Consider the following 442,766-nt stretch of genomic DNA (forward strand, 5'->3'; position numbering starts at 1 on the left):
CACAGACAAGGATTTACCCAGTAGGAGAAGAATTACAATCACTGAGTCTCCAAGAGGTGCTGCTGTCTCTGCTCTTGCCCAAACAGCCCCTTGACCACTTATGTACAGTAGAAAGCTGATTCCATTTTTGTATAGTTATAAAACTTACATATGATCATTGTAAAAAAATTAAAATGAAGGCAATAATAATCTGTAATTACAATTCTTGGGAATGTAAGTTTAGTACATTTTTATATGATCAGTTCTTTTTCTGTGCATTAAACATATGACCAGAATGGACCAGAGTAGGAATGACATGCTTGTGACTTGATCAAAGGCAAATTTACTGGGATGCTAAAAAAGCTTAAGCTTTAGGGCCTCTCCTTTCCACAGGTGTTTTCCAAGGCCCTGGCAATCTGTTCATAAGGTAATACATTTGTATAAATTGTATAAATCTTATGCTTCATAAATCTTGGTTCTATCCAAGGTGCTGCTGGCTGCAGTCCCTTTTCCTGCCCCATGCCATTCTGTCCCACTGAGTGAGCCCAGACCCAGCTCATTCTGAGCTCCTAGCAGCCACTACCAATCAAACAGAGCAGACATCCACTGAAATCTATTTGTCATCTTTCCAATTCCTTTTGCCCAAGGTTGGGATTGATGCAGGGCCTGGGAACTGCCAGCAGGTATAGGTTATAAGGCTTGGAGAAAAGAGAACTGTGGCAGGGGAAAGGTGGAATACAGGGATGACTAAGACACACCTTGACCAGCTTTGGTCAGGCTCCTCTGAGGCTACTTCTCAACATGCTCCAACCTTCAGACTCCTGTGTCCATCTTTACAATGCCAAGATTTAGCAAAAAAATTCTGTTAGGTGAGTTTAGCAAGAATCCCCATCTTTGATAACTAATCAAATTCCTCATCCTCACTCTTGGAATCTGATCTCCCCAGCCTGCCTTCAATAAGAATGCTACCATCAGTTTAGCCAGAATCCCTCTTACCCCTGATATTTCCTCTTACTAATTTTTTCATCCACTGGTCCCCATCCTTGTCCTTGGCTATAAATCCCTACTTGTCCACACTGTATTTGGAATTGAGCTCAGTTCAGTAGTGAGTCTCTTTTCCTCTATTGCAATATTTGTTTTTTTAAAAATAAAATTTATCTTTAATTAGAGCCTAGAGCTGATTCTCTTTAACAAGGGGCAGGCAGGACATGATACCCACCAGAATTCTAGAAATGCTTGGTTTGGCTGTGACAAAACAGACTCATATGTGGGATTGAAAACCATTTATACCCAATTATCATCCAGCATGATATGGTTTGGCTGTGTCCCTACCCAAATCTCATCTTGAATTGTAGCTCCCATAATTCCAACGTGTTGCGGGAGGGACCTGGTAGGAGATACTTGAATCATGGGGTCAGTTTCCCCTATACTATTCTTGTGGTAGTGAATAAGTCTCATGAGATCTGATGGTTTTATAAGGGGAAAATCCTTTCACTTGGCTATCATTTTCTCTCTTGTCTGCTGCCATGTAAGATGTGCCTTTCACCTCCTGCCGTGATTGTGAGGCCTCCTCAGCCATGTGGAACCGTGAGTCCATTAAACCTCTTTTTCTTTATAAATTACCCAGACTCAGGTATGTCTTTATCAGCAATGTGAAAAAGGACTAATACACAGCACAGTGACAATTACATATATTACTATTAAATGTGTTCAATTAACTTTCAGGACAACCCTAAACTCAGTTGAGGCGAGAGCCCTCTTCACAGTCTTGCTCTCCCACTTTGGTAATCCAATTGTAACTTTAAAAATAGAGAATGCTGCTTTCAAGCCACTTATTTGAAAGTAAGCTGTGTTACTACAGTGTCACAGTTCCCACATAGTACTGGAAGTGATTCATTTTCTTGTTAACTTGTGCTATATATACTTCAGAAAAATGAGTTGGCATTTCTAAGAATACCTGATAGAAAAGAACAGAAGTTTTTCTTTCTCTTCCTGTCATCTGAAACTCTTAAATCATAGACAGTGCAATGTGTAGGAAGCTAAAATACATACTCAAGCTCAGAAGCACCTGCCATAGCACAATTTGTCTTTTTTTTTTTTTTTCTTCGTGGTATCAAATAGTTTCTCTAACTCTGAAGAAATTTTCTCTAGAAAAATATAACAGTGTTAGGACCAGGCGCATTGTCTCATGCCTGTAATCCCAACACTTCAGGAGGCCGAGGAGGGCAGATCACCTGAGGTCAGAAGTTCGAGATTAGCCTGGGTAACATGGTGAAACCCTGTCTCTACTAAAAATACAAAAATTAGCTGGGAGTGGTGGCGCATGCCTGTAATCCCAGTTACTTGGGAGGCTGAGGCAGGAGAATCACTTGAACCCAGGAGGTGGAGGTTGCAGTGAGTCGAGATCACACCATTGTACTCCAGCCTGGGCAACAGGAATGAATCTCTGTCACACACATAAATATATATATATATATATATATATAGAGAGAGAGAGAGAGAGAGAGAAAGAGAGTGTTGGATAGCCTGCAGAATGCAAACCAACAAAGAACTATTAAATACCCAAAACAGTTTCTTCTTTCCCTTGAAGCTTGTTTTTTGATCCTTTGATTGAAAACTTGGGCCAGATAAAAAGGAAGCACAGAACTACAAGTCATCACCCACAAAATGTTTCATTCTCTGACTTCACAGCTGTAGAGGCACCTGGGAAAGATGAAGAGAAGTAGGTAGAAGAGTGATGGTTTTTTTTTTTTTTTTTTTTTTTTTGAGACGGAGTCTCGCTGTGTCGCCCAGGCTGGAGTGCAGTGGCGCGATCTCGGCTCACTGCAAGCTCCGCCTCCCGGGTTCACGCCATTCTCCCGCCTCAGCCTCCGAGTAGCTGGGACTACAGGCGCCCGCCACCACGCCCGGCTAGTTTTTTGTATTTTTAGTAGAGACGGGGTTTCACCATGTTAGCCAGGATGATCTCGATCTCCTGACCTCGTGATCCACCCGCCTCGGCCTCCCAAAGTGCTGGGATTACAGGCTTGAGCCACCGCGCCCGGCCGTGATGGTTTAAAAAAAAAAAATCCATCCATTTAAGTAATCTGAGATGAATTAAGAGTCACATATGTTACAATACAATTCACATCCAAAAATGTTCCCTTTGTGGAAATTGTAATTATGGCATTCTGACCACAAGATTTTGTCTTGTTTAGTTTTGTTTTGGGAGCATCTCACAGGGTTAGGTTAACTAGGAACACACACTGGGAAACAACTGTACTAAGTTTTCAAGAAAGGATTATGTTCTCTGCATCATTCAGGAACAGGACTCATGCATTTCAGGAAGGTTTCCATCCCCGTCAGACATAGTTGGCTGTATATCAAAAGTTTGTGTTCCTCTTTTGTACGGGGTAGAGCTGTTGCTAAAAAGTGGGTGAGCAGCTAGGGACTCTATTTCTGCCCGCCCCTCCCCGACCTTTGCAGCTTGATGCAGTCATGCAATTAAATCACAGCAAAGGGAGGGATGTTTACCAGCATGAGGTCCCCTCCACAATCTTTAGAGTTCTTTATTCCTCTGCTACGTGAATGTTGACATTCAGGGAAACCTTGGAAGCCTCTCATTGAAGATGGCAGAGCCTGCATCTGATTTCATCTCTGAATGATTGTATCGAGTGGAGCACTTCCCCTGATCCGACAGCAAACACGCACATGGACACATACATATGCACTACCACCACCACCACCACCTCCACTTGACCTACAACTGTGCTATACTCTTAAGTGAGCATAAAATAACTGTCTATTATGTGAAGCCCTAAAATGGCTAAAGTAAAATGAGGTTGGTATTTTGAATGGTAGCTTGCAGTTAGATCTATGCTTTGGGGAGGGCAGTGCCCTAAGCCCCATGGTGATATTGATGCTGCACCTTATATTTCTAATTTGGAGCATTATTAAAATTCAATTTTCAAATTTCTCTCTTGAATAAAGATAACCCGAGGGAGCCTATAAAGGATGCTGACAGGGTGATTCCTTTCAAGTGTGATTATCTTAAGAGCTTACACTGACAGTGTTGCCCAAGACCCCTCATGCTTTAAAAGATCCTGACTTTAGTTATTGGAAAACCCATCACACTCTCTGGATGTGCCAGATAAATGAACTTTTTGCTAGATATGCTTATTCATTTTGTAGTTGTGAAAACCTCTTGATCTCTGGAAATCTTGTTTGAACAATACTTGATTCAGCAAATGTTAATTGAGCACCTACTATGTGTCCAGAGAAGCAATCATCAAACATCAAATACACAAGAGACTTGAAAGCCATGTTCCTAGGCTAAGCTGGGAAGCCCACCACATTCATCTGCAGTGCCAGCCCTGAAGCATAACACCTTTATCCTGACATCTGGCTGTCCCTCTACCCACTTCCCTACATCAAAGACCTGTAGTACAAGCGTAGCCTCTCCAAACAGTGCCCAGTGCTCCTGATCAGTGATTCTCCAAGTGTAGAAACAAACCAGCAACCTCAGCATCACCTGGGGACTTGTTAGAAATGCAGGTTTCAGGCCTGCACGTTTACTGTCTCCAGGCCCTCTGCATGGGGTAGCAGCATGATGCTTTCCCACAGTTGCAGAGCTAATCACTTGGACTTCAGGTGATGGCCACCCAAGAAAGCACGCAGCCTGGTGGGACCATCTCCAGGCTGAGCCTTCTTCTCACCTGCCAGCCAAGACACACTTATTTTTAGACAAGAGCCACTCTTGGCCTAATAACCAGAAACACTCAACTTTGAACCAAGATGATAATACTATCAATAATAATAGTAGTAACAAAAATTTATCATTTATTAAGCACTTTCTGTATGCCAAACACTGTGCTAAATGTACTTATTTACTCAATTTAATTCTCACAACAACCTTAGAAAAAAAGTGCTTTATATTGTCCCCATTTTACAAAGAGAACACTAAGAATCAGAGAGAACCACAGTTTGGAATCCTCACTCTCTCTTTGACATACAAAGCCTTCTTCTTTCTTTTTTTTTTTTTTTTTTTTTGAGATGGAGTTTCGCTCTGGTTACCCAGGCTAGAGTGCAAATGGTGCGGTTTTGGCTCACTGAACCTCCAGGGTTCAAGTGATTCTCTCCCAAGCAGCCGAGATTATAGGCACCCGCCACTATGCCCAGCTAATTTTTGTATTTTCAGTAGAGACGGAGTTTCACCATGTTAGCCAGGCTGGTCTCAAACTTCTGGCCTCAGGTGATCCACCTGCCTCAGCCTCCCAAAGTGCTGAGCCAGTGTGCCCAGCCTAAAGCCCCCTTTCTGACATGGCATCCAGTGTGGGCAAATCTGGGGTGCATGAAAATATCAGCAGAGTGAACTTTAAAGCAAGCTCTTCAGACCTGGGTCCTTAGGTACACTAGTTTGAAGAGCTTGAAGTTGTATATAGTACCAATAGAGGCCCATATTTCATATATCTAAATATTTTAAAGTTATTGAGCACACTAGCAAATTGTTAAAGTAACCTCCTACGTTGGCAAATACACCTTCATAACAACTTGGAAGTCCAGGTTCAAATGTAGGATTCTTAGACTCCATAGCATTCTGCATTGGAACTTGATGGTGGAGGTGAAATTATTCCCAGCCATTTCATTTCTCTGCCTATCCTCGGCTCCAGACCCCACCAAGACAGCCTTATGTGTTCATGTGTGGATACGGCAGTCTACATCCAGCTCTGTCTCCAAACCCCTGCAAACAACTGGCCCTTGGTTACCCCCCAGGCTTGGATGAAAGAGGAGTCCACTCCTTGGAGGACAAACTAGAATAGAAACTCATGCAGGCCCAGAGCATGATGTTTAAAGGGGCACTATGTTTCTGAGTGAGAATATCCCCCATGGTCCTGTGGGAAGGGACATAGCCAGAGGAGGGCCCTACTGGGGCCGCTAAAGCGTGGATCCCAGGGCAGGCGCCTTTCTTGCTTTACCTAAGGATAGTTCTGCCCCCCACCCTCCCTCAGATGCACTGAGAAAAACAATTCCTATTCAAATAAGTTTGAGAAACGCTGGATATTGCACAGCCTTCTTGGAAATTTATAGTTAACATTAGTATGGTGTCTTAGCTCGGGCTAACAAAACATCATCAACTGGGTGGCTTAAAGAACAGACATTTATTTCTCACCATTCTGGGGGCTAGGAAGGTGCTGGCTGATTTCGTTCCTGATGAGGGCTCTCCTCCTGGCTTGTAGATGGCCACCTTTTCACTATGTCTTCACATTGCAAAGAGAGAGCTCTGGTCTCTCTCTTCTTATAAGAACACTCAACTCACCATGGGGGCCCCATCCTCGTGACTGCATCTAAACATCTCAAAGGCTCCACTTCCAAATACCATCATATAGGGAGTAAGAACTTCAACATATGAATTTTAGAGGGACACAAACATTTAGTCCACAACACATAGGAAAGACTCAGAGAGGTCTGATACAAAGAAGTCAGTTTGACTTTAACTCAGTATCATCCACACATATTTCTTTATGAAATTTTTTTTGGAATTTGGTGGATTTTCCAAAAAACAAACAAACAAAAAAAACACTAGCATTTGTGCTAAACCAGTAGAATCTTAAATCAGTCATCACCTTTGGCTCTATCCTCTCAGCCACTGTCTATTTCACCAATATGGTACCTCACTTTAGTCTCTGCTGATGGTGATAAATACCATCAATAAACCTTGTTTCTGGATTTCCTTTTCTGTCATCCTCAGACCTGTCCTCCTATTAATAGAAGCCCTAACAACTTGCACAATTCCCAGAGTACCAGTCAAGCATATTTTATTCACATTTACCAAAGTAATAACTGCAATATCACCCCATCTTAACAACCAAGCAGGTGAAACTTTGATTGACTTTTAAATGCAATCACTAAGCAAGTGGCCAAAACTCTGACTTCACAGAACAGACTCAAAACAACTCTCTGAGTTCACTGTTCTTCTCTCCTTATCATTTTACTTTGCTTTTCTTTTAATTTGGGCGTAAGTACAGCCTGGTGAGTAAGATTATAAATGAAAAATTCAGGAATGCAAAATGGAAAATTAGATAAAAGCTACGGTTTTCTGTAGCCTAAAATGAATCCTCCAATTTCTTTTTTTCCATTTCTCCCACCCTTTAAATTGCAGGCTGTTATGAATAGTTACTTAGCATTTATAAAATCCAGAAGAGCAATAAGAGTAGAAGTATTGCATCAAAGCCAAGAGAAGGGTTTCATGTTGAAGAACAATCACAGTGTGTACTTTTGTTTACTAGGAAAAATATAAAGGATTCCCAGAAGGCTGGTACTAAAAGTTAGTCGCTATTAATTCCAGTTGAAGCCAACCTCACAGCTGCCCTTATTCCTCTGCTGAAAGCTCCCAAGGGTTCCAACCACGCCGTTGCTGTGGTGACTGCTACAACCACTTGCTCATTTCAGCTAAAAAACATATTCAGGTTGTCAGCCTGTGCCACCAGCTGATTTTGGCTCAGAACATTAAGGTCACTGACATTGCCTTCACAAAGCATGTTATCAGTCGAACCTGCTGCAGTAAGAGAAAGTTGAGACAGAATTGTTGTCTAGGCCAGGAGCCAGTCAGGGTCTCAGGGGATGGCAATGTCCTTGGTCATCTCATTTAGAGTCTAATCCCCAACTTCACAGCCAGAAGGTCAGTTCCATGGGTATATGTAGGGAGAGTTGGGCTCTAGGGTGCTGATTAAGATTAATCAAATTAATGCAATAATAATATATAAACTAGAATGTCCATTATGTTTTGGTATAAAACATATTTATATATAAAATATAATCAAGAATCACAAAATATAATCAAGAGTACCAGAATTCCCATGCCCATGCATCAGTAAATTCTCTGCATGATACTTACAAAACCAAATTTGAATGAGAAGGTTGCTTAGTTATCTGGAAACCAAAGCCAGGGTGAAAAACAAAACTATTTTGGTGGCTGTCATCATGAAACTCAACAACTCCGCTTCACCATTTTCCAAGTTCACTGTAGTACATTTCCCTATGTAAGCCATCTTGCATTAGGACAAAAACCAACTAAGTCAGCTATATTTTTAGACTAATACAGCCATACTCTTCCTAGTTTACAGCTCAAATACTTTAATTTAGTTTTAGGTATTCTTCAAACTCCCCAGGCTCCCATTTATAAATCATTGCTTAAAATGTGTTGGTTCTGCAGATGGCTAGTGTCAGATTGACTTTTCCTAACACAGCCTTATGTTCAATTTTGGGGAAGCCTATATCAAATACAGAAAACAGTTCAATGTTTCAAATTTTAGAAAGAAAATCAGGAAGACATTGTAGAGAAAAGACTTAGTACCAGTTTGATATTGGATCTCTGGTGAGGCATTTGATTTTGAATATTTATTATCATATCCTAATATGTTCTGAAAGATGAAAGACAGTCACCATCTATGGTAGGCAGGATTCTAAGATGGCCTCCAAGATTCCCACCTCCTAATATATAGGCCCTGCTGTAGTCCCATCCTCTTGAATGTGGGCAGCACCAGTGACTATGATGAGATATCACTCCCATGATCAGGTTCCTATTCAGTTGACTTTGAGTTAATTAAAAGGGAAACTAACCTGGGTGGGCCTACCTAATCTGGTGAGCCCGTTAAAAGGTAAAGCAGCTGGCCGGGCGCGGTGGCTCAAGCCTGTAATCCCAGCACTTTGGGAGGCCGAGGCGGGCGGATCACAAGGTCAGGAGATCGAGACCACAGTGAAACCCTGTCTCTACTAAAAATACAAAAAATTAGCCGGGCGCGGTGGCGGGCGCCTGTAGTCCTAGCTACTCAGGAGGCTGAGGCAGGAGAATGGCGTGAACCCAGGAGGCGGAGCTTGCAGTGAGCCGAGATCGCGCCACTGCACTCCAGCCTGGGCAACAGCGTGAGACTCCGTCTCAAAAAAAAAAAAAAAAAAAAAGGTAAAGCAGCAGAAAGATGCTCTATTGCTGGCCCAGAAGGAAATAAACAGCCATGCTGTGAACTGAACTGCCATTGGAAAGGGCCATGAAACATAACATTACTCTAATATTTGTGCCTCCTCATATTTCATCTCTGTCCATTCTTCCAAAGAACTTCAACTCTATATGACACAAGAAAAATAGTAAAATGTTTATACGTCATTGGAAAGAGAACGTTGAATATATGGTTGTTCTGAAAACATTTTTTAAAATGCTATACTTTGTCATATTTCCTTCCAGAAACTGCTAGATGCAGAAAAAGTTCAGGACTTACTATAACGTTGTGTCTCTACAAATAAACCTAGCTAAAACAGCATTCTGTAAAGGATGCAGTTATCTGGTATTGCCCCTTTAGACAAGTAATACCTATACGGAGACAGTGATTTTCTGAAGACAGAGTATTTGTTAATGACTGAAGCAACATTCAGAAATGTGAATGACATACATTTCACTCTGAATATATATATGTGTATGTCTATGAATAACAAAAACTAGGGAAGAGATTCTAAAATTGCTCTCCAGTTCCTCCAGAGCGTGGCTGGTTTTAGTTAAGATTGGATCCCTCTTGTTCCAAACCCAGAGATCCCCGGTTTATCTTGCCCATGCCACCCTGTCTTGTGCCCTACATGCTGGCTGGAATGCCCACTTCTTATTTCAGAGATCATGATGCTCAGTTTTTAGTCTTTGCTTATGCAGTTGACCAAGATAGCATCTTGAAGTGATGAATCCTTGTCAGTTGATTTCTGGGGAACTCTTACTTTCTTACCAAAATGCTTTACAAAATTCTAGCAGCCTTTATTTTTGTATGGCAAAAATGAAAAACAACTTCTGCTTGCCCAGGGCCATTGAGGTAGCATAATCATTCCAGAAGGGAGATAAAGTCCTAATGTCCTACCGTCTTCCATATACAGAGACTCATGAGAAAGGAAACCACACTTAAGTCTTTGATCCTATGAAAGGGAAGACTGCAGGGGCACTTTGTGTACCAAGACAGATGAGTTTAGCTAAGTGGCTTAATGAGTTATTTCTCCCAGCCCTCTGGTATGAAGCCCAGAGCTGAGTTTTGAGATAGAGGCAAAAAAAGAACCAAATTCCCTAGAGTAATATAGTGAGAGGGAAGTTGAGCTTTAGGAGTAAGAAGAGAGTTGAATAAGATAGTGAAAAATAGGTCTGTGAAGGACAGAGCCAGTGAGAAATTTACTTGAGCAGGAATGGTCAAAGAACTTGTAAGATCAGGAGCACTCAACATCGGTTTTAAGTTGTTTGCTGTGATGTAACCCCCCTCCACTGACTCAGATCAGTGGGGCTTCAGAGGAAGAAGGAATCAGGCAGTTCCTAATAGGGTGTAATGCTAGGGGGAAGGGGTGGACAACATATGCAGGGGATAACAAGCAGAGAAGCGAAAAAAGAATTGAGATGAAGCAGAAATTTTGGTTCAGAAATGACTTGAAATATAAACTCCTCAAACCATGAGAGATATTTCAAGGCTTCTGGGACACCAATCATAAGTAGAAGAGGATTTTGAACCATTTTAATTTGAAAATTAGAATGAAACAGATGCGCCACTAATGCTGGAGGACTTAGGAACTCCCAGGCAGTTGACATCAGCTGAAGCAGATGGACCCACTGTGTGATGGTGCAGCTCTCTTCCCACCTCCCTAATCTCAGCACCTGTGGCTGCATTCCTCAGCGGGGAGCAACACTCACAGTGGCAAGAGGAGGGGCATTTCAAACTTCCTTTTGTGGGAAGAACCGCTTTTGGGCTGAGACCAAAAACGTGGTGCAAGACCAAGGATGCCATGTCACCATCATTGGGTGTGCCTCTGACCGCAGAAGATCAGGATCAGCTCTCCCATTTAGAACTCATCATTCAACTGCTGCAGACCAATCAACCATCATCCAAGTTGGGCTACATTAGATTGATGAGAAGAAACTTCAATGCAGGCAGTGGAGATGAGGGGCATTAACTCTGATGTGAAAGTCCATGCAAGAGGTTTAAAAAACTCTCCCCACACGCTCATCTCAGGTAATGGATGATGTCAAAATAAACCTATTGCTCCCCTTAAGACTAGTGAGTCAAACTTTGGAATAACACCATCACACATTGCACTTCTCTTCAAACCCATCTTATCAATACCTCATACAATGTCAAACTCCTCTCCCACAAGACGCCTAGGGTTGTATTTTTTGGGCAGTAATTCTGAATAATCTTGTGCTCAAAAAAAGACTCAGATCCAGATAATACAATGATAGAAGCTCTTGCTGAATAACCTCAAACACACACAAAGCAAACTAGGCAGTAAACTTCATGAGGGCAGAGACCCTGGGTGTGTCTGGTTGGCCATCATCTCTCAGGTCTTAGCACAGTGCCTGACAAATAGCAGGCCCATGATGACTCAGCCTCTTTATGCTTCCTGAATGTCAGGATTCATTGGCATGGTCTGGTCTCTAGTCTTCTGGCTGTCTCTGTCTCCCTGAATATGCCCAGGACGAAAGGCTACACAGCTGCCCTGGGCTGTTGAGTCATCTTCCTATCAGGAAATTGTTTCTGCCTTAGCTAAATAGGTAGGCAATTTTCTGTCCATTTCAGACAGAAAACCTAAGTTTAAAAAAGATTAAGTGAACAGCTCAAGGTTATATGCAAAGTCTGGCCCAGTTAGGAATAGAACCCAAGTGGTTCCTAACATTCAATCCTATGGTTACTTTTGTAGAGGTGCCTATCTTTGTAATTTACAGATATTGTTCCCAAATTGCTCACTGAAAATTCTGCCTAAATATTGAAGGTAAAACAGCTTTATGTGTCCAATAGAGAGAGAGAATATACATAAAAAGAAATTTTTCCCACATGAGGAATGAATCACTGTAAAGAACATTTGTTCAGTTGTCTCCTTATAAAATGAGAGCATTCCTCCCGGCTGCCACAAAATCCGAATGCTCCATTTTGTTACTAAACACTCCTTCTAACACCAAGCCAAAAATAAGTCACAATGTTAATGCAAACATCTTGCAAGCCAAATAAAAGGACTTGTGCCAAATTTATCAGAGTTAGAGGGAAATTGTGTCAGACCTGTCTATGAGAAACTTTCTATTAGATCACCAGTCAATAGGATACCAGCATCTGCTGCTCCTGACTGAAAGACATGAGTAATAACAGACAGCTTTAGAAAATACATTTTTCTTCCATAGTTAGCAATGCATGACTCACTAGAACTCTCCAGACACTATACTGCATGAATGACTCAAAATGCTACCAAGGACAGAGCACAATCAGTTCTCTCTTCCTGTGCCAGGATTTCTCGTTCCAATTATACTGATTCGTTAGTTTACTTCAAAGACAGAAAATCTTGGTCCATTATCTTTCCTCTTTCAAAGACAGTCATGTATATTTTAATATAAAGACAATTATTAGGGTGCTACAGGAAAATAGAGACTAAACATAATAGCGAATGCTGAAAGCAGTCTTTGATTGGTTCAACTCTCATCATTTGGGAGACTGGGTTGGGCAATGACCATGGTTAAGTTTCTTCTGGAAGACTACCAATGAGAAGAGGTTATTGCAATACAAGAAATATCATATTGTGTCACACCAAGAGCCTGCTCATCCAAATCTTCAGTAGCTGATAGTGGTATCAAGGATATTTTGAGAAATATTTCAGTAGTTACTCTCCACGACAGAGGCCTTGTTTCTTTCAAATAACTGTTTTCCTCAATAATTGCAAAAGCCTCCTAATGAAAGTGCACACTTCTAGGCTCTTTCCTTTTCATTCTATTCTTGACATTCCATCTCCAGATTAATGTTATTGAAGGATAATTCTGATAATGACATCAGCATAGCACAGTGACTAAGAGAACCGGTCTTGGAATTAGGCCACCCAGCCACCAATTAATTTTTTTTTTTTTTTTGAGATGGAGTCTTGCTCTGTTGCCCAGGCTAGAGTGCAGTGGTGCGATCTCGGCTCACTGCAACTTCTGCCTCCCCAGTTCAAGCGATTCTCCTGCCTCAGCCTCCCGAGTAGCTGGGACTACAGGCATCTGCCCCCACACCCGGCAAATTTTTGTAGTTTTAGTAGAGATGGAGTTTCGCCATGTTGGCCAGGCTGGTCTCAAACTCCTGACCTCAAGTGATCCGTCTGCCTCAGCCTCCCAAAGTGCTGGGATTACAGGAGTGAGCCACCACACTTGGTCATCACCAGTTACGTTTTCAACCTCTCCATGCCTCAGTTTTCTTATCTGTGACATGGAGTTTGTGAGATGCTTGAATAACTTTTAACTTTGTGTTAAAAATGAGTATGTAAGCAAACAGAGCATTCATGGTTAAGAGAATAAGTTCTAGAATGACATTTGGGGTTAAAAGTGTTGGTTCTGCCATTTAACTGTCTGCAAGACTGAACTAGTTACCTAATTCTGTATAGCAAATCAACCCCAAAACTTTCTGGCTTATGACAGCAATAATTATTTCTTTTTATCTTCCACAGTTTCTGTAGGTCAGATTTGGGGAGCAGCTTGGCTGGGTGGTCTTGGGCACAAGGTCTCTCATGAGGTTGCAGTCAGATGTTTGCTAGGGCTACAGTCATCTGAAAGTTAGACTGGGGTTGGAAGATCTACATTTAAGGCAGCTTACTCACATGACAAGTTGGTGGAGGTAATGGGCAGGGAGATTAATTTCCTTTCACATGGGCCTTTCCACAGGTTACTCGAGTGTTCTGATGACATGGCAACTGGCTTACCCCACAGTGACCCAGGAAAGCAAAGCAGCTCCAATGCCTTTATGGCTTCACCTTGCAATTTATATCCCATCAACTCTGCTATGTTCTACTGGTCATACTGTCCACCCCAGATTTAATGTAAAAGGGGACTACTCAAGGCACTAACACCAGAAGGTGAAAATCACTGGCAGTTATCTTGGAAAATGACTACCACAAAGATATTGAGCGAGCTATTTTTAGCTCTTTAAACCTTAGTCTCCTTATTTGCCAAATACAGACAATAACAATATGCTTATTTCATAGAGTTGTTATGAGAATTGACAAGATGATACATGTAAAGTACTCGGTACTTACTAATTACTCAAAAAATATTACTTCTTATTATTTTAATTCAGTAATAATCAAACTATTCCAGGGGCTGCCATGAGGAAAAGGGTTTCACTTCCGGGGAGCAGATAAAACTGTAAATCTTTCCCATCTTCTGCCTCATTCTTACTTCTTTCAGTTGACTTCATTTTGTCTAATATGTATTAGGCTTCCTCATAAGATTTTCATTTGAAGAAAGGATTATTCAGCTTTTTAAAAAAGTAAACTACTATTTTTTATAAAAACAGTGTTATTGATCATTATTTATTTCAAGCAGTAAGAAATTTAGTAAAGATAAATGTGTGAATATATCTATATAATTTCTATATAGATAACATTACCTAGCTAATAGCGATATAGTTTGGCTGGAAAGCAGAGAATATCAGATTGCATAAGAGACCACCTAGTCCAGTGTTAAAACCCTTAAGGCTATTAAACCACTTCCACAGCAGTCAGATGGAAGACCTGACATTTGAGGTTGTTGGGTGAATGTATTAAGTAAACTCTGGCACATCCCAAAAGTTGATTCATTCACCATGGTATGTACTCAAGCACCTATTTTGTGTGTGCTCTTGTCTAACTGCTGGGTATATATTAGTGAACAAGATGAATAAACTTCCAGTTTCCATTGAACTTTCATTTTGTGAAGGAAAAGACAAGGAATAAACATTTAAATGAACACTGTAATTGCAGGCAGTGATAAATGCTTTAACAATGAAAAACAATGATGTGGTAAAGTGATCAAGCAGTTGGAGGACTGGTTTAACTAGGATGGTCAAGGCAGTATTCTACGAGAAGATGACATTTGAGCTGAATTTTGAACAACGACAAGGAATCAGCCATATCAGCAATTGACAGAGGAATTCCTAGATATGGACTAATATGGCACCTTAGGAAGACTGAGCCATCAGGTGACCTCATTCCAATGGAAATCTTACTATTTACCAAAGTTATTGAAATTTGGTTTGAAAGATATTCTGAATAGACTTCTTTCCCTTTGATGATGTATCTTCATAAAGACATTTGGTTAAAGTTGCTGATCAGAGCCAATATTTCTGACAAAAAAAAAAAATGGAATTGCCAATAGATGGTGTGACTGAGACCAATGCCTCCAAGTTAAAAACCAGTTCAATCTGGGCCACTTTGAAAATATCCTAGGATATCTGAAGGATCAACTTAAGCCTATTCTTCATGGGCTTAAGTTGAAAACAGAAGTCAATACATAGAGGACCCAAGTATAGAACAGATAACATGCATTCTTGTCTAGTTTCCCTAAGATTTTTCAACCTTCTTTTCACCACCAACCTACACACTTAGAAAAGAGGGGAAGGGGTGTCAAGGGAGAGAAATAAATGAAACATAAAAGACTTCAGGAGGAAAGGAGTAACTACAAAGTAAAACCAAATCTGGGAGGCTTACGCGGGCAGATTGCTTGAGCCCAAGAGTTAGAAACAAGCTTGGGCAATATAGGGAAAGCCCATCTCTACAAAAAATACAAAAAATTAGCCAGGTGTGGTGGCATGAATCTGGAGTCACAGCTATTTAGGAGGCTGAGGTGGGAGGATCACTTGAGCCTGGGAAGTAGAAGCTGTAGTGAGCCATGAGGGTGCCACTGAACTCCACTTTGGGCAACAGAGTGAGACTTCGTCTCGATGAAAAAAAAAAAAATCAAATAACATTAGAGTTGGAAGAGACCTTAGAGATGGTCCTGTCCAACCCCCTCAGGTTATATGTGCGCAAACCAAGGCTGAAAGAAATTAGTGTATACTTCTCAAAAGTACACAGTCAATAGCTAAGCGGCACCCCCACACAACAACGGGAAGAAGGGATGGTAGGGGTGTTCCCTTACTTCCCACACAGCCTCAGCTTCATATAAGGTGAACAAGGGCCTCTCCATCCTGAATTCAGGGAATGCTCCACCCCCACTTCCCACTCTCAGCAGGTAAAATGCCGTAATCTGTAGAAGAATTGAGTTTGAATTCCTGTGAAACATCTACGTAGAGATTGCCCAGGAAGCCATTGGACATAAGGATAGATAACTTAGGAGCGAGATCTGGGCAAAACTGTGGATTCATGAGTCATCAGTATACAGCTGAAGATAGGTCCAATTACAGTACTTCCTGTTTTTACATGATGAATCTGAGACCCAGAAATGTGATGTAACTTGACTGGGGCCACATTAGTAGGCACAGAGCAGGGATTTAGACCCTAGTCTTCCTGACTCCCGTATCTGTGCCCCTTCCAAGAGGGCTTGCTGATATAACTATGTGCTCTGATGAGGAGTGGTAGGATGGTGTTACCACAGAGCCATGCTCTTTTAATTTCAATTGCATATTTCTATTTCTAATATATAGCTAAATATAAATATGTCTAACGTGGGTGGCTATATACATTTTGCAGCTTATGCAGCCACCAAATTGCCTACTGGCAGGCAACCAGCCACTCACCCTTGTCCTTTGGGTATGATTCCAACAAGAAACTCTGTAAAGCTGAGAGAAATCTTTTTTTTTTTTTTTTTTTTTTGAGACGGAGTCTTGCTCTGTCACCCAGGCTGGAGTGCAGTGGCCGGATCTCAGCTCACTGCAAGCTCCGCCTCCCGGGTTTACGCCGTTCTCCTGCGTCAGCCTCCCGAGTAGCTGGGACTACAGGCGCCCGCCACCTCGCCCGGCTAGTTTTTTTGTATTTTTTAGTAGAGACGGGGTTTCACCGTGTTAGCCGGGATCGTCTCTCGATCTCCTGGCCTCGTGATCCGCCCGTCTCGGCCTCCCAAAGTGCTGGGATTACAGGCTTGAGCCACCGCGCCCGGCCAAGCTGAGAGAAATCTCAAATGCCTTCCAGATAGTCCTTTCCGGGTCCTGTAATCTAACCAAAAGAGTGCAAGATGCCTGCCAGGTACTGTAATTGGGCCTATCTTTAGCTATTGACTGATGACTTCTTTTATACGACCCTGGTGACTCCTGACTGTGCTACCCAAGGAGACTGTGTGGAAGGAAGCAGCAGACATCAGTGTGTCCATTGCACCAAGACTGGAAGCCCAATCAGTGATTTCTGTAGCAATTTCTGAAGTTGCTGAGCAAGTGGATTGAGAGATTTTAAGATAACTCTATACTGAGTATCAAACAAGGACCAGAAAAGACCTAAGAGTGAATTACTCATTTCAGCTGTATTATTTTATGGTCTTTAGGATACAATGGAAAACAATGGAAGCTCCACAGCTATTAATTAAAAACTTTGGGGGTGCCACCAAGAACTTCCCAGGTACATAATTGTTGGTCCACTGTTCACCCTTCCTTGTTCAAAAAGGATTTCCTGAGCACCTTCTCTGATGCTTGCCCTCCCTCCCTACAATCTTTTGGTCCTCTCTTTTCTGTTTCTTTGCTTCAAGTATAAGGTGCTTTTCCCCATATCTTTATTTTTTTTATTATTTTATTTTATTATTTTTTTGAGATGGAGTCTCGCTATGTCACTCAGGCTGCAATGCAGTGGCATGATCTCGACTCACTGCAACCTCCACCTCCTGGGTTCAAGTGAGTCTCCTGCCTCAGCCTCCCGAGTAGCTGGGATTACAGGTGCCCACCACCACGCCCAGCTAATTTTTGTATTTTTAATAGAAATGGGGTTTCACTATGTTAGCCAGGATGGTCTCGATCTCCTGACCTCATGATCCCCCCACCTTGGCCTCCCAAAGTGCTGGGATTACAGGTGTGAGCCATGGTGCCCAGCTCCCCAGACCTTTCAGTATTAGCCTAAGACCCAAAGGTTGATAAATTTATCACTGCTAACACCTTTATTTCTCCTGCAACTCTCAGACACCCTGCTTGCTATGATACTACATTCCTCTTGTTCATTTCCTGCCTTTCTGATGGCTCTTCTCTGCTCCTATCATCAACAACCTTTCTTTATGCCCTTTCTATAGGACATTTCCCAAGGTTGTTGCATTGGGTCTATTTTCTGAAATTCCTACACTTAATTCCTTGGTGATCTCATCAATTTTGCCCCTGCCCCAACCCAGCTTTAACTATTTGAGGATGACTTCCAAATCCACATCTTTAGTCCTGACCTTCAAGTCATATACATTTACTAATGCCTGATAAATAATTCTACTGAAAAGTTCTACCAGCCCCTTTAACTTAAAAACAAGACTTCTTTATTGTTGATAATAGACTATCACACTTCTACCCATCCAGACTTGAAACCTTAGAGCCATGGCACCATTCGTTTTAATCTTAATCTCCTGAGTTCACTGTGTAGAGAATAGTATCAACTTCTTAGATAAATTCACAGCTCTACATCTATCTTTCCTACCCTTATCTTTACACTTAATCCAGTCTCAACCTCTCTTTCTTGCCTCACCACTCGCATTTCTCTCTTCCCTCCTACCCTAATCCTTTCACCCTACTCTTCCACTTGTGTTGTACCTTGGATTATATTACTCCTATCTCTTTCATTCCAATATCTTTCCCTTCCCCTTAAAGAGCATTTCTTATCTCTAACTGATAAGATAGGACCCATTCTCAGACCCATCTCCAGTACCATATACCCAGAAATAGTAAGTTTCCTCCAGTGTGCAGCCACCTGTGAGAGAAGATGCCTTTCATGTCCAAATGCCTTCTCTCTCACTCTCCAAGTTAATCTACCACTTGCCCCGGAAATTCTACTTCCTTAATGCTTCTTAAACCCATCCATTTTCCTTTATCTTCTTTATAATACTTTTGTCCAAGTCACTACTGTTTTCACCTAGGCTACTCACATGGCCCTCTGACTGACCTCCTGGGTCCTCTTTTGCCCGTCTCCAGTTTGTGCCACACAATACATGTTTTTAGAACATGACTCGAGTCAGGCCTCCCCTTCAGTGCCTCCCCATAGTGCCCAAACCCTCAAGCCCTTGGTACATTGGATCCTGCCTGCGTCTCCAGCCTCTTCAGCACTTTTTTAAAAGACAGCATCTTTCTCTGTCACGCAAGCTGATGTGTGGTGGTGGGATCATAGCTTATTGCAGCCTCAAACTTCTGGGCTCAAGTGACCATCTCACCTCAGCCTCCTGAGTAGCTAAGACTTCAGGCAATGTCATGCCCAGCTATTTATTATTATTTTCAGTAGAGATGGGGTCCCACTATGTTGTGCAGGTTGGTCTCAAACTCCTGGTCTCAGGTGATCCTCCTGCCTAGGCCTCCCAAAGCATTGGGATTACAGACGTAAGCCACCATGCCCAGCCTCAGCTTTTTTTCAGTCAGCACCATGCCCATTCCTACTATGGGACACTCATACCTTCTGTTCTCTCTGCCTAAAATTCTCTCCTTCCATTCTGCTCTCCTAACCTTCAGAACACATCTCAAATATTCCTCCTTTTTTTTTTTTTTTTTTTTTGAGACGGAGTCTCGCTCTGTCGCCCAGGCTGGAGTGCAGTGGCGCGATCTCGGCTCACTGCAAGCTCCGCCTCCCGGGTTCACGCCATTCTCCTGCCTCAGCCTCCCGAGTAGCTGGGACTACAGGTGCCCACAACCGCGCCCGGCTAATTTTTTGTATTTTTAGTAGAGACAGGGTTTCACCATGGTCTCGATCTCCTGACCTTGTGATCCGCCCGCCTCGGCCTCCCAAAGTGCTGGGATTACAGGCGTGAGCCACCGCGCCCGGCCTATTCCTCCTTTTGAAAAGCCTTCCATGCCTATATTCCCCTATCTGTCAATGGTACTGTGTGTGTACTTTCCCTTCATGGCAATTCTCTCAGTTAATTACAGATGATAGCTAGAGACTTACAATGGGGTTATGTCCCAATAAACTCATCCTAAATTAAAAATGCCATAAGTTGAAAATGCACTTAATACATCTAACTTATTGAACATCATAGCTTTGCCTAGCCTACCTTAAAGGTACTCGGAAAATGTATATTACAAAATTATCTAACAGAAGGCCAATTTTAAAATAGAGTGTTGAATATCTCATGTAATTTGTTGAATACTGTACTGATACTGAAAAAGAAAATTATTATATGAGTACTCTAAGTACAATTTCTACTAAATGGCTATCACTTTAGCACCACTATAAAGTAAAAAATTCGTAAGTTTAATCATCATAAATTGGGGACCATCTGTATTTTACTATATATTTCTATTACTTGATTCATGTCTGTCTCCCCCACTAGATTAAATGTTCCACGAAGAAAAAGGCTATATCTGATAAGCGTATCATTTTGTCTAAGCTTTTGTTCCGAGTTTCCAACAATGTCTGGAGATAGTAAAAGCTACCCAATAGATACCTGTTCATTGAATGGGTGAATTGTTATTCTCTGCCCTCATATTTCCTAAGTAAAAAAGAACTCTTTCTTTGTACCTATTTCCTTCTGGTAATATTAACTATGGTTTTCTGAAAATAAAAGTGAGAAATTTTAACCCACTTTGTTTAACAAGTCCTATGTGTATAACAACAGCCATAATTCCATGCTTCAGCTTCTTTTTGAAAAAAGTATTAATGGGTACAAAAACTGGCAAAGAGAGGGAAAATATAGGTGGGTGTAAATGAGGTTAAGGAAAGTACATGTTTTGACTCCACAGCAGAAAAAAAGTCATTTATATGTCTTTCCTTCATCCCACCCAGCACTGGGTTTCAGAAATTGGAACCAAACTAGGAACTAATAAATGTGATGCTCATAGGTCACAATGACAATGTTTTTAAAGTGCTTCTTTCTCCACTCAACCAATTTATTTTAAAGCTCTTCCTGAAAATGATTTATTCAGGGTTTAAACTTAAAAGTTTCAAAATATTTTTACCTCTGACACTTAGATGAAAACCAAAGATAAGAGTAAAAGTGACATTGAGTTAGGGAAAATATTCAATGCAAATACAAATGCATTGTCCTTCCTTACATGTGACTGTAATGAGCAAAGGTACATGCTCAAAATTCTGTGTGTAAACATTTCTGTTCAGCTGTGTTGAATTCCACTGATAAGACTGAGAGGACGTGAGGTGATGAAGAAGTGGGGAGAAATGGTAAGACCCCCAGACTAGAAAGCAGAAAACCAATATTCTAGTTCCACCACTTAATAGCCATTTGACAAAGCATTTAACTTCTCTGTGCCCAAATTTCAGGAATTATAAACTGGCAATGATAGAGCTTTGGTTCAGGAGAGCTCACTAACATCACATGGGTTAACAATAAAGGTGTATGACAGGGGACACATCCATAATAGTAGTGAGCACTGAAGTTGTTAAAATAACTTCATGTTGAGGCAGAAAGTCACTACCCAGGACCCTTACAGAAGATGGCAATAGAGAGAAGAGTTGGAATTGTTCCTCCCTCTGGGACTCAGGATTGATCCAAGCATATTCCGAGAGCAGTAGTGGGCTGAGGATGACAGTAAGCACAATTAATTAAATATCCTCTATTGAAATAACTATGCCAGATTTTTCTCCCTCTTTATGAACCCCACATGCCCAAAGAGGCTGGCAAAAATGGAATTGGCAGAGGAAAGTCATACTAGCTCCCCATGATAATGATCTAGCACTGTATTCGTAAATACAAATGAAAAGCCAAGAATTCCTTCCATTTGTGTAAAAATACTGCAATGGTTCAAAAGAGAGGGACCAAAATAGAGGTAAAATTGTAAAAACCTTCCAGAAAACAGAGTACAATTTTAAAAAAATGTTTAAAGAAAACCAAGAGAACAAAAAGTTAAGGAATATGGAAGATAAATCTAGGAGAGATATTGTGCACCTAATAGGAATTCTGGAAGGAGAACACAGGAGCTTTAACAATTAAAGATATAATTGAAGAAAATGTCCTAGAGCTGAAGAAATGTGGAGTTCTCAGATTGAAAGAGGTTACTGAGTGCCCTTATGGATGAAATTTCAAAAAACCCAAAAGTAAAAAAAGCTAAAAACTTCTGGGGAACAATAATAGATTCCCTACTTACCTCACCGCTCAAAAGAATCTGAGTATTTCACCTCTCAAAAGAATCAGACTGACATTGGATTTGCCATCAGCAATCTTAGAAACTAAAATACAACAGAGAATTGCTTTTGAGGAATGAGGGTAAGTTATTTTGAGGCTACAGTTACATGTTTGGCCAAGTTATATCATAAAGTTAGTGTAAACAGATTTTCAGAATCATTATGACTCAAAAAATCTGCCCCCATTTCACAATTTTTGTGAAAATTGCTTTAAATTTCACTTACATGTTGTTAACACAAAAAGGAAACCAAGAAAGAGGAAGATATATAATATGTTTGTCAATCTAACCCAGGAGAAGGAAGTAATTAAGGAAATCTCAATATTTTAGATGCATAGTATACCTAAGGAGCAATTGATACAAACTTCATCAGGAAATCAGGATTCTAAAAAAAATAAAAATAAAAAATGCATTCAAGAAGATAGAAAATTCCTTCTAAAAACACAGAAAGGTTAATATATATATCTCTATATAAATACATACTAATATGCATGCACTAATACATACTAATACTAATAACACTATATTAAATATATCTCTATATGATTAAATATAATACACATATATTTAATATAATCATTAGTGTTTTGATGAAAACATGATATTCTATCTGTCAACAAGTATCTTAGGTTGGGTTCCCTAGCAGAGCTTGAGAAGAGGATTCTTTTACAAGTGATTTATTGAGGAAGTGCTCTTTGGAAAAGGGGGATGATGGAAACAATAAAGAACAGGGAGAAAGCTAAGCAGGAACATGGCTCAACTGAATATTAGCTGTACTCTGACTCCACAGGGCACTAGGGATCACAAATTGCACCAGAGAAAAGGTCTCATCTTGAGGCAAGCTGCTCTATTGCACCACGTGTCAGTCAGTCAGCCAGCAGCCGGCTTGTGTGGGAAGGAGTAACTTCCCCAGTGAGGCAGCTTCCTTTAGCCCAAGGGCAATTCTTTAGAAAACTGGTCAGCTATAAGCTATCAGATGCCAACACTTAACTGCAGTGAGGCATGCCTGCAGAGTGAAACAACAGCATTCGTTATAACAAAAAAGAAAAGCCAGGCAATTTAAAATACCAGGTGAAACAAAAAGCTGTATGAGAAATCCAGAGGTCCAAATGTGAAGCAAATTGTAGCATAATTTCGAACAATCAATATTACTTGAGAAAGTTTATCTCATTTGATTTTGATGGTTAAAATATTCTCCTTTGAATTTCATAGGTTCAGTTATAACATACATTTCCTCCATGAATCACTAATTAGACTTATAGTAAATAATTTCATAATCACACTAACATAAGCCTGTTTTAAGTTTGTAAAATCAACTTGTGAAAAAAACCACGTAAGACTTAGTCATAGCCATAGGACAGAAGGCAAAATGTAAAAACCTTAGCAATATCAAAGTAATGGTAGAGTTGAAAGAAGTTGGAAATAAAAAGGGGAGATATGAGGTAGAGGAAAGTATAAGAATAAAAATTATTTATCTTCCATAAATGGAGTTTATATATATATATTTTCTAAAGTTAAGACATCAAGAAATACAGATTTAAGTTCTATGTTACTTAATATTATAAAGATTTCTAATGAAAGAACTACAAAATAAATATATAGACAACAAAAATTAGAAGGAGAGAGAAAGATAATATAAATAAGTTAAATTTCTCATCTTTCATGGAAATGAATCAATAGATTCTACCTAAGGCTGATAAATCAAGAAATGACACATAATGATATCATTTGATGTTATGGAGATAAATGCCAAAAGAGGTAAAGTTAGAAACAGTTGAAAATGGCTACCTCTGAAGGGTGGTGTAGAGAGGAGTGAGGAAACAGTAAACTTTTCTTTTTAATTTTGTAAACTTCTTATTATGGGATTTTTTGTCTGTCCTCCACATGTATTACTTTAGTAGAACTAATAAAAATGACAATAAGAATACTTTCCAACCTATCTCATCAGGTAATTAAGAGAATTAATTAAGATAATGTATAGGAAGGCACTCTGAAAACTGTTAAGTGCTAAGATAAATGTGAAGTATTGTTAAGAGGGCAGTCATAGGCAGTTCAAAATAGGGGGAAGGAATGTGGCGCTTTTCTTGATCAAGCCACTTTTTCCAAGGTGCCAAGATCCAAACTGAAAAGGAAGCTGTCTCCAAAACGCTGACTGCAAGATATCTGAAGGAATAAATGTGCTGAGAGAAAGTATTTGGAAGGGAATGACAACAAGAAATTTTAAATAGTAAGTGTCGAGGTAGAATATTGGGTTCCCATAAAATTCTTTCTCCAAACCAAAAACACTGTGAGGAGCTAAACAGCAACAGTGATACCATCATCTTAGAAAATGCCAAAGCAGAAACATTTCTTGTTAAAATATAAACTTATCACATCCTTACATCTGAAACCATTTTCAGAGACTTTTGTAAACAGTCTCATAATTAGCATCCCACATGTTTTAGGAATACTGTGTCCTCATAACTTCTTAATTAGACAGCTCTAATCAATAGTCTTGTTAGGGCTTTGAAATAAAATTGTTGATTCATGCCTCTGTCTCCTTTGCAAGAAAGGAAATTTCTCAATTTCTCAGAACAAAAAACTATCTCTCATATTATGTTCTCGCTCTACTGCCTACCTCAGAGCCTCCTAGCACATAGTAGGTGCTCAATGAAGTTTTGCTAAATGGATGGATAGGTGGACGGACGGATGGATAGATGGATGGATGGATGGATGGATGGATGGATGGATGGATGGATGGATGGGTGGATGGATGAAATAACATAGAAAAAATGCTTTTTTATTCTGTAAAGCAAGCCCTTGGTTTGTCCATAACGTGCAATAAAAGTCTGGGGACTGTCTCAGCCGTCATTCTTCTGTTAGCATGTAGCAATAGGGGAGGAAATTGACCCTTCGATAACATTGTCCACTTGAGCACTTTGGATAGAACAACTGCATGGTCTGTCCTTTCTTGAGACATTTCATGAACATGGGCTTTAGCCTCCAGTGCAGGTGGGTTCAAATCCCATTCTCCTGGTTAGAGTCTGTGTGACCTTGGGCAAGTTTCTTAACATTTACACAATAGTAACAACCAGCAACTAACAGGTACTTATGGAGAATATACTATTCAAATACTGTGTTGTGTGCCTGCTTCCTCAGAGACTCATCTGAAAAATGAAAGTAAGGGTATCTACCTCAGAGCGTTGTGAAAGTAACTTACTGAAATAATGTATGCAAAGCTCTCAACACATAGTAAATTTTCATTAAATGGCTATTATTATTATCATCCTCATCATCATCAACGTGCAACTCCTGTTACTGAGTGACCATTTTAAGCAGTCACTGTTTGCAGACCTGGGTCAAAAAAGATAAGCAAAACAAGGAGCTCACACTCCAGCAGGGGACATAAACAAGCTGCTGGGCCACATTACTCTGTGTCCCTCTCCATGTGCTTCATGCACAAGCTCATCTAACAAAGTATCCCTCTTGGGCCAAATTTTCCCTCCTGGATACCTATTAAGCTACTGCCAGCAAGAGAAGATACATATGGTAGGAAGGTGAGTTACAGAGGTCCTTGTACTGAATTATTTGTGAACGTTCTTCTCTCCCTCCTCAACATATCCAGGGGCCATGATTGACCTCTGTTCCTCCATAGTCCCTACATGTGTGTCCCATAGAGTACTAGATGAATATTGCTTGATGGCCCTAAATTAGTTAAGGCAAGAGACTGAACCATGGGGAACAATCCAGAAAGAGGTGATAAAAGCCGGCTCTGGACTCAGTAATTCACAATGAAAGTGGCATGAGAATCCTGTAAGTCTGAAGGAGTCATGATCTGATGATGGGCACAGAGGTTCTGGGTATTCCAGCGCCCCCAGACTGTCTGCAGACAAAAAAAGCCAGAAGCAGCTTCTTATTTAAACCATCAGATTTTGGGTCATGCAGTGTTGGCTCAGACATACCAGACCACACCTGGGAATTCATGACCAAGCCTGAGGATACACAGACAAACAGGGAAGTGAGCCCTTCATTGGAGCCTCCACTAAAGGCACCACTTTTAAGGTGTGTAGGGGGGAAGAAAAGACCCATTTCCACCCCTACAACTCTTGAATTCCCTTCTTGCTGGTTGTCACAGTCTTATCATTTTTTGGAGTATGTGATATGGCAAGGAGAATAGCGACACCTTCCCACTGGAGTCACCTCAGTTATGCGCTTTTTCTAAAAATTGCATGACAAATATTTTCTCTCTCATCATTTTCTTGAACTCAGAGGTTTTTTTGTGTTTTTTTTTTCCAGAAAGGAGGATGGCACGAAAAACTTGGCAATAGATTAACATCATTTTATACCCAGATTCAGTTTCTTATATCATAAATGTTTTATCTTTAGAATGTCATTTTGGAAGAAAGATTGAAAAGACTCTCTGAGAGATTGTGCAAAAATTTTGTGAGTCTGTGAATTACAGAGAGTGCATATAATTCTGTGAATTATAGAGAGTGTCCTTCCCCTTGAGTTTATTTCTGAGCCAGGCTGGAATTCAACATGATCACGTTCTCCACATCTCTGCTTGGCGTACTTCCTTCAGACCCTTATCACACAAGTTCAGTATCAATGTCCCCTGATTTTCCAGCACCCCCACTGGTTAAACAACAAGGATCATTTTCCCTGGCCCTGTAATGATTTTGCAGTAAAGGAAGGAATTGATTTCAGGGCTATGACTCAGGGCTTGGTAAAATATTGGCCAAGAAGTGGGTGTAAGCAGCCACTAGCACTCTGGAGATTTCCGTACCTTGTTAGCGGCTAAAAATACTCATGTAACCAATTATGCTAATTTCAAGAAAACATCTAAGTATTTGAGTACTTAGCACTTTCTTCTTAGGAATCTTTAAAGGATTAAGTAGCTTGCTGTATTAATATTCTTCCTTCAGTCATTTTGTGGAGAAGAAAGTAGGCTGATATAATTAATAAGGAGGGCTTTTTCTTTGCAAGCCTACTGTGTGTCTATCACTGTGCAGGAGAGTAAACAAAAGGAGAGTAAGAACTGATTCATGCCTTCTAGATATTTATAGCCTAGGTCGGGGGCTGGAAACATTCATTCATTAAGCAAGCACCCCAAAGGAGTGGTTCAGGTGGCCAGTGCCACCGAGGCTCAAGAATGAAGGTGACATGTCCCATGGAGCAGGAGGGAAGATTGTGATGGAGAAGGGGCATCATGGCAGCCAAGCACAGGCCACGCTGGGTCACTGAGACCTCCAGAGCCTACAGCCACTGGTCCTGACCTGCCACCTCCAGAGATAGGAGGGAATTTGCTGCAGGGCCTCTGACTCCTGGCTCTCCTTTCTTCTTCCACGTGGAAAGAGTCACCAGATGTTTTCTGCTTCAGGCTGCAACACAGGATCTAATTCAGGAGGGACAAGTTTGTTATCCCTCAGACCTCCCTGCCCATACTTGAAATCCTAAACACAGTGCTGAAGAGCCTCAGTGACCTTGCCCCCGTCTGCCTGTCCAGATGTTCTCAACAACATGCCTCCCAATGATTGTGTGCTTCAAAACCAGATCCTTAAAACCTACCCTGTGCTTTATCCACCCTATGCTTTCTCTGTTACTGTCCTCTCTACCCAGAAGAGCCTTCCTTGCCATCTTTCCCTGTGGAGACCACACTTATCCTCAAATTCCACCTTCGATATTCTATCTTTACAAAATCTTCCCTGACCCAACCCCTAAACCACTGGCTGCCTGGTTGAAAATAATCTCACTCCACCAATTATCCCAATAGCCCTTTGTTTGTAGCTTATATCACTCTTCACATTATACTCCATACCGAATTCTCACGAATGTCCCTTTCTCCCCACCAAATTCTTTGAGAGACAAGAAAATGCCTTTCACATCCCTGCCCTCAATTTCCTAGCATGTTTCTACCAAAAAGTACTAAGTAAATATTTGTTATGTGGCCCTAAATTAGTCAAGGTAAGACACTGAGCAATGGAGGACCACCAAAAAGAGGTGACAGTGGTCGCTCTGGGCTCAGTAATCAACAATGAAAATGGCAGGGAAATCCCATAGGCCTGAGGGTGGAAGTAACAGGCTAGAGTCAGCTGTGCTACTTCCTAGCTCTGTTATTTTGACCAAATTGTTTAAACTTTTTGGATTTCAGTTTCTTCCTCGTGAAATAGACACAGCAGCACCTCTTTGAGTTCTGGTGAGTCAAGATGAAGCATGAAGTTTAGGTGAACTAGCCCAAGTGTGAACTCTTATCATCTATGACTCTAGGTCGGGGGTGGGACGGGGGGGTTCATGTGTCCTTCGAGTTGCCCACAACTTGGGGATGTTTGTTAAATGAGCATTCTTCAGACCTTTGTTATTTGAGGCAAGGGGGTATTGTTTTAGACTGTAGAGGCAGAGGTGTTGACCTCATCCCATTTCTTAGTCCCATATATCATTCTCATATATCCCTATATCCTATTCTCACTCCTCTCTTTGCCCCATATTTTGTGTGCCTCCTTATGAAATCTGTATTATTGTTTTGTATTCATGTATTTTTAATTTACTCAAGTGTAGTGTGCTAAATATTACATTCTATTTTCTACTTTTTCTCACTTAGCACCCGTTTTAACATCAACCCATATTGTTTTGCATGTATTTGATTCATCTTACCCATCATTTTCCCAGGTATAGGTGCTAGATGGCTTGCAATTTATCAAAAATATTGCCACAGAGAATATTCTTAGTCATGCTCCTTGATGAACTTAACGTAAAAATTTCTCTGAGATATACCTGGAAACATAGCATCTGCATTTTAGGTAGGGGGATCATACACCCCAGCTTACCCAGGACAGCCCATGAATAGTTAACAATACTCATTGCTGAGTCATCCTAGGCAAAGGACATGCTACCTAATTGGAATAAGTACTGCCAGCTTCCCTTCAGCAATAGTTATCAACTTTGCATGTTGGAATCATTTGGGGAGCTTTAAAAAAATACTGCTGCCTGGGTTCCATTCCCAGCGATTCTGATGTAATTAGTCTGAGGGTGGCTTGAGCAACAGGATTTTTAAAACTCCAGAAAATCCTAATAGGCACCCACTATTGAGAACTCTGCTCCACCAAACGGTCTTTACCAATCTACTCTCCCATCCGGAAGGTTTTCATACACCCACGTGGCATTACCCAACTGAAAGCATTTTGTAAAATGTAACTCTCTAAAAATCAGGTTTTACTACAACTTGTTCAGTTGGCCATGCCAAGGCTTCAGTGACTCACTCTGATTTAAGATGCTGCTTGCCAGTGTGATATTTCACATTAGCAATGATTCTTTTATATAAACAAATGGTAGTTGGGGGCAAAGTAAACAGGGCTTTGAAAATGCTTTACATTTCTATTTGAAGTTAAATGTAGAACTGTCAGATTTAATGGGATCCATCTCCTTAAACTATGCCCCACTCCTAGGCAGCATACCTAGTTCACCACTGTGTTCACAACTGCCCCAAGCTTGGCAATGGCTCAGATGGGCAGGAACAAGGTTTGAGTGTCTGTATCTTTTCCTGGTCCTGCCAGCTAACTGCTTGTGTTAGGAAGTAATGGCAGTTAAAAGAGTGTTGGATTTTTTTTTTTAAGTTTTAAAAAAGGCCAAAATGTAAGTAGTAATTTTTAAAGTGACATTTAGTAGAACCATAAAACCTTGCAAGGAATTAACAGAGCTGGATAGCAGACTATTTTGGGTTATAGTCGTACCTTCCAAAAGAAAATTGCAACTACTTTAGGTGGCAATCTTTCTAAAATTAATTATAAACTGCTTTCTAAGGCAGAGCACACCAAACTGAATTTAATCTCCTTTGCAAATGACCCATTCTCATCATTATGGACATCAGTGCAATTAGTCTACTGTGTGGAGCTAACATGTATCAACCTCTTTGCTTTTTCTCTCAATGTTCCCAGGCTGCTATGACTGGAGCTTCTAAGCCCACTTATAGTTTTTCTGATTCCTTCCATACCCTTAGGATTCTAGCCATTACTTCTTACTACTCCAACTAAGCCTGTCTGAAATAGCTCCAAATTCTAAAGTCTTCCCTACTGCTGTGCTCAGCGGCTGCCTTCGATTGCTTCGCTAGAATGATGTCCATAGTACACATAAAGAGGCTCTGACTGAGAGGCTGAATGGGTCTTCAATAGGCAGAGGAACTTTGCAACAAAACTTTTTACTCAGAGACCTTTGACAGATTATTACCTGGTGCTCGTCTATGTTCTCAAATAATGGGAATTTTAGCTAACTGGATTCTGGCTAGAAAAAGCTTATGTTGATATCTTAGTCAGTTTAGCGTATCTCATGTTACATAAGGAAGAAACATTCTCATTGGCAATTCATGTTCATTTAGTACCAAAAAATCTGTTTTTTAAAGAAAAAATAAGTTTATGTGCTGTTTCCTCTGCCCAAAATCCTCTTTCCTCCTTCTCTACATGGCAAATCCTCCTTACCTTTGAAGACTCAAGCCCAGGGCTCCCTTCTTGGGATATCATCCCTGACTCTCCCTAGCAAAATTATCTTTTCTACCTTTTATAATCCCAAAGAGTAGAAGTGTCTCATCAAATAGACTATTAGCCTCTTGTTCATCTTTGCATACCCAGCACCTAACATTGGGACTGACATTTGGTGCTTAAAATATTTGTGAATAAACATGTATATTTTAGAATATTTTGTGGCCGTCTCATAGAGTGGGAAAGGTGTATAAATAGTTGAGGGTGGTACAAGAAAAAAACAGATAATAAAGAAGAACAGACAGGAAAGTGAAAATCAGAGAAGGGGGAAGGAAAGTAGGGGAAGAGAAAGAGAATATGCGAATAACAGATATGTTGAGGAGAATGAGATTTGATAGGCTCTGGAATGTTGGATTACCCACCTTTGCAGACTTTTCTGTTAAAGATGTACATTTCAGACTCTGGTTGCGTTTCTTACCTCTTTCCTCTAAGATGCTAATTAGCTTTCGAAATTGGTTCATAATCTTTCGTTTTTCTTTTTTTCTTTTCTTTTCTTTTTTTTTTTTTTTTGAGATGGAGTCTTGCTCTGTTACCCAGGCTGGAGTGCAGTGGCACAGTCTCGGCTCACTGCAAGCTCTGCCTCCCGGGTTCACGCCATTCTCCTGCCTTAGCCTCCTGAGTAGCTGGGACTACAGGTGCCTGCCACCATGCCTGGCTAATTTTTTGTATTTTTAGTAGAGATGGGGTTTCACCGTGTTAGCCAGGATGGTCTCGATCTCCTGACCTTGTAATCCGCCCGCCTCGGCCTCCCAAAGTGCTGGGATTACAGGCTTGAGCCACCGCGCCTGGCCTCATTTTTCTTAGCCTTAAAATTTCAAGGTTATTCACCCATCACTCCTACTCTCTTGATTTAGAACGTCAAATTTCTTAGCCTGCCCCCCCATGTTATTAGAATAATACAGTCAGAATGCAGGAAGCACTTCCGTCGTCAGAATATTTCACACTGAATGGGAGGGAGCTGTTATTTAAGGACTTGTGGTTTATCCTCGATGAGAAGACATGTGTTGTCACCATCACCAGAGGAAATAAGTATCACATAATTCTTTAGACCGTACCCACTATTTAGCAAACCAATCCTTTAGTTAACAAAAGATAGAAAGAAAAAGGGTAGAGCAGAGGATGCAAAGAGCTTATTTCATATGATCTGTAGAATCAAAAGGCAAACAGCAGGGAGTCACAGATAGCAATCTGGGATTTAAAGAAAGAAAATACCAACTTCTGAATTCCATGGTTTCAAAACTAATTTATTCACCGTGAACCAATCTTGCAATTCATTAGCTTCACCCCAGAGACAAGATTGAATGTCAGCTCTTTTCCCGACCTATAAATAATAGGTGCCACTTGCTTAGAAATGAAACTTAGTTAGAGCATAATAATAAATTGAATCAATATGATTGTTACAAAGCTAAAAAAAAAAAAATAACAGACTATGTCCTGGATCTTTGGGGAAGGAATATTTTCAATTCCCTGCTCTTTATGGAGAAAAAATGCTTGACAGGAAAACTGATAAATTTCCCTTAGAAGCACCAAAAGTGAACTAAAAAACAGTCTAAGAATTAAAAATAAAATGTCATATATTTCAATCATTTGTTTAGCCTGAATGAATAGCTGGGGACAATGCTATTACTCCATAGGTTAATAATGATGATGCGTTATTAACTGTGGCAATATTGAGTTCTTGCCAGTGAAGTATGAGTTGTATGTACCTCTTCCAGGCCTGGACCTAAAATACCTGCCATGCATATTATTCTATGATCTTTCTTCATTTCTGTTAGTGGGAATGAAGATTACCATAGTGACTTGGAAGCTACTTGTTCAATATGGCAAGTTCTTTGTTAGCCTGGGTCCCTGAATGACTGCATGGAATAGAGCTACTACCAACCAACCTGGAACTTACACTGTTTTCTGTTATGTGAGTAAGAACTAAATCTCTGGTTCCTTATGCCACCACATTCTGGAGTTTTAGTTGTCTGAGCAGGCTATATTATCTACCTATTTCACTTTTATTTTATTTTTGAATAGTTTTAATAAAGTAAATATATATTAATTGGAGAAAAATATAAATTAAGAGAAACAACAAAAAAGAGGAAATAAAAATCTATAATTACTCAATATAATAAGATGTACAATCCTAAGACACAGATCACACATTATCATTTTCTAAGGCATTTTTTCACTTAAAAAATATCATGAACGTCTTTCCTTCTGTGTCATTAAATACTATTCTGCCACATAATCTTTAGTGATGCATTATAAAAGTTACACAGATCATTGGGAAACCACAGTTGAATGAATAGCAATATTTTGGTTCATAAACTAATGAACCAAAATATTGCTAGGCAACAATTGTTCTCAGAATGATTAGATACTGGCCTAATAGTACAGGTGACCACTTGGAAAATTATAATTGGTTCTGATGCACGAACCAGTTGATATTATGGTAGAAGTAAAGCTGCCATAATTTTCTGAAAAATCTTTGTCAGAATGTAGGAAACATTTCTATCATTAGAATACTTCAGATGGGGTAGAAGAGAGCAGTTGTTTATAAACTGTGACTTCTTGATCAGAAGAAAACTGGTGTCACAATTTAGCAAGCCTACGCCAGATTGGCATTCTGCTTTAGTCCACAGACAGGAATCCAGGGTAAGCAAAATTTTTGGTAAAGGTTATAGACTTTTCTTATTCCCTTAGAGCCTTGTCACCTGGCCAAACCTAGCTTCAGGAGTATCTGGGAAATGAAATCCAAACAAGGTAGCCTTGTATTCACCAAAAATTCCATGATATGGAGGAAAGAGAGAACCAATTTGGAGAAAAAATAACAGTCTGTCTCATCCTCCTAAGTTAGCACAGAACACAATGCAGAAGAACAGGCGCTCCACCTTAGTGGCTCTCTAATATCAACTCCCGGCTTGGCCAGATATTAGCTGTCTTACCTAGGAGCATGACTTAGCCTCAGCTTGCAAAATGGAGACGTTAAAATTTACACAACAGGCGCTCCACCTTAATGGTTCTCTAATATCAACTCCTGCCTTGGCCAGGTGTTAGCTGTCTTACCTAGGAGCATGACTTAGCCTCAGCTTGCAAAATGGAGACATTAAAATTTACACAGTTGTTATGGAAATTAACTTAATTTATATAATTTATGAATGTAAATTGTTTGCAGTAAAATATTTACTGTAATTACTGTATATTCAGAACCAACAACAAATTAATGGCATGTGGCCAGCAGAGAAAAGTGCACATAATACACAAAGGAGCAAATCTTAAATGACCCAAGATATAGCCTGCTGGTTAGAAGAATAACCCTGGAGCCAGATTGTTCGGATTTGGATTCTGACTCTACCACTTACTAACCACTTTGGCATGTTAGGTTACCTCTGTGTTTCAGTTTCCTCATCTGGAAAGTGGGGGTTATAATTAATATTTACCTCTAGAGTTGCTGTGATGATTGCATGACTTAATGTAGAAGTGTGCAGCACAGAACCTAGCACGTAGCAAGCCCTATCTAAGTGTTAGTTTCTACCCATCTTAAAGGTGTGTTGCCAAAGAAAATTAACCAGTATTTCTATGACATCAATATATTGGCCTGAGTCTTTGCAAATGACATTACATCTGCACGCACATTGACAATCACCCTAAATATCACACCATTTTTGTTCCTATTGCCCAGTACTAAGGCTTCTGTGCTTTCCAACATCAGTAGATTGGTATTCTATAACATGGGAGGTGGGAATACATTTGTCACTCAAATTGGACAGGAATTGCATCTGCACCCAATTTCATTTCCTTTTGGAGTGCCATGCATGTTCTCATACATCTTCCCTGGTTCTGTAATACAGGCTTCTGAATGAACAAAAGTGTCCTTTCAGGTAATGAATTTGCCCAAAGAATATCCCCGTTGATTCTCAGACTTTAGGATTGAAAGCTGTTCTCAGAATCTAGAACTGAATTAGGCCATGTCTTTCTTTTCTATTATTTTTAATCAGTGTATTCTTGAATAATGATATATGCCAAAAAGCACTTCATTACGATGGCTACATTTTAACAACAATTAAATGTATCCATTTAAATCAATGATAACTTGTAATCAGGAAAAAAAGCAAAATAGTAAGAACACCTACCTGAATGTCAGATTCTATCAATCCATTCAGTCTCTCTGGTAAGTGTGATTTGTTTGTGGTCCAGTCTCACTTTTGTGGAGAATTGCTTTTCTAGAAAAGGTACCATATATCAAAATTATGTAAGTTGAAAATTATTTTCCACAGATTTAAAGTCCTATTAGGTCATTAAATTCCTGATCAAATGTTCAATGTCCAACTTTTATTAAAATGTACTAAAGACTATACTTAGTTGATTACGAATTATATACCTAATATATGCTACAAATATTTAATGCCATATACCATGTTTTTATCTTCTGCATAATTTCCACCTTAGTTCATTGCAGAAATCTGAAGATGAAGGAATACCTTCACCGAATTCAGAAGGGTTCTCTTTTCTTTCCTAACATGTTATTCAGAAGCCATCTGAGACTTAGAAAAAAGTTGCAGAAATACTATCTGGAGTTCCATATGCCCTCACCTGGTTTTCTGTAATGTTAACATCTTACATCACCACAGTGCAATTATTAAAACCAGAAAATTGAATTTTGTACTATGAAATTAACTAATTTACAGACCGTATTTGAATTTCATCAGTTGTTTCTTTTCTGGTCCAGGATTCAATCCAGGACCCTACATTGCATTGAATTGCCACGTCTCCTAGTCTCTCCAATTTGGAACAGTTATTCAGTCTTTTAAGAAGACTATAAGCCAATATTTTGTAAAATGTCCCTCAGTTTGGATTTTCTAACGATTAGGTTGAGGTTATGCTTTCTGGTGAGAATACTACAGAAGTAAGACCTTCAGGCATCATGACAGGGGACAGATAATTCCAATATGTCTTACTATGGTGATGTAAACTTTGGTCACTTGATTGATTAAGAAGATACCTGCTGGATTTCTCTGCTAAAAAATGACTGCTTTCCCTTTGTAATCATGAATATCTTGAAAGGGTATATATTTTAAAATTATGCTAATAATTGTTTCTCATGATACTTTCACCTACTGTTAGCATCCATTGATAATACCCACCTAAAACAATTATTACAGTGGTATTTACCAAAGAGTAATTTTTCTATTTCCATCATTCTTTCTACATGTTTTACTGATATTCTACTGGAAGGTTGAATGCCCCCTTCTCTCCCATTTATTCTTTATTCAATTATTTATTTACACCAATATGGACTCTCGGATAATTATTTTATTTTATGGGCTATAATTCATTACTATTATTATTTATTTTTTGCTCAGATTCTTCCAGATTTGGCCATGGCGGTGGTGAGCAGAAAAGCTTGAGGGTTTCACAGTTGCCTCTGAGGAAACCTAAGACTACTTGAGGGCTTTAAGAAAGCTGATCAAAGAATGTGTCGTGTCATTCTCTTACTCACTTTAAAAATTTCCTGTAGCAAGCACAGGTATTAGAGATGAAGTTCTTGGATTCTGTTCAAAGTTGCCTGGAAGACAAGACATTCATCTGTGTGTTTACTGCTATAAAGCCATAAAGTATTAACATGGTTTAATATCCTTTGGAGTTCCTCTATTCAAACATACAAAAATCACTTTCTTCCCTTTGGGGAAGGCAAATTCTCCCAGAGTTGAAGAAGTGTCCAGTCACATTTCTTATTCTTCTCTTTAGTGTATTATAAGCTCCTCCCCAAAAGGAAGGAACATTGTCAATCTGATTAGAGACTAAATACTGACTGAGCTGTGTTTTACTACTGGGCAGGCTTACTGTGCCCTGTCAAAGACATAGGGCCATGCCCTGCTTCCTTCTGCCCTTGCTGTCCCTTGGTATGAACTAGCCTGGATGGCTTGCCTCTGGGGCATGCAGGCCAAGGTCTCACTCAGATCTGTTCTTTTCTGTTCCAGATAGTCAAAGATGTCTCCATTCTATTTTCCAGCAGAAATGAATCAAACACCTTGTTGGGGACTCCCACATTTGAAAATACAGCTTTTTACTGAAGAACTCTGCTTTAGAGGGTGTTGAGTGCTTACCCCACTGTTAATAAGCAATATTTTGGGCAATTGCTTGGGAAATGCATGCTCCTGGGGAAGAAATGTGTGGAAGGGGAAAATCAGGTTCCAAATTTCAACATCCTTGAAAAGACACATAATCACTCCTTTGCCACCTTTTCTCTCATCCGTTCACAGTCATGTGCTCATCACAGATAATCACCCTGACAGCCCTCCCCTGTGCTTCAGACACATCGGCCAACCCTGACAGAAAGGGAAAATTCATTGTATAACCTGTGGATCAGCCACATCAGAACCATCTAAAAGTGCAGATTTCCTTTTTTCTAAAACAGATGGTCCAGTCAGAGTTGTGCGAGAGCTCAGGTTTCCTCAGCCTGTCTTCCTTTCTGCTAACTGGTCTGAGATATTCCATGTATTTACGTAGCTGCCCAACTTGCAGGATTCCCTACCACCAGGGAAAGTTTACTTAAAAGACTGGACTTATTATTATTATTATTATTTATTATTATTTTTTTGAGATGGATTCTTGCTCTGTCGCCCAGGCTGGAGTGCAGTAGCACAATCTCGGTTCACTGCAACCTCTGTCTCCCGAGTTCAAGCAATTCTCCTACCTTAGCCTCCCGAGTAGCTAGGATTACAGGTGCCTACCACCATGCCCAGCTAATTTTTTGTATTTTTAGTAGAGATGGGGTTTAACCATGTTGGCCAGGCTGGTCTCAAACTCCTGACGTCAAGTTATCTACCCACCTCGGCCTCCCAAAGTGCTGGGATTACAGGCGTGAGCCACTGAGCCTGGCCAAGACTGGACTTCTTAACCAAACCCCTCTCCTCTTGGTGCCCCTTCTTGCTCAGCCTCATACTCCACTCCATTCTAGGGCGGGGGCATCACTATGAATCCCAACTCTCTTGGGGATCAGATACTGCTCCCTGTGTGGCATGCTGGATCCGATAAACAGATCTCTCAGAACCATACCACACAGTCGGCCTGATGCCCAAACGTTACACCATTACATGAATTTCTCCTGGACTGACACATACCTGTAACCCAAGATTTGAGGACACCATCTTTAGATCTGAGACTAAATCACCCAAACTCTCCTTAATGTGCTCCCCGACTTCCCCAAAGAAACTTCTCTGTTAGATCTGTAGCCCCCATCTTCTTCTGCTCCTGCATCAAACTCCTCCCTGCCAGCACCATTTCACTGAGATCCCAATATGCCTGGACTATTAGTCTACCATTTGCCCACTCTGACATATACAGAGGAAACAAAATCAAATCCTGACATGCGGGGATCATCCTGACCTCTCATACTTTCTTTCACGCATGTCCGTGTGCAGAGACCACCAAACAGGCTTTGTGTGAGCAACAAGGCTGTTTATTTTACCTGGGTGCAGGCGGGCTGAGTCCGAAAAGAGAGTCAGCAAAGGGAGATAGGGGTGGGGCCATTTGAGAGGATTTAGGTAGGTAGTGGAAAATTACAGTCAAAGGGTATTATTCTCTGGCAGGCAGGGGTTGGGGACACAAGACGCTCAGTGGAGGAGCTTTTGAACCAGGATGAGTTAGGAGAAGGAATTTCACAAGGCAATGTCATCAGTTAAGGCAGCAACAGGCCATTTTCACTTCTTTTGTGATTCTTCAGTTACTTCAGGCCATCTAGGTGTATATACGCAGGTCACAGGGGATATGATGGCTTAGCTTGGGCTCAGAGGCCTGACATTCCTGTCTTCTTATATTAATAAGAAAAATAATATAAAATAGTGTTGAAGTGTTGGGGCAGCAAAAATTTTGGGGGGGTAGTATGGAGAGATAATGGGCAATGTTTCTCAGGGCTGCTTCTAGCAGGATTAAGGGCAGTGTGGGAACCTAGAGTGGGAGAGATTAAGCTGAAGGAAGATTTTGTGGTAAGAGGTGACATTGTGGGGTTGTCAGAAGAAACATTTGTCATATAGAATGTGATGGCCTAGATATGGTTTTGTATGAATTGAAAAACTAAACAGAACAAGAAAAGGAGAAAAACAGGTATTAAACAACTAAGAATTGGGAGGACCCAGGACATCCCATTAGAGAGTGTCCAAGGAGGTTCAGCATAGCCCTGCCAGCAAAGATTATTTATTTACTTTAAGAAGGAGTTTAGAGTGGCAGTTTGGGGATAGCACCAAGAGATATCAGCTGTGATGGCTTGGAGAAACAGTGTAAACTGGCAGTGTAAACAAGAGCAAGACATTTATGAGTAGTTGAGAATGGTGACTAGGAGTATGACTAGACAGAAGATAGTAGGGATGAGAAGTTTTTGGGGTGCAGTCCAAGTTGGGCTGGTGTCTGGAATGAGACTGGGGCCTAAAAAAAAGGAGCGTCCATACAGGAGTTCAAATGGGCTGTACCCTGTAGCATTCCGAGGACAGGTCCAAATTCTGAGAAGGGAAAGTGGTAAAAGTATTGTCCAATCCTTTTTAAGTTGGTGACTGAGCTTGGTGAGGTGTGTTTTTAAAAGACCATTAGTCCATTCTACTTTTTCTGAAGATTGAGGACGGTAAGGGGTATGAAGGTTTCACTGAATACCAAGAGCCTGAGAAACTGCTTGGGTGATTTGACTAGTAAAGGCCGGTCCATTATTGGACTGTATAGAGGTAGGAAGGCCAAACTGAGGAATTATGTCTGTCAGAAGGGAGGAAATGACTGCGGTGGCCTTCTCAGACCATGTGGGAAAGGCCTCTATCCATCCAGTGAAAGTGTCTACCCAGACCAAGAGGTTTTTTTAGTTTCCTGACTCGGGGCGTGTGAGTAAAGTCAATTTGCCAGTCCTGGGCAGGGGCAAATCCCCGAGCTTGATGTGTAGGGAAGGGAGGGGGCCTGAACAATCCCTGAGGAGTAGTAGAATAGCAGATGGAACACTGAGAAGTGATTTCCTTGAGGATAGATTTCCACAATGGAAAGGAAATGAGAGGTTCTAAGAGGCAGGCTAGTGGCTTGTCACCTACATGGAAGAGGTTATGAAATAATGACAGAATACAATGGGCCTGTGAGGCTGGAAGGAGATATTTTCCTTGGTCTAAGAACCATTTGCCTTGTGTGGGAAGAGATTGATAGGTGGAAGTTTCAGTGGGGGAGTAGGTGGGAGTGACCGATGAGAAGGAGAAAAACTGGCCATGAGGGACAAAAGTTGGAATGCTAAGCTGCTTTTTTAGTTACCTTATCAGCATAAGCATTGCCCTGAGCGATGGGATCTGATGCCTTTTGATGGCCCTTGCAGTGAATGACTCCAGCTTCCTTTGAAGTAAAGCAGCCGTGAGAAGAGTTTTAATTAAAGAGGCATTAATGATGGAGGACACTTGTGTAGCAAGGAAACCTTTTTCAGCCCATATAACAACATAGTGGTGCAGGATATGGAAGGTATATTTAGAGTCAGTGTAAATATTGATGCGTAGTTCCTTTCCAAGAGTGAAGGCTCGAGTTAAGGCAATGAGTTTGGCTTGCTGAGAGGTAGTGGAAGGGGGCAGAGTGGTAGCCTCAATGATAGATGTGGAAGATACTATAGCATAGCCTGCCTCTGCTGGTGAGTGGCGATTAGGCCTGGTGGAACGCCATTGATAAACCAAGTGTGATTAGGGTGAGGAACAGGAAAGAAGGAAATATAGGGAAATGGAGTGAATGTCAGGTGCATCAGAGAGATAAAGTCATGGGAGTGGGGTCCAGCCTAAAACAGTAAGGTCAAGTTGTTTGGACAGAAAGGTTACAGGGTGCAGTCCTAGCTCTTGTGTAAAAATTTCAACCGCACAGCCCTGCACTTCAGCTGTGTGTAATAAAAAGGGAGTGACGAGTTAGGGAGAGCTAATGTGGGAACTGTTTTTTAAGGAATGGAAAGGGAAGTGGGGAAAGGATTTAGGATCTATGGGGTCAGCTAGGTTTATTTAGAACAGAATAATGGGTTGTGAAGGGAGTTATTGAGGATAGGAGAGTATATGGGTTTGGCACCATGGGGTGGATAGGCAAAACAATTTGGTTGTTAAGGCACAGATCCTGAACTAACCTGTAAGGCTTGTACGGTTTTAGGACAGGTAAAATTGGGGAATTTTAAGGAGAGTTTATAGGCTTTAAAAGGCCATGCTGTAACAGGCAAGTGATAACAGGCTTTATTCCTTTTAAAGCATGCTGTGGAATGGGATATTGGCGTTGAGTGGGGTAAGGGTGATTAGGTTTTAATGGGATGGTGAGGGATGCATGATCAGTCGCCAAGGAGGGAGTAGAGGTATCCTATACTTGTGGATTAAGATGGAGAGATACAAGGGGAGGATGCGAAGGAGGCTTTGAAAAGGGCAGCAATGAGGTATGGCTGTAGCCTAGGAATAGTCAGGGAAGCAGATAATTTAGTTAAAATGTCTTGACCTAATAAGGGAACTGGGCAAGTGGGGATAACTAAAAAGGAGTGCATAAAAGAATATTGTCCAAGTTGGCACCAGAGTTGGGGAGTTTTAAGAGGTTTAGAAGCCTGGCCGTGAATACCCACAACAGTTATGGGGGCAAGGGAAACAGTCCATTGAAAAGAAGGTAATGTGGAGTGGGTAGCCTCTATATTAATTAAGAAGGGGACGGACTTACCCTTCATTGTAAGAGTTACCCAAAGCACCTGTGATGGTCCAGGAGGCTTCTGAGGTGATCACTACGCTGAGAAAATCTGGGAAGGAGTCAGTCAGAGCCTTGGGCCAGTTGGACAGTCCAGTTTCCAGTGGGGTCCCACACAGATGGGACACAGCTTAGGAGGAATCCCGGGCTGCAGACATTCCTTGGCCCAGTGGCCGGATTTCCAGCACTTGAAGTAAGATCCTGGGGGAGGAGGTCCTGAAGGAACGCCTGACCACTGTGACTTAGGCGTTTTGAAGTTCTTGTGTGCTGGAGATGTGGTTGGGGTTTCTCTCACAGCAGAGGCAAGTAATTGCAACTCTTCTCTATTATTGTACACCTTGAAGGCAAGGTTAATTAAGTCCTGTTGTGGAGTTTGAGGGCCAGAATTTAATTTTTGAAGCTTTTTTCTAATGTCAGGAGCTGACTGGGTGATAAAATGCATATTTAAAATGAGACAGCCTTCTGATCCTTCAGGGTCTAGGGCTGTAAAGCATATCAGGGTTGCTGCCAAACGAGCCATGAACTGGGCTGGGTTTTCATCTTTGTCTTGGGTAATTTATTTAAGCTTGTCATAATTAACAGCTTTGTAAGCTGCCTTTTTAAGCCCTTCAACTAGGCAGGAAATCATGTAATCTCGCCTAGCTGTACCTGGGGAATCTGCCTGATAGTTCCACTGGGGATCCTCTCGGGGAACTGCTCTAATGCCTTCCTGGTGGTCTAGCTCATGGAGCCGGCCGTTGTCAGTGTGAGATTGGGCCAGAGAAAAAACTCTTTCCTGTTCATCTGGGGAGAGGATAGAAGTTAGGATGACATTTAAGTCACTCCAGGTTAAATTGCAGGACAGAGTTAGATATTGGAATTCCTGTATATATTTAGTGGGGTCTGATGAGAAAGAACCCAGTTTGCTAACGGATCTGAGAGGGGTCTGATAGAGAAAAAGGCACATGTACCCTGACTATGCCTTTAGCTCCAGCCACCTCTCTAAGAGGAAATTGTTGAGCAGGTGGGGAAGATCTAGTCATGGAACCAAATTGTAAACTAGACCGGGTGTGAGGAGGGGAGGTGATAGAAGGATTATAGGGTGGAGGAGCAGAGGTTGAGGAAGAATTGGGACCTGGCTCGGCCTGGCAAGGAGCCACCTGAGGTGGAGCAGTCTGGGGAGGAGGAGAGAGGTCAGATGGGTTGGTAGAAAAGAAAGATTGAAAATACTCAGCAACGCTTGGGGTTGGGACTGAGGGGACAGGCGGGAGGGAAAGAAGGAGGATTTGGGACGAGTTGCATTGGGAACAGAGACTAGGGAGGGACTGATATGTAAAAGAATGCCTGGATGTCAGGCACCTCAGACCGTTTGTCCATTTTATGACAAGAATTATCTAGATCTTGTGGATGGAAAAATCAAAAGTGCCATTTTCTGGCTATTTGGAACCATTGTCGAGTTTGTTTTAGGGTTCATCAGCATTGCAGAAGAAAATAAGGCATTTAGGTTTTAGGTCAGGTGTGAGTTGAAGAGGTTTCAAGTTCTTGAGAACGCAGGCTAAGGGAGAAGAAGGAGGAATGGAGGGTGGAAGTTTGCCTTTAGTGAAGGAGGCAAGCCCAGAGAAAAGAGAGAGTAGAGACACGGAGAGAAGGGGTAAGGGATGCTTTTACCCCAGGAAAGTGGTGCTTGCCACTAAGGGTGAAGGATCAAGGCAGGCGTCCCACAGTGATCAGACACCTCTGAAACATGGGTGAATAATCAAGCAGGCATCCCCACAGTGATCAGACACCTCTGAAACATGGGTGAATAATCAAGCAGGCATCCCCGCAGTGATTAAACACCAAGGGAAGACTGTCTTCCCAAGTCCGTGACCAGCACTGGAGTTTTGGGTTCACAGATAAAATGTGTCTCCTTTGTCTCTACCAGAAAAGGAAAGGAACTGAAATTAAGAGAAGGGAGAGACTGAAAGATGGCACCAAGATTAAAAGGAGAAAGAGGTTGAGGGATAGTGAGAGAGATTGGAGAAGACGGTAAAAAGAGGCCGCTTACCTAATTTAAAATTGGTGAGATGTTCCTTGGGCTGGTGGGTCTGAGGACCCAAGTTCATAGGTGGATCTTTCTCACAGAGCAAAGAGCAGGAGGACAGGGATTCATCTCCCAAGGGAGGTCCCCCGATCCGAGTCACGGCACCAAATTTCACACGCGTCCGTGTAAAGAGACCACCAAACAGGCTTTGTGTGAGCAACAAGGCTGTTTATTTTACCTGGGTGCAGGCGGGCTGAGTCTGAAAAGAGAGTTGACGAAGGGACATAGGGGTGGGGCCGTTTTATAGGATTTGTAGGTAGGTAGTGGAAAATTACAGTCAAAGGGGCTTGTTCTCTGGCAGGCAGGGGTGAGGGACACAAGGTGCTCAGGGGGGGAGCTTTTGAACCAGGGTGAGGCAGGAGAAAGAATTTCACAAGATAATGTCATCAGTTAAGGCAGGAACAGGCCATTTTCACTTCTTTTGTGACTCTTCAGTTATTTCTGGCCATCTGGGTATATATACGCAGGTCACAGGGGATATGATGACTTAGCTTGGGCTCAGAGGCCTGACACTTTCTACCAAGCTTATTTAATGCAAAGACTAAATCACATTCTTTTTTTCAAAGTAATTATCATCCTTCCTTGAAATTTATAATATTTAAGCAGATGAGACGTTCCAGTTCCAGGTAAGATGGAGTAACCACACTTCACCTATCTCTCCCAATGAATGCAGCTACAGAATGCATGGGCAGCTGTTTGAGGACTACATTCAGAGTATCCTCATACCTTCAGTGAGTTTGTCAATCTTTCCCCCATAAGGAGGAAGAGTTTTCCCTGGCCTGGACTCAAGGCTGCTCAAAATCCAGAAGTGGGCATTGGTATGAGCAGAGAGGCTCCAGGGGAAGACTTGTAGTTTAGACTCAGTGAGAGGTCAGGGGTCTCCTGGAAGTGACAGCAGAGGTAATGGGGGCTAACAGGGCCTGGTATATAGTTGGTGATTAATTGACTAATAATAATGGTAATAACAAAGTACATACTAACGATAACAATAACAGCTAACATTCATTAAGTTCCTGCTGTGTGCCAATCTCACATCTGAGCACTTTGCCATGAAGCTGGGTGTAGTAGTGCACACTTGTAATCCCAGCTACTGGCGAAGCTGAGGCTGGAGGATCGCTTGAGCCTGAGAGCTCAAATTTAGCCTGGGAAACATAGCAAGACCCTGTCTCTTAAAAAAAATTTTAGGCTGGTCACAGTGGCTCATGCCTGTAATCCCAGCGTGATTTGGGAGGCTGAGGCGGGTGGATCATGAGGTCAGGAATTCAAGACCAGCCTGACCAACATGGTGAAACCCCGTCTCTACCAAAAATACAAAAATTAGCCAGGCATGGTGGCGTGCGCCTGTAATCCCAGCTACTTGGGAGGCTGAGGTGGGAGAATTACCAGACCCCAGGAGGTCAAAAAATAAAAATAAAAAAATTTAATGCCATGAAGTAAGTTATTATCCTATTTCAGGGGTCTACAAACTTTTTCTGTAAAGGGAAAGACAGTGAATATTTTAGACGTTGAGGACCAAAGTCTGTGTCACAACTACATAACCCTGCTCTTATAGTGCAAAAGCATCCATAGATAACAGGCAAATAAATGACATGGCTGCCTTCCAATTAAACTTTATTTGTAAAAACAGGCAGCAGGATACGTTTGACTTAAAGCCCATAGTTTGCTGACTGTTATCTTATTTTGAAGATGGGAAAACTGAAACCCAGGTAGCTTGCCCAAGACCACAGAGCCAGTGAATGGCAGAGCCAGGGTTCCAATCTGGATCTTAAGTCTGACTCCTCATCACCATGCTACATTGATATTTTTGAGTAAATGAATGAAATGATGACATAGAGACAGACCCAAGTGATATCTTTGGTATGATTTTTTTTCAAAGCCCATAGGCAGATGCTAAGTGTCAGAATGTGCCAGGAAAATACAATTATAATCCTGAACAAGACTGTATTAGCTTTCTATTGCTGCTGTAACATGGTGCCACAAACTTAGTGGCTTAAAATAACATAAATTTATTCTCTGAAAGTTCTGGAGGTCAAAAGTTCAAATCACTCTCCCTGTGCTAAAATCAAGGTGTTGGCAGAACTGCATTCCTTTCCAAGGCTCTCTGGAAAAATTCATTTCCTTGCCTTTTCTACTTCTGAAGGCCAACTGCACTCCTTGGCTCTGGCCGCTTCTTCCGTCTCCAAATTCAACAGCTTAGCTCAAATCTCTCTTCCGACTGACCCCTCTTCCTCCCTCTGATAAGGACCCTTGGGATTACATTAGGCCCACCTGAATCATCCAGGACCATCTCCACATCACAGGAGCCTTAACCTAATCGCATCTGCAAAATCCCTTTACAAGGTAAGTAATATTCACAGATTTCTGGAATTAGGACATGGACATCTTTGAGAAGCTCTTTTTCGTATCTACCACAGAGACATTCAGGGCAAAAAGCACTGACCTGGCATGTTTTCTCCTCTAATGCCGCCTCATAACTTAACTTTTTGAAATCTGAGCAAAAGCAGAACTGAACCCATGCCTAAGGGCTCTATGCATATGAGGGTACAACACAAGCTGCAGTCAGAGGAAAAATCAACAAAACACTCTGGGACCTGAAAACAACCAAAAATAAATGAACCTCATCCAGTTTCAGGTGCCCCCCACCCAATAAATGAAACTTAAGCCTTTGTTTTTAACAAAACGATGTTAACGTTTTATTTTTCCCAGCAAAAAGTTCAGCCTTGACATTTTCCATGCTGGTATCTGAAGATATCAAGGTCGGTTTGTGTATTCTGGGAAGTGGGTGTGAAGACAGAAGTAGGGGTGCAAATACTTATTGAGGAAAAGGCCTATGAAGGATTAAGTGGCAAGGGAACAAGAGGAGGCTGGGAGAGCCTTCAGACCAAGACACAGGTCTGATATCTGTGGAAGTTGTCTAGAAAGAGGCTCTAGCTTTAGTTCAGTTTTGGGAAAGTCGCAGCCAGGCCAGTGGGGAGGTCTAGAGGAAAGCGTGCTCTTTCAAGGAGGGTCAGGCTCTATTTCCCCACGACGCTCAGTCTTTGGCCTAGAGCAACCCAGGGGAACATGGCCATGGTGTGAATGCCGATGCAAAGGTGTGGCAAAGCTGGACGCCATCCACTACCTTTTGTATAACAGATTCTCTCTGAAAAAGAGATCTGAGCAGCACACCTCCATGATGGCCAGAATAGGTCACCACCTTTATGGATATGATAATTATGAGATAAATTTTCTAATCCGCAACCCTTAAGAGACCAACTCTAATGTGTAAAACCTTACTAATAATGAGACTTTTTTCCTTTAAACACTTCAGTTGTTTTTTTTTAATTGATTAGTCATTCTTCTAGAACCTTCTTTGTGAGTTTCTTTGAAAGTAAGTTTATATCCTTCCTAAATGGTTTTGTCTCAGAATCTTCCCTTGACATTGTATGGTAATGAAGAGCAGGGGTGGAAGGAGAAGAAACTAAGAAGAAACTGAAAACATTGCAATAGATTAAGGAATTTTTCACTTGGTCAAATGTACTTATTATATTTGAGCTGGGCTTGTTATAGTACTTGTTCCCATAATGCCATCAGCATCATGAGGGAAAGGTGTTCCCCTAAAGATCTCTGAGCTGCACAAACTATCTTCTTCACTCTATCCCAAGACTCTATCCCAAGGCTGCGGGTCTGAAGGGGTTCCTGGTAAGTATGCATTTATGCCCAGGTTATTCTAAAGAGGATTTGAGGAGGGGATGAAATATTCAGAATATGAATAAGCTATAAACTAAAAATGGTCTGCAAATGTAAGGTTTTATGGACAATCAGTTTAAAATAGTGCCCTTACGGAATGGCAAATTCAGGAAGGAGGCTGGATAGAAACGCAGCCTGGCGAAAACAGAGGGAGGGAATGGTCTCGCCCACCTGTAGCACATTCTCTACAGGTAAGACATATCCTTTCTTTTATAACTTCACTGTACTTTGAAGATGGCTTTGTAGCTTAGGTACTCAGTATACATTTACCCAGTTGAGCCTGTAGACAAGCTCCTCTTTTAAAATGCTAACCTTAAAATCATGGAAAGACTTCAGAGGAAATAGTAAAGTACACAGTGATACATCAGAAGACAGATCAGGAAACAAATAGAAAAGAGGTTAAAGGGTTGGGTTTTACTGGTGACTTCCCCATCAACTAGCAGCACAGTCTTTTCCCCTTCCCCTGCGTTTCAGGATCCAGGGGTAACTGGAGAATGAGATAAGCCACGGTGGGGTTGGGGGAGAATGGGGGAAGCAGCAAGAGAGGTGAATGGAGAGATAATAGTCAAGGTATTCAAAGTCATTGGGATGGCAGATGATTAAAAAGGATACGGAAAAAGAGGAAAAAATGAGGAGGATGGAGAGAAAAAAAGAAATGCTGACTTGATGGTTTTACCTTTGTTCTTATTTGTTACAACCTCTTCTCACATATTAAAATATTCCTTTGCATGTCACTCCTGTCCCACTTGGGTAACACCACCTGGACACTTAATCTTTATTGGTAAAACAGACAAAATAGAAGAGAATACAACACTATGTCAGTCAGGGTCCAATCAGGAAACATAGAATTAAAAATAGAGGGAATTTAATGCATCACACTGGTTAACAAGTAATGAAGGAGGTTGAGAATCAAACGAGAGAACAGTGAAACTACAACCAGAGATGAGCAACAACAGTAAGCTGCTACCACCTCTAGGTTGGAAGGACAAAGGGAAGAGACAGTGTTCCCAGAGCTTGGAGCCAGTGCAACCAGGGCCATTCAAGACCTGTCCTGTGAAGCTGGACAGATGTAAACACTGGTGGAAACACAGTCAAGACAAAGAGGGAAGGGAGAAATATCATTGCTTCTCCCTCTTGCTCTTCTATCTCCCTCCAAAGCCTCCCACTGGCCAGACCTAGCTAGAAACCAACTGATAAGAAAGCCCAGGAAATGCAGACTTCAGGAGTCAGCCCCCTGCACTACAGAGAAGGACTGAGAACGGGCAGGACAAACAAGCCTATAACACACTCAAGCCACTTGTTCTGCCCAATTCCCAAGAGCCATCTGTGATGGTTAATTTTATGTGTCAACCTGACTGGGCTAAAGGATGCCCAGATAGCTATTCAAACATTATTTCTGGGTGTGTCTGTGAAGTCGTTTCCAGAAGAGGTTAGCAGTTGCATCAGGAGACTAAAGGAGAAGAGAACTGCCCTCATCAACGTGAGTGGGCACCATCCAGTCCATTGATGGCACAAATAGAACAAAAATACAGAGGAAGGATAAATTCACTCTCTCTTCTTGAGCTCAGACATTCATCTTCTCCTGCCCTCAGACATCATAGCTCCTGGTTCTCCAATTCCCCTGAATCTCAGGCGTTTAAACTCAGACTGAATTGCGTCATCAACTTTCTGGGTTCTCCAGCTTGAAGAATGATCATGGAACTTCTCAGCCACCATAGTTGACCTAGCCAATTCCCATAATAAATCTCCTCTTATGTATTTACATATACTGTATCCTGTTTCTCAGGAGAACCCCAATGAATACACCATCTAATTAGCTTATAAGGGAAGGAAATGGTTTGTGAAAGAAGGGATTATCCAGTAGACAGACAAGGACGCACAGGTGGGAACTCTCTTCCTCCTGTGGCAAAGCTGCATTTTCAATAAGCTAGGTTCAGATAAAGTTATGTAGCCATAAAATGATATATATAAACGGTTCATCTGCTCTATATGAACAGATTGTATGTATTTTTTGAGGCAGGATCTCATTCTATTGCCCAGGCTGGAGTATAGTGGCATGATCATGGCTCACTGCAACTTCTAACTCCTGTGATCAAGTAATCCTCCTGCCTCAGCCTCCCAAGTAGCTAGAACTACAAGTGCACACCACCACACCCTGATCTTTTTAAAAATTTTCTCTTGAGATGAGGTCTCACTATGTTGCCCAGGCTGGCCTCAAACTCCTGGCCTCAAGTGATCCTCCCATCTTGGCCTCCCAAAGTGCTGGGATTACAATGCCTAACCTGAACAGATTGTCTTTACAATGCTTCTTCAAAAGTCAGTAGCTCAAAACTTTGTAATCATTCTTTCCAAGAAACATTTTTTTGTAATGGTTCATTGCGAAGTAAACATTCAGAAGCCATTTTGAATCATATTATATGCTAACTATATTTTCCAAAACATAGGATCTTTCAAAGGAATTTCATACCTCTTCAGAACTTAAAACAAGATGGAATACTAAAAATATTAAAACTCTCAAGGACAATGAGACTAAATATTTGAAATTATACAGTTCTTAATTTTTTATATATTTTTAAATTTGCCCATAAGGAGGCAGTCCTTAAAATTTTTAAATTTCAGATCCTTGCACCAATGTTACACTTGTTCCTGATGTCTAAGTAGAGCATGTGTCTATAGGAATATGCATTACAGTTCAACTCAAAACACCAATAAAATACATCTCTAGCCCATAGGAAATTCACCGTGGATTTCTTTATCAGGTGTAGAGTTTCCTTTTGGAACCAAGGATCCAGACAGATAAAAGAACACTTGCCTTAGATAAACACTAGCTTCATCTATGTCTGAGAAAACAGGTTAAAACTAATACAGTCCTGCCTTATGTTGTAGAGCCTTATGAGGCTGCTCAGAAACCACGTCAGAGGACTGACAAAATCTATCTTCAAGTCAAGTCACAGCTTGAGACGCTGTTAGGAGGATTCACTTTTGTGTCACCATCCCTGGATCACTATTCCTGGGCTTCTTTATCTGGATTTCATCCTGCTTCTTTTTCTGTGGGCCTAGATTCAACTCCAGACATTCAGGCTCCTCTTGGTCACAGAATGCTTTGAACTCCTTTCTTGCTTTCCTTCTCTGATTCCCTCTTTCCTCTGGTTTGGGTCCTGATCATGGCTTCACACACCTGATTCATAACACTGACTTCATCTCCTCCTGCTTGTCCCAGTGGACTTCCTTGCCCCTGAGCAGGCTCCCAGCTCTGACCCCTCCTGGCTTGCCCACCCCTATCCCATTGTCCCTACAACTTGTCTTATATTTGCATAAGTACAGATAACTCTCCAAGCCAAGGATGAAAATGGGAGCACTGTCATGTGACAACTCCCTCCACTTAGTAGTGGCTGCTTGAAACCCAGTTTGGGAAAGTATTCTGAAGGAAGGGTGCAATGCATACACACCATGACTAATAGACAAGACCTGCTATGGGCAAGGTACTTTTAGATTGGTTTAAAAGTAATTGCAATTTTTGTCATTGAAAGTAACAGCAAAACCCACAATTATTTTTGCACCAACCTAATAATGATAATGCCAGTAAGAGCTTCTAACGTTTGCATGCCTGCTGTGCACAAAGCCCTGGGCTAAGCATTTGTCTGCATTTTTATTTAATCTTCAGGATAAAGAAAGTGATGTTCCAGTAGTTAAGCAACTTCCTAAGGTGATACGGTTAGTAAGGAGAAAACCCAAGACTTGAACTCAGGTCTGTCTCATGAAGAACTCAGGCTCCTGGGTCAAACAGTTCTTAATATTCTGTATAAGACACCCAAGGACACCTGTTTTTGTGGATTGAATTGGGAAAAGCCTCCTCATTCAGTACGTGTGCAATCATCAGTAAACCATGTGTTTGTCAATTGAGAGCTACCTGTTCAGTCATATAAGGAAACTGGAAAAATGCACAAACACTGTAGCAGGGCATTAAATGAAGGAGTTTAATGGAAAGACATGGTAAGAAAGATCAAGAGGAGACAGTAGCTGAAATCCTTTTTTAAATCTCTGAGTTAGACACACTAACGTGCTGAAACTCGAAGTCTACCCACTCCAGGTACAGTATTCCTAGAAGAGAAATGCTACAAGGGAGGTTAAACTTCAGTATCTGCTCACTATCAGGGATTTCTCTAGGTCTACTCAAACTTTCAGCTTCATGTGATAGCACCCAGCCAGGAGAATCTCAAGGGAACCTAGAAAGGGTAGGAAGTGATACAAAATCCAGATCTGGCTCTACTCATCAAGCTATGTGCTCTGGTCTGGGCTCCATCAGCCTGGAGGATAGTGCCTTTTTTCTAAGTGGCCCCCCCAGGGCACACTTTTTAAAATTCAGATGGTATCTACTGCCCTGCTGGAAGCCTCCCATTTTTGCATTTGTAGCTTAACCAACCTCCTTTCTTTGCCTCTGTCTCCCTTCACTAGACCAGATTTTGTCTATTCTATAGTTCTTTAAGTATTTCTCTGGTAGTTGAATGGGCTAGAGATGTGGTTTGTTTATGTTGTTACTTTTTCGTTATTTATTATTTTTATTATTTACTACTTATGAACAGCCTCAATAAAGAATTTGGTAGAATCTCTGGAAATCCTATTGATGTTACTGAAAAATATTTTTCAGAAATACATTGAATGGCTATAGTAGATCAGAATGACATGTTGTAGATTTCTGAAAGAATCACAGAGAAATGGGAGGAAAGTTTTGTGTAATGATTTGTCTTCTCAAGATTACAAAATTCTCTCTCTCTAGATAGCCATACTCCACTGTACAGATCTGCTTCAGCGTTTAACATACTCCTCACCAGCAGGGGAGACCAGAAAAACAATTCCACAATTACAGAGCTTCTGCTATATTCAAGGCTCTGTACTTAGCATAAGAAACACAAAAATGCAATAGCCTGCCTTTCAAAGATCTCCACAATGGAGTCCCAATGGCTAACTGCTATGTGAATCAATGACCCAGGTTCTGTTGTAGTTTTTAAAGACATTTACCATATTGCTTTGTTCAAGACAATATTTATTGATTTTGATTGATTCGATCCCTACTCCCATAATATCCAATAAAAGGTTAATTATTCTGCTCCATAAATAGTAATTGCTTAAGCTATTGAATTACAACAACATTTCGTCATTCTAAATGGCACCCAGATATGGCATTGAATGGTTTAAAAACAAGGACAGATGGCTCAACATCTTTATTCGATAAGAAGGATCTACCTTTTTCACTCTCCCTGCTGGTCCGTCCTTTATCTCATCACCAGAGGAATATGAAATAGTCTATTATTGGGAAGAATTCAACTCCATCCCACTGTGCTGCACTCCTAAGTTCTCCACAAAAAAAGTTACTGGCAATCAAACATTCCTGGGTCACAGTTACAGCAACATGGTTCTGCAGGGAAGAATCTCAGAAGTCACACCCAATACACAGAACACAGACAGGCAGGCTGGTGTGAGGCTCATCTGGTTTAGTTTTAACCTATTTAACCATCACTTGTCCAGCCCACTACTTTTTGGCCCCATGCCCTTATTTCTTCTTGCTAGATTCTAAGTCCCTGGTCACAGTTGAAAAACCTCTCACCACAGATGTTTCCATGGATAGTGAATCCAGAGGAACCTCAACACTCTTTGCAATGTTGATTTCCTCATAAATTAGGGAATCATTTATGTATTCAGCAACTACTTTCAGAGGTTTCAACGTGTACCTTGAACTCTTTTAGGCTTTGAAGACACAATGAATAAGAAAAAGTCATAGCAGAAAGGGGAGTCAGATAACAAGCAATGGTAATGCTACAAACAAATATGGAGCAATGTATGAGAATGAAGGAGGAGATGCTACTTCAGAAAGAGTTAGGACTAAAGATCTCTCTGACAGTGTGATATTATAGCGGACAGTTGAATGTGGGAGGTAGTAAGCCATAAGGCTATTGGGGGCAATAAACTGTCCTAGGCAGAGAACAGCAAATGCAAAGGTTCTGAGGCAAAAGTGGGCTTGGCTTGGTCAAGGAACAACCAGGAGATAGGGGGCTGGGAGGAGGTGACAAGGGTAATAGCAGGAAAACTAGTTAGGGGACACTTGCAATAACCCAGGAAAGAGATCATGGTGTCTTAGACCACAGTGACAGCAGTGAGGTGATGTGAAGTGGTTAGATTCTGGATTTGTTTGGAATGTGGCACCAATTGAATTTGCTGATGAATTGATTGGATGTGGGGTGTGAGATGAAGAAAAACTCAAGAATGACTTCATATTTGGGGCATGAGCAGCAGGAAGGATGGAGAAAGGATCAAGTTTGGGAGTGGAAAATTTAGAAGTTAAGTTTGGTAGCTGTTAAGTGTGAAATGCCTGGTTAGCCATTCAAGGGGAGATATTGAGTAGAAGGAGCAAGACAGTAGCCTGCCAGAAGTCGTTAAAAACTGAAGGAAGAAGACATGTGTTTTCAAATGTTGCTGAAAGAGTCAGTCAAATAAGGACTGAAAGTGAGCTTTAGATTTGGCAATTTATGGGTCATTATAAGAACTTTAAATGTTCATTGTAAGGTCATAAGAACCATTCATAAGAACTATTCCAGTGGAGAGATGGGGTGAAAGGCTGATTGGAATGGATTTAAGAGACAATGGGAAGAGACAGAAGAAGAGATGATGACATGGAATAAGAAGGAGAAATAGGAACACTTTTACACTGTTGGTGGGATTGTAAACTAGTTCAACCATTATGGAAAACAGTATGGCGATTCCTCAAGGATCTAGAACTAGATGTACCACATGACCCAACCATCCCATTACTGGGTATATACCCAAAGGATTATAAATCATGCTGCTATAAAGACACATGCACACGTATGTTTATTGCGGCACTATTCACAATAGCAAAGACTTGGAATCAATCCAAATGTCCATCAGTGACAGACTGGATTAAGAAAATGTGGCACATATACACCATGGAATACTATGCAGCCATAAAAAAGGATGAGTTTGTGTCCTTTGTAGGGACATGGATGCAGCTGGAAACCATCATTCTTAGCAAACTATCACAAGAACAGAAAACCAAACACCGCATGTTCTCACTCGTAGGTGGGAACTGAACAATGAGATCACTTGGACTTGGGAAGGGGGACATCACACACCGGGGCCTATCATGGGTAGGGGGAAGGGGGGGGATTGCATTGGGAGTTATACCTGATGTAAATGACGAGTTGATGGGTGCTGATGAGTTGATGGGTGCAGCACAGCAACATGGCACAAGTATACATATGTAACAAACCTGCACATTATGCACATGTACCCTAGAACTTAAAGTATAATAATAATAAAAAATAAATAAATTTTTAAAAAATAAAAAAAAAAGAAACTCTGTCAAACAGTTTTGCTGAAAATGAAAGCAGAAAAGGGTTCTAGTAGTTGGAGGGGGAGCTGGAGGTTCTGGGAGGATCATTTCAGGATGGAAGACACTGTAATTTCCTTGAGTACCAATGAAAATGATCCAGCAGAGAGGAGAAAATTGATGCATGAGAGGAGAAGGAAAATTTCTGGACAATGTCCCTGAGTAGGATTGAGGAGACGAGGTCTGTGTGCAGGTGGTAGGTTGGCCTTAGACAGGAGTTCCAGTGGGGCTCTTATCTTCCCATCCTGAGAATAAATAGGAATCTCTTACTGAAATTTGTTCACCCACCCATGTTTTAAATTTTTGCCAAAAGAGCAAATAAAAGGTGTTATTTTATTGTTTTAACTTGCATTTTTGTGATTACTGAGGAAATTGAGCCCTTCATCATGTATTTGTCATCCATTTGCATTCCCACTTCTATTAATATTCTTTGTTCATTTTTAAATTGTCTTTCTTTTTGACTAGCAAATAATAACACATTCATGATTTTTGACACTGCAACTTCCTTCTCCTGGTTTGGCATGAGTCCATTAAATCTATCAAAGTGTCCTGTGTTAAACAGAAGTGTTTAATTTTTACCTAGTCAAATCTATCTGATTTTTACCTCATGGTGTGGGTGTTTTTGAATCACAAGGGTATTCTCCTACATGTACTTTTATTAGGTTAACAAATTTACCATTTACCTCTTTAATCCATTTGAATAACACTTACGTCTATTAGATAAACTAGGTGTTCAAGAAGGTGAAAATTGAGCTTGAAGAATATCTTCACATGCACATTTCTAGCTGTGACGGTTAATGTTAGGTGTCAACTTGCTTGGATTGAAGGATGTGAAGATGGCTGGTAAAGTATTGTTCCTGGGTGTGTCTGTTTTTCTGTTGCCAGGGGAGACTGACATTTGAATCAGTGGACTGGGAGAGGAAAAGCCACCCTCAGTGTGGGTGGGCACCAACCAGTCAGCTGCCAGCATGGCTAGAACAAAACAAAGGGAAGAAGGTGGAATGAGCTGGCTTACTGGGTCTTCTGGCTTTCAACTTCCTCTGGTGCTGGATGCTCCCTTCTGCTCCTCCTGCCCTTGGACATTAGACTCCAGGTTCTTTGGCCTTTTGACTCTGGGACTTGAGTCAGTGGCTTGCTGGGGGTCCTCGGGCGTTTGGCCACAGAGTGAAGGCTGCACTGTCAGTTTCCCTGGTGTGAGGCTTTTGAACTCAGACTGAGCCACTACTGGCTTCTCTCTTCCCCAGTTTTCAGATGGCCTATCGTGGGACTTTGCCTTGTAATCATGTGAGCCAATTCTCCCTGATAAACTCATATACAAATATATGCATTTGTATATATACACACAATATAGCCTATGAGTTCTGTCCCTCTGAAGAACCCTAATACACTAGCTTTCCAATGCTACCACACTTGCGTCACTGAAAATAACTGCCATCTTAGAATTTTACACCCAGCAAAATTATCCATCAAGAATGAAGTCAAAATGAAGATATTTTCACACAAACAAAAACAGGGAGAGTTTGCCACCAGGGGCCTCATTAAAGGAAATTCTAAAGGTTATACTTCACGTCAAAGGAAAGTGATTGCCAATGGAAGAAATGAAGACCAAGGAAAATGGTAAATATGTTGTAAATTGAAAAGAACATCACATAAAACTATAGTAATATTATCATATGATGTTTTAAACAAAACAAAAAAGGGTTGAAATATTTGTCACCAGTAAACATGTTGGTTAGGAGAGTTAATGAACTCAGTTTAAAAATCTCAAGTCTTCATATAGTTGAGAAAGAAAGACGTTAACTTTAGATTTAAATCCGTTAGGATTCATGGTGTGCTTTCTGGAGTGAAAAACACTGAAAAAATAGAAATGATTGTGTAACTGTTAATTCAAGTCCACAGAGAAGACGATGCCAAGACAGGACTAGAAATGCAATCCTCCCCGTTGGGGAAAATGCCTAAGAAGGGTAAAAGGGAGAGAGTCCCAGAAAGTCAGGAGAACCTTGAGCCTATAATGCAGGCTGACACTTTGAAAAGGGGGAAGGAGGGACTGAGTAGGATCCAAACTATTATTTAGGAAGAATGTTCCAGGACAAAGAGGAGCAAATACAAAGCCAGAGAGGAGAGACGGCTTATGAAACATTTCATGACATGCAAAGGTTTCAGTATAGCAGGGGCATCATGCAGAGAGCTCTAAATAGCAAGGTAGGAGGAGATTGAACAGGTCAGTAAGGGCACCGTTACAAAAGGCTTTACATGCCATCCAGGAAAGAGTTTGAATTTTAACCTGAAAGCAATGGGAAGTCATTGACTGATAGCTTCTGAGAAAACATTTGCTCAACATGTATTGGAGTACATACAACATACTAGTCATACAACATACTAGTGGCTACCTCAGAACCGGACAGACACAAACCCCACCTTCCAGGTTCAATCGAGATTGGCAAGCAGGAAACACAGGTTTTAGAGTAGGGCCAATCAGTAGATACTAATGTGGGGAATTGCAGGTTACAAATATGAAGCCCTGTGAATAAATGAATCAAAAGGCTCAACCAGGGGCAGAGCTCCACAGTGTACCAGTGGAGTCCAGACTAGGGTAAGGCAAGTAAGGTACCCAGGGGTCAAAATGTAATGAGGCGCTTACTTTTAGGCTCATGCAAGTGCGGGATTGACGCCTGAGAATGAGTACCTCCTTATATTATTATTTTTTTAATTTTAATTTTAGAGACAGCATCTCACTGTGTTGCCCAGGGGAGAGTGCAGTGGCACCATCACGGCTCACTGCAGCCTCAAACTCCCAGGCTCAAATGATCCTCCCATCTCAGCCTCCCGGGTAGCTGGAGGCATGTGCCACCATACCTGGTTAATTTTTGTATTTTTTGTAGAGACGGGGTTTTGCCATTTTGGTCAAGTTTGTTTCAAACTCCTGGGCTCAAGCGATCTGCTTGTCTCAGCCTCCCAAAACGCTGGGATAACAGCTGCAAGCCACTGTGCCCAGCCTGTTTTCTTTTTTTTCTTTTCTTTTCTTTTCTTTTTTTTTTTTGAGACAGAGTCTTGCTCTGTCGCCCAGGCTAGAGTGTGGTGGCACTATCACGGCTCACTGCAAGCTCCGCCTCCCGGGTTCACGCCATTCTCCTGCCTCAGCCTCCGGAGTAGCTGGGACTACAGGTGCCCGCCACCACGCCAGGCTAATTTTTTTGTATTTTAGTAGAGATGGGGTTTCACCGTGTAAGCCAGGATGGTCTCGATCTCCTGACCTCGTGATCTGCCCGCCTGGGCCTCCCAAAGTGCTGGGATTACAGGCGTGAGCCACTATGCTCCACCAGTTTTCTTTTAAATAATAGTTTTATTAAGATGTAATTCATATGCCATAAAATTCATCCTTTTAAAATGTGAATTTCAATTTTTGATATATTCATATCCATCACCACTAGATAACTTCAGAACATTTCCATTACCCCTCCCATACTCTCCCCGTATCTCTGACAACCACTAATCTATTTTCTGTCTCTGTGGATTTGCCTATCTGGACATTTCATATAAATGGATTCAGACAATATGTCTGGCTTCTTTCACTTAGCAAAATGTTTTCAAGATTCATCCATGTTGAAGCATGCATCAATACTTCCTTCCTCTTTATGCTGAACAATGTTCCACTGTATAGGTATATCTTTTGTTTATCCATTCATCCATAAGTAAACGTTCGGGTTGTTTCTACTTGTGGCTATTATGAATACTGCTACATGAACATTCATGGACGAGTTTTCATATGGACATTTGTTTTTATTAGGTTGATGCAAAAGTAATTGCAGTTTCTGCCATTACTTTTAGTGGCAAAAAACAGCAATTACTTTTGCACCAACCTAAATAGCTCTCTTGTGTATATACCTAGGAGTAGAACTGCTGAGTCATATAGTAACTCTATGTTTAGCTTCTTGAAGAACTGCCAAATGATTTTGCAAAGCAACTGCACCATTTCGCTTTACCACCAGGAATATGCGAGGGTTCCAGTTTCTCCACTTCCTCATCAACACTTGTTATTTCCCATCTTTTTCATTATAGCCAACCTAGTTAGTGTGAAATGTTATCACATCATGGTTTTAATTTGCATTTTCCTAATGTCTAATGAGGCTGAGCATCTTTCCATATGCCCTGAACTCACCACCACCCATCATCTTGGAATCTAAAGAAATGAGAGAGATAAAAGTATCTCCTCAATTATGTAGGAAACTCTGGGCATACGAAGTCCTGTGTCTCTTGTACACCAAGAAGGTACTTAACTCCTAGCAGTTCAAAAGTGATACATTTACCAATATGGAACAAGCATTCTTAGGTTTTGGTCACAGGCTCTGGCTTGTATCAAAATCACCCCATAATTCCATTTACTTTACCAGTTAGCAGAAGTCTCAGGATTTCTTTAAAACAGCTTGCTTAGAAAACCCTTAGAAAGATGCCTTTTGAACCCTCTTAATTGGCATAGTCAGATCACCTTTTGCTTGCACAAAGCCTCTTCTCAGACACAAAGAATAAACCTGGGCTTTTGCCTTTGTTTTTCTGAGTTGAGTTTAAATGTCAAATATTCTCCGTGTAGACAAAAACACTTGCCAGGCTATCAGGCTAGCACAGTTAAACTTAAATGTTTACGTGTGATTTATTTGGTAGCAGAGTAAATTACACAACTTGTTTATATCAGCCTTGTCAACAGCAAAATGAAGCCATTTACCAAAAAGCCATATTGATGCAGGATGCCTCTGTGGCACAGGACTGAAATCTGACTGAAAGATATCAAGACACACCATCTGTGTTATGATTTATGACAATGCTAAAGAAAGAGGCTGTTAGACTGCTTTGCAAATACTAAACACATTAAGGGCTAAATGCAGCATTTGGTATTGCATTTTATTATTTGAATTCATTTTAAGTATATCTTCCTCTGAAATGCCTCGCAGTTTTGGGGGAAAAATGTTTTCCTTAAATCTGATTTGTTTTGAATGAGGATATTCATGGAAAAGTTAGACATCAGCTTATTAAAAACTTCAGCCAACATTCACAACAGTTTAATTACAGAGAATCCTAGCAATTAGACCCTGTAGAAAACTTATCCCTGAATGAAGTGTTTCCATATTTTGTTCTTTATTTTTAAGGTCGACTTCATCAGCTATGAATCTATTATGAATCATTGCATTGGAACAAATGTATCCTAAGTAAAAAGAAAGACAGCCTCTTGTAACTAATGAGGTATCAATTAAATTTGAATTTTGCCTTTTAAAAGAGTTTTATCACAGTAAGATTTTATATGGAATCAGTAGCATGTCAAATGCCTGCAAAGTATAGAATAAGGAAAAAATAAATTCTACACTTAAATGAAATTCCAGCTTGCATTTTTGTCATTATTTTCCCTTCTAATTAAGCCATTTAATCCCACGTTTTTAGATTTCATTATTTCTCCCATTGGAACATGAATTCCAGTTCTCACAAGTAGTAAACACAATTATTTAAAGATTTTTGTTTATTAACATTGAATTCCCGAATAAATGGCTACCCCTACCAAGGAAATACTTATTTCTAATGGTTTGCAAATAAATGTTTCTTTCATTCTCTCATTGTTTTCCTTTCTCATAGACTCAGAATACGAAGAAAATTGAAAGAGTCAAAGAGGGGTCTGTGTGATTGGTCCACGGCTCCAAACCCACCCTTCCATTCCCTGCATTGCGATGCTAATGCCGGGATCCTGCACATCACGTTTCTGCTTTTCCAGCTGCCTCTCTGTCAGACTTTGCCATATGATTTTGGACTCGAAGGAGATGGAAAGGCTGGAGATGAAGAAAGAACTTGCACTTTCTGTTTGCTTCTTCTTTGCTTCTTGTCTACTTCCTGTTCCTGTGAGCATCACTCTAGCACCTTGGCAACATAGGTCCCTTCCTTTAGCAGTTGAACCCAGTTTGCAATGCTTCCAAAATTTGCAGAAGCATCCTGGTTATATCCCCTCAGAGACACTAGTGTCAGTGTCCCCTCCTCAGAGGTCTGAGTCTCAACCTCACAGAGCTTCTCCTTCAAGTTCAGAGATAACATCATGAGTCAAGCTCTGGCTGCTTCCCAAAGGACTGACTTTCCAGCTCCGGGGGTAAGGGGGCATGGGGGCTTTTCCTCCAAATTTATCTTTTAGTAATTCCAGCTTCTTCCCTTTGATCCCCCAGCCATAGGGATGGTAGCTGTTCCTGCAGTTGGTACCTTCATGATGTATCATTGTTTCCTTTTTGTCTCTTCAGTTACCTAATTAACAAATTAAGACTTGGTTAATAATTATTTATGTTAAATTGTATCTGTTAAAATAAGTAGGTGACTTCCATCTCCTGAGTGGACACGAACTCTATGTGAATTTGTCCCAGGAATAGGTCTAGGAAGAGAAAACATTTAAAAATGTGATTTGGAGATTTGTTTGGTTATGTCCTTGGGCTTGAATGTGGTGCTAAACTCCCTGACAGTGGAACATGGGGACTAGTGATCCATACACTGGCATTACAATTCATCAGATTACACCTGTGGTTGGTTATAATGACGTTCTTAATGAATTCAGTACTTTGGGGGAAACAAGGGATTGCTTCCCTTAATTGTTTTTTTTTTTCTTCAGTGTTTAGTTTTCTTTTATTATTTTGGCTTGTCCTGTAATCATTGTAGCTGGCTGTCTTTAAAGAAACACCTACCATTTCCCATTATTATTATTTTTTTATTTTTCCATAAAGTATTGGGGCACAAGTGGTATTTCATTACATGAGCAAGTTCTTTAGTGGTGATTTGTAAGATTTTGGTGCACCCATCACCCGAGCAGTATACACTGCACCATATTTGTAGTCTTTTATCCCTCGCCCCCACTCCCCACAAGTCCCCCAAATCCATTGTAACATTCTTACGCCTTTGTGTCCTTATAGCTGAGCTCCCACATATCAGTGAGAACATACGATGTTCGGTTTTCTATTTCTGAGTTACTTCACTTAGAATAATAGTCTCCAGTCTCATCCAGGTTGCTGCAAATGCCATTAATTCATTCCTTTTTTATGGCTGAGTAGTATTCCATCATATAAATATACCACAGTTTATTTATCCACTTGTTGATTGATGGGCGTTTGGGTTAGTCCCATGATTTTGCTGCTATAAACATACAAGTGCAAGTATCTTTTTTGTACAATGACTTCTTTCCTCTGGGTAGATATCCAGTAGTGGGACTGCTGGATCAAATGGTAGTTCTACTTTATTTAGTTAAGGAATCTCCACACTGTTTTCCATAGTGGTTGTACTAGTTTACATTCCCACCAGCAGTGTGGAAGCATTCCCCGTTCACTACATCCACGCCAGCATCTACTGTTTTTTTATTTTTTGATTATGGCCATTCTTGCAGGAGTAAGGTGGTATTGCATTGTGGTTTTGATTTGGATTTCCCTGATCATTAGTGATGTTGAGCATTTTTTCATATGTTTGTTGGCTATTTGTATATCTTCATTTGAGAATTGTCTATTCATGTCCTTAGCCCACTTTTTTATGGGATTTTTTTTTCTTACTGATTTGTTTGAGTTCATTGTAGATTCTGGATATTAGTCCTTCATCAGATGTATAGGTTGTGAAGATTTTCTCTCACCCTGTGGGTTGTCTGTTTACTGTGCTGACGGTTCCTTTTGCCATGCAAAAGCTCTTTAGTTTAATTAAGTCCCAACCATTTATTGTATTTGCTTTTGGGTTCTTGGTTATGGAATCCTCGCCTAAGCCAATGTCTAGAAGGGTTTTTCCAATGTTATCTTCTAGAATTTTTATAGTTTCAGGTCTTAGATTTAAGTCTTTCATCCATCTTGAGAGTTGATTTTTGTATAAGGTGAGCAATGAGGATCCAGTTTCATTCTTCCACATGTGGCTTGCCAATTATCTCAGCACCATTTGTTGAAAAGGGTGTCCTTTCCCCACTTCATGTTTTTGTTTGCTTTGTCGAAGATCAGGTGGCTGTAAGTATTTGGGTTTATTTCTGGGTTCTCTAATCTGTTCCATTGGTCTATGTGTCTATTTTTGTACCAGTACCATGCTGATTTGGTGACTATGGCCTTATAGCGTAGTTTGAAATCAGGTAGTGTGATGCCTCCAGATTTGTTCTTTTTGCTTAGTCTTGCTTTGGCTATGTGGGCTCTTTTTTGATTCCATATGAATTTTAGAATTGTTTTTCTAATTGTGTGAAGAATGATGGTGGTATTTTGATGGAGATTGCTTGAATTTGTAGATTGCTTTTGGCAGTATGGTCATTTTCACAATATTGATTCTACCCATCCATGAGTATGGGATGTGTTTTCATTTGTTTGTGTTGTCTGTGATTTCTTTCAGCAGTGTTTTGTAGTTTTCCTTATAGAGGTCTTTTGCCTCCTTGGTTAGGTGTATTCCTAAGTATTTTATTTTTTCACAGCTATTGTAAAAGGGGTTGAGTTCTTGATTTGATTCTCTGCTTGACTGCTGTTTTTGTATAGAAGAACTACTGATTTGTGTACATTAATCTTGTGTCCGGAAACTTTGCTGAATTCTTTTTATCAGTTCTAGGAGCTTTCTGGAGGAGTCTTTAGGGTTTTCAAGGTAAACAATCATATCCTCAGCAAACAGTGACAGTTTGATATCCTCTTTACTGATTTGGATGCCCTTTATTTCTTTCTCTTGTCTGATTGCTCTGGCTAGGACTTCCATCCTCATCTTGTTCCAGTTCTCAGAGACTTCCCTTAACTGTTAATGAAATAATGTTAATTACAAGAAATGTGGCATTGAATAGATTCTTCTGAATGCACTGGACACTCATAGAATGAAAATTACAAGCTCAGGGCTTTACACGCTCAGCTTAAGCAACCGATTTCAAAGAATTTCTATCACAGTCCTAAGATAATCTCTTATTTCTTGCAGCCACAGGACCAATATTGTTGAAAGCCAAACACAAAATTTAACTGTACAGGCTGCAGAAATACAGTATAAATTGAATTCACAGCCTCTCTAAGTCTCTCAGGTAAGTTGGGGCATTGATTATATAGGAGTGAGCCTTGAAACTTAGGATAGGAATGAGTCTTGAAACTTAGAATAGGAATATCTGCTTGGGTTCAGAAGATCTTGAGAATTTTACACCTTCCCTGCCACCCCGTCATTGTTCTGAGATTCTCTTGCCAGTGGGAGGAGCTTGCCTGTTGCATGTTTAAGTAGACTACATGTTTCTTGCTTAAATACCCTGTAATAACCTCATCTGAGGCAGTGCCTTATAAGGGGACACTCATTGTCCTGAAGACTTACCTTAACACCCCTTGTTGCCACTGGGCTCATAATGAAGATCAGATATCATCATACTCAAAGGGGTAAAGAACATAGTCTGACCTAAGAGAAAATGACTTATAAACCAAAAAGAATGCAAGATTTGCCTTTCTTTTCTTTCTTTTTTTTTTTTTTTTTTTTTGGTTTTTTTTTTGTTTGTTTGTTTGTTTGAGACAGGATCTCACTCTGTCACCCAGGCTGGAGTGCAGTGGCACAATCACGGCTCACCACAGCCTTGACCTCCTGGGGTCAGGTAATTCTCCCACCTCAGCCTCCTGAGTAGCTAGGACTATAGGCGCCTGCCACCACTCCTGGCTAATTTTTGTATTTTTTGTAGAGACGGGGTTTTACCATGTTGCCCAGGCTGGTCTTGAACTCCTGGGCACAAATGATCCGCCCACCTCAGCCTCCCAAAGTGCTGGGATTACAGGTGTGACCCACTGTGCCCAGCAAAGACTTGCTAACTATATTAACATAAACCTGGGGCAAATGTGAGAGAATGCAAACTAGGAAATGGAAGAAAATTTCTGATCTAGAATATGTCGAGATAGTCTCTCTGAAGGGAAAAATGAGTTTTTGTATCTTGTACCACCTAACACTAACAATGTGTCATAACACCCGATGGGCCTTTTTTTAGATTTTGGAAGCAACTATTTCTCACTTTTCAGTGTGCTACTTCAACTCATTTACCAAGTATGTTAAGTCTGTCCACTTTGAGTGGAGAGCAGAGGAGGAAAAGCTCTAAAGCAGATCTAGACTGGCGTGCAAGTTGCTCTTCCAGTTGGGTTTTATCACCCAGCATTTACAATAATATTCCACCCTACAGACAGGGGAAATACAAGACAATGAAGTTATGGGCCAATTTTATTCAAGAGCCTGGATGCAGAAATTATAAACAAAATTGAGCAAACTGAACCCAGTAGTGCGTAAAATGCTACGTGTAAGTTCCATGAAGGTAATGATTTCTAGGCTTACCATTACTGTATCCCAACACCTTAAACACTGCCTGAAACATCATAGGCATCCAATATTATTATTTGGATGAATGAATGACCAAATTAAGTATATCCAAGACTTCAAGGGTGGTTTAGCAATAGTAAATCTAGAAATTATTGCACCACATTAATTGATTAAAAAATACACACATGTATTCTTTATTAATACATTAATAGATGCAGTAAAAGCATTGGATGAAATCCATTACCCATTCATTTAAAAAATACTTCTTAGCAAACTAGAAAATAATGTGAAAATAGAAATAACCTACGATGACAAAGAATAAAATATTTACTAATAAATCTAACAAAAATCTATAAGAACTTTAAGGAGAAAATTGTAACTTATTATTGACGATAATACAAAAGGCCTTAGTAAAGGAAGAAGTCGTTCCTCAAGCACAATCTTATGACTAAATATGTTGAGGTTTTTGTTTTTGTTTTTGTTTTCCTTTCCCAGTATATATTTTCACCGTGGAGGACTGTTGACATTCCCATAAACTTGGAGAGGCAGAAATGACCCAGTGTGGTAAAAGGGCATTAGCGTCTGTAAACAACATTTTACAAGTCCTTACTGATCTAAGCAAGTCTTTGGCAGCCTCTCAAGGAAAGTATACCATGCTTTTGCCACAGGAGCAGAGATTCTGGGGCCCATGTGGTTTTTGTAACGAGACATATTGGAGGAGCAATTAATATGCATGATGTCCCTTCTCTTTCTTTCTTCTTCCCCTTTAAATGTAAAAAGAGCTCCGAAACAACAACAAGAAAAAAAGTCAGGGGAGGTAATTATTCAAGTAATTATAGTATTGATAAGTTAGAAATTCAACCTGACGCATAAGTGCCATACATACTGCCTTAATCAAAATTGCTAACATTTATTGAGCTCTTAGAACTTCACATGTATTATCTCATTAAGTCTTCACAATAACTGTAAGTAATATTCATTCTCTTCATTTTACAGAGGGTGGAAACTGAGATAGAGAAAGAACCGGTTAATTTGAACAACACAGGAGTCAGCGAAAAATAAAATAAATAAAAATTTTTTAATGTAAAAAAGAAAGAGCTAGTTAACTCCAAGTCACACAGCTAGTGTGTTAGTCTTTCAGGGCCATCGTAACAAATTACCACAACCTTGAAAGTTTAAAACAAACAAACAAAAAATTTATTCTCTCACGGTCCTGGAGGTTAGAAATCAAAAAAAAAAAAAAAAAAAAAATATATATATATATATATATATATATATATATATATTGGCAGAGCTATTGGTTTTCTCCAGAGGGTTTGAGGGCCAATCGGCTCCACACCTCTCTTCTAGCTTCTGACAGCTGTCTGCAGCTCTTGGCTTTCCTTGGCTTGAGGGTATGTAACTCCAGTCTCTGACTCCATGTTCACATGAATTTGTTCTATGTCTCTGTCTGGCCCTTTTTCATCTCTTATAAAAACATTTACCCTTGGATTTAGGACCCACCCTAATCCAGGATGGTCTTATCTCAAAAGCCTTACCTTAATTATGTCTAGAAACACTTATTCCAAGTAAGGTCACACATTCTGAGGTGTTGGGTGGACATTATCTTTTGGATACTACAATTTAACCCACTATAGATGGTGAGTAATAGGATCAGGATTCAAACACAGGTCTGTTTGACTTCCAGAGCTCAATCTCATCCATTATTCTGGACTTCTCTTTTTACCAAATCTCATGAATAGTAAATACTCAATAACAGATTAATGGCTGAATGAGAATTAAAGATTAAATACAATACTTGGACAGTCTCTTGGAGTGTGTTATACTGGAATTTATTTTATAGTCACTTCTCAGAAAACTACTTCTGAGTAATCACACTGTGTATACTTACTATTCCTTCTACAAAGATGTCACTAACTTGCCACTTCCTCCTTGTCATTATCCTCTTTGATCCCTCACAATCTGTTGTTTTAGCAGCAGAAATCAAAGGCAAATTACAAATTCACTCAGGAAAGAATTAAAGAGAGAGGTGTGGTCAGAGCCCCACTAATGATGTGAAATCAGTTAGTACCAGGCTCACTCCCCTTGATCAAAAGGCAAAATTAGCAGTCACAGGACTCTCTCAGTGTCTCTGTTCTTAACTCTTAAGTAGACCTTGGACTGTAATGCTAATCGGCTTCTCATGTTTTCCAAGAACTCTATTTGCAGAATTCCTAGAACAAGAAGATAGCAGGGTCATGGGTTGTTTTTAGTTTTAGCTTTTTTTTTTTTTTTGTCATTTAACATGATTTGAGCCCCAGGATGTTTCTGAAGTGGCTCGTCTTTCAAGTCTGTATCCCAGAAGTATAAGGGTATGGAAAAAGAAGGGGAAGAAAAAATGAGTTTTCCATCCCAAGTATTTTTTAATTGAAAAACATAGTGAAATGAATGCTGAATAAAATATTTGAGATAAGACTTTCAGTAAATACTATCGGCTCTTTCTTTCAAAAATTATTTCTAAAATCAATGCTGAGACATTTATATACAAAACCATTAATCATGTGAGATTATTTCAGTTTCTATACCTTTATGAAGAACAGCATATTCTCATAGTCAAAAAAGTAAGATGCTTTAAAAGTAAATTCAGGGACTATATGTTACTATAAACTATCTAATTTTAACATGCCAAATATGATCGTGTTCTTAAATAATGACAACAGAAAAAGGATTTTTTCCATATATTGCATGGAATTAAATTCTTAAAAATTGTCTGATTACCCTATTCACTCCCACAAAAGCAGGGCTGGGGAAGGCAGTGAAGGGCAGAGTTAGGTGTTGGTTGGTTGGTTTATCTATTATATCAAACTTTCCAGAAACTTTCTATTTCCAATTTTCTCATTGGAAGGTAAATAGTGATATCTAACTTACAGAATGAGAATTAAAGAATAAATACAATATTTGAACAGTCTTTTTATTGGGATTTATTTTATAATCACTTTTTTTTTTTTTTTTTTTTTGAGACAGGGTCTCACTCTGTGACCCAGGCTAGAGTGCAGTGGTGTTATCTTGGCTCACTGCAGCCTCAACCTCCAGGGCTCAGGTGATACTCCCACCTCAACCTCCCAAGTAGCAAGGACTACAGGCAAAAACCACCATGTCCAGCTAATTTTTAAAAAATATTTTTTGGAGAGACAGGTTTTCACTATGTTGCCGAGGCTGATCTTAAACTCCCGGGCTCAAGCAATCCTCCTGCCTTGCCTCCCAAATGCTGAGATTACAGGTCCAGCCCATCACTTCTCAGAAGACTACTTCTGAGTAATCACACTGTGTGTAACTACTATTCCTTCTACAAAGATGTCACTAACTTGCCACTTCATCTCTGAAGCTGTCAGGACCTATAGAGAAGTCGAGGCCCATATGTTTTTTAGCACTGTATTCACATTTTTGAATTAGAAAATAAGGTCACTAATTTCACAACCTCACCACCCCAGAACACAGAAAATTTGCTATCCAGTAATGGTGACACTTCATGCATCCTGAGCAAGCCCTAGTTCTTATTTAGCCTGAGACCTTCACGCTTCCTCTTCTGCCCCTAATTGTCTTTGAATGGCCTGGATCCTGGGATTGGGCTTCAGTTTAAGTTACCCTAGTTCCAGCTTCCTGTTCATCCTTATCACAAAATACCATGATCTCAGGATGGCTTATGTCCAAACTCACCCAAATTTCAGCTTATCCTACTTCATCTCTCTTTAGTTTTTGATAATGATGAACGTACATTGCTACTTTGACTTCTAGGAGAAATCTATACCCTAATTTTCTCCCAACCTCTTTGTCTGCACATTCTCCTTCACTGAATTCTCTTCCCTAGACAACTCCTTTAATGCTGATTTTCCTCTGGATTCTGTGCCCCTGGCTTTCTCAGGCTTCTATCATAGGCAATCTCATTCAATGCAATGGCTTAAATCAGGCAGTGGTAAAGGATAGCCCACTGGCCAAATCTGGTCTATTCACTGCCTGTTTTTGTAAAGTTTTATTGAAACACAGCTACACTCCTTTATTTACATGTTGTCTACAGCTGTTTCTACTACTCACCGACAGTAGTGTTGAGTAGTTAAACAGACCATATGGTCTGCAAAGCCTAGACTATTTGCTATCTGGCCCATTACAGAAAACATTTGTTGACCCTTGGCTTAAATAATCACTTCTACATAGATGATTTCAACTTCAGTAATTGCACCTAGCTGGATGGGAGACTGGGCAGAAACAAAAGGTAAGGTCAAGGTAGAAAATCAATAGCAGGCAGTGAGTTCAGTCCTTTACCTAAAAATCATGGCTGAAATTGAGCAACAAGTGTCTATAGCAAGATGCCACTAGAAGTCACTTGGAAGATTCCCAGGTTTCTTTTGGCCCTGAATGATGGATAATTGTTAAAACTGAGAAAAAGAATATAGGTGGGGAAACAATTTTAACAGGAATGAAGGCTAGAAAGATAATGCTTGACTTTGGGAATGTTTTCATTTTGGTACCAATGGGACAGCCAATTTATGTCCAGAAAAGAGTCAGATGTATGAGGCTGAAACTCAAGAGGAGGGTAAGGATAGAGATTTGGGAATCATCACTGTTCCTGTGTTAGCTGAGTCCTAGACTAAGAATGAGATCAATCAGCAAGCAGTTGTAAAGTATATTTTAGCAACTCCAGGTAAAGGAGGCCAGGGTAAATTAATATCTTCCTGGATGTAACACTAACTCACTAATTTGGTAAACACTGATACTGCTTAAGAAAAGAGATAAGGTAATCCACAGAAGCAGACAAGAGAACTGTGCCCTAAGTGCTCAGTGCTGGGGATCAAATGCCAAAAATCTTCATTTCTGCAGTAGCGGCAGTTGCTTTAGCCAATCAATCTTGTAACTTTAGATGATTTGATAGAAAGATAAGAAATTCTTTGGTAAATTTAATCCATGTGGACCACCAGTTTAGAAAAATCTCATCATTCATTCTCAATAACAAATTCTTTTATCTCAATTACCTGAATAACCATTCTTATCCTCACTACATTTTTTTCACTAAATAATTTTATTTTGGCAAACAGTCTTCAATTAAGATGTATTGTTTGCATTTATATGTAATTGGTTTATTTTTAAATAAACTTTTTATTTTGGAATAATTTTAGATTTACAGTGAAATTGTGAAGATAGTACAGAGAGTGTCTGAATATCCCTCAGTTTGCACTAATGTTAACACCTTACATTACAGTAGTACATTTGTCAAAATTTAGAACTCAACACTGGTCCATTACTGTTAACTACACTCCAGATTTTATTTAGATTTAATCGGTTTTTCCATTACTGCCCTTTTAATATTCCAGGATGCCCACCCAGGATGCCACAATGCATTTAGTCAGAGTGTCCTTAGTCTTCTCAGTTTCTCAGTCTTTCCTTATTTTTCATAACCTTAACAGTTTTGAAGAGTACTGGTGGGCTTTTTGTAGAATATCCTTCAATTTGCATTTATATTTTCTCATTATTACATTGGGATTATGGGTCTTGGGGAAGAACACCACATGGGTGAAGTGCCCTTCTCATCAAGTTATATCAAAGGATACACAATATCAACATGACATGTAACTGGTGATGTTAATCTTGACTATTTGGTTAAGGTAGCATGGCCAAGTTTCTCTATAAAAGTTACTTTTTTCCCCTTTCCTTACTCTATTCTTTGGAAGTGAGTCACTAAGTCCAGCCCACACTCAAGGAAATCAAGCTCCACCTCCTGGAGGAGGGAGTATTTGCGTGAGGAGGGAATTCTTTAAAGAAGATTTGTTTCTTCTCCATGTATTTGTTTATTCCATCATTTATCTAGATGACTATGGGTCAATATAGATTTGTTTTATATTTTGGGTTGCAATTCATTACTAGGCTATTTCCTTTGCTGTTCAAATTATTATAGGTGTGGCCATTGGTCATTCTTTTAGTTGCCTCCTGTGTCCCTTTGACCTTTGACACGTTCCTTGTGTGTGTGTGTGTGTGTGTGTGTGTGTGTGTGTGTGTGTGTGTGTATTAGCAATGTGAGAGATGGAGAAATACCTTAATTGAAGTCTAAGATAGAGTATATTAAGCTCTGATTTTAGCTCTGCCAAGAATCCACTCCAGGTTGGAAATGAGTAGTCCAATTCTTCCTCCCCTTTTGAAAACAAGTATACTTGTATATGGCTACTTTTCATGAAAATAATGGTCATAATCACTGCACAAAAACACATTAGTGCAAAACCGAGGGATGCTTTCTTGCTTTCTGGCAAGAAAGCACACAAACACACAAATACACAAGGAACAAGCCTCAAGCACCTCTTACATTTTCTCCCATGAATTACCCACTTTTTTGCTATTTAGAATGAAGAAAATAGTTTGGCAGTTGCTTAAAATGTTAAACATATAGTTATCATATGACCCAGCAATTCCATTCTCAAAATAATTGAAAACATATATCTACACAAAAATTTGTATTTGAATGTTCACAGAAGCATTATTACAATAGCCAAAAGTGGAAACAATCTGAATACCCATCAACTAACAAATAAACAAAATGTGGTATACTTATATAATGAATATTATTTCACCATAAAAAGGAATGAAATAGCAATGCTTGCTACAACATGTACAAACCTTGAAAACATTATGCTAAGTGAAAGAAGTCGTCACAAAGGTCACATATTGTCTAATTCCATTTCTATTAAATGTCCAGAATAGGCAAACCCATAGACACAGAAAATAGATTAGTAATTTCCAGGAACTAGGAGGAGGAGGGAACAGGGAGTGACAGCTAATAGGTACAGGGTTTCTTTTGGAGTGACAAAAATATTATAAAATTAGATAGTAGCACAATTCTGTAAATATGGCACTGCATGGCATGCTTTACAAAATGTGAACTATATCTCAATAAAGCTGTTATTTAAAAAAAAAATAAAGTAGGTTATATGATTGTTATTTGGATGTCTAAAAGTCTTCATCAATATATAAATGTTTTGGCCAGGTGTGGTGGCTCACATCTGTAATCCCAGCACTTGGGAGACTGAGGTGGATGGTTCACCTGAGGTCAGGAATTCTAGACCAGCCTGGCCAACATGGTGAAACCCCGTCTCTACTAAAAATACAAAATTGGCTGGGCATGGTGGTGCACACCTGTAATCCCAGCTACTCAGGAGACTGAGGCAGGAGAATTGCTTGAACCTGGGAGGTGGAGGTTGCAGTGAGCAGAGATTGCACCACTGAACTCCAGCCTGGGCAATACAGTAAGACTCCAACTCAAAAAAAAGCATATATATATATATTTTATGGCTAAGATTGGTGGTTCATGCCTGTTATCCCAGTGCTTTGGGAGGCCAGGGTAGGAGGATTGCTTGAGGCCAGGATTTCAAGACCAGCCTAGGCAACAAAGCGAGACCCTATCTCTACAAAAACAAAAAATTACCCAGGCATGGTGGTGCACAATTGTAGTTCCCACTAATTGCTACTTAGGAGGCTGAGGCAGGAGAATCACTAGAACCCAGGAATTTGAGGCTGCACTGAGCTATGATCTTACCATTCCACTGCAGCCTGGGTGGCAGACCAAGACCCTGTCTCTAAAAAGGTTTTTTTAGGTTAAAAAAGGTTTTGTACTTTCAAGTAAATAAATCTTTAAAATATTGAATGAAGATGGCGATAATGATGGCTATTAATTGAGCATCCATCATATACCAGTCTGTACCACATGAAATTGCTGGTATTTGAACATCTTTGAGCTACAAAATGGCAATTTCATATCGTTTAATCTAATTCAAGGTTAAGCCCTTGAATGTATATATTTTAAAACAACAGAAATGTCCCACCAGCTAGGAGCCAGGCCCAAGGAGATTGAATTGCCTAAGGTCACACAATGAGTACCTCATAGAACTGGAATTCAAATCCAAATGTGTCTACTGAAGATGCTGAGCTCATTCTGTTTGTCCACATGGGCTCCCATAGTAAATGAGGCTCTGGAATTTCTCATGCAGCAATTATGACCATTATTTTCATGAAAAGTAGCCACATACAAGTATACTTGTTTTCAAAAGGCGAAGGGAGAATTGGAGCACCCATTTCCAAACTAGAGTGGATTCTTGGCAGAGCTAAAATGAGAGCTTAGTGTCCTCTGTTTTAGACTTCAATTAAGGTGTTTCTCTATCTCTCACGTTGCTGATATTCCTGTCATCTCTAGATAGGCAGGACTTCCCATTTATAAATCCTTGACTGTTTTCCATGACAAGAGAATGAAAGAGGGAACCCAGGAACTTTATCCAAAACAGAAACAATCAATGATGCACAAGTTGGCTAAGACTGTTTGTTAACTTTGAAATAACAAACTGCTTTTAATCCTACTTGATTTGTTTCTAATTTTATCTCAGGGTTTCTCTACCCTAATCCGGTCTTGCCAAAAATTCTCAGAGTTGGATGTATAAGGGCAAACATTTTAAAAACCAGAATTTTTTCTCCTCTGTTCCTTGCCAGTTTCCTCTCTTATTTGATGCTTTATTATCATTCTATGCCTATTTCATCCAATTTTCTCCATTTAAGAGTAAGCATGGGGGGAGGGGGGAGGGACAGCATTAGGAGACACACCTAATGTAAATGACGAGTTAATGGGTGCAGCACATCAACATGGCACATGTATACATATGTAGCAAACCTGCACGTTGTGCACATGTACCCTAGAACTTAAAGGATAATAATAAAAATAAACAAATAAAGTAAAAAACAAAAACAAAACAAAACAAAAAGTTAGCACAAGCCTCTTGATAGTATTAGTTGCATTAAATGTCACATGAATGCAATGAAAAAATATAAAGTTCAGACCATATTACCAAATACACATTTATGAGTTGGGGTTTTTATTTATTGGGTTTTGTTGAGGTTTTTGTTTTGTTTTGTTTTTGCTTTTACATTTTTTTCAGGGGGAAGAATGCATGGTCTTACAAAGTACAGAGTAGGGACATGTATGTTTGGAAGAAGACAGAAAGAAAATTACAGCTTCCTCACCCAACCCCTGCATTTCAATGCTTACCCTGATTTATTCTTCTCCTTAGAAGCTGGTATCATCTGACATATTTATTGATCGATTGATTTACTTATTTCTTTATTTTCTCTCTCCGCACACTCAAAGGAAAACTCCATGAGATCAGGGTTGTTTGTTCCCTGATATATCCCCAGTGTTTAGAATACAGCCTGTTCCATAGGAGACTCTCAATATATATTAATATTTGTCAAATAAATAAATGAATGAATAACAATGAAATAAAGAAACAATTATTTTAAGGAGAATTATAGGTCATTTTCCTCCTAATTTTTTATTTAAAGTTATTACAGTATTGTACTTAATAGCAAATAAAAATCAAAGAAAAAATACTCCTTATTTCCCCTGAAAATGCTCAATTTGAATGTTGACAGCCTTGGTGAGAGCAGCCGACTGGTCTGAAACATGAGAGGAGGGCAGAGATTAAATGATTTACCTAGGGGAGAGGAGCGGCCAGGGGAGAGGGGCCCCTGGGTAGAATGACTGGTAAAGGGAAGGTCAGAGAAAAAGAAGCTCACTTGCCAAAAGCATGGAATAAATTCTCTTTCTTTTTTTCCCCCACCTTTCTCTTTTCCTTTGAAGCATAGCTGATTTCTTTTTCTTCAAAGTAATTGTTATAGTTAGAAAAGACATTAATTAAGAACAAATTCTGTTTTGAACAGTGTGAATAGATTGCAACCCTGTTTGAAGAAACCTGTGGCCTTTGGCTAGGGGAAGAAGTGATTCTGAATGGCTGAGGAAGTCAGGCCACATGTTCAGAGCCAATTAGATTCACTGAATGTCCAAAATTTAGCAATCACTAGTTAAATAATGCACTTCCCCCCGCCCACCCCACCTAAACAGCCTCACTGTCAGTTAAAGACAAGCTCCTCACTGTTATGAGAAATTTTTTTAGTAACTACAACCTGTCATTCACCAAAATGACGTCTTAAAAAGTCAATTTCAAGAATCACCTTGGCTGTCACTCAATCTCATAAATCTTTCCAAATCCCTTTAGAGCCAGCCTGAGAGCACAGCCTCACCCACTCTAGGATGTGTCAGCTACACCTGTTGCCTATAAAATGCAGTTTATTACAACAAACACAAGTGTAAACCTATATGTCCCAATGCTGCTTTTATGGCAAAAAGCAAGCAACCTTGACTCTTGTATTTGATCACTAATGGTTGTCTTGATCTACACACAATATTCAATAATTCCCACTTTGGTCACTCTTGATTCTAGTGGATCATAAACTGTGCTATTATGAATTGTGGCTTCCCTCAGATAAGCCATATTACCCATGAAATGATGAAAAAGTAAACAAAGCTATGACAACATGATCTCTTTAGAAAGATGCATGTTTCTCAAATAAGAACACGGGATCTCTCCCTCACAAGTTTCCTGACCAGATCACAAATCTACTAATTATATCTTGATTCCATAAATCTACCCCCTTTCATTTCAAGTGAATAAATTATATTCATCTCGGGCCGGGCGCGGTGGCTCAAGCCTGTAATCCCAGCACTTTGGGAGGCCGAGAGGGGCGGATCACGAGGTCAGGAGATCGAGACCATCCTGGCTAACACAGTGAAACCCCGTCTCCACTAAAAAATACAAAAAACCAGCCAGGCGAGGTGGTGGATGCCTGTAGTCCCAGCTACTCGGGAGCTGAGGCAGGAGAATGGTGTAAACCCAGGAGGCGGAGCTTGCAGTGAGCTGAGATCCGGCCACTGCACTCCAGCCTGGGCGACAGAGCGAGACTCCGTCTCAAAAAAAAAAAAAAAAAATTATATTCATCTCATCTTAAATGTTATGGAGATTTGCACTGCACAGTTAAATTGCTGCCATCCTTCTCCCCAGATAGTCACAATAATTTACATTTGTATAACTCACCACAGTTTGCAAATTCCTTGCACATAAATTTTTAAACTTTAATCTATGATGGAATACCTATAAGCTAGTTATTATTAGTCTAAGTTTTACAGATGAAAAAATTGAGGTAAAAAAGACTTTCTTCTACCCATTTTTGCTTCAGAAAGTGATGATCTTTTGCCAGTAGCTTCATCCCTGTCAGGTTTCTGTCCAAGGTAGACAGTATACGTGCATTAGGAACCCCATGTAGACAGTATGCATGCATTAGGGCCTTGGAGTTCGTCTTGCTGCAGACTGGAGTCATTTAGCCCTGGCATTCTGATGCCCTCTGATCTGCTTCTCTTCCTTAACCTCTGCCTCAGCCCTGTTCCAATAACTGGTTTATGTCTTAGTTCTCCCTCTGGCATGTGAGCTGTAGTGACAGCCCAGTTCTGCCTATCTTGGCTTAAGACCTGACAACACACACATACAGCCCAGGCCCTTTGTCTCTGTAGGATCTGAACCTAGTACTCGAAGTGCTGGCTGGGAACTTGCCCCCTAGCCCACAAAATTCTCTTAAAACTATGACATGATGAGGCTGACACTCACCTGCCCAGAGCAAGGCATTCTCTGGAGAATCCTACCAAAGTGTTCCAGATACCAAATTACACCTGGTCCAGAAGAAACCTATGGAAAGAGGCCAACCACATAAATATCTTTCAGAGAGCAAGTTCCTACTGTACAATGCTAAAGAAGTTTATCTTGTTTAAGAGTTGATTATCAAAATCCAAACTCGTTCTCACTCATTTGATAGGGAAAAAAAAAAGCAAGTAAATAATAGAACACCATGTTCTTGAGAAATCACCACCTCTTATTGGGATCCTTCAGACAAAAATATATATATATATGAGATGTATATTATATATCACATATATATGTATTTTAGAGAAGATGCCCCGCTCTGCTGCCCAGACAGGAGTGCGGTGGCACAATCACAGTGCACCACGGCCTCAAACTCCTGGCCTCAAGCAATCCTCCCACCTCAGCCTACCAAAGTGCTGGGATTGCAAGAGTGAGCCACCACACCCAGCCCAGACATAAATATAGAGAAGAAATAAATTCTCTGTATCAGTTAGGATTCAGTTCCACTGTAAAATTAGAAAAGTCAAATTAACAGTGACCAAAACACAAAACATGTTATTCTGTTAAAAGTTCAGAATTGGTATTACAGAGCTGGTATGGAATCCCATAAGGAACCTAAACTCTAGTTCTGGAGTCAGACATGTGCTATTTGCCCAGGCTAGACTGCAGTTATTTTTAACATTGACTTTACTGAAGGAAGCATTCATTTATTCACCCACCAACAACTAAATCCAGGTGTAGAAAAGATAATAAGAAGGAAGGTGTGAGATAAAACATTATCCAATAATTTCATTTTCAAAAGTCTAAATTTCAGCTGGGCTCGGTGGCTCACACCTTTAATCCCAGCACTTTGGGAGGTCGAGACAAGTGGATCACGAAATCAGGAGATCGAGTCCATCCTGGTTAACACAGTGAAACCCTGTCTCTACTAAAAATACAAAATATTAGCTGGGCGTGGGGGCACGCACCTGTAATCCCAGCTACTCGGGAGGCTGAGGCAGGAGAATTGCTTGAACCCAGGAGGCAGAGGTTGTAATAAGCCGAGATGGCGCCACTACACTCCAGCCTGGGCGACAGAGCAAGACTCCATCTCAAAACAAAAACAGTCTAAATTTCGCCTGTAATCCCAGCCCTTTGGGAGGCTGAGGCCAGCAGATCACCCAGAGCTTGGGAGTTGGAGACCAGCCTGACCAACATGGAGAAACCCCATCTCTACTAAAAATACAAAATTAGCCAGGCGTGGTGGCATATGCCCATAATCCCAGCTATTCGGGAGGCTGAGGCAGGAGAATCACTTGAACCCGGGAGGCAGAGGTTGCGGTGAGCCGAGATCATGCCATTGCACTCCAGCCTGGGTAACAAGAGTGAAACTCTGCCTCAAAAAAATAAAAAATATATAAATTTATTCTACCATTTTCAGCATCTCAGAAGCATTCCAGGATATATTTTGTTTAAATTTTTCTCTTGGTTTCCATTCATTTCCCCCTCTCTCTACTGCCTTCTCCCCTCTGCCTGTCTGAGTCCACCTATTGCTGAGAAACAAACTTGTAGTTGTCATAAAAAGTGGTGGAAGTAATCCTAAGATCAGATGGAGAGAAAAATTCAGGTTGTGGAAAAAGAGATCCTGTCCACCCAAGCCAGTGTAGCTGTGCATATGAGGAAGATCAATGCAGTACTTGTCGGTGTATGAACTGAAGGAAAGAGGACGGGCACGGTGGCTCACGCCTGTAATCCCAGCACTTTGGGAGGCCAAGGCAGGCAGATTGTCTGAGCTCAGGAGTTCGAGACCAACCTGGGCAGCACAGTGAAATCCTGTCACGGTGGTGCGTGCCTGTAATCCCAGCTACTCAGGAGGCTGAGGCAGTAGAATCGCTTGAACCTGGGAGGCGGAGTTTGCAGTGAGTCAAGATTGTGCCACTGCACTCCAGCCTGGGCGACAGAGCAAGGCTCCATCTCCAAAAAAAAAAAAAAAAAGAAGTGACGGGAAAGTAAACCGGGGCAAAGCATTACATCAGGAATTTTGGGCTCTATTTCTACTTGAAGTGGCAAAGAAGGCATTCTAAGAATATACAGTACAACAGAGGACTGTCTGGGAATGAAAAATATTAGAAAATCTCCTATAATACCTAGCATTCTGAGCATAGAAAAAATTAGCTTACGTTCCACCAAGCCTTGTTTTTCCCATCAAAAATTATGGGTGGAGCTGTTTTGAAATACTTGCCTATCTTATCAATCCCAAATAAAACATTCACTGCAGTCATAACAATTTTTACCTTAGATCCATTTTGAAATGTTTGCTGATGGTGCAAACGTTCCCTCTTGGAAATGTGCTTGCTTTTAAAACAATGCCAAATGAAACAATTTTCTGTGCATATAGAACATTTTATTTTCAAAATACTTGCTGATGTATGCAGTGCCTGTGCAATGTCAAGAAACATATTTAATCAAACATCCCTGGGAGAACAGCTTAGTACCATTAGCCTCATTATACAGATAAGAACACTGAGATCTAAATAGGTTAAGTAGAGGTTGCAGCATGCTTCTTAACAACAGACTGCTCTAAAAATATGTGTACAGAAGAAAAAAATGTAATCTTTTGTAGGAAAGAGACTAGGGAGAATAGCCCAGAGGCGAGGAGAATTTATATTTTTGTTTTGAAAGCTTTCAAGGCTCATGTCAAAGAATACATTGTTCTCCTGAGCCATGTACAATTTTCTCATCCAGTATTTTGGGGAATTATACTACTTCATCTCCAGAATTCAAGCAAATTAGATGTATACCCATGGTTTTCCTCTGCGGAGTACAAAGCACTAAGAAAATTCTGGTTTTGTTGTTGCGGTCAATATTGTGCATAATCAGCACATTTCTGATGATACCATATCTCATACAAACCTAATAAATAAATTTCAGGAACATATCAACTCTAATTTCTTCATTCAGCAAACATCTATTGAGTGACAATTCTGGATCAGTCAGTGTGCTAAGCCTGGAGATATAATGATAAATAAGATAGCCCCTACCTTCCATTAGTTTAGTATGTAGAAGAGAAAAACAAAATGTAACCAAATAATTAAAAGATAAAATGATTAATTAAATTAGAAACACATACAAAGTACCTTGGTAGTACAGAGAAGAGTGCAACGTGCTCTGCCTGGAGAAAACAGCCAAATAATTAGATAATGTAAAATCTGAGCAACATCTTTAAGCGAAACAAGGTGAAAGGCATTCCACACAGATAGAGTCATACATCTAAGGGCAGAGAAGCACAAAGAGGATGTTATGTGACCTGGGTACATCAAGTACAGATGGGAAATAAAAATGGAAAGACAGAATGAGATGCACTTGTGAAAGGCTACATTCTATCATCAATGAGGAATCAAGGAAGAATCTAAAACAGGGAAGGGACATGGTCACATTTGTGCTTTGAAAAGACAACTCTGCTTGGGGAGTGGGCCAAAGGTGGAGGCATTGGAGAAAAATGGAGCCAGTTAGAAAATCCTGGGGCTGTGCAGTAGTCCAGAAAAGAGGTGGTGAAGACCCGAACCACTGCAATGGCAGTGAGGGTAGAAAGGAGCCAACAGATTACAAAAGATGTTTGGGTGGTGGACTCGACAAGACTTGAAGACTCGGGGTGGTGACTTGGGTACTACACATGCTGTTGTTATCTAAGTTAGAATTATGGGAGAAAGGTCAGGTTTGAGAGAAGACAATGTCTTGGTATTTTACATGTATATGGTTTTCTGAGTAAATAGAGTACAGGACATATAATTGAATCTTTTACTGGTTGTCTTACAATACCTTACAATTATCATCTTGAGATGAAGAGCTTTCCAATTCCATCAGTAATTTGTAAGTTTATGAGTTCAATGGTGTTGTTTTTGAGGTTTCCTTGTGCTTGCCTTAAGAGAGAGAGAGGTTTCCCTCTTCATCCCCAAATATCAGCCTTGCAGACCTATTACTTCATTTTATAAGCCCTGCTGGAAGTCGGGTTAGCAACATGGCATGTAAAATGAGAACTGAAAGAGACAATTCATGACACACCTTACCATCTTTATGTTCCCAGCTTATTGTATAGAATAGGCATATACACAGTGCTCATGTTTAACAAGTGAATAAGGTTGGCCGGGTATGGTGGCTCATGCCTGTAATCCCAGCACTTTGGGAGGCCGAGCAGGGTGGATCACGAGGTCAGGAGTTCGAGACCACCCTGGCTAACACGGTGAAACCCCGTCTCTACTAAAAATACAAAAAATTAGCCGGGCAAGGTGGCAGGTGCCTGTGGTTCCAGCTACTCTGGAGGATGAGGCAGGAGAATGGTGTGAACCCAGGAGGCGGAGCTTGCAGTGAGCTGAGATCGCACCACTGCACTCCAGCCTGGGCAATAGAGCGAGACCCCATCTCAAAAAAAAAAAAGTGAATAAGGTTTAAATCTTATTATCATCTGCAAAGGTGATAATAAGATGTAGCAGGTCACTGTTCATGGTCCTAGTTCTGACCATCAGAAATAATAACACAGATTTGGAGATATTGTAATTCAGAATATATCTTCGAAAAGAAAGGTTCTTCACAAACTAACCTTGTGAATAACAATGACCATGAAAGGGAATAACCATAGATGTCCCGCAGTTGTGTTTAATAATCTGTCCCAGAAGCTGATGTGGCATCCTTGTTTCTCCCTAATTTTCAATCCAGACCCCACTCGAGAAATTATTCCATCTATCCCCACAATGCTGTAGATTACAGCAGCTGGGCAGAGAAATTAGATTAAAAGACAGAAAATGTAGAAAGTCACTCGAAGAAGGAAACTATTTTCAGGTAACAACTAATAAGTAGTGTAAAGCGTTTTATAGATCATGAACAAGGAAAGCAACTTATTTTACTTATCATTAAGAAGACATAATTAAACTCTGAACAATCACATAAGCAATAGTTGGTAATTTTTGGCAAATAATAAGAATTAAATTCTAGGATAGAACCATCTGAATTGCTTATTTGATTAAAAACTTTAAGTGGCATACATACTGAAGACTTCTGTCACTCAGAACCATTCAAAGCCTGCTCTCATTAATGCACCATCAATACTGACCTATCTATTTACTCCAGTTATCTTCACAGGTATAATCTCATATCTAAGGATGCAAATGTGGTCTCTCCTTCAAAGGGGAAATTCTCTATTCCCTCAAAAATTCAAAGCTATCAGTTTGTTAGTCATTCTGTCAAAATCTTAGATCAGCATCCCTTTTCAAACTGCAGACCTGGGCTTCTCAGTTCATTATCTTATTCAAGGAGCAAAAGCATTCAGGTACAATTAGACATTCACTGATTATTGTCATATTATTTACCTTGTGGTGAAATCTGTCAAGAATAGCACAAATTGTAAACCTTTTGTTGACTTTACTTTGCATAAGCTTGAGAACAAAAGCTGGTTAGGAACAATGCAACATGAACACAATTCCAGTTATTGATCTCCATATTTAACATGCATTTTAATACTACCAGTCAAATTCAAGTCCCCTTGCAGTTCAGACAAAAGTGTCCAATTTCTATTTCAATTATTTGGATGCATGACATCTACTTTCTATCTCCCATGTTTTTTTTTTGGTTTTTTTTGTTTTTTTTTTGAGACGGGTCTCGCTCTGTCGCCCAGGCTGGAGTGCAGTGGCCGGATCTCAGCTCACTGCAAGCTCCGCCTCCAGGGTTTACGCCATTCTCCTGCCTCAGCCTCCCGAGTAGCTGGGACTACAGGCGCCCGCCACCTCTCCCGGCTAGTTTTTTGTATTTTTAGTAGAGACGAGGTTTCACTGTGTTAGCCAGGATGGTCTCGATCTCCTGACCTCGTGATCCGCCCCTCTCGGCCTCCCAAAGTGCTGGGATTACAGGCTTGAGCCCCTGCGCCCGGCCTCTCCCATGTTTTAAGACAAAATTATTCTCCAATACTAATGATATTTTTGTTTTGTTTTATTTTATTCTACTTGTTTACTTATTTATTTTACTTACATGTTATAGTATCTAATTATCTTCAGAGAAAAAAAAAAGTCTTCAGATAATCTTTGAAACTAAAATTATCTTTAAAATGTCCTCCAAAATACAATTGGCTATATTTTCTAATTCCAAACAAAACATTAATCCATTTAGTAACCTGAATTATATTGTGAGTTCATCAGAAAACCATTTTGTCTTAAAAAACATATATTTCATGGAAGCATTGTCAAGGCTTTTCTTGGCCAAAATTATTTCAGTAACGTTTGATGGGGGAAAACTTAGGTAATTCAATAATTTAGCCATATTTGTTCATGGGCTAAAGAGGACTCACTCTTTCTTTTTTTTTTTCAGATGGAGTCTTGCTCTGTAGCCCAGGCTGGAGTGCAGTGGTGCGATCTCGGCTCACTGCAACCTCCGCCTCCCGGGTCCCGGTTCAAGCAATTCTCCTGCCTCAGCCTCCTAAGTAGCTGGGATTACAGGAATGCACCACCATGCCCAGCTAATTTTTGTATTTTTAGTAGAGACAGGGTTTCACATGTTGGCCAGGCTGGTCTTGAACCCCTAATCTCTTGATCTGCCCTCCTTGGCCTCCCAAAGTGCTGGGATTACAGGCGTAAGCCATCGTGCCCAGCCAGTACGCACTCTTTCTTGAGGAAAACCTTTTTCTCTAGAATCTGCTTTTGATAGTAAGTAATTGTCATCACCAGCTCTTTCTGTTTTTCCTCACTACAGACTGCAACAAATGCATTTCAGGTTAACTGCTGTTTCTAAGTAATTAAGTTCTTTCTATTGTAAATTATTAATAACTTTCAGCATAGATTCCATTTATTGAATGTGGCTTTAAATGTGTCATTTTAAGAATAGCTTGTCACATTTCAAATGAATAATGTCACAGTAGACCACCTTAAGGGTTATGGCAAGACCAAAGCAAGGAGGGAGCTTTGTTTATTTTGGTCTTAGGAACATAAATGCTTTAACCTTTTAGAAAGAGATCATTATTTGGTTCAATATTACACCCACTCACATTTTCATCGGTTTTGGGTAATCATATGCAAAGGATTACACTCACAGGTTTTACTTTATGTATACATGCAGACTGATTTTAGTATTTTTAGTTAGATATTTGATTTGGAGGAAGGACTAACTGCAGAGTGTTCTTAGTAAGCATCAGTTAAAAAAGAAATTATCTTTTCTGGAAAAATGGAGTGTGGTAAAAGGGAATGGTTATTATCTTCATTTCAAACTATTCCTAGAAATGTTTTACCTGAGTATTTTGGTCAGTGGCATTAAGGGGAAGAAAGGAATGTACTGAGACTTTGTCCAAGAGAAATAGGAGCCTGGTTATTTCATCTGGAAATGGAGTCATTTTACAGCCATTTAGGCCTCTAGACACAAAAGTGTTCTGCAGTCTGCATCTTTGTTCTCAGTGACAGGGCAGAACCCTGTGTTCAGCAGAAAGAGTGGGGGCTTCTGTAACTTGGCTCCCCGGAACAAAAAGGAGCCGTTTATGGCTCAGAGTTTACATAATGCATGTAACTATCCAGTAGATCTCTTCACTCTTACTGAGCTATGATATGTACCGAAATTACATGAAGCCCATTATCTCTTATAACAAGATGTTTAGATCACCTGCAATTTAGGATCATAAGTGCCATCTCAAAAATATCATTTGGATTCAGTCAACATCAAAATTTATCTATGCATTGATTCTTCCAAAAAATATTGTGTTAATTCCACATTTTAGGACCTTTGGACCACTAATGCTTTTTTCTTTTCTAACTTGGTATTCCTTCCATCTTACATTTATCCATTCTTTCATTTATTCATTCATTCATTCAACTAGTACTTATTGAACCCCTATTCCCTGCATAGTTTTATGTTAATACTATAAGGCATTCAAAAGAAGTATGAGAAAAGGTATTCTCCTATATCCTATCAAATATTTAAATGACGCGTGACAAAATAAGATTGAGCACCAAAATGAGTGGGAAAAGGAGTTCAGAAGAGAAATGTCTCTGTGTGGATAGTAATGGTCTAAAGTAGTTTCATTTTAGAGTCATCTTAAAGCAAAAATTGTCAATTAGCTCCCTTCCACAGCCTCCTTTTCAGCATCCCTGACTCCAGGTACCCACTGCCCTGATGTGACCCTTCTCCCATTCCTCCCTGAGTCACACATACATAAAGCACCAGGGAACCCCACTATGAACTTCTCCTCCCAATTAGGCCTCATAAAGCCTTTTTCTCTCCTCTCCATTTTCTATAGCTCATCCAATCTTACCTAGAAAGCAGAATAACTTCTATCTGGTTTTCTGCTAGGAAACTCATATATTAATTAAAGATATAAATTTCCTACATATCATATGCTTTCAGGACTAATTCAAGGAGATGGTTTGGTGAAGATAATATTGAAAAACCTTTAGGCAGGGTGGTAGTAGTAATATTTTTGACCAGAAGTTCAATCTGTGAATCCACATGTTCTGCCAATACAACAGGCCAGTACACAATGACAGCATCTGTCTTAAATTGGCTTCCCTGAAAATGGGAAGAGATGAGGTGTTGATTGGAAGAGATGAGGTGTTGATTGCAAAACATTCACATGGAGAATGCTCTCAGAGATAGGCCTGTAAAAAAGTGAAGAATGCAGTTGGCAACAGAGGAGCTGACCCTCAAAGCTGTTGCAATTGAGACCTCATCCAATCCTTCAAGGAGCTCTGGGGCTGGGATGACCCCTCAAGAGGCCTCTTACTCCCATATCAGCCGGTCATTGACCATAAGCTGCCTTAGAGGGAGTAGTTCTGTGATTCAGGCGGTTGTCTGTGGCAGCAGGTTATTTCCAGTGAGAAAGTGAGCTGAAAGCAGCCAATATACCCAGCACCTGGGGGATGGTGGAGGTGTTATTCCAAGAGAAGAGAGAATCTGAAAGTGGACCAAAGTACAGGTGCAAGATCAGGAGAACACCTGTGAATATGAAGTTGAACGTTGAACTCTCAAGTTTCTTTTTTTGTTTCCTTTTTTTTTTTTTTTTTTTTTTTTGAGACGGAGTCTTGCTCTGTCACCCAGGCTGGAGTGCAGTGGCCGGTTCTCAGCTCACTGCAAGCCCCGCCTCCCAGGTTCATGCCATTCTCCTGCCTCAGCCTCCCGAGTAGCTGGGACTACAGGCGCCCGCCACCTCGCCCGGCTAGTTTTTTGTATTTCTTAATAGAGACGAGGTTTCACCGTGTTAGCCAGGATGGTCTCGATCTCCTGACCTTGTGATCCGCCCGTCTCGGCCTCCCAAAGTGCTGGGATTACAGGCTTGAGCCACCGCGCCCGGCCTTTTTGTTTCTTTTTTGAGACAGAGTCTCACTCTGTCACCCAGGCTGGAGTGCAGTGGCACGATCTCAGCTCACTGCAACCTCCACCTTCTGGGTTCAAGTGATTCTCCTGCCTCAGCCTCCCAAGTAGTTGGGATTACAGGTGTGCACCACCATGCCCGGCTAATTTTTGTAATTTTAGTAGAGACGGGGTTTCACCATGTTGGCCAAGCTGGTCTCGAACTCCTGACCTCAAATGATCCACCTGCCTCGGCCTCCCAAAGTGCTGAGATTAAAGGCGTGAGCCACCATGCCCAGCTAAAGTTATTTTTAAGACTAGGCTTCCCACACTTTTATACTTTACTTACATTTATATTCCATGATTAATAAACTAAGTTCAATGACTCAAGACAATTGTCCCAAACCTCTTAATAGGGCTCCTAGCCGATATTAACATCATGCAATGAACTCTCCTCATTGCCCCGATGATGTCATCAGGTTCTGGATCATCCATTTTGAGGGACATAGTAAATATTTAATCTGAGGCTGCTATGTTGTAACTGCAAGAATACCAGCATACAATAAGTTCAGGCTTTTAACTTAAATTCCTGCTTTGTCAACTCTCATGCATTCAGAAGGAAATAATATTTTGAACTGAAATTCTACTCTTGTAATGAGGCAATAAGAAGTTTGGTTTTCTGAAATCTGTACATTTACATAGATGGAGGCAAAATAGCCCTCTGAATAACCATGGTTTTGCAAGCACTTAATTCCTCAAGTATTAAAGATGGAATTTCCTACTTCCAATTTGATACACAGTCTAAATTTTAATTTATCACATCATACTTCTAAATGGGAATATCATGAAGAGAAAGAAGTCTTCGTTTTAGAACAGGTAGTTTAACATGGTGCTGTTTCATTTGAAATATTAGGACTCTATCTTCTACCAAAAATAACTGGTGTTGAATTCAAAACATATCCCACTGAGCCAAAAATTATATCCTCTAATTATCCAGTCAAAATTTATGGTCATCTCAGTTGAGTCTCTAATCTGCTTAGGCATACTCTTTTTTGAATCATTGTACTTTTGATAGTTATTGAAAGTTGTTATTTGGGACTTTAACATCATTTTGAAATTTAACTTGAACTCCTCAAAATATCAATTATATCAAATCATGAGCTCTTTGGCCAACTTAATGCCTTTGGAATTGTAACTCAGGAGGTTGAAAAGTTATGGGGTCTGGCTGGATCCCCATAAGCATCACACGTAAAAATCGACTTCATGCAAAGGGTCTGATCATTCAATTAATTTAACTGGCAATAATATTAAGGCTGTTTCTCATTCCCTGAAAAGGAATAAAAAACTTCCCAGTAACTAACCTCTAAAGGTATCTTTGATGACTCTTCCAGGAATGATGATTATACTCAGACAAATCTACACTACCATGTCAGAGTTAAAGGACTTGGCAAAATGCTTTATAATACACAGACTGAATGCCACATGTCCTTGTATTACTTATTTTGGGGGGCAAGTAGAGCTGCTTATGAGAATATTGTTAAACCTCATTAGCAGAAACTGATTCCTCTGAGATTGTGCATACAAACAAACATTCAGGAAAAACCTGTAATAAACGTTTTTATTAGCACTAAAAGGAAAATTAGAGGTTGGGTTTACCTACTGTAGACTGGACTGAAATCAAATCTATGGTGGAGGTGGTGGGGGCATGTAGAAAAGATTAGATGGTATGAAAATAATTTATTCTTCCCAGTTTAATTTGAAATACTAATAAAGACAGATCCTTTTGTCTTTCCCTTTGAGCTTTTAAAAGGCAGGATGCTCATAACAATGCTTAATACTTAAATAACACCTTTCTTCTTCAAAGAGTTTTAAATACAGTAACTACCTATTAGGATCTGTTCCAAGCAGGGCAGGAGAGCCCCTTAACTCGAATCCAATTAATTGTTGAATGTCACATGTTACAGTACAGCAACAGTGGAAAACAGGGAGAAAATAATTGGTCTACAATCACCTTGAGCTATGGACAGTGAGTAACTGGTTAAAACCCCGAGCCTTTTTATATCCTTTAAGATCTACCATATTTTTTAATAAAATTTAATATTCCTTTCCCTTTATTACAAAACAAATGTGTGTTCATTGCAAAAAAACCCCTCGAAAATGAAAACAAAGAAAAGAAAACATTTACTGAATTACGAATCAATTTTAAAGGTTGTGATGGTGACCTCATAACTTCTACGAGTTTGACCTTATAACTTTAATCAGTTCTTTGTTTTTAAAGAGTAAATTGAGTCACAGTGAAATATTGGAAGTTTAAAGCCAAAAGCAGTTCTAGCATATCTAGAGAAATGCAGGGAATCTATCAAGAAATGAGAACTAGCAAGAGACATTTAAATTATGCAACTTGCTTTTTAAAAAGTTGAAGTTATCTATTCATAAACAAGGTAATTTGGTTTCAATTTTAGCAGCCTAAATATTTACTGGAATGTGCTAACCAGATTTTGCTATTTTCTTCCTCTGAATCTTCCTTGTTCTTTATTCATGTATTTCTTCATTCAGCAACTGTGAGCTGAGAATGTGATGTGTGAACAGCCTTGTGCTGCAAGCTGAAGAGGTACAATAAAATAAAACAAAATAAAAGCCTGAGAATCCTGCTCCTATTCCCTGAGTTGGATTCATCTAATTTCTAACATTATAAGAAACTAATACCAATATATGAAAGACTTAAATAAGTACTAAGAAAATAAAAACCTTTTAGGATCTCAGATTTCTCTGGTTTCATTTTTAAATGTGACATTTCACAACAGATTCTAGATAAAGTTAATTTAAGGATTTGTTTTTCATACTACTTGAGCCTTTCTACTCTCTTGAGAAGCTAGTTGCAATACCTCATATACAATACTTTGTATAATGTAAGTTTTTCCTCTAAGAGAAAGTGTTTAAATGATGAGGTAGGAAAAAAAAATTCTTCAAGGGCGTAATAGGTAAAGATGTTCTAGTTCAATGAACTCCTTTGAAACAGGGAAGGCATTTTTCCCTCTTGTATGCCTATAAGACTCCCTCTTTACCTGCAAGGATCAAATGGATATCACCCTTTCCAGGAACTTTCTAGGTCATGCTAGCCTGCAATGAATCTCTTCCATTTTTTAAAATCCTGTGGCACTTGTACCTGTATTGTGTATGCGACATGCATACAAGAGAGAAGTTTCAGGCTGGGCGCAGTGGCTCACGTCTGTAATCTCAGCACTTTGGGAGCCTGAGGCAGGAGGATCACTTGAGGTCAGGAGTTGGAGACCAGCCTGGCCAACATGGTGAAACCTCATCTCTACTAAAAATATAAAAATTAGCTGAATGTGGTGGTGTGTGCCTGTGATCCCAGCTACTCGGGAGGCTGAGGCAGGAGAATTGCTTGAACCCGGGAGGCAGAGATTGCAGTAAGCCGAGATAGTGCCATTGCACTCCAACCTGGAGGACAGAGTGTGCCTCTATCTCAAAAAAAAATAATAATAATTAAAAAAAAAAAAGACAAAAGGTTTGTCGGTTATCTTCATCTTGCTCTCTGACTATATTTGCCCCCCCAGACTGGATTATAAACACTTTGAGGGCTGTATCCCTTACATTTCATTGAATTTTCCCAAAGTGTCTCCCAATCCACTGTTGTTATGTAACCTCAGGGCGTTCCATTTCCCTAAAACCCAAAGACATTGCATTGCAGTAGCCCTGCTGATCTTCACAGTGATGACTGTATATTTCAGTACATATTTTATTTAGAACTACATTGTCATTGATTTTTTAATCAGTGTCCCTTTCTTCTTAAACATATTGATAATATTGTGGCTTTCTGTGTTTGACAGTAGAAAGGTTTTAAAATGGACACTTGTAAAATAGATGGAACAAGAGAGAGAAATTCTGCCAGGGATACCTCAGTTTCAGACAGGCTCTAGACACCAAGCAAGACAGTTACCCTAAAGCTCCAGCCTTAGAAGAGGGTACCTGGGTAGGTAGAACCACAACACCAAGACAGGAGAATGATGAGAATTCTAGTCGTCTTACCCTAACAACAATCACTTTATTGTGTATCATGATGTTATATGTCAGGATTTAGGTGGGTCATTCAGCTGTCCCATGTAGAGTTGACAGAGATCATTTGGTGGCAGTCTGCTGGCCAAGAGGCTGGTTTCAAGAGTCCAAGATGGCTTCCATTACTGACTTGTACATTGGCAGGGGTGGCTGGAAGGCTAGACGCAGGTACGATATGCACCTATATGTGGCCTTCACAGCATCGTGGTCCAGTAAGACTTTACCATGGCAACTTAGAGCTCCCAGGGAGCAGTCCAAGAGCTCAAGTGCTTCCTGATGACTTAAAATCTTGTCCTTTGCTTTATCCTCTCAAAGTGCTACTTAATTAAATAAGAGTCTTAGGAAAAATGTTTTATGTTTAGTAAAAACATTCTATTACTCTACTTTTTAAAAAAAGTATTTTTTTATTTTTGATATTATAAAGATCATACATTCACAGTCATTTGGAAATGCAAGCAATATATAAAATTACATGACATATAGTAAAAGTTATCTTAAATCCTACCACAGTTAGTTACTGGAGGCTGTAGTAAACATTGTTTAGGTAGTTGTATATGTGTATAAATATACATATATTATATATATCATATATACATATACACATACATATATCAATGACTTTTATAAGTGAGACATTAATTTATATGCTATTTCATAATCGTTTTTCACTTAATGATATGTCATGGTGCTCTTTTGGTGCCAATTAACATAGACAAACCGCATCCTTTTTAATATTCATATATTACTATGTAATATAGAATAATTTATCTAATCAATCTCCTATTTGCAGATATGAGACACAATTTATTTTAATGAAATAAATTTGGACATCAAGTATTTCAGAGAAAACCCCGTCAAAATACAGCCATTTATTTTATTTTATCAGATAAGTTACATGGCTAAAGTATGACGAGGTTTTAAGTAAGTTTAGGGGTGGAGAAGCCAGATAGAATAGTCTGTTTTAGTCAAATAAACAACCAAATAATAGGCAGTTCTTTAGTTTGTTTTCTGCTGTAATAACATAGGTTAACTAATACCCTAGACATTGATATGGCAAAATAACCATCAGTCAAGGTTTGCACTATACTGCAGAAACCTGACAGAGGGAATGAGAGGGAGAAGAGGACAAGGATAAAGAGAAGAAGAAGGAGGAAGAGGGGAAAAGGAGAGAAGGAAGGAAAGAAAGGAGGGAGGAAGGAAGAAAGGAAGGAGGGTCTGTCAGAATCTGTTTGAGTGCTAAACATTTTTTTTTAATTAAAAAAAAGAAAGGAAGGAAGGGTAACTTAAATGAATCAGTGTTTCATTTTCATCTAGTTACAAGAAATAGAGAAGTAAAAAAATCCAGGGTTGGTCAGCAGCTTCACAATGCAGTCAGGACCCAGGCTCCTTGAATCTTTTCACTCAACCATCCTATGGTGCACATCACCTTGTGGCCCCAGTGTGGCCACTTCACATCCCAGCATTGTGTCCATGTTCCAGATAGGAAGGGGAAGGTGAAAGGGAAAAGGATAAAAATGTGCAAACCAGAGAAATCAGTACTCCTTTGAAGAGATCTTCCTGGAAGTCCTAGCCAATAATTTCTGTTCACAGCTCAGAGCTGGGTAACATGGTTGCCCTTATTTGCAAGAAGACTGAGAAATATAGGTTTTTATTTTGTTTTGTTTTGTTTTTATGGCTCGTATATAAGAAGAGGGAAATGCACATATGGGAGGCAACTATCTCTGCCACATTAATTAATGTGGGCATTTCTTATAATATGTAGGTGCAGGTACACATATATATTCCCAAGAAACTTGACCTAAGAGAAGAAAAGCTATAATGAGTAACACTCTTATTTAACTAAGAAGTCTGAATCTACAAGAGATTCATTTTAAAATAAATCTGTGAGAATTCTCAGTGAAAAGAGAATTTCTTCATTTTCAATTCAAGTTAACTACCTAATATGTAGGTGGGAAGAAAACTACAATGAATAGAAATAGCCACCTTCCTTGAGGAGCTCAGTGTAGTGACGTCAACATTTGAACAAATAATTATAATTTCATACAAAAAAATCTCTATTGCATTGAGAAATGTATAAAGGACTATGGAAAGAGTGGGAAGGCTTTGGGAAGGCATAAATGTGGAGGAGTCTACCTTTGCTCTAGGCTTAACAGATAAGAAAAAATGTACCAAGGAAATGAAATAAGAGGACTTTTCAGAGCAATGGAGCAGTAAAATGCCATCAGGTGCTGACTAGTCCCTTTAAAACATTGTACAAGAGGTACATATGTAGCCCAGGTTTCTCAGAGTTTGGTCTATGAATCATATACACTACAAGTATGATGCTCCACCTCCAGTGATTCCAATTCAGTTGAAGCAATAATACCCAACAAACTCTTCAGAACTGGCATGCACACCAAAGTTTGAGAACCCAGGGTTTAACCTGGTGAAAAGAGAAAATGGGTCAAAGAGACTGTATGCAGCACTCTCAATACCTTCTTTCATTCCTGTCTTATGCTAGTCTAACTATATTGCTACAAATACGGTCCAACTATATTTCTGAGTTATGTTGATTTTTTTCCCGCATATGCTTCTCTTGGACACTCCCTCACTGAGGTCCTGGTTCTGATCCATAATCATACCCCTTAATTTAGCTAACTTGGGCAGAAAGATACCAAGATGTTGAGGCCCTAGTCCTAGAATTTTAGACTTCTTTTAGTATGATAGACCCCTTTAGCTATCTAGCAAAGCCAATGGACCCCACTTCTAAAAATAATGTTTTTACATGCATAAAATAAAATACGCAAAACAAAATAAAACAATTATATCGAAATACTGTTAACATTTTTAAAAAAGAAAAAGAAATGTGCTTCTTTACTAATGCTCTAAATAGCAATCAAATACATATAAGTTATAGGCAAAGAAATATTAATGTGAGGGTTATTGTTGCTTAACTTGAACAAGAGTATTAAATAAGGCCGGCCACGGTACCTCACACCTGTAATCCCAGCGCTTTGGGAGGCCAAGGTGGGTGAATCACGAGGTCAAGAGACCAAGGCCATCCTGGCCAACATGGTGAAATTCCATCTCTACTAAGAATACAAAAATTAGCTGGGCGTGGTGGCACACGCCTGTAGTCCCAGCTACTCAGGAGGCTGAAGTAGGAGAATCACTTGAACCCAGGAAGCGGAGGTTGCAGTGAGCTGAGATTGCACCACTGCACTCCAGTTTGTGATAGAGCAAGACTCTGTCTCAGAAAAAAAAAAAAAAAGAGTATTAAATAATAGTCTTTGACAAAGTAACAGGTATGCCATATTGAACACGAAGGCGCACATTTTGTTTTTTCCTCCCAAGTTCATAGGCCTTCTGAAAGCATATGGGTCTCTGTGGACCCCGCATTAAGAACCCCAACAAGAAGACCATCTAATAGAGTGGTCTGCAAGTGAGGCAATGCTGTCCCCTGTGGTGCATTTGAAAAATGTAAGGGGGTGATTTTGATAATCAAAATAACTGAGGAGATGCTATTGGCCAGTAGAGGCCATGAGGTATAGAGTACCTCCCAAATCTATCAGCTCTGAATTTAATCAGCTTAACTAAAATGTTCAATAAAGTATGAGTTGATGGAAGAGAGAGATATTTCTTATTGTGCTAAAGCGACCTCAATTATTCTCTTGTTAAAGAGGAAACAAGAAGTTACTTGAAAGCATAAAATTAACTGGAAATCCAATAAAGTGTTTCATATCCTTTTCCTGATCAATAAGCATTTCATTCTCTTGAAAATAGACCATTTTTAATACCAGGCATCACTTACGGGTCTTTGCCTGAAACTTTTCATGTATTGTCCAATGGAAAATTACTAAAACAATTTTTACAGTTCTATTCTAGAAAAATATTACCTAAAATATCCAAATATCATCATCATCATCATTATTATTATTATTATTATTTTTTTGAGATAGAATCTTGCTCTGTTGCCCAGGGTGGAGTGCAATGATGCAATCTCGGCTCACTGCAACCTCCGCCTTTCAGGTTCAAGCAATTATCCCACCTCAGCCTCCCGAGTAGCTGGGATTACAGACGTGTGCCACCACACTCGGCTAATTTTTGCATTTTTAGTAGAGGCGGAGTTTCACCACGTTGGCCAGGCTGGTCTTGAACTCCTGACCTCAGGTGATCCACCCGCCTCGTCCTCCCAAAGTGCTGGGATTACAGGCGTGAGCCACCATGCCCTGCTCAAATGTCATTATTAAGAAGAGTACTAGACATTCTAAGGATAATTGATTCAAATGTTTACTTTTTGTTACTTTTGCATTGTAGAGACAAACTATATGCAAAAAGAGTATAAACAAATCCTGTCTTCCATTACATAATTTTATAAATATTTAAATTTTTAAAATTCTTATAGACAAAATGTTTCTTCTTACAAACAAAATATTTTCTTCCTTATAATTAATTAGCCCCTTATTGGAAAAAAGGTATTGTATTGGCCTTTTCTTCACACCAGATAGGTTACTTTTAAAAATGCCCCTTTCCCAAATAAGGTATTGAATTTGGAAAGAAAGGTACTAACTAGTTTGAAATCCTCTGAGATTCAGTGGAGTTAAAGCCCTGGTTATAATAGACAATCTACATTCAAAGCACAGGCAGTCCCCAAGTTGCAAATGGGTTATATTCCAACAGTTAATTAGAAAAGTCTGCTGTTTAGAACTTGTAGAGACATTTTGCCATGGAAACAAAGTTCTAAATGACAGTTGAATTTCTACGTTAGCCCACAAAAGTCTATCTAACCCATAATGTGTCTGAATCCAATTGCTTCAAGGAGAGGTTTGTAACAGAACATAATAGTTTACTGACAGGCTGATTGGTGGCCCACTTTATCAGTATCTCTCAATTTAGCATTGTTGGCTTGTCGTTTTAATATTTCTTCATTTTATTCCTTAAAGATAGATAAGCCAAATAATAACACTTTTCTTAAAAAGTACTTATTTCATTTCTCATAGTTGTGTCAATTATTTTAGGTCTTTGATTTATGTTAAAGCAAGGGATAGATATCCTTTTTTTCCTATGATAAAAATCAATTTCCTGACTAGGCACGGTGGCTCACACCTGTAATCCCAGCACTTTGGGAGGCCAAGGTGGGCGGATCACCTGAGGTCAGGAGTTCAAGACCACCCTGGCCAACATGGCGAAACCCTGTCACTACTAAAAACACAAAACTTAGCCAGGCATTGTGGTGGGCACCTGTAATCCCAGCTACTCAGGAGGCTGAGGCAGGAGAATCGCTTGAACCCAGGAGGCAGAGGTTGCAATGAGCTGAGATTCTGCCACTGCACTCCAGCCTGGACAACAGAGTGAGACTCCACCTCAAAAAAAAAAAAATCAATTTCCTTTTAAGGTTTTTGTTTGTTTGATGTCTGTTGTTGTTTTTTTAAATTTATACAAAGTTAAATTTCCTTTTCTAATGGCAGTAATCTATAAAGATTTTTTTCCTGTTTGTTTTGTTTTAATGTGTTGCTTATTTAAAATGCCTTTGATAACAACTGTGACTTGACAAGTAATAACGAAAAGAGACTGTAAACAACAATATCAAATAGGTTTTCCACTTTTGCCACTTTACTCCTCTGACTCCTGATTAAAAATAAGTGGTTCCAAAATGTCTCATGTGGCAATCAAAGTTCTTCTCAATCTAGGCCAAACTTCTTCTTTTGCCCTGTATCTCCATGCCTTCCATCACAAACGTTTGTGCTGGCTCATTTCTTACCCCTAGGCATACTTGGCATTTTCTCACTTTCATACCTTTGTTAGCTATCTTTCCTATAAGAGGGCGCTACTCTGATCATTCTATTTGAAGCCTATTCTTCAAGGTTCACTTTAAATTTCACCTCTTCTGAGCTAACATGAAATAATGGAAAGAGTGTGTTAAGAACTGTTAAAGAAAAAGTTATTAAACAATGTTTGTCAAAGTATGATAAGGAGGATTTTATTCAGGGTGATCATAATAGGTAGAGGGACTACTGCAATGGGGGCCTTGCAGCTGGGGAGAGAGATTGGGCACAATTCCCAGTAGAGCATGGGCAAGTAAGAATTTGGAGCCACGGAGCAGTGCGGGGGTCAGCAGGTGTGCCTTGAATTTTAAAAACTTTATAGATAAAATCAGGTGTAAGAGTGATTCCGGCTAAACTGACCTAATAGGATTCTTGCTGAAGACAGACCAGAGTGTTTAGACATCACCCAAGAGATGGTGGAGAATGAGAAACTTGATCAGATATCAAGGATGACCAGTTATCAAGAACAGGAGTTCTTGCTAAAGTCACTTAGCAGGGTTCTTTGCTAAACAGAATTTTACAAGGAAGTGCACAGAGGGACTTAGGACTGTGTAAGGCTTGGCCCCAAAGAATCTTTGTCAGAGTCATACAGGCCTAGGTATGAATCCCAGCTCTGTCACTTTCTTAGCTGTACATATGTGAATATAAGTTTAACCACTCACAGCAATGTTTCTCGTCCAAAGAGTGAGACTAATAGTACTTTGATCACAATGTTGTTTCGAACATTAAATAAAATCAGTTAAAATTTAAAAGCACAATGGCTATCTTTGATCATCTCATAGCAACTGATTGCTTGTCCTTTTGAGCTCTATAGCAAATGTTAGCTGAGCTATTCATGTCAAATGTTATATCTCTGAATATATTTTTGCATGAATGTATTTTGTCTCCATAACCAGGTATTTTAAGTTTCTCTGGTTAAAATCTATTAGTCAAACTCCTGGCTAGGACTTCAGAAATTAGAAACCATACTACATATTTCAGACAGAGGAATTTCATTTAAGAAATTAGTCACATAGATGTTGGAAGACTGAAAGAGCAAATGAGGGATGCTGGAAGAGGTGACTATGACCTGCAGGGCAGCAGAGCCAGGGGACTAAATGGGAAAATCTAGGAGTATGAAGGAGAGCGTCCCTCATATAGTTAGCACTCAGGTCTTGAGGGAGATGTCACGTGGTTGGTACTTATGCTGACAAGAGGGCACGGCTGACTGGTCCTGGTAGCCTTGAAGAAATGTGGCACTGTTTTTTGTTTTTGTTTGTTTGTTTTTTGAGATGGAGTCTCACTCTGTCACCCAGGCTGGAGTGCAGTGGCATGATCTCGGCTCACCGCAACCTCTGCCTCCCGGGTTCAAGCAATTCTCTGCCTCAGCCTCCCCAGTAGCTGGGATTACAGGTGCCCCCAGCCCCCACCATGTCCACCTAATTTTTTTGTATTTTTAGTAGAGATGGAGTTTCACCATCTTGGCCAGGATGATTTTGAACTCCTAACCTCGTGATCCACCTGCCTCGGCCTCCCAGAGTGCTGGGATTACAGGCGCATGGCCAGCACTGTTTTTTGCCCTAGAATTTGAGCATGTTTCAGTACATCTGTAGAACTGGCAGAGCAGAGGAAGAAAAGAATTCATCCTAAGTAAAGAAAGCTATGAAAAGTTTGCTTCAAGATCAATTGCCCAAGGTTAGAGGAAAAGGCTTCATGGAACCATGTTATCTATTCCATGAACTCATGCCTGAGTCCTAGAGCGGCAAACAAATAAATATAACTAGATGCTTCACTGTGATGTACATGGGACTTTTGGAACTGAAGACAATATCAACAGGAGATGATGCCTGTGAAAAACGGTGTCTTGGTACAGGCATTAATGCCATTAAAATTAGGAGTTGGCAGCCTGGCGCCGTGGCTCACGCATGTAATCTCAGCATTTTGAGAGGCTGAGGCAGGTGGATCACTTGAGGTCAGGAGTTCAAGACCAGCTTGGCCAATATGGTGAAACCCCGTCTCTACTAAAAATACAAAAATCAGCTGGGCGTGGTGGTGGGCGCCTGTAATCTCAGCTACTCAGGAGGCTGAGGCAGGAGAATTGCTGGAACCCAGTAGGCGGAGGTTGTGGTGAGTCAAGATGGTGCCATTGCACTCCATCCTAGACCAACAACAGTGAGGCTCCGTCTCAAAAAAAAAAAAAAAAAGAAAAAATCAGGGGTTGGTAGCCTCAGCACAAACAGCATTGCAGTTGGGGAGCTTTGCTGACTTTGGAAGCAATAAGAGAAAACAATTCAATGAGCCAGAGGAGGAAGACGGTAACTGGGGACTGTGTCTTGAAGTGTTCCTTCCCTAAAAGCAAAGGAAACAAGGCATAGAATACAAAGCAAATCCCTGGGAGTTCTTAGGATCTTCTGGAAGAAATCTGAATGTGGATAGGAAAAAGTATGAATACTCTTTGAGACTTTTACTACAACCTTATTTTTACTCTTAGTCTCCTGTAGCTTGGGAAAATGGGCTATATTTGAATATCTTTTCTTGTTTTTTTTTTTGTTTTTTTTTTTTTACTTTTCTTCTTTATTTATTTTTTTTGTATTTGTTTTTGCTTTTTGGAGACAGGGTCTCGCTCTGTCACCCAGGCTGAAGTGCAACAGCGGAATCTCGGCTCACTTGCAACCTCTGCCTCTTGGGTTCAAGCAATTCTCATGCCTCAGTTTCCTGAGTAGCTGAGATTACAGGCAGACGCCAACATGCTGGGATAATTTTTGTATTTTTAGTAGATACAAGGTTTCACCACATTGGCTGGGCTGGTCTCAAACTCCTGGCCTAAAGTGATACACTCGCCTTGGCCTCTCAAAGTGCTGGGATTACAGGCATGAGCCACTATGCCCGGCACATTTCTATTGTTTTAAGCTATTAGCTTCTTTAATTTGAAGCTGAATGTTATTTGGTAAAGTCATAGTTCATTATTTTTAAAATAAGGGTCTCTTTATTTTACCTTCTTTTAGTAATGCTAAGTATTATTAGTAATTAATTTTAGCTTTTGTTCTTTTTCGGTATAATAATTCTGGGTTTATGTCTCATATGTACAGTAAAGAAAAAATAAAAGCAAACTTCAGATGTGCCTTGATTTTTAAAAACTTTATAGATAAAAATTTCAAATCAGTAAAATTGGTATTTAATTTCATTAAAAGTCTTCAATTTATAAATGATTTTCCTAGTTTTTCCCATTACTATATGTCATTGTCCTTATTTCAGAGATGCCTGCTTCAATTTTACATTATATTTAAAAATAATAAAGGCAACTTGGTCTTTACCTACCATGAATAGATTGTTGATTTGTCTGGTAGTTATAAAATGTGATTTGGTTTAAATATTTACCTCTGAAATTTGAGGAAGACCTTTCTCAAGTTTGGTGAATTGTAGCTGGATTTAGAGTATCTGAATTTTCATTTCCTAACTTATTTAAATTTTATTTTTATTTTGTCCAGATTAAAGTCTTATTGTTATCTTGGTAAAGTAGTGCTCTGATTTTGAAATTTCATTTTTTTTTTTTTGAGGGAAAATAAAAGCCAGGCAGTTGGGCAGTATTTTTAGAATTCCAAGTCATCTTGTGCCTCATTATTCTTATAGATGCCTATCTCCTTCTTCTGTCTTTAAAACTGATTCATATGTCATCTGGTTATGCTGGATAATGATTGTGGTGTGTTCAACCCCAGGGCTATTATCAAAGCATCCTAAAGTGGTAAAAAAACATCAAAGAGCTGTTGACAGTCCAAAAGACAAATATAGAAGCTTTATTTTTTCAACCTAGAGAAAATCCTTATAATCTGTCTATTATTGTATAGCCCCTTCAGATCCGGAAGCTATTCAAGAAGTCCTGACCAGTAACCAGATAAGTCTTTTCCCTTTGGAAGTAACTGTCCCCAATAGCATTGCTTTGAAACCATATCATTAACATTGACAAATTTGGACTATTAGGATTATCATTTTGTGATTAAGGAATTCCTTGGTCTTTCCTAATTGCCTTCTCTATAAAGAATAAGCAATATAAAAGACATGGACCATACATGAGCAGTTTTTCTGAACACTTGAGCCAACTCTAGTTTAAGTCTATGTTACAGAGAGGAAAAACATTCTTATTTGTGAAAGTTGACTCTTGTTTGAGCTGGTTCCTCTAAGATGCTCAATGTATGACCCATGGACTACCCTCATCAGAGTCTCTTGTTTATAAAATGCAGATTCTTGAATCCAAATCTTGGGGTGAGAAGGGAGTATGTAGTGGAACCACTATAGCTTAAACAAGTGCCACAGGTGATTTTTATTCATGTCAAAGTTTAAGAACTACTTCTCAAGGACAATTACTCTTTAGTTTAGGAAAACACTTTAATGAAGCATCTTGGTTTTGAAATAAAGCTAAGGTTCCATGGTTATTCTGGATAAAAGTGGGACAGAAAACAAAGAGCCAAATTGCTCTGAGTAAGAATAAATTAACAAGAATTTGGGAATTGCCCCCCTGGTGTTTGGTTTTTGTTGTTGTTGTTGTTGTTGTTGTTTTGAGATGAAATTTCACTCTTGTTACCCAGGCTGGAGTGCAATGGTGCGATCTCGGCTCACCACAGCGTCCGCCTCCCAGATTCAAGTAATTCTCCTGCCTCAGCCTCCCGAGTAGCTGGGATTACAGGTATGTGCCACCACGCCTAGCAAATTTCTGTATTTTTTGTAGAGATGGGGTTTCCCCATGTTGGTCAGGCTGGTCTCAAACTCCTGACCTCATGATCTGCCTGCCTCGGCCTCCCAAAGTGCTGGGATTACAGGCATGAGCCACTACGCTTGGCCCGCCCCTGGTGGTTTTAAAGAGTGGTGGCTTTAGGAGTCCCAGAAATTCAGAAAAATGTAAAGAAGATTCTTGTTAGGGTGAGGGACCACAGCAATATAGTGGCATCATTCTCTGAAGAGAATGACGGCTAGTGAGAAATTCCCTATGGTGGGAATGGCCAACATTCAGTGTGAAGTCGCTTCCTATTCTGTGTCTTGTTTCTTTTGCTTTTAGGGGAGAAGCTGTTCCATTCATAGGAAAGCACAGAGTGGGATGGAAATGGGAACAGGATCAGGAATTCAGAGCAAGTGTGTACCCTGGCCAAGTTCCTTTCCAAGAATCCTTGGAAATGTGGAGGAAGGTTCTGGATTTTCCCAACCTCACCAAATCACAGTTAGCCAGGACATCCTAATCATGCAGCTCACATTTATTTATTGAGCATCAAGCATATACTAGGCATCTTCACACATTATGAAATTTAATCCTGCAAAGTAGGTATTTTATCCTTAGTTTATAGATGAGGAACTGAGGCCAGAAAGTTTGGATAACAAGCCCAAGATCGATCAATCAATCAGTTAGCAATAGAGCTGAGACTGAAGCCCAGATCTTTCTGACTCCAAAGCCTGTCATTCCTGCTCTACATTATACTACACCCCTTCTCAGAGATTAAAAAAACTCTGGCCGCCTTAACTGGTGTACCTCCAGGTCAACCGCTTCCACCTCCTTCTCCTCTTTCAGACTTGCACCTGTTCCCTAACCAAAGAGAGGAACAACAGCAATAGTGTTCTGTCTGGATCTGTTCAGAGTTAGGGCCACCAATATTGTTCAGCGAATTCAGTCGGCACACCCCTCCCACCTCAATCTGCTGTCCCATCTCTCCTCTTCATCACCAAACTTCTTTTTTTCCAAACTTTCTAAATAGTCTCCACTTGCTGTTTGACTTCATCTTCGTCTTTCTCTTTAACCCACTGTACTTTGTCAAGAACTGTGAAGGGTCTGAGATTTTATTCTCCTTGCAAGCTAATCACTTAACCTGCTATAGTTTCATTGAAGCTGGCAGAAGATGTGGGCTTTGGGGTCAAAGGGCTGTGTTACTCATGGCACAGCCAACAAGCAGTACCAGTGACATGTTCAGTCAGTTCCCTTGCCCCCAGGTCTTACCTGGAGCTACATGGTGTGGTTCAGGTGAGTGATGCACCTGCAGTGAGTTTGCCTCACACGTGAGAAACTCTAAGCTTAGGAAATCCCCTATCTTTTTATAATAGGCTGCAAGAAAACCTGCTTGACCTTTACCTCCAAAGACATTATCTTTACTATATTGGATGGTAAACAAATGTGCCCCTGCTCTTCAGCGGCGGGACGGGGGTTGGAGGGTGGAGGGTGGGGTGGGGGACACTATGTATATTTTCCAAGGCTGTCTGACCAAAAAAAAAAAACAAAACTCCTTGAAAATATAGTCTAAAACAAAAGCTGTTAGTGCCTCTGCTCACAAGACATACAGAAATACCAGAGTCCCACAGAGACTTGTTTTCCAGCACATTTCTGCATTTCTTCCCACTAGTCATGCAGAAGATTACTCTCTTGAAAATGATCAGTGATCTAATTTCCCAACCCAACAACCTTCTAGAATCCCGGAAACAAACTCACAGGACAATAATCATCCAAGAAATATCTATTGGGTAGCTTCTATGTGCCAGACACTGTGCAGGCCCAAAGAGACACAGTCTTTGTCCTAATGTGGGGAGCAACAGACATTAACCTAGTAGTTACACATACCAAAATGTAGTTACAAGCTGTAGTAAGTCATAAGAGGGGAGGGTACATGGTGGTAAGAGAGTTGACATAACAAGGGATCTTCAATGTATCTGGGAGGTCAGAAATGTTTTTCCCAAGGATATCCCTTTCAAGCTGAGACCTGAAGGATGAGTAAGAGATAGGATAACTAAAGGAGAGAATGGCATGTGCATAGAGCCTTTGGCTGTTGGGATCACAGCATTTTTGAGAAACTGAAAGAGGACCAAGAAGTTTGCCCAGGAAACGAGGTGAAAATGGTGTGAGATGAGGCTGGAAAAGGTAGGTAAGGCCAGACCTAGCATGGTCTTGTAGGCCGCCTTAAGAATTCTAGACTTATCCCAGAGCAATGAGAAACTGTTTAAGGAGTTTTTTGGCATAGTGACATAGTCTTACTTGATTTTAGAAAGATAATTTTGACTGCAAAATGGAGACTGAATGGAGGATCCCAGACTGTATACAGTGAGACCGAATTAGATTGTTGGTGATCGGAAAGAAGTGGACCAATTAGATTTTAGAAATAAAATTGCCAAGAGTTAGTGCTGCAACAAACATGGAGAATGGAAGAATGGAGGTGAGGGAGACATCAGGGGTGACTGACTACTAGATGTTTGATTTGAATAACTAGAGAGTTCATGAACTCAGTTGGACTGACCTTTGCAACTCTGAGATATTAAGTGGCCATGTCAGTGAAGCACTTGGAATTTAGAGGAAGGGTCTAACTTTGAGTAGTGGATCAGATTTGGCATTTAGAGGAAAGGTCTGGGTTGGAGGCATATATGTGGAGATCACTGGCATACAGATGATAACTAAAGCCATTGGCATGGGTGATGCTGCTTAGGCCAAGAGATTACAGTGAAAACAGAAAAGAATCTAAAACTGAATTTTAAGGTACTGTTATATTTAAAGGTTAGGGAGAGGAGCAAGAATATGCAAAGGAATCAGAGAAGCAGTGCCTAATAAAGGAAGGAGGAAAACCAAGAAAATGCAGTGTCGAAGGAAGCAGAAATGTTTAAGGAAGAATAGTGGTCAAAGTGTTGAGTATTGTTGAGAGGCCAAGAAAGATGAGGATTGAAAATGGCTCCTATTTTATTGATTTAAAACAAGTGAAGCATTGAGAAGAGAACTTGTTCAAAGCCAACATAATTTCTTGACCCTCTCTGTGTTCCCAGAGAACTCATACTGGTGCACATGCTAGGGTCATTTACGTGTGGGTTTTCTTCTCTCCAAAGGACATAAATTCCGCGGTCTTCACTTTACTTCACCTAAATGCATTGCATATTATTGATTATAATCTCTAGGTCTTCAATAACATTCTTAAATTATGTGTTAGTCTTCTTCAAAAACATGTAGGCATGTCCCACACACATTTTTTTAGACACAGTTTTTAAAAGTGCCATTTCTTGGCCTCTCCCTGAACAGAGGAATCAGAATCTTGAGGGGGTAGATGGCAAGATTCCCTATTTTCAAAAAGCTCCTGAGTAGGAAGCAGAGTAGGAAAGCATTAGCTTAGCGGTAAGTTTGGAAACCACTAGCTTAGTCTAGCTTAGTCTCCGACCAAGCATAGTTGAGCATTAAGATGGGGAAGCCACCCCATTCACCCACGCTCTGATAAAATCCTCATACTCTGAAACAATATACAGTTACACTTCAATTATTCTAAGATCAACTTGCCAGCTGTCTGGAAGAGGGCCAAACCTAAAAGTTAAGAAAAGGAAACATCTCTCACAGGGAAAGAACTTCTGATAGTGAAGAGCAATGAAAATATCTCAAGATACCACTGCCCTATTTACAACCAGAAGAAAAGAAACCTCTCATTAGCTGGCTGCGGATATAAACATGCCATCAATCTTCACCTGGAGCCGCAGAGAAAACCAGGCGAGAAAGGAGAAAAGAGTAAAAAATACAGCAAAGCAGAAAGAATAAGAGGAAAGATCAGAGTGGATAGAGGCAGATGAGGAGATTAAAAGCAGTGACAGATTTTAGAAGAGGTGATGAGAACATTCCAAAGAGGGAAAAGGGGAGAGCACCAAAGTAGGGATTCTATACACCGTAGCAATCCTCTGGGACTTGAACGTATGGCCAGGATATCGGTTTGAGGGTCAGTTATCAACAAAGGATTTCATTAACCATTGTATTCTTTAAGAATATAGAGCATAAGCACGTTTTAAAGATACTTCTGTAGAACAGTTTTAAAAATAGATCTATTTTAAAAGATCGCACAATTAATACACTGAAGTAAATCCCGGACATGCAGCTTGTTACATCCATCACCATTTTTGAAAGGGCAGTTCCTGGGGTTGGACTCCCCGGCCCAAGGACTACCCCCTCCCCAGGTCTTCGGTGGCAACTGTAAGTCAGCAGTCCTCAGGCATTATTGCAGCGCCCCACATTGCTTCAGGTTTCAGGAAGTCGCTGCTGTGTTCACTTGTAAGTCTTCGTGCTGTTGTAAAAATTGAGGTTTTTCACGCGATTTGGCTGGCGAAGAGAACACGAAGCCACCCCCCACGTTTTCAACTGAGTAAATATCGAAATATTTTTGCTTGCTATCCAGATCCCGGGTTCGAAGTATTTGGGATTAGAAACCTCCAAGCCCATTTCAGCGGCTTCCTTGTCCTTGGAAGGAGTGTCTTTTCAAGCACCTGCCAGCCTTAAGTTCGGGTGCCTTCGGAAAGGGGCTGACAGGGTGCGTCTCGGGGGAGCCTTTTGAAATGTGGATTGAGAATTGTGTGAGTGGCTCTAGGAACCCCCATAAACTCCACTTTTCCTGAGTGTGGCTCCGAGCCTGGCCACAGCGGATGGTACCACGAGCCAGGCGCAGCCGGGCCTGGGGAGAAAGCCGGAAGCCCAAGAGGGTGTGGGCGCTCCGGGAGCCAAACGCGGCCGTTCAGCCGCCACACGCCGGTGGCCCTGCGGGCACTCGCGTTCCGGTGAGAGAGCCCCGGCGCCGCGGGCTCGAGGCGGGGGTTCGGGGTCCCGGCCGAGGGCGCCGTCGGCGGGGCCCGCGCAGCCGCACTCGGCGCACCGACTTCGGGCTCCTCCTCCCGGCTCCGTAGTAAGCATGGCGGCGGCGGCGTTCGTGGTCCCTCGGGTGAAACAGAAAGCGGGAGCTACGCGGAGAGGGAGCGAAGAGAGGGGCTGAGGCGGCGGCGTCACTGCCAGGAAACAACCCCAACAGTCAGCGCGCCGGCGGCCGCGGCGGCCCTCAGAGCTGACTCTGCAGCTGAGGTAGAGAGAAAACGATCAGGAACCCTAAGAAGAGGCGCCAGAGGAGCCGCCTTCTTCTGCCTCAGAACGGCGTGAGTCGGAGGTGAGAGCGCGGGCACTCCCTCCGCGAAAGGCGGGGGACACCGAGCCGTCCCAACCCCGTCCCGCCCCGGAGGAGGCGCCGCGGAAACCGTTAGGCTGGGACTGAGGGCCGGGGCACCCTCCAGGGCTCGGCCCCGTCGAGGGACCCGGGCCACCCCTTTCTGTGGGCGCGCTGTGGGCAGGGGGCAGTGGGGCCGGGGACAGGATCCGTCAACTAGTCTGGCACCTGCCGGGGCCGAGCCTAGCCAGGACGCGCTTGCGGGGGCGCGGCCGGGGGCGCCATCCAGCCCGAGGGAGGTGGCGCGGGTGCGCGGGCAGCCCTCCCCTCGGTCCCCCGCCTACTCCCCGCGGCGAGCCGCGTAGCGCCGAGGGCTCGGGGGCGGGGGCAGAATCCTTCCGAGAGGATCGCCCAGCACCCGCCGCGCCTTCGGCTTTGGACGCCCGGCAGCCGCCGAACTTGAACGCTTTTCTGAAGAGCGTTTTCCCCGCTCATCTTGGGGTTAAAACCTCGAAAACCCGCCCTCTGTGTTTGATCCTGCGTGGCTGCCTCCAGTACCTGGCAGTTCCTCTCCCGGGGCGAGTTAACCACCTGTTCAGTCGGGAGGTGGACTCGAGGCTGCAGTCCTCGCCCAGTTTTAACCTGAATCTTCGAACTTTTGACACGGCTTTGGAAACGACGTCATGTGTTAGGTAAAGAAAATGAACAGATAATTTCGCTGTCAAATTGCGAGCAGAAGAGGGGCTGTTTTAATGGATTTGGTCGTTAATTGTTCTTTTATTCAACTGTTGGCGTTACAAGCCTTGGGATATTTGAGAGGGTGGAATGCGATGATTTGCTGGGGGTGCTAGAGATTGTGAATTCGAGATTTTCTTTTGTGAGGTTTTTACGTAAGTTCCTTTGGACACCTTTGTGTCTGACCATCTATTAAATAAGAGTCACCGGCTGATGAGATTTTTTTTTTTCTTTTTACGGTATAATCATTGTGTGTTCGCTATGGGTTTTTAAAACTGAACAACGTAATTATTTTGCTTCTTACCGTGGTCGTGTTTTTAGTTCTTGAAACCAAAGTGTGTATGCTTCTGTATTGTAGGAATGAAATAACAGTTGAACTCTTACTATAATATTTTATCACCATGCTGTTACCAGCTCCAGTACTAAACATATGCCACTCAGGAGTTTGAGCCATATGTTAGGCAGAAACGAATTGAGTTTTGTGGTGCTGATCTTGTGTTTGGATAAATATTTAGTTTTTGCGTATTTACTAACTCTTGTCATCTTGTATCACCTACAAATGTTCAAGTGAGTTGAATCCCCTGCCTTTTGGATATTTTCTTGGTTGAATTAATTTTTCTTAAGTAATGAGATAAAGTACTCACTGAGACAGATGGTGGCCCAACAGAAAACAATGATGGATTTTTACCACATCTTTTGTAAAATATAACCTGAAATGTTGCTTTTAGCTTTGTAGCCTACTAATCTTGCTTTCTAATAACACCAGTTAGTGGGAAGAAGGGATGATGACAGGAGAAATATCTTGTTACATTTTTAATGTTAAATCTTATATTTAAATTTTTTAGCACTACTACCTTAAATTTTACTATATTGTCTTGTTTCATTTCATAGATCATCTGTTAGTTTTCTATGTGTAGGTTAACTGGAAATTTTTTTATCCCAGGCTGGCTACCATTAGCCACCTGTATGCTTCCGAATTAACTCCCTCTTTTTCCCTTTTGTCTGAATCCTCCAAATCATTGAATGCTCAGGAAAAATAAAATCCTGGTTAACAGTGTCAAGCATAGTTATAAGGGTAATTAATTTCTCCCAAATTAATGATAAGCATTAAAAAAACATTCTAGGATTATCTTCTTTTGGTGACGTCTGTCTTCACTTCCTCTCTCCATGTGAGTAATTGAGACCTGATTTATTTTAACACACATTTAATGATTACTCTTTACTAGTCACATTTCTACAATATAATAGTAAGCATATTTTATTACTATTTTAAAAATTTCTCTCTCTTCCCTGACCAGCCAGACATAGCTAAGGGCTGAGAGATCCTTAACCCCCCGGAAAAAAGAGGGAATGCATGATTCATATTCTCATTGTCTTATGTAGTTTTAGGCAAAGAGCATTTAATTTATACTTTATCCGGTTTTAATAATATTTGCGCTGTTTTAAAACATTTGTATGTTTTAAAATGTTCATGACATCCAAGGCTTGTGTATTTTATAATCTGCCTGTATTTTTAAAATACAATTTGATGAAGTAACCAAAAGGGTTTTTTTTAAAAAAACATTGTTGGTGCGTTTTTGAATGAAAATGAATCTAGATCGTGTCTTTGAGAATGTTGTAGGAATATGCACATGATTTCCTATTAGCCAGATAACTAAGTGATTGGTGTTTCTGGTTTTTTTTTTTTTTTTTTTTTTTTTTTTAGCAATGCCTAGAACACTTCAAATAAATTCACAATATTGTAATTCCAAAGGTTTAGAATATGGTGCATATTTATTCCATTGAGCCTTTTACTGCTTCAGTTTTATCACATTGCAAAAGAAGAAATATGGCCCCCGTGTGTATTAATGTTAAGAACTACTTGTTAAAAGGAAATTAATAGCCATTAATGTTAAAAGGCAAATTTTGTACTTTTACATGTATTGTGAGCTTTTATAATTTTCTTAATATTTTGGTCTTATTTCGGAGAATTATTCAGTGGTCTCTTTTTATATCTAGATTTATTCTTACCTTTCTATCTTCCCACTATTGTGATTTTACTTGTCTTTAATATACACTTTCAAGTTTTCTGTGTAGCCTGTGGTCTTCCATCAGGTTCCTTTGTGGGTGTCATCTTTCAATCTTTCCAATCACTTATCACCCGTTTACCAGTCCTTGGGCTATTTTTTCCTCTGAGATTGAGAACTGCCTCTGGGAGATGGCATGTGCTTACAGGGTGATGCGATGTTATTAAAGTGGGGATGCAGACATAGTGTGATGTCTTTCTTCCTTCAAGTAGTTTACAAACTAGTTGGGGGTACTAGACTAATAGTATCATTAGCCAAAAATATAATGTGGTATTATTAAGTTGTGTGACACCAACTGGAATTTAAAGGAAAGTGAAGCCAGTGAGGGCTAGAAAAATCCTGGAAGGCATTTGGAGGAAGTCAGAGGAAACTTAGAAACGATTTAGATAACAAAGAGAAAGGCATTCCAAAAGAGATTCACAGGCAGAGTTGGAAGTAGTAGTAGAATAAGTAGTCCAAGAACATCCAAGGACAGAAATTGGGACGAAGTTAGGTCGAGATGTTAGCTTAAGCACCAGGGCATCAGAAGAGGAAAATAGGCACAGCTGGACAAGACAGTTTGTATCATTAGGAACTTATCACTGAAAGAACTATACCTCAGCTTTGACATATTAATAGCGTAAGCTTTCTGTGTAATGGATAGCTTGTATGTGTCTGTTTATATGGCTTAGATCAGGGGTCGGCACACTTTTTCTGTGGAGTGCTAGATAATTAAATATTTTAGGTTTTGCAGGCCATTTACAGTCTTGGTTGAATGTTCCTGTTTGTTTGTTTTTTATAATCTTTTAAAAACATAATTTTTTTTTTTTTTTTTTGTGATGGAGTCTCGCTCGATTGCCCAGGCTGGAGTGCAGTGGCCAGATCTCAGCTCACTGCAAGCTCCGCCTCCTGGGTTTACACCATTCTCCTGCCTTAGCCTCCCCAGTAGCTGGGACTACAGGCGCCTGCCACCTCACCTGGCTAGTTTTTTGTATTTTTTAGTAGAGAGGGGGTTTCACCGTGTTAGCCAGGATGGTCTCGATCTCCTGACCTAGTGATCTGCCCGTCTCGGCCTCCCGAAGTACTGGGACTACAGGCTTGAGCCACCGCACCTGGCCAAAAACATAATTTTTACATTGTCTCAAGAGCCAAACAAAAACAAGTCATCTGTGGACTGGATTTGGCCAGGGCACCTAGTTTGCTGACTCCTAGGTAATAATTGGCAAAGTAATTGTCCATATAGCCCATACTGTGAAATGTCTTGTATCATCTTGTCTATGTGGTGGTTTGGTGCGTTTTATGACTATCATGTATATATTTTTCCTTATGTTATCCTAAAATAAAATATGCAGAAATAAGTGCTACTGTAATTGTTATTTTGTGGCCAGACTTCTAACAAGAGCCTAGAATAGGTCTCAGAATTAGGAAGTGAAAGATGAAAAGCCTTTGAGTCAGGCCTTACTGCAGTGAAAATAGCTACACAGTGGCTTGATTTAGAATTTGTATAAGGGTAGGTATATCAGCTGCCTGTGCTGGTTTTACATTTTTTTAAAACACAACTGGCAGGTTAAAAACCTTGTCTAGGGTGCTGGTGGTCTGTAAGTGACAACAGGGGAGCAGGCAGTAGGGAACTTTGTTTTTAGAAGTAGTCTAGGATGAGTTAATAAAGGGACAAACAGACATTCTGCAGTACTCAAGGAAGAATCACTGTGTTATGGAACAGTCTAATAATTGATGTTTACATTGATGAGCTTGAGTCATCAAGAAAAGATTGTATCATGTTCACATTAAGGCATGGAAGGAAGACCTAGAGATCTCTACAAATATTTCAATTAAGATTATTTTAAGATAAGTTATGGTGATTTAAAGGAGATAAATATCAGTTATTTTGAAAAGTAATTTACATGAAACGTCTCTGAAGTTTTTAAATTTATAGATACGTATTTCTAAGGCAGTTCTGTTTTCTTCAGTATACTATGGTTCATATGCCATTACCAGGTGGATAGTGATGCCTCAGGCTATGGCTGCCAAATCAATTGGCTGGGGCTACTGTATTTTTTGTGGCATCAAGAGAGCAAGAATACATCATGAGAGCATTTTTTCATTAAGCAGGCATCAGTACGTTCCGCATATTGGGGTTAGTAGTAGGCGCTGGAAAAAGTACAGATGTATAAGATGGGAAGCTACCTGGACGGAATCAATGATGTTTCTTTCTTCCTGTTAAAAACATTAAAACCAACCAAACAAAATAATGAAACTTAACTTTTGTACTTTAATTTATTATTAGCATTTTTCATACTTAGTAAGTACATACACTACCACAATTTTAAGGCAATATAAACCTTTTGATTTAAATAACAGCCTTCATAAATTGTCACTTAATACAATTTATACTTTTTAAATTTTACTGTAAGAAGAAATTCATGCCCTCCCTGTTTTTTTGTGAATGCTTGAAACAGCTTCACTATTCCAGCTGTTTCTGTTTGCTAAACAGGAGATAAAGTACCTTGGATGGTAACTCAAAAGCCTAGATCTGAGTTCCAACTTCCCCACTTATTAGCTATATGACTTTGGGTTAGTTTCTTGCAATCTTGGTTTTCTAAGCATTAAAATGGAGAATAATATCTATCCTGTTTTCCTCACAGATATTGTGAGAACCCACAGAGATGTTGGAAACCATAAAAACATTAAAGTACATACCATAAAAGTGCTTACATTAATACTACTATATTGGAAGCAATGCAGGCTTTTTTTTTTCTTTTTAAAAAAAAAAAAAAAAAAAAGACCAGAGTTCAAGCTTTATCCTCCAAAATTCTGTAAACATAGTATGTTTCCAGTAAACATTCAGTTTACTCAGAAGTTTTAACATCTTTCTTGGCAAAGAGAATGCATATACAAATTTTCCATTCTTATTCATCTTTCAGTACAGTTCATATCCAGTGTCTCTGTCCCTTTTTGCAAGGGAAACTGATCATCTCTGTCGAACAACTTCAGCTGTTCTTTCCATAGTGGGGCAAAAATATGCAAAAAGTGCATTCCTTATGATTTTCTTTTTTCAAGGGGAAGACTGTTTCTGTATTTATAGTAATAAGGTCTACTTGTTGAGCTCATTGAATTTTAGGCCCTATACTTGCTTATTTTAAAAATCCTATACAAACCTACCAGATATATGGCGGTATTTTCGTTTTACAGCTGAACTATACTTCTGATTGACTTCCATATCTCTTCCTCCCTCACTTCTTGAGATCTCTTATGGACTAGTTGCTAGAAATACAAAGTGCAATGTATACTTTGAAGTAAGCCTTGGTGTGAAAGTTACCTAAGTTTGGTAAATTAGATTGTGTATGTTAATCAGCCTCTATCAGAAATGCTGGGGAAAAAAAGGGTTGTATTTGTTTTTTTTCTTCAGAATCCATATTTTCATATATATTTGAACTTTTTAAAAGTTAAATGATTTCACTTCACTGTCTACTTCTTCAGTGAGGGATTACTTTAATTGGTTTATGTATATTGTCTTCTAAACCTACAGACACATAATTTGGGAGGCGAAAAAATCTTCTTCTCTAGGGGTTCTAAACAGATATTTAAGTACACTTTAAATCACAGTTTACACTTTTATTAGAAAATAGGTACGTGCTTTGCTTTGTAGAAGTATGTGTCATATACAGCAGCTACTTTTGTTGAGCCATAACTTGAAGAATTTGTTATTTCATTTACTTTAAAATCAGTTTTTCTTAAGATTTGCTTAAATAAAAAGTGAAAAATCAAAATTTGTGATTTTATTAGGTTTAAATCTTCTAGTTTTTTTTTTTTTTTTTTGGTTTTCTTAAGACAGACATTCTCAATTATGTCTTTGTTCTTATGACTTGATTTTTTTCCGTGTAATATTTTCATTTGCAATATATACTTTAAAAAAACCATTTTTAGCATAGTACCTTCATAGTTTATGAAATACCTTTTTGTTTCTTTGGTAATTATTAGGATCAGCTTTTCTCGATGCTTCACATTGGTATTCCTTAAATGCCATAGTATGTTAGCAATTTTGTTTTAATCACTTGAACCTTACTAAAACTGGCCTAATGTGTGTGATAGAGTAGCCTTTGGGTAAAATGTAGAGGCAACTGCCCCTGCAACCATCTTTTAGGCTGCTTCCAGGATATTTAAAAAACATGAATTTATTCCAATCATTCCCCAGTTTTAGAAATTGAAATCACAACACAATTCTTGCTGCCTTAATTATAATTTCCTTTGTATTTGAGAGTCCATACTCTGTTAATATCCTATTGTGTCAACATTGCTTACCTCTTTACAACTTTGTAATATAGTATAGAGAACATGTTTCACATTAGGCAGCCATAGGATTGTTTGTTGACTTCTCATACTGGCTGTATAGAAACACAAGTGTGCTACTTTACCTGTATGAGCCTTGGTGCCTTCATTTTACAGTGTAGTAATAATAGTAGCTGTCTCCTAATATAGACTGTACAAGAATTAAAAGATCCTATATAGCATGACAAGTAAAATGCTTGCCATAGCATATTTATATCTAGAACTTTGACATACATGCCTAATCATTGTCACTCAGGCATCCTGCATATCATTCATTTATTCATTTGTCCATCATTTGTTGAACATTTAAAATGTCCTAGATACTTAGAATATGAATGTCGAATGTCACAAAAATGAATGTCACACTCTCTCCCCTTTAGAAATTTACAGAACGGGATGAGAGAGAATGATATGTAAATAAATACATGTTTTTAAATAATTAAAATATGTCGGGTCTTTTCACTTGTGTGAGTCCTTCCTGCCTTTTAATATTTAACTGTTAATTGTTTCCATAATACCCACAGAATATCTGGTTGTATATATCATACTGTAATTATATATATTTTTTACTTGTCTAAATCAGCTATTCAACTATGAACTCCTTGAGTTTGACAAGTACTGCTGGAGTCAGCAACTTTTTTTTAATATAAGAGAAGATAGTAAATATTTTAGGCATTGTGGGCCATATGGGCTCAGTTGCAACTACTTAAACTTGCTATAGGAGCACAGAAACAGCCATAGATAAATTATAAACAATGGACGTGACCATGTTCCTATTAAACTTCATTTATGAAACTAGGCAGCAGAACAGACTGGGCCTACAGGCCTTAGTTTGCTAACCTCCGCAATGCTGCATGCATACCCTGTGCTTGACAAATAAAAGGCACTTAGTAAATAATATGATTAATAGGTATTAAACACTATGTGTGTTCTGGCTGCTATTGCAAAAAACTTTACATGTTTAAGTTTACTTAAGCCTTACAACATCTCTCTGCGGTAGATGCTATTATCACCAAATGTCATAGAGTAATAATAGAAGTAGTTTCATTAAAAGATAGGAACGTGACATAGGTCCAAAAGTCTTAGGCAATACATTAAGAACAAGAAAAATAACCCGTAAAGAAAGGGGGGAATGTATCATTATTATTTAGAGTTGATGTGACTGCTTACAAATACAAATAAATATAATACAAATACAAATGAAAAATACGAGATAATGGAAAATGATTTGAGTTAATTTCAGTAAGCTGACTGGCTATAAAATAAAGTTAGAAAATTCATTAGCCTTCTTATATATCAACAATAACCAACTATGAAATACAGTAATAAGAAGTAGCAGCCTAAACTGTAAAATACTTAAGATTTTAAAATGTGTAAAAGCTATGTGAAGAAAACTGCAAAAAGATGTGAATGGATGGAAGAATATTCCTGAATGTGTCAACTTAATGCTATAAAAATCGCAGCTTTTACTAAATTATTCTATAAAGTCAATGTAGTTCTAATCAGAAATTCAACAGGATTTTAAAAATGGAATTTGACAAACTGATGGTTCAAGTTTTGAGAAGGGAGCTTGCACAAGAATGGCCAAGTAAATTTCAAAAAAAGTATAATAAATGGGAATATACCCATCAAAGGTCAAAACATTATAAAATTACAAGTATTAAAATAAGAATTTGGGGTAGGAATAGGCATATTGATCAAAGGAATAGAATAATAAATTCAGGAGAAGATCCATGGATAAAGAAGAATTGTATGATAAGTGAATGGAAGAACTAGTCTATAAAGGGTCTAACTGAAGTAAGTCTGTCTAATTGAAGTAAAGATAGTTGGGTACCCACTTCATGACACTCTCAAAACTAAGTTTCAGGTGGACTAAATGGTTTTGTTTTGTTTTTTGTTTTTGTTTGTTTGTTGTTTGTTTTTGAGATAGAGTCTCGCTCTGTCGCCAGGCTGGAGTGCTTTGGTGTGATCTGGGCTCACTGCAAGCTCCGCCTCCTGGGTTCAAGCAATTCTCCTGTCTCAGCCTCCTGAGTAGCTGGGCTTACAGATGCTCACCACCACGCCCAGCTAATTTTTGTACTTTTAGTAGAGACAGGTTTCACCATTGGCCAGATGGTCTCTATCTCTTGACCTTGTGAACCGCCCGCCTCGGCCTCCCAAAGTGCTGGGATTACAGGCGTTAGCCACCTCGCCCGGCCCCAGCTGGACTAAATGTTGATAAATAAAAAATGTTTATTATTATTATTTTTTTGTTATACTTTAAGTTCTAGTGTATGTGTGCACAATGTACAGGTTTGTTACATATGTATACATGTGCCATGTTGGTGTGCTGCACCCATTAACTCGAATGACAAAACTTTTAAAAGTTAATTTAAAAAATTGTTGGAGTAGAGAAGACCTTTTAAGTGAGGCATCAAACTTAGATGCCATTTAAAAAGGAAGGCAAGCAATAGACTGGGATAAAATATTTGACATATAATAGACAGAATTAATATTCAAGGTATATAAGGTGTAACTACAAATCAATATGAAAAATATAACCTGATGGAAAATGGGAAAGAATGTAAGCAGGAAATTTATAGAGGTAGAAATACAGGTAACCTGTTAAGTTTTGAAGAAATATTATTGAACCAAATATAAATAGCTTCATCTTTTTAGGAGAAAAGTTTGGCAGTATCTGTCCATTTTAAATGTACATTCTCCTGAACCAGAAGTTTTATTTCTATATGTCTGTAATATAGAAATGCTATCATACGTTAATAGAGAGTATTGCATGATTATTCCATGCAGAGGAGAAAGTGTATGAAGGAACACTGGAAGTAATAAGGTCATCATTAGAACAGTTAAATTATGGTGTGCCTTTATGCTATAATATTAGATACTTATGAAAAAACATGAAATAGACATAGATGTACTTCTTAAGATATTTTACATGAAAGGGCAAGATGCAATATAATACATACACAAAGACACAATTTATACACAAAAAATACAATACACAAAAGCAGTGTATATGATTTCACTTATGTAACAACCAATCCCAGAAAACCTAATACACAAGTAAGTGCAGAGAAAAAGACTGGAAGGGTACACCACAGTTGTTAGCCATAGAAACAGAAGCTGGATTAGGGGTCAGGAAAGGGTTAAAAACAATGTTTGTATGTGTATTTTCAAGTATAAGCAAGTGCAGCCTTGGTGATATAACAAACATAACAACACATGCAAGGCTTTGTTATGATTGGTCCTGATGAGGCCCATTCCTTCTGGGTGGACAGCTTTGATTTATGTCAGTTTTCCCTGTGTAATTTTTAATAGCACTTCATTTCACTTGCAGAAGCTTCCCAGTTGGTGTCTGAAGTCATTGGTGTTTTTAGAAATAGCAATTTCAGTATAGTGTTGGATCTGAAACGGTGTTAAAGTGGGTTAAAGAAGTGAGAATTCTACCAGTGATTCTTAACCTCTGTAACCACAACTGCCAACCAAGACAAAATAAAGTGCCTTTTATTTTCAGAGTTTCTGTTATAAAAACACTTTGCTTTTTTAAATGTAAAGTTATAATTTTGAATGTAGTTTTTTTCAAGTCCCATATTTCTGAATATTTTGATCCTCCCCTTTAATATTAGAACCTAATATTTTAAGACAGTTAATGATAGAGGTCAAGAGAGGAATCAGAAGCTTGAGAGGAAGACAGAGTAAAGAGAACTAAGTGGTTTTTTTTTTTTTTTTTTGAAACCAAATCTCACTCTGTCACCCAGACTGGAGTGCAATGGCACGATCTCGGCTCATTGCAACCTCCACCTCCCAGGTTCAAGCGATTCTCCTGCCTCAGCCTCCTGAGTAGCTGGGATTACAGACGCGCGTCACCCATGCCCAGCGAACTTTTGTATATTTGCATTTTTTTAAACGGAGTCTCGCTCTGTCACCCAGGCTGGAGTGCAGTGGCATGATCTTGGCTCACGGCAACCTCCGCCTCCCGGGTTCAAGTGATTCTCCTGCCTCAGCCTGCCGAGTAGCTGACACTAGAAGCATGTGCCACCAGACCCGGCTAATTTTTTGTAGTTTTTAGCAGAAATGGGGTTTCACCATGTTGGTCAGGCTGGTCTCGAACTCATGACCTCGTGATCTGCCCACCTCAGCCTCCCAAAGTGCTGGGATTACAGGCATGAGCCACTGCGCCTGGCCCGGAAGATTTTTTAAAAGAAGTTGAAAGAAGACGAGTATGATTAGAGGCAATCTTTAACCAAGGCGTAGTTGTAGATTTATAAATGAAGAGTCTGGTCATCTCAGAAAGGACTAATTTAAGGACTACTGGATTCTGCAGACAAATCTACTTATAGGAAATAAATGTTTCTTGATTTTATTATGATATGGTAAAATTATTTTGGAGGAATTAGTGAAGGAAACATGTTAATATGGTTAAGTTATAGTAATACAGCAGCTTTTACACAGGAACTGAAACTTTCTGTGTGAATTTAGTTACCAGTATATTACTGTGGCCAGAAAATATTCAGAAACTACAGGTTTAATCTTCAGTCCAAAAATCATACTGATAGATATAACCAAGAATTTGAAGTTCTACAAAAGCAAAGTTAACAATCTATAATATAAAAACTACAGTTTTGTATAATACTTATAGAAAGGACGATAAAATATTTGGAAGTGAAAATAGGATTGTCTTAGGTGTAGTTGTCTTTTGGCTCTAAAGGGTAGCCTGTGTGCTCCAAAGATGCTAGACACCTAGAGCTATATGTGGAACATAAGATGTTACTTAAAAAAAGAAAAACTGATCTGTGTGCACACTATCAGTCCTTTAATGGATTGGGGTTCGTTTCTTGGAAGCAATTCTTTCTCTCTTGTTTCCATAGTTTCCTGACTGGAAGTATCTTTTTGATCAAGATTTCCTTTGAAGTCTATTTTAACAGAATTTTCATGTTAGTATTAAGGTATAGTTTCTCCTAAATGCTGAATTAAATTTAAATTTACTATATCTGACTAAGAAGGGTAAGGACGGTGGCTCTGAATGCCCCCTTCCTTTTTAAACCTTTCTTCACTTAAGGGACATAAAAGAGTGAGGTTTATCCATCCTACCCATACTACCCTTTCCTTCTTTCCAGTGGCTGTGGGATTGGAGACGAATAAGATAAATAAGTTATAGTAAATTTGTTGCTAACAATCTGTGTAAATTATTGATTTCCTTAAAAGTGTATGAATACATTTATTAGGTTAAATTGTTGATATTTTAAAGTTTTTGACCTCAGTGGCAATTTCATATGGTTTGACCTATTGCATTACAAAACTATGGCTATAATCACTGCCCTATATATAAAAATGTTATTGCACTTAAACGAAAATACATTATAACTTATTTAAATAGCATAAATTTGTGCGCACTTTGGCAGCACATATGCTAAAATTGGAACAATGCAGAGGAGATTAGCATGGCCCCTGCGCAAGGATGACACACAAATTCATGAAGTGTTCCGTGTTTTTCAGACTCTAAACCAACAAAGATAAAAAAAGAAAAAGAAGAGCATTACATAATGGTAAAGGGCTCAATGCAACAAGAAGAACTAACTCCTCTAAATATGTATGCACCCAATACAGGAACACCCAGATTTATAAAACAAGTTCTTAGAGACCTACAAAGAATCTAGACTCCCACACAGTAATAGTGGGAGACTTTAGCACTCCACTGTCAATATTAGATCAATGAGACAGAAAATTAACAAGGATATTAAGGACTTGAACTCAGCTCTGGATCAAGTGGACTTGATAGTTGTCTGCAGAACTCTCCACCCGAAAGCATAAATTCATAAACAGTACATCACTGATGAAATGTAACATCCAAGCCAAATTGGAATGTTTATGAATATACCTACTTTAGCAACAGGTAAAGCCAAAAATATTGTTACTGCAGATATGTATCATTATACATTAAAGGGTGAAACAACCTTCTTCAGAATCTAAATTGCATATGAGAATGGTAAAAGCCATAATGTAGTAATTTATAATTTAAAAGCTTGTAGTATGGCCAAGTGCTTGACTCATGCCTAATAGTCCCAGGACTTTGGGAGGCTGAGGTGGGAGGATTGCCTGATCTCAGGAGTTTGAGACCAGCCTGGCAACATAGCAAGACCTTGTTTTTGCTAAATAATAAGTAAATAAATAAGTAAGTAAGCCAGGCATGGTTGCACATATCTGTAGTCCCACTACTTTGGAGGCTGAGGTGGGAGAATTGCTTAAGCCCAGGAGCCTGCAGTGGGCCATGATTGTGCCACTGCACTCCAGCCTGGGTGAGAGAGTGAGAACCTGTCTCAAAAAAAAAAAAAAAAAAAAAAAAGAAAGAAAAAAAACTTGTAGTAATTTAAAGTTAAAGCTATCAGACATGAAAACCTTAGAGAATGAGACCTGTCTCAAAAAGAAAAGAAAGCTTGTAGTAATTTATAAGTTAAAGCTATCAGACATGAAAACCTTAAGTGTTCAGCAAAGTACTAATAAACATATACATTTAAGGAAACTACGCAGGGCTGGAGAAAGAGCCAACTAAAAAGATTGTATATAGAACAGGATCCAGACTCACACAGGGCCAGAAGAAGTGCCTGTTTCCACTAGCTAGAACAGAAAGCCTCATAATTTACAAGGCATTCAGTAGAGTACTCTGGAGGGTTTTGCATTAGTAGTGGGGAAAAATGAATTACACATTAAATGCAACTCTGTTCTTGCCTAATCCATTGTAAAACCAAGTCCCAAAGAATCAAACTTTGTCCTAGTCCCTTAGCCACATCTTAGAACAAATATTGAGATTATTTATAGAAATACAAAAATATCCAACAGCCCACAAGATAAAGTTGACATTATCTTACCTTCAGTTCAACTTACTGAGTCTGCAAAGAAGCAAGAAAATACAAACCATATTGAGAAAAATCACTTGAAATTGGCCTTCAAATGATACTGATGATGATAGTTATTAAAACAGTTATGAGTGTTAGAGAAGCTAACAAAAAGATTGAACATGTTAGATAGAGACACTGTCTAGATTAAAATTATGTGTCAAAGATATACTACATTAATGGCATGTTAGACTTTGTCAAAGGAAAGATTAGTGTACATGAAGATATAGCAATAGAAACTATCCAAAATGAAGCACAGAAGAAAGAAAATAGAATTTAGAGACAATAACTGAAAAAATATTTGAAGAAATAATGGCCATTTTCCAAAATAGATATATAAACTATAAACCAATAAGCACAATAAGCATAAGAAAGATGAATAAAACTCTACTAAGACACATCATAATCAAATCACTTAAAGAGAATTTTTTCTTTTTTCTTTTCTTTTTTTTTTTTTTTTTTTTTTGCGACAAAGTCTCGCTCTGTCGCCAGGCTGGAGTGCAGTGGCACTATCTCGGCTCACTGCAACCTTCGCCTCCCAGGTTCAAGTGATTCTCCTGCCTCAGCCTCCCGAGTAGCTGGGATTACAGGTGCAAGCCACCACGCCTGGCTAATTTTTTTACTTTTATTAGAGATGGGGTTTCCCCATGTTGGCCAGGATTGTCTCGATCTCTTGACCTTGTGATCCTCCCACCTTCGCTTCCCAAAGTGCTGGGATTACAGGCGTGAAACACCGTGCCCAGTCCATGAGAGAAATCTTAAAAGCAGCCAAAGAAAAACCAGGACAAAGATAAAAGTGACATCAGATCTGTCATTAGAAACAATGTAAGCTAGAAGACAACGAAGCAATATCTTTAAAACATTTTTTTGCAAAAACTGTCAACCTGGGACTTTTTACCCAGGTAGACTATCTTTCAAAATAAAGGCAAAATAAAGATTTCAAATATGCAAAAGCTGAAATAATTTATCACTTTCATTTCTGAACTAAAAGACGTGTTAAATAGAGTCCTTCAAGCAGAAGGAAAATTAAATCACATGGAAACTTGGTCACAAGGAGTTCAGAGTACTGTACGTGGTAACTACCTGGGCAAATACATACAATTTAGAAAAAAAATTATTTAAATGTCTTTGAAAGACAAATGACTGTTTAATTTAAAAATGATGACAGTTGTCAGGTGTAGTGGCTCATGCCTGTAATCCCAGCACTTTGGGAGGCCAAGGCAGGCAGAATGCTTGAGCCCAGGCATTTGAGACCAGCCTGAGCAACATGGTGAACTCCTGTCTCTCCAAAAAAAAAAAATACAAAAATTAGCCAGGCATGGTGGTACATGCTTGTAGTCACAGCTGCTCGGAAGGCTAAGTTGGGAGGATCGCTTGAACCCAGGAGGCAGAGATTGCAGTGAGCCAAGATCACACCACTGCATTCTAGTCTGGGCGATAGAGACCCTGCCCTCCCCTCCAGCTCCCTAAAAAAATGGCAATGTGAGGTTTAAAACATGTAAAAGTAAAATATGCAATAATAATAGCAAAAATCCCAGAGAAATTGCAGATTTGTTGTTGAAAGGTTCTGATACATATTCCTGAAGTAGTATATTACTTAAAGGTATACAGTAATAAGTAAAAGAGGTGTATTACAAACTTTAAAGAAACCACTCAAGTAACAAAGAGTTGCAGCCTATAAATCAAGAGAGAGGAGATGGTATAATAGGAAATAATTAAAAATGAAGCTGATAAAGAGGGAAAAGGGACAAAGAACATTTGAAACAAATAGCAAGATGATGATGTAAATCCAATCATATCAACAATCACATTACATATAAATGGCCTAAATACCACAATTAAAAGTCAGGGATTGTTAGATTCAATTTTTTAAAAAATTAAGACCCAAATATTTCACATCTACAAGAAATCCAATTTAAGTAAGTTAAAAGGATGGAAAAAGATATACCATGCTTACACTATCCAAAAGAAAACTGAAATCACTAAGTTAAACCAGAAGTTAGGTTACAGAACAAAAAATTCATACCAGGGATAAAGAGGATTATTTCATACTAATAAAGGGATTAATTAAGAGGGCATACAATTATAAGTATTTATGCATTTAATATAGGAACTGGCCTGGGGGCAGTGGCTCATGTTTGTAATCCCAGCTCTTTGGGAGGCTGAGGGGGTTGAATCACTTGAGTCCAGGAGTTCGAGACCAGCCTGGGCAATGTGGTGAAACTCCGCTCTACAAAAAATACGAAAATTAGCTGGGTGTGGTGGCACATGCCTGTAGTCCCAGCTACTAGGAAGGCTGAGGTGTGAGGATTGCTTGAACTTGGGAGGTTGAGGCTGCAGTGAGCTATGCTTACACCACTGCACTCCAGCCTGAGTGACACAGCAAAAACCCTGTCTCAAAAAAAAGGAAAAAGAAAAAAAAAAAAAGAGTGTTTCTAAATATATGCTGGAACTTGCAGAGAGAAATACAGATGCTCTTTAATTCATGATGAGGTTATGTCTCGATAAACCTACCTTGTTAAAATATGTCAAAAATGCATTTAATTCACTTAATCTACTGAACATCATAGCTTAGCCTAGCCTATCTTAAATGTGCTCAGAACACTTACATTATCATATGGTTGATGAACAAAATCATCTAACACAAAGCCTATTTTATAATAAAGTGTTGAATGTCTCTTGTAATTTATCAAATACTGAAAAGTGGAAAACCGAATGGTTGTATGGATACTTGATGTATAGTTTCTACTAAATGTGTATCTCTTTTACTCCATCAGAAAGTCCGAAAATTGTAAGTTGAACCATCACAAGTTAGGGATTGTCTGTACATAAATATGCAATTTTAGCGGAGATTTCAATACCCCTCTCAATAAATTAATAGAAAGTAGAAAGAATGTAAAGCCTAAAACTATGAAATTTCTTTAAAAAACATAGGAGAAAATCTCTGTGACCTTGCATTAGGTGAAGATTTCTTAGGTATAGCCTTGAAAGCACCATTTATAAAATGGCAAATTGATAAATTGTACTTTATCATAATTTAAAACTTCTCTTCAAAAGACATTGGTAAGAGAATATAAAAGCAAGCCACAGACTGGGAGAAAAAATATTTGTAAATCACTTATCTAGTAAAGGACTAGTATCCAGAATATATAAAGCACTATCAAAAAATATGTAAAATATATAAGGTACTATCAATAATAAGAAAACAGTCTAGTATTATGGACAAAATAATCAAACAAATAGTCAACCAAAAATATACCTGGATGACAAATAAGCACATGAAAACAACATCATTGTTCATGGAAATGCAAAGGCTCCAGTTTACAGATAGTAGGAAAATTTGAGAGATGATGGGTAGGTTCATTATCTTAATTACGGTAATAGTTTCACAGGTGTATTTATGTGTCAAAATTTATCCAATTGTACACTTTTAAATTGTGCAATTTGATGTCAGTTATACCTCAGCAAAACTATTTCAAAAATCAAGAGTAGTTGACATATTATATTAGGTTAGTGCAAAAGTAACGGTGGTTTTTGCCCTTGCTTTCAATTAAAAGTACCATTTGTATCATTAAAAGTAATGGCAAAAACCACAATTACTTTTGCACCAAACAAGTAGTTATGACAACTACTTGGTGCATGTTTGTTTAATACATTTAACTAATTACTCTGCCATTTCAACTTTCAACAAAGTTGAAAGTTTCAACTTTGTTTAACCTGCAGAAAATAGCAATTTCAATCTGAGGATAGTATATCATACTCTCCTAGTATATCGATTTGACCATAATATCCAAAGGCAATTAAAAATTCTTCGTTAAACTTGATTCCTTTACAAATACTTTCTTATCCTTAGGTCAGTATTTTCATCTGTTTCTAGTTGAAGGAAAATGTATTCACATCTGGGATGAGGCTTTCCAGAATGAGGTATACACCTTACATTGTTATCAACTTTATATCCTTATTATCAGTTAGCACTTAATGTAAAAATTTATTTAGTCTTAGATTTGTGTTGTCCAGAGACTAGCAGCATCAGCCTAACTTGGGAACTTATTAGAAATGTGATTTACTGGGCCCCACCACGCACCTGTTGAATCAGAAACTCTTATGTGTGTGGCCCAGGAATCTGTTTTAATAATCCCTGCGGGTGATTCTGATACATACCAGGATTTGAAAGCTGTGATCTTAGAGCAACAATAGGACTTTAGATTCTTAGATACTTATAGTAGTTTCATTTTTAAAAATCTCATATGATAGCACACTTAAGATTTGTACATTTCTGGTAAAAGGAATTTGGCAAAAAAAATTTTAATGAAGATTCATACATTTTATCATACGTGAACTTTTGTTTTAAGGAACTAAAATTTTTAATGCTAGTAACATGCAGAAGTGTTTAGGGGTGAAGTATACTAATGTCTGCTACTTTGAAGTGCGTTAAAAAAAGATCACTGGAGGAATACATGCAATTAAAACCTGTCAGTTTTAGAAACTAGGTGACAAGTATATGGATGTTTACTGTTCAGTTATTTCAGCTTTTCTGTAGGTTGAAAAAATTCTCATAATATAAAATCCTTCCTTGACTCCTTTTAACATTTTTGATCAAGAGAGTGAAATGTGCCCAGAATGTGCTCTTAGGCAAAATAATGGTAGATAGTAATGAAGTTTTAGTATCTTAACAGCAATTAGGAATAAAGATATAGAAAACTGTGTTTTACTAGATTGATAATACATTTGTTAATCTTAGAAATTGGCTATTTGAGATTTTTCTAATCAAATTAAAATTGGTTATTAAAGTGTGATCTTGCTGATGTTCTTCAAATTACCTCCATTGATTATCTCTTGATATATCCAGATGAAAAGATTCATCAGCTTTATATGATCTAGTTAAAGTTACTTTTAAGGACTGATACAAGTTATTGATTTTTTCATAAATAAAGAATAGACTAATGCAGTCTTCAGAAATAAAAAAAATTACTTTTAAAACGTTATTAAAGTCATGACAATCAAATGGATAGTACTTAGATTAAAAGGTTTTTAAATACATGGCAAATAGTAGTGTGCACATCTAATACAAATCCTGATTCAAACAAGTTTTAATAAAAATTAACAAGACAGTGCAAAATTTGAACACTGACTACATATTTGATGATTTAAGGAATTGTTAAAGTGTGTGTATGGTAATGGTTTTGTAATTATGTTTTAGAAAGGAGTTCCTATCTTTCAGAGATACATACTGAAATATTTGCAAATGAAGTTTTGGAATGTCCTAGTTGTGTTTCATAATACTACAAGACAGGAAGTGGGGTATAGATGAAACTAGACTGGTCATGTGTTAAAGCTGGGTGATGAGTACATGGGGTTCATTATACTATTATGTTTACATTGGTGTATGTTTGAGATTTTCCACAATAAAAAGCTTTAAGAAAGATGTAGGTTAAATTTAACTCTTACAGCATGATCTGAGAGCGAAATTATCACTTATTACAGTGTTTCAGTGAGAAAATATTTTCCAATTATATCTGACTTTAAAACAAATAATAATAATAACAATAATAAATTCTCAATCTGTTGCCCAGGCTGGTCTCAAACTCCTGGGCTCAAGTGGTCCTCCTGCTTCAACTTCTCAAAGTGCTGAGATTACAGTCATGAGCCACTCTAAGGGTCAAAGGCCTTTTTATTTATTTCTTTCATTAAATTGTCAGATATATCTGATTTCTAACAGAATACTGCAAAGCAGCCTATTTCTTGATTGAGGACTGCCTTTTTTTTTTTTTTTTTTTTTTTTTTTAGCATAACACTCTTAGTTGTAGCCTTTTTTTGTACCAAATCTTGTACTGTTTTATACTTCCAATATCCAAAGAAATGAAAAAAGTGAGCATGGGGGAGAGAAAGAAAAGCAAGGAACTGGATTAAGCATAAATCTTTTGAATTATAAAATGTCTTTTTAAAAATTTAATATCAGTCATTGAAAATGATTGATAGCACTGTCTTCTTACCATTCTCCTCCTTTCTTACTTTCTCTACCAATGTGCATTTCTTTTATAAATATAGAAGAAAAAAGCAAGATTGCCTATTATGTCTTCATAAAATTTCACATTAACATATGGAAATTTAAGGTGAACTGAAATAATGCATGTAATTATATTTTTAAGAGCCATTTTTCTGCAGTACAGTTGACATCAAAGAGGGTAATTCAAAGAATTAATTAGTTTCGGCCAAAATATAAAATAACCTAATATCCTGTTCTTATTGTTAAATACAATCTATGAAATACTTGTTTTAGGTTTCTGGTAAGAAATGATAAGATAATTTTGCAGAGTGACTCCCATGACTTTCATCTCAGGAAATTCCACCACAGGTAATTTCAAATACCTTGTTTTTAGTCTAATGTAGTCAAGTTTAGAAGATAAAAAATCCAAACATTAAAAATGAAATAGAAGTCTACATTGGAAAAATACACTTTAGGATATCAGTTCATGAGATAAATTAGTAATCTGGATAAAGTCCAAGTTCTAGCAAAATTTATTTAAATTCTCCTGAAAGGGTGCTTAGATGGTTGAGAAGCCAAATATGTGTGGTTGCCTATGGCTCTTCAAGACTATTAATTTTTAAATCAAAATTTTGATGGTGGTATAAACCATATCCATATTACAAAAAAAAGCCTTGAGAAATAGAGAAAAATGGTTACATAATCTCACCATCTTGATACAGTTGCTACTGTAATTCTAATATTTTTATGTAACATTTTGTTCATATGTATATTTTTAAAAACTCCTAAATTCTAGAGTTAAACGACTAAAACTCCTTGGAGTATAGTCAGCCTTCCATTTCTGGGAATTTCACATCCACGTAGTCAATCAACCATGGATCGAAAATATTTGGAAAAAAATGGATTGTTGCATCTGTACTAAATATGTACAGACCTTTTCATTATTCCCTGAACAATACAGTATCACTATTTACATAGCATTTATATTGTATTAGGTATTATAAGTCATATAGAGATGATTTAAAGTATACAGAAGAATGTGCATAGGTTATATGCAAATACTACACCATTTATATAAGGAGCTTAAGGTTTTGTGGATTTTGGCATCTTTGGGGATCCTGGCACCAATCCTCTGTAGAAACCAAGGAACAACTGCATATGATAGTCTTGTGGTTTCACAAATGGCTCTGGAGACCTATAGTTTTTATTTTGAATTAGACACATCAGAAAACCACATCAAAAGACATTGGATTTCAGCAGGGCGTGGTGGCTCACACCTGTAATCCCAGCACTTTGGGAGGCCTAGGTGGGCAGATCATTTGAGGTCAGGAGTTTGAGAGATGGTGAAACCCCATCTCTACTAAAAACAAAAAATTAGCTGGGTGTAGTGTCAGGCGCCTGTAATCCCAGCTACTCGGGAGAGAGAGACAGGAGAATTGCTTGAACCCAGGAGGCAGAGGTTGCAGTGAGCCAAGATCGCACCACCGACTGCCAGCCTGGGTAACAAGAGCGAGACTCTGTCTCAAGAAAAAAAAAAAAAAGACATTGGATGTCTCAATCTAAATGTACAGATTTTTCCTATCAGCACTTCAGTTATGCTATTGCTGTAATCCAAGATGTAATCCCGCTTTGCATTTTCCCACATGCTTTGTAGACAAAAAGAACTGAAGTTTCAAACCCCAGACCAAGCTTATTCTCGTGAGATATCTACCTTAGTTTCTAGGTCTAAGCTGTTGTCATCATATATATAACAAATCTAGGTGAATTAACAGATATGAATAATAAGGTTAAGGAAGAAAACTAGCAGAATACATGTGTAAGGAAACAACAGATTCAGAATTATGTCAGTGGCTGAGTGAGAAAGCATCTAATAGTGTTATGAACTGAATGTATACCCCCCAAAATTCACACATTGAGCCCTAACCACCAATGTGACAGTATGTGGAGGTGGGGCCTTTGGAGATAATTTGGCTTAGATGAGGTCATGAGCATGGGATCCCCATGATCAGATTAGTGTCCTTATAAGACGAAGAAGAGATCTGAGCTCGCGTGCTCTCTGCCTTGAGGACAAAAGAGAAGGTAGCCATCTGAGAGCCAGAAAGAGGGCTCTTACCAAAAGCCAACCATGCTAGCACCCTGATCTTGGACATCTTCGCCTCCATAACTGTTAAAAATTATGTCTGTTGTTTAAAGCACCCAAACTGTTATTTTACTATGGTAGCCTAAGTTGATTAAGACAGTAATTGGTACTAACACATAGGGGATTGCTATAACAGATACCTAAAAATGTGGAAGTAGCTTTGGAACTGTATAATGGGTAGAGGCTGGAAAGGTTTTGATGTGTGTCCATGAAAAAAAAAAAAAAAAAAAAAAAAAAGCCGAGATTGCTGCAACCAGACTGCTAGGGGCAATTCCAGTGAGGGCTCATAGAGAAAAGAGGAGAGCTGGAGAGAAAGCCTCCATCTTCAAAGAGGACACAAATAATCATGAACAGAATGTTGTTTGAAACATGGATGATAGGCCATTCTGATGAGGTCTTGGATGGAAATGAGGAGCATGTTTTGGACAATGGAGAAAAGGCGATCCTTGTAATAGATTTGACTGAATTGTGTTTATGTTCCAGTGTTTTCTAGAAGGCAGAACTTGTGAACTATTAAATTGGGTATTTAGGTAAAGAGATTTCTAAGCCAAGTGTTGAAGGAGCAATTTGATTCCTCTTCACTGCTTATTCAGGTTGAGCATCCCTAATTTAAAAATCCGAAATATCAAAAATCTGAAACTTTCTGAGCTTTGACATGATGCCACAAGTGGAAAATTACATCATGTGATGGGTTGCAGTTAAAATAGTCAAAGCTTTGTTTCATGCACAAAATTATTTAAAATATTATGTAAAATTACCTTCTGTCTATGTAGAATGTATATAAAACATAAAATGAATTTCATGTTTAGACTTGAGTTTCATCCCTAAGATATTTCATTATGAGTTTGGTCCCAAGCATTTTGGATAAGGGATAGTCAACCTATAGTAAAATGTAAAAAGAGAGAAATGAGGGCCGGGCGCGGTGGCTCAAGCCTGTAATCCCAGCACTTTGGGAGGCCGAGGCGGGCAGATCACGAGGTCAGGAGATCGAGACCATCCTGGCTAACACGGTGAAACCCCGTCTCTACTAAAAAATACAAAAAACTAGCCGGGCGAGGTGGCGGGCGCCTGTAGTCCCAGCTACTCGAGAGGCTGAGGCAGGAGAATGGCATAAACCCGGGAGGCGGAGCTTGCAGTGAGCTGAGATCCGGCCACTGCACTCTAGCCTGGGCGACACAGCGAGACTCCGTCTCAAAAAAAAAAAAAAAAAAAAAAAAAAGAGAAATGAATTGAATAAAGAATTATTAAGCAATAAGGCACCAGAACTTAAAGATTTGGAAAATTCTCAGCATATCCGTATTACAGAAATGAGAAAGAACGGTTGGAAGAGAACATCAAAGGTGTGGCTGGCTGACCATTTGCTAAGGAGATTAGTGTGGGTGTAAACCATGGACCTAATCAGCCATCTCAACTGAAGCCAGGAATAGAGATGGAATTATATTAGAAACACTGCCAGCTGAGATTAAAGGAAATAGAGAACATGGGATAGAATGAAGGAAGGCTGTAAACATGCATGATCATTTCAGAAAAGGGAGAAGGACTCCAAAGGCAATTCAGAGTCATCAGGGCTGCTACTCCCACTACAGATCCAAAGTGCATGGGCCCATAGGGCGAGGCTCCTTCCACCTCAGCTTTAAAGGGCAGGACTGCCCCGCAGCAGAGCCTCATGGGAAGGTCCCTGTGAGAGGTACTGCATGGTCAGGGCCCCACCAAGCAGAAGGGACAGGTCACCTCACTGAGCCATGGGAGTGATGATGCCATTTCAGTGTCTGAAAGGCAGGATCGTTACTCCAGTGGGTATGGAAAGCAGAGCATTGAATCAAAGATGATGATTCTCAAGCCTTAAGATCTAACGGTATTTGCCTTGGTAGGTTCTGGACTTGCTTGGGACATGTCACCCCTTTCTTTCTTCTGATTTCTCCCTTTTGGAGCGGGAATGTCTGTGCTGTGCCTGCCCCACCATTGTCTTTTGCAAATACGTAACATATCTGGTTTCACAAAAGCTGGAAAGGAATTTTGCCTTAGGATGAATTGTACCTCTACCTTCACCCATATCTGATTTAGGTGATACTTAGATGAGACTTTGGACTTTAGAGTTGATACTTCAGTGAGTTAAGACTTTGGGGGCTGTTGGGATAGAATGAAAATGACATGAATTTTGGAAGGTCAGGGACCGAATATTATAGACTGAATATTAGTGTCTCTCCAGAATTCATATGTTGAACCCCTAACCCCCAAAATGATAGTATTAAGAGGTGGAGATTTGGGGAGGTAATTACTGAAAATAGTTAGGCTTAGATGAGTTCATGAGGGTGAAGCTCCCATGATGTGATTAGTGTTCTTATATAAGAAGAGTGAGACACAAGAGTGTCCTCTCTCCCTCATGTGAGGCAACAGCAAGAAGATAGCCATCTGAAAGCCAGGAAGAGGATCCTTACCAAGAACCAAATCTGCCAGCACCTAGATCTTAAACTTCCCAACCTCCACAAGTGTGACCAATAAATGTCTGTTGTTTCAGTTACATACTCTGTGTGTGTGTGTGTTTTTTTTAGTAGCAGACCAAGTTAACACAGTTTGTAAATGTTTTCTCCCATTCCAATAGAATACCTCTTTACTCTGTTGATTGTGTCTTCTGATGCACAAAAGTTGATTGTGTCTTCTGATGCACAAAAGTTTCTAAGTTTAAGTCCTATTTGTCTATTTTTGCCTTTGTTACGTGCGCTTTTGCTGTCATATCCAAGAAACAGTTGCCAAATCCAAAGTCATGAAGCTTTTCCCTGTGTTTTCTTCTAGAAGTTCTACAGTTTGGTTCTTACATTTGGATCTTTAATCCATTTTGAGTTAATTTTTGTATATAGTGTAATATAATCCAAATTCATTCTTTTGCATGTGGCTATCCAGTTTTTCTTTTTTTTTTGAGACGGAGTCTCGCTCTGTCACCCAGGCTGGAGTGCAGTGGCCGGATCTCAGCTCACTGCAAGCTCCGCCTCCCGGGTTCACGCCATTCTCCTGCCTCAGCCTCCCGAGTAGCTGGGACTACAGGCGCCTGCCACCTCGCCCGGCTAAGTTTTTGTATTTTTAGTAGAGACGGGGTTTCACTGTGTTACCCAGGATGGTCTCGATCTCCTGACCTCGTGATCCGCCCGTCTCGGCCTCCCAAAGTGCTGGGATTACAGGCTTGAGCCACCACGCCCGGCCAGCTATCCAGTTTTTCATACATCATTTGTTGAAGAGACTGTCCTTTCCTCATTGAATGATCTTGGCACCCTTGTTGAAGATTATTTGGTCATATATGCTAAGGATTTATTTCTAGGCTCTCTATTCTATTTCACTAGTCTATTGTCTTCCTTTATGCCAGTACCACACTGTTTTGATTCCTATGGCTTTGTAATATGTTTTGAAATCAGGAAGTGTGAGTCCTTCAAGCTTGTTTTCTTTCAAAATTGTTTTGGCTATTTGGGATCCCCTGAGATACTAGAATTTTAGAATGGACTTTTCTTTTCCTGCAAAATAAGCTATTGGGATTTTGATAGGGATTGCATTGAATCTGCAGATTGCTTTGGATAGTATGGACATCTTAACAATATGAAATCTTTCACTTTGTGAACATGGGGTGTTTTCTGCATTTGTGTTTTTAATTTCTTTCAGCAGTGTTTTGTAGTTTTCAGTGTATGGCTTTCACCTCCTTGATTAGGTTTATTCCTGAGTATTTTATTCTTTTGGTTGCTATTGTAAATGGAATTTTTTAAATTTCTTTTTCAAACTTTCATTGTTATATATACAAACAATGGATTTTTATGTGTTGATTTTGTATTCTGCAACTTTGCTGAATTCACTTATTAGTTCTAACAGTTTGTGTGTAATCTTTAGGGTTTTCTGCCTGTAAGATTATATTATCTGTGAATAGAGGTAATTTTATTTCTTCCTGTCCAGTTTAGATGCCTTTTATTTCTTTTTCTTGCTCAGTTGCCCTGGGTAGAACTTCCAGTACTGTGTTGAATAGAAATAGCAAAAGTGAGCATCCTTGCCTTTTCCTATCTTAAAGGAAAAACTTCCAGTCTTCCATCATTGAGTGTGATCTTTCCTGTAGGTTTTTCATATGTGGCCTTTATTATGTTGAGGTATATTTCTTCTACTATTAGTTTATTGAGTGTTTTTTATTATGAAAAGGTGTTGAATTTGTCAGATGCTTTTTCTACATCAATTGAGATGATCATGTGGTAACTTTAACCTTTAAAAATAATTTTTTGAAGGATAATATACATAAAGAAGTGCATATATGATCAGTATACAGCTTAGTGAATAACTTAATGGTAATCATCACATAGCAGCCCCCCAGGTCCAGACATAGTATAGTACCATCACCCAAGGAACTGCCTTCATGCCTTGCCGGTGTTCCCACCCTTTCTTCCTTGTCAAAGGCAACCGCTGTCCTGACTCTTAACACCATAAATTGGTTTTTTCTGTTTTTCAACCTCCTGTAAATAAAATTGTGCAGCCTGTATTCTTCTGTGTGTTTTTCATGAATATTGTGTTTGTGAGATTTATCCATGTTGTTTCCTGTATCACTAGTTCATTAATTTTCATTGCTGCATATAGTCCATTGAATGAAACAGCCACAGTTTATTTACAAAGGACATTTAGAACTATTAACAAGTAATGGCTCCTATGAGCCTTCTTGTTATCTACCAGGAATCTAATAGCTGGATCATACCTGGGTCATAGAGGATGAATATGTTCAACCTTGGTAGATAATGTCAAACTTTTCCTAAGTGATTTTACGAATTTTCATTTCTGTTCCATATGAGTTTGCCTCCATAACCTCATTATCACTTGATAGTCTTTTTCATTTCATTTTATTGGCCTCTTGCATTTCCACTTTTTTTATTTTTGAGACAGGGTCTCGCTTTGTTGCCCAGGCTGGAGTGCAGTGGCATGATCTCGGCTCACTGCAACCTCTACCTCCCAGGTTCAAGTGATTCTCCTGCCTCAGCCTCCCGAGTAGCTGGAATTACAGGCACCTGCCACCACACTCAGTTAAGTTTTTTATGTTTAGTAGAGACAGGGTTTCACCATGTTGGCCATGCTGGTCTTGATCTCCTGACCTCAAGTGATCTGCCTACCTCAGCATCCCAAAGTCCTGGGATTACAGACATGAACCACTGCACCCAGCCACATTTCTGCTTTTGTGGAGAGTAGATTCAAGTCTCTTATTATTTTTCTATCTTTTTTTAAAAATCAATTTGCAGGAGACTGGTATATATTCAAAATGTATGCTCTTTATTAGTTGTATATGTTGTAAATATCTTTTTTCAGTTTGTGACTTACCTTTTCATTCTCTTAAAGCTTTTTAAAAGAAATTACAGTTAATTCTAAATAAATCCAATATATTGTTTTTTCTTTATGTTTTAAGAAATGTATTTTATATCCTGTTTAAGAAATCTTTCTCTGTCCCAAGGTTATGAAGATATTCTTCTGCATTATCTTTTAGGACCTTTTCTTTGGTTAAACCTTGTATGTTCAGATCTGCAACCTCTCTTACATTTAAAACAACATTGTTTAATTTGACACTAATTAAAATATTAGATCTACCAAAAAAAAAAAAAAGTTGCAAGAATAGTACAAAGATATCCAGGTTTTTTTCACCCGGAGTCTGCAAATGTTTATTTATGTATTTTGCAAGATTCCACATGCAACACTGATCCAAACATTAATATTTCACATTATTGCTACATAAATAAATGTTGACATATCAACAGTGATATGCTGGAGCTATCTTAACTTGTGTACAAAAGTTGGTTGTTAAAATTCAGGAATTTGCAGGTCAATTTAAAATCATTGGTAGTTTGAAGTGGGCTGTGGCAGGGAAGTATTTACTCCGTGGACGTTAACACATGCTGTAAGTTATTTCTATTCTTTTTAAAAATATATCAAATTTTACATTATAAAAAATAAAAATAAGTGTATAACTAAAACTAAGAGGCTGTTTGAGGTCACAAGATAAGACTAGAATGTAGAAAGTGAGTAGTAACAAAATTAGAAGTAATTTATTGAAGGAAGAAACTGACAGTATTCTCTACAGAAGGAATGAAAGGAATGTCTGGTTTCTAAATGCCAGCATTTGAGTTGCAGGGTAAAAGTTTTGAATTTGCAAGTTTAAATAAAACCAACTACTTTGCGTGTGATAGATATGGCCATACAATAAACCAATTTATAAATGAAACTTTAGTGTGTCCTAGTTTTAAAAAGACTAAAATGAAAGATAATACCTTCTGCAAATTGACCAATGTGTTGAAAATTTTAAAAAGGTAATGACTTAAATGGAATGGTAAATATTGAAATATAACATGTGGCTCTATACCCAATCTCTAATAGCACTAGTATTGGAATTAACTTGAAGATTCAAAAGAAAATCTGTATTTCTATTTGTAAAACTACCAGTCCATCTCTTGAAACAAAACTGTGGTTATATCTTCATTGTTACATTCTAAAATTAAAATAATAATGGCGGCTTGCAGTTTTAGCTGAACATAGTGTATAGAATATTGCAAATAGAATAAAATGACAAAATTTAAATGGCTCAGTGGTTTTTATTTTTTAAAATTTATTAAGAAAATCGAATTGCCTACAAAATCTCTCTTGTTAATCCCAAATTAGCTTCTTGGAAATGTTTCTTACACTAACTGTTGTGATATGCAAGTGGGAGAAATAATACATTTATTGTTTCTCATAATTCTTTGTATATTCCACAGAGCCACTTTATTAGACAAGATTTAAAGTACTTAGTGATTTTATTGAACTTTAAGTAATATAGCAGTACAGGTTATGCCAGAAGTTAGATTTGCATTAGTTTATATATAAACATGTTTAAAGAATATGCATTTTCATGAGACAGTTAAATAATATAAAATGACACATTTTATATTATTGTGGTATTAATTACGAAACCTTCAAGTAGATACCTATACTGAATAATTTTTAAAACATTATATTAGTTGTTGTATATCTACATGAAAAATTATTTTCAAGCTGAATCAACTTGTGAGATTCAGCAGAGTCAAGATTTTAAATAAATAACATGAATTTAATCTCTTATAAAAGTTAACCCTCTTGACACTACTGAATTGTAGAATGCTGTAAACATTCCAAAATGTTTATTTAAATTTTCAATATAGATTCAGTGTATTTATTATTATACTCAATTTGCTCATCTTGAAATGTAATTTGCTGATGTTTTATTAGTTAACTTTGTCTATGATAGACTAATATTGCTTACCTTATCTTTTACTTTTATTTTTGTATGTGATACTGTCTGTACAGTTAAAGATTTCTAAATGTATTTGTTTTTTCATTGAAATTATTGATTTATTGTAAATAGATATCACTTAGAAAAGACTAATACAACCAAAATAAATAATATAAGAGCTTGAAACTTCAAACTTGAAGGTTCTTCAGTAATCCTGAGCAGATTTTTCTACCATTGGGTTTTGTCTGAGGAATCAGTGAAAAATCATTATTATTCTTGTGTTGTTTCTAGAGACAGATAGGGTGATGAGGGGCATTGAGTCTTCATAATTACCTTGTCTGCCCATAGAAAAAACTAGTGACAGTTGCCTCACTGAATCACTGTATTTTAGTGCCTATCCCAGTGTTTAGGTAAAGTAGTGGTGGTTAAATTAAATAAAATATTATATAGAGATGGAAGGGGTGGAGAGACAGACATAGAATTTAAATAGAGCCTGCTGATATTCTCCTTAATATATAAACTTACTGACTACTTTGACAAACAAAGTAATTTGAATTGTAAGAAATGTATTTCCTTAAATGGCTTATTGATTGGAAAAAAAAGTAGTCAACAGAGTATTCTAGAATTTCTTTTGACAAGAATATCTTTTTAGGTTAAAAAATGAAACATCTTGAATGTACAATGTTTTACTATATTTTAAGGATGTACTTACAAATGACTATATATGTTTGTTTTTCAGAGTTGGAGCGTTATTCAGTGTATTAATGTCTTATTGATAATGGCAGAGCATCCACCACTACTGGATACAACTCAGATCTTAAGTAGTGATATTTCTCTTTTGTCTGCCCCTATTGTAAGTGCAGATGGAACACAACAGGTAAGAAAACTGAAATATTTATTTCTTTATGTTGAATACACATATATTTATGCAAAATTTAAAACAAATCACACTAGTGAGTTCCTGTTATTTCGTGTTTTAAATTCCCAGTTCAAAATGTTGTTCAGTTTTATAAGATGATAAAAATAATGAGACTGTTTTTGAAGTCTCTTCTAAAATGTCTTGTGAATTAATGGTCAGATTTCTTATGTGTATATTTAGTTGCCATTCAAGTTGTTTTTGTTTTCCTTTAGACAAATAGTGTGCTAGTCCCTGAGTTTAGCCTTGTACCTTAATGATTATTATAAATCATTTCAAATCATTATGAAATTATGATTTTTGCCTACTACGTAGTAATAAAACGTTGTCTTTTCCTTCCCATTCTCCTCTCCCTTCCAAAAGTAAATACACGATTCCTGAAAAGCTGATAGATTTTTTTCCCCAGCTCAGGTCTTTATTTAAAATGTGGTTGCACTGATTTCACTATTCCCACAGTAATCCTAAAAGGGATAGGAATAATAAGCTTTCCCAAGTACTTATTATGTGCCAGGCAATGTGCTTCATTCTCACAACTATCTTATATGGTAGGTATTTTAACAGTAGGTGAGGAAACAAACACTAAGAACATAATAAATGATAATGAGGAAGAGAAGGAACAGTTTAGGTGCCCATTATGTAATAAACATTGTGCTAAGAGCTTTATGATCTCATTTAATTCTTTCAACAATTCTATGAGGTAGGAACACCTGCCCGTATTTTGCAGCTGAAGCAAAATGAGTTTCAGAAAGGCTTAAATAACTTGTTCAGCATCACACAAAGCTTATGCTCTTGTTACTCATACTGCCTCCCTGGGAAACTTTAAAAAAAAGAAAGTCAGATTTTCTTTATAAACTTAGTATCTATAGTAGGTAATTATGATTTGCTTACAAGATGAAGGGCTATTATTGAAAAATTAATAGCAATTGGCTTGGATTCTGAATTTTTCTGTTCTGTGTAAACATGGCAAAAAGTGTTGTGTCCTGGTTTTAATTGTTGTACATGCTCTGATCCCAGCAATTTCATTCCACGAACTTGCTTTTCATGGTCAAATTTAAGTCTGTTAAGATTTTCTGCTCACAAAAATAGTAGATGTGGCAGGTATTCATTTACTTTATGAGGTTGTCCAAGTGTCTTCAGTTATCATTTGTTGCCTCAGGCCAGTCGCTAGTTTCAAGTTGTTGATAATCTAATGTGTAAAAGAATCTATTAAGCAGTTAATTACGGTACATTGATATAGTTGCTATAGTTGTATATTCTGTTAAGGGGAACACAGCAGGCTGAAATAACTCCGTGATGTCATCCCAAGACTTTTCTCTCCTTCCCCCAGAAGGAAATTTGGTGAGCAGAATTTTTTTGAAATCTTGAAGGCACCATGGCTATCACGTAACAGTAATGGTGTAGATGGCTATAGAGAAAGGATCTGGGAATAGAAGAACCTACTAGCAAGATTTAAAGGAGCAGGTGGAGTTAGAAGATCTAGGGACAGGTTTTTTGGTAGAGTTTAAAAACAAACAAACAGATTTCAGGAAGTGTATAGTAAAGCCTTGAATTCTAACTAGCAGGTTGCATGTAGTTCAGTAGGGAGAGAGCTAAACACGAGTGGAAGAAAACACTGGAGTGGCATGATAGATTTGGATTTGATTTTGGTTGCCAAAGACAAGTTACTTAACTTCTCTGAGTATGTTTACTTCTCTAGAAAATTGAGGTAATAATATCTTAAAGTAGTTATAGCTATGTGGGTGAAATGAGCCTGAAGGAGCTCAGTAAATGTTTGCTGAATCCTAAATAAAGCACTCAATAAATGTTTAAAAGACTGAAGAAACTTTAGATATCCCAGTCAGGATTTAAATAAATAGAGATAATTATAATAAGCAGTGGATCAGAAAACGTGGAGATAGTTACGAAGGATGCATATGAAGTGTAAAGAGTGAACCAATGGCTATGGTAGAATGTAAGGGACTATATACCAAGTAGATAATAATGAGAGGTGGGAGGGCAATAAACTTGACAGCAGACATTTCTTTGTCTTAACACAAGAACTTATTGATATGCCAAGTTATAACTTACCTATGGAGATATGACACAACTTAGTTGATGCCTGTTTATCCACAGACTAAAAGACTGTTCCTGACAGATGAAAGTGTCATGCACAAGCATGATGTTAAAAATTCAAGATGACATATTTTGTCCCTTGTCTTGACTTTTCTTCAGAATATTATGCTGTATGGAATGATTTCTCTTCTACTCTTGGGATCAAATTAACTTTTTTGTAGTTAGCTATTATCTGTCTCCTCATTAATATTTTCTGGTTTAATACAGTAAACATATTTTCTACTGTATCATGTTACACACAGTGGGTCTTTTGGCTTATGATTATACTAGAGGGAATCTCTGTTGCCTTTAGGGAGACTGTAATAGGCATTTATTATTCATTTTGACAAGCAGCTTATGAACCTTTTTTGTGATTATGGAATCTGCCTCCCTTTTTCATTATTATAATAGACTTTATTTTTAGAGCAGTTTTAGGCTTATAAGAAAAATTGAGCAGACAGTACAAAGTTCTCATATACCACCTCTTCTCCAGTTACCTCATTTATTAACATCTTGTGTTAGTGAGATATATTCGTTACAACTAATGAACCAGTATTGATGCATTATTATTAAATAAGGTCCATAGGGTTCACTCTTGGTGTTGTACAGCAGTTCTTCAGATCTTAACAAGTGGGTAATGTTATGTATCATTACAGTATCATACAGAATAGTTTCACTGCCCTAAAAATCCCGTGCTTCACCTTTTCATTCTTCCTTTACTCCCCCCAAATCCTTAGCAACTACTGATCTTTTTACTTTCTCTCTATAGTTTTATGTTTTTAAGAATGCAATACAGTATGTAGCCCTTTCAGACTGGCTTCTCCCACTTAGCAGTATGGTGTAGATAATTTCTTTCCTTGGCTTAATAGCTCATTTCTTTTTCATTATTGAATAATACTTCATTGTATAGATGGACCAGTTGTTTATTCACTCGCCTGTTGAAGGACATCTTGGTCACTTCCAGCTTTAGGCTGTCATAAATAAATCTGCTTTAAACATTCATGTGCAGATTTTTGGGTGTACATAAGTTTTAATTCATGTAGATAAATACCTAGGAGCGTGATTGCTGGATTGTGTGGTAGGACTGTGTTTAGCTTTGTAAGAAACTATGAAGCTGTCTTCTAAGGTGGCTCTACCATTGTACATTCTTTGTTACATGATTGACTTGAGATATCTTTTCCTGATAGCAGAAGGAAAGCCTGTATGAATGTGTGTGCCCTGTTAGAACCTCCAGACCAGTTTTATAGAACATGAGCTTCAAGCGCAAGTGGAATGCTCAGTTCTATTCTCTATTGCCACCATCTAAAGAAAATTTCAGATGTTTTAGTTTCTTGTGTGGTTTATCAGTTTACTAATGTATCTTCTCTTAATTTCTACTTACTTACCTTCCAAAAGGATTGAATGCATTTAAAGTTTTAGTTAAGAGCTTTAAAAATTTAGCCTGCTTATTATACTTGTTTTTTTTTTTTTGAGACGGAGTCTTGCTCTGTCGCCCAGGCTGGAGTGCAGTGGCCGGATCTCAGCTCACTGCAAGCTCCACCTCCCGGGTTTATACCATTCTCCTGCCTCAGCCTTGCGAGTAGCTGGGACTACAGGCGTCCGCCACCTCACCCGGCTAGTTTTTTGTATTTTTTAGTAGAAACAGGGTTTCACTGTGTTAGCCAGGATGGTCTCGATCTTCTGACATCGTGATCTGCCTGTCTCGGCCTCCCAAAGTGCTGGGATTACAGGCTTGAGCCATCATGCCCGACTATTATACTTTATTATACCTTCTCCATTGCATTAATTTTTAAAAATTATTTTTATAACTTCCCGTCTCATTTGTACCCATGGGATTTTAATTTACAGAAGTAACTTAAGAGATGGCACACAGAGGCTAATGCCATTGAAAGAAGATTTTTATTACTTAAATTTCCCAAGAAGGGGGTGTATCATCTCATACAGGCAGGGCCAAAGTGAGAAGCAGCACGTTTTCATCAGGAGGCAGAAGAAGGCGTGAGGAGAAATCCTGGACTAAACCTTTTGTTGGGGTTTTCACAGGAAAGGCAAGGCGAAATAAATAGTGTTGGATTGGCTAGTTTTAATAATTCTGACTGTCTTTGGGCTGTAAGGGTGATTCCTGGTAGCCCGGTACCTGGCCCAGGATGATTTGGGGTAGAGTAAATATTGGCTTGGTGTGTAAAAGTTAGATAAGGTGGTTGGTGCTATAGACTTGGGATTGGATGGTTTGCATATAAGAAGTATGCCCCTGGCCAAGCCTTTTGTTATCTATAAGAATTGGCTATCCCTGCGAGGGGCCATCTCTCCCCAGCAAGTGAGGCCACAGGTGCCAGAACATCAGGAATACAGAAAATAAGAAAATAGGGTTAATATAATTGGCCCTGTGATTAATGGATGCCAATGGACAAATAAAGAATCTAAGAAAACACAGAACATGCCCTCAGCTTTTTAAAACCTGTTTTAAATCATGAAGTATAACGTATATTTATAGAAAAGTACATAAAATAAGCATGAAATATAGCATATGATTATAAGGCATAAATCTTGTAACTACAAGCCAAGCTAAGAGATATAATACTGCCAATACCTTAGAAATTGCTTATGTGTTTCTTCCACATCATAACACCCTCTCTCCTTCAAGGTTACCACTACCCTGATTTTTATGATAATTGCTTACTGACTTTTCTTTATAGTTTTATCTGTATACACTTCACTATACAACAATAGTGTAGTTTTGCCAATTCTTGATATTTACATAAATTAAACTTTATTCTTTTGTGACTTGCTGGTCTTATTCAATATTGTTTTAAAGATTCCTCCTTACTGTTGTTGAAATTTGTTCTTTTTAGTTTGCTGTGTAAGATTCTATTATGTGTGAATATAAGTAAATATATTCATTTGTCTTTTCTCTTCTTGATGACCATCTTAGGGGGTTTCTAGTTTGGGATTATTTTGAACAATGCTTTTTGTCTTTGATTTATCAAACTGTTAATATATATTCTGGCCGCAAGTTCTTAGTTAGTCATAAGTGTAGTGAATATTCTCTCTTTTTCTCCTGTTCTGGTTGTCTTTTCACTCTCTTTGATATCTTTTTTCTTTTCTTTTTTTGAGACAGGGTCTCACTCTGTCACCCAGGCTGGAGTACAGTGGCGTGATCTCGGCTCACTGCAACCTCTGCCTCCCAGGTTCAAGCGATTCTCCTGCCCAAGCCTCCCAAGTAGCTGAGATCACATGCGTGTGCCACCACACCAGGCTAATTTTTGTATTTTTAGTAGAGATGGGGTTTCACCATCTCTTGTTGGCCAAGCTGATCTCAAACTCCTGACCTCAAGTGATCCACCCGCCTCGGTCCTCCAGAGTGCTGGGATTACATGCGTGAGCCACCGGCAGCTGGCCTCTTTGGTGTCTTCTGATGGATAGTCTTTAATTTTAATGTGGTCAGATTTACCAATTCTTTTCTTCTAGAGTTAGTGTTGTGTTTCTTCTCTCTCTATAAAAAAATTTAAAATTTAGCTGAGTGCAGTAGTATATACCTATAGTCCCAGCTACTGAGGAGGCTGAAGTGGTAGAATCACTTAAGCCCAGGAGGTCGAGGCTACAGCGTGCCATGATTATGCCACTGTACTCTGGCGGGGGCAACAGAGCAAGACCTTGTCTCAAAAAAAATGTTTAAGGTATTTTTGAACAGGAATTCCCTGTACTGAGGTAATGAAACTATTTCTAAAAATATATTCTAAAAACTATACTTTTGCCTTGAACTTTTTATTCTAAAATCCACTGGAGTTGATTTTTGTGAACTGTATGAAGCATAGGTCCAGTTTGACTATTTTTCCATATATGTGTATACTCAATTATTTCAGCACTGTTTATTGAAAAGACTTTTCCTGTTGCTCCACAATGGTACTTTTGTCATGTATCTATGATACATTGTTACAGAGATGATCACATATCTCACATATTTGTAGGGTTATATATGGATTTTTAATTCTCTTTCATTGATCTGTTTTATTATCTCTGTGCCAAGAATACGCCAAGTCTTCGTATCTGGTAAGCAAACCATCCCACCTTATTCTTTGAGAAGGTCTTGGTATTCTTGAGCCTTTATATTTACATATAAATTTTAGAATTAGCTTATCAGTACACACACACATGCACACATACACACTGCTGAGTTTGATTTAGATTACCTTGAATCTATAGATTGATTGAGGGAAGAATTGGCATCTTTACAATATTGAATTTTCCAGTTGTTGAAGTTGGTGTATTCATCCATTTATTTAGGTTTTTAATGTCACAATGAAGTTTTATAGTTTTTCCCATAAAGGTCTTTAATATCTTTTGTTAAATTTATTCCTGGGCACTTGCGTTTTTATATGCTATTGTAAATTTTTTGTATGTGTGTGTTTGTGTGTGTGTATCATTTTCTGTTCCCAGTGAGTTAGAAATACCGTTTATTTTTGTATATTGCTTCAATGTCCAGCAACCTCGCTATACTCTTACTCATTATGAGACTTGTTCTTAGTCTCAAAGAGAATATTTTCAGCATATTATTAAGCATGATGTTTATTATACATTTTTATATATATTCTTTATAAGATCTAAAAGGGTAAGCCAGGTGCAGTGGCTGACACCAGTAATCCCAGCATTTTACGAGGCTGAGGCGGGCAGATTGCTTGAACATAGGAGTTGGAGACCAGCCTGTGCAACACAGTAAGACTTCATTTATACTAAAAATATAATTAGCCAGGTGTGGTAGCACACACCTGTAGTACCAGCTACTCAGGAGGCTGAGATGGGAGGATCACTTGAACCTGGGAGGTTGAGTCCGCAGTAAGCTGTGATTATGCCACTGTGCTCCAGTCTGGGCAACAGAGTGAGACCCAGTCTCGTATTTTCTACATTTCTAAGATAATGATATATTTTTCCTTCAAATTTTGATGTCATAATTTACATTAATTTTTGAATGTTTAACTGATACTGTATTTCTGGTTAAACCTAACTTCATTGTGATACATTGTTATTTTAATGTATTGCTGGATTGGGGTATGCCAATATTTTTTCTTGGATTTTATTTTTAGTCTGTGTTCATGAGTGAGATTGTGCTGTAATGGGCTTTTCCCTAATATCCTGAGTTGGTGTCAAAGATGTGCTAACTTCATGAACTAAACTGTGGAGTTTACCCTTTTGTTTCTTATTCTTTGGTTAAATTTGTATTTGTTTAAAATTGTTTCTTATTTGGTATAACTTGTTCAGTGAAATCTTCTGAGCCTAAGTTTCTTTGACTGAAGTACAGAAATGAAGAAGCACATCAGATGCATACTATGAATACTTCATCTTAAGTTTGGAAGTACATTTTTGTAATACTGAGGTAATCTGTGTATATTTGTTACATAAGTGGTATTAAAATGATTAAGAAAAAATGAGTTTTTAAATAAATTTAATAAGAACTATTTAAGCAGTTATGATCAGGCATTTGATGCATTTAAAATAAAATTTATTGACGTTATTAATGCAGAATAAAATGTTTAAGGAGAGTGAAGCTAGGGAAAGAAAATATTGTAATAACAAAAAAAAACGTGAATTAAGGTCATATTAATGATACACGATTTGAGAAATATTAAGGAGGTAAAATTGGTGAACAAGTCATAGAACAAAACTAAGAGAGAGGATAAAAATTTCCCCAGGCTTTTCTTTGAAAATGTGAATGGATAGCAAGACCATGTACTAAGTTAAGTCTTATCAGTCAGAAAAGGCAAGATTATTTTATGGTAACAAACAGCCTCTTAATCTCCGTAGTTTACCAAAAGGTTTATTGCTCATACAGCATGTCCTTCACAGGTTTGCTGTGGCTGTGCGCCACATAATCTTCACCTGAGACCCAGCCCTTATGTAGAATGTTGCTGGTATCCTGGTGAACTACATGCTGATCTCCATTCCATTTTATTGACCAACACAGGGCACATGGCCAAACTTGCCATCAGTGCTGGGGGGTTATAATAGCAGCTACTGTTTGAGCCCTTACCATGTGTTCAGACACTGAGGCAAGTCATGCATTATTTCATTTAATCTTCATGACAATTCTTAGAAGTGGCTTTAATATTTCCATTTCATAGAAACTAAGAATCAGAAAGATGTTAACTTCTTACTAGGTTAAGTAACATAGCTTCTGAAAGGCAAAAACCAGGATTCAAAGCTAAGTCTTTAACATTCCTGGTCGTTTATCATGGTCTTAATCACTATAAAAACAGTACATTAATGGATTAAATTTCAGGAAAAAGATCTGATTTGAACCAAAGACACAGAAATTATCAAAATAGTTGGGATAGTGAAGCCATAGGAATTAATGAGTTTTTTAATACTGAGGGAATTTCCATTTGATATGGTAAAAAAAAAAAAAAAAAAGTAATTTCTGATATAACACCCACTAGAGTAGGCCTATGTAAGTGGTATTAAAATGATTATACTGCCAAAATGAAAGTAGGTTTATATAATACTACACCTTAACTTGAACACACTAGAGCTTTTCAAAGCCCCCATATGAACATCTTATTCCGCAGCTTTTCCTTTCCAAGTTTTTGGTTAGCTTCTTGTTTTCCCAATTGTTATTGTCACCATAAACCAACTGTGATGTTAAACCAACTGCCACTGATTGTTTTAGACATGCTTCCCGGGGGAAAGCTATTTGCAGTAAGGGAGCTTTGAGTTAGAACAAATCAAGACAAGCCCTGGGACTGACTGGGTGTTTCCAGGGAATTGCCAGACAGGTCAAATATGACAGGTCTTTTGGAGATGAGATTTGTATGGTGTTCCAAACCATTCTGTCCCTTCCAGTGGCTGCTAGTCTGCTGGCTTTTACTGCTGCTGTGATTCTGAGACTTTTCCAAGGCTTCTGTGAAGCTGGGTAGACGGAGTAGGAAATAAAGCAAAATAAAATGACACAAAGCTCACTGTCCATGTCAGGATCTAGCTGTTTTCCCTGAACATACTGTTGCAAGCCTTTGGTTAATTTCTAGAGTTCTGAAAAAAAGTTAGTTTTGACAATTTACATCTGTGTTCTTACTACTGTTACGAAGGAATGGATTTTTGGAGGTTAACACTGTGTCATTCCTAATGATGTCATTCAAAATGGAGTTTTTATGGAATAAAAATGCAGTTTGATCAGAGTAGGGCCAATTCTCTATATAATATAGCATTTTTCTAGTGTCATTTTATATTTTTATATTGGTATCTAAACTTTGGAAAACAGTGTTTATTATTTACCAACAAGTACAATGAATCAGTTTCTTCATCACATGACTGTATGTATAGAATAAAACTATGTTCAAAGCCTGCTGGGTGAACAATTGTAAAAAGAAGGTATTTTTTTTTTCATCTGACTCAGATCCTTACTTCAGAAATTTGCAATGAATTTCACAGGTCAACAAGTTTCCTTACTTGAGGGCCCTCATCATTTTTGTTGATACATATTAAGCTTTCACGCATAGCAGGCTCTTTGCTGGACCCTTGATCGAGAATTGTCTCAAAAACATTCAGACCATTTTGTCCAGCGGAAACTAAAGACAAACCAGAAAAAGCAGAGTGGGGTAGGGGAGTAAAGGTGCTTCCCCCTTTTTACACTGCCTAAAACAAACCTAAAAACAAAGCTCAACATGTTTGTTTCTGAGATTAGCTTTTACATAATGTTACTTTGGATTAAACTTTATCTTCATGCAAGTTGTGTTTGGTTTAAATGGAAATAAGAAGGAAAACTTTAATAACCAAAAATCAAATATAAAAACTTTAAAAAGTGATCACATTTTTAAGTTCAAAAAGTTATAAATTTGTAAATATTTGCATTTAAAAATCTGATCACTTACACACTAAGCTGTAAACATAAACCTTAGGAATGAGACTACTGAGGTTGAAATAAAGCTTATACTTTTGTGACAATAATTTTGTGCCTCAGAATTCTAATCCAAACCAGCAGTCATAGATTTCATAGCCCAAATTAGTCATCTTCTAACTGCTATGCAGCTTTGCCTGGCAAATAAATAGCGGTTTCCTAAATTTCTCATTCTTAGAAACTTGGGAAAGGCTAGAATTTAAACATTAAACTACTCTCCTCTTTCAATTAGTTTTTTTCTCCCACACGCCTGCACCACGCCACTTTCTGTGACGTTTTATTAGAAAATCAAATACTTTTGAAAAATTCTAGTGCTTACCCATTAACTTTTCTTTAGACATTAAAAGCCTTATGCTCAAGGTTCAGATCTGAAAATTTGCTTAATTATCATATATTTGTAAGCACACATTTAAAAAAATTTATGATAAAGATTCAGCTAGGTTGTCCTGGAAAAAAATTAACTTCACACATATTCAGGTTCTGTCTGTGTATAAAATATTGCACTGGTTCTTGTTCTAAGAGATGATAAAATCAGACTTACAAATTGGATGTAAATTTTTAGTGTGAAGGGAAAAAAGGTTCGTAAAATATCAGGAACAGAGTTACAAAGAATGCAAACTAGAATTTAGTTTTTATATTTGGCACAAAATAATAAAATTGTATTCTTACTGAATGACTTGAGACCAATACCATTTCATTTGTTTGTTGTTAAACTATATATATTTCCAAGAAAATAAAAATTGGGCAAATTATTTTGTTTCGTTGAAAAATTATTTAATTTTAAAAGTGGACAGTGAAATACTTTCATGTAATTCAATCTAATATGACAAAACTAAAGTATTTGGTAGCATTTTTATACTATTCTAATATGTATTTTTATATACATAATATGATTTTAAAACTGTTACGAAAGAGAATCATCAGACTCTAAAATAAACATCTTAAAGAAATGAAACATAATGGTCCTGGAATTTTGATGGATTCTTGGTCTAAAAAAGCATTGATGTTCTATTAAATTCTACATATTCTACAGCTAAATTCCAAACTCTCTGATTAAGTGACTCAAGAGTTAGTCAACTGCTGTGCCCGAGAATCCTGTAGAAGTTGTTGACTTTAAGTAATATAGTTTGGAATAAAGCAAGGAGGAAATAAAGAATGACTTGAAAGTAGCACTGTATAAATAGGGAAATACATTCAACTAAAAAACAAAGATAATGTTTCCCACTTTTACATGTGTCCTTACATTAGATTAATATAAAGCAAGATGATTTTTGTCAAAAAGCGTACAGATAGTTGTTGAAGTAGAAATTGAGTTCTGCTTTTTCAACTGATAATGTTCTCCTTTCATATAAAAATACAAAAGATTAACAAAACCAAAAGTGAGTTTCTTGAAAAGATAAACAAAATTGACTAGCCATTAGCTAGGCTAAGAAGAAAAATAGATAAATAAATCAAAAATTTATAAGGAGACATCACAACAGATACCACAGAAATACAAAGGATTATTAGAGACTGCTGTGAACAACTATATGTCAATAAATTTGAAAACCTAGAAGAAATCGATAAATTACTGGACACATTCAACCAACCAAAATTGGAACAAGAAGAATGAAAACCTAAACAGACCAATAACAAGTAATGAGATTGAATTAGTAATAAAGTCTCCCAAGAAATAAAAGTCCAGGACCAGATGACTTTACTGCTGAATTCTATGGAACCTTTAAAGAAGAATTAATACCAGTTTTCATCAAATTATACCAAAAAGTTAAAGCAGAGGGAACTGTTCCTAACCAATTCCATGAGGCCAACATAACCCTGATAACAAAACTGAACAAGGACACAACAGAAAAAGAAAACTAAAGACCAATATCCCTGATGGACATAGACACAAAAATCCTCAACAAAATACTATATAACAAACTGAATCCAACAATTCATCAAAAAAGGTAGTACACCGTGATCAAGTGAGATTTATCGCAGGAATGTAAAAATGGTTCAACATACATAAATCAGTAAATGTGATACATCACATCAACATAATGAAGGACAAAAAAACCATAAAACCTCTCAATAGATGAAGAGAAAGCATTTGATAAATTCAGCATCCCTTCATGATTAAAAAAAAAATCAATAAATTAGGTGCGGAAGCAAAGTACCTCAACGCAATAAAGGCCATGTATGACAAACCCACAACTAATATCATGCTGAATGGGAAAAAGCTGAAAGCTTTTTCTCTAGGAACTGAAAAATAATTGGTTTTAATGAGTCCTAAATTAGCCAACCCACTTATACTGTTGTTTTTCCTTTCAATAATCATTTTTAAGTAGTAGTAGTTCATATTTTCCCCATTTTTCTCTCTCCTTCTAAAAGTGATTAGAAAAAAAATATTTTGTTGTCACTACTGATATTTCTTCAGTGTCTTAAATTATCTCCTAAATAGCTTTCTTGCGCTTGCTCCACACAGATAGATAGAGGAATCATGGCTGTGGGACAAATCATAAATCATTAGGTTTAAAATAGGTTAGTTTTCAAATAGTGCTTTTTTGGAATTGAAATACAATTCCATTTTGTAAGTATTTACTAAGGTAACTACTACTTGGTATAATTTATGTTCCTGAAGATTTATAAGTTAGCATATAAATGTGCCTATGCACACTGGTTTATAACATTATAAACCAATATGTGGCAATTTGAGAAAATATATTTTGAGAAAAGATAGCTTTTCTCATCACTATTGCCTGGGTAATACTTGATATATTTGAAAGATGTATATTTTAGTATTTTCTTTTTTCAAGATTTCAGCATGACTTAGAATAATCTATTACAGTCTAAAGTAATCCTTTAGAATGTCTGAATAAAATACCTGTTCTTTAGTAAGCATAGTAAGCATCAATTTCAGTGTTTTATATGCGTCCACAAACATGTTATTGACCACTTAACAGTCTGTATACCTATATAATACAGAAACTGGCATTTACAGGTAAAACAGCTGATAAACTTAACTGATACACAGATGAGTGCTGATTGTAGAAGGAAAGAACCTTAGCCATAAAGTTGGCCACAAAGGGCCTGTTTGGGAAATACCCTATCTTGAGGTGATTAATTGGACTTATTAAAAGTTTGGGGGAAGAGAGGAGGTTGGAGTTACGTTCTAAAGAAGAAAAATGCAAATTAAAACCTATGAGGTTGTAGATGTTAAGAAACCTAACAGTATAGTAAAGCTTGTGGAGCAATAGGATCCATCAAATACTGCTAGCACAATCATTTTGGAGAGTGATAATAGCAGTATTTAATAAAGCTGAAAAAATGCATACTCCAAATCTAACATGTATATATACTTCTAAATATTTCACTTGCAGAAAATCTTATACATATATATAAGGCACATGTGCAAAACTATTCTCTGCATCATTTTGTGACAATGATAGACTGGAAACAATATAAATGTTTACTAGTAGGGAAATGGAGGAGATTTGAGAGGATTTATATAATGGAATACTAGAATACTATATACCAGTATTTTATTGTATGAATCTGTGCTATGGATAAATCTCAAAAATGCAATATTGAGTAAAATAGCAGGTTAGAAAGGGATTTGTAAGATGTGATGTCACTGACATAAATGAATAAATATAAAAATTTCATGAAGTATCTGTATATACTAATAATGGATGTGTATAAGCATATGTATGAAGAATACTAAATGAGAATGATACACTCCAAGTTCGGAAAAATTATCTGTAATAAAATTGTATTTCTTTTTCAAAAGAGCATCTGAGGAAAATTCATCAGCATAATTCTAGTTGATTCTGGAAAGTAAAGGATACAATACTGTCTACTTTTCTGTGTGTTTGAAATATAATAAAGACATGTGATTAGGCATTACAGACAGGGTACTTGCTAAGAGGTTTTGTTTTGTTTTGCTGTTTTTTTTAAGACAGGGTCCTGTTCTTCACCCAGGCCAGAGTTCAGTGGTGTGATCATGGCTCAATGCAGCTTCAGTCTCCTGAGCTTAAGTGATCGTCCTACCTCAGCCTCTTTAGTATCTAGAACTACAGGCATATGCCACCACACCCAGCTAATTCTGTTATTTTTTTTATACAGACAGAGTCTCACTATGTTGCCCAGGCTGGTCTTGAACTCCTGGGCTCAAGTGATCTTCCTGTCTCGATGGAAGGTTTTGAATGTTATATTCTAAGTTTTAGATTTGAGGTAATAAGATATAGGTAACCAATAAAGTTTCAAAAGTAGATCAATGGAAAGATGAGAATAATCCTTGGGAAAATTATTTGGTTAATTACATAGTTAAATGCAATGGAGTAGGGAGACAGCAGAGAAAGGATTGATTGGCTTATATATCCACCCCACCAAACATAAAGTAATGTAGGTCTAGAGGATACCAACTGTGAAATAGAAAATAAAGGGGGTAAACCTGATAGTTTTTTTTTTTTAGAGAAAGAATGAGTATGATGAAATTTTGGAAATTCACAACTGAAAGTGTGTACAGAAAAAAAATAGTCCAATTCACATTTTTACAGATGGACAAACTAAAGGCTCATAGTTAACCAGTTTACACTCTGAGTGGCAGATTTGAGACTAGACTCAATATCTTCTGATACCCCAGTCTCCATCACTTTGGAGTAAGAAAGGACATTGAGTTTAAACTCAAAATTCGAAAACACTTGGTTCTAGGAAAGTAATGATCTAGTTGATACTAATAAAACAGTTCAGAAATGGCAGCACCTAATCAATAGGAATGGTTAGTGAATGCTTTTCTAACACTGTCTCCTTACATTCAGTAGGAATGTTCACAAGACAGTTGAGTAGATACGAAGAAATGAAGAGGACCAGTAAACATAACCAAGTAAATATAAAAGACAGTATAAATGTATTTAAACAATTTTTTTCTGTCTGATTTAAAAGTAATTTGCAGAAAGCAATACTTATACACTGTTGGTTGGCTTATAAGGTATAAAAATGTAATTAGTGTTATAGCACAGAAGATGGGAGAGGGAACTGAGATTAGAGGAGCACTGTTTTTTACATACAATTGGAATTAATTGGATCAACATTGTTATGAGTTAGGAGGTTAATTATAATCCCCAGGGCATCTACTAAGAAAATAACTCAAAAGAATGTAATAAAAGAAACTACAGGAGAATTAAAATAGAACATCAGAATATATTTAACATAAAAAAAGGCAAAAATGGAGGAATTGAGGAACAAAAAAGTTATCATACATAAAACAGAGAACAATAGCAAACTGACAAGGCAAATCCTACCTTACCATTAAGTACATTGCATCTAAATGGATCAAACATGACAGTGAAAAGACAGTTACTGACAGAATGGATGAAAACTCAGGTGCAATGCTCACACCTGTAATTCCAGCACTTTGGAAGGTCAAGATTGGTGGATCACCTGAGGTCAGGAGTTTGAGACCAGCCTGGCTAACATGGCGAAACCCCACGTCTACTAAAAATAACAAAAATTAGCCAGGTGTGGTGTCACCCATCTGCAGTCCTAGCTACTCAGGAGGCTGAGGCAGGAGAATCACTTGAACCCGGGAGGCAGAGGTTGCAGTGAGCCGAGATTGTGCCCCTGCACTCTAGCCTGGGCAACAGAGTGAGACTCTGTCTTTAAAAAAAAATTCATGATTTAACTATGTTCACTCTATAAGACACACTCTTTTTATTTTTTAAGAGACAGGGTCTTGCTCTATCACCGGGCTGAAGTGCAGTGGTGCCATCGTAGTCCTGAGCTCAAGTGATTCTCCTGCCTCAGCCTCCCAAGTAGCTGGGACACCAGATGCATCCAACTACACCCAGCTAATTTTTTAATTTCTTGTAGAAACTGAGTCTCACTTGTTGCCCAGGCTGGTCTCAAACTCCTGACTTCAAGTGATCCTCCAACCTCATCTTCCCAAAGTGCTAGATTACAGACATGAGCCACACAATGCCCAGCCCAGGACAATCTTCAAATCAAAGACACAAATAGGTTGAAATGTAAAAGATAGAGTAAGACAACTTGTAACCCAAAGATAAATGAAATGACTACACTAATAATTGACTTTAAGTCAGAAAAGTTACTAGAGACAAAGAAGGATATTTTATAATGATAAAAGGGTCAATCTGCCTCTAACAAGCCCCCAAATATTTGAAATAATGATTGACAGAATTGATGGGAGAAATAGACAATTGAACAATAATAGTTGGAGCCTTCAATAGGTAGAATATTAACAAGGAAATGGAAGGTATGAATGACACTGTAAACCTAATAGTCATCTGTAGAACATTCCACCCAACAACAACAGCATGTATAATATTTTCAAGTATACATGGATCATTGTCCATTATAGGGTATATACTAGGTCATAAAACTAGCAAGCCTCAATAGGAAGAATTTTTTTTGAGACAAGGTTTCTCTTTCACCCAGGCTGGAGTGCAGTGACATAATCACGGCCCACTGCAGCCTTGGCCTCCTGGGCTCAAGTGGTCCTCCCACCTTAACCTCCCAAATAGCTAGGACCACAGATGTGCTCCACCATGCCAGGCTAAATGTTTTTTTTTAGTAGAGATGGGATCTCCCTATGTTGCCCAGGCTTCAGTAAATTTAAAAAGATAGAAATAATACAAAGTATTTTCTTCAAACACAATGAAATGAAATTAGAAATCAATAACAGAGAAATTTGGGGAAATAACAACTATATATAAATTAAAGAATATATTTCTACAAAGCCAGTAGGCCAAAGAATAAATCACAAAGGAAATTAGAAAATACTTTGGTATGAATGCAAACAATGATACAACATACTAAAATTCATGGCATACTGCTAAAGTAATGGTTAAAGGAATACGTATACCCTTAAAAGCCCATGTTTAAAAAGAAAGCTCTCAAATCAGTTATCTAACCTTTTACTTTAAAAAGCTGTAAAAAGAAGATAAAACTAAACCCAGAGCTAGCAGAAGAAAATAGTAAACCTTAGAGTAGAAATAAATGAAATAGAGAACAGAAAAATATAGAAAATCAAAAATAGCAGAAGTTGGCTCTTTGAAAAGATCGACAATATTGCCAGCCCTTTTAAGTAGACAAATCAAGAAATAAAGAAGTGTTGGTGGTGTAGTGGTGAGCATAGCTGCTTTCCAGGAAAAAAAAAAAAAGACTCAAATGACTAAAATCGAGAAAGATAAAGAATGAGAGAGTAGACATTAATACAGATCTTACAGAAATGAAAGAATTATTAATGAATACTATGAACAGTTGCTTGCCAACAAATAATCTAAGCGAAGTAGACAAATATCTAGAAAGACACAAAACAACCAAAACTGAATCAAGAAAAAATACAAAACCTCAATAGATGTTTAGCAAGTAAAGAGATTAAATTTGTACCACAAAGAAAAACTGTCCCCAAAGTAAAGCCCAGACTCAGATGGCTTTTTTGGTGAATTCCAACAAATGTTTAAGGGAGAATTAACACCAAATCTAAAACTAAACCAGACAGAGACATCACAAGAAAACTACAGACCAATATCCCTTATGAATATAGATATAAAATCCTCAACAAAGTACTAGCAAATCAAGTCCATCAACATACACAATTCTATTTTACTTCATCATGTGCATCAACAAAGTGGGGTTTATACTAGGAATCTTGAAGTTGGTTCAACGTACATAAAACTGTCGTTGTAATAGACCACATGGTCATTTCAGTAGACTCAATAGAAGCATTTGACAAAATTCAACACTTCTCATGATAAAAACACTCAGTATACAAGCAATAGAAGGGAACTTCCTCAACCTCATAAAAGGCATCTGCAAAAAAATCCATAATTAACATTGTATGGAATGGTGAAAAACTGTATGCTTTTCCTCTAAGATAAGAAACAAGATATGGATGTCCTGGTCTCACCACTTCTATTCAACGTTGTACTGGAAGTCCTAGCCTGGGCAAATAAGTAACTAAAGGACTTAAAGGCCTCCAGGTTGGAAAAGGAATAAAACTCTATTCAAAGAGAACATGATCTTGTAAAAAGAAAATCTTAAATAATCCACTAAAAAACTATTGGAACTAATAAACAAGTTCAGCAAAGTTGTGGGATATAGGTTCAATATAGAACAATAAATTGTATTTCTGTATACTAGCAATGAACAATCTGAAAATGAAATTAAGAAAACTTTTCCATTTACAACAGCATAAAAAAGAATAAAATATTTAGGAATAAGTTTAATGAAAGAAGTATAAGATGTATACACCAAAAACCATAAAACTCACTGAAAGAAATTAAGGAAGACTTAAACAAGTGGAAAGACATCTCATGATCATAGATCAGAAGACTTAATATTGTTAAGGTGAAATACTGCCAAATTATACATATCCAATACATTGCCTACCAAATTCCCAGCTTACTTCTTTGCGGATATTAACAAGTTGAGCCTAAAATTCATGTGGAAATGCAAGAAACACAGAATAGCCAAAACAATTTTGAAAAAAAACACAGTGGGAGAATTCAGTGTTTCTCCATTTTAAAACTTACTACAGGCTGGGTTGGGTGGCTCATGGCCGTAATCTCAGCCCTTTGGGAGGCTGAAGTGGGCAGATCACTTGAGGTCAGAAGTTCGAGACCAGCTTGGCCGAGATGGTGAAACTCCATCTCTACTAAAAATACAAAAATTAGCATGATGGTATGCACCTGTAATTCCAGCTACTCAGGAGGCTGAGGCAGGAGAATCGATTGAACCCGGGAAGCAGAGGTTTCAGTGAGCCAAGATCTCACCACTGCATGATCAGCCTGAGCAACGGATTGAGACTCCATCTCAAATAAATAAATAAAACTTGCTGCAAAGCTATACTATTAAGACAGTGCGGTACTGGCCTAAGAATAGACCACTGGAATAGAATGAGGGTCCTGAAATAAACTCTTTACATTTATGTTCAGTTGGTTTTTGACAAAGGTGCCTAGATGATTCAGCTGGGAAATAATAGTCTTTTCAACAAATGGTGCTGGAACAACTGGATATCCACATGTAAAAGTATGAAGTAGGACCTATACTTCATACCATCTACAAAACTAACTCAAAAATCAATTAAAATCCTAAAATAAGAGCTAAATTTTAAGACTGTTAGAATAAAAACGCATAAATCTCCATGATCTTAAATTATGGAATGATTTCCTAGATAAAAAACTAAAAAGCACAAGAAAGAGAAGAAAAATGAGGTACAGTATACCTCATCAAAACCAAATAATTTTGTATTATAAGTTTTGTGTTACTATCAGGAAACAAAAAAAATCCACAAAATTGGAGGGAAAAAAATCCATAAAATTGGAGAAAATACCTGCAAACTGTATCTGATAAGGGGCTTGTATTCAGAATGTGTGAAGAACTCTTCTAAAAAGACAACCTAATAAAAAGGTAGGCAAAGGATATGAAAAGTCATTTCTTCAAAGAAGTTATGTACATGCACAATAAGCATATGAAAGATTCACAACATCATCAGTCATCAGGGAAATGCAAATCAAAACCACAATGAGGTACTGCTTCACACCCATTGTAATGGCTAGAATTAAAAAGATAAAAACAAGTGTTAGCAAGGATATAGAAAAATTGGAACCCTCATACACTGCTGGTGGGAATGTAAACTGGTAAATGTTCTTTGGAAAATAGCCTGGCAGTTCCTAAGACAGTTAAACTTAGTGTTACACTATGACCCAGTAATTTCACTCATAGGTGTATACCCAAGAGAAACAAAAACGTATGTCCATGTAAAAAATTGAACAACATTATTTATAACAGCCAAAAAGTGGAAACAATTCAAATGTCCATCAACAGAGAAATGGATAAATGAAATGTGGTATATCAGTAAAATGGAATATTATTTGGCTGTAAAACTGGAATGAAGTACTTCAGTATATACCACAACCTGGATGAACCTCAAAAACATTATGCTAAGCGAAAGAAGCCAGTCTTAAAAGTCTACAGAAGTTTCTTTTTGAGGTGATGAGAATGTTCTAAAATTTACTGTGGTAGTGGTTGTACAACTATTTGTGTATACTAAAAACCATGAAATTATAACTCTTTACAGGGTAAATTTTATCATATATAGATTATATCAATAAAAATATTTTTAAAGCCTATTTGCATTTTAAATATATGTTTCTATAATTTAAATGTGATTGTTAACAATCCAGAAATAAGTTATTATAAGACTAAGTATTATCAATCTTTCTTTGATAAATGGGTTAAATTTGTGGAGTCAGTTTTAGAATTAAAGCATTAATAGGCTATTTCTAGGTGTATGGGGTTTGTACACTGATGCTTGTTTCTTTTATATATACATATATAAACTGCAAATATACTGACATATTCCAAGATCAGAGCAAAAACAAAATAACTAAATATGTGACTTTAAATTAAAATATATTTGTAATCAGCATACTCTTAAATTCTAACTTGTTAACTGACATTGGATTATTTAGAAGCAGATGCTACTGCAGTTCTTTGTTGATTTGGTTGCTATGGTGACTGGATATAGTCACGTACAACAGTAAGCCTACTGTATATTGGATAATTTGATAGAAAATGAGGTTTGAGGTAGGTATTGATGAGTGTACTGGTAATCAGTTGTACGTTTAACATCCTTTCTCTACATGTATTTTCACTGGGTAAGTATAAAATGACATAAGATGCCACCAGAATAGAGTTTGTAAAGGGTGATTTGTTAGACGAAGGACAATATGAGGTCCAACTTGCCGGTGAAAATTACCTTAGTATTCAGTGAATTGAAACAAATTGGAATAGATTTCTGGAGAAGAAGCTGTTGAATCTTACAGCAGCTGTTGGTACCTGTGGAAGCAGCAGTTGAATGAAAAAAATCAGAGAATGTAACCAACAGTAAGTTAAGTGGGTTTTAGAAGTGGCTTTAGTAGATAAGCAAGTTTATGATATAATACTTCAGTCATATTTTATAATTTATACTTAAATCTTTTGTATTTGTCGGTCAAGGAGTAAGATCATATTACTGTTTTTTAATGTAGGCGCTGATTAATAGAGCATAAGAGCTACAGATTTACCAGTTTTAGGGTAAACTTAAAACTATTAACCTTTTACCACCGAATAATTTTATTAAATCAATAGTTATAGATTAATTTTGAAAAAATTCTGTGATTTAAATGAAAAAAAATTGTAAAAACCACTTTGTAGTTAAAACTGTCAGGACACTAATACTTTAAATATGTAAATTATTTATAAATGAAGTTATTTTAGCTTATAGATTACATTTATTGCTAAAATAATTATAGCATATTGCCATGAAGTTAAAATTTGTGGAGTCTGTAAAACCCTGTTTTTCTAGTATATTTAGAATTTTTACAATTTGAATATAGAATTTCAGAGTTTATGAATTTATTGAGAATGATCAGTCCAGCTGCACTCCTTGTGAAATTATAAATGTGGAAATTTTCAGAAGCTGTCTTACGAAGAAAGCTATTACAGACTGCTGTAAGACACCTGAAACATAACTTTTACAGACATTAATTATTCACCTTTAAAGAATGTTCTAAGTAATTATATTTTAGTTAATTTGTTAGTATGGTTGAAATGACTGTTTCATACAGGTACACACACTTACCATTTGGGTAATTTGTTGCAGAGTTTGAAATAACTTAACAGTATTTGTTACACATATAACTTTCATCACAAAACTTCTGAAACTTAGAATTACTTCAATAACTTATTTTGACGTGATCCTATTATGTTGTGAGATACTAATTGTTTTAATTCTAAATTGCATTATGAAAACCTGTGTTTTTGAGTTTTAATGAGCATAATGAATTGCTTTTGATATATTGATGCAGTTTATGTAAGAAAACTTATTCTTCTGTGAAGAGACTATCAGCATTTAAGATAAAACTTACTTTATTAAGACAAGGCAGAAATTTTATTAAAAAAATAAGTTAGTTTATGTTCAAATGCAGGCAGTTTATACTGGAAGCGTTACATGTTAAGGGGGTACATGTTATTGCTCAAATATAAGCTATGCGAACAGTGAATTCATATTTTAAACTCAATCCTAAAATGAACAAAGTAAATGAGCATGAAAGTGCTTTGTTAACAATAAAGTAAAACACAACTTTAAGCTGTGATACTGTAATTATCCCCTTTAGTAATCTTGATACCCTGGACTTATTTTGAATATCAGTTTTTAAAGAATGGTAGAATGGTTAAAAAACATGCAAACCCAAATGACACCTGGAAATTGGAATCGATGCTAATATTCTAATTACTGTAAAATCTTTGTGTTTTTTTCTTTAAAATAATTTTAAGTGGAAACATTTTAAGTCTGACTTTTTAATAGAACTGGCTTTAGAAAGAAAGATTTATTGCCAACCTACACATGTATATATGTTCAATGAGATACATGGCACCCATGTGCAGGTAATGACACTTTTTAGTAGGATTAGTAAGAGAATGAAGAACAGATCTACTTATAAGCCTTTCTGAAATAAATGAGAACACAAATCCTTAGTTGCATATATATACACTGTATGTACATATATGCAGACATTGTCTATAAATGTGTATATATGGGATAATGCCTCATTATATTTTAAGAATCTCCCGTATGTGAGGCAGTATGTTGACATACAGAATATACAGAATTTCCCTTTGTAGAAAAGTCACTAAAGTTTACAGTTAAATTAAAAGCTGCACACCTATTAAGTTATAGAGTAGAATTTGAATGTAGAATAGTCTGACTCAAAATTGATTTATCTTTTCTATCAAAATGACTTTATTTCTGTGGAAACAAGTATGAAGACAAATGAGCCTAAACAGGAAAAAAAAATATTTTCTAATTACCACATATGATACCCTATATACTGTTTAGTATTGTAATTGGCTGTAACTGTCTCTCTTACTGATTAATCCTTGTATCCCCAGCTCTTCAAAGAGTGCCTAACATATAGTAGTTGCCCATTAATTGTTTGCCAGATAAATGAATTAAATGGGCAATTGGTTGATTCTTCTCAGTTGTTTGTCTATATGCTGGTATCAAGCATATATTCTTACTTAGGTTGAGTTATTATCCATCATGGAACTAAACATCCAAATTCAAATTCATTAGTTTGATAATATTCTTATCTTTTATTTGCAAATCTTAATTTCTATTTTGACTTCAGCTGAAATATGTTATATAAGCCTGTCAGTCTACAGATTGACAAGATCTAGCCAAGTATAGATAAAGCTTAATTCAAAGTTCATGTGATCAAGTTAATTTAATAGCACTTTAATGTATAAATAATTTAGACATATTTGTGAATTGACAGGATGTTCAAGTGAAATGAATTTTCTAGCTTAACTTCTCAGGAAACTCAGATAATTAGTTCAAATTTAGACATAGTGAGATGGAGGTACCTGCAGTTTATCAAGGTGAATAAATCCAGAAAGTAGTTGAAAATGGAATTTTAAAGCTCAGGGCATCCTGAGATACATTGTCTAATACAGTAGCCATTAACCACATGTGGCTATTTAAACTACTAGAGTTAAATAAAATTGCAAATTCAGTTTCTCATCCCTACTAGTCACATTTCAAGTGCTCAATAGCCACATACAACTAGAGGCTATTATATCAGACAGCACAAATGCTATAGGACATTTCTGTCATCACAGAAAGTTCTATCAGACAGCACTGGTGTTGAAGCTGGAGGAAAGGATTTAGGAGTCATTTGGAGATGGACAGTAGTTAATTCAGCAAACATTTATTCAACCTATGTTTTTGTAAATGTACTATAGCCTCTGTGACTACAAAAACAGATTGAGGTCTAAATGTACCACTTTAGTTGCTGTAAATGTAAAAATAGATTGAAGTCTTATGAAAGGCTTGTGTTATAGTGGAGGTGACATCTTGTAAACAACTAAATACAATTTAGTGCTAAGTGTCATAATAGAAGGATATACAGAGTGCTTTGAACCTTAGAATGGGAATAATATAACTTTGCTTTAGGATGTCAGAATCTTGAAGGATGAGTAGAGTTTTCTGAAGAAGAAATTCTATATTCACAGTCATAGTGGTTGAGAAGCCCTGTTTAGGAAAATATTAGCAGAAATCAAGTCCGAACTAATGCCAAAGAATAGTAAGTCAGTCACAGACCAGAAAATAAAGGTGAAGCTATTGACCATTAGAACACTACATTGAAAGTAGTAGAGTAGATGGGTATCTGGAAAGCTAAAGGATCAGCATAGGAAAATATGGAAAGTAAGGAGTATGCAGATCCTGGACCAGTTCAGAAGAACTCTCATAAGCATTGTGTTCTAGGTATATTCTCTTTCATGTGTGTCCACTTGGCTAGGCTAGAGGCAAGTCCTTAAATTGAAAGATCTATATTGATAAAAAATAATAATACTAAGAGCTACTCATACAGCACTTACAATAACAGCTAATATGTGCATAGATAGTGCTTATTATATGCCAGTCACTGTCCTATGCACTTATTATATGTTAACTCATTTAATCGTCACAAGAACCCCATGAATGCTGAAGTAATTTAAAGACCTTTAACCATGGGTTGGAGGAATGAATGGTTTGGCTTAGCTAACTATTGCTAAATGTATGTTATTAACTGTCATTCAGGGATACAAGGCACAGAGGATTTTCTCCTTTATTATTGCTATCAACCACAGCAAACATAAAGGAACAGTTGGATAAGGAAGAAATAGAAGAATTAGGCATTCCAAATGTTTATGTGCTTTCTGTAACTTGGGGGTTGTTATGCGCAGAATTGTCATGTTCCCCCTCACCCCCTGCCACAACCCAAAATTGATATGTCGAAGTCCTCACCTTCAGTATCTTCAGTACCTCAGAATGTAACTGTATTTGGAGACAGAGTGAAAGGGGAGAGTTCCCTGGCCCCATCCCGCTCGCAGGACATGCAACAGAGGTGTGCCTCTCTGTTCAGCCACTGAGAGCTCCAACCCCTTATGGGAGCCGGAGCTCGCAGATGGGCAGGTGCAGGAGCCAGAGCAAGCATGTTGGGCTCTGGCCCCACGGTAGTGTCTACGGGTGGGTGCCTGTGACTCCCAAAGCCCAAGTGGGTGTGCTGCGGTGCACTCTTTTACCTTTGCCGTACACAGATGGCTTAGGTGCCTTCTTGGCACCCAGGTTCTTGTGTGGAGTCCAGGAAGAATAAGGACTTGAAGAGTGAATGTGGGGGCTTTATTGAGTGGTAGAAGTGGCTCTCAGCAGGATGGATGGGGAGGTGGAAGGGTACCGAGAGGGAAGATTATCTTCCCCTGGAGTTTGGCCGTCCAGCGGCCAAACTCTCTTCTCTGATTGTCCCCACCGAATTCTTGGTGTTCAGGTGCTCTTTCTCTGCCACGCTGTTCTGCTGTTTGTCTGCTCATCTCCTTCTGGAGCCTGGGGTTTGGGATTTATATGGGTACAGGATAAGGGGGTACGGTGGGTCAAAAGACAACTTTTTGGGCATGAAAGCAGGAATGCCTGTTCTCACTTAGAGCCACAGGTATCCAGGCTTGAGGGTGGGTCCTTTGCCAAGGAACTGCCCTCTTCTGCCCACTATTTTCCTGTCTCCTGTCCATATCATTTTCCCCCTCTAAAGAGAAGGTGAGCCCCAATCCAATATGGTTGGTTTCCTTATAAGAACAGGAAATTAGGACATAGACACATACAGAGGGAAGACACAGGGAGAAGATGCCATCTACACATCATGGAGAAAGACTGCAGAAGAAAATAATCTTGCCAACACCTTGCTCTGAGACTTCTAGCATTCAAAATTGTGAGAAAATTTCTGTGGTTCTTTTTTATGGCAAACCTATCAAATTAATACAATAGCCAAGATAACTTTTTTGTAAATATTGGAAACATGAATATATGTTTTTGAATTCTGGATTGATTTTCTTACTGTATCTACTAAATCCTTCACCAAGTTTTAGAAATGGAGGTGTGAGGTGTTTACTTTGTTGTTCTCAGACCTAACAATGTTTGTGAAGAATGCAAGTCATATTCCTTTTGGGATGAGGCGAGAAAGTTAACTTATATCTATAAAACTGATGCCATTCATAAACATTTTTCTTTAATTTTTTTTCTGTAATTTGGTTTTGTAGATTTTTTTTGCAAAAATATAGGTGAACAAGAAGTTAGGGGAAAAATATAGATTCTTCACCCACCAGAGAGGGACCTGAATACATATACAGTGTTTTGAAAAAGTCCCAGGGTGATTCTAAGACAACATCCCTTCCATCTGGTGCACATCTTCTCATCTGATAGATTTTGGTGGTGCTGTGGGTCACATGGAAGGTTGTTATTTTTCTTATTCTCTTTTGTATGTAAGAAACTTAGACTGACAGAAATTAAGCAAAATTGAAGTAGGGGACCAAGGAATTGTGTATTACCGTTGGAATGTAAAATAATATTTTTCAAAGTTAGTAAGGTATAATTTATGCATAGGCGTAATCTTTTCTATAATACCAGTCTTTTGAATAATACCAATAATTTTCTGTTAATTTATTTTTTAAAAATCTGAATTGTACTAAATGATATCTCAGACATCACTTAACTCTTAACTTTTCCCAAGCTGTATGCTCTGTTTGTTTGGAGGTTCCTATCAGGCTTGTTTGTCTCTGGTATCCATGCTCTCTTGTCCTTCCTCACATCAGAGATATCTTTTGCTGCTGTCCTGCTTTTTTGAAACTTAGTTTTCTCCCTCAAGTAAATAATTTTATATATGAGCCTCTTAAATCTTATCTATCCTCTTCTGTAACTTCTCCAAGCCATTGTATTTTTTTTATTGTTTATTAAGAACTGTAGTGAGCATTAAATTTTAATCATATTTTTTCTATATTTTTGTAGTCTTAACTAACATATATACTGGGCATATTTATAACTTTAGTCAGTAACATTTTCATTATCATACTTTCTCTGGTTTTTTTGTTTTGTTTTGTTTTTTATTTGTTTATTTTTTTTTCCTGAGATGGAGTTTCGTTCTTTTTGCCCAGGCTGGAGTGCAATGGCACAATCTTGGCTCACTGCAACCTTTGCCTCCTGGATTCAAGCGATTCTCCTGCTTCAGCCTCCCATGTAGCTGGGATTACAGGCATGCACCACCATACCCTGCTAATTTTGTAATTTTAGTAAAGACAGGGTTTCATCATGTTGGCCAGGCTGGTCTTGAACTCCTGACCTCAGGTGATTTGCCCACCTCGGCCTCCCAAAGTACTGGGATTACAGGCGTGAGCCACCGTGCTGGCCCTGTTATTTTTTAATGTAACAGTTTTGTGTACATATTTTCATGTGTCATCATAGGACACTTGTAAGAATAACTTAAAAGTCTACATGGCATGGCAATTATTTACAGTCATGATAAATTCTTATCTGCCCTTTGGTAGTAGCCACCTTACCAAAAACATGTTTTAAGCATATGTTTATCTGTTATTCAGGAAGTAATGTAATTATTAGTAGTACTGAATAATTAAATTCAGGAAACACTAAAAATGCTCACTAATTGTATACATCTCTGTTTAAGATGCTTGAAGTTGGACTGTTGGCATATATTCAGACAATAACTTTTATGAATTGCCTACTCACCCATTATTGACACTAATACTCAACCCAGACATTAGAAGTTCCCACCATTTGCACTTACCGATGGCAAAGGAGAACTCCTAGGTGTCACACCAGTAGAGCAGGGTCTTAAAAGTGCCAACAAATCTGTTGCTAGAAATGAAGGAAGTGAAAGAAACTGAAGAGAGAAACATATTGCAGAATTTTTACAAATGGTGTAATGAAACTGTCCAATCTGAACTCTGATTCTTTAAAATGGTTGGGAGTTGTAAGATCAGCAGTGCATTTGAGATAAGTGCAAACTTAAGAGTATGGTTATTTGTTTCTATGAAATTTAAAGATATTGAAGGATTTAGTTTTTAAAAGTCTAATAAAGTACTTTATAATCATTTTATGATAGTATATTTGCAAAATGTGCTCTATAATATACCCTTGTGCAAATAGAGACATCAATGATAAGAATAATAGAGTGATGGATAATTTACCAGGGTTCCTCACCTGTCACACTTCTAAGAGTTACTTGGTTTACAGGATTTTTGTAGTCATTTCATTTATGATTATGCTGGAAACAGTTTTTTTTTTGACATATTTTATCTCAGATAAAATAGCTAGTTAATTTGTAGTTCTCCTTTCACTCTTCTCTCTGCTCATCATATTGTACTGTTATAACAAGATTATGGAAAATGCCACTGCATTTGTGGCAGATGGATGTAAAATAGCACAGGAATCCAGAGAATTTGAAGATATATGAGTCCTGTGTTCTGGAGCTGGCCAAAAGTTTGATTATTTGCCAGAAAGCTGTGAGTGGGCTTAGCATTTAGACAGGGACCTTTATTACAAAGTAGCCCTGGTTTAATCTGGCATGTTGGCGACAGTACATACAACATACACATCTGTGTATGTTAATTTCTTCTCATCTCATATTTTCAATTTAGTCTTTTAATAATTCCCTAAAATAACTATTTCAGTTGGTATTACTCAGTGACCTAACTTGAATCCTGTGACTGTTTCTCTGCCATACTGTGAAAGCAGTTAGTTTTGTCTGTTTTGTTTACTACTCTATCCCAGTTATCTAGCAAAAAACCTCACGTTATAAGACCTTAGTAATTGATTGTTGAATGAATTAATCAGTTCCACACACTTCGTAGTCCTCACTCTGCAGTTGTTTATTCTTTGAACAAAAGTTTATTGGAAACCTATTGTGGACTAGGCATGGTGGCTCATGCCTGTAATCCCAGCACTTTGGGAGGCTGAGACGGCGGATCACCTGAGGTCAGGAGTGTGAGACCAGCCTGGCCAACGTGGCGAAACCCCATGTCTACTAAAACTACAAAAATTAGCCGGGCATGGTGGTGGGCACCTGTAATCCCAACTACTCGGGAGGCTAAGGCAGGAGATTTGCTTGAACCTAGGAGGCGGAGGTTGCGATGAGCCAAGGTCACGCCACTGCACCCCAGCCTGGGCAACAGAGCGAGACTCTGTCTCAAAAAAAAAAAAAAAAGAAAGAAAGAAAAGAAGGAAAACCTATTATCAGCCAGGCTCTAGGGTATGGAATTTTATAAGACAAGTTGAAGTGTTTGGTTTCATAGTGAGCTTTTATTCTAGTGGAGTGGAAACCACTCATTATAAAACCAAATAATTGCACAAAATAATTTCAGCTAGTGATAAGTACTAGGTAAAAAATAAAATATATGTGAGGGGTATATATACCCTACAATTTAGTTGTCAGAGAGCATCTTTCTGAGGAGATGACATCTGAGATACGGGAGTAAAAAGGAGCCAGCCTTATGAAGATCTTGGGAGAAGAACCATAATTTTAATATTCCCCTAAATACAACTTATATGTTAATAGAAAGATATTTATAAAATCCATTGTAAAGCCATCTACTTGCATCAAATCCTCCAAAATTTGAGTATCTTCTTGGGGGGGGAAAGCCCCAGGCTTGAAAAGGTAAGTATTTTTTTTTTTTAATTTTTTCTCTTGGTTATCTTTGATTACTCTTTGTTATCTTGGTGACTCTGATTACTCTTACAACTATTTTATCATCTTCCAGCATTTCTTTGTTTTCTGATTCGCTATTTCTGCTCATATTTTTGTTTCCTTCCTTTTATTTTCTTTGGATTAGCTATGCCTTTTCTCACTGAGTTGGACACTTACATACTAATTTTCAGCTGGGTACAGTGGCTCACACCTGTAATGCCAGCACTTTGGGAGGCCAAAGTGAGAGGATCGCTAGAGCCCAGAAATTTAAGACCAGCCTAGGCAACATAGTGAGAACCTGTCAGTACAAAAAATAGAAAAAATTAATGAGGTATGGTGCTGCATGCCTGTGGTCCCAGCTATGATACTTGGGTGGCTGAGGTGGGAGGATTGCTTGAGCCAGAGAAGCTGAGACTACAGTGAACCACAGTTGTGCCCCTGTACTCCAGCCTAGGCAACAGAGACCCTGTCTCAAAAAAAATTAATTTTTGTTGTAAGTATTTAGAGGTCTGAATTTTTTGATAAATACAGTGTTGTTTGCATCCTAAGGTTTAACTGTAGAATGTTTTGGTTACGTTCGTTTCTGTTCCTTTTCTATTATTCATTATAATTTCTTCTTTGGCTTATGAATTATTGAAACGTTTACAGACATTTTATGTTTTTGCTTTTTGAGAGCCAAGGTCTCACTCTGTCACCCAGACTGGAATGCACTGGTACAATCAAGACTCACTGCAGCCTTGACCTCCTGGACTCAAAGAATCCTCCCACCTCAGCCTCTCAAGTAGCTGGGACTATAAATGTGTGCCACCACACCCAGCCAAATTTTTTTGTAATGTTTTGTAGAGACAGGGTCTTACTGTGTTGCTTAGGCTGGTCTTGAACTCCTGGGCTCAAGGTATCCTCCCGCCTTGGCTCCCAAAGTGTTGGAATTACAGGTGTGAGTCACTGGACCCAGCCTGCAAACGTATTTTTAAGCTTTTAAAAAATTATTTTATTTTTAACTTTTGTGTACATTGAAGACATTTAATACTAATTTCTTTGAAATTTGTGAAACTTGATTTATGGTGTTCTATGTGGCCCATTCTTAAATTTTTTTTTGCTCCACTTCTTTATGTGCTTGAAATGAAAGTATATATTTAAATTGTTAGGTGCAGGGTTCTTTCCAAGATCATTTAGGTCAAACTAATTGATAATGTTGTTCTGATATTCTGTATCCTTGATAATATTTTGTCTGCTTGTTCTGTTAATCACAGAGATAAGTGTTAAAACAGCCTGTCATGATAGTGTGATTGGAATGTGATCCTTGTAATTTTTTTAATTCAATTTGATTTTCTCTTTTTTTAAATAAGCAAAACTTTGGCCATTTTTTTTCTAAGTCTTAAGGTTTATTTATAATAATGATTGCCTTCTACAATGCTTTATAATTTATATTTACAACCCCCCATAAATTTTTTGTATTCTGGATTATTCCTTCACATTTTCTGATATTTGGCGTAATGATGAAGCACACTTCATATCCATTGACCCCTCTCCTTCAACAACTCAAAACATTAAATAAATACTGTAGAAAAAATGAAGAGATGACCTGAAGACTTAATCATCTACATATAGATGACAGAAGAGTCAGTTCTTTGTAATGAAATACTGTAAGAGTGAAGAATTAACAAATTGTTTGTAGTTTAACAGAAAAGCATAGTAACTCTTTCCAAAACCACTGAATAAAAGTAAAATGAATCCTTTACGTAGCATTCTAATTAGCAGACTGGTTTCCATATCCCATCATTCTCATAGTCTTCTGTTGTCGTGTCTTCTTCCATGTCTCCTTGGGATGAAAAGGGCTGAGGCTGGTTGGCAGGTAGTTCATTCCCACTATTCTGACTCAAAGATACCAGGTTTTGGGTTCAGTGGTTTGAGTGAGTTCACCCAGAGCTTCGTCTACAAGCTGTCCTCCATTAAGCTATGCCTCCTCTCTGCTGTCAGAGTCTATTATTCCGTGCTCCCTGTCAAGTAGGGCTTCCATTTTCAATCTTCCAAAGTGTTGCTCCAGAGGGAGCTTTCCAATTTCTTGGATCAAAGAAATCTGAGGCCGAGCGTGGTGGCTCACGCCTGTAATCCTAACACTTTGGGAGGCCAAGGCGGGCGGATCACCAGGTCAGGGGTTTGAGACCAGCCTGACCAACATGGTGAAACCCTGTCTCTACTAAAAATACAAAACATTAGTCAGGTGTGGTGGCACGCACCTGTAGCCCAGCTACTCGGGAGTTTGAGGCAAGAGAATCACTTGAACCTGGCAGGCGGAGGTTGCAGTAAGCTGAGATCACGTCACTGCACTACAGCCTGGGCAACAAAGTGAGACTCCGTCTCAAGGGAAAAAAAAAAAAAGAAATCTGAGCTTGATTTTTCATTTGAATGGTTAACAGAACAAGATATAGCGATAGCGAAGTTTGGAAGCATAAAGCTGGTAGGCAGAAGTCAGAAAAAGTGCTTTTGTTGCCAGGCCATTTTTTTCAGTACTTTTTAAGTGTTAGAAACTACTGGCGTTTGTGCAAGGTTCAAAAACTTGATCCTCCTTTGGCAGTGAGCAAATCCTCAAGATTTGTTGAAATGTATCACATCTTTCATAGCTATAGATGTACTACCCTGAGTAAAGAGCGTGTATTCTTGTCACAAATGAGGATATCTGCAAAACTCAGAAATTCACTGGCTCTCATAAGATTTTTCCTTTCCTTTCCTTTCCCCTTTCCTTTCCCCTTTCCTTCCCTTCCCCTTTCCTCTCCCCTTTCCTTCTCCTCCCCTTTCCTCTCCCCTTTCCTCTCCCGTTTCCTTCTTTTTTAAATGGAATCTCACTCTGTCACTCATGCTGGAATGCAGTGGTGCCATCTCGACTAACTGCAACCTCTGTCTCCCAGGTTCAAGCAATTCTCCTGCCTCAGCCTCCCGAGTAGCTGGGACTACAAGTGTGTGCCACCCTGGCCAACTAATTTTTGTATTTTTAGTAGAGACGGAGTTTCATCATGTTGGTCTCAAAACACCTGACCTCAAGGATCCACCCGCCTCAGCCTCCCAAAGTGCTGGGATTGCAGGTGTTAGCCACCACACACCCAGCCAAGATATCTACTTTCATTAAAAAAAAAAAAAAGCTGTGTAGTTTTGGTGAAGATATAAATTAAATAAATAACCCTCCTGTGTGACATTTCTACCTCTTCCTCAAATTGAACAAGTAATGTATCCTATACCATACTCTCTTAAATGAGAAGACAACAAAGGTGAGTCTAGTTCTGTTAAGGATGCTCTTCTACAATACAGTTTTTCCCAAAGCTCTGAAGAGAAACAGAGAAACGACTTTGCCACCAATAGCTTGGACCTCTTGATTTTCAAAAACCCTGACAGGATGTTTTCTTTGTTTTGATTTTGACAGCACAGCATCTGATTTTAATGACAGACCTTCCCCCCCCCCCCATTGTCAAATAAATTGTTCTTTTCTTTTGAAGGGGAAAACTGGAGGCTGTTTCTTACACTTCAGATATCACCAGAACATCCTTGACAGAGCAATTCTAGAGAAGTTTTTATCAGGGACAATACTTTTAACTTTATTCTTATTACCATCTAAAGCCAGTATTCAATTAAGAAATTTTATGATAATTGTTGTTGCCACAGGGTTGAAGCTAATATTTGAGATAGAACACTCTTCTTGAATTACTCTGGGAAACAATAACCTTTGATTATTTCCATTGAGACTGTCAGAAATTATAAATATAAGAGGACATCTACCAATCTGCACATTCTTTCTTAGAACTTCATGTAAAGTATCAGAATCTCAACAGAACTAATCAGGTAAATCTTCAACCAAAATTATGTTCTTATCAGTCCTCAGATCATCTCCAAGCATATATAGCTTGCGATACTTTGTTGCCCTTAGTAACAACTCTTTGTAAACTGAGATCTAAGACTGATAGAAATATAAGGCAGCTTGATTCAGGATTAAACATCTTGAAACAATCTTTTTGGAAGTCTGTTACAACTGGATTAATCCACTCTTGTTCTTGAATACCATGCTTCTTTGGTAGTATTTTTATAGTAATTCTTTCCACATCTAGGAGGACTTGTTATGAATAAGATAGATATACCCTGTTTGGGTTGCCTTTCTAAGACGAACTTTCATCCAGGTTTCAACTTCATTTATCTTATGCACATCAAGTTCATGCAGAGTTTCTGGTTTATATTTATCCACCCATAATTCATTTTCAGGCAGATATTCTTTTAAATTTTTTAGAGATAAATCTGTTCTAAGGAAGATAACTTTTTTTTCTACGTGGAAATCTATTACTTTCTAACATTTTTTTCTTGTATGACATGAGTGATTCACACCTAATGTGTAGTAATAGTGTTCTCCCTGTTCTCTGAAAAATCACATGATGAGTCTACCCAGTCTTCCACCTTTGTGGAATGTAAACCAAAAACTATCTAAGGCAAGTCTCTTTTTAAAAAATTAAGAAAAATGTTTTTATTTCAATAGGTTTTTGGGAAACAGTTGGTGTTTGATTACCTGAATACATTCTTTAATGGTAATTTCTAAGCTTTTGGTGCACCCATCACCCGAGCAGTATACACTGTACCCAGTGTGTAGTCTTTTATCCCTCACCTCCCCCCACACGTTCTTCTGAGTCCCCAAAATCCAATGTATCACTCTTATGCCTTAAACTGTACATGCATTTGGTTTTCCATTCCTGAGTTACTTCACTTAGAATAATCGTCTCCAGTTCCATCCAGGTTGCTGCAGGTGCCATTATTTTATTTTTTTAATGCCTGAGTAGTATTCCACGGTGTATACATACCACATCTTCTTTATTCATCGTTGATTGATGAATATTTGGGTTGGTTACGTATTTTTGCAACTGCAAATTGTGCTGCTATAAACATGCATGTGCAGGTATCTTTTTCGTACAATGACTTCCTTTCCGCTGGGTAGATACCTAGTAGTGGAGTTGCTAGATCAAACAGCAGATTTCCTTTTAGTTCTTTAAGGGATCTCCATGCTGTTTTCCATGCCATAGTGGTTATACTGGTTTACATTCCCACCAACAGTGAAAAGCATCTATTATTTTTTGATTTTTTTGTTATAGCCATTCTTGCAGGAGTTGCACTGTGGTTTTGATTTGCATTTCTCTGATCATTAGTGATGTTGAGCATTTTTCTGTAGGCTTGTCGGCCATTTGTGTATCTTCGAGTATTGTCTGTTCATGTCCTTAGCCCACTTTTTGATGGGATTGTTTGTTTTTTTCTTGCTGATTTGTTTGAGTTCTTTGTAGATTCTGGATATTAGTCCTTTGTCATATATATAGATTGTGAAGATTTTCTCCTACTCTGTGGGTTGTCTGCTAACTCTGAATTATTTCTTTTGCTGTGCTAAAGCTTTTTAGTTTAATTAAGTCCCATCTATTAACCTTTGTTTTTGTTGCATTTGCTTTTGGATTCTTGGTCATGAAGTCTTTGCTTAAGCCAATGTCTAAAAGGGTTTTTTCTCATTGTTATCTGCTAGAATTTTTATCGTTTCAAGTCTTAGATTTAAGACTTTGATTTATCTTGAACTGATTTCTGTATAAAGTGAGAGATGAGGATCCAGTTCCATTCTTCTACATGTGGCTTCCCAATTATCCCAACACCATTTGTTGAATAGGATGTCATTTCCCCACTTTACGTTTTTGTTTACTTTGTTGAAGATCAGTTGACTGTAAGTATTTGGCTTTATTTCTGGGTTTTCTATTCTACTCCAATGATCTGTGTGCCTATTTTTATACCAGTACCATGCTGTTTTAGTGACCTTATAGTATAGTTTGAAATCGGGTAATGTAATGTTTCCAGATTTGTTCTTTTTCCATAGTCTTGCTTTGGCTATGCAGGCTCTCTTTCGGTTCCGTATGAATTTTAGGATTTTTTTTAAGTTCTGTGAAGAATGATGGTGGTATTTTGATGGGAATTGCTTTGAATTTGTAGATTGCTATTGGCTGTATGGTCATTTTACAATATTAATTCTACCCAGTGTTCCGTATAGTAATATTAATTCATGAGCATGGGATGTGTTTCTATTTGTGTCATCTGTGATTTCTTTCAGCAGTGTTTTATAGCTTTTCTTGTAGAGATCTTTCACCTCCTTGGTTAGGTATCTCCTAAGTGTTTTATATTTTTGCAGCTATTGTGAAAGAAGTTGAGTTCTTGATTTGATTCTCTGCTTGGTTGCTGTTGGTGTATAGCAGACCTACTGATTTGTGTATATTAATTTTGTATCCTGAAATTTTGCTGAATTCATCTACCAGTTCTAGGAGCTTTTTGGATGAGTCTTTAGGGTTTTCTAGGTGTATGATCATATCATCAGCAAACAGCAACAGTTTGACTTCCTCTTCACCAATTTGGATGCCCTTTATTTCTTTCTCTTGTCTGATTGCTCTGGCTAAGACTTCCAATACTATGTTGAATAGAAGTGGTAAAAGTGGGTGTTCTTGTCTCGTTCCAGTTCTCAGGGGGAGTACTTTCAACTTTTTCCTGTTCGGTATAATGTTGGCTGTGGGTTGGTCATAGATGGCTTTTATTACGTTAAGGTATGTCCCTTCTATGCTGATTTTGCTGTCTTAATCATAAAGGGATGCTGGATTTTGTCAAATGCTTTTTTTGCATCTATTGAGATAATCATGTGATTTTTGTTTTTAATTTTGTTTATGTGGTGTGTCACATTTATTGACTTATGTATGTTAAACCATCCCTGCATTCCTGGTATGACAACCACTTCATCATGGTGGATTATCTTTTTAATATGATGTTGGATTCGGTGGTTAGCTAGTATTTTGTTGAGGATTTTTGCCTCTGTGTTCATCAGGGATATTGGTCTGTAGTTTTCTTTTTTTGTTTTGTCCTTCCCTGGTTTTGGTATTAGGGTGATACTGGCTGCATAGAATGATTTCAGGAGGATTCCCCTTTTCTCTTTCTTTTGGAATAGTGTCAATAAGATTGGTACCAATTCTTCTTTGAATGTCTGATAGAATTCAGCTGTGAATCCATCTGGTCCTGGCCTTTTTTGTTGTTGTTTGCAGTTTTTTTCATTACCAGTTCAGCCTCTCTGCCTGTTATTGGTCTGTTCAGAGATTCTTCATCTTCCTGGTTTATTCTAGGAGGCTATATATTTCCAGGAATTTATCCATCTCCTCTAGGTTTTCTAATTTATACACATAAAGGTGTTCATAGTAGCCTTGAATAATCTTTTGTATGTCTGTGATATCTGTAGTAATAGCTCCGTTGTGTTTCTAGTTGAGCTTATTTGGATCTTCTCTCTTCTCTTCCTTTCTCTCTCTCTCTCTTTTTTTTTTTTTTTTTTTTTTTTTTGAGATGGAGTCTTCCTCTGTTGCTCAGGTTGGAGTGCAGTGGCGGGATCTCAGCTCACTGCATCCTCTGCCTCCCAGGTTCAAGTGGTTCACCTGCCTCGGCCTCCTGAGTAGCTGAGTTTATAGGCATGTGCCACTCTGCCTGGCTAATTTTTGTATTTTTAGTAGAGAGAGGGTTTCAACCATGTTGACCAGGCTGGTCATGATCCGCCCGTCTTGGCCTCCCAAAGGGTGAGATTAAAGGCGTGAGCCACCACAGTCAGCCTTCTCTCTTCTTTTCTTGGTTAATCTCGCTAATGGTCTATCACTTTTATTTATCTTTTCAAAGAACCAGCTTTTTGTTTCATTTATGTTTTGTAGTTTTTTGTTTGTTTCCATTTCATTTAGTTCCAGTCTGATGTTTGGTATTTCTTTTCTTCTGCCGAGTTTGGGTCTGAATTGTTCTTGTTTTTCCAGTTCCATGAGGTGTGAACTTACTTAGATTGTCTGTGCTCTTTCAGACATTTTGATGTAGACATTTAATATGATGAACTTTCCTCTTAGCGTCGCTTTTGCTGTATCCCAGAGGTTTTGATAGATTGTGTCACTATTATCGTTCAGTTCAAAGAAGTTTTTAATTTCCATCTTGATTTCATTTTTGACCCAGTGATCACTCAGGAGCAGGTTATTTAATTTTCATGTATTTGCATTGTTTTGAGTATTCCTTTTGGAGTTGATTTCCAATTTTATTCCACTGTGGTCTGAGAGAATACTTGGTATATTTCAATTTTCTTAAATTTACTGAAAGTTGTTTTGTGGTCTATCATATGGTCCATCTTGAAGAATGTTCCATGTACTGATGAATAGAGTATATATTCTGCAGTTGCTGGGTAGAATATTCTGTAAATATCCGTTAAGTCCATCTGTTGTAGGGTATAATTTAAGTCCATTGTTTCTTTGTTGACTTTCTGTCTTGATGATCTGTCTAATGCTGTCAGTGGAGCGTTAAAGTTTCCCACTATTGCCGGGCGCAGTGGCTCAAGCCTGTAATCCCAGCACTTTGGGAGGCCGAGACGGGCGGATCACGAGATCAGGAGATCGAGACCATCCTGGCTAACACGGTGAAACCCCGTCTCTACTAAAAATACAAAAAACTAGCCGGGCGAGGTGGCGGGCGCCTGTAGTCCCAGCTACTCAGGAGGCTGAGGCAGGAGAATGGTGCAAAACCCGGGAGGCGGAGCTTGCAGTGAGCTGAGATCCGGCCACTGCACTCCATCCCGGGCTACAGAGCAAGACTCCGTCTCAAAAAAAAAAAAAAAAAAAAAAAAAAAAAAAGTTTCCCACTATTATTGTGTTGCCATCTATCTCATTTCTTAGGTCTAGCAGTAATTGTTTTATAAATGTGGGGGCTCCAGTGTTAGGTGCATATATATTTAGAATTGTGATGTTTTCCTTTTGGAGTAGTCCTTTTATCATTATATAATGTCTCTCTTTGTCTTTTTAAACTGCTGTTGCTTTGAAGTTTGTTTTGTTTGATACAAGGATAGCTGCTACTACTCCTACTTTTGGTGTACATTTGCATGGAATGTCTTTTTCCACACCTTTACCTTAAGTTTGTGTTAGTCCTTATATGTTAGGTGAGTCTCCTAAAGACAGCAGAAACTTGGTTGGTGAATTCTTATCTGTTCTGCTATTCTGTATCTCTTAAGTGGAGCATTTAGGCCATTTACATTCAATGATAGTATTGAGATGTGAGATACTGTTCTATTCGTTGTACTATTTGTTGCCTGAATATCTTCTGTGGTTTTTTTTGTTTTTGTTTTTGTTTTTCATTGTGTTATTGTTATTGTTATATAGGGTCCTGTGAAACTTATGCTTTAAGGAGATTCTATTTTGGTGTATTTTGAGGATTTGTTTCAAGATTTAGAGTTCCTTTTAGCAGTTCTTGTAGTGCTGACTTGGTAGTGAATGAATTCTCTCAGCATTTGTTTGTCTGGAAAAGACTGTCTTTCCTTCATTTATGAAGCTTAGTTTCGCTGGATACAAAATTCTTGGCTGCTAATTGTTTTGTTTAAGGAAGTTAAAACAGGACCTCAGTCCCTTGTAGCTTGTAGGGTTTCTGCTGAGAAATCTGCTGTTAATCTGATAGGTTTTCCTTTTATAGGTTACCTGATGCTTTTGCCTCACAGCTCTTAAGGTTCTTTCCTTTGTCTTGGCATTAGATAACTTGATGACTATATGCTTAGATGATAATCTTTTTGTGATGAATTTCCCAGGTGCTCTTTGTGCTTCTTGTATTTGGTTGTCTAGATCTCTAGCAAGACTGGAGAAGTTTTCCTTGACTATCTGCACAAATACAATTTCTAAACTTTTATGTTTCTCTTTTTCCTTGGGAACACTGATTATTCTTAGCTTTGTACATTTAACATAGTCCCAAACTTCTTGGAGGCTTTGTTCATATTTTTAAATTCTTTTTTCTTTGTCTTTGATGGATTGGGTTAATTCGAAAGCCTTCTCTTCAGGCTCTGAGGTTCTTTCTTCTGCTTGTTTGATTCTACTGCTGAGACTTTCCAGGTGAAATTTGCATTTCTCTGAGTGTGTCCTTGATTTCCAGAAGTTTTTATTGTTTTTTATTGATATTTATGCTATCTATTTCACTGAAGAATTTTTCTTTCATATCCTGTATCATGTTTTTGATTTCTTTAAGTTGGACTTCACCCTTCTCTGGTGCCTGCTTGATTAGCTTAATAATCTACCTTCTGAATTCTTTTTCTGGCAATTCAGAGATTTTGTCTTGGTTTGCATCCATTGCTAGTGAGCTGGTATGATCTTTTGGGGGTACTAAAGAATCTTGTTTTGTCATATTACCAGAATTGTTTTTCTGGATCCTTCCCATTTGGGTAGACTGTGTTAAGAGGGAAGATCTGGGATTGAAGGGTTGCTGTTCAGATTCTTTTGTCCCATGGGGTGCTCCCTTTGATGTGGTGTTCTCCCCGTTCTCTTAGGAATGGGGCTTCCTGAAAGCTGAACTTTTGTTTTTGATCTTCTGGGTCTAGCCACTCAGCGGAGGTACTGGGCTCCAGACTGGTACTGGGGAGTGTCTGCAAAGAGTCCTGTGATATGATCCATCTTCAGGTCTTGTAGCCGTGGATATCAGCACTTGCTCCGGTGGAGGTAACAGGGGAGTAAAGTGGACTCTGTGAAGGTCTTTGGTTGTGTTTTTGTTTAGTGTGCTGGTTTTATGTTGGTTGGCCTACAGCCAGGAGGTGGCACTTTCGATAGTGCATCAGCTGTGGTCCTACAAGGAGGATGCAAACTTGCCCTAGGGATACCTGGTTAAGTATTCAGGTTTCTCAGGTGGTGGGCAGGGCCATAGAGCTCCCAAGACATTACTACCATTGTCTTCAGCTACAAGGGCAGGTGGAGAAAGACCACCAGGTGGGAGCAGGGATAGGCATGTCTGAGCTCAGCCTCTCCTTGGGCAGGGCTTGCTGTGGCTGCTCTGGGGGATGAGGGTGTGGTTCCCAGTCCAATGAAGTTATATTCCCAGGGGGTTTACGGCCGCCTCTACTGAGTCATACAGGTCACCAGGGAAGTCGGGGAAAGCTGGCACTCACAGGCCTCACCCTGCTCCCACTCGGCCACAGTCCTGAAGGCCAGTCTCACTCCAGCTGTAACCCCCCAACAGCACCGAGTCTATTTCCAGGCCGCTAGTGACTAGGGCTGAGTACTTGCCCCAGATCATGAGCCTCCCCATTCAGAAAGCAAGCAGACTCACAGTTCTTCGGCATCTTGGGGAGCCTGCAGTGGTGACACAGTTCCTTAGAGGGTCTGTGGATTCTCTTGGCTTTCTTAGTATGTTCCTGTGGTAGTTCTTGGAGCAAAAGTTTACGATATGAGTCTCCACATACTGTTCTGTCTGAGTGGGAGCTGCAAGCTAGTTCTGCCTCCTATCTGCCATCTTAATCCTGAGACAGGTCTCTAGCAGTTTAGAAATTTATTTCATTAGGGTTACAGATCATAACTCATGACACAGCCTCGGGATGTCCTGTAAACATGTGCCCAAGGTGGTTTGGTTGTAGCATGGTTTTCTATGTTTTAGGGAGACATAAGACATCAGTTAGTACATGTGAGGCATACAATGGTTTGGTCTGGAAAGGGGGAATAACTCAAGGGGTGTTGAGGGGTGGCTTATAGGTCATAGGTGGATTCTGCTATTTTCTTACTGGTTGAAGGAGCTATTATAAGACCTGGAATCAATAGAAAGGAGCGTCTAGGTTAAGGGGTTGTGGAGACCAACGTTCTTATTATGTAGATGACATCTCATATGTGGCCACCCCCAGAGGCAATAGATGGCAAATATTCCCTATTCAGACCCTTAATAGGTGCTAGACCCTCAGCCAGTCTTTTCAGAATCAGAGAAAGTCCTGGAAGGGGAAGAAGATTCTCTGGAATGTAAATTTCCCCCACAACAGACAGCTTTGTAGGGCCATTGCAAAATATGTCAGAGAAATATATTTTGAGGTAAAATACTTTGGTTTCTTTCAGGGCTCTGCTATCTGTCATGTGATGCTATACTAGAGTCAGGTTGGAATTTGGTATCTTATTTCTGCAAAGAGTCTGTTCTGTCAGTCTTAGGATATTGTATTTTAATGTTAATGCTGGTCAGTTGTGTGCCTGAACTCCAAAGGGAGGAGAGTATAATGAGGCATGTCTAACCACTCCTTTCCCGTCACGGTCTGAACTAGTTTTTCAGGTTAAGTTGGGTCCCTTTGGCCTAAAAGAGGGTCCTTAGTCAGGTAGGGCACTTAGAATTTTATTTTTAGTTAACAGAAAGATGCCTTTGGTCTAAGAAAGTTTTGACATTATAAACTTTAATAGTTCATCTGTAGTGTCCAATCTGTAGTATATTAAAATATAATTCGTTTCCATTAAAAAGAATGTAATGGTTGATGCCAGGTTCCTGAAAGGAGACATCAGAGGTAGAAGATACATTCAGGACTATTCCTATCAGACCCACTCTCACCCCACACATTGCACAGAGGATATTAAACTTAAACTTCATTCAACATAATCTTGTAATCAGTGTTGAACCTTACTGAGCATACATGTCCCTGCTCCAGGCTGTGCGCAAACCACCTTGGGCACATGTTCTTATAGTGCATGTTTCTGCACTCTCACCTTTCTCATCCCCAGATGGGATGGGCAGGCTGGGAGGAAGAACAGTAAGAACCCAGGAAGATATGAAGGCAGAGATGGACTCACATCTCTATGACATGCATACAACATAGCCATGGTCAAGGTGGCCTTATTCTCCCAGAGCGGCATCCCCTCACGGGCAGAGAGGAGCTCAAGCCCTGCTTCAGGTGGAAGGGCAGTTGTCTGGCCCTACCCAGGATCAATGCTGAGCCCCTCGGAGGTCCTGCTTCCCAGGCACCCTGTTTATATATTATATTTATATTTGGATTTATTTCTAACTTCATTTTTTTTTTTCTATTCACTCTACTTTTTTATCTTTTTCTAGTTCATTTGTGGTGAGGGTCTTTTAGTTCTAAACTCTTAATTTTTACCTGAGATATCTTTATTTCATTTTCTTTTTGAATTACAGTTTATAAATAGGATTAATTTCTAGGTTGATAGTTGTTTTCTTAAAACTCTGCATATATTAATACATTGTATTTCACTGTGGCAGTTGAGAAATTTGCTCTTCTTTTTTTTTTTCTTTTTTAGAGACAGGGTCTCACTCTGTTGCCCAGGCTGAGGTGCAGTGGCACAATCATGGCTTACTTCAACCTTGGCCTCCTGGGCTCAAGGAATCCTCTTGCCTCAGCCTCCCAAGTAGCTGGGAATACAAGCATGCACCACTACACCCAGCTAGTTTTATTTCTTTGTAGAGATGGGGTCTTGCTAGTTGCCCACTATAAACCAAAAATAAAATCCTAAGGCCCCCCAACCATCTGAATAGATCGCCCCCCTTGGCCAGGGCACTTCAAAGTTAACCTGCAAAACTGATTCAGGGCATGACGGGAAGGGAGGATAGGACATGCCTTATTATACCCTCCTCCCTTTTGGAATTTAGGGGAAGCCGACCAGCATTTAACATCAAAACAGACCTTAAATTTGATAAGAAACATTTATAATCTATACTCTCTGAAGCCTGCTACCTGGCTTCATCTGCATAATAAAATTTGGTCTTCACAACCCCTTATCATAACCCAGACATTCCTTTCTATTGATAATAACTCTTTCAACCAATTGCCAGTTAGAAAATTTTTAAATCTGTGTATAACCTGGAAGCCCCCTGCCCCTACAAGTTGTCCTGCCTTTCTGGATTGAACCAATGTATATCTTACATGTATTTGATGTTTTATGTCTCCCTAAAATGTATAAAACTAGGCTGTGCCCCAACTACCTTGGACACATGTTCTCAGGATCTCCTGAGGGCTGTGTCATGGGCCATTGGTCACTCATATTTGGCTCAGAATATCTCTCTTCAAATATTTTACAGATATTGTTTAAATCACCTAACCTGTAGTATTTTGTTATGTCATCCCTAGCAAACTAGTTTAAGTGTCTGCTGACTTTTCAGGATTCATCTTTTAATATATTGTCTATGGCTTTACTCTTTTCCTCAAGCTAGTATTTATTTCACACCATTCAGATTAACAGTCTTCTAATTGGTAACTTTGCTTTTGAAATGGTTCACTCTTCATTTTTTCAATACTGCTGTCAGAGCCATCTTTCAAAAATGAAATTTGTACCTAGCTTTCAGTTCCCGGTTTCTAAATCCTGCGCCCCATAACAGGACCAGAGGTGAGGTCCAGAGTGAGCTCAGAACAATTTGTCATGTCAGAAAGTTGAAAAGCACTTACAAAATGATAGATACATGTCAGGATACAAGTACCTGTAGATGATTCCATGGGGAAAGAATAGTCTTCAAGAAATGATGATGCTAGGACAACTGGATATCTGCATGCAAAAGAATGAAGTTGGGCCCCTGCCTCACATCATATACAAAAAAATTAACTGAAATGGATCAGCAACATGAATATAAAAGCTGATACTATAGAACTCTTAGAAGACAACATAGGGGTAAATCTTCATGACCTTGGATTTGACAGTGGATTCTTAAATATGACACCGAAAGCACAAGAAACAAAATTAGACAAATTGGACTTCATTGAAATTATAAATTTTTGTGCACCAAAGAACATTGTCAGAGATGTGAAAGACAGTCTGTAGAATGATAGAAACAAACTGTTGTTTGTTTTGAGATGGAGCTCTTGCTCTGTTGCTCAGGCTGAAGTGCAGTGGTGTGATCATGGCTCACTGCAACCTCTGCCTCCTGGGTCAAGTGATTCTTCTGCCTCAGCCTCCCAAGTAGCTGGGATTATAGGCACCTGCCACCATGCCTGGCTAATTTTTGTATTTTTAGTAGAGACAGGGTTTTACCATGTTGGCCAGGCTGGTCTCAAACTCCTGACCTCAAGTGATCCACCCACCTCGCCCTCCCAAAGTGCTGGGATTACAGGCATGAACCATCACACCTGGCCTATAGAAACTATTTGGGAATCATGTATCTCTTAAGGGTATGGTATCCACAATATATAAAGAACTGTTACACAGAAAAAGCCAGTACAATTAAAATTAGACAAATGACTTGAAAAAACTTGTCTCCGAAGAAGATGAAGTGGCCAGCAAACACAAGAAAAGATGCTCAACGTCATTAGTCATTAGGGAGATGCAAATCAAAACCAAGAGATACATTATGCTCACTAGGATAGATATAATTAAAAAATGGAATAACAAACTGGCAAGAATGTAGAATAAGTGGAATCCTTATACATTTTTGTTAGGCACATAAAATGGTGCAGCCTCAATGGAAAAGTTTGGTGGTTCCTCAAAAAGCTAAACATAAGAAGTACCATATGACTCAGTTATTCCACTCCTACGTGTATATCCAAAAGAATTGAAAACAAGTACTGAAATACTTTTGTACATGAATGTTTGTAGCAGCACTATTCTAAATAGCCAGAAGGTGGAAATAGCCTAAATGTATGTCATCGTTTGAATGGATAAACAAATTATGGTATATTCATACAATGGAATGTTATTTAGCCATAAAAAGGAAATGCTGAGGCCGGGCAGGTGGCTCATGCCTGTAATCCCAGCACTTTGGAAGGCCGAGGTGTGTGGCTCACCTGAGGTCAGGAGTTCTAGACTAGCCTGGCCAACATGGTGAAACCCCATCTCCATTAAAAATACAAAAATTAGCCAGGTGTGGTGGCATATGCCAGTGGTCCTAGCTACTCGGGAGGCTGAAGCAAGAGAATTGCTTGAACACAGGAGGCAGAGGTTGCAGTGAGCCAAGATTGTGCCACTGCACTCCAGCCTGGGTGGCAGAACGAGACTCTGTCTCAAACAGACAAAAAAAAAAGTGCTGATGTATGCTACAACTTGGTTGAACCTTGAAAACATTGTGCTGAGTGAAAGAAGCCAGGTCACAAAAGATCACATATTGTATGATTTTGTTTATATTAAACATCCAAAATGGGTAAATACATAGAGATAGAAAGCAGATTGGTGATTACCAGCGGCTCGGAATAGGGCAGAATGTAGAGTGACTGCTTAATAGGCATCAGAATTTCTTTTGAGTAATGAAAATGTTTTGGAAGTATACATGGAGGTGATGATTGCACAACATTGTGAATGTATCAAATGCCACTGAAGGTTACACTTTAATATGGTTAATTTTATGTCATATGAATTTCACCTCAATAAAAATGTTAATAGTTAAGAAATTGCTTATAACATTGATTTTTAAAAGAATCCATCAGTCCATATTGAGACTAAAAAAAATTAAAATTGAAAGAGGGGGCTTGTGTTTGTTTTAGAGACGAGATCTCACTCTGTCACTCAGGCTGGAGTAGAGTGGCATGATCATAACTCACTGCAGCCTCAAACTCCTGGACTCAAGTAATCCCCCTGTCCTAGCCTCCTAAGTAGCTGAGACTCCAGGCTTGCACAACCATGCTTGGCTCGCCCTCCCTCCCTCCCTCCCTCCCTCCCTCCCTCCCTTCCTTCCTTCATTCTCTCTCTCTTTCTTTCTTTCCTTCTTTCCTTCCCTCCCTCCCTTTCTTCCCTCCCTCCCTCCCTTCCTCCCTTCCTTCCTTCCTTCCTTCCTTCCTTCCTTCCTTCCTTCCTTCCTTCCTTCCTTCCTTCCTTCCTTCTCTCTTTCCTTCTTTCCTTCTTTCCTTCTTTCCTTCTTTCCTTCTTTCCTTCTTTCCTTCTTTCCTTCTTTCCTTCCCTCCCTCCCTCCCTCCCTCCCTCCCTCCCTCCCTCCCTCCCTCCCTCCCTCCCTCCCTCCCTCCCTTCCTTCCTTCCTTCCTTCCTTCCTTCCTTCCTTCCTTCCTTCCTTCCTTCCTTCCTTCCTTCCTTCCTTCCTTCTTTCTCACAGGGTCTTGTTGTGTTGCCCAGACTGGTCTCAAACTCCTGGCCTCAAGTGATCCTCCTGCCTCAGCCTCCCAGTTGGCTGAGATTACAGGCATGAGGTACCACACCCAGCAAAAGACTCTTGGAGAAGAATGCTGACTAATACATGTAAAAAGAATGATGTTTTAAAATCACCATTTTACAGTCCCCATAGTAATAATTGATTTAGTAATTGCTGAAACTGTTGTTTGAAGGATTGCCAGGGACAAGAATATTCACAAAGCCTCAAAGTTATCACCCTGTTGATTATCACTATCAAAGGGAAATTGTGCCTTTCTAATACAGACATCTGAAAGATACTATCTTAACCAAATGGTCAAACCTTACACCACCCAGGTACGCTAAAACCATTTAGCAAACAGAGTGAGAGTGGGCAAATGTGGCAACACATTAATTGGTGAATCTAGGTGAAGGTTACGTGGGTGCTAATTGAACCATTCTTGCGTTTTTTCTATAGGTTTAAAAATTTTCAAAATAAGTTGGGGTAAAAATGATTTTGGATATGACCCTTTCCTGTTTAATAGTGTTGCCTGAAGGTTAACAATTGAACTCTTTAGCCTACTAGTTAAGGATCTTTATGATTCAGCCTGTTTATCTTTCCAATCTTATCTTTTCCCATCACATTTCTCAAACTAGCTTAAATGTTAGCTATGCCACACTAATTCCTATTATTCAGATTGCTCACGTTCTCTTTCACCCTCATGACTTTATACACATTATGTGCGCCCTCTCCTTGAAGTTTCCTTTTCCTGTCTTTATCTTGCAAACTTCTGCTTGTCCCTCTGAATTCTGTGTAGTTTATCATCTCCTGCAGGAATCTTCCCTGATCATCCTAGATTGAGTGGATGCTTATAATACATTGCTCATATTCCTAGTATACCACTTGTTACACTATAAGTTAATTGGCTGAGTACTTGTCTGTTTTCTCCCTAGACTGGGAACTCCTTGATGCCTTGGACTGTGATGTATTTTTCTTCTTTTGGTATCCACAGTACCTGCAAGAGTGTGTGCCACACAGTAGCTGTTTAAGAAAATATTTTTACATAAATGAATACATTTCACCTCCTACTATTTCCCTGGATATTTTAACTTAAAATAGGTCTGTTTGTCTTCATTTTTACATAATATCAGTTTTATATATGTCATGTTTGTTTTCTTAGTTTTATTTCTTTTTCTCAACTTTATATAGTGAATGATTTTGTTACAGAAATTATTAGTAATTTATAGAATTCCGCAGCACAACTAGTACATGATAGGATTTGATCCAGTAAGTATGAACATTTCTTGCTTAACTGTACTACGTTGCTAAGCACTGTGGGAGAATACAGTAGATACGAAATTTTGGCAAGTTAGACAATGAGCTAATGTTTCCTAACATTAAAGCCAAATCTATAACTCATTATCTATACAAATAAAACTTCTGGATTTAGCATAGGTGTAAATATGTTTTTAAAAGGAAAGAAACTCTAAATATACTAAAAACATTTGGATAAGTTTTTTTTTTTAAAACAATCTTGTAATATAAAGTCCTTTATAGTGTTGACCTAAAAGGAAGAAACTGAGGCAAAATTCATGTAAGTAGGGCTTATTTGGGCCAGGGTCGAGGATTGTAACCCAGGAGCGTGGATTCAAGTAGCCCTGAATGTAGACTCCAATTAGCAGCAGTTACAATTAGGTTTTGAAATGAAAGGAAGCAATTCCTAAATTGTTTCCAAGAAATTACATTAATGTAACATAAGCTATTGATTGCCTATACATTATTCCTTGTATCACAAATTCCAAGAAAATGAAGATAATGGGTGAGTCAGTTAGTCAGGAACAAAATATCTTTAAACAATTGCCCCTGGGCATGGGCACATAGGGTGTGACTGAAGTCCCATACTTACGTCTCTCTGGGCCTGATAAATTTTACATGCCTCACATAACTCAGACTGCTCTGAGCTGTTTTTCTTTTCTCAGCAGCATAAAATGAAACCCAGAAGCTATAAAGGAAAACATGTTGATACAATAATTCTTCTACTTAAAAATGTAAAACTCCAGTGTAGCAAAACAAATTTTTTTATTTGAAAAAACTGGAGAAAGTATCTGTGTTACATATTATGGCAAAGGGCTCATTTCATTGGCATACAAAGGACTGTTACAAATCAGTGGAAGAAATTCAAACAACCCAGTTGAAAAACAGGTACAGGATATCAATAAATAGACTGTGGAGGCCAGGTGCGGTGGCTCATGCCTGTAATCTCAGCACTTTGGGAGGCCGAGGCAGGCGGATCATGAGGTCAGGAGTTTGAGATCAGCCTCACCAACATGGTGAAATTCCGTCTCTACTAAAAATACAAAAATTAGCCAGGCATGGTGGCAGGCGCCTGTAATCCCAGCTACTTGGGAGGCGGAGGCAGGAGAATCGCTTGAACCTGGGAGGTGGAGGTTGCAGTGAGCCGAGATTGTGCCATTGCACTCCAGCCTGGGCGACAGAGCAAGACTCCGTCTCAAAAAAAAAGTAGTTTGTGGAAAAAGAAGTCAAGATTGCTGATAAATATAGAAATATTGCCCCCCGCCTCAAAAAAGCGGGGTTGTTCACCTAGCAAGCAACAAACAAGTGTCCACAAAAACGCAGGTTTTGACCAATAGAAATTTTATTACATATCACAAGGAAAGAGATCACTGAGAGTATTCTCCAAAGCAGTGTCTCCCTGAGGGAGAGTGACAGGAAGATTTCATGGGTCAGTGGAGAAGGGAGAGGATACGTCATCACATATAGAGGAGGGGCCCAAGTGGTGCAGACACAGTCAGTTGTTATGCCAGCACATAGGTTGCATGTAATGATAATGATGCTATAACTCCTCCTGGGGTGGAGACTTTATAGCATGGTGAGGCGGAAAGTTCACTTGGGTTCATCTGTAAGTTGCTGGGGTCTGTCAGTAGCTGATTCCAACCGACTAGATGACCACATAACATACAAGGTTTGGGAAAAAACAGGTTGCAAGGCAGGAGGCTATAAAGCAAGCTGACTGTTCATGTTTATTAAATTCCTGTAGTCCCTGGAGACCTTCTGTGTCTGCTTACGATATGTTATAATGAATGAGTAGGTCTGTATGTATACTGCTTTGGAAAGTTGTATGAGTGAAAAAATTCATCATACTTTTCAATTTCTGATTCAGTTATCTGTTGTTGTGTAACAAACCAACTCAAAACTTAGTGCCTCAAATCAACAACCATTTATTTGCTCCATTTCTGCTCTCTGAGCAGAGCTCAACTGAGCAGTCTTTCCACTGGTCTTGCCTAGAGTTACTCACCTACGTAAAGACATATAGAGTCAACAGGAGCTAAAAACCTGCAATGGGCTGGTCAGGCAGCTCTCTCTCCCCATCTTTGTGGGATCTTCAGCAGAGTATCTGAACCCTCTTTACATGGTAGCTCAGGAACCCAGGAGTCACAGGGCCCAGTGTCTAAGTGCTTATGAAACCCAAGTCACATGGCCAAACCCAGAGTTAGTATTGAGGACTGTACAATATGTAATACCAAGAGGTGTGATTCACTGGGGACCACCAGTGTAACCACACTTCCTAATTTATGTTACATACCTGTTTGTCTGTTTATTGCCACTCTTCCATCAGAATGTATCATCCAAAAGGGGATGGGTTCTGCTTCTCTTGTTCACCTATATCAGCCTAGAACAAGATATACTACATGGTTGGATTTCAGTGAATTTTTGCTGAATATATATGTCTAGTAAGAGCTTGTGTTTAAAGAAAATGGTGTGTATTAGGGGAGGCTGGTATTTCTGTGTGCATAGTAAACTTCTGGAAAGATAAACATAATGGTTTTATGATTGAACATGATGGTTTCTGGACTTGAATAAGGGGACAGAGGGTACCTTTTACTCTTATTTCATTTACGTTGTGTATTTCCATGACTGTATCCCAGTTTGATAATACATAGTAAAATATGAGAATAATTCTTCATTTGTAAAAAATTTATTTTCTTAGACATTTATAAGAAATACTAAAATTAGAGTATAAGGCCAAGCAGCTTGTGAAAATGATTTAAAGTTGTCCGGTCAGTATGATAGAGTTCTAAACACATTCAAGTTTATGCTAAGCAAATGTTATTCATTTGCTTATTCTCCTACTCAAAAAATATTTTTTGAGTATGTAATAAGTACTGTAGTACATTGTTTTGGGTATCTCAGTGACAAAATTCTTTGTTCTTTCAGAGTTCTGTCAGTTCATTTGGCAGACCTGGTTGGATGTATAGGAAAATGCCGAATTATAAATACCTTTGAAAATTCTAAAAAAACTGTATTCCTGTATTCATTTTGGTTATTAAAATAGTCATTTGGAGCCAAGCATAGTAGATAAGATTTTGAGTCAGAGACAAAGAATAAAATAGTAAGACTTTTTCATTTGTGACTTCTGAACTAAACTCTCAAGGCAATATAGAAAAAAGTAGTTTTAGTACTTCTGAGTCCTCTAGAATAGATCTCTCACCCATATAGTTAATTGCTAGATAACCTAAAGAGTATCTGGTATTTATGGTGCCCAAGAAACACTTACTGAAGAAATATAATAGGCTTCACTTACTGCTGCTTACTGTGTATGTCACACTGTGCTGTATGTTTTACATATATAATATCTGTTAATCCTTCAACAGACCTGTGGCAAAATCATTATAGATCTCCGTTTTCAGACTAGGCGACAAAGACTTAAGTAACATACCCAAAGTTAAAAATTGCTATTAAGTGGTGAAGCACATTGAAAGTTGAGATTAGAGGTACTTCAAAGCTTATATTATTATTATTTTCTAAACAACATTTTTTTAAAATATATACTTTAAGTTCTGGGATACATGTGCAGAATGTGCAGGTTTGTTACATAGGTATACACGTGCCATGGTGATTTGCTGCACCCATCAACTTGTCGTCTGCATTAGGTATTTCTCCTAATGCTATCCCTCTCCTTTCCCCCCACCACCCTCAAAGCTTATATTCATAATGACTATTCCTTTTTGCCCCTCCACCAAACCCATTCATATGAGAATAGCATTGTTTTGCATCTGTATATTCTTGCATGTTAATTCATAAAACAGTCTATTTTTTAATTACCTCAGAGAAGACTTTATGGACAAAAGTGTAGAGGCAGGAAGGAATGTTTGGCTGGACTAGACTGGCTTATAACAGACATGATGAGATGGGTAAAGAAGTAATAAATTGTAACCTGGAAAGCCAAAGGATTGTATCATGCTGTTAATTGGCTATTCTGCTAAAAGGTCAGATGAGGGAAGAACTGAAAATTTTTAGTTTAAAAAAAAATTGCTTTTGGGTTATTGTAGATTTTAATTATAATACTTTCTTTATTCTTCAAGGATATGTAAGGATATGTAAGATGTGCCTACATTTATTCTTTAAATATCTCTGATTTGTCTATCAACTAATAACATTAGAGCAGTGTCTTTTGCATTTCTTAATTCCCTCTCTAATTTCCCTCTTTATCCTTCTCTCTTTGAGCAGATTGTTGGTTTGGCATTCTGCCTGGATAACCTCAGCAACAAGTATTAATAGCTTGGTAAAAATACAGAATTTTGAGGACTCATTGTATCCATAGGGTAAAGTGGATGTAAAGCAAAGATATTTAGGTAGTTTAGCCATGATTTTATTAACCCGTTTATGCCTAGTGTACCATTATTGGAATGCTAAGCTTGTGGGAGTTATTTATATCCTACTGCTCAAGGTCATCGCCAAGTTCTGATTTTTCAAAAAGAAACCTTACACCTCTGGCATAAATGGGTTAATTCAATCATTTCTTCTTGATTTCCTCTGTCCTAATAGTTCTTAATCTACTTTGGGTCTTGGGCCTCTAAAAATCTGATGAAAACAGTGCTCAGAAATTGTAATATCTACAGAAAGTTTTATATACCAATCTGGGTTGTTTACAAATCCTTTGAATCCCATCTGTGACCCCCAGGTTAAAAACTCTTGTGCTTTATCTACATGCTGGTCTCAAGTAACATCCTACAGTAATTCACCACCACTATAAAATTTTATCACTAATTAGAAAAAGGGTGGAAAAGATGGAATGGTTTAAAAATTTTAAGAACCATAGATTTGTTAGAATTAAAAATGTGTTGGAAATAAAAGCAAAAGGAGCATCCTTCAGCCTACTTTCAAAATTGTAAGTATGTTTTACAGGCCAAGCATGGTGGCTTTCCTGTAATCCCAGCACTTTGGGAGGCCGAGGTGGGCGGATCGCTTGAGGCCAGGAGTTTGAGACCAGCCTGGACAACATGGCAAAACCCCATCTTTATTTAAAAAAAAAAATTATATATATGTATATACACACACACACACACACAATTTAACCAGGTGTGGTGGTGCACACCTGTAGTCCCAACTACCCTGGAGGCAACGATGGGAGGATAGATTGAGCCTGGGAGGTCAAGGCTGCAGTGAACTGTGATGGCACCATTGTACTCCAGCCTAGGAAACAGAGTGATACACGTCTATAAAAAATAAATAAACAGTTATCGGATCGCAAAGGAAATCAAGAACAAAATAGCAGAAAATCTAAAAAATAGTGATAAATCAACCATTGTAGTGATTCCTCAAAGGGCTGAAAACAGAATTACTTTTTGACCCAGCAGTCCCATTACTGGATATATGCCCAAAAGAATACAAATTGTTCTGTTATGTCAGGAAGACGCATGCATGCCTGCGTTCATTTCCACACTATTCACAATAGCCAAAACATGGAATCAACCTAAATGCCTCTCAGTGGCAGACTAGATAAAGAAAATGTGGTACATATACACCATGGAATACTATGCAGCCATAAAAAGGAATGAGATTGTGTCCTTTGCAGGGTCATGGATAGAGCTGGAGGCCATTATCCTAAGAAAACTAATGCGAGAACAGAAAACAAATACCACATGTTCTCACTTATAAGTAGGAGCTAAATGATGAGAACACATGGACATAAAGAGGGGAACAACAGACACTGAGGCTTACCTGAAGGTGGAGGGTGGGAGGATGAAGAGGAGAAGAAAAAAAATAACTATTGGGTACTAGCTTTAGTACCTGGGTTGCAAAATAATATGTACAACAAACCCCCGTGACATCAGTTTACTTATGTAACAAACCTGCACATGTACCCTGCACCTAAAATAAAAGTTAAAAAGAAATGTACTGAAAATACTCTACATTGTTAAGCTGATTTAAGTAAAACTCATAATCTTAAATGTAGATTAAGAAGAGAATGAAATGAGTAGTCAACTGAAAAGATTAGAAAAAACAACAAAGTCAGCCTAAGGAGAACAAAGGAAATGATACAAGTTAAAAGTAGAAATTAATATCTTTAAAGGAACCTACCTAGATGACGGTGGCCTCCTGAGTTAATCCTCTGTGGTACTACCCTGCTTAAGTAAAACTCTTCATTGTCCTTAAAATGGCTCACAAGGCCCTTCATCACCTGGTTCGTATCTACTGCTTACTATATTTCTCACCCTTCCCCTGTGTTCCCCCACCCCCATGCTCCAACCGTATGGAACTCCAGAATTTCTTTTGGTTCATTGAACACAGTAAATTTCATGTCATTTCCAGTCCTTGTGCTTTGCACTTCTCGAGGTCTTCCACTCTTCTTGCCTAGCCAATTCCTAATGAGTCTTCAAGACTCAGCTTAAATTTTACATACTCTAAAAAGGCATTAAACATACAAACATACATACACGTACACACAAGTGCTCAGGTAACAGACTAATTTACATATTCAATCTTCAGTGCTTTGATAGTATTTTACTGCCCCTATTATAGCACTTCTCTCACTAGTCAATATCAAAGAAGCGTTTGACAAGAGGAGTAATAATTGAGGTACACCATCAGAAATCCAAAGTTACACTGCTTAAAATTATTAAAACATATTTCCAAAGATACTTTTGCTAGAGCAGATACTAGTATGAGTGAGATAGGCCAAAATAGTATATTGTAAGCAAAAGAAAGTATCCTAAATTTAGCAAATTGTACTGGTTAACTCTCAAGGGAAAAAAATACTTTTGAGTCTTCCAGATAAATTTTAGATACATCAAAGAAATAGATATAAGCAATTAAATTATATAAAAACTAGGAAAAATAGGAACTAGTACTTACCAAACCTCTGGATCAATGTTACCTAATAGAAATATAATGCAAGCCACATGAGTAGTGTTTTTTTTTAATTTATTTTTATTTATTTATTTTTTTGAGACAGCGTCTCGCACTGTCACCTGGGCTGGAGTGCAATGTCATGATCTTGGCTCATTGCAATCTCCGCCTCCTGGGTTCAAGCCATTCTCCTGCTTCAGCCTCCCGAGTAGCTGGGATTACAGGCACCTGCCACCATGCCCAGCTAATAAGTAGTGTTAAATTTTTTAGTAGCCATGTTTAAAAATGAAAAACAGGAAAAATTAATTATAACGTTTTAACCCAGTATGTCCAGAATATTGTTTCAACATGTAATCAATATAAAAATATGAAGTACCAAAGTTTTTTAATACTAAGCCTTAGGGTTTTTAATGTATTTTTAAAGATACATGTGATATTTTGATACATGTATACAATGTCCAATGATCAAATCAGGATAATTGGGATATCTGTCATCTCAAACATTTATCTTTGTTTTGGAAACATGACAATTCTTCTAGCTACTTTTAAATACATAATAAAGTAGTAACTATAAGTTATTTACTATCAAATACTAGAACGTATTATTTCTATCTAACTGTAATTTTGTACCTATTAACTAATTTCTTCTCAATCTCACACCCACCTTCCTAACCTCCAGCAACCACGGTTCTATTCTCTATGTCCTTTAGTTCCACTTTTTTAGCTCCCACATATGAGTGAGAACATGTGATATTTATGTTTCTATGCCTAACTTATTTTACTGAACATAATGACCTCAATTTCCATCCGTTTTGCTGCAGATGACAGGATTTCTTTTTTTTTCTTTTGTTTTTTTCTTTTTTTTTTTGAGACAGGGTCTCACTTTATTGCCCAGGTTGGAGTGCAGTGGTGCTGTCGTAACTCACTACAGTCTTGACTTCCTGAGCTCAAGCATTCCTCCTGCCTCAGCTACCCAAGTAGCTGAAACTACAGGCATGTGCCCCCATACCGGTTTTTTTTTTTTTTTTTTTTTAATTTTTTGTAGAGATGAGGTCTCACTCTGTTGCCCAAGCTAGCCTGAGCAGGTTGAACTCCTGAGCTCAACCAGTCTTTCCACCTCAGCCTCCCAAAGTGCTGGGATTACAGGAGTGAGCCACTGTTCCCCAGCTAGGATTTTGTTCTTTTTCATGGGTGAAAAATATTTCATTGTGTATGTATACCACATTTTCTTTATCCATTCATCCATTGATGGACACTTGGGTTGATTCCATATCTTGGCTATTGTGGATAGTGCTGCAATAAACATGGGAATACAAATATCTCTTTGATATACTGATTTCCTTTCTTTTGGATATATACTCAGCAGTGGGATTGCTGGGTCATACAGTAGTTCTGTTGTTTGTGTTTTGAGGAACCTCCATACTGTTTTCCATAATGGCTATAATAATTTACATTCCTACCAACATGTAAGAGCATTCTCCTTTCTCTGCATCCTCCCCACATCTGTTATTTTTTGACGTTTTTGTAATAGCCATTCTGACTGGGTTAAGATAATATCTCATTTTGGTTTTGATTTGCATTTCCCTGATGATTAGTGATGTTGAGCATTTTTTTAATATACCCGTTGGCCATTCGTATGTCTTCTTTTGCGAAATGTCTACTCAGATCTTTTGCCTGTTTTTAAATCTGAATTTATTTTATTTTATTTTATTTATTTATTTTTTGCTGTTGAGTCATTTGAGAGCCTTACATATTCTGGTTATTAATGCCTTGCCAGATAGAAAGTTTGCAGATATTTTCTTCTATTCTATGGGTTGTCTCTTCATTTTGTTTCTATTTGTTTTTAAGATGGGGTCTCACTATGTTGCCCAGGCTGGTCTCAAACTCCTGGGGTGAGGTGATTCTCCTGCCTCAGCTTCCCAAAGTGCTGGCATTATAGGTGTGAGCTACCATGTCCAGCTACCTTGTTGATTGTTTCCTTTTCCTTTGCCATGCAAAAGCTTTTTAGCTTGACATAATCCCACTTTATTTTTGCTTTTGTTGCCTGTGCTTTTGAAGTCTTACACAAAAAAATATTTGCCCAGACCATGGTCCTTTAGTATTTTCCCAATGTTTTTTCTAGGAGTTTTGTATTTTTAGGTCTTACATTTAAATCTTTAAGCCATTTTGAGCTGATTTTGTATATGTTGAAATACGGGACTCTAGTTTCATTCTTCTGCCTAATAGAAAACCAGTTTTCTGAGCACTATTTACTAAAAAGACTGTTCTTTCCCCACTATATGTTCTTGATTCCTTTGATGAAAATGAATTGGTTATTAAGTTTCATGTCAGGCCGGGCGCGGTGGCTCACGCCTGTAATCCCAGCACTTTGGGAGGCCGAGGCGGGCGGATCACAAGGTCAGGAGATCAAGACCACGGTGAAACCCCGTCTCTACTAAAAATACAAAAAATTAGCTGGGCGCGGTTGTGGGCGCCTGTAGTCCCAGCTACTCGGGAGGCTGAGGCAGGAGAATGGCGTGAACCCGGGAGGCGGAGCTTGCAGTGAGCCGAGATCGCGCCACTGCACTCCAGCCTGGGCGACAGAGCGAGACTCCGTCTCAAAAAAAAAAAAAAAAAAAAAGTTTCATGTCAACGCTAAGTGAAAAGATAGAAAAAAGTAAGAGTTAAAAAGTTAAAAAAAGAATGAGTTGGCTGTAAGTGCATAGATTTATTTCTAGGTTCTCTGTTCTGTTCTATTGATCTCTATGTCTGTTTTTATTCTAGCACCATGCCGTTTTATAGTTTTATAGTTTGCCTGGTAGAGATCTTTCACTTCTTAGGTTAAATGTATTCCTAGGTTTTGTTTTGTTTTGTTTTGTTTTTTTGTAGCTATTATAAATTAGGTTGCCTTCTTGATTTCTTTTTCATATTGATTATTGTTCATGTGTAGAAACACTACTGAGTTTTGAAAATAGTAATTATTATTTAATTGCAGGTGGGGTCTTGCTATATTACCTGAGCTAGTCTCAATCTCCTGGGTTCAAGCAATCCTCCCACCTCAGCCTCCCAAAGTATTGTGATTACAGGCATAAGCCACCATGCCCAGCTAATACTGCTGATTTTTGTATGTTGATTTTGTGCCCTACACCTTTACTAAATTTATCAGTTCTAAGAGTATTTTGGTGGAGTCTTTAGGTTTTTCTAAGTATAATACGATCATGTTGTCTGCAAACAAGGATAATTTGACTTCTTCTTTGGATGCTCTTTATTTCTGCCTCTTGCTTAATTTCTCTGGCTAGATGTACTTAGCCTTTGAAATCCAGTGTTAATTTCACACTGAGAGCACAATCTCCATACAAACTAGCTACATTTCAGGTGCTTGATAGCCACATGACTCTTGGTTATCATTGGACAGCACAGCTGTAGGTGAAGTTAAATATAGAAGCACTAGAAGATAACACAAAGGAAAACAATAAATAACATTGGCTACAAGAAAGTAAAAGGGAGAAAACAAAAAGAAAAATATTTGCAACATATTATAGTACAATATTATTATGGGTTCATACAAATCATTAAAAACACTTAAAAACCCAAAAGATTAAGAGGCAAGATTACACATGCAGGTAATTTACAAAAGAGCTAGTAACAAACTTAGACATAACAAAGAAGTGTAAATTAAAACAGTAGTACAGGTTCGGCATCCCTAATCTGATGAACCAAAATGCTCCAAAATCAGAAACTTTCTGAGCAGCAACGTGATGCCACAAGTGGAGAATTCCACACCCAACCTCATGTGACAGGTCATATTACAGGTTGCAATCAAAACACAGTCAAAACTTTGTTTTATGCAAAAAATTATTTAAAATATTGTATGAAATTACCTTCATGCTATGTGTATCAGGTATATATGAAACATAAATGATTTTTGTGTTTAGACTTGGGTCTTATCCCCAAAATATCTGATTTTATATATATATGTATACACACACACACACACACACACACACACACACACTCCTTAATAATAAAAAATCCAAAATCGGAAACATTTTTGGTCCAAGCATTTTGGATAAGGGATACTCATATTTTAATATCCTATTTTCATCTATCAAGGCAGCAAAGATTTTAAAACTGTAATTTTCAGGGTTGCAAACAATGTAGTAAAAGGGTGTTCTCATAGACTGTCAGACGGCATTTGAAGTAGTATTATAAAACTCTTTCTGTTACTTTTTATTTCCATAGGTTTTTGGGGAACAGGTGGTGTTTGATTACATGAATAAGTTCTTTAGTGATGATTTCTGAAATTTGGGTGCACCCATCATCTGAGCAGTATACACTGTACCCAATTTGTAGTCCTTTATCCTTCACACTCCCCTCTCCCCATCCCCGAAGTCCATTATGTCATTCTTATGCCTTTGCATCGTCATAGCTTAGCTAGCTCCCATTTATGAGTGAGAACACATGATGTTTGGTTTTCCATTCCTGAGTTACCTCGTGAAGTAGTAAAACCCTTTTAAAAGGTAGTTTAGCAACAAGCACCAAAATTCCGTGTTTGGGAATCTATCACAAGGAAACAATACTAGCTGTAGAGAGGTGAAAACTACATACCAGAACGCTCACTTCAGCATTGTTCACAATAATGGTAAAATTGAAAACTACCTAAATTCCTTAAGTTAGGGGAATGGTTCAGTCGTTTATGGTGTAATCTTTTGATGGAATATTTTCAATAATAACTTCAAAGTCTTTTTTGAATAATATTGAACTTTAAAAAGGATTGAGAATTGAATATCTTATGTCTAGAATTTAGGGGGGAATTAATCCTGTGCAGAATAAAACTAATAAGTTTATCAGAATGTTAACAATGTGTATCTTAGGATAGCAGGACTTTAGTTTTTTTTCTCCAGGTTTCTGTTTTTTTCTCTGTTTTTCAAATGTTGTAAAATTGGTATGTATTACCCTTATAATAAAAAGAAGACTACTTAAAATGGTGGAATACATTTAACACATTCTTGGATATAACTTAAGATGTGATACTAATTCAGATATGATCAACTCATGCTCTACCTATCAGTTTATATTTTGTCTTTAGAAAAACATGATACTTAGCAACTGATAAACTCACTTAGATGATCTAAATATTCTGTGGTTTGACTCCATCTTTGTTTCAGAGTGAAGCTTATTGACTTTTCTTTCCAATGAAAGTGTGTCACTGTCTTCTTTTTTTATTCCCTTTACTTTTGGCTTAAGTCTAACCTCCAGAAAAGTGATGTAATATTTTTTTAGCAAACCAGCATCTTAAATGTGTAATCCCCATTTTCCTTCCCAGTTTCATAAGGTTAAATAGCTCACATCTGCTCTGTTACTACTTTTATGTTCTGATTTGCTTTTTTGTTTGTTTTGATTAATACTTCTTCCTCTCATTTTTAAGGTTATTCTGGTACAAGTTAACCCGGGAGAAGCATTTACAATAAGAAGAGAAGATGGACAGTTTCAGTGCATTACAGGTAAGAATGGTAATTGAGAATAATCATTTGAGACCAAAAAACCACAAAAATTTATGATACATAGTAGTGTGTATGCCTATGGTTTCTTCCTTCTTTCTCACTACCACCACACAAAAGCATAAACTCTGATATCTTAGCATTTAAGTATTACAGTATCATTCTAACTAATCTCTTTGCCCTGGTTTCCTAATTATTTTGATCATTCTTAATATGTTATATTGTTCATGTCTCTTCCCTGTTCAGAAATCTTTATCAAATCTAGTCCAGGTGTCTTCGTTTTTCAAAAAGATCATTTCAGCTTTTTAGTCTTGTTCCCACTTCCCCTTCAAATTGCTTTTCTTCAGTTTTTCTAAGAGGCTTATTCACTGTCTTTTGAAGCTATCTTGTGCTATGTGTTCTGTTTCCCTTATCTAGAATTCACCCTTATCACCACTGCCCCCCGTGCCCCCAATTCAGATCCTACCTGTGCTTCAAGACTGAGCTCCAGTCCCACCTTTAACAGGTTTTTTGGAAAGTCTTTGTTTAGTGAACATTCCCTTAGTACTGTTGACTTTTGGGTCAGGCAGTTCTTTGGTCAGGGGGACTGTTGTGTGAATTGTAGGATGTTTAGTTCAATTCCTAGCCTCTGCCTACTAGCCACTCACCCTCACTCTTTCATTTATGAGAAATAGAAAAGTCTGGATATCCCCAAATATTCCCTGAGGGACAAAATTGACTCCAATTGAGAACCGTCTTCCTATGTGAATTTGAGAACAATAAAAAGGTGACTGGCTTTGGAATTAAAGAGAAAGAACCTAGGATTAAATCCCAGCTCTGCTGTTTTACTAGCTACATGACCTTGTACATGTTACTTAACCTCTGTAAGTACTGTTTTTTTTTTTGTTTTTTTTTTTTTTTTGAGACAGAGTCTCACTCTGTCACCCAGGCTGGATGGAGTGCAGTGGCTCAATCTTGGCTCATTGCAACCTCCGCCTCCTGGGTTCAAGCGATTCTCCTGCCTCAGCCTCCCAAGTGACTGGAATTACAGGCGCCTGCCACCACACCAGGCTAATTTTTGTACTTTTAGTAGAGATGGGGTTTCATCATGTTGGCCAGGCTGGTCTTGAACTCCTGACCTCAGGTGACCCACCCACCTCAGCCTCCCAAAGTGCTAGGATTACAGACGTGAGCCTCTGTACCCAGCCCTCTGTAAGTACATTTCTCATCAGTAAAATTCTCATTCCTGTCAATAATAGTACACCCTATAGGATAATTGTGAGAGTTCCTGATATGCATGTAATGTACTTTAAACCAGCCTGGGACATGTAAGGCACTCAGTAAGTGATGGTGAGTGCTGTAGTGTTATTGTTAATAGGAAGTGATCCCCATCACCTGTGAAACCCTATCATACCAATTATTGCACCATTCATTTACCAAATAACTACACCATCTTGTAATATTTCTTCTAGTTGTATTTTTAAAGTTATTTAAATTTTGTATTGTTTAACATAAAATTTTTATTCAGTCTCACCAACTGAAGTCTAAGCGCTTTGGGGACACATACCATTTCTTACATTTCTTTGTATCCCCTTCAGTTCTTGGCTTTCTATATATTGGGTACTTAACTGATAGTTATTGCTTTAGTTTAAAAAAGGAAGAAGTGCAGTGGGTCACACCTATAATCCCAGTGCTTTGAGAGAATAAGGCAGGAGGACCTCTTAAGACTGGGAATACGAGACCAGACTGGGCAGCATAACAAGACCCTGTCTCTACAAAAAATTTAAAACTTAGTCAGGCATAGTGGCGCATGCCTGCTGTCCTAACTATGCAAGAGATAAGGTTGGAGGATTGCTTTAGCCCAAGAATTTGAAGCTGCAGTGAGCTATGGTCATACCAGTGCACTCCAGCCTGGGCAACAAAGCGAGACCCTTTCTCAAAATAAAATTAAATTTAAAAAGAGCATTAGAGGTGAGGTGTCTGTATACTTTGTCATCTTTCAAACTGGAATAGAGTAAAAGGACTCTAACACTTACTTCAAGACAACTGGTGTAAAGCAAGACTGTCTAGCCCAGGCAAACCTCCTGTCTTTCCCCCGTTTTACCTAGGCTGTCCAATCTGTTTAATCAAAGAAGAAATAGACCTAACTCTTTTCAGAGAAGTAATTAGCTCAGTAATTAAAATTAAAACTTTTAGCCTGATATTTAAACCTTATATATCTGAGAGTTAAAAATTTCTCTCTAAGTTGAACACATGGACACAGGGAGGGGAACCTCACACACTGGGGCCTGTCGGAGGGTAGGGGCCAAGGGGAGGGAGAGCATTAGGACACATACCTAAAGCATGCAGGACTTAAAACCTAGATAATGGGTTGATGGGTGCAGCAAATCACCATGGCACATGTTTACCGATGTAACAAACCTGCATGTTGTGCACATGTATGCCAGAACTTAAAGTAAAATTTTTAAAAAATTTCTCTAAGTTAATTTAAATAATTTGTGCAGCAGTTATGACAATTTCACAAACAGGAAGAGTTCACATATTATAGACTTAAATATACCAGGCAGTGTAATTTATAAGCAGTGTGATAAACATTGCCTGTCTTTACTTGCCAGTTAGGTTTTTATGAAAATAATTGTATTCTGTGTACCTCATAGAGGTACAGTTTCTAATAGAGCACACATCTAGGTTTATTTGTACGTTGCTTTTCAAGTTGTTTTCAATAGATATTGTTTATTGTGGACACATTTTAACTAATACAGCATTGATCTTTTCTAACACATTTGCAGAGGAAGATACTCGTTACTGTTTTAATGTGACTCAGAATACAAAAACTGTTATTTATTATTGGATAACCAGACCCTGAATTATAAGTAGCTTATATTTCAAAAGTTAATTTGTAACTGCAATCTCTAAACCCCACCTCTGTAAATCAATTAAATTGATTTTATATGTGGCAGTGACACCTTTGTTCAGGACCAAAAACGCCTATCTAATTTATAATGTGCCTATAATACTAATAGTATCTTAGTTATAGGAACTAACCACCATGGGAAGATATTTTTAGGCAGGGACACATTTCTCTGCTTCAGTGGGAAACAGATTCCTTTCTCCATATGACAGATTCTGTAAGATTGGAGACTGTTTTAAAATTATTAGGTAGAGGTTTTAAAAACACAGAAAAGAATAAAGGGAACCAGACAGAAAATAAGAAGGCCCTCCCCTCTTTGTGTTTTTGACTGTCCAAAACTGTAAGATGGAATATGGGTAGAAGGAATATAGTAGTGAGCAAGGGAACTGGAGTTGAAGTCAAGTCTTTGTAAAATCAATATGCCTTCACTCTGAGCAAGAGAAGACAAGAAAACTTCTGGAGTTCATTTTCTTCCACTTTGCTATCACTAGTTTCTGTCATATGGCAAGCCCCTTCATGGACTAGCTCTGGATCTAGGTAAAAAGTGAGATTATGAATAACAAGGAGAAAGATAAATTCTTAAGAAAATCATATACCAGTGAAGCTGAGAGAAACATAGATCATTATAGCCCTAAGGCCGTCAAGTTAGGAAAGCTGTTCTCTGACGGCCAGTATACCATTAAAATCTCTATATTAAAACCTAACAAATTGAGATAAGAGCTGTGTAAATTAATAAGCATTTGAATTAAAGATCATTCTTTTAAAAGTAGTTTTATTACTTGTTCAGAATATATAGAAATGAAAACTAGGTTGAGAATCACAGAGAACTTTAGAGATCTAAATAATTACCTTATTTTATTGGAGGCTCAGATTTTGTGAGTTACAGCTAGTCATGGGCAGAGTTCAATATAATACTTTTTCTACTATGTAGCATACATTCTGGAAAGACAAATTGCTAATTATTTTTTTGTATGAATTTTCTAAGTATCTGCTGAGGTATACTGTGCTAGTTGCTGGAGATTCAAAGAAAAGCTAAAACTAAGTTCCTGACATTCAAGAACAGTGTCATAGGGGAAAAAAGGAAAAATTAACAGTTACAGTATAAAAAGAGATATACATAGGGTGTTATGGGAGCATAGAAGGAGGGTTACTAATTACATTCAGTGGCATGTAAAGAAAAATTTATTCCAGGAGAAAGTGACACATGAGGCTTCTCGAAGAACAGTGGCAGTTGGCCAGATGGACAAAGGGTCTCAAGGTACTTTAGATAGAGGGAAAAAGTGTTCAAAAGCAACAGAAAGAAAGAATGACTTGACTTATTTGAATAACCACAAAGAGATTGGAATTGCTAAATTGCAATAAAATACGGAATTGTTGTATAAATATGTGGTACCTGTTGAACCAAAAGTCTTCCTACTACAAACATCATCTAGAAATGTTCAATAAAATAATAACATGTAATCTTTCAAATACACTCCTGAACTTCTCTCTCTTCCCTTCACCCTAAAAAAAGGGAAAAAAAGGTGGAGGGTGGGGAAGAATCACTGTGGGCCAGAAACAAGGACTTTTCCACATTTATTTGTTTTTTGTTTTTATTTTAAGAGACAGGGTCTCTCTGTCACCCAGGCTGGAGTGGAGTGGCACAACCATAGCTCATTGCAGCCTCATACTCCAGGGCCTAGGTGATCCTCCTGCCTTAGCCTTCTGAGCAGTTAGGATTGCAGGTGTGTGCCACCATGCTTGGCTAATTTTTTATAGAGTTGATGTGTCACTATGTTGCCCAGGATACTCTCAAACTCCTGGGCTCAAGCAATCCTGCCGTCTCAGCCTCCCAAAGCACTGTGATTACAGACATGGACAATTGCACCTGGCTCAATATTTGTTTCAAAAAATACAGTTTTCATATTTTTTAATGAAAAGAATTAAAAATATCTACATTGTTGTTTTGATTTGATCATTTTCTGTTGTCCCATACCATTTTTTCTGAGTCCTCTTCAGAATTTGATGTCTGTCTTCCCTTAGTTCTGTACCTTATTTCATGTCCTTTTGGATAAGGCACCACTCTTAAATATCTAAAAGTGTAGTCTTCTGTTTTGCTGCTTTTCCATTCTGGTCATTGGTTAGATCTGTTTGTATTTCCTGATATGAACCCATACCTCATTTTTTTTCCCTTCTTTAACCACTCTTCACTGGTTTTAACTTAAATTCTTGATTACTTTTGAAATGAATACTATCTTGAGTCTGTCTCAGGTTTTTTCTATTGAGAGGTATTTTGAGACTTTCTAACTTGTTCTTATGTTTTCATAGTGAAGTGCTTTGACCGCATGTCAACAGATTATCTTATACGATGAGAGATACTGTGAAAATTAAGTATTTTTGCCTAGTAACTGGTATGTAGAAATGTAAAAAAATTATTGAATGGGCAAAATTTTAGGTTTTGTATTAATAGATATTTGTAGCATGTGCTAAAGACTGCCCTTCTTAGTTTTATTTTGTGAAGAGTTATGAAAAATAGGAAATTAGGCAAGGTTTCTAAGTTTGGGTTACTAGGAAGGTCATAGAAGCATATTTCATAGAGAATATGTGGTAAACACTTAAGAATCCTGTGTAGAGCTAGCTCTCCTGATAACAAATTGGTTCCTCCTTTAGATATCATCTGTTCTGTGAAGCCCTTGCTTTAGTTTGTCTCCTCTTTTAGCTGTAGATACACATACAGAAATAATTGAAGGCAGATATTTTTACATATGTTTGTAACCCTGATGCTTTGCATAGCACCCAGCACATAGAGACTCTTAATAAATGTTTAAGGTGAGTGAAGAAGAGAAAAAAAAACGGATGTTTTTTGAGCATTCATATGTGTCAAGCAAGTAGATCTGTTATAGACAACAGTTGTAGCTAAAAACCCTCCTTATGAGAGGCAGGTATGACTTTTTCTCTTCTGTGATACCTCAAAATGAATAAATGGGCTAATGAGTAAGAATTTATTAACTATCTGGAGGTTTTGCATTGTTATGGCACTTCTACTTTGATGTGATTCCCTGCCACTACATGTAAGAGAGAAAATTATGAAAAGCAAAAAATATACAGACAGCTATGCTTGAATAATTTTTATATGCTCTGGCTCCTTCAAATATTATGTTTTAGAAAGACAAGCAAACATATTGGTGATTATTTAATACTTTTAATCTAATAGGGCAATAGTTAAGCAGAAGAGTAATTGGGTTTGAGTTCAAACTTTGCCACTTACTATTATATCAGTCAGATTATATTCAGTATATATTGCGTTTACACTTATTTATGTAAATAGTGTGTGTCTGTGTGTATACATATTATGTGGGACTTAGAACATAATTTTGTCATAGAGAAGATTATTATTAGGCCATACCTTTTGGGATATATTACTTATATCTGTGGAACCATAGAACCCAAGACCTACATCAGATATACAGTCTCTAATTACATTGATCATGGATTAGCCACATCTACATTATAATTTTTCTGCAACATGGCTTCTACAAAAACAAATACCTTATATTCTTCATCCATTCACTTATTCAGTATTCAGTGAGGGACAAAAATGAATAAGCACTCTTTATTTTCTCAAGCTTATTTGTCAGACTTTCTTATGTACCTTTATGGGAAGATGAAATAAAATTTGATCATCAGACCGTTACCAGTCCGCAACTTTGTCTCATGTTGTGCTACTCAGGATTTTGTTCTCTAGGGCTTTCTTTTGAGCATTTTAAATCAATAACTTTTATTTGTTTTTAACAAAAATAAACAGCATGTTTATGAAATGTTTTAGTGTCAGAAAGTTGCTAACGTTAATAAATGTCAAACTCAAGAAAATCAGAACATATTGAAATGATAGGTCAAAAATAATAGGATAGGCCCAGCATGGTGGCTCACACCTGTAACTCCAGCACTTTGGGAAGCTGAGGTGGGCGGATCACCTGTAGTCAGGAGTTCGAGACCAATCTGACCAACATGATGAAACCCTGTCTGTATTAAAAATAAAAGAATTCGCTGGGTGTGATGGCACACACCTGTAATCCCAGATATTCGGGAGACGGAGGCAGGAGAATCACTTGAACCCGGGAAGCGGAGGTTGCAGTGAGCTGAGATCCTGCCACTGCACTCCAGCCTGGGTGACAGAGTAAGACTCCATCTCAAAAACAAAAGCAAAAAAACCCAATAGGATAAAATTTAATAGGAGTAAATATAAAGTTCTACATTTTGATTTTAAAAACATAGGTACTATATAGTGTGTATTAGTTGGGGCTCCTTTTTTGAAACTTAATCTTGTCTATAAAACACAAAAGAGTTTAAGATGATATTGAGACTCCTTCTGTCCTCGTTCCTTTTCCTTCCTAATAGCTCGGTCCTGAAGCTCTTAGGTGAGGCAGAACAATATAGGCAATGCACTAGTGGGAGTGGGAGAGGTGAGCTGCAGTTCCCCAGAGTGGGATGTCAGAGCCCTAATTGAGTAAGGACCATATCACATCAGAGAATAGCCAAGTATAGGGAGTTAGAGCCCAAGCAGAGTGAAGAGGGAATTGATACAAGAAGGCAGCTTGGTATAGGGAGTCAGAGTATAAGGCTGAGGAGGATATCGTCAGGAAGGCATGTAGTGTGGCATGTAAGAAATTGAGCAGGATGAGGCAGTCACTGATGCAATGCAGTGATCCAGCATGGGGAATCAGAGCTCAAACAAGAGTGAGGAGGCCATCTGTGTGGAGGGGTACCCTGACTTGGGTTGTAGGAGCCCCAGCATGATCAGACAGTGCACAGTCTGGGGATATATTACAGTGAAGAATCAGAGTCCAACTAGGGTAAAAAGGACATCCACACAGAGGTGGTCTAATTAGGAAGTCATCAGCAATGCCATGATTGTACCCCTTCCCCTCCTCCACTAAGAACTCAATATTACTTGCTTCTAGTACAGATGCCACTTCTGCAACAGGAATTGTGTAGCCACCCACCACTGCCTGCCAAATTATCAGCACCTGTAGGAGTGATGGTCTTTATCTCACACCAAGGAGACTCCTCAAACACACAAAGGGGCTTCAGATTCTATGCACTAAAACAAATAAAAGTGTCCACTGCAGTGTAAGAGAAGACAACTTTATGAATAGAACTTGCTTATTTTAGCAGAACTAGAACTAAATATGAGTCATCTGTTGAATCCCATTTGCAAAAGGGAAAACAAATGAAATCTTGGACTGCAAAAATACAAATGCAAGTTCAAAACAGATGGTGGTATATGCTGGTTAGATGGTATCCTTTTAACTTGTTTAAAAGAAGTATTGACAAACTGGGATTGTCCCAAGGAAGATAGCCAGGAGATCATAGAAGCATGAAATCATCCTTATAAAACACTATAGAAATGCGTGAAGGATGCTTAACCTAGAAAAGAGGGCAGCGACTTGAAATACATTGATCTCTGCACCTTAGAGGGCAGAATTTAGACATAAACAGGTGAGTTATAAAGAAGCAGATTTTTTTTTTTTTTTTTTTTTTTTTTGAGATGACGTCTCACTCTGCGACCCAGGCTGGAGTGCATTGGTGCAATCTCGGCTCACTGCAACCTCCACCTTCTGGGTTCAAACGATTGTTCTGCCTCAGCCTCCCGAGTAGCTGGAACTACAGGTGTGTACCACCACACCCGGCTAATTTTTGTATTTTTAGTAGAAATGGGGTTTTATCATATTGGCCAGGCTGGTCTTGAGCTCTTGACCTGGTGATCTGCCCACCTCGGCCTCCCAAAGTGCTGGGATTACAGGCTCATTCACCACCATGCCTGGCTAAGGAAGCAGATTTTGACACAGGGAAGAACAGCTATGGCTGTATAAAAATGGAATTGTTTCTTATACCAGCGTCCCACCTTTATATGTGTTCATTCCCTGGTTGGATGATATTATAAAAGTAATTCCAGCATAGAAAGATAATTTTGATTAGGTGAATTCCAGCAGTTATTGTAACTAAAGACGCTTTGATTCCAGAATAATCTGTTTATTAAACTGAGTTCTCTTTAGTTAATTCTGGGAATGAGGACTCTAAATGAGTCTTAAATTTAACAAGTCTATATGTGCACAGGCACATTTTATAAAGTAATTGAGCTAGTGAATGGTTATTGCTCATAGTAGACCTATAAATAGTATACCAACTAGTTAATTTATTAATACCCACTACCGATGAAATAAATACTTGAGAGAGAAATTTCCACTACATTCTGAATCTTACAGGGGCAAGAACAATAATGCTGTCTTTATTTTGGTACAAAAACCTTAAGTGGAATATTATCTTCCATTTTGTTTAACAACAGAAATTGCCTCTTTCATCTCTTATCATCTATGCTAAAATAATGCCTTTTGCTTATGGGTATTCTGTCAATATGTGAAAATGAACTGCTAAAATATTTTTGTGTACAGTACTTGCGTGCCTTGGCAACTATTATATACCAAAAATATACTTCTCATACTTGGGGATATTTTAGTGCCTCAGAGTCTTCAGTGTGAGCACCATTTAAGATTATACAATTATATGAAAATATTGATTTAAATATGTAAATGGTGAGCCACAGATATCACTTGGGTGATGATCATTTGACCAAAAATTCTGGGTTTATGCTTATTTTCTTATGATTTGACTCTTTGTGTAGAAAAAGTATCAATGTGAATTCAAGTTTTCTGAGAGGTATCACCTTCGTTTTCTCATACCTCACGCTACTTAGGGAAGACAAGAACCTAATTAACAGTACTAGAGTGTGTTGATTGTGAACCTCTTCACCTAATATAGTTAGTATGATCAGGTTCCACCTAGAAGTCCTATTGCTAGCCTTTTGGTTTCAAGTGGCTCAGACCAGCTTCTCAGGAGTTATTGGTGTTTTCTCCTCATTGTTGCTCATATGGCTTTTTCTGCCACTAGGGTTTTATTTATCCTTTCTTGTTTCTACTCTCCCCTCATTCAAGAAGTAACCAGCCTGGTGCTTCTGGGGCAGTTATTGTCAACTCCTCTATCCCACTTTTCTTCTTCATTGCTGCTGCTGTTCATTGCTTTTCTGCTCTCACCTCATTTCCTCAAGTACCTGATCCTGATTCTTCCTGCCATTACAGGGCTTTTTGAACATAAGCAAAGCCCTGTTCTCTCAGGATGTCTTTGTTGGGGAAGAGAGAGGAATGCAGAGTCCTCGTGCAAGTAAGACTCGTAGTAACCTGCTCTGATATCCTGGAATCTCTGAGACACCTCAGCCTCATGACTCTTGATACTTCAGGGCTTTGATATTAGAAATACCTCTGAAATTTATCAGAAGTTATGTCTGTTGTTTTGTATATCATAGTCACTACAACTTTTGCTGCAGTTACTGTAACAGTAGGCATGAGATACTACACATACACCATTTCTTCCTATAATCACAATAAAACTTCAAAGAAGTAACAGACTATGTGACAGAATTAATGGTGCATTGTTAAAAGCGCAGGTCTGGGAGTAAATTGACCTGGGTTCTAGAACCAATGGGTGGGAGTTAAAAGAAAACAGAGTTTAGCTTGGCATGAAGAAGAACTTTGTAATAAATGGAGATGTCAAAGGAGGGTTAAGAGTGATCAGTTTCCCATCCATCCTTTTTTTTCCCCCCCTTGAGATGGAGTCTTACTCTGTCACCCAGGCTGGAGTGCAATGGCCCAATCTCAGCTCACTGCAGCCTCCGCCTCGTAAGTTCAAGTGATTCTCCTGCCTCAACCTCCCAAGTAGCTGGGATTACAGGCACTTGCCATCATGCCCGGCTAATTTTTGTATTTTTGTAGAGACAGGGTTTCACCGTGTTGGCCATGCTGGTCTTGAACTCCTGATCTCAGGTGATCCACCCACCTTGGCCTCCCAAAGTTCTGGAATTACAGGCATGAGCCACTGCACCCAGCCTCTCCCATCCATCTTTGTAGGTGGTAATGTATCTGCTGGCTCTTCACTTGATGGTAGTGTTATAGAAGATGGTTTATTTCTTTTGAGGGGATTGTTCATGCCTTTTAAGGTTCATCACAAGTCTAAAGTGCTATTAATTTATAGCCCTAAGTAGTTTACTTAAATTCTGGCCCGTGTTGTGCACATACTGAAATGAGGAAGGGCTAGGGCAATTTAGATTCTACAAATTTCTGTCAGCTCTCAAATAGTTACATATTCATAACTATACTAATTACATACCATGTCTTAAAAATATTTTAATATTATGGAGATTGATATTATAATAATTTTTTACAAGATCACCGGTTATCTTTTGCCCACTGACTTTGCATTACAGCAAATCAGACTAAGTTCTACTGAAAGTATAAGTAACTCAAGTCAAAACCACATGTAGTAGATTTTTATTCCCATGTGACTATTCACTTTTTTCATAATTAGCAAACTAAACCATGGAGAAGTTTGTCCTTTATACATTACTTAAATAACCTTAACTTCCGTTAGAAAATTCTTTAAAGCATAGGTAACTATTTTTCATACTGGTGGAAATCATGATTGTATTTAAAAATTTGCTCTTTATACTTTCCTTTTTAATATGAAAACATCAGTTTAATTAGAGTCGCTCAAAATACTAGCTTTGAAATATTGATGAGTCATGTTTGTAAAAATGAATTATAACAGATCATCCATTCATAAGTTCAGCCCATTTCAATTTAAGTGAATGACTGTGATTCATTCTGAGCACATTGTGTAATAGTCCCAGGCTGTCCCAGAGAGCTATTAAATGTAACTTTTTAAGAGAAAGTATGTTATATAAGACTTATTTAAGAGAAAATCGCAATATTTATGTTCGAAAGGAAAATATAGGGAAATTAATTGTCATCAGTTCTTCATGTTCCTAATAAATAAAATATCACTGTTATATTTATTCTCTTGGAAGTATAAAATCTAAGCCAGTTTAGTGAGTGCTATTAAAATAAGCAACAAAAATCTTGATTAAAAAAATTTTTAATGACTGATGACAAAAGGAAATTAAGATCCAGAAAGATGAGTGTGTGAAATATCTTATGTTAGCTTTTGAATAAATGTTCACAAACCTCTTGCATTCTGGCACTTTTGATATTGTTTAGTGACTAAAATGGACATAAAAGGATCTAAGCCTTTTTTGAGCTGGCCTCACAAAATGCTATTTTATTACATAGATAGAAATATGAATATAAAATGTTTATTTTGTGTACCATTCTCTCTTCCTGTTTTCCCTTTTAGGAAAAAAGCCACTTACCTAAAGTAGATAAGAGCTAGGAAATGAGAAGGCTAGAGAAGCAAATTGACTTGGAACAGGGAAAAAAGGAAAGATGAGATAATTTTAAAGACAAGAAAAATGAATTTGGATGTTTTACAAGAGTCAAAAATTTACAGTCAAAAGAACTAGAGAAGATTTTCATTTTAAGCAGATTTTAAGCTAATTCCTAAGAACTATGTATCTAAGGCAGCTTCCATTTAGTTTGATTTTAAAAGCTGCCTTTTGAATATCTAATACCAATTATAAAATAAATGTGTGTAAGTAAAATAAAATAGTAATGTGTTTTTTATGAGGGGGGAAGTTGGTTGGTTTTATAAATTAAATGATCATTCTGTGGTCAGTTATTTTTATGTAAAAATAGTTGTTATATTCTAGGTAATAGAAATTTAGAAGCCTATTTTTCTGTAGAAGAAAGGTTTTGCTATCTGCTCTTGATTTCTCAGACATTTGCTTCTTCTTAGAATGCTATGATCAGATTTTTATTAGAATCAAATTTTCTAAGGCCACGATCGGCATTAGCTTCATTACTTATTTGCTTAGGTTGAGATTAACCCGATAGACATACTATCTTTATGGACCATTGCAAATTTTTAAATATCTAAACATTTTTAACTTTTTATATATGAATAATTAAGGAAACATTCAGTTATAATAAAATTTATTCCTAGCACTATGTAGGCACTCAATAAATATTTGTTAATTCAGTAAATGGTCTCAGTAGATAGTTACATGCAACATATAGGGAATCTCTTACTTTTTCTACTACCTGTGTTTTTCCTCAAAATATTTTTTTAGTTCCATTTCATCATGAAATTACTTGGAAACTGACACCAAAGAGATCACATTTGGGCACAGTTTTATTTCACTCAGCTTGACTCCAAAAGTCTCATACTATGGGAAAATAATCCATAACAGTAGTAACTATTGTGATCATATACTGCTACTACTTCTAGATTGAATGATTGTTACACTTTTGTCAAGGTCACCAGTAACCTCTGTGTGGCCAGAATGAGTGGTCAGTTCTCACTTCTCATCATACTTGACCTCAGTGTATTATTTGAACCAGCAGCATTTGACCTAGCATATTTAACCCAGCTTATTATTTCCTCCTTCTTGGACACTACTCTCTTGATTGCCCTTCTACAGTTTATGTATTCTCCTGTTTTGTTTTGTTTTGTTTTTTCCTACCACACTAGCACTTCCTTCTCAGTCTTTTTTTTTCTTTTTTTAAGTAAAGACAGGGTCTCGCTATGTTGACCAGGCTGGTCTTGAACTCCTGGCCTCAAGTGATTCTCCTGCCTTGGCCTCCCAAAGTGCTAGGATTACAGGCATGAGGCACTGCACACAGCAGTGTTTTTTGATGTGTATTAATATTTAATTTCAAAAGTATGTAGCAGTTAAGTGAGATAAATAAATCAGTCACAAAAAGATAAATATTGCATGATTCCACTTACGTGAGGCATCCAAAATAGTCAAATTCATAGAGACAGAAAATAGAATAGTGGTTGCTAGGGACTAGAGGGAGGGAAGAGTGGGGAGTTATTATTTAATGGGTACAGAATTTTAGTTTTGGAAGATGAAAACTGTTCTGGAGGCTGGGAGTGGTGCTCACGCCTGTAATCCCAGCACTTTGGGAGGCCAAGACAGGCGGATCACGAGGTCAGGAGATCGAGACCATCCTGGCTAACACGGTGAAACCCCATCTCTACTAAAAGTACAAAAAAATTAGCCGGGCATGGTGGCGGGCGCCTGTAGTCCCAGCTACTCGGGAGGCTGAGGCAGGAGAATGGTGTGAACCTGGGAGGCGAGCTTGCAGTGAGCAAGATTGTACCACTGCACTCCAGCCTGGGCGACAGAGCAAGACTCTGTCTCAAAAAAAAAAAAAAAAAAAAAAGTTCTGGAGTTGGATAGTGGTGATAGTTGCACAACAATGTAAATGTACCTAACATTGAACCATACACTTAAAATGTGTTAAAATGGCAAGTTTTATCTGTATTTTACCACAATTAAAAAAAATAAATTTAGTAAATTTTTATATTTATCAAAAACCATTTTTAAAGCAGCAGATACCTGAAACCAGAGCTTAAATATGTGGTAGGCAGAATTCCAGGATGGCCCCCAATCTTGTTACCTTCTGTTGTATATACCCTACATAATTTCCAGGACAATGAATATGATGAATTTTACTTTCACAATTGGGTTATATTGTATTGCATGGTACAGATGATTTTTAAGAGAGAGAGATTGTCTGGAATAAACCTCACCTAACACGCGAGTCCTTATGAAAAGAGACAGGGCTCTTCTGGAAGAGATTTGAAGCATGAGAGGGAAGTCAGCAAGTGGAAGAGTTTTCTTGCTAGCTTTGAAGATAGAAAGGGCCACATGGCAAGAAATGTGGGTGGGCTCTGAGAACTGACTGTGGTCCCTGGCTAACCACCAGCAAGGAAATGGGGACCTCAGTCCTGCAATTACAAAACTTAATTCTGCCACAACCGTAAGCTTTTGGTAAGAGGCCTCCAACCTCCAGATGAGAATACACCCTAGCTCACACTTCGATTTTTGCCTTATGAGACCCTGAGCAGAGAAGCCAGTTACACCATACCTAGACTTCTGAAGTACAAAACTGAGCTAATGAATGGGTACTTTTTAAAACCACTGTTTGTTACACAGCAATAAAAAACTAAGACAAATAATATGAACTTTTTTCTTTTCTCATAAATTATAGTACAAAGGTAGACAGTTAGTGCTTGTATGGAGGTGCTGCTCCATAGGTTATACAAGTGGCCTAGGTTACTTTTGCCTTGGCCTGCTATCCCTAGGTTACTGCCAATGTATGCATGATCCAGGTTGGCTCACCACCACATGCATGTGCCGAAGAGAATGGAAAAGGGCAGGAGAAGAAAAAGAGATGAGAGATTTGCCCACTTTCTTTAAGAACATATCCCAGAGGCCAGAGATGCTAGCTCACACCTGTAATCCCAGCACTTTGGGAGGCCAAGGTGGGCAGATCACAAAGTCAGGAGTTCGAGACCAGCCTTACCAACATGGTGAAACCCTGTCTCTACTAAAATGTACAAAAATTAGCTGGGCATGGTGGCATGTGCCTGTAGTCCCAGCTACTCAGGAGGCTGAGACAGGAGAATCACTTGAACCTGGGAGGCGGAGGTTGCAGTGAGCCGAGATCATGCCACTGCACTCCAGCCTGGGTGACAGAGCAAGACTCTGTCTCAAAAAAGAAAAAAACACATCCAGGAGATTGTACAGATCAGGGGTCTGTGCTTTGACCTCTGACTGCTGCTTCTGTCACAGAGATGCAAACAAAGAAATGGGTAGCCATTGGTATTGTGTGACCCTCTATTGTAAGTGCCCCCCTCACCCCGCCCCCTGGTTGTTGTGATTTCCAGGGGATTTAAAGGGCAACACCCTTTTATCACCCTTTTTTTTTTTTTTTTTTTCTCCCTGTCTGGGAGCCATGCATTAAAGATTAGGCCAGTCAACATGTACCATAGGCCAGGCTCAGTGGCTCATGCCTGTAATCATAACACTTTGGGAGGCCAAGGTAGGAGGATCATTTGAGGCCAGGAGTTCAAGGCAACATAGTGAGACCTCATCTCTACTACTGAAATTTTTTTTTAAATTAGACATGGTGGTGCATGCCTGTCGTCCCAGCTACTCGGGAGGCTAAGGCAGCAGGATTGCTTGAGCCCAGGAGTTCAAGGTTGCAATGAGCTATGATTGTGCTATTACACTCCAGCCTGGGCAACATAGCAAGACTCTGTCTCAAATCTGCTTTAACAGGGAAAATTGAAAATGACCATGCATGCTCAGGGAAAGACATAGGCTCTGGGAAGACCTTAAATGTACATGTCAGGCTGATCCATAGCAAGGAGAGAGTCTACGACAATAAGAAAAAAATCAGAACAATAACAAAAAACAGCCAACTCTGGGGAGAGGGAAGAAACTGATTTCCAGATTTTCTACATGATTAGATTTAAATGTCCAGTTTTCAACAAAAAAAGATTATAAGGCATACAAAGAAACAGAAAAGTATTGCCCATTCAAAGGAAAGAAAAGAAATCTACAGAAATTGTTCCTGAAAAAAGACTCAGTGGTAGATCTACTAAATACAGACTTAAAAAAAAAAAAAAAAAAAAATCCTGGGGCTGTGAAAGAAAACAGAGACTTTAAAACAACTCTCTTAAAGATGCTCAGAGGACTAAAGTCCCTGACCATCTAGCTAAACCATTGGGTATAGTCCATGAATCAGTATGTAATTGCACATGTGGCCATTTCTACTTCCATGCAGAGTACACAACCGGTTGCACTGCTTGAAGTTCTGCCCACTGGGAAGATTTCCCTTCACTGTTGTCCTTCAAGAATGTCCTAGAAAGGGACTGTAGTGCTGCAGCTGTTCACTTTTGGGTGATGCCTGCATATCATGCAAAACCATTTGTGAACCAGGCCCCAGTCTTCTCTTCCTCTGTCAGCTGACTGTAGGGCACTCCCCATGAGGCCATAGGTGCAGGCTGGGGCAGAGAAGGCAGAGCAGCAGGAGTGGAGACCATGGGCATTTGAGCCACTTCCTTATGTAACTTACTTGTGCCTCAAGACCTGCTCGAGCTCAATCACTTCCATTTGATGATGGAATATTGCTGTGCCTGAACCACTTTATGGCTAGATGAGTCAGAAAGCACCCAGTTTATGATAGGCAGTTAGGTCGCATGGTGACTTGATGACCTATAATCAAATGTGCAGTTTCCACCAAGCCCAGTAACGGGCCAAGAGCTGTCTCTCAAAAGGAGAGTAGTTATCTTCAGAAGATGGCAGGGCCTTGCCCCAAAAATCCTAGAGGCCTTTGCTGTGATTCACCTATGGGGGCCTGCCGACAGCTCCAAACAGCATCCGTATCTGCCACTGACACCTCAGGCACCATTGGATCTGCTGGGTCATATGCCCCAAGTTTCAGAGCAGCTTGCACAGCAGCCTGGACCTGTTGCAGAGCCTTCTCCTGTTCTGGAACCCACTTAAACTGGCAGCCTTTCGGGTCACTCGATAAATGGGCTGAAATAACACACCCAAATAAGGAATGTGTTGCCCCCAAAATCCAATTAGGCCCGCTAGGCATTGTGCCTCTTTCTTGGTTGTAGGAGGGGCCATAAATGCAGCAACATATCCTTCACCTTAGAAGGAATGTCTCAACAGTCTCTCTTTTTCCATTTTTCTGCCTTCTTCTAGCCATACTGGCAGCTGATTAGATTGTGTCCATCCAGATTAAGGTTGGGTCTGCCTTTACCAGCCCACTAACTCAAATCCTTTGGCAGTACGCACACAGACATACCCAGGATCAGTACTTTGTATCCTTCAATCCAATCAAGTTGACACTCAGTATTAACCATCACACCTCCTTCATACCTTTGTTCACATCGTTCCTTCTTACAAAAATTACACAGGAGCATGCACACATACGGGTGAAAGCTTTCTGAATCTTTCCAGCCCTTCAAAACCCAATACTAGTTACATCTATTTTGAGACTCTTTGTGACCACTCCAATGTTAAAAAAAAAAAAAAAAAAAAAAAAAACCTTCCTCATTTCTTGTAATGTATATATTGTCAGGCTTATATCTCTTATCTGGCATGTTATTTATTGGTCTATATTGTTATTTGTCTTTTTTTTTCTGTCTTAGAGTCCATCTTTAATAATGTAATTAGGTGCTCATTGTCTGCCAAGATTGTGTTGTATGCATTGATTGCATTAATCAACTTTAAATCTTAGAGAGGTATATGAGATTCATAAAAAGCTTCCTATCTAGTTAGTGGTGGATCTAGAACTCAAATGAAAGTTTTTGATTTCTAAAGAATAATTTTTACCTGCACCAAGATATCTTGGAATCAACTGAGGAGTTTAAACCTACAGATGTGTAGGCCCGCATCAGCCTTTCTCAACTGATTATGATACAAAACCATGACACAGTGGTAATATACTCTTTGTAGGCTACTTTCCCCTCCACTCTCCTCCCCGTAGCACTTACAACTGCCCCTTACATACAGAAATTCAGTAAATGTTTATTTATTTATTTTAGGCATGTAACAATAGAATTGTCTTTATTTCAGCACTTAGTCATTTCTAATTGCAAAGACATTGCCTTATAGATCCTCAAGTAATGAAAAAAGGGAGAGAAAGTGACTTTGTTATTTAATTAGCATATATATTAGCTAATGGTTATTGAACAATCCCTGTACCAGTTAGTGTTGTAAACACTCTACATGTGATTAACCTATTTAATCCTCCCAGCAACCCTTTCAGCTAGCTATTATCTTCATTTTATATACAAAGAAATTGAGACACAGGTTAATTTCGCCTGTTACTGAATGACTCAACTGAGACCTAAACTCAGGCAGCCTGGCTGCAGAGTGCATACTTCTAACAGTTACCTTACAGTGACTTCTCAAACATAGAGTACCTAAGATGGTACTCTACTCATAGTTCAACAATGATTAGTTCCTCCAAACCGTGTACTTGCTTCCTGAAATATTTAATATATTTCAAAATTGAATGCTGAAAGTAATGTCTTAACTTCTAAAGAGCTAAAACCAAATTATTTTACCAAATACTGTACTCATAAATTTATCTTTGAACCTCAAGACTATCCCTGTCAAAAAGTGCCATTTAGCTTTACATGATTTATATTGCATGATGCTGGGGCAAACAGAACCTCTTTTGCTTTTAATTGCAAGATGTAATTTTTCCTCAGAGCAATGAGAGAACATGTTTTATTTCCTTTACTAATCCTGTTTTGAGGGGTGATTTCACTGAAATAATTTTAAGGAGTGAACGATAGCACTGAGTATGAGAGGTTGAAAAAGGCTCTTTCTTCATTTATACTTAAGAAATACCTTAATTTTTATTACCCTAAATGGCAGAGGTGGGGTGGGGTGACTAATACCATTTGATTCTACTTTTTTGGGAAGAAATCTTAATTGGTTTTAAGATATTTTTGCTAAAGATGATATTATTAGAGTTAATAACAATAGGCATAAAAAGTGTGTGCTTTAAACCTTAACCTAAGCACAGAATGTCCTTGTAAAATACCTTTTTGATTAACTGAAAACCAGAAGCCTTTTTCCAACTCATCTTACCGAAAATATTTACAGAATAACAAATTCAGCCATGGTAAGCAGAATATACTGAAAATAATTCAGTCTTTCCGTGCCTTAAATCATTGTAAGTATTAATAATACTGATTGTACTATATAGTTGTAGATTATGTAGAAGATAGAGTTGAATCTAGATTAGAATATGGCGTGGGGGTTGCTTTTTAAACCCATTACTTTATGTAAATAATTTTTAACCTAATATGTGCAATCACTATTCCAAAACACTGGAGATGTAGTGATAAGCAACATAGACTGTACCTGACCCCCATGAAGTTTACAGTTTCCTAGGAAAGACAGAAGATTAAGGAATTCGATGAAGTGAGACAAGTGTTGTGATTGAAAAAGAAAAAGAAAAGGCATTGTGGAAGCATATAGCAGGAGCATCCAAACCAATCCAGGGACTAGAAAATACTTCCAAGAGGACACTTACAGGGTGAGCCTCCTCTATTCTTTTTCTCTCAAAAATGGAAGATTAAAAAGTTTTATTAATTAGGTGTTTGGTTTAATCAGGACCATTTTTTTGATATATATGATTAAGGATAGCAACAAAATTAACTCTTTTGTAATAAGAAAAAACATTACTTTTGCATTGAAAATACAGATCCATGGAAAATAATTTTGGCATATTTCCTCCAAGTATACGGTAGGATTATAGGAGGTTTTTCTTCTTTATACTTTACGTATAGTTTGATAATGTCAACATGAATTTCATAAATAATTATATAAGCGAAGTTTTAACCCCTTTTAAATTGTTTAGTCCAACTTTATTTAAAAATGTATAGTTGTTTTTTTAAATTAAGACCCTAAGCTCATTCAGGAAAGTGATATACCATAGTGTTTTTGGTGCAGATAAGTGAATTTTTAAACTAGTAAAAGCCAAAAAATCAGACATATCAAGGTTATCAGTACATCAAATAGTCCATCCGTTTTCTGAAAATCAAGGGAATGGAAGAAAAGAAATGTCTAAAGTTCATATCATAATATAGAACTGGCTTAAAAGAATTCTGACATTCGGGATAGATAAGAAACCCACTAGTCCGAATGCAGTGGTGTTTACAACTAATTGATCATATCCCGTTATGGATTTATTTGTTTCCTTTCCACTCCCACTGCTTCACTTGACTAGCCTAAGAAAATAAAATAAAATATAAAAGAAACTCAAGGCAGAGAATCTTTATACCTTGAGGATTTATTTTCTTAACACTGTGAAAGAATGTCTAGAAAGGTCACCTTCCTTATTAAAAATAAAAACCAGACTCTCCAAGGTAGCTTCATTAGAAGGATATCCTGGTGAGAAGGACAACTGAATCACAAACACAGAGATTTACCTTAGTTTAGCCTTGTAGTAACTTCTACTACATTTTTTGATTCAGGGAAGTACTAATTAAGCATTCTAACCAAGGGGCAAACCTTTGTAATTTTTTTCCAAAAGCGTGGCTGGGATGAGGCTAGGATGTCCAGAGAATACTTATATAATGTTATAAAGAAACTACCGTGAATTTATATAATCTCATTTACATGCTTTTGTACCATCTGCAGAAAATGTTCTAGGAAACAGAAAAGATCTTTCCTGGTTCCTTTGTTTGTATGGCAACATGTTGGATGTGATTTTTAGACACTACCTAGATATATAGAGATAGAAAAATCATTCTTCTCCACCTTATCTAGGATTCATTCTGTAAGTTTTCCCCTGTTATGGCGACAAACACTAGGCATAATTTCATTTTTCAGAAAGTTTCTTCCTGTATCTAGAGAAGTGTGACTTGTGCTCCTGACTGTGGTTATGGTCTTTGATTAAAGTGCATCCAAACATATCACCATTAACCATAAGAATCACAAAATAACATAATGGTTGCAGGACAGGATTTCTTTACAGGTATGTTATTTTCTCTGTGGCTCCAGAGGTTAAAATTATGACTCTACCAGAGTTGAGTAGAGTTAGCATTGGACTCTCTGATCCCAAAACCCGTGTGATACCATTGTTTGAAGATGTCGTTCACTTTTAAAGAATGAATTTTAATCAAATCCAGTTTCCATTCTTCATGGTTTAACAGAGTTCTGTCTTTGACATTCCCTTCTGCTTTATCATGTAATCCTTAAATATTTTTGGAAAATCCTTTTGTCATTACAGTAAAATACCATCATATTTCAATATTTTAATATTATTTTTAGTCTTAATATGCTGAAGTGTCTCGCTTATTTGTGTCCAGTCTTCTGTGTTCAGTCACTTGCTAGAACACAGAAAACACAGTCACTGAATATATGCTCTTTTCCCTGGAGAGATAATTTATTTTAAATCCCTTTTGATGTCCTGAGGAACAACTCATTCTTTGAAAGACGTAGACCTTGCCTCACAGCCTAGTACAACAGACAGAAGAGTAACCCATAGTTAAAAACAAAGAAGGCAATGCTAAGTGCTATGATGGAATTTACGTGGGAGGCCAGGGTAGGAATACCTGAGCAAGCATAGGGAAGTCATTGAGTGCTTAGGAAAAGATGATGCTTGAAGAAGTAAAAGTTAGCCAGAAGGAAAAAAAAAAAAATAGAAAAATATCTTCAAGACAGAAGGAACGGCATTTGCAAAGCCCAAGCACACAGAGATTAGAGGAAACGGAAAATCTGTGATTAGAGAGGTGGCTTGGAGAAGAGACTGCATGGGAGAGTGTCTGAAAATGAGACTAAAAATATATGCTACTTTGCAAATACCATTATATGCCATGCTAGAGATTTCACATTTTATTCTGAAAGAAACGGAACCATTGAAGGATTTTAAGCAGGGGATAATCAAAACTGTAGTAATAAGAATGAGGGAGTCTCAGTGTGGAGGGTAAGAAGAAACTAGGATGATTTACAAATTTCACAGTCAAAAAGAACTATGAGAACAACTGTCTCAGCAGTGTTATTTTCCAAATATTTCTTTTAAATGATTAGCAGTTAAAACAACAACAACAACAACTTAGAATGAGAGAAAGCCCTTGCTTTTTTACATTTTTTTTAAAACAGTTTTTCTTAAGAAGCAACACTGCTTGAGGAAACGCCACCAAAGCAAAAGCCTGAGGGTATGGGAAAAGGCCCTTGGCATGTTTTCATGTTAGTCTGTATCAGAGTAATGATGACAGAATGAAAGGTTATTAGATGTGCCTCCAGCTTTGATCTCCATTTGGTTTTCCAGTTCCCCTGGGAAGTGCCAGTCTTACCATGTAAACTAATAGGAAGGGTAATGCTTTAAGTGTACAGGCCTAGTTTCTTTTTGGAAGAACCTACAGCAGGATGTGAACATTCTGTGTCAAGCCTCCAGGGGTAAGTTCTCTTCCTTTTATAGAAGAAAAGATTTCCAGTTAGGTGTGGATATGTTTAATTCAGGGATAATATATTTTGAAACCTTACACGTATGATTACTCATAAGCTATCCAGCTGTAACCGTTAAAAAATTGATATTTTGATGCCCAAAAAGACTAATAAAGCTTTAAAATTATAGGCCCAAAGAAAAAGTGACTAGTGGGAAGAAGACCCTGAAATTGCAGTGAATTGTAAGGCCATAGTGTAGTGCTCCAAATCTGAATCAAAATGGTATTTTGTCAAGCACAGCATATTATATAAAATACTTAATAAATGGCAACATATCTGCAGATGATATTTTAAAAAGCCTAGATACAGAGACCTTTTTACAGATAATTCATATGGCTAGTAGAACCTTAAGACATGTTTCTAAGGGTCCAGACCTTAAAGCACAGAAGCTGTGAGGAAACTAAAATATAGATACTGTTGTATGGGCAATCTGTAATTAAAATTAAAAAGTTTAGCTATTATGTAAAAAGAGAACCTAGCGCAACCTGTGATGACATTAGCAGTACTGATTTAATGCAGTCTGCATGATAGATGACTAGCCTGCTTTGTCACTTGAGCAGTGTTTTTCAATCTGTGGCCTTAATGTTTGATCCTGACAGGATTTGCGTCACTGATCCGTATCACTGCCTATGTGATGTCAAAGTGTGGGTGTTCAGTTATTGAGACATAGTTAACCTAATGTGCTGCAGTAAATCCTAAGTACTCTTTCCTACTAAAATAACAAAAGAATGATTCATCATTGTTCATATTAGGCTGATACTAAAAATAGTAATGTTCACAACCTGCTGCATTCGTGCACATTAATATCACAGCCTCTGCAGCTTTCTAAACAAGTGCACTAAAAATAATTTCTTGTTTAGAAACAGGTGCTTGGTAAACATGTCTCCTTCAAGTTTTCTATTTATATGCAGTTCAATTTACTGCTAAAGGTAGATTCTAACCATGAGTCGTTCTTCAAATGTACTCTACTTAGTGTTTGTCACTGATACATCTAATTGTGCTGCAAATCTAATCATAGAAATTTTCAGTTACTTGTACACAGATAAATGAAATTATCCACAATTCTGAATCATACTTAGGCCCCTAATTTAAGCATTCTGCTTTATCCAAACTTTAAAAAGAATAATAAATTTCCAAGGAAAAGAAAGGTCTCTAAACATCTAAGCATGAATAATGACCTTGATCTTTTCTGTTTCTTCTGTAACTTCCTTATTCTGTTCCCAAGTTCTGACTCACCAACTTGGTGAGTTCCTAGATCAAGGCCTACACTAATTGCCTGCCTTATATGAATAAATGTTGCCAGGTGTTTCATAGCCTTAATAAATAGGTATTCCTTATTAGTAGGGGGACCTTATATCCCAATTTGTCTAAGACAGTTCTGGTTTTTGCCTCATCTTGATACCTAACTGGTTTAACATTTGTCTTGGATTTATCATTTTAAAACAATATTATTAGTAGTTCATTAAAATAAGTTGTGATAGATTTGGTTGACAACCATTTTGAATTTCCATCTTCCGCCTTGATCTCTAGTAAGTAGCTCATCCATCTCTTTTTCACTTCAACTTGTGGTTAAATCTTAGACAACCAAAATAAATCATTCTGTCTTCCTGACCCTTGCCAGAGCAAGTCTTAATTAACAGTCAATTGAAGTGTGCTTAGATTTAAAGGACCAGGGACTAACTCCTTTCAGTTTCCTGGTGGTAGTGGCAGAAATATTTGATGCTGCTGTCTTTGCTGGCCACTTGGTGTCACCAAGGCACCTACTAGAAGGACCAGTGGGAAGCATATAGGTTAAATAAATAAATATGAGGAAATTAAATATTTCTGCCACTGAATATATAAAAAATAGTTTGAATGATTTTATCACTTTTTGTATTGTACAAATCTGTAACTGTTATTTGGCAGTACTTTTTTTTATTTTGCAGTAAACCCTTTCAGCAATAATGAACTCAAAAACAAGGTCTAAATTTGGTGAAACATGCAAAAGAAAAATAAAGACAATTCAGTGAGATTTGTAAAAGTACTTAAAGTTTTTATAGTACTTAATATTGTAAAAATATTTGAAGTATTTACACATCTCAATAAGAAACAAAAAATAGAACTGAGAATATCCTCCACTTAGCAGATATGCTCCCAGCTTACCAGATAGCACCTTAGAAACAGTTTTTCTTAATATAAATATTATAGTCTTAAAATATTACAAAAAAGAGTCAGTTGAAGGTATCAGCAGCTTTAAGTTTATAAACCATAAAATACAACATTGTAAGCAATTTTATTTAAAAAAATTAAGATGTCTATTTGAAAGAAATTTTTCAATTAAATACCAGTGATAAGGAATTAAAGACAGGTATAGCTAAGAAATTAAAATACATACGTACTAAGAATATTTGTTCTGTTTATATTACCTCAATATTCAGATACTCAATATGAAGAATACCTTTAAATGCTCTTTAATGTACTTGCCTATGTGTTTTTTAGTAAAGCATTTTATTTTTCGATAGATTTTGTTAGAACTTTATCTCCTTCAATGTAATTAAAATATATCAGTCAATAAAGAAACATACCAAATTAGTATTTTTAATGATTTTTAGCCCCCTTTTTCACTTCAGAAGTGTTCCTGATTGGGTGATGATAATATAATTATCCTACCTCTGCTCTGTTTCTTCCTTCTTCCCGTCACCAGAGCTCAGCCAGCCTGAAAGATAAATCCCTGTCCCTATTACTACTAAGAGTTATTCCCAAACCCTCATCCATAAATGTAGGGAAATTTCATCAGTCTAGGAAATGGGAATAATAAATGTAGTGGTTTTTCATTAAGTTAAATTTATTCACTTAAGACTTTTTAAAAATTCTGAAGTTAAATCTTTTATAATGTTTGAAGTTACGGTATCCTCTCTTTATGAATTGATGTGACAATATAGGATAGACTTCCTTCCGTCTGTTCTTAATTTCTTCTTAACTTTTAATGTCTTTACTTGGCCTAATGAAAAGCTGGTTAATGAGTCCCCAGAATTTGTTTTGAAATTTTGCTGGCACATAAATCCAAATGTTTGGGAAATACTAACTTAGAACACAGATAACTTCTGTATTGACCATTTTCTGGTTAATATCTAGCCTCCTAACCTTATCCAGGCACCCTCACCCCTCAAATCAATCCAAAACATATTTGGCCTTAGACTGATCCTCACATTGCTTTCCTATTAGCATGTATAATGTAAAGTAAAAGTTTTGTTGAATTGACATCTTAGTATAAGTAAAGGGAAAAATTATGAAGAAAGAAATTGGCTACTATCTGGTGAGATATGCAGGTTGACTAAGGCCTCTGAACGGGAAAAGAGGTAAAACCTGGGTGAGCAAATCAGAGAGAGTTAAAAGGAGAAGAAACAAGGTTTGATTTGTGCCCAAGGACAAAATTATAGTTTCTAATTCTTCACTTCCCTTATCTCCCCTCAGACTATTGGCATATTTCATTGTCAGTCACTCCCCAGCAATAGACTCCCTCCCATGGAGCACCTGGTTGCAGATTTCATTGATCTTTCCTTGGTTCCTTGACTCTGTGGACATGTGTCAATTAAGCTCTAAGGTGCATGAGTTTAACACATATTATTTAGATGCTTATTCAGAACCTGCACCTTAATACTGCCACAAGAATCAGAGTCAGGGTCAGAGTCAGTCTTTTGAAGTATCAGATAAAAATAGAAGAGTAGAAGTGTGCACCTCACATCCCATCCTTTTATATCTTAGTGACCTGAAACCACTCTTTGTTTAGCTGAATGAGTCTGCCTTTTAAATTTTTGGACATGCACATGACCCTGATTATGATAATCTAACAGAAGCCTTAATAAACAGCTGATCTGGTTTGCCAGGAAAAAAAAAAAAATCAAAATCAACTGTTCTTACTTTTAATTTGCCTCATAACTAACAATCTCTTTCTGCAAATAAACTGATTCATCTGTTGTAGCTGTTCATTTTGCAACTATTTTGGAGGACATGTTGCTAAAAGTTAGACATTTATGGATGCTTTACTGAATTTTATATATGGTAGAAGTCATCTTGGACTATACCTGCTTTAGTTTTTTTTTTTTTTTTTTAAGCCAAATCATTGGAATCATGTTGTATGGCAGTGTGGGCCATACTTAAACTGCAGAAGGGAAGAACTAACTAAACCAACTTGACAGCGTGGTCTTGGTGTCTGATTTTAATCATATTTCAGATTACACAGAGCAGAGAGCTTTTATTGCTCATCCTCTAGTAAGAGCACAAGACTAGCCTCCCTCCTTTTTAAATTTTTATTTATTTATTTATTTAGAGACAGGGTCTCACTGTTTTGCCCAGGCTAGTCTCTAACTCTTGGGCTCAAGCATTCCTCCCACCTCAGCCTCCCCAAATGCTGGGATTACAGGCATGAAGCAAGCCTAGCTTTGTTTTCTTGATTTTTTTAAGCTTACTCTTTTTTCTTATTGTTTTTTCTATATTAATTTCCCCTTTTCTTCAATTTGTCATGGCTTGGGTTTTGGTTTGGTTTGGGTGCTACATATGTCTTAAATCACCTTAAATTGTCTTTTGGAATGGGTTTAGCTACTAATTCACTGATTGTTTTCCATATAATATCCCTTACTTACTGGAAACAGTTTAGGATCTTTCTTTACAGTAGTTTCAGTGAGATAAATATGGGTACATTTTGCTTTGTTATATGTAACTAGCAGATATTTAGGGCATAATCATGTTGGGTTTTCCATCCAAATGTCAGTGCTTTTTGTGTGCTTTAGGTGATGTTGACTCCTACCTTGAGTACCCTTCTAAGAAAACTTAACAAGACTTAACTTCATACCCTTACTATTCTCCCATTTGCCACAGAGTTCTCATCCTCAGTGTTAGTGACGTGGTCACTATATTCAAGGACCTTTTGGTTATAGTGAGGAAAATACAGGATGCATGTATTTTTTGTTTCCTAAAGACCTTGTTAATTTGAGTATATGCATCAAACAGTTGTTCTATAGGAATAAACACAGAGGATGCATTGAGAAGATTACAGTTTATAGGAATGCATTATGCAGTGACCAGCATATTTTTCATTTTCCCATTCTTGTTTAATTATATGACAATTTTAGCAAACTTAAAAATGTACCTGCTTATTTTTGTAATATCTCAAATATTTTGCAGAGAGCTATCTTAATAGCATGGCATGTCATAGCAAGTGTTTGGATTTCTTCATAACATTTTAACATATTAACTGCCATTCCTGAACTATTGATTTTCAGGTAGGCTTGTCAATATAAGCACTAGCACTGTGCTTAGGTGACATTGCTTAAGCACTTACTGTGAACCAAACACTGTTCTAAGTGCTGTACAAATATGAACTCACTTAATCTGCATAGTATCTCTATGAAATAGAATAATTATTTCCAATTTACATGTGAGAAAACTAAGATACAAAGAGGTTAAGTAACTTGCAAGGTCTCACAGCTATAAGCTGTCATTAGAATTAGACGGGCTAGCTCAGAGTCCATGTTCTTCATCAGTACCTTATGCTGCCTTATGTTTAGGCTATAACAAATTATAATAAAATGAATGATAAAATAGCAAAATAATAACAAAATTCCACTTGAAGACATTTTGATCCCAGTGGAAACAAATGTGGTTCACATAGTATTGACAAGGATAGACTAGTATTTTACCAGCTTGAGTGGCCTCACCCAGTTCATGTGGAAGCATAGTAGGCTACAGTAAAGAATTTGGACTTCATCTCATCACAATAAAGAATTGTCTCTGGGTTATAAGCAGAGGAGGATACAATGAAATTTGTTTTTTTTTTTTAGATCAGTTTAGCATTAGTGTGAGAGATGTATCGATTGCTAGGGACTGGGGGCAAGGAGACCCATTAGGAGAATACTGGAATAGTTCTAGAAGGAGCCTAGTGCTGCTAAGGCAATAGCAATGGAGTAGAAGAGAACATGGATTTGAGAGATATTTAGGAGATAAAACTGTCAGAACTCCCAAATAGATGACGTGGAAGTTGAGATGAGGGGGAAAATAGAGTCTAGGATTATTCTCACATTTCTGTCTTGAGATTAACTTATCATGGGTAACACAGAGGCGGAGTGACTATTGATGGAAAAAATAACTGGTTTTGAGTTTTATGTAAATTAAGTATTATAGATATAGAGCTCCAGAAAAAAGTCTGGATGAGATACAGAATGATAATTTTTCATGAGAGTAGTAAATAAGATCATCTTGAGAGATCATGTAGATTAAGAGAAGTGGACCAAGAGCAAAACTCCCAGGAAAACAAACACTTAAGGAAGAGCAGAAGACAAGAAGCCATTAAAGAAATTGAAAAAGTATGATCAGGAGGTAGAAAGGAAACTAGGAGAAACTAGTATTTCGTATGTTAAGGGAGAATATTTAAGAGAGTTGTCAGCAAGATTAATTGGATTTGGTAAGTAAGAGTTTGATCTCAGTGACTTTTGCCAGTGCAGTCTCAGTAGAGTGGGCTGGATAAAAGCCTGATTATGGTGAGTTGAAATGTGATTTTTGGGGCCAGGCACCGTGGCTCATGCCTGTAATCCCAGTACTTTGGGAGGCTGAGGCGGGCGGATCACGAGGTCAGGAGATCCAGACCATCATGGCTAACATGGTGAAACCCCATCTCCACTAAAAATACAAAAAATTAGCCAGGCATGGTGGTGGGCACCTGTAGTCCCAGCTACTCGGGAGGCTGAGGAAGGAGAATGGCATGAACCAGGAGGCAGAGCTTGCAGTGAGCCGAGATCGCACCACTGCACTCCAGCCCAGGCGACAGAGCGAGACTCCGTCTCAAAAGAAAAAAAAATGTGATTTTGGAGACTTCCATTTCAAGTCATTTGGTAGAATGGATGCTCTGCTCTGGGTACCATCCTCTTATTAAAAAACGATCTTCTATAAGATAATCTTAATTGCGTTGTCATGCCCACAGAAAGTAAGAGACGTGTCCTAGGGAATAGGGAGCAAGAAACAATGCTGGACAGTTGGTTATCCATTTGGATTAAAATGGAATCAGATCCTTTCCTCATACCTCACCCCAAAATTAATGCTTGAAGACTTAAAGACTTATGTGAAAGGATAAACTTAAAAATAATAATAAAGAGAGAGTATCTTCATGACTACAGAGTAGAGAAAGTTTTTTTAGGATACAAACACACAAAATGCTGACTATCAAATGATTAGTAAATTTGACTCAATTACAATTAAGAACTTCGGTACATCATAAAATATATGAAAAATAAGTCATAAACTAGGAAGAAGATATTTGCAACCAGTGTAACCATAGAGAATTAGTATTCTGAATACACAAAAACTCTTCCAATCTATGTTTTAAAAAAGACTACCCAGTCCAGCCTGGGCGACAGAGTGAGACTCCGTCTCAAAAAAAAAAAAAAGGCCTACCCAGTAGAAGAATAGGTGGAAAACATGAACTGGGTAATACAAAATAAGATCAAAGTGAGAGCAAAAATTTAAAAATCTAAATACCAGGTAATGGAGAGGTTCAGTAGAACCTCTTACACATGCCTGGCTGGTAGGAATAAAAATTAATATACTCGGGAAAAGTATGTGGCACTATCCTATAAAAATTAACATTCACAAAACCCTAAGACACAGCATTTCCTCTCTTAGGTACATACCTTAAAGAAACATTTGCACATGTGGGCTGAGAGACATATAGATAGCAGCAGTGTTCATGCTCCTATCTAAAGCATTAGATTGTCTTCTCTATCTACTTTAATTCCTTTGTTGATGTCATCCAGTCTCATTGATTTAAAGCCTATCTACCAAAGACTCTGGAATTTGTATCTCTAGACTAGGTAGGTATTTCCTTGAACTCCAGAATAGTAAAATGAACTGCCTGCTAGTTGAAATCTGCATTTGGATGATAATAGACGTTTCTAATGTAACATGTCCAAATCTGAACACCTAATCAGCCCCAAATATGCTTCATCCACTTTTGTGCTATTAAAATTAGTACTGCTATGAATGTTCTAAATTACATCGTTTGGTTGGTGTCATATGTAAGCATTTCCACTGCCCATATACTTAAAAGTAGAATTACTAGATCATAGAGTATGCATATGTTCAACTTTAGCAGATATTGCCAGTTTTGCAAAATGGTTGTAGCATATTCTTACCCGCAATGTGTATAAGTCATTTGAATTTTTTTTAATATAATTTAGATCATGTTTTAAAATTCAGCAATGGCTCTTAATTTACTCAAAGTAAAAGCATACAGTGACCTATGAGGCCTAACAAGAGTGTAACTCATTTCCCTCTTAATCACTCTAACCTCACTCCTTTTCTCCCTCTTCACTCATGATGCTCTGGTTACAGTGGTGTCCTTGTTAAGTCTTAAACATGCCAGTCATGTTCCCCCTTAGGGCCTTTACTCCCTCTGTGTAGAATGTTCTTCCCTCAGATATCCACATGGCTCACTCCCACACTTCTTTCAAGTCTTGGTTCAAATGTGACCTTCTCATTGATCTCTGTATTATCTCCCCCCTCACCATCAGCCTGTCTTAGTACTTAAAATCCTTTTTACCCTACTCTGTTTTCAATTTGTTTCTTTTGAGATGGGGTCTCACTCTGTTGTCCAGGCTGGAGTGCAGTGGCAGGATCACAGCTCGCTGTTATCTCAGCTTCCTAGGCTCAGGCAGGAATCTTGCCTGAGCCTCCTGAATAACTGGGACCACAGGCATGCGCCACCACACCCAACTCAGTTTTTGAGATTTTTTGTGGAGACAGGGTCTCGCTATGTTGCCAAGTCTAGTCTTGAACTCCTGGGCTCAAGTGATCCACCTCAGCCTCCCAAAGTGCCAGCATTACAGGCACGAAGCAGCACACCCAGCCTCTCTTTTTTATTTTATAGCATTTATCACTTGGAAATATACTTTGTGATTTACTTGAATATGATTTAGTTATTTACCATGTTATTATTTTCTTCCTCTAGTGCCCAGAACAGTATCTGACACATTGTAGATAATCTATATGTGTTTGTTGTTAAGTGAATGAAAGCAAAAAAAAAAAAAAAGAAATGGAAAAGAGCCCAAAAGCTAATGACAGAATAAACAAATTATAGTTATTTACACAAAAACATAAATGAAAATGAGGAAACTACAGCTATATGAAACTACATAGATGAGTCCTAGAAATCATAATATTGCACAAGGCAAGTTACTGGAAACTATACACTGTAAAATTTTTATAAAACTCAAGCAAGCAAATCAGTATTGTTTAGGGATATATGTGATTTTTTTTGTAGGAAATTATTTTTAAAAGAAAGGTAAGAATAAACTCAAAATTCAGAATAATGGAGACATGAGTGGCACAAAGTGATGGATTAGATGGTGAAGGAGCACTTGGGTGCAACAGTATTGGTGTGATCTGTTTCTTGGCTTGCATGGTGGATTTGAAATAGTCACTTTAATGAGTTACACTATTTTCTTTTGTGTGTATCAAATATTGCATAATCAAAATTTTATTTAAAATGTGAAAGTGAATGTAAGGTCAGAAAATAGAGTCATGTTATACAGTTAATGTTATATAGAGTTATGTTAGAAAATCGAGTTAAATAGAGTTATATAGAGTTATGTTAGAAAATGGAGCTACTGTTACTTTTGAGAAGTTTGGCTGAGAAAAGAGTGGTCGCTGGATGGTATGACGGGGCAGAAAAAATGTGTCAGTCAGAGATGGATGGTATGCGTGGTTTATGTGTGAAAGTTTACCATGTTTCTGGGCACAGATGCAGTGGTTCAGAGACTGAACAAAGGTAAAGGCAAAAATACCTGACAGGACAGAAATGACCAGTGAAGCCAAGTCCAAGTGGAGGATCAGATCAAGAGTAAAAGAGGAAAGATACCTTGGATTTAGTGAAGGAACAATGCTGCTTCTGCAAATAGAGGAAAGGAATGAGAAAAGTTTGTATGTAACATTGAGTTCAGTTTCATAACATCAGGAGTTCAGTTTCATGTCAAATAACTTGAAGAGTTCAATTTCAAGATATGGTTGAAGTCAGGTTGGGGAGGGCTCTTAAAGCGTAATGAGAATCTCTGATAATCACCCTAGAAAACAGGATAAGTGATTGACCAGGGAAAGGTTCATGAAAGGATTCCTGAGCAGTGCTGACAGCTGAGTTAAGATTGAAGATACTAAATTTTATAAACATGCCAGTTGAGTACCGCTTGATTTCTACAACTCAGGTATAAGAGAAGACTGATTGAACTTGAGATTTTCAGGAGATAGGGAAGTCAAAGGAAGACATGGATGGGAAAGGAAATCAGCCTATGAAAGCAGTGTTGGATCAGGAGAAAAGGGAGATCATTATGAAGAACAAATGTAGAAGAAAGAGAACTCGAGAGATGAAAGAAAGATATCATGGCCACATGAAAGTTTGAGATTTCAAAGATGAGATAATCGAGTTCTAAGAAATAAGTTCCAGGTTGTATCTTTGAACATGGGTTACTAAAAATACAATGAAAGACACGAGTTCAAGGAACTTTAAGCCTAGATTTTGGACATTAAAGTCATGCTAATGGACAAGAGTTGGGATGGAGAACAAAATTGAACACAGCACCAAAGTTGTCAATAAATGAGGACTCAGCCTTAAAGCATTGAGAAGGGGTAGAGGATTGTATGTACATATGCTGTGATCTCAAGGAAGAAGGAACTTTAGCATGAAACAGGAACAACAGTGGTGAAGGAAAGTAGCCTTGGAGTATCTGCAGACTACCAGCACTGCTTCAGGAGAGGATAGGAAGTCTCTGCTCCTGGGGCATGCTGGGGAAAGTGTTCCAGGACATCCAGGCTTCATTTCAAGGCAACACAGGAACAAGTGTTCCGTAAAAAGATTGAGGATATAAGGGAATTTATTTATAATGGAAAAAAAAAAACTTTCTAGTGAGCATAATGGAAACGATTGAAAGGAGATGATAAGTTAAATAATCAGTCAAGAAATGGAAATACAGCTGTGTGAAAATGTGAGCAAAAATAAGAAGGTGGTCTGCAGAGGCTTGCTTTTTGTTTAGGGGCTGAAGATCAGAGACATGGTCGGATTTACAGAGGGGCTGGGTCTAACGTTTGTGAGTACCTTCTGTTGATACCAGGAGACTCCTTGCCCTTTGGTCTCGTTTTTCAGGGCAACCCTGCCTTTTCATAGGAATTTTGAGGTTAACGATTACCCTTCCCCACTTGTAAGAATAGACCCTTACTGTCTTATCTCCTCTGGGGTGTCTTACATGTATTTACTGGGATCTATTTCTCTAGGGTATCCTTTGCCAATTATTTTCCACCTTTGTGTGAGATGGGGCCTCTGAACGTAATTTACAGTTTTTGAAAAGTATAGCCTTGGCCGGGCGCGGTGGCTCAAGCCTGTAATCCCAGCACTTTGGGAGGCCGAGACGGGCGGATCATGAGGTCAGGAGATCGAGACCATCCTGGCTAACCCGGTGAAACTCCGTCTCTACTAAAAAATACAAAAAACTAGCCGGGCGAGGTGGCGGGCGCCTGTAGTCCCAGCTACTCGGGAGGCTGAGGCAGGAGAATGGCGTGAACCCGGGAGGCGGAGCTTGCAGTGAGCTGAGATCCGGCCACTGCACTCCAGCCTGGGCGACAGAGCGAGACTCCGTCTCAAAAAAAAAAAAAAAAAGAAAAGTATAGCCTTATTATTAGATAATCCTGCCTTTTCCTCGCTTTGTGCCCTTGGCAAGTTACTCTGCTTCAGTTTTCTTACCTGGAAATGATACTCACTTAACTTGTTAAGATTAAGTGAGTTAACACAAGTAAAACACTCAAAATGATGCCTAGTATATACTCTGCACTATATGGTTATTTTTGAAAACATGGTGATTATACTTTTACATACTATAACTCTTATTTACTGAGTATCATCAACCAATATACTTGGTGCTTTATTTAATTTCATTCTCACAACAATGCTATGATGTTGATTAACCTTGTCACTGAAATAAGCTAAGACCTCAGAGAAGAGCAGTAAATTGCCTTGCTAATAAATACTGAAGTTGTTATTAAAGTATATCTTTTAATACCAAAATTCACTTTCTTTCCACTGTACAACTTGTTACAAACCACTGTCATTATCATTACCTGTATATTTGTGTTAGCTGTTAATAAATTTCCTCTGAAGTTACATAGCACCATAAAGTAATGAAAGATCTCCAAAAGTTCTTATTCTTCTTTCCTGTTGTAACTGGACATCTTTGATCTCCTTTCTGGTCTCTACTTGTTCTTGGATAGAGAACTCTGAACCTGCACCTGAGGCTGTCTTTTCAGATTCGTGGATATGAGTAAGAATGCCATCTACTGAGCACCTGCACTTTAATTTAAATCTTAAATTAAAAAAAAAAAAACAAAAAAAAACAATGAAAGTGGTAGTCTTTATTCTCTTAAGAGGCAAATAACAGCCTGAAACATAAATCTCACCTTTGAGACACATGTCTACCAAACCTATATTCTATACACAATTATTTGTGTATTGTGGATATTCCTTAAGGATTATCGAGAATTATGTTATACAACGACATTTCAGACTGAATCTTTTAAATTAATAAATATTATCTCAAATTTTATAAATGAAAATTAGCGGCAGGCTACATGAGTAAAAAATTAGAAGATAGCACCTGTAGTGTTATTGAAGGTAAAGTGAACACAAAGAGAATCATTTACATCAAATATATATTTCTGAAAAGTATACTTTGATAAGCTTTTGAATTGGTTCATAAGGAAATCTGAAAGATGTTCAAATTCAGGGCAGCAGCAGTAGAAATCATTTAATCATTTTTTTTTCCTGTGTCAGAAACGTTCCTGCAAGCGGGAACGTTTGCTTTTTTTTCCCCCTTCCCCTTTCCCGGGTCACTGCAGGTCACGTGATGACTATCATGTGACTCGGTCAAAGGATCTTTTCCTCTTACAGCCTTGCAAAAGAAAAAAAAAAAGACCGTTCTCCAATTAAAGCTGTTAACGTGTACTACGCTGTTTCCTTGTTGGATTTTCTTGTTCTCTGCTGCTACTGTAAAAACAAAATGAGTGGTAAGATTTGCTGTTTTCGAACATTCTGCTTTTATTTTAAGACAGAAAGCATTGTATTAATCTAAAGTCATGCCGTGTGTTTTTAAAAATAGATGCTAAATATAATCGCTATAAAAATATTTTAAATTGCCATGTAATTACAAAAAGGTTAGACTGTGTCGAGTTATTTTGTAATTTTATATTCCACAGAGTATTCCATTCTAGGATCTTTATTTTACTACGTTTTTCTTCTAGAGCTGAAATCTGAAAATTGGCATCAGATTATTTGGAAGCCATTGTGAAAGCTGGCTTATAGAGAATGTGTAGCACAGCAGCAGCACGTTGCATTTTAAGAATTAAAACTCCTGGACAAATTTGTAATTTTATTTTTTAAAAAACTCTTAAATATGAATCAATATTAAAAAGGAAAAATAAGGAAGAATTTAAGTTATACTAGATGAAATATCTTCTTTAAGTCAGTGATGGCACTTTTTAAGAAACTGGGGTGGGGAGCTTCACAGATTTCTTAAGACAATTGGTTAGAATTGTTGACTCTTCTGCAGGTTTTTGAAATAGGAAATGTGTGCTTAATAGCTCCATGATTGGGGTAAATCATGCTCAAATCACATAGATTATAAAGGAGCTGCTAGGTGTATACACAGTTGTTCAGGTATTGCTACTCTTGTGCCAAGTATACATTTGACAATACGATCTGAGTTTCTTCCTTGGGACAAAATCTCCCTCACTGCATACAAATTTAAGTCAGTTTATAGTTAATCTTCTATTACTTTCTAAATTAAGAAGTATTGTTGGAACTAAGGAGCTAATCATTTACATCATTAAATATGCAAGGCTTTAAGGTTTTGCTACTATAGACACAGGAATAACAACAGACATGAGATGCTGTAAATGCTGCAGTTCTAAACATCGATACTTGTATTTATTATGTTTATACAATAGGGGTTTGCATTCAGTGTTGAATGTTACTTCACAACAATATTTTAGGCATTAAATGTGATACCGTTAAATTGTCTTTTTAAAAAATAATCTGGCTGGGCATGGTGGCTCACACCTGTAATCCTAGCACTTTGGGAGCCCGAGGCAGGTGGATCACTTGAGGTCAGGAGTTCAAGACCAGCCTGGCCAACATGAGGAACTCCCGTCTCTACTAAAAATACAAAAATTAGCCGAGCTGAGATCATGCCACTGCATCCAGCCTGGGCAACAGAGTGAGACTCCGTCTCAAATAAATAATAATTTAAAAAAACCTATTAAATGACGCATTTATATTTGGAATTTTGGCTGGGCACAGTAGCTCACGCCTGTAATCCCAGTATTTTGGGAGGCCGAGGCTGGCAGATCACTCAGGCCAGGAGTTCAGGACCAGCCTGGCCTACATGGGGAAACCCCGTCTCTACTAAAAATACAAAAATTAGCTGGGCTTGGTGGTGCCCACACCTGTACTCCCAGCTACTCAGGAGGCTGAAGCAGAAGAATCACTTGAACCCAGGAGGAAGAGGTTGCATTGAGCTGAGATAGTGCCACTGCACTGCAGCCGGGCAACAGTGAAACTCCATCTAAAAAAAAAAAAAAATCTAACCATGTACCATTTCTGCCTCAGGATAAAAAAAAAATTACTTGCTAGAGTGAAAGGATTACTTCGTAAAGAAGTAAGTTAATCAGTCTTTTTCCTGGGCTACATCTAGTAATATATTTACTGCTGGTTTATTTTAGGTTACATTTCTGTTTTCAGCATCACACTTAGATGTAATTAAAAAACAAAGTAGAATTTAGTATTACCAAATTATAAACTATTTTAGCGGCTATCAAAGTATAAAATGGTTTGAATTGTAACTACATATATATTCATGTTTCTGGTAAAAGGAGGGCAACTTGAAGCAATTATGTGATTTTACTATTTTGAATGTAATTAGCAATAACTTATTACTCTGATGGCAAAACAAAAACACCTGTTCTAATGACTCGCTCTAAGGATTAAATTTGACAGCATATAAAAGGACCCACAGTAAAAGTGCAAATGCTAATGGTGTTTATTAAGATTACAAATATGATTTTCAGTGAATTCTGTCAAGTTCTCGCTGAATTTCACATACTATAAATAATATCTAAGCCACCTGTAAGGATTCAGGAAGTTAGTTTATTGTAATTTTATTTAAATTAGCTAATGGAAGTAAACCAGCGTTAGTTTAAGACAGTCCTCATTTCTCTTGAGTCTAGAAATATAGGAACTAAAAGGTGAGTTTTATATGAAGCTTTTCTGCCTAGAGGTATAAAGCAGCTCACAGGTTTTATCCAGTAAATTAATAGGTAATGTTTGCTTAAACTTAAGAAAGTTTTATTCTTTCTCTCATGTTTTTAAGGATGTAAAGACAACAAAGGCTTTAATTTTCCTTAGAGGCTTTAGAGCATAGTTCTTAAGCCTCAAATTATATCAGTTGCCAATACTGCATAGTAGTTTAATGTTTACTAAAAATGTGGTAAGGATATGTCCTTAGAAATGAAACTACCTGGTTTTGAATCCCACTTCTACCACTTGGGGAGCTTAACCTCTCTGTGCCTCAGTGTCCACATCTAGAAAATGGGGATGATGATGATATTTGCCTGATAGAATGATTATGAGGAGAAAAAAATATGCAAAAGGCCTGGCACATAGTTAGTATTAGTTATATATAATTAAGATAATATTCTGGACAACTTCATGTATTTGGTGGTGGGCTTGTTTTGGATGGGAAGACCATCTTGTTGAAAAGTTCTTTTCAGCCAGATATTATATGTGTAATTTAGTGTTCTACACAAACACTTCTTACTTTCTTTCAACCACTTCAGTCTTATCCCTACTTCTCTTCTCCTCCCCACCTCTTCTGTCTTTTCTCTCCCCTCCCGCTTTCTCCCATTTCTCCACATCGTTCCTCCTCCCCCTTACCCTTCTGTTTTCTCCTCTCCCTCCCTTGTTGTCTTCTCTTCACTCTCTCCTTAATTGCCTCTTGTCCCCTTTCTTATCCCTCCGTTTTCTTCTCTTAACTCTCGCTCTCCCCTTCTTCTCTCCCCTCTTGCCTTTCTCCTCTCCTTGCTTCCCCCTTTTTTCTCCACTTTCCCCACTTTCCTTACTCCTTTTTAGTATTTTCCCTCATACCCCCTTTCTTTTGTATTCTCTTTTCTCTTCCCTAGCTCTCTCATCTCCCTAGCCCTAATTTTACTACCACTCTGTGGTTCTGTCCTCACCCCTTGCCTTCCCTAGAAAGGGCAGAATGGCTGTAATCCGGATTTGCTGTGACCTCCATGCCCTTTATTCTGGTTTTCTGAAGTATGTATAATATTAACAAAGTTATTTGTTTTCTGCCCTACAATTAAGCTTTTCGTCCTTCATTTCTTTTATAGCTGAGAGCCATTATATAATGGTAGATTATAATTCTGCATATAAAAGAGATCTTTTTCGCTTTACATTCTTCATCAGACCTTTGTTCTTATTTCCTTAGAAATAAGTAATTTCTTTGAAAAGGTTTCATTTCAGGTTATTAAAAACCGGTGGGCATGAGGGGACACTGCAGTGTAGAGTTACAGGAAGAAAGGAACTGAAGGGGGGTAAGAGACTTTTTTAAAAGTTACATAAAGCAACTAAGATTTTAGTTCCTAGAAAGAACAAAACACACCTTCTCCAAATGCTGCTTTTGTTCCCAGAAACGTTAAAAGAGAAGGTAAAATAGAGATAATAGTTATAAAAGTTAATTGGAAAACCTAACACTGTAAAAGTGAAAGGAAGTGTAGAATGAGAGAAGCTGAATTTTCCTTTTTAGAACTTTTTAGTGTAAGAAACAAAAAAAATTTTTTTTTTCCTTTGGGTAAATACACGTGTGGCATTTTTCTTTGTTCTTAAGCTGCCATAGACATGAGTCACGCATTACAGTATTTTAACCCTAGCAAAGCAAGTTCCAAATTTGTAACTATTCTTCCTCTTGCTTTTTTATTTTGTCCCTGTTATTTTTGAAAATTTTGCCTTTTGTATTTTTCATTGATTTTTATATGCAGAGTTTAGTTTGATTTTTCTCTAGGTCAGTGTTTCTAAACTTACACTATTATAAGAGTCACCTGGGATATTTGTAAAGTGAATATAATGATTCAAGACCCCATTGACTAAGAATCTGTAGGAGAGCCTGTTAATCTATTTTAAAAAGCCCTCTCACCCGCCCCGGCCCCTGCCCCTGCCCCTGCCCCTGCCCCTGCCCCTTCAACTTTAAGAAACACAAATGTAGGTAAAAGGTAATTTGTGCACTTTACAAGATAGATTTTTATAACAGGTCAATCATCTGAATTTCTTTTTATAAAATGTATATAAAATTTTATAAAAATGTAGTTACTGTTGGCTTGAGTGTTTAGATGAAGTATTAGAAAAATGTAATTCAAATTATTTTCAACTTTAGCCCGATAAGCAATCATGGGTTAATACATCATTTCTGTGACCCATTCAGGTCCTGCTCAGGTTCCAATGATGTCTCCAAATGGTTCTGTGCCTCCTATCTATGTGCCTCCTGGATATGCCCCACAGGTATGTTTTTATGCTATTTTTCTTTTCATGTTTATATAATAGTGATTATTCTCTTTGATTTTGATGAAAAAATACCATTTAATTACTGAGGCTCACCAAGTGTTGTGTATCTATCATAAATCTATTTCAAGTATCTTAGTACGTTTGGAAAGGAAGAAAAATTTTTATTGGCAGCACTCATCATTTGGCTTTGTCTTTGGGTATTAAGTCACAAAAGAAAATTCATTCTAGAATTTTATCTCCCTAAATATATGACTAAATAAAAATAATATTTTAGGTTGTAAAGGTGCCTACATTGACATTTTAAAATTTAGTCATTTGCTCAGATGTATCCCAAGACAATGCTTCCAACTTTATTCATACAAAGAATCTCAGACACTGATGATAATTGTATGGCATGTTGTGTTCAATAGAAAAGAGTTTAGCTCTGCAACCCTGAGGGATGAGGGGAATCAGTATCTCCATACACCTGTAACCTTTTATGCACAATGGCTGGAAAGCTCTGACCTTATAGTAATTTATGAACACAGGCAAACTGAATTAAACTGTAAAATCTGCAGGTGTTCAATATCTTGCACTACTGAGGTTTCGTATAGTCTGCACTCGTTGCCTCAGTCTATTTTGGGAAATAATCAGTTTCTTTCCCTAGCATTGAATTTACACTTGAAGTTTTCTTCAGACCCTCTGTTACTTCCTCCCTGATTATGCCAGAATATTGGTGGTGGGATATTGGGGTGGATTTTCTGCCCACTCCATGAAGCACGCAATCACATGAACGACGGCAAAAGGAGCGCACTGGGAAGGAGAGAATGGAATGAGATTTAGAGTCAGAAAAGGAGAATCCATATCTTATTTCAAACCTTTGCTGGCTGCATGGTCTTGGGCAAATCAGCTTCCTTCAGTCTCAGTGCCTTCCTCATGAGATGAGATCATGTACTACAATTACCTTGTAAGCTTTTCAGAATAGTCTCTACTAACTATCTCTACTTTTGTTTAGCACACTGACTCCTTGATATAGTCTGCATTCTGTCTATATTACTCTACTAAAACTGCCCTCCGCTGTGTACCAAATCCAAAGGCCTACTTTCCAGCCTGGTCTTCTTTGACCTCTGGTAAAATTTGGTACCACTGATAAGATTAACTGCAGATTTCCTTGACATCATGCTGCCCTGATTTTTTTTTTTTCTACTTCTCTGTTGCACCTTCTCAGATCTTCTCTTACATGAAGACTGTTCTCTAGCATAGTTCAGTTCATGATTTATTGAGTGGCACCACGTACTAAGCTCTGTATTGGGAGCTAGTGATAAAAAGATGATTAAGACAAGTTCTTTCAGTGCACTTGTAGGTTATCTGCTGTTCTGTCATCTTACAGTACCTTTTTGTTTTATTGTTTGTGGCAAACTCCTACCCTTTTCATTTCACTTCATCGTGAGCTCTGAAAGCAGTTTTCCCTGAGCCTTTGCAGGTGCTTCTCACTTTAGGCTTTCATGGCATATTATTGATACATATATTCCTCTTTTCATAAACTTATGAAACTAATTCCTGAGATTATGAATTCTTACAGTTCGTATATTCAACAGTGTTCCACAAATATGTATTGAGTGTTTATATATGTCAGGCACGCTTGGATGCTTGGAATATGTCCATGACTGAAAGAGGCAAAGACTCATGCCACTCTGTGGTTTATATTCTTATGGGGAGAGGAAAATAAAAAGTGGATAAACTCTATAATGTTTGCTGGGCACGGTGGCTCATGCCTGTAATCCCAGTACTTTGGGAGGCCAAGGTGGGCGGATCACCTGAGGTCAGGAGTTCGAGACCAGCCTGGTGAAACCCTGCCTCTACAAAATATACAAAAATTAGCTGGGCATGGTAGCAGGTGCCTGCAATCCCAGCTACTAGGGAGGCTAAAGCAGGAGAATCGCTTGAACCTGGGAGGTGGAGGTTGCAGTGAGCGGAGATTGCACCACTACACTCCAGCCTAGGAGACAGAGTGAGACTCTGTCTCAAAAAAAAAAAAAAAAAATTCTATAATGTGTTCGAGCTGGTTGTATTTTACAATAGAGTGGTCAGAATAGGCCTCATTGGGCAGGTAAGATTTCAGTCAAGTCTTGAAGGACAGGTGGGGGTTAGCTATGCATCTCTCTGAGAAAACAGGATTCTGGACAGAAATGGCCAGTGCAAGTGGCCTAAGATGCCAGCATGCCTGGGAACAGCAAGGAGGTCAGTATGACTGGACTGATTCATCAAGGAAGAATAGTAGGGAATGAGGTAAGAAGTAAGAAGCCTAGATCATATAAGACTCTTACTCATCTTTATATCCTCAATGCTGAGTATATAGCCTGTCATATAGTAGGGGCTCAGTAAATATTTGTAAATCAGATAATCATCCGAGTTGAGGTTCTATATCTTTAGACCAAGAGCCACAGAGATAATCTTCCTATAGCAATTCTTTGGTTAAAGAGCCTATAGCCAGCTTGTCCACTCAACGAAGTTTAGATTTCTTGACATTTAAGGCTTTACACGGTTCTGTCCTGGTTTTGCCTTGGCACCATTTTCTTAATACTTCCAATTATGTCCATTTTTGTAGCCAAACATTTCTCACATGCTTACTTGGTGTTTCCTTAACGCAGTTATCTAAGGAATGTTATTCATTTCTCCATTTCTGCCTTCTAAAATTCTACCGATCCTTGAGGGCCTAGATCACTTCAATACCAGAAGTGGTATTGAACCACTTCTTGGTTATAATACATATCACCTAATATAATTATGAACAGTTAGCCCTTCATATCCTTAGGTTCCAAATCTGTGGATTCAACCAACCACAGATTGAAAATATTTGAAAAAAAATTGCATCTATACTGAACATGTATAGACTTTCTTGTCATATTTCTTAAACAATACAATATAACTATTTACACAACATTTACATTATATTAGGTATAAGTAATCTAGAGATGATTTAAAGTATACCAGAGGATGTTGTAGGTTATAAGCAAATACTACTACATTTTATATCAGAGGCTTGAGCATTAGAAGATTTTGGTTTCCACGGAAAGTCCTAGAACCAGTCCCCCATGCATACCAAGAGACAACTGCATATGTATTTTTACTCCTACAGGATTTTAGGTTCCTTAGGATAGGAACTGCCTTTTAATTATTTTTGTGTTCTTGCGGTAACTCAAATGTAGTAGGTATCCCATAAGTAGTTGTCACATAAATTAATTTTAACTATAGTCTTCCTGGAAGGATTATGTGAGGCTAGTGGGCTACTATTATTAATCTTAATTTAAGATGAAGATGATCTGTAGAAAACATGTCATTTTCATTACACAGGGTAATCCAAAGACAAAAATCTAGTCTCGTCATTTTTTAGTTAATTTAAGTTTCCAGTATGTAAGAATTTGAGTCTTCCACAGAGGCGAGCCCACAGAGGGCGAGCTGAAGCAGGGTGGGGCATCACCTCACCCAGGAAGCAAAAGAGATTGGGGAACTCCCTCCCCTAGCCAAGGGAAGCTGTGAGGGACTGTGCCATGAGGAACCATGCATTCTGGCCCAGATGCTACACTTTTCCCACAGTCTTCACAACCCACAGACCAGGAGATTCCCTTGGGTGCCTACACCACCAGGGCCCTGGGTTTCAAGCACAGAACTGGGCAGGCATTTGGGCAGACACTGAGCTAGCTGCAAGAGTTTTTTTTCATACTCCAGTGGCTCCTGGAACACCAGCAAGACAGAACCGTTCACTCCCCTGGAAAGGGGGCTAAAGTCACAGAGCCAAGTGGTCTAGCTCAGCAGATCCCATCCCCACAGAACTCAGCAAGCTAAGATCCACACTGGCTTGAAATTCGTGCTGCCAGCACAGCAGTCTGAAGTCCACCTAGGACACTCAAGCTTGATGGGGGACGGGCGTCTGCCATTAACTGAGGCTTGAGTAGGCCGTGTCTTCCCCCGCCCCCACCCAGCCCAACAGTGTAAAGAAAGCCACCAGGAAGTTGGAACTGGGCGGAGCCCACCTCAGCTCAGCAAAAGCCACTGTAGCCAGACTGCCTCTCTAGATTCCTCCTCTCTGGACAGGACATCTCTGAAAGAAAGGCTCCAGCCCCAGTCAGGGACTTATAGATAAAACTTTCATCTTCCTGGGACAGAGCACCTGGGGGAACGGGCAGGTGTGGGTGCAGCTTCAGCAGACTTAAACGTTCCTGCCTCCCGGCTCTAAAGAGAGCAGTGGATCTCCCAGCACAGCCCTCGAGCTCTGCTAAGGGACACATTGCCTCCTCAAGTGGGTCCCTAACCCCAGTGCCTCCTGACTGGGAGATACCTCCCAGCAGGGGTCAACAGACACCTCATACAGGAGAGCTCCAGCTGGCATCTGGTGGGTGCCCCTCTGGGGCGAAGCTTCCAGAGGAAAGAACAGGCCGCAATCTGTGCTGTTCTGCAGCCTCTGCTGGTGATACCCAGGCAAACAGGGTCAGGGTGGACCTCCAGCAAACTCCAGCAGACCTGCAGCAGAGGGGCCTGACTATTAGAAGGAAAAGTAAAAGAAAGGAATAGCATCAACATCAAGAAAAAGGATGTCCACACAGAAACCCCATCCGAAGGTCACCAACATCAGAGACCAAAGGTAGATAAATCCATGAAGATGAGGAAAAACCAGCACAAAAAGGCTGAAAATTCCAAAAACCTCCTCCAAAGGATCACAACTCCTCGCCAGCAAGTGAACAAATTTGGACGGAGAATGAATGAGTTTGACGAATTGACAGAAGTAGGCTCCAGAAGGTAGGTAATAATAAACTCCTTCAAGCCAAAGGAGCATGTTCTAACCCAATGCAAGGAAGCTAAGAACCTTGAAAAAAGGTTAGAGGAATTGCTAACTAGAATAACCAGTTTAGGAGAAGAACATAAATGACCTGATGGAACTGAAAAACACAGCACAAGAACTTTGTGAAGCAGGCACAAGTATCAACAGCCAATCAATCAAACGGAAGAAAGGATATCAGACTTTGAAGATCAACTTAATGAAATAAAGTGTGAAGACAAGATTAGAGAGAAAAGAATGAAAATGAATGAACAAAGCCTCCAAGAAATATGGGACTATGTGAAAAGTCCAAACCTATGTTTGATTGGTGTACCTGAAAGTGATGAGGAGTATGGATCCAAGTTGGAAAACACTCTTCAGGATATTATCCAGGAGAACTTCCCCAACCTAGCAACACAGGCCAACATTCAAATTCAGGAAATACAGAGAACACCACTAAGATACTCCTTGGGAAGAGAAAACCCGAGACACATAATCGTCAGACTCACCAAGGTTGAAATGAAGGAAGAAATGTTAAGGGCAGCCAGAGAGAAAGATCAGATTACCCACAAAGGGAAGCCCCATCAGACTAATAGCAAATCTCTCTTCAGAAACCCTAAAAGCCAGAAGAGAGTGGGGGCCAATATTCAACATTCTTAAAGGAAAGAATTTTCAACCCAGAACTTCATATCCAACCAAACTAAGCTTCATAAGCTTAGTTTAGGAGAAATAAAATCCTTTACAGACAAGCAAATGCCGAGATGAGAGATTTCATCACCACCAGGCCTGCCTTACAAGAGCTCCTGAAGGAAGCACTAAATATGGAAAGGAAAAACAGTACCAGCCACTGCAAAAACATGCCAAATTGTAAAGACCATTGACTCTATGAAGAGAATGCAGCAACTAACGGGCAAAATAACCAGCTAGCATCATAATGACAGGATCAAATTTACACATAACAGTATTAATCTTAAATGTAAATGGGCTAAATGCCCCAATTAAAAGACACAGACTGGCAAATTGGATAAAGAGTCGAGATCCATCAGTGTGCTGTATTTGGGAGACCATCTCACATGCAGAGAGACACACAGGCTCAAAATAAAGGGATGGAGGAATATTTACCAAGCAAATGGAAAGCAAAAAAAAAAAAAAAAAAAAAAAGGCAGGGATTGCAATCCTAGTCTTTGATAAAACAGACTTTAAACCAACAAAGATCAAAAGAGACAAGAAGGGCATTACATAATGGTAAAGGGATCAATACAGCAAGAAGAGCTAACTATCCTAAATATATATGCACACAATACAGGAGCACCCAGATTTATAAAGCAAGTTCTTAGAGACCTACAAAGAGACAGACTCCCACATGATAGTAATGGGAGACTTTAACACCCCACTGTCAGTATCAGATCAATGAGAAAGAAAATTAACAAGGATGTCCAGGACTTGAACTTAGCTCTGCACCAAGCTGACCTAATAGATATCTACAGAACTCTCCACCCCAAATCCACACAGTATACATTTTCTCACCACATCACACTTATTCTAAAATTGACCACATAATTGGAAGTAAAAACACTCCTCAGCAAATGTAAAAGAACAGAAATTGTAACAGTCTCTCAGACCACCGTGCAATCAAATTAGAACTCAGGATTCAGAAACTCACTAAAAACTGCACAGCTGCATGGAAACCGAACAGCCTGCTCCTGAATGAGTACTGGGTAAACAACAAAATGAAGGCAGAAATAAAGATGTTGTTTGAAACCAATGAGAACAAAGACACAACATACCATAATCTCTGGGACACATTTAAAGCAGTATGTAGGGGGCAATTTATAGCGCTAAATATCCGCATGAGAAAGTGGGAAAGATCTAAAATTGACACCCTAATGTCACAATTAAAAGAACTAGAGAAGCAAGAGCAAACAAATTCAGAAGCTATTAGAAGACAAGAAATAACTAAGATCAGACCAGAACTGAAGGAGATAGAGACAAAAAGAAACCCTTCAAAAAACATCAATCAATTCAGGAGCTGTTTTGAAAAGATGAACAAAATAGACCACTAGCTAAACTGTTAAGAGAGAAAAATCAGACACAATAAAAAATGATAAAGGGAATATTATCACTGATCCCACAGAAATACAGACTACCATCAGAAAATACTATAAACACCTCTATGCAAATAAACTAGAAAATCTAGAAGAAATGGGTAAACTCCTGGACACATACACCCCCCAAAGACTAAACCAGGAAGAAGTAGAATCCCTGAATAGACCAATAACAAGTTCTGAAATTGAAGGGGTAATTAATAGCCTAACAACCAAAAAAAGCCCAGGACCAAATGGATTCACAGCTGAATTCTACCAGAGGTACATAGAGGAGCTGTTACCATTCCTTCTGAAAGTATTTCAAAAAACAGAAAAAGACGGACTCCTCCCTAATTCATTTTATGAGACCAGCATCATCCTGATACCAAAACCTAGCAGAGACACAACAAAAAAAGAAAATTTCAGGCCAGTATCCCTGATGAACATTGATACGAAAATCCTCAGTAAAATACTGGCAAACTTAATCCAGCAGCACGTGAAAAAGCTTATCCACCACAATCAAGTCTGCTTCATATCTGGGATGCAAAGCTGGTTCAACATACATAAATCAATAAACGTAATCTATCACATAAACAGAACCAATGACAAAAACCACATGATTATCTCAATAGACACAGAAAACTTTCAATAAACTCAGTATTGATGGAACGTATTTTAAAATAACAAGGCTGTTTATAACAAACCCATAGCTGGTGTTGGGAATACTGGCTAGCCATATGCAGAAAACTGAAACTGGACCCATTCCTTACACCTTATACAAAAATTAACTCAAGATGGATTAAAGACTTAAACGTAAAACCTAAAACAATAAAAACCCTAGAGGAAAACCCAGGCAGTACCATTCAAGACATAGGCATGGGCAGAGACTTCATGACCAAAACACCAAAAGCAACAGCAACAAAAGCCAAAATTGACAAATGGGATCTAATTAAACTAAAGAGCTTCTTCTGTACAGCAAAAGAAACTGTCATCAGAGTGAACAGGCAACCTGTAGAAAGGGAGAAAATTTTTGCAATCTGCCTGTCCGACAAAGGGCTAATATCCAGAATCTACAAAGAACTTAAACAAATTTACCAAAAAAACAAACAAACAAACAAAAACTCAACCCCATCAAAAAGTGGACAAAAGATCTGAACAGACACTTCTCAAAAGAAGACATTTATGTGGCCAACAAACATGAAAAACAACTCATCATCACTGGTCATTAGAGAAATGCAAATCAAAACCACAAATAGCTACCATCTCATGCCAGTTAAAAAGGAAACCACAGATGCTGAAGAGATGTGAAGAAATAGGAATGCTTTTGCACTGTTGGTGGTAGTGTAAATTAGTTCAACCATTGTGGAAGACAGTGTGACAATTCCTCAGGGATCTATAACCACAAATACTACTTGACCCAGCAATCTCATTTCTGGGTATATAGCCAAAGGATTATAAATCATTGTACTAGGACACATGCACACATATGTTTATTGCAGCACTATTCACAATAGCAAAGACTTGGAACCAACCCAAATGCCCATCAATGATAGACTGTGGTGCATATACACTATGGAATAGTATGCGGCCATAAAAAAGGATGAGTTCATGTCCTTTGCAGGGACATGGATGAAGCTGGAAACCATCATTCTCAGCAAATTAACAAAGGAACAGAAAACCAAACCCCGCATGTTCTCACTTATAAGTGGGAGTTGAACCATGAGAACACATGGACACAGGGAGGGGAACATCACACACAGGCCTGTGGAGGGATGGGGAGCTAGGAGAGGGATAGCATTAGGAGAAACACCTAATACAGATGATGGGTTGATGGCTGCAGCAAACCACCATGGCACGTGTATACCTATGTAACAAACCTACATGTTCTGCACATGTATCCCAGAACTTAAAGTCTAAGTAAAAAAAAAAAAGAAGAAGAAGAGGAGAAAAAAAGCTTCAGAAGAAGCAAACTATTTGAAAAGATGATACATAGTCCACACACCAAGATTATATACTTTACACATAAATAACCTTCATAGCCATTTCTGGGGCCTGCTTGGTCCTTATTTTAGGCAGAACCTTACTGAGCTTTATTATTGCAGTTTAACAAATAAGGAAAGTTTTAAGAAATTGATGTACTGCACAGAGGCAGAAATATGTGCTAGTGGAATTAAGTTATCAAATGAGGAAATGAACAAAACATAAAACTATAAAACTTAAATACAAAGCAAGTGACGCCAGGAGTAGAAGGAACTTAATTCACTGGCAAATAGTACTAACTTAGAGTCCCTAAGAGCATTGTATTGCAGGACAGGATAACATTTCTGCTATTTCAGCGATGAAGTTAATAACTTACCAAGAGAAGTTTATAAACTACCTGAATGGGACTCCTGAAAGGCACTATCAGAAGTTCTGCCTTTCTTGTAATGGCTCCCTTTTTAATAGAATGTGGGCTGTTATGGTAGTGAGAGGGTGCCTAACAGGGAAGGAATTGTAGATCGCATAATGTGGGGAAAGAACCTATCTGGACTTTGGGAAAAGTTTCAGGTTACTCCTTTGAGCTGTGCCTGGTGTTTCATTTTGCCTTTATGATGCCATGCAGCAGTGAGGTCAGTGTGTTTTTTCAAAGATTTTGCAAATCAATCTGATCTCAGTCTTCTTGCTGCTTTTGGGGACAACAGCCAAAAGGGACAGACAGGGGAATGTGAGAAACTACAAGGTGGGGAGACCTAAGAGATTTATATGAGAATGAAGAGATATAATAAGAACTGGAGAGAAAGGAGATTGTGGTCACATACTGTTGTGTATGTTTGTAGACACATAAATGTTTGCTGAATGAATGGTCTGTGTTACTGTTTAAGAGCTTAAAGTTGTTTTGAGCTTAAAGTTAAGCTATATTATTGTTTAAGAGCTTAAAGTTGGAATAGTTCTGGGTTCAGGGTGAGACCATAGAAGTAGGTTGCAAAAAGTAGAGAGGAAGCTAAGGTTGTAGGAATTGAGAAGGTCACAGAACCCTAATAGCTTCGGTGGTGTAAAGAGAGGGAGAAAGAAATGTAGCATTCTGTTAGTGCTAAAAGAACATATATATATCTGATCATATCATTCATTTAACAAATAACTTTTAGAGCATCAACCCATGTGGTAGGTACTATTCCAGGTCCTGGGGGGAAAAACAATAAACAAAACATTTATCATGGGCTTTATATTCTGATGAGGAAGACACACAATATAAAATGTCAGATAATATACACAGTTTCCTTTCTCTGCAGCCCTTCTCAATTGTGTCTCTGTTCAATAAAGGAGAAAAAAAAAAGCATGTCTTTGCCTACTTAGAAATTAGGTGGCATCTGTGGTTAAGTGGTCAGACTATGCTAATGCCTCATTTAATTTTATTGCCTTACCTGTATTTTAATTTTTATGAACACTGACAAATTTGAATTATATTTTATCTTTTTTTTCCTTTTCACAACTTACTGATTTTATTTTACATCACAACCGGTGTACCCTGTTGGTACGAAATCTAACCTCTACATGGTGGCCATTTCTTAGCACCTGAGCCCCTGGAGACTTAGCAAATGGTTTTAAAGTCTATTGCCTTCCTCTGAAGTTACTGGCTGCTTGAGGTAGTGGAGTTCACCATGCTCTCAGTTCTTATCTGGCTTTTTTTTCCCCCCTCCTCTGTCTACATCTTAGGTTTGAGTTTTGTTTTGTTCTGTTTTTTTAATTGTGGTGAAACACACATAACGTAAAATTACCATCTTAACCTTTTTTAAGTTTACAGTTTAATGGCATTAGGTGCATTTACAACATTGCACTACCATCTCCACCCTCCATCCACAGAACTCTTCATCTTGCTGAAAGCTGAAGCTCTGAACCTGTTAAATAGTAGCTTTCCATTTTCCTCTCCCCAAGCTTATCTTTGTATTTTAAATGTTCTTTCTCAGCAGAAAAGTGGTTTTAATTTCTTAAATAATTTAGCCATTTATTTTTAATCAAATCTCTTGTAAACAACAACAACAACAAAGACACTAGAAGGCCTATGGATTCTATGCCCACAAAGTAGATAAGAACATGGAATCTGAAGCCAAGTTGCCTGAGTTCAAATACTGGCTCCTTCACTTTCTACTTATATGACCCTGGGCAAGTTGTTTAACATCTCTGTGCCTCAGTTTCTCCATCTGAAAAATTGAAATAATAATAGTATGTAACATTGTTCCAAGGATCAACTAGTTCATATATGTCCCTTGAGAAACTTAACCGTTAGATTATAGAGTAAGACATATGCATCTGGAAAATTAACACTTCAATGTTATAAATATCAAACAAGTGATACAGAATAAATGCAGTAGAAATTATAGGAGAGAGAGATCACTGAGATTGTAGTACCTGGGGGAGAGTTCATGGGGGAGCAGTCAAATGGTGTCTTACACAGACTCCTAGCCCCACACCTCCACCAGTATTTGCACATCTGCAGTTATGTGCTCTGCCTTCTCATCCAACCCACAAACTCTACTTCCACATCTGTAACACAAACTTTCCTGCTCCTGTCCAGACTCGGTTCCCCCACTAGGGTACTGGAACCTGTCCCTTTTTGCCTGCATATTTCTAGCATTTTCTAGCATTTTTTCTTTTCTCTCTTCTGCATTATCAGTTTCTTGTTCTCTGCTGGGTTATTTTCATTAGTATCTTGAGCCTTTTGCAATTTCACTCCTGAAAACAACAAAACATGAAAGTTTCTTGACTTCACTACTCCTATGAGCCACCACCCTATTTCTGTATTCCCCTTTGCAGCAGAACATTTTTAAATTGTGCAGTTAGCTCTAATTCTTCTCCTTACTTTTTCTCTTAAACCCACTACAGTTAGGCTTTGACCCTATGGCTATACCAAAACTGCTTTCCAAGATCACAGTAATGTCTACATTGCTAAATCCATTGGTCAGATTCTTAGTCTTCCTGAATGGGAAGCTTGACCTATCAGCAGCATTTGACACAGTTAGTCCTTCCTCCTTGACACACTTCACCAAACTTCCAGACTCTATACACTCTCTTAGTTTTCCTTCTGCCTCGCTTGGTCATCCCTTCCCAATCTTTCCAGAGTTGCAGACTAGTATATCTTAACAGTCTATTCAACATTTCCACTAAGTTGTCTTATAAACTCTTCAAACTCACAAGTACAAAACTTGAAACTCCAAATCTCTTCCCCTGAAAAAAACTTGTTCTACTCCACAGCCTTCCTCATCACATTGATGGAAGACTGTTCTTCCCTAACTACTTTTTCTCACTTCCCACATGGAATCATCAGCTAATCTTGTCTTGTTTCTTTACTTTTTTTTTTTTCTTTTTGAGACGGAGTCTTGCTCTGTCACCCAGGCTGGAGTGCAGTGGCACAATCTCAGCTCACTGCAACCTCTGCCTCTCGAGTTCAAACGATTCTTCTGCCTCAGCCTCCCGAGCAGCTGGGACTACAGGTGCATGCCACCATGCCTGGCTAATTTTTGTATTTTTAGTAGAGATGGAATTTCACCATATTGGCCAGGCTGGTCTCGAATTCCTGACCTCATGATCCACCTGCCTCAGCCTCCCAAAGTGCTGGGATTACAGGCATAAGCCATCGTACCTGGCCTCTACTTTTAAATATATGCAGAATGTGAGTCACTTCTCACCATCACCACTGCTGCCTCCCTGGTCTTAGCCATGATCATCTCTTGCCTAGATTACTACAGTAGCTTTCTGAATGGTTTACCTGCTTTTGTCTTTGCCTCGCTATGATCTGTTCTCAACTCAGCAGCCAGAATAATCCTGTCAAATATAAGGTTACATCAGGAATTCTCAACTGTAGTAACGTAAACATTTGAGGTGGGATGATGTTTTTGTTGTCCTCTGTGTTGTTGGGTATTTAGCAGCATTCCTGGCCTCTCTACTTTCTAGATGTTAATAGTGCACCTGCCCTTCCCCTCCCCGAGTTGTGACAACTATAAATGTCTCCAGACCCTACCACATATCTCCTAGGAGTCAGAAACACTAGATTTTATCACTCTTCCGCCCAAAACTTTGTAATGATTTCCCATTCCACTGACAGTAAATGATGAACTCCAACTCCTTAATAGTAGCCTGTGTCGTGGTGCCTGACCACCCTATCCCCCCTTCATTTCTTTGACTTCATCTGCTTCTACCTTTGCTCCTTTATACTCATGCAGTCACACCAGCTTCCTTTCATTCCTTGGGTATAATCAGCCCCACTTCTACCTTAGGGGCTTTATTCTAACTGTTCCCTCTGCCTAGAACAAATCTTCCAGATTTCTGCGTGGTTAATTCCTCCCACTTCCTTGAAGTTTCTGTTAAAGCTTTACTTTGCCAATAAGGCCTACTCTGATCACTGTATTTATTCTGTAACCTGCTCCTTTCTGACAACACTTCTGATAGCCCTTACCTACTCTGCCTTTTCCATAGTATTTATCACCTTGCAACATGCTAAATAACTTACTGGTTGTGTTTGTCTGTCCCTGTTAGTATGGATTCCCCACAGATATTTAATATAGCATTCTAAGGTTTTTCTTTCTTTGAATTATCAGTTTGTTTTGCTGAAAAATAATGTTTTAAATGAGTGGAGGAGGTAAAATTAGAGCTAGAATTGGAAGGATAGACAAGATTATTATAGATTAAAGGGAAGCAAAGTGAAGAAGAAAAATTGCATAAACAAAAGTACAGGGTATAGAAATGTATAGTCACTGTGAAGACAAGTTTTTTATCATACCAGCCTGACTGCAGTTAATGGTTCAGGATTTGTTGCAAAAGAACAATACGACTTTGAAGGTAGGTTAGAACCAGGTTGAATGAATATGAAGTACAAGCCTCTTGGAAATGGAGAGTTTTTTAAGATTTGTGAATTGGAGAGTGATAAAGGTGAAAGGGGTATTGTGACAGATACTGTGATTTGGCTCACTTAAAATCCATTTCAAACTTCTTCCAGTGTTCCTTCCTGTAGGGTAGAACCTAAAAAGCTATCAGCAGTTTCTAGATTCCCTTCAGGTAGGGTTCTAGATATTATTTAGTTCCCATCAATCATATGTGCTTGCTTGAGGCTTAAATTCAGAACTGAGTTAAATAGGGAGAAAGGGGTCTGAGGCATCCATTTTGCTGAAAACAAGGCATTATGTTTCTAGACCCAGCATATTAAAAACAGTTAATTCATTTGGTCTTCTAGTCCCCTGTTAGAAGAGTCATGTTACACTCCAGTAGGTAAGGAGAGTTTAATAATCTGCTTAATGTTTGTAATTTAGGCTTATCTATACCCAGATAAGTGTGTTTTCTAGTATACCTATACCTCTACCTACCAAGCACATATATTTATAAAATAATTTGCTATCCCTAAGCATAATAAAACTTTGCCTTCCTGAAAATCAGGATTTGCCTTTAAATTAGCACTTAACATTATGATCATTTTCTGTTTCCTGAGGAAGCTATTAGCCATTTGTTATACCTTAATAGTTACCATTTAAGTCTAAAAGAATAAGGGCCCTATTTTACTGAGGGATTTCTAATTTTGAGATGAAGTCCTTTAATTTTTTAGGGTTTCCTGTGTGTCTTTGCAGCTCCAGTAAGGTTCACAGGGGAGTAAGTCTTACCATTTAAAAAAATTTATCCCCACGGTGTAATTCCTGTTTTTTGTTTTTGTTTTTTTTTTTAGTTTGTAATTTCTAAGCCTCAAAGCCACAGATATTTTTCCTAACTAGGAGTTAATATAATAATATTCAGTATTTGTGTCCCTTGAAATGATCAGCTGTAAAATTGTCCTGGTCATGGTCATAAGAATTTTGCATCTAAATTCTAACATGTCATTGATTGTCTGATTGAGTCTGGATCCAGTTGTTTTGTTTTCTATTTGGTCTTTCCACAACTTGTTTTCCCCCACTCCCAGTCATAATATAGAAAAAGAAATTGATTCCTGAACCTTTTGTGTCTAAACCAAAATTACTCCATCAGGAAATGCACATAGGATAAATATCTAGTATCATAACTTATTATGTTATTCTTTAGCTTGTCTAATCAGTGTTTTAAGGTTTATATTGAATTGTATAACAAAAACTAATTCTTCATTTTGTTTGGTGCTAATTTATATGTACCAGTATATTTAATAAGTTCTTTTCATGTTGATTCTCCAAAATTTTTAAATTTCTAATGGTATAAAAATGCTTACTCTTAACATTTTTATTTTATTTTATTTTTTATTTTATTTATTTATTTTTTAATTTTTGAGACAGAGTCTTGCTCTGTCGCCCAGGCTAGAGTGCAATGGCGCTATCTCGGCTCACGGCAACCTCCACCTCCTAGGTTCAAGCAATTCTCCTGCCTCAGCCTCCCGAGTAGCTGGAATTACAAGTATGGGCCACCATGCCCGGCTAATTTTTGTATTATTAGTAGAGACGGGGTTTCGCCATGTTGCCCAGGCTGTTCTTGAACTCCTGACCCCAGGTGACCCACCCACCTTGGCCTCCCAAAGTGCTGGAATTAGAGGCATGAGCCACCATGCCCACCTTACTCTTAACATTTTTAAAAGAATTGCTTATATTCTGTGGAAGAAATTTTAATCTTATGTTCATGTTGTAGGTTATTGAAGACAATGGTGTTCGAAGAGTTGTCGTGGTCCCTCAGGCACCAGAGTTTCACCCTGGTGGTCACACAGTTCTCCACCGTTCTCCACATCCTCCTCTGCCTGGTTTCATTCCTGTCCCAACCATGATGCCCCCTCCACCACGTCATATGTACTCACCAGTGACTGGAGCTGGAGACATGACAACACAGTATATGCCACAGTATCAGTCTTCACAAGTCTACGGAGATGTAGGTAAGACATCTAAAAGTATTCCACTGTTATTGAGTTGGATATTCTTTGCTTGGATATAATAGATGCCATTATCATATCACATTAAAGAAACAGCACATGATAATAATATAGGCATTTTTATTTTACTCAAGTACTATATTAGGTGCTTTATCCTCATGATCACCCTTCAAGGCAGGTAAGTAAACAGAAAAATCAAAGAGGGGAAGTAACATATCATGCAGCACTACTTAGTGGTGCGCATTCAAACAAGAGGTCTTTTCCTCTGGCCTGCAATCTAGGTGCTGAGAAAATTTTCAGCCTGGAATAACCATGGCATTGTTAAATCCTGTCGGCTGTGATGCCACTACACAAAGTTGCTAAGCTCTGTGAGGGATTGAAAAAACATAACCTCGAGGCCGGGTGCAGTGGCTCACGCCTGTAATGCCAGCACTTTGGGAGGCCGAGACGGGCGGATCACGAGGTCAGGAGTTCGAGATCAGTCTGACAAACATGATGAAACCCCACCTCTACTAAAAATACAAGACTTAGCCGGGCGTGGTGACACAAGCCTGTAATCCCAGCTACTTGGGAGGGTGAGGCAGGAGAATCACTTGAACCAGGGAGGCGGAAGTTGCAGTAAGCTGAGATAGTGCCACTGCACTCCAGCCTGGGTGACAGAGTGAGACTCCATCTCAAAAAAAAAAAAACAAAAAACAAAAAAAAACGTAACCTCTGCCCTCAGGGAGTTAATAAATTTGGGGAAAGAGTAGGCTACCAAACATAAACACAAAATAGTATCTTAATATGTCTCATAGCTTTAAACACTGCCTATATACTGATAGCTCTCACATTTATATCTTCAGCCCAAACCTCTCTAAGCGCCAGACTTATTCCTGACTGCCTTCTCAATAACTCCACACAGATGTCTCATGCATTTCAGAACATTTCTAAACAGAAATGTCAAATGTGGACCCCCATGACTTGCTTTTTTTCTGTCCCGTCATCTCAGTAGGTGGTCCACTAGCCACTTGGTTCGCTCAAATGAAAGCCGGATGGTCAAATTTGATTTCTCCTTTTCCAACCCTTACATCAGTTAGTATCAGTTTTATTTTCAGAAGTTTCTGAATTTTTTCTACTACTTCCCCACTGCCACTCAAATCCATCCACCATCAGCTCTTGCCAGGACAACTGCAACAATGACCTTCCAGTTGGTTTTGTTTCCATTCTTGCCCCCAATAATCAATTCTCAGCCACAGTAATTATTTTCAAATATTAATCAGACTATTCTGTTTAAACTATTTCAGTGATTTCCCATTGCAATTAGAATAAAATTCTAAACCCTTCCCCTAGACTAGAGTAGGGTTTCTCAAACATGCCACTATTGATGTTTTAGGATGGATAAGTCTTCATTGTAGAGGACAAAACTCTGCATTGTAGGATATTTAAAGGCATCCCTGGCCTCTACGCACTAACTGCCATTGTGTAGCACAGTTGTAGCACACAACTGCAACACAACATTTTAAATATTCTGACATCTAAAAATATCTCCAGACATTTCCAAATGATCTCTAGGAAGCAAAATTAGCTCTGGTTGCAAACTGTCCTTGCAACGTTCTGCCCTGTGGCCCCGACTTCCTTGTCCACTACTTTCCCTTGGTCCCCTTATATCTTCAGTTTTTCAAAACCTCCAAGTTCTTTCTTGCCTTGGTCCCTCTGTACATGGTGGTCTCTCTGCCTTGTCTATAAATTTCCTTTATCCTTTAAATTTCAGTTTTCAGAGAAACCTTCCTGATCTTACCTTGTCATTCTCTAGCACTGAACCTTGTTTGCATCTTTCACAGAACTTAACGCAATTTCTTTTTTGTCATTGTGTGTTTGTATGTCTATCTCCCTTATTTGACTATCAGCTCCCTAAGAACTGAATCTGTTTTAATCACTGTTGTTTCCCTGCACTTAGCATTGCCTGTCACTTATGCTCAGTACATTTGCAGAAGAAATAACTTCAAATAGAAAATTGAAATTACACAGCACAGCCTGTAAATAGTGGATATATTGCACGTATCATATATATTTGTCAAACTTACTTCGATTGCCCAAGTAATGCAAATTGGTTCAGTAGCTCTGGGTAGTGCTTGAGATTCTGCATTTCTAACAAGCTCCTAGGAGATGTTCATGCTGTGTTCCAAGGAACATACTTCTGAGTACCAAAAGTTTATACTGCAGATTAGTCTCATCCTATTTTTGTTTACTGCTAATTATGACTTAGTTTTTAAAATACTGGTTTTTTCTTGTAATCTGAGAAAACTGTAAGAAAAAGCTAGTATTACAATTATTACTATTTTGCATTGTTAAAACCCGTTGTTATTCTGTAGGGATATGCATTAGAATACATGGATGTGATCTACATTGATGTGAAGGAAAGTGAAGGACACAAATCCACAAATTAGCTACCCAGTGGTAAAAGGGAGGAGTCATGTTGTACTTGAGGTTATAAGCCAGAGATTCTACCACTGGATGCTAATTACTGACAGTGTGGTTTTCTAACCAATAGCTATACCTCCATGATGCCCTTTCCATGCACAATTCATATGGATTCTCAAAGTGGAATCTGATCCAACATTTCACTGTTAGCAGTACCCTTAGTGAGCCTGAACCTTGCTAGGCACTATGCTCATGCGTGTATTATCTCACTTAATCTTCAGTAAAATTCTGCAAAATTCAAATGAGGAAACCAAGGCTCAGAAATGTTAAGTAATTTCTGCAAGGCCACACTGCTAGTTAATTGCTCAGGATTTTAACCCTCTCCGATCTATCCAATGATTAAGTTCTTTCTCTTTCTACTGTAATACATTCTTTTTTCTCCTCCATGGTGGTTTTATTATTTTGAATAATAGATAAAATAAAGCATTTTAAAGTATGTACTAATTGATCTAATTGATTGCAGTTGCTATTTTTCTTAACTTTTTGTTGAGACAATTTAACAGTTCATCATTTTACACTTCAGTGGTTTTTAATATATTTACTGTATTGTGCAACATATGCAATTCAATGTTTTGTATATTCAGTATGTACTATATTAACTACCACTGTCTAATTCCAGAACATTTCTAGCATCCCAAAAAAGAAACTGTACATATTAACCGTCAGTCCCAACTCTCTCTTCCTTCATATCCCATAATCTACTTTCTGTCTGAATGAGTTTGCCTATTCTAGACTGCATATAAATATACATATAAGTATTTCATTAAAATGTTCATACAGTATGTAGACTTTTGTGTCTAGGTTTTTTTCACTTAATGTCATGTTTTCAAAGTTCATGTTCTCACATATAATAGTACTTCATTCCTTTTTATGGCTGCAATAATATTGCATTCTGTAGATATACAACATTTTATCACTCATTAGCGGATGGACCTTTGGGTTGTTTTCACTTTTTGTCTATGAATAATACTGCTGTGACCATTTGTGTACAAGTTTTTGTGTTGACGTATTTTCATTTCTTGCGGGTATGTGCCTCAGAGTGGAATTGCTGGGTCATGTGTTAATTCTATATTAATTTTCCACATTGACTACACCATTTTACATTCCTACCAGCAATGTATGAGGGTTCCAGTTTCTTTGCCAAAACTTGTTGTTGTCTGTCTTTTGATTATAGGCATCCTGAATAAATTTCTCTCTCATTATGGTTTTGATTTGCTTTTCCCTAATGCTATTAACGTTGATCATCTTTTCATGTGCTTATTGGCCATTCGTATATTTTCTTTTCCTTTTTTTTTTTTTTTTTTTTTTTCCTGAGATAGAGTTTCACTCTTGTTACCCAAGCTGGAGTGCAGTGGCATGATCTTGGCTCACTGCAACCTCTGTGTCCCAGGTCCAAGTGATTCTTCTGCCTCAGCCTCGCAAGTAGCTGGGATTACAGGCGCGCGCCACCACGCCTGGCTAATTTTTTGTATTTTTAGTAGAGATGGGGTTTCACCATCTTGGCCAGGCTGGTCTTGAACTCCTGACCTTGTGATCCACCTGCCTCACCCTCCCGAAGTGCTGGGATTACAGGCGGGAGCCACTGCACCCAGCCCCATTCATATATTTTCTTTGGAGAAATGTCTATTTGAATTCTTCACCCATTTTTTAAATTGGGATATTTGTCTTTTTATTGTTGAATGGTAAGAGTGTACATATTCTGGATACAAGTTCCTTATCAGATATATAATTTCCTCCCACATTGTCTTTTCACTTGTGGTATCCTTTGGTGCAGAAAAACTTAATTCTGATGAAATCTAATTTTTTCTTTGATTGCTTATGTTTTTGGTGTCTCATCTAAGAAACTATTGCCTAATCCAAGGTCATGCAACCGTATTTTCTTCTGAGAGTTCTATAATTTAATCTCTTACATTTTGGTCATTGATTCATTTGAATTCATTTTTGTATATGGTATGAGGTAGAGGTCCACATTCATTCTAATGTTATTGTACATATCCTTATAATACTCATTTCAAAAATACTGTAATAATTTTCTTAAGGCACTGCTAAATTAAAACTTTTTACTGAGGCTTTTAAAAAATATTTTTCTCATGACAAATTTTAAATTTAAAAAACTCTGGGGACAATTGAAATAATATTTATTGAGCATATTGACTTAATTATGTTACTATGAAGATACATTGTATGTAGGTTGTTATTGTTAAACAGTCTAAATCATTTCTTTTTGCTAACTTTTTTTTCAGTGATGATTTGCTTTTTTGAGTCATAAGGGAATTTAGGCAGGCAGTGGTTTTCTTTTTATCTATTTTATGTGTTTAAGGTTCAAAAAGATGTGAAAAGTAATAGTTACTAAAGAGTAAAAGAGAAAAAACTGTGGACTGCTCAGTTCAAGTCTCATTCCTCACCTGCAGTAATCATAAGATACCACCAAGCTGTTTCTGTGGAGATTAATAATTAGTTGAGAACAGAAGAAGGAAAGAAATCTCTCTGTAAATTTACTTGAGATATATATAGATATATATAATACATAGAGTTATATATAGAGAGATAAGATATATAGATATATAGATATAAAATTAGAATAAATCACAAAGCTTGGTTCTAATAGTTTATGGAGACACAAAGGTTGCTTTGTTATGCAAAATTCTTTTAAATATTTTATAAAAGTTTTATATGATAGATTTATTTTCTGTCCTTTTTTCATGGCATAAACTTATTTGGAGAAAGTGATCTTCTTAACTTTTGGTTTTTATTTCCTCCTAGATGCTCACTCTACACATGGAAGGTCCAACTTTAGAGATGAACGATCTAGTAAAACATATGAACGTTTGCAGAAAAAATTGAAGGATCGCCAAGGAACACAGAAAGATAAAATGAGCAGTCCACCATCATCACCCCAGAAATGCCCTTCTCCCATTAATGAACATAATGGACTTATAAAAGGACAAAATGCTGGTGGTATAAACACAGGATCAGCAAAAATCAAGTCTGGGAAGGGGAAAGGTGTTGTGCAAGTTGATACAGAAATTGAAGGTAACTGTTTGAAATACTGAAATGTTCTCATTGATGCTACTCGTCGTGATTTAACCTACTAAAAGTATATTCTAACCTTTCAGTCATTTTGTCATGGTGCAGATGGACTATTACAGGCTGCAGCTTTTGACAGTTTAGAAAACCTCAATTAGTAATTTCATCTATATCATAAATTGTACTGACTGAAATTTCTATTTCATAGGAAAACTCAGATAACATTAATCCAGATTCCTTTCTTCTGATTCTGGGCCTTTGATAAGACTATGCTACTGGTTTTTAATCAAAACTGGTTTTTTGGTTTTTTTTTTGAGACAGGGTCTTGCTTTGTCACCCAGGCTGGAGTGGCACAATCATAGATCACTGTAGCTGGAAACTACAGGCATGCACCACCACACCCAGCTAATTTTTTAACTTTTAGTAGAGACAGGGTCTCGCTGCTTTGCCCATGCTGGTCTTAAACTTCTGGGCTCAAGCGATCCTCCCATCTTGGCCTCTCAAAGTGCTGCAATTACAGGCCTGAGCCACCGTCCCTAACCTATCAAAACTTTTTATTTCTCCCACCTTCTTTTTGAGTAAAACCTTGATAGCAAATAGTTATATCATTTACCAATCTCTCTGTGTACTCTATAATTAGGCTAGAGTATTTTCCACTTCTTTCTTCAAAAGTTCTCTTCTCCTAAACTCTCCTTGTTACTCTTGGATCCTTCCCCTAACCTCTGACTTCTACTCTGTGAACTTTGTTTTATTGGTTTTTGTTTGTTTGTTTTATTGGTTTTTGTTTGTTTTTGAGACCAAGTCTCGCTCTGTCACCCAGGCTGGAATGCAGTGGCACAATATCAGCTCACTGCAACCTCCGCCTCCTGTGTTGAAGCAGTTCCTGTGCCTCAGCCTCCTGAGTAGCTGGGACTATGGGTGTGTGCCACCAAGCCCAACTAATTTTTGTATTTTTAGTAGAGACAAGGTTTCACCATCTTGGCCAGGCCGGTCTCCAATTCCTAGGCTCAAGCAGTCCACCCACCTTGACCTTCCAGTGTGCTGAGATTACAGGCATGAGCCTACTATATGAACTTTGAGCACTACTATTTGTATCTACTTGAATCAATCTCAGTAAGGTAAAATATAGCTGGGTTAACAGCCTGTCTTTCACATGCCTACAGTTGTAGAGTTAGTACCAAGTACTTTTGATTGTAATGTTAAACTTCTAACTACTGCTTACTTTGACTAATGTAGTTTCTATATTTATGATCTTTTAGGTTTCCTTAATACTGACTATTACCTGTTTGACGTAGATATGCTTATGTAGAAATACATAGATATGCATGGTAGACCATGTCAGGTTCTAAAGGTTTCATCAGAAATGACTATGAACCATACCAACATGTCATTTCACAAGCACCAATAACCACAACTCTATCAGTCGTTGAATATGCTTATCTAAATTGATTTTTATTACCAAATAGTGTAGGTAATTAATATCGACTAGAAACTAAAGTGCTTCCAACTTTGAGGGAAATATGAAAATATAAGCCATGTTGACTCTTCCTACCTTCCTTTTCCTTAAAATTTCTATTCCTCACCAACAAATTTCAAAAACTGCCTTAACTGTTCACGACCTGTATATTAACAACATTTACATAAGTGTTCTCCCATTTATTTGAAACTCCTGATCATTGTTTTCAGCACTGACGTTTCGGAAGAATTAAGTTAAAGTTTTTTGCCTATCAGTGGTGGCTATAAGTTACAGTCAAGCCAATTACATTTCCAATTTGGGAAACCATAGCTAAGGCACGTCGTGAAAAAAATAGTTAACTTTATTAAGAGGTATGAGATTGACAAATGAGAACTTTTCAGAGAGAATATTCTTACAACCATGAATAAAAATATACTTTCTATAAGAAAAATTTGGTTCAGATAGATATAGCCATGTCTAAATATATATAGATATATTTATATATAGTGGTGTTATAATTAGTAGTCACAGTTAAGATAGAAATAAAAACTGAAGTAGATGAATGCTGAAGGGCCACAAACTGCTGAGTATGAACAAAGGAATAAGAACTAGAAAAGTCTCAAATACCAACCTAGTTTCAGAATATATATTTAGGGAGAAGAAGGGATTGTATCTAAATTCTTTTTTTAAATATTCAAATGTTTTTTTTTTTAAGAAAAAAATGAAGAAACTAAAGCATTTGAAGCACTTCTTTCCAACATTGTCAAACCAGTGGTAAGTATCTTATGTATTTTATTGATGTTTATATTTAGTATATTAATATAAGGTGTTCATCCATCAAAATGTAGTTTTTTTCTTTTAACTTTTTATGAAAATAGGATAATACTGTATTCTGTGACAAGCTGTTTTCACTCAATATGGTATGCCTCAGCTGTCTTTCTGTGTCATTACCTGATTCTTTGAAGAGCTACATAGTTTTTCATTCATTCATCAGATATTTATTGATCCCTTACTATATGCCAATAAATAAAAAACAAATACACAAACAGAATTCTGTGTGATAGTAAAGATTGCTATTATAGAAATAGGAATAATATAATGAGATTACTAGGAGAGGTTGTTAGGTTAAATAGAGCAATCAGGGAAGCGTTCTCTGACAAGTGAGAAAAAGTGCAAAAGTGGAAGGAATGGGAGAGGGAGAATGGGTGTAAGTAAGCATGGGGAGTTGGACAGATGGAAAGAACCATTATCACTGGAGTATAGTTTAAAGGGGGAAAGATGGTGGAAGAAGTAGGCCATAGGACTTTTTCAGCCAGAATAAGGCAATTTAAGATTGATAAGAATATTTTTTGGTTCATAAAACAAACTACTTTCTCCCAACTCTCAGAAACATCCATGGTAAAATGTTTTATGCTAAGTTACCCCAAAAATACTTTGTTTTTCTAAGAAAACAAATTGGAAAAGTTATTATTCTTAGTACCGTCTCCACAAAGGCTTTTAAAGCTTATCTTGCCATGTTTCAGGATGTTTGAGTAAGCCAGTTCCTCATCTAATAGACTACTATGGTCCTACTTTTTCTGGCAACTCCCAAATAATAGATTTGGTTGCTCTAGCTTTCTTTATTCTAATCTGTTTTCTCTTGAGAATAGAGCATATATGTATCAATAAATGTAAATTTACACAGAATTATTTCATAGTAATGGCTAACACAAATTGATTAGCATCAGTCTCTGTTTAGAGTGCCTGGAATGCACATATGCATTATTTAATACCTGTGACAACCATATATGTACTATTTTTCCTATTTTACAAATGAGGAAACTGAAGCAACAGTGAGTTTCAATTAGTAGTAGTAGAGCTACGACTGAAATTTAGGCAGTATCCTTCCAAGAGCTCTCTATGTCCAAGTGTATATCACTAGGTTTCCTGGAAAAGGAATTTAGTAGCCTTAATAAGATTGATGTTTGAGTGATTTAATAGCTAATGCTAGTAGCATTTACTTGTTGTAGTATATATTAAAAGTATAATTTTCAGGCCAGGTTCAATGGCTCACACTTTCCCAGTCCTTTGGAAAACCAAGACAGGAGGATCATTTGAGGCCAGGAGTTTGAGACCAGCCTGCACAATATATTGAGACCTTGTCTCTACAAAAAACAAATACAGATACTACAAACATGGGGGCACACACCTGTGGTCCCAGCTACTTGGGATGCTGAGGTGGGAGGATCCCTTGAGCCTAGGAGTTCAATGCTGCAGGGAACTAAGATTGTGCCTTTTCGCTCCAGCCAGGGTGACAGAGCAAGAACCTGTCTCAAAAATAAATAAATAAATAAATGTATAATTTACATACACAAAAAGTCAATCTTAAAGCCAATTCAAAGACTTTCTTACTCAACATCAGGAAGAACATGTAATTTAATAAGATAGTAAGCCCTGTATCATAAAACTTAAAGTAATGCTGATGGTTTTGTTTGCTTTTACTTTATGTTTATAGTTTGAATGCCGATTCCTCTTTGATTAAATTATTTGTGAGCTACAAAGCACAGATCAGGGTTTTTGCTTGTTTTTGTGTGTTTTGTTGTTTTTGCATGCTCTAGTTCATTTAGATCACTAAATTAAATGTGTTCATTCACTTTTTCATTCCATAAATATTTGACCACTTACAAAGTGACAGATGCTGTGCTAAAGCTGGAGATAGAATGGAAAGCAAAGGATAGACACGGGCTCTGCCACAAGACTTAGTTTAGAAAACTAAGCATCACACAATGAATGGTAAATTGTAACTGTGAAGTGCCAGAACAAAAAGATAGAGAGCAATCAGAGCATATAATAGGAGGACTAAACCTGGATAGGGAATCAGGGAAGTTTCCCTAAGGAAGGATTATTGTACAGATATTTGAAGGAAAAGTAGTGGTTGGGCATTGAGGACAAGGGTGGAAAGTATGGGAACAGTATTGCAAACTGAGCAGCATTTGAAAAGCACTGAACATGGCACAGTTGAGGAACAAAAAAGGAAAGAGAAAAGCTCACTCATGTGACCAGCGTGCAGTGTGTAGGGGAGAATGTGGTACATGCAGTAGTCTCACAGTCTCAGCTGTGTACTTAGGAGTTGAATGACCCATGACAAGTCACTTGACCTTTGTGAATGTTTCTTCTTTCAGAAAATGGAGAATAATGGTATTGTGTACCCTCACATGCATGAAATAATTAACTATATTGAAAGTATTGTCTTTTCATTTGTTCTTCTTTGAAATTGTTCTCAGTCGCATTTTTGTGAAAATCTACTGACATTTATTTCAGTGGATTTCATTTCCATTTATTTCAGTATGCTTAAAATTAAATGTGTCATGCCTTTTACTCATTACCTTTTTGCTTTCAGAATCATTACCCCTTCCCTTTACCTTTTTGTGGTTACTAGAAGTACTTACTAACTCCAGGTTTCCTTAGGCTCAGCCTTTGAGTTATCTTCAGAATTATTCTCTCACCTCCTGATGCCCTTATCTAGACAAGGATCAAACATTGATGTTTATTCTACTTTAATATTTCTGGAAATCCAGAAATTAGATACTCTCATTTCTTTCTTCTACAGTCTTTGTCAAAATTCATACAGTATATATGGCTTTGAACTTTTTTAACAGTTTAGTTTCCTGTATATATACTTAATTTAACCCAATGTGCAGTTTTTCTCAAGGGTAGTTTTGATGACTACCTTACAAGGATCACAATCTGCCTCAAAAAATATATTGTGCATAATCTAGCCACTTTCTAAAAGAGCTATTTTCACTTTTTCCTATTACCATCTTTATCAGTTCTTAGACATTTTTACACAATCGTATCTGTTTTCAGCCACCACCTAGAAGTAGATTCAGGGTGGGATCATTGAGTAGTAGGAAAATAACTGAATTATTCGGGTCCTAGTCAATGGTTCTGTGACCTCAGACAAGTTACTTAACCTTTCTGAATATGCTCCTTTCATAAAATGAAGATAGGTAAGCCTATTTTGCCTACTTTAGGTGGTAGTTGTAAGAATCAAGTGATATGGATATAAAAGCAAATTTTACTTCTAACATTAACATACAAATAGAGTTCAAATTACTTCCAAATCTATATTTTCAATCCTAATTATTCATCTGTTCCTGTAGAACTGTATCTCCTGAGACACACTAAAGAATACCCAAGTTTGAATGTTTCACTAGCAACTTTAGAAAACCAAATTCTCAATTTGCTTGTCTATCCAATTTAACACGTTCTTCATTCCTCTAAAATGAAGAAGAAATTGGGTTAGATCTCTTTTGTTTCTGTTTCCTTTCGTTGTTTCCATCGGTAAACACTTATATCCAGGTTTTCCTGGGTTACAGTATCATCTTACATTTCTTTACCTTTCATTCTCCCCATGCCAGATTAATACTCCAAGCTTTATTATTTCACTGTAAGTTTATAGGATCCACTCTCCCCACTGTCCCCTACCACTCCACATACACACACAATTACTACCTCAGTCTTCACACAGGAATTTTGTGGTATCTATGTGGGTGTCCACTTCTTTTTCTTCTATGCGACTCTTTATAATTCACCTGAAACCAGCAACAGAAAACAGCATTTTTAGAAGATTTTAAAAATACATAAGAACATGCCTTGGACTACCAGATTGCAGTTATAAGCTTGGAAATATAAATACTCATTCCTGTATTGATCACCCACCTCTTTCTACCAAATTTTATCTCATCCAAGTCCTTTAAAATTAAATTCAGAATTCACTTACGAAGTTTTCCACATCTTCTCCCAATGAAATCACTCTTTCTGTGACTTTAACATTTATGTGCAAGTAATAAGATACCCCCTTTTTTTTTTTTTTTTTTGAGACAGTCTTGCTCTTTCACCCAGACTGGAGGGCTGGAGTGCTGGAGTGCAGTGGCATGATTTCAGCTTGCTGCAACCTCTGCCTCCCAGGTTCAAGTGATTCTTGGGTTTCAGTCTCCTGAGTAGCTGGGATTACAGGCATGCACCACCATGCCCAGATAATTTTTGTAGTTTTAGTAAAGATAGGGTTCCACCATGTTGGCCAGGCTGGTCTTGAACTCTTAACCTCAGGTGATCTGCCCACCTTGGCCTCCCATAGTGCTGGGATTACAGGCATGAGCCCCTGCACCTGGCCATAAGATATCTTTTTAATAGAATGAGTTAGTACTAAAAGATTTTCTGGAAAAGCAAATTGAAAAAGTTGAAATTGGCCCAGTGCAGTGGCTCATGCCTGTAATCCCAATACTTTAGGAGGCCGCGGCAGGAGGATCGTTTGAGCCTAGGAGTTTGCAACCAGCCCAGGCAACAATAGTAAGACCTTGTCTCAATAAAATATATATATATATATAAAAATATATATATATTTTAAGTTGATATTCGTATTTTAAAATTTTTTAAATTTATTTTTAAAACTATGTTTGCTAAATTCAACCTAGTATTTTGGAATTCTGTTTAGTTAAAAGTGTAGTTTACGTTGAAAGCTTAGTTAATAGTATTTACCAATATTAATTTCTTAGTTTTGACAAAAGTGCATGGTTATATAGGATGTTAATATTAGGGGAAGCTGGGTAAAGGATAGACAGGGATTCCATACTGTCTTCCCAACTTTTCTTTAAACCTAAATTTATTTCCAAATAAAGGGCTTTTAAAAATACTTTATTTGTGTAACTCTGGTATACAGTTCATCTCGCTCAGCCACTCATTTTGTTGATGAGGCCTAGAACCCTAAGAGGGTGGGAGTTCAGTGTACCACCAGGCAAATTAGTGACACATCTTGTGCTTCCATATTTAATATTTTCTCGGCTGTCTGTATTCACCACAGATCCTGATAAAGTAAGCTTCATAAAGTAGGTGCCAAGCTGGGCATAGTGACTCAACATCTGTAATTCCAACACTTTGGGAGGCTGAGGCGGGAGGGTAGCTTGAGGCCAGGAGCTCGAGACCATCCTGGGCAACATAGAAAGACCCCATCTTTACTACTACTGCTGCTACTGCTGCTGCTGCTGCTGCTGCTACTACTACTACTACTACTACTACTACTACTAAAACTACTAAAGTAGATGCCAGTTAATGCTTTTGACTACTATTCCTACTACTCCTACTACTCCTACTACTACTACTGCTACTAAAGTAAATGCCAGTTAATGCTTTTGACTACTACTCCTACTACTACTACTACTACTACTACTACTACTAAAATAGATGCCAGTTAATGCTTTTGACGACTACTACTACTACTACTACTACTACTAAAGTTAATGCTTTTGACTGACCCACTTTCATAGTCCTATTCACGTTCTCAAAGTTTAACACAACTGTGATCATCCCATAAAATCAAGAGACACTTATGGGTATCCATACATGTATAGTAATAGTTTGTTTTAAAAAAGAAAAAAACCTGCTCAGTTTCAGGTTAATAGCCAGCTGTATACTGGATCATACAAGGAATCATGTTTAAGTTCATTGTAAATGAAACACAGTACCAAGACTTTAAGACAGTATTATAGTGAATACAGTATTACATTTCCTATGATTTAACAGAAGCAAAATAAATATAGTAATAGTTTTTTTTATTTATTCAGACTTTGAGAACATTGAAAAGGACAGAATATTACAATTTTATGGAGATTACTTATTTTACTTTAATTCAAGATAGGAGTAATTGTCATCCTAGTGATTATTAGTTTGGTTTTAGAAATGCTAAGGTAGTCATTAAACGTGTATAATTTTAAAGCAAGCTTTTATATAAATGCCTACATATAATCTGGTACCTTTCTTACCAATCTGTAAACCTTACCCGATCTCTAGATTTTTTTCGCTTTATTAGGCTTGTCTTGTAAAAGTAACTTGTACTCATAAAATTATTTCAGTAGTATAAAAATATATAAAACATAATTGAAACCACCTGTTTTTTTCTGTCACAACTTTCTCTGCATCTCACCACACATACACTAAATCCCCAAAGATAACAATTGATGTACAGTACATTTTCAGACATTTTTGTGCAGTTTTATAAAAGTTAACTGCAGTCACAGTATATGTACTGCTTTCCAGCTTCACTTTTTTATTATGTAGCACCTGTATATTGAGGAAATTTTCAGATGTTAGCACGTGTATGTCCACCTCGTATTCTTTTTTGAACACTTGCAGAATAATGTGTTCATGGGCTGTATTATGTACCATCATTTAGGTAGTCAGTGCCCTATAGTTAGTTCTAGCTTTTTGCCATTAATAATGCTGCAATGAACATTCTTAAGTGTATATTTGTGTACGTATGTTAAGTTTATAGGATATTACCCTGAAAAAAAATTCCTGGATGTAGAATTTCTGAATCAAAAAGCAAACACATCTTAAATTTTGTGATGATTCACTAGTTGCTGTACACAAAGATTGAACTTATATATACTGATACCACGCTTAGAGAGTGCCATTTCTCCACATTTTTAACACTAGATAGTATTAGCTTTTTAATCTTCCCCTATCCAGTAGATGAAAACTGGGATTTTGTTTTAATTTACGTGTATTTATGAATGCAGTTTCACACATACATCATTTTATATGTTTTCCGTTTGTATTTATGTATCTTTGGATGTCGATGTCCTTTGCTCCTTTTTCTCTTGAGTTTTTGTCATCTTCCTGTTGTAAAAACACTTTCTAAATGAACCTTTTTAAATATGTTACAATGGTCTTTTTAATCCCGTTTTTTTTCTTTTGACTATATGTGGTGTCTGTGCTGATAGTTTTGAATGGCCTGGGTTTTAAATTTTTGTGGAACCCACCTCATTTGTTGTGGAACCCACAACAAATTATTTACAATGAGCAGGTTTATATTTTGAGCCGTTTTATCTGTATAAACAGATACATTTTATTTAATCTTGAAACCTCATTAGATATTTCACTGCTCATTGTATACATTACAGTTGTTTTAAAGAACTTTTAAATGTTGTATTTTTACAGGCCTCTGACATCCAGGCAAGGACAGTAGTACTTACCTGGTCACCACCTTCCAGCCTCATTAATGGTGAAACAGATGAAAGTACTGTACCAGAGCTCTATGGTTATGAAGTTCTGATCTCAAGTACTGGAAAAGATGGGAAATACAAAAGTGTATATGTGTAAGTATTTGTTGTTTTGCTTTCTCCCATTGTGTAAATTAATGGTTTATTATAAAGAGCTTATTACTAATTTTGCTCTATTTTTCCTTCTTCATGCTTTTATTCTCAATCTTTAAGTTGGCTAATGATAGTGATTTCAATGTAAATGGTCCAAATGTAGCTTGGTACACATTTCTGTCTACTCTCCTTCAGAATAATCACTTTTATTGACCACATTCAGCTTTTCTTTCCCAGTAGGCTGCCTAATAGATGGTTCAGTATTCACGTATTCTTAATGCATTAAATATAAGTTGTAGTATGTAGAACCCATGAAGTATGTAGAACCCATGACCAAAAATGGACAATTCATGATTGTAAACTCATGAAGTATGACACTGCTCCTCTAAGGACTTGGATTTAATTCTTACATGTATAAGCTCATGTCCTGTTGTAAAATGAATTTAGTAGCAGTGTTATTTATTTGCATGTTAGTATGTTTTTATCACATTTTGAAAACTTATGTAGTTCTTTCCTTGGTTTAAAAGTATATTACACACAGCCAGGCATGGTGGCTCACTCCTGTAATCCCAGCACTTTGGGAGGCCGAGGCAGGTGGATCACCTGAGGTCAGGAGTTCAAGACCAGCCTGGCCAACACGGTGAAACCCTGTCTCTACTAAAAATACAAAAATTAGCCAGGGGTGGTGGCACATACCTGTAGTCCCAGCTACTTAGGAGGCTGAGGCAGGGGAATCGCTTGAACCTGGGAGGTGGCAGTTGCAGTGAGCCAAGATTGTGCCATTGCACTCCAGCCTGAGTGACAGAGCGAGACTCCGTGTCAAGAAAAAAATAAGGGTATATTACACACCACGAAGCCTTGGAAAGATTCAGTAACTAAAATTGTGACATTTATGATTGACAGTTTTGAATTAAACTATTTTCCTGTTCATATAAAAGTTGATTATTCTAATGAAAAAGGGTAAAGTTAATGGTTAGTTATTATTTAAGCACCAAGAAGACTGTAAAGGTGATGGTTAATCATTTGAATGATCATAATTAGCACAGAACACGGGCTCCATCAGCCTTCTTGCTATCTTTTTTCAAAACATAGCTGGCAAGAAGAAAGGAAAGTGAAACTGCCCCAGTGCCTCTCATCTAGTCACATAAGGATATAAAAATTTCCTGTTTCCTCTCTATTGAGATTTCCTTGTGTTCTATTAATTTTTCTTAAGAGAGACAAGTAAACCTACCTAAGGGGTAAGTAGGGGATAAAGGACTATCAACAAAAAGGTTTCTGACTATGTTAATGACTGTTTTCTAGTTAAATATGGTTGCTTACTAAGAGGAATGCTTTATTTCCATTTGCAGCCTGACCAGGGAGCACGAGGTGGGCATTAGTCATCTCCCATATCCTACAGGAATTAAGGTCTCTCTCTAAGGATGTTTGTGTTCTCTTCCATTTCTTTCATCAGTGTTTTGTAGTTTTATCTTATAGAGATCTTTCCACCTGTTATGTTAGATTTATTCCTAGGGTTTTTTTTTCTCCTTTTGTAGCTATTGTAAATGTGATTGTCTTTTGGGCTTCTTTCTCAGCTAGTTTATTATTAGTGTATAGAAATGATGCTAATTTTTTAATTTTGATTTTGTATCCTGCAACTTACTGAATTTATTTATTTATCAGATCCAAGAGTTTTCTGGTGGAGTCTTCAGATTTTTCTACATGTAAGATCATGTCATCTGCAAAGAGGGACAATTTGACTTTTTTTTTTTAATCTGATCACCTTTCATTTCTTTCTCTTGGCTGGTTGTTCTGGCTAGGACTTCCAGTACCATATTGAATAGGAGTGGTGAAAGTAGGCATCCTTGTCTCGTTCAAGTTCTTTGAGGAAAGGTTTTTAGACTTCCCCTGTCTATATGATGTTAGCTGTGGGTCTGTCATATGTGGTGTTTATTATGTTGAGGTATGTTCCTTTAGTGCCTAGTTTGTTGAAAGATTTTATGAGGGGATGCTGAATTTTATCAAAAATTTTCTACATCTATTGAGATGATCATATAGTTTTTATCCTTCATTCTGTTGATATGGTGTATCACATTTATTGATTTGTATATGTGAAGCCATCCTTGCATTCCCTGGTATAAATCCCACTTGATTGTGGTGTATTGTCTTTATAATGTGCTGTTGAATTCAGTTTGCTAGAATTTTGATGAGGATTTTGTGTCTGTGTTTATCAGGGATTGGTCTGTACTTTTTCTTTTTTTGTTGTGTCTTTATCTGGTTTTGGTACCAGAGTGATGCTATCCTTGTAGAATGAGTTAGAGATCATTCCCTCCTCTTCAATGTTTTTAGAATAGTTTGAGGAGAATTGGTGTTCCTTAAAAGTTTGGTAGAATTTGTCAGCCAAGCCGTTGGTCCTGGACTTTTCTTTGTTTGAAGACTCTTTGTTACTGATTCAATCTCGTTACTCATTATTGGTCAGTTCATGTTTTCTATTTCTCACTTATTGAATCTTGGTAGGTAGTACATATCCAGGAATTTATCCACTTCCTCAGATTTTTCAGTTTGTTGGTGTAAGTTGTCCATAATAGTCTCTGATGATTCTTTGTAAGTGTGGTATCAGTTGTAGTGTCTCCTTTCTCACTTCTGATTTTGTTTATTTGGGTCTCCTTTCTTCTTCTCTATATTAGTCTAGGTAGTGGTTTAGTTCTGTTCTGACTTTTTATTTTATTAGAGATGGCGTCTTGCCTAAGCTGGACTCAAATTCCTAGGCTCAAGTGATCCTCCCACCTCAGCCTCCCAAGTAACTGGGACTACAGGTGTGCACCACTGCACCTGGCTGTCTGCTCTGATCTGCACCACTGCACCTGGCTGTCTGCTCTAATCTTTATTATTTCTTCCACTAATTTTGGATTTGGTTTGTTCTTGCTTTTGAGGTTCTTGAGATGTGCGTTGCTAGATTGTTTATTTAGAGTCTTTCAGCTTTTTTATGTAGACATTTATTACTATAAACTTCCCTTTTGGCACTGCTTTTGCTATATCCCATAGGTTTTAATATTTTGTGTTTCCATTTTGATTTATTTCAAGAATTTTTTTTTATTTTTCTTAATTCGTCCCTCTACCAGTGGTCATTCAGGAGCGTGTTGCTTAGTTTCCAGGTAGTTGCATAGTTTCCAAAGTTCCTCTTGTTATTGATTTCTAGTTTTATTCTATTGAGTATTAGAAAATATATGATATACTTCCAGTGTTTTAAAATTTCTTGCGGCCGGGCACGGTGGCTCACACCTGTAATCCCAGCACTTCGGGAGGCCGCGACAGGCAGATCACAAGGGCAAGAGATCGAGACCATCCTGGCCAACATGGTGAAACCCCATCTCTACTAAAATACAAAAAATTAGCTGGGCATGGTGGTGCACACCTGTAGTCCCAGCTACTCGGGAGGCTGAGGCAAGGGAATTGCTTGAACCCGGGAGACAGAGGTTGCAGTGAGCCAAGATGGTGACACTGCACTCCATCCTGGCAACAGAGCAAGACTCTGTCTCAAAAAAAATAAATATTGAGACCTATATTCTGTACTGACATATGTTCTACCCTAGAGAATGTTTCATGTTTCACATATTGTAAAAAAAAATGTGTTTTCTATGCACACGTATGTTTATTGCAGCACTGTTCACAATAGCAAAGACTTGGAATCAACCAAAATGTCCATCAATGACAGGCTGGATTAAGAAAATGTGGCACATATATACCATGGAATACTATGTAGCCATAAAAAAGGATGAGTTCGTGTCCTTTGTGGGGACATGGATGCAGCTGGAAACCATCATTCTCAGCAAACTGTCGCAAGAACAGAAAACCAAACACCACATGTTCTCACTCATAGGTGGGAATTGAACAGTGAGATCATACTTGGACACAGGAAGGGGAACATCACACACCGGGGCCTGTTGTGGGGAGGTGGGATGGGGGAGGGATAGCATTAGGAGATATACCTAATGTAAATGACGAGTTAATGGGTGCAGTACACCAACATGGCACATGTATACATATGTAACAAACCTGCACATTGTGCACATGTACCCTAGAACTTAAAGTATAATAATAAAAAAAGATTAATTAATTAAACAAGAAAAATGTGTTTTCTGTAGCTGTTGGATGAAATGTATTTACAAAGGTCTATTATGTCCATTTGGTCTAATGTGCCATTTAAATACAATGTTTCTTTGTTAATTTTCTGTCTAGATGATCTGTCTAATGCTGAGAGTAGGGTGTTGAAGTCCCCAGCTATTGTTTTATTGGAGTCTGTCTCTCCCTTTAGATCTATTAATAATTGCTTTATATTTCTGGGTGCTCCAGTGTTGGGTACATATATGTTTAGATTTATTATATCCTCTTGCTGAATTGATCCCTTTATCATTATATAATGACTTTGTCTCTTTTTACTGTTTTTGACTTAAAGTCTGTTTTATCTGAGTGTAGCTACTCCTGCTCACTTTTGGTTTCTGTTTGCATGGATTATTGTTTTCCATCCCTTTACTTTCAGTCTATATGTGTCTTTACAGGTGAGGTGAATTTCTTGTAGACAGCATATAATTGGGTCACATTTTTTAATTCATACAGTGAGTTTATGTCTTTTAAGTAGAAAGTTTTTTGTTTGCTTGTTTTATTATTAGTATACTTTTGTTCTAGGGTACCATGTGCACACCGTGCAGGTTTGTTACATATGTATACATGTGCCATGTTGGTGTGCCGCACCCATTAACTTGTCATTTACAATAGGTATTTCACTTAATGCCATCCCTTCCCCTACCCCCAACCCCATGACAGGCCCCAGTGTGTGATGTTCCCCACGCTGTGTCCAAGTGTTCTCACTGTTCAGTTCCCACCTGTGAGTGAGAACATTTGGTGTTTGGTTTTCTGTCCTTGCGGTAGTTTGCTCAGAATGATGGTTTCCAGCCTCATCCATGTCCCTACAAAGGGCATGCACTCATCCTTTGTTATGGCTGCATAGTATTCCATAGTGTATATGTGCCACATTTTCTTAATCCAGTCTATCATTGATGGATATTTGGGTTGATTCCAAGTCTTTGCTGTTGTGAATAGTGCCACAATAAACACATGTGTGCATGTGTCTTTACAGTAGCATGATTTATAATCCTTTGGGTATATACCCAGTAATGGGATTGCTGGGTCAAATGGTATTTCTAGTTCTAGATCCTTGAGGAATCACCACACAGTTTTCCACAATGGTTGAACTAGTTTACAGTCCCACCAACAGTGTAAAAGCGTTCCTATTTCTCCACATCCTCTCCAGCACCTGTTGTTTCCTGACTTTTTAATGATCACCATTCTAACTGATGTGAGATGGGATCTCATTGTGGTTTTGATTTGCATTTCTCTGATGACCAGTGATGATGAGCATTTTTTCATGTGTCTGTTGGATGCATGAATGTCTTCTTTTGAGAAGTGTCTGTTCACATCCTTTGCCCACTTCTTGATGGGTTTGTTTGACTTTTTTCTTATAGATTTGTTTAAGTTCTTTGTAGATTCTGGATATTAGCCCTCTGTCAGATGGGTAAATTGCAAATATTTTCTTCCTTTCTGTAGGTTGCCTATTCACTCTGATGGTAGTTTATTTTGCTATGCAGAAGCTCTTTAGTTTAATTAGATCCCATTTGTCTGTTTTGGCTTTTGTTGCCATTGCTTTTGGTGTTTTAGTTATGAAGTCCTTGCCCATGCCTGCGTCCTGAATGTTATTGCCTAGGTTTTCTTCTAGGGTTTCTATGGTTTTAGGTCTAACATTTAAGTCTTTAATTCATCTTGAATTAATTTTTGTATAAGGAGTAAGGAAAGGATCCAGTTTCAGCTTTCTATATATGGCTGGCCAGTTTTCCCAGCACCATTTATTAAATAGGGAATCTTTTCCCCATTTCTTGTTTTTGTCAGGTTTGTCAAAGATCAGATGGTTGTAGATGTGTGGTATTATTTCTGAGGACTCTGTTCTGTTCCATTGGTATATATATCTGTTTTGGTACCAGTACCATGCTGTTTTGGTTACTGTAGATTTGTAGTATAGCTTGAAGTCAGGCAGCGTGATGCCTCCAGCTTTGTTCTTTTGGCTTAGGATTGTCTTGGCAATGTGTGGGCCCTTTTTTGGTTCCATATGAACTGTAAAGTAGTTTTTTCCAATTCTGTGAAGAAAGTGATTGGTAGCTTGATGGGCATGGCATTGAATCTATAAATTACCTTGGGCAGTATGGCCATTTTCACAATACTGATTCTTCCTATCCATGAGCATGGAATGTTCTTCCATTTGTTTCTGTCCTCTTTTATTTCACTGAGCAGTGATTTGTAGTTCTTGAAGAGGTCCTTCACATCCCTTGTAAGTTCTATTCCTAGGTATTTTATTCTCTTTGAAGGAATTGTGAATGGGAGTTCTCTCATGATTTGGCTCTCTGTTTGTCTGTTTTTGGTGTATAGGAACGTTTGTGATTTTTGCACATTGATTTTGTATCCTGAGACTTTGCTGAAGTTGCTTATCCACCTAAGGAGATTTTGGGCTGAGATGATGGGGTTTTCTAAATATACAATCATGTCATCTGCAAACAGGGACAATTTGACTTCCTCTTTTCCTCATTGAATACCATTTATTTCTTTCTCTTGCCTGATTGCCCTGGCCAGAACTTCCAACATTATGTTGAATAGGAGTGGTGAGAGAGGGCATCCCTGTCTTGTGCCAGTTTTCAAAGGGAATGCTTCCGGTTTTTGTCCATTCAGTATGATATTGGCTGTGAGTTTGTCATAAATAGCTCTTATTATTTTGAGAGACGTCCCATCAATATCTAGTTTATTGAGAGTTTTTAGCATGAAGTGTTGTTGAATTTTGTCAAAGGCCTTTTCTGCATCTATTGAGATAATCATGTGGTTTTTGTCTTTGTTTCTGTTTATATGATGGATTACATTTATTGATTTGCATATGTTGAACCATCCTTACATCCCAGGGATGAAGCCAACTTGATCGTGGTGGATAAGCTTTTTGATGTGCTGCTGGATTCGGTTTGCCAGTATTTTATTGAGGATTTTCGCATCAATGTTCATCAGGGATATTGGTCTAAAATTCTCCTTTTTTGGTGTGTCTCTGCCAGGCTTTGGTATCAGGATGATACTGGCCTCATAAAATGAGTTAGGGAGGATTCCCTCTTTTTCCATTGATTGGAATAGTTTCAGAAGGAATGGTACCAGCTCCTGTTTGTACCTCTGGTAGAATTTGGCTATGAAATCCATCTGGTCCTGGACTTTTTTTGGTTGATAGGCTATTACTTATTGCCTCAATTTCAGAGTCTGTTATTGGTCTATTCAGGGATTCAACTTCTTCCTGGTTTAGTCTTGGAAGGGTGTATGTATCCAGGAATTTATCCATTTCTTCTAGATTTTCTAGTTTATTTGCATAGAGGTGTTTATAGTATTCTCTGATGGTAGTTTGTATTTCTGTGGGATTGGTGTTGATATCCCCTTTATCATTTTTTATTGCATCTATTTGATTCTTCTCTCTTTTCTAATTTATTAGTCTTGCTAGTGGTCTATCAATTTTGTTGATCTATTCAAAAAACCAGCTCCTGGATTCACTGAATTTTTGAAGGTTTTTTCCTGTCTCTGTCTCCTTCAGTTCTGCTCTGATCTTAGTTGTTTCTTGCCTTCTGCTAGCTTTTGAATGTGTTTGCTCTCGCTTCTCTAGTTCTTTTAATTGTGATGTTAGGGTGTCCATTTTAGATCTTTCCTGCGTTCTCTTGTGGGCATTTAGTGCTATAAATTTTCCTCTACACACCGCTTTAAATGTGTCCCAGAGATTCTAGTATGTTGTGTCTTTGTTCTCATTTGTTTCAAAGAACATCTTTATTTCTGCCTTCATTTCGTTATTTAATCAGTACTCATTCAGGAGCAGGTTGTTCAGTTTCCATGTAGTTGTGCGGTTTTGAGTGAGTTTCTTAATCCCGAGTTCTAATTTGATTGCACTGTGGTCTGAGAGACAGTTTGTTATAATTTCTGTTCTTTTACATTTGCTGAGGAGTGCTTTGCTTCCAACTATGTGGTCAATTTTGGAATAAGTGTGATGTGGTGCTGAGAAGAATGTATATTCTGTTGATTTGGGGTGGAGAGTTCTGTAGATGTCTATTAGGTCAGCTTGAGTTCAAGTCCTAGATATCCTTGTTAACTTTCTGTCTCGTTGATCTGTCTAATGTTGACAGTAGGGTGTTAAAGTCTCCCATTGTTATTGTGTGGGAGTCTAAGTCTCTTTGTAGGTCTCTAAGGACTTGCTTTATGAATCTGGGTGCATATATATTTAGGATAGTTAGCTCTTCTTGTTTAATTGCTCCCTTTACCATTATGTAGTGGCCTTCTTTTGTCTTTTGATCTTTGTTGGTTTAAAGTCTGTTTTATCAGAGACTAGGACTGCAACCCCTGCAGTTTTTTTTGCTTTCCATTTGCTTGGTGAATCTTCCTCCATCCCTTTATTTTAAGCCTATGTGTCTCTCTGCATGTGAGATGGGTCTCCTGAATACAGCACATTGATGGGTCTTGACTGTTTATCCAATTTGCCAGTCTGTGTTTTTTAATTGGGGCATTTAGCCCATTTACATTTAAGATTAATATTGTTATGTGTGAATTTGATCCTGTCATTATGATGTTAGCTGGTTATTTTGCCCATTAGTTGATGCAGTTTCTTCCTAGCATCGATGGTGTTTACAAATTGGCATGTTTTTCAGTGGCTGGTACTGATTGTTCTTTTCCATGTTTAGTGCTTCCTTCAGGAGCTCTTATAAGGCAGCCCTGGTGGTGATGAAATCTCTCAGCATTTGCTTGTCTGTAAAGGATTTTATTTCTCCTTCACTTATGGAGCTTAGTTTGGCTGGATATGAAATTCTGGGTTGAAAATTCTTTAAGAATGTTGAGTATTGGCCCCCACTCTCTTCTGGCTTATATGGTTCTGCCAAGAGATCTGCTGTTAGTCTAATGGGCTTCCCTTTGTGGGTAACCCGACCTTTCTCTCTGGCTGCCTTTAGCATTTTTTCCTTCATTTCAACTTTGGTGAATCTGACAATTATGTGTCTTGGGTTTTCTCTTCCCAAGGAGTGTCTTTGTGGTGCTCTGTATTTCCTAAATTTGAATGTTGGCTTGCCTTGCTAGGTTGGGGAAGTTCTCCTGGATAATATCCTGAAGAGTGTTTTCCAGCTTGGTTCCATTCTCCCCGTCACTTTCAGGTACACCAATCAGACGTAGATTTGGTCTTATCATATAGTCCCATATTTCTTGGAGGCTTTGTTCGTTTCTTTTTACTCTTTTTTCTCTAAACTTCTTTTCTCGCTTCGTTTCATTGATTTCTTGTTCAGTCACTGATACCGTTTTTTCCATTTGATCGAATCAGCTACTGAAGCTTGTGTATGCAGCATGTAGTTCTCGTGCCATGGTTTTCAGCTCCATCAGATCATTTAAGGTCTTCTCTACACTTTATTCTAGTTAGCCATTCGTCTAATCTTTTTTCAAGGTTTTTAGCTTCCTTGTGATGGGTTCAAACATCTTCCTTTAGCTTGGAGAAGTTTGTTATTACCAACTTTCTGAAGCCTACATCTGTCAACTCATCAAAGTCATTCTCCATCCTGCTTTGTTCTCTTGTGGGCGAGGAGCTGCGATCCTTTGGAGGAGAAGGGGTGCTCTGGTTTTTAGAATTTTCATCTTTTCTGCTCTGGTTTCTCCCCATCTTTGTAATTTTATTTACCTTTGGTCTTTGACGATGGTGACCTACAGATGGGATTTTGGCGTGGATGTCCTTTTTGTTGATGTTGATGCTGTTCCTTCCTGTTTATTAGTTTTCTTTCTAACAGGTCCCTCAGCTGCAGGTCTGTTGGAGTTTGCTGGAGGTCCACTCCAGACCCTGTTTGCCTTGGTATCACCAGCGGAGGCTGCAGAACAGCAAATATTGCTGCCCGATCCTTCCTCTGGAAGCTTCGTCTCAGAGGGGCACCTGGCTGTATGAGGTGTCAATCGGCCCCTACTGGGAGGGGCCAGTTAGGCTACTTGGGCGTCAGGGACCCACTTGAGGAGGCAGTCTGTACATTCTCAGATCTCAAACTCCACGCTGGGAGAACCACTGCTCTCTTCAGAGCTGTCAGACCAGGGACATTTAAGTCTGCGAAGTTTGTGCTGCCTTTTGTTCAGCTATGCCCTGCCCCCAGAGATGTAGTCTACAGAGGCAGGCAGGCAGGCCTCCTTGAGCTGCGGTGGTCTCCACGCAGTTCGAGCTTCCTAGCTGCTTTGTTTACCTACTCAAGCCTCAGCAATAGCGGACGCTCCTCCCCCAGTCTCACTGCCACCTTGCAGTTCCATCTCGGACTACTGTGGTAGCAGTGAGCAAGGCTCTGTGGGCGTGGGACCCTCCGAGCCAGGCCCTTGGATATAATCTCCTGGTGTGCCATTTGCTAAAACCACTGGAAAAGCACAGTATTAGGGTGGAAGTGTCCTGACTTTCCAGGTACCGTTTTTCACGGCTTCCCTTGGCTAGGAAAGGGAATTCGCCGACCCCTTGTGCTTCCCGGGTGAGGCTATGCCCCACCCTGCTTTGGCTCACACTCTGGGCTGCACCCACTTTCCAACATGTCCTAGTGAGATGAGAACCCGGTACCTCAGTTGGAAATGCAGAAATCACCCGTCTTCTGCATTGCTCACACTGGGAGCTGTAGACTGGAGCTGTTCCTATTCGGCCATCTTGGATCAGCCTCCTTAAGGAGAAAGTTTAATCCATTTACCTTAAAGTTACTATTGATATGTGAGGGTGTATTTCTGTCATTTTATTAATTGATATCTGATTGTTATGTTGTTTCATTCTTTTTTTTTTTATTTCTGTAATGGTACATTTGAGTTATTTTTCTTCCTCATTTGTGTGTTTGCTCTATCAGTAAGTTCAGTAATTTTTATACTTTCTTGTGTCTTCATGACAGCAGATATTGTCCCTTTGTTCCAGGTGTAAGACTCCCTTAGGCATTTCTTACAGAACTGCACTAGTCGTGATGCATTCCCTCAGCTTTTGCTTGTCTGGAAAATACCTTTTTTCTCCTTCCTCTATGAAACATAAGTTTGTTGGGTATATATCCTTGGCTGACAGCTGTTTTTCTTTCAGCACTTTGAATATATCATCCCCATTCCCTGCTGGTTTGTAAGATTTCTGCAGAGAAATCCTATTAATCTGATAAGAGTTCCCTTATAGGTGACTAGATGCTTTTCTGTTGCTATCTTTAGAATTTTCTTGGCTTTTTTGCTTTTAACAGTTTGACTATAATTTCATGCAGAAGACTGTTTTGTATTTATATCTGTTTCATATCTGACTCTCCAAGCTTTCTGTGTCTGGATGTCTAAATCTCTTGCTAGACTTGGAAAGTTTTCAGCTATTATTTTGTTAAATAGGTTTTCTAACCCTTTTATTTTCTCTTCACCATTTAGGATACCAAAAATTCAAATATTTGATTGCTTTATAGTGTCCCATATGTCACATAGGCTTTGTTCATTCATTTTTCTTCTTCTTTTTTTTTTTTTCTTGAGATGGAGTTTTGCTCATGTTGCCCAGTTTGGAGTGCTGTGGCATGAACTCAACTCACTGCAACCTCCGCTTCCCAGGTTGAAGCAATTCTCCTGCCTCAGCCTCCCAAGTAGCTGAGATTACAGATGCTCACCACCACGCCTGGCTAATTTTTTCTGTTTTTTAGTAGAAACGGGGTTTTGCCTTGTTAGGGAGGCTGGTCTTGAACTCCTGAGGTGATCCACCCGCCTCGGCCTCCTGAAGTTTATCTTTGTTTCAATGGGTTATTTCAAAAGACCTGTCTTCACGTTCTGAAATTCTTTCATTAGCTGTATCTAGTCCTTTGTTGATGCTTTCGAATGTGTTTTGTATTTCATTTAATGAATTCTTCAGTTCTAGAATTTCTGTTTGGTTCTTTCTTATGATTGTGTTTCTTTGGTAAATTTCTTATATTCTAAATTGTTTTTCTGAATTATTTGTACTGCTTTTCTGGTTTTTCTCATATTTCAGGTGAGCATCTTTAATATCATTATTTCAAATTCATTATCTGGGATTTCTTAAATTTTTGTTTTTGATTAGAATCTGTTGCTGGAGGATTATTATGTTTCTTTGGAGGTGTCCTATTGCCTTGCTTTTTCATATTTCTTCTGTCCTTATGTCAATATCCATGCATCTGGTATAGCAGTCACTTCTTTCAATTTTTTGAGCTTGCTTTCATAGGGGAAGACTTTTTCCTGAAGATGCATCTATAGTGTTGGTTGGGTAGAGCACTTTGGCTTTGATTCAGGGTGCATGTGAAAGTATAGTCTTCATATATCTTCTGCTGTAAACAGTGTTATGGTGTCTGTGATTTCCACAGTGGCTTAGGATACAGTTGTTAGTGGAGGCTGTAGTGAAGTTTTGCTGGGGATGGGGATGTGAGGTGAGCCTGTCCTCGGGCCTCAGTGGTGGCAGCAGCAGGCCCAAGCCTACCTGTCCTTGGGCCCCCAGGTGTTGTACATGAGTACCAGTGTTAGCAAATCCAGGCATTCTGATTCTTGGGCCTCTAGGCAGCTGCTTGCTCAGGTGCTAGTAGTGGCAGCAGTGGGCCAGGCAGGTGGGCAGGTGGGTTCTTGGGCCTCTGGGAAGCTGATATGGCTTGGGTAATGGCATTAGGACTAACCTCTGGGTTCCAAGTAGTCCATGCTGATGTCGGTGGTGACTGTGACAGGCTGGGCAAGCCAGTCCCCAGGTCCACAGGTGGTACATGCAGATGGATACCTGCTGCAGTGATTAAAGGCAGGTTGGGTGGGCTCAATCTCAGGCCACCAGGAGGAGTGCTCAGGTGTGGCACGGGTGATGGACTGGGCTGGGTAGTCCCCAGGCCTCCCAGACAGTGTGCTCAAACACTGGGGGCACAGAACCAAGACCTGTCTTCAGGCCTTCCAGTGTTGTTTGTAGGTGCTAACTGTGTTGGCAGGGTAGGGATGACCCCCAGGCCCAAGGAAGAATCCTCAGGTGAAGGCGGCAGTGGCTACGCTGCAGACCTGCTACTAGGGAGGGGTTTTAGTGGCAACAGCTGTATGCAGGCAGCTAGGGAATACCCACTTCACTTGTGCTTTGGCCCCAGCTGCAGCAGCCCACAGCTGCAGTTGCTGCAGACAGGAAGTTTTTCGTTGGAGTGCACAAAGATGTGCAGCAGCTTTGCTGCTGGGGGCAGCAGGTTCTTTGCCAATGGCTCAAGCTTTAGTCCTGAAAGCAGCAACCAGTCACAGTGGTGGCCTGTGGGTAGGGACTGTCAGTGGGACTCCAGACATGTGGAGATGTGGGGACTGTAGGGCCCGTGGGCAGGATGCAGTCTGTTGGGGGTTGTGCTCTCAATGATACCTTGTTCTAGCTGCTTAGGGTTTGGGAGGTGTATAGGACCCAGCGTAAGCTCCCTCTCTTGAGCAATGCCTTGCATGACTCCAGGCATCTCCCTGTGTTAGTTGCAGCCCACAAGGGTCTAGGGTCTTTCCCATGACTAGAATACAGGAGTCCACGATGGGAATGTGGACCACTGGGGGTCACTTACTTACCCTTTCCCCACACTGGAGAACCTTTCTAGGCTCGCAGCTGATTGCAACCTAGCAGGCTTACTTCCCTCTCCTTCCTTGTTTTACATGTTTCCAGTCACTCCTGCTTAATTCCAGTGTTCTCTCTTAGGTGATCTGTTCAAAGTGTAACATTTTAAATGAAGTTCCACATTATTTTCTAATAAAATAAAATAGTGGCAGACTCCTTGTAAAAAATTGGCAATTTTTCTTTCAACAGTACATCTTTTATTTATTTTAACTATGCAAAATGGATTTTTAAATAATTAATAATGGTTTTGTTTCTTCAGTAAACTAAATATCTTCCTTAACTCCACTCCAAAAAAAAGTCTGGCTCACTCAGCGGATTTGCTTAGCACTACCTTCTGTTTTACAGTAGTATGCAGGTACACATGTAAGGTTGGTACATATCCTAGCTGCCAAATTCCGTATTAGTGGAATCTGAATCCAGTTACAGTTGGTAAAGAAAGAAGTAGTTTCATAAAATACTCTAAACTATAGTGTATATAATGTACATCGTTTGAAAATGCTTTGTTTACCAGACATTGAAATACTACCCTTTTTTCCCCAGAGGAGAAGAGACAAATATCACTTTAAATGATCTCAAGCCAGCCACGGATTACCATGCAAAGTAAGGAATTCCTACAGATTGCCTCTATATGATACAGCATAAAGATTTTTTTTTTAATAATTATTTTTTTAAAAAATCTATTATATGATTTAAACATTAATTTCGGATTAAAAGCAGACTTTGTGGGCTGGTCGCAGTGCACCCATAATCCCAGCAACTTTGGGTGGGCAAGAAGGGAGGATTTCTTGAGCCCAGGAGTTTGAGACCAGTCTGAGCGACATAGTGAGACCCCATCTCGACAAAAAAATCCAAAAAGTAGCCAAGCATGGTGATGCAGGCCTGTGGCATCAGCTACTCAGAAGGCTGAGGTAGGAGGATTGCTTGAGCCCAGGAGGTTAAGACTGCAGTGAGCCGTGATTGTGCCATTGTATTCCAGCCTGGGCTACAGAGTGAGACCTTGTCTCAAAAAAAAAAAAAAAAAAAAAAATTTTCCAGACTTCAATTTTTCTGTTGGTAAAATTATCAAAATTTTTCAACAAACAAAAACATTTAACTCATGTTACAGTGAAGGGCTAGAATTTTGGGTTTGGAATGAATTTGTAGAATATGTCTGTAGCATCTAGTTTGGCACTGGAAATTTGTCCCAGCTTTTGGAATTTTTATAAAATAATTATAAATTCTTCGTTTACACACATATTTTTACTACATCCTATTTTAGGGTTTGGGATACAAGACTCTAGAATTTCATAACATTTAATAGGAAGAACTTAGATAATGTTTTACTCTATGCAGTTCTTCTAGTGTAATTTACTAAAATTTCATAGACTCTAGGGCTTACCCAATTGAAGCCTAATATAACACATTTAGTTAATTACCCCCATTTTTAAAAAGAGTGTATGTGGTTGGAATTATTTCTGCTAAAGTACTAAGTGTTCAAGTGTACTTCCTATGGATATATTCAAAGTATTGTCCAACCTAATATTTTTCAAACTGTAGATTGTAGTCACATTTAGTCATGAATTTAATTTTGTACATTATATTCAGCATTTTTTTTTAAAGAAATAGAATCAAATAGGACAGAAAGCATCAGTGTATTCCCCATAGTTGAGAACATTGTTTCAGGAATTTTTTTTGCGTGTGTGTGTAAATACACATATATGCACACTCACAGTTATATCACAATTTAAAATTATTTCTTTGGGTTGCAGCAAAAAAGAAAAAAAAAAAACTTGTCCTTTTTTTTGGAAGGGTCACCTTTTACTTCTGATAGTCATATTTTCTTGAAAGAACTTTTAGTGGACACCTTCCGAATCTGCAAATACTTAAAGGTGACACTATTGAAAATAGGATACAGTGATTCTGAAAGGTAAAACTATTTATTTTATCACCATAGAGTCCAGGCAGAATATAATTCTATAAAGGGAACTCCTTCAGAAGCTGAAATCTTTACCACCCTGAGCTGTGAACCTGATATACCTAATCCACCAAGGATAGCCAATCGGACCAAAAATTCACTCACTTTGCAATGGAAGGTAAGAATATTCTTTAGGGTGTTTCCAACTGGACGTGTGTTTCTTTGTTTCCCCAGGTAGTATTAAGTTTCAGTTGTTTCTGGAGACAAAGAGCTCTAATTTGTTCCTGGTCTTTACATAAAAAGACATAAATGCCTATTTAATGTATCTTAAAATAGCACTGTTACTGGTTTTTCTTACTATATGTAAATATAGCAAAAACGATTGATTTGTAATTAACAGTGCTTATTACATTGCACATGTGATGGCATTGAGATTCACAACAGTGATTCTTAACCCATTACTCCTTTTTGTAATACTTTGTCATGATGCCTTTATATCCCGAGTTGTATTGTAAAATTAGATTTATAATAGCTGTACTCATAGATCAATATGCTGCCTAAAAGGAGGAATAAAGTTATTCTCAATAGAAAAGTATATATTTTAATTTATAAATGTTTGGTCCCAGCTACACAAGAAGATACAATGAAGTAGACAGATGCCATACATAGAATTAGTCATTCAAATACCACAGACAGCATTGTCACTGATTATGTGATTTTCTGAAATAGTGTGGACTCGGTAAATTTCTGAACAAATTAAATGCAGTTTTTCCCAAATTGTGCAGTTATTGCATTTTGAGAAACTTGGTGTCTGTTAAAACCATACAAAAAATACTTTATAAAATGGGATTTGGTTCTTCAATTCTGATAGATATTTGAAAGTCCTAGAGGAATAGAACAATTCCTCATCGTACTGATTATCCCCCATTCTGTGGGGCTATTAGGGCTCTTGATCTTCACCCCATAACCACCAGACTCTCCCTTCCTGCATTATTGTGATCAGGTCAGAAATAGCCCCCACAAAATTTCAAAACATCCCTTAGAATGGGGTACCAATCCTGTTAGTATTGGTTTGCAGTGAGATGTAACTATTCCTCTTGATTTAATTATCTGTCCTTGCGTCGAGAGCAAGCTCAGGGCTAGCCTTACTTTTGAAAGCTTTTAAAAATGTGGGGCTTACTACTTGTTCTGTAGCTTGTTAGTTTCTAGTTCTTCTGAGGATATTAGATACTTTTGTAGTCAAAAAGTACTATTAACACATGTAAGTCAAGCAGCTGTGTATATATACATATATTCATGTGTGATAAAAAAGTATGACTAATTTTATTTCATGTCACTTACAGTAGTATTTTATTTGTGAATATGCTCAGACCCTTTCCTTTGGTAGAGCAGTTGAGGTAGCAACCCATTGTTCTTTATATAGGTTAAAGATTTCTGTAGGTAACTGTTCTTTATTTCAATGATAATTAAAATACAATTTTAAAATGTCTGCCTTTAACAGTATCCTAACATCCCTATATAAGATGTAGGCAGTGGTACCTCAGATTACCCACACAGGTTTCCCAGGCTTGAACCCTTCCAGAAATGGCCCTATGTACACACACAATAATCAACATGGTTGGAAAAAGATATTGTCACTGTTGTTGGAGGATAGTATTATATACCTCAGAGTCGGGAGGATTAAACAGGTAGCATCTAAATAGCCCAAGGTGTAATGTCTAGAACATAATGAGCATAATAACTATTGTTATTTAATATTAAAAACGAAGAAAAGTCACTAAGAGTAGTTTAGTGACTTGAATAGTTGGTCTTTTGACTGCTACCTCACCTAATCTAAAAGCATTCCTATGGGGGTTAACATGGGAGGCAGCAGTTGAGAGAGGTATCTTATTAACTGACTTTGTTTAGAATTGCCAGAGCATGGTGATAACAAAAAGCTCACTAAAGATGATCTTTTTCTGTTTATTGCCAGTTCCCCCAGGCAGACTATGTGCTTCTCAGCCCCTAGAATACTGGGTAGGAACACTGATTTTGTGGGCAGGTAGAACAAATTCAGTTCTGCTCTACTTTTAACGATTTTGTGATCCGGGACAATTTATTTGGTTCTTTGAAGCCCTCATTTCCTCTTTTGTAAAGTTCAGGTAATAGTACTTCATAGAGTTGATCTGAGGACTAAATGAGATAAGGTAAAAAAAAAAAAAAAACACTTTACACTTAATAGTATCCGCTCTAACTTGGAGAAAAGCTAGAGCTTCAGTCTCAGGTTAAGGTGGACATTTTAATAGCCTCACTTTTGGAAAAGAGAAAAATTAATCAAGTAAATGTGAGAGACCTCAGCAACTAGACTAGAGCAGTCTGGAGTCATTAACAGTTGGAAAATGTCTTTTTATATCCCTCACTTCCTGCTGAGACTTTTGATCTCTCTCTTTGGATTCTCTTCCTCTACATCAGAAGAGTTGGAGTTTCCCAAAGATTCTTTCTCTGCCCCGTTCACATTATATTCATTTTTAACTGCCACTGCAGTTTGCCAGTCAGTGAGATATTACCCTAACTTAACAAGCAAATTCTGGCCATGCTAACCAGTTTTAAATTATAATTTTAAAAAAAAATTAATATTGTAAGATCTGTATTAGTGTTTAACAAATAATTTAGACCTCTGTGTTCGTCTGTATTAAAAACTTAATGATCCTTGATTGCCATTTACATAGTTAGCAATATTATGTAAAAACTGGAAAGAGTTCGTAAAACATCATTTCAGAAATTAAAATGGTAGAATTTTGACCAGAGTCTTAAAGTCAATTGTCTGCAAATATATGGAGTTATAATAAGAATAGGGGTGATCATTTGTTCTGCAAAGAGGAAATGGGCTGAAATTGTAGAAAGAAAATTCAGATGGAAGTAAGGTTGAAATTCATGATTTTTAGAATGATTAAATACTGAAATAAAATGCCAAGGGAACTGCATTCTTTTACACCTAAAATATTAACAGATTGCTAAGTCAATAGTCTCAGGTAACCAGCACAGTCAGTCTAGAAACGAGAACCGAGACACTGCCCTCCCAGAGCTTCTTTCAGCACCCTGGTTCTTCACTCTTTGGTATTTTATACAATATTCCATTTATTTTGTAAGGTGAGTTTTAATACAAATGACAGGATCAGTCCTACAAACTTAAAGCTGATAAAACTCTCTGGAAGGAAAGCAAAATTTTTTTTTTTAAAGACTTTTTCAAGTTATTAATAGTTCTTGCTAAAAGAGATTTTTCAGTGTTCAGGAAGACTTGAGTAGCTTCTTGCTTTCTTTCCCTATATTTCTTTCCTTAAATTTGAAAGGATTATAGGGTATACAATATATATATTTTTGTATTTTCATGAACATTTTCCCAGAACCAAGTCACAGAGAACATCTGCCACATAAGCTAGATCCTTATATTAGATCATCACAGTATCATTTATGAATGTACTAATTTGTTTTCATTTTGTTTTTTGATGTTGGTTTTAGGCACCTAGTGACAATGGTTCTAAAATCCAAAACTTTGTATTAGAATGGGATGAAGTAAGTAAATTGAATCTTTTTAAATGGTTAACATTATGTGCGTATCTTCAGGCAGAAATAACTTTTTCATTTATTTTAATCAAGTACATTCTTCTGTCAAAAAAAGTATGAATGATTTTGTGTGGTGCATGAGTGGATTGATGGTGTTTTTAGAAAACATTCCTGACTTCCCTATTTTCAACTAAATCACCATCAAAATTATTATTTAGGTAACTACCTTGATAAAGGAACTTTTTTTCATATCAGCCTTAAAGTGTATTCCTTTTCCTACAGCTGCTATAACAAATTACCCCAAACCTGATATTAAAACAGTACATTTTTCTCTTACTGTTCTGAATGTTCAGAAATCCAAAATGAGTTTCTCTGGGACAAAATCAAGGTGTCAGCATGGCCAGGCTCTCTCCAGCAACTTTAGAGGAGAATCTGTTTCCTTGCCTTGACAAGCTTCTGCAGGCTGTCATTACTTGGTTCATGGCCACATCATATTGCCTTTTCTCCCCTTGTTTCCATCATCACATCACCTTCTTTCTCCTCTGTCTTCGAACCTCTTTGTCTTCCTTTTTTAGGAACACTTAAGATTCCATGTAGGGTCTATTCAGATAATCCAGGATGAGCTCCCATCTCGAGATTCTTAGTCACATTGTACGGTTCCTCCTACCATATAAGGTCATATTCACAGGTTCAGGGGATTGGGACCTGGATATTCATGGTGGCCATTACTCAGCCAACCACAGCAAGCATACTGGACTTCATTGTTTAGTACAGGGGCGTCCAATCTTTTGGCTTTCTTGGGCCACACAAAATACTAGATTTGTTCAAAGGTAGTTGCTGTTTTTGCCGTTAAAAGTAATGGCAAAAACAGCAGTTACTTTTGCACCAACCTACGTTAACACTAACAATAATAGCTAATGAGCTTTTGAAAAATCACAAAAATATCTCATAATATTTTCAGGAAGTTAACAAATTTGTGTTGGGCCACATTTAAAGCTGTCCTGGGCCGCATGTGGCCCTTGGGCCGCAGGTTGGACAAGCCTGGTTTAGTACATTGTTTTTATTATCAGTTACTATGTTCTCTCTTGCCCTGTGGCTTGTACCAAGCTAAGAAGAGGGGCCAGAGGGAGTGGAAGAAATTCCATTGATAAGTTGGGAATCTGGCAGTATATTAAAAGAACAATAAAGCACAACCAAGTAGATTTTATTCCAGAAATTCTAAGATAATTTAGAATTAGAAAACCTATTAACATATCACATTAATTTAGAAGAAAACTATATTATCTTGATAAATTAAGGAAGAGTATTTGATTACCATTCATCTGAGTTAAAACTCAAAGCAGATTAGGAATAGAAAGGTAATTTCTTATTTGATAGTTATTTTTGTACCATCACTAAACAAATAAAGGCATTTTTATGCAACGCTGAAATAAGTCAAGATTGCCAATTATCCCTACCTTTATTTAACATTCTTTCAGAAGTTATTCTTAAGGCAGTATGACTTGAAACCAAAGCAAAAAGTACAGTCATGGGTCTGGCTTGGGGGCAAAACTGTCATTATTTAGAGATGATACGATTTTCTACTTAGAAACTCAGTTGAATCCACTAAACAAGCATTCAGTAAAGCAGTCAAGGACAGTCTACAGGTTTTCTTTGAAGCAGAAGTCACCCTAACTACCCTTTCATCTCTAGCAACACAATAAAGAAAAATGGGTGGTGAATGTGAAACTTACCCGTTTTATTTAGCACTCTAAATTTCTAAAACTCTTTAGTTGTCCTGACTTTTCTCTCTCCCTCTTATTGCCTGTAATTGGGCTGTGCTCTCTGCTAGAACTTTTTCAGTGTTAGTCTAAGCAGTAGAAGCTCCAAAAGTTTTATTTTAAAGAAGTTTATGAGCTATCTAGTTGGAAGTTTGGGCATGGGTAAGGACCTTTTCTTAAAACTGTTCACTTAGAGCTTTCCATAGGTTGAAAAAAACTGCCAGTTGACCCTGTCAAAGATCATCACCCCATTTCTACCACTGATAGTCTTCCATGGAGATTGTAGGGGCCATACCTGCAGAGTTTTCTTTATTAAAACCAGAGATTTGACATGGGCTAAAAGAGAGTGCTTAATTCAAGAAGCTATACAAAGATACCTGCTTTCTGGTGTTTTAATTCTGTGTTTGATGATCTATATCATGTAAAAGATGTGCTGTATCTCAGCCTTCTCTTGAGATCCATGGCTTTTAGTATACACTTGCTAATATGTAACTGTCAAGAAGGAATTGATGTGGATTTATCTTTTTGCAGTAATGTACATGATATATAATAATCAGCCATTTCTTGTAGGGAAAAGGAAATGGAGAATTTTGTCAGTGTTACATGGGTTCACAGAAACAATTTAAAATTACTAAACTGTCACCAGCAATGGGCTGTAAATTCAGACTGTCGGCCAGAAATGACTATGGTACAAGGTAAGGTGTATTTTATAAAAGAATGTAAATATTTTTAGATTATCAAGTCAACTTCAATTGTATAATTATTTACTGTCCAAATTATTCATTAAAAATTCTGTTTAGTTTATCTCTTTGTTGATATGGTTAAGATGTGTTCACCAGTCTAGCAAAAGCTCTGAGAGAGTTATCTTAGTTACATAGGAACCACAGGAAAGATTAAACTTACAACTTTCCAAGATTTTCCGATATAAATTAGATTTTTATATGTGACAAAGAAATTTTTCTTTTGCTCCTCAGCATATGTAATTTCAATATTTTGTTTAAAGTCAGGCGAATTGTAAGAACATCTAAAATACCCAATTTAAATAGAAAGGCCAAGTATCTTTCAAGAGTCATTAAAATTATTTTTGATCTAGAGATAGCGCTGCTCACCTTAGGGGCAGGTGCATTTAATTACACAACTGAGAACTTACATTTTCTATTTTATATAAATGGCATTGTATGAAAGTGTGTTTAAAAGTTACAGCATTTACACCAGTACGTGAGTGTTATTGTTTCCATAAGGTAATATATATATTTTTTCATTGACTGGACAAATTATGATATAAAGGCTTACAAATCTGAACAAAACTGCATTTTTAGTAGAACACTAATTCACTGTTTGGTATCTGACCTGGTTATCATAAAGAGATCAAACCCAGGATATATTATTTGTATTATAATTCATTATCAAAAATTGTCATTTTCAAAAAAAATTACATCTGTTACAAACTTGTTCTTTCACTGTAAAAATAACTTTTTCACACCTTTTAAAACCATTTGTTTCAACAGTGGTTTTAGTGAAGAAGTCTTATATTACACTTCAGGCTGTGCTCCTTCTATGCCAGCAAGTCCTGTGTTAACAAAGGCTGGAATTACTTGGTTATCCTTACAGTGGAGTAAGCCTTCAGGAACACCATCAGATGAAGGAATTTCTTACATTTTAGAGATGGAGGAAGAAACTTCAGTAAGTGCAAATATGGATTTTAAATAGTGTATTTAAAACATTCTCAGCTTAAGGAGATTTTGGGCCGAGGTGATGGGGTTTTCTAAATATACAATCATGTCATCTGCAAACAGAGACAATTTGACTTCCTCTCTTCCTATATGAATACACTTTATTTCTTTCTCTTGCCTAATTGACCTGACCAGAACTTCCAATACTATGTTGAATAGGAGAAGAGGGCATTCTTGTCTTGTGCTGGTTTTCAAAGAGAATGCTTCAAGCTTTTCCCCATTCAGTATATTAGCTGTGGGTTTGTCATAAATAGCTCTTATTATTTTGAGCTACATTCCATCAATACCTAGTTTATTGAGAGTTTCTGGCATGAAGGGGTATTGAATTTTATCAAAGACCTTTTCTGCGTCTATTGAGATAATCATGTGGTTTTTGTCATTGGTTCTGTTTATGTGATGGATTATGTTTATTGATTTGTGTATGCTGAACCAGCCTTGCATTCCTAGGGATGAAGCCAACTGGATCATGGTGGATAAGCTTTTTGATGTGCTGCTGGATTCGATTTGCCAGTATTTTATTGAGGATTTTTGCATTGATGTTCATCAGGCATATCAGCCTGAAATTTTCATTTTTTGTTGTGACTGCCAGGTTTTGGTATCAGGATGATGCTGGCCTCATAAAATGAGTTAGAGAGGAGTCCGTCTTTTTATATTGTTTGGAATAGTTTCAGAAGGAATGGTACCGGCACCTCTTTGTACCTCTGGTAGAATTAGCTGTGAATCCATCTGGTCCTGGGCTTTTTTTGGTTGGTAGGCTATGCTGGAAACCATCATTCTCAACAAACTAACACAGGAACAGAAAACCAAACACTGCATGTTCTCACTCATAAGTGGGAATTGAACAATGAGAACGCATGGACACAGGGAGGGGAACATCACACAGCGGGGCCTGTTGGGGGGTAGGGGGGTAGGGGAGGGATAGCATTAGGAGAAATATCTAATGTAAATGATGGGTTGATGGGTGCAACACACCACCATGACACATGTATACCTATGTAACAAACCTGCATGTTCTGCACATGTATCCCAGAACTTAAAGTATAATTTTTTTTAAAATCAGAAAAAAAAACCATTTTAGTGTGGCATTAATCCTAATACAATAAATATTGCCACAGTAATTAGCTCATTTCCCATTCCTTTGAAGCCTTGGCTTGTTACTGTTTGGAAGAGGTTAGGCATGATGAAGAACTCAGTCTTTTTTTTCTTTTGCGACAAGGTCTTGCTCTGTAGCCCGGGCTGGAGTGCAGTGGCACAATCTCGGTTCACTTCGACCTTGAACTCCTGGGTTCAAGCAATCCTTTCACCTCAGCCTTTCAAGTAGATGGGACTACAGGCACATGCCACCATGTGCCTGTATTTTAATTTTAAAATAAAAAATTTTTATTTTTTGTAGAGACAGAGTTTCGCTATGTTGCCTAGGCTGGTCTCGCACTCCTAGGCTCAAGTGGTCCTCCCACCTCATCCTCCTAAAGTGCTGGGATTACAGACTTGAGCCACTGTGCCCAGCCTGAAAACTCTGTATTTTCTTTTGATGTGAAAGAGGTTTTGTTTTGTTTGTGTGTGTATATATATGTCTGTCTGTGCTTTGGAACCACATAGGCTACACTTTAACTATATCTGTTTTAGGGAAATTATGGGGAGGGGAAGATCACAGCCTTCTTGACTAAGCAGCTCTAAAAGATGAAGAAATATGTGTCTGCCTTTCTCTAAATGTATTTATACACTGCTTCCCAAAGTATCACAGAAGATTTTTAAAGTTTCCTGTGAAACTGTGGTGCAGCCTGAATCTAGTTACGTATCACTCACATCCTTTTACCTAGAGCCTAGCTGACCAGAAGTTAGGGTGTATTCTACTGTTAAATCTATATACAGTTCATAGATTTTCAGAGCTACTTTGAAGGAATATAGGTAAAAAATAGCACTGGTCCACCCCTAAGTATATACCCAAAAGAATTGAAAACACGTGTTCATACAAAAAACTAGTACACAAATGTTCATAGCAGCATTATTCGTAATAGTCAAAAAGTGGAAACAACCCAAATATCCATCAACAGATAGATGAATAAACAAAATGTGGTGTATCCATACAATGGAATATTTTTCAGCCATAAAAAGAGTACCGGTATATGCCACAACATGAATCAACCTTGAAAACATTATGCTAAATAAAAGAGCCCAGTTACAAAAGACTACATATTATATGATTCCATTTACATGGATATAGACAATTCCATAGAAACAGGAAGTATGTTAGTAGATAGGAGGAGGAGGGAAGTGACTGCTACCCAAAAAAGGACAGGCTTTTTCTGAAATTAGAAATTAGGTGAGGGTTGCACAACTTTGTGAATACACTATAAGCCATTAGATTTTATACTTTGAAATGGTGAATTTTACAGCATATGAATTATATCTCAATTTTTTTAAATTCAAGAAATGATAACGTTTGGAAAGTTTGTAAAGCATTGTCACTGGTGCTGGACATAGCAATCCCAAATCTAAGTGACATCCTCACCTGCCAGCACAGCTAACCCTTCAATTATTTACTTAAACAACTATATGTTAAGGGCAAGTTAAATATGTTAACTACTTAACAGTTCTGTTCAGCTCTTGCACGATGTCTCTGGGAAATCTCTGTTCTTGGGATAGCTTACTGATGGTGAAGTTACCATTGGCTCCAACGCTAACCTCTCTTCCCTCAACACAAAGATCGTCTTCTCTTGGCTACTATATTTACTGAGACTAAGTGGTCTGCTTCATCTTCCACCAAATGTTCAATAAGCATTTCCGGGTCTACCCTCTGAAGACAGAAGCATCAAGGTGAGGATTCCACTCAACAGAGCTTTAGTCATATTGCACATAGTAGAAGATGAAGAGAAACCTGGGTCTTTTTACATATTCATTATTGCCCATATTTCTATTGTTAGACATCGAATGAAGACTTTGTTTTCCTTTTCCAGGGATATGGTTTTAAGCCTAAATATGATGGAGAAGATCTTGCTTACACAGTGAAAAATCTCAGACGTAGTACTAAGTATAAATTTAAGGTAAGCTTTGAAAACCCTTAAAAGATTTGTTCCTTGTTCCTATTCTTACTGGCACGTTGGGGTTCTTTGTTTTCTGTTTGTTGTTTGTTTGTTTTTTGAGACAGGCTCTTACTCTGTCACCCAGGCTGCTGCAGTGGCACAATCATGGCTCGCTGCAGCCACAACCTCCTGGGCTCAAGTCATCCTCCCACCTCAGCTTCCCAAGGAGCTGAGACCACAGGTGCATGCCACCACACTTGGCTCATTATTTTGTAGAGACGAGGTTTCACCATGTTGCCCAGGCTGGTCTCAAACTCCTGGGTTCAAGCGATTTTCCTGCCTCGGCCTCCCAGAGTTCTGAGATTACAGACACGAGCCACTGCACCCGGTCTCTATTCTTACCGTTTTAAATCCAAGTGTATACTTCACTCCTTTGGTTTTAGATCTTATATAATGTTGACCTTTTCTAGTGAGCTTTTTTGTTTTACTTTATTATATAGTGGTTTATTATATAGTGGCTTCTCAAACTTTATATATTTAAAACAAAAACCAATTTATATGACTCTTATTTGTGTAATGTGACCAAACATCTTTTAAAATATGAATGTTAGAACGTTACTAAGTGTATGCTTTGTTGGCAGGGATATCACAGAAAATAATGCTACATTTTTCTCAATGTATCATATCAAGTGGCGTATAATTTCAATTTGTCTTATTACTGGTAGTCACTTGATAAAGCCTGTATCTACCATATTCTTCTCATATTTATAGTAACCATAAAGTTATTGTTTTTTGTTTGTAATTAATAAGTGTTTTGTAAATACTGTGTACCCTGTGAGCATCTTCTTCCTTATCAAACTTTCATCCATCGTTTTAACACCCATTGGTGATTCTTGCCTAAATCAATTATAACCATGATTGATGGTGCCAAGTGGTGATTTTTAAAATTTTATCATTTTTTTCTACATTAATTAGTTGGCATTATACTGTAAGGAAAGAAAGACGTTCTCTTCTTCCTATTTATATCAGTAGGTACTCATGGAAGTCTGTTCAATGGGTTATATTTTGTTGCTTTGATTATTGTGAGGCTCAAATTGTCCCAGATTTGGGATCCCCTACAAGCTGGCTTCAGAATCCTTTTGACATGTCTCTCATTCTTTGAGCCCTTCCTTTCTGGCACAAGATATTGTAGTCCCATCTTAAAGTTTACCTTCTTAAACTCTGGAATTGGCCATTTCTCAAAGCACCAGGATCCTTTTAGTGGACAGTGATATTTAGGAATCAAGATCTAGATACTAAGTATACTTAATTGCCATAGAGGTTTTACTGCTCCTGGGCACCCTCCCAATGGACAGAGCTAGGAACTATATGTGTGTATATGTTTAGTTCATATACAAATATTTATACACGTGTATATACATAAATATACAGTTACAACACAGATACATGTCTGTGTTTCTAATCTCTGTATTTTTAAAAATCATGAGTTCACACCAGATAACCCTCAATTCTAATCCAGTGCCACAGGTTAATTTTAGTTTTCCCCTGTCTTTATTTCTAACTTCCTTCATCATCAGTGAGAAACTTTGATCCAGTTCAGTGTATTTACTTACTGGATCAAACCCCTCCCTGTCCCCCCCCTTCTCTTCCCTAAAGTCCTATTCAGGATCAAGGTGCTTGAGTTCCTACTGGGTACATGCTGCTGCCTCCACCCAAGACATCCCTGTCCCCAGCACAAAGGCTTGCCTTAACTCAGCCCATCTATTGGCCTTTGTACTAAATTATTCCAGGAGGAGGGTGGGGAGACTACATGTCATTCTTGCTCACTTGAGGCAAGCTTTGAAGATTGTTCTAGTGTGAAGACTCCTGAAATTCTTATTTTCCTAGTATAGTATTATTCTAGAATATAATTTTGCTCTTTGTCTTGGTCAGTATATACATTGCTATTTCTTGGCCAACCGTGCTTGAATTAGTTAATATACCAGTTAATATAAGCCAGACTGTATTTGCACAGAAGTTTTCCCAAGAATATAACAGGATGCTCATTAGTTGATAAATTCAACATTTAAATTTTCCTGCCAGTGCTTATTTAATCAAACCATTTCAAATAAATGATAAAAGCCACTGTAAATTGTTTTCACTATTAAAAAGCAAAGATAAATTTTATTACTTCTTAAGAACCTTAAGTCTTTAGCAATGGGAAATTTGATTATTTAATACATAATAATTGTTATGCTTTATTTTTTGCTATTAGCTTCATTTTAAAAACGTATAATAATGCTAGGTCAATTTAATTTCTAAATATGGTTTTCATATTTACAAGATTTATAAAATACCTGAGAAATAGGCACATCCATTCCAGTTTTGTGATGATATTGGGTTGTATTTTTGCTTCATTAATGAAGCATTCCAACAGGTCTCCTAAAGAGGAAGTTGTCTTTGTAATTTGTTAAGTTTATGAAAATCCTAAAATTCTACTACCTTGTAACACCATGGTATTATAGGGACTGAAATGCATACAAATACACATATGTGTCAGATTCCTTATCGTTCTACTATAAGCCAATCAAATTTCTATTTAGGCCAGGCATGGTGGCTCACGCCTGTAATCCCAACTACTTGGGAGTCTAAGGCACAAGAACTGCTTGAACCTGGGAGGCAAAGTTTGCAGTCAGCCAAGATTATGCCACTGCACTCCAGACTGGGTGATATATAGCAAGACTCTGTCTCAAAAAAAAAAAAAAAATTTTTTTTTTCTATGTAAAAGTTGCCAGGCATGGTAGCTCACATTTGTAATAATCCCAACACTTTCGGAGGCTGAGAAAGGAGGATCATTTGAGCCCAGGATTTCAAGGCTGTAGTGAGCTATGATCGTGTCACTGCACTCCAGCCTAGGCAGCAGAGCAAGACATCATCTCTTAATAATATTAACTAATTAATTAAACTGTGTTTCACTGTGGTAGTCAACTGTCAAATTTCAGGGGAGGGAGAAGTATACAGTCAGAATCTCCAAGGAGACAGTAGGCTGTTGCACAAAATTCTCCCAGATAATGAGGTTGGAGATGGGAAAACAATATTTCTGAAAGCCACCTCTTTACACAGCACTGGATAAAAGGAAGAGGGCTATATTCTGGCTTATTAAGATGTAGAGCAGTAGTTCTCAAAGTGGTCGGCAGGCCATTTTATCAGTATCGTCTGAGAACTTGTTAGAAATGTAAATTCTCTGGCCCCTCCCCTCTCCACCTCCATCTACTAAATCAGAAATTTGGGGGGCAGAGGCCTAGCAATCTGTTGTGGTATACTTCCAGGTAATTCTGATCCTTCCAAAATTTGGAAACAACTGATCTAGAGGAGGAAAAAAAAAACAGGAAGTAGAAAATGATGCTTGTATGAAGTTCTAGGAGCTCAGACACTTATTTTAAATCTGCCATGTGCAGGGATCCCAGCTTAAGGGTATTTTGAATCGTTAAATCCTATTGTTGTGTCTCTGTCTTCCTTTTTCTAGCTAGATATTGCGGAGTCTTTCAAACAGTTGTATCAAAATAAAATCTTAATATTTTAGAGAGATCTTAGAACACTGAAGAGAGATCTTAGAAAACTGAGAAAAACTATAAAAAATTAAAATATTTTAAAAATATTTAAAATACAATCCAGGAAGTAATGACTAAGTAGCATGTTATTATTCTGAAGAAACAATAAGAATATGATTAACGTAAAATGAACTACTAATATGACCAAGTTTACCAAATACTAGAGCTCAGTGTTCTACACTGAGGACAATTCTGGGATAATCAAAATACTAAAACAAGATTAGAACAGTGAAAAAATGTAAATGATAAAGAAGAATGAAAATAAAATTTTATTTATTTATTTATTTTGAAACGGGGCTCACACCATCACCCAGGCTGGAGTGCATTGGCACAATCATAGTTCACTGCAGCCTCAAACTCCTGAGCTCAAGGGATCCTCCCACCTTAGCCTCCTGAGTAAGCTGAGACCACAGGCATGAGCCACCACACCTGGCTAGGGAGAGAGAGAGAGTGTGCATGCGTGTGTGTGTGTGTGTGTGTGTGTGTAGATAGTCTTGTATGTTGCCCGGAATGGTGTTGAACTCCTGGACTCAATCAATCCTCCCACCTCTGCCTCCCAAAGCACTAGGATTACAGGCATGAGCCACCACGCCCAGCCAAAAATAAAATTTTAAAGCACAACAAAGCAATCAAAATTCTTTAAAGTTATTTAAAATTAAGAGTTATAAGCAATTCTAATTTCATTGAATGGTTCACTGAAGGCTGGGCTAGGACCTGGTGTCTAAAATTTTTTTTTTAAACGATCAAAGGCTTCATAGCCAAGTGGCCAGTCCTGTAACCCTAGGCCACTAGAAAACTGATGCCTTGTTTCCTGAATTTCCTGTGAAAGTTTTTCAAGTAGCAAGCCTTCTGGGATTTTTTTTTTTCTTTTTTTATTTCCAATCCCCACTTTGGATGTAGCAAGGCTTCTAAAGGTCAAGGTCTGGGCATCTTGAGCTAAGAACCTTTAGATACTTTCACTTTCAGCTTATTCCTTGTTGTTTGAGGTCTTTTTATAGGTAAAGAGAAACCAAAACAGCTTGTATCTGACTCCATTAACTACTTTTATGTTCCATCCTTGAAATTCACTTACGTCAGCATCTGTTACAGTACATAGTATGTAGTCATGTTTTCTTCCTCTCATCTTGTCTGGTGTCATTTTATGATCTATCTTTTCTGCCCTAAGTGTGCCCTAGCTAAGTCCTTAGGTCTTCTTGGTGTATCCCTCTCTTGCTTGGATATACCATCTTTTTGCCTTATATCATCTGCCGTTTCTGTCTTGAAAAATACTAAGTCTCCAAACATGTTCTGTATATAACTGCTTTCAGGCTCTTTTCTCACCTTCCAATCCAGGTTCTCCTCTATACCTAGATTAATCTTTCTGAAAAACAGCTTTCCCTCTAAGAAACAATTTCCTTAGTTTGATATAAGGTTCTTTATATTTCCATTCAGTTTTTAAAATTTACTACCTTCCAGTCCATACTTGAACCAGCTGCCTCACCAGATTAACTACTGATGTCTCCCTGAGCAGAGCTCACTGTTTACTATTCACTTGTGCTCTTACGTGCAGGGCTTTCTGTTTTTTTCTCTTACCCAAGCTTCCCCTTTGATTGCTATTGCCCAGGAAGACTCCATAACAGTTCCATTTCCCTTTTCAAAGCCTTCCTGAACCATTTTAGGCCTTAGTAATCTTTCTTCTCCTGCCCAATTCTTTTGATACACATATTGCTTATCTTCTGCATGAAGATTCTAAACTCCTCGAAGATAAGATCTGATCACACAGGGTTCCTAGCACAGTGCTCCTTATGTGATAGGCACTAAATGAACATTTTGATTATGTGTAAAATTTGGGTGGAGGGAGATTATCTTGTTGACTTCATACCTTTAATTACCCTTATGACTAGAAGGTGCTTTACAGTAAAAGGAGACAATGTTGAAATATAGAGCCTTAAAAACGTAATTAAATGAATCTTCATAGTTTTTAGGAAGACTGTTCTTCTGGTTAAAAGGTTTAAGTAGATTCTGTGCACAATATTGAGAAGTGTTTCAAACCCATTTGTAGTCTCATTTGTAAAGAAGTAGAGTGAGAAAACATCCTGAAAATCCATGTGACTGTGAGAGGACTGAGGAAGCCTGAGCAAAATTGAACAATTGGACTAAACTTTACTGAGTTCTGAGGGGCTCTATGAATGATTTGGGGTCGTAGATTTATTCATATCCTTGTGTATGGTGTTATATAGCATCATAGTCCCCATCTATGAGGCATTCATTCAACCAGTAGTTGAGCATCTACTCTCTGCTAAGCACTGTTCTAAACACTAATAATACAACAGATATTCTGATGAGGGGAATGGACAATAAATAAGCAAACAAATAGATTGTGTTAAGTGCAATGCAGGTTAATTAAAATAGAATGGGGTAAGAGAGAATGACTGGGTAGTTAAGGAAGTCTTCTTGGAAATGGCATTTAAACAGATCTGAGTAACAAGGAAGTAGCATGTCAAAATCAGAAAAACATTCTGCTAGCACAAAGACCCTGCAGTGGAGTTTCAAGAGGTAGTTAAGGATGAAATCACACAGGGCCTTGTAGGCATGGTGTGGAATTTAGATTTTATTTTGAGTAAGATGGAAAACCATTAAAGGGTTCTGAGCTGAGCAGTGATAAAGTCCCTCTGGCTGCGGTGTAGAAAGTAGGTGGGGGTCAAGGGCAGGAATGTACACTGGGAAACTAGGTAGTGGTATAATTACAGTCACTCAGGAAAGATAGGAGAAAGGAGGCTTTCATTAACGTGGTTGTAATTGTAAAGAATAGTGAAGTGGAGGTAAAGTTAATGGGATATAGTGAGAGATTTGATGCGGTTTAGAGAAGAATCAAGGATGTCTCCTTTTTGTAAGGTCAGCCAAGAGAAAGAATAGACCCAAAGTCAGGTGAGTAAGTGTATTGAACCTCCGGCTGCTCCACTGCCGACAGAGGAGGAAGCCTGAGCTTACAAAATGAGGCATTTATATTGGGGAGAGAGACCCTGGGGTCGTTTGTTGGTTAACTTTGCCATATATCACCTTGTGACGTTTGTAGTAGCGGCTAAATGAAGGAACTTACAGGTGGGTGTAGATAAAGTTTGTGCTTCCCACGACCTCCCCTTGTGTAGTCCCAATGGCCTGTAATTGGGATTGGCTTATCACAGCAAGGCCTGATAGGTGAAGTCTGCTGGCTTCACTGTGGTGTTGTCGATTCCTTCCTGGGCAGGGGTCGCCGCGAAGGATCACCGACACGAGATTCACAGCAGAGAGTTATTTATTACTAGCGCGCTAGGGTCCCAAGCTCTAAGTTGGCCCTGGGACCCTGACTGCTTGTTACAGGCTGTTTATATAGGCAAACACAAGTTCAAACACAGCTTAGGGCGCGAAATTCAAACAAAGCTTTAGGCGCGTGGTAATTGGGTCTGTCTATGGCCTGAGCAAGGTGTCTTGTTCTAATTGGTTAGAGCAGGACCTTATGAGGTTTTTTCCTGGAGTTGTTGATTCCGGGAACTTCAAGGCAGGGTGGGACCCCCGGAATTGGCAGGGTGGGACCCCATGAGGTTGTTTCCCGGAATTGGCAGGGTGGGACCCTATCAGGGTGGGACCCTATTGAGGCAGGGTGGGACCCTATCCAGAGCCACCTGGTGTTAATTTTTTTAAGTTCTTTTTTATGAGGCCTAGTTTCTAAGTTTTATGCGGCCTAGTTTCATTCCCTCCTCTTTTTGTGTCAGAGGCTCAATCTTGAGCCTCTTCTTCAGTCCTGAGGGTCTGGTATTGTTGGGTCAGAACCATAGCATGTACTATGTTTATTCTATTTTTAATAAGGGTGAGTAAGCGGTTGAGTATGCATGGCCTGAAAGTCAGGATGAGCGTGAGCAGGATGAGGGGTCCTAAGATGGTGGAGATTAGGGTGCTAAGCCAAGGGGATTGGTTGTACTAATTTTTAAACTAACTTTGTTGAGATTTTTTCTCTTTTTTTTTTTTTTTTTTTTTGGTCTAATTTTTTTCTTAGTTTTGCCATAGAATCTTTAACTATTCTTGAATGATCTGCATAAAAACAACATTGCTTTTTTAGGGCTGCACAGAGCCCGCCCTCTTTCAGAAAGACAATTTCTAGTCCTCGTAGGTTTTGTAATACAACTTCAGACAGAAGTTAAGGACTCTTCAAGTTTTGTGATAGATTGTTCTATGGCTCTAAGGTCTTTATCTATGGCTACTTTAAGTTGTTGCAGATGATGGTTACCATGCACTAGGGCTGCTGTCCTGGTCTCAACTCTAGCCGCTACCCTAATTCCTAACATGTCGGCGAGGGTGAGGGAGATTAAGGGCGGGGAAGTGCTTTGAGGAGCTTTTAGTTGGGGCTTCTCCGATATGGAAACCGGGGGCTTCCTAGCTTCTAATAAAACCTGGTTTGGCCTTACTGCAACAGGGGCAGTGTCTGGATTGACTAATAGTCTGATTTGGAGGGGAATTTTAGGCGGGTTGTGCTGGTATAAATAGAGACCTTATATTAACCTTGTTGTTATTTATCTGTTATCAGATTTTGCCGCATCTTCAAACTTGATGCGAACCAGGTTGCAATTTTCCGAATATCGGGTTGTGGTACAGGGCTGGACACAGGACATGGTTATATACTAAGGTTTTGTGGCCTGTTTCTACTTTTTATTATTAGTAGTCACACAGGACCAGCTTTTGCAATATAAGTGAGTCAGATCTCTACAAGTTTTTTTAATTTGTCCTGTCCTGAATCCGGGACAGGCATAAAACCCGTTCCGGCTGATGGACACCTTTCTAGCCTGTCCTTTCCATTCTTGTCTATCCTGAGGAGTTCTTAATAGGACTCCTGTGGGACCAGTAAACCGGGGGCCTGTGTCTTTTATCTTTTCTGCTATATATATATATATATATATATATATATTTTTTTTTTTTAGGTTGAAATAGAGGTCTGGAAACCAAGTCTTTATAGGAGCATTCTCGGAGGTCTTATTTAAGACCTCTTGATTATTAAAATTAATTATCTGTCAGGTCAGGCTAAACGGCCGGTGGGGGTTAGCGTCAAAAACTACACTAGAGACGGCGCAGGGAAGAAGGGCAAACAATAAGCAAGGAGTTAGATACGAGAGAGTCTTATCTTGAGCGGGTCCGCGGAGCGTCGGAGTTTCCATGTCTCAAGTGGTGTTGGTCCGGACGTCTCTGGAGCAGCCTTGGCGTGGGATGCGTGGATCTAAGTGGAGATTCCGTCAACCTTTATGGCTGTGGGCGTGGTCAGGAGAACAATGTAGGGTCCTTTCTACCGAGGCTTTAGTCTTTGAGTACGGTGCCGTCTAACGTAGACAGAGTCTCCCACCTGGAAGGGGTGACTGGTCTGTGGATGTCCTGGTTGGTACAGTTCTGCCAAGGGGGCCCAGATTTGGGCCTGTACTGCTTGGAGTCCTTTTAGCCGAGCCTGTAGGTCAGTTTTAGGATCGGAGGGGGAGAAGGAGTTAAGTAAGGTTGACAAAGGGGGAGGTCCTCCATAGAGGATTTCATATGGAGTGAGCCCAAAACGGTTAGGTGTATTTTGGGCCCTTAACAGAGCTAAGGATAGGAGGCGTCTCCAGTCTTTTAAACCAGTCTCTAAGGTCAATTTAGTAAGGGTCTCTTTTATTGTTCTATTTATTCTTTTTACCTGTCCTGAGCTCTGGGGTCTATAGGCACAATGTAATTTCCAATTAATTCCCAATATCCTGGCGAGCCCCTGACTTACCTGAGAAACGAAGGCCGGCCCGTTATCTGACCTAATTACCTTGGGAAGTCCGAATCTAGGAAAGATTTCTTCTAAAATTTTCTTGGCTACTTTGTGTGCCGTTTCTTGCCGGGTGGGGTAGGCTTTTACCCATCCTGAAAAGGTATCTACAAACACCAGTAAGTACTTATATCCAGCATAGTGAGGTTTTACTTCAGTGAAGTCTGTTTCCTAATAGACTCCTGGGCGGTTACCACGAGTTCGTTTCCTTTCGGCACTCGGGTAGCCCCAGCGTTTACCTGCTGACAGACCTTACAGGCAGATGTCACTTGTTCTACGAGGGTACTTGCCTTTGGGATTAGAAAGTCAGTTTTTTCAGTCAGTAATTTTAGCTTTTGATTACTCAAGTGTGTCCAGGCATGTATCTGCTGGATCATTGCCAGGGCCTCCTTTTGGGGAAGGACTATTTTTCCTCCTTTTTCCTAGTTTTTAGTGTCTTTGTTCTTTATAGCCCCTATGGCTTTTGCTTTTTCCTGGTCTTCTGGGGTATAAGTATGTTCAATAGTTATGTGGCTGGTTTCGTCCTACTGCGACTGGATCCTGTCCTTTCTGATGCCCGGGGCAGTGAATTATAGCCACTTCTTGAGGAAGAAAAAGGGCTTTTAATAAGGCAATTATTTTAACTTTGTTCTTGATTTCCTTTCCTTCTGAGGTTAGGAGACCTCTTCTTTCATAGATATTTCCATGAGTATGAGCCGTTGCAAAGGCATACCGGCTATCAGTATAAATGTTAGCTTTCTTTCCCTTGGACAGCTCTAGGGCCTTGGTTAGTGCTATTAACTAAGCCTTCTGTGCAGACGTGCCAGGAGGTAGTGATTGTGCCCAAATGGTGTTGTGGCCATCTACTACCGCTGCTCCCGCCCTCCGGGTACCTGAGTCAAGGTAACTGCTGCCGTCTGTGTACCAGGTGTGATCCGCGTCTGGGAGTTCTTGGTCTTTAAGGTCTTCCCGTGTTCCATGGGTCTCAGCCAGTACTTGCCGACAATCGTGTGGGCTTGGTTGGTCTTCTGGTACCGGCAGCAGCGTAGCAGGGTTTAGGGTGACCGGAGGGCCAAACTGGACGCGGTCCGTGCCCAGTAGGAGGGCCTGGTAGTGGGTTAGGCGTGCGTTGGTTATCCACCGGTCCAGGGGCTGCCGCACTATGGCCTCTAGAGCATGTGGGGTAATAACAGTTAGTGGCTGCCCAAGCGTTAACTTAGCAGAGTCCTTGACCAGCATAGCGGTGGCTGCCATGATGCGAAGACACGGGGGCCAGCCGGCCGCCTCCGCTTCTCTCCCTCTCTCCCTGGTCCTTTCTCTCTCACAACTGCCGCCAGGATTTTTGTTAAATGCTTATCCTTCACTCGGTTCTTACGATCCTCTCGCTCTATCTGTTCCTTCGCTAACCTGGCTTCCCTTTCCTCAGGGGTTTCTCTCTTATTATACACTTTTTCTGCCTCCTTAACCAATTCCTGTAATCTATAGGTTTGGATTCCATCTAGTCTTTGGAGTTTTCCTTTGATATTTAATGCAGCTTGGTCTATGAATGCCATAGCTACGGTAGCCTTATGTTCTAGGGCCTCTGGGTCTAATGGGGTATATATTTGGAACCCTTCCAGAAGCCTTTCCATGAAGGCTGCCGGGCTTTCATCCCTTTCCTGAGTTATGGTCCTTACCTTGGCCAAATTTGTGGGGCGCTTTCCTGCCCCTTTGAGACCTGCCAACAGAGCCTGGCGATAGATTTGGAGACTCTCCCTACCTGGTGCCGTTTCATAGTCCCAGTCTGGGCGGGTGAGGGGAAATCCCTCGTCTATTTTATTGGGAAGTTGGGTTGGGAGGCCTCCTGGTCCTGGCACATTTTTCCGGGCCTCCAGGAGGACTTGCTGCCTTTCTTCAGTGTTTAGGAGGACCTGCAAGAGTTGCTGGCAATCATCCCAAGTGGGCTGGTGAGTGAGGAGAATGGATTTTATTAACGAGGTTAGGGCCTGGGGGTCTTGGGAAAAGGAAGGGTTATGGGTTTTCCAGTTGTAGAGGTAAGGGCCAGTACTGGACCGTGCGATTGACAGTACGGAGGGGAAAAAGGGAGGATTGCTAAGTGGAAGGGCCTTCTGGGTCCTCAGTCCGCCGCAAGCAGAGACGAGGAGGTGTCGGCGGCGGCGTCCGAGGGGTGAGTTTGGGCGGGGCTGGAGAAGGAGACGGGGTGGAGGGAGGGGCCGAGGGAGAAGTTGGAGAAAGGGTAGGGGCCGAGGCGGTAGAGGAAAGAGCTGGGGACAAGACAGGGGGCAAGGGTGAAGCGTAAGGTGGAGGTCCCAGAAGGGGGTTTTGAGGTGGAGGAGGCAGGGGATCAAGAAGGAGGAGGTCCCTCTGGGGTTCATCTGGGAGGACTGGCTTATGCGGGTCCGGATTCCGATTCTTTGGGGCTTCTAAGGCAAGGAGGGTAGATTGGGATGGGGAAGGGGAATGGAGGAAGGGTTTCACCCAAGAGGGAGGGTTTCGGACCAGATCCTCCCAAGTAATTATGTAGGCCACCTGGTCTGGGTGTCCATGTGGCCCAGGATCCATCACTGTTGCTTTAACCTGTAAGATAATTGGGAGGTCAAATGTTCCGTCCCGGGGCCACCCAACATGGAGGGTAGGCCACTCGGACGAGCAGAATTTTCGCCATCATCCTTTACGGACTTCTATGGAGAGGTTGTGGGCTCGAGCCCGAACGTCAGGGAAGTGAGTCAGGGTCAGAGACAAAGGAGTCGTCAACGTCTGTCTTATTTCGTCCACGTATAACAAGGACAAAACGAAAGTAACAAAAACAAAGACCAGACAAGTAAGGAGAAGCCGCGTGGCCAGAGAGTGGCGCCACAAGATTACAAAATATTCAGACGGCAGGGGCGGCCTGCCTACAGATTTGAAGAGGCTGACTGAGTCGTCAGCCTTCTCCCAGACTACCGCCAGGGCGTCCCCCGGGGCGTAAGTGGGAAGGTGCCGGACACGTCTGTCCCCCTTCCCCACTTAATTCAGAAGGAGTACTCCCCAGAGTTCAGAGTTAGCCGGCAAGACAGAACAAAACGAAAGTACCTGGTAGGTCCGTTCAGTCAGCAGTCCGTGGCCCGGGCCAGATGGGTCTCCGCCGGATGGGTCGGGGGTCCTCGGACGACCCCACTTCCCGGCCAACGCACCAAATGTTGTCGATTCCTTCCTGGGCAGGGGTCGCCGCGAAGGATCACCGACACGAGATTCACAGCAGAGTTATTTATTACTAGCGCGCTAGGGTCCCAAGCTCTAAGTTGGCCCTGGGACCCTGACTGCTTGTTACAGGCTGTTTATATAGGCAAACACAAGTTCAAACACAGCTTAGGGCGCGAAATTCAAACAAAGCTTTAGGCGCGTGGTAATTGGGTCTGTCTATGGCCTGAGCAAGGTGTCTTGTTCTAATTGGTTAGAGCAGGACCTTATGAGGTTTTTTCCTGGAGTTGTTGATTCCGGGAACTTCGAGGCAGGGTGGGACCCCCGGAATTGGCAGGGTGGGACCCCATGAGGTTGTTTCCCGGAATTGGCAGGGTGGGACCCTATCAGGGTGGGACCCTATTGAGGCAGGGTGGGACCCTATCCAGAGCCACCTGGTGTTAATTTTTTTAAGTTCTTTTTTATGAGGCCTAGTTTCTAAGTTTTATGCGGCCTAGTTTCAGTGGCACCTAGATAAGGGCTTAGAAATGTAAAGGGGCTCAGAGGGAAAGGTGGGCCTCACAGAGAAGAGTTGCAGAGCATAAGGGGGAGGGGTGGGCAGCATGGAGAGGTTTATGGGGAGTGTCAGCAGTACAAAGTAGCACAAAGCTTTTTTGGGGCGGTTTGTCTCTAACACTTTTGACTTGAGCAACTAGGTAGACAGGTAGAGCTTTTTACTGTGGGGAGAGAAAAAGAGGGGCAGGTTTAGAGAAGAAAAAATCATGGTTTGGTATTGGACTTGAGGATCTTTAAGTTCAGGAGAGGAGAAAATGTAACAATACAGGTATAGTTAAATGTCTATAATAGAATAATACCTAGATTGGAATTATATTTCTCTATTGCTTTATAAAAAATTATCCCAAAATTTAGCAGCTTGAGAAAACAAACTTATAGTTTCTGTGGGTCAGGAATTGAGAACCAGCTTAACTGGTAATTCTAATGCAGGGTCTCTATGAGGTTGTAATCAGGATGTCAACTGGGATTGCAGTCATCTCAAGGCTCTCCTGGGACTGGAGTCTGCTTTCAAGTTCACTCACATGGTTGTCTCCAGGAATCTCAGTTCCTTACCACATGAATTTTTCCATAGGGAAGTTACACACACTGTCATTTCTGCTGTATTCTGTTTGTTAGAGTGAGTGATTAAGTATAACATGCACACAAGGGAAGGGGGATTAAACTTCACGTTTTGAAGAAAGGAGATTCAAAGAATGTATGGACCTCTTTCTAAACCCACGAAGAATATTAAAAGAAGAAACAAAGCAAGCCTAAAGCCCATCAAGAATCACCAGATTATAGCTTGTTCCTTTGATTCTTATTTAGTATCAAAATGTTAGGTTTTACACTTGTATTCCCAGGACGGACTCTAAAAAGGGAAGTACAGTTTCATACTCTTCATACATGCCAAGTATCTATTGGAGTCAAGCAGTTCTCAAAGAACAAACCATTCCAAGCTAAAAAAATGTATTTTATCATTTGGTTGAAGCTGTTTGTCTCCTATCACTTTGTTCATTAAGCCAGTATCATTAGGTATCAAATGCATTATTTTATGTCTTTGTGTTCTCATCACAGGTTATTGCTTACAACTCAGAAGGTAAAAGTAATCCAAGTGAAGTAGTAGAATTTACTACTTGCCCTGATAAACCAGGCATACCTGTAAAGCCTTCAGTGAAAGGAAAGATACATTCACACAGTTTTAAAATAACTTGGGGTAAGATATTGTGCATGTTTATACATTATCACTTTTGTGTTTGATTAAAATAATTTGAATATGAAGATAATTTTAAAGATATTTGAGTAAATTTGTTATCTCAAGACAGTCCAAAAAGAAATGTGAGAGTCATTCATTGGGTATATTTTTTGTGGAAAACCTTATACTCATACATGGTAGGTTAAGATATTATAAAGAGCAACTTGCGATCCACTGTAAGATAATGAGCAGGGGTAGCACTGTGTGAAATGAAAGATTACTGAACTTGCAGCTAAAGTCACCTGGGTCATCTGGCTCTCATGAGAAATGAAAACCATTCATTGAAAACAAACATTTATCGACCACCTACCTACATCCCTAATGGAAAAACAAAGATCCCATAAACTTGACCCTTGCCTGAAAAATTCAGACCAGTAAAAATGCTTCAGTGATATTTATAATATTCAAAAATTTCAAACAACCTTAACATCTAAAGTAAATGGAGGCTGGGCATGGTGGCTCACACCTGTAATCCCAACACTTTTGGAGGCCAAGGCAGGCAGATCACCTGAGGTCAGGAGTTTGAGACCAGCCTGGCCAACATGGTGAAACCCCGTCTCTACTAAAAATATAAAAATTAGCTGGGCATGGCAGCACATGCCTGTAGTCCCAGCTACTCAGGAGGCTGAGGAAGGAAAATCACTTGAACCCAGGAAGCAGAGGTTGCAGTGAGTCAAGATCGTACCATTGCATTGCAGCCTGGGTGACAGAGCGAGACTCCATCTAAAAAAAAAAAATAAAAATAAATCAAGTGGAGTATCATGCAGCCATTAAAAATTGTTATAGAGAGCCCTATTTTAAATATGGTAAATTAAGTGAAAGCAGATGACAACAGCATGGAGTAATTGGGTACTGGTATTAAGTCATTGCAGGTGATTTTTTTTTTTTTAAACCTAGTTTGGTATTCTGTTTATTAGGTTTTTTAATCATTTTTATGTTGTTTTGTACTTTGCTTAATACTACTTTGCTTCTTTGGATAGATCCACCAAAAGACAATGGCGGAGCAGCCATCAATAAATATGTGGTGGAGATGGCAGAAGGTTCTAACGGTATGAATGGATATTAAACACTGATAGATTTATTCCAGCCAGTCTCTTTCTATTCTTTATGGCTTTACATTTTATGTTATATCTTTTCTTTCTTCCTGCTTTTCATAAGGCACTGTAAAAAGATGTTTACTTCACTTTGGGCTGTCCTGGATTTTTTTTTCTTTGTTTCTAGCAGTTAGGATTTTGCCTGTTACGGTCCACTTTAAATTGTGATTTCCAGAAGTACAGTGAATCAAATGTAAGAGTGCTGTACACCTGTATCATTGCATTTACATGTTCTTTTTGTTCTCATTTGTTTACATTACTCAGCCTCTATACACCTAGACCAAGTCTTTAGATACTATGAATCTTCTGAAGGTTAATTTATTCAGTTAGATTTATATACAGATAGAGAAGGATTAACTTCTAAAATTTAACTCACATCATACTAGTTTTAGTAGTAAGTTTTATGACTAGTGAACTTTATTCTTGAATCGCACATTTAGCAGTGTTTATTTCTATGAAATGACCTATTTCCTGCCAAAAAAAAAAAGGATGTCTTTTAATTAGGACTAGACTTCCTCTGATACTGGTTTTTTGTACTCTTTGTGTGCTATAACGTTATTACTGGACCAGTAAACACATTTAAAATGCTTAATTAAAAGTAAATTATCAATCTAGGCCAAAGTCTGTACAGAATTACAGAGATATTTCACTTCAATGAAGCCATGCAGACTTGTCTAGGAAGTTGCACATATAAAGAAAATTAGATCATTTCCAGGAAACCGAAACAAGCCTAAATTGTTTCTGACAAATTACATAAATACTTACTTTGTGAAGCTAGGATACCTGATGTGTCCATGATACCAAAACGTTAAACATTACCTAGTATCTGATTGAACACAATTCCTCACCTTACAGGAAACAAATGGGAAATGATATACAGTGGCGCTACCAGGGAACATCTTTGTGATCGACTGAATCCAGGCTGTTTCTATCGTTTACGAGTTTACTGCATCAGTGATGGAGGACAGAGTGCGGTAATACTTATATGTAGATTCTTTTGTGGTGGTGTTAGGTTTGGCTAAATGGGGTAGGATCACCAGGTGCCACTTCAAATATTGAAACATACCCACAAATGGAGCAAAGTAACTTCTATAACCTGTTTGATTAATTTAATAGTGACCAAAATATTCTAATGTCGTACTTAGCTCACAGTAAGTATTCAGTGTATGTCTGTTGTCTGGTTGGTATTCAGCTTTGGAAAAACAAATACATGAAAACATTGGAGAAAATTTTATAAAGATAAATTTGAGAATGATGCTTAATAACCATACTAAGCAGAAATAGAAATAAAATAATTATAGACTGATTTACTGCTCCATAAATTATGTGTGTGAGGACACATCATAAAATAGTATCTACTATTTAAATCTACTTTCTAATATTTACTCATTCCAAAAAAGTTGGCCATTATTTTTTTATTAGAGACTCAGTAATCAAAATGAACTTAAAGTGTACCATTGATATAAAGACATAATGTTCTAGGGACATATGTTTATTAATAAGAGTGATTTTTTTTTTTTGAAATGGAGTCTCACTCTGTCGCCCAGGCTGGAGTGCAGTGGCACGATCGGGGCTCACTGCAGCCTCTGCCTCCTGGGTTCAAGAATTCTCCTGCTTCAGCCTCCCGAGTAGCTGGGACTACAGGTGCCCACCACCACGCCTGGCTAACTGTTGTATTTTTAGTAGAGACGTGGTTTTACCATGTTGGCCAGGCTAGCCTTGAACTCCTGATCTCGTGATCCACTGGCCTCGGCCTCCCACAGTGCTGGGATTACAGGCATAAGCCACCATACCTGGCCAAGTGATTTTTTTTTTTTAAATGAATTAAACCAAGAATGCTTTCTTGGATCATTCATAATGGCTGTTTTTGTTTTGTTTTGTTTTTTTTCAAAATGGAATTTAATGCAATGAAAGTATTCTTTTTTAAAAATGAAATATAGGCATTTTGTTGAAAATGAAACTAATGTGAAACTGAGTGTGAGTCCTGCCCAGCTGGCTTGTCCTCCAATTGCTTCATTTTATCCAGTAAGAAAATCTCCCTGGATTTAAGAAAAGCAGCCACACATACACATGCACAAAATCCTGTTCTACTATAGCATTTTACAGCATTTTTGTGTAGGATAGCTTTCTAATAAAAAGATGACCAAATATTTTGTGTTTAAAAAGAATGTTAAATACGAACCTTAATATGTTGCACGTAAGGAATATGGCACTGAGTTTGTGTCATTGTTTTGTTTTTTTTGTTGTTGTTGTTTTGTTTGTTTTTGAGACGGAGTCTGGCTCTGTCGCCCAGGCTGGAGTGCAGTGGCACGATCTCGGCTCACTGCAAGCTCTGCCTCTTGGGTTCACGCCATTCTCCTGCCTCAGCCTCCTGAATAGCTGGGACTACAGGAGCCCGCCACCACGCCCAGCTATTTTTTTGTATTTTTAGTAGAGACTGGGTTTCACCATTTTAGCCAGGATGGTCTCAATCTTCTGACCCTGTGATTCACCCACCTCAGCCTCCCAAAGTGTTGGGATTACAGGCGTGAGCCACCGCGCCCGGCCCAGTGTGGCATTGTTTTTAACAGAGTGTCTTTGAAAATAAAGGCTTTTAAAAATATAAATATAGCATAGAAACTAAAAGCAATATCAAATACCTAGAAAGATGTCAAATGCCTGGAAAAGCTTACCTGATTTCAGAATTATTTTTAGGTGGAAAGGATGAAGGAAAGATAATTTTTTAATGTATAAGTTAAGCCTGGTGCAGTGATGAATGTGTATAGTCTCAGCTACTCTGGATGTGGGAGGATTGCTTGAGCTCAAGAATTTGAGGCTGTAATCATACCTGTGACTAGCCACTGCACTCCAGCCTGGGCAACATACCAAGACCCCACCTCTAAAAATCAATCAATCAATCAGCTTATACAGTATATTAAAACATCCCTCCTTAGAAGAGATTTATGGGCAGTTGTTAGGGAGGGCGGGCCTGTTTCCGGGTGGCATGTGGGGCTTGAGGCCGAGAACGGCTCTTGCTGCCACCAACATGGAGACCTCGTACCGTGTCCCGTTCTTAGTGCTCGAATGTCCCAACCTGAAGCTGAAGAAGCCGCCCTGGTTGCACATGCCGTCGGCCATGACTGTGTATGCTCTGGTGGTGGTGTCTTACTTCCTCATTACCGGAGGAATAATTTATGATGTTATTGTTGAACCTCCAAGTGTTGGCTCTATGACTGATGAACATGGGCATCAGAGGCCAGTAGCTTTCTTGGCCTACAGAGTAAATGGACAATATATTATGGAAGGACTTGCATCCAGCTTCCTATTTACAATGGGAGGTTTATGTTTCATAATCCTGGACCGATCGAATGCACCAAATATCCCAAAACTTAATAGATTTCTTCTTCTGTTCATTGGATTCGTCTGTGTCCTACTGAGTTTTTTCATGGCTAGAGTATTCATGAGAATGAAACTGCCAGGCTATCTGATGGGTTAGAGTGCCTTTGAGAAGAAATCAATGGATACTGGATTTGCTCCTGTCAATGAAGTTTTAAAGGCTGTACCAATCCTCCAGTATGACATGTGGAAAAGAATGAAGAGCAGCAGTAAAAGAAATATCTAGTGAAAAAACAGGAAGCGTATTGAAGCTTGCATTAGAATTTCTTCTTGGTATTAAAGAGACAAGTTTATCACAGTATTTTTTTTTTCCTGCTGACCTATTGCTATACCAACAATGTTGAGTGGCATTTTCTTTTTAGTTTTTCATTTCTTAAAGAAAAGAGACTCCATATCTACAACTATAATATCAAATAAAGTGATTGTTTTTTACAACCCCCTTAACATTTTTTGGAGATGACATTTCTGATTTTCAGAAATTAACATAAAATCCAGAAGCAAGATTCCATAAGCTGAGAACTGTGGACAGCTGATCAGCTTTACCTGTGGTGCTTTGCCTTTAACTAGAGTGTGTGATGGTAGATTATTTCAGATATGTATGTAAGACTGTTTCCTGAACAATAAGATGAATGAAAGGAGCAGAAATAAATACTTTTTCTAATTAAAAAAAAAAAAAAAGAAGAGGAGATTTATGGATCCCTTTGGAGAAGATAAAAAATATTGCCCATTAAATTGCGTTGGAAGTTGTTTTTTTCTTTAGTTATGGAAGGAAAAGGAAAGGAAGGGTTCATTGAAGTTCGTTTTCAGTAACTTGCTTTGTATATAGTACTTGCACAGTACATGTCTTTGTCTATGAAAATTTTGAATTTTTATTTAATTGGGTTTTGATTTTTTTTCAGAACTTTATTCCTTTTTCATTGACAATCAAGTACAATTTCAAATTATCAGTGCAATATTTATGTTTATGTTATGTTTCCTTACCAAAAGCAATCTGATTATTTGGTTTTGGGGCATTTTTGTTTTCTTTTTGCTTTTGTTTTGGCAGGTCTCTGAATCTTTACTTGTGCAGACTCCAGCTGTGCCTCCTGGCCCATGCCTCCCTCCCAGATTGCAGGGTAGACCCAAAGCAAAAGAAATACAGTTACGATGGGGTAATTTCCATTTTGGTAATAAATTATTATTAAGTTAGAACAGAAAGTATTCATCTTGTTAAATTGCATCAATCTTTCCACCTTTAGGACCCCCTCTGGTTGATGGTGGATCACCCATTTCCTGTTACAGTGTGGAAATGTCTCCTATAGAAAAAGATGAACCTAGAGAAGTTTACCAAGGTTCTGAAGTAGAATGTACAGTGAGCAGCCTTCTTCCTGGAAAGACATACAGCTTCAGACTGCGTGCAGCTAACAAAATGGGGGTAAGAAGACTATACTGATAGAATTATCATCACAATGGTGATTATGTTTCATTTTAACATATATCATCATATCCATTATTTGGCCATTTAGCTTTAACATATGACTCCAAATTTTACAATTTTTTAATAAGCATACATTGATAAATACAAGAGAAGTCAGTATATTCCACAACTTAATTTTTATGAAATCTCAGTATTTTTAGATCTCACTTACAGTTTATGACACTTTGGACTTCAACTGGGCTAGAGTTTACCTTTTAGGCAGTGTTAATAGAGTTTACTTAATCAATTTAAGAGTAGAAGTAAAATCATAAGTACTGAAGTTTTTTGAGGCTGATTGAAGTTTTTGAGGTTTTTGAGTTTTTTGAGGCTGATTGAAGTTTTTTGAGGCTGAAGTAGCATTTACTTTCAGTTGGCAACTAATTATGATTTTTTGCCCAAGTGAGAAAAAACTTATGCTTTAAACTATTCTGGTTTTGTATGTATTTAATATATAACTCCAAAAAGTGGACAAAGTGGGTAATATCTCCATTTCACAACTAAGGAAACTGGGGTTCAGGAAAGCTAAATATTTTGTCCACAGTCGTACAAACTAATAAGTGATAGAGGTAAGCTGCAAACCTGAGTTTGTCAGACTCCAGAGCCAAAGCTCTTTCCACTCAGCTATGACACCTCTCATCTCTCTGCAATAAAGCAGGTTCCCTAAGGACAAAGCAGTAATTTCCTATATCAACTAAATAACGATTTCTTTGAACTATTCTATAATTAAAATTTTATAGAATTAAACTGACAGTTCTCCCATACCCATTATTTTGGTGAACTATACTATATTTCATATCCTGTTGTCCAAAAGGGTTCTGTATTTACATCTGTAAACTTACTTTTAAATTTATTTCTGTTTGGTTTTTTGAAACAGGGTCAGTGTGGAGTGCAGTGGTGTGATCTTGGCTCTCTGCAACCTCTGCCTCCTGGGCTCAGGTGACCCTCCCACCTCAGCCTCCCAAGTAGCTGGGACCACAGGTGCACACCACCACACCTGGATAATTTTTTCATATTTTTAGTAGAGAGGGGGTTTTGTCATGTTACCCAGGTTGGTCTCAAACTCCTGGGCTCAAGAGATCCACCCACCTCGGCCTCCCAAAGTTGTGGGATTACAGGCATGAGCCACTATGCCTGGCCTAAATTTCTTATATATCAAGTTTATATACTTAGGCAGCTCTTACACAAGTCATTCCTTTCTGTAAGAAGCCATCTTGTCAGCCTCACAAGGTTGCAGTACGCTAAGATCACATCTTTAATATTTACGTCTTAATTTATATTTTCAGGTTCGTGATAATTTGTCAAAATCACCTTAAGTAAATATTTACTTTCCATATTCCCAAGAATATACATTTTAGACTTTTCTAAAGCTATTCCAGATTTTAAGATAAAATTTATGCCTACCAGAGAACAGTACTGATAAATAATGTACTATAAATAACACTATTTACAGTTTTATTTTAAATAAAAGCCATTCAGCATGCTAGAATGGTGAAGCTTTGCATCATTATTTTGTTGTTGTTGACATGAATTAACCTTGCTCAAAAAAGGGAGGCCAAAAAAATGACATTTGTCATGAAAAACTTTTTTAAATCCCTATGGGACTTGAGGAACCAGAATCATTACTTCAGTTCTTATAAATAGTTGTGCTAAACCTCAAATTTCTATCATTTAGTGGCCCTTTCCATGCTCCCCATGAACTAAACTGAATTATTTGTGTGGCTGATATGTTTTATTAGGTTGCCTTATCACATGTGTAACAGTACTCTTTATTTGTAGATACCTTTGTAGGTATGTGTGTGTATAGACAGGTAGACAGACTTTTTTTTTTTGAGACAGGGTCTCTGTCACCCAGGCTGGAATGCAATGGTATGATCATGGCTCACTGCAACCTCAACCTCCCAGGCTTAAGCGATCCTCCTGTCTCAAGCCTCCTGAGTAGCAGGGACTATAGGTGCACACCACCACACCAGGCTTATTTTTTACTTTTTTGTAGAGATGGGGGTCCCCTTATGTTTCTCAGGTTGGTCTCAAACTCTTGGGCTCAAGTGATTCCCCCACCTTCGCCTCCCAAAGTGGTGAGATTACAGGCATGAGCCTCTGCACCTGACCTTTTGTATATACTTATTATTGTAAATCATTTACTGCCACTAGCAGTCTGTAAGTCTATACTATTAAATGACATATTGGCCAGGCACAGTGGTAAATGCCTGTAATCCCAGCACTTTGGGAGGCCAAGGCGAGTGGGTCACTTGAGGTCAGAAGTTCGAGACCAGCCTGACCAATATGGTGAAACCCCTTCTCTAGTAAAAAGTGCAAAACTTAGCTGGGGGTAGTAGCACATGCCTATAATCCCAGCTGCTCTGGAGGCTGAGGCAGGAAAATCACTTGAACCTGGGAGGCAGAGATTACAGTCAGCTGAGATCATGCGACTGCATCCAGCCTGGGCAACAGAGTGAGACTCTGTCTCAAATAAATAACAAACAGAAAAAAAACTTTTCAATGACACGTTTATATTTGGAATTTTGGCTGGGCACAGTAGCTCATTCCTGTAATCCCAATACTTTGGGAGGCCGAGGCTGGCAGATCACTTCAGGCCGGGAGTTCAGGACCAGCCTGGCCTACATGGGGAAACCCCGTCTCTACTAAATATACAAAAATTAGCTGGGATTGGTGGTGCCCACACCTGTAGTCCCAGCTACTCAGGAGGCTGAGGCACAAGAATCGCTTGAACCTAGGAGGCGGAGGTTGCAGTGAGCTGAGATTGTGCCACTGAACTTCAGCCTGGCAACAGGCTTTTCTCAAAAAATAATAATAACATACTTGGAATTTTAAAATTGATGGGTTTTCAAATTTATTGTTTTAAATTAAGAATTTTTGAACTACTAATAAAACTATCTGCCATAGTTCATTGATTTTTACATGAAATATTTATTTTCAAGATGATCTCAAGATTACTTTCCACAAAGCAGGCACATTGTGTCACCATTTTGCTCTGCTTTGTAAATTTGCCATCTAGGATTTTTGGGTGGTATTCATGTGAGATTAAAGCATATTCTCTAGCAGTTTCCTATAGCTACAGGTTTTGTTTTTTGTTTTTTGTTTTTTTTCATTGCTTCTAATAGGATATAGTTACTATGAGTCCATGAAATATAATGGAAATGTGAATAAGGAGTTTACTGAAGACTTTAAACATTTGAATTTTTTTTAATTGCGAATATGATAGAAACCGGTAGTGTTGAGCAGTGCAAATATTTGAAGTGGTGATTTGTGAAATAGCCCAGCATTGCCTTAAACAAAATCACAGTCTACTTCCTGTTTTATACATGTGATAGTATAAAAGGTTTCTTTTTTTTTTTTTTTTTTTCATTTTCTGAGATTTATAGATTGGTGTATAGCTTTAAACTATATAAAGTTTTATGGAAAGATTTTTTAAACTTATTAATATAAATTTTAAAGTTGATATAATTAAAGTGAGTCCATCTTCTGTTTATAAAATGCAAGATTCCTTAACATTTATAATTACACAGATGAAATGGTTTCTATAAGGAAGTTGGAGTTTTGATTTTGCCCTTTATAGATGTTAGATTGTGCAGATTTGTCTGTATTTTCTCACCATATCCAATAATACTTTTCTCATAAGATTGGTTTTCAAGAGCTGTATTAGTTGTTATAATTGATTAGTATATAGTTTAACTTTATTCATCATATTTATACTGTGGATTTATAGCCAGAGGTTGAGGTTATTTCAAGACAGTTGATGACCTTCATTTAAAGTCTAGCTAAAATCAGTGCTGTAAACAAAAGGAAACATTTACATTTGTTTCTCTTTGCCACATATAGTAGCCTTAATTTTTTACTTTGTTATAAAACAGTTACATTCACAAGATTAGCCTGAGATATTTAATGACATTATGATGATACAATATGGTGTATATTCCCTGTGCAATCAGATTTGGAGGAAAAATGAAGGACTTAACATTAACTGAAGTCACTGATACTCTGAATAAGTATGGTCAAGGAGTAAACTATTTTCTTTTGGAAAAACTTTTTAAATTTTTATTTTTAAAGTATTATACTGTTGTTTTTAGGGCCTAATGGTTACATTGAATAGTTGGTTTCACCTTCTTAAGGTTTATTACCAATATTCATGAAACTTGATACGTTAAAATCCCTACCCTTTGGTAAGTCTACTGCTATTTATTAACATTTTTATAGGTGATTAAGGCATGTTTTTTTCCTAAATTAAATATAATTTAAATAACTTGGAATAATTTTCATATTAAATCTTTGTTAACAACTGAATGTTTTCATAGCATTTTCTGAGAAGTTGAGTTTCTTAGGTTTTTGTAGTTGGCTGGGCCCAGTGGCTCATGCCTGTAATCCCAGCACTTTGGCTCAAGCAGCCCTCCCTCAGACAGGAGGACCACTTGTGCCCAGGAGTCTGAGACCAGCCTGGGCAGCATGGTAAAACCCTGTCTCTGTAAAAAATAGAAAATAACCCAGCATGGTGGTGCACACCTGTAGTCCCAGCTACTTGGGAGGCTGAGGTGGAAGGATGGCTTGAGCCCAGGAAGTCGAGGGTGCAGGGAGCCATGTTTGCACCACTGCACTCCTGCAGTCTGGGTGACAGAGCCAGACCTTGTCTCAAAAAAAAAAAAAAAAAGTTGACCTAGCTCTTTAAGATGGGCATTTGGCAAAACTGCCTGATACAGTGCAGTAACAGGTAGGTTTACTTCTGATCATTATAATGATGTGCCACTGTTAAGTGAAAATACCAGTGTATTGGGGCTTTTCTTTTGCTAATGAGCTTTAAAAAATTGATGACTATAAATTTCTGTAATTGTTCTCCTATGTGTCAGGGAAGGAATTTGCCAATACTGAATAAAATGTTTTATATTCCAGGTAATGTATGTTAAAAGTAATTATGAGAAAGTGAGCTTTTTAGCATGGAACAGAAAAATCAAATTATGGTACAAAATAAATATAAATGTATGGAACAGTATGTTGGTAAAATTTGATATGGAATATAATGCCTAAGAAAGATTCGTGAAGTATTAAAAATTTTAAAATCATAATTTACACCTATCATCTCCCATACCTTTAGTTAGTATCAATTTCTTCACTCCTTATATTTCTTCTGAATTATTCCACCCACCTAATTCCCTAATGTCCTGCCCTTCTTACAAAAACCAGTTCCTGAAGAAATAAGGGGCAGAAGAAAGTATAAGTAAATGAAACTTTAAAATTTCTCACACCTTTACTCTCATGATTTTTAAGTCTTTTTAGTTTATGTGAATACTTACAGAATTATGACCAAATTAATCTTGAAACACAGGGAAAAGACTTTATTAATGAATCTTTAAATATGCAGTTCTGTGCAATCAGTGGGCGTTTAAGGGTGAAAAATAAAAACACTAGTTACATTTGTTTTTCTAGTTTGGACCATTTTCAGAAAAATGTGATATTACTACAGCCCCTGGGCCACCAGATCAGTGCAAGCCCCCTCAAGTGACATGCAAATCTGCAACTTGTGCACAAGTGAATTGGGAGGTATTGTAATTTCTATTGACTTATATCTACTTTCTTAAGTGATTAGAATAGTTTATATAAAAGAATAAAGATACTGTTCATTTTTACCTCCTGTATTATACAGAGCAAGTCCTAGTTTAATTCACATGAGAAACAGTGACTTCTTTTTCCTCTTTGAAGAATTTGAGTGAGGTATATTTGCATTACAGATATTTAGATTCCTGTTCATTATGTGCTTTGTATTTTTATGAAAGGCTTTGTCTCAGTACTGAGATATTTCAGCCACTGGTAAGTTTACTGTTCAGAACAGACATACATAGGAATTAGTAAATTCTGTTTCTCTTATATTTATCCAGTACACATCTCCAGTGTACTTATTGTGGATAGTAATAATCAGTGATGATAATTATTATATTTTCAGTTCCCTTTGAAATTTAACAAAATGTCTGTATGGTTTTAACATTTCATATTAATAGAATTATTTGAAGTATATGTACCTTAAAACACTTTCTAAAGTGACTTAGTCATATTTCTACTTCTAATTCAAAACAGTTATATATTTGACCAATCTTAAATTCAGATAATCTTAATGAATAAAAAATGTAAAATTGAACGGTTTTGATTGTGCTTAAAAGTTTTAAAGAAATTCAGAAGCAATCTAGTTTTACATGTGGTCAGGTAAAGAACATTTTTGGTCAAAAGCTATTTAATCAACATCAAGACTAAGACCTTTATCCTTTTCTTAATTTAAAGGTTCCTTTGAGTAATGGAACAGATGTCACTGAATATCGATTGGAGTGGGGAGGAGTTGAAGGAAGTATGCAGATATGTTACTGTGGGCCTGGTCTCAATTATGAAATAAAAGGACTTTCACCAGCAACTACCTATTATTGCAGGGTCCAGGTAAAGATGATCAGTACTTTATCACTTAACTCTATCCAGAGTTTTATATTTCATTGGCATTTTCATGGTTATGACTTTGTTAACTCGGAGGCTCTGTTAATTTGTAGGCTCTCAGTGTTGTGGGTGCAGGCCCTTTCAGTGAAGTAGTAGCCTGTGTGACTCCACCATCAGTTCCTGGCATTGTGACCTGTCTTCAAGAAATAAGTGATGATGAGATAGAAAATCCCCATTATTCACCTTCTACATGCCTTGCAATAAGCTGGGAAAAGCCTTGTGATCATGGTTCGGAAATCCTTTCCTACAGCATAGACTTTGGAGATAAACAATCCCTAACAGTGGGAAAGGTTACAAGCTATATTATCAACAATTTGCAACCAGATACAACATACAGGTATACTCTAAATATTATGTTGATTTTTGCCTAGACCAGAGAGACACTTTAAATAAAACAATCATAACCAAACTTTTTTTCTTATGTGGCACTTAGAATACGAATTCAAGCCTTGAATAGCCTTGGAGCTGGTCCTTTCAGCCATATGATAAAATTAAAAACTAAGCCTCTCCCTCCTGATCCACCTCGTCTGGAATGTGTTGCCTTTAGCCACCAGAACCTTAAGCTGAAATGGGGAGAAGGAACTCCAAAGACATTGTCAGCCGATTCTATTCAGTACCACCTTCAGATGGAGGATAAGAATGGACGGTAGGTTTTTTTAATTGCTTCTTTATATAGATTCTTAGGTCTTAAGTATATAAATTTCTGTAACTGTTAGAAGTAGGCCAGGTGTGCTGACTCACACCTGTAATGTCAGCACTTTGGGAGGCTGAGGCAGGCAAATTGCTTGATCCCATGAGTGCAAGACCAGCCTGGGCAAGATAGTGAGACCTTGTCTCTAAAAAAAAATTTTTTTAATGAAGTAAGTTTTCAAAAATGAAGTCAAGATTGTCATACAAAAGTGTGTTGTTTTTAAAACATTTGAAAACACAATGTAGATTTCCTGTTTATAATTTGTGAGTGGAATACCAAGAGAAAAAAAATAAATGGGCTACTCTTTCGTTGTTTTCTCTAATCCGTTTACTGTTTTCATGATGATAAAAGACACCTAATCTTGGATACAAAATAAATTCTTCAATGTTTATTTCTAGCAGGACACAATTTTTTTTTTTTTAAAGACAAGGTCTCGCTCTGTCACCCAGGCTGGAGGGCAGTGGCACTATCTTGGCTCACTGCAACCTCTGCCACCAGGGCTCAAGCCATCTTCCCACCTCAGCCTCCCAAGTAGTTATGACCACAGGCGTGGGCCACTACACCTAGCTAATTTTTGTATTTTTAGTAGAGATGGGGTTTCATCATGTTGCTCACGCTGGTCTTGAATTCCTGGGCTCAAGTGGTCCTCCCGCCTCAGCCTCGCAAAGTGCTGAGATTACAGTCGTGAGCCATCATGCCTGACCAGAACAATTTTTTTTTTTTTGAGACGGAGTCTCACTCTGTTGCCAGGCTGGAGTGCAATGGCGCAATCTGGGCTCACTGCAGTCTCCACCTCCCAGGTTCAAACAGTTCTCCTGCCTCAGCCTCCCAAGTAGCTGGGACTACAGGTGCGCACCAACCATGCCCGGCTAAGTTTTTGTATTTTTAGTAGAGACAGAGTTTCATCATGTTGGCCAGGATGGTCTCCATCTCCTGGCCTCATGATCCACCTGCTTCGACCTCCCAAAGTGCTGGGATTACACACGTAAGCCACCACACCTGGCCCCAAAACAATTTTATAGTAAATTGTTATGATTGTTTCTGGCCTCTGAGATCCTTGAGGGCAGAGATTATGTTTCAGTCTTTTCCACACCCCTGACAACAGGGCCTGCACACTAAATGAGTACAGTTCAGTTTTTCACTGTGTGATCTCAGTTAGATTCTGTGATTATCTAGTCCCTTTGCTAATCTCTGTCTCATTCAGATTCTTTCTGTGCCTCTTTTACATCTTCATGTACCTGTTGTACTATTTCCTATATAATGTGCCATATACTGCCGCACTAAATCATGTGTTTGAATTACAGTGTTAACTCTGAATATTTGTAACAGTCATTCTAATGCCAACTAGGGCTATTTATTCACATTATATTCCATATAAGCAATGCCACATCCTCCCACAGCTGTTAATCCTTTAATATTTTAAGAATTTTGAATTTTGCTTTTCTGCTTTTCACTGAATATATTAGAAACAATTTCCATATCTGATGGACTCAGAATACTAGTAACAGTTTTTCCCAAGATTAACTTTTTTGGCCGGGCACAGTGGCTCACACCTATAATCCCAGCACTTTGGGAGGCCAATGCGGGTGAATCACGAGGTCAAGAGATCGAGACCATCCTGGCTAACACAGTGAAACCCCATCTCTACTAAAAATATAAAACAATTAGCCGGGCATGGTGGTGGGCGCCTGTTGTCCCAGCTACTCGGGAGGCTGAGGCAGGAGAATGGCGTGAACCCGGGAGGCGGAACTTGCAGTGAGCCGAGATTGTGCCATTGCACTCCAGAGCCTGGGCAACAGAGTGAGACTGCGTCTCAAAAAAAAAAAAAGATTTACTTTTTTGTGTTGTTTGTATCTTAGCCAGATATTCAACAATGGAATGTTCATGATGCTTGTACATAAGTACTCTCTATCAGAAATACTTATACATTTAAAATAACATGGAATAATTTTGTATACTAGTATATCAACAGTAAGAACATTACACAGAACAAACACTATTGATCATTTCCTAAAATCTATGTATCGATGAATGTTAGCCTTTGTTCTTGGCAGAATTTTATGTAATCTTTGTAGCCTTATCGCTACAAACAGATTATTTGCCTTATAGAAGTTTTTGGTATAGCCATTTATTTTTAATATATGTTATTATTACTGGGCAAATTAACTGTTTAAATTTTTTTCCTCCCCTTTCTAGCATACATTTGGGGTAGTGCAAGAAGGCTTACTGGAAACAGGTCTAATTAGTGTTTGGTTGAAATATAATAGAATAAAGATTCTATTAAATATAAATTCTATTCTATTATAGAACTTCCAACTTAATATTCAGCTGCATCTAGAGACTTGTTATGGGGTATGAATATGGCTCATGGCCTTTGGTTGTGGAAAATAAATAAAACCTTTTATGATACTGTTAATTTTAATGCACACATTTAATAAATCAATTTCATATCTTTGATGACTTTCATTTGCTTTGATTTTCACAACTACATATACTTGCTGTGAGGATGGTATCATAATGATACTTTAGCTGTTCCCTGATCCAGATTTTGTCACTGTTCAGCTTTTTTAAACAGTGGTATTACCACTATTTTTTTTCCTGTCATTAAAAAAAAATTTAGAGATTGAAAAGGCAAGGCTTATCCAATTACTGCTTATTGGAAGTACTGTTTCTTCCTGTCATTAAATATTTCTTTATTTTTAACTTGACTACAATTTTCAGACTGTTAGCATTGAATAAGCATTCATTATTCATTTTCTAATTTCCCAGAGTTTTAGAAACATCCAATCAAAAATATTGGGATGCATTCAACTTATAGTAACATATTAGGAGAAATATATATGATATTCAACTTCATTGAACAGTTCAAGTGGATGATGTATTGGAAATTATATATTGTCATACTGCTTTTGTAAATCTCTAGAGAAACATCACCAAGGCAACTAAAAATCTGCCTGGGAATTGAGAATTCTCTTTTTTTCAGATAAAGACAAGGAAGATTAAAATAGAAACTTAATCTCATAGCTTAGCTCTCTATGCCATACTTGACAAGTTTTATTAATATGACTTTAGTTAGAAATAATTCGTAATGAAAATTGTGATGCTCTGAGCATCTTTTAAAATGTACATTAACAAAATAGTATTCAGAAACAAAGCTAAACTGGAAGCCTGAGACGAAACAGTTATGGTTGGATATGAAATTTAGTAACAGACTTTCAGTAAATCATGTCAAATTGGGAAATTTACCAAATATCCTATTTCTCTTCATCTGATGAAAAACAGATTTATTTTAAGTGACAAAGAGTTCCTGGCATCAAACTTTTGGTGTAACTTATCACTCCTAAATAATGTTCCTAAATAAGTGTGTTTATACTATTTTGTAAAACATTTTCATAAGGTAGTATAAGGTTTATCTAATAGTTATTTCCATTTTAGGTTTGTATCCCTATACAGAGGACCATGTCATACATACAAAGTACAAAGACTTAATGAGTCAACATCCTATAAATTCTGTATTCAAGCTTGTAATGAAGCTGGGGAAGGTCCCCTCTCCCAAGAATATATTTTCACTACTCCAAAATCTGTCCCACCTGCCTTGAAAGGTAAGTTATACATCCTGAAGTTATTTTCTTTTATAATAAATTACTTTTTTTTTTTTTTTTTTGAGATGGAGTCTCACTCTGTCTCCCAGGCTGGAGTGCAGTGGCACAATCTTGACTCACTGCAACCTCCGCCTCCCGGGTTCACGATATTCGCCTGCCTCAGCCTCCCGAGTAGCTGCGACTACAGGCGTGAGCCACCATGCCCGGCTAATTTTTTGTATTTTTAGTAGAGATGGGGTTTCATCGTCTTAGCCAGGATGGTCTCAATCTCACCTCATGATCTGCCTGCCTCGGCCTCCCAAAGTGCTGGGATTACAGGCGTGAGCCACTGTGCCGGGCCAATAATTACTTTTTAATGTATTTTCCTAAATGCTTTGTTTACTAATATTAAAATTTAGCATCCAGTATATGTCCACCGGTTATACAAAATCATATAGGCAAGCCCAACTCTACTGAGGGTTCCACTCAATAATAAAAGCTGTTTTATCTGGCACGTTCATATTCAGACAAGTACTGGCTTTTGTCACTGATGTTTTTAATAATGTAACATAAAAATACTAAATGGAATAGGTAGGCCATTGGCTTAAAGAAAAAAAATTATAAACTCTGATTGTTTAAACATTTTGACTTGTTGATATTACATTCATTTAGATTTCAGAAGGAAAGCCTGGTCATCTGTTACGCAAAACAAATTCTTCATTAATGTGGGTTTTTCAGTCAATTTTACACACACATGTACACATATTTACACACATTTGTATATACATTTATCTTTTACTTTTAGAGGGGTTCTTATTTTAAAGTGACTCTGGCAAGGGCTGCACTCTATTTTTAGCTGAAAAGTCTTATAGTTAATTGCTCTGAAGACTAATCACAGAGACTTCTAGAACCATATCCTGGATCATGTACTTAAACAGAAGAAGCAGAACTCTTCTTGAATAGTCTTTCTAATAATATTGAGAGTTTCACTGAGTCCTTTTTCTGTTTGCTCATCAAGTTCAGTGTCTCTTAGCTTTAAGAAGAGTGCTGACTATAAGCAGAGCACAGTGGCTCACACCTGTAAGCCCAGTGCTTTGGGAGACTGCAGGGGGAGGCTCACTTAAGGCCAAGAGTATTGAGACCAGCCTGGGCAGCATAGTGAGACCTGCCTCTCTACAAAAGAAATTTTGAATTAGCTGGGGATGGTAGCATGTGCCTGTATATGTAGCTGCACAGGAGGCTGAGGCTGCAGTGAGCTATGATTGCACCACTGTCTCCACTCTGGGTGACAGAGTGAGATCTCATATCTTAGAATACAAGAGTGCTGATTTTAACCTCTTTGGATGCAAATTTCAAAAATTCACTGATACTTATTTCAAGTTTATAAGTGGATTTTAAATATTTGTTGATTTTTATTAAAACAAGTGTCTGCATGATGTACCAAATTAAAAATCAAGTGGAACAGATTTTATTTATATTTGTTTCCTACAGCACCCAAAATAGAGAAAGTAAATGATCACATTTGTGAAATTACATGGGAGTGTTTACAACCAATGAAAGGTGATCCAGTTATTTACAGTCTTCAAGTTATGTTAGGAAAAGATTCAGAATTCAAACAGGTATGTACCAAGATATTAATTTGTGGATGCATATGTTTACCTTTTTTTAATTTTTATGTATTTTCAATGTAAGATTTGGCCACCTTTACCTTTCTAATTCATAAACATGTATTCAGTATATATTATATTCCAGAGATCTCAAGATTCCAAATCTTTTCAGTATGAACTACACTTGAACAGATTATTTATTTATCTGATAAGTATTCACTGAACTCTGTGCCAGGCACTCAGGATACAGCACTGAACAAAAAGTCCCTTGCCTCCATGGAGCTTACTTATATTCTGGTGGAAAAGAAGACACTATAAGCAAATGAACATGCCAGTATATTGTTAGATATAAGTGCAATGGAGAAAAAACAATATTGGATAAAAGAAATAGGGAGTAGTGGAGGGGGAGGGCACTGAGTCTTATTTCATTTGGGGCACTCAGCTGACATTTCAGCATGGCCCAAAGGAGATGACTATGGGGAAAAGAGTGTTCCAAGAAGATGTGCTGAGGCAGGAACATGCCTATTAAATCTGATGAACATAAAGGAGTCAGTATGACTGGGATAGAGAGAGCAAAGGGAAGAGTGGATAAGGTCGGGTAGTTAATCCTAAGGGGCCTATAGGTGGTATGGAGTGATGTAGGGCGTAATAGGCCATACTGTGGCTTTTACTCCACGTGAAATGAGAAGACACTGGAGGATTTTGACAAGGGTATTCATGTGATCAGACACAAGGTTGTTTTGACTATAGTGTCAAAACTACAGTAGGACAAGGGCAGAACTAGAAAGACTAATAAGGAGGCTTTTACAATAATAGTATTAATAATAGTCATAATGCAGTGCCATAAATATGACATTAGGCATGAAGTTATAATGGAATCCTAGAGGAAGTGTCACCTTCCTAGCCAAGAGGTTTCAAAGATAGCTTTCTGGTAAAGCAAGAATAGCAGTCAGATAGAGTGGAGAGTTGCCAATGTTTGTTACAACTTTTATAAAGAATGAGCTTTTATACCACTCCAAAGACTAATTAAATAGCTATACATTTCATCTGATTTTCCGTTTTTGCTGTAACCTTCTTAATTTTGAGGGCTTTTAAGCTGGGTTGTTTTCATTGTGTCTTATATTTTCCTCTTCCACTAAAAAAAAAATGATTATTCATTTGTTTTATTCCAGTATTGTGCTGTTGTAACTACTCTGTGTAATATCTTAACTGAAATTACAAAAGATCCAAAGAGTCAGATTAAATCTGGCATGCAATTGTTTTTCTTTATTAAACCATCTGCAAATTGACATGATAATTAGATTTGAAATGTAATTTACAGATAAGTAGGTTTCCTTCTAAGGAGGAAGCAAAATTAATATTAAAGAAACTATAATTATATTACACGTTTAAAGGAAATGGGGACTCCACATTTGAGTAGTTTATGGATAAGCTTGAGGCTTGTTTGAATGACTTTTCTTGGGTGTATAAACCATCTGAAATTAGCTTGAGCAAGTTAATCTGTTTTCTTCGGTCCTGTATCTACAGCCAACTATGTCTCTTCCTGCTTAGATGTCTTCCCACATCTGAAATACAAAATTGAATACTTGATCCCATCATCTTCCCTCCCAATATCTCCTCTCCAACATCTTTACTTCATCAGTATCATGGACACCAATATCATCTTGGTCTCTAAGCTATAAATTCTTAGATGAATTTTTTTTTCCTATCAACTCTTAATCAGAAGTTTCTAAATCCATAAAACTACATCAGGGCCTCATCACTTTTACATATAGATCAAGAATCCCTGTCCTACTCAGCTCCCTTCAGTCCTTCACACAGCCTCATGATTAGGATTCCATAAACACTGTTTTAATGTCACACACCTACAGTGGTCCCTTTTAAATTAACCTAAATTTCCAACTAGTGTAATTAATGTATTCTTCCTGTCTGTACCAGATCTCTTCATTTATCACGCTCATGCCATTTGTTGAGGTTTTTCTTTCTTAACCTAATACTGCCAGGTTCATGGAATGGTATATGAAGACACATGGAAAATATAAAGACAAAAATCATCCATTATATCCATAAGACAAATACATATTTTTAATTTTTACTAAATTTACTTCAGTGTATGTATACAATTTTACACTAGTTTCTCATACAACATTCTGTTTTAAGTGAATCCTTTTATAGGTTGAAGCATCCCAAATAAAGTCCAAAATTCAAAATGTTCCACCCAAAATCTGAAACTTTTTGAGGATCGACATGACACTCAAAGGAAATGCTCACTGGAGCATTTCCAATTTCAGATTTTTAGGTTTGGAATGCTCAACTAGGAAATATGCAACTATTCCAAATCAAAAAAATTGAAATGCTTCTGGTTCCAAGCATTTCATATAAGGAATACCCAACCTGTACCATCTCCCAAACATGGATCATTTCTACATTCTACTCCCTGAAACATTATGCATCCTTAGAACTAATGCATAGTCACCATTTTCTTTCAGATTTCTCTTAAAAGCTTCTTTCAATAAGTTCCTTTATATATTGTTATCAGCATCCACATTTTTATTTATTGCCAATAATTCACTAATTTAATGGCCTTTTATTAAGTACCTGCTATATGCTGGATTCTGGAGATAGAAAAATGAGACAGAGATCTTACTTTACTTTGAGAGCAAAGCCATATGTAAAAAAATTAGATTTATAACAGGTACAATTGAGGCAGCTAAAAGTACTTGAAAGCCCCCACGCGTTGGTTCATCTGACTTGTAGCCCACCAACTAGCTGGAGAAACTCAACTGACAAGTCATTTAACCCTATGAGCCTTTTTCCCAATTACAGAATGAGTGGCGGGGCAGAGGTTGCTCATTATTGGAAATGATAGCTCCTACAGATTGAGCAGTGACTGCATGCTGAGCACTGCACTAAGTACTTTAACAAGCATTAGTTCATTTCATCCTCATAACTGTCATACATGTTAACTACTAGTATGCTTGTGGTAGTTGGTCTCAAATCACATCTGGAGTGTGAAGTGGTGGAGCAGACCTTGGATGCCAGGGGTGAACAGTTCTAGTATATATCTTCTTAACCCATTTATGCCTAGTGTTCCATTATTGGAACACTAAGCTTGTGGTAGTTATTTATATCCAACTGATAAGGTTATTGCCAAGGTCTGATTTTTCACCAAAAAAAAAAAAAAATTGCAACCTCTGGCATAAATGGGTTGATTACTAGCACACTCCCCTGAAAATCTGTGGAATTTCATTCTTTTTATTTCCCTTGTAAGGCATGGCAGAGGAGGTCCTATTCTCTGATTCTAAGTGATCTCCCCTCTCTGGAGTTTATACAGTGATTTGCCATAGGCACCTATAGAAAGCTCCCCTTATTCATTTGCCATTTCATTCAACAGATATGTTTGAAATTGTATGGAAATTTATCAGTTATATAAAGACATAATGGGGGAAGCAAAAGTAGACACTATCCCTTCTTTGATGGAATTATTTCATTAAAAAATGACTTCTTACATTTGAGAAAAGCAGGAAAATGCTTGAGGACTGATTTTGCTTGTTCTCTAGCTGCCCTGGGGCACATCTGCACTCCTTAACTCATCTGTGAACCGTATAAAGGTAGATCTCACATCCTCGCTTTTGAAATTTCTCTTGCCTCTATGCAACAAACAGATAAGTACTTTAATGGATAGGTATTTTTAACATGTCATTTAAAAGATAAAATCAATGGCATTCACTGGCTTTCACATCAAAAACAATTCTCACACTAGCCAGTTTTAACACATTTTCTGTCCAGCCTTCACACGTAATTCTTCCTTCCAATAATTTATTAACAGATTTACAAAGGTCCCGACTCTTCCTTCCGGTATTCCAGCCTTCAGCTGAACTGTGAATATCGCTTCCGTGTATGTGCCATTCGCCAGTGCCAAGACTCTCTGGGACACCAGGATCTCGTAGGTCCCTACAGCACCACAGTGCTCTTCATCTCTCAGAGGACTGAACCACCAGCCAGCACCAACAGAGACACTGTGGAAAGCACAAGGACCCGACGGGCACTGAGTGACGAGCAGTGTGCTGCCGTCATCCTTGTGCTGTTTGCTTTCTTTTCCATTTTGATTGCCTTTATCATTCAGTACTTTGTAATCAAGTGAAAATATAACTTTATTTTTTAACTCTATTACATTTTATTTTGTCATGTACTAAAATTATTTCTGTATTGCTTTTATAAAAAACAGTGGCATTTAGCACTGGCATTGAGACTATAGCACATCATTTTTGCCATTTTCAGTGCTTATATTGTTAGGTAGAGGCTGGCACTTTATTAGAATGCAAGCCACAAAAATATCAATTTTGGTTTTTTGTTAGGGTGGGTCTTCTTTTTTTCTTTCCCTCTCTCTTTTTTTTTTTTTTTTTTTTTTTTTTAACATGCCTTCTTATAGAAAAACTTTCTAAGAGGCAACAATTTAGAATGGATATTTTGACCAATCGGCATGAGTGTAACAGTGATAACCTGATCTTTTTGTTTTAAAGATTATTACCAAGTGAAAAATCAGAATGAATAGAATTTACACTAACATGCTATATAAAATGTTAAAGTCTGATGCTGTGAAAGCAATCTAGTGCTATATTTCTACCTCCTCATTTGTCTTAATTATTTGGTAAGTGGGATTATGATGAGTAACTGGAGGGGCTTAGAAACAAAAACTGGATGAAAGAGTATGCATGAAGTAAAGCTTCTTTGATAAATGTGGAGTTCTTCATTATAAATATATTTTCATGAATTCACAGATAAGTACTTAAAGAAAGCACAGACAGTTTACTTGGCCTAAAAATATTTTGATGTTTACTCAAAAAGTACCTCTTCGGGTCTTGAGAACATGGAAAAGAACTGAGTGCTTTTAAATACTTTTTAGAAAGTAATCATAAAAGTAAATTGAATTTCAAACCTATTTGGCTTCTATTTTGTGAACCTTTGAACTATATGTACGTGTATAAGGGTATACATGTACATATATGGCATATAACAAGTGTACACATATACACATAACAAGTGTAGAAATATGTATTACACACATACACTCACTCTGTCGGGTATAGGCTAATTTTGAAGAACTCCCAAAAGTTTTTGCTGCTTCTCCCATAACTGCTGCCACCACCATCAGAATTCATAATCAAACCTAACCTTTTTGTTTGGGGCACCAAATCTGAAGACAAAATTAATTTGCACCAGTAAACTTCAAGCTGCTTTCTTTCTTGAAAACTAAACGTTTAATGTATAATGTCTGTTTGGATACTGTTCCAAATTGTTGATTGCATGTGGTTAATGTTGCATTAGAGCACTTTGCAATTGCATAATTCATTAATGTTTTGTGAGCTTGCATTTGTGAGTTATTGGATGATCAGACTGAATTTTGTCAAGTATCACATTGTACATCTTGCCTAGATGTCAATGACTGCCAGTAATAATACAGTTTATAATGAAACTATCTACAATTCCTGTTTTAGCACATCTGTTATCCGTAAAACACCTGTAACTAGCTTTTTTAATTTATTATTTGAATTTTAGGATAGCAAATCACTAATTTTTAGTTGCTGAGGTTGGCATTTTAGTGATTAAGCACTTCTGTCAGTCTTTGAAAAAAGAACGTATGTTTTGTGCTTTGAAGATCTCTGAAGAATTTCTTTTATAATAGAATGGGCATGTATTGTAACAGTTTTATGTCAAATGATCTGTGCTGTAGAAAAACATTAACCCTTGTTCAAAAAAGAAATGGATAAACTTGGCCTTTCTAAGTGGTAAGAATGACCTGTCACTATAATATACTGTATGTTTACATTTTATTTAAATTTAATCTCTTATGTATAGGGTGATAACCTTCCCCCAAAACAACAGTGATTGCGATTGTTTTCTAGAAACTTCTTTAAAGTGCCACATTTGGCAGTACAAATGAGTCTGAGTGTAATAGCCCAGAGATTTATATATAGTTGAATGTCTAAAATGGTAAAATGTGCCACTGTGTCAAGTTACAGTGGCTTATGTTTTTCATAGTAATTCAAATGAACCTCCTATTTTTGATAGTAAATGTCATTTAATAGTATACTTGCCATTTGAGCCTCACTGCAAAATTAGTGCAGAAGAGAAAACAATTTTTAATGTAATCTTGATTTTACCTCATATACTGTACATTCCAAAAACTCTAAACTTTTTAAAGATTATAGATACACTACCAAACATATCACCTTAAAATTGTATAAGGCTGAATGAACTTCATACAAATGAAAAAAAGCTCATAAAAATACCTAAACTATGTAGCAAAAGTATCTTTAAAATCCATGGAAAATAAAAGTTGTATCATTCTTTTTGAGATATGTTTATTGTATTCATATATATTCATTATTTGCTGCCTGTTTAAGAAAATGAAATGTTATGGTCTCCCCTCTTCCAATGAGCTTAAACATTTTTCCCAACAGTATACAAATCATCAACATGAGAGGATGTATATTTATTATATAAAGCCCAGTAAAGAATGAAATTAGAAGTTTTATCCTAGTGACTTGATTTTGTCCAACTCATGAAATATCTTACTTCCTTTCTGTATATAAAGAATACAGTGAGTCTAAGGTAAACTTCCCAGTGGGAAGAAGATCCGTAACCTCTCCTTGCCTTTCCCACATCCCTATTTTCCAGTACCTTCTTTCGCCCACTACCAGAGGCCCAGAACCTTCCTGTTAGTGGCACTGCTGGGTCTGCCTTCCACCAGAAAATCCAACATTCTCTCACTCATCCCCCATTAAAATTTCCATCCCAAGGACTTCCTTCTGGGGACGGACACTCAGTGCTTTTTTTTTTTTTTCCTTTTTTAATGGGTGAGCTAGTAAATTTTATGTTATAAATATTTTACCACCATAAAAAAAAAAAAAATCCTTGAAAAATTCACTGAAGAAGCCAGTATGGAAAGAGGAGAACTCAATGTTTAAAATAAAGCCAACTTTTTTTTTTTTAATCAAAAGATAAGTACATAGCTTCAAGCTCAACGTCTAGGTTGAGGACAATCATTATGAGTCCTATTAAAGGACAACCAGTTTTTTTTGTTTGTTTTTTTGTTTTTTTGTTTTTTTTGAGACGGAGTCTCGCTCTGTCGCCCAGGCTGGAGTGCAGTGGCTGGATCTCAGCTCACTGCAAGCTCCGCCTCCCGGGTTTACGCCATTCTCCTGCCTCAGCCTCCCGAGTAGCTGGGACTACAGGCGCCCGCCACCTCGCCTGGCTAGTTTTTTTTTTTTTTGTATTTTTAGTAGAGACGGGGTTTCACCATGTTAGCCAGGATGGTCTCGATCTCCTGACCTTGTGATCCGCCCGTCTCGGCCTCCCAAAGTGCTGGGATTACAGGCTTGAGCCACCGCGCCCGGCCAGGACAACCAGTTTTAAGAACACTGTCAGGCAAGCTACCATGTAGCTCTCCTTCACTCCATGCTTAGCTCTTCCAGACTTCCCAGTATTGATGAAGGATCATGTTTTTGTTCAGCTTTGCCCAGTGCTGTCATTCATAATAGATAATTGAAAAGTCCCAGAAACCTGTTGTGTTTGGGAAGGTTTTCTTTTGTTCCAGGCTTCAGCGGTTAATATGCTTGACAAATTTCAGAGTCTCTATCTCTGTAGACCAATGCCAAAGAATTGCTCTCTGGATTCACCGTTAGCAGCTCTTCATCTTCATCTTTGGCAATGTAAGAAGTAAAACCACCATATTCTGGCTCCCAGCCTTCACGGCCACAGTGGAGAATTAAGTCTAGGGCAAAATCAGCCTTGCTATGGTCACAAATTAGAAGTGTGGTGACCAGTCTTCCAACGCCTCAGTTCCCTTTGGCATGTGGGAACACCTGATTCATTATTTGTTTCATTTTCCTCTGACTCTGGGTCTGTCTGGTCGTGGCTCTGTTGGCCATTGATGCTCATGACTGCCTGATTATTCTCTCACTTAGGAGGGCTATGGCCAGTCCCTTCCTCAGTTCTATCAGCAGCAGAGGCCGCTGCTTCGTCTTTTTTGTCATCCATCTCATCTTCCGAAGGGGCCAGGAAGTGAAGCTTCAGGCCTGTGAAGTTGGAGAGCAGCAAGAATAGTGCCTCAGAGCAAAATAACTTCATTCACTCCTTCAATATATCGGGAAGCTTCCTCTCCTCAGCTTTCTCATAAAGCCTTTTGTTGGCTGGGCACGGTGGCTCACGCCTATAATCCTAGTACTTTGGAAGGCCAAGGTAGGCGGGTCACCTGAGGTCAGTAGTTCAAGACCAGCCTGGTCAATATGGTGAAACCTTGTCTCTGCTAAAATAGAAAAATTAGCCGGGCGTGATGGCAGGTGCCTGTAATCCCAGCTACTCGGGAGGCTGAGATGGGAGAATCGCTTGAACCCGGGAAATGCTGCTTGCAGTGAGCTGAGATTAAAAAAAAAACAAGAAAACCTTTTGTTAGGGGGACCTCAGCTGCTCTATTCTACATCTCCATTCACCAAGGCCTCACAGACCTTTGCAAATTTCTCAGGCTTAAGAAATTTCTTCAGGAAAATTTTAGAACTTTCTTCAGACTCTTCTTGAGTTTGAACTGGTAATCCATGGCCAGATAAGTAGGGTTGATCCAATCATACAAAATTTCATGATCTTGTGGGGTATGAGGGCTCCAAGGTGTGAGGGGGTTCAAAGTAGTTGGGAGGCCTAGTCAGTGAAGGACCATGAAACCAGCCACTGATAGACAAACGTGACTTCAGACAGGACTTCGGACACCTGGTGAAAGGACACTGCAGATGCTTCAAAGAAAACCAGTTTGTTCCATAAGGGGATAAGAGACTTGACAATCTGCTTCGGCTGAAAGTGTTCATCAGTGTTGTACAGGTCCGGGGTACCCCCCAGGCGCCTGTCCCAGGAAAGAACCAGGTACAGGATAAAGGCGATCCAGCGCCCTTCTAGCTCATCATCATGACACAGCAGGGCATCAGTGAATTCATATTTAGCACAGGACACATCAGTGGTTGGTTCCCAGTAAATTTTAGAAATACCAGAAAGCCAGGACCAGAAATCTTCAAACAGAATTTTCCTTAAAGCAGAGATGTGAGGCCCTCTTCTTCAAATCATCAGACTGCTGGAACTTATATAAATCATTAGAGTTTTCATGGAAATCCAAGTTCATAAGTTCCTTCTGAAGCCCTGCCAAGAAGTCGGCTTTGGATGAAGTTTGGGATCATGCAGTGAAGAAAGGGGTCCATGTCCCTGACAATGGTTTCGTGGCTGAATGGTGTCCCACAGCTCCAGGCCTCAGCCACCTGCTTTTTCAAGGTTTCCTCCATGATAGCATTCGAAAACTCTGCCATCACCTCCTTCTTTCCCTTTTTTCCCACCCGGGTTGGGCCGGGCTCCACTGGCCATTTCCCATTCATTTCCTCACAAGGTACAGAGCCACACCACACTCGACTCAGTGCTTTTAAAATCCATGTACATCTCTTAATTGCCGCAACTCCAAGTACCGTGATAAGAGTTTAAAATGTTGGGCTGCCGAAGGAGAGTCTGGAAATAGGAACATCACAGAAGCAGCTAAGCATGAGTCCAGGTTTAAGTAGGGTATAATACTGATTGACAGTATGATTGCATGTCACCTCTTTTTTTTTCTGTAGATTGGAAATAGGAGTATAGAATCTTATGCATCCTGTTTGAGCATTCCATGGGTTGCTTTCCAACACAAATCCCTTGCTTCTCACCATTATAAGATTATTTCTGCAGGATGGTGGCTCAAGGAGGTAAACAGGCTTTAAAAGAAAATAGGCCAGGTGCGGTGGCTCACGCCTGTAATCCCAGCACTTTGGAAGGCCGAGGTGGGCAGATCACGAGGTCAGGAGTTCCAGACCAGTCTGGCCAACACGGTGAAACCCTGTCTCTACTAAAAATACAAAAATTAGCTGGGCATGGTGGTGCACACCTGTAATTCCAGCTACTCAGGAGGCTGAGGCAGGAGAATCATTTGAACCAGGGAGGCGGAGGTTGCAGTGAGCCAAGATCACGCCACTGCACTCCAGCCTGGGTGACAGAGCAAGACTCCATCTCAAAAAAAATGAAAAGAAAGAAAATAGTTCCCCCAAACTTAAGCAGTGATTCTGTAACCTAACTCCCATCATCAAAAAAGATGATGCCTCCTGTTTTTAGAGAGTTTTTAAATGTTCTATTTTCATATACATTTTGTAAGTATATGCCCTTGGGAATATGTATCCCTTTTGTTTATGTCTCAGTTTCTCTCTGATGCTCCTAAGGGGGGAGAAAAAACTTGGAGGAAAAAAGAAAATAACAAAAGAACCAAGATTTCAATAAGGTGGTCATCAAATTCTGTGTCCAGAGTGGTGCCCTCAAATGTTTAGATGCTGTAATGACTATTTTTTGTCTCATAAACAGGGTGATTGTGCCATTTCTACTTATTATAGGAAATTTGCCAAGAGAAAACAGTTTCAAAACCGAACAGATTTTGAAGCCACGTGACCCGTTCAAATCATTATGTCTAGGATCTGTCGAACATTTAATGTGTCCTAAGCACTGTGTTCAGTTCTTTACCTTGGGCATCTCATACAGTCCTCTTAATTGCTCTAGTAAGCATTATCTGCAGCACAGAGAAGTCGAGCTCTCTGCCACAGGTCTCATGGCTAATCAATGATGAAGCTGGGGTTTGATCCAGGTGATTGGTCTGGTGCTCCCTCACTTGACCACTATCCTCTGCTGTCTGGCCCAAAATGTATAAACTCTAGGAAATCAAAATTAATATTAATTGACTTTAATAGTGCATTTATGATAGCATTTATTGATTGAGTACCACCTGTTTGCTAGGCATTGTGCTAAGCACTTCATCATATGCAAAGCAAGCCACAGCCCTCTAAGGATTGAACAGAAAGAAATCAGATGAGAAGAATCTGGTACAAGCATAACAGACTAAATGAGAAACCCTAATTTCTTTCCTCTTGAATTTCATCCCCTGATACTTTCACTACCATTTTGAGCCCACACTCAGTCCTTAAGAATAGCCCATCTTAAATACTCATCCAAGGATGAATATGCCGTTTTTACCACTTACCACAACTGAGACACGCTGACATGTTCAAAAATGAATATAGCTACCAGGTGGACCAACCTCAAAAACACGCTATGATGAAGGAAGCCAGACACAGAAAGTCACGTATTGTACAATTCCATGTGTATTAAATATCCAGAATGAGTAAATCCATAGAGACAGATTAGTGGATGCCAGAGCTGGAGGGAGGAGGAAATGGGGAGTAACTGCTCAGTGGGTGCTGGGTTGATGGAAATGCTCAGGAGCCAGACAGAGGCAGTGGTTGCACAACACTGAGGGCACAAAATGCCAATACGTTTGTCACTTCAGAATGGTTAATTTTATGTGAATTTCACCTGAATTGCTTAAGAAGAGAATATAAAACTTATAAACTGATACACAGGTAACATAAGACTAGAGAATCCTGGGCATCAAGTCCATAAAACTGACGTAGTCAATAAGTTCATTTTGCTAAGGACACAGGCCAACTTGTCCCTTTTTTCTCAAACCCTCACACCTCCCAGGATGCTACCACTCCTTTCAGCCCGTGGCATGTGCCTGGCTTACAACTGAATATTTTACGGATGTCCTTGAAAGCGATTAAACAATTTGGCCTGCCCAGACCAAAGTTATCAGCTCTATCTCATTCTTAATCCTTCTAGGATGACACAGAGGTCTTAAAGAAGAAATTACCTTTTCAGTTTCACAGTTTACCAATGGCAGCAGCTGCACAGTAAGAATGTTCATATCCAGTAGTATAAGGCCTATAACCTCTTGCCTCCCACCCTCCCAAGGACTTGTTCCCTCTCCACCATCCATCCCCCTTGGAAATTGTTGCTGCGCTGAGCCTGTCTGTCTCTCAGGAGAAACTAGGACTAACAGAAAACTGTTAAGCGAGCCAGGCGCGGTGGCTCACGCCTGTAATCCAGCACTTTGGGAGGCCAAGGCGGGCAGATCACGAGGTCAGGAGATCGAGACCATCCTGGCTAACACGGTAAAACCCCGTCTCTACAAAAAAAAGTACAAAAAATTAGCCGGGCGTGGTGGCGGGCGCCTGTAGTCCCAGCTACTCGGGAGGCTGAGGCAGGAGAATGATGTGAACCTAGGAGACAGAGGTTGCAGTGAGCTGAGATCATGCCACTGCACTCCAGCCTGGGCGACAGAGTGAGACTCCGTCTCAAAAAAAAAAAAAAAAGAAAAGGAAAAGAAAAGTGCTAAAGCAACAGCCACAGAGTAATAGGAACCCACACTCCACAAAAGTCTTGCCTGAATTTGCCCTGCCGTGTCCCTGCCATGTAAAGAGAAAACCTAGGAAAGACTGAGTCCCCCGTCAATGTGGTGAGACTGGGAAATAGCCGGCCTTGAACTTCTCTGCCAGGGGCTCCCTTCCAGGGCCAGCTTTGCTATCTCTGCATTTTACTAAAGATACCATTTCCTGGTGCCTGGGGTCTAGAGGACCCAGTGGGTCATGTGAATGAGGAAGGGGCTGAGTGTGAAGCCACAAATACCTTGTGTGTGGTGACAGCTGTGGGGTGCCTGCAGAGTGGCACCAGCCTACAGGCTGCAGGTGGCAGCCTTTGGGGAACATGAGCTCAGAGCTGCCACAGCTTCCAGTTTTGCAAGACAATGCTTCCTTCTCAAACTCCCACACCTCCCTGGATGTTACCACTCCTCTCAGCTTGCGGCATGTGTCTGGTTTACAGCAATATTTTATGGATGTCCTTGGGAGTTACTAAAGAATTTGGTCTGCCTAGGCCTAAGATATCATGCTAACAATCCAGAACTTTACATGAAATTTCCCAATTGTAAAAGGTTGGTTCAAAACATTATGAAATGGCCAGGCTTGGTGGCTCACACCTGTATTCCCAGCACTTTAGGAGGCAGAGGAGGGTGGATCGCTTGAGACCAGGAGTTCAAGAGCATCCTGGACAATCTAGGGAGACCCCATCTCTACAAACTTCATGCCCTGCTCTTATGTGGGGAGAAGAGTGTAAAGCCTGTGGAGTGTTTACAAGCTTCCATAAGTAAGCTATTATACAAGTTATGGATCTATTTTAATGCTCCTCACAACTTTCCAGATCTTCAATTTGCCCATAAAATCTGGTTTCTGAGATGCAAACTGGAAGACACTTTCCTAGCAGACTCCAGATCATAACCTAGCATTCTCTGCAGCCGGTGGTGCCATGGTCTATATAGCAAGAGGCTACCCAGCGCAGTGGTTATGCCCATGGACTCTGGAAGTGGACAGCACCACCCTTACTGGCTGTCCCAGTGACCTGGGGTCACTTCTTTGTGCTTTGCTCTTCTCGTCTCTAACATAGAGATACTAAAAGAACCTGCTGCCTTAGATTGCTGTAGAGGATGAAATGCATTCAGATATGAAAGGACTTGGAACAGTGCCTTGCAAACAGCAAGCATTAGCTTTATATTCATCCAGGTCATCCCTCTATATTCATCAAAAGCCAACCAGTGAGGCCTCCAGCCCGGGGCCAAAAGCCTATTGATGACACCAACTTCTTGCCTCTGGGGATGCAGGCCACAGCCGGGCCAAACCTAGACCCACTCTTGCCCCACATGAGTTACAGGCGGAGAGGTACTCCAAGAGTAGAGAAGAGAGATGCCCATGCTCCTGGTCTACTGAGAACTTCTTCTCACTAGATGAACTATGAAGTCAGGAAGCTGGTGAATGTCTACAGAAACACAAAGTAGAAAACAGATCTGGTCCCATTCCTTCCTAAAACATTGAATGCCAACTCATCGTAAGAGCTCAGATATGTCCTATGGGCCACGTTGTTTGAACCTCAGCACAGCAATGTTATCCAAAAAGCCCACTGGGTCTCCACCTCTCCATGTCAGTATTCTGTCTTCAGCTGAAGTTTCAGTGAATATTTACTGAGCACCCACTGCAATCAGAGCACTGTTTTAACTGCTAGGAATTGTAAAGAAAACAGTGGTACCTGGTTCTGCAGAAGCTCATTCATTCTCCAAGTTAACAAATATTTATTAAATTCTCACTTTGTGCCAGGCACTAAGGAAACAGCAGTGAACACAGTAGATTAAAGCCCTGCCTTCTGGTGCACATAATGTTGGGAGATAGAGATAGATAATAAACAAAAGACTAAGTAAATTAAATAGTATGTCAGTTGATAATAAGCAATATGGAGAAAATACAATAGAGAGAGGGAGTGCCTGAATGGAGGTGAGTAATTCACAACAGCCAGGATGCTGACTGCAGACACAGTGAGCCTGCCTCAGCACCACCATGGTGGGTGGGGAAGGGAAAAAGGGAGCCTTCAGCAGAGGCTGGGGTAGTCCATCTGGCCAAGGAGCAAATGGGAAAAACCAAAGAGACTCAGGAATTCGCAGCCCATGACAGCCATGGAGAGTGCTCCTGGAAGCATCATCTGAGTGAAAGAAAGAAGCCACCTCTTGACCAACCACAGGCCCCTGCCTCCAAGGCTAGCAGAGCCACTGGTGAGCATGCAGGAAGGGGACATGGAACTGAAGTCTAGCAAATGCCAGCCCCTCACACCCCAGGAGCCAGCATGAAGCTTCATAAGGACCTCTCCCTCTAGCTTTAAGCCACTGACCCCTCTCCCCATACACCTGGGCCACCTTGGGGAAAGGCGTGATGTCTGAGAGAACTGAACACTGCCCAGAGGGGCTGCTTCACTGGTCTGCCTGGACCATGCCTTACCCGGGCTAAAGCATTCATTTCTCTTGTTGAGAGCACAGGGGAAAATCAAATCAACTATAAATGAAGAAATTACATTTTCTCTGCCTAGGGGGAGGAGACAGGGAGGAAGAAAAAGTGGAAACCGTGAGTACAGAAACAATTTTGAGGAGTTTTGCATGAAAATGATCCAGAAGAGAAAAACTGATGACGAGAGAGAGAATTGAGGTAGTGATATCTGGAGGAGAAAGGAGCACTTAAGGGGCAGAGCTGACTTCAACTGCAAGTACCACCAACTGTCCCAGGGGAGCATGAGCGGAGGTGGGGGTGTGGTAGTCATCTTCAGAGAAACAGGGTGCAAGGAAACCACCCAAAGGAGGTGGTGGGGGGTGTTGGGTCTAAGGAGACAGGAGGGGGTATAAACCAGTAGCCTGGCGGTGGGAGAGTGAATGAGGTCAGGTGAGAGCTGGGAGGGCCGGGGGAACGAAGCACCCTGCTAGAGGTTGTGCTTTCAAGTGAAACAACACCATGTGGGAGCCCGCAAGGAGTGGGCAGGGAATTGGGCCTCACCAGGGCTGTGGTGCTCTTGGCGGATGGACGAGGCTGACAATGGAGAAAACAGCAAGGGAGTCAAGGGCGTCTGTGTGGGCGTGATGGCGACTGCCCGTGGAATTTCCGCTGGGTAAAGGAAGAAAAGTGAAGACATGGGGCAGGCAAGGGACCGGGAAAAGGAAGGAGGAGCCACCGATGGAGGTCGCAGTGGGTTGAAGAATTACCGGAACTGAGGTGCTAGGGGAAGAGAGCTAAAAAGAGAGTGGGCGGAGGTCGGAAAGAGGGCTGACTGAAGTGGAGGTGGAGGAAGGCTGGCAGGCCCTGGCAGCCGTGAGGTGTAAGGTCCGTCGATGTCCGGAGCTGCACGCCCCGGCCATAGCGAATAATAATTAAAGATTAAACGCCTGAGCTATATTCATTTCCACCCCACACCTTCTCCCTAGATTTACCTTCTTCCCTGTATTAATACCGCCATTAAAAGATGGCGCTCTTCCTGCTTCTTCTACATTTTTTCCCGCGCCCGCGAAAAGACTACCTGACAGCGCAGGCGCAACATGACATCCGACCGGAGAAACCGAAGCCTATCTGGCCACGCCTTCCGCAATGAGGTCATTTCCGCCTTAGCCCAACCCCTTCCCCTCCAAATGTATATAAGGCATTGCATTACCACCATTAAACGAGACTTGATCAGAGCACTGTCTTGTCTCCATTTCTCCTGTCTCTTGTTCCCCAAATTCCCACCCCCTCCTCCAGGGCCTACACTGACTATCCCGCGGGCCGGGATACGTGGCGCCCGAACAGGGACCTGGAAACGAGGGACTCCGTGAGGAAGAGGACGCCAAAGGACGGTCGACCGCTAACGAAGACAAAAGGAGTCAAACTCTTCCGATCACCGCGGGAACCTGCCACGTCAGAATCGAAGGTAAGTGACGCATCCGAAATGGGACAAGAATTAAGCCAACATCAAATATATGTAGGACAATTAAAAGAGGCTTTAAAGATACGAGGAGTAAAGGTTAAAGGTAATGATTTGTTTAAATTTTTTGATTTTGTAAAAGATACTTGCCCTTGGTTCCCACAGGAAGGAACTATTGATATTAAAAGATGGCGTAGAGTAGGGGATTGTTTTCAGGACTATTATAATACTTTTGGGCCAGAAAAAATTCCTGTAACCGCCTTCTCTTATTGGAACCTCATTAGAGATTTAATAGATAAGAAGGAGGCCAATCCGCAAGTCATGGCTGCGGTCGCTCAGACAGAGCATATTTTAAAGGTTAGCTCCCGCTCTAACCTCACAAAGCCTCCGCAAGATATGGAGGAAGATCTCATTTCCCTCGAAAGTGATCATGAGGAAATCAACTCTCCTTCTGTAACAGATAAAGAAATACCACACGAAAACAAACCAAAAAAATACCCAATTTTACAGATGCTTCAAAAGGAGGAGGAAATTAATAAGCCTAATCAATCGGAAATAAATTGGGATGATTTAGAGGAAGAGGCGGCTAAATATCACAACCCTGATTTGCCTCCCTGTTCTTCATACCCACCCCCATATAATAAGACACATAATGAGGCTTCTGCGCCCATTGTTATGGCAGCAATAGATCCCAAAGAAGAATTAAAGCAAAAAATTGCTCAACTAGAAGAACAGATTAAACTTGAAGAGTTACATCAATCATTGATAATTAGGCTCCAAAAGCTAAAAACAGGAAATGAAAAAATACCTAACTCAGACGCTATGGAGGGTTCCTTGCGCCCACTTCAGCGGCCTGGACAACATGTTCCAAGAGGGGGGTTAGTTGCTAGCCGACATAGAGAAGACTCCTCCCCCAAAGACATTTTTCCGGTCACTGAAACCATAGATGAACAGGGACAGGCTTGGAGGCATCATACTGGATTTGATTTTACTATTATAAAAGAGTTAAAGACTGCTGCCTCTCAGTATGGGGCTACTGCTCCATATACTCTTGCTATAGTGGAATCTGTAGCTGAGAATTGGCTCACTCCTACAGACTGGAATACCTTAGTCAGGGCAGTTCTTTCTGGGGGAGACCACTTAATTTGGAAGTCAGAGTTCTTTGAAAATTGTAGAGATACAGCTAAAAGAAATCAACAGGCAGGAAACGGTTGGGATTTTGATATGTTAACTGGTTCAGGTAATTATGCAGACACTCAGGCCCAAATGCAATATGACCCTGGACTGTTCTCACAAATCCAGGCTGCTGCTACAAAGGCCTGGAGAAAACTTCCCGTTAAAGGAGATCCAGGGGCCTCGCTCACAGCGGTTAAACAAGGACCCGATGAGCCATTTTCAGACTTTGTGCATAGACTTATGACCACAGCAGGTAGAATCTTTGGAAATGCAGAAACGGGTGTAGATTATGTTAAACAGTTAGCTTATGAAAATGCTAACCCCGCCTGCCAAGCGGCAATCAGACCTTATCGAAAGAAAACAGATTTAACAGGATACATTCGCCTTTGTTCAGATATTGGGCCCTCATATCAACAATGCCTAGCAATGGCCGCCACTTTTAGCGGCCAAACAGTAAGAGATTTCCTCATTAACAAAGGTAAAGATAAAGGGGGATGTTTTCGATGCGGTAAAAGGGGACACTTTGCAAAAGATTGCTGTGAAAACCAAAATAAGAGTCCAGAAGCAAAAATCCCAGGCCTTTGCCCAAGGTGTAAAAGAGGAAGGCACTGGGCAAACGAATGTAAATCTAAAACTGACAGTCAAGGAAATCCTTTACCCCCCAGGCAGGGAAACGGGATGAGGGGCCAGCCTCAGGCCCCGAAACAAGCATATGGGGCAGTCAGCTTTGTTCCAGCCAGCAACAGCAATCCATTTCAAAGCTTAGTAGAGCAACCCCAGGAAGTGCAGGATTGGACCTCAGTTCCACCTCCCACACAATACTAACACCTGAAATGGGACTGCAAACCTTAAATACCAGAATATATGGACCCTTACCACCTAACACTTTTGGGCTACTTTTAGGAAGAAGTAGTGTCACCATGAGAGGCTTACAAGTCCTCCCTGGAGTTATCGATAATGATTATGAAGGAGAAATTAAAATTATGGCCAGAGCTATTGATAGTATTATTACTGTCCCTCAAGGAGTTAGAATAGCTCAGTTACTCCTGCTACCTTTGGTTAAAACAGATAATAATATCCAATACTCTAATAGAAATATAAAAGGTTTCGGATCATCAGATATATATTGGGTGCAACCAATTACAAATCAAAAACCCTCTCTAACCTTATGGTTAGACGGGAAGGCATTCACTGGACTAATAGACACAGGGGCTGATGTAACTATCATTAAACAGGAAGATTGGCCCTCTCATTGGTCTACCACAGAAACTTTAACTCACTTGAGAGGAATTGGACAAAGCAGTAATCCTAAACAAAGTTCTAAATACCTAACATGGACAGATAAAGAAAACAATTCAGGCCTCATTAAGCCATTTGTCATCCCTTACCTACCTGTTAACCTTTGGGGGCGAGATCTACTCTCTCAAATGAAAATTATAATGTGTAGTCCAAATGATATAGTTACTGCACAAATGTTAACTCAAGGATACACCCCTGGTAAAGGTCTTGGAAAAGGAGAGAACGGTATCCCACAGCCTATACTGGTTTCAGGACAACTTGATAAAAAGGGGTTTGGAAATTTTTAGCTCAGGCCACTGACATACCTGCACCCCAAAGGTGCGCTGACCCCATTATTTGGAAGTCAGATGAGCCCGTTTGGGTTGATCAGTGGCCTTTACTCAATGATAAACTAAGTGCTGCCCAACAGTTAGTGCAGGAACAACTAGCAGCAGGACATATTGAGGAAAGTAATTCCCCTTGGAATACACCTATTTTTGTTATTAAAAAGAAGTCTGGTAAATGGAGACTCTTACAAGATTTAAGAGCAGTAAATATCACTATGATCCTTATGGGTGCCTTACAACCAGGATTACCTTCACCGGTTGCGATTCCTCAAAAATATTTTAAAATCATTATTGACCTTAAAGATTGCTTTTTTACAATTCCCCTTCACCCTGCTGACCAGAAAAGATTTGCCTTTAGTCTTCCATCTACATTTTAAACAACCAATGAAGCGCTATCAATGGAAAGTCTTACCTCAGGGTATGGCCAATAGTCCTACCTTGTGTCAAAAATATGTAGCTGCCGCTATAGAGCCAGTCAGAAAAACATGGGCACAAATGTATATTATACATTATATGGATGATATTTTAATAGCAGGAGAAATTGGCGAACAAGTCTTACAGTGCTTCGCCCAACTCAAACAAGAGTTAACAGCAGCCAGACTACAGATAGCCCCAGAAAAGGTACAATTACAAGATCCATACACTTATCTTGGTTTCCAGATTAATGGACCCAAAATCATTAATCAAAAGGCCGTTATACGTCGTGATCATTTAAAAACTTTAAATGATTTCCAAAAATTACTGGGAGACATAAATTGGCTTCGACCATACTTAAAGCTCACCACAGGAGAGTTAAAACCTCTTTTCGATATATTAAAAGGAGACTCTGATCCAAAATCCCCCAGGTCCATTACTAAAGAAGCATTAATAACACTCCAACAGGTAGAACATGCCATTGCAACACAATTTGTTACCGGTATTGATTATTCTCAGCCATTAATATTCCTTATTTTTAACACAACAATAACCCCTACTGGCCTATTTTGGCAGAACAATCCCATTATGTGGGTACACCTGCCCTCCTCCCCCAAAAAGGTTTTGTTGCCTTATTATGATGCCATAGCTGATCTAATTATCTTGGGAAGAGAAAACAGTAGAAAATACTTTGGAATAGAACCCTCTACCATTATACAGCCCTACACTCAATCACGCATCCATTGGCTGTTACAAAATACGGAAGCCTGGCCAATTGCTTGCGCTTCTTATACCGGCGCGATTGACAACCATTACCCACCTAACAAACTTATTCAATTTTGTAAACTTCATGCGTTTGTATTTCCCCATATTACCAGTAAAGAACCTCTCAATGACGCATTACTAATTTTCACTGATGGATCTTCCACAGGACTTGCCGCTTACACTTACAATAATGTAGTCGTTAAATTCCAGACCACTTATACATCAGCTCAGCTGGTCGAATTGCAAGCTATAATTGCAGCACTATCAGCTTTTCCTTGTCAGCCACTTAACATTTATACAGACAGCGCCTACCTGGCTCATTCAATACCCCTCTTAGAGACCGTGTCTCAAATTAAACATATTTCAGACACAGCTAACCTATTTTTACAATGTCAACAACTTATCCGAAAAAGGACTACTCCCTTTTTTCTTGGGCATATTAGAGCACATTCAGGATTACCGGGACCTCTAACACAAGGTAACGCAACAGCTGACACGGCAACAAAAACCATAGCCACAGTCACTACAGACAATTTGCAACAAGCGCAAAAAGCACATGCCTTACATCATTTAAACGCCCAAACCTTAAGACTTATGTTTAAACTTACCAGAGAACAAGCTCGACAAATAGTTAAACAATGCGCCAACTGCATAACATATTTACCTGTTCCCCATCTAGGAGTTAACCCCCGAGGACTCATCCCCAACGAAATTTGGCAAATGGACGTTACTCACCACTTAGAACTCGGTCAACTAAAATATATCCATGTATGCATAGACACCTATAGTGGATTCATCAGTGCAACTCTCCAAACAGGAGAGGCCACTAAACATGTCATAGCTCATTTATTACACTGCTTTTCTATTTTAGGAATACCCAAACAAATCAAAACAGATAATGGCCCCGGTTATATAGCCAAAACCTTCTTACAATTTTGTAATACCCTACAAATTAAACATACCACAGGCATTCCCTATAATCCCCAAGTACAAGGTATAGTAGAAAGAGCTCATCTGTCATTAAAAATTATTATCACAAAATTAAAAGGGGGGAGCTGGTACCCCGTGAAGGGTACCCCCAGAAACATACTCAATCATGCCCTGTTTATCCTTAATTTTTTAAATTTGGACAGTCATGGAAAATCGGCTGCCGACCGTTTCTGGCATCCTGAATCTCAAAAACAGTTTGCAATGGTAAAATGGAAAGATCCACTTGATAGTTCATGGCATGGCCCCGATCCAGTTTTAATTTGGGGAAGAGGCTCAGTATGCATCTTCTCACAAAAAAATGATGCAGCCAGATGGCTGCCTGAAAGATTGGTAAGACAAATAAATCATAACCATTGTCAGTCCAGGGAAGATAAATCTCCCTGAGAAGTTCTTTCCTTCTTGTTTTTCAGAAAATGAAGCCTAACATGAAATTCCTTTGGAGAATAATCGCTCTATATAACATAGTGACAGTCTATGCAGGTTTTGGTGACCCTCGTAAGGCAAAAGAATTATTACGAAAACAATACGGCCAGCCTTGTGACTGCAGAGGGGGACAAATATCTGAACCTCCGTCAGATAGAATCACCCAGGTGACCTGCACGGGCAAGACAGCTTACCTAATGCCAAACCAGTTATGGAAATGTAAGTCTACCCCAAGAGATACCTCACCTAGCGGGCCGCTCCTAGAATGCCCTTGTAGCTCTTTCCAATCTTCTGTACATAGTTCCTGTTATACCTCCTATCAACAATGCAAATCAGGCAATAGAACATATTATACGGCCACGTTACTAAAAACACAAACTGGAGGCATCAATGACGTACAAGTATTAGGATCCACTAATAAACTTGTACAATCTCCTTGTAACGGCCAAAAAGGAAAGCCTGTTTGTTGGAGCACTACCGCCCCCATTCACATTTCTGATGGAGGAGGCCCATTAGATATTGCAAGAATTAAAACCGTCCAGAAAAAATTAGAAGAAATTCATAAAGCTCCATATCCTGAACTTCAATATCACCCTTTAGCCCTGCCTGAGCTTAAAGATAATTTTAGGCTCGATGCCCAAACCTTTGATATCCTCGATGCTACTTACAATTTACTTCAAATGTCCAATACAAGCCTGGACCACAATTGTTGGCTTTGTCTTAAAATGGGCCCCCCTATTCCTCTAGCCATACCTAACCTTTCATTGCCCTATGTCAATTACTCAAATGAATCCTTAGTAAATAATTCCTGTCCTATTACCCCCCGCTCTTAGTTCAACCGATGACATTTTCTAATTCCTCTTGCCTCTTTTCACCATCATATAATAACACTAAAGAAATTGATTTAGGCTATGTTGTGTTTGGCAACTGTACTTCCATAATCAATGCCACCAACCCTTTGTGTGCTATAAATGGCTCGGTTTTCGTTTGTGGAAATAACATGGCATATACGTATCTACCTACAAATTGGACAGGGCTTTGTGTTCTGGCCACTCTTCTCCCCGACATTGATATCATCCCTGGAGATGAACCTATCCCCATCCCCGCTATTGAACATTTTATTTATAGACCGAAACGAGCCATACAATTTATTCCCTTGTTGGCTGGACTAGGAATCACCACTGCTTTTACTACAGGAGCCACAGGCCTAGGAGTCTCACTAACCCAATATACTAAATTATCCAATCAATTAATCTCAGATGTACGGACCTTATCCAGTACTATACAAGATTTACAAGACCAAGTAGACTCGTTAGCTGAAGTAGTTCTCCAAAATAAAAGAGGTCTAGATTTGTTAACGGCAGAACAGGGAGGGATATGTTTGGCTTTACAGGAAAAGTGCTGTTTTTACGCCAACAAATCCGGAATCGTCAGAGATAAGATAAAAACTTTGCAAGAAGAACTAGAAAAGCACAGAAAAGGCCTGGCCGCCAATCCACTATGGACTGGACTCGATGGACTTCTCCCCTATCTCCTGCCATTTCTTGGTCCTTTACTCACTCTTCTACTCTTTCTCACTCTCGGGCCTATAATCCTTAATAAGCTTATGGCATTTGTCAGACAACAAATCGAGGCCTTCCAGGCCAAACCTATACAGGTTCATTATCATCGCCTTGAGATGACTGAAAATGGTGAGTCTTATTTACCTTAATAAGACCACCTCCCCTGTGTGCTGAACTGGACAGTCAATGACGGGTAAGAGGACACTATCTCCATCGGAGCCTAAGACAGGAGGGCCGCCCTTGCTGCTGCCTTATCCCATGACGGGCCTAGAAGGTGGGGGTGAGTTGACCCAACCTAAGACAGGCGCAGTTCCCGAGGGGTTTTCTTGTCATAAAAATATAAAAAGGGGGACCTGTCCGGAGCTGCACGCCCCGGCCATAGCGAATAATAATTAAAGATTAAACGCCTGAGCTATATTCATTTCCACCCCACACCTTCTCCCTAGATTTACCTTCTTCCCTGTATTAATACCGCCATTAAAAGATGGCGCTCTTCCTGCTTCTTCTTCATTCATTTTTCCCGCAGGGGCGAAAAGACTACCTGACAGCGCAGGCGCAACATGAGGTCGGACCAGAGAAACCGAAGCCTATCTGGCCACGCCTTCCGCAATGAGGTCATTTCCGCCTTAGCCCAACCCCTTCCCCTCCAAATGTATATAAGGCATTGCATTACCACCATTAAACGAGACTTGATCAGAGCACTGTCTTGTCTCCATTTCTCCTGTCTCTTGTTCCCCAAATTCCCACCCCCTCCTCCAGGGCCTACACTGACTATCCGGTGGGCCGGGATAGTGCGGCTGAGATCGGGTGGAGAGCAAGGTCCTAGGTGGAAAGGAGGTCAACAAACTAGAGGCCAAGGCATTCCAAGACTCGCCATGGGTGTGAACGGCCGCAGATGCAGTGCTTGAAAGAGAGCGCAGGCACCTGGTCCTCAGGGACTGCAGATGACCACGGGGGAAAGCGCTGGGGAGGGCGGGGTCTGATGAAGTCCCACTCAAAGCTAGGTTTTAGGACCGCTGGAAGCAGCAGCGATGAGGAAGGCGACAGGTGTCCCTCCTCCAAACTCACAGTCTGCATGTGAGAGAGAACTGCAGGAGAAGCTTGTCCCTAGGCAAAGCCAGGTGTCAGGTCCAGAAAAGAGGTTGAGGATTTAAGCCACTGAGGGGGTGGAGCTGGGCAGTGAGTGGGACGTCGGTCTTCCAAGCTCTGGGATTAGGCCGACCAGAGCCCACATCCCAGTCCCGCCTCTTACTGCCTGTTTGATCTCAAGCGAGACCCGCTTTGTTCATGGGCGAAAGGAGGGCCATGAGGATTAAATGGAGGGCAAAGGGCCAGATCCATCTAAATTCTCAGTGTTAGCTATTGTTATTAAGACCACACTGAACAGACGCTTACATCCGTTTTAGCCCCTTCCCCCAATTTTCGTTCTTTCCGGTGTTGACAGTCTAGTTTTTTAAGTTTATGAAACATATTGTACATAAGAACGACATATCACATGTGAAAGTACTCTAGTGTCCACGTAAATATTTGTCTTGTTCTTTATAATAAATAAATATGCTTATGGATCCTTGAAATTATCTGGTCATGGCCGGGCACGGTGGCTCACACCTGTAATCCCAGCACTTTGGGAGGTCGAGGCGGGTGGATCACCTGGGGTGAGGAGTTCGAGACCAGGCTGGCCAACATGGCGAAATCCCGACTATACAAAAAAAAAAACACACAAAATTTAGCCGGGGCATGGGCGCTCCTGTGCTCCCAGCTACTCAGGAGACTGAGGTGGGAGGACTGCTTGAGCCTGGGAGGTCGAGGCTGCAGTAAGCTGTGATCGCGCCACTTACACTCCAGCCTGGACGACAGTGAGACCCTGTCTCAAGAAGAAATAAAGAAAGAAAGAAAAAAGAATAAAAAAGAAATTATTTGGTCAATTGTATGGTCAGCTCCCTCCACCACTCGCGAATTTACAGAAGAGAACTGGCCCAAGATTACGCAGTTACTCGGTTATAGAGCCAGGATTAGACAGGAGAGGCTCCAGACTCTGGTCTAGACTCCCCTCCTATTATTTAGCATTATGGCTTCCTGAGGATTACCGTAAGCCCTCCTCCACCATCAAGCGGCAGCTACCAGCCACCAGACCAAGATCCCTTCGAAGGTCTCCTGTGTACCGGACCGACAAAAGCGCCCATACAGTGCTGGGTCCAGTAACCGAAGCTCTCTAGGGTGCAGACATCGCTCACAGGACGGGGTAGGGCTCGTGCGCTCAGGGCGCCGGGTATTCCAGCTGGTGGAGAGCGAAGCGCCCTAGAACTGCATGGGCCAGGGAGAGGGCGCGGGAGCAGGGCCGGGCCGGGGCGGGCCGCGGCCGTGGGCGGAGACTGCGCGCAGCCAGCTCGGGAGCGCCTCGGTGCCCACCCTGCAGAGCCGCTTCCCGAGCGCCGCAGCACAGCGCAGCACAGCGCTCCGCCGTCTGACCGTCCGCGCCCGCAGCGCGCGGGCTGGGAAAGGAGGCGCTCACCGAGCGGTACCACGCGCCAGGCTCCCAGCCCGACCCGGGACGCGACGGCCGCTGGGAGCACCCATGGGCAGCCGCTGGAACAGCAGCGACGGCCCCGAGGGCGCGCGGGAGCAGCCATGGGCCGCGCTGCCGCCTTGTGACGAGCGCCGCTGCTCGCCCTTTCCCCTGGGGGCGCTGGTGCCGGTGACCGCCGTGTGCCTGGGCCTGTTCGCCGTCGGGGTGAGCGGCAACGTGGTGACCGTGCTGCTCATCGGGCGCTACCGGGACATGCGGACCACCACCAACTTGTACCTGGGCAGCATGGCAGTGTCCGACCTACTCATCCTGCTCGGGTTGCCCTTCGACCTGTACCGCCTCTGGCGCTCGCGGCCCTGGGTGTTCGGGCCGCTGCTCTGCCGCCTGTCGCTCTACGTGGGCGAGGGCTGCACCTACGCCACGCTGCTGCACATGTCGGCGCTCAGCCTCGAGCGCTACCTGGCCATCTGTCGCCCGCTCCGCGCCCGCGTCCTGGTCACCCGGCGCCGCGTCCGCGCGCTCATCGCTGTGCTCTGGGCGGTGGCACTGCTCTCTGCCGGGCCTTTCTTGTTCCTGGTGGGCGTCGAGCAGGACCCCGACATCTCCGTGGTCCCGGGCCTCAATGGCACCGCGCGGCTCGCTCCCTCGCCTCCCGCCTCGTCGCCGCCCCTCTGGCTCTCGCGGGCGCCACCGCCGTCCCCGCCGTCGGGGCCCGAGACCGCGGAGGCCGCGGCGCTGTTCAGCCGCGAATGCCGGCCGAGCCCCGCGCAGCTGGGTGCGCTGCGTGTCATGCTGTGGGTCACCACCGCCTACTTCTTCCTGCCCTTTCTGTGCCTCAGCATCCTCTACGGGCTCATCGGGCGCGAGCTGTGGAGCAGCCGGCGGCCGCTGCGAGGCCCGGCCACCTCGGGGCGGGGGAGAGGCCACCGGCAGACCGTCCGCGTCCTGCGTAAGTGCAGCCACCGCGGTTCCAAAGACGCCTGCCTGCGGTCCACCCCGCCGGGGGCCGCCAAACGCTGGGTCCCCTTCCCCTGCTCACCCAGCTCTGGGCGCCGCTTCCAGTTCCCTTTCCCGTTTCGATTCCAGCCTCCACCCGCCTGTACTTCCTGTACCCCCAGAAAACCATGTCCTGTCCCCCAGGAGCTCTGGGGGACCCCAGGGGGGCTTTGAGGGTGGAATCCCCGATCCGATTCAGTAACCAGCAGTGCTTTTCCAGAGCCTCTGAGACCAGGAAGGAGAGTTGGAAATTCTTAATCCAACCACCTGTTAGATGCCACAGATGAGGAGTCCTCACAGTGCCCTTGAGAAGATGAGGGAGATTTCATTAAGCTAAAAATTTTTATTTAATGTTAAGTGATGCTGAAGGCTAAAGTAAACCTTGCTTATATCAAAAAGTAAAGATTGTGCAGACCTGTTGTAGAATTCTTTTCAACAGAGAACAGAAAACTTCTCCGAAGTGGGTTTGTGGAAGGAAGCCTTCCAAGGCGGCTTGTTCAGAGAAATTGCTCCTTCTGGTTTATGTCCAGCCTTGATAACACGTATAGGAACCTACTATGCAGTTTTAAAGCAAATATCCTGCAGCCTGGTCATTTTTTTCTGGGGTGAGGATCTGGCTAGGTAGAAGTTTTCTCTAATTTATTTTGCTGTTACTTATTATTGCAGATGGTTCCTTGTGAGGGTGGGGGGGTTATTTGCTTCCCAATGCTTTTGTTAATCCCGGTGCTGTGTCTTACGTTGCAGTGGTGGTGGTTCTGGCATTCGTAGTTTGCTGGTTGCCATTCCACGTTGGCAGAATCATTTACATAAACACAGAAGATCTGCGGATGATGTACTTCTCTCAGTACTTTAACATCGTCGCTCTGCAACTTTTCTATCTGAGCGCATCTATCAACCCAATCCTCTACAACCTCATTTCAAAGAAGTACAGAGCGGCGGCCTGTAAACTGCTGCTCGCAAGGAAGCCCAAGCCGACAGGCTTACACAGAAGCAGGGACACTGCGGGGGAAGTTGCAGGGGACACTGGAGGAGACACAGCAGGCTACACCCAGACAAGTGCTAACATGAAGACGACGGGGTAACCAGCACGACCAAGCCAGGCTCCTCTCGCAGTTCTAAGACTTAGGGGAAAACAGGTGTGTAGAGAAATAAAGACTGAAAGTGAGGAACAGATCCTGTTAAGAAGAATGGAAAGAGGGTTGCAGTTGTGCCAGTTGGTTAAGAAATAGACCGTATGATTTATTTAACCAAGGTATGAAATGTAACTGTGCCAACCTTTCTAGTTTCCTTCCCAAGTACCTCCTAAGGGATGTCTGTTTTACCATCACGAAATCCCACATCTCAAAGTGTGCTCTGTGTGATGGTTTCATGAAGTCCTCATTCTCCTACTCTTAGGAAGGATGTTTGTTCATTTTACAGTTAAGTGATACATAGAGATGCTGGCCCCAAAACTGCCACCTCTGAGATCATGAGTGTATTTTATGTTTTGGATGTAAATATAACAGTACATCTACAAGGAACCAGGATAATGACAGTTTGGATCCAAGAAATGATTTAATACCTATGTATGGCTGCAAAAACTTTCAGAAGTAAAAGGAATTCTAGGTAGACTCCAGTGTTCGGGGTCCCACCTCTCCAGATCACAGCAAATCATAAAGTTTAGGCACAATAAAACCCTCTTTCAGAAGTATTAAGCAACTGTATTGCAACCCACTTCTCCTTGACACTGCCCACGGGACCTTCCCAGTGCCACTGGCCATGGGGTGGCAAACTTTGGGCATCAACATTTGAGAGTAGAGAGCTCAGCAGGACATGGCTTTCTCTGGTGACTACAAATGACATTTGTAAAGAGCTATTTAATATGCTTTATCTCACCTCAGCTTGGTGGGGTGAGTGCTGTCATCAACATTCCTGTTTTGGAAGTGAGTCTCGGATTGCCCAAACAGGAGCTGGTGACCTGGAGTCTGAATCCAGTGTTTAAGTTGCTCACCTACTCCCAAGCCAAGATGCTGTCCTTACTGAAAAACACCAGCCAATGGATTTAGTCAAGAGTGAAAGAGAACTCACAGGACATTCTGATCAACAACTCTGTAACTTTGTTTTGATTTTTACAGTTTAAAACAAAAATATTTTTAGAGGGTTACTGTTGTCCCTCAGCTCCAAAGGGCTTCACTGACACCACCTTCTGTATGAATGGCACCCCCAAGATGTGGGCAGGGTACAGCTTTCAGGTTGTACATGGGACCTTTTTTGGGGCTTTCAGATTGATAAATTCAAACCTAAATTACAATAGGATCTTGATTTTTATGAGGAATTTGTCCTGAGACCTTCATGAATCTTCAAATCTACAAATACCAGAAAAGTGACAAATGCTATAACTTCAGAGTTATAATGACAGATAGACATCAAGTCACATTGAGACTTGGAGGCTGGAGAGGCAGCTGTGCTGATTCACTGACTTGATGTCTCTGCTTCACAGCCCACAGTTTGGATGGCTTCGGTGAGTGTCTAAATTACTTTCCGCCACAGGCCACCATAGTCTCTTTTGAATAGTTAAAACTACAAAAGATCAATACATAAATAACAATGGTCTGCCTGACATGCACTCAAAGTTCTGTTGCTTTCTCATTTTCTTAGCCAAAGCCCTAGCTCAGTCCCCAGCCCGGTCCACAATTGGCGCAGGAATGAAGACTCTAGTTTGCTTTTTCTCCTAGCTAGTGGAAGAAGCAGATTGTAGTCACTGGAAGAAGCATTCCCTAAACTGTGTTCTGCAGATTTTCAGGGATTATTGGAAAAAATGGTTCTGGGTTTAAATATGGTAGGAAAATACCACATTGTGTTCCCCCACCACACCCTAAACATTTAACACACACAACACAACATAGCATGTCAGAGGCTCTGAGAAGTTGTCTCAACCAACATCTCCTTATTTTATCACAGAACCAACTCCCCATCTTCCCTCCCCAAGAACACTTAGTAAAATCTCATGGAGTGAGAAATACTTTGGGGAGCACTGATGTAGGGGTTCCGACAGTGGTGGTGCCAGCCTTGAGCCTCCGTAACTGTCTGCTTGGTAGCACTGAGTACAGCAGCTGCCACAGTCCTTCTGCGCATGGGAGCTCCTCTCTGGAGCAGTCAGGAGTGGCTACCTCCCTAGGGAAGGTCACAGCAAAAAACCTTATTGGGACGTATATAATACTTTATTTTATTTTTTTAGAGACAGGATCTCATCCTCTTGCCCAGGCTGGAGTGCAGTGGCACAATCCTAACTCACTGTAACCTCAAATTCCTGGGTTCGAACCATCCTCCCACCTCAGCCTCCTGGGTAGGCAGGACTACAGGGATGCACCACCGTGCCTGGCTACTTTTTTAATTTTTTGTAAAGTTGGGGTCTTACTGTGTTGCCCAGGCTGGTCTCAAACTCCTGGCCTCAAACAATCCTCCTGCCTCAGCCTCCCAAAGTACTGGGATTACAGGCAAGAGCCACCACACCTGGCTTATGTATAATATTCTAAATGTAGAAGCAAAGACCTCTCTTTTGAGCTCTCTTGTTCAGATTCTAGAAAACAAGGATTTACATGACACTTTCCTGGGTCTTAAGCATGTTTCAGGTGTGGGCATAAGGAGGATCACCCTTCCCTTCCCAGATGTTCCCTGAGATGGAGGGCCTGAAGGCCATCCCTTCCCGCAGGATTCTTGTGTGGTCTCAGCCCACTAGTGGACTGTGAAATCAGTAAGTGTGCCACATTTTTCTTTAATGGAACAGCACGGACAAGAATACAGTCCACTGTGCATCACATGTAGTAAGGTAACTATTGTGCTGTGAAACTTTTGTTTCAATTATGTTTTGGTTGCTGTCTTTCCCGGTTTACAAAATAAAATGTATTCTAACTGTGGGTCATGGTGGAAAATGTTTAAAAAGTTGTTCTAAGATCTAACGTTTTTCTCTAGCCCAGCAGAGAGCGGTCTGTTCTTACACTGACATCTGGCTATGAAAAGGGAGGCCAAGTCAGCGAATCACTGGAGCAGGAGAATCAGTGAGCTCTGGTTTCCAGTCCAGGGCTCCCTACCCACCCGACCCAGGTAGTAATCATGGAGGCTATGGGCCAGCCACTCTCTCCACCCCAACTGTGCTGGCATGCCAGCCACTTCTCTTTGAGCCCCCTCTCCCTTCTGCAGGGGGAACCACTTTTGTTAGGTGAGCTACCAACCTTGGAAGAGGGTTTGTATTTCATTAATTCCCATGGCAAATATTTACCAAGCAACTGCTAAGTGCCAGATGTGTATAACACAATACACTAGAAAAACTAGTCCGTGTGATGATGTCAAAATCAATCAACTTTCTAATGGCATTCTCTGTTTGAAATGTGTATTGTGTCATCTAGACTAACATGGATTCACCATTTAGATCAGATGGAAGTGCAGAACATCAGGTTTGCACTATCTGTCTGGACGTTCCTCCTCTTTTTTACGTGAGACATTTCCACTTCTGAAGGAAATGTTCAAAGAACTATTGCACAACATCCGCTGCGATCCAAGAGTTCCCTGTGCCAGGTTCTCAAAGAGACACAGGCAACGTGCTAATGGTGTTTAAAATTCAAACACGCCCTCTCCTGACCCTTTCTACTCATGTCATAATGACATTTGCCAGTATATGGAAGCAAATTTTAGTGGCTGCACAGGTCTAGTATGTTTTGTTTTGTTTTGTTTTGTTTTAGAAACAGGGTCTCCCTCTGTCACCCAGGCTGGAGTGCAGTGGCTTGATCATAGTTCACTTCAGCCTCAACCTGCTGGGCTCAAGCAATCCTCCCACCTCAGCCTCCCAAGTAGCTAGGACTACAGGCACACATCATCATCACACCTAGCTAATTTTAAAAAATAATTTTTTTAAGAGATGGGGTTTTATTATGTTGCCCAGGCTGGTCTCCAACTCCTGACCTCAATCGATCCTCCCACTTCAGCCTCCCAGGGTACTGGGATTATAGGCATAAGCCACCACACCCAGCTTAGGTTTTGTGTTTTAAACGTGTCATTACTTAAACATAGATGGGATGCAGTATTTAATTATGAGTCCAATTTCTAAGGATTCCAAACCCTAACTATTACAGAGCCCCTAGTCTTCTATGAGGAGCCTTCGAAATCACGTTGCCTTTTCTGAGTGCACGGGGCATGGGCTCCACAGGAATGCTCTGTGGCAATCACTCAACCTGTCCCTCTCTGGTGTACACTACAGAGGAGGGGAGAGAGGCCGACTCGACCAGCCGCCTTAGGAAAACACCACACACTTTTTAAATAGTGCACACCTGTGTACTAAGGGCTATAAGGCTTTTTATTCCCCACACTAATTCTCTGGGTCAGTGGTTCTCAAACTTCAGCCTGCATCAGAATCATCTGGAGGACGTGTGAAGACACAGATTGCTGGGCTTCCCCCAGAGGGTTTGGATTTAGCAGGTCTGGGGTGGGGCCCAAGAATCTGTATTTCTGTTGAATTCCCAGGTGATGCTGGTTGATGTCTCAGGTGGGACAGAGCGGGATGGCATAAGATTTCATCACACTACCCAGGGCACGCTCGACTGAAAACAACTGTTTATTTCTGGAATTTTCCATTCAATAGTTTTGGACCATGGTTGACCACAGGTAACTGAAACCTCAGAAAGCGAAACTACGGATAAGGGGGACTACTTTGTGGTTCCAAAGAAGCCATCCAGCTGGAAAAGTTCTGTTGTTGCTTTTTCCACAGGCTCCTGCAGATAGGTCCCTTTAGTGATAGGCTCTTTTTTTTTTTTTTTTGAGACAGGGTCTCACTCTGTCACCCATGCTGGAGTGCAGTGGCACAATCACAGCTCACTGTAGCCTCAGCCTCCTGGACTCAGGTGATCCTCTCACCTCAGACTCCTGAGTAGCTGGGACTACAGGTGCACACCACCGCACCCAGGTAATTTTTGAATTTTTTTGTAGAGACGAGGTTTCACCATGTTGCTCAGGCTGTTCTCAAGCTCCTAAGCTCAAGCAATCTGCCCTCCTTGGCCTCCCAAAATGTTGGGATTATAGGCATGAGCCACTGCGCCTGACCACTTTAAATACTTTTAAGAAATGTTGCAATACTATATAAGCTCTTTTTGACCATACAGCTTTTTTTTTCTCCTCTCATATATTAACATTCCCCAAAATACTCCACCTTGAAATTCTAGAGAGAAGTTTGGGTATGAAGTCAGGGTTCGCCATAAAGATTTGGGAGGCAACAGCATGGAAATGATTTTATCCAGTGGCTTAAAAACTTTCGCTTGCATCAGAAACACCAGAGGGCTTCTTAAAACACAGATTTCTGGGCCCGCTCCAGAAGTTATGATGCTACTGTAGGCCTGAGAATTTGCATTTCTGTGTAGTTTGCAGATGGTGCTGCTGCTGCAACTCCAGGATCCCACTTTGAGAACCACTGATTTCAGTGATAGAAATAGATGGCCTCGACTAGGAGAAAGTTACCAAGATCAAAGCAGAGGCAGAGAGATGCACTCTAATGATCCCTGCGCTGGCTGGAAGTCACCAAAGCAGGCAGAAGAGCAGAAAAGGAAAAGCGCGTGATGCATGTGATACAACCTGAAGGAAGAGTGTTTCACGGAGGGTCGGAGGCCATGGGGTCACGCACCACGGGGAACACAAAGAGAATGAAGTAGGGTTGCCAGATGAAATTCAGAGCCTGAAACTAAATTTGAACTTCTGATAAACAACATATATTTTAAGTTTAAATAGTATTAGCATGACACACTAAGGGCCAGGCGTGGTGGCAAACACCGGGAGTCCCAGCACTTTCGGAGGCCGAGGCAGGAGGGTTACTTGAGACCAATAATTTCAGACCAGCCTGGTAATACAGCAAGATTTCATTTCCACAAAAAAACGCTTTTCTTCATTAGCTGGGCATGGTGGCATGCCCCTGTAGTCCTAGTTACTTAGAAAGGCTGAGGTGGGAGGATCGCTTGAGCTCAGGAATTTGAGACTGCAGTGAGCTCTGATCACGCTACTGCACTTAAAAAGAATGGCGTACCTATTACTTATATTTTAAAATCATTTATCATTTATCTGAAATCCACATTTAAATGGGCACTCTATTTTTATTTTTAAATCTGGTAACCTTAGGATACAGGCAATGGAAAGACCACAGAGTGTGACAAAAGGAAGGAATCTAGAAAGTGCCTTTCAAGAGCGCTGGGGCAGGAGCCAGAAGATGGTAAGTTGAAAGGAAATGGCCACTGAGCAATGGCAGGTTAGATGGTCCCAGCCTTGGGGGCCTCTTTGTGCAGGGAGCTCAGCAGCTGGTTAAGGGACTTTGCTGCTAGTCCTGTACCGTACTGACTTGTACCCCCACCCAAGAGCCAGCCTCTCCTGCTGTGGCTTGTACCCCAGTGCCCTAGTTAGGAAAGCACCTACCGCCCCGTGCTAGGCATCTGCACTGCACAGTGGGTTATTATTTTGATTTTTTTTTAAATCACAAAACTGAAGAAAGCGTCTGATTCAGAACTTCCTGGAATATAATGTGTCATGACAATCTGTCAAACTGAAGAAGTTTCATTTGTATCTAACCTATTCCTAGGTGTTTATGTACACTTACGCATTTTTTAAGGCTTTATTTTCTCTTTCTGCAAAAGCGGTTGAATGAAATAAAATTCTGTTAAATGACTAATTAATTTACAACGAGGGGGTGGTTCTTATTTCTTTTTTGAGACAGGGTCTCACTCTCTTTCCCAGGCTGGAGAGCAGTGGCGCAATCAGAGCTCACTTGCAGCCTCCACCTCCAAGGCTCGTGCAATCCTCCCACCTCAGCCTCCCAAGTAGCTTGGACTATAGGCACACACAACCACGCCCGGCTAATTTTTCAATTTTTTTGTAGAGACTGAGTCTCACCATGTTGCCCAGGCTGGTCTTGAACTCCTGGGCTCAAGTAATCCACTTGCCTCGGCCTCCCAAAGTGCTGGGATTCTAGGCATGAGCCACTGCTCCCAGCTGGGTGGTTCTTCTTCTAAAAAAAAAATGTAACTCTGTGTGATGACTGAGACCATAAAGGATAATGAAGTAATATTTAAATCTGTGTAAAGCAACTAGCATTGTGCCTGGTAGTAATAGATTTGATAAATACTACTTAAATGTAAATGGAGGTTAGCAACATTTTGGACAGGGAAAAAGATCAATTTCTTAAAAACTAAGTTCATTGCAGTATTATAATGCATTATAATGGAGTGTTTAGTTATATAACTATTGCAATGTACGTATAACATATAATAACATAAGGTACTTGGTATGCCATCTGGAATGCAGTAATCCTCGGTAAACGTGAGCTAGCATTTCTGTCCTCAGTTCATATCCTATTAAGTATCACTTGTTAGGTCTTTTTGTTTGTTTTTTAAAACATGAAACAAAAGTACTGAACATTTATTTTCTAAAAATCCAACAACTCATAAGAGGCGTATTCACTTCATTACTTAGCTTCTTAAGGGACATCATTAGCATTTTACTCCCAAAGGATGCTATCTTTCACTGAAAGTCTTCAGCTATTTTTTGTATTTATTATAACCCCATTCATATGATTCTGAGTTCTCCTCCAGCATGCATTTTTAAAAACTGGATTCTTGTGGCTAATGGAAGCATCTGGTTTTCTTAAATAAAGATGAAAATGGCCAGGTGCAGTGGATTGAGCCTTGTAGTCCCAGCTACTCAAGAGGCTGAGGTGCGGACTACTCTCTTAAGCCCAGGGGTTGAAACCTACAGTGAATTATGATCAAGCCACCGCACACTAGCCTGGGCAACAGAGCAAAACCCCACCTCTAAAACTAAATAAAAATAAAAATGCATTTCATAAACATATTTCCCAGTAGCAGTTCCTAAGTTGGATTCTTTAAATGTTCATTTACTAATTTCCATATACATTTTGATTTCCTTTGACAAGGAAAATATGCAAAGTATATTTTATGTTTAAGTTGTTGGGCTATATATACAAATGAATAGACCTGTAATCCCAGCACTTTGGGAGGCCGAGGTGGGTGGATCACTTGAGGTCAGGAGTTTGAGAACAGCCTGGCCAACATGGTAAAACCCTGTCTGTACTAAATATACAAAAAAAAAAAAAAAAAAACTTGCTGGGCGTGGTGGCACGTCCCTGTAATCTCAGCTACTCGGGAGGCTGAGGCACGAGAATCACTTGAACACAGGAGGTGGAGGTTGCAGTGAGCTGAGATTGTGCCATTGCACTCCAGCCTGGGCAACAGAGTGAGACTGTCTCAAAATAATAATAATAGGACCAGGACCCTTAACCTCAAGATTCTGTGACTTGTCAGGATGGGGGGAAAAAAAGCATGTCAATAAGTATAGATGTGATTAAGTAAGTTTTAATAAAGAGCAGGGGAATTTAGAGAAATTGTGCCAAGCATTAAATGTATTATTTTTAGTAACCAGAATTTCCTTCTATGGTTGTAGTCAAGGTTTTATAGTCTTTGAGAGGCCAAGGCAGGAGGACCATTTGAAGCCAGGAATTCAAGACCAGCTTAGGCAACATAGCAAGACCCTGTCTCTACAAAAAAAAAAAAAAAAAAACCTAAAAAATTAGCCAGGTGTGGTGGTGCACACCTGTAGTCCCAAGCTGCTAGAGAGGCTGAGGTGGGAGAATCACTTGAGCCCATGAGTTCAAGGCTGCAGTGAGCTATGCTTGCACCACTGCACTCTAACCTGGGTGACTTGTCTCAAAAAATAATAATAATAAAATAAAAGATGTTATAGTGATTGTTGACTCAAACCATGCAAACTCTGCTGCACATAGTTTATTAACAATAACTCTCCATCTGAGGAGTCCTTAAATCTTTCTGAGCTCAGTTTGCTCAAATGTAAAGTAAGAAGGTTAGACCCAAATTATTTGTCATCTCCTCTACATAAATTATTCTGTGAATCCCTCACTTCCCTCAGCCTTGTAGGTTTGGGTATATTTTAGAAATTTGCTAGGTACAGTAGCTCTCACCTGAACACTTTGGCAAGTTGAAACAGGAGGATCGCGTAAGCCCGGGAGTTCAAGACCAGCCTAAGCAACATGACGAAATCCCATCTCTACAAAAAGTACAAAAATATCCACGTGTGGTGGTGCCTGTCTGCAGTCCCAGCTACTCTACTCAGGAGGCTGAGGTGGAAGGAGCACTTGAGCCCAGGAGGTCAAGGCTGCAGTGAGCCATGATTGTGCCACTGCACTCCAGCCTGGGTAAGAGAGCAAGACCCTGCCTCAAAAAAAAAAAAAAAAAGAAATGTACTAGAATTAAACAAATGGGACTTGTTGCACCTAAAATAGCTTTTTATAAAGCTTTCAAGTCCATGAGGTTGATTTTCATTTAAAATACAGTTGCTAACAAGTTGGGTTATCTGCTGTGCCTACCAATAGCATGTTAAAAGCATTCAATAGGATGGCACAAGAGAGGAAGGGCTGTTAGCAACAAAACAGTGATGTTTGGAGATGGGGTAACTGAGACTGACAGGAAGGAGTGAGGAAAAGTGGGACATCCAATGGTGAGGTCCATCACACTGATCCTGAGCCCCCAACGGCAGCACCAAACTATGCTCAGCACTTTTTAAAGAAATTATTTAAACCAACAAATAAAAATTGTATATGTTTATTGTATGCAACATGATGTCTTGATAGATATATGTTGTATACATTGTGGGATGGCTAAATCCAGCTAATTAGCATATCTAATACCTCACATACTTTTTTTGGTAAGAATATTTAAAATCTACTCTCTTAGCAATTTTCAAATATACAATTTATTTTTGTTAACCATAGTCACCACGATGTATAATAGATTTGCTTTCTTTTCTTTTCTTGTTTGACACAGGGTCTTGTTCTGTCACCCAGGCTGGAATGCAGTGGCATGATCATGGCTCACTGCAGCCTTGACTTCAGGGGCTCAAGTGATCCTGCTCCCTCAGCCTCCTGAGTAACTGTGACTACAGGCACACGCCACCATACCTGACTAATTTTTAAATTTTTTGTAGAGATAGGGTATCACTTTGTTGCCCATTCTGGCCTCAAGCAATTCTCCTGTCTCGACCTCCCAAAGTGCTGGGATTACAGGCATGAGGCACCGCACTCAACCATGATTGCTTGAATTTAATCCCTCTAACTGAAATTTTGAATCCTTTGACTAACACCGCCCCAATCTCTCCCTGCTTCCCTTTCCTGGTAACTGTTTTACTCTCTGCTTTTATGAGTTCAATTTTTTTAGATTCCACATATGACTGAGATTGTGTGGTATTTGTCTTTCTGTGCCTGGCTTATTTCCCATAACATAATGTCCTTCAAGTTCATCTGTGGTGTTGCAAGTGGTAGGATTTCCTTCTGTTTTAAGGCTGAATAGTATTCCAATGTATGCATACATGTATGTATGTATGTATGTATGTATAAACCACATCTTCCTATCCATTCATCCATTGATGGGCACCTAGGTTGATTCTATATCTTAGCTATTGACTTGTTTTTAAGAATCAGTCTTTCTGCCCAAAACGTGTGGTGTGTTCCATACACACATGGTAGGGGCTGATCAGGGAGTAGTGGTGTGGTCAGGTAATTTGTGTCCAACAGGCTTCCTTCCAAAATGAACATCCAGACTACTGGGCTTTTAGAGAAATAGTCCCAAGGTGTCTAGGCACTCTGCTGTTCTTGGAAAGTCAGGATTTGTCGTAAGCATGTCTGTCACACTGGGAGTATCTGAAGAAAATTGTTCTTTTTTCTTAACAGTCATTGCAACTGCTTTTAGGATTCCACAGTGTTAAATCTGCCCTTTCTTTAGAGCAGTCAAGAGAGATGTAATAACTGAAGGAAATGGGCCTTCCTCAACTGATAGGCACGATGGCTTTTGATATTTAAGTGGAGCTCTTGCATTTGTTTTTTGTATGGACGGTATAAGGAATGGCACGAATGCTAGATGGAATAGCTTTATAGCTGTCGAGCATTTGTGCTTTTCTGTGCATCAATAGATTTCTATTTCATTGGTTTCGTTTGTTCTTAAAAATGCCTTTTTTTTTTTTTTTTTTTTTTTTTTTTTGAGATGGAGTCTTGCTCTGTCACCGGACTGGAGTGCAGTGGCACGATCTTGGCTCACTGCAACCTCTGCCTCTGGGGTTCAAGCAATTCTCCTGCTTCAGCCTCCCAAGTAGCTGCGGCTACAGGCACATGCCAACATGCCTGGCTAATTTTTGTATTTTTAGTAGAGATGGGGTTTCACCATGTTGGCTAGGATGGTCTCAATCTCTTGACCTTGTGATCCGCCCACCTCAAAAAATGCCCTATCTTAACAAGAGCCTTTGGGGGGAAATTCCAGTGGCAAACTTCTGGCATCTTCTTGACAGGCAGCAGTTTAACTATAGTATCACATTCACAAATGAAGTGGTAAAAAAAATATTGAATTTTATTATAATTTTTGGTTTGACGAAGCCACTAATGTGGCCACTAAACATGATGTTCAAATGAAACCTTCTGGGAAGTTCTTCAGGGATTACCAGATAACCTAGAATCTCAACTAGCCTTTGACATTATTAGAAATAGTGTCCCAGTGGTAGAACACATTATTCAGAAACTTGGATTTTCTCAGATTAGCACCTCAAAGCACTTATACTAAGACACAGGACATCTCCAGCTCAACATGCCAGAGTAACACTATGCTGACATATACAGAGTGACTCACCAATCTAGACGCACTTCTATGGAGCTCCACTGTTGGAAGATCAAGTGGAAATACAGATGGAAAGGAAAGAGCTTCTGTCTGTCCACAATTTATGATGCTAGATATCTGCCTGATATTTATGTCTCTTTCTTAATGTTTACATATCATTTCAGGTCCTGTGTTCCCAGGATGGAGACTGAGAGTGAGCATAGATGAATGTAAGCATCACAAAATAAGCCCAACAAACACTGACCAGAGGTCAGGTCATGTCACTTGGTTAACATAACTCTTAATACAAAACATGGTTTGAATTTAATGATAGACACATAAAGCAAACTCTATACAAATGAGTCAAAGCCTCCAAAAGTAACTCGGAAATTACTGACAATACCTGATACAATACTTTAAGATGCTTTGTTTTTCACTATTAGGGAGTAAAACTATGATTTGCATGTAGGCCACTTAGTCACTGAAGGTAAATTTGGCTACAGCCCTCCCACCAAATCCATTAGCCATCTATGTCCTACCTGTTGAATAATCACAGCCTGAACTTGCATGCTTTGAAAACTTCTCTGTCTCCAAGAAGATGGTATTGAAAGTATCAAGTTTCATTTCTATGCGATGCCCGCCAGTGGCATGATGAAGGGATTGAAGTCATTTTGGGAATTACATTTATAATCTACTGACTTAATGACCAGGATTTGAGTTATCAGGTTTTGGAAGAAATAAATATTGAGGAAGTGCAGGGAGGGAGATAACAATTCATACAAAAAAATGAAGCTTCCAACTCAAATACATTGTGTTTTAAGTGCACTATTAAAACCATTCCATAAGGAATAGTTTAGGAAGTTACCAGAAAGTGATAGAAACTGTGTGCTCACCTGAACAGGATTTCAGGGTAAACTTTGTCTTCATCAAAGAATGGACAGTAGCCAGGCCCAGTTGCTCAGCCTGTAATCCAACACTTTGAGAGGTGGAGTTGGGAGGATCCCTTGAGGTCAGGAGTTATAGACCAGCCTGGTCAATATAGTGGGACCCCCATCAAGAAAAGAAAAGAAAAGAGAAGAGAAGAGAAGATGTGTTGTTGGGGCTTGCACCCCTTTGTTGTGTCTCTACCCTAACAGGGCCATCAGCTTTTTAGCAGACACACATGAACTCTGTTTTACAAGCAATACAGAACATGAGTTCACGGACACTGACAACTGATTTGTCTCTCTTTGGTTATTCTTTGAGTTTTTTTTTTTTCATTGCCTCATCTTGATTTATATGCATAAGCATCTTGATTTATTTTTGCAAAAAAAACTTACAAAAATAAAAGTTTTGTAGTTTACCTAGGAATAATACACAAAATATTGCATTTTTGTGAGGAAAAGCAATTTTGTATAGTTTATTTCAATCTAATAATATTTGAAATTTGTTTGAAAAGCAAAATAGAAGTACTACAGAGTAACTGTGTGATTGCCTGATGGGTTGGTCCTGCCTGCTCCACAGACAAAACCAATTCACTGGGAACATGGTATTACAGTAACGAATGAGTTTAATTAACTAAGGCCAGCCAACTGGAAGAACTGGAGTTATTATTCAAATCAGTTTTGCTGAGAACTCAGAAGCCAGAGTTTTTATGGATAATTTGGTGGGCAGGGGGCTAGGGAAGGGATGCTGCTGCTTGGTTGGGATGAAATCATAGGGGTGTGGAAAACGGTCTTCATGCATTGAATCTGCCTCTGGGTGTGGGCCACAGGACCAGCTGAGTTATGCATCATGGGTCCGGGTAAGATCAGTTGGTTACCGGAATGCAAAACTCTGAAAAACATATCACAAGATCAATCTTAGGTTCTACAATAGTGATGTTATCTATAGGAGCAACGACTCCTGGGCAGTAAGAGATTATGGAAACTATGCCCATATTTAGCAGAATTCAGGCCGTCCCATAATCCTAACCTCGTGGCCTTTCATTAGACTTACAAAGGCAGTTTTAGTTCCTGGACAAGGAGAGGGTCAGTTTAGGGAGAGACTATTGCTTTCAAGTTAAACTATAAACTAAATTCTTCCCATGGTTAGCTTGGCCTATGACCAGGAATGAATGAGGACAGCCAGCCTGTGACCCTAGAAGCAAGACAGGGTCAGCCATGCTAGATTTTCCTCACTGTCATAATCTTTGCAAAGGCAGTTTCAACTGTCCAGGTTATTAAATGTATGTGATGCACATGTAAACTAACAACATTCAGCTTTTGTCATATGAGTGACGATGTAAATGTGAATAAATTACATTTTAGCTGTTGACAAGACATATGTGTATTATTGCATAAGTATGCAAATACTAACTCCCTCTTCTTCCTCAAGGCACTTTGAACTAAAGAGTCCTCAAATCTGAACATTCTTTTTATTAAAATAAATTTGTGTTCCAAAAAGCATATAAAGCAATTTATAAAAGCATCTAAAATAAAACACACATGAAGTAAATGGGGAAAGCAGAAACTAACAAAAAATTAGGATAGGCAAAATAAGATTATACCAGGAGGAAAGTGAGGACATAAAATTCATATCCTGGTATATGGTTAAGAAGTTTACATGATTCACAGGAGGCAGGAGAATCCTTCAAGTGTTCCAAGATGACATCTTAAAAGCTAGAAAACTACGTCCTCAACAACAATCTTTAAAGCAAGCATAATGAATGTCCTAGAACTTTTTCTTATAAAGCCAATGAGAAAAACTGTCCCACACTTGGAAAATGATTAAATAGTGACTACTTAAATTTTTTTGCTATGCATTTTTTTTTTTTTTTTTTTTTTGAGATAGAGCCTTGCTTTGTCACCCAGGCTAGAGTGCAGTGGCACAACCTCAGCTCACTGCAACCTCCACCTCCCAGGTTCAAGCAATTCTCCTGCCTCAGTCTCCCAAGTAGCTGTGATTACAAGTGTATGATACCACCACACCCGATTAATTTTAGTATTTTTAGTAGAGACAGGGTTTTGCCATGTTGGCCAGGCTGGTCTCAAACCCCTGACCTCGTGATCCACTTGCCTTGACTTCCCAAAGTGTTGGGATTACAGGCATGAGTCACTGCGCCCAGTCGCATTTTCTATTATTAGAAAATAACATGACTGCTTGAATAAAAGTAGGACATTGTTAAAGGGAACTCTTGTTTGATATTCTGGGGGAATGCAAGTTTGTTGTCACATTTTTAAAATTAATAGCACACAAATCATAGAAGCATAGCCCTGTAAAAAGAGAGATTACCTTGCTGAAACTGAAAAAGTGTTAGGATTTTATAGCCTTTTTAAATAAGTAAATTAACCCCGAACAAGATACTATTACATACCAATTACAATGGCCAAATTCCAGAACACTGACAATAACAAATGCAGTGAGAAGTGGAGCAACCAGAGCTCCTGTTTGTCAATGAAGAGTCAAATTCTATAAAATATTTGAAGAGATTTACTTTAAGCTAAATATGAGAGACCAATGACCTGTGACATAGCCTTCAGAAGATCCTGAGAACATGTGTCCAAGGTGGTCAGGGTACAAGTTGGTTTTATACAATTTAGGGAGATATAAGACATCAATTAATACATGTAAGATGTACACTGGTTAGGTCTGGAAAGGTGGGACAACTGGAAGCGGGGGCTTCCAGGTCATAGGTGGACTAACAGGTTTTCTGACTGGCAATTGTTTGATAGAGTTATTATCTAAAGACCTGGAATCAATAGAAAGGAATGTCTGGGTTAAGATAAGCAGTTGTAGAGACCAAAGTTTTATCATGCAGGTGAAGCCTCCAGGGAGCAGGTTTCAGAGAGAATAGATTGTAAAAGTTTCTTATCAGACTTAAAGACTCTATTCTATCAGTAATTCCAAAATGGAGGAGGGCATAATGAGGCAGATCCAGCTCTTCCTTCCCATCATGGCCTGAAAGTTGACCTGAATTAGTTTTTCAGGTTAACTTTGGATGCCCTTGGCCGAGAGGAGGGGTCCAATCAGATGGTTGAGGGGCTTAGAATTTTTTTTTTGGTTTACACATTCACTTCTGTTAGAAATGAAAAAAAGTTGCAGTCACTTTAGAAGACAGTTTGGCAGTTTGTTACAAAACTAAACATACTCTTACCATATGATCTAACAAACATACTCCTTGGTATTTCAAAGGAGTTGAAAATATGTCCACAGAAAAACCTGCACATGGGTGTCTGCAGACGCCTCTTTTTTTTTCTTTTTTTTTTTTTTTTAATCACTGTCCAAACTTGGAAGCAACCAAGATGTTGTTCGGTAAGTGAATAGATAAATAACTGTGGTACAACCAAGCAGTGGAATATTATTTGGCACTAAAAATAAATGAACCATCAAGCCCAAAAAGACGTGGAGGAAACTTAAATAATGCATATTACTAAGAGAGAAGCCAGTCTGAAAAGACTACTGTTCTGCAATGGGCAGGTCTATGGAAATCTACCCCTAAAGTCTGCAAAAGCTAAGAGGCCAAGAGAGAAGCTGACATTCAGTTTTTCACGGAAGGAAAAAAAAAAAAAAAAAAAAAAAAAAACATTTAATAGGGACTTAGGAAGAGAAGCCACAATGTCCTGGGCAGCTGCCAGACAAGGTATTAGATTCCCATACTATGACCCCCACAGACCCAGGGCTTCCATGTCATAGGGAAGGAATGTGTAGGACAATTACAGGGAAAGGCAAGACGCTATGTGAATCTGCCTACAGCAGAATTTATGGTCAAGGTCATTTTGACCTAAGGGCAGGATTTACAGTAAGTACAAGCTCTCACACAAGGAACAGTAGATAAAATGGAAGACAGCAGCCTTCCCTAAATTGAGGTTAATCAAGAAGTCAACATGGCAGATTGGCATCCAAGATGGAGTTGCTTTAGCCTCCACAACTACATACAATGATTCCAACTATATGACATTCTAGAAAAGGCAAAACTATGGAGACAGTAAAAAAGACTAGTGTTGCCAGGAGTTAGGGTGCAGGGATGAATAAGGCAAAGCACAGAGGATTTTTAAGGCAGTGAAACTACTCTGTATGATATACTACAATGGTAGACACATGTCCCTACACATTTGCCCAAACCCAGAGGATGTACAACACCAAGAGTGAATTCTAATGTAAACTATGGACTTTGGGTGATGATGATGTGTCAATGTAGGTTCATCAACTGTAACAAATGCACCACTCTGGTGGGGGATGTTAATAGTTGGGGAGGCTGTGCATGTGTGTGGCAGGGGCCATATGGGAAATCTCTATTTTCTACTGCATTTTGCTGTGAACCTAAAACTGCCCTAAAAAAATAAAATCTTTTTAAAACAGTTAACCCAAAAGTGTATGGTTTCATTGCCCTAAAGAAAGTTAACCAGGCATATGGTACCCAACTTAGCTGTTTTAGAGAATCCTTTTCTCTTCAAGTATTTAAATCCCGTTCCTCAAATACATTCTGAACTAGGTCTCATTACTGCCACCGATGGTTCGCTCAATTTAGGAGTTAAATGAGGGGGAGTTAATTGAGTTTTATTGGAAAATGGCCACACTCAGTCATTTTCATATCATCTATGGCTGCTTTTGCAGCAGAATAGAATAGTTGTGACACAGACTAAATGGTCTGAAAAGCCTAACATATTTGCTATCTGGGACTTTCCAAAAAAGTTTGTAACCTCTGGGCCAAATAAAACTTTGACACTTGCTCGAATCTGGTATGAAAATTTTGCTTCTGGCATCAGTTAACATCAGCAGACAATATGATACCAAAAAGTAGTTGGTATCAATTGCTTTTGGTAAAAGCAGTTCTACAGAGGGCCAAAATACTTTAGCTAAAAACCACTGATTCAGAATTTCTAAGGCTGGGACCCAGAAATCTGCGTTTTAACATAGTCTCTGAGGGACTCTTACGCATACTCCAGTTTGAGAATCGCTGGAGCCCACTGGCCTACCCCAGTGGTGGATGTACAGATTCTGACTCACAAAGTCTGAAGTGCAGCCCAAGATTCTGCTTTTCTCACAAGCTCCCATGTGATGGCGATATTGCTGGTCTGAGGGTCTTAGTTTCCTCACCTGCATAGTGGAGATGATAAAAATCTGTATCAGTGGGTTGTTGTGGGTATTAAATGAAGTCATAATGTCCATTCATATCCTGCCCCCACCCCTTTCAAGCTATGTCTATTGGGGCAAGTCACCGAATGTCTTGGTTCCTATAAGTGGAGCTAAATAATATTGCCCACATCACAAGGTTGCTAGAAGGAGCAAATGAGATAATAAACATAAAGTACCTAGTACAGAGCCTGGAACATAGTAAACACTCAAGAATATAAGATACTATTATTACTACTATTATCATTATTGTTACATAGGGTGTCTGATCATAGCAGATATTCTATCAGTGTTAGTTTCCTCCCTACTCCCTCTTCTATCCATCCTCTCATCCCTACTCCTCCCTCTAGTCTGTTGATTTCTTTTTTATTTCTGTTTAGAGATGGGGTCTCACTCTGTTGCCCAGGCTGGAGTACAGTGGTGCAATCATAGCTCACTGCAGCCTCAAACTCTTGGGCTCAAGCAATCCTCTCACCTTAGCCTCTGGAGTAGCTGTGGCTACAGTTGCACATTACCACAACTGGCTAATTTTTAAAAAATGTTTTGTAAAGATTGAGTCTCACTATGTTGCCCAGGCTGGTCTTGAACTCCTGGCCTCAAGTAATTCTCTGGCTTCGGCCTCCCAAAGGGATGGGACTATAGGCACAAGCCACTGCACCCAGCCCTCCTTCTGTTGATTTCTAATGTGTCTAATTAGAGAATTTCTATAGGGATGCTGATTAAGAAATATCTGAACCCAGGTGGCCCTACCTGACAGTCCAGAGGCACCATACAAACAGGGACCCAAAATGAACTTGGACATTGACTGTGCTGCCCAGGCCGCTCTGCCCACCCCCTCTCAGGCAGCCTTTTGGTAGAGAGCTTGGGAGAACAAGGGAAAGTGGGCTTACCAGTCCTTCCCACCTCGGGGGAGCACCATTTCCAGGGCTGCCTGAACCTTCTTACTCTGTAGCACATTAATCAACATGGCACCAAGTTTACTTTTCCGAGAAGACCATTTGGGACAATATATGGAAAACCTGAGAAGTCATTTCTCTTTGGCAGCACTGCCCTCCATAACAAAGCACATATTCCTGAAGGGCATCTGGATTTTGTTTCAGGTTTCTCTTTGCTTCCTCAGGGTTTAAGTGCTGCCAGGAATGGCCTTCTGAGAATTGTTTAGGAAACCTTAATCTCCGGACTCAGAGTGGTGGTGATAATCACATTTTTTTGCCTAAAATGACCAAACTGAAACCATCCCTACAAGGTTGACAAGAATGGCATGCTGAGTTCTGGACAGAAATATAGTTATAATTAAGAACAAATCAGCCAGGCACAGTGGCTCACGCCTGTAATCCTAGCACTTTAGGAGGCCGAGGCGGGCAGATTGCCTGAGCTCAGGAGTTTGAGACCAGCCTGGGCAACATGGTGAAACCCCATCTCTACCAAAATACAAAAGAAATTAGCTGGGCATGGCAGCATGTGCCTATAGTCCCAGCTACTCGGAGGCTGAGGCAGGAGAAATGCTTGAACCCGGGAGGCAGAGGTTGCAGTGAGCTGAGATTGTGCCACTGCACTCCAGCCTGGGGCGACAGAGCAAGACTCCGTATCTACAAAAAAAAAAAAAAAAAACACTAATCAGCCAGGCACAATGGCTCACACCTGTAATCCCAGCACTTTGGGAGGCCAAGGCAGGTGGATGGCTTGAGTTCAGGAGTTTGAGACCAGCCCGGCCAACATGGCGAAACCTGGTCTCTACTAAAAATACAAAAATTAGTCAGGCTTGGTGGCATGTGTCTATAATCCCTGCTACTCAGGAGGCAGAGGCATGAGAATCACTTGAACCCAGGAGGCAGAGGTTGCAGTGAGCCAATATTGTGCCACTACACTCCAGTATGCCTGGAGTGAGACTCTGTCTCAAAAAAAAAAAAAAAAAAAGAACGAATCAGGCCACAATTCAGCCCACTTCCTTGTTACCAAAGGTCACTAGATCCTGACCTTTGCATCCCCATTGTTCCTAGAGATAGAATTTCTGACGTTAAGATCATAATGATGGAGACAGGAGGCAGAGAAATTCCAGGAGACAGGGGCAGGTCCCTGGCAAACCCCATCCTCAAGCCAAAAAGCCTGAGACTGCAGCCCAAAATGAGAACTTATATCCCTGTTTTCCCGCTCAAATGTTGCCTTTTCCAAAACCACCCATGGCCTGCCCTGCCTCCTATACTGTGCTTATAAAAACTCCAGACTCAGCCGGCAGAAACGAGAAGCAGCTTGACATGAGAGACTATGGCTCAACATTGGAGAGAAGTGGCTTGACTTCAGAGAGACAGCTTGACAGCATAACTTCAGAGAAGAATCTGGCCAGAGACGGCCAGACTTCAGGGGAAAATTACCTTCCCAGCACATCCCCTTTTCAGCTCCCACTTTTATCAGCAATAAAATCCTGTTTTTACCATCCTTCAATTCATTTGTCCAAACTCATTTCTCCTGGATGCCAAACAAGAGCCCAGGAGCCACAAGTGCAGATGCAAAAGGCTGTCACACTGGCCCTTTGCCCTCACTGGTAGAAGACAGCTCCTGTCCGGAGCTGCACGCCCCGGCCATAGCGAATAATAACTGACGATTAAAAACGCCTGAGCTGTATTCATTTCTACCTTCTACCTCCTCCCTAGATTTACTTTTTTCCCTGTATTAATACCTCATAAAAGATGGCGCTCTTCCTGCTGCTTCTTCACCTATTTTTCCCGCGCCCGCGAAAATTACTACCTGACAGCGCAGGTGCAACATGACGTTCGACCAGAGAAACCAATACCTATCTGGCCACACCTCCACTATGAGATCATATTCGCCTTGGCCCAACCCCTTCCCCTCCAAGTGTATATAAGGCACTGCATTACCGCCATTAAAAGAGAGAGACTTGATCAGAGCACTGTCTTGTCTCCATTTCTCGTATCTCTTGTTCCCCAAATTCCCACCCCCTCCTCCAGGGCCTGCTTCGACTATCCCGCGGGCCGGGATACGTGGCGCCCGAACAGGGACCTGGAAACGAGGGACTCTGTGAGGAAGAGGACGCCAAAGGATGGTCGACCGCTAACAAAGACAAAAGGAATTAAACTGATCACCGCGGGAACCTGCCGCGTCAGGATCGAAGGTAAGTGAGGCGTCCGAAATGGGACAAGAATTAAGCCAGCATCAAATATATGTAGGACAATTAAAAGAGGCTTTAAAGATACGAGGAGTAAAGGTTAAAGGTAATGACTTGTTTAAATTTTTTGATTTTGTAAAAGATATTTGCCCTTGGTTCCCACAGGAAGGAACTATTGATATCAAAATATGGCATAGAGTAGGGGATTGTCTTCAGGACTATTATAATACTTTTGGGCCAGAAAAAATTCCTGTGACCGTTTTCTCTTATTGGAACCTCATTAGAGATTTAATAGATAGGAAGGAGGTCGATCCGCAAGTCATGGCTGCGGTCGCTCAGACAGAGCATATTTTAAAGGTGAGCTCCTGTTCTAACCTTGCAAAGCCTCCGCAAGATACGGAGGAGGGTCTCATTTCCCTCGAGGGTGATCGTGGGAGTGGATCCCAGTGGATGTGCGGATGGCTGGGCGGGTCTTGCATGTTTGCAGTTTTTGTAAATTTGTCGAGTACCATCTGAAAATAATTATTACTATTCAGTGATTCTCAAGCTTTCTCAATTTTGGCAGTGTATATGAACCACCTGAAGATTGTATTTTAATTGGTTAAAACAATGGTTCTCATTGAGTTTCGGCCTTCAGTGTGCATGAAACTCACTTGGGAGGCTTGTTCAATCACAGCTTGCAGAGCTCTGCCCTCCAAGTTTCTGATTTGCTGCGTCTGGGGTGCAGACGATTATTTACTTATCTACCATGTACCCAGGTGATGAGGTTTTTGGTCTTGTAGGCATGCTTTGTGTTTACAAGATTTAAGAGCAGTAAATATCACTATGATCCTTATGGGTGCCTTACAACCAGGATTACCTTCACCGGTTGCGATTCCTCAAAAATATTTTAAAATCATTATTGACCTTAAAGATTGCTTTTTTACAATTCCCCTTCATCCTGCTGACCAAAAAAGATTTGCCTTTAGTCTTCCATCTACAAATTTTAAACAACCAATGAAACGCTATCAATGGAAAGTCTTACCTCAGGGTATGGCTAATAGTCCTACCTTGTGTCAAAAATATGTAGCTGCTGCTATAGAGCCAGTCAGAAAAACGTGGGCACAAATGTATATTATACATTATATGGATGATATTTTAATAGCAGGAGAAATTGGCGAACAAGTCTTACAGTGCTTTGCTCAACTCAAACAAGAGTTAGCAGCAGCTGGACTACAAATAGCCCCAGAAAAGGTACAATTACAAGATCCATACACCTATCTTGGTTTTCAAATTAATGGACCCAAAATCATTAATCAAAAGGCCGTTATACGTCGTGATCATTTAAAAACTTTAAATGATTTCCAAAAATTACTGGGAGACATAAATTGGCTTCGACCGTACTTAAAACTCACTACAGGAGAGTTAAAACCTCTTTTCGATATATTAAAAGGAGACTCTAATCCAAAATCTCCCAGGTCCATTACTAAAGAAGCATTAATGGCACTCCAACAGGTAGAACATGCCATTGCAACACAATTTGTTACCGGTATTGACTATTCTCAGCCATTAATATTCCTTATTTTTAACACAACAATAACCCCTACTGGCCTATTTTGGCAGAACAATCCCATTATGTGGGTACACCTGCCCTCCTCCCCTAAAAAGGTTTTGTTGCCTTATTATGATGCCATAGCTGATCTAATTATCTTGGGAAGAGAAAACAGTAGAAAATACTTTGGAATAGAACCCTCTACCATTATACAGCCCAAACTCAATCACACATTCATTGGCTATTACAAAATACGGAAGCCTGGCCAATTGCTTGCGCTTCTTACACTGGCTCAATTGACAACCATTACCCACCTAACAAACTCATTCAATTTTGCAAACTTCATGCGTTTGTGTTTCCCCATATTACCAGCAAAGAACCTCTCAATGACGCATTATTAATTTTCACTGATGGATCTTCCACAGGACTTGCCGCTTACACTTACAATAATGTAGTCGTTAAATTCCAGACCACTTATACATCAGCTCAGCTGGTCGAATTGCAAGCTATAATTGCAGCACTATCAGCTTTTCCTTGTCAGCCACTTAACATTTATACAGACAGCACCTACCTGGCTCATTCAATACCCCTCTTAGAGACCGTGCCTCAAATTAAACATATTTCAGACACAGCTGACCTATTTTTACAATGTCAACAACTTATTCGAAAAAGGACTACTCCCTTTTTTCTTGGGCATATTAGAGCACATTCAGGATTACCGGGACCTTTAACACAAGGTAACGCAACAGCTGACGCGGCAACAAAAATCATAGCCACAGTCACTACAGACAATTTGCAACAAGCACAAAAAGCACATGCCTTGCATCATTTAAACGCCCAAACCTTAAGACTCATGTTTAAACTTACCAGAGAACAAGCTCGACAAATAGTTAAACAATGCGCCAACTGCATAACGTATTTACCTGTTCCCTATCTAGGAGTTAACCCCCGAGGACTCATCCCCAACGAAATTTGGCAAATGGACGTTACTCACCACTTAGAATTCGGTCAGCTAAAATATATCCATGTATGCATAGACACCTATAGTGGATTCGTCAGTGCAACTCTCCAAACAGGAGAGGCCACCAAACATGTCATAGCTCATTTATTGCACTGCTTTTCTATTTTAGGAATACCCAAACAAATCAAAACAGACAATGGCCCTGGTTATATAGCCAAAACCTTTTTACAATTCTGTAATACCCTACAAATTAAACATACCACAGGTATTCCCTACAATCCCCAAGGACAAGGTATGGTAGAAAGAGCTCATCTGTCTTTAAAAACTATTATCACAAAATTAAAAGGGGGGAGCTGGTACCCCGTGAAGGGTACCCCTAGAAACATACTCAATCATGCCCTGTTTATCCTTAATTTTTTAAATTTGGACAGTCATGGAAAATCGGCTGCCGATCGTTTCTGGCATCCTGAATCTCAAAAACAGTTTGCAATGGTAAAATGGAAAGATCCACTTGATAATTCATGGCATGGCCCCGATCCAGTTTTAATTTGGGGAAGAGGCTCAGTATGCATCTTCTCACAAAAAAATGATGCAGCCAGATGACTGCCTGAAAGATTGGTAAGACAAATAAATCATAACCATTGTCAGTCCAGGGAAGATAAATCTCCCTGAGAAGTTCTTTCCTTTTTGTTTTTCAGAAAATGAAGCCTAACATGAGATTCCTTTGGAGAATAATCGCTCTATATAACATAGTGACAGTCTATGCAGGTTTTGGTGACCCTCGTAAGGCAAGAGAATTATTACGAAAACAATACGGCCAGCCTTGTGATTGCAGAGGGGGACAGGTATCTGAACCTCCGTCAGACAGAATCACCCAGGTGACTTGCTCGGGCAAGACAGCTTACCTAATGCCAGACCAGTCATGGGAATGAAAAGTGCTGTTTTTACGCCAACAAATCCGGAATCGTCAGAGATAAGATAAAGACTTTACAGGAAGAACTAGAAGAGCGCAGAAAAGGTCTGGTCGCTAATCCCTTGTGGACTGGACTCAATGGACTTCTCCCCTATCTCCTGCCATTTCTTGGTCCTTTACCTACTCTTCTACTCTTTCTCACTCTCGGGCCTATAATCTTTAATAAGCTTATGGCATTCGTCAGACAACAAATCGAGGCCTTCCAGGCCAAACCTATACAGGTCCATTATCATCGCCTTGAGATGACTGAAAATGGTGAGTCTTATTTGCCTTAATAAGACCACCTCCCCTGTGTGCTGAACTGGACAGTCAATGACGGGTAAGAGGACACTATCTCCATCGGAGCCTAAGACAGGAGGGCCGCCCTTGCTGCTGCCTTATCCCATGACGGGCCTAGAAGGTGGGGATGAGTTGACCCAACCTAAGACAGGCGCAGTTCCCGAGGGGTCGTTTTCTCATCATAAAATAATTAAAAGGGGGACCTGTCCGGAGCTGCACGCCCCGGCCATAGCGAATAATAACTGACGATTAAAAACGCCTGAGCTGTATTCATTTCTACCTTCTACCTCCTCCCTAGATTTACTTTTTTCCCTGTATTAATACCTCATAAAAGATGGCGCTCTTCCTGCTGCTTCTTCACCTATTTTTCCCGCGCCCGCGAAAATTACTACCTGACAGCGCAGGTGCAACATGACGTTCGACCAGAGAAACCAATACCTATCTGGCCACGCCTCCACTATGAGATCATTTTCGCCTTGGCCCAACCCCTTCCCCTCCAAGTGTATATAAGGCACTGCATTACCGCCATTAAAAGAGAGAGACTTGATCAGAGCACTGTCTTGTCTCCATTTCTCGTATCTCTTGTTCCCCAAATTCCCACCCCCTCCTCCAGGGCCTGCTTCGACTATCCCGCGGGCCGGGATAAGCTCCCTCTCATGGAAAGGCAGAGGGAGGGCCTGCAGAGTTGTTAACACTTAAGCTGTCTGCGTACTACTTGGGATCATGTAGGCTTCATGAAAATTTGTGATAAATGTTTTACCATCATGCTTTCCTTCCTTCTTTCCCTAGCCCCTTCCTTCCTCCCTTCCTTCTTCCCTGAGTAACTCAGTCAAAAAGCCATTTGATAACTTCCCCTCCCCTCCCCTTCGAAGAGAAGGGGCTATTACAGCAGAGGCAGAGGAAGGGGCTGGAAAGCCAAAGAAGCAACTAGCATGCTAGGAAGATGAGTCACATACAGGGGAATTGAGGGCGGAAAAAAGAAAGAAGGGACAGAGGCTGCTCCTTTAGCCTGGATCCCAGAGCCAACTCACAGGAGCAGCAGCACGTAACATGAGTAAAAATTAACCTTTGTTGGGGCAAGCCCCTGAGATTTCATGGTTATTTGTGTGAACAAAAAATCTTGGGGTCTCCAAATCACTAAGCTAAAGGGAAAAGTCAAGCTGGGAACTTCTTAGGCCAAACCTGCCTCCCTTCTATTCAAAGTGATCCGTCTGCTCACTGAGATAAATGTACATCTGATTGCCTCCTTTGGAAAGGGTAATCAGAAACTCAAAAGAATGCAAGCATTTGTTTCTTATCTACCTAAGACCTGGAAGCCCCCTCCTCACTTTGAGATGTCCCACCTTTCTAGACCAAACCAATGTTCATCTTACATATGTTGATTGATGTTTCATGTCTCCCTAAAACGTACAAAACCAAGCTGTGCTCTGATCACCTTGGGCACATGTCATCAAGACCTCCTGAGGCTGTGTCACGGGCGCACATCCTTAACTTTGGCAAAATAAACTTTCTAAATTAACTGAGACCTGTCTTAGATTTTGGGGGTTCACATTTGTTACCCACAACAAGCTGGGTCTAAGCCAACTGATACAGTAACTGGTAAATAACTTCTGTGCTTAGAGTGTGAATACAGCTTGTCTATCTCATACCAAAACCCATGCTCTTTCCACTTGATATATAGAATTGTTTATTGATTTAAAAACCATTTTATTGATTAAACTGGCCTTTGTAGAACTCAGCTGCTCTGAGCTTGTCCACTTCTCAGCACTTAGGGAAAATTTCATTTTATAATCCTTTTTAGTCCTCTTATTCCTCTGTAGCAGAACAATTATTCCACCAATACTGTGGAAAAGTTAGCCTAGTCTGAAAAATATTTCAGCTACAAATACCTAAATATGCAGGATAAAATATGGCTGAGCTAGCAAGAAAGTAAGAGAAATAGTCCAAGTATTTAAACTGCTCTGAAATACTAAAAGACTGAAAATGAAATGAGACCAGGAGTCCAAAGAGAGGTTAATGAGCAGTAACACTAATGACTGTTTGAAGGGCAGGGCAGATCTAGACTGCTGGGGATCAAAGATACACACACACACACACATGCACACACACATAACATATATAGGTATATATACATCTATCTAGTTATTTAGAGAGTTTAAAACTTAAGGAAAGTTGCAAAAATAATAGAGTTCCTATATTACCCTTCACCCAGCTTCTGCAACGATATGTCTTACATATTCATAGCACTTTGGTAAAATCAGGAAACTGATACTGGTACAATACTGTTAATACAGGTATAGATCTTATTTGTGTTTTACTAGTTTTGAATATACCACTTTGCATTTTCGGTGTATAGCTCTATGAATTTTATCAGATGTATAGATATGAGTAACTGTCAACACAAAGAAACTCTGTCGTGTTACTAGTCAGACCCTTGTCCCAACCATAACACTTGGCAATCATGGATTCATTCTTCATTGCTATTTTTTTTTTTTTTTGGCTTTGAGAATGATACCTAGATGGAATCATACAGTATACAACCCTTTGAGATTGGCTTTTAAAAACTCACCACAATGCCCTTGAGATTCATTCAAGTTGTATGTATCAATAGCTCATTACTTTTTATGGCTGAGTAGTGTCCCATGGCATGGATGTACTCCATTTGCTTTCTATTCACTCACTAAGGACTGTTTGGCTTGTTTACAGTTGTGTTTTTTGAGATGGAGTCTCACTCTGTCGCCCAAGCTGGAGTGCAGTGGCACCATCTCAGCTCACTGCAAGCTCCACCTCCCAGGTTCATGCCATTCTCCTGCCTCAGCCTCCTGAGTAGCTGGGACTACAGGTGCCTGCCACCATGCCCGGCTAATTTTTTGTATTTTTAGTGGAGACGGGGTTTCACCATGTTAGCCAGGATGGTCTTGATCGCCTGACCTCGTGATCTGCCCGCCTCAGCCTCTCAAAGTGCTGAGATTACAGGTGTGAGCCACCGCGCCTGGTCAATTTTTATGTATTTTTTAGTAGAGACGGGGGTTTCACCATGTTCCCCAGGCTGATCACGAACTCCTGACCTCATGATCCACCCGCCTCGGCCTCCCAAAGTGCTGGGATTACAGGTATGAGCCACCACACCCGGACTGTTTTCAGTTTTTGACTATTAAAAATAAAGCCACCATGACATTCATGTACAGAGTTTTGTTTGAACATAAGTTTTGGTTTGTCTAGGATAAATACCCAGGAATGTCATTGCTGGGTGATATGATAAGCATATGTGCAACTTTATAAGAAACTGTCAAACTGTTTTACAGAGTGATTATGCCATTTTATAGTCCTACCAGCAATGTATGAGAGATCTGGTTGCTCTGCATCCTCACCAGCATTTAGTGCTGTCAGTACTTGTTATTTTAGCCATTTTAATAGGTGTGCGGTAGAATCTCATTGTGGTTTTAATATGCATTTCCCTAATGGCTAATGACACTGAACACTGTTTTACATTTTTATCTGCCATCTGTATATCTTCTTTGGTGAAATGACTATTCAAGTCTTTGATCCATTTTCTAACTGGACTGTTTATTTACTTACTCTGAGTTTATATGGTTCTTTATATATTCTGGATATGAGTCCTTTGTTGGACACGTGATTTGCAAATATTTTCCCCTATTCCATGCCCTGTCTTTAAGCCTTAGTGTTAATTGCCATGAAAGCACTGTCAACAAAGTCTAGACCTCAGGAAAGGTGCAGAATGGAGTTCTCTGGATATAGTCAAATCACCTGAAGAGTCCAGAACAGGCAAATTAGAAAAAATTCTACACAGCCAAAGAAATAAACAGCAAGCTGAAAGATAGATCTGAAGAAATTAGCCAGAATGTGGCTCAGAGAAACAAAACGATGGAATATTTTAAAAATAATAATTTAAAACCTCAGACGGTTTAACCGATACCTAATAGGAATTCCAGGAGGAGAGTCTAGAGTGATGTTGTCCAATACAATAGTAGCCAATAGTCACATGTCACTATTTAAAATGTAAATTAATTAAAACTAAATGAAGCTAAAAAGGCAGTTCCTTGGTTGTACTGGTCACATTTCAGATGCTCAATAGCCACTGGCTGGTGGCTACCATACTGGACAGTGCAGATATAGAATATTACAGGAAGTTCTACTGGACAGTGCTGATCTAGGCCATGAAACAAGTCTGAACCAATTTCAAAGAACTGGTATGATACAGATGTTTTGTGGAAATAAACTAGACGTTAGAAATTAAAAACAAAATAGTTCCTACTGCCTCCTCTCACCTTTTGCCCTGTTACAATTCCACCTCTCAACGTCTTCATGTTCTTGATGAGAAGCAGAACGTCCCTGCTGTGTTCCACGGCACTAAGTTCCCCAGAACCCGCCAGTCTCTGATGACAGAACATCCTGGACCGCCCCGCTCCACACCCCCACCCACGAAGTTCTCTAAAACACTGACCATGATAGCCTGGGGTAGGTTTCCACTTTAACATTCTGACCAAAATTCTCAACTCGATGCAGTCAGAGTCTGCGCAACCTGGGACCTCGAGCCAAGAAATCCTCAAGTGACCTTACTTGGCAAAACCAACGACACAACCAAATACAGGTCTCAAGCGACATACAGCTCGGTGCTTACCAACTCGGTGCTCATCAACTCGGTCACCGGCCGAGGGGCAGCCCTCTGGCGCCGCAGCCCCGCCTCTCTATGACGTCACACGAGGAGCCCTGAAGTGGCGGTCAAGCTTGAGGCGTCATCTGGCTGCGCCTAGTGGGCCGTTGCCTTACAGTTGCTGAGAGGAGGCGAGGGGCGGGGACACTGAGGCCAAGATCATGTCTGACTGGGAGAGGTTTCCTTGGCAGCAGAGGACGCTAGGTTTGGGATGAAAGAAGCTGGGCAGATGCAAAATCTGGAGAGCGCGAGGGCCGGGCGGTCAGTTAGCACCCAGACTGGCAGCATGACTGGTGAGTGTCCCGGACCCTGCTCCCGCCACCCTACCTTTCGCTCTGTCCTGTGCGTCTCCCGTCATTGAACTCCAGATTCCTTGTCTGCACCTCTTTGCCTCCCCTGCTGCTTCTGGATGTCTCCTGCTCGCCCTCTCCGTGTCCCCTCCTCAGTCGCCAGAACCGCTCGGCTCGGTCGCACCGGCTTTTGAAGTGTGACTTTTTAACCCCTCTTATTTGTTTCTCACAGGACGTAGAGCTGGGGCTCTGAGGTCAAAGAGCCTGAATATTTCCAAAGCGCGCTTTTGCCTTGATTTCCAAATTAACCGCACGTGACGCTTTCCTGTATTTCCTGTATTTCGACTGCTTTACCGTCGAAGGTCAGCGCATTTTTCGGGCTTTTCTTTTAGCAACGCCCCAGTACAGTCCAAAGAAAAGCTTGCACCACGACGACGTCAGATGCGAAGACTTTTCACAGCTTGCTTTGGGTTGTCCCCCCAGCAATGTGTATTAGCTGTACCTTTTTTTCCTGCAGGGTGAGGGCTGGAGAAAGAGGGCCCAACTTTTTAAGTGGAAAAGGAGGTAGCCACGACTAAGACTGAAGCGTCTCCTGCTAAGATACTTCTGACTCTCTTATACCCTGATCTTTTTCTGTGCCTCATGCGAAAGCAGCTGGGCTTATGCTGCAGCACCCAAGTGGCATTGAGATTGGCTCCCTTTTTCGCCATTAGTAACACGTTTTAAAGTGTTTGTCGTCTCTTTTGTAGGTCAGATACCAAGACTTTCTAAAGTCAACCTTTTCACTCTGCTCAGCCTCTGGATGGAGCTTTTCCCAGCAGTAGAAGCCCAGAGGCAAAAATCTCAGGTATAATTTGTTTCATAATTTTTCCCCTTAGAAACGCAATGGTTTAAAATCTGAGTTTATTGCTCCAGTTTCTGTCATACCTAAAACCAAACTTAACAAGCCTTAAGATTTTAAAATTACCTTTCTTGATTAACATGACACTTTATAATTCCTAGCTGTAATAAGTCATATTCCATTCTAAAAATACTGTCTGAGACTGCCATGTTTATCAGGTACTAATGGTATTCATATGTCAGTTTGGCTAATAAGATTATTGTCTATACCACATAATTTCCCCCAATTGTATATACTGTTGGTGTTTTATCTAGGTAGTTTGCCCCTCTGCCACAGAAATATATAAATTGCCTGGAGATAGAGAGCATGTCTTATTTTACCTAGCATATACCCTTTACCATCTACCATTATATGAATGCTAATTGGTTAATGTTGGATGGAAGTACTCTCTTTTTGGATCTTGAAAGACAGGATCAAAATAGATTAGAAATGGGCTGGGTGCAGTGACTCACACCTGTAATCCCGGCACTTTGTGAGGCTGAGGCGGGTGGATCACCTGAGGTCAGGACTTCAAAACCAGCCTGGGCAACATAGTGAAACCCTGTCTCTACTAAAAATACAAAAATTAGCTAGGCATGGTGGTATCCACCTGTAGTCCCAGCTACTCAGGAGGCTGAGGCATGAGAATCACTTGAACAGTTCTCATGGATGAGAATTGTTGGAGGTTTCAGTGAGCTGAGATTGCACCACTGCACTCCAGCCTGGGCGACAGAGTAAGACTCCATTTCAAAAAAAAAAAAAAAAAAATCAGAAATGTATAGTAAGAATAATCATAAAAGCCAATATATTGGAATTGGAAGAATGGACATGCTACATCTTTTCTTTCTCCTACCCTTGGGGCAACAAGGTGCTAGGTTCTCATTTTCCTCCATGCATGGAATGGCATGATGCTAGGTTCTCATCATTTCTGTTTGATAATTTTGGAAGCTTAGGGTGTTGGCATTTATTTTTATAGGGGGCCACGACCATTGGAAAACAATATTAGGTTAAGTTGAGCATTTAAGACATTTTTGAAAGCAGAGGTAAAAGGAGAGGGGTGGGGCAGAAAATTACCCATGGCTTCTCATCACTCTAACAACATTACTGTTAACATTTTGGTACTTCCAATCTTAAGCATGAGGTTTTTTATTTTACTCTTACAAAGTTGTAGTTATATTCTGCATGTACTCGCTGAGGTTTCTAACTTGCCAATAATTCTGCTGAAAGGTTGCTTTAGATTTTCCAGAGAAAGACCATAAATCCTTAAATTGCCACAGTACTCTTAGGAGACTACCCACTCTTTTCATTTTACTGTGGATGAGGTTTTGTGCTTGGCACTGGAGACACAAAGCAGAAAAAACATGGTCTTTGTTTTCTAATGAGAAGAAACACTAGGCATTTAAACAATTAAAATAGAATGGGTGGAGTGAGTACACAGTATAAGCAGAGATGTTGGCAAGACTGGGAGCCAGGCTCTATATGGGGAAGTGAAGGAAGGATTCACAGAGAAGGTCATATTTGCACTGAGACATGACGAATGAGTGGACATTTGCCCAAGCCAAGGAACTCTACATGGAAAAGCTTGGAGGAATGAGAGAATTTGTGGTCCTCAGGCCAGAAAGTGAAATTAGGTAGAGGGAAGAGACTGGAAAGGAGCTCGACAATGTAGACAGGAATCATATCATAAAAAGCATTGTATGCCTTGCAAAGGAGTTTAGATTTTATCCTATCGATACAGGAATTGCATTGAGGAATTTTAACGGGATGTGAGGATATTCACTTCTCATAATAAAATGATATCTCTTGGGGTAGTTTCCTCCCCCAATTCCTATGTGAAGTGTTTTATAAATAGTAAAACATTATTTAAAATGTTATACATTGTTATTTCATATTTCTTACCCTTATCACCCACTCTGGCTCTACATTTTACTAATGGCTGAGAAAGCTCTTCATTCCTTCATTAATTTTGAAGTTCCTTTATTCCTTCTACTTGTTAATAGCTTAGTATTATTTTATGAAAGTAGATATCCAAGCTGTTAGGGATTTTGTGTTTGTGGGTTTTTTTTTTTTTCCAGATAAAATTTATTTTGAAGAGCCAGATTAGAAACAAATATTTAGAGAGTTAAGACTTTTAGGCTGGGCGCAGTGGCTCATGCTTCTAATCCCAGCACTTTGGGAGGCTGAGGCAGGCAGATCACAAGGTCAAGAGATCGAGACCATGGTGGCCAACATGGTGAAACCCCATCTCTGCCAAAAATACAAAAAGTAGCTGGTCGTGGTGGTGTGCACCCTTAGTCCCAGCTACTCAGGAGGCTGAGGCAGGAGAATCGCTTGAACCCGGGAGGCGGAGGTTGCATTGAGCCAAGATCACACCACTGCACTCCAGCCTGGCAACAGAGTGAGACTCCGTCTCAAAAAAAAGAAAAAGAAAAGACTTTTAAAAACTGAACATATTAGAGATTGAATACAAATTTTGAAAAGACATTCTTTCTTTTGTAAATATCTGGATTTGATCTCATTTTAGTTCTATTTTATTTTTCATACACACCATATCCTGTGCTGAAATTAAGTTTTTTTTCCCAACAGGCACAAGTTATATTTAATTAGTGAAAAATGATATTTATGTTTCTATTAGGAAGGGATTGATTGGCCAACTAATTGTTGAAGTTTGTTTGCAAATAATACACACCCAACTGTTACCTCATACTCTATAGAGAAAACTGTGGATCTGAGAAAACTGAGATAAAGCTTTCAGTTAGCATTTTGTTAAAAAAAATACTACCAAGGAAATTTCAAAACTATGTTAGCAACAAAATTTTATACAACTTTATATCGTGTTTAACAAAAGATCAGGGTTATGAGTCTCTGTTTTCTCCCAAGCCAATGACTCTTAGTTTTCCTGGCATCTCGTTCCTTCATCTGGTGGACACCATGGAAGTTTTCTAAATGAAAAGAAATGTCTTTTGTTCCAAATATTTTATGTGGGATCTTATTTAGAAATCTGACTCATACGCATGTCTATTTAAGCCTTTTAAATGGAAAGTTAAAACACATAGAAATGAGTACAGAAGGCATCAAAACAAAGAACATCCATGTCTTCAGAAAGCCAGGCAACCTGGAAGTAGGATTGACTTGGCTATATGAAAGGTTATCATTCTTAGCTCCTGGTCCTGGAGCTTGCCCAGCTCCTATTCACTGCATTGGTGTCTTTCCAGCTGTGCTCCCACACCCATGTCTCCTGGGGCGACAACTCTCTCACCATGGTCTTGGGTAGGCCTCTACTTCTGTTCTTACTTACAGGCCTTGGGACTCTGAGGCACTCGGGGAGGGAGAGCCTCAGGATTACTCTGGCAGTGATCTGGGTGAAATAGGCTTTTGCATGTTAGCTTGGGAACTTGACTATCATTTTTAACATTGTTTATATGAGAAAAATGTGTTTTAAATTCCAAAAAAGGCAGATTTACCAAGTATTTAGAACATGATTGTAGGTTGTCAATTACTTGTCTATTTAATGTCAATAAAGCAGAAGTATATAATTTCATTAGTTCTTCTCATATCATGGCCATTGCAAAAAAACAAGACCAATGATAGTGTGGGGGAAGAATACAGAATGAAAGGGAGCATATTGTACTCTACTTTTATAGTGTTATTTATTGTACAAACATTATCATTGAAACTGAAGACTGAATCAATAGCTGCAACATTTTTAAATGTTTTTTATTTATATTTTAAATGTTTTTCTTGGATTTTCCTTTTTGTACTAGCTAATATCCACATAATTTTGCAGGTAGTTGCAGTCATAGCAGGAATACAATTTTGTATTTGACAGTTTCAGTACTGTTACAGGGTTAAGTTATTTATTTTAAATTATACAATAAGAATACATCTAAATTTCATATACATATAGTATATGCTGCCATTGTGTTTATACTTGTAGAAATATTAAATTCCTCGAAATGTTACCCAATTTTGTGCCTAGTATTTCTTTACCATTTACTATAGTATATTTTTTCCAGTATTATTTGCACATGGTATTCGTAGAGTTGAGTACAAACTTTTTCCTATTAAGAGAAAAAAAACTTCTTTAAGCTAAAGTAGTAAGATTGTTTCACTTAAATTCTTTAGTCTGCTTTTGCTGTACAGAGTAAATAATAGAAACACCAAGATGCAATTAGACATGTAATGTATTGGAAATACTGCTTTTGATACTTTACCAACCTTTTGTCCTACTAAAAGTATTTTTATGAATTACCAAAGTAATAAATGTTTTTTATTTTTAAAATGGACAGAAGAAAAGTTTTATCATAATTCTACCTCCTAGAGACTAATTACTTTTTAAAAATTGTTTCTCAGTCTTTTTTCTCTTATTTTCTTTACTTACATGAGATCATTTAACTCTGGATTCTACCCTTTTCACTTAACATAAGAAAATACTTATACTGTAATGTTAGTATAAACATTAGAGCAGCACCTTAGTCTAGTGTCTTAGAGTAGCCCGTGGTTTTACAGCCAGCCTGCCTGGGTTCAGATTCTGACTCCGCCTTTTACTAGTTGTATAACTTTGGGTAACTTTACCTCTCAGTGTCAGTTTCCTCATCTGTAAAATGAAATGTTACTAGTATATACTACATGAGGCTTTTATGAGAAATGAATGAGTTAATATTTGTAAAGGTCTTAGTGCCTGGCACATGTTAGGTACTATGTGTTTTTTGTTGTTGTCGTTGTTGTTGTTCTTGTCTCCTTATTTATTTATTTTAATAGAGATGGGGTCTTGCCATGTTGCCCAGACTGGTCGCTAACTACTGGGCTCAAGCAGTCTGCCCGCCTCAGCCTCCCGAAGTGTTAGGATTACAGGCATGAGCCACCGCACCTAGCCTCCTGACTCTTTCCATTGTGTCTTCTGGTACCTTATGCTAAAGGCCCTCACTGTACTTTTCCAGAACAGAAGCAATGTAGCATAATAGTTAAGACAATGGATCTTGGGCTGGATCTGGCATATCCACTTATTACCTGTATGACCATGGTTGAGTTATTTAATCTTTCTCAGCCACAATTTCCTCATTTGTAAAATGGAAATAATAGGAGCTACTTTATAAAGTCATAAGGATTAAATGAGATAATTTAGGGCCTGGTACATGATAAACATGCAGTAGATGTTAGGTACTATTATTATCATCACTCGTATAATTATTACCACTACTAGCACCCACATCCTTACCGTTTTTCCACTGACACCATCACTTCCTCTGCTTCCTGTTCTGTTTGAACAGAAACCTCATTCGCAGAACATGGGTTTTCCTATAAACTTCTTTTTGAAGGTTGTTTCTTTTCTAGCATCCAGCACTTGTTTCGTAAGACTAGCAGGTCAACATTTACAGAGTTTCCCATTCCTACTTTAAAACTTTATCAATTTATTAACTATCCCACCAATTTTTTTTTTTTTTTGAGACGGAGTCTTGCTCTGTTGCCCAGGCGGGAATGCAGTGGCCTAATCTCGGCTCACCGCAGCCTTTCCCTCCCAGATTCAAGCAATTCTTCTGCCTCAGCCTCCCGAGTAGCTGGGACTACAGGCGCGTGCCACCATGCCCAGCCAATTTTTGTATTTTTAGTAGAGACAGGGTTTCACTATGTTGGCCAGGCTGGTCCCGAACTCCTGACCTCGTGATCTGCCCACCTCGGCCTCCCAAAGTTCTGGGATTACAGGTGTGAGCCACCACACCCGGTTATCCCACCTATTTTGGAGCTCACAGAATTCTATGTCACTTTCTTTGTCTTAATCAACTTACTTGATAGTCACTTTCCTGTTTTCATAAATTATAAGCCCTATGAGAGCTGCATCTTGAGCAACTAGGCTGTCATATAGCAAGGGTTCAATAAGTATTTGTTGAACTAATAAATGAAGGACTTTGGTCCCTGCCTCAAAACTTTCTTTCTACTTCCAGTTTTCACTTTTCCCCTCATGGATATACCTGTATTAGTTTTCTATTGCTGCTATAACAGATGACCACAAAGTTGGTGGCTTAAAACAACACAAACTTATTATACAGTTCTGTAGGTAAGAGGTCTGAAATGGGTCTTACTGGGCTAAAGTCAAGGTGTTGGCACAGCCAGATTACCTTCAGACACTCTAGGGGAGAAACTTTCCTTGCCTTTTCTACCTGTGGAGATTATCTGTTTTCCTTGGCTCATGGGCCTCTTCGATCTTCAAAGCCAGCAGTGGCCAGTCAGGTATTTCATGTTGCTTCACTGACTCTCCCACACCCCTCTTTTACTTATAATGACCCTTGTGATAACATTGGGCCAATCAGATAATCAAGGATAATCTCCCCATCTCAAAGTAGGTGGTTAGTGCCTCAGTTCCAGCTGCAACCTGAATTCCTCCTTGCTGTGTAACAAAACATAGTCATAGACTCCAGGGACTGGGACAAGGAGATCTCTGGTGGGACATTATCCTATCAACCACAGTCCCGATCTAATACTTTTGCTACATAGTTCCTTATCTTCTCTATTCCAATTAATTTACCTCTATTCCACTTTAGTCATTCATGGCCACACTTTGGACTTTTCCATTACTCAAAACTGCCACAATTCTGAAACCATAAACTTCAGAATTTTATTTTCTGATCACAATTTCCAATCCTTCTATGTTTTGGGAAAGTAAATAAAGGTTTATTTACTAGGTAAAGTAGTATGAACTTGATCCGAACAAAGTGGAAAGTCATTGTAGAGTTTCATCATGGAAAAAAAATGGTCAAAGCCAAGGACTCCAGCCTTTAAATATGGGAATGTTGAATTAGTCATATGTCTTATGTGCTAATCTTTTTTTTCCTTAATCTGATTATTATTAGAAAAATGAAGAGGGAAAGCATGGACCCTTAGGAGATAATGAAGAGATGACCAGAGTATCTACTGACAAAAGACAGGTAAATTTTTGTGATTTCACATATATATATGCTCATAATGACAAAGCAAAAGGAATAGTATAAAGTAGAATAAAAGTGCCTCCATTTCTGCTTTCAAGGGAGTTTTTAAAATACTCTTCTAAAAATGGTCTGTATATTTACAAGACTATATGTCACTCCTTTTTAAAAAAAAAAAAAAGAAAAAGTACAGGTGGGATTATTCTGTGCTATGTCCTACATCTTGCTTTAAAAAAAAAAAAAAAAAAAAAAAAAAAAAAAAACTCTGGAGAGTTCATATAGATATGTTAAGAAATACTCTCCCTTAGTTCTCTCACACTTCCACACACCTTGCTGGGTATACCAAGAATGCAAGGCCCTAACCTTGCATTTACTTTACCTAGTAAATAAACCCAGAGTTTTACCTGGGTCATTTCTCAGAGTTGTGTTTGCCGTGATCAGCCCTGAAGGTTGAGGTAATGTCTTCCCCCAGGACAAAGAGCAAACTTTCTTACTTTCTGCTGTGAAATAGTAGGACCCTCAAGCTCAGTGTTCCTTTCCTATAACACTACCCACCCTGTGTTCAGGCAGCTATCTGTGCCCATCTGTATTACCCCTCATGGGGCTTGAGGGCAGGGAAACAGAAATGGTGCTCATACTGACTGCTGTGCTGCAAATAATAAAGTTCATTGTTTCTAACCCGGAAGTTTCATGTTTTCTGCTAATATCTATGAAACAGTAATAGGTTAACTTATTAGTTGGTAAGTAGGGTAAAATCAAAGTGCAGACTTGAAAGATGAACCTTGTTCTTTTTAATACTGTATAGTATTTCCTTGTTACTTTATTCTTTTGAGTTTTCCAGAGGTTCCAATTCATTGGGTGCAGAGTGGAGACTAAGCATGTATGTTTTGAAGAGTTACCTTGATAAATATTCCTAGAGATTTCCTAATTCATTCTGAGTGAGCCCAGTAGAAATATAGAAATAATTTGTCTCAGAATATTTACATGTTTTCATATTAAGAAAGGCCAAGGGGAAAAAATAGTGAATCACCATTTAAGTCAATGTACTAGTCCATATACAAAACATATACAAAACAGACTGTCCCCTTTTGCCCATGTTTTAGTGTAAAACTCTGTGACATAGATGACTTGCCGAAATGTTAGCGAAGTGAAGGAAAATCAAATTCAGAGCAGTGATTCACTGAAAAGATTCAGTCCTCTGGGATTTGCAGTAAATGGAAGTGACGAAATGGAATGCAACTTGAGCTTTTATTTGTTTTGTTGAGTTTCAGATGGAAAAATCTTTGTCTCAAACTTGATATTTTGGCCTTACCTAAATGCAAAATGAAAAAAAACGTATTTTCTAAGGTGAAAAGGACCCTAGACAAAAAAGTGATAAAGTCGACCCAAAAGGTGGTTCTAATAACAAATAAGTTGATGAGTATGCTTCTCACTTAATAGGAACAATTTTTTTTTTTTATGTTTTATTCTGGCTTTATTTCTGTCTACTTAACTAGGAAAATCTAAAGCTGAAATCATCCCCTGCTGCCACTTCCACTGGTCATGTTGATTCAATTTAACAACAGGAGCTCTGTCAGGATCTTTTGATGAGGCAACATTACTTCTTTTCCACGATGATACTTACTGGCCGGGCGCGGTGGCTCACGCCTGTAATCCCAGCACTTTGGGAGGCCGAGGCGGGTGGATCACAAGGTGCAGAGATCGAGACCATTCTGGCTAACACGGTGAAACCCCGTCTCTACTAAAAGTACAAAAAATTAGCCAGGCGTGGTAGGAGCTACTCAGCTACTGCGGAGGCTGAGGCAGGAGAATGGCGTGAACCCGGGAAGCAGAGCTTGCAGTGAGCCCAGATCACGCCACTGCACTCCAGCCTGGGCGACAGAGCAAGACTCCGTCTCAAATCAGTCAATCAATCAATCCAGCCTGGGCGACAGAGACTCTGTCTGAAATAAATAAACAAACAAACTTATTGAAAGTATTCAGAAATCAATAATATTATATACTTTGCATTTGAGGAGCATAAAACTCTAGAAATTTTGGTAGGGAAAGTGTTCACAAATTCAAGGTCAATTTAAAGCTTATTTTAAAAGCCAATATAGATAGGTTTTTCATATTTTACATACATTCCTAGGTATATATTTTGTAAAGTAGAGATTTTTGTATTCCTTTTTAAATGTCTTTCTAGTTTAGGAGATGGCTGGTTAACTCAGAAATGGAATTCCATAAAAGCTTCTCTGTTCCTTCTTTTTTAGATATTTTACAAATTATTCTCCATAATCTCAAACATTTATACTCAAAACTGAAACTGAAACTTGACTAGTTAATATCGCTTTGGTCTGATCCTTAAAGTGATTTCAGATATGCTGCACTGGGGAATAAGTATAGGGTAAAATCCCTTTGGAAGGGGATGGGGAATAGGGACAACCTCTCCTCAGCCCAAGCTCCCCTCATGTAACAGTCGGTCCCCAGCCCAAGGATCAGGTTTACATTCCTTCAGAGGCTTTTGCTGTGAAAACAGCATAGATTATTTTGTGACTTATGCAGAACTGACTTTTTTTTTTTTTTACCTTGTTCTGTTTTATCTGATATTGTTATACCAGCTTTGATTAATATTTGCTTAAGTTGAGACACTTTAGGTTTAATAGTAACACAAAACCTTCACTCAAAGAGATCCACTGGACGTGCTTAGAACCCCAGTCAGTCCGCAGTCTGCAGGGCTTAAATCAGGCTCAGCCAGTCCCTTCTCTGTGGAATACCGCTAAGATAGCTCACGCTCACTGCTCTGACGTCAAGTTCTCTCATCCCTTTTGACACTTGATGGTATGTCTTCCTTCTTTTTGTTTTTATAACTTACCTATAGTAGGAGGTGGGACCCAACTATAGTAGTCTAGACTGCCATAGTGTTAAAAATTGATACAGCCAGTAGTTTCTAGAAATAAATTGAGAATTATCTTTACTTTGGTCAATATCTAAAATATTTTGGAATTTAAGATGACCTCTGCTTTACCATCTGCCTTTTACCATCTGTGTGTCTTTCAGAAAGTCATGTAAACTTTCTGGGCTTTACTTATCCGTGTGTAAAATCAGGGCTTTATATTCTTTATTACCATCTAGAAGCTTAATACTAAATGGTACTACACTCAAGGCTATAAGAAACAAGTCAAATTGACCTAGTTCTTGCCCTTTACTAGGTTATAATGTATCTAATCTTTCACTAGAACAAATTAATGATAATTACATGCTTAATCGTTCGATTAGTAGAGCTTAGGTTTAGAAAATTTCGGGCCTAAAGTCAACACTAAAGTTTCAGAAGCTTTTTGGATCTAATGAGAAATGTGCTTCGTACAAACTCTGTTTAGATAAAGAATTAAACAAAACTTCCATTTTATTAATAATTCAAGTATAATCCATGATGTGATTATTAGGTGTTATAACTAATAAGTTGTTATTTTATATCTTAATGTAGGTAAAGAGAACTGGTCTTGTGGTGGTGAAAAACATGAAAATTGTTGGTCTCCACTGTTCTAGTGAAGATTTACATGCCGGGCAGATTGCTCTTATTAAACATGGGTCAAGGCTGAAAAACTGTGATCTTTATTTTTCCAGAAAACCATGTTCTGCTTGTTTGAAAATGATTGTAAATGGTAAGTGCAGAAAAGGGTTTGTTGGGGATTAAGAGTATTTATCTGGGATGGGCATGGTGGTTTATGCCTGTCATCCCAGCACTTTGGGAGGACAAGGCAGGAGGATCGCCTGAGCCTAGGAGTTCAAGAATAGCCTGTGCAACATAGGGACACCCCATCACTACAAAAAATAAATTAGCTAGGCATGGTGGTACATGCCTGTAGTCCCCACTACTTGAGAGACTGAGGTGGGAGGATTGCTTGAGCCCAGGAGTTCGAGGATACAGTAAGCCATGATTGCGCCACTGCAATCTAGCCTGGGTGACAGAACAAGACCCTGTCTCCAAAAAAAAAAAGAAGAAGAAGGAAAGAGCATTTGTCTGAGAGCAGTGGTGGGAACACATTTGCTAAATACCACAGAGATAATTTAGAAATATATATCTCAAAGTCAGGTGCTATGGCTCGCACCTGTAATCCCAGCTACTCAGAAGGCTGAGGCAGGAGAATTGCTCAAGCCCAGGAGTTCAAGGCTGTAGTGAGCTCTGATCGCTCCACTGCACTCCAGCCTGAGTGACAGAGCAAGACCCTGTCTCTAAAAAATAAAATAAAAAATATATAAATATATATCTGAAGACAGTTTGATACATTATAAGAGTAAACATCAGAAAACATGGATTCTGGTGTCATTCATGTCTACTAACCTATTAAATGACCCTCAGTGTATGAGTAGACTAATGCTAACTGCTATAACAAAACAAAATTTCAGTGGCTTAGAGTACTAGATATTTATCACTTGTATAATAGTCCAACGCATGTGTTGCTAAACAGCAGGCAGCTTTCTCCATGTGGTTGATTCCTGGGCTAGGCATCTTCTGTCTCATTGCTGTTGTCATTTCTAGGGCTTTGAGTCCTCTGTATCCAGAGGCAGACTGAGAAAGAATGAGTAGAGAGGGTGAACCTGCTTCTTAAAACCCTGACCTGGAAGTCGCATGCATCATTTCTCTTCTCATCCATTGTGAGAACTGTTGTTCCCACTGGGCAACTGTCTTTCAGTGACTACTCTACATTTTGGAAGGAGGAACACAAATTTTTAATGTATAGCCATCCATCCACACCAGGCTATTCACTAAACCTCTCTGTGCTTATGATTCTGTTTTGCACCCAGGTATATGCCAACCATTCTTTCATTTAAAAAGTATGCATCCTGTTGCATAGGCATCATGGCAGATCAAAAAACAAACAAAAAAACTAATGTGCTTCCTAATCTTTACCCTCAAGGTGTTACTTGGGGGCCAAAATAACAATTTAATATGATGCATTATCTAGTACCATATCAGTGATACAGGTTGTAAGTGATATTTGGTCTCAGAGGATAAATAGTGATCCCTGCAGATTGCCATATTATGAAAGGCTGAGGATTAAGCTTGATCTTGATGCATCATAGGTAGAGGAAGAGGAGAACAGTGCATTCCTGGTCAGGGGGAACAGTGCATATGGAGTCATCAAGTTGTAAGAAGCAAAGTTCTAGGGTCAGTATTTGAAATGGAGAATTATTCTTGGAGAATAGTGGCAGACAAATTATAATGATAGTGGAGAACTTTGAAGAACTGTAGGGCCTTTGAACTTTATCTTATGGAACAGAGTTCCTAGGCCTGTTTTGAGAAAGAGCTATTTTTATTTACATCAAAGCCTTGAGAGTAATGATCAGATCTCTGTCAAGGTCAGTGCCTTGAGCTATAAATGGCAGAACTTCTAGAAGAAATGGGTCATGTGGCTAGAAACCTCTTGGCCTGCAACAAGTGTTTTGAGCAGGTAGGTATCTGTGGTAGTGATTATATTCTATATTCTCAACTACAGTTACCAATACATTAAAAAAATAGGTATGAAAGTGGTGGTGGCATTTTTTTCTCCTTTTCCCAACTAACCAGGCAGATTGGACATGTGTTTTATCACTTATGTTCAACTGACCTACAGTTCCTGTTTGTAGGCAATGTGGAGACATTGAAGATTCTTGAGAAAGATGTAACATGATTGAAATTTTTGTTATTGCTGTTATTTAATTGGAACAGGGAGAGATTAGAGATTGGAAGATTGATTAGTAGACCATTGCATTAGGCAAGGTATAAAATAGGATTCAGATGATGACGCTGATACAGAAATGAAAGAATGTGAAAGAACCAAAACATTTGTTGGCTGATCTGTTCTAGATCAAGGGAGAAAAATGAATAAAAGATAGTTGTGCTTTGTGCTGAGCTAACTGTGCTGAAAGCAGTCTTAATAGCCTTGGAGCCACAAATTGGAGGGAAGAATAGGAGAGTGCAGTTCACTGCTTGATGTCTTAAGACATTTGATCCTGACAAGAAAGATAATGAAGTATGGAAAGTCAGGAAGGATCTACAATGGAAATGCTTGTATATTGGTGTTGGACAATATAAAAGCAAAATTGCTATGTTAGATTAGGCTTATGTATTATATTTAGTTATCTTAGGAAGGGAGCATGGCTGAACCCCATGCTACAGCTAGATTACTTTAGTTAGAATTGCTATTACCTCAGTTACAAGGCAAATGTAGCACAGTGGTTCTCCAAGTGTGGTCTGTGGACTCCTGATGGTCCACAAGGTCAATGTTATTTTCATAATAACTCTACCTTCAGGCTGGGCATGGTGGCTCATGCCTGTAGTCCCAACATTTTGTGAGGCTGAGGTAAGTGGATTGCTTGAGCCCAGGAGTTTGAGACCAGCCAGGGCAATATGGAGAAACCCCTTATCTACTAAAAATAGAAAAATTAGCTAGGCATGGTGGTGTGTGCCTGTAGTCCCAGCTACTTGGGAGGCTGAGGTGGGAGGACCACTGGAGCCTGGGATGCGAAGGTTGCGGTGAGCTGTGATCCCGCCTCACCAATGCACTCCAGCCTGGGCCACAGAGCAAGATCCTGTCCCAGAAAGCAAAAACAAAAACACTACATTCATACTAATGGTACCAAAACAATGATAGGTAAAACTACTATTTCCATATCTTTATTTTTATTTTTATTTTTTTTTTGAGAGGGAGTCTCACTCTGTTGCCCAGGCTGGAGTGCAATGGCACAATTTCAGCTCATTGCAACCCCTACCTCTCAGGTTCAAGTAATGCCCCTGCCTCAGCCTCCTGAGTAGCTGGGATTACAAGCGCGCACCACCATGCCCAGCTAATTTTTGTATTTTTAGTAGAGACGGGGCTTCACTGTGTCAGTCAGGCTGGTCTCGAACTTCTGACTCGTGATCTGCCCACCTCAGCCTCCCAAAGTGCTGGGATTACAGGCATGAGCCACCACACCCGGCCTGTTTCCATACCATTAATCAAAACATTCGTGCCATACCGCACTGGTAGTCATTGTACTCTTCACTGCACTCAGAGGGAAAAAAGAAAACCAGTTTTACATAAGAAAGTCCTTGATGAAACAGTAAAAAGTATTAATTTCATTAAATCCCAACTTGAATCTGCATCTTTTTAATATTCTGTGTGAGGAAACAGGAGGTGGGTATAAAGTGCTTTTGCTACAGACCTAAGGTATGAAGATGGCTTTGAGGAAAACCATGTATGTGATTTATTTGAGTTGCAGACTGAATTATCTACTTTTTTAATGGAATATCATGAACTGACAGTGGTTAGACTTGGATATTTGGCAGATATTTTCTTGAAACTATAGTGAACCTGTCACTTTCAGATAAACAACTGACATTTTTTTGTTGCCAGTGATAGAATTTGAGCTATCAAGTGAAAATTAGAATTTTGGAAAACTCATATTCTCCATTATGAGCCTGACAGCATCTCACCACTTAGACTCTTTTGATGGGATTGGTGGTGATACTAATGAATGGGATTTTTTTTTTTTTAATATTGTGGAATCAGTAAATCATTGTTTTCTGGATGACCAATGCACAATGCTACAAAATCATGCATGAGTAAAAGCCATTGTAAGTGCAAGACAGACCAATGGACTTTAACAGTTCAAAAAGTTTATTGGTATGGTTTCAGATTCTACATTGTAACTAACCTTTAAGAAACTATCCCTTGTCAAATTTTTATGTAGTGCCAAAGAAGAATATTCACAAGTGTCTGAAATGGCTGTTAAAATACTCCTTTTTCAACCACATATCTATATGAGGCCAGATAATTTTCATATCCTTCAGTGAAAACAACATATTGCAACAGATTGAAAACAGAAGCAAATTTGAGCATCCAGCTGTTTTCTATTAAGCCAATTTTTTTTTTTTTTTTTTTACAAAGCAAGTTACATTATTAGAATTTTAAGCAATGTATAAGTGATGGAATCATTCTAACAACACATCTATTCACTGCTTACAATTCCAACCAATTTCAGTTCTCTGATATCTAATGACAAGAGCGGAGACCTGTTCAAGTTCCTTCCACCAGTAAGACCCACAGCTCAAAGTTGTGGGAGTGATTAACTGAGCCATAGGCCTTCATACGTTTACCACATTAAAATACCACAGTGTTTTCTTATAAGGTCAACCACCTGGGAACTAATTAACATTAGCATTAAGACTTTAAATAAACTGTTAGGCACAGGGCTAGATCAGGCATTATAAAACTTTGTGGTGCCCTATTCAAGCCACACAAATTCCCAAATATTTTAGCTTGTAACAGGTTTGCCTTTCCCCTCTTGAGACAATTATTTGGGTACTTGGTTTTGGAAATCAGGTAATTCATGATGGAAGTTTCCTAGCTGTGATGGTGCTCTAGGCAACTTCAGAGAATGAAGATAGAAATTATGCATGATTATATAACATGAAGAGTTAAATTTCTATTACACACTCAGTTTCCATTCTCTGATTTCTCTTAGCTCTATAAACACATGTAAATCTTCTGCAGAGCTTTAAAGAGCTCTGACAGGGAAAATACCATTCCATATATGGAATTGATAGCATAGTACAGGCCAGGGGCAGTGGCCCACACCTGCAATCCCAACATTGTGAGGCCAGTGGGAGGACCGCCTGAGGCCAGGAGCCCAAGACCAGCCTGGGCAACATAGCAAGACCCCGTCTCTACCAAAAAAAAAAGTAGCTGGGTGTGGTGGTGCACACCTGCAATCATAGCCAATCTGGAGGCTGAAGCAAGAGGATTGATAGAGTATGGGAGTTAGAAGTTACAGTGAGCAATGATGTCACCACTGCACTCCAGCCTGGGTGACAGACTGGTCTCTATTTAAAAAAAAAAAAAAGGTATAGTGATACACTATTAATTCTATATATGCTAATATGAGATAGCATCCATATAAACTACTATCAAGTCTTTATGTGCCAGCTACTGTAATAAGTCTTTTCAAGTTTAACTCACTGAATTCATAATGAATTATGAGTTAGCTACCATTATTTCCCCCATTTTACAAATAGGGAAACTGAGGCTGGGAGACATTATTTAACTTGCTGGCAAGTTAATTTTATTTAAATTTAATAAACATTAATAAACATTATTTAAGTTACTGGCAGAACTGGTATTTGAACCTACTTAATCTGATTCTAGAGCCTGTGCCATATAAACTCTTACCCACTATGCTATGCTATTCATTAGTATCCATTTAACAATTACTACTATTGCAATAGCTGCAATTATCACTCCTATAGTACAGGGGAATCTATCAAAGAAACACTCAGCTTTCACTTATCTATTTCTGAAAACATTTTTATTAAAATATAAGGTGCATTTCACCGATCTATTTTTATAATTGTCAATTTATTTAAGTACTTTTATTATATGATGTAAGAAAAATGTTTGAAATGTCTTCTGGAATTAACCGGAACAAAATAAATGTGCAAAATTTAGAATAGAATTTTACAGAGTTCATAGGCCACCAAAGCCCATTCATGAAACCCTTCATGAAACCCATTCATGAGGCCAAAGGGCAAAACAAACCCTCCCTGAAAATCTCAATTGGGCTTTTAATATTTAAATTTAAATGTCTATACAAATTCTGCTGCTCAGTTTTGTCCTTCCATTCTTCTTAATTTTCCAGTGAAACTGATAACTATTATTTTTCCTTTTGCTATTAAGCCAAATATTAAAGATATTTGTAAAAATTTAAAACAATCTCATTCTTACAGATTTTTGTTTTGGAAAATATTTTTTTCATAAAGCAAATGTTATTTATATTAATGTATAACAGATTATTGTTATTTTTAATGAATTAATAAATATTTTAAATTTTGTTTTAATTTTCAAGTATGATAAATATCAGTAGATATATTTCACATAAATAAAAGCTCTTTGTGGTCCTCAATAATTTGTAAGAGTGTTAAGGAATCCTGAGATCAAAAAAATTTGAGAAACTGTGCTTTAGCATTTGCCACTAATACACAAATGTCTGTCTAAAGAGGATTTCCCCCCTCTTCTTAAATCAGGATTACTGGGAGCAACTAAGATGCGTAGATGAAAGGTTTACCATCACTGCTGGTTAGGAAATGGATTATGAGAATTCGAACAGAGGGAAGGTGAAATGCCACCAGAGGAAACACTCTGATATGAGGTTTGAGGCCTTCAAAATTGCTTTGCAGCATAAGCCACAGTGAGTCAGGAGTACCAGGGAGTGGATAGAATGTTCATTTGTTTAACTTAGACTTTTTAGTTCATCAATTATTTTGAAGGGTAGAACATTCTGTGGGCTATCTTTCTATTTGCTTCTGGGTACAATCACAAAAAAAAAAGTCTCTCCTAGCTGAAATTACATGCAGTAATAGCAAAGGGGTCTCTTCGTTGTAAACTGTTCGTTAATTGAAGAACATTTGTGTACTTAACTATGTATAAGGCATCTCATCGTTCTATTTCAAATATAAATTAAAATATTTTTTTCACATTTGTTATCCTGTTATGTTTTCTCTTTTACAAATTGCCTGTTCATATCTTTTTGTCTCTCTTTAGGCCTTATTCTTGTCAATTCATATGTGCTCTAATGAATTGAAATATTTTCTGTATATTAAACATTACTAACCTTTCCTTTGTCACACTGATTGAAAAATGATGTTTAGTTTGTTGTTTTGTCTTTAATTTTGTGAGCTTTAGAAAGTTAATATTGCCCTTCAAGCACCATCCCAACATCACATAAGAATTTTTTCATGTTATAAATTCTTTGTGGACATTTTTGATAACTGTTTTATTATGAGAAGGACCATAATTAATTCAAACATTCCCCTATTTTGGTCATTTAGGTTTTTGGGTTTTGGTTTTTTGTTTAACATTTTTGCTTGCTATTTTAAAGAATGCTGTGCATGCATGAGATTTCTTCTCTATATTTAGAATATTTTCCTAGAATGGATTCTCAGAAGAATTGTCAGTCTGTGGACAGGAACATTTTTAATGCATGGAAGAAGTATTTATTCCAGATAGAAAACTCTAGGCAATATTAGTTGTTCCCTGTAACATTTTAAAAAACAGCCATGGCACCATGGAGGACTCTTTGAGTATATAGTTTTAGCGCTGGGCTTTGGGATCACACTTCACAACACCAGTAATTCCACAAATGCATTCCCAGGAGCTGCGTTAGAGGCTGGGTAACTTTTTCTTGAAAAGGCCAAATAATAAATATTTTAGACTTTGCAGGCCATATGGTGTCCATCACAGCTACTCAACTCTGTCACGCGAAAGCACCCAAAGACTATATAAGTGAATGGGTGTGTGTGTCTGTGTTTCAGTAAAGGTTTATTTATGGACACTGAAATTTGAATTTCCTACAGTTTGATGTGTCACAAAATGTTCTTTTGATTTGTCCAATATTTTAAAATGTAAAACCCATTCTTAACCTGTGAGCTGTACATAGACTGGCAGTGGACTGGATTTGGCCTGTGGGTGGTAGTTTGCCAACCTTCAGGCTATATAATAGGTGACTTGGTAATAGACATTTATTATATTGAGGGTTCTAGATATACTGCAATGATAGGGTGGATTTTATCATGAAAACCCTAAATTCAGTATGTATCTCATAATTACCTTTCATATTTTGTATTTCAGCTGGAGTTAACCGAATTTCATATTGGCCTGCTGATCCAGAAATAAGTTTGCTTACGGAGGCTTCTAGTTCTGAAGATGCAAAGTTAGATGCCAAAGCAGTGGAAAGATTGAAGTCAAACAGTCGGGCCCATGTGTGTGTCTTACTTCAACCTTTGGTGTGTTATATGGTGCAGTTTGTAGAGGAGACCTCTTACAAATGTGACTTTATTCAAAAAATTACAAAAACATTCCCGGATGCTAACACTGACTTTTATTATGAATGTAAACAAGAAAGAATAAAAGAATATGAAATGTTATTTTTGGTTTCAAATGAAGAAATGCATAAGCAAATACTGATGACTATAGGTTTGGAGAACCTGTGTGAAAATCCATACTTTAGCAATCTAAGGCAAAACATGAAAGACCTTATCCTACTTTTGGCCACAGTAGCTTCCAGTGTGCCGAACTTTAAACACTTCGGATTTTACTGTAGCAATCCAGAACAGATTAATGAAATTCACAATCAAAGCTTGCCACAGGAAATTGCAAGGCACTGCATGGTTCAGGCCAGGTTATTGGCATATCGAACTGGTGAGTTACATAGATCGTAAATTGGGGCTGATTGGTTGGGTTGTATTTGTCTCTGAAGTGTTCGTTTCATTTATAGTAGAGTTCATTTACTCAGTTACTACAGTTTTGCTGTTCATACAGTATAGAGAAGTTAGTGAGTCCCTTAGGTAGACAACTCTTTCTCCTAGCAGTTTTGGGATTCCTTGTGGCTTTATATTCAGTACCACATTTCTATATCAGGGCCTCATTAATCTAGGCCCTTCTTTCTGCTTCTTGCTTTTATGATTTCACTGTTCCTTGAGCCCTCCACTAAAGGTAGGACAAGAAGAGAAAGGAGAGGCCCAGTGCAGTGGTTCATGCCTGTAATTGCAACACTTTAGGAGGCTGAGACATGAGGATCACTTGAGCTCAGGAGTTCAAGACCAGCGTGGGCAACATAGCACGACCTCGACTCTAACAAAAAATACAAAAAAAATTAGCTGGGCATGGTTGTGTGTGGTGGTGCGTGCCTGTAGTCCCAGCTGCTTGGGAAGCTAAAGCAGGAAGATTGCTTGAGCCCAGTAGTTTGGGGTTGCAGTGAGCTACAATAGCACCACTGTACTCCAGCTCCAGAGACAGAGCAAGACTCTGTCTCCAAAAAAAGAAAAAGGAGAAAACCAAAATTACTCATTTTGTTAACTCTTCAATATTTTGATGTACTGAATACTTAACAAAAAGTTTTAAAAATCTTTAACATTAATTCAAAATAACTAATAGAATCAAGGTAAAGGAATGGTGATTATTGCAGATTCTTCCAGTTGCTGGTATGTCTTCAATCAGCAAGTTGAGAAATCAAACATTTTTACTGTATTCTATTAAGTTGTATATTTGGAAAAGGAAAATATTACTTGGAATTTTTCTTTGCTATGGTAAAAGACGGCATCTGTATTTCCAAACATGGAACAGTATTTTCACATCTTACCTGATGTAAGATTTCTCAACGTAGAATCATGATCACTTTTTAAAATGCATCTTTGAAATAAAGGGGAAAAACATAGGCAGGAGGAGCAGTAGAGTAAGATTTGTTTGGGGAGAGTACTGCAGTAGGATTTAAAAATTATCCCAAGAAAGAAGAGAAAGTCATCAGAAAGGGTCTCTACAGATGCTGCTGGTCTGCAGTAGTCAACAGAAGGGAGGTTCTCAGCTGGCAGCAAATCAGAATCACCATTGAAACATTTATAAAAAGTACAGATGCTCAAACCCCAACCCAGACCTATTAAACCAAGTCCCTAACCAAATATGGCCAAGGTCTATGTTTCTAGAAGTTCTGCAAGGTGTTCTGATGTTCAGCAGAGTTGATAATTGCTCAATTCTTATTAAAGATTTTTATTCTGTAGGCACACATTATATGACCCCAAACAATTGCATTGTGTAAAAGTCTGGTTTCATGTAATTATCTTCTATTGTGGGTTATATATTTGTTTCTTTGCCAACTCCAGCTTTGTAAAGAATTTTTCTGTAAACCATTCAAAAAGACAGAAAACATAAATGGGAACAGCTGTTGTAGCTATAATTCGCTAATTACCCTTCACTAATTAGAATTCAGCAGAACCCTGCCTGTGTTCCAGAGTAAGAGGGAGATGTGAATCTGCTGTTGTTTTACTGGATCTTAGTACCTCTTGCTTCTATACAACACCTTATCATACCAGCTATGATTCCAGTGTTTAAAGATGCAGTATGTATACATTTGCATTTATATTCTTTATTACTCTACTGTATAGTTATATTTTATATTATAAATATATTCACTATTGTGCAGAATTTTGTACATAAAGCCCTGCTTATGCACTTGATGGGCAATTTAAAAGATTTTTCAAGGTTAATTGTTGGTGATTTTTTTGTTGTTGTTTACATGGAACTCAAATCCTGAATAGGGTGCAACTCCTCTGTCACTCCCTGTACTCCACTGTGCACTCTTCCAGGGAAGAAACCATGTCTTAATCATTTTTGCCTTAGCACTAAACACAATGTGTGTTGAATGGATAAAACAAATCTTTTCATCCAAAGATAAAGGGTCCACAATCCCTTATGCAAAATTTTTGGAGCCAGATGAAAAGGAATTCAGAATTTTTCAGATTTTATTTTATTTTTTTGAGACAGGGTTTTACTCTGTTGCCCAGGCTGAGTGCAGTGGCACTCATGGCTCACTACAGCCCTCAACCTCTCAGCCTCAAGCAATCCTCCCACATCGGCCTCCTGAGTAGCTTGTACTACAGGTGAACACCACCATGTCCAGCCACTTTTTTATTTTTTGTAGAGATGTCTCACTGTGTTGCCCAGACTGGTCTCAAACTCCTTGGTGTAAGCAATCTTCCTGCCTCAACCTCCCAAAGTTCTGGGATTACAGGCATGAGCCACCATACCCAATCCAGATTTTTAAAAGGTAATATGGTACATATACTGTTATATAGAACTCCCAGTGGGGTCTGGGACAGTACCCTGTAATCACATTAATGCATACAGAGTGAAAAAAGTAGGAATATTTTCTCTCAGCAGAATAATTGAGGGCTATAAATAACTCATTTTGGGTCAGATTTGACCACAAAGTAAGTGCATCAAACTTCAAAAAAACTTGATGTAAGAGATTTCAAATCAGGGACTCTGGACCTGTAATTCTTCCTTGATGATAAATAATAACAATGACAGTTTATGGAACACCTACTATGTGTCAAGCACTGAGCTTGGTGATTTATGTATGTATCTCATTTAACATTGAGGGTACTTCAGTAAGGTGGATATCCCTATGATACAGTGTGCTTCCAATTAAGCTTTAAATTTCACATTATTCAGTTTGGTTTGATGACCTCATTTCTCCCTAATTAATAGATGAAGATACCATTTCATTTAAAAATGTACATATGATTAAAATGAATTCCAAAACCTCTAACAACAGAGTTCTAAAATGAATTGAAAGTAGTTGCTTATAATTGCTTTTTGAATGATGAATAAAGAAGATCCATAGAGATGTCATGAAAAGTATGCTACTAGCCAGGTGCGGTGACTCCCGCCTGTAATACCAGCACTGAGAGACTGAGGCAGGAGGACTGCTTGAGGCCAGGAGTTCCAAAAGTATGTTTCTAGAATACCTGGAGGTAGCAAAAAAGTGGAAGGAATGTGTTTAGACTCTTGTGGGAAAAAGAGCAGGAGGAAGGCATCATGTCTTATCTGTCTGGTTTAAGTACTGAGTTGTGATCTCTTCATGTCTTGCTTTCTCATCAGATTAGGTGTTTTCCAAAGCTAAGGGTTACGCTTTCCTCCTGGACCATAGCGCTGATGATGAGAGTAGGCTGGAGTAATCAAAAAAGTTAACTTTTAAAACAGAACTCAGTGGTTCTCAGATATGAGTATGCCTGAGAATCAAGGTGGAGCTCAGGAGAAATGCAGATTCCTAGGTCTTACCTGCCTCTCTCAGAGAGGTTGATTTAGGGGACTTCCATGGAAGCCAGGAGTTGCCTCTTTTTTTTTTTTTTTTATTTTAAAAACAAGCATCCAGTAATTTTGATGCAAGAGGTCTGTGGAGCACCTTGGACACTGACATGACCACAGGATTGGGAGGTGAAATTACCACACTTGTGTTCTAGAACAATAAGTTCCCCTCTGATTTTCAGTGATCAAAGAGCCCCAGGAATTTGACTCAGTGATCATAAGTTGACCTTTCCTTCAAAGTTGTACAGAGAAAACCCTGTGAATGACTAGATCATAGGGAGCAATTTCTGTAAAAATTATAGACATGAAAAGATTTTTGAGAAATTACCTCATCTGTCACCAGCCTGGGTACTGGGTGACATCAAATCTGTTTTATATGGATGAAAATGTATTCCTATTTTAAAAGACAAGTAGTAAAGAATGTTCTGTTGATGTAACCAACCTTAGCTAGGCAGTGGAGCTGCATGCTGATGGAAAAATCACATTTTTGTTTCCCTTCTAACAAGGTTTAGTCTGTCCCCAGGCTGAAACAGAAAAAGTGGCTTCTGTGACTAAGAAACATAACATTAAAAACATGCAGTGTTGATGGTAGAAAAGGGGGCTCTTAATAGGGAGAATTTTTATTCTGGTTTTGTTTTTTCATTTTAGATTTATGCATAAATAAAACTTTAAAGATTTTGGTTTTGCAGGCAAATATAATCTTGTGTTTATAACTTCTGCCACTTACCTTACAAATGAGCATAAAGCCATTGATTTGTATTCTTGCCCACTCATGTTAAACTCTAAAGGTCTAGGAAGGAACCCAATTTTGTTTACATCAAAATCCCTTTTCCCTCTACTCTATAGAAGGAAGTCATCCCCTGCACTGTGCCGTTCAGCTTCGTTCATTTCCTTCAGAGCACAGCACATAAAGTACTGTTTGTTTCCTTGTTGCTGTTCTCCTTCACCATCCAACTGTAAGTCGTATGAGGAAGGGACTACAGTTTCCCTCACCACTGCATCCTAAGTTCTCACAGTACTTGGAACATAAGAGGCATTCAATAAATGGAAATTTTTGTCAAGGATTTCTTTCTTTCTTTTTTTTTTTTTTTTTTTTTTGAGATGGGGTCCTTCTCTGTCCCCCAGGCTGGAGTGAAGTGGTACGATCTTGACTCACTGCAACCTCCGCCTCCCAGGTTTAAGCAACTCTCCTGCCTCAGCCTCCCAAGTAGCTGCGATTACAGGCATGCACCACCACACCTGGCTAATTTTTGTATTTTTAGGAGAGACGGGGTTTCACTATGTTGGCCAGGCTGTGTCAAGGAATTCTTTATGTCATGGTGCAAGGTGGAGGAAAGGCCAAGCAAGTTGGATCCGGAGGGCTAAGTTTTAGTATATTTCTTTGCCTGTTTCTGCATCTAGAAATGGAAATTTTATCTGCTTTACCTTTAGGGTAAAAATGAGATCATGAATAAACATGTTTAACATAAATTGTACAAATGCTTTGTGGTATAATTTTGAAAACCAGAGCTTGCTTGAATTTGAGATGGGAAATTTTATTAGAGTATCATAACTGTTTTAAAGTTAACCTTTTAATAAGACATTCATTCTAGTTTTTAATGCAATTGTGGCACAAATTTTCTTTGTACCTTTACTGGAAAGTAGGTATTTAAAAATGTTATCATTGGAGGGATTCACTTTTAGGAAACTGTAGGGTGAAACCGCAGTTTCAGTTAATCCTCCCCAAAATGAAAATGCCCTAGGGTAAGTTCACAGATAATTGTTATTTTCTATGTGTAAATGTGCCACTTAACTACCTTAGTCCCTTATTAAGATTTTGATAAATACTATGGTTTTCCTAATTAGTGTAATTTGTCTTAGAAATTTGAAACTCAACATTGTATAGAAGGAAAAAGTAAATCCTTAATATATAGAATTTCTATTTTTTTTTTAAATTTTCTGTTTCAGATTAATGGTTTTAAGAAGTACAACTTTACTTTTGCAAAGGTTTTGGTTCTACAGGGAAATTATAATCTTATGTTTGTTTATAACTTCTGCTATTTGATTTAGAAATGGGCAAGATGTCATTAACTTGCATTCTTTTTCCCTCAAAGTAAACTGAAAGTCAGGGAAAGGACATTTTGTTTAAATCAGAATTCTCTTCATGTATTTTTTAGCAACAGATAGATAGATAGATCCATAAAGATTTATTTATGTTTGTATGAGAAGTTTGAACTTTTTTCTTAGTAAGAACATTTTCATAAGCTATATTTTCCATGATTAGAGTATAAATAATACTGAGAAAAGACAAATTTGGTTGTTGTGAACAGTTATTACACAAAATCCATTAGTTCTGAAACCGTTATTCAATTTTATCATCTATCAGAAGTAGTCGTTTAGAAACCGGCTTGTTAATGGAGAATCAATGAAGTTGCACTTAGTCCTGGCTACAGCTTTGAGGGAACTGACTGCGGACACTGCCATTTAGTGGCCTCCACATACGTATGTGTGACTGAGTTGGTAGTGACTCTCTCTAGTTATTTGGTACCTAGCTCCCATATTCCATACTTAAAAGTGTTTAATACTTTTCTGTAATTAGTGAAGATATCAAGGATTGCTGCTACATTTATGAAGTATGTTTTGATACTAGTTTTTATTATTTTTGGAAAAATATATTTCCAAAACTAACATCGTAATTTTTACTGAGTTAAATGCCATATATCTTTCAGAGGATCATAAAACAGGAGTTGGGGCAGTCATTTGGGCAGAAGGGAAATCTGTAAGTATGAAAACAATTCTTTAAATATTTAACCTGGATTTTGTTTAAACATAGTTCAGTCTTCGGTGCATTACAGGTTATTGACCATTAAGATTAATATTTTTGTAATGGTGCATTTATGAAGATCTATAAAGATTTGCTCATTCCCTCAACAATTTTCTAGATAGACACATTCATTCAGCAAACATTTGTTAAACACTCTCTACAGGTTAGGCACTGTGCCACAGTGAACGCTGGGGATTAAAGATCACGTTTTATGGCCTCATAGTTTAGTGATGGAGACGTAGAAGTAAAAAATAACTGATATGTAAGTGTAATTATAACTGATATCATGCGAACATAGAGGAGGAACCTTTGCTTGGAAAAATGAGTAAATACTCGGTGAATATTATTAATGTTAATAATATTAATATTCTTGAAGAATAAGATAATTTCATCAGACAGAGCAAGTCAATAGGACCAGGAGGATAACATGCATATTCTTTTTTTTTTTTTTTTTGAGACAGAGTCCCCCTCTGTCACCCAGGCTGGAGTGCAGTGGTGCAATCTTGGCTCACTGCAACCTCTGCCTCCTGGGTTCAAGTGATTCTTATGCCTCAGCCTCTTGAATAGCTGGGACTACAGGCATGTACCTACCACCACTTTTGCCATGTTGACCAGGCTGGTCTTGAACTCCTGGCCTCAAGCAATCCACCCTCCTCTGCCTCCCAAAGTGCTGGGATTACAGGTGTGAGCCACCATGCCTGCCCTGAATATTCTTAATATTAATAATGTTAATGTTCTTGAAGATTAGGAGGATATAATCAGACAGAACAAGTTAATGGGACCAGGAGAATAACACACAGAGATTGCGGTGAGAGAGAGAATATGGGAAAATGCATTTGATTTGGCACATAGAGTAAGCAACAAATTGGACTGGACCATGAAGAACCCTATATCCCATGTAAAGATTTTGGACTTTATCCTGGCAGTGACATACTATAGAACAGCACTAACCAGTAGAGAGAAAAGGCAAGCCTCAAACTGAATTTTAAATTTTTAGGAGCCATATATATATATTTTTTGAGACGGAGTCTCGCTCTGTCACCAGGCTGGAGTGCAGTGGCGCAGTCTCGGCTCACTGCAACCTCTGCTTCCTGGGTTCAAGCAAATCTCCTGTCTCAGCCTCCCAAGTAGCTGGGACTACAGGCACGCGCCGCCACGCCCAGACAATTTTTGTATTTTTAGTAGAGATGGAGTTTCACCATGTTGTCTGGAATGGTCTTAATCTCTTGACTTCGTAATGCATCTGCCTTGGCCTCCCATAGTGCTGGAATTACAGGTGTGAGCCACCTTGCCTGGCTGGAGCCATATTTTTAAAAGGAAAACAGATGAATTAATTTTAAGAAAATATTTAATCATGTAATCAATAAAAATTAATGAAATATTCTGCATGTAAAAAATATTAAATCTTCAAAATTCTATGTGTATTTTACACCTGCAGCACCTCTCAATCTAGACTAACTACATGTGGCTAGTGGCGACTGTATCGGACAGTGCAGTCCAAGAATATTGTAAGTGGAGAAATGATTTGATCAGATTTGTATTATAAATGAATGAAGTAGGGCTAGACAGGAAATAGGGAGATTAATAAAAGAGAGATGAGGACTTGGAGTTGTGGGGATGGGTTAGGAGGCTAGAATCAAGAGATATTTAGTAACTATATAGCTGACTGAAAGGTGAGCCTACATTTTGCCTCAAGGACTTCACAGAAAGTAATCTATTTGCTTTGATGCTTCACAAACTCCTCAAGTTCAACTCATCCAGTATCTTCCCTGCTAACCTTCTCCCTCGCTAGTGGTCACCATCTCGTCTGTTACTGTACACATACGATCACCTAGCACAATGGATTCCACCTTCAAAATACCTCTTGACTCTACTTACCTCTACCCCAACTGTTAACTCCTACTAGAATACTAGGCTCCTCAGACAGAAATTCCATAGCACTCTGTACAACTTGTCTGTGACATTCATCACAGTTAAAGTTATCTGTCCAATTTCTTACCCTCCCCAGACTAGAAGGCTCATGAGGGTAGGGACTCTCTGTCTTGTTTACAGTTGTATTCCAGCACCTAGCATAGGTCTAGCCAGTGGTTGGAACTCTCATTTGTGTGTACATGAATGCTCGGCAGCCTTTTGGCTTAACATCTGGTTCTTAAAAATTTTGTGGAGAATGTCAGTTTCTAGTTATCTCTAGAGCAGGCCGGCAGGCAGCACGGTGAAATGGAAAGACACGTGGCTTAGAGTCAAGTAACCTGGGCTTGAATTCTGGCTGTGTTACTTACTCATTTTGTGACCCTAGACAATTAGTCACTCTTGTCCTCATTTTCCTTATCTGTAAACAGTAATATTAATAGTATCACTCTTTAGGTTGTTTCAAGAATTGATCAAATGAAATGATGCATATAAAACTCAGTATGGCTGGGCGCAGTGGCTCATGCCTGTAATCCCAGCACTTTGGGAGGCTGGGGTGGGAGGATTGCTTGAGCTCAGGAGCCCAAGACAATCCTGGGCATCATGGTGAGACCTCATCACTACAAAAAATGAAAAAATTAGCCAGGCATAGTGACATGCACCTGTGGTCCCAGCTACTTGGGAGGCTGAGGTGGGAGGATGACTTGAGCCCAGGAAGTCACACCTGGGTGACAGAGCGAGACCCTGTCTCTAAATAAATAAATAAATAAATAAATCAGCATGATGTTTGACATTTAGTAAATGTTCAAACAGATTTATTAATGAGATAATATTTTGTTTGCAGGCTTTTGTTTGCCTACTATTACATGATTTTTATGAAGCTGCTACAGTAATGAGTCTGTTGATACTATCATGAGTAATTATAACATATTGAAATTTATGAGGTTTATAGTATATTCCAAACTATTACACACACAATATTGATAAAATATTTCATTCTAATAATTGATAAAGCATTGATATTAACTACTATTTCTCTTTAAAAGAGAAGAAAGCCATTGAAGTAAGAAGTTCTATAATAATATGCATATAATAGAGGTTCAATAAATACTGAAGATGAAAATGCATTTTTTATTTTCCAACTAAATCACAATAGCACATTTTTAGCCCAACAACAGAAGTTTTCTGTTTAAAGTATTTAAAAGTTTTCGACTTGCTAACCAGTAGCATGGCACAGAGCACATAAGAAATTAACAATCACAGCCAGGCGCGGTGGCTCATGCCTGTAATCCCAGCACTTTGGGAGGCCGAGGAGGGTGGATCACCTGAGCTCAGGAGTTCGAAACCAGCCTGACCAACATGGAAAAACCCTGTCTGTACTAAAAAATACAAAAAAATTAGCCGAGCATACTGGCGCATGCCTGTAATCTCAGCTACTTAGGAGGCTGAGGGAGGAGAATCGCTTGAACCTGGGAGGCAGAGATTGCTATGAGCCGAGATCGCGCCATTGTACTCTAGCCTGGGCAACAAGAGTGAAACTCCATCTCAAAAGAAAAAAAAACAAATTAACCATCACTTGTTGAGTCCCTGCTATGTACAGAACACTCGAACATGTTGAAGGGATAGAAAAGAAATATAAAACATGGTTTCTGCTCTCCAGGATCTTATAATTTATTTGGGAAGTAATATCTGCATCAAATGAAATAATTTGTGAGTTAAGTAAGATAGTATTTAATTAATTGCAAAAAACAAGGACTTCCTTAGGATTATAGATTAGAGAAGTGGTCAGCTTTCTTGGAATTTTGCTTTGACAAGATCACACTGCAGTAGGAGGATCTGATATTATATTTCTTGATAGTTTACTGTAGAAAATTGAATGAATATTCATTATACAAAGTACGAGGGCAAGCTTCAAAAATACATTGCAAAGTGCCTTTTCAGAATGTTGAAACTAACCGTTGGTTTGCTCACTCTCGTAGAGAAGTTGTGATGGAACAGGTGCCATGTACTTTGTAGGATGTGGTTACAATGCTTTTCCTGTTGGATCTGAGTATGCTGACTTCCCACACATGGATGACAAGCAGAAAGACAGAGAAATACGGAAATTCAGATACATCATACATGCGGAACAGAATGCTTTGACATTTAGGTATGAAATCCTTCTTGGTGTACTTTTCTTTAAAATGTAGCAAGTGTTGGTTGAAATTAATTTTCTTATAATTGCAATTTATTTCCTTTTTCAAATTCCAAGAAAGTTTCCTTTCAGAAGTATAACTTTGGTAAGGCTTGGTCCTGCCAGACCTGAAGCTATGACCTGAACTGAGGTTAACGCCTCTGCAGGCCTTCCCATTTGTTGAGCATATCTTTTTTTCCCTTCCCTCTCTCCAATATGAAACTGCTTGAAGTTTATCCTTTGGGATCTTGCTCAGACTCTCATATTTCTGGATGTTAAGAGCTCCTTTGTCTTCTAAATCTGGAGCATACATTTATTAAAAGTTACACACCACATAAAGACATTTTGAGCAACGATGGACTACATGCACAACGTGTTCCCATAAGATTATAACAGAGCTGAAAAATTCCTGTTACTGAGTGAAGTAGCCATTGTAACATCACACGTTACCTTTTTTATGTTTAGATACACAAATACTTACCATTGTGTTACAATGGCCTGCAGTATTCAGAATAGGACTTTATAATGAACCAAATTGCTTTAAAAGAAGTTTTGTTAACGATTATAGCTGTCAATTTACATCATTGTCACAAACACTTCTCAGCCTTTACCATTAAGGTTAAGGGATTAAAAAACTGTAAGACATGGCTCCTGTCCTTGGAGAGCTTCTAATGCAGTAGGGGATATGAGATAGCATCCACCTCGTGCTGTGGATTCTGTAGGAGAGGCAAATGTAAAGTGCTGCGGACATTCTGCTGCTGCTATGGACAAATGGGAGAGTGCAAGGGAAAGATTTGAGGGAAGAACTGGCATCTGAACTGAGCTTAAAGGATTCCTAGACTGGGGCAAATGGAAGGGAAGGGAAGACCATTCTTGCTTCTAGCATAAGCAATGGTCTGGAAGTAGGAAAATCCGTGGTGTGTTTAGGAGCATGAATATTCCAGTTAGGTTGGAATGTGGACACAAGGGAAATGCAGCTCACAAGGACAGGCTGGGACTGGACTCGAGAGGACTTTGAGTTTATGCTTCATTTGGTAGGCAGTGGAGAAATGGAATGGCATTGACAGAGCCACACTGTAGATTATGTAGGTAGTATTGTTTGAACAGACTAGATGCAGAGAATTCTGTTGCCCTAGTCCAGGTGAATGTAAGTAACAGTCTCAACAAGGAAGATGGATATGGAAGGCTGGCGGTGGAGGAATTGAAGATGGCTGGCTGAGAGCTGCCTAAGCCTCAGAACCCGGAAGCCAGTCCTTATAGCCCCAGATGAGGGCAGTCCTTCATCTTGAACTACCCTCAGCATGCAAAATTTCACCCAAAATTTCCTCTATTCTTTTCCTTGTCCTCTTCATTACAGATTTACTTGCTTCATTTTGTACAGAGGTGTGAATATGTCAAATAGAAACTTTTCTTTTTAAAATTATCCTATGATAGGGAAGGGGTAAGGGAACTATAAGTCAAAACAGAACTTAAATATTTAATTATTCATTTAGTGAACATTTATTGAATATCCAGTAGGTACCAGATAGGGCTGTGTCATTTGTCTAACAAGATGAGTTAGTGTCTAGTCAGACATGATTAACTCTTAAAGAAGGTATCAGTTTCAAATCTAATTCCAGTATTCTAAACACATACTTACTTAGAAAGCATTCGGGGATTTTTCTCTCTTTCTTTGATGTCTGTATCTTCCTGATTTCATCTGTTTTGTAATCTGAAACTGAACCTCTTACTTAGAATCAATAAATTATTTTTAGTTATAATAATTGTCATGTTCAGGTTGTATCATAACAGTTTTGTAGGTTTACATATTTTGAACATTCAGTAATTCAGCAAGTCTAAGGCTTGATGATCATTATTAATGTCATAAATCTGTTTTTAAAACAGCTCAATTTTAGTGTTTAAAGATTTTTCTAAAAAATAACTTTCCCTTTCAGAAACGACCTTTCTGATATTTTATAATTTTTTTTGTAGGTGTCAAGAAATAAAACCAGAAGAAAGAAGCATGATTTTTGTGACAAAGTGCCCATGTGATGAGTGTGTACCTTTAATTAAAGGTGCAGGCATAAAACAAATCTATGCAGGAGATGTAGATGTTGGAAAAAAGAAGGCAGACATCTCTTACATGAGGTTCGGGGAGCTTGAAGGTGTTAGCAAATTTACGGTAAGTAGATGCACATTTTTTTCAGGTGTATTTTGTATTATGTTGTTAGGTACCCTTTTGCAATATTGTAAGTTAGTGCTTCCCACCCTTTTAAAGAGTTTCAACAAATTATTATTATTATTATTTGAGAGAGAGTCTCTCTCTGTTGCCTAGGCTGGAGTGCCAGTGGCTCGATCTCGGCTCACCGCAACCTCTGCCTCCTGGGTTCAAGTGATTCTCCTGCCTCAGCTTCCCGAGTAGCTGGGATTACAGGCGCCCGCCATCATACCCGGCTAATTTTTATATTTTTAGTAGAGACAGGATTTCGCCATGTTGGCCAGGCCAGTCTCGAACTCCTGAGCCCAGGTGATCCGCCCGCCTCGGTCTTCCAAAGTGTCGGGATTACAGGTGTAAGCCACCGCGCCAGGCCGAGTTTCAACAAATTATTATTATTGAGTTTATTTATATGTGCAAACCTTTACCTAACTGCAACTGTTCAGCTATGGATTCCTGCCTTATGAATTTACATCTCTGTAGAGAATTGAGCCAGTGGATCTTTTGGTGCCATCTGGTGGCTGATAAAAGAAAGGTACCTGACCTATCTCTTCCCTCTCATTTCTGGCTTGGAGTGGTGGATAGAGGTGAAAATACTTCAGCGGTCCCCACCCTTTTCGGCACGAGTGACCGGTTTTGTGGAAGACAGTTTTTCCACAGATGGGGAGATGGTTTTGGGATGAAACTATTCCACCTCACATCATCAGGCACTAGATTCTATAAGGAGCACGCAGCCTTGATCCCTCAGGTGCGCAGTTCACAATAGGGTTCTGCTCCTATGAGAATCTAATTCCACCGCTCATCTGACAGGAGGTGGAGCTCAGGCGGTAATGCTCGCTAGCCTGCGCTCACCTGCTGCCGTGCGGCCCAGTTCCTAACAGGCCACAGACCAGTACTGGTTGCTGCCAGGGGGTTGGGATCCCCTGCAATAGTTTAAAGGTCACCCCCACCCCCAAACAAAGGGAGGTGCACACACACACACACACACACACAAACACACACACATTTCTCATGAGAAAAATCAGAAAAAAAAGAATATTTATTTATTTGTTTTTTTATTTATGTATTTATTTTGAGATGGAGTTTCACTCATTGCCCAGGCTGGAGTGCAATGGCGTGATCTCGGTTCACTGCAACCTCAGCCTCCTGGGTTCCAGCGATTCTCCTGCCTTGCTACCCCTGCCCCCCCCCACCCCCACTCCCCAGTATCTGGGATTACAGACGTACGCTACCATGCCCAGCTAATTTTTTGTATTTTTAATAGAGACAGAGTTTCACCATGTTGGCCAGGCTGCTCTTGAACTCCTGACGTCAGGCGATACACCGGCCTCGGCCTCCCAAAGTGCTGGGATTACAGGCATAAGCCACCACGACTGGCCCGAGAAAAAAAGAATTTATTTGATATTTCCGAAAATGTACTGAGGTAGTTCATGGAAAACTCAATAACTTTTAACTCTTTATACCTCTTCACTATTTGGGTTTTGGTTTCTGTGGGGTTTTTTTTCTTCTTTTGTTTTGGTTTTTGTTTTGAGACAGGGTCTCACTATCTCACCCAGGCTGGAGTGCGGTGGCGCCATCTTGGCAATCTCTATCTCCTGGGCTCAAGCGACCTGCCTGCCTCAGCCTCCCGAAGTGCTGGGATTACAAGCACGAGCCACTGTTCTCAGCCTATTTTGGTTTTCAAAAAAACTTTTTATTTGGAAAAAACCTTAAGCATACAGAAAAGTTACAAAAACACTGCAAAGAAATTTTTTCCCAGAAGTTGTTGACATGATACCAGCTCACCCTTTATTTCCTCAAATAAGAAATAACCACATAACTACAATACAACCATAAAAATCAGGAAATTAACATTGATACATTACTGCCACTAATCCACAGATTCCAGTCAAGGTTCATCAGCTGCCCAAGAAATGTCTTGTATAGCAGGGTTCCCCAACCCCTGGGTACCAGTTAGGAAGCTTCTTCTGTATTTACAGTTGCTCCCCATTGCTCACCTTACTGCTTAAGCTCTGCCTCCTGTCAGATCAGCAGCGGCATTAGATTCTCATAGGAGTGTGAACCCTATTGTGAACTGCCCATGTGAGGGATCTAGGTTGTGTGCTCCTTATGAGAATCTAAAGCCTGATGATCCCCCACTCCTCGCCATCTGGTCTGTGGAAAAACTTCCACGAAACCGGTACCTGGTCCCTGGTTCCACAAAGGTTGGGGACTGCTTTTATACAGCAAAAGGATCCTGTCCAGAATTGTACATTGTTTCTGTGACATCCAATGATTTAATCCTGGCATTGAATGAGTTAATGTAACATTTAACTACTAGAATTTGCAGTGGGAAGAAAAAGGATGTAAAAGAACTGTTTATAAATTTCAGCTTTACATTCCTGCTATATACATCGGTTTGTGTCCAGGGTACCTAGAACATACATATATATGATTAACTTGGACATATAACATATAATTGTATATGTATATAATATTAAATATAGAAACATACTATCCAGTGTCTGTCATGTGTATATGAAGTATCATAAGTTTTACCATTTGTAATATTGTCATTTTTTTCTAATTGTTTTATTTAAAGTTTATCACGTTTTAAATAGAGAGGGGTGTTGACATGGCACTGAAAGAAGGCAGAGATGGGAAAGACCTTTTTTGTAAAACTCAATAAAAGCTTATATGCAATTAGTCAGAGAAATCTCTACTTCTGTGTTTGTGTTTTCTGTCTCTTCATTCCTCCTGAAGAGTATGAAGAAATAGATTTTTCAGGTTCTCCTCATAAAGATTAAGTGACCTAGCTCTTCAGGACTATGAGTGATGGGTTATGGAGAATTCTGAAATATCTTGCTTACTGGTAGATTTTAATAGCTTTTCAATTGTAAAGAGAATGAAGAGATCAGAAGAACTTAAGATAGGGCAAGAGAAGCAGAAGGAGGCAGGAAGACTAAGGGGATATTCAGGGGCAGAGGTGGGAAAGGAAGCACCCAGTTGGGCCAGACCCTCCAGGGAGTACCCTCACTCAGGCACATGTTCCAAAGGCTGTTCATGGTTGTTCTCTGTTCTACCTCCAGTGAAGATAAACTGTCCATCTTCTCATCCTTCTCATCTGACCTGGCTGCAAACATTATGTTCTAAATCTGAATTTCAGTAATGATTATATTCTTCCTTTTAGATTGTCAAAAATAGTGTGTATCAATAAATTTGGTATTTGTTTTTAAGATTAAAGTAAATTGAAATTAACTTTGAAAGATTTTTGCTTTCCTTTTTGATATGTTACCATAGACCTTGAGATAAGTAGTTCTATTCTGTGGTGTTGTCGCAAACCAGGCTAGGACTGGGCAACACTGTTTTCAAGAATAGATTTTTATCAATCTATATCCATGTCCATGTACTCAATTCTTTGTTTTCTCTTTAGTATGTGTGGATTTCTCTCTATTAGGTTATATTACTTATTTTTATTATGAAAGTAATATATGCTCATTGTAGAAGACTAGGAAAATAAAAAAGAATGTGTATTATCCCACAACTCATAGATACCACAATTAACATGTTGCTGTATGTTCTGTGTCACTAAAAGTTCTTTAAAAAATATTTTAAATAATTTAACACAATATTCCAACCCATAGGTCTAACTTATTTAACCATTCCCATGTTGTTGGACACCTGGATTGTTTCTAAGTTTTTACAGTTATAAGAAGCATTTTTATGAGTGTCCTTAAACATGAATTCAGGGTTACTTGTTTTTACTTTGTCTCCCCAAATTAATAGGTTTTAGTGGTTTGATGTCTTTCAAAAAATGCCTCACTTTAAACATTTTTTGGTAATTTCTCATATAGCTTCCTACCCTTTCTAAGTCTTCTCTCTTTCTTGGTACTAGCCTAAACCTCCCATTTCTATAAGTGACCAGCCAGTTCTGGATGTCCTCCCTTTCCAAGGACTTTTAATACATGGTAAAATGTTTGTCCTGTATCTCATCCCCCCTCAAGGCTCATGATGTTAACTAGTTAATCTGTTGAGTGAACTGATGCTTATGGAAGAGGCTCCCAGGTAATCCATATTTGTGTGTCACACATAAGCATCAGTTCACTCATCAGATTAACTGGTGCCCTAGCAGGGCCTTTTGGTTAAGTCATTAGTGATTCTGATAGAGATTCTAGCCAGCTGAGAAAAGAAGGGCTGTGCTATAAGATACCGATTACTCTCCATTTTTCTTTTCTGCTGCTCCAATATTCTATGTAATATCTGAGAATCTTCAGGCTTCCCTATTTATTCCTGAATGAGATGAAATATGGTAATCAGAAGAGATAAATGATATGATATAAAATGATATGATATGATGCAAGTAATAGTTTATGATATAACAACATTAAAAGGCAAAGTAATCCTGGTCATATTTTCTTTTTTCTTTCTTTCTTTCTTTTCTTTTTTTTTTTTTTTGTGAGACGGAGTCTCACTCTGTCTTCCAGGCTGGAGTACAGTGGCGTGATCTCAGCTCACTGCAAGCTCCACCCCCGGGTTCTTGCCATTCTCCTGCCTCGGCATCCCGAGTAGCTGGGACTACAGGCGTCCGCCACCACGCCCGGCTAATCTTTTGTATTTTTAGTAGAGATGGGGTTTCACCGTGTTAGCCAGGATGATCTTGATCTCCTGACCTTATGATCCGCCCACCTTGGCCTCCCAAAGTGCTGGGATTACAGGCATGAGCCACCGCGCCTGGCCTATCTTGGTCATATTTTCATTCTTTAATACCTAGGCCTTTTCTAGCTATTTTAAGATTATCTGGGACCTGGAGTTAGAATACAATGTGGTGTTAATTCCATAGTACTGGGCACAGGTTCTAATTCTATTGCCGCCTGTAGTTAGTGTGTAACCTGAGACAAGTCACTCTAATCCTCTGGTCCTCCACTTACTTCCAATTAAAATGAATGTAAAGAATCTTCAACTTCTCTAAGAGTCTTGATTTGGATCCCAGAAGTTATATCATTCAGGATCATTCAGTGTGGTGTTATTAGGGCTTTGTTAATTTGAACATGCTAACTCCTTTTTCTTCTATTTTTTTAAAATTTTTTTTCAAGATGGAGGCTTGCTCTGTCACCCAGGCTGAAGTGCAATGGCACCATCTCAGCTCACTGCAACCTCCGCCTCCCGGGTTCAAGCAATTCTCTTACCTCAGCCTCCCTAGTAGCTGAGACTACAGGCACGTGCCACCATGCCTGGCTAATTTTTGTATTTTGATTAGAGACAGAGTTTCACCATGTTGGCCAGGTTGGTCTCGAGCTCCTCATCTCAGGTAATCCACCTACCTTGGCCTCCCAAAGTGCTGGGATTACAGGTGTGACCCACCCATGACTGGCCATTTTTCTTCCATTTTTAAGAAGTTGTTTTGATATTTAAAATCAATGTGTGGGAATGCTATGTATTAAATCCTTTTTAAACAAGTAAGTAAGATGTTTTTGCACTCTTACAGTGGCAGCTGAATCCATCAGAAGCTTATGGTCTTGAACAAAATGAGCCTGAAAGGAGAGAAAGTAAGTATTTATGTATTGAGGTGAACTTTGTTGCTGAGGAGAAAGGATATACAGTCAATTTTAATGATCAGGTGATGAAAATTGTTGTGTTAATAGATGGAGCATATTATTTTTGAAGGTTAGATTTTTGCCTTTCAATTTGTTCATAAACATTTGTGTGTCTACCATATGCTAGGTGCTATGGAAAGTGCCGATTAATAATTACTCCTATAGAATCCACAGGTTAATGGTTAATACAAATAATTATGCACAAATTGATGTTATAAATTAAATGCATATGAAACAGTAAACAACAATGCTCTTCTATAAAAAAACAAAAGCTTACTGGGAAGTGAGAAAGGAAAAATATGCATAATTAGTACAGATGGATCGGGACCAAATGATGAGGTATATACATTCTTCTAGAGTAAAGCCACATTTGCCCAGATTGGAAATGTTCTGGTTACTTGAATAATCTGATGAAGAATAATCACAGCTACCATAATGAATTACTAGTCTTTAAAGCTTTATTATTCGTATACTACTACAGATATTTTGAATGTAATGTAATCTTTGAGAAGTCTTACAGTTCCTTAGGCACATAATTTTAGACATGAGTGCTATATAATATTATTTTAAAATAGTAACTATAGGCCCGGCATGGTGGCTCACGCCTATAATCCCAGCATTTTGGGAAGCCAAGGCAGGTGGATCACTTGAAGTCAGGAGTTTGAGATCAGCTTGGCCAACATGGTGAAACCTCGTCCCTACTAAAAATACAAAAAATAGCCAGGCATCATGGCACATGCCTGTAATCCCAGCTACTTGGGAGTTTAAGGCAGGAGAATCACTTGAATCCAGGAGGTGGAGGTTGCAGTGAGCCAAGATGGCACCGCTGTACTCCAGCCTAGGCGACAGGGAAAACTCTATCTCTAAAAATAAAAATAAAAATAAAACAGTAACTATATTATCAAATTATTTGGATTTGAAGTAAGTGGAAGTTTGCTGTAAGTTTTCTTGATAATAACAATTTTTTAACCTTGAAAAATCAAGAAATATAAAAGCCTTAGAATAATTTCTCTGTGAATATATTGATTTTTAGTGTTCTGAATTAGCTTTATTTGATTCAAATAGAAAATGTATTGTTTGCAATTTGGAAAAAAGTACATATCCACTGCATCTTTCTTTTTAAAAATTTATCAGCAAAAAAGGCCGTATCTATCTATCTATCTATCTATGTATCTATCTGTCTATCTATACATCTAGTTAAACAATGTATACTCAATGACAGTGTTTGAAGGGGCCAATGAATAATTTCCTATGTTAGAGAAAGGATACAAAAAGCACGAATCATAAAAAGGTTAATTTATCTATGTTACAATGAAAAGCATCTGTTCATTAAAAGATATCACTAGGCCAGGCGCAGTGGCTCACGCCTGTAATCCCAGCACTTTGGAAGGCTGAGGCGGGTGAATTGCTTGAGGCCAGGAGTTTGAGACAGGCTGGGCAAGATGGCAAAACCCTCTCTCTACAAAAAATACAAAAATTAGCCAATTGTGGTGGCACATGCCTGTGGTCCCAGCTACTCAGGAGGCTGAGATGGAAGGATCTCTTGAGCATGAAGAGGTTGAGGCTGCAGTGATCCATGCTTGTAACCACTGTACTCCAACCTTGGCAACAGAGTGAGACCTTGCCTTAAAAAAAAAAAAAAAAAAAAAAAGATATCACTAAAAGAGTGCAAAGGCAAGCCATGGAATATGAGAAGATATTTGCCACTTATAATCAACAAAGGGCTTGTATCTAGGATTTATTATTCCTAGATCACTAAGGAAAAGGAAGACATGCTGTGGTTAAAGCCCCAAGATTGGAAGGAGGGGACAAAACGAAGGCTTCTGGTTTGCTGGCAGTGTTTTATTTATTGACCCAGATGATGGTTACATATGTTCGCTTTGTGGCAGTTCAACTGAACGGATAAGTTTATGTTTATGCATTTTTGAACAAGTGTTTTATCTCAATAAACAATACCCCATTTCCTTTTTAATTATATAATAGTTTTACTGATATGTAATTCATCTATCATAAATTTGCTTTTTAGTAGATTCACGGAGTTGTACAGGCATCACTACAACATAATTTCAGAACATTTTCATGATCTAAGAAAGAAGTGTCATGCCCATTTGCAGTCACTTCTCATTCTCCCCTCCCCCTAGCCCTAGGCAACCACTCTTTCAGTTTTTATGGATTAGTCTATTCTGGCCATTTCATATAAATGGAATCATACAGTATGTAATTCCTTTCCAATTTTTGATTCAGTTGAGAAATAGACACTAGAATCAACAGATGAAAGTTACAACACCAGCTTTGTTGTTAGACTAGGGCTTGACCTTTGGGTAAATCAGTCTGTCTAACTCCAGAGGGGGGACTTGCTGCTGGATACTTTCTCAGTGCCAGTAGCAGGGACAAACAGAAGGAAGGCAGGCAGTGTGACTGACAACTCTCAGGTGCCCTTCCACTTCGTACAGATGGAACCCAGGTAACCCATAACAAGCATTCTTTTTAAATAGTCATGGGGCTTTCAAGAAAATAAGGGAAATATTCTCCTAAGAACAAAATAGAGATAAAAAGACATTTTGCTAGAATCTGAGGAGCGATAGTAAGTCAACACAATAGCCAGAGCTATCCTGAGGACAAATATCCATATAAGCTGGAATCTAAGAGCAGGTCTGGGTCTGCTGCAAGATGAGTGAACTGAACCTAGTTCACCCAATCAACACACGAAAAGATGATTAAACTTAGTAGTAGTCAGAGAAATGCAAATTAAGATTGCATTAAAGTAGCGCTTTTTTTTTTTTTTTTTTTTTTTTTTTTTTTTTTTTTTTGTGACGGAGTCTCACTCTGTCACCCAGGCTGGAGTCCTGTGGCGTGATCCCGGTTCACTGCACCCTCCACCTCCCAGGTTCAAGTGATTCTCCTGCCTCAGCCTCCCAAGTAGCTGGGATTACAGGCGTGTGCCACCACGCCCAGCTAATTTTGTATTTTTAGTAGAGATGAGGTTTCACCATGTTGGCTAGGCTGGTCTCGAACTCCGGGCCTCAGGTGATCTGCCCACCTTGGCCTCCCAAAGTGCTGGGATTACAGGGATGAGCCACCACGCTTGGCCTGAAATAGCATTTTTTATAAATATATGCCCTGGAGAAACTCTTGCATATTGTATAAGAGTCAAAGAGACAAAAATTTTGTTGCTATATTGTTCTTAAAAACAAAAACTGGAAATAACACAAATGTTTGTTTTGGGTGATTAGATAAAAATATTATGGTGTGGCCGGGCGCGGTGGCTCACGCCTGTAATCCCAGCACTTTGGGAGGCCAAAGGCGGGCGGATCACAAGGTCAGGAGATCAAGACCAGGGCGAAACCCCGTCTCTACTAAAAATACAAAAAATTAGCTGGGCGCGGTGGCGGGTGCCTGTAGTCCCAGCTACTCAGGAGGCTGAGGCAGGAGAATGGCGTGAACCCGGGAGGCGGAGCTTGCAATGAGCTGAGATCGCACCTCTGCACTCCAGCCTGGGGGACAGAGCGAGACTCTGTCTCAAAAAAAAAAAAAAAAAAAAAAATTGTGTATTACCACAATGGACTACTATATAGCAGTGAAAACAAACAAATGAACTAGAGCTACATTCTTCAACATGGATGAATCTTAGAAATATAAATGTTGAATTTTAAAAAGCAAACTACAGAATTATGATACCATTTCTGTATAAAGTTCAAAAAGACATACCATATATTGATTAAATGTGGTAGGCCAGGCATAGTGCTCACACTTACCATCCCAGCATGATGGGAGGCTGAAGCGGGACAATTGCTTGAACCCAGGAGTTCAAGACCAGCCTGGGCATCACAGCAAAACTCCATCTCTACAAAAGATACAAAAAATTAGTTGGGCATGGTGGCCTGTGCCTGTAGTCCCAGCTACCCCAGAGGCTAACAGAGGAGGATCACCTGAGCCCAGGAGGTTGAGGCTGCAGTGAGATGAGATTGTACCACTGTACTCCAGCCTGGGTAACAGAGTGACAGAGACAGACCCTGTCTCAAAATAAATAAATATAAATAAATAAATAAAATAAAATAAACTTTAATATATCGTATATATAGTAAAGTTATTGTTAAGAAGCAATCAATTGATAAACACGAAAATCAAGATAGGAGTTGCCTCTGAGTGGGGTGAAAGGGGATGGGATGAGAGAGGGAGTGCATGGGAATTGGTAATGTTCTAGTTGTTGGATTCGGCAGTATGTTTTGTTTTTTTTCCATCTGCCCCCGCCCCCCGACACATCATGTAGTTTTATTCAGTTTTAAACAAAATTTAACTCTTTTGGGACAGTAAGTTCATGAGTGTTCATTTTATTGTTTGGCTTTAGAACTCCCATCTGTATTACGTATATATTATTATATATTACATAATACATTTTACATATATAGAGAGAGACTCTTTCAGATATTACATAATACGATGAGAAAGAGAAAGAGAGAGGGGTGGCTTTCCAGATCTACCTCTGGAAGGCAAGTCTGAGCCCTGGCCCAGCTGTCCTTAGGACAAGGAAACAGCAGGGCAGAACACACAGGCTCAGGGCAGGAAATCCCTCAAAAGATAGGAAGAAAGGGCAGAAGGAAGCTTTTGCAGGTGGTAGATATGTTCCTTGTCTTGACTGTGGAGATAGTTTCATGAATGTGTACTTATGTCAGAAATCATGAAACTGGACTAAGCAAAATGACTCTTTTCTGTGATCCCATCATTTTGGAAGGCTGAGGTGGGAGGATTGCTTTAGGCCAAGAGTTCAAGACCAGCTTGGGTAACAAACTGAGACCCCCATCTCTACAAATATTACAAATTAAAAAGTAAATTAAAAGAATTCATCAAACTATATACTTCAAATATGTTGTTTATTGTATACTTTAAACATGTATCATTTATTGTACAAATAAAGCTATTAAAAACAAAAGCCAGGAAGAGGTTGAAGCCATACTCTTTTCCCAGCCTGCCCGGTCAGATAAGTCTGTCTTCCTTCCAGTCCCCAGATTCTCCCTATCCCACACATAGTCCCCTTCTCCCTTAGGAGGTACATTTTGTTTCCTCCAGTCTAGTAATAGGACTTCCCCCCACCAAAAACATAAAACAAAAAGTTTTATGAATTACTTGCCATACACTGTTGAGTGAATTCTTTTTCTTGTTTGTTTGTTTTTTGAGACAAGGTCTCACTGTGTCACCCAGACTGGAGTGCAGTGGCACAGTCATGGCTCACTGCAGACTCGGCCTCTCTGGGCTCAAACAATCCTCCCACCTCAGCCTCCTGAGTAGCTGGGATTACAGATGTGTGCCACAACACCTGTTTTTTTGTTTGTTTTTTTTTTGTTTGTTTGTTTTTTTGAGACGGAGTCTCACTCTGTCGCCCAGGCTGGAGTGCAGTGGCGCCATCTCAACTCACTGCAAGCTCCGCCTCCTGGGTTCACGCCATTCTCCTCCCTCAGTCTCCCAAGTAGCTGGGACTACAGGCACCTGCCACGACGCCCGGATAATTTTTTTGTATTTTTAGTAGAGACGGGGTTTCACCGTATTTTGCCAGGATGGTCTTGATCTCCTGACATGATCTGCCCGCCTCAGCCTCCCAAAGTGCTGGGATTACAGGCGTGAGCTACCGTGCCCGGCCACAACAGCTGTTTTTCTAAAAAAAATTTTTTTGTAGAGATGAGGTCTCCCTATGCTGCCCAAGCTGGTCTTGAACTCCTGGGCTCAAGTTATCCTCCCTCCTCAGCCTCCAAAAGTGTTGGCGTTATAGACGTGAGCCATTGCACCTGGCCCATGTGAATCCAATTTTTAAAAGCCAGATTCTGTATTGCCTGAGAGTAAGTTATCTAGATTCGATTCAGATTGAGAATTTGAAGATAAAATAAAGTGAAAGTTCCTTTAACTTAAGCATTGTTTTGCTCTTACAACCTGTAAGGCTGAAACAAGTGCCCATGGGTTTGAAATGAAGCTGTCCTGACCTAGTGTTATTCTCAATGCTAGACGGTGTGTTGAGACCCGTCCCACAGAAGGAAGAGCAGCACCAGGACAAGAAGCTGCGCCTTGGAATCCACTAAGAAGGACTGTCTACACTGCAGGGGAACCTCAAGAACTTTTCATTGCACTTCTAAAATTCAGCCTTGTTCATTCAGAAAATAAGGATGGATTTTGTGAATAATTGAAAAGATTTTTTAATGAAGCTAATTTATTTCTAGGATACAAATGGTGTTAATAAGAATATTTGTCTTTTAGATTTATGTGTGGGTTTTCCATAATGTAGTAGTGTGTTATTTTATTACACAAAATGAGGGAGCAATAACTTAAACCAATGTAAACAGCAACAGGGACTGATTTCTATTTATCTTGACTTTATATTAGCCAATTTGAAAGGGTCTGCTTCACAGGAGGTCATGCCTCTGCAGGGAATCACACACCTTTTGAGAAATATTAATTCTTTTGAATTACAAGAGTGACAGTTAGTAAACTGCTCCAGGGAAATAAATGTCATCTTTTAAGAGTCAATGTATAGCAAACCAAAAGGTCACATTTATACCCAAAGCTTTCTAGTAATCAGAATTTACTTAATTAGAATTGACTCATAAAAATAAAGTTAGTGGACTTGGTCTCCATTTTTAAAGTATATTTTGTAAATGTTAACTCTGTGGTCCTGTTTATCACAGAGTTTGGGTAGCAATAGGAAGACAGTGTTATTCTGAGACAGTGTCACTGCTTGATATCACTGACTCTTGAAATCACTAACAGTGAACCTCAAATTTGGTTATGATGCTAACAGAGAAGAAATATTTGAGTCTGGACTATTGAAACTAGCCTTCCTAGAATTTCATTAATAAATGCTGCTCCCCCATATAATCTTTCCTTCTGTAAAATTAACACAGGTTGTCTCATGGCATTGATCTTCAAAAGGAAGAGCCTTTTAAAAACATTTACCAACCTCGAGAATAAATACTGAAAGTCTTGAAAGTATGGTAATTTCAGCTATTCCAGATTGCTGTCTGTGATTTCTTACATTTTTATTTGCTGAGAAGCGTTCAGAAAATTATTCCAAAAATGAGGGTACATGTTCTGTTCTCTCCTAGGTTAGAGAGGGAGTGACCTGGGATGCTTCATGAGAAATGGCTCCCTGGATCTGTGGTGGTCAGGTTTGCCTCTGCTTTTGTTCCCTGCCTTTCCACAACATCACATGGCCTCACTGGGCTTCCTACCAGTTTCTCAGAATCACACGCAGGACCATCCAAACATGGGCTCCGTGCCAGGGCTGTGACTGCAGCCTGTGTAGGTCCATGGGGAGTTCAGAGTCATCATACAAGGCAGCCAAGAACTGCCATAAACACTACACAGATGGAGGGCATGAGATAGGACGGGAGATGAGGCGAGGTACACTTAGAGGTAACTAAGGCTAGTTTGAAAACCATGAGTTAAGATATTCTTATCCGTATAAAAACACTGAGATTGCTTACCTCCCAAATTGCTTTATTATATTAACTCTCATGCTTCAGCTCTTGGATTTGTTGTTTCTCACTAACATGTCATGTACACCAAACATTTTATAAATCAATCAGTAAATATTTTGTAAGACCCAATAGCCTGGCATACTGCCAGGTCTGTGGATTTGCCTGTTGGGTGTTGGGATTGGATATGAGAGGAAGAAGCATACAAGTGGGAAAAACTGTGATTAGAAAGGGAAAACTAGGCATTTCCACAGTATTATTAAGAGAGTCATGATAATGCCATTTTTTTTTTTCTGTACAACTGGTCAGATTTCAATAAATAATCATTGACGGTTTACTGTGTAGCCTCAGAAGGTGAAGTCTATGAGGGCAGGGAGGTGTGTGTGTGTGTGTGTGTGTGTGTGCTTTTAAACTGCTGAACCCCAGTGTCTAGAACAGTACCTGGCACACAGTAGGCATTCTATAAATATTTGTTGATTGATTGAATGACTGCTAAACACTGCTTGACCCGGGGATGAGATGTGTGAGAAATGCTTCCTGATCTTAAGACACTCACAGTCAAGTGGACAATACAAGCATGGAATCAAGTAATTAAGAAAAATGATTCTCAGGCCAGATGCCGTGGCTCACACCTGTAATCCCAGCACTTTGGGAGGCTGAAGGGGGGTAGATCACTCAAGGTCAGGAGTTCAAGACCAGCCTGGTCAACATGGTAAAACCCCGTCTCTAACTGAAACTACAAAAAAAAAAAAAAAAAAAAAAAAAAAAAAAGCCAGGCATGGTGTTGCATGCCTGTAATCCCAGCTATTTGGGAGACTGAAGCAGGAGAATCGCATGAACCCAGGAGGCAGAGGCTACGGTGAGCTGAGATCATGCCACTGCACTCCAGCCTGGACAACAGAGCGAGACTTAGTCACTGCAGCCTTGACTGTTTTCTGTGCTCAAGCAGTCTTCCTGCCTCAGCCTCCCAAGTAGCTGGGACTACAGGCACGCACCACCACGCCCGGCTAGTTTATTTTTTATTTATTTTTTGTAGAGAAAGGAGTCTCGCTATGTTGCCCAGGCTGGTCTTGAACTCCTGGCCTCAAGCAATCCTCCTGCCTCTGCCTTCCCAAGTGCTGTGATTACAGGCATGAGCCACTGTGCCTGGCCAAGTTAGCTTTATTTCTGGGTCAATGAATGGTACCAACACTCTATAAACACGAACTGTATCTTTAGTGACACTGTGATACATAAATGAGCTTATTACCCCTGAATGTCTATATCTAAACCCACGTAACACTTGGGAAGGAGAAAGAAAGAAGTGAGCCCATCTTGGGACAGGAGCTCCTTTGGTGAGTGTAGCACAAAGTGATTTGTTAGGGAAAGCACATGTCTTTCCAGAAGGACATGAGCCAGGACTTTCCTGGAATACTTCCCACCACCCCATGCTTCTCAGAAATCGGGGTCCAGGCCAGGATGAATGAGGGAGAAATCACAGTTCATCCCAGTACTGACACCCACACCCAGAGAGGCCCTGGCCCGGGATGTATCCCAAGGACAGAAGGTGGAGGGAGGAGGCTGGGGGGAGTTCACTTCCTATGGAGTGAATGGAAACAGCCTGGCTCTGCCTAACGTGCGTGAGTGGCTGGGGATGGCTTGAACAGCTTGAAGTACCTTGTGTAGTGTGTGCGCACATTCACAATGCTAGAAAAAAACAAAAACGAGAGCTAAGCCAGAAGTTTGAAATACTGTGGTGCATGATGCTGCTGAGTTGCAAGAAAGGGAAGCTCGTGAGCCGGGAGGCTTCCGTGTGGCAGATCCTAACTCCTGACCAACTTTGTTTCACCCGTGGGGATAACCAGCAGAGGCTCTCCAGGTTGTTTTTTTGAACATACTACAATTCATTAACAAATACCTGCGAGGGCTTAGCTTACCACGAGCCAGGCACTGTGAGGAGCGCAGTTATAGTGGTGATCAAAACCAGACACAAACCCAGACCTTGTGGAGCTTATCGTCTAGTTGGGGAGATGGACATACATCAAGTATTCATGAAAATGAATGAAAGGTACGCAGAAAAGAACTGGCCTCCCAACAAATACGGGCACATGTTTTTTCAGTTCTTCCACTTCACAGAGATCTGGTACTATTATAATTATGATGGCACCATGGGCTGCACTTAGTGGACCCGTAAAGTTCTACTGATTTGGGTTTTTTTAAAAGATATCCTACACACTTAAGCAGGGAATCTTTTGGAAACCTCTGGAAGGAGAGAACAATCATATTAAAAATGCAAATAGGGTTGGGCAGAGTGGCACACACCAGTAATCCCAGCACTTTGGGAGGCTGAGGCCGGTGGATCACGAGGTCAGGGGTTTGAGACCAGCCTGGCCAACATAGTAAACCCCTGTCTCTACTAAAAATACAAAAAAAAAAAAAAATACAAAAAAAAAAAAAAACACTAGCCAGGCATGGTGGCATGTGCCTGTAATCCCAGCTACTCGGGAGGCTGAGGCATGAGAATCACTTGAACCTGGGAGGCGGAGGTTGCAGTGAGCCAATATCATGTCACTGCACTTCAGCCTGGGCAAAAGAACAAGACTATCTCAAAAAAAAAAAAAAAAATAGGACCAGGACCCTTAGCCTCAAGATTCTGTGACTTGTCAGGGTGGGGGAAAAAAAAGTATGTCAATAAGTGTAGATGTGATTAAATAAGTTTTAATAAAGAGCAGGGGAATTTAGAGAAACCATGCCAAGCATTAAATGTATTATTTTTAGTAACCAGAATTTCCTTCTATTGATGTAATTAAGATTTGCTATAGTGTTTGAGAGGCCAAGGCAGGAGGACCACTTGAAGCCAGGGGTTCAAGACCAGCCTGGGCAACATAGCAAGACCCTGTCTCTCCAAAAAGAAACTTAAAAATTAGCCAGGTGTGGTGGTGCACGCCTGTAGTCCCAAGCTGCTAGAGAGGCTGAAGCGGGAGAATCACTTGAGCCTATGAGTTCAAGGCTGCAGTGAGCTATGCTTGCACCACTGCACTGTAGCCTGGGTGACAGAGTGAGACCCTGTCACAAAAAGAAAAAAAAAAAAGCAAATAATACTCTACTCTCAGATATGAGTGTTTCTGTTGACCAGGAATTTTACCATTCCTGGTTCTTTTTGATGCAGAGGTGGCCTTGTGGAAGGACATGGTTTCTGCTGAGCTGAACACGCTTTAGTGTAATCTGATGATGAAATTCTATGCTGGTTGCGGTATTGGTGGAAAGTGTTTTATTTTGCAGAAAAAGCACAAGTTCCACAGAGGGCAACAGTTTTCCATTCACTCCACAGTTATCTATTGCTGCATGACAGACTACCCCCCAAAACTTAGTGGCCCAAGCCACTATTTTATTTTGCATGATTTTATGAGCCAGGAATTTGGGCAAGATTCAGCAGAACAGCTCCACTTCCTGTGACACTGGCTGGGGTCACTCACGGTTGTGTGCCACTGGTGGGTCAGCTGAGAGGGCCCAGCCGGCACAGGGACAGTGAGACTGGACCATCCAAGGGGCTTCTTTCAGGTTTCTGGTGCCTCAGTTTAGACGGCTGAAACAGCTGGCAGCTGGCCAGGGCTCTCCAGCAGGATGACCAGACCTCTATGAGGTGGCTCAGGGCTCTGAAAGTGAGTGCTCCACAAGGACGGGCCCAGTGTGTCCCCCTTGCATCATGCTGGCTCATGGCTCACTGGCCAGGGCCAGTTTCATGGCCACACCCAGAGTCCATGTGGAGGGGCCTGCACAAGACACGGAGCCAGGAGGTGTAGTTCCCAGGGGACCACAGAAGTCACGTTCGCCACAGGGACGGAGCATATCACTGAAGGGAATGCCACTGGGAATCGAGCCCCACGTCCTGGCACCTGAGCAGAGAGTTGTGTCCCCAAGACCATTACTCCTCATGGAAATTTTCACCTCCCTTACGCTTACGGCAATGCTAACAGTCACTGCAGATGGTTCTGAGAACCTTCAAATTGAAGCCCTCATGATGTTTCCTAAGAAGTTGCAGTTGTCCAAATCCACAAACCCAGATTTTAGCTGGCAAGTCTGAGAGGTTCTGGGTAACCGTTTTGCTGCACAAACGTGGGCATTCCTGAAAGTTTAAAGATCCATCTTCAACATGCTCAGGAAAGCCACCATGATAGCTAGTCTAATGATGTCCAGACCATCCCCTCATTGATGAATGGAAGGCTCACATTTTCAGATGAATATGGGCCAGGGAGGTTTCACCTTTCTTGGCTGAGGTTGATGCCAAAGTGATAAAATAAACCTGGTGCTTCCTGCCTCCCTGTTCCCTGGGGATGGGCCAGAATCAGATGCCATCAGGGACCCTGCCGGCAATTCTGAGAATTCCTTTTAAGAAGACACCTGCAGGAAGGGTGAACCGCTTTCTAGCCCTTCTGCAGCCAACCACTCCCCCTGCCTTTTGATGACACGGGTTCTGCACAAGCTGAGAGGGAGGAGAGGGTGACATCCATGTCTTGTAAAAATGCCTCAATGAGAAAAGGGCCACATGCATTTCTTGTAAAAAAAAAAAAAAAAAATGTTCGGTGAGAAAAACAATTGCAGCAGCAACAGCAAATATTTACTGAATCTACTACTATGATCCAAGCCCCCAAATCAAGAAAATGTGAATGCTGATGTAAAAAAGGAAGGTATTTGTTCAAACTGCCTGGCCAGTGTTTTTGAAGAAAACAGAGATCTCCAAAGACCCCTTTTTTTGTCTTAGGTAGCAAGCAAACGAGGAGTTCATTAAATGTGTACTGTTTATTTGTGGTGTCTCCAAGCAGAGTAGTTGGCTCTCGTTATATATCTGGGAGAATAATCAATGATTTATGCTCCTGACAGCCTTATCATAGCCGTTTACATAATGGTCATGTGTAATTGTGACTGTTTTATAACCCTCTGCGTATAACCTTACTATTTCAATGGATTACAATGTTTTGCTGTTGTGACTTTGCTTGTTTAATCATAGCTAAGACTTTTCTGAAGTCAAATACTTTTTCCATTATCACAGTGAGGCGTTGGCCAAAAAGTGGGGGCTGGCTGGTTACATTTGCTGAAAATAGATCATGCGTTTATTTGGACTCTCAAGATTGGAGCTCTGAATTCACGTAGTCCAGTGTCTATGCACCAGAGCACCATTGTATTGCCATTGATTAGGACTGGCATGACCATTGCCAGAGGTTTAGCAGCCCTGGCACACATCCACCAAATACCATTTCAATCACTCAGAAATTTCTACAACAACAGAAGGCCCCCCGTGTGTTGGGATGGTGGGCTGCCCTTCCTTGAGCACAGCTGATCGATCCAACCATTGGTCAGTGGTTGCATCTCCTCTTCAACACTCTCCTAAAGGGATAGGTCAGCCGTACTCTACTCCAGCATCTCCAGCGATGAGGAAGTCACCACCTCCTGAAGCCACATTGGCCTGCTCTCATTATTAACATGTTATTTTTATGGAGTAAACTCCTCCCCTGTCACTCCCCTCGTTTCCATCCCCAGACCTTGTTTATAACACAGGCCTCTTTGTGTCTCCTCACCCACAGGAATGCCCTGGAGTACTTGAAAGTAGCCATTGTGTTCTGGCTGTCCTGTGACAGCCTCCCACCTCTGCTGGAAACTTACTGCGTCATTGTAGCTAGGTTTGCATTTTACAGTGAAGCACTTTTTACTTCACCTCATTAAATGTTCACACTGTGAAGTAGGGATTAGCATTTCCACTGTACAGATAATGAAATGGAGTCGCAGGTTAAACCACTTACCCAAAGCTACACTGCTAACGACCGGCAGAGCCAGAACATGAATCTGCTCCAAATTCAATGCCTTTCATAATTTTCTCAATATGCACTTCATTTTTTTTCCTTTTCGAGACAGGATGTCACTCCCATTGCCTAGACTGGAGTGCAGTGGTGTGATCCCGACTCACTGCAGCCTCGACTTCTCTGGCTCAGGTGATCCTCTCAACTCAAGCCTCCTGAGTAGCTGGGACTATAGGTGCACACCACCACACCTGGCTAATTTTTGTATTTTTTGTAAAGATGGGGTTTTACCACATTGCCCAGGCTGGTCTCGAACTGCTGAACTCAAGCAATGTGCCCACCTCGGCTTCCCAGAGTGCTGGGATTACAGGCGTGAGCCACCGCACCCGGCACAATATGCATTTCATTTTGCCCATTCTCTCCCTCTGATGTCTTCTTTCTTCCCATTACAACTCCGCATGTCTCCTATGGTAAAAGGCATCAATGGCCCCAATTTTTCACCCTTCCCTTTCACACGTTTTGCCAGTTCCATCAGCAGGTGGAACTTGTTTCCCCTTGCCTGACTTTGTGTTCAACAGAATGAGGTGGGAATGTCCTCATGTGAGCTCCAACGTTAGGCTCAAGAAGCCTGTGTGTTTCTACTTTGCGTTTCTGCCATCATCGAACACCCAGAGCAGAGCCAGCCCAGCCAGCCCAGCTAAGATTGGGTGACTCCCAGCAACCCACAGACTCAGGAAAAAACATTGGTTTTATTGAAGTTATTGCATTTCAGGGGGCTGGTTAGGCTGCAGCTGCTAAGCGATACATTTCTCCAGCTTTCAAAAAGCTTCCCTTTCCCCACGGGGTTCCTTTCCCTTCATTACCTGGAAGCCTGTGTTAGCTTTCTCAACATCCTCCTCCTGCTTATTCCACAAATCATTGCCATCTTTCTGCTCCCCCTCCCCGGGGGACGGTGCTCCCCAACTCCTAGTGGCCTAACCCTGCTTGGGCCCTGGGCCTTCAGTGTGCGGCATCAGCTCGTCCTAAAACTCTCCTTTTACGGCTTCATAACACTTCCTTCTTGTCGGCCTCGGCCTGTTTTTGTGTTTCTTATCTCTCTCCTCTCCTCCCACGGCTCTTCCTGGACCCTCTCACCTTTGCTTCCTCTCCAGGGCCCCCATCCTTTCCCAGGACCACCAAAGTGCTGACAACTGTTCCCAGCTTGCGTCTCTTCCCAGCTGTGTGTGCACGCCCCTCGACCGCTCCCCCGGCGCCTGATTCACAGGAAGGATCACCAGCACGCGAGGAAAGACTGGTGTAGGGAAGAGTGGCCACGGCTCCCGCCAGAGAGGTGCTGCAGGAGTCCAGGCAAGAGGCGATGTGGCCCAGCAAGGCATTAGGGTCACCAGAACCCCGTCTGGGCACCCATGCTTCTACCTGCAGAGCTGAAGTTTTGTTTGCAGACCTTAGTGTGGGACTTCACATTCATCCTTATTAAATCTAGCCATGGTCAGATTGCACCCAACACTGCAGCTTGTCCTACTGCTTGTTAATTTTGTTTCAGACACTAATTAGGCGTCGCTCTCAGAGACCAGGGTCACTCAGGCATTTGATCAATGCGTTACTTGTGTCCCACCCAAGTCATGGATAATGTTGAATAGAAAGGGCCCAGCAGGAACACAGTAAAGACTGTTACTTGTTTTAGCCACTAGAGGGCTGCATGTCCCAGAAATTGATGCAGGTGCCGCTTACAAGTGAAACTAGGAAATGTGAGCACTGTTGAGTTCTATGAGGTTTGGAGTTTCCAGAGCGGGGGCACAGAAGAGAGTGTAGCACACTGGGGAGCTGCAGATGGTTGTAGCATCCGTGGGCAAGGAGAGAGAGGAGCAGGAGGTTGGCAGAGACCACGAAGGGCCTTAGGAACACTTCTGGGGGAGCAATAGGGAGCCACAGAAAGATATTAAGCAGAGGCCACAGGAACACTTCTGGGGAGCAATAGGGAGCCACAGAAAGACTTTAAGCAGAGGCCACACGATCATATTTGCTTTTTTTTTTTTTTTTTTTTCTTTTGAGACAGGGTCTCTCTCTCTGTCACCCAGACTGCGGAGCAGTGGCGCAATCACGGCTTACTGCAGCCTTCACCTTTTGGATTCAAGCGATCCTGTGCCTCAGATTCCTGAGTAGCTGGGATTACAGGTGCACACCAACACATCTGGCCAATTTTTTATTTTTATTTTTGTAGAGACAGTTTCCAGGCTGGTTTCAAACTCCTGGGCTCAAGCGATCCTCCCACCTCAGCCTCCCAAAATGCTGGGATTTCAGGCACAAGCCACTGCACTCAGCCCCTATTTGCATCTTAAAGCAGTCACTCCAGCATCACTGTGGAATGCAGGGAGGGAGAAGGGAATTGGATGGTTGGTTCAAAATGAGAAATGATAAAGGTCTAAGGTGACATCTGAAGGGAATAAAGGAGGGGACAGAGGAATGTAAGTGAACTGAGCAGAACGAGGGCAGAGTGGCAGGGGACAGAATGGCAGAAGCCACCCAGCCGGGGGGGGGGGCATGGGAGGGAAAGGAGGATCACCTGGAAGATGTGAGGGGGCCAGGGAGTGAGGAGAGAAAGAGGAAAGTGAAATTATGCTTTATAAAGAATGAGTCATACATTCACTCATGATAGAGCATTTACTGTGTCGCAGACACTGGGCTAGACCCTGGCAATACATTCATGAGGGAAGCAGACACTGCCCCTGCCCTGGAGGTTTGCACCCTAGTGGAGAGGCAGCTGGTATTTGGGGTGGGAGGCTCCTGTGCTGGGCCTGGGAAGCCCAGAAGTGGGTATTTAAGCTGAGAGAGCAAGGATGAGAAGCAGCATCCAGTGAAGAAAGCTGGGAAGACTATTCCCAGCAGAAGGAACGCTATGGGGAAAGGTCCTTCAGGGAATGGAGAAGCAGCCAGGCTTGCTGGATTTGTTGCAGGAGGATCCTATGTGCTTTAAGGACAGTGGTCAGTGCTTTGGGTTTGATTCTATGCAGCAAGGGAAGCCACTAGAGGGTTTAGGGGCAGGAGAGAACCATGACCAGACGTGACCTATGAAAAGATCACTTTGGACGCTTGCAGAGATGGGGTGCAGTCCAGGTGGGGGCCGTGCAGATGCAGAGAGCTGCTCAGATGTGACACAAGTCTCAGAAGCAGAAATGCTGATGAATTGGCTGCAGGTGCGAGGCAGAGAAGACTCACGTGCTTTCCTGGGTTTCTGGCATGAACAACTGGGGGGATTTCAGAAGCATCATCAGAGCTGGGGAAGCCAGGTGCAGGGAGGGACAGGAAGTCACATGCTGTGTTTTGAACTGTACCTTGGAGAGAGGGAGCCTGAGAGGCATCCAGCCAGCAGATGAATGCACGCATGAGCCTGGAGATTGCCAAAGTCGGCCTGGAGTCACAGAGGTGGAAGCCACAGGTGGGCACACACAGACCACAGATCTGAAGCCTTGCAGGAAGACTGGGAGATGGAGAGGAGACGCACAGGAGACTGAGCCCGGGCACAACAGTGCTCGGCTGTGAGGTGGAGGAGGTTAAGCTGAGAGGCCACAGGAGGGTGAGGTTGCCTGGGTGACAGGAGAGGAGAGAGCCTTGAGAAGAGGCCACCAGTTCTGTCACCTGCTGCTGAGGGGTCAGAAGAGCACAAGAAATCGCCACTGGATCTGGCGGCTCTGAGGCCTTGGATAGCCCTGGGAAGAGCATCTTCCAGGGAGGTGGGGAAGCCAGAGACTGGCAGGTTGTGGGGTACATCCCAGGTGAGGAGATGCAGCCCATCCGTGGAGAAATTGAAGACGTTTTGCCCTGAAGGAGGGCAGAGAGACAGAAGAGGGGCTGGAGGGGCAGCTGAGGGATAAATGCTGTTTTTTTGACGGGTGACACACGTCTTGTGCGGAAACTACCTGAAAACTTGGGAAGACATTAGAAAGAAGAGCCATGACCCAAGAAGAGAATTGAAGGTGCGAGGGAAACTGTCATGCCCGCCCCGCCCTGGCCTTCTTATCCAGGTGCCCGTTCCCTGGCTGCAGGTCACGTGCTAACACCTTCATTCTGATGGGCACAGCACATTGACAACTGAACAAAGCCACTCGGCTTGAAAATGGTCCCTGGTCAAGGTGAAGGACACGCCTGGTGCTGCCAAACGCCGCCGGGCAGCTGCAGGCACACCCTCTTCCTTCCTCCCACACCCTCGGTAGCACAGAGCCTCATTCATCCAGGCCAGCAGGTCATGGCCATGGGAATGTCATGCTCCGTTTCTGGGGAAAAGGGCAGAGGCTTTTTCCCCTGCAGAAGAACCAGTCTGCACCTAGGGCCTTGCCCCTTTTCCCCAAGAGTCCTGGGGTTATATAAGCATCGTCTGTCCCTGATGCTGGGGTCCTGGTCAAGACCTCCCCAGTGCGGGGCTGGGGTGACACAGCTAGGCCCTGGCATAGAGTTCAACCACCCTTTGTCCTGATGGCACTTTATAAAAACACTGTCAGCCTGGACTCTGGGATAACAGGGTTACAAGCCTCCGAATGACTAACTGGTTCTCAGAACTAAGTGAATCAAATACAGACTTTGGGACAATATTGCGTGCACCCAGGCCGGGTGGAGACCTAGACTGAGCATGGACACTGCCACGGAGAAAGGACATGGGAACTGTGGGGTCCCCCTGCTGCCCAGCCACCCCCACACCCTGGGTTGAGGTGGGATGTAGGTTACAGATAAGGTTAAAATACAAACGGAGGCAGGTGAAAGGAGGGGTGGGTACCGAGGTTTGAATCACAGCGAGGAATAGATCGCTTCCTCTTCACCCAGACCTCAGCTGCTCCCTAAATCTCAGTGACCCCCAAATCAGTGCCTCTGGCCCACGTCTTTCTTGAGTTCCAGACTCATTTGTCCAACGGCCGCCTGGACATCTCCAGGAACAGGACATTTGTGTGCCTCTGTCCCCCGTCCCGGGCTCTCTGTCTTGGCGGAGCACATCATCTTCTACTCAGGTCACCCACCCCACAGGCCCATGTCCTCCAGAAACGGTTCAGCTATGCCTGGTCAATAGTAAATCCTTAGTATCTCTCCAGTTCTATCGCTGCTGCCTCTGAGCTCTGGGTTTGAATCCTGCATCACCATCTGCTCACTGTATAATTGGGCGAGCAACCCTCTCAGTCCCCGTTTCCACGCCTGTAATATTGGGATTGTGAAAGATGTCAGAATCAGAATGGAGCCACTTTTGTTAAAAATAATCCTGACAAATAGAGCCAAGGGAAGGCCATGAAGACAAAGATTCTCATGCATAAATGCCTAATAACAAAAACTACCACGGAAGACTATGAAAACCGCAATCTTGCGCAAAAATGCTTCTAGGAGGACACCTGCCCAGTAACTGCCTGTCCATCCTCAGACTGGCGTCCCTCTTGCAATCAACCCTTGTAGCCAAGGATCATTACTTCAAAGCAATGATATAATCCTCCCTTTCCTTTTAAAAACCTTTGTCTTCCTTCACTTCCCTGAAGGCACACGTGGTTTTTACTCTGGCAGGCATACTCCCGTGGCAGTGCCCTATTCCTGAATAAACATCACTTTCTTTGAGAGCCACTCTCTGATTATTATTCAGATTGACAGGATAATCACAGTAGGTGTCTCATAAGGTGGTTCTGAAGACTGATAATGCTTTAAAGCATCTGCAGCGGGACTGACAGCAGCACCGAGTCCGCGCTCGCTGTTACCAGCAGGTATTCATCATCCCGCCCTCCCTCATTGTTTCCCTCCAGGGCCGGCTCCAGAGCGTTCCTGCCGGACACGCAGGTGTTCGGGTCACTTCCTGAATAAAAGCCAGCCGCCTTAATGGTGGAGTCAGACCCTTAGCTGGGCATTCAAGGCTCCCTCCCGGCCCTCTCACATCCTCACATGCCCCGGACACAAGCGCACACGCCTTGTCATTTTCCAGCCACGCTTTGTGCCCGCCGCCCTGCCTGCAGTGGGCATCTCTCGCTCTGGTGACGCGGCTAACGTGGACGCACCCAGTCTGAACCCGGCGCGTCACCTACTTTACCTCATTGGTTCCCACAACAATCCCGTGAGGTAAGTCCTGTTTCCTGGAAGCTCGGTGATTCTCAAGAGGGAACAGCTAGCCGTGGAGCCAGAATTTCAGTCCAGGTGTGGCCGTTCCCAAAGTCCACGTGGTTCTAGTTAATTCACACAAACCTCTCATGAGTAGATGACATTCCAAAGGAAAAAGGGACCTGACGTCTCCGAGATGGGAAAGGATGGTAGGAGGGTGTATGTCAGCATCTCCCCAGGGCAGAACACATCTGGGGGCATCTGCAATGTCTGTTTTGCTAAGCATAAGCGCGTTTCCACAATTCCCTCTCCAGCAGGTGATGCATTAGGGTTGGTCCCAACAGCACATCGTGTCAGCTGTGAGGGGAGGTGAACTGGGGCGGGGCCGGTGTAGTAGCAACTGGCTGGCGTTGTCAGGGTTCCCCATTCCCTGCACCTCCCCCTTCAGCTTTGCCACTGTGGGCCCAGCGCGGGGGCTCTGCACTGAATGGTGCCTGCCCTTCTGTAGGTCCGCCACGTTCTCGGGGTCGGCAGTGGGATCTGCCCTTCCTCCCTGGCTCCTCACCTCCTGTCGATCCTCTCTTCTCTGCTGACTCAGTCCCAGTGCCAGCTGCACGGTACGGACTTAAAAAGGCCTCTGACCGCACCTCCCCCACCCCGCCCCGCCCCGCGCCATGAGCTTCCACGATCACACGAGGCCTACAGTAACCCGGGCGTGTCACTCGGTGTCCTGTCCTAGGATCCATCCCTAACCATCAGCAAGGAGAATGAATTCAACAGATGTTAAATGAATAAATTAGTTAAATAAATGTTTTGGCTGTTTTACAGCTTTAAATATTAGAACTAAAACTAAAAGTGATCTTATTTTTTCCAACCTTCCCTAAAGGATAAATTATTAATGTATTTTGCAACATATTCTCTAAAGGTGCCCTATTGAGAGGTGACAGCGTGCTGGCAAGCCCTTGCAGGCCCTCGCTCACTCTCGGTGCCTCCTCGGCATTGGCACCCACTCCGGCCATGCTCGAGGATCCCTTCAGCTCCCCCGCTGCACTGTGGGAGCCCCTCTCTGCGCTGGCCAAGGCCGGAGCGGGCTCCCTCTGCTTGCAGGGAGGTGTGGAGGGAGAGGCGCGGGCGGGAACTGGGGCTGCGTGTCCGGAGCTGCACGCCCCGGCCATAGGGAATAATAATTAAAGATTAAACGCCTGAGCTGTTTTCATTTCCACCCCACACCTTCTCCCTATCTTTGCCTTTTTTCCCCTGTACTAGTACCTCATTAAAGATGGCGCTCTTCCTGCTTCTTCTTCACTCACGGCCCTGGAAAATTGTTACTTAATAGCGCAAGCGCAACATGACTTCCGACCGGAGAAACCGAAACTAACCTGGCCACGCCCTCGGCAATGAGATCATTTCCGCCTTAGCCCAACCCCTTCCCTTCCAAGTGTATATAAGGCAGTGCATTACCGTCATTAAACGAGACTTGATCAGAGCACTGTCTTGTCTTCATTTCTCGTGTCTCTTGTTCCCCAAATTCCCACCCCCTCCTCCAGGGCCTACACTGACTATCCCGCGGGCCGGGATAGCTGCGGAAGGCGCTGGTAAGCCAGCGCGAGTTCGGGTGGGCATGGGCTCGGCCGGCCCCCACACTCAGAGCAGCTGACCGGGGCTGCCGGCCCCGAGCAGTGAGGGGCTTATCACCCGGGCCAGCAGCTGTGGAAGGTGCACTGGGTACCCCAGCAGTGCCGACGCCAGCACCGTGCTCAAATTCTGGCCCGGCCTCAGCTGCCTCCGGGCAGGGCAGGGCTCTGGACCTGCAGCCTGCCATGCCGGAGCCCCCCCAGCCCCCACGCGGTGGGCTCCCACGTGGCCCAAGCCTCCCGAGGGGTGCCGCCCCCTGCTCTGTGTGGCCAGGTCCCATGGACGGCCCAAGCAAGGGCTGAGGAGTGCAGACGCGACACACGCCTGGCAGGCAACTCTGCCTGCGGCCCGGGTGCAGGATCCACTGGATGAAGCCAGCTGGGCTCCTTTGTGTACTGGGAACTTTGAGAACCTTTATGTCTAACTGGAGGATTGCATATGCACCAATCAGCACTCTATGTCTACCTCTGGGTTTGTGGATGCACCAACCAGCACTCTGTCTCTAGCCAAGCTGGTGGGAACTTGGTGAACTTTTTATGTCCAGCTGGAGAATTGTAAACGCACCAATCAGCACCCTGTATCTAGCTCAAGGTTTGTAAATTCACCAATCAGCACCCTGTCAAAATGGACCAATCAGCTCTCTGCCAAATGGACCAATCAACTCTCTGTAAAATAGACCAATCAGATCTCTGTAAAATGGACCAGTCAGCAGGATGTGGGTGGGGTCAGATAAGGAAATAAAAGCAGACTGCTGGAGGCAGCAGCAGCAATGCAGTAGGCTTTTTGGTGTAGTGTGGGAGTGGAGTTGTTTTTGTGTGGACTCAAGTCGCAGTGTGAGTTGAAATAGTTATGGGGAAGAGCTGCAACTTTGTTTCTGAAGGTAGCAAGACCAGAAACCCACCAGAGGGGACAAACTCTAAGCCCGTCTGAACATCAGAAGGAACAGACTCTAGATACACAGTCTTTAAGAACTGTAACATTCATTGAGAGGGTCTGTGGCTTTATTCTTAAAGTCAATGAGACCAAGAACCCAATTTTGGACACTATGATCACAGCGTTTTAAACTAACACAGAGGCTCTCACTGGAGTGATTAAATTACATCTATGTTACATTGGTTGATGGTAAAAGGGTTGCGATTTTGTGTTCTGATGGTGGTTTTATTTTAGGGTATTGTAACTGCACATAGTTTTTCTTGAGGAGAAGGTAATGAAGGAAGGCGAGGACGCTGGCAGGTATTGGATGTGCATCCTCCATGGACTTAAGCGTCTGTAGCCCCGTGGCACTGGGTTACTGGGAAATGGTGCAATCGCTGGCTGAGTGGTAATAGCTCTTATCAAGAAATGGAAGCTAGTATGTCCAACTGAAAAAGTCAACAAAACAAAAGCAGGTGCAGAATTGCGATCTGAGAGATTTTTAGTATCTTATTTCGTGAAATTTTATTTTGTAGAGATGAAATCTTTGTACGTTTCCTAGGCTCGTCTCGAACTCTGGGGCTCAAGCAATCCTGATCCCCGACTCTGCCATACCAGCCCACCCCTGTCTCCACTTCTGAAAGTGCTGGGATTAGAGGCATGACGCACTGCCCCCGCTGCAGTCTGAAATTAATGCTTATGTTGAAGGACTGCTCAAAATGTTGGAGAAGTTGGAGACTGAATGTCCTTACG

At 39.3% G+C, this 442,766-nt stretch overlaps 4 protein-coding genes, 1 long non-coding RNA gene, 1 other non-coding gene and 3 pseudogenes across 15 annotated transcripts; 6 read left to right on the top strand and 3 right to left on the bottom strand.

The window, feature by feature from the left end:
* Positions 1 to 104,983: 104,983 nt before the first annotated feature.
* Positions 104,984 to 331,154, top strand: FNDC3A (fibronectin type III domain containing 3A). Of its 4 annotated transcripts, none has more exons than XM_015121055.3 (26): positions 104,984 to 105,941; positions 135,360 to 135,497; positions 195,445 to 195,520; positions 235,707 to 235,783; positions 251,273 to 251,510; positions 256,734 to 257,003; positions 259,169 to 259,227; positions 266,431 to 266,588; positions 280,774 to 280,833; positions 282,167 to 282,305; positions 285,626 to 285,679; positions 288,001 to 288,125; positions 288,939 to 289,113; positions 292,121 to 292,207; positions 306,329 to 306,467; positions 307,487 to 307,555; positions 308,456 to 308,574; positions 312,021 to 312,126; positions 312,214 to 312,389; positions 317,868 to 317,981; positions 318,714 to 318,863; positions 318,971 to 319,254; positions 319,351 to 319,563; positions 323,044 to 323,210; positions 324,681 to 324,808; positions 328,626 to 331,154. In XM_015121055.3, the coding sequence occupies exons 2-26, from the start codon at positions 135,399 to 135,401 to the stop codon at positions 328,938 to 328,940; spliced, it is 3,597 nt and encodes a 1,198-aa protein (XP_014976541.1). In that variant the 5' UTR covers positions 104,984 to 105,941; positions 135,360 to 135,398; the 3' UTR covers positions 328,941 to 331,154. The 4 variants fall into 4 exon arrangements, with proteins under 4 accessions (XP_014976541.1, XP_028693003.1, XP_077830490.1 ...); XM_028837170.2 differs by having other exon boundaries at positions 104,984 to 105,252; XM_077974364.1 differs by lacking the exon at positions 104,984 to 105,941 and adding an exon at positions 133,224 to 133,273.
* LOC114673657 (U6 spliceosomal RNA) lies at positions 117,742 to 117,848 on the top strand. Its single transcript, XR_003724420.1, has one exon. It is a non-coding gene; the product is annotated as a U6 spliceosomal RNA (small nuclear RNA).
* On the bottom strand, positions 166,691 to 169,051 carry LOC100426505 (cell cycle checkpoint protein RAD17-like; annotated as a pseudogene).
* LOC100429260 (oligosaccharyltransferase complex subunit OSTC pseudogene) lies at positions 310,611 to 311,653 on the top strand (annotated as a pseudogene). Its single transcript, XR_001440780.3, has one exon. The product of XR_001440780.3 is annotated as an oligosaccharyltransferase complex subunit OSTC pseudogene (transcript).
* LOC144336333 (uncharacterized) lies at positions 326,036 to 381,807 on the bottom strand. Of its 5 annotated transcripts, XR_013407993.1 has the most exons (4): positions 381,761 to 381,807; positions 370,125 to 370,214; positions 328,306 to 328,446; positions 326,163 to 326,361 (listed from the first exon to the last, which is right to left on the bottom strand). It is a non-coding gene; the product is annotated as an uncharacterized LOC144336333 (long non-coding RNA). The 5 variants fall into 5 exon arrangements; XR_013407989.1 differs by lacking the exon at positions 328,306 to 328,446 and having other exon boundaries at positions 326,036 to 326,361; XR_013407990.1 differs by lacking the exons at positions 326,163 to 326,361; positions 328,306 to 328,446 and adding an exon at positions 328,766 to 328,815.
* LOC710610 (prolyl 3-hydroxylase OGFOD1-like) lies at positions 331,763 to 334,354 on the bottom strand (annotated as a pseudogene). Its single transcript, XR_013407987.1, has 2 exons — positions 333,245 to 334,354; positions 331,763 to 332,981 (listed from the first exon to the last, which is right to left on the bottom strand). The product of XR_013407987.1 is annotated as a prolyl 3-hydroxylase OGFOD1-like (transcript).
* Positions 349,616 to 355,375, top strand: MLNR (motilin receptor). The gene is made up of 2 exons (XM_001101857.4): positions 349,616 to 351,433; positions 352,225 to 355,375. The coding sequence occupies exons 1-2, from the start codon at positions 350,266 to 350,268 to the stop codon at positions 352,560 to 352,562; spliced, it is 1,506 nt and encodes a 501-aa protein (XP_001101857.3). The 5' UTR covers positions 349,616 to 350,265; the 3' UTR covers positions 352,563 to 355,375.
* Positions 370,279 to 377,668, top strand: LOC144336321 (uncharacterized). The gene is made up of 3 exons (XM_077974349.1): positions 370,279 to 370,327; positions 373,105 to 373,380; positions 376,565 to 377,668. Exons 1-3 carry the CDS (start codon positions 370,279 to 370,281, stop codon positions 376,576 to 376,578), a joined length of 339 nt encoding a protein of 112 aa, XP_077830475.1. The 3' UTR covers positions 376,579 to 377,668.
* Positions 381,808 to 381,891: 84 nt separating the features above from the next.
* On the top strand, positions 381,892 to 427,972 carry CDADC1 (cytidine and dCMP deaminase domain containing 1). Its single transcript, XM_015121066.3, has 10 exons — positions 381,892 to 382,086; positions 382,833 to 382,930; positions 389,812 to 389,886; positions 393,350 to 393,527; positions 401,511 to 402,080; positions 408,233 to 408,282; positions 412,215 to 412,384; positions 414,380 to 414,569; positions 420,067 to 420,127; positions 426,170 to 427,972. Exons 1-10 carry the CDS (start codon positions 382,005 to 382,007, stop codon positions 426,241 to 426,243), a joined length of 1,548 nt encoding a protein of 515 aa, XP_014976552.2. The 5' UTR covers positions 381,892 to 382,004; the 3' UTR covers positions 426,244 to 427,972.
* Positions 427,973 to 442,766: the final 14,794 nt, after the last annotated feature.

This window comes from Macaca mulatta, chromosome 17 (genome assembly GCF_049350105.2).
Source record: "Macaca mulatta isolate MMU2019108-1 chromosome 17, T2T-MMU8v2.0, whole genome shotgun sequence".
NCBI lineage: Eukaryota > Metazoa > Chordata > Mammalia > Primates > Cercopithecidae > Macaca > Macaca mulatta.

What these genes read in the sequence shown, in the direction of transcription:
- FNDC3A (XM_015121055.3), top strand. Translation starts at nt 135,399, where the DNA reads ATGGCAGAGCATCCACCACTACTGGATACAACTCAGATCTTAAGTAGT. An exon ending in AGAAATGACTATGGTACAAG is followed by an intron (nt 288,126 to 288,938) that starts GTAAGGTGTATT and finishes TTGTTTCAACAG; the next exon opens with TGGTTTTAGTGAAGAAGTCT. An exon ending in CAACCAGATACAACATACAG is followed by an intron (nt 319,255 to 319,350) that starts GTATACTCTAAA and finishes TGTGGCACTTAG; the next exon opens with AATACGAATTCAAGCCTTGA.
- MLNR (XM_001101857.4), top strand. Translation starts at nt 350,266, where the DNA reads ATGGGCCAGGGAGAGGGCGCGGGAGCAGGGCCGGGCCGGGGCGGGCCG. An exon ending in GCAGACCGTCCGCGTCCTGC is followed by an intron (nt 351,434 to 352,224) that starts GTAAGTGCAGCC and finishes CTTACGTTGCAG; the next exon opens with TGGTGGTGGTTCTGGCATTC.
- LOC144336321 (XM_077974349.1), top strand. Translation starts at nt 370,279, where the DNA reads ATGTCCATTCATATCCTGCCCCCACCCCTTTCAAGCTATGTCTATTGG. An exon ending in TTCAAGCTATGTCTATTGGG is followed by an intron (nt 370,328 to 373,104) that starts GCAAGTCACCGA and finishes TTCCCCTCCAAG; the next exon opens with TGTATATAAGGCACTGCATT.
- CDADC1 (XM_015121066.3), top strand. Translation starts at nt 382,005, where the DNA reads ATGAAAGAAGCTGGGCAGATGCAAAATCTGGAGAGCGCGAGGGCCGGG. An exon ending in CCAGACTGGCAGCATGACTG is followed by an intron (nt 382,087 to 382,832) that starts GTGAGTGTCCCG and finishes TCTCTTTTGTAG; the next exon opens with GTCAGATACCAAGACTTTCT. An exon ending in GTTATTGGCATATCGAACTG is followed by an intron (nt 402,081 to 408,232) that starts GTGAGTTACATA and finishes TATATCTTTCAG; the next exon opens with AGGATCATAAAACAGGAGTT.